Source organism: Xenopus laevis, chromosome 3L (assembly GCF_017654675.1).
Source record: "Xenopus laevis strain J_2021 chromosome 3L, Xenopus_laevis_v10.1, whole genome shotgun sequence".
In the NCBI taxonomy this organism is placed as follows: domain Eukaryota; kingdom Metazoa; phylum Chordata; class Amphibia; order Anura; family Pipidae; genus Xenopus; species Xenopus laevis.
This window is the reverse complement of record NC_054375.1, coordinates 22,967,144-23,515,679: the sequence shown is the minus strand read 5'-3', so window position 1 is coordinate 23,515,679 and position 548,536 is coordinate 22,967,144. Positions and strand designations below refer to the sequence as shown.

The following is a 548,536-nucleotide window of genomic DNA, read 5'->3' as shown; positions in this document are numbered from 1 at the left end:
CTAGAGATTTAGTACGAGTGGCACTTAAGGCTGTGTGCTCAGACCAGGATCCCTTCTAAAGGACTCGGACTCCATCCAAGTGAATTCCCTTGAAAGGCTAATTGAAACTGTTAAATGATGTGCTCTTGACATCTAAATGTGCTTCTCAGCAAACCCATGAATATAAAATGCATGAACTGCCTTTTTTTTGGGAATAGTTTTGACAACTGTGTTTTGAGAACGGTTTGTGAGGGGGGAACAGAGCAGCTCACATTTTGCCTGATATATTGTGAATAGTATGGAATGCATTGTCCCCTCTAAGCACAAGTGTCAGGCCAAAACAATAACAGTGATGCACAAGAACACTTTTGTGCACGGGGCCTACAGAAATTAAGGAAAATTGATGGTAGGAAGTGTATTAAAGGGGTTGTACTCAGAATTAGCTGTTTCATAACATACTAAAAGAACTTAAAGGTGAACCAACCCTTTAAAACAAATGTGACTTGATCATAAAGGCTGGTCAGTTGAAACCACTAAGTAATACTCCAGGTTCAGGCTGCCAGAAATTACAGGGTTCTTTTGTGTCCATCTGTTTGTCAGTGCATCCATTACAGCTCTTTGCATTTGCACTTGGGTTCTTAAATAAGCCTTAAGATCATAGCCCAGCTTTTCTATCAATACTGGACAAAAACTTTATAAGCCTTTCTCCTCCAATAGTCGCATGTCTTTAATGGTTTAACCCTTCCCTTGCGCGAGTAACGATAATCATAAGAGATGTAAGGGGGGGGGTCATGTAAATATGCCTCCAAGGACCCGCATCCTTATGGTGAAGAAAAAAAACATGATAGATTGCACCTGGTTTTTGCACTTTGCACCCTTCTACAACATTAGAGAATATCTTGTCTTCCCCCTTATTCTGAAAAATTACACGCAGAGGCATATTTACCAAAGGGCCTAGGCCTAGGGCAGCAGCTTTAAAAGGGCAGTCATCAGATGCCTACATGGTAAATAAAAGTTTCACAAAAAATAAAGCCACTTCCCCTGCTGTTGGATACTTCTCCATAAAATCCGCCAGCAGAGGTGAGGGCTATGGGGTCTCTCCTGCAGCAAGATGACGGAAGTGACATCATGTACAGCAATGACGTCACATCCAATTACATCATCACACATTCATAGATGGGCAAACACAGATCCAGTGCCTAGGGCAGCACCCAACCAAAATATGCTACTGATTACACAGCCCTTAAGGCAGCAGTAACTGTAAGGACAGCAGCGAAACAAGACCCCACCGGGCCCCCCACTGAAAAACAATTGGAGGGGCCCCCAGCGCATTACCTCCCCGCTCTGCTGGTCGTTCCCTAGGGGAGATTTTAGTACTATAGAGGAAGCCGACCCCCCCTGTTCCCCGTGCCCTCCAGCGACCATGGGGTCTGCTTCCTCTATAGTTACGCCATTGTGTAACGATATAAAAAACACAACTTTTGGTTACAAGAACTTGTACTGTGCCACCCAAATAAGGTTACTCTGGAGATAGGCATTGCTGAATGGGAAATCATAATCAGGATGGTGACATAGTAGGTTGATGGGTATAGCAGCATTATTTAATGCTAGTTTCCAATATGTTATTGCTAATTTATTGAATATAATAATATACATGTATTGAAAACTCTTGACATCCAGGCACCTAGTATCCTCATGCAGGCTCACTCAGAGATTGGCATGGGTATGTAAAGGATCATGGGTGCAGTACATCATGGAATGAGCAGTCATTTAATAGGCTGAAAGCAAAACATCATGTATTTACCTTTTTTCTCTGCAGCTTCATTTCTTTCATGTCTCCTATTCTTGCATAGGAATGGTGGCACTTATTCAAAAAAAATGTCAGTGTTTTGTTACCCATGATATATATACCTCGCATCTGGATTAATACTGATTTCTAACTGAGATTGTAAATTTGTAGGAAAACAGAATTGTCCACTGATTTGTTTCTAAAATGTAATGCTTCTATTTTTATACAAATGTGCTGTGCACAACAAATTCACCTAAATGGGAAAATAAATCTTTGTTTTTGGTTTTTTTAATAAAATTCAAATTGTGTTTCTGCTTGTTTTTCTTGGTGTCATCTGTACATTTAGCATATTATGAATTCTAACATTTATGCACCTGCCTCCTGGAGATTTTAGATTTACCCGCTGCATACAAGTATGGGACCTGCTATCCAGAATGCTCTGGACCCAGGGTTTTCCAGATAAAGTGTCTTCTGTAATTTGGATCTTCAAACAGACTACTAGAAAATCATGTAAACATTAAATAAACCCAATAGACCGGTTCTGCTTCCAATAAGGATTAATTATATCTTAGTTTGGATCAAGTACAAGCTACTGTTTTATTATTGAGAAAAATCATTTTTAAAAATTTGGATTATTTGGATAATATGGAGTCTATGGGAGAAGGCTTTACCGTAATTCTGAGCATTCTGGATGACGGGTTTCCAGTTCACGGATCCTATACCTGTATTTATAAGGACAGCGACCAGATAGGATCTATACGAAACTGGCTGGCATTTATACTGCCATGTCTTCTGGGGTATTGCACATGGAACCAGCTCTAGTTAACTTCCCCCGTACACAAAATCACACCCGTCCATACATTTAGGGGGACAGTTTTCTACTCTTGCAGATTTATAAGGGCCTTAAGCAGCATTTGAGTAAAAGCATCAGTGAGCCCTATGTGACCCTGATTGTATGTAGATGTGACTTGCAGATCATCAGCACTTTTGTGCCTGCAGATCATGTCTTCTGTTAAATGAGTTTAGATATAACACTGACTCCGTGACTTGTCTTATCTAAAGGGCAAGTACGAGATCATTCAATGTTAAATGGATGTAGCAGCTAAGAGCATTTTATTGCTGGGTCAGGCTGAACAGATAAAAAGATAGAAAAGTGTCCAGTGCAGATAAATTAAATTATGCAAAGTATAGAGGATACTTTTTTTTTTACATGTAGAGCAATAGGGCTCATTTGCAGCAGTCCCAAATTAAGGAATAGCCAATGGTCATACAGAGGGAAGAAAAATATAAGAGAAAGAGTAAAAAGAATGGGAAAAGAGAATATTGAAAGTGGAGACTGAGACTCCAAGAGAGTGGGAGAGGAATGGGTTAAATCAGGAGTGGGGAAGAATGCAAATGATGACTGAATATAATGATTTGCTGTGTTTGAATTCTAACACTTCTTTAAGGGTAGGACTACATGGACGTTTTCGGAGCGATCCGATGCCTGCGACAAGACACGCTGCATCTGCATCCGACAGTCGCGTCGGATCAACAATGCAACTTCAGCCGACATTTCTCTCTTACCTTATTTCTGTCGCATGCGACTTGTCGGATTGCGCCGAAAACATCCATGTAGTCCTACCCTTAGGGGTTGCGGGTTGGGCCACAGGTTGATTCTCACCAATTTATCCATATGTAAACCCAAATCAAAGATCTACTGAACCCTAGTGCAATAAGCTGATGGGGAGTGAGAGGGGGTACTGTTGTGCCGGGCCAGGTGAAATCGTCTTCTGAATGGGACCCAGTCTTGCCAAGACAGTTATGCAGATGAAGTAAAGTTTGTACAGTGTTACATAAATTCTGCAAAAATTTCTGTGACTTTCCTAGGAAGCTTACTTAGAAGCTTCCATAACTTACATATCAAGCTAAGACAGTGTAGTGAAGCATGACAGAGGAAGGCAGAAAGAAACTCCACTGACCCCCACATTAATTATGCATCTTAAAGGAAAACTAACCCCACTCAAATAATGTAGGTCTCTATAAAAAGATATTGCATAAACAGCTCATATGTAATACCCTGTTTCGTGTAAATAACACTTTTTCATAATAATATACTTTTCTAGTAGTATGTGCCATTGGGTAATCATAAATAGAAAAGAGCCATTTTGAAAAATAAGGGCTGCCTCCTGGGATCGTATGATTCACGGTGCACACAAACAAACCAAACAAACCATACTTGTTAGGTCACATGAGGCAATTTGACAGCGTTTGGTCTTTTGCTTCCGCACTTCTTCCTGTTACAGTTAGAGCTGTAGTATTTCTGGTCAGGTGATCTCTGAGGCAGCACACAGACCCGCACAAAATGGTGGTTCAAGGCAAGAGATGTAAAAGAGCAATATTTACTTAGATGTTTATTCCAGTTTGGTAAGATTCTTTAATATGCCACTTAATTTGATATAAACTTTGATACAATCTGTTGCTCAAGTATTCATTTTGGGGGTATAGTTTTCCTTTAACTATTTATATGAACTGATTATATGAATTATAGAGTACTTCAACTGTTTACATTGAGATCTACTTACTGAATTATATGAGCTTCTCATACATGAACAGCAGTGGAAGGACTCGTTATTGGGCACCAAAGCAAGATCATAGGGCCCCTACATTTACACAATTTCAGCAGGCTATATATCCGGGCCCCCCGGATGCATTTTTTTCTAGCGGCTTGGGGGTGCGGGCCCTGGTGCAATGGCACCCCTGGTAGTTCCGCCCCTTCTTAGACGAACAGGGGCAGAACAGGGGCAGGAAGGCATGCCGGGTTAAACAGCGCAAATTCCACTGACCCCCAATGAACTGACTGACTAATTAGCATGTGAATGAATGAAACTATTTAAGTAAGAGAATCAATTGTTTATATTGGGATCTGTATACTACATGAGCTTTTCAGCAATGAAATGACTGGTCCTTGGGAAAAATAGAAAAAACGAATAATTTAATACAATGTTCCTCTGCATATAGTCAGATTTAACAGACTAATTATTCAGGGATGACTTCTCTATTTCTGAACCACATAGGCCTAAAATTACCCTTTTGGAAGTCCAATGTTTTATTAGGGCCCCCATTCAGTCTTAAGATCAAATTTCACACTAAAGGAGGCCACAGACATTACAATTACAATCTTTTCAGGAAAGATTGTTAGTTTCAATAAACACGCGTAGAGCTGAATCGTCAGACATACAGGTAGAAACAATAGAATTCCACCTGTATCTGACAATTCAGCACTAACAATGTTCGGTTGCCTTCAAAGCGGCCCAATCAACGAGTCAACCACTATCCAAGTCTACTGTCGATATAGGTTGGCTCGTCGCCCACATGCACTAAATATCTACGAAAATTAGTTTTGTACGCTATTATCAGTGCGTCTTTGGCCACCTTTACTGAATCTCACTGTGAGATTACATGTGTTATCTAGGAGATTAAATAGGTATAAGGGCTCATTTACCAACATAGGTAGAAAAATGCAAAAGTGCAGTTGCCAATATCAACCAATTAGGGGGGGCATCACTACAATGTAAGAACCACCGATTTACATTCAACCCCCCCCCCCCAAAGAAATAGTAAACAGGACCTGTGTCCACAGCAAATGGCATTGATCGTTGGAAACAAGAAGGGCAAAATATAGTTGGGCTCATTATCAACACCTGTGCACTAACCCATATTAACCAATCAGTGATAAGGAATGTGACATGGACAGCAAGTGCCTAAGGGGCAACTAGGCCACAGGGCTGCATTACAGGGTAACTGAACTGTAAGGAGTAGCAATTGAACATTGTTTTATTCAATACTGCTCCTTCCATGTACCCTATTGCCCCCCCCCCCCGCCCACAGCCAGCATAGGGATTCCCCTTTATCAAGCACTTTCATAGGTATTGGAAACGTTATTCGGAAACCCGTAATCCAGAAGTCTCCAAATTACAGGAAGTCCATCTCCAATAGACTCCATTTAATCCAAATAATACAAAAAAATGTAAAAATGATTTTTCTCTGTAATAATAAAACAGTACAGGTATCGAATATGTTATCCAGAATGCTTGGGGTATTGTGTTTTCCAGGTAAATAGATCTTTCTGTAATTTGGTTCTTCATACCTTAAGTCTTCTAGAAAATCATATAAATGTTAAATAAACCCAAAATACTGGTTTTACTTCCAATAAGGATTAATTATATCTTAGTTGGGATCAAGTACAAGGTACTGCTTTATTATTACAGAAAAAAGGGAAATTATTTTTTAAAATTTGGATTATTTGGACAAAATGGAGTTTATTGGAGCAGCCATTCTGTAATTTGGAGCTTTCTGGATAATGGGTTTCCGGATAACAGATCCCATACCTGTACCTTGAACATGATCCAAACTAAGATATAATTAATCCTAACTGGAAGCAAAACCAGCCTATTAGGTTCATTTAATGTTTTTTTGAAAGATTATCTTTATTGATTTTGCAAACATAACATAAAGTAAGAGAGCAGAAAAGTGAGGAAAGAAAGAGGTATATAAAGAAAGAGGGCATTCTCCTGGTTAGGAGCTTTCATAACTTCTAGGTTGGAAGGGTTAGTGTCAGACTTGACCAGTGTTACAATTTAATTTTCAAAGAACGTAATATAGATACAATTAGAATACAACTCTGAATATTGCCTGGGATCCCTATGGATCTCAATACCTAAGTAGGTAAAAGAGGACACCCACTGCAGTTGGGGTCCATGTAGTGGGTCCCTAGCATTCCAGGGGTCAATGGGAAAAACTCCAGATTTTGCCCAATTGACCCGGGGGTTCGTTTAATGTTTAATTGGTTTCAAAAAATTAAGAAAGACCCCAGGTCCCGAGCATTCTAGATAATAGGTTCCATACCTGCACTTATATATTTATATATCTATATTATTCTCCTTCTGGGATCAGACTTGCATAGTTGATGTGTATTATACTCCCCCAAATAATCTCCTTTGAAATTATGAAATGAGTCGGCTCAGGTTCACTTTACAATACACATAAACGCCCCTAGGAAACAGCTGTATCCTGTATTAACACATCTATCTTCAAATTAGCCTTTCCTTAAATAGCCTCCTATTACCTTGGGTAAATACACTCTTAAAAACGAAGTTTATATTCACTCTCAAAGCATCATTAGGAAATTCAACATCTTCAGGGGAAAAAAGCAACTTGACCCAATTGGACAGTGTGAAGAGATAATAAAACTATTCCCAGTCAGCTGAGAATCTGCCGCTAGAGAATCTGACCCGAGTGTGGGCGATTTGACTAACTTCACGTAGATCATTCATGTCAGGATGTTTCTGTTAACAGTGGATAGTTAAGCAAATATTGGTTAACCGGGTCAACAAAGGATAGACCTGATGAGAGCAGGCGCAGACCACTAACAAACACATTAAACATTAGGAACAATAATCTTGGGGGCCTGGGTACATGAACGTGCGGCCACCAAACCCAAACACTAACTAGTTTGGGACGACTACTCAGAACCACCTTGTTTTGGCTTACTTCCAACACATGTTCTCAAAGGAAGCTTTCTCCTTCCTTTATTGTCCCATGTTCTGCACGTCTACAGACCATTTTAGCTGCTAAAGGTCAATTCTTGGTTAACTCCTCCAAGGGTGTCTATCAGCTTTAGCCAGGGTAATAATTGCGTTTTCTAAAATAGCCACGGTTGCTTTTTTTTAAGGCAGCCATCTGATCTCATGGCGACTAGAGGACAACAGAATAGTTAGAAATACAATATTCTCTGTTTTATAATTAACCTTAAATCTTTGCAAATTTGGTAATGCATCTAAATGCACACGACTCAACCAGCTGTGAATGTCCTATAACGAAGTGCCTGTAAGGGGCATGAAACACGTAAGGCTATTAGATATGATTGTTTGAGACATGTAACAATAAACTATATTTATTTTATATAATCTGTACAAGAAATGCTATTGGTTTCTCTACAATTATTGGGATCCAGATTAGTGCCAATCTGAATTTCCTGTGTTAGCTGTTTTCTCCCCTTAGCCGCAGATCTGGGGCATGTTCCCCGACCCATTGCTTTTAGCTGTAAACTTAAGCTGGCCATAGACCGGCGGAGATCGGTTGTTTGGTCGATCGGACAGTTTAGAAAATTTCTGTCGGCTGCGGGTAATATCTCTACATGTATTGCCGATCGTATGATTTTCAGAGGGAGACTGTCACTAGCTTTGTCGGACATAACTATTGTACGATTGCTGTCAGGGGCAGAACATCGGCTGATCTGTTCTTACTACTTCTGAATGGTAAGATCTTTATGGTTAGTGGCAGGTCGGGAGATGGGAAAGTCTGATAATACGCTGATTTGTACGATCGGATCTTTGCGTCTGTGGCCAGCTTTATATAGGTATGGGACCTGTTATTCAGAATGCTTGGGACCTGGGGTTTTCTGGATAAAGAATCTTTCTGTAATTTAGATCTTCATGCCTAAAGTCTACTAGAGAATCATGTAAACATTAAATAAACCAATAGGCTGGTTTTGTTTCCAATAAGGATTAATTATTTCTTAGTTGGGATCAAGTACAAGGTCCTGCTTTATTATTACAGAGAAAAGGGGAATGATTTTTAAAAATTTGGAGTATTTGGATAAAATCGAGTCTATGTGAGACGGCTATTCCATGATTTGGAGCTTTCTGGATAATGGGTTTCCGGATAACAGATCCCATACCATAAAAAAGTGATTTCCACAGCGATCTCTTCTAGTGAAAGGTCTTTTCAATCTGTTTTCTCTAAATAAGATGCTGCAGAAAGTGTTTTTCTATCTCAAACAGCAGGTTGGATAACATTTATGTATCTATGTATCATGTAAACATTAAACCCAATAGGATTATTTAATTATATCTTAGTACGGATCAAGTACAAGGTCCTGTTTTATTATCACAGAGAAAAAGGAAATCGGAAATTTGGAAAAATTTAATAAAATGGACTCTATGGGAGATGGCCTTTCCTTAGTTGGAACTGTCTGGATAACGGGTTTTTGGTTAACCGATCTAATACCTGTGCCTTGCTCCTGCATTTTACTGGCAGTGATCCATATTTGTTTTATTGTTTCAGTTGTGAATGGAGGCATTAAACACATTTTATCTAGTTCTAATCACCACCCTTCAGATGTTTGATTACAGTGTAATAGCAGCATACATACTAACAATATAAGTATTTCATATAAGGAGATTATTGACATATGTTAGTTAGGGATACATTTTCATATATCTCTAAATAAGTCTTTTTTTTTTAATTTCATTCTCACTGCTGATAAGAATACAGGTATGGGAACCTTTATGCACGTTTAAAAGTAAAATAAACCGAAAAGGCTGGTTTTGCTTCCAATAAGGATTATAATCAAGTACAAGGTACTGTTTTTATTACCGAGAAAAAGGGAATGATTTTTTAAAATTTAAAGTATCTGGATAATGGGTTTCCGGAATAACAGATCCCATACCATAAAAAAGTGATTTCCATGACGAACTCTTCTAGTGAAAGGTCTTATCAATTTGTTTTCTCTAAATAAGATGCTGCAGAAATAGTTTTTCTACCTCAATCAGCAGGTTGGATAACATTTATGTATCTGTGTTGGGCCAAGTGACAGAGAAGTTGGCACACTGGAGAGAAAAGTACGAGGCATGCATAAAAAAAGGGAATAGGGGTGTCGGAGAGATGAAATAAAACAGTGGATGGCATGGGATAGAAAAGGTAAAACAAAACATGGATCCAGTGCAGATGGGGGGAAGATACGGTTCTTATGATCCATCATTTTCAGTGAACCGTCGGGGTCCCTAGGCTGAGTTAGCAAACAGGACTAACATGGGGACTTCTGGCTATTTACTGCTGACTGAGGAGGCACAGAGAATTCTGGCATGATGCCTATGGGTCTGTGTGAGCTCTACTGGAACAGTCTATCTTGGAGCAAATCAAAAACCTTTGCAAATTTCATAAACCACGAAGGGAAGAGGTGACATAGACGCGATCTAAATGATTCCCTAATGTGTTCCTTGACCTTGATCTCATTGATAATTCAGTAGGTAGCTAACAAGCCGATTCCATTTACTGTAATATTTAGCAGCTGTAACACTTTTTATTATGGCAAACAGCAAACCCATAATTTCCCACAAGTCCTTATACATAGCATTCATAAGCTTCCAGGTTAAGTAACCCACACTTCTTTTGGTAGCATTTATTAGGCACCTGTGTGAAAGCAAACATTTGATTGGTTGCCCATATCACCCCAAATTAAAATTTCAGAATCTGAAGAGTGGTCAAGAACAGGCTAGGGCCAGTACAGGTAATATTCAAAACCAGACACATACAGGATTGATATATACAGTAATTTGTTATGACATTGCTAGGTTATATGACATTGCTATATAAGTGCCAATCTTTGAGTTTAGCTCTGATGAGACTGAGGGAGGAATCTCTCCAGAGGAATTCAGGGATGGCATTCCATATGTAAGGAAAATCAAGGCACAAAGGTTTTAGATGGGAAACTCTTCCTCATTAACAGACTTATATTGGGCAATGATTCAGTGCAAAGCAGGGGTCTTTCTAGGAAGCCTAATGGCTTATACTGATCAACTGGGGCCAGATTGATGACAGGTGAACCAAGCCATGCCTACTTGCATTTACAAGTATAGCAAAGGGAGTGAACCAGGGCCTTAGCTGTCAGCTCACACAGAACAGTAGTAACTTAGACAGTCCAAAATACCAGGTCCCTGGTTCAACTTGTAATATGAGCTATCTTTCATAAGCCTCTATCCCATCACTTTCTAAAAAGTCATCCAATCCCCTTCTTAAAGCTATCTAATGTATCAGCCTGTACGACTGATTCAGGGAGAGACTTTCATTGTAAAAACCCCTTCCATACATTTAGCCGGAACCTCATTTCTTCTTATCGGAATGGGTGACCTTGCGTCAGCTGGAAGGACCTACTGGCAAATAAAGCATTAGAGAGATTATTATATGTATATATTTATACATAGTTGTATCATTTCTTAAGTGCCTCTTCTATGGTGAAAACAACCCCAACTTGGCCAGTCTTTCCTCATAGCTAAGATTTTCCATACCTTTTACCAGCTTAGTTGCCCTTCTCTGTACCCTCTCTAGTTCAATAATGTCCTGTTTGAGCACTGGAGACCAAAACTGAACGGCATATTCTAGATGGGGCCTTACTAGTGCTTTGTACAGTGGAAGAATAACGCCCTCTTCCCACAAATCTATGCCCCTTTTAATACAGCCTTGTTTACCCTTGATGCTGCTGACAGGGCCGAATTTCACTGGATGGCACCCCTAGGCCATGCGGTCCTAGCTCCCAGCCGTGTGGTCCTAGCACCTAGCCACACTACCTCCCCACGAAGGAGAAGCACGGAGGAGGAGCTGGAGCACTGGGGAGCTGCGTGTTCCCAGTGCCCAGGAAGGCTGCCGGAGCGACATGCTGTCCCTAATACTTTGCTGCCCTAGGCCTGGGCCTTTGTGGCCTCGCCACAAATCCGGGCCTGGCTGCTGACTGGTATTGCTTGCTACAACCAAGTTTATTATCTACAAGGATTTCAAGGTCCTTTTCCATTATGGATTTGCCTAGTACAGTCCCATTAAGGGTATAAGTGGCTTGGATATTCTTACATCCCAGGTGCATGACTTTACATATGTTTCCCCGGTGATTAAGTAATGGCAGCTCTGTTTTCATGAGCGGTGGGAGGAGGTGGGCACATAGGCGTCCCTTGACTTGGTCAGCATTCAGACCCACAAACTACACATTACATGTTACAAGGCTCCTCACATTATTTATCTAAGAAACTAATTATAAAAGGTTAGTAGAAAGACAAGACATGACCAGTAACCTCAAATAAGTTGAATGAAGCACAAGCTAGGGGTTTTCTAGGAAGTGCCCTCCTTATACCCACAGCCCACTCCGGAGGCAGCGCAGCATTCATATTATCTAATTGCACTCTATTCTAAGAATACACAGAGCTGCACTGTAGGATGCAACCTGTAAATAAGGAAGATCAGCTAGCTATCCCCTACAAAACCTGTGTGTATTTTAAAACTGAGAAGGGTTTAGAATTCAAAGCAACTCTGAAATTAGCAACAATCATTTTAATTCTATTGATGCCAAAAGAATAATGTGCCTTCTTCTACGGAAGTAGTTGGATTTAATTCATTGACCGCCAAACCAAAAAGTTTCCTTTTGTAGTCATTTCTAAACTCATTGTCAAAAGTAAGGTTGTTTCCATTGCTGCGTTTCCCAGAGTATCCATGTGAGTTTTCTTGTCTGGGGTATTTTATTTCTCAGGGTTCTATTAAATTTCTGCTGTATCAACAGAAAGAATGTCCACTACCAGTGCTCCTGTGTGATGTCACTGTGCTCTCAGCCCCTATATAAACTGCGGAAAGGTTTAGAAAGCCTCTGAGTTTCATATCAATGAGACTGAAGATAAAGTATTGCATTTCATTGCTTTACCAGAGCCTCTACCAGCACAAAGAGATGATCAAGAACAAGCAGCAGACTAGGCTAGGACTGGCACTAGCTTTTCTTGCCAGTTTAAATGTTATCTATGCCTTCCCCAACTCTTCTCCAGTAATCAATGCAGGCTGGGGGGTCTCTGACAGATTGATGCACCTATATACGGCCAGTGACTGGAACAGCTTCCACCTACAGATCAACCACGATGGAAGTGTTGATGGAACCCCTACTCAAACCATTTACAGTAAGTGAAATAACCACTTAATGGAGTTTAATGATAATTAATGATAATATGAAGGCACAAGGTCTTAGCTCAAGTGCTTTTAAACAGGTCAGATATTATGGGGGCTTTAATATAATGGATGAATTATTAAAGGGCTATTATTCAGGTCTCAGGTCACATTGTCCTAGCTTTCTGTGGTCATTTCTATGGTCACCTAATGCAACTAGATCACCATTGAGAACCTTGCCTGCTCAAAATACACCCAACATAGTGTTCTTCTGTTCGTGTGATTGTCATTGGAGGCTTGTTTTCTAAAACTGAACAGCTAAACAGCACCATGTATGCTGTAGTTATGTTCCAGTATAATACCAGCAATAATGTTCTCCTTATAATAGCAAGCTGTGTCGTGCTGGCAGGAAGAATTCACATTCTCGCATATGTAAATAAGTTTGGGTGAGCTGGCAGGTGTTTATATAGGATTTACCTCCCCTTTAGAGAAAGAGAAATTTAGTATTTGTTTATTAAACCTTCTAAAATGTAAAAAAAATAGATAGAAAATACTGAATGCATTTTACACACACAGTTTAAAAACAGTTTAAATGACCAGAAATGGTCAACAACTTAGTTAACAATTTCTGCAAAACTGACTATTAATATTTGTTTTCATGTAACAGGTGCAATAATGATCAAATCCGAGTCCGCTGGGCACGTGATTATAACGGGCGTTAAAACAAATCAGTACTTGTGCATGGACAGAAGTGGGAACGTTTTCGGATATGTGAGTATTTCCAAGGAAAAAATACCAATTAAATAGGGTTGATTTTTCATGAACTTGGTCAGTCGTGGGGCAATGCCTCACTGGATGATCTAATAAAACTGCCTTTTGATGGCCATTATACAGTCATATGAAAAAGTTTGGGAGCCCCTCTTAATTCTTTGATGTTTTGTTTATAATTGGCTGAGTTTTCAAAGTAGCAACTTCCTTTTAATACATAACATGTAGAATTTCAGCAGTGACATAAAGTTTATTGGATAAACAGAAAATATGCAATATGCATCTTAACAAAATTGGACAGGTGCATATATTTGGCCACCCCAACAGAGATATTACATCAATAATTAGTTGAGCCTCCTTTTGCAAATGTAACAGCCTCTAGACACCTCCTGTAGACTTTGATAAGTGTCTGGATTCTGGATGGCGGTATTTTTGAACATTCATCCATATAAAATCTCTCCAGTTCAGTTAAATTTGATGACTGCTGAGCATGGACAGCCTGCTTCAAATCATCCCATAGATTTTCTATGATATTCAAGTCAGGGGACTGTGAAGGCCATTCCAAAAAATTGCTGATGCTTGAACATTATCCTGAAGAATTTGTTTATATTGGGTTGAATTCATCCGACCCTTGACTTTAACAATGGCCCCAGTCCCAGAACTAGCCACACAGCCCCACAGCATGATGGAACCTCCACCAAATATGACGGTAGGTAGCAGGTGTTTTTCTTGGAATGCGGTGTTCTTCTTCTGCCATGCAAAGCCCTTTTTGTTATGACCAATTAACTAAATTTTTGTCTCATCAGTTCAAAGCACTTTGTTCCAAAATGAATGTTTGGCTTGTCTAAATGAGCTTTTGCATACAACAAGCGACTCTGTATGTGGCTTGAGTGCAGAAAGGGCTTCTTTCTCATCACCCTGCCATACAGATGTTCTTTGTGCAAATTGTGATGCATTGTAGAATGATGTACAGATACACCATCTGCAGAAAGATGTTCTTGCAGGTCTTTGGAGGTGACCTTTGGGTTGTCTATAACCATTTTCACAATCCTCCACATATGCCGCTCCTGTATTTTTCTTGGCCTGCCAGACCTGGGTTTTACAGCAACTGTATCAGTAAAGAAGGTTAGCCAAACAACACAGGTCAGTGTAGCGGGGATCTCCCCTGCACGTTTATTTCGTCAAATGATGTAACGTTTCGGGGGCGTGCCCCTTCATCAGACACATGTCTGATGAAGGGGCACGCCCCCGAAACGTTACATCATTTGACAAAATAAACGTGCTGGGGAGATCCCCGCTACACTGACCTGTGTTGTTTGGCTAACCTTCTTTACTGATATCGTTGGGAGAGGCGCCGACCCCTCCAGCCAGCACCGGGCAACTATCCTCAGGAGAGACTCAGGGGAAATTAGGTATTTGTGTTGCTGCTTTTACAGCAACTGTGCCTGTGGCCTTCCATTTCCTGATTACATACTTACAGTTGAAACTGACAGTTTAAACCTCTGAGATAGCTTTTTGTAAACTTCCCCTAAACCATGAAACTGAACAATCTTTGTTTTTAGATCTTTTGAGATTTGCTTTGAGGATCCCATGCTGTCACTCTTCAGAGGAGAGTCAAACAGAAGCACAACTTGCAATTGGCCACCTTAAATACATTTTCTCATGATTGGACACACCTGCCTATGAAGTTTAAGGCTTAACGAGCTAATCCAACCAATTTGGTGTTGCCAGTAATCAGTATTAAGCAGTTACATGCATTCAAATTAGCAAAATTACAAGGGTACCCAAATTTTTGTACATTTGTTTTTCACATTTGATTTAATTTTATACAACTGAATACTGCTTCACTAAAAATCTTTGTTCAGAAAACACCCCAGTACTGTTCCTGGGAAATGAAAGACATACCACTGTTATCTTTTTTTGTTGAAAGTGGAGTAAATTATTAGGTAGGCTGAGAGGGGTTCCCAAACTTTTTCAGATGACTTTATATTATGATGTTAGAGCCATTCTAAATCATCCAAACTGCCCAATAGTAACAGTCTCTGTTGGGCCTGGGGAATTTGAGATTAATTTGTCATAGATGAAGTGTGTTATATTAGTACAAATGGCAAGTACCAGAAAATGACCATAACCATATTGGCTCTTTTATTCATTGACAACCCAGCATTCTGTAGCATTTCAGGATTTTAAGTTCCTCCATCTACAGTACAGAAAAACAGAAGTTCATTATGGAGGTGGACAAACAAATCAACAAACATCTGAAATATGAAATATGAATCCTAATTTGGATCAAAATCCAAAATATACCCAGAACATTCAGTTGTCATGTGATTTAAAGTCATGGGATTAGTAAGGTTCAGGTTCAATTCAGTCAGAACTACTTGTTACTGTGTTATTGCATATAACTGGGATGATTCAACCAAAAGAGGTATTTTTCTTGCTGAAATTCCGCTGTGTCTGCCTGCACCAGAGTGGAAACTTTACTTCAGAAGATTATTAAATAGCAGCAGAAGATTAGCGGGAGAGCAAATTCTTGGCCTGTGTTTCTCTGTCTTAGGCTACCGACACACAGATGTGGATCTTGGCCTAGGGAGCCCTCCCTTCTGCTGCTCTGCTGCATCCGGAAAAATAGTCTCCACAGGCAGACACATAAAAAAAATGTATGTAATGTAACAGTTTGTATTACACAGCATATTTCCGCCACGTCTGCCTGCACCCAAGAAAAGACTATGCTTTCGGGTGCAGGCACATCAACCAGAACAGCAGCAGCAGAGAAGCAGATTCTCGCCCTGCATTTCTCTACAGGCCAAGATCCACCTAGTGTGTTCCTAGCCTAAGTGAGGTTAGCCTATGATTAAGGGGTGTTCCCAAAATGCGATAGGCGTTCTATGCACTCCATCTACCTAATTTTTAAATGATTCAATAAATAGTATTTTTTACTTCAAAAGGCGGTATGCCATTTCATCCATTTTTTCAAGTTTCGTATTGCTGCAGTTGAGGAGCCCTGCATGATTTTTGACAAACCTCTACCTCCCTTCGGAGCACTTTGGGAGGGGAATGTGGGTGAGTCTGTGCCCTGCTACTGTAATTGAGGTTAGCACCTCAACCCTAATGGTGCCTTTGCTGATTTGGCAAACAGCTTTTCCACACAAGCATCTTGAAAACATGAGGTTCACCTTGTTCTAGTTTAAGATGTTGCCTGTAGGTGCAGGCCTCTAGGTGGTCATCCCTAGATCCAGGACTATCTGGTTTGGACCCTTCACAGAGGTAATAGAGAAAAGCAGGAGGCTGCAATTGTGTCAGGAATCAGGATGGGAAGGTAGAATTACTGAATGACCCCTGTGTAGCAGATTTTAGAAACCATATATATCCTCTAAGGTGTTAAACTAGTAGATAATGAATGTTTTATTCTGGGTTTCTAGCACGACTTCAACCATGATGACTGCGTTTTTAAGCACGAGACTCTGGAAAACAACTTTGACGTTTACCATTCTCCAAAACACAACTATGTGATCAGCCTCAAGGAGCCCAAGCATCGTTTCCACCCCGGTATGGACCTACCTCCTTACTCCCAATTCCTGTCCTTGAAGAATGAAATCCCCATAACCAGATTTAATGCGCCAGAGCCTGAAATGAGAATACCTGAAAGCAACTTTGCTGACCCCAATGACATCATAAAGAACCTAAGGAACTGGGACTTTTCACAGTCTATTCATAACCCTTTTCAGGATGTCTGGTTGCCATTCCCCAGTGGTTCTTTACCAGTCATTAGAGCTCCTTTGCCAATAATTCATAACAATGTCATTAATACAGATGACCCAGAAGAAATTGTGAAAATGAAAACATACAGATATTTTAAGAGGTAGTCATGTCAATGTAACAAACGGAGTCACAATGAATTAGAGTCTGGATTTAGCTTTTTATATGACTTCATCAGGACTCACAGTCCAAGGAAACAATGCATATAGAAATTTCATGTAGGCATGTATCATGTATCATGCATTTTTAGCACTTTATATGCAGAGAAAAACTTAATGCACTGGAAGGATAGAAAATCATAACAATCATATCTTGTAAGAGTGGACCAAGTATTTTTGATGCCCAAGGCAATGCTATTTGGCCCTGGCGCCCTAAATGCTTGCTCCTAAACCATTGTCTTATATCCCCCTGGTGGTTGGTCTACAAGACACCAACTCTTCACCTGCTACCCACTCCAACTTACTGCACTGGAGGCACATGCCTCTGCTGCCGACTCCTAGTTCCTGCCCTGGATTTTGTCTATATCTGCCATTTTTTTGGCCAAACCCAGTGCACCCAAACCATGCAACTACACTGATCTAATCACCCAATCCATTTTGCATTGCAGCAGGCCACTATTTTTGACCCCAGACATAAGCCAATTTGATGCAGGTCTATCTATACATTTTAAAAGTGGAGGTTCAGCAGCAGATAGCAAATGAAAATAAAGGGTAGTATATCAGAAGGATTGGTGACCAAGGGCAAGGGTCATAATATTACTTCACTCGAATCCTGGATATACCAGTGTTTATTATTCTTAGAAATGTCAGTACGTCATATTACTTGAAAGCTGGTTTCGATTGTAGTTGGTATTTGGGCTACTTGTCACAGTCACATTATTAAAGGGATTCTGTCATGATTTTTATGGTGCAGTTTTTATTTCTAAATTACACTGTTTACTTCACTACCATATAAAATTGTATTCCTGGACAAATACGTGTGTTTTTTAAGTTGTAATATTGGTGTGTATCTCAGGTCATTTTGCCTGTGCTTTCAGAAAGAGCCAGCAATTCATGATGGAACTGCTTTCAGATTAAGCTATTGTTTCTCCTACTCATTGTTACTGGATGAGTCACAGTGGGATTTTTACTATTGAGTGCTGTTCTCACATGTACCAGGAAGTTGTTATCTTGTTTCAGGGAGCTGTTATCTGGTTGCCTTCCCATTGTTCTGTTAATAGACTGCAGGGGGGAAAGGGAGGTTGTGACATCACTCCAACTTGTAGCACAGCAGTAAAAAGTGACTGAAGCTTGTTAGATGACCAAGGACACCTGGGAAACTAACAACATGTCTAGCCGGATGTCAGATTTCAAAATTTAAATATAAAAAAATCAGTTTGCTCTTTTGAAAAATGGATTTCAGTGCAGAAGTCCGCTGGAGCAGCACTATTAACTGAGGTGTTTTGAAAAAAAAACATGTTTTCAAGTGACAGTATCCCTTTAACATGCAATAATAAAATAATGAAGCCAGACATTTAGTTACACTAGAACATATGATATTTTCAGTTGTCCCCAACCTTTTTCACCAGTGAGCCACATTCAATTGTAAAAAGAGTTGGAGAGGAACACAAGCATGATAAAGGTTCATGTAGATGCCAAATAAGGGTTATGGTTGGCTATCGGGTAGTCCCTATGTACACTGGCTGTCTGAAGGAAGCTTTATTTGGCAGTATACCTGGTTTTTATGCAACCAAAACTTGCCTCCAAGCCTGGAATTCAAAAATAAGCACCTGCTTTGAGGCAACTGAAGGCTTTTTATGCCCTGTTTCTAACTTGGTTGAGCAAGGATAGACTTAATTTGCACTGACCAAATACAAAAAAGCTGAACCTTAATTTCTCCTAATAAGCAACAGATAAAGTTAAAGATTTTGCTGAACAAAATAACTTACCTTTATGTACTTTAGTTTCATTTTTTTTTAAAACAAGCTTTAATCATGTTGTTTTATTTTCTCTGTCACTAGAGGTTCAGATTCCCTATCTTCAGACCATTTTAAAGTTCAGGGGTTGTATGTGCTATGCCTCTTCTTTACACATATTTACAACCACAAGTGCAGTGGGCAAAGTTCAATCTTGAAGACAAATCTCCATATTTTTTACCCATAATGCAACGTTTGCTCTTAATTCCAGTGTAATTGTGGCAATGGCCTCCACCACAATTTGAATATTATTTTCCCCCTCGTCTGCTAGTCACTTCAGGAAGACATCACTCAGAATTGCCCCATGTGTCAATGCACTAAAGTTTTTCTTATGACTTTCCACAAGTTACATATAATATAAATGATATATTATCCCTCTAACATAAGTCAGTATTGGGTCCATTCATGAAATTCTACAGGCATAGTATTAGCAGAACTAACTCTAAGCATGGGCTAAGCATAGTCCTGTATTCTCTTGTACTAAGCACAATCCAGCAGGGTAGGAACAGTTTCAACAGTTAAAAATTGGAAATAGGGTGGCCAAAATTCTGTCCACACCTTCTTTGTAGCCATACCTCCAATTTAAAAAAAACACCCTTAAAGGGAAACTCCGGCTTCCAAACCAAAATTTGATAGAGAGGCCCACATAACACAGAAACCCCTAATATCACAGTTACCTGTTTCTTCAAAAAGTATGAATAAATGCCATTTTCTATGCTGAAATCCAGCTGTTTAAAAATTATTTTCTTTTTGCATCATTTGAAGTTCTGGCAGGGAAAGAGGGACTAAACACTGATTTTACAAATTGAGGGACTAAACACTGATTTTACAAATTGTAACAACTCCACAGCTTACAGACAGCATGCAGGAACTACATAACCCACAATGCATTGCATTGTGATGTTCTGTTCTTTATTGATCAGCAGGAGAGCAGGGGGCTAGACTTAGGGAATTGTTCCAAACCATTAAAAATCATGAAAAATCTGCATATTTTTTAACTGATGTAGTTTGCAAAGTTGCTTGAAATTATGTTTACTTTTCAAAAGGCTTAAGTAATTTTTTTGTGGAGTTCCCCTTTAACATGGTCTGAACGGCAGTATCAGAAGCTTTTTAGGTGCACCAGCATTTCATGACAGACACTGTATGCAAGGTATAAGGTGAGGACTGTGTCGGCAGTTTATCAAGGATGGCAAAAAGCCACTTCTGGCAACTTTAAGAGCCAGACTTTTTTTAATATTGGAAATTTCACTCTTCTCGTGCAGGAACCGCACTTTATACATACCTCCCAACTGTCCCTTTTTCGGAGGGACAGTCCCTCTTTTGACAGCTCAACCCGCAGTCCCTCATTTGTACTGGAAAGTCCCTCTTCTCTCTGCACTGAACAGCCAGAAAAAGAAATAAAGTTTCTCACTTAATTGGCTTTTAGCAGAGAGCCCAGAACAGCTAACAGGTGCAAATAAGATACTTTGTAACAATTTTGAGACGCAAAAACACAGTTTAGATAAGGAAAAATATTTTCAAACTTTCATAACCTGACAAATTTTGTAAAACAAACATGGTAATTAGGGGGTGTGTCCATAGAAAGGGGTGTGGTCAAAAATTGCTGCGCTACATGCCTCTTTTTACTTCCAAAATGTTGGGAGGTATGCTTTATAAAATGAGTGGGATGGAGGCTGAGGGCAGCAGAATCCCCTAGAAGGGCAAAAGCTGTGCAAGTGTGATGTCATTGTATCTGTGACAAGCTGGTTTGGAGAGCAGGACATGGAACCATGGGTTGCGTCCTGCAAATCAGGATAAGTGTCAGATTGGGGTGTCTGGGGACCAACGGGGAGCTGACACTTCGAGGGCCCATCACCCCGCCATAGAGGCCCCCATATTCCCAGGGTTGGACTGGGCTGACAGGTCAATGGGAGAAAAAAGCTCTTTTGGGCCCCGTTGGTCCAGACCCTCTCCTTACCTCTCTTTCTGACCAAGGTCGTGGGGTCCACCGGTTTTCTCCTGGTGCTCCACTGGCCCAGTCTGACAGTGATCAGGACTGTATATATGGTTGGGTCATACGTTTTAAAGGGGAAGAAATCCTACATCCTTTTACAACATCTTGCACAAAGAGATAGTCCATAATAGCCCAAGCCAATATATTTTAAACAGACTACAAGAAGATGTTTCTGTAGTGAATTACTGGAATGCGTCAAGAGAAGCCTTCTCCCAGTGGAAAAATAAGCAACACATTGTGTACACACACAGGGGGCTGTTAATATGACCATTATTAGTACAGATTAAGGAGTAAATTAAATCAATTTATTGTGCTAATACCAGTAGTACCGATACAAGACTGGAGCATGGGATTGATAGGGAGGTATGGGTGTAATCCTACTTAGGAAATTCAAAGCATATAAGGCCACATGGTTGATTGAGCAGCAGGGCCTACTTACAACTGGCCTCACCCAGTGCTGATTCTGGGGCTGCTGGGGCTAGTGTAGAGTGAGATATTGTGCCAAATTTCCACCTGTGCCTCCCCAGGTAACTGGCCACTGGTAATGTCCACGACATGAGCTACCTGCCATTTTAATGCCCCCCCCCATTTATTCCTGATTGAAGCTGTGAAGTGATCAGCCAGTGATGATTTCCCAGTAGTCTTAGAGCAGTTTATAGTAAATGGGAACATTTCTTTGTACAGAGAGTTTCCTGTGCACTATTACCATTCAGGCTTAGGTTTTCCTTTGAACACACAATCCTAAAATGAATCATCTATATATATTGAATAATTAGTACTGATCACCAGCAAAAGATAACTTCATGGAGTGTATGTCGTTGCTGCAACCCGGGGCATGTTTCCCCTGGTGGCCACATGGAGTTGTATCAATTGCAGACATGGCTGTACTTTTTACAAATATAATAAAATCATTTACAAAGCCAGTTTTTTAATACGTATCTTTATTTTTGGTAGTTGGGTGCTCAGGAGGGATGGGGCTTTCAGAATGATTTATCATGCACATTAAAAATGGCTACAAAATATTATCTGAATCATAAAATTCATCTGTATATTTTATTATATTCGACAAAGCCTTGGAGTCACCTATCAGTCTCTAAAACAGCTCTGCCCTCTAGTGGTTAAGCTGTTCGGTTGCTTTACTAAGCAGTGATTCTAAGTGCACGTGCACATTATCTATTTATATAATATACTCATATGTAGAAAAAAGCTTTAAGTTTGCCCAGGATCAGTGACCTATAAGATGGCTGCTTTTAAACAGGTGTCCAGTAAATGCTTTCTGCTGATTGGTTGCTGGCATTTTCCCCATGGTCTATACGATAGCGCCACATATATTCTGCATAATGTATATTGTATGTGTTAAAAGGACAGTGATGCTGTGCTAACACTGACAATGAATAAGGCAACTTGAGTTACTGTTTCAGATGTTTTAATGTAGGCTAATTACTATAGGGGTATTTATGGGTGCTAAGGTATTAACAGGCTAGAGATTCTCATATATTACATTTGTGACCATTTCTACCAGTTTTCCATTGCACTTACATGATGGATATTCTGGCAGTGCTTGGTCACTAAGGGCAGGGTGCAAAGTTAAAAATACAAAGTGGCATTTAAAAAATAAATGTCACCCTGTCCATTACTTTGAAGAATTCCAGCTGGTTCCAAAAGAGGCCACAGATATTTGTGTTTGCACCACTGCTTGTGGCATATTTAAGACAGGGGAGGCAGAACGGCAAGTGCTTAGGGTGCAATGGTTGTGGGGTGACACTTGCAACATATTTCGACTTTTGGCCCCAACAAGACATCCAGGTAAGGTTGGTGTCAAGTTGGTGGGTGGAGTGAGATGGGAAAAGTGGTGATTGGAAGATGACGAGCAGGTTGGAAGTGATGGTGACTGCCAACCTTGGGAGCCAGTGCAAGGGCTTTTTCAATGAACAAAAATGGGTACACTTTTGTGCCCCTCAGTTCTCTTTGCACTTGCTTTTTCTTCATTTAAAGCTTGCTCTACTAAGGAGAAGGAGGAGGAGGAGGTGCAATGGAAAAGTTACATGGAAAGTTTATATCCCATTTAAACTGAGAAAAGACAGAGTGGGTCCAGTTATTCCATCTGCCAGTTATGTACCTACTGTTTTTTTTATGATTGATCAAGATTCCCGTTACTAATCAGAGTTTCCTACTGACATAGTATATCCACCTACCTATCATCCCTCAATATAGAAGGAAAGAAAAAATAGCCAGAATGTTCAAATTGAAATCAAAACATTAAAAAAGGTTAATTCTAAAAAAAAAATAAAAAAAAAATGGTTGCCCACATTAGAGGCAATATGTTTTACAGAAGGATGTTATTCTGACCACTGGATTGCCCTTATGTAGGTTGGCTTATGTAATTTACTTAAGTGTAGGGGTTTTTTTCTGCTTAAGAAATTTCCTTAGGTCATTAGGACCTGAATTCCCTTAAATAACTGGGAATGACCGAAAAGGATATCCAGCACAAAGTTTTCCTGTGTGTGATGTCACCGGCTCAATGGCCTTTATATAAACTGCTAAAAAGTTAGGAAGCCACTGAGTTTCAGATCCCTGAGACAGAGCTGAGGGAATTGAAGGAGGGGGGCAGCATCCTTTTAAAGACAGAGACAGACTCAGGACCAGACGAAGGATGGAGCTAAGTTTGATGCTTTTTGCTCTCATTTGTTTAGAAGGTAGCAAATCTCTACCTGTATCTTCTCCTGTACTCTCTGCCAGCTGGGGCAAAACCGACAGACTGATACACCTGTACACAGCTACAGAATGGAACAGCTTCCACCTACAGATCAATTATGACGGACGAGTGGATGGGACCCCTCGCCAAACTGTTTATAGTAAGTGAACTTTTATTAAAAAGCAACTTTTTTTGTAATAAATACAGTTATAAGGCAAATGAGCGTTTATTCATTCAGACTAGGGCCTTATTGATTAACAATCCAGTAATTCCATCATCTGAAAAATATTTAATTTATGTTTATAGGTTATGTATTTGTATTTATGTATAGGTTATATGTTTTTGCCCAGATTTTGTATGTATTTTGGCAGATATGCTCCTGTTTTATATGATGACATTTTTTTGCTATAGGTGTTTAGAGAGCTATGAATGACATTGTATAGATTATAAAGCTTTTAACAATTTGTTGCAGTTAAACATTGGGCAGTCAGTCTGTTATCTGCCATAATACTGTGGGCTCTGTAATATGAGTGGCAGCCTCCATAAGAGCACCTTATTACATAGTAAGTGAGGTTGAAAAAAGACATGTCCATCAAGTTCAACCTTTTAAGTGCATTAAATAGAGGGGAAATCACATTCCACTTCAATTCTGCACTAAGCGTGGATTAGTGAAATTGCTGTGCCCCATTTAGACTTTATATATGTGACCAACAGAGAGGAGCACACCACATAACCCATTTGATGCCTGGGCACTAGTAAAAAAAAAAAACAGTACAAAAGTATAGCACTGCAAAAGTTGTTTCATAAAGACCTGTGAAATGCTGTTGTTTTGGACTTGTTTCTTGCATATGTGTGCAAATACATATATATATATATATATGTGCATAAATATATTTTATGTTTTCACCTTTATTCACTTAAGACCTGTGAGTGTGACCTACCTTTTATTTCATATATATATATTTATTTAGTAAAAGCCAGTGCTCACTTTAACATAAGGTCCTATTGTGGATCGAAAGGTTTGACACAAGTGGTATGTGAAATAAAGAAATTTTGTTGTTGTAAAGGGGTTGTTTGCCTTTAAATTAACTTTTACTATGATTTAGAGAGTGATATTCTGAGACAAATTATTATTTGTGTTTTTTGAGTTATTTAGCTTTCAATTCAGCAGCTCTCCAGTTTGCAATTTCAGCAGTCCATTTGTTAGGGTCCAAAGTACTGGACTCTAGCAACCAGAGACTGGAAAATGAATAGGAGAGAGAAAGTAATAAAAAGTAGCAGTAACATAAAGGGGCTGATTCACTATGGGTCGAATATCGAGGGTTAATTAACCCTCGATATTCGACTAGGAATTGAAATCCTTCGACTTCGAATATCGAAGTCGAAGGATTTAGCGCAAATGCTACGATCGTACGATTATTCCTTCGATCGAACGATTAAATCCTTCGAATCGAACGATTCGAAGGATTTAAATCCAACAATCGAAGGAATATCCTTCGATCAAAAAAAGTTAGGCAAGCCTATGGGGACCTTCCCCATAGGCTAACATTGACTTCGGTAGCTTTCAGCTGCCGAAGTAGGTGGTCAAAGTTTTTTTTAAAGAGACAGTACTTCGACTATCGAATGGTCGAATAGTCGAACGATTTTTAGTTCGAATCCTTCGATTCGTAGTCGTAGTCGTAGTCGAAGGTCGAAGTAGCCCATTCGATGGTCGAAGTAGCCCAAAAAATACTTCGAAATTCGAAAAATTTTTACTTCGAATCCTTCACTCGAATTTAGTGAATCGGCCCCTAAATGTGTAGCCTTACACAGCATTTGTTTTTATATATTGTCAGGACCCACATTTAAAATCTGGAAACAATAAGAAGAAGGATAATATTTCAAAAACTATAAAAAGAAAAAATTAACAGACTAAAAGTTAACGTAAAGGTGAACCACCCCAGAGTTCCGAACCTTCACCCTTGTGGAACTCCGTATATTTTACAATAGGGCTTAGTTCTTTCACAATAGATAGGTGAAAGATGATAGATAGATAGATAGATAGATAGATAATATTTGTATAATAGTGTCACAATTTCAATTTATTGTCATTTGAAAGAAAGGTGTCATGTCAGTGACATGACACCTTTATTTGGGCACTGGTAAAGAGGTGGTTGACCTTTAAGTTAACTTTTAGTGTGTCATAGAATGGACAATTCTAAACAGCTTTTCAATTGGTCTTTGTTTTTTAAAAAATTTTTTTCATTATTTGCCTTCTTCTTCTGACTTCCAGCTTCCAAAAGGGGGGGTCACTGACCCCATCTAAAAAACAAATGCTCTGTAAGGCTACACATGTATTGCTACTTTTTATTACTCATCTTTCTATTCAGGCCTCTCCTATTCATATTTCAGTCTCTTATTCAAATCAATGCATGGTTACTAGGGTAAAGTGGACCCTAGCAACCAGTTGCTGAAACTGGAGAGCTGCTGAATAAAAAGCTAAATAACCCCAAAACAACAAATAATAAAAATAAAAGCAAATTGCAAACTGTCTCAGAGCATCACTCTCTACATCATACTAAAAGTTAATTTAAAGATGAATTATCCATCTGGGCTGTACTAAATAACATCAATTTACTCATGCAGGCGCAGTGACAATTAAATCGGAAGAAGCCGGCTACGTGGTCATAGCGGGAGTTAAAACTGGACACTACCTGTGCATGGATAAATACGGAAATATATTTGGATCTGTAAGTATTGAGGAATCTCTGGTTTGAAGATAATCCACACAAATGTAATTAATACAATATAGAAAATTGGACAAATAGAAAATGCATACAGGAGACTTTAGTAATAAGGTCACAATATGGTAATGTAATAAAACCCATAGCAACCTCTAGGACGTAGCATTTACTGGTCCGCATAGAAAACTTCCTCACACACAGGTGCTGTTCAACCGTTTTCATATAATCAGCTATTGGGCCAGATTGAAATAAAATTATGTATCAAGGAGGTTAATGGAGTTCTAGAGAGCCGTAAAATTACATCTGGTGCAGTGCTGCTTTAAGAATCTAAATGCATTGTTTCGAGACTAAAGCTAAATCATACTTTAAGACTCTATGTTATGGTGGGAGAAGTAGCCCAGCAAAATGTGCATGGAAAAACTGCTATCGGATATATATGGGCATTTTAGAATTGGGAGGTGACTGCCTAGCAACTAACACATGATTCCTATCTTCTCCAGCACTACTTTAGTCAGGACAACTGCGTATTCAAGCACGAAACACTAGAAAATAAGCATGACGTCTACTACTCTCCAGAACACGGCTTCTTACTCAGCCTGAAGAAACCCAAGCTCCGCTTTCAGCCAGACATGGCCCTGCCACCATATTCTCAGTTCTTGTCCATGGAGAACAAAATCCCCATAATCCGTTTCAACACCCCAGAACCAGTCAGGCACACCAGGAGTGTGGATGACTTCTCTGACCCAAATCGGATCATCACCCCCAGGAAGACCGGTTGGGATTATGCAGCTCCAAATCATAACCCTTTCCAAGATGTCTGGTTACCACACCCTAAAGGCCCTGTAAGAATTAACCATAATGATATGGTAGACCCCGACGATCCAGATGGCATTGTTAAATTTAAAGGACAACGCCACTTTAAGAGGTAGCCATGAAAAGCTAGACTCGGATCACTAGACTTGATATCTGGTTACAAATCGCTTAAAGCTTAAATACGGTTCGTAGGCTGCAGTCAATGATATTACAATAATCCAAAGCCAGGAATTTATTCAAACAGCAAATTATTTTTGTCGGAAAGCGATATCTGTTTGAGGTCGATTTTTTACACCTTGTATATTGTTCGTTGAAATATACTTGCTATTAAGAGGACCAAAATGTGATTTAAAGGGTCATTTCACCTTTAAATTAACTTTTAGCATGACATAGACAGCGGTATCCTTAAAAAAAAAGTGCAACTGTTCTAAATTATTTAACATTTTGTTTTACACCTCTCCAGGAGCATGGCATTTAATCTGGTTGCTAGGAGCCCCCTTTCTTTAACAAACAGGCAGTGTTTTGAATGGCAAGCTGCAAGATAAATAGGAGAGGGTGTTAATAAACAGATAAATAATAAAAAGAAAATACAGCCTCATAATGAACGTACAATTTTAATTCTAGTAGACGCGGTAAAGAAAGGAAGTCGTTTAGAAACACAAAAGAAAAGCCCAAGGGCACACAGGGCTTATTTATCAACACTGGGCAAATTTGCCAGCCCATGGGCAGTAGCCCATAGCAACTAATCATAACTGGCTTTTTACAGGCAGCTGCAGGTAGAACAATTTGATCGGTTGCCATGGGTAACTGCCTACAGGCACTTTTGCCCAGTGTTGATAAATGACCCCCACTGTCTCTAAAGTACACTGTTGACATCAGTGGCATAATTAGATGTAACTGGGCCCCGCAGCAAATTCAATTTAGGGCCCCAGAATATTGATAAGTTAGCCTATTCTACCAAGATTTGTTACAATTACAATTAAATAGTGCCACACAGGGCCCTCTACACTCTTCGGCCCCCCTGCAATCGCAGGGTCTGCTTCCTCTGTAGTTACGCCCTGGTCTACATCATGCTACATCTACTAAATTGAATGACCACCCTTAATGTTGGAAAAAAAACATATATGGGGTATGTAATAAAAGGCACTTAGTTTGGCCGGGAGCAGTAACCTATATCAGCCAACCAGCAGGCTGCATTTAATGGTCACCTGTTTAAAATCAAACATCTTATTGGTTGCTATGGATTACTGCTCGAGGGCAAACTTATTGCCTTATATTACATATGGGGGATACTACTTATAAAAGGGTTGGTGGTTGCCATTGTCGATGATATCCTTTAATAAGCTATACAGCTGCCACCCTGCAGACCGTCTCCTCGTAGATCCCTGTGTCAGTCTCCAGAACAGCTTCTGCTCATGATGTCTTGTTGCTAAAGTTGCACTTGGGAGAGGACCAATGCAAATAATACCGATTTTAGCAAACCCCACGTTTGTCAATGACTGACACCTCTAGACATCTGCAGCTGAGAGCTGAACAGGATGGGGGGGGGCATATTTCAGAAGTAAGCACCCTTACATTTTCAAAGCTATATTCAAGAAACATAACATTTTTTTTAAGCTTAAACATTTCAAGTTCCCTGGTCTAAAGGGTGGACATTTGGCTAACTGGGTCTTGCAAACTGCAACATACCATTAGCTGTTGTATATCCCAAAGTAACCACAAGTTCCCCAAAAATTTCACTCTCCTCTTCGTCTTATGACCTGTGATGTCATAATTCAGTTCCTGCGCAATATAATGGCTTCCCGGTTCAACTGAGGATGCCTGCAGACAATTTGATGGGCAGCAATCCAGATCGTTGCTCCATTACAACTTCATTAAAAGGGTGGTTCACCTTTAAGTATAACTTTGTTATAGAATGGCCAATTCTAAAAAACTTTTCAATTGGTCTTCATAATATTCTTGTCATTGACTTATTTGCCTTCTTCTTCTGATTTTTTTCCAGCTTACAAATGGGGATTCCTGACCCCATCTAAAAAACAAATGCTCTAAGGCTACACATTTATTGTTACTGATACTTTTTATTACTCATCTTTCTATTCAGGCCTCTCCTATTCATATTCTAATCTCTTATTCAAATCAATGCATGGTTGCTAGAGTAATTTAGACCCTAGCAACCAGATTGCTGAAATTGCAAATTGGAGAGCTGCTGAATAAAAAGCAAAATAACTTAAAAACCAACTAGTTCCCCCGTGTAGCATCAAACTGTAGGCAGCAACACAAGTTGCTCAAGTAGTCTCACTATTTACTTTAATATATTCAATATTCCTTTTTTTGCACTTCATTGTTAAAAGCTATATTTATTTAATATTTAAGTAATATATTGGAGTTGCAATAATACGTCAGAGAGTGTGATATTATAATAAGGAAAAGGTATAAATTGTGTCTGAATACAGTAAGGAATATAATGCATTTAATGAGGTGTGTGGGGTACCAGTGTCTTTCAACTCAAGTAGTGGTACAATGTAAAAATATATATCTAGAGACACTCAAAGTCCCACTATCAAGCTAGTACAGGTAAGGGATCTGTTATCCAGAAAGCTCTGAATATGGGATGGCCGCCTCCCATAGAATCCATTTTCTCCAAATAATCCAGATTTTTGAAAATGATTTCCTTTTTCTCTGTAATAAAACAGTACCTTGCACTTGATCCCAACTAAGATATAATTAATCCTTATTGGAAATAAAACCAGCCTATTGGGTTTATTTTAGTTTAAATGATTTTCTAGTGTTCAAGACGATCCAAATTACAGAAAGATCCATTATCCGGAAAAACCCTGGATAGCAGGTCCCATGCCTGTACAAACATAGAGTGTTAATGAAATATTCTAAACATAGAGTGTTAATTAAATATCGCTCTTATAATTATAAGAATGATATTTAAAGGATAATATTTAATATATTTCTGGTAGATGTTCAATGTTACTATTTTATTTAAATGTTTGCACATTGTCAGTCATTTACTAACAAGACAAGGAAGTGATGTTTAAAATAAAAGTTCTCATAATACCCCATCTTTGTAGCCTGTCTACTGTCCAAGCAACCATGTTACTTTTTGAATGGTGTATATATTGGATTCTTATTGGTTGTGGCCTAAACAGTATACAGTATATGAAAACAGAAATGAAAAAAACACATACATTGAGTATTTTCAGGGTCAGTTCCAGTAGCAGCTATTGCCTATTACTTGGAGTCATGGCATCTTTCTGTTGGTCTTCATGCTTCTGGCAGTAAGTCAATAGCCATTCCCAAGGTATTACTATTGGGAGTGTCAGAAAACAATAGACCGTGGCACTTATTGAGGTTCTGATCTGTGGTGCATTACATTTGTCCAGATTTCGGAGATAAGTTGACCAAAAAGTCAACAGTTTGAGTTCTGAGTAGATTTAGAATGCTATCTGCCAATAGCTTCATGTTCAATCCACCCTGGCTTCTGGCAGTTAGCGAGTAGCCACTAGAAACATATTGCTAAAGAGAGTGGAAAAAAGCATAAAATTCTTCTTGTAATTACTGGTGGGCCTTAAAGGTAAAGTTGTCATCATCAAAAATATGAATGTGGTGGCTTTCTGCATCTTGTACCAGCAGTTCATAGCAAACCATCCAGTCAAACCATTATCACATTCTATGAAGTTCTGATATGTGGTAGATTTAGCATGCCCAGGTTTGGTCATGAGTTGAGGACAAAGCCTCTACAGTTTTGGTCTTGCAGACTTTACCCATTCCTGGAGTCATGGCTTTGTTGGTCTTGGTCTTTTTTTAAAACTCCCCTAAACTTCCATAAATTCGAAATTCGACCAATCAAAATTTATTATAAAAATTGAATCTTTAAAACTCGGACGAATTGAAAGGACCCAAAAATTTGAATCAAATTTGATCAAACTCAGTTCGAGTTTTTTCTTACGAAAAAACTCAAATGTCAGGAAGTCTGCAAACAGATGCCTGGACCTATGCCATTGACTTAAACAGCAATTCGGCAGCTTTATGTGGCAAATTCGAATTTTGATAAATCTTGAAAATCAAATTTTTTAAAAAACTGAAATAGAATTTGAATAACTCCCTAGTCAATTCTGACAGTTTTGACTATAAAAAAAATTCAAAAATTCCAATTTTCAATTGGTTAATCTACCCCGCCTCTAGTGTACACGGTAGCATGAATATGGGCAAAAATAAGACAAATTTGCCTTTCTTTGCCTTATATCAGCTGTTCCTTGCAGGCTGAATCTGGAAATCATTAACCTTTCATTGTGGACCTATGGTAAATTTAATTTGTCCAGCTTTGGTTGAAACACAAGGTGACCCAAATGTTATAGAGTAAAAAAAATTCTCTTGGATGCTTTTTCTAGTCACTGAGTGCTCTTTATTAAGCATACAAACAGCCTTAACCAATCATAAGCCTCTCTGCCTACTTCATGAGAAACTGCCACCTGCAAAGTGCCAATTTCTGTAACACGCATATGGTATATCACTGATGTTTTTACTGTAAATACAGTATTCTGATGGATTACAATCAATACCGCTGTATGAAAGAATCCGCTCTTCTGTGCTATTTTATATTTATAGCCATGGTCCTTGTCTGTTAAGTGTCACTTAATGTACAATACCTAGTAAAGGTGTTGTTATAGAGTCACAAATTTAAAGGGGACCTGTCACCCACACATGAAATTCTGTATAATAAAAGTCCCTTTAAAATTAATCATAAAACCCAATTTTTTTTTTTATTATTAAAACAACCATACCGGTTATAAACTTGTTTAAAACTTTCAGCTGTCAATCATATCTTGCCTGACCCTCCCCTATGCCTTAGGCCAGGGATCCCCAACCTTTGAACACGTGAGCAACATTCAGAAGTAAAAGGAGTTGGGGAGCAACACTAGCATAAAAAATGTTCTTGGGGTGCCGAATAAGTGCTGTGATTGGCCATTTAGTAGCCCCTATGTGGATTGTCAACCTACATTGAGGATCTGTTAGGCTGTGCTCCTGGTTTTTATGAAACCAAAACTTGCCTCCAAATCTGGAATTCAAAAATAATCATCTGCTTTGAGGCCAACATCCAAGGGGATGGAGAGCAACATGTTGATCACAAGCTACTGGTTGGGGACCACTGCCTAAGACATAGAGGTGGGCAGGCGATTATTTTCACTTTCCATTCTGCAATTCCTAGATGCACTTGTTTTATTCATTTTGTAGCCAGTTCACGGGCATGGGCATCAGGTGCCACATTTTGGTGCATAAACAAGATTATGGCATGATTTGTCAAGATTTTAGCTTGCATTAATAAGTGTCCACAAAATGGCTGCTGCCTGTTTGATATGATTATGATTTACAAGACTAAAAGAAAGAAGAATGAAATCATGTATATAGTGTAGGTGACATTTATTTAGCTTGACATCATAAACCAGGATTTGGAATAGTTTTTTTCGGGTGACAGGTCCCCTTTACATGCCCTTTATGGGGCTATCTTGTAAACTTTTACCCAAAATCTTCACCTATCCAGCCTGTTTCTGGTGTTCCTTTGGAGTTTGTACAGCATTATTTATATATTTGGTATGTTGAGCGTTGGCATTCTATTTCTAGATATTTGTTAATAAATATCAATATTTAAAAATTAAACAGTTGGAATATGTTTCCTTTATTTATTGTTTGGAATTCAATGTAAGTCCATAAAATCATTATATGGTACAGGATAATTTATTTTGTTTCTAGTCATTGGCCCCAAATGTACTCCAAGATACCAAACTTCCTGATGATCTGGGATAACCCTAGAAATAATGTGCTATAGCTAGCGCTCTATCTATCCATCAGGGGGTGCTTGTCAGGTGCCCATTAGTGCCAAGATGCTTAAAGAAACAATTTACATATAGTTCACATTATTGCAAATAAATAATGGAAAAGGAGCTTGGAGTCCTTGTAGATCAGAAGCATCAAGGGCAAATAAGGTCTCCTTATTTGCCGGAGGAGGGGGTCATTCTTCCACTTTATAGAGCACTGGTAAGGCCCCATCAAGAATATGCCGTACAGTTTTGGTCTCCATCACTCAAACAGGACATTATTGTATTTGAGAGGGTCCAGAGAAGGGCAACCAAGCTGGTAAAAGGTACAGAAAATCTCAGCTATGAGGAAAGACTGTTTTTTTACAGTGAGAGCTGTAAAGATGTGGAATTCTCTCCCTGAATCAGTTGTACAGGCCGATACATTACATTACATTACATACACCCTAACGTAAAGAAAGGGTTAGATGGCTTTTTAGCAAGGCAAGTTGATCCAGGGACTGGTCCAATTGCCATCTTGGAGTCAGGAAGGAATGCTTTCCCCCTCTGAGGCAAATTGGAGAGGCTTTCTTCTGGATCAGCTAGCAGTTAGGCAGGTTATATACAGGCTTATTCAACCTGTCTTTTTTCAACCTAACTTTCTATGCTACTATGTAAAAGGTTTGTTATAAAGATTTGTGTCAGGGAATTTTTTTTTCATGAGGACTATTGAAGCCAGTGTTTGGGGCATTAGTAGATAAAGAAGTGGATTGTGGCCAGAAAGAATGGAACAATAGAAAGGTGGCCATAGCATGTTTGGTATTAGCGTATGGAATCAGTCGGTTTGGCCCACTGACTATCCAAACAAACCGGGCCAGTGAATAGCCATCTTAAATGTCTTTTCAGGCTTCGAAAACCACATCTGATATTTCAAAAGTGCAAAGATTCTCCAATTGATGTCACGCTCTCCAAATGATATTCAGCTGTCAAGGGCAGAAATTTCTAAACTTTCCCCCACCTTAGTGGGGCTCAGAGCAGAGGTTGTGGGAGAGAGATGAGGTGCAATTATATCAGTGTGACTATTATGACAATGTTTTTTTGTGACTATAACCATATTATGAGCTAGAGTGGCCCACAAAAGGCATGCGTAAATCTCTAACACGATAAGGTGTGACAACCCTTGACCTACAGTTGTTTTGAGATACAGTGGCTAATGGGCCACCTGCGGGGGGGGGGGGGAGACAAACTCTGCAAGTCCTTATGGGAATTTTCAGTCACTGGTGCAATTTAGCATGTTTGTAGATCTTTAAACAAAGTCTGCCAGCTTGGGATGGTTAGTAATTAATGGGGCAAACCGAGTTTTGGAAGAAATGAAAAAATACCACAGCTATGGGTGGTGGGAGTAATAAGTCCACTTCATTGTGGGACATCAGCCTATGAAATGAGTTCAAATACATTTGGAGATTGCTGTGTATAGTCTGCTACCTAGTGGTGGCAGATGGATATAGCTGCACTAGCTCCATTCAACAAATAACGTGTGACATGCATCATATCCATATCCAAATACATCTTATCCTACCCTCATACATGGCACCTAGCCTAAACATTCTGTGCAGCTGCCACTGACTATATGAAGTGGTAGTTTTCCCCAACCATTGCCTGCTCCTCTGCCCTGCATTCTTACCTAAGGAGGTTCATCTTAAACTTACTGTTTTAAGAACACAACATAATACGATCTCATAATTTTGGCAGACCAAAAATTGGAATCTAGCACTGTTCTTAAAAAGGGGATAAACACTGAGCTCATTCTGAATATAATGGGACCTAGCACAGATAAGAAATATAGGTCTGATGTAAAGCAGGGTTTACATTTGAACAATAAAAAAAATGCCCTGTGTGTATTTATATTGTTGCCTTTGTTAACAACAATTATATGGCTGACAAATAGATCCTATTTCACTATTTGGAGCTCTATAAAACATGAGAGAACAAAGAGGAAAGTAGACATTGTATTTGTTCTTTCAATTGTACACATCTGCACATCACTTGGCTGCAGAGTGGCCTATGATGACCATATTCACGTATCCAAATGTTTTGTAATGGAGAGAGTGTTGCTGTTAGGTGAAAGTTGCTAATCATGCCAGCACTCCACTATCATGGCTGGCTGAAGCAGTGGTGGGAGAAGAGTTGTCATTGTCCAACATGGGCAAGTTACAGGGTGGGGTTTAGGGATTAGTCTTAAAAAGAAAACAGCCACCGTTTTTTAAGAATTATACATTTATGCAGAGTTTGATTGGGCTGATGGGACACAGGGACAAAAATCCGGTGGGCCCACCAACCCAGACTCGTTCCTGCTGTGCTGTCCTCTGACCTCCCTGCGGCCCCTGATCATGTGGCAAATAGTGAAAACCAGGTACATACTGGAGGAGAGGGGGGTTGCAGCGCCGGGTGGGATTGGGGGGATACTAAAGCAGCAGCTCTGGTAGACCCCAGATCCCCCAGTTCAACGCTGCATATGTGTTACTGTAAAAACCTGCTGAACACAGAACTTGGATAAAAATGCTACACTTTGCGGTTTGAGCTTCTGTATCACCCAAGGCCATCCGCCACTGAAGATGTTTTCAGTAGCTGCCCATCAAATATAGATTGTATGCTCTGGGCTGCTGTTAGCTACCTGAGCTCAGGGACCAATATAAATATCAGGTTACAAGACTGCATGTCTTGGGCCAACTGGATTCTAGAATTCAAGCAGCTTTGAGCCAACAGCAAACATTCAGGGCTTGAATTTGTGTCCCAAACCAATTCCGTGGGCACGGCACGCAATATCACTTCCCCCATATCACTTCCCCCCAGATTTGCAATCAGTAGACAGGCAACTCAGTGAGTAGTATATTCTATCTAACCACAGCAGAGTCCATCGGGTATTACCAAAACAGCCTGTATGCACCAACCTCTTAATAGGATTTGTTCTTAACACTTTATCGAAAGTAATGACTGAACCTTTGAGTGCATTTGCAATCCGTTCCTAAATAAATAAATAGAAAAATAAAACTGTAAGCACATAAAACAAATACCTGCAGTTAATAACCACACAATAAATACACACTACTGCAAAATTATTTGTGCCTGTTAAATACAATAACCTGAAACATTTTGGATGAAAACACCACCTTTGAAGAAAAGTACAGTATTTTCATTTCAGCATGTAGAAAGAACCACATCAATGCTGAAGACACCTCTTCAATACCATCATTGGTTGAAAAAGGCAAGAAGCTTGTATGGCAATCACGCATTGTTGTTCAGTGCCTCCATAAACACACATAAACCTTCCATTGAACTCTCCCAGTCCCCTGTTTCAAAGCGGGGAGCCATAATTTGAATTACATAACTTAAAATGATCTTACAAAACCATCAACAAAAAAACAAAAATAAAAAGGGTGTACAGGATTTTAATTGGATCCTTTTGCGTTAATTGGGCCACCAGCCCTTAAAAGTTGAGAGAAAAAAAAATGAGAGTATTGCTTTAGGAATCTGGCACTGGTGTTGCAGGACTACAGCTTCCAGCATGCTTTATCCCTTGAGATTATGCTGCACTATGCCTTAGCTGTAGAGCAGCAACATTTGAGCTTGTAAGCATTGAGTAGGTTGGAGGCTTGAAGTCCACATCATTGGAGAGAGTGATTGTACTAGGGATGCACCAAATTCACTATTTTGGGATTTGGCCAAATCCCAAACCAAATCCCCGCCAGACAAATTAGGACTGGGAAAGGATAAAGAGAACAGTCCCATGATTTTAGGGATTTAGATTCAGTTTGGCCAAGCACTTGAATTCAGTTGAATGTGAATCCTGCTAGAAAAAAGGCTAAATCCTAGCCGAATCCCTAACTGAATTTTGGATTCAGTACATCCCTAGATTGTACCGTTATAATTATGTATCCACACCTGCACAGAGCTTATAATGATTTTAAGCTCTGTGATTTTAGGTATTTGGATTCCGTTTGGCCAAGCACTTGGATTCAGTTGAATTTTATTTACACAAACACTATACCATATTTAACCTAATATAGGCAAAGGAAACAAAGAAAAATAGAACTTGCTAGTTTTGCACGGATCAAATCACTTGAGTGAATCTGACGTTGCTCAGAAACCTGCCCGCAGCGTCTGCCTGCTTGAATCCCATTTTTGAGAGTGGCTCATCTATACCTTGTCTTGGGGGGGAAAAAAAAATAAGAAACGGTTCTCAGCAACCCTGGACTTGTTGGCCAGCACGCTGCATGACCTCTTCGTCCTGTTCTGTTTCAGGATATATTGTTTCTATAGACTTGACTAAACACACTTTCTTATGAGCAAATGTTAATGATACACAAGATATGCGCCACCCCACTAGATGATTGTCCATCCTCTTGTGGGTAAAAGTCTTTCATTTCTAGCCAAAATTGCACCAAATTGCCATTTCAGGAACCATTGCATTGGCCAGGGTGCAGGCACAGGCAGTGGATTTTGACACCAAAATGCAAACTTCAATGCTGAAATCTACCGTGTTCCTGCACCCAGGACGATGCAATGGTTCTGGTGCAGGCAAGGAGAAAGGCATAAGTGTTGATCCTCTGCCTGCATTTTTCAGCAGGCCAAGATTCCGCCCCGTTTGGCACCAGTCTTAACTCTGTAAAGCACTCAGTGAAATGATGACACTATAAAAATAACAATAATAATAATGATACTCCAAGCTGAAGGCTTGCTGCACTGCTCCAAGATCAACGATAACAGTTATTAACACAAATGAATTCCTTTCTATATGGTGTTAGAATTGACCGGCAGTGCAACACTTTAACACCCTCTCATTCAACTGACCTTGCAGCAGTTTCTCCTTGTTGTATCGGGTTTCCCCACTAGAGAGAGAAAGAAAATAAACAGATCAGAATCACAAATTGCCATTTTTAGGGACCAACTCCAAAATAAATTAATCCATTTTATACATAGATTGGCTCCCGGAGGTGTTACATCACCCCCTTTAGTAAGTTGGCACACAGGATACAAAAGGGCAGAAAGGGGGCAAAAGGTAGCACTGCCTTGGGGACCAATACCACATGGACCATCGCTGCAGTCACTGCTGGTAGTGGCAATTCTCAGCCATCCCTTTTTACTACAAAATAAAACTTGTCTTGTGTTAAATGTCTTCAATTGTACTTTCTTTTCAATTGATTGTGTATGTATGTGTGTGTGTGTGCCCTCTGGTGCATCTTGAGGCTTACTGCAGCGCATCAACTTTATTTCACATTTCTGACTATTTGTAGGGAAGCGGATAAGAATAGCTGATGCTGCTGCTATCAGATTTAAAGCATACGATCGTCAGAAGATCCATGTTTGTCAGTGCTTGAAACCAATGTAACATATTGTTCAAAGTTTGTGTTGTTCTGGAAAATGTTTTTCCTGTATAAAGTCGGTTTTGTGTTTGCATGTGCGCTCTTTTGTCTAGTCCCTGTATGGCAGTGCTATTACTGAAGGTTTATATAGCACCAACATATTTTGTGGTGGTTTTCAGAGGTTGTTTATCATTCACATCGATCTGTGCCCCAGGGGAGCTAACAATCTAAGGTTCCAGATTCACATACACTAGGGTCTGTTTTATCTAAAGCCACTTAACCTGCCTGTATGTTTTTGGGGCACTGAAGTAAATCAGAATATGTGTCTTGATTCTAGATATAAGCTCAGCATCAATATAAGCCTCTTGTGTAACTAAGGCAGAATTAATTCCATATTTTCCCTCATACAAGGCTAATTTACATCACTGCTTACTGGAGATGCGTGCAGCTGAATTAGCACCAGCTCACCTTCGGGCTATTTTTTTGGTTCCTAGCTACCTCATTTTATGAAGAGGTCCATGGCAATCCTCGGGAGCACAGTGCACCCCCCTGGATTGCTGATGGGATATAGACAAGGAGATGAATGGCACCAGTTAGATTGCTGTTGGAATATAGACAAGGAGATGAATGGCACCAGTTAGATTGCTGTTGGGATTTAGACAAGGAGATGAATGGAACCAGTTAGATTGCTGTTGGGATATAGACAATGAGATGAATGGCACCGGATAGATTGCTATTGGAATAAAGACAAGGAAAGGAATGGCACTAGTTAGATTTCTGTTGTGATATAGACAAGGAAAGGCACCAGTTAGATTGCTGTTGGGATATAGACAAGGAAAGGAATGGCACCAGTTAGATTGCTGTTGGGATATAGACAAGGAAAGGCACCAGATAGATTGCTGTTGGAATAAAGACAAGGAAATGAATGGCACTAGTTAGATTGCTGTTGGGATATAGACAATGAGATGAATGGCACCAGATAGATTGCTGTTGGAATAAAGACAAGGAAAGGAATGGCACTAGTTAGATTGCTGTTGTGATATAGACAAGGAAAGGCACCAGATAGATTGCTGTTGGAATAAAGACAAGGAAAGGAATGGCACTAGTTAGATTGCTGTTGGGATATAGACAAGGAAAGGCACCAGTTAGATTGCTGTTGGGATATAGACAAGGAAAGGAATGACACCAGTTAGATTGCTGTTGGAATAAAGACAAGGAAAGGAATGGCACTAGTTAGATTGCTGTTGTGATATAGACAAGGAAAGGAATGGCACCAGTTAGATTGCTGTTGGGATATAGACAAGGAAAGGAATGGCACCAATTATATTGCTGTTGGGATATAGACAAGAAGATGAATGGCACCAGTTACATTGCTGTTGGGATATAGACAAGAGATGAATGGCACCAGTTACATTGCTGTTGGGATATAGACAAGAGATGAATGGCACCAGTTAGATTGCTGTTGGGATATAGACAATGAGATGAATGACACCAGTTAGATTGCTGTTGGGATCATGTCTGGACTGGGAGTCAAAATAGGCCCTGGCATTTCAACTATACAGAGGCCCAAATAGTCCCCACCAGCCTATTAAATACTGACTGTCTATGGAATCTTACAGCAGCCCATCTGGCATTTGCCAGAATCCACAGATTGCCAGTCCGGGCCTGGTTGGGATACAGACAAGGAGATGAATGGCACCAGTTAGATTGCTGTTGGGATATAGACAAGGAGAGGAATGGCCCAATATAGATTGCTGTTGGGATATAGACAAGGAGATGAATGGCACCAGTTAGATTGCTGTTGGGATATAGACAAGAGATGAATGGCACCAGTTAGACTGATGTTAAGAAATAGACAATGAGATGAATGGCACCAGTTAGATTGCTGTTGGGATATAGACAAGGAGAGGAATGGTACCAGTTAGATACTTTGGGGGGATTCCTTGCTGCAAGTACCTATTTGATAATTAGATGAATCAGTGAGTTATTTGGACCATAGCAACCAGATTGCTGATATTGCAAACTGGAGAGCTGCTGAATAAAAACCTAAATAACTCAAAAAACACAAATAATAATACAAAGAAACCCAATTGCAAATTGTCTCAGAATATCACTCTCTACATAATACTAAAAGGTAACTCAAAGGTGAACAGCCTGTATTTTCTTTTCCATGCTGAAGGACACCTTATTTATTAAAGGGCACAAGATCAAAGAGTAGCCTTTAAACCCTGTGCATGATTACCAGGAAGCCGGCAGTATTATCATGCCTGGTTTCAAGTCTGTCTGTTTTACAATGGCTTGGCATGAGTTGAGAAGGGAAACACGTCTTGTTTATTGATCGCATTATCTCCTCCCATGAAATTGTTGCACTCTGCAGTCTGAACAAAGGAAACAATGAACCCCAAGCAGGTTGCCAAGAAATGAAACCTATAGGGCTCCAAGCATTGCTGGGTATCAAAAGTCACTTTGTGGTTTATAAGCCGCACTCTCTAATAACCCCGTGTTAATGTTTATTGGCTCTTCTGCTAATGGAAATTTCCTTTAACCAGCCCCATTAAACATGCACCCAGAGGGCGGGAAAAGTTGATAGCATTCAAGCATGTAATAGGATTTAAATCGCAAGTGCGCCCAGCCAGAGGTGGGCAGAAACATCTCACCCTATTGAAATTGCTGTTTGTATATAGACAAAGAGAGGAATAGCAGTAAAGGCATGGGGGCCCATTTACTGTATTTGGTGCAACGCTAGCTACTAATATGTTTCAGGAAAACACCATAAATAAGGCAACTGCACTGTCATTATGGGGCAGGGGTGTAACTATAGAGGAAGCAGACCCTGTGGCTGCAGGGGGCACAGGAGGGGCCCCATGAAGCCCTAATTAATGAACAATTTTAACATTTATTGGTAAAATGGATAGCCTCTGGATATGCTGGAGGCCCTAAAATGAATTTACTGTGGGTCCAGTAACTTCTAGTTATGCCACTGCACTAAAGCACAGGGGAGCGCAGTAGCCCTAATGCCTGCCTTGCATAGACATGTAGGACTCTTGTGCCATTCAAGAAGCATTTATTGTAAGTGCACCCCATGTCCCCCCCCCATGAGTACCATTCACTAAGCAGTGCAAACGTTAGTATTTACATCGTAATATAGTAAGTTATGGTTGAAAAAAAGCCACATGTCCATCAAGTTAAACATTTTAAGTCTGCTTAACTACTAGTTGATCAAGAGGAAGCCAAAAACCTTTCTGAAGCCTCTCCAATTTGCATCAGAGGGGGGAAAAAGCCTTCCTGACAAGATGACAATAGGACCAGTCCCTGGTCATTTGCATAATCCAGTGCAATATTTTGCACCCGTTTGCTGCAGCTGCAATTGTGCTGGAATTCTGTGGTGGGTGGCATGTTGTATTGCACAAATAATTTACTTAGCATTTTGTTCACAGGGCTGGCAACAATTAATTTTTTGTGGGGCTACCTGTGTTTATGCCTCAGCAAGGGAGAAACAAGGGGTATGGTAGGGGTGTTACAGAGTTGGGATGTTTCATGAGTAAAGTATTGCATCAGGTCCGGTACCCATGGAATACTCCGTATATAGTATTCAATAGTCCCTCGATCTGCCCAATGTTTGTGTGCACTTTAGACCTTTGTTAGGCAAGAGGCACATACATTATTTATTTGCGGTGTGGCAGCTGTGTGCCACAAATTTCCAAATCCGCCACAGCCTGCCAAATCACTACAGATCACTAATTATTTGCAAAGAGCTGCTGTAAGTTCAGCAGTATATAGCCATTCTATGCAGGGGCTTTTGTCCACCTTTCAAACACAGTATTCCTCTATGCATCCTAACTGTCCTATGAATAGTATCCTGCTGTCACAATTCATATGTGCTGTGATGTGCCAAGCTCATGGCTGTCGCTGGCCTTTTGTCTATATGATTTCAACAAACACAATCTTACTTTCACAGCTTATTTATTTATTTTTGTTTTGCATTCCTATTGAGTGAGGCTGTTATCAGTCTTGCAAAACACATCAACACTTTCCTTGGGACAGTAGGCCAAGATATGCATTTCACATGACTTAATGTACTTCCTATGGCCTCTGTAAATATCCCTGGCAACCCTATTGTTTTCATGAGAATCTTCGGAGCGTTGACTTTTTTATCGTATTAAATCAATAATAGCTACCATATCAAACAAAGCAGCCGCTCACAGCTCCATAGACACTCCTGTGCTTCTGGAGTACAGGTGCACACTTTCTGGGTTTTTAAATCCTCCCCATCCACAAATATAGAAAAAAGTTAAAAACAGCAACACCATGCTCCGTATAAATATAAGTTTATTTAGTCCATTTAAAACAGACCACCACTACACCAAAGCCTTACGCTTTTCAGTCTGTACTGCCCTTAATCATAGGCATAAAACAACCAAGTTCCCTTAGCTGCTATATAACATGGTCGAGCTAAACACTACAACACCCTCTAGTGACACATTAAAAACATTAACAAATTTAAAGGGGAACAATGTTGTTATTTCCAAGTACAGGCATGGGATCTGTTATCCAGAATGCTCTGGACCTGGGGTTTTCCAGATAACGGATCTTTCTGTAATTTGGATCTTGATACCATAAGTCTACTAAAGATCATCTAAACATTAAATAATATAATAAATCATAATTATTTAATAATAATAATAATAATAATAAAATAAAAGTAATACATTTTTTATTAGATTTTAGGTGGACTAGCTTAGGAACAGGGGTGCTTTACCAATGAGGTGACTTGAGACTGTCGAATTTCCAGACCCCCTCAGGTGCAAAAAGGTAAGCGCACAGGGGAGGGGGGGGGCGGCAGCAACTGCTGCTGCTTCGGGCGACGGAGGGGCCAGGATCGCCCCTGCTTATGAGGAATGTCATCAGTGACATTGGAAGGTCAGGTTATTGTCAAAAACACAGACTGATATGCCTCTGAACGGCAAGTGCCTAACCAAAGGTTGTAGAAATTCATGTGTGATTGTAAGTATTTTGTTGCCCATGGAGCTATTAATCTCAAGGGCCTCAAAATGCCAAAATAACAACGTGTGACATTCCCTTTATAGAACCTAGGGAAGTGCTGCATAAATAATATAGTTACACGTTGATCTCTAAATACTTGGGCTAAACATTTGCAAAGGGAAAATAACAGAGAAGATTGGGTGGTCTATTAAAGGAGTACAAAACTCCATGTTCAAGAAGCCACACACAATCCAGCAGTCAATCTTTACAAAAGGCATTTGTGTATTCAAATGGGTCCTTTCAATACAGGTCACTGGGTGCAGCTAAAATGTTTTGTGTCCTGACTCTCTGTCCTTAAAGAACCTGATTTTATTTGAACTCAAGAATTTCATAGGAAAAAACTTAAAGCGTCTTAAAAGCGTTTCTCAAATATTTGGCAATCCTATGACAAGGTGCTAAGCAACTGGGAATGTCGGTATTTTAATCGGGCTCCTTTTTAACAGGTGGTAAAATGGCAATGAGACAGCCTGTAGGTGTTCATTATAAGTGATTGAACGGACTGATGCACCAGATTTGGCCTTTATATCAGAAGCCCCAAGCACTAGGCTTTGCACTATGTCCCACCAACGTTCTTCAGCTCTCATGCTTTTCCATTGACCCAGTGACGTCTGTTTGGCTCTGCAGAAGAATTCAAACGATTTTTATCTGATTAATTGTTGTTTCAGGTCATTCCCCAGCACCTACTGAATGTTTTAACGTTGCATTTTCCAGCCAGCAAGGGAGAAATCTGGTATAAATGTGTTTTTCAGACTCAAGAGGTCATCCTTCTGTTATAAATGCTTCTTGTTTTCAGTTCCTGAATTTTCATCTCTTGTCTGCCAGCTGAAATATTCCCAGATACTTGATTTTCCTCGACAGTTTGGATCATTTTCCTATTTTTGCTAAATTAAGGCTTGGCTCAGCCTCTTGATTCACAAAGCATATTTTTGCCTGGAAACCCAGCGGAGCATTGGAACAATGCAGCTAATGGTGATGAAATAGATTCTGTATCGCGGCTCTGAAAAAAAGCAACTGGCTGATAAGTAATCCCAAACCAGAAAAGGGCTCAGGCTTTCATTTGTTGACATATTTTTTTTTTATCAAAGGTCGAATTTCAAATTGATGTGAATTTTTTTTTAACTCTAATAAACTCAAATGTACTCACATCTTGAATGGTTGGTTATTTATGAAATCATTAGAACGTCTAAAATAGAAACGACATGAAAATATAATTCTTATTCGAATAGAATTTTCCTAAAAAAAAAACTCGAATTACAGGAAGGCTATTAACAAATGGGTCAACTTACCTTTGCCATAGACTTGTAAATGAATCAGGTTTTAGGTGGCGTATATTCGAATTAGAACTGTTTCCATGGTCAAGGTGCGATAAATCTACAAATTTACATTAGAGTTGGTGCTTTTTAAATTAGAATGTGTGAGTTTTGACTACAAAAAAAGTGTAAATTCTAATTACATTTGACATAGCAAGACAAAAGTGACACATTTATTTTATTTTAAAATGGGACTAAAACTAAAATTGACTAATTCGAAAAAAAGTTAATGGAAAACTATACCCCCAGAATGAAAACTTGAATATATGTATACCTTAAGCCCCCAGTTTGTGATGGTCTCTGTGCTGCTTTAGAGATCACCTGACCAGAAATGCTGCAGCTCTAACAGGAAGACATATGGGAGCAAAAGGCAGAACTCTGTCCTTTAATTGGAGTATAGTTTGTTTGGTTTGCATGTGTGTACCACGAATCGTATGAGCCCAGGGGCGGCCTTTAGTACTTAAATTGGCCGTTTTGTATTTAGGATTAACCAATGGCACATACTGCTGGAAAAGTATATTTTGATGAAAATGGTTTATTTAGATGAAGCATAGCTTTACATATGAGCTGCTTATGCAATATATTTTTAAAGAGACCTACATTGTTTGGGGATATAGTTTTCCTTTAATAGAGTTACAGTTAAGGGGTATAACCCTTCCATAAAAAATGTTGTTTGACAGTGGGTTGCCCAAATATTGCTTGAGCTTAACTAAAGCTCTCATTATCCAAGGTTAAAACATGGCGGGTGCTACAGTCAACAACCTCAGGGGATAGATTTTTAAAACCGCAACTTGTCAGGACTGGTGGCCCAATTAATGTAAGAGGATCCTCCAATGAGAATTGTACAGTGTACATCCAGTTCCAAAGCCAAAATTGCAAAATAATCTCTGGTTTCCACCCAAATTCCAAACCTATACAGGCAGGTTACCTGGCTCCAGATAAAATGGACCATTTATAAAAAATGGTCAAAATTGCACATGGGCAGTAACCCATGCTTTTTTTTTCCAGCCAGCTGCAGGTCAAATAATTAAAGCAATTTTATTGGTTTCCATGGGTGACTGCCCAGTATTTATAAATGATCCTCAGTGTGTGCATATAAATGTGTGAAGGATATATATATATGTAGAGAAGTGTTATTTGCCCTTTCCCTAACTGCAGTGAGACAGTTTTCAGCCACAGCCTGGCCAATCAGCAAGAAGGATTTGCTTCTGACCTTGTGACCTCTCTGAAGCAAGTTTGGAACCAAAATGAAAGTGAGGCAGATCTTTTCCAGGAAGAAGAGAAGAAGAAAGCATGGTCTGTGCACAGAACTACTGAGAGCCAGCCTGAGATTTCTCCTCTCTGCTGTGAGTGTTGCTGCTGATTTGTTTGAGTAGGAAGCTAAGGATTTCACCTATAGAATATTATATAGGGAATCCCATAGTCAGAGCACAGGGAGTTAGTTAACCCTTTCCAGTCAGCCATCATAGTGGGTGCAACTAGTGCAGCTGCCTGAGCTATTGCTAGGGAAGTAATCCCTGTAGGATAGATAAGACTTCAGCCCTTCAGTGAGTTGCCGTTGTGTACACCAGATCTGGACTGTGGATTTCCCATCAGCCTCCGTGACACGTGCAGTGGATCTCCTCAGGAATTCAGGAAGCCTTTCCCTACACCAGCATTCCAAGCTCCGTGTGGATTAAAGCTGCCAGACTGCTTCCCTGTATCTGCTCTGCCTCTCAGGATTTATTTCTCTCTCATTACCACTGGGAGTTGGTGAGATCTTCATTTTACACACCCCGGGGTGCATCAATCTGATGTTGCAACACATAACTGATTTTAATAATTTGTGATTACTAATATATCCCTGCAGACCATAGTGTGCACACTCACCATTCTTAAAGTGACAGTGGACATTTACATACAAGGGGTGATCATTATTATACTGTCTAACATTCATTGTGTTATCATTTAACTGTTCTTATTGCATTGCATATATTGCATTTCTAATATTACATATCACTGCATATCTGCCTATTGTGTGGTTTATTGTTTGCTACAATTGGTACCAAAATCACTCATATTGCAGTTCCCAGGGAGTTGTATGCCACCGATTTCTGGTTTTAGCCCTGGGTGGAGGCACTTAACTTTTCCAAACTGCGCAAATCTCCCACTTAGCGGAGGCTTGGGATCTATACTGTTAGCGCCACAGTGTGGCTCTGGATATATATATATATTTTTTTTTTTTTTTTGGACAATTATGATATGTTGGAAAGGCCCAAGATAGCTCTTAAGGGTTGCATTTACATGGACTACCCTCAAAAGGACAGTGAGGTTGTGGAATGCAGTGTGGGGTAATGTTGTGATGGCTGATTCAGTTAATGCCTTTTTTTTTGGACAGACATAATATCAAAGGCTATTGTGATACTAAACTCTATAGTTAGTATAGGTATGGGTATATATAAATTATGTGAAATTAGGGATGTTTGTATGGATGCTGGGTTTTCATTTGGAGGGGTTTAACTTGATGGACTTTGTCTTTTTTCAACCCGATTTAACTATGTAAGATGAAACTTGCCCACTGGGTTTGGCTTTTTTTTAAAGCCTCTTGAGTAACATAAATAGGTTTGATTGGTGAAGTGACTTTTTCCATTAATGTGTCCCCTGATAATCAAAACCTGGAGCTGCAGTATAATGTAAGGCATGCATCTACATGTAGATTCAACACTAGGTAACAGACCTGAGAGACCTGAAGACCACTGCAATAAATGGGCAGGGCTTGACTGATTAGCTCTTCCCATTATTTTCATTATATCTGTTGTGGCTCAGGGTTTGCAATTTCTATTGGCAAGTGAATGCAGAATTCAAAAAATATATCACAGTCATTTTATTTGTTTACTGTAAAGTAAACTCTTCAGCAGCTCTCCAGTTGTGGCAATCTGGTTGCTAGGGCCCAAATAAACCTAGCAACTATGCATTGCTTTGAATAAGCGACTGGAATATGAATAGAAGAGGGCCTGAATAGAAAAATGAGCAATAAAAAGTAGCACTAACAATAAATTTGTAGCTTTACAGAGAATTTGTTTTTTAGATGGGTTTGGTGGCATATAATTAAAAACTATACAAAATAAGTGATGATGAACAATTGAAAAGTTGGGCTATTCTATAACATACTAAAAGTTAACATAAAGGTGAACCACCCCTTTAAGTCAACTGAGGTTTCAGGTTATTGACAGTGTCCCCCCGATAGAATGAAAAAAAAATGTTTTGGATCACTAAGTTGGACACATTATGGCCCAGAGTTATGTTTTTGGTCATTCTATAACCTTAAAGCATTTATTTTTATACTAAATGTCTTTTGATGATGTTTTAATATTCTGCTTTAGTTTTCATTAGTCCTGAGAAATGGTACCGAACCCCGGGGCTGCTTTAGGAGATTCCAGCTGGGTACATCCTATCCGGATAAAGGTAAACTTTTCCTCTCCTATCTAAGGATAATCGGTTAAGAAAACAGCCACTTTGAAATCATACCACATCACAAAGACACTCTATATGGATTACGATTGCTTGTGCAAGAAGTTCTACATGGACTTTTTTTATCGACTCCTTATGGACTTTATAAATTGTGCACAAATTTTAATCTTAGTCTTCTACAAAAAATGACCTGTAATCTGTATGTGTGTTGATCTTTGGGGTGGGTCCTAGCATGATGCACGCCCTCTTGGGTGAGTTTAAATATTTATCTTGTGATTACCAGGCAGGCTGAGAAAGGCTGAGAGAAGGCCCAAAACATCTCCTGGTCTTTGACCAAATAAAACCCTTTTTTCACTTTTGCAAAAGGGAGTGCCACAGCCTGTTCTTTATTGTATGACTTAATAACTCTGGCAAGGGTTAAGCTGTTTGAGCCATCCAACAAGGATACTACAGGTATAGGATCCCTTATCTGGAAACCCGATATCCAGAAAGCTCCGAATTACGGTATGGCTGTCTCCCATAGACTCCATTTTACCCAAATTTTTAAAAATGATTTCCCTTTTCGCTGTAATAATAAAACAGTACCTTATACTTGATCCCAACTAAGATATAATTAATCCTTATTGGAAGCAAAACCAGCCTATTGGGTTTATTTAATGTTTAAATTAATTTCTAGTAGACTTAAAGCATGAAGACCCAAATTACGGAAAGATCCGTTATCCGGAAAACCCCAGGTCCCGAGCATTCTGGATAACAGGTCCCATACCTGTATAAGGTGGTTTTTGCTCTCTTAAGTTCCAAACAGTACCGTCTGAGCTGATAATGTCACACTATGAAAAATGGTTGAATAAACTGTATAACTGCAATTCCACGGTCAGATTCCCTGATATCCAATGAAATGATTGGACAAATTCAGTCATCCATCGATGGTCCGAGACCATTGAACCTTTGGGAAAAAAATGGATCAAACTGCAAAAAATAAATCTCTTCATAAGACCTAAGATGTACAGAATAAGTGATGTGTGATCATATAAAATGGTGTATTAGTCAGCTAATTTAGACATTCTTCAGAAATGATTCAGCCCCTACAGATCAGATCTTCCTACAATTTAATTTTCCAATACTGTAAAGCTGCTAAATCAGTCAGATCCACCCACTGGCCAACAATCCGATCACATGTCCTCATCTGGGGAGAAACTCTGCCTAACAGATATCTCTGCAATTTTGATTGGGCAGGCCGTCTGTGGTCTCCATACACAGACCAAAAAGCTACTGACTAGGTGTGGAAGGACTCAAGCGGTATATTCAAAAATTTAGCTCTCCAGACAGCAGTGGTGTAAATATGTGTCTTGTGTGATAGCTGTGATCATGAGAGCACAATTTCTGCCACAAAGCATGACCTACTCCACTATATAGGACATATTCACATGATGCAGTTTTTAGCATTGTGTTTCTCTGTTGCAAAAAAAAAATGCTGGTTGCAATAGAAGAAAGGAACAAAATTCCTGAAAATTAATCTCGAAGGCTTACCTAAACAGTGAGTAGAACGACTGAAACATTTTTTCACGCTTCTTAACCTTAAAGGGATACTGTCATGGGAAAGATTTTTTTTTTCAAAATGAATCAGTTAATAGTGCTGCTCCAGCATAATTCTGCACTGAAATCCATTTCTCAAAAGAGCAAACAGACTTTTTTATATTCAATTTTGAAATCTGACATGGGGCTAGACATATTGTCAATTTCCCAGCTGCCCCCAGTCATGTGACTTGTGCTCTGATAAACTTCAATCACTCTTTACTGCTGTACTGCAGCAGCCAAACAAAAGAACAATGGGAAGGTAACCAGATAACAGCTCCCTAACACAAGATGGCAGCTGCCTGGTAGATCTAAGAACCACACTCAATAGTACAAAACCCATGTCCCACTGAGACACATTGATTGAGATTACATTGAAAAGGAAAAACAGCAGTCTGCCAGAAAGCATTTCTCTCCTAAAGTGCAGGCACAAGTCACATGACCAGGGGCAGCTGGGAAATTTGACACAATGTCTAGCCCCATGTCAGATTTCAAAATTAAAAATATAAAAAAATCTGATTGCTCTTTTGAGAAATGGATTTCAGTGCAGAATTATGCTGGAGCAGCACTATTAACTGATTCATTTAGAATTTTTTTTTTTCCCATGACAGTATCCCTTTAAAGGGCACCAATCATGACCAAAATCATTTACTAAGTAAAAACACTATGTGAAAGTTCAAGAAATCTGATTTTTAAAACAGTTAGAATTGTTTGTATAATGTAAATGATCAGCTCACTATACCTTCTGCAAGATTTCCCCTATCTCCCCTGCAGTTCTAGCTGAGGCAGGCATCTTGGATTTCACTGGCTCCTCCTACCTATATCTTCCCAGCCAACTGTAGCTCTGAAATCTCGCACATGCTCAGTTGAAATTCCTTGCTTGCTTATCAACCCTTCTAAGCTATTTTCAAATCAGCCAAACCTCTGTGTTAGCTGCTGTTCAGTAGTGCTGCCACTAGGGATGTCGCGGACTGTTCACCCGCGAACTAATTTGTGCGAACATTGACTGTTCGCGTCCGCCGAATGTTTGCGAACGTCGCGCGACGTTCGCTAATTTGGGTTCGCCTTAGCTGGCGCTTATTTTTGACCTCTCACCCCAGACCAGCAGATACATGGCAGCCAATCAGGAAGCTCTCCCTCCTGAACCACCCCCACACCCCCTGGACCACTCCCCTTCCATATATAAACTGAAGCCCTGCAGCGTTTTTTCATTCTGCCTGTGTGTGCTTGGAAGAGCTAGTGTAGGGAGAGAGCTGTTGAGTGATTTGAGGGACAGTTGATAGTAACTTTGCTGGCTAGTAATCTACTTGATACTGCTCTGTATTGTAGGGACAGAACTCTGCAGGGATTTGAGGGACATTTTAGGTTAGGTAGCTTTGCTGGCTAGTAATCTACCTTCTACTACAGTGCTCTGTATGTAGCTGCTGTGGGCAGCTGTCCTGCTGCTGATCTCTCATCTGCTGACTGCTGCCTGTAACCCAATAGTCCTTGTAAGGACTGCTTTTATTTTCTTTTTTGTTTTTTTACTTTGCTACTGTAAGAGTCCAGTGCTATTAGTCTAGCTGTGTTGGGGAGTGGGACTGGTGTGCTGCTCCTAGTAGTTCAGCACCAACCAGAGTAATTCTTTTTTTTTAATATACATATATATTTTTTTATTTTACTTATCTTACTGTTCTTTAACGTGTCCAGTGCTGTTTGCTGTTCTTCATAGTAGTGCACCAATAGTAGTGCACTTGCAGGCATTGTTTGCCCAGTGTGTTCTTCAAACAACTGCCACCTAGCTGTGTGAGCTTGTTCACATTCTGTCTAAATATCAATAATAATACCGTCTCCAGAAACACCACCTGAGTGACGTTTTCCAAGCAGCAATAATATATTCCGTATCCACTGCTGTAGTGTATACGTTGACCTTGCAGGCATTGTTTGCCCAGTGTGTTCTTCAAACAACTGCCACCTAGCTGTGTGAGCTTGTTCACATTCTGTCTAAATATCAATAATAATACCCTCTCCAGAAACACCACCTGAGTGACGTTTTCCAAGCAGCAATAATATATTCCGTATCCACTGCTGTAGTGTATACGTTGACCTTGCAGGCATTGTTTGCCCAGTGTGTTCTTCAAACAACTGCCGCCTAGCTGTGTGAGCTTGTTCACATTCTGTCTAAATATCAATAATAATAGCGTCTCCAGAAACACCACCTGAGTGACGTTTTCCAAGCAGCAATAATATATTCCGTATCCACTGCTGTAGTGTATACGTTGACCTTGCAGGCATTGTTTGCCCAGTGTGTTCTTCAAACAACTGCCGCCTAGCTGTGTGAGCTTGTTCACATTCTGTCTAAATATCAATAATAATACCGTCTCCAGAAACACCACCTGAGTGACGTTTTCCAAGCAGCAATAATATATTCCGTATCCACTGCTGTAGTGTATACGTTGACCTTGCAGGCATTGTTTGCCCAGTGTGTTCTTCAAACAACTGCCGCCTAGCTGTGTGAGCTTGTTCACATTCTGTCTAAATATCAATAATAATACCGTCTCCAGAAACACCACCTGAGTGACGTTTTCCAAGCAGCAATAATATATTCCGTATCCACTGCTGTAGTGTATACGTTGACCTTGCAGACATTGTTTGCCCAGTGTGTTCTTCAAACAACTGCCACCTAGCTGTGTGAGCTTGTTCACATTCTGTCTAAATATCAATAATAATACCCTCTCCAGAAACACCACCTGAGTGACGTTTTCCAAGCAGCAATAATATATTCCGTATCCACTGCTGTAGTGTATACGTTGACCTTGCAGGCATTGTTTGCCCAGTGTGTTCTTCAAACAACTGCCGCCTAACTGTGTGAGCTTGTTCACATTCTGTCTAAATATCAATAATAATAGCGTCTCCAGAAACACCACCTGAGTGACGTTTTCCAAGCAGCAATAATATATTCCGTATCCACTGCTGTAGTGTATACGTTGACCTTGCAGGCATTGTTTGCCTAGTGTGTTCTTCAAACAACTGCCGCCTAGCTGTGTGAGCTTGTTCACATTCTGTCTAAATATCAATAATAATACCGTCTCCAGAAACACCACCTGAGTGACGTTTTCCAAGCAGCAATAATATATTCCGTATCCACTGCTGTAGTGTATACGTTGACCTTGCAGGCATTGTTTGCCCAGTGTGTTCTTCAAACAACTGCCGCCTAGCTGTGTGAGCTTGTTCACATTCTGTCTAAATATCAATAATAATACCGTCTCCAGAAACACCACCTGAGTGACGTTTTCCAAGCAGCAATAATATATTCCGTATCCACTGCTGTAGTGTATACGTTGACCTTGCAGACATTGTTTGCCCAGTGTGTTCTTCAAACAACTGCCACCTAGCTGTGTGAGCTTGTTCACATTCTGTCTAAATATCAATAATAATACCCTCTCCAGAAACACCACCTGAGTGACGTTTTCCAAGCAGCAATAATATATTCCGTATCCACTGCTGTAGTGTATACGTTGACCTTGCAGGCATTGTTTGCCCAGTGTGTTCTTCAAACAACTGCCACCTAGCTGTGTGAGCTTGTTCACATTCTGTCTAAATATCAATAATAATACCGTCTCCAGAAACACCACCTGAGTGACGTTTTCCAAGCAGCAATAATATATTCCGTATCCACTGCTGTAGTGTATACGTTGACCTTGCAGACATTGTTTGCCCAGTGTGTTCTTCAAACAACTGCCACCTAGCTGTGTGAGCTTGTTCACATTCTGTCTAAATATCAATAATAATACCGTCTCCAGAAACACCACCTGAGTGAAGTTTTCCAAGCAGCAATAATATATTCCGTATCCACTGCTGTAGTGTATACGTTGACCTTGCAGGCATTGTTTGCCCAGTGTGTTCTTCAAACAACTGCCGCCTAGCTGTGTGAGCTTGTTCACATTCTGTCTAAATATCAATAATAATACCGTCTCCAGAAACACCACCTGAGTGACATTTTCCAAGCAGCAATAATATATTCCGTATCCACTGCTGTAGTGTATACGTTGACCTTGCAGGCATTGTTTGCCCAGTGTGTTCTTCAAACAACTGCCGCCTAGCTGTGTGAGCTTGTTCACATTCTGTCTAAATATCAATAATAATACCGTCTCCAGAAACACCACCTGAGTGACGTTTTCCAAGCAGCAATAATATATTCCGTATCCACTGCTGTAGTGTATACGTTGACCTTGCAGGCATTGTTTGCCCAGTGTGTTCTTCAAACAACTGCCGCCTAGCTGTGTGAGCTTGTTCACATTCTGTCTAAATATCAATAATAATACCGTCTCCAGAAACACCACCTGAGTGACGTTTTCCAAGCAGCAATAATATATTCCGTATCCACTGCTGTAGTGTATACGTTGACCTTGCAGGCATTGTTTGCCCAGTGTGTTCTTCAAACAACTGCCGCCTAACTGTGTGAGCTTGTTCACATTCTGTCTAAATATCAATAATAATAGCGTCTCCAGAAACACCACCTGAGTGACGTTTTCCAAGCAGCAATAATATATTCCGTATCCACTGCTGTAGTGTATACGTTGACCTTGCAGGCATTGTTTGCCTAGTGTGTTCTTCAAACAACTGCCGCCTAGCTGTGTGAGCTTGTTCACATTCTGTCTAAATATCAATAATAATACCGTCTCCAGAAACACCACCTGAGTGACGTTTTCCAAGCAGCAATAATATATTCCGTATCCACTGCTGTAGTGTATACGTTGACCTTGCAGGCATTGTTTGCCCAGTGTGTTCTTCAAACAACTGCCGCCTAGCTGTGTGAGCTTGTTCACATTCTGTCTAAATATCAATAATAATACCGTCTCCAGAAACACCACCTGAGTGACGTTTTCCAAGCAGCAATAATATATTCCGTATCCACTGCTGTAGTGTATACGTTGACCTTGCAGACATTGTTTGCCCAGTGTGTTCTTCAAACAACTGCCACCTAGCTGTGTGAGCTTGTTCACATTCTGTCTAAATATCAATAATAATACCCTCTCCAGAAACACCACCTGAGTGACGTTTTCCAAGCAGCAATAATATATTCCGTATCCACTGCTGTAGTGTATACGTTGACCTTGCAGGCATTGTTTGCCCAGTGTGTTCTTCAAACAACTGCCACCTAGCTGTGTGAGCTTGTTCACATTCTGTCTAAATATCAATAATAATACCGTCTCCAGAAACACCACCTGAGTGACGTTTTCCAAGCAGCAATAATATATTCCGTATCCACTGCTGTAGTGTATACGTTGACCTTGCAGACATTGTTTGCCCAGTGTGTTCTTCAAACAACTGCCACCTAGCTGTGTGAGCTTGTTCACATTCTGTCTAAATATCAATAATAATACCGTCTCCAGAAACACCACCTGAGTGAAGTTTTCCAAGCAGCAATAATATATTCCGTATCCACTGCTGTAGTGTATACGTTGACCTTGCAGGCATTGTTTGCCCAGTGTGTTCTTCAAACAACTGCCGCCTAGCTGTGTGAGCTTGTTCACATTCTGTCTAAATATCAATAATAATACCGTCTCCAGAAACACCACCTGAGTGACATTTTCCAAGCAGCAATAATATATTCCGTATCCACTGCTGTAGTGTATACGTTGACCTTGCAGGCATTGTTTGCCCAGTGTGTTCTTCAAACAACTGCCGCCTAGCTGTGTGAGCTTGTTCACATTCTGTCTAAATATCAATAATAATACCGTCTCCAGAAACACCACCTGAGTGACGTTTTCCAAGCAGCAATAATATATTCCGTATCCACTGCTGTAGTGTATACGTTGACCTTGCAGGCATTGTTTGCCCAGTGTGTTCTTCAAACAACTGCCGCCTAGCTGTGTGAGCTTGTTCACATTCTGTCTAAATATCAATAATAATACCGTCTCCAGAAACACCACCTGAGTGACGTTTTCCAAGCAGCAATAATATATTCCGTATCCACTGCTGTAGTGTATACGTTGACCTTGCAGGCATTGTTTGCCCAGTGTGTTCTTCAAACAACTGCCGCCTAGCTGTGTGAGCTTGTTCACATTCTGTCTAAATATCAATAATAATACCGTCTCCAGAAACACCACCTGAGTTGTTGTTGTTGTTTTAAAAAAAATGCCAGGCAAAGGCAGGCCGCCACGCAGAGGCACTAGGGGCCGTGCTGCTATGGTATCCTGTGGCCCTAGGAAATTGCCCAGTTTTACAAAGGCAATTACCCTGAACTCCCAAAATGCTGAAGAGGTAGTTGACTGGCTTACACAGCACACCCCATCCTCTACCGTTTCTAACTTTGCCACAACATCCTCATCCTCCTCTGCTATGGGCACCCCACATAACACTTCCTCCACCACCGGCGCCCCTTCTTCACTGGAGTCAGAGGAGTTATTTACACATGAGTTTCTTGAACTGAGTGATGCGCAACCATTATTGGCAGAAGAAGATGAAGGAGATGTGTCAGAGACACCTTAGTAAAAGCAGATATTGGCCCAACTAAAAAAACAGGCCAGCAATACCTAGCTGATATTAAACCGGGAACTTTCCCTTGCTTAAATTGTGCACAGTGCAACAGTGTGACCAAAGGACAAAGCTTCACACATCCCCACACTGGGAAAAGATTCAGTATTAAGCTATTTTTTACATGTGAATCTACAAATGTGATCTATTTAATCAAATGCCCGTGTGGACTAGGATATGTGGGAGAAACAACCCAGAAAGTAAAAGACAGGATCTCAAAACATAAATCAACCATAAGATGCGAAGACCTGGAACTCCCTATACCTGCACACTTCCATACAGCAAAACATACACCAAGTCAGCTGAGATTTCAGATTATTGATGGTGTCCCCAAATTAAGAAGAGGGGGCGATCGGTTGAAAGTCCTCAAAAGAAAAGAAATGTACTGGATAAATAAATTGGGTACGCTTTGGCCCAAGGGCCTTAATAGGGAATATACACCTATGTGCTTTATTTAAGTTATAATACCCTTTCTATTCCACCTAGGTCAGACAACACCTTCTTTTGTTCTGATTGGTTTTAACCTTTTACTGTATTTTTACAATTTTCTGAACATGATTTTTGTCTTTTAAGGTTATCAACATTTATGAAGAATGGGTACATGATCCCGGACTGCATCGAGGAGATTCCATTTGATTCCATTTGGAACCATCCTCTCCGGGTAAAAGGTACTGCAGTGTCTATAACCTTAGTTATTGTTTTACTTTTATCACTAAGTGTCACTTTTAAATTTTTGTCTTATAAATACAACTAAATACCTAGTAAGGAATTGGACTGACAAGATACACGGAGAATGCATAACGCTTGGACTTTACTGGACTTTCATGAAGTCTTCACTTGATGGGTTAAACTTAATTGGGGGTGGGTCCTGATATTGTGCACTCCCCCAGTGTGGGGGATAAATGTTTGTATCACACACTATCAGGCAGGCTTGAGAAAGGGCAAGACAAGGCCCGAAACGTTGCCTGTTACTGACCAACTTTAATAAATTTTTCACATTTTTCAAACAAGAGGTGCTGCAGTTTTTCCTGTTTTGATGAAGGAGATGAGGACGTTACACCAGATATAATTCTGGCAGACAACACAACAGAGATGGACATAATGAGTGATGAGGAGGTCCCCGCTGCTGCTTCCTTCTGTGAGCTGTTAGAAGAAATTGATGCATCTGAGGAGAATGATGATGAGATTGATGTTTTGTGGGTGCCCAGTAGAAGAGAGCAAGAGGAGGATAGTTCAGAAGGAGAGACGGAGAGTCAGAGAGGCAGGAGGAGAATAAGACTTAGAAGAAGCAGGGAGGACAGCTCGCAGGGAACAGTAGGGCAACAACATGTATCGGCACCTGTGGTCAGCCGGCCAACGCACCCGCCATTGCCGCCAACTTCTACTGTTACAGCCAGATTGCCAGCTTCAAAAAGCTCAGCAGTGTGGGATTTTTTTAATGTGTGTGCCTCTGACAAAAGCGTTGTAATTTGCAATGAGTGCAGTCAGAAACTGAGTCTTGGGAAGCCCAACACCCACATAGGTACAACTTCTATGCGAAGGCACATGAACGGCAAGCACAAAGCACTATTGGAGCAACACCTCAAAGGCAGCAGACAAACTAAAAGCCACCCTCCTTCTGGTCCAGCATCTTACTGCTCTACCTCTGCTGTCCTTGACCCGTCTGAACCACCCTCCACTCCGCCTTCCACCTTGACCACCAGTTCCCAGTCATCTGCCCCCAGCCAAGTTTCTGTGAGGGCCATGTTTGAGCGTAAGAAGCTAATGTCTGCGAGTCACCCCCTTGCCCGGCGTCTGACAGCTGGCTTGTCTGCACTCTTAGCCCGCCAGCTTTTACCATACCAGCTGGTGGACTCTGAGGCCTTCCACAAATTTGTAGCAATTGGGACACCACAGTGGAAGGTACCCAGCCGCAATTTTTTCTCCAAGAAGGGAATACCACACCTGTACCACCATGTGCAGAGCCAAGTCACCGCATCTCTGTCACTTAGTGTTGGGGCAAAGGTCCATATGACTACTGACGCATGGTCCTCCAAGCATGGTCAGGGCAGGTATGTCACCTACACTGCCCACTGGGTGAACTTGCTTATGGCTGGGAAGCAGGGAATGCGTGGCTCAACAACAACAGTGGAGTTGGTGTCACCGCCACGGATTGCACGCGGTTCTGCCACCACCTCTACTCCTCCTTCGCTCTCTACCTCGTCTTCTTCCTCTGCTTCCTCCTCCTCTGCTGCTGGGTCCTCCTCCTCCACACCTGTGCACCCCCAGCTCCCCCTAGGCTATTCGACGTGCCAGGTACGCCGTTGTCATGCTGTCTTGGGGATGACGTGCCTGGAAAGCAGAAACCATACCGCATCTGTACTCCTGTCATCTCTGCAGTCACAGGCCGATCGGTGGCTGACCCCACACCAACTGAAGATCGGAAAAGTGGTGTGTGACAACGGAAGCAATCTGTTGGCAGCACTGAGACTGGGCAATTTAACACATGTGCCCTGCATGGCACATGTTCTGAATTTAATAGTCCAACGTTTTGTCTCGAAGTACCCAGGATTCCAGGACATTCTCAGGCAGTCCAGGAAGGTGTCGGCCCATTTCAGACGTTCCTTCACAGCCATGGCACGCCTTGCTGACATTCAGCAGCGGTACAACATGCCAGTCAGGCGTTTAATTTGCGACAGCCAGACTCGCTGGAATTCAACGCTCCTCATGTTTGAACGTCTGCTGCAACAACAAAGAGCCGTCAATGAATACCTGTTTGAACTGGGTGGTAGGACTGGATCTGCAGAGCTGAGGATTTTTTTCCCCCGTTACTGGGTGCTTATGCGCGATGCCTGCAGGCTCATGCGCCCTTTTGAAGAGGTTACAAACATGGTCAGTCGCACCGAAGGCACCATCAGCGACCTAATACCCTTTGCTTTCTTCCTGGAGCGTGCCGTGCGACAAGTGACAGATGAGGCTGTAGACCAGCGTGACGAGGAGCAGGAAGCGCACGATTTCTGGTCGGAATCACCAGAACGAGCCCAGGCACCTGCTGCAACGCAGGGAGAGGTGTCAGAAGTGGAGTCAGAGGAGGAAGGTGGCTTTGTGGAGGAGGAGGACCAACAGGAGCAGGCTTCCCAGGGGGCTTGTGGTGACCTTTTGGGGACCCCTGGTCTTGTACGTGGCTGGGGGGAGGAGACCGTGGATGATATAGTCCTTGATAACGAGGAAGCGGAGATGGATACCTCTGCATCCAACCTTGTGAGAATGGGGTCTTTCATGCTGTCATGCCTGTTGAAGGACCTCCGTATCAAGAGGCTTAAGGAGAAGGACCTGTACTGGGTCGCAACGCTACTAGACCCTCGGTACAAGCATAAAGTGGCAGAAATGTTACCAACGTACCACAAGTCCGAAAGGATGCTGCATTTACAAACCAGCCTGCAAAACATGTTGTACAATGCTTTTAAGGGTGATGTCACTTCAGGAACTCATCAACATTCCAGGGGCAGAGGTGCCAGTAATCCTGCCACGAGCGCACCTGCAAGGACAATGCACTTTGGCCACTCAGTAACGTCAGACATGCAAAGGTTTTTCAGTCCAAGGCAGCGTCAGAACCCTTCTGGATCTTCTGGATCCACCCTCAAAGAACGCCTCGACCGGCAGGTAGTGGACTACCTGGCATTAACTGCAGATATCGACACTCTGAGGAGCGATGAACCCCTGGACTACTGGGTGCACAGGCTGGATCTGTGGCCAGAGCTGTCACAATTTGCCATGAACCTCTTGTCTTGCCCCGCCTCAAGTGTCCTCTCAGAAAGGACCTTCAGTGCAGCAGGAGGGATTGTAACTGAGAAGAGAACTCGCCTAGGTCACAAAAGTGTGGATTACCTGACCTTTATTAAAATGAACGAGGCATGGATCTCGGAGGGTTACTGCACGCCGGAAGACTTGTTCTGACTCTCCATGCAGCTGTCCTTCTCTGCACGCCGCATGACTCCACACACAGCTGTCCTTTAGCGTCCTCCTCCCTCCGCCACCGTTACAAACTAGGGTGCAAACCCTACTGGTTTCATTTTAATCAAAACTTTTTGGACAGGTAAAAATTCATATTTTCAGCATTTATATGGCATATTTTTTCTGGCCTCTGTGCTTCAGTGGCTGCAACCAAAAAAATTCATATTTTCAGCATTTATATGGCATATTTTTTCTGGCCTCTGTGCTTCAGTGGCTGCGACAAAAAAAAATTCATATTTTCAGCATTTATATGGCATATTTTTTCTGGCCTCTGTGCTTCAGTGGCTGCGACAAATAAAAATTCATATTTTCAGCATTTATATGGCATATTTTTTCTGGCCTCTGTGCTTCAGTGGCTGCGACAAAAAAAAATTCATATTTTCAGCATTTATATAGCATATTTTTTCTGGCCTCTGTGCTTCAGTGGCTGCGACAAAAAAAAATTCATATTTTCAGCATTTATATGGCATATTTTTTCTGGCCTCTGTGCTTCAGTGGCTGCGACAAATTTTTTTTATATTTTTAGCATTCATATGGCATATTTTTTCTGGCCTCTGTGCTTCAGTAGCTGCGACAAAATTTTTTTATATTTTTAGCATTCATATGGCATATTTTTTCTGGCCTCTGTGCTTCAGTGGCTGCAACAAAAAAAACATAATTTTTCAGGAAAGTACACATGCCTAATTTTTCAGGGTTCTGCAACAGTGGCAAAATCGCATCTTTTATGGTCACCGCAGGTGATCAATAAAGTAGACCAAAACTGGGCCCACACTGCAGAATCAGTGTTTTTTGGTTCACTTCACTGTACATTGAATTACCTCTGCCTGACCGTGCACGTGCGCACAAGCATGGTGACTGCTAAACACACCACTACAGAAATATTGCCACCAACAGGACGAACATCCTGGAGGTAACAAGCAACTAGTAATTAAAAACTATTATTTGCTCACTTGACGATATCATTCATGAAAGCTCTTTGCGTTTTTTTGCGTTGCAGTAAGCACCGCGTTTTGTCTTTGCGTGTGAACAGGCTGTAACCTTTACACGACTTGATTGGCATGTAGACGCCGGACGTTTTAAAGCAGTTTATTACACAAGTTTAGAAATGTAGTGTGATTTCTGCCCTTTACAGCACAAAACGCAGCGCTGTGTCAACAATGTATTTTTCAGATACATTTTGATCCACCTCTGGCATGCCACTGTCCAGGTCGTTGCACCCTTTAAACAACTTTAAAATCATTTTTCTGGCCAGAAATGTCTTTTCTAGCTTTTAAAATTCGCCTTCCCATTGAAGTCTATGGGGTTCGCGACGTTCGTGAACCGTTCGCATTTTTGACGCAAGTTCGCGAATATGTTCGCGAACATTTTTTCCGCCGTTCGCTACATCCCTAGCTGCCACCTGCTGGAAGTTAGTGTGTGCCCTTCATTTACATAATTACATCACCAGCAGGGGACAAGATAGGGAAATCTCCTGATACTTCTAGTGGAGGAGTTTACTTAAACAAGGCATTCTGGGTAGAATACTCAAAGCAGTGTTACAATCTGAGCATGCTCCTGAAATTTGCATATTAGAGTCTCTGTTATAGTCTTAATATGGCCTCCCTCAGTGAAAGAAACCATTTGACAAAGTAAGGGATTTTTTTAAAACCTGCAGTTTTTTCAAAAAACTATATATGTGGTTTGATTAAACGTGTTTAGCTTGTACTGGTCAGATTGTTAAAATGTGTTTGATTTTGGCTGTGATAGGTGCCCTTTAACATAACCAAGAACTGCAGCCTTAAAAAAAAAAGAGTTAATGCAATATACTACCAGTATATGCTGGTAGTGGTAACCTGTTCAAAGATCTGATGGGTGTTAAGGGCTACTTGCCCAGGTATAGTGAATGCATGCTGCTCTTCAACGAAAATTTAAGTTACTCCATGTTTGGTTCATGCGAGGTAGATAGATTACCCCTTCCCTTCACCATTTGTTGTGAGTTTTTCGTTAGTCCATTCTGCAGGGGGATAAATCTAATTATATTGTTGCAAGGACCAAACATGGAGTAACAATAGATAATAAAGTAACATTTACTAATATAGTAGGGAGAGATGGTGCCTATAGTAACAGTGTGGATAATAGTCTTTGGGGACTGTGGGATAGCAGGTATAGTAGGGAGAGATGGTGCCTATAGTAACAGTGGGATAATAGTCTCTGGGAAGGAACTGTGACTGTGGGATAGCAGGTATAGTAGGGAGAGATGGTGCCCATAGTTGCAGTGGGGATAATAGTCTCTGGTAAGGGATGTAAGAGTTGTTTGGACCAGAATTTTTTTTTAAAACATACGCAGGGTGAAGGAATTTTTTTTACTGAATACTGTAGGTAACATTTGTGCAGAACATTGCCATTTAAGACCTCGCAGTCAAAACAAGACCTCCCTAAGTCACGCTCCATGTCTGTTGCTTAAACATTTGTTGTTTGTTTCAGTTTAGCCAAGCAAAAATCAAGACGGTTCAGCAAAGGAACTTGTAGCCTCGGATACCTCATAAATGCAGTTTGGCGATTGACATTTTAACAAATGCCAAAACCACAAAAGGGGCAATTGAAAATATTGGCAGCCCTCTATCACCCTATGTCATTAGTGTCAGGAACCCAAGTAAGTTGGTTGGTAAGGCACAATTAACCAGTTCTAGTACCTACTGGAACCGCACAGAGTAGCACACAATGTTGCTGGTACTTGGTATGGCAACTATTGCTATGTGTACATAGCAATAGCTGCTATACCAATTACCAGCAACATTGTGCCCCAATAAGGCAAGATTAAAAACTTTGGTTTTCTCTGTATTGGGGACTGAAAATCATAATTTATTTGCTAGAAACCCATAGCAACCATTTGTTTCACAAACAGCTGACCAGCAAGACCATTTTAATAAATGAGCAAAAGAGCATTTGCAATACATTTTTTTTTTTTTTAAAGCAGGCGGTAGCTCCAGGCAGGGTTGGACTGGACTGGTGGACTGGACTCTGTGGGCCCCGTGAGCCCAGACCCGCTATTGACACTGCCCAAACTCCCTCTCAGCCCCCAGTCAGGAGCAGGGTAAAAGGTAGGTGCTGGGGGTTGCGGCTGGGGTGGGGCCTGATGTGACTAATGTGTCTTGAGCGGGGGGTGTCTGGGGGCCCCAAAGCAGCATCTCTGGTGGGCCGTGGGCCCCCCAGTCTCACCATGGCTCAAGGCTTCCAACAGTGTAGTTGCAGCAAAAGGGCGTACACATCACTCATACGCCAAACACTGAAAAATAATGCCAGACAAACTTTGAAAATGTTTGATGAAGCTGTGCCCAATTTGGGACAACAGTGTTGCTTTAAAGGGGCCAGATACCTTCCATAAAGATGTTGCTGTACTACCAGCATATTATAAAATCATGATGAGAGGTGGAGCCCAGCCACCAGAGAGATGGAGTCCTCCAGGACCAGTGACCCAGCTGATGCAAGAAGATGCTCCATTTAGAATCCTGCCAGCTCAGCTTACACTTGACTCTGTATTCTCCGTTTCTTCTGATCGTTCAAAAGTATATTTATTTATTATAAATATTTTTTTCCTAGCTCTCCACCCCTGAACCACTATATTTATCCTTCTGGAGTTTGATTACAGGGCAATGTTAAAAAGCCCAGGTCCTGAGCATTCTGGAAAACATGTCCCATACCTGTATGGTTCAATAGCTGAGATTTCATTTCACTGCATTCTGATGACATTTGGCTTCAGGAACTACTAGAATTATTTGTTTTCTCATAGTATGTATACATGCAATAGATTTGGTTCCGTGGCATCAGTAAAAGTTGACTGCACATTTTATTATATGTATTTTTGTTATATATGCTGTTTTACACTATGGGAGCTCGCCCCTCTTTGCTTTATGTGAGCAGTGTTACTTTGAATGGAACATACACCCTCCATAAAAATGCTGCTGGACTACTGGCATATTATTAATGACAGGAGCTATGGGAGCTCGCCCCTCTTTGCTTTATAGAATCTTCAGGTCTGACCAACTATTGAGAGTACTGCACTGGTGGTCTGACCAACTATTGAGAGTACTGCACTGGTGAGTTCACTGTTTTATCACATTGGATGACATGAATATTCTTTATACATATACAGTATGTTTGTTTTGGGGACACTTACTATGCCTTTCCATTAAGATATATATTGCTTGAGGTTATATTGTTCCTCTGAAAATATATTTCCCTGGACATAGTCTATATCAGCACTCACAGGGATATCCCCGCCACCATTCCCCATCAGAAGGACCCTGCTTAAAGCTTCATAAGCCACCCCCACCCTCTCTATTGTGTCTTTTTATCCCTTCTGTTTGTCCTTGCTCCATTGGAAAGCATTACGTGACTGGAAATCACACCTGGGGTTTTTTGATCCATGATGTTTTTACCTCATATATTGGGATCATCAGTGCTGTTCAGCTGGAAAAGGAAGACTAAGCTGTTACGGTATTCTTGATCCCATGTGCCTTCCTGGCTGTCTTGATGACATTCATTGGCAAGGGCTTGTCCCCTCATCCGTGTACCCTCCTGTTGGCCTAAGCCTAAGCGTCCAGTGGCAATGGTTCCCCTGTGCGGGGAGATATTCTTTAAATGGAGTCAGAATTCTGAGCCAACTGCCTGACACACACAGTATTTTCTAAGGTTGTGTATTAAGTGGTATTAAAGGAGAAAAAAATGGGCCTGGCATACCACCCCATAGTCTTAAACTTTGTGCTGTGTGGTGCACTACAGCGAGATAAGTTGCCTGATCCGGGGTATAGTACCAGGGGCTTGGGGGTATGCTCTGTTGTTACTTGTTTCATTAAAGCTTTTGTGGTGCCCAACCCAAGGTGGGTTATATAGCTGTTGTTTTTGGAAGCCATCTGCAATATAGGTGTTTCAGAGGGCTGTATTCGGATTACTTAAAAGATGTGTAATGTAATAAACTTTGCACAATGCTATTCTTGTTGTTTGGCCATGCTCTGGGGGGTCCAGACCTGGGGTGTGCTACCAGCAAGCAACATAAATTATTGTGGCAGGCAGGGTTGTAGCTATAGAGAAAGCAGACCCTGCAGCTGCAGGGGGGCCCAGGAGGTATAGGGGGCCTATGAGGCACTAATTCATAAACAGTTTCAATAAATATTGGTAAAACAGGTCAACCTGCATTTTGGCGGCCTGCAAAATAATTTGCTGTGGGGCCCAGTGTATCTAGTTAAGTTGTACTCATCTGCCTATCTGAATATATTACATTGTGTTCCCATGTATTTATCATGCAGGCTATGTATATGTTACTGTCTTTAAATACTATGCTGTGTGTTCTCAGTTATGCATTGATTTTGGAATACTGTATATGCATGATTTGTTGTAAATATCTGGGGCCCAAATATTCTATTGATTTCTTCAGCAAACAAGAAGTCTGGGAACAATAGGGCTGTAAGCATTGCAAAAGCTTCAGGTGATTGTAGGTTTGCTGTACTGGGCAATGTGAATGTTAGTAAACTTACTACTATCTTCAGAAATTCTAAATTTGTGCTATTTGCAGCACAAATATTCGGTCACTGTGTCCTGTTGTTGGTACGCTCTATAAGCTACCAGTTCAGGGTTTTGTAGGCCATTGCAATATATCTAAGGTCAGGCAGTATGGATGTGTTGAGCTGTAGCCCATCTGCAGGTTTCTTGTGCCCTGGGGTATTCAAGCTGGATATATCAGGCCTTATAACTGCAGCTGAACCAAATGGGTTAGGGTGATATGCTGCAGTTGAACTCAGGTGTCACTGGGCCTGTAGTAAATATTGGCCACTGGTATAACCAGTGTTTATAATAGGCTGCCAAACAATTTTCCTCTGAGTTTTGCAGACATTCTAGAGTCTAGAAGTATGCTAGTATATATAGGTATACATGCTTGGTAAACTGCTTATGACTTGCATGTCCTACAGGGCTTTCTGAGTTTGATCTAAATGGTAGACCAGCCAGAATGGAAGTTATTTTGAGATGGTTCAGAGGTTGGCTCCATGACAGGATTGAAGCAGGCCCTTCAGAGTGTTCCACTAATCTCAGCATGGCTAGGGTCTGCCATAGTACAGTAATGCTTGTTGGTTTTGCGGATTCTGGTAGACCTAAAGGCTGGCAGGTGGCAGCCAGTCTCATGGGCATCTTCTGTATTACAAGCTGGCTTGTAAATCACATCTTAATTAGGTAGCATCTTCTTGTGCCTTGAGAAAAGCTGTTCAGCTGGCAGCTTGTTCTGGAAGCTATTCTGTACTGTGGTTGTTGGCAGGAATGAGGTTCTTGGTAGCAACAGGCAGATAAGATACATTTACATTTCCTTGTACTAACCTCGCTAAGCTATTGTCGCTTCTGCGCTATTCAGGGATGTTATCCCTTACCATTTGTATTAGATGTGGGGTTAAGATTGCTGTATTTAGTTTGGCATGTTTTATACATACTACAGGGCCTAAAGGTTATATTAAAGGAATGGTTTTACATGTGGTTTTCAATTACACATTTTGCAAGTTGCCATTCTATACATATTTCACTGGTGAAGGGAGGCGTCCACAATAGTGGACATGACATATAAGTTATGATCTGCTATCATAGTCCATGGAGGTAGGGTTAATACCTTCCTGCCTAGTTAACTGGTCCAGGTTATTGCTTGGGCAACAGCCAATTACCTGCCCTAAAGTATGTTCAGGTGTCTCTCGCTGGAAAGCTTGGAACAGGGAGTTTTTGTCTCAGACTAGTCAGGATAAGGGACTAACACATTGCTTGTTCCTAGTTGGGACAGATTCCTTTGTGCCTATGTTGGCTGGGCATGTGCCTTCCTGTTATCAGGTCATTAGTGTAGGGCACTTAATCTGGTTCTTGCCTAAAGAACAAGGTGGTAATGAGGCATTGGTTGCCCTGCTTGTCTCATTGTTATGGCAGTTGAAACATGGTTGCCTTAGTCATACAGCCCAAAATAGGGACTGTTAGTCTAGATATTGTGGTGCCTGCATAAGGGAGCTTCCTGGAAAAAGGTTTTCCACAGGCGTTTTAGCATTCTAGTAAGGTTACCTTTCGGCATGATAGAAGCCTTTTAGGGGCCCCTGGCAGGATAGTGTACTGGTCAAGAGGCTAGCATAAGCACACAGAGACCTCTTGAAAGTCTGACAGGTTCTGTGCCTACAGTATATTTATTGTGAGGCAATATTTACTGTTGCATCTTGGGGCCTTCTGTTGTACTGTATTGCTACCCACCTTATCAAATTTGGTTCTGTTCTCAAGAAACTTTAGTTTATATGGTATTCTTGGCACAGAACTGCTAGTTCTCTGGGTTGAATATGTATAGAGACTTAGATATCAGCTATGCACTAACAGGTATAATCCAATTGCAATGCATGTCACTCTTAGGGGAAGTGTTCATTTCAATCTGTTCTTGGGATGCCTCTTCATAAATAAGTTCTGGAAGTTGCTCAGATTGGTCAGGCTCTATACGCCTCTTACTATAGTGATGTGAGATGGTCAGGTTGTGGGTCACTCTCAGTGTGAGTTTCTTGTGTAGGACTGGGTCCTAGAAGGATTTTCTTCCCCTTAGTAACATTTTTCATTGCTTTCTTCCTCTAGGATTGGAGTTGAGATAAGATAATCCTATAAAATGTCTCCTGAACATTACTAGGTACTGCACCTGGAGCTGATAGTATGACAAGTTTTGCTGTACTTCACAACAGAAAGTTATTGCAATATTATCCAAAACTCTGTTAGAGAATAGTTCCTTCTTAGGGTTAGTTCACACGAGGAGATTCAGGGAGATTTTCTCGCCTGGCGACTAATTGCCTCTTCTTCTGGGTGACAATCTTCCTGAACAGCCTCTGTGTGTCTTCCCATCAGCTATAATGAGAAGTCGCTCGAAGTTTCACTTCGGGCGACTTCTGAAAACGCATCCCCGCGTGTGTTTTAGCTAAGGCAACTTTTCATTATAGCGGATGGGAAGACAAGCGGAGGCAGTTCGGGGAGATTGTTGTCCAAGAAGAGGCGATTAGTCGCCAGGCGACAAAATCTCCCCAAATCTCCTAGTGTGAACTAACCCTTAAGTGGGCATTAGGGCAGAGACACACTGGCAGATTCGGGGAGATTAGTCGTACTGTGACAAATCTCCTCTTCTTCGGGGAAACTAATCTCTCCGAACTGCCTTCCTGCCAGCTTGTATTTTTGGGTTTCACCCCCCCCTTGCAATCCACAGATTATGTGAGACAAGTTAGTAATAGAAATGTTGGACCTTGTCGCTGCGTGCATCCAACACAACTGTCGAATTCGAACGCTGCACGTCCAAGGTCCAACATTTCTATTACCTTGTTTTCGTTGCATGCATTTCCTCTCATCGCGTCGGATCTGATGAAGATGCATTATGTATTTACAGCCTTACTGTTTCAAGAGAATATTTACTCTAACCAATTGTCATTATCAATAAGAACTGCTGATCAATCCCTACTTCATTGAGCCTCGAAGGAAACAGAGGTGCATCCTTTAATGGATGAAGTACTTTTTAACTTTATTTTTAATTATTTTCTTTTGTGATGAAGAACTTTCCTAAAGGGGTTGTTCACCTTTAAGTTAACTATTAGTATGATGTAGAGTGATATTCTGAGACATTTTGCATTGGCATATGAGGGTCTGAATAGAAAAATTTGTCATAAAAAGTAGCACTAACAATAAATGTGTAGCTTTACAAACCATTTGTTTTTTAGGTGAGGTCAGTGACCCCCATTTGAAAGCTGGAAAAAGTCAGAAGGTGGTAAATAAAGAAAAAAAATAATAAAGAGCAATTAAAAAGTGGCATAGAATAGGCCATTCTATAAAATACTAGAAGTTAACTTAAAGGTGGACCACCCCTTTGAGATACTTTTTTTGTGCCGGTGAATAACTCCAATGAAGACGGCCATACTGATATTTTTTCTTCACTGTAAATATTTTCAGTGCATTCCTAAGAAGTTAGAATAGGAGAGGATTAGTATTTAACAATCTTGCCTTTTACTTTCACCATCAGAAGACCTGCCAAAAACCAAGTTATTCAGATAAGTCATTTGTATTTGCTGAAGGAAAAGCCTTTTATAGAATAAATACAAAGAAGGCTGTTTAGGTCAAGGTGAGTTTATTGCCCATAAAGCAGACTTCATCCCCTCAAAACACATTTCATGAATCCCTCTTTTTAAAAAAAAAAAAATAGTCAATTAACATGTTAATAGAATGAACAACGTAACACTGAACAGACAAGACCTTTTAATATGCAATGCCAACTACATTATATTGGTCTCATCCACCACAGAAATCTCACTTGCTAAAAGTTCACTTGTAATATTATTGTATGACAACACTTTCTATGTTCCCCTGACCTTATTCTCCTCCGCACCTTTTTAACTTAATTTTTTCTCTTTAAAGGACATTGTGAGAGAGTAACATTGGATTGGATATGGCATCAAACTTGATTAAAGCACAAAAAAATAAAAAAAAAATTAAAAAAAGATGAGGAAAAAAATGATTGAGGTATAAGGTGGGAAAAAACACTGGCCAATTGGTTTGGAGGGGACGCTCAAAGAATAAAAAAAATCTTTTTAAAAATGTGGCCAGCAAATGGTACAAACCATTTTTAAAAATAACATTTGGTTATGCCTTACTCAATTTATAACACTTTATTGGCAGGGTGCAGCCTTGATAGGCCGAGGAAAACCTGCTAAGGCTGTGACTACAGCACCCAGAATAGAGCAGAAGAATGAGCCAAATCTTTTTTTAGTTTCATACAAGCAACAACAAAACTTCAACCTACTGCAGAAAGCACATTTCAAAACAAGAATAAACTGTCCTTTGAATCTAAGTCTAGATTTCAAAATAAATTACACGCCCCCAATTTTACTTTGGAAAAGTAGAAGTGGGAAAATATTCAAAGGCCACGGTACAATTACAGTATCAGTCACAGAGAGTGGCTGAATTTAAGGGATGGACAAAAGGAACAATAAATGTAAAGTACATGTCTGGATGTCTCAAAAAAAAAAAAAAAAAAGCCTACCTACTTCAAGGTCTACTGCACGGGACTCTCCAGCAAACAACTGTAAATGGGGGTCTCAAAATGCAGTGTTCTGTCTCAGTTTTCAGGGGGTACCAGTTAAAGAGGCTTCAAAAGCCATCTATTAATTTTCACCGATTCAGAGAATCTAGGAAACCTCTCAATAAGGCCGAACTTGAATTTTCACGCTCTCTAAATTGGCTACATAGCAGCATGCACTGGTTATTGTTACATCTCTTGAAAGCAAAGCAGCTTGTCTGATTTAATCAAGGGATGCTACATTTCCTGAAATGTTGACGGTTTCAGTAGGATATCACCCAACAAAAAAAACAACAACATTCATGGAATAATGGAAAACATTTATGATTGTTAGGGGCCCTCTTTAGGCTTGTATGGTTGCAATCTTCAGCTTGATGTGTTACAAGAATCATTTTGATGGATTGCCTGACATCTACTGGACCACCCTCAACTGCCATTTGCTCTGCAACGCTTAAGGAAATGCTATAAAAAAATGGAGCCGTGATGTTGCGGTTGAGTTTTGTTAGGGTGGTGGCACACATGGCACAAGCAACTAATCTCCCCAAATGCCTTCCCGCCAGCAAGAATGTGAATCACCAGCGGGGTGGCATATGTATCGTTTTCCGAAGTCGCCCAATACTTTCCTCTTGAGGCAACCTCGGAAAACTTCTCCCCGAAATGCCTTCCTGCCAGCAAGAATGTGAATCACCTGCAGGAAGGCATATGGGGGAGATAAGCCGCCCACAGTAGCAAAGATTTCTTGCTTGGCAACTAATCTCCCCATGTGCCACCACCCCTTAGAGTAGCAGTCCAGCAACCTTAGCTGATCAGCAGTGTTTAAAACCGGCGAAATGTAATTAATGTGACAAAGCTGCCCCATTGCTTCCGAAGGCTGGGTTTCTCTAAACCAGAAAGTCAAAGAAAGCAAGGCTCTTGTAGCATACTGTAGATAAGAGTTCAATGAATTGTTTCTTCCTGGTTACCCAAGTCAACATGTACTTTAGCATTTATTGTCGCTTTTATCTGGCTTCCAAGTGTAATTACCCCCCTTTTTCTCCACTAATGGTACATTTCCTTCATATCCCTTACTTTGGATATTTTGGCACAATTATTAACATTAAATAAAGTGTTGGATACAAGGACCTGCTGGGTGCACTAACGATTGCCACCACATAAGGCATTGGCAAGGCCCAGTACAGCTGTGTACTGATGGCCTGGTTGGGCTACAACTCCCAGAAGGTTATATCCATTTATACAAAACAAAAAAAAATGAATTAAAGGAAAAAAAAAAACTTTGGAATTTGTGTTGTAACTCCAGTTACGAGTACATTTATTATAAGAAAAACCTAAACTTAAAATAACGCAGCCAATAATAAATAGTATGGTTGGTTTCTTTTCCACTCCAAATAATACATAGACTCATGTTTTTTTTTTGTTCATTTTTGATTTTTTTTTTTTCATTCGAAGCAGCAGTATACATTAGCAAACTTCTTTTTAAGCCCTCAAACAATTCTACAATTCAGAGTTTTCTGGCTTTGGCAACTTGAATGAAATACTTCTTAAAAACATCCAGGTTTTTTTTCCACTTATTTTTTTATTTTAAATTAAAACATTTTTTTTCCAAATTCTAAGCAATGACCACAAACAAGTAGCACTTTCTTAACCTACATGCGACTATCCGTTTCATACCAGGTAGCTGGGTACACAGACAAAAGAGACTGGGTAGAAACCCTTGTACCGCATGACACAATGCCAACTTACTCGGGTTTTCACCTCAATACTCCTCGGAGGAAAAACATACTTTCTAACTTTCCTGGTATAATCAGCAAGTTAATTAAAACTAGAATGTTCCTTTCATGTGGATTTAAAGAAATCCTTGACGGCTACACCTTTCCTGCACCTAATACATAACTTTCTTAAATTCCAGAACATTTTAGTATTATCGTTACAACAAACAACCTATATAAGCCACTACTTGGGTGAATGAAACGTCTAGAACCAGATCACCCTAGCAAATAATCTTATATTCATACCATAAGTGGGCAGACTAGTATACAAATAAGGATGCCCAAGACCACACAGATGCCAAGGAAGGTGTAGAACCCCGCTCCCTCCCAAATCCCTGTCCATTTTTGTGCATCAAATCCCCTGCTTATTTCTCTATAAGGAATCATGTTCACTTAGCAAGACTGGATTCTTTGCAGTCTAGCAGCTATCTCATAGCTACATACTGTCAATGAGTATAGAACTAGTGAATCCAAAAAAAATCCACTAGGATAAAAGATTAACATTTATTAAATCTGATTATTACTATAGAAAAATGTCAAACTGAGGCCAAGCTAACTGAAGCGGTTTGTGAAAATGCCTTACGCCCATCAGACTATTTTATTTTTTTTCTATGAAAAAAAGTTTTGTGAATATTTTTTGTTTTTTTTGTCTAAAAACATACACGGTTTATTAATCTTTTCCCTTAACTCCTAAACTATATTATTCTGAAATCCCCCCCCCCCCCAAGTAAAGATAATGACAATCTTTAGCAAATAAGTAGCAAACGGTAATAGAAAATAGTAATTCTGTGCTGCTACTGCCATACACACTGTTTTTGTTATGGTCAATTATGGAACAGACTAGGCGTCAAAGGGGGCATCAATCCTTTAGGCTAGTTTAAAAGGCAGCTTAAGTTACTGAAAGGTTACCAAAAGCACCTACCAGTCAACACACACAAGTGACACTTGGCTGAAACACTCACGGTTAGTTTTCCAGCTTGGAAGTCACTGGCTAAATGTAGACAGCGCTGCTCAGCTTATGTATAATAGATCATTAAGTCAGACTCGCATAAAGCTGGGGACACAATGGTAACTAGCGCAACTAGTATGGCGTTCTATAATGAAACTAACTGGGGTTGGGAGCTAGCAACATATCAGTGCTGGTTGCTTTCACTTGGGGCAGAAAGTGGAAGGGAAATCCTGGGAAACTGTTGTTGACTTTTGGGGTCACACCACCAAGGATTGCAGTCAAACTCTTGTGCTTAAGTGTTGAGTGTCTGGTTGCACAACAGCTGCCGTGCTCAGGAACAGGGGATTAGCATCTGCATTCTATTAAAGTAGAAGGAAAGGTCTTTAAACTTGGGGGTGCCAAAAGTTAGGCACCCCCAAGTGATCACATCTACTTACCTCACACCCCCAGCCAGTGCTCCTATAAGGAGAAAACTGCACCGGCTGGGGATTCCTCCAGCGAGTACCACGGGGCGATTCTCTTCTGGCAGTAGCGTGAAAAGCTGAATTTTAACGAAGAAGTTGGCCATTTCATTCTACTGCGAATGCGTCTACCCCGGTAAATTTGAAGAAAGAAGAAGAAGAAAGACAATTGCTCTGTGGTGCTCGCTGGAAGAATCCCCGAGCCGGTGCAGTTTACTTCTGATAAGAGCACCGGCCTGGGGTTTCAGGTAAGTAAATGCAATCACTTGGGGATGCCTAACTTTTGGCAGCCCTTTCCTTTAACAAGAAGCTGATCACAATGGCCATCTCCCAGGACAACAACAATTATTTCATTTATAAAAAGAAAAAAACACCTGCAGCTGGGCACTTGGTCAATCAACCACTCCTGAGACATTCACCCAAACATTGAACAAATGCGGTCTCAACACATGGGTCCTTTCCTGCTATATCATCCCCCTCCAATTGTGTAACTAGCAGCAGTTCTGTAATACTCTGGGTTATTGTTTCAACTAAAAGGGAGATAATTACACTACAGGCTTCATGTACTGGGGGACTTTCTGGTCATGAATCAATTCATGACTTAGAAAATGAAGTAGTGATGCACACCATATGCAAAATTGCAGAATGTTCTCTATCAAAAAGGGAAATCTACCCAATATAAAGAAAGTGTGTATCTTCCATTTAGACAGAGTAGAAATGACTGGTTCATAACAAGGAGCTGCCTTATTGCTGGGGCATAACCACTGCCCGTTTCAACTCCTCTTCCAATATTAATGCTCTCATTCATATATTTATTCTTAAAGGAGAAGGAAAGGTTAAAACTAAATAAGCTTAAATCAGAAAGGTCTATATAAATACACCAGTAAACCCTTAAAGTAATGCTGTTTTGAGTCTTCTGTCAAAAGAAACACTGTATTTCTGTCCTATTGTGTACACATGGACTTCTGTTTCAGACTTCCTCTTTTCATCTTAAACCTCCAGGGCTTGGGCATGCTCAGTTTGCTCCTATTCCCCTTCCTCCTCCCCTCCCTGCTGTAATCTTAGCCCAGAGCTATGAGTGAGCATGGAGAGACTCTATATGGCAGCTGCTAGCCTAAACAAACAGATCAAGCTTCTCCAGCAGTTTACTCAGGTATGGTAAAGCATTCTACAAAATAAATATAGCATTCTAGCTTGCACTATTGTTGTTAATCTATTGGCAATAAACTGCCTCGGTAGCCTTCCTTCTCCTTTAAGCCCAGTAAATGATGTGTTTGAAATAAATGGAAAATAGACCCTTGTTTATAAATTGGCCCTGTTTTACCCTTAAACGTTCCAAGCCCCCCAACTGAAATTGGGACGAATAGCAAAAAAAAAAAAAAAAAGTGCAAGCACAGGGCCCAGCTGCCTTTGCACTACTGCACACGGCCTCCCGGAGAGAAAACAAAAACTGTCATTGTGTGAGGTATTGTGAATTAGGGAACCATTCTGTATCCAGTAAACCTAAGGTAAGGTTACCAAACGTTACAGGTTGCAAAAAAAACAAAAACAAATGAAAAGAATAAAGTCATTAATCCGCTACTGGGGTCGGGGGGGCAAAAACAAACAAAAAAAACAAAACATGGGTGTTTCCAGTAAATAAAACTCAGATCTCCATGTAACCATGTACTTCAGGATTGGAAATTTAAGCAGTAAAATAATATATTATAAAAATGTTTATAAAATAGCAGCACACTCAGTGAAACAATACAGCTAAGTACTGTTAATGTGAATAAGAATGAAAAAAAAAAAATCATAGCTCCTTAGCAGCGCGAAAAACAAATATTAAAAAAAATATATATATACTCATTTCCTCTTTTTTTTTTTTTGCTAGCACTAATGGCCGAAAAACATGGTGAGACCACTTATCACACAATACAACGCTTAGCATTCTCATTTGTATCGAAAACAGCTTCATGAATTGTTTAACTGTTTCTTTCGATTGTGCAAAAAAAAAAAAAAAAAAAAGTCGCCCATTGGGGGAAAAAACAGAAACAATAACAAAAAAATAAAAAAAAAAGACTGATCACTGGGTCAACTTTAATATAAGAATAAATTTCAAGTACACTGGCACATCAACATTGTTGCCAGCTGTTTGCTATAGGACAATGGCAGAGACAGAGTCGGTTTGCCTGCCATGTTATTTTTACCTCTATAAAAAGGCAACATCAAAATGACACTTATTGAACCAATAATCCACCCACTGGTTCAATTGACACTAATGGGATAAATTTCACCCCATTGGTGCTTACAGGAATTATTGGAAAGACTCATAAGAAGTAAAAGGGTGTGAAATGATGTCGCGTTTTAGGGCATTGGGCCTTGCAATTCTAATAAATGGAATAAACCAATGCACGGCCAATGGAGATTCCCCTAATGCACCTAAATACGGGAAAGAAACCATCAGTATTATAAAACAAACAACTTCTTTCTGGATCTGGAATGTTGTAAAAGGAATGTCTTCCAGGACAGGTTATTGTCACGCCCAGCGACACCCTAAATCAGCTATATAAACCTTGGCAGTGGGGATTATACATTGATCAGCTAAAAAGTCATATGCTCAGCATTATTTTCATAAACCACTTCATTTATCCCTTAGGAAAAATTATCAAAGTGCTTTTTCGAATGAATTGGTTTACAAATTAATGGTTTAACAATACCAACTGTGTAGACCAGGGAAGCAACATAATCACTTTTACATATAGAACTGGGTCTACTGTTGACCTTGTAAGTAACAGCAAGAAGTGAATTTGGGGAAAAAAACAGCCCAAACTATAAAAAAAATGGCTCCAACTGGTCAATTCATTTCACTCAGGGTCTTGCAACCTTGTATACCCAATTCAAAAGTGGGAGGGTTATACATAAAGGGATACTATAACATGTTTTTTTTCAAAACGTTTATAAGTTAATAGTGCTGCTCCAGCAACAAATTCTGCACTGAAATCCATTTTTCAAAAGAGCAAACAGATTTTGTTATATTTAATTTTTAAATCTGACATGGGGCTAGACAAATTGTCAAATTTCCAGCTGCCTCCAGTCATGTGACTTATGCTCTGATAAACTTCAATCACCCCCCTCCCTTACCCCCCCCCCCCAGCAGCCTGACAACAGAACAATGGGAAGGTAACGAGATAGCAGCTCCTTAACACAAGATAACAGCTCCCTGGAAGATCTAAAAACAGCACTCAATAGTAAAAGCCGAGTCCCACTGAGACTGATTCAGTTACATTAAGTAGTAGGAATAACAGCCTGCCAGAAAGTAATTCCATCCTAAAATGCAGGCACAAGTCATGACTGGGGCAGCTGGGAAACTGACAAAATGTGTAGCCCCATGTCAGATTTCAAAATTGAATTGTTTGCTCTTTTGAGAAATGGATTTCAGTGCAGAATTCTGCAGGAGCAGCACTATTAACTGATGTGTTTTGGAAAAAACATGTTTTTCCATGATAGTATCCCTTTAAATCTTTTCTCTATAAACAGATGTGACCTCATGTTCATTCATGCTGTTTATATTTGAATTTCTACATATAAGTGGGGACATATACCCTATTAACAACGTATATTGTACGATGAGCACTTTTTTGCCCAAAGATTTTATACACGGCTAAGATCATGAAGATGTAACCATAGCACCCTTTGTATTTGAGCCAGAGCTTAATTTACTGAAGCATGGAGCCTTACCTCAAACTTCTGTAGGGAAGCATCAAAAGACACTTCCTGCTTCACCAGGTTCTCCCTGGGAAGAACATTAAAGAATAAGTAAGGTCCGTCACTTGGGGAGTGCCAATTTGTTGAGGCACACTCAGTGATTATTATCGCTAACCTTGGGACTGGTTCCATTGTAAAAGTGTGTTGTATCTTCTCTCTACCAGGGATCCCTCTCGGCTGATGTGTGCTGTAGAGTAAAAACCAAACTTAGGAGTTAAAAGTTTTGCTGTACTGCACATGCACACCAGGGCTGTAGAGAGGATCCACAATGAGAAAGGAAGATGTCAGGGTACTCCTACTTTAGTACCCAACATAGTGGTTATGAGGTTCTTCTTTAATTTAGATGTTCGGGTATATGTCCCCTTTAATACACCTGTAAAGAGAAGGACTGTTCTGGGAACAGCACGAGCTACAGCTACGCTGTCGTATGTAAAAGAAAATACAAGGATCAAGGATACCAATGCTTAAAACTGGGTATATTTTCACTTTAACCCCCCTATAAACACACACTCCTTATTTTGGTTTGGTCCACAGTTGATAAAGTAGAATCCCATCTATTTTTTTAAGTCCCTGGAAACCAAGCAATTTGGAAGAAAAGCAAGGAACTCAGAAAGCAAATAAAAACAATATTGTCAAAACGAATTAAAGACTAGAACCTGCCTTAGGCTTGCAAAAAGATTAAAAAAATAAAAAAAAAAAGCATCTTTTTCTTCGGTAGCAGCTACCAGACACAGCAAGAGAAAACAGAACTAATGAAAAGATCCAGAAAAGCACCTCTTAACATAACAAAAAAGTAGATCCCAAATCATCTTGAAAGAAGGGTGGAAATCTTGGAGATCGTTACTTTCTTGGCTAGAATCCATTAGTCTATTGCCTTTGTACTCTAATTCAAAATAATAATCATTGTGAAAATGCATATACATGCATTTTCTCTCCTAATTCTAAGGAGACTACACTGTACTGAGAAATAATAACATTAACGATAATAATAACAGACCTGCGTTTCTTTTCGTTAAAACCACAAGAGCAGGCTTTACAAATGTCCCCCTTATGCTTCCATAAGCACTTACAATTGGACAAAATATAATCATAGGACAACAATCAGATAAATGGTGGGTTTCCCTTCTACAGGACATTGCAGGCACCAAAATCATTTCTCTAATTGGGAACAGATAGAAACAGTTTTGTTCTAAAAAAAAAAAAAATAGAATAAAGAACGCTAAAGGCTCTTTCAACGCGGGGGGTAGGGGACTCCTCACAGGTTGATGTCCTGCACATCTGTAGGAGTGCTAGCCTGGTCCAGTTCATCCACAGACTTGGACGAGTTTCTTTGCTGTGTCTGCTGCCTGGTCTGTCTGAGGCTGCTCACCAGCACCGACTCAATCTGCTCTTGACAAGCTTTAAGGCAATCCTACCAACACAAAAGAAAGGGAGGAAATTCAGTCAGTGTTAAACAAGTATACTGCAATATTCTTTCCCTGCATAAAAGAACAAAGAAAGTGAACCATAACCCTGAGGATTTAACTGCTAAGGCTATTGGCACAAAGGCAAATAGGTATTTTTCTCCCCTAGTGAATAGAAAACCCAATCCAGTGCACACACATACAGGGTACGTAAAAGAGCTGATCAGGTTTTCTCTACACCAGCAGAGAAAAATCCTACATACTATTAGCCTAACCTTGGACCCTAGAGTCAACTCCTCTTGTCTGAATAACGCAGTGGCCTGGGGTGCCTCACTTTACCAGAAATGCAGATGAATGGGATCCCTGGAACATTTAACGTGGACCTGTCACCCAGACATAAAAAGCTGAATAATAAAAGTCCTTTTCAAATTAAACATGAAATTCAAATTCTTTTTTTATTATAGCTGTTGTAAGCTTATTTAAAAATCTCAGCTGTCAATCATATATCGCCTGCCCCTCCTCTATGCCTTAGGCATAGAGGCGGGGCAAGCAATTACTATCACTTTCCATTCAGCACTTACTAGATGTCACTGCTTTCCCCACAGTTCTTTTAACCATTTAATTGTGTAGCCAGGGCATGGGGATGGACATCAGGTCCCCCATTCTGGTGCACAAACAAGTTTCTGAGATGTTATAAGTGTCCACAAAATGGCTCCTGCCTGCTTGCTATAATTATGAATTCCCAGACCAAAGGAAACAACATTCAAATAATTTATATAGTGTAATTAAAGTTCATTCTGCTTGACTAACCTGCTAAAATAGGATTTGGAATAATTTTTTGGGTGACGGGTCCCCTTTAAGAGTATCCCGGGCTGGTGTGTAATAATTTGTTAGGCAGAGAATATAACTGCTACAGCCCAGGGTACTAGTGATGTGCGAGTCCAGATTTTTAGGACCCACATCCGACCCTAACCCACCCTCACCAAGCCTTACCAGACTCCTCCATTTAAAGACACGTGCCCGAGCCGATGTGATGTCACAAAAGGGCAGGGCAGACTCAATTCTATAAATGGAGGAGCAGGAAGTGTTATATTGTGAGCTGGGAGAGCGGAAGGAACCGCTCAACATGAACCCGCCAACAACCTGAAGATTTGATGTGGCAGCTGGCCCAAACCCTACCAACCCACACATCACTACAGGGTACTCTTCTCCTGAGCTGAACACCTCAACATCTCTGAGGATTTCCCAGGGTACCCTTGAAGCTCTCCTTGGGAAATCCATTGAAGGGGATGTTCTCCTTCAACTTTTAATATGATGTAGAATGTGACATTCTGACACAATTTAAAATTGGCTTTAATTTATTTATTATTTGTGGTTTTCGAGTCATTACACTTTTTATTCAGCAGCTCTCCAGTTTGCAGTTTCAGAAATCTGGTTGCTAGGCTGAATTACCCTAGCAACCTTGCATAAGAGACTAGAATATGAATAGAGGAGGGCCTAAATAAAAAGATGAGTAATAAAAAGTAGCAATAACAACACATTTGTAGCCTTAAAGAGCATTTTTTTTAGATGGGGTCAGTGACCCCTATTTGAAAGCTGGAAACAGTCAGAAGAAGGAGGCAACAATTAAAAAGCTATAAAAAAATAACAATTAAAAGGTTGCTTAAGAAACACGGTGCTTAAAATGTAAAGGAATTGTTCAGGAAATCTAACTGTGTATTTCTGTTTTTTAAACAACGAGCCAAAATGTGTGTTAAATGTCCTCTTGTTCTCAGGGAATGTGCAATCTGCCACCCAGTCTGAGGTTACCTGCCTGCTGAAACATATAATATGTGTGCATCGACTTTCATGGTGCAAGATAGATGGAATTCCAGAGATGCCTGGGCATTATTTACAGTCATAATGAAGCTTGAGACATAGCGTGGGAACAATTCTGTGTACAGTACTCCCCATTCTCCTGGGCACTTTCATACAGATTAGAAACCAGGGGAAGGAGGGAAATGCAGCCTCGGAATATTAACAAGCAGGGTTTTTCAGGCGAGTTTGTGTGTATGTAAGATATAGTGTACCCACAAACAGGAAAAAGCAGATTCTTGTGTATCATGGACCCAAGTAAACAGAGTTTAAAGGGGACCTGTCACCCAGACATTAAAATCTGTATAATAAAATTAATTTTTAAATTAAACATAAAATCCAAATTATTTTTTCTTTTAACGCATCCATACCGGTTATAAACTTGTATAAAAGACTCAGCTGTCAATCATATATTGCCTGTCCCATCTCCATGCCTCAGGAAATTACTTTCACTTTCCATTCTGCACTTCCTAGAGGTCATTGCACTCCCCACATTCTCCCTCTTCACCATCTAATTGTGTAGCAAGTGCATACACATGGGCATCAGGTGCCCCATTCTGGTACATATTTTGGGATGATGCAATGCTTGCCTTAACAGTGTCAACAAAATGGCTGCTGCCTGCTTGCTGTGATTGTGAATTCCAAGACAAAAAAAAACAAAACAGGATTTTAATAATTTTTTAAGTTCAAGTGAAGTTTATTTTGCTTGACTAACTTTAAAAAATAGGATTTGGAATTATTTCTTAAGGTGACAGGTCCCCTTTAAACTAATAAAAATTACCATACATTATTTCTGAACTCATGATGTATGAAATGAATACTATATAACTATGTAAATGCATGTGGCTACATGTGTCAATGTACAGAATACTCCAGATATTTAGCATATTTTCTAAAACTTTCGCACACAATTATTAGCTATTGAAAATCTGAATGTGGTACATGCAGTCCTTGCGCCTAGTCTTTAAAGGAAAGATATTAATATGTAAATGACTCTTATAGCCTTCGCATATACATAATGAACATTTCATGGGCTGCTGTGTAACATTCCTATCTTCTGGAATAATCAGCCCAACAGATTTTTGCCATTAGAAACGGTGCATGGTTTCAATAGAATTTCCTTATTCGCTATAGGAATAATTTTTTTGTGGTAAAAAGAAATGGTACTTTGAAGCCTGTTTTCCAAAAGACATTTCCTGTGGCAGGACAGGAGATCATGAGGATAACTTGTGTAAATTCTATGTTTTAAACAAAATTTCTACAAAGCGGTCTGATGATGTTTAATAGCCGTGCACATTCCCCCTGACCCTTAATGTAATATATTCTGAACAAGAATATGTAGGCAAGGCCAATTAAATTAGGAACAAGTACAGGTATGGAACCTATTACCATACCTGTATATACATTGTCTTTCTCTTTGTTCCTTTCTGACCACAATGGGAGTTTATAGCACTATACTTGGTTTAAAAGGAGAAACCAAAAAAAAAACACTACACGTTATCTTTAAGGCGTCTGCCCTTTATCAGTGAAGATCTGTGCTTCCGAAGATGCCTCCCCAAGGGTTCCCCTTAATACTTTTCTGACTTACAGCCCAAAAAAACCCCATATATATATATTTAGTTATCATAAGGGGTAAGTATTAGGGTTGCTCTGAATCCACTTTTTTGGATTCGGCCGAACCCCCGAATCCTTTGTGAAAGATTTGGGCAAATACAGAATCGAATCTGAACCCTAATTTGCATATGCAAATCAGTGAGGGGGAAAAGGCGTGCTTGATTTTTCTTTTTACTTCCTTGTTTTGTGACGAAAAGTCACATGATTTTAAAGATTCGGTTCGGCCAAGCACAAGGATTCGGCTGAATCCTGCTGAAAATGGTCAAATCCTGGATTCGGTGCATCCCTAATAAATATTGCGGTCCAAGTTGGGCAGCGGATCGGTGGGGGCAAATTGTGGGTTGTGGCGTCACGGTTATGGGTTCGGTGCGTTTCTGAGGAATCTCAGTTCTATCAAGAACGAAAGTGATGCCACAGACCCCACTAGTATAATGAAATACAGATACAGAAAATAGGTCCCAATACTGTCCAGTTGATTTAAATGAAAGTTAATGTAAGAAACACCCTACTTATAAAAAGGCTGAAGTTTTACATTTAACATGACACTTGGCATAACCTGAGGTTGGACCAATTAAAAGTGCAGCCCCTGGAATAGAACCAAGATCTTTTTTGGCAGCCTGCAGGGGTGTAACTACTGAGGAAGCAATTTCAACATATGGGACAACCTATGGATATGTTGGAGGCCCTAAAATTAATTTGCTGTGGGGCCCAGTAACATCTAGTTACGCCACTGGCAGCCTCGGAGTTAAATGGAACAGTAGATCATCAATTTGGAGGGAGTCATGTTCAGGAATTGTAAGAAAACAATGAGGTACAGTCGTGATACGTTGGATGAAATTTGTGCGCTCACACAGCCCGGACATTCTCATATTACACCAATGTGTTCAATGTAAGACATGAAATAGGATCTGGATCCCTTCCTAACAGTGCAAACTTCCTCCCTCCTTATTAAAACACACTTCCATTTCGTTTGCATTCCACAACGTCAATAACACCTTAGTGCCTCAGTAATTTCACTAATCCATTGGCGTCATTCAGAAGTAATAATTTCTCCCCCCCCTAATGAATGGATGTTTAATGCATTTATCTTTCCAGGTTTCCCTGAGATATTACAATGTTCACTTTATATCTGCTCTGGGTACAATGCCAGCACATCAATGATTTAATAATGGCTATAACAAATATGCATATATGGTTTAATAACACAAAAAAATAATTAACATTTTTTCAAAAACAGATTTGCAGTTGTGCTGCTCCATTGATAAATAATGGCACCTTTATTTGAATGTAGTGCTATAAAATGTTACGTTGCGCTCTGCACAGAATTCAAAATGAGCAAACATACACCTACATGATGATATACACCCATAAAGGCATTAAGCACAGTCTAACCTCAGAATGGGTCTATGCTCAACTGTGTTATATGTGGGGGAAGCTGAACTCTCAAAGGGGTGGTTCACCCTTACATTAAAGGAAAACTATACCACCCAAACAACGTAGGTCTCTATAAAAAGATATTGCATAAAACTGCTCATATGTAAAACCCTGCTTCATGTAAATAAACCATTTTCATAATAATATACTTTTTTTTAGTAGTATGTGCCATTGGGTAATCATAAATAGAAAATTGCCATTTTAAAAAATAAGGACCGCCACCTGGAATTGTACGATTCACTGTGCACACAAACATACCAAACAAACCATACTTGTTAGGTCACATGAGCCAATTAACAGGCAGAGTTCTGTCTTTTGCTTCAACACTTCTTCCTGTTACAGTTAGAGTTGTAGTATTTCTGGTCAGGTGATCTCTGAGGCAGCACACAGACCATCACAAAATGGTGGCTCAAGGCAAGAGATGTAAAAGGGCAATATTTACCAAACTGGTCTATATATTTAATATGCCACTTAAAGGGGACCCAAAAAAAATATTCAAAATCCTATTTTATCACATTAGTGAAGCAAAATGAACTTTAATTACACTATATAAATTATTTGAATCTTGCTTCCTTTGGTCTGGGATTTCTAAATTATAGCAAGCAGGCAGCAGCCATTTTGTGCACACTGTTATTAAGACAAGCCTTGCATCATCTCAGAATCTTATTTGTGCACCAGAATGTCCATGCCCTGGCTACACCATTAAATGGTAAAGAGAACTGGGGGAATGTGGGGAGAGCAGTGACATCTAGTAAGTGCTGAATGGAAAGTGAAAGTAATTGTCTGCCCCGCCTCTATGCCCAGGGCATAGAGGAGTGGCAGACAATATTTGATTGACAGCTGAGATTTTTAAATGAGATTACAACAGCTATGAATGATCTAATAAAAAAATAGAAAATAGATTTCATGTTTTATTTGAAAAGGATATGTAAACCGCTCAGACTCACCGCTTGAACGTGGATGAGAAGTCAGCAGCATTTGCCGGGTACAGGAAACTCTTGGCGTCCTAAGCCGCACGTATTAAGGGAAGGAAGAAAGAGTAAAGATGCGCACATCGGCCATCTGTTAAAAGCCAAAACTTTATTTGTCCATTTAAAACACACGCTGCATGGTTTCGCTTGATGCATTTTGGGCACAGCTGCCCTTAATCATAAGCACAAAACACAACAGTATTTAAATGGACAAATAAAGATTTGGCTTTTAACAGATGGCCCAGTGTGCGGATCTTCACTTTTTCTCCCTTCCCTTAATTTGAAAATGACTTTTATTATACAGATTTTTGTGTCTGGGTGACAGGTCCACTTTAATATGATGTAAACTATCTTTTGCTCAAGTGTTCATTTTGGGGGTATAGTTTTCCTTTAACCTTTATTAATGTTATAATTATAAGCAACTTTTCAATTAGTCTGCATTTTTTTTTTAATTATTTGCCTTCTTCTTCTGACCCTCTCCAGCTTTCAAATGGGGGTCAATGACCGCATCTAAAAAAACAAATGCTCTGTAAGGCTACAATTTATTATTATTACTTTTTATTACTCCTCTTTCTGTTCAGGCCCTCTCCTATTCATATTCCAGTCTCCTATTCAATGCATGGTTGCTTGGGCATAGATTGCTGAACCTGTAAACTGGAGAGGTGCTGAATAAAAAGCTAAATAACGCAAAAACCACATATAATAAAAAATTAAAACCTATCCCCCTCCGATGTTGTCTCCACACATGGTCCAATAAGCCGGCAACTTCTGTCAGCCCATAAATAGGTCTCGCTACCAGTTCCTTCTGTCTAGGCCATGTCCCCAATCTCAGTGGTCCACACACTAGAGTCCAGCGCGGGTCCATTTTTTGGAACCCGTACCTGACCTGTACCCTGCAATCCGCTTCCCGACCCGCAAGTACCTTATCGGCAACCCGGACCCACTGACCATCAAGAATCAGGAAGTTCTGTTATTGTAAACCAGAAGTGACACCATCGGAAGTAGATTTGATCAGAAAAAAGGAGTAGACATCGCTATTGAGAAAACCCGCGGCCCGCAGAACTGCCGACCCACGTCTATACCCTCACCCGGAACTTCTACCCGAAAACCGCAGGTTTTTGCGGGTAACCCGCGGGTACGGACACGCTGCATGACTCTACCACACACCACCTACTATCTCATGCCTCTGACTATGCTGTATAGTCTCTAATGATATGGGAACTTTGATAAGAAAACTCAACAATGGCCACCAGAAAGTAGGCAACAGAATTCTCTCCTGTAGGAAAGGAACACCCTGCAACACAATTATCATTGATCATACAACTCATTATACAGGTATGGGACCGGTTATCCAGAATGCTCGGGTTTTCCGTATAACTGATCTTTCCGTTTTTTTGGATCTCAATACCTTAAGCCAACTATAAAATCGTGTCAATATTAAATAAACCCAATAGGCTAGTTTTACTTCCAATAAGGATTATATCTTGGTTTGGATCAAGTACAAGGTTTTGTTTTATTATTACATAGAAAAAGTAATTTGTAGCTTTCTGCATATCTGGTTTCTGGATAACAGATCCTATACCTGTAGTTCCATTAGGCACTGGGCCTGTGCCGCCTAGCGGTTAGTAGGGGCAATATGAAAGGTGAATAGTCTGCCTGGCTGGCCACTTTTGGCCACCAATCAGCATATAGCCATGGTAAAGCAGTTATAGCCCAACATAGTAATGAATGGTTGAATTTGTCCTTTACATAACAAACATGGCAGCATCCTTAACCATGTCCCACAAATAATCACAAGCAATTAGGCAAGAGGAATGAAATCATGAGATCATTTTTTTTTTTTAACTAAAATAATTTTGTAATCCTTAAATTTGGACACTAAATTCTATATACGATGATCAAATGACTCCAGAGGATGACTCAGTTTATCAGATGACATCTCCCACATAGTTAAGAAGATTCTGAGGTCGGACAGCAATTCCATTTCCCTAAACACTAAGGAAAAAGGGGATTTTCTTCCACTGAAAATAATTTCCAGCTTTCTAGTTTTTTTTTTGGCAGCGTTCATTTTGGCCTTCAGTACTTTTTCTTCTTTCCAAAAATGGTCAAAGGGATCCAGATTAAATTTTGAGGAAATAAAAACTGATAAAAAAAAAACAAAACAATATATAGGCGAATATAGAGGTTATCCGTTTCCAGCTTGTTTTTTTTGGCAGTCTCTTATTTTGAATATAATTTCTTATCTTAAATAAAATGCTAAAAATGGCTCGGCTCAGTTTCCTTGAACTGGGCCATCTGGGGTTCTGTATTTAGACCCTGCCAAAAAGCTAATTATGCTACAAATATACAAAATGTATCTGCTGCAAAATCTCTTTTGCTTGTAATAAATGCCCTTTGTCAGTTCAGAGAGTGAGAGAGAAGGCATCTGCTGTTCTTTCCATAGGGAAAAGCATCAAACCAGATGAGGGTAGTGTGCGAGTCCATGAGACGGGAACAAAAGTATGTGAACTGGAGCTCATTATATAGGGGGGGCCTTACTTCCTCTGCTCGCTGGCTTGCTCTCTCACAGCGCTCAAGCCTTCTCTAGATTTATGAATGGGTTGAAGGAACTTCGCCATTAGACTTCAGCCTTACTGCCTCACCCCATTGTTACCACACATGCACAGCACTCACTGGGGAACAAAAAAAATGAATGGGTTTGAAGCAGCTGCCAAAATTGGCCAAAGACAACTGAGGAAACTCTCTCATTATTCATTTCTCTTTAGGCTTTTCTGTCTGCTCTTTCCTTGCATACCAAATGCGGCCTGTACCAAGCAGCATAAATGGCATGACAGACATTTCTGCAACACATACAGCACCTTTAGTTCTACAGAGAAAGTTTCAATATTTTATTACATCTATAATTAGATATATTAAATAAAATATAATGTGCTTTTGTGTTGCACTGGTAAAACTGGTGCGTTTGCTTTAGAAACATTATTATAGTTTATAAAAACAAGTTACTGTGTAGCCATGGAGGCAGCCATTCAAAGCTGAAAAGGGAGAAAAGGCACAGGATACACAGCAGATAACATATAAAGCTATGTAGTATGCAATGGGATTCTTCAGAACTTATCTGCAATCTACTACGTATCCTGTGCTTGAATGGCTGCCCCCATGGCTACACAACAGCTTGTTCATATAAAAACTTTAGTTGTATTTCTATAGCAAACAGACGGCAACAGTAAACTATATTGTCATTCCTTTAAAATGCTTTAATTTTTTACTATAGGGAAAATGAATTCCCCTATTTAAAAAAAAAAGTGTATATATATATATATATATACACACACACACACTTTTTTTTTTTTTTAAAGTCTCAGGCTAACATGAAAGGAATCCTTGGTTCTGTATGAAGAATCTGTGACTCTTATGGACCATTTTGCCAGTCCCATTTACTTTTCTGAGAATCTGTGCACTGCCCACCATGTCTCCTGCAGCATTCATTCCTCTGGGGACCATAGCTCCTGTGCACCATGACCATATCTCCACTGCCTCCATAGAGTGTGATGCAGGAATCTCTCCTCCCAAGGCCTGTCTCCACACACCTCATTTGCTGAACTGAATAGAACACTCCTTCTGCGGTTAGCTGCAATTGTCTAGAAATCAGATGGACTTTAAGTCCCAGTATCCCCTAGCCCAATGGGGTATGGAAGTGGTCTGTGGCAGTCCTTTAGGTTTATTTCTACAATATGAGTAATAGAATTCTGCAGAATGGTAGCAGCACCACCTCACCACACCCTTACTAGTGGACCTTTGCCGTTAACACAGGTTGATCGTGGAGATCTCTTTGCAATAAAAGTCCCAGATGAAGAGTATTAGTCTGTAGGACCATTGCAATGGGCAGAAAATGAAACAGACAGATAAGCACAAACCTATGATATATATTAGCCCAAAATCTGCAGCACCCATGGATTCATCTGCAGGTTGGGTTTTACTTCCTGGGCAGGCCCAAAATCCTCTCAGCATGTGACATCAGTACCTCAGCCTCAGCCCCCCATTTCCCAGACTATTTATATAATCATGAGTATATGTATATGCTTGGTGAAATCAGAGATGGGCCCTTCTCTCTCAACCTGCACTGTACCCATGTCTGATGTGAAGTGGTACCAAAACAATAAGCCTGGGTTTCATCGCATATACACACAATCTTTTGATTTTCATAAAGTAGTAGTTAGGCAGAGCCAAGAAATATGGCAGTCATATATGGAAACATAGATGTGCAGAAAAGGAATGCCATCTCTCAATTGCAGGAAAGCTGAGTGTTTATTTCTGCTGCACATGCCGATAAGTCTAGTATTTGCCATTCCTGCAAGAGCAAAACCAGGCAGCGAGAATAACGACAGAGTTAATATCTTGTTATCTGCCGGAGAGGGTTTTTTTTTCTCTAGCCTTATTGGATGCGACTCTGTAGAAAGGGCTGCAGCTGACTATTTAAAAACTCTTATGAGTCAATAATGCAGAATGCTGTTGTGTTCCAATAAAAAGCCTGCTGTGGAACATAAATACAGCATTGGGCAGCAGTCTCAATACATGAAAATGCTAATCTCAATGATAAAAGGCTACCCTTATTAGGTGGATGCTGGGAGTTGTAGTTGTCTGAGTTGTAGTAGCCTGTGTTACTATACACACCATCCACAGTTACACAGTTAGCTCATTCCTTTGCCATCAGCTTGCCTTACAATATGCCCCCCCCACCATGACCCATCTTTACTATACTCTCCCCCTACCACAACCCATCTTTACTATACTCTCCCCCTACCACAACCCATCTTTACTATACTCTCCCCCTACCACAACCCATCTTTACTATACTCTCCCCCTACAACGACCCATCTTTCCAATACACTCCAACTACCATGACCCATCTTTCCAATACACTCCAGCTACCATGACCAGGGCCGGACTGGGGGTAAAAAGCAGCCCGGGCAAAAAAAAAATCAAAGCAGCCCACATGTAAAGACGCAATGGTCTGACTTGTACACATCCACTCATATATTGGGGTAAAACTGAAAAAATGTATGCGCATAAAGAGCTGCCTTAGGGGTTGTTCACCTCAATTTAATTTTTAGTATGATTTAGAGAGGGACATTCTGAGACCATTTGCAATTGGTTTTCATTTTTTATTAATTGTGGTTTTTGACTTATTTCGTTTTTTATTCAGCAGCTCTCCAGTTTGTAATTAAAGCCGTCTGGTTCCTAGGGACAGAGTGACCGAGAGTGCAGAGAGAAACAGAAAGAGGGACAGAATGACAGAGAGAGGGGCAGAATGACAGAGAGTGCAGAGAGAGGGGAAGAGAGAGGGACAGAGTGACAGGGAGAGGGGAAGAGAGAGGGACAGAGTGACAGGGAGAGGGGAAGAGAGAGGGACAGAGTGACAGAGAGAGGGACAGAGTGACAGGGAGAGGGGAAGATAGAGGGACAGAGTGACAGAGAGAGGGACAGAGTGACAGGGAGAGGGGAAGATAGAGGGACAGAGAGAGGGTAAGATAGAGGGACAGATTGACAGAGAGAGGGTAAGATAGAGGTACAGAGTGACAGAGAGAGGGACAGAGTGACAGAGAGAGACAGAGTGACAGGGAGAGGGACAGAGTGACAGGGAGAGGGACAGAGTGACAGGGAGAGGGGAAGAGAGAGGGACAGAGTGACAGAGAGAGACAGAGTGACAGAGAGAGAGGAAGAGAGAGGGACAGAGTGACACACAGAGAGAGAGAGAGAGAGGGAAGAGAGAGGGACAGAGTGACAGAGAGAGGGTAAGATAGAGGTACAGAGTGACAGAGAGAGACAGAGTGACAGGGAGAGGGGAAGAGAGAGGGACAGAGTGACAGAGAGAGGGACAGAGTGACATAGAGAGGGGAAGAGAGAGGGACAGAGTGACAGGGAGAGGGGAAGAGAGAGGGACAGAGTGATAGGGAGAGAGAGGGACAGGGAGAGGGGAAGAGAGAGGGACAGAGTGACAGAGAGAGGGGAAGAGAGAGGGACAGAGTGACAGAGAGATACAGAGTGACAGTGAGAGGGGAAGAGAGAGAGGGACAGAGTGACAGAGAGAGCAGAAGGAGACAGAGAGAGAGTCAGAGTGCAGAGAGAGAGTGACAGACAGTGCAGAAGGAGACAGAGAGAGAGAGACAGAGAGAGACAGGGACAGAGAGTGACAAAGACTCAGAAACGCAGTGCAGAGAGAGATCCGGTCTTCAGCGATGTTCACGATTTTAAGGGGGGCCAGCTAATCCTGAAAGAGCAGCACAGCCGGCCCCCCTTTAAATCTAAATCTTGCTGGGCCTGGGACTGTAGCCTCCTGATAGCACGCGGGCCTGGATAGAGCACGGCAGCACCAGAACAGAGGAGTGGGAGGGGCAGAGCAACAGTGGGAGAGAGGATGCAGGAGCGGTCCTAGAGCCCGCCTGATGCATTGAAAGGCAGTGGCACTTTCTAATAAGGTGCAGAGATCAGTATCGGCCCACTTAAAGAAAAAATAGAGCAGCCTCTCGGGCAAATGCCCGAACAGACAGATTGTCCGTCCGGGCTTGACCATGACCCATCTTTAATACTCTCCCCCATCTTTACAATACTATATACTGTTACTCTAATATATATTGTGGTAGAGTGACTAGGAAAAGGTGGAAAAAGGTCTCTCTAGCCTTTAATTTCTCCCCAGGTACTGAGATAGGCTCCAGGAAGGGAGTTATTAAACAGAGAATCAGTGCTCTGTTTAAAGACTTTAGTAGCCGGGGACTCCATTCCGCAGATCCAGTGTGAGGACCCTTTTTTTAATTGGGGCCACATTCAACTTTGTAGGATCCTCCTCTCAGGGCCCAGGTACCGATGAGGTGATAACTGCACCCCCACAGGTAAGGAGGGCCCAGTTAACTAATTGGTATGGGACCCCACAATTAATGATGATAACCCTGACCTTAACTGCAGGTTTCAGGCAAACAAACTTTGGCAAGGCCTTCTCCATCTATACCCTCCCTTGTCCATCAGTGAATTTTAAAAAGGGAAGACGATGAAAAGGTGAGTTGGGAAGTTTCCAACCTGTGCCTCACTAGCCTCTTGACCTGACACCATATTGCCTTACTATATACACCAGGGATCCCCAACCTTTAGAACCTGTGAGCAACATTCAGAAGTAAAAGGAGTTGGGGAGCAACACTAGCATGAAAAATGTTCCTGGGTGCCAAATAAGGGCTGTGATTGACCATTTAGTAGCCCCTTTGTGTATTTTCAACCAACATTAAGGCTCTGTTTGGCAGCACACCTGGTTTTTATGCAACTAAAACTTGCCTCCAAGCCAGGAATTCAAAAATAAGCTCCTGCTTTGAGGCCACTGGGAGCAACATCCAAGGGGTTGGAGAGCAACATGTTGCTCGTGAGCTACTGGTTGGGGATCACTGATATACACCATCCCACACAAGGGTGCTCCACCAATAAGATGAGTTAAGAAACTTGCGTGAGACGGGAGCGCCAAACTGGTTACCTGGGGCGGTTAAAAAAAAACAAAAAAAAACTATATGGTTTTCTCGGATCACCCCTGATCCCACATTTGCACCACCTTACTGGGAAGAGAGTTGTCTCTTTCCTAGGAAGCTAATGTAGTGTGGGCACTGCCTACAGTAAGGAAACATGGCATATGGGACTGTAACTGTATATTGTAAGGCAAAAGGGTGTGCCTATCGATATCAACTGCATTAACAGTTTCAATGTATGAATCGTCATAAGTCAGAATAGCACACAACCTTTAGGATGCAGGTAAAAAACAAAAACAAATCTGAATTTCCCAAAACTTGGTTCTATTTATATCCACACCAGAGATTAATGGGGACTTGCCTGCATGTTCCAGTTCAATCACACTCATGAACATGAAACAGAATACGAATAACTGAACTTGCTGTAACCCACACACATCATTTGGAAACAGGTTTAACAGTACTCAAACCTCCACCAATTCTACAACTTTAAAGCCTGTGTTTTTTTTTTTTTTTAAAGCCTCAGAGCATGGCACTCCACATTAAACAATTCAGCAGGAGCAGTGCACTAAGTTTGCCCATAGCCTGTACAGAGAGATACCATAAAACTATGAAGCCATAGGTATCCCCTTGTACCCAGTGCAATTCAGGAACAATAGCAATACATAGTGGCCCTTTAAAAGAGAACTAAACTGTAAAAATGCCATATTTTATATACTGAACTTATTGCACCAGCCTAAAGTTTCAGCTTGTCAATAGCAGCAATGATCCAGAACTTCAAACCATCTTGGAAAGTGTCTGTGACACTCACATGCTCAGTGGGCTCTGAGCAGCTGTTGAGAAGCTAAGCGTAGAGGTCGTCGCAAACTATCAAGCAAAAAATTAGGTTAGACTGTAATAGAAGCTGATGCTACAGGGCCGATTATATAATTCTGATGCTAGTTGCACTGGTTTATGTGCTGCCATGTAGTAATTATCTGTATTAATTACTAATCAGCCTTATATTGTGACATTTCTATTCTATGTACTGTATATTGTGAGTTTGCCCCTAAGCCCAGTAAGTGACAGCAGCACAGAGCATGTGAAGTGAATCAGCAGAAAAGAAGATGGGGAGCTACTGGGACAGATCTTTACTGCTACAGGGCTGTGGTTGCCTTAGGCTGGTACAGAAGCCCAAAACATAATGTACATTATTCTAGCCTACTTCTTTAGTTAAGCTTTAGTTCTCCTTTAAAAACTACACTGCAGCAGTGCTTTTCAAGGACTTGTACAAAGTCAGTAACCACTTGATAATAATAAGAGCCAGGCCGTCTCATTATTAGATGGCAGCATGTGCAATAATAGCAGGGAAATTCACCTTGCCTGAACTGCACTTTACTAACAATCCTATGACAGCTACACTATCCAAAAAGGAATGTGAGCATTCTGCCAGTTAAAGACCCAAGCCGCTTCCACGTTTAGAAAAGAATATCGTGCAGCCTTTTGCTCTGATAAATATCATTCAAATCTTTCAATACAGATATTTTTTTATTTCTAGTACCGCTATATTGCCCTGTTGGTAAGAGCCAGCCATGACACCCTTAGTGCTTATTCCTCCAATATGAGCCATTTTGCACCACTTTCTAAAAGAATGTATCCTGAACTGATGAGATTTATATGGAAGCCAGACCAGGCCACTAGATTAGCAATTTGTTTCACTGGGGGTGCCAACATATTATTTTATCAATGGACCTCAATTATGTACAGAAAAACACCAAAAAATTAACAAAAGTTATCCCCCTTAGATTAACGGCAGACACCTTATCTCTTGCATGTAGTTGCACATGAAAGGGAGTAACAAAGTGTATCCAGAATTTGAAAACTGGGTTGTTATTATTATTATTATTATTATTATAACACATAACACAGGACACAGGACTGCTGTACATTAAAATCTGTCCAGTAGCCCTGAAAAATGCAAAATTTCTGATGCAAACACTATCAGAAAAAAAACAATAAAATACAGGCTATGCATTAATGACAGAAAGGGTGTTACTGCATGTAGGTGTTTGGCAAAATGGCTGACACCACCTCAAATTTTCCTGAAACTACATAAGAGCTCAGTGATTTCAGTAATTACAAAAAAAAAAATGAGGCCTGAAGAACCACAACAATTTTTTTCAGTCTTTTTTGACATTTATTGATATTGTGGTTTTGCTTGTTCTATTTCCTGTGACCTTTGTTACCCATACATCCCACTCTGCAACCAATTAATATTAGGTCCTTCTCGGTAGTAACAATGCCAACAACAGAATTAGTATGTCATTCAGATACAGGATCACTGCTCTTGCTATTGGTCTTTAAGGTCCGACAGGAAATTAACCTCTACTTCCTGTCACATGACAGGAAGAACCAGGGCTGTGCAATCGTTATATAAATCAGACTCCTCAATTTATAGTACCTCAGACCTCCTCTGTTTTTAAAGGAACAGTAACACCAAAAACTGAAAGTGTATCAAAGTAATTAAATTTAATGTTGTGTTGCTCTGCACCGTTAAATCTGGTGTGTTTGCTTCAGAAAGGCTACTATAGTTTATATAAATAATATGCTGTGTAGCCATGGGGGCAGCCATTGAAGCTGGAAAAAAGGAGAAAATGTATAGGTAACATAGGAGATAACCTAAAACATCATTGTATTGGGACAGGGCTTGTCTGTTATGTGCTATGTAACCTGTTCCTTTAATCACCTTTTTCAGCTTGAATAGCTGCCCCCCAAGGCTGAACAGCAGCTTGTCTATATAAACTATAGTAGTCTTTATGAAGCAAACAATCCAGTTTTACCAGTGCATGCTAACAGTATATTATATGTTAATTACTTTAAATGCTTTCATATTTTGGTGTTACTGTTCCTTTAGTATACTAATGTATTTCCCATGTTGATTGAAAGTAAGTGCACAACATGCAAGACATTTGATCACTGCCAAAGCTCAAAAATATAAACCACATCCGTTGGCAATTCTATACCAAAATCAAAGTTAAACTACATAAACCAAAAACAATTGGAAAAACATAAAACTTATATATTAATTGAACCTGGCATATAGCTGTAGAATAGCCGTTAAATACAATCCATAATTAAATAAAGTATTGTTCTTAGAAAGAGAATTGCTTCTGCCATATCCTCCTTCATAGAAGCTCTTAAATCCAATTTGATAATTTTCAGTGCTTGTATTTAAAGTTATTAGGCGTTGGAACATTTTTGGTGACTCCGACTCCAGATACCCAAAATTGCTTCCGACTCCACAGCTCTGGGAAGAACAATCACCTCGCACAAACTAGGTACAACAGAACGGGGCAAACATTTATTTCATAAACTGTCCTGACGTTAAAAGCCCTTTGAGAGGCATTTGTGAAGCATTTTTCAACTTTTACGATCCCTAACGAAGGATATGAGCAGCCATGTCTCTGTCACAGCTGCGAATATAATACACTGGGTTAGCCACAAGGGGAAATTCCAAGGTTTAACAGTGATACCAACAGTATGATTTACCTACTTTTTTTCCCATGGATGCTGTTAATACTCCCCAATATGCAAAGAAATAAAACAAATTACCCTGGGAACGGGATGGACAGGATACTTACCACATCTGTGCTAGTGATCTTGGCCAAATGCTCTGTGAGACTATCGCCAGAAAGAGAGGTTTCTCCAACATCCAACTGCAGCCCACATATCGCCGCTCCTACACTTCCAGTTGCTATCATAGATGGTGGGTACATTGCAAAGTTAAAGTCTGCAAAAAAACACAGGCAAAACCATTGAGGAGGGCAGGAAATGAGAGGCAGCCAAGCCAAGGCATGCATTACCACACAAACGTATAGCAGAAAGCCAGGTCGCTATAGAAGCCAAACAAAGGTTAATTGTTTTGCTTACTCCGTCTAGCCATCGCTATCTTCCCATTACACTATATGCATTGTGTGGTTTTCATAAACCACTGGACATGTGAAAATGCAAAGAACACTTTCACAGCCCTCCTAGCTATTCAATATTTTGGCCGGCCCAGCAGTGCACAAGACAGCTACGGCTAAATAAAAATATAAAAGACCATCATGGCTAAATAAAAACATAACCATCACTCTCCCTACAGTTTCATCAACCTTTCTCCTTCGTTATTACATTTCCCGGAGTGGCGTTCAAGAATGGGTTAAAAAAAAAAAGTGTTCTTTGCTTCCCACCATGGTTTTTGAGGGGTATTTTCTGACAGGTATTTTATAGAAATAACACACTTGATTGTGTGATAACATCAGTTCAATCTAGTCCAGACATCCCTGCTTATTTTCTATATGCACATAAACACTGGGCAGAAATCATCCTTGGATAGGGAATAAAGAGTCATAGTACCACTGCCAACTCGCACTGCTGTAGGTCTGACTCCACGTGTGGTCAACATAAGAGCGCTGCAATGCCCAATAACCTCGTTAGCTCTCTTAATGTCATTCAAAATGCAAATTAGGCAGCTAGCGAGTGGAGAGAGGCCCAGAGCGACTAAAGATCAGCAGCCAACATTACTCCTTGCTCTGCTCTGAGCTAACTTCTGTAAAGAGCGCCATAAGCCTGGCTATCAAAGCTGAGCACGTTTAAGGCTTTGTTGGGCAACAGACTGTGAATTGTATCGGTGGCTCCTAATTTTAGCATATTAATTAACTGCCGCCGCTGGTCAGGCGAGTGTCTGGGAGAGGAGAGTGTGGCTCCATTGTGCAGAGTCACCAACCTCGTCTCAAGCTATTGAAAATTATGTCAGTGACCTTGTCGCTGATAAAAATTCAACCTGACATGCCCACAAAAGGACCAAGGGGTGCACCGATTTCAGGCACACTGTTTTCTGAACCAGCCAAGACCCTTTTTATGTGGAACTTTAGGGAGGGGGTAGAGTGTTGGTCACATTGTGTAAGGCCACCTAAGAGTCTGAAAAGGCACAATAGATTAGTCTCAGGCACATAAAAGCTTGATTTCCATATACCCATATTTAATGGGTCAACAGATATTTAAAATTTTTCTTGAAGAATGTGTGTGTAACTCCCTGTGAAAATATAACATAAAAACAGCTTTAGAGTGCCGCAAGCAGATGTATTCACAGATTTTCTGGGAAGGGGCTGCAACTATGGCATATTGTGTATAGTAAAGCAAGCTGGTATCAGGGAATGGGTTTGTGCATGGTAAGGTACAATAGGGGCATAGAAAGGTAATTGTGGGATATAGTTTTGGGGCCAAAACTGAGATCACAGAGCGGGTCTAACAGACCTGTTGGATGAGGGCTACAGCAGTAGGTTAATGGTATTTTCAAACCTGCACAACATATATCTGGATGACTTTTTGCAGGCTTCCTGAAGGCTGCATAAGTTGACCAATAAGCTGCAATTCTGAAGGGGATGGGTCATACAATTTTAAAATTAGGGCACCTTTTATTCGTCATGTTTCTAGTAGTGGTGTGCGAGTCGAGAAATTCTCGATCCACACCCGACCCTAAGCTGCCCATTCGAATCCACAGCTGGCCCGCCGTTACCCCTCTATTTATAGACCCTTTTCCGCCCACCGTGATGTCACCAAAGGGGTGGGGCAGTCGAGAGTGCTAGGTCGTAGGCGGGGAGAGCATGAGAAGAAATCAATCTGGACCGGCAACCTGAAGATTTTGCGCAGGAGCCAGCCCCAAACCAACCGAGTCCCACGGGTTTTTGGGCCGGCCCGCAAATCACTAGTTTCTATCCATCTGGTACCTACTGCAATTGCTTGGGCAATTGGAACCTTTACCGGAACCTGTAGCAAATCAGAGAATTACTACCAGCCTTACTTCCAGACAACTTATAGACAGAACATCAAAGTACACTTCAAAGTACAATTCAATTCATGAACAGATCCAAAATGATCACCTTACTATAATTACAGATCAGTAAAACTGGGCAACAAACCAGATTACTCAAGGACTTCATGGACATGTTGTCCCAGTAGGGTTGCCACCTTTTGCCTGGGCCGATACTGGGCAGCATGAAAAAGGGAGTGAGAGCGGAGAGAGGATGGAACTGGGGTACAAATTTTTAAGTATATTGCTGGTATATTTGTAATCATGTCCCCAGCCTTGGTTGGTATTTTAGCAGCTACGCCAGTTGATAATTAGCATGGTGGCAACCCTTATCCTAGGCAACAAAATAACAAAGTTAATGGGGCCCACAGCAAATTATTTAGGGCCCCTAAAACTCAAATGTAAAATGAAACATTATTTACATTAAACTAGATACATTTTAGGGTGCATTGTCCTGGAAAGCTAATCATAACAATAGCACCCAGCATTTTTTTTAGTAGTTGCCAGTTTCTACAGGTTGCTGGCAGTTGCAGTCCAGAAGTAGTCACAGGCAAAAAAAAAAAAAAGATGGAATCTGAACTTCCAGGTCTGTGAAGAATTTATGGAAAATGTCTCACTTGTTCCTGTCTAAACAGAAACCTTCTTCAGAGCATGACTGGCACAGATTCAAAACAGATTCCATAATTTTCCCAAATCCCTAAGCAAAGCATCTATCAAAGATGAACAATCTTTGGCATCACTGCTGCAGGACTACAAATCCCAATACCCCTCCAGTGTTAGCAGAGAAACTGATGCTCCACTTCAGTATTTCTGGCTTGCTTAGGTGTTATATCTGCATTATGTGTATGCATTACGGTCACATGGGGCTGAAATAGCGTCTGTCTGAAATTGCGTCTGTCTGGCACTGCAAGGAGTGGTTTAACCAGTGCTATGACTTCAGAAGGGAAAGAGTAAGCAGCTGAAAGCTTGCCATTCTGTAAAAAGTACCATGCATCCATATGAGAAACAAATTAATGTACCATTGTACAGAAAGCTCTTCTGAGGGCACCCTGCTGTTCCCTTATGCAGTCTGTCCAACCATCAAAAAAAGTAATTAGTGAACAGGAAAGCATCTAATATAATGGATTTGTGTTTCTGTTCTATGTGTGGGGCTGTCCATATCTCAAAAAATGTTACTGTGCAGGGAAGCATCTCCTGATGCTTCTCTCCTCTGTTAACAATGAGCTGACATTGACTGATAGAACTGAGCAGACAATATCAGTAGAGGGCACTGCTGTTTCAAACAATTCACACTGCACTTCTGTTTCAGACAATTGATTTAAATAGCCGCCTACATATTTCCCACAGGCAGGTATTAGTACAGATATTTTAAAAAGATATTTATAACGAAATTTCTTTCTAGAGCAATGCTAAAAATCTTGTTTGGCCACATGTAATCTTTTGTTCAGGGGCCTAAAGCCGTCATTAATAGTTTTTGGGAGGTCTCAAGGCATTCTATTCAACCTGTACAAAAATCACACACCCCGGTTCTGCCCCATCAGGTAAGCCAACAGTTATGAATCATTTTAGTTTCCGAGCAGCATCATGAAAAGGAGCCATAAGAAAATTACTTGGCTTTATATATCGGATATAATCTAGTGGGTCCAGCAATGTCTATTAATCTCTGCCATTAGGGTGATAATGATCCACTCTGGGTCCTTTTGAGATCTTATTTTATGTACGACTACAGAGGAACTGGCATTTAAAGGAGAACTAAAGCTTAAAGGGGAACTATCGCGAAAATGAAAATTTAATATAAGCTTTCTGAAATAATCAAGCGTATCTTCACTATTCCTCTATCAGCATCAGTTTCTCTTTATTCTGTCTTTTTGCAGCAGTTATAGGGGGAGCTTCCTTTCCTAGCAGATGAATTAGAGCTCACTCAAATAACTGATTCCAGTACAACATGGTGTTCTGCTGGTAGGACTGTATACTAGTGCCCTAGACTGCAACCTCAACAAAAGAGGTGTAAGATTATGCTGATAAAATGCCTTAACAAGTGTAAGAGGGTGGGGCACAATAAATGCCACTATAAAATCCAATTGTCCCTTTTTTAGTTGGAAGGAGTTTACATGTGCCCATGCCAAAGAATCAAGTCTTTTGTCACCAGTCAGTTAAAAAAATAAAAATAAATACAAAAAAAAGCTTTGCCCTTATGAAACTGGGTACATGAGAGTACAAAGACCCAGCAAAGATGTTGAACACAATAAAAGGTATAATATTAACCACACACAGGCGACATGTAAGGCATTCCAGAATGCTCCTATTCAGCAGGCATTCTTCCCAGTAGAGATTAGGATATGCCCGGTATGCAGTGCAAGAAATCAAAGCCACCAGTCCTGTATAATTTCCTTCACCATGATTGTAAGCGACCCCTTTAACTTGCCCCTGCAGAATTCATAGGAATTTATTTTACCTAATTAAAGGAACAGTGCACCTTAATATACAAGTGGATCTAATGCAATGCAATAAAACAGATTTGCAATGAGCGTCCATAAGAAACCATAAATATTGGTTGTTGCCCCTGCTACTTGATCGCTCTGCCTGTGCGACCTCCCCCTTACCTTCCTTTGGTGCTGCCTACTATGGCACCAACCAGAGTAAGGGCAGTACATGCTTCAACTGTGCATGTACTGCCTCTTTTAAATTTGGGGGGCCAATAAGATGATTATTTAATGATTTATAGAATCCCTTGGCCTCCACTCCCTAAGTGTGCTTGTACCAATGTGGATGTTCGGGACTTTATTTAATAGAAAAGAGTATGAACAAAGTTGGCAGATTGTGACTGGATCCTTTCTAGATCATAACCAATGGGACAGACTCCATGTTGCCCAATGGTTATGTTTATGCACCTGGATAATGGTTGGGAGACCAAGTGGTGATCCAGGCATTTACCAGCAGTTGGATGACATAAGATCCTGGTGCAGACCCATTGAGAGAAGACCCATGACCTGATGCTGTCCTCATCTGATGGGACTGTGGAAATTCCTGATCAATAATTGACTTAAGATCAATTTGAAAGAGGAGGCTATCATTTTAGCCACTATACAAGGGCTTATGAGCAGAAAGCAAAGGTCCACCCAGCTAAGATACAACTTTCCGACCTGGCTTGGATATCCATTTCTTTCTATGGACTGTAGAATTGCTCCATGTATTGAACAATTCATTATTTATTTACACGTCAGCTGCCTGTGTTTTATGCTTTTCAATGACCTCTCTAGGAGAACCTGTTCAAGCCCCAAGTCCATTTACCGTCCCTGACATGCTAAAAACACTGTTTATAGCAAAAACTTGTGCTACTGGCCGACTACTCCTTGGGAATGTGGAGTTCTGCGTTCCTAAACGATAAATACGTGCCAGAACAAGCGTCTTCCATAAGAACTGTGCTTCCCTGAATGGGAAGTGGTTGTCAGTTGAGGAGACGACTGCAGTTTTTCCCCTGTGATAATCAAAATACCTGCATGTTCTGGGCACCAGCACTTTGATTTAGAAGGGTCACCATAACCACTTGATGCTGATTAATCATGACCCACTCGAGTTGTCCGTACAGCTGTGACAGTCGGTCCTAAGACACTTTAAATTACCTCACGCGAGTACATTTGGCTTACCTCATGTGTAATTAGAGAAATAGTTTTGCTCATGACAGACTTTCATCGTTGTTTAATTGTCAGAAATAGCAGTAAAGCTAATTTAATATTATTATAAAGTGCATCATTCTGAACCCTTCCAAACTTCTGCAAGCCAGACGCTTCCTCACTTCTTAAGAGTCCTCAGTTCATCTAGGAAAATATTCACCGATCAACTGTGAGTCGCTCAGACAGCTAGGCATCCTATATATATGCTTGCGTGTAAAGAAAACTACTGCCAATATGTATTCAATTAAGATTCAATTAACAATTTTAGCATGCAACCAAGTCTGCAAACTTGAGGGGGAACGTAGGGGATGTAAATGTGTGACAATGAAACCAAAACTCACTGAAGGATCAGTGCTGGCCTAAATCAAGAATGTGCTCCTCACCATGGCTGAATTAGGTGGAAGAAGAGTTATTGTGAGTCTTCAACCTACATGGAGTTCTGGTCCTGCTAATGGTTCTAATCGCCAGGAACCCAGGTACTCCACTACCCTGGCCTGGAGTAGGTTCTGCAGCACCAATTGTCATTGTTCTTCCCAACAATTTCTGGGCTGTAACCTTAACACTGTCCTTAAATGGTTATGGCCCTCCACACTGCCGATACAGTGCTGAATATGTGCTAGGTCTCCCCCTCTCCAGTGATGTAACTGCCATTAACAAATATATAAAAGATCCAGGCCCAGATGGGCAGGGGTTTGTATATGGCAAGTTGGGGATGGATGTTGGCGAGTACAATTAGTGACCAGCACATCACTACATCTATCTATGATTATCACGGCAGCTGAAATGCAAGATATGAACTAGGCAGGCAGCCCCCCCCCCGACAACTAATTCAATCCCAAGACCAAATTCAAGACCAAATCTGGACCAAAATTAATATTTCAAGGGCAATAATATTTCAGGATTGAGCAACTTCTCACACCATCTTAATGATCATAGTTTATTTTCATTTGTTAAGACTCATATATGCTAATGATTTTTGGAAAAAACATTTTGGGTTTCTCCAAGACCTTCAAAATGATGACCTGTTTTGCAAATTTAATTCAGTTATGACCCACCTGGGTCCTCTATTTCCCTACCCCCCCATGTAGTTGAGGGGACACTTTTCTTTTAGCCATAGTTTACTTTTTACATCCCACTGGAATGTTCACTTGCAAAACAAGTAAAAGAGTGATCATTTTTACCAATCTCCTCTTGGGTCCCAGCTGCAGTGACGTGGCTGAACGTCACAGGGGCACTCAAGTGGTTAATCCCATTAGGACTCATAATGCTCCATTAATAGAAGACCTTGTCAGCAGATATTCATCTGGAAGGTACTACTCCTTTCCAGTGGGCATATTTCCCAGCAGAAGACAAATCGCCCAGTCCATATTTGTTTTATGAAACCACCAAAACCATAACTGGAAAAAAAAACCTCAACGTGTTGACAGTAAATCGTCTCATGTGAAAGGGGCCGATGCAGGGCCTTGCGCTGGGATATCAGAGAAAATCAAGGAGACATATTCATGGGCTTTATCAAAGGGCAGAATGCAAGACAGAAGTTGGCATGCGGACCATCAGCCTCTCTGCTACTATGCACTGTCGCTTCACTGGCCTCAGATCCAATATAGTGGCTATGATTACACCCACCCACACATACTCGGCTTGCTTTGAGCCACAGCCAAGAATGTGCCGAAAGGCAAAGTTCAGTCTGAATTTTTCATGCAAGTAAATTACAAAGCAAGGGCTATATTTCCAAAGCAGCGACATGTATACATGTATAATGTACCATACAAAGATCATTGACCAATAGACTGACAAGAAGAAAGGAGTCACTCTTCCCCTTGTCCCTGCTGAGAAGGGGCATTGACAACAAAACAACAACGTCCCAGATGCTTGGGCAGAATGGTGATAATTAGCCAAGGTGCCCAACCAAATCTGGACACCTTACTTGCCAAATAAAAAAATGAATAATATGCATATTGAAACCTCTGGTGCCAAGAATATCTCCAGGGCTCATAGTCCTGCATGGATAGACCCTTTAGTTAAAGCCATCCTTAGTACTCAAGGAGTTTTATGTCCAGAGCAGAGGTAAACATCCTGTAAATTTTATCCTTACAGATGGTGTTTGGTGATGGCATCAGTGCTCAGTGATGTCATTTCTGTGGCTCATTAGATCTTTGGCCTCATGCTTTGATATGGTCATGCAATTGCTCAGTGGCTTATAATATCCTTATATTTTACTATAGGGGTACATTATACACTACTGTACTATGTTATAACAATCATGTTATAATCAACATCATTAACAACACCTATAACTAATCACATCACTAAACACCATTTATAAGAATATAATACACAAAAGCCATGAATATCCTGTAAATTATATCCTTATAAACGGTGAGTAGTGATGTCATCAGTTATAAACGGTGAGTAGTGATGTCATTTCTGTCACATGACTTACTAAAATTTGTGTATTATAATAAATAAAGTACCCCCAGTTGTAAAATATGAGGATATTAGAAGTTACCTCGGAGTTCCATGACCTGTATACTCGGCCTTGAGTTTTTATATGATCATGAAACTCCTCGGTAACTTATAATATCCTTATATTTTACAAGAGGGGGTACTTTATTCACTATATATTGTACCAGATATTTATTGCTCATCACGTGATGGTTCATGGTTTTGAGGGCACTTAGCATTCACCTGTGTGGTTACCTGACCAGAGCAATCATGGCCACTCCTGCTCTTATGAAAAGACACATATATGCAAACAAATCAGGCTCTCAGTGCAGAATAACCTGTGTCTACAAGCTTTACCGAATACTTACAGGAAAACAAACAGTAGAAAAAAATAGCAAGCCCATAGTTTATCACACAGGTGCAGTGCAGGAAAATGGATGGGCTCATGTCACCTTGGCTGGAGGAGTATATTAGGTAATGTGGGGGGGGGGGGGGAGATCCAGCATACAACCGTGTATTTATGAAAGCAGAAAACAAGTATTTCTTAGAACAGTTTGCTTTTTTCTTAAAAAAGGAAAACTCGCCACAGAAAGCAATCGGTCACTATCCCGCCTGAATTTTCCAAACATACAGATAACTGCAGGACTAGATAATTACCCATATGCCATTAGGACCACTAGGGGTGCAGTGACTACTAGGGTATATGGAGAACACCTAACCTGATGTATGAAATATGCCGTCTCCACTCCCCAATATCATGTATACATGCAAATACTCAAAAAATATAAAGAACAGGTTTTCTTAAGCTGATCAAAAGGAGTAGTGTGCGGAAGGTGAATGGAAAAGCGTTAGATGCACATGGCTGCTGTACACTAAACATCTAACCGCAACCCTGTGCAATAAACCTTAAAACACAGCTAAAAGATGCTTTGGGTAGTAGTTTCTGGCTATCACCATCAGGTTTTTCTGTGAGAATAAATCCACAGTGCTCATTAAGTATTCTATGTGGCTGGCAAAGTCCTCTAAGAAGGATCCCCTTAAAGGAAAACTATAACCCCCAAACTGTAGGTCTCTATAAAAATATATTGAATATTCAATATATTGAATAAAACCCTGCTTCATGTAAGTAAACCATTTTCATAATAATATACTTTTTTAGTAGTATGTGCTATTGGGTAATCCTGAATAGAAAATTGCCATTTTAAAAAATAACAAATAAATCAAACAAACCATACATGTTAGGTCACATGAGCCAATTAACAGACAGAGTTATGTCTTTTGCTTCCACACTTTTTCCTGTTACAGTTAGAGTTGTAGTATTTCTGGTAGGGATACACCGAATCCAGGATTCTGCCTTTTTCAGAAGGATTCGGCCAAATCCATGTGCCCGGCCGAACCTAATCAGAATTTGCATATGCAAATTAGGGGCGGAAGGAAATCGCGTGACTTTTTGTCACAAAACAAGGAAGTAAAAAATGTTTTCACTTTCCCACCCCTAATTTGCATATGCAAATTAGGGTTCGGATTCGGTTTGGTATTCGGCCGAATCCAAAACTAGTGGATTTGGTGCATCCCTAATTTCTGGTCAGGTGATCTGAGGAAGCACACAGACCATCACATAATGGTGGTTGAAGGCAAGAGATTTTAAGCGAAATATTTACTTAAATATATACCGTATACCAGTTTGGTAAGACTCTTTAATATGCCACTGAATTTGATATAACTATCTGTTGCTTAAGTATTAATTTTGGGGGTATAGTTTTCCTTTAAAGGGGTTGTTAACCTTTACATTAACTTTTGGTATGCTGTAAAGAGTGATATTCTGAGACAATTTGCAATTGGGTTTCATTTTTTACTGTTTGTGGTTTTTGAGTTATTTAGCTTTTCATTCAGCAGCTCTCTACTTTGCAGTTTCAGATTACCCAAATTACCCTAGCAACCATGCATTGATTTGAATAAGAGACTGGAATATGAATAGGAGGGGTCTGAATAGACAATTGAGTTATAAAAAGTAACAATTACAATACATTTGTAGCCTACAGAGCATTTGTTTTTTAGATGGGGTCAGTGACGCCCATTTGAAAGCTGGAAAGAGTCAGAAAAAGACGGCAAATTATTAAAAAACTATAACAAATATATAATGAAGACCTTAGAATGAGCCATTCTATGACATACTAAAAGTTAACTTAAAGATGAACCACCCCCTTAAGGAAAATTATTCTTAATATGGATGTACACAATCATATTTGTAGATGGCGGTCCTATGTGTTTAAATTATAAACCTTCCCCCAACAATGTCCATTTTCTGACAAATTTCATCTAGTAAACAGGAAAACTTGAGGAGGCACACAATTGGGTACAATACAGCAATAACAGAAGGTATTTGCCCCCTGTAACAGCCAAGGGTACCTCCAAAGATAGAAAAAACACTGATACACGAATCTATTGCCCATATTCAAATGACTGAGTTGCCAACATATCAGAGTTCTGGTCCCATTGGGTGACCCAGGCAGTCAACTATCCAGATTAAGAACATCTTAAAAAGGGTGGGGGGGGGGGGTTTGTTGGCAGTGATTGGAGTGGAGCAGAGCAGTTTCTAGTTGGCAGGGCCCACCTAACTGCCACCTTGAAACAGACAGCTATATTGCTGAACATATCTGCACCATAAGCTTATCACACTGTATCTTGTGTGACACCTATAGTGTAAATATCAAAGCCCAATATATCACTGTTACCAGTGATAAATACCACAAACTAAACTCATCATTAAAAATTTTTTCTGTGATAACCAGAGCACTAGTTTTATAAACAGGGTCTCATCTGCCCCAGGGTTCCTCTCCATCACACAATGGTGGCAATGACAGAACTCAGTGTCTACTGTACTTAACACAATAGCACAGTTGTGGAACCAATGGGCCAGACCAATCTGTGCCAGAATTCAAAAGATGTCCTTGGGTCAGACTATTACACTCACTAATGAATATCCACCACCTTAAAGGAATTGTTCTGTATAAAAATTAAAACTTGGTAAATAGATAGGATGTGCAAAATAAAAAATGTTTTCAATATAGTTACCGGTAGTCAAAAATGTAATCTATAAAGGCTGGAGTGACTGGATGTGTAACATAATAGCCAGAACACTACTTCTTGCTTTGCAGCTCTCTTGGTTAACAATGATTGTTTACCAGGCAGTAAGGACTTGAGGGGGGGGGCACATGGGTCATAACTGTTTGCTTCTGAATCGGGGCTGCATGCTAAGGATCAATTGCAAACTCACTGAACAGTTATGTCCTACGTGGCCCCACTTAAAGCCGCTGAAAAGCAGGAAGTTGGGTTCTGTCCTGCCATGTTAGATATTCACTCACTCCAGCCTTTTATACATTACATTTTTAACTAATTGACAATATTAGAAACATTTTTTATTTTGCACAGATAATTTACACAGTTTTCTTTTACACTAAACTGTTCCTTTAAATGTCTATGCAGGGTCGCACCACCCCAGGCCTGCTATTAGGGGGATCAGTTTGTGGTGGCCATGATGGGGTGGTGTAGGGATCCGTAAGTTGTATGCCATAACCCTTACCATGTGGCACTGTAGTTGCGGCATGCAGAAACTCTGATGAAACAGTGCACATGAGAACACATGCAATTTAAAAAAAAAAGTGGGTGTAAATCTCTGGCTGCCCCTGCAAGCAGCCTATTCTAATTTCCTATATGAGCAGACAGACCAATTATTTTGAATATATGACAACTTCAATCACTGATGACATGTATTTGCCCCTCAAATAAAAAGGCCTCCATACGCTCTGTCATCCAGAGGCCAAAGGGGTTAACCTGAAGGAATGACACAGCTGAGTGCTCTACAAGGATTAGAAGAATAGGTGTGGCGGGCAAAGAAAATGCACCTTTTTTTCCAGACGCACCTACTCCTCTCCCACAATCTTCTTTGCCCCAGCTCACTTATCAGGTACACTCAGCTGTAATAGGTTTTTATGCCTCGCCAATTACATAACTCCGGGAAATGAAAGAAAAAAAATGTTATATATATATATATATATATATATATATATATATATATATATATATATATATATATATATATATAAAAAGCAGCGGCAGAGATAAAAGTGTGGCCCTTACCTGTAGCACAAAGAGCAATGAATGTTTGTGCATGTTTCCGGATCAAGAGTAATTTGTCTTTAGGCAAGGGCAACTTTCTTAGTATGTGTTCTATGAAATCGTGTGGCGTCACAGCGGCCAGGTTCCACTTCAACTTCCCCAGAACCACCAGCTCCCACTCCTGGGAAAGAAACGACAATCGTGTCTGAGTGGTGATTTACGTTAGGGGGGCCTTACAGCTATTCACGACGTTAACGTGGTTTATGTTGCTTAAACATTTGTTTTAAAGCAGTGGATTTGTGTTGGCATTCTATTTACCCTGGTACAGGTATGGGACCGGTTATCCAGAATGCTTGGGACCTGGGGTTTCTGGATAATGGATCTTTCTGTAATTTAGATCGTCGTTCCTTAAAACGACAAGAAAATCATGTAAACATTAAACCCAATAGGCTGCTTTTGCTTCCAATAAGGATTCATTATAGCTTAGTTGGGATAAAGTACAAGGTACTGTTTTTATTATTACAGAGAAAAAAAGGAACCCTTTTAAAAAAAATTGGATTATTTGGATAAAATGGGAGACAGCCTTTCAGGATAACGGGTTTCCGGATAATGAATCCCACACCTGTAACGTCAGTCTCCTGTAATAATAAAGGAATAGGACAACCACTGCTAGGTTCTCTTTCTTCACGCTCTATATCCTGGTTTATCTCCCACCCAGAAGAGAGCACATATGATCAAAGATAATCAGGGGAGGTTTCATTCTCATAAACTGAAAATAACTGGTAGTATGTAGCCTAGTTTATAATTAGGACAGCTTGAATGGTGCGCTTAGTGTTGGACTGGCACACTGGGGTTCCATAGACACTCCTGGTGTACACAGGCATACTGATAAACCAACTATTCAACCTTGTAAGCCTAGATCCTGGCCATTCCCCTTCTCTGTATGAGAACAAAGAGAAGGACAGATGAGTGCATGTAAACAGAAGAGAGTAGGAGAATAAAGGTGGTGTGTGAAAAGAGGAAGAAACAACACTGTATTCACTCAGTTACAAGTGAAAATAACCACTAAATAACTTCAGGACTACTGTGCACCAATGTACTGCAGTCCAAGGAACCTAATTATAGGGTAGGGGATGGAAATATCAAAATATTTTCTCAAAAGTATGTGTTTTATTGATAGCTTTGTTAACGGATTAGGTTACTGATTTGATAATTATAAAACACAACTAAATAGATTTCATGTAATATTAAAAGGCATTAGGAAAAATCTACTGTATTTAATTTTAAAAATTAAAGTACGATGCCCTGTGCATGGTGCCCTCTATCTGAATGGGGTAACCATGGAACTGTCCCATATCAATTGAGAAATATTTCTAAGCAACTTGCCAATTTACATCAGTTAAATTGTATTATTGTTATTTGTAAATGGAATACTGAAAGCAACATCTCTTTGGCTGTAGGTACATTTTTTGCACTGCTATGACAGATGCTGATTTTAAAGGAGAACTAAACCCTAAAAATTAATATGGCTAAAAATGTAATTTCATATACTGAGCTTATTGCACCAGTCTAAAGTTTCAGCGAGTCAATAGCAGCAATGATCCAGGACTTCAAACTTGTCACAGGGGGTCACTGTCTTGGAAAGTGTCTGTGACAGTGGTCTCTGAGCAGCTGTTGAGAAGCTAAGCTTAAAGATAGTTGTAAATTATCAAGCAAAAAATGAGGTTGGTCTGTAATATAAGCTGATGCTACAGGGCTAATTGCACTGGTTTCTGTGCTGTCATGTAGTAAATATCTGTATTAATTACTAATCAGCCTTATATTGTGACATTTCTATTCTATGTATTCTATGTGTAAATATATAGCAGAAAAGAAGATGAGGAGCTACTCTGGCATCTTTGGAGACAGGTCTTTACTGCTAAAGGGCTGTGGTTGCCTTGGGCTGGTACAGAAGCCCATAACGTAATGTACAACATTTCTAGCTACTTCTTTAGTTAGGCTTTATATCTCCTTTAATGGCTGTACAATTTTCAAAGAACTTTTTTGTGAAGTTGTTTACAATGACTTTTTCAATCAGCAGAAAAAAAGGGTTTTGGCTGGAGTTTCAAATATTTGTAGAAGTTTGTTAATATCCAGTTGCAGATACAGAATTGAGTGCAGAAAGAAATCAATTTACAGGTATAGCATTATCAGGAGACCCATTATCCAGAAAACTCTGAATTACGGAAAGGCTGTCTCCCATAGACTCCAAATAATCCAGATGTTTAAAAATTGTTTCCTTTGTCTCTGTAATAATAAACAGTACCCTGTACTTGATCCAAACTAAGATATAATTAATCCTTATTGGAAGCAAAACCAGCCTATTGTGTATATTTACATGATTTTTCACACTAGCAGACTAGTGTGAAGATCCAAATAATGGAAAGATCCGTTATCCAGAAAATCCCAGGTCCCAAGCATTCGGGAGAACTGTCCCATACCTGTACTGGCCCAGATATCAATGTTGGGTCCCATTATTATGTCACAATCATAAAAATTGGTGAAACAACGAATACTGGATGATTGCAAACACTGCAATTGGTTGAATGGATTTGATCCTCATAAAATCAACTATTGAATTTGATATTAAAGTTAGCATCTTTAATTGCCTATATATACCTCAACAGTGAAATAACAGCATAACATAATCTAGGAAAAAATACCACAATTGAAATACACCAATGACAATTGCTCTTATCTTAAATACAGGGACTATTGTGCCGTTTTGGGGTCATTATATTACATGGGAATCAAACATGGAGTGGAAGGACAGACTTGTTCAGAGCTAATAAACTGTGCTTACTGCTTCCAACTCCAAATGCAGGAACAAACAACATGGAGTCAAATTTAGAGAGATAAACTGGGATTCTCATTGGAGGATTATTTCAGATTTTAATGCAGCCTCAGGCCATGGAGAGCTGAGGAAATGTTTTATTGAGCAACATTGCTTTTAGAATAAAACCCTGATGTTTCTGGGATACAGCACTCAGTATGTCCTAACCTTGAAAATCTTCTAAATTATGCTGGGATTTGTAATTCACCAACATTTAAATAAATTATGTTTTTTAGATTCCCCTTTAATTATGCTCTTGAAGGAATTTAAAATACATTTACCAGTAGGTGGCAGCAGATACACAAAAAAGTCACTAATTAAGTATGTCACCAACATGAAATGCTTTTTATGGAGTAAATAAATAAATTATTATTAAAATATAAGTGCTCTCCAGTCTGCTTTAAAAACACAAATTAGAGTATTTTGCATCCTCTGCTAATTGCTGGTTATCGGATTCAAGACATTATTGGTTAATTGAAAAAGAGGATAAATTTGCCTTTTATATGAAATTAATATAAATATTAGTGCAATTTTGTTTTGTTTTTTGTACAAACTCTTTAGGATAAGGATAAACATAAAATAAAAATCAATTTCCAGCAAAAACAGAAAGTAAAATGATTTTCGCAGGGATGAGAAGGGGGTCACGGACAGAAAAATAAATTAAGTTTCCCGTGCTAGAAAAGGGGCATACATAGTGATTAGGCTGCTTACCAGCAGCTCTTGTGGTTTGATAGAATTGTCAGTATAAATGCAAAGTTTCTCTGCAGTTAAAGGGATAGTCTCTTTCAGCTTGGAAGCTAAGAACATGCAGACAGCTCCAAGGAGTTGTAAATGGCACTTTCTGGTGGGGATCACTGCTAAAAATCTATCCAAATAATTCATGGCCATGGGGAACACTTCTTCCTCGCACCTCTGTTCTTCGCAAACCTGAAAGGCATCAAGAGAGAGAGAGAGAGAGAGAGAGAGAGAGAGAGAGAGAGAGAGAGAGGGGAAGAGGGAGGGAGAAAGAAAAGTTGATAGTTATTTCTCTGCTCGTTTTAAAATCAAATTTATCATCCTAAATTTTTTTGGCCAGATTTTAAGCAAAATGTACATTTGCCCAGCAGTCGGTCTGCCACACACAACCCTGCCGATTCCCTAAGGAATGAATTCAGGTCACACTATAGGAGCTAGCAGAACATCCACCCCAGCCAGTCATGGCGAAAGAGTTTTTTTTTTACTTCGTCATATTTTCAAAAAATATTTAAAAATACTTAAAAATTACCCAGCTCTTCGGTTTTTGAAGGAACCTCCCCAGCAGACCCCCGTGCATCATTCCCGACAATTGAGGGAAGGGTTGGGGGTGGTATTGGGGGTCAAATCCATCGATGAAAGGCAAGGGGGGGGGGTCCCTGAGGGTTTTTCTTTTTAAGAGAGCATGGCTGCGGATGGGGGCTGGGCTAAAAAGCTGCTAATTACACAGCATGGAAGGGTTAGAAATCTAAAGGTGAGCACTGGGTGAGGGAAGGGGTGCCAGGTAGATAAAGGGGTACACAAATAGTGGGGCTCAAGGCAAAAATTTCACCAATTTCTAAACAGAAGTGCAGACATACTCCATTTTTTTTTTTTTTTTTTTTTAACAATGAACAGATCCAAGACCTCCCAAAGAGGACATCCCAGTGAGCTCCCATTATCTCTAAATGTCACCCCAAAAGGCAATTTAACCCTATAAATCCTGACAAGCAACTTTCCATGCAAGCAGACCCACATGCAACGAAATCCGCAGCCCATCGCCCCCCTTCCCTAAACATTTAAAGTTTCCAGTGAGGGTTAAAGGCGATGACAGTTTTAACCCTTTATACGCCAGTTGCGGCACATGAGGGTAAGCCCCACAAAGTCCAAAACTGGAGGAGTTAAATGTTCCACTGCTGTTGAAACATATCCCTACCCTTTTTTCCCCCCAGTACCCACCCATGGGGTGACCACCAAGGAGCATAGCTTGAAAAATTCATTCTTTCAAAATTTAAAAAAAAAAAAAAAGGAAGATCAGAGATTGGGGAAAATGCCAGACCCCTGTTCCCCCCCCATATGTATCGGTGTAGGAGGGGGGGTTCAGGGAAAGCAAGGCAGACATGGAGCCTGTGTGTGTATACGTGGGCACAGCCTGGGTCGCAGGGAGAGAAAGCAAAAGCAGCAGGGCATTGGTAGGGTGGGGAGGGGGGGTGAGACCACCCCATTACTTATAAAACGGTGCCACCATGATTCAACACCCCCCCCCCAGCTATAAACAGGGGATTTCCATTCTCTTTCCCCAAAGCCTCAGCCAGAAGGGGAAAAAAAAAAAAACTTTCTGCATAATCCCCAGACTGCAACACGTGTCCATGTAATATGTGTGTGCCCCAAACTCGAATATCTCCCCCAAATCCACTCTGTGCAAGTGCTCAATCCACACACAAACATATGGAGATCATAGAAGCACAATACGGACACCCCTCACAGAACCCCAAGTTGGTTCCTGCTCTTTCTGGAACGCAGAAGGCTTATCCAGAAAATTAGTAGAAAATCTCCAGCACACACACAGTATAAACACATAGAATTTAATAGCGGATAATATATGCGGTGTACGTCCATAGACATGTAGAGCATGTACTCGCTGCTACATTACGTACTTCTTTACATATAATGCGTGTACAGCCTTGTTGCACATATATCTAGTTGTACAGAGCTGCCATGCAGCAAGTTGTGGGCAATTCCAAGTGGAGGTGTTGAAAAGGGGGGGGGGACCCCCGATATTTTGTGTGCACCCACCTCCAGCATCCATGTGGCCACCATCCTCCTCATGAAGGGCTGGATGTCCTTCTGGACACATTTGAAGTAGGAGCACTGGGGCAGGTACCTCTCCTCCACGGTGAGCAGATTGTGCAGGACCCTGTCATCCAGCAGCAGCGCCGGGTCAGGCTGAGCCCTGCGGACAGTGTCCCCCTCGCAGCACAGCAGTTCCATGGCACCCTTGGACGCTACCACTGGATGATTTCCCGCACTCACTTCTTTCCCTCCCCCGTTCCCGGGTTAGTAGTTGAGCCCCACTTCGCTGCTGAGCCTTATTGCTGCTCCCCGGCTCCCCCAGCGCTGCTGCTTGTGTTAATGCTTGTGTTAATGCTTGTGGTGGTGGTGGTGGTGGTGGTGCTGCTGCTGCTGGTGGTGACGCAGCGTGGGACTGGGCCGGCCCCAGATCTCTGGGTTATTATGTAGAACAGCAGCTGCCGCTTTTTTTTTTTTCTCTCTCTGAACGCAGGAGGCCCTAGTACAGGGCGAACACACTCGCACGTGACTCTAGCCCCGCCCATCTTCTGCTGCTGTTGCACTTTCTTTCACTCACTCACACAAGTAGGTACTCAAATTAACCCAAAAACATTCACAAATACACAGGCATTCAATAACACACACTCAAGGACACAGCCACTCAGAAATACACAAATACAAACTCAGACACAATTGTGCACAAGACACATATCCAGAGATAAACACACACAACTACAAACACAAATATGCACAAGACACATTTAGAGATACACAATTAGAGATCGCCATAAACACTGACACATAGATATACTCGGATACACACACACACTAAAGTGAGCTGCAGCTTGTGTCTTCCAGTTTTCAGATGTATTTCCAATAGCCTATGACTTTGCAGCAAGTAAAAAGTAAAAAAGCCCTACAATAAGAGGCCAGGAACAGCACAGAAAGAGGCCTAGGGAATCAAACATGGTGGGACTATGGGAGTTGTGTAACAAAAAAAAAAAAGGAGCATCTTTATTTTGCACAACATATTATGTATTATGTACTTTTTTGCACACCAGCCAAGCCTGGGGCCCAGTAGCGTAACTACTTATAATACACAAAAGCCATAAATACCCTGTAAATTATATCCTTATAAACGGTGAGTTCTGATGTCATAAGTTAAAAACGGTGAGTTCTAATGTCATTTCTGTCACATGACTCACTGAAACTTGTGTATTATAATAAATAAAGTACCCCCAGTTGAAAAATATGAGGATATTAGAAGTTACCTCGGAGTTCCATGACCTATATAAAAACACTCGGCCTTCGGCCTCGTGTTTTTATATGGTCATGAAACTCCTCGGTAACTTCTAATATCCTTATATTTTACAATACAATATTTTACAATATTTACTTTATTCACTATATTACTGGGCCCCACCGCACAGCAAATTATTTTTCAGGCATCTCACCCCAAAATGTCTAGAGGTTGACCTATATTACAAATATTTATTAAAATGGTATATGAATTAGGGCCTCATGGGCCCCCTGCAGACACAGGGTCTGCTTCCTCTGTAGTTATGCCCCTGCTGGGGCCCATGGTGAGCGCTAAACACACACATTATGAAGGCATATCAAAGTCACATTCCTCCAGCTGATGCTGAACTTCAACTCCTTGCATCCCACCAACAACCAAAGGCATACGTTAGGTCGTAAGCAATGGGCTACAAGTAGCTTATACGTTTTCCATATTTTACTGTGATAAAACCTGGGTCATAGATGAGGTCATTTTCTCTGTGCACCTCACACTTCCTGTGACTTAAGCCAGCCACCCATGGAGCAAGCTTGAGGGCCAATATGGTTGTTTTTAACCAGTGCTCTGTTTGAGAGACCTTTTGGAATGTGATGTCATTGGATAATAGCTAATGCCAGGAAGATTTTCTACAGAAATGAAGTTGCCAATTCATTCCTAGGTGATCCCCAACCAATCCTATGAATGCAATTTGTCCATCCACATATGCAATAAGATCTGACACAAAACCTTTGTTGCCCAATAATAAAATTAAACAGCAATCAGCACTGTGTCCTCATTTTTAAGGTTAATGGAGGACAATGGCGCCTAAAACAAGCTTGTACCCAAGTAGAAAGCAAGGTGAGTCAGAACTATTAAAGCTGCCAATGGACACAGGGACCCTGTTAAACCTAAAGGTGCAGCCTGTGTGCGTGAGGTAAATAAATAAATACAAATATGAAAAAAAAAGAAACTGTGTAAATGCCTAGTGAAACGCTAATCACTACGAACCCTGAGAGAACAGCTTAATATGATGAACACACACATGTATACATCAGCTCAATGCAGTGACCAAACCTGATAAGGAGCACTCACAAAGAAAACCTCATATTAAGTGCTTGCTATGTGTGATATCACAACCATGTGATAATGCTGTGTTCTACAGTAGCCCTGCAAAGTAGGGTATTAATCATAGGGTATACAATTCCAGTTACACTAACAAGGATAATTTTAAACAGAATAATGCATGGTTACCAACCCAGTTATTTTTTCCAGAACTGCCCAAATGTCCCTAGTTTCCTTCTAGCTATTGTTGAAATACAACCGCCAGACTAAATATACCATAGAATAGACATTCCGTCGTTAAACAATTAAACCTCCATCAATGTTTAGAGAAGAGTACCTTTTAAGTTAAAAATAGGAAAAATAGCCGGTTCTGTAGAACAGGAAGTGATGTGTGCAGCTGAGATCTGCTTCCCTATGAACAATGCTTCCTCTTTAGAACTGGCAAAATGTTTATCCCTCTTTAAAGAACTTTGCTGTAGACCCATCACTTGGTCATTACACAGTAATGGAGAGAGGGACTTGTATATATGTATGTGTAGCATATAAATATATAGTGAATAAAGTACCCCCTCTTGTAAAATATAAGGATATTATAAGTTACCGAGGAGTTTCATGACCATATAAAAACACGAGGCCGAAGGCCGAGTGTTTTTATACAGGTCATGGAACTCCGAGGTAACTTATAATATCCTCATATTTTACAACTGGGGGTACTTTATTAATTATAATACACAAATTTTAGTGAGTCATGTGACAGAAATTACATCACTACTCACCGTTTATAACTGATGACATCACTACTCACCGTTTATAAGGATATAATTTACAGTATATTCATGGCTTTTGTGTATTATATGCACATACGTGCACTACTTATGTACACAATGCTGTACAGCAGAACAGTAGATCAATAGAACAAACAGGGTTCAGTACAATAGTAAATACAAATTAATACCAAGTACATCTACATTAATAAGAGCTAAGTTTCAAAGAGACAAGGGGAAGGAGATGACTGTTCTGTAAAGCTTACAATCTAAGTGTGCCCCAAACCTTCACAGTAAGAATGTATAAAGCCCCTATGCAACAATTACTTTTTCCGTGTATCTTTGTCCTAACCTAATGCAGGATAATACTCCAATATCAAGCAATAGACAGACCATGTTGTTATACAGGCATGGGATCAGTTATTTGGACACCCGTTATCCTAGCTCAGAATTACAGAAAGGCCTTCTCCTATAGACTCCAAATAATGCAAATTTTTAAAAATGAATTCTTTTTCTCCATAGAAATAAAACAGTACAGGTATGGGACCTGTTAATCAAAATGCTCGGGACCTGGGGTTTTCCGGATAACGGATCTTTCTGTAATTTGGGTCTTCTTGCCTTAAGTCTACTAGAAATTAATTTAAACATTAAGTAAACCCAATAGGCTGGTTTTGCTTCCAGTAAGGATTAATTATATCTTAGTTGGGATAAAGTACAAGCTACTGTTTTATTACAGAGAAAATGGAAATCATTTTTCAAAAATTTGATTATTTGGATAAATTGGAGTCTATGGGAGATAGCAATTCTGTAATTCGGAGCTTTCTGGATATCGGGTTTCCGGATAAGGGATCCTGTACCTTGTACTTGATCCAAACTAAGATATAATCAATTCATATTGTAAGCAAAACCAGCCTAATAGGTTTATTTACTGATCTTTAGTAGACTTAAAGTAGGAAGATCCAAATTACAGAAAGATGCGTTATCCAAAAAACCCCAGGTCTCAAGCATTCTGGATAACAGGTCCCGACACAGCAAAGCCACACCCTCTCTGGACAGTTCTCAGGGACAGTGTACAAATCTTCTCAAATTTTAGGAATATCAGCATTTATTTAATAGGGATACAGATAACGTGAAGTGCTGATGTGAGTGGGTAGCTGTGGGCAGTGGGTTAGAGCTCTACAAAATTTTGCAGTCCAAATAAAGAAATAAATATGCTGTTTCTTACAAGTTAAAATGAGCTTTTTTTTTGCTTTCTTGTGGTGTCAAAGCTGCAATTTAAAAAAAGGTCTAGTGGCTGAAAATGGTAGACACTTCCTGTTCCATTTGTCTGTGACACTCAGCAGCAGCTATCTTTTTATTGCACAGAACGGACTCGCCGATAGTTCTTTCTAGGAAATATAGGCCAATTCGCACAACACAGCTGCCGTGAGAATAAACCCACCCTCCAAAATCCACGCCCCATTCACAAATGAAGTACGAACGTCAAATAATCCATCTATCAAAAAAAAAAAAAATCACCTCAGACGCAGTTACCGAGCAGAGCCCGGCTTTTATAAGCAGAAGCATTTCAAGAAAAACACACTGACTTTTTGTGTGCGTGTGTGTGTGTGCAATCTGGATGATTGTTATAATGTTAAACTCTATTATACTTCCTGTCTGTCCAACCAATGAAAAGTTCACACACAAAAAAATGACACATAAAGCGTCTGATCATGAAATGAGAGATCTCCCTGAAAATCCAACTCTTTGTGGGAATTCGACATACAGAAAAAAAAGCAAGAGGAATAAATGAGCAAATATCACTTTAACAGTGCATGTGTAACAGTTTAGGCAGCAGCACCCCCCCCCCCCTCTGTATTTGCATAGCCAATAGTCCTAGTGTGCTTGCTGCTGCGTGTTTGATTGTTACCGGGCAGATTTTACTTGAGGAAGCTTGTGTATATTTTAGAAGTAACTTAGAAAAAAAAAAACTTGCTGACTTTATCAATTGGGTAAAGAATTATCTCCAAAAAAAAAAGCTGAAAATAGAATCCTGTGTATGAAGCTTGCGTTTTTGCAAATGGAATCCGTCATCAGGGTTTAATGACTGACCAGTGTGACATCATCAGAACAACCTCATAAAGCAACAGCATTGTGGAGGGGTTTCTCTTCTTTTTTTATTCCAGCATCAGCATCTACATGGCACTGCTATCGCCCACCTATATTTACTACTTTATTGTCAGCAGGTGATTGCTCACAGTATCAAAAATAACATATAAAGTTAAAAATAACAGTACTCTAAGGGGCAGCTTTATCAAAATGTGAGATTAGAGGTTACCACAAAAAAAACGCCCACTTTCTATTCATTCCTATGGACTTTTTTTGAAGGGGCAGATTTAATAAGGTTCGAGTGAATTTTCGAAGTTAAAAAATTTCGAATTTCAAAGTAATTTTTTGAATACTTCAACCATGAAATAAGATACTACGACTTCGAATTTACTTAGACTTCGATTCAAAGTTAAATTCGACCATTCGATAATCGAAGTACTGTCTCTGTAAAAAAAACTTCTACTTCAATACTTCGCCAAATTAAACCTGCCGAAGTGCTATGTTAGCCTATGGGGACCTTCTAATGAATTTTTCTATGTTTTTTTTTAGTCAAAAAAGTAAAATCGTTTGATCGATCGCTGAAATCGTTCTAATCGTTTGTTTCTAACGGTTTAATCGTTCGATCAAAAGATTTTACTTTGACTGCAAAACGGTCAAATTCAGTAAAAAAACCTTTGACTTCGATATTCAAAGTATAGCCATTCGATGGTCGAATTTTGATAAATCTGCCCCTAATTGTCAGCAGGTGATTGCTCACAGTATCAAAAATAAAATATAAAGCGAAAAATAACCATACTCTAAGGGGCAGCTTTATCAAAATGTGAGATTAGAGGTTACCAAAAAAAAAAAACGCCCACTTTCTATGCATTCCTATGGACTTTGTTGAAGTGTTATTTATTAATGGGCAAAAGTTAGAATTCACCATTTGATAAATACGCTTCTAAAAAATCCCATATGAATCAATCGAGAGTGGGTGAATTTTTCTGTGGTAAACTTTACTCTCACATTTTGATAAATCTGCCCCTAAGTGTTCTGGTGACTTTCCTTGTCACACATGTGACATGTGGGCACATGTTGAAAAATGGCTTCCTCACTTGGAACAACAAAACATTTAGAGGACACTATTTAATCTGGGCTATTTGTTAACATTTCAATGATAAATGGGTCTCAATGTTAACAAAAATTATTTTACCATTTTCCCTTCGCCAGAGCCTGCATTTATACACAGCAATGTAATTAACCTAAACTCATTTAGGCTGCATGCTACCTCTCTCTTAAATTCCCTATGCACTTGCCTTTTATATATATATGCCTGTTTTTTCTTTAACAATGTGGAGTTAACAAACATTTAATCCGTCGTATTGTATCTCACAGGGGGGCATTTAACTTTTAATTCGGATTAAAATGCATTTGGTTCCAAGGCATAGAAAAAAAATATAATATTTCACATCCTGCCTGATAATTAGAGTCAGTTATAGAAAGTAGTGCTATTAAAAATGTATATTATGGGGAATACATAAAAATATGAATGCATAGCCCTAAATTAACACTGTGATGTATTGCTTTTTTGGCTCATAAACTACTTTTAACAAAAAATGAGACACTGTCCCATCATATTTAATGTGGTTGCTTGAAAGCCTCTAAATGCCTCTATTATTGGTTTAAAGCCTTAACAAAGTTTATCTTTTTTAAAGCATTCTTCTATTCTTGTATTTTTACTTACAGACTGCTATTTAATTACATTTCCCAGCAGTTCGCACAATTTATCTCCCATCTTGGGTGTCTGTAGGAAGCTTCCTGGGTGGCAGAAAGCCTGATATCTTTACAGCCAGAGCCAACAAGATCACTTGCCCCAGAAGGGTGTCCAGTGACCCTCAAAATTAACCAGTCGCCGAATGTTTAAAAGCACCAGTTAGGTAAATGCACTTAACCCCTTTTCACAAGTTTCTAAGGCCTTAATTACCCTTTAAACCATTTGTTATGGACGGAAATATAATATAGAAACGTGTTAACGACGTCTGGCAACTAAAATAAATTACAGTGACCAAGAAGCACTTCTTCCAGTTTCTTTTAATCACGTTATTAGGCTAATCGAATCTATATCTAACACATTCACACCAGTGACAACATGTATTTTTCCATTATCTTAGATTTCCATTGTCTGGAAAGATTTATATATATTTAAACTTTTCAACAAAAATCTCATCATCTGCCTGACCATAATCAGACATTTTTTTACCCAGTTAAATAAAAAAAATAGCCTGGCTCTTAAGTCTCATGTTATAGGTAGATGATATGGTGTCTATTTCAAGCAAATTGAATTCAGTGAAAAACACAGTGCTGCAAGTACTCTGTTTCCTTCCTTTAATTTCAGACCAACAACTTTCACTTTGTGCAACTTCCCCCCACCACATTTAACTATTACAGATGGAATAAAAGTTGATCAGGCTGGTGCCACAGATACACAGTCTCCATGCCTCCCATTGACTTTCTGTGCTAGCACTTCCATGCAATGCTTCACACCCTCATGATCAATGGAAAAAGCACATAAGTTCATCTAAGCAGACTTGCCATGGAAAGCCCCTTCAGTAAAACATAAAGTGATTCACTAACATATGACTCAAAATGGCGACTTACACATTTGATGAAAAAATCCACAGAAGTTTCTCGAAATTTACATAGGGTTTTTCTTTTTTTATCAGTAATCATTTACTGAAGTGTGCCGCTTCCTCCAGATTACAGTTATTTGTGATTGTAGTATTTAATTACTGGAGGCACATTTTCCCCTTGTTTCTAATGCAAAAGCATTATAGTTCTTCAAAGATAAAATTTATCTTTAAATATTATTTCTTTTCATTTGTTTTCCGAGTTATGTTGAATATTACAGAATGTGTGTAACCTGTTATGTACACCTTAAATACACACTAAAAATTGCTTACACTGCATGTCATCCTAATTATATTTCCTGAATATTAACTTAAAACTGGGGACACACACAAAAGCAAATGTTATTATATGTGTTCCTAACATGGGGTGTATTTAAATAGATATTTTGTTTACATTTTTATTCGTTTAATTATACATTTTGCTAATTCAAGACATGTTGGAAATTATGTTAATTAATTGTAATTGATTTTTTTTTTTGACTGATGTGTGCACATTATATTGCGATTTCTATACCCAAAATGAATTTGAAAAATCTACAATGCATGTTAATGTCTTTCCTTACAGTCCTGTTTTTGTTCAAGAAGCATCATAAATATTTACAGAATATACATAAATTCTAAAAATGTATTTGTTTTTGTAAGAGACTGTACAACACATTAGATTTCATATGATTGTGTCACACACACACACACTGCAGCAGTGATTAAGTTGAATAAAACATTTAAATCTTTACTACTTTACACCAAAAAGTTAACATTGAAAAGAATTGGCAACATCAAGGAGTATATAAACAAAAAGGTCCTTTGAGGAAATAAAAATCATGCTCTCTGCAGCAGTGCTTTGTACTCTTCAAAAACTAACCCCAAACAATGTTTTTTATTAAGACTTTTAAAGGTTTGATTGGCTATTCCTTAAGGCCCCAATATAAACAAGGGTCAAAAGACCACCATTCTTAGTTTCCTGGGAAGGAACTTGTAAAATGAACTTTTAACCTTACAACCCCCCCCCCCCACCTGTACCTTCGTTTCCCTGTCTAGGAAATGCTTTCAAAAGAAAGTTGTAAAATATATCACTTTTTTAGTTTACTAATATATAAAATGTAAGCTGCAAATACTGTTTGTATTAGTGCAAAATTTTCTGGAATCATACAATAAACATTTGTATTCTTCAGAAAACAAAATAAATTTGTTTAAATGTTAAATTCCTTATTTACAAAAATGAAAAGGAGTAAGAAAAAACCCCACAGATCTTACATTTTCTATGTAAATTAGGGACTTGAGAGTTTAATCGAGTTTTACATTCTTAACACTAATTCTGTAAAGCAACCAAAATAAATATTCACAGCAATGCCATTCTGCTTTTCTACACAATTCAAAACATGGTTCCAAAGGACAAAAATATTTATGATTCAAATAAAGTGTCTTGAATTTAAAAAGCTCTCTTAAAAATAAACTTTTTTTTGATTTTTCGTTTGCAAGTGAATGAATAAATGTAATTATTCAATTTAATTTTAAATTGTATTTTGCTAGGAATATTTCAGTCCAAACTTCTACACACAACTTGTGATTTCTATCTGTTTCCACAAAATCAAAAACCTAAATGCTTCAGTTCTTAGAAACAAGAATATTTCCTTTTTATATGTATATATATATATACATATATATATGCCTCTTTCTCTCTCTGTCTATATATAGACAGCTGTGTGCATGCACAAAAACACACACCCTCATAAATATGCATGTTATTTGTAACCAATTTCTCTAAAATAATATATTTTGAATAAATATCTATTTAAGAAAAACATCTTAATTTTTTCTCCTCTCTTCTATAAAATCACTGAAGAAAGGGCTAACCTATTTTTATCAAAAACATATCTTTAAATAAATTTAAATGATTTTTCTTTGGTTGAATCTTTATCATTTCTCCATTAAGGATGTATAGGTAATGTTTTATAATAGTTTATCAGATTTTTGAGTTACACAATAATAACCCTCCTTGTTAAATATAAGATTTTCAAAAGATTTCTGTTTCTAAAGGCTTTGATAATTCTAAATAAAAATGACATTCAGTTCGATACATATAAGAATTTTCTTCATATAAATCATTTTTAAGAAGACAAGCTGGCATTACAGCTAAGGGAATCAATACCATGTATTGCAGCTATATAAAAACAAAATATTAAAATAAAGCATATTTACATGTTTCATGTAAATGATTATTTAATGTACATCAAAATAAAGCTTAAGAGCTTTTTGTAGGTTATGTCATATGTAATAACTAGATTAATCTTACCCAGTGTCTACATAATAAATCAAATTGTATGTCTGTGTATATCTTTTAACTCCTTTTTAGGCACAGTTATTTCAAAGAAAAAAAATAGTGTTTTTCCCTACAATTCTAATTAACTCCTGAAACATGAGACTGTTGCACCCCTTTTTGTCTTCTTTGATGGTGAGCTGACATCTGCTGAATGTCAGATAAACAGATAAAATACCTTAAATAATTTGTAAATAATGTCATTTTGTTTACCAAAGTGGCTGGGTAGCAACAGTAAGCTGACTTTACCCAGGCATAATGTTTAGCCATGAATAACAAGAATGTCAAAAAGTAATGAAATATCCTGTTTTATGTGAAATTCTGTCACTAGACCATCAACATAAAATATATGCCTAAAGACATATATAAAGAGAGATAATAAAAATAATGTAAATATTTGTGTATCTGCATTGGGAGAACAACAATCACATACACAGGAATTAACAATAGAATCAACACTGCAACCTGTAAACATGTTAAATATAACACTCCAGCAGCCTGGTCAAATACTCTATGTTAAATTTAATTTCTTACATGCGTATAAAGTGTGTTAGTAAGGATACAACGTTATTCTACAGAGAAGAAATATTGAAATATTAAGGTGTCAAATTAACTCTTTATTGAATGTTATTTTAACATAAACCATTTCCTCAACATTCCAGGGAGAGAGAAATACTCCCTAAATCTTCCTACTAGGGTGTTATCTTGCTAAAGCAATAAAACATTGTGTGAACTGAATAATTGTCAACCAAGAAATAACTTTCATTGTAGCCCACTTACATAAGCCTAGATGGTAACACCAAATTTACTAGCTAGGAACTTAAACCACTTTTACATCAAAATGTCACTGATGTTACTGATATTGTATATATATTATATACGTTGTTATATCAGAGTAAGTAGTAAAACATGTCATAGTCTAGAAACCAAAGATTAGATTCATTAAGTTCCATAAAGCAAAAGGTATGCATTGTGTAATATTTTAAAAATATTTCATAAATCGTAATACCATGGGCAATATCCTTTTTAACATCATTTAACTGATTAATTTAACCTGTCCCGTTTCAACACCTTCCAATTACACTTTTTTATTCTATTTACATTTAAATGATTGCAGTTTATTATAATCCTTTTAAATTCACAATCAACATATAACTTGCCAAACTTGGCAAATTCACTTTTCCACTGTGTTAAATCATCACATTAAACGACGATTGCCTCAATTGTTTAATAGGTCTCTTTGGACTCTCAACCCCAAGGAGCCCTCCACTGCTTTTATATAGAAGATACACTTTATTCCCCCTCCCAAAACATAAAAAAGACAAACAAATCAACAGCTTCTTATTCCAAAGCTATCTTGTTGAATTTCACATTCAACATATTATTTCCCAAACTTGGTAGATAAACTTTTCCAGACAACATGTCACATTGTTACATTAAACCGAACATTGCCTCAAGTTCTTGGTGGGTCTCTTTGGACTCTCAGTCCCAATGAAGCCCTATACTGCTTTTGTATAAAAAGGAAATTATGTACTCCACATTTCCATGAAATACAAAAATGTTTAATGAACCAATGTCATCTTATTCCTAAGTGATACATGTATGCTAATCAAAAGTTACAGGAAAAAAAAAACCCCTGCAATAATTTGTGTGATATAAATTTCTGTTTTTATCTTAACATTTCACAAAACTTTGTAATATTGTTTAGCATGATCAATCATAGTACAGCTTGTACTGTGTTGAAATTATAACAGCGCAAATAAGTGACACATTTCTAACTGAAAAAAATCTGTATTTGCCACTATGACTATAAACTTAATTGCAAGAAATAAAATAAAACATTTGTTTTCTTCACCAAAGACTACAAATGTAAAAGATCAGCTTTTTCTTGTATAATATACGTGAAATTATAGAAAACCTGCAATAATGAGAATACATTAGTTTTGATTTAATAATCTCAAATAGAGATTCCAAAACTGCAAAATTCTCAAACTGTCATAGAAATTAATCAGAATACAGCTTGTATACTTCCATCATCAGCGATAATGGGATGACAAAGACACAGTTTATTGATACAGACACAAACGTGAACACTTTAAAAACAACAAGGATCCTTTTTATACCCAATAACGAAACAATAAAGAAACAGAATCCAATTAATTATAATAATTAGCACCAGAGATTCGGTTCTTACTAAAGTGTGCTCAAATGTTTACTGCTCATTTAAATTATCCCACTTTTTGGAATCTAATATTCATATATTGTATAGCATATATTATTTATGGTCCCTGTTTTAAACCTGTCTACGATAATGATCTTACTCTCTAATCTCCTTGAAACTGGCAAGACAACATCCTTTTTCATTTTTATATCTTTATATTCTATAACGTTTAAAATTGATATGGATCCTGCAGAAATCCTATAAATTTGATTCTATAGAATTAGTCTAGATCATTTTATAACGATTGTTATTTGGGTGAGTTAATTTGTTTTTTTGTCTGGTTTTTGGTCTCATATTTTTATAGTATGTGTAATATGAGATAGTGGGGACTGCCACATCAGTGTTAATAAAATCTAGATAATCTAGATAATTATTAGATAATAAGAACTAACAATATCTAGATAAAGTAGTAGATGGACATTATATATACCATTTCTTCAAGCAAGCAACACAGGAAGCTACCTGTCTAAATAAAACCACCATCATAGCCAGCCACATTAAAATACAAAAATGCTAATAATATAGAAAATATAAAAAATTACGTTGCTAACTGTAGAATAAATGGTCTTAGCGCTAACACACATGCATGCTATCACAACATTTCGTTGTACCTCTATATAACGGTAAGCAGTAGTGCATTGAGGGTAAAATATAAAAGGCAATACCTTTCACTTGATTACACAGAGCCAAATGAGAGGACAGAGCTGTACAGCACAGCAGCGCTCATAACAGAAAGCTTATTATATTATACAAAGCTCACTATATTCCTTAGAGCAGGACATTGTTAACTGGTCCATGTAGTGCTCAGGTTGCTGGATTGTACAGCACATGTGGGAAATAAATGGTTAAAGCAATATTGGAGCACTGGTCTTTGTAAAAATGCAGGCTCAATTCTTAACAAAGGGTTTCCTCTTAGGATGTGTTGCATAGACCCTTTGTTGAAATCATCATATCTAACAAGGTATTTCTTTGTCCCAGTCCTACATTGATCATGACTACACTGGTTATTATAATCCTTTGACTCTATCATACATTTCCATCTTTGGAATCCCACTGTCCTGATGCTGATCCTTAGGACAAGGGCACACAATGCAGATCCTCCATTTTCCTCCGCCTGAGTTTTGTACACAGCCAGAGGAAAGCAGATCCACTGCAGTGCACTCCTTCCTGTAGTTCCATTGACAGACAAAATACCAGCCTGTGTGGAATTACATTAAGAGGAAATCCATGTTTATGTGCTAGTATCTGCTATGCCATGCCTGTCAATGGAGCAACAGGGAGCACAGTTAAGCAGATCACATTTCCTCTGCTTGCTTACAAAACACAGGTGGAGGAAAGTGAAGTATCTGTTGTGTGTGCTCTAACTCTTAGCTTGTGTACCTGGGAACATTACAAGGTTCTATAACCTAATGATTCAAATTTGAGGAGGCTACCAATAGAAGGCTCTTTTTACAGGATAATATATATAACTGTAAAGTCATGCACCTGGGATGTAAGAATATCCAAGCCACTTATACCCTTAATGGGACTGCACTAGGCAAATCCATTATGGTCTTTCTAGCTGACACAAGGTCACCCATTCCGATTATGAGAAAAGACGTTCCGCCTAAATATTCGGAAGGGGTTTTACAGTGAGAGCTGTAAAGATGTGGAATTCTCTCCCTGAATCAGTCGTACAGGCTGATACATTAGATAGCTGTAAGAAGGGGTTGGATTGCTTTTAGCAAGTGATGGAATACAGGGTTATGGGAGATAGGTCATAGTACAAGTTGATCCAGGGACTAGTCCAATTGTCATTTTGGAGTCAGGAAGGAATTTTTCCCCATCTGAGGCAAATTGAAGAGGCTTCAGATGGGTTTTTTGCCTTCCTCTGGATCAACTAGCATTTAGGCATATAAAAAAAAAAGCAAAAAAAAACTAAAAGGTTGAACTTGATGGACGTGTGTCTTTTTTCAACCTTACTATGTTACTATGTATATATTAGTGTTATATAATTATATATATAGTGTATTGAAGTTTTGTCTCCCTTTGGGAAATCTAAGCCTTCCTATTTGGCGAGCCTGACAAGCCTAATTTTCAAACAGATAGGCAGGCAGATTGAGGGCCCAATACACAGGCAAACAAGCTTGCGTCTTGGTCTGAAAGAGTCAAATAGCCCACCTTAAGAACCAGCATCAGGATACAGTGTGACTCCTAAGATGAAATCAGTTGATCAGATTTACAATATCTAGTGAAGCTATTTCTAAAGCAACTGGACTTTAAATAATCCAGTTGCGTTAGAGTTATCCCCTAGATACTGTATATCATGACCTGGATGAATGAAAACCTGTATAGACATATGATCAGATTGCGTTTCTTTAAAAACTCAACAGCTTTCTCCTCCCTGGAGGTACATACGATGGGTTCAGGTAAATACTTGTATACAACTATATATGCCTGCTGTCCAACATACCAATTTTCTTCTCTAACATTCTTCTGAGAGAGAGAGATTTACCAAATTTGTTTCTTGTAGCTTTTTGTGTGTGTGTGTGTAAATGTGTGCACTTATTTTTTCATGTCAATTTTCCTAAGTGTGAAAATTCCACAAATAAACTTCAGAACCCATGAGCATGGTACACTAAAGGTACATACCGGAAATAACCAAATTACCTATCTATCTATTAGAATTACATTGTTAGAGAAAACTGCTCCAAAGTCTAGCAACCAAAATTAGAACAAGGAAAGCTAATGCCACGGAAGTGACGCTTTGTTAGGCACCTCCTCCCAGTTGTCTATAGCTTTCCTTGTCCTTTGAGATGACAAGGGGAAATAAAAGGCTAAATTAACTATAAAGTTTACAAAGTTGAATTAATTTATATTTGTGTGTATATATAGTGGATAATGTACCCCCTACTGTAATTTATAAAGATATTATGTCACTGAGGAGTTATGTGACCATATAAATGCACAAGGCCGAAGGTGCTTTTATACAGGTCACATAACTCTGAGGTGACTTCTAATATCTTTATAAATTTCAGTAGGGGGTACATTATTCATTATAATCAACATTTTGTGTGAAATGTCGGGAGGGGAGTGGGGGGGGTCGGTGTCCAATTCTGGTTGTCGGCGTCCAATTTGAATGTGTCGGCGTCAAATTAGTCGGCCGGGGACCCCTGTTATAAATGGCGCGTTCTGACGTCAGTACGAGCCGTTTATAAGGATATAATTTACAGTCTGGTCCCATAGGGAAATGACCAGACTGTAGATTATATATATATATATATATATATATATATATATATATTTATATATTTATATATATTTATATATATATACATACACACACACACACAGTGTCGAACTGGCCAACCAGGATACTAGGAAAACTCCCGGTGGGCCCAGGGGTCAGTGGGCCTCTTGCTTCTAACCATTTGGCCTACTTCATGGTCATTCCATATTTCTTTATAGGACCAAAGAGGCTTAATAAAGGAAGAATAGAGTATAGTATGCAGAGAAAAGAGACTATGAGAATAAAGAGGTTGAGTGTGGAGAGGAGGTATAAAAGTTTGGAAAGCGGGCCCTCAGCCTAAGGTTTTTAGTGTTTAGTGTATAGAATCATATATATCTCTCTTGCGATGCTCTAATAAGTGCTCCTTTTAGAAGTATTTCATAGCAGAAAGAGAAGTGGAGCAAGAAACAAGTGAAACACAACTATGTTACAGTGTAAAGGAAAAGTAAATGAGGGATCTAAAATACAATGAAAACAAATGCTACCACACAGGTTGAGCTCTGGGTCTGTTAAGTGAGAGGCATCCAATCGGGGAATATGGAATCATATAAAAAGGTATGGTGCAAGCTCAGCTATAGATTTCCTACTATGTTGTGGCAGCAGTGGTGGGGTAGTTGTTGGGACTAGTGATGGGTAAATCTGATCCGTTTCGTCAAAAATTTGACAAACTGCAAAAAAGTTGCCAAACACATTGAAGACAATGGACGTTTTTTGCATGAGACTACAGCGTTTTTCCTTGGCAAAACATTTTGCTCATCCCTAGTTGGGACACAGTTCACAAGCAATAAAGATGCTGAACTTGAATATCACCATTGAGCTAAGGGAATAATTATACTGAATTAACTAGCAGCAAGTGTGGTTAGAAATGCTGTCACTTGTCTCAAGCAGAAGAGTTGATAACTATGAGAAGGTTATAAACAATTTTTCTAGGTCTGTAAATCACAAGCACAAAGGACTATAAAGGAGTAATTTTTATATGATTCTGGAAACAGACATGCTCATTTAAATATGTCCAGGCTATGGGTGCTCTCTGCACCTAATGCTGGGTACAGAATGAGGGAGCCTACATGTCAGCCTGCCCCTGCCCACCCTTCATGAATACAACAGTGCCAAAGCAGATCAGTGGCAATTCAAAAAAGTATAGGACAGTTCACAAAGTGCATAAATGGTGATTTGCACCGTTTTAGCACTTCTCACCCTGCCTGTAGCTTTATAACTTGCCTGTAGCTCAGTGTTTCCTTTCTAATCTGTATTCAGGTTAATGATTGTGTGTTAAACAGGGTAACATTTCATTGGCCAATATTCTGGGGTGTCCAGAGAAGCAATAACCAGTACAGTTTAGCAATATGAAGGGGTTCCATATCAAGTCACTTCTACAACCCCAAGTTTGTGTGCATTTAAGTCCAGGCCAAGTAACCTATGATAGGCAACAGCAAACCTTTAAATGCTGATTGGTTGGTATGGGGCAGACTATGCACCTGTTATTATATAACCCCCCCCAGCTGCAAAGGTTTTTTTGTGTGTGTGATTAAACAACCCAAAAGCCCCTTCCACCTTTAGATATAGTTTCTTTTCTTTGTTCACAATTAACTGGAAAACGGCAGCCTGTCAGCTCTCAACTGCTGAATGTTTGGTGAAAATTACTAAAGTCATTTTTTGAACATGCAAATGCTGATTGTGATTCATGTAATTAGTCACCCAATGTCCCCCACCTGTTTCATATGTGTTCACACCAGCCCTTTGCTTCGAGTGCAAACCATTGGAAATAACGCACTTTTTTTTAGGCTGACTTTGTGTCTGGAGGGCAGAGGTAACCGCTCTCTCTGCTTTTCTCACATTCGCAGCACATTCTTGTCAAGCAGCTGTCTCTGTGTCTTCATTCTGTCTCTGCTGGATTCTCTCATTTTCGCATTGATAGGGTCTGAGTTCTTCTATCACAGAACAGCTGCGGGCTGATACCACGGCTGGATCTTTCTGTCCTCACCCAACACAATGCTTGAGGATAAAGAATTTAAGAAAGAAAATGAAGAAATCCTTTCAAGCTTTTGTTTTGTTTTTTCGTTGGAGGAGAAAATTTTAAATGCATTTATTTTAATAAATATGATTTTTTAAAAATGATGGCTGTATTCAGGGGTGATCCTGGTCCCTCCGCCGCCCAGGCAGCAGCAGTTGCTGTCGTCCCCCCCCCGTGCGCTTACCTTTTTGTGCCTGAGGGGGTCCAGGGGGGTCCACCAGGGCAGCAGAGAGGGCCAGTGCACTAGCGCAGAGAGCCTAACTGCGTTCTCTGCGCTAGAAGAGCCGAATTTCCGGTTTGAAAACCGGAAATTCGGCTCTTAAAGTACCAGGAGCTGAATTTTTGCCACCCTTGGTACCTAGTGGGGCGCTGCCGTCTGAGGCAACAGTCTCAAGTCGCCTCATTGGCGAAGCGCCCCTGGCTGTATTGGATTGACAGAGAATAGAATATGCCGTACAGTTTTGGTCTCCAACACTCAAACAGGACATTATTGAATTAGAGAGAGTACAGAGAAAGGCAACTAAGCTGGTAAAAGGTATGGAAAATCTTAGCTATGAAGAAAGACTGGCCAAGTTGGGGTTCTTCAAGCTGGAGAAGAGGCGCTTAAGGCGTGATATGATGATAACTATGTATAAATATATAAGGGGATCATATAATAATCTCTCTAATGCTTTATTTACCAGTAGGACGCAAGGTCACCCATTCCGATTAGAAGAAAAGAGGTTCCGTCTAAATATCCTTAAGTGTTTTTTTACAGTGAGAGCTGTGAAGATGTGGAATTCTCACCCTGAATCAGTTGTAATGGCTGATACATTAGATAGATTTAAGACGGGGTTGGATGGCTTTTTAGCAAGTGACGGAATACAGGGTTATGGAAGACAGCTCATAGTACAAGTTGATCCAGGGACTGGTCCGATTGCCAGGGTCTCACCAGGGGACAGGGGCCCTTCCAGGGCTGCTGTCACAGGGGCCCCCCTCCCAGCAGTCCCGGGGCCCCCTCCTGACCTCCCGCTTGCCGCCTCCACGATCGAGCAAAAGACGCGTGTGCATGCACCCTCAAAAGACGCCACACGCTCAAAAGACGCCACACGCTCAAAAGACGACACACGCTCAAAAGACGACACACGCATTACATTTCTTTTCTGGGGAGCAGGTCTAGGCTGGTGTACTGCCGGCCCAGTCCGACCCTGCCGATTGCCATTTCGGAGTCAGGAAGGTATTTTTTTCTCCCTCTGAGGCTTCAAATTTGCCTTCCTCTGAATCAACTATCATTTAGGCACGTCGGAATGGGTGACCTTGCGTCCTACTGGTAAATAAACTTGATGGTAATGGTGATGATAAACTGACTCACTATGTCATGGTCACTAATTTCATGGTTATCTTGCGTGTCTTGCATTGTAAAGGCATGGTAATGGGATAAAGTCACCATAAAAGTTACCCTATTTGTATCCCAATATTGTAGTTTTACAAACCTACAACAGTGGCGTTTAAAGTCCCTTTAAAACACCCTGTACTCCAAAGGCCCACATTTTGTTATTTCAAAACCCCAATCTATCGATCTAAGCAGGCTTAATATCTGTCAACCCATAGCATCATTATTTAAGAATTTACATCAAGGTCACATTAACACAACATGCTTGCACTAGGGTCAAATTCATCAGAAGCTACTGAACCTGCCTGCATGCTTTTGGAGTGTACAACGAGAGAAAATAAGGCAGGCATGAGACCATACAAACTCCTTGAAGACTCCAATGCCTCAAGTCTATTAGATTGCTAGAAGTTCAGGTTAAACAACTCACTCGCTCAGGTAAGACTTTAGATGCTGTTCAGTGGTGTTACTAGTGGGGAGCAGACCCCATGACTGCAGTGGGCAGGCAGCAGGCAGAGGGTACCCAGTAATTTTGTTTTTTTTAATGCATAGAAATGTATTCGAGAGTGAAAACTCCCATCTCATTTGCAAAATGCTAAGCAAACTTTTGGTCACACCCTGACAACTCACACCCAGATACACCCAACTGCCCATAACCTAGTCTAACACACCCATTTCCAATCAAACCCTACTCTTTTGCCACACTTAAATCTCCCACAGAGCTGTGAGATACAAATGTTTCTGTGTCAGTATCCAAAAAAACAAACAGTGCCCATCCCTTCCTTCAGTTTTAGTTACACTCAGATATTTGCAGCCAAGCAAACACAATGTATATAATATATACAGGAAGAGAGCAGAGGTAAATGCCCACATAATTTTCACGAGTACAGGTATGGGACCTGTCATCCAGAATGCTCAGAACCAGGATCTTTTCATTATTTGGATCTTCATACTTAAGTCTACTAGAAGATAATCTGAACATTAAATAAACCCAATGGGCTGGTTTTGCTTCCAATAAAGATTAATTATATCTTAGTTGGATCAATGTACTGTTTTATTATTACAGAGAGAACAAATCCTTTTTAAAAATGTGGATTATTTGTATTAAATGGAGCCTATGGGAGATGGCCATACCGAAATTCTGAGTTTTCTGGATAATGGGTTTCTGGATAATGGATCCCATATCTGTACTCAGAATTTAGAAAGAATCATGGGGGCTGGTCCAGAAATGTTAACTCCAGAAATTTTGTAATCTCTGATAAAGCAAGTTGGCCATTTCTATTTCTGGTTCCCTTTATATGTATAAATATTCTGTTTAAGGATTCTGTATATCAGCCCTATAGGCAGGACAACAAAAGGACAATTCACTTATGGGGTGCCAATTTGTTAAAGGAGAAGGAAATGTTAAAACTAAGTAGGCCTTATCAGAAAGGTCCATCTATATATACCAGTAAACCCCCAAAGTAATGTTGCTCTGAGTCCCCTGTCAAAAGAAACACTGCATGTCTTTCCTTCTATTGTATACACATGGGCTTCTGTATCAGACTTCCTGCCTTCAGCTTAAACATCATTGCCCTGGGCAAGAGCATGCTCAGTTTGCTCCTCTACTCCCACCCCTCCCTCTCTCTCTACTGTAATCTGAGCCCAGAGCAGGGAGAGACTCAGGCAGGAAGTGATGTCACACCACATTCATACTGCAGCTCCTATTCTAAACAAACAGAGTTTTTAGAGCTTTTTACTCAGGTATGGTAAAACATTCTACAGAATAAATATAGCATTCTAGCTTGCACTATTGCAGCTAATCTATTGGCAATAAAATGCCTCCGTAGCTTTCCTTCTCCTTTAACCTCCTAAGTAAATCTGATTTCAAACCTCATTTTTACTATAGTGCACATGGGCTGCAGGTCCAAAGTTAGTGATTAGATTTACTGGGGAAACTCTAGCAAAGCTTAAATTTCACAGGCTCATATAGTTTATATAGCCCAGTGGAACACCTGAGCTCATGACAAGGTAACGGATTTAAGAAAAAATTGGTGTATTGGTAATCCCACGGGTGAAAAAGGTTGGGGATCTCCGGTAGAGTGGGAGCTGTATTAAAGAAAAGTATGACTGCATTTTTGAGGCAATACTGCTTGCCAATCATTTCTCAAGATCCCCAGTGCCAGCAGACCAGTGTCGGACTGAGACACCAGGGGCCCACCCAAAAACCTTAGACCAGGGGCCCACTCTCAATACTATTATTCTTCTTCTCCTCACTCAACCTCTATTCTCCTAGTTCTATTCTTTACATATTATAATCTATTATTTCATCTATTTAGCCTCTTTGTTCTCAAAGAAATAGGAAATGGCCATGAAACATGCCACATCTTTAGCAGCACAAGGGCCCCCTAACACCTGGGCCCACTGGGAGTTTTCCTGGTATCCCTGTGGGCCAGTCTGACACTGCAGCAGACTAACTGATACAAGAAGATCCTCCAAAAAGTATGTAAAGTATGTAAAGGATTGTATCACTGGTAGAAAGGATTATATCCTGGTAGAAATGATTTTCACTTTTGCATCTCTTACTAACTTGTATGCCTACTTTTGAAATCTAGGGGGATCTTTATAAGCCCTTAAAGCCTACATAGCAATAGATGCAAATAGTTAAATGACTGCTAAGACTTTCTGTTCTAAATATTAGGTGGCAAAATGTTGGTGCAAAGAAAGATATTTCTTGGCACTGCATCCTCATCATCAATATTTTTTGTTATTCTACATGGGCACCGATGGGCTGAGAGTTGCGGCCACCAGAACTAAAGTTAAGGGTCACTGAGCAGGTTTGCAGAGTTTCTGCCACACTCAATGCCCTGAAATTCCTTCTGATTACAGATATTATAAATATATATACAGTATAGATAACGCCCACACATTTGAACATCACAGCATGGCACAGCCGGGAGGAACTTGAAACTGAAAGCGACATGCTTGCATACATGTTGCCACAAACAATCCCCTGAATATTTCAGGACTGTGTGGAACCAGGTGGGCTTATTTCTGTAATTTTTTTTAATGTGTGGTAAACATCACAGGTTTGGGAACTTCCAAAGGAGCCATTTTAACATGAGAACTAATTGATATCTCGTGTATCTAGTATCTAGTGGTGAATCTAAAGCAACTGGAGTTCCTACAGATACATGGGTGCAGCTAAGATCATCCAATTGACTATTTGTAAAGTATACAAGAATGAGTAAAACCAAAATAGTCAGAGAAGGAATGTTCTGTGCACAAAACATATTATGACCACATACATTTACTGACGCATCTGGGCTACACAGTGAAGCCATTTCTGTGATCACACCCATGAACAGAGTAAGAAGAACGTGTGTAGGTCACTATATAGTGATCATTGTAATTAATTGATTTACATGGTAGTTCAAAAAGCAATGAACCCTGAATCAGAATTTTTAATTAGCCCTGTTCTACAACAGATGAATCTTGTTTTCTGCTTGATGATTTCCAATGAGCCCCATGCTTATCTTCCCAACATGTGCAGTGTTAATGGCATTCAAAAGAATGTCAGGCACTTTGCATTGTTCTGAGCAATAATCTTGCACCATGCATGCAAGAGACCACAAACATTATATTGAATATCCCCACTGTTTTAAACAGTGCCAATAGGTAGCACATAGCTATGTTCTATTCATTAGGAAAAAATATATAATACATAAATATCTCTTCTCTTGGTAGGACTGTCTAAAATTATGGGCCATAAATGAGGTGGGACTAAAAATTGGACATGGTACATGGTAAACAGTTTACATGGTAAACTGTAATGTGACCAGTGGCGTAACTAATTGGCACTGCCCCCCCCAAAAAAAAACTTAGGGGAGGGTTGGCACACAGCAACTCCTAGCTGGGCTCCCACCCTCCAACTCAATGCCCCCACCATCAACTTAATGCCCCACCTGTGCCCCCTGGGTATGTGGGATTCTTTTCAACTATAGAGGAAGCAAACCTATATAAGAAAATGGGTCTCCCATGACCATGGGTTCTCCTTTCTCTATAGTTAAACCATTGAATTTGACTGTTTGTAATATAAATAGGCATGAATGAACAGGTTGGGCATAAAAAATTCAAATTTTTCAATTTGAAATAGCCTGGTTCTGCAGGACAGTCCAGCATTCAAAATGATATGTCTACTAGTTATGGTAGAAGGGATAAATGACCAGGACCATAAGAAGAAGAATTGCAGATGGATAGGGTAAAGATTCCCTGTTTGAGAAATAACAAAGGTATAAAAAGCAGAGGGTACTTGAAATAAAGACAGAAAAGAGAAGCAAATTTAGTATGATCTGTGATTGGTTGATCATGTAAGCATAGGTGGATAGTAATGAAGGCTCCCGGAGGCTAAGACTTCTCCAACCAACGGTGATACATTTCCTACAGATGGGTCCAATGTTTTTCACATAATTGTTTGCTATTTCATCAGATGGTGTGAACTTTTCCCACTGAAAACAATAAATCAAGTGCTTTAGTACCATAATAGTCTACCAATGGAAATGGATTTGTATTTACCCTACCATGTGTTCTGGGGTATTATAAAATTATACATGAAACTGTGTTCTGGGGTATTATATATGGAAATGGAACTGTATTTATTCTGTCATGTGTTCTGAGGGTATTATCCATAGAACTAGCACTGTATTTATCCTGCCATTTGTTCTGGTGTATTATACGTGGAACTGGCACACTATTTATCCTGCCATGTACTCTGGGGTATTATACATGGAACTGGCACTATATTTATCCTGCCATGTCTTCTGGGGTATTATACATGGAACTGGCACTGTATTTATTCTGCCCTGTGTTCTGGGGTATTATACAAGGAAATGGCACCGTGTTTATCCTGCCATGTGTTCTGGGGTATTATACATGGAACTGGCACAGTATTTATTCTGCCATGTGTTCTGGGGTATTATACATGGAAATGGCACTGTATTTATCCTATAACAAACAAGGGAAAGTTGTGCTCACCACTAGTTTTTAAAAATCATTAGGCGGGGGTGCAATGAGGGTGTGACCACAAAATACATATAGACAAATACAAGATTCCTCTGCACTCAACCCATTATCAATATATTTAAGACAGAGACATTTTGTGCATACTGCTACTGAAAAATGCCTTACCCTTTAAACAAAACAGGGATTGTTTGTCCATATATTGCAATATATTTAAGCTGGCCAACTACGTCAAAGTCATCCCATATCTGGCCAGTCCTACGCTTAATTTTCATCTGATTCATTAAGAATTCTATTGCTTCATTATACATTTTACAAAGGGACTAGGTTTTACCTGCAACTTACTAGCTGCTTTCAAAGTAAACCTCCATACTTGGCTGCCCTTTTATTAGACACCAGTGGGATCACCTGACTATAGTTGGAGAGGGTGGGAGCTACAACATGGAGCTGGTCACTGCTCTTGTAGAACTATAACAAACAAGGGAAAGTTGTGCTCACCACTAGTGTGGTGAGCACAACTTTTCATTCTTAATGAATCAGATGAAAATTAAGCGTAGGACTGGCCAGATATGGGATGACTTTGACGTAGTTGGCCAGCTTAAATATATTGCAATATATGGACAAACAATCCCTGTTTTGTTTAAAGGGTAAGGCATTTTTCAGTAGCAGTATGCACAAAATGTCTCTGTCTTAAATATATTGATAATGGGTTGAGTGCAGAGGAATCTTGTATTTGTCTATATGTATTTTGTGGTCACACCCTCATTGCACCCCTGCCTAATGATTTTTAAAACTAGTGGTGAGCACAACTTTCCCTTGTTTGTTATAGTTCTACAAGAGCAGTGACCAGCTCCATGTTGTAGCTCCCACCCTCTCCAACTATAGTCAGGTGATCCCACTGGTGTCTAATAAAAGGGCAGCCAAGTATGGAGGTTTACTTTGAAAGCAGCTAGTAAGTTGCAGGTAAAACCTAGTCCCTTTGTAAAATGTATAATGAAGCAATAGAATTCTTAATGAATCAGATGAAAATTAAGCGTAGGACTGGCCAGATATGGGATGACTTTGACGTAGTTGGCCAGCTTAAATATATTGCAATATATGGACAAACAATCCCCTGTTTTGTTTAAAGGGTAAGGCATTTTTCAGTAGCAGTATGCACAAAATGTCTCTGTCTTAAATATATTGATAATGGGTTGAGTGCAGAGGAATCTTGTATTTGTCTATATGTATTTTGTGGTCACACCCTCATTGCACCCCCGCCTAATGATTTTTTAAAAACTAGTGGTGAGCACAACTTTCCCTTGTTTGTTATAGTTCTACAAGAGCAGTGACCAGCTCCATGTTGTAGCTCCCACCCTCTCCAACTATAGTCAGGTGATCCCACTGGTGTCTAATAAAAGGGCAGCCAAGTATGGAGGTTTACTTTGAAAGCAGCTAGTAAGTTGCAGGTAAAGCCTAGTCCCTTTGTAAAATGTATAATGAAGCAATAGAATTCTTAATGAATCAGATGAAAATTAAGCGTAGGACTGGCCAGATATGGGATGACTTTGACGTAGTTGGCCAGCTTAAATATATTACAATATATGGACAAACAATCCCTGTTTTGTTTAAAGGGTAAGGCATTTTTCAGTAGCAGTATGCACAAAATGTCTCTGTCTTAAATATATTGATAATGGGTTGAGTGCAGAGGAATCTTGTATTTGTCTATATGTATTTTGTGGTCACACCCTCATTGCACCCCCGCCTAATGATTTTTAAAAACTAGTGGTGAGCACAACTTTCCCTTGTTTGTTATAGTTCTACAAGAGCAGTGACCAGCTCCATGTTGTAGCTCCCACCCTCTCCAACTATAGTCAGGTGATCCCACTGGTGTCTAATAAAAGGGCAGCCAAGTATGGAGGTTTACTTTGAAAGCAGCTAGTAAGTTGCAGGTAAAGCCTAGTCCCTTTGTAAAATGTATAATGAAGCAATAGAATTCTTAATGAATCAGATGAAAATTAAGCGTAGGACTGGCCAGATATGGGATGACTTTGACGTAGTTGGCCAGCTTAAATATATTGCAATATATGGACAAACAATCCCTGTTTTGTTTAAAGGGTAAGGCATTTTTCAGTAGCAGTATGCACAAAATGTCTCTGTCTTAAATATATTGATAATGGGTTGAGTGCAGAGGAATCTTGTATTTGTCTAACTGTATTTATCCTGCCATGTGTAGTGATGGGCGAATTTATTCGCCAGGCGCGAATTTGCGGCGAAAACGGGCCGTTTCGCGAAAAAACGGCGCAAATTCTGGCACAGTATTTATCCTGCCATTTGTTCTGGGGTATTATACATGGAACAGGAGCTGTAGTTATCCTGTCATGTGTTTTGGGGGGTATTATACACAAGATTAGCACATTATTTATCCAGCCATTTGTTATTGCACAATAAACATTATGTTACTGGTATTGTATTTATCATATCATATATATCAAGACACTGTATTTATCATGCCTAGGGTTTTGGGACTATGGTACATTAAATTGGCACTGTAATTATGTATGCATGGAATGATTTACTTAGCCCCCCAAACACAAAAATCACCCTTCCGCTAAGCAACATAACAAAGAGGAAAGAGCAAATATCTGTAAAGAATCAAAATGAGAAAATATAAGGTACAGGTTTTGGACCTGTTTTGTCGAATGCTCAGGACCTGGGGTTTTCTGCATAACGGATCTTTCCATAATTTTCGTACCTTAAGTCTACTAGAAAATCACATAAACATTAAATAATCCCAATTGGCTTTCAATAAGGATTAATTATATCTTAGTTGGTATCAAGTACAAGATATTGTTTTATTATTACAGAGAAAAGTTAAATAATTTAAAAAAAATTTAGCTTTATATGAAAAGCTTGGAAACCAAATCAATAATCTGCGGCATTTGTAATTTACTGTATTTTTTGGAGGAAAAACATCAGGGGATACCCCAACCATATATTTTCCTTTAAATGGCAAGTTGTTGTTCTTGTGCCTTCTAGGAGTTCTGTGGATTCATCCTTGAAATTGTTGAGGCAGGAAGCAGAGTTAGAAGGTGATTGCAATTTAGAGACTAATGATCTAGATAAGAGTGTGTTTGGGGCAGCAGAGACATTTTTCTGTGGGTTGTTGAAATGTGTTAAGGTGGCCATACACGGGCCGATAAAAGCTGCCGACAGACCAAGTCGTCAGCTTATTGGGCCGTGTATGGGGGCCCCCGACGGGCTTCCCCGATCGAGAACTGGCCGAAAGTCGGCCAGATCTCGATCGGATGGGATTAAAAATCCCGTCGGATCGCGGGCGCATCTGTTCGTTGATGCAGTCCCGCGATCCGACCACCCGTTTGCGAATGCTAGGATCCAATCGTTGGGCCCTAGGGCCCACGATCGTATCTGCCCGATATTGCCCACCTCAAGGTGGGCATATCGGAGGGAGATCCGCTCGTTTGGCGACATCGCCAAACGAGCGGATCTATCCATGTATGGCCACCTTAAGGTACACAGTCTATGCACAGGTACTTGTGCTCATGGATTAAGAAAGGATGCTTCGAACCACTGATGGCAATGAATAACTGCTGTACATTAAAGGCATTCCGATGTGACAGAGGCTTTGTTTTGAGACTTATAGAACTATATGTAAGACCTCTCAGCAACATGGAGAAGCTGCTACCTTCCAGCAGGTGCTGAATAGCCAAACCCCCATCCCCAGGCGTCACTGACAGGTTGCAAGTTGTAGCTGATCAGCAGCTGGAAGGTAGCAGGCTCCCCTCTTTCAGATAAACTGTATTCTTATTAATGTCCTGATTTTCATCTTAAATTTAGTGGTGACATTAAAGGGGTTGTTCAAACTCACTTCTGCAGAGCGCTCAACTCTCCAAGCATCACTTCTGCTGTGTCAGGTGCTGTACTGGGGGACCCACTCCTGTCACCGAGTCACATCAATATCCAAAAAATACCAGCAGCACACTGAATTGGGTTGCAATAGTTTTGAGTGCTACTTCAGTCATTTCATTGTTATTTAACATAGGGAGCTTTTGTGCAGGATTTAAAGGGACTCTATCTAATACACTTTGAATACAATACACTTGATACTGATTGGCCGTATATGTCTACATGAACACCAGCTTAAACGAGAAGGAAAGGCTTCATGCACTTGGGGTGCCAAATGTTAGGCACCCCCAAGTGATTGTATTGTCTTACCTGAAACCCTGGGCCGGTGCTCCTATCAGCTCCTATCATGGAGCAATCTTCTTCCATATTCCTCTTTCGTCATGCATCTACAAATGCACAGTAGAACGAAAAGCCGAACTTTAACTGAAAAGTCGGCTATTTCGTTCAACTGTGCAGGTGTTTGCCCAGGGAAATTTGAAGAAAGAAGAAACCGGAAGAGGATTGCTCCGTGGTGCTTACCGGTGGCCATACATGTAGAGATCCATTCGCCAAACATCTGGCCCAATGATCAAATCACAATGTTGTGCATACGGAAGGTTGGATCGAGGACCGCATCAGCAAACTGATGCGGCCCTTGATCCAACAGGATTTTGAACTCTGCATGTTCAGCATCTGACTTTTGGTCAGATAACGATCGGGAAAGCCCGTCAGAGGGTCCCATTAATTACCCAATAAGCTGTCAGCAGCTTATATCTGCCATGTATGCGGGTCCAAAAATTTTACTTGGGGTTGAAAAGGTTCCCCTTTTAGGAGAGAGCAGGAGGATCTTAGTAGCAGAGTTTAAGATTATTAGAGGTGAGAGTCAGGGAGACTGGTCAGTAAGAGATGGGATACGATAAGGGCATGGATTCGTGTTTTGGCTGTTATTTAAGAAAAAAAGGAAAAAGTGGCAGATTTTAGCATTAGTATTAATATATATCTAAACTTACTGACTATTCACAGTATGTTCTGCTCATTGAATGTCTTGTTTCAAACATCACTATTATAAATAATATAAACTAAACAACTGGTAACAGAATAAAAGTCTGTATCATTGACTAGAAGAGGGACAGTTTTATTTTGTTTCTAAAAGAGAGTTTACAACCTTCGTTGTTCTTCAGATGTCAGATGGGAAATACTGTATAAAACCTTGAACTCATTGTTTTTAATTTCTGTTTGGTCTTATGTCAAGCCAACATTTCTTATATATCTTGTAACAAACTCAGAATTGCAGATATATGTTTGCTTAGACATTCTCTTATTCAAGGACTGTGAAATTTTAAAAAAAAATCCGACAGTGGCTAAAGAAATTCTTTTTTACCATAAAAGGGAAACAACTATTTTGCAAAGATAGCCAAAAAACATTAAATGCGTCAATCAGACTTTCCAAATGGCGATCTGTAACAATGGGTATCGCTCTGGCCATTTTGGTCCATGGTTGCTCTGATGAGTGGAAGCTATGGGGCAGATTCACTAAAGGGCGAAGTGGCTGTCGCTAGCGAAAATTCACTAGGAATCCAATCCACAGGGACATCGCCAATTCACTAACAGTCGCAGACGACAATTCGCTAGCAAACGGGACCATCGCTAGCGTTCATTCACACTCTATCACCAGGCGACTTTTCGCTCAGGCGAATGGTCGCTGATCCGCAAATTCAGTAAAATATGGATTTTACTGAGCGTTACCTCTTTCGCCAGAGTTGACTTTGCCACCTCAGGTGAACTGCTAAAATGAAGCTAGATCTTCCTCAATCTTGTGTCAGTTACATAATATCTTCTCTGCTGAAAATGCATTAAAGCTTAAAAAACGCTGGCGACTTTTCCTTTTTTTAAGTGGGATTGCCTTCAAAGTCCTAACAAACTTTTTTTGGCTTAACATTTTTCGACAGACAGTTGAGAACATATGGAACATTCATTTTACAGTGGGCTCGTGTGTAGGGCATAATATTAACTCTTTTGTCTTTATTAAAGGAGAAGGAAAGCTACCAAGGCAGTTTACTGCCAATAGATTAGCCACAATAGTGCAAGCTATAACATTATATTTATTCTGCAAAATGCTTTACCATCCCTGAGTAAACAGCTCTAGAAGTTCTCTGTTTGCTTAGGATAGCAGCCGCCATATTAGCTTGGTGTGAAATAACCTGCCAGAGTCTCTCCCTGCTGGCTCATAGCTCTGGGCTCAGATCACTGCTGTGAGGGGATGAGGGAGGGGGAGATGAGCTAACTGAGCATGCTCAAGCCCTAGCCCTGGAGGTTTATGCTGAAAACAGGAAGTCTGATACAGAAGCCCATGTGTACGCAATAGAAGGAAAGAAATGCTGTGTTTCTTTTGACAGAGGACTCAGAACAGCATTACTTTGAGGGTTTATTGGTGTATTTATATAGACCTTTCTGATAAAGCTTACTTAGTTTTAACCTTTCCTTCTCCTTTAAGGTTCCTTGGACATTTGTAATAAAAAATTTGCACCAACATCTCTAATAAAGACGTCCAAGCAACTTTAATGTACCCGTCCTATTCAAATTGACCTAATCGTAAGATCACTAGCGAATTTTCGCTATGCACAAACGATTGATAGCGCATCTTCGCTATGAAATGCTCGCACTGCCGAAGTAACGCTAGCAAGAAGTTGCCAGTGTTCGGCACCCAGGACGCAACTTAGTATATTAGTAATTTAGAGTAGTGGTAGCAAATTTACGCCTGGCGAAGTGGTGCGAGGTGTGCAAATCGATCGCTGGTGACAATTTGCCCTTTAGTGAATCAACCCCTATAAATCATTAAATAGGGGTGTAAGCATCGCTCAGTCATAGTGTGCCAAGATATTATTGATCTACAAATCCCAGAGTATTCCAACACATAAGCAAGCAGATTCTCACATGAGAACTATACCCACTAGTGTTTAATCAACCCATTATTGGGTTGTTATTTCAACACACTACATAGACCTGTGTAGGTGTTAATTGCCAAAATTTTTTTCCATGATCTATAGCACCAAGAGTCAAGTGTAAACAGAGCCTACATGATTTTCACTGCCTGCATAATTTCTGTAGATGGCTTGGAGGACTTCAAAGTGCACTGTTGCTTTATGAATCCATCTCTATGGCTGCTGGGCTACAGTTCTCATAATGCAGATCATATGCTGGATAAAATGGAAGTTGTAGTCCACCAAAATATGGATGAATAGATTTTTTTCTAGTATTGAACACCATAGCAGCACTATGACCCTGACCAAGGGGCAAATTTTACAAAGGGCGAGTTTTCGATCTGGAAGGCTCTGCCACACTTTGCGCTACCTTGTCAGATGTTAATTCACATCGAATACGCTTACTTATCAAAATTTGAAGTTTCGTATTGGCAGATGAATGCTGGTGAATTTTCGCCAGCGTTAACATTTCTAAGCGAATTTTCACTACCATTACTTTTTCCTATGCTTACGTCAATTTAAATATGGCAGGTACATACAGGTCATATACATGTATTTTTAGTGATTGTTGGTGAAATTGCTGGAAGAGCCCACCCTAAAATAAATGTGGCATGAGCTTCAAATAGTTAAAAATATTTTTATAAATATATATACTGTAAATATAATGTGCAACTTGTAAACATAAGCTGACATTTAAATATGAAAAAAACACCAGCATTTTGCCCTTTTTTTGACTTTTTGCCATACAGTATATGTCACTGACATAAGATTGTTGTGGCTGTAGCTTCATCTTATCAGTTCAACAGACTGTGGCGAAATGGGTAACGTACTGGAAAGTTTGCATAAATTTGCGAAGTAATGATTGTTTACCTGGCGAAACAGAGCAAAACTTCTCTAGCGCTGAGAAGAGAATTGTCCTCTTCGCCTTTTAGTAAATTGGCTATGTTGCTGCGAATTGTCATTTTGGCGAATTTTAGCTAGAAAAGCCCACTTTGTAAATATGCCCCTAGAGTATGATTACAGTGCAACATCAGCTAACTAAAACTACACAGAAATCTCCCTATGTTATTTAACAGCAAGATGGCTGCAAAAATGCCAGACTCTCATTTGAAAATACTCTTAATTTCATCTTCAATTTGGAGAATCAAAGGTAGAGTTTTAGGCATGGTATAGTCTGCACAATAGCACATGGAGAGACCGCTATCAATTTGACACCCATACAATTGGCAGCTTAGCACCTAGGCCGCAAAATGCTTGCAAATGCCACTTCATTGGATCAAATAGTGATTGCTGGACCCTGTCAGTGCATTCATGGGTCAGCCAAGCCCCTTTGGACCGTTTTCCTAATATGTTTCTTTTTCTTTTCCTTAATATTCAGAGAATTTTTTGCTGTGACAATGAAAGCCTATTTGTGTTTGAAGTAGACTGAGGAGGGGAGTGCCAGGAATTTATGGGTAATTGTCTTATCTCTCCTAACTACAACTCTGATAACCTTCTATCTCTTCCCTGACTCTCCCTATCCCTGCCCTTCTGTACTCTGGAATGTTCATAAACTATAGTTCATCTGGCTTTTGGACCTCAGATTTTATGTCATCTACAAATATTGACCTCTACTAAGAAACAAATTCCTTCCCTTCGGTTCCCTTACTATAATATTTAGATGTTCAGTAGAACATCTAACTATGAAAGTAATGGAATCAAAGGGAAGGAATTGTGGTTTCTTCCTCAGTGCAGAAGGGGTATTTGGATTGGGCAGAGACAAGGTTTGACATACCTAGCCTAGCTATAAGTTGGAGGAGTTGTATTTAAAAATATGGAACAGCTGGATATTATTTATTTATAATTAGGGTATAGCCTAGATGTTACCATTGGGAAGTTCTTCTTTCTTTTGTTACATGACAGTTGGGGTAAAAGGTAAGTCATCTGCTCTTCCCATTTGAAGTAATCTCCAACACACTCATTCATCAGCTGGAACTGCCTATTCTCTTCAAAAGAATCTTAATGACCCATCGCATTGCTTATTAGAGTCTGTCATCTTGACCTCATTTCTGTTTTCTTTCCTATAATCTTCATCTCCCTATTATTCCTGACAACCTCTCCCTTTCTCTTGGGACACCCTGTTTTCCTATTTTATTGTCCTTAGCTCTGAAACTATATTTCTATAATCCACAAGAGTGATGAATATCCTGTAAAATATCCTTATACATGGTGCTTAGTGATGTCACCAATGATAATCAATGCTCAGTGATGTAATTCATGTCACCTTTGTGTAAAGTTGTGTATTATAAAAAAAAATCATGTTGTACCCCATGCTGTAAAATAGAAGGAGATTTAAAGTAACATTGGAGTTCCATGACCTGTATAATATGGTCATGGGACTCCTCAGTGACTTCTAATATCCTTATATTAGTGAGGATCTATGTCCCCTGTAACCTGCTTAAGGATTTTGTTCTATGATCTGCATCAGACACAAAGCAGTGTTAATGCCAGAATAGAAGGCACATGGGAGACATTCTCAACAAAGAGATAATTGAAGCCGAAAAATTACACTAAAAATCATTCCATCCAACAATCAGAGATAATTTCACCCTGTGTGGCATTCCGCTTACTTTGTATAGATGTACAGGTATGGGATCCGTTATCTGAAAACCCATTATTCAGAAAGCTCTGAATTACGGAATGGCTGTTTCCCACAGACTTCATTTTATCCAAATAATTAAAATTTTTAAAAACAATTTCCCTTTTCTGTGTAATAATACAACAGTACCTTGTACTTGATCCAGACTAAGATCTAATTAATCCTTTTTGGAAGCAAAAACAGCCAATTGAGTTTACAGTATTAAGGGGCAAATTTATCAAGGGTCGAAGTGAATTTGAGGGAAGTTAAATTTTTTGGATACCTTGACCATCGAATAGGATACTACGACTTCGAATTTACTTCAAATTCGATTGAAAGTAAAATAGTTTGAATATTCGATAATCGAAGTACTGTCTCTTTAAAAAACTTTGACTTCAATAGTTCACCAAATTAAACCTGCCAAAGTACTATGTTAGCCTATGGGGACCTTCTAATGCATTTTTCTACGTTTTTTGTAGTCGAAGTAAAATCGTTCGATTAATCACTGAAATCCTTCGAACCGTTCGATTCGAATGATTTAATCGTTTGTTCGATCGATTTTACTTTGACCACAAAACGGTCAAATTCGGTAAAAAAAACTTCGAATTCGATATTCGAAGTCGAAGTATAGACATTCGATGGTCGAATTTCGAAGTATATTTCACTTCGAAATTCGACCTTTGATAAATCTGCCCCTTAATGTTTAAAAGATGTTCTAGTAACATTTAGGTATGAAGATCCAGATTACAAAAATATCCAATTTTCGAAAAAACCCAGGTCCCGAGCATTTCGGATAACAGGTCCTATATCTGACATTGCTCACAGGTAGGGTTGCCAACCGGCCGGTATTTTACCGGCCTAGCCGGTAAAACACCTGCCAGGGCCTGGGCCGGTTTTACAAATTTACCGGCAATGTAGCTGCCGGTTATTTGTAATACCCTTAACAAAAGCCCTTGCACTCCGGTGGAAATTTACCTTTTCTTTGTCATCTTGCCCCGCACCCAATTGCAGCACAATCCCTGTGGCCCCTCCACTTTTTGCATCACGGCCTGCCCCTTTAGTTCCCACCCCCACCACTGCCCGGTATTTTTTTTTTAAAAAGGTGGCAACCTTAGTCACAGGCTACCATAAGCAATATGGTTGCTCATTATGTGGGACATTCACTAAGAATCATAGTTGGGTCCACTTCGCCCCACTTTGCCGCACTTTCGTCAGCGCTCGGCACATTCACTAAAATCCGAAGTTGCGCTCAGGGGTAGCGTAAAGGTTGCGAAGTTGCGCTAGCATTGATTCGCCAAGCAAACCGAAGTTACGCTAGCGATGGTTAATTTGCATATGGCGCCAAATTCAAATTTCAATGGAAGTATTCGAAGCAGCACTACACAAGCCTGGGAAACCTTTAAAACATCAAATAAAATTTTTATTTTGCCCTACACATGTGCCCACTGTATAGTTAAGTTGCCATGAGTTAGGAAATGTAGGGGGGAAGGAGGGGTCTGAGGTGGCGAAGGAAGTCTGGCGTAAAAGGTAGGGTTCAGAACAATGTGCGCGTTACGTCCATTGCGCAAATTCGCCAGGCGTAAGGGTGCGAAGTAACACTAGCGAAGTTATGCCAGCGTCCGTTAGTGAATTTGCTAAGTAACGAAAATGCCCAACGCGTTAGGCGCTTCGGCGCTTAGTGAATTTGCCCCTATGAGTCTGATACTGTAGTCCAACATCTTTTCTTTACTCTCTCTTTAGGAATGCTTCATAAAGAATATGTTTCTTTCCGTTCTGGCACTAAAGAGTTAAGGCCGGGCCTAGCGAGCAGTTTGCTGTATTCTCTTTGAAGTGGCATTTAGTAGTGTAAAGTTCATGGCCACTGCAGAGATTAAAGATTTGCCTATCAGACATATTTTTCAATTTACCATATAAAAAAGGTGCATGAAAGGAAGAAAGTCGGAACTGTGAAATTACCGTGCACATTTTTACAGAATTTTTCATATATTATCCCTTCAGAGGTTTATCCCTGGGTCTAGCCTTGTATAAATATCCCTTTGGAGTTTTATCCCCAGGGTTTAGCCTCGTATAATGCTAATTTGCATGGTAATTAATTTAATTAACTGTCATTTCAATTTAGCATATTACAGATATGGGACCATGTTATCTAGAATGCTTGGGACCTGGGGTTTTCTAGGTAATGGATCTTTCATTAAAAATAATTCAAACATTTAATACACCCAATAGGATTGTTTTCCTCCAATACTGACTAATTATATCTTATTTAGGATCAAGTACAAGGTACTTTTTTATTACTACAGAGAAAAAGGAAGTGATTTTGAAAAATATGGATTGAGGCGGCGTTTCCATAATCCGGAGCTTTCTGGATAACGGGTTTCTGGATAACGAGTCCCATACCTGTACTCATTTTTCTATTCAGGCCCTCTCCTATTCATATTCCAGTCTCTTATTCAAATCAATGCACGTTTGCGAGGATAATTTGGACCCTAGCAATCAAATTGCTGAAATTACAACAATAAAAAATTATAACCAATTGCAAAGTGTCTCAGAATACCACTCTCTATATCATACTAAAAGTTACTTTAAAGGTGACCAAAAGGAAATAGTTTTTGAAAAATTCCATTGATTAATTAAAATGGATTGTATGGGAGATGTCCTTCCCATACAGGGCCGGAACTATAGTTAGCAGAGTAGTCACGTGCCTAGGGCGCAAAGCTGGGGGGGGGGGTGCCAGGCACGCACCTTCTCTGCCTCTCCTACACCCGAGTCCGGTCCCTGATTGCCGATCTGCGGAGCGTGTGTGGGGGGTTTTGCGCATGCGCACGTGGATTCACGTGATTGTTGGGAGCTTGAGTTTTCCGGATGACTGTATTCTGGATAAAAGATACCATACCTGTACTATGTTACCTATAAATGTCCCTTTTTATCCATAGGCTAACTGTACTGCATCAAAAGTTGAAAATGTTTCTATATATATATATATATATATATATATATATATATATATATATATATATATATATATATATACAGTGGTGTGAAAAACTATTTGCCCCCTTCCTGATTTCTTATTCTTTTGCATGTTTGTCACACAAAATGTTTCTGATCATCAAACACATTTAACTATTAGTCAAAGATAACACAAGTAAACACAAAATGCAGTTTTTAAATGAGTGTTTTAAATGGGTTTTTATTGTTTAGGGAAAAAAGAAATCCAAACCTGTGTGAAAAAGTGATTGCCCCCTGAACCTAATAACTGGTTGGGCCACCCTTAGCAGCAATAACTGCAATCAAGCATTTGCGATAACTTGCAACGAGTCTTTTACAGCGCTCTGGAGGAATTTTGACCCACTCATCTTTGCAGAATTGTTGTAATTCAGCTTTATTTGAGGGTTTTCTAGCATGAACCGCCTTTTTAAGGTCATGCCACAACATCTCAGTAGGATTCAGGTCAGGACTTGACTAGGCCACTCCAAAGTCTTCATTTTGTTTTTCTTCAGCCATTCAGAGGTGGATTTGCTGGTGTGTTTTGGGTCATTGTCCTGCTGCAGCACCCAAGATCGCTTCAGCTTGAGTTGACGAACAGATGGCCGGACATTCTCCTTCAGGATTTTTTGGTAGACCGTAGAATTCATGGTTCCATCTATCACAGCAAGTCTTCCAGGTCCTGAAGCAGCAAAACAACCCCAGACCATCACACTACCACCACCATATTTTACTGTTGGTATGATGTTCTTTTTCTGAAATGCTGTGTTACTTTTACGCCAGATGTAACGGGACGCACACCTTCCAAAAAGTTCAACTTTTGTCTCGTCGGTCCACAAGGTATTTTCCCAAAAGTCTTGGCAATCATTGAGATGTTTTTTAGCAAAATTGAGACAAGCCTTAATGTTCTTTTTGCTTAAAAGTGGTTTGCGCCTTGGTTTGCAGGCCGTTTTTGCCCAGTCTCTTTCTTATGGTGGAGTCGTGAACACTGACCTTAATTGAGGCAAGTGAGGCCTGCAGTTCTTTAGATGTTGTCCTGGGGTCTTTTGTGGCCTCTCGGATGAGTTGTCTCTGCGCTCTTGGGGTAATTTTGGTCGGCCGGCCACTCCTGGGAAGGTTCACCACTGTTCCATGTTTTTGCCATTTGTGGATAATGGTTTGCTGGAGTCCCAAAGCTTTAGAAATGGCTTTATAACCTTTGAAATTGAACTCAGGTGTGATAAACCACAGTTGAGGTTTTTTTCTCCCTTAATAACGTAAACCTTCATTTAAAAACTGCATTTTGTGTTCAATTATGTTATCTTTGACTAATAGTTAACGGTTTTTGATGAGCAGAAACATTTAAGTGTGACAAACATGCAAAAGAATAAGAAATCAGGAAGGGGGCAAATAGTTTTTCACACCACTGTATATATAATTGTACACACAAACAAGCTTTTGTCTTGATTTCAGTATTTCAGATATTAGCCCCTGTGCTATTTGTGTGGGATACAACGAATCCAGGATATTGTTAAATGTTTAATGTTTTACATCTGCAGCTGAATTGCTATTCATTTTGTTACAGGCAAGGCAATTTCTTTTTAGGGATGAAAGATAAAAATGCAGCTGTGGAGCTATTTACATTAAGGAGTTACAGCTTTAATCCTAATAAATGCCTTTTCTCCATGATTATGTGTCATTAACCTTTTTAAGGCTAAATATGTAAAATGCAGGCTTTTATTTCTCTCTCTCGTTCTGCTTCTCTTCTATTGCCATAAATCTACCTGTACCATTTCAATTTAAACAGAAACAGTCAAGTTAGCTGGCTCCTGATAAACTGACCATATGTGTTTGATTGTAAGCTCCTGGGACAGGGACTGATCCAAATGATGTATAATTCCTGTGGAATATGTCATTTAATTGTATTTTTTTTCAAATAACTTTAATCATAAAGAGACCTTAGGATTCAACTGTAAATCATAAGGTGCAAAATAAGCACACACAGTACAAAGTACAATTTTTGGCCATGTATTTTATTTTATATTTTTAAATTTTTCCAGAATGCAGCCTTGTGGTGAATTGCGCTTGATGCATCAAAACAAATGCAACTGATACATGGTTGCAAGTTGAGGCAAATATGTTTGGATTTGGGTTGCATCACGTGTGCAAGTCTACTGTGCCTATTGATGCAACTGGCTGTGGGAACCCTGGAATTACAACCATTTTCAGTGTGATAGTAGCTCCAGGCCTCCCCACCATCAATAGGCACACTTACATCGGATTCAATAGAGAAGGTGGGACGGATTTGATTACAACTAGAGCAACTATATGGAAGAGCAAGGAGCATGTTTGGGCACAAGTAGCTTAAAAGGGGTGGTTCATCTTTAAATTAACTTTTTATTGAATGTCCTATTCCTAGTATCTTTGCAATTGGTCTTCATTATTTATTTTCTATAGATTTTGAATTATTAGTCTTCTTCTTCTGACTATTTCCAGCTTTCACATGGGGGTCACTGACCCAGTGGCAGAACTACTGGGGGAGCAGGGGGTGTGATTGGGCCAGGGCCTGTACCCCCTCAGGGCCCCCTGACATCGTGCAAACCACTGTTTCCGGGCTGCTTACAGAGGAGGGGCTGGCTGCACGTCCTGCACCAGGGGCCTGCCCCCTCTAGTTATGTTACTATACTGACTGCACTGACCACTGAAAAACTGTTGCTTTTTGAGGCTACAATTTTATTATTCTTATTTTTTAGTCCCCTTACTTCATTCATATTCCAGTCTCTAATTTAAACCACTGCCTGGTTGCTAGGGCAAATAAGACCCTAGCAACTATATAGCTGCTGAAATATCAAAATGCAGTGTGCTGAACTTAAACGCTAAATAACTGAAAAAACCACAACAAATACAAAATGAAGACCATTCAGAATATCAGCATCTCCTAATAGTTGAACAACCCCTGTAATACGTGGTAAAAGTTGAAGAACCCCTTTAATAAATGGTGTCAAGCTGCACCATTTATCCACTTTTCTGCAACTGCACTAAATGTGTAATTCTGGCTAGGCCGGTGAAATACTGGCCACGGGTCAAGTGCTTGCTCTTGCGCCCCTTAGTACTCTCACTATGTATTTTACCCACAAAATCCAGCATAATACAAAAAGTACGCATTGTAACTTTCCCGAATTCATCAAAGTAGGCTGGACATTTTAACAAGTATATTTCTCTCATAAAAGCTCAACCAAAACCAGTTAAAAGGAACCATCTTGATTGTAAAAAAAACTGTAGTAGATACTGTATGTAAATAAATCTGTGACTGAAACGTATATTTCTCACAGTTACTCCTATATTTAAAGATTTCAATTGTAAGTAACTCAATCTAAAAAAATTGGGGTGGCTGTTTAAATCATCAATAACAATGTATAAATCATGAAACTGTGCTGCACAAAAATAGGTAAAAATGGATTTCAAAAACATTTGACCAGAAGTCAACAGTTACCTCTGGATATCCAACTAATAAAGGCCAAAACGTCTTCCCCTTTAAATTAAGCATGCAGCTCCTAGAGCATGCAACCACACAAGGCAAGCTCTCACGATGGCATATATTTCAGTATTTAAGGTTTTATAGGCTGGCTCAGCATGGGAACGTATTGGAAGAATCTGCTTCCTCAATAAACTGCTGTGAGTGTAAACATGTAAACTGGAGAGTAAAAAACCCACTCAAAGGTTTTTTTAATTAGAAATTTGTGGTTTCATGGAACGATAATGTAGAACAATGTTTAATTTCGGGAACTAGCAGGACTTTGGTTCTCCAAACACATCTCAATGATAAGACTTTAAAAGCAAAATATGCAAAATATTCACTGTCAATCAGGGACGCCATCGGAGGGCACTGGGTGACAGTTGTCCCTGGGATTTCTGGTCTTAATGAGGGCCTGGATATGCTGCACTTCATGAATTAAATGGGCCCCCTTTACCAGGAGCAGGACACACACCACCGCTAAAGCTGCTGATGGAGGAGCCACTGGAGAAGAACACAGCAAGCATAACTGGAGGAAAATGAAACATCCATTGCTGAAGAAGAACAAAGCAGATGTGCCAGAAAAAAACAAAGAAGCCATCGCCGGAGTAGAACAAAGAAGCTGTGCCAAGGAGACGGAAGAAGCTGTCGCTGCAGAAGAATGAAGAGGCTGTCGCTAGAGAAAATTAAAAAGATGTGCTGAGGAGAAGGACGAAGCCATTGCTGGAGAAGAATGAAGAAGCTGTCGCTGGAGAAAAATGAAGAAGCTGTGCGGAGGAGAAGGAAGAAGCCATCACTGGAGAAGAATGAAGACACTGTCGCTGGAAAAGAATGAAGTATTGAATGTTTATTGATACAGTATTTGTATAGACAGTGACTTTGACCAGTGACCATGTGCCAGGGGGGTTCAGACAAAGACATTTCATATTGACAAATTTCTGAGTTTTGGCAACAATCTGGCAACACCTTCTGCCGTGGAACTGGCTGTATAGTTTTATTGAGCGTGAAAGTTGTTTATATAAATATGCCATAAAATTAATTGATTGGAGTGGCTTTTTGCTCCAAAGCATTGTGAGGCTTGTACGTCATTAGTATGTAACCAACTGCTAAATCACACCTAGGAATGAATGCAGGGTCTTACATAAAGTCTTTGACCCCCATATCGGGTTGCCACCTTTTCCGGAAAAAAATACCGTCCTTCCTATATATTAATCTTTTTTCCCTATTAATAACATTGGTATCAACCATCATTTTTACCGGCCAGGCCAGTAAAATATCGGCCAGGTGGCAACTCTACCCCTATATGTAATAAAAGGCAAATGTTTGCCCAAGAGCAGTAACCCATAGCAACCAATAAGATGTTTGCTTTTGAACAGGTGACCAGTAAATGCTACCTGCTGATTGGTTGCTATGGGTTAATGCTCCTGAGCTTAGTGACTTTTATTATATAACCCTTTTTAGTATAAAGCCAAGGCATTACCAGAGTGTGTAAGGCAATGGCACAACCCAGAAGCTACCCACTGCCATCATTTTAGGGCCCCCTAAACTAAGTGGGAATAAGACTTTTTTTTATGAAACTGCTTATCAGTTTTATTCACTGGGCCGTCTGTAACTTCTGGACCCCCAAAAATTCACAGGATCTACTTCCTTTTTTTTTTTATAATCTCTTTTATTTTTCTGATATCATATGTGATAAGTAATAAAGCATTCATTATTTTCAACATAATCATCATTATGGGAAAAAAAATGTTAGTATGGTATAACAACGACTTACAATATTGAATTGTTCTTGCCAGTACAGTTACTAATATCTATTATATTCGATGTTGTAATTATTACTACTATTGGTCTCACAACTTTATAAAGGTGCTCCATGGAGCCCAAATTTGCATATGTTTCTCTTCTGTGTCCTCCAATAAAGCTGTTAAATATGTTAAATACTGTGTCTGATTGATTCTTTCTACTATACCTTGAGTGTCCATGGTCTTTTGTAGCCAATGCTTTGCTAAGTTAATTCTTGCTACAGCTAAAATTTGTCCCATTAAAGTATTCTGAGTTTTAGTAAATTCTTTGTTTGGCCGATAATACATACACGGACGAAATACATTCTCAATTATCTGAAAGATCTCTTTCCAATACATAACATAATCGGACATGTCCACCTAATGTGTTTATAATCTCCAGTCTCTGTGCACCCCCTGAAAACAGGAATTAGGAGTAGTAGGATCATATTAATGTTCCCTAGCTGGAGTAATATACCAACGCATCATCACCTTATATGCTGACTACTTATTGCAGTATTAGGAGAGATTTTTGAGACCGTGTTCCAAACTAAATTCCACTCTTGCTGAGAAATTAAATGTCCCAAACCTGTCTCCCAATCTGCCATATATTTTAGGGGATCCTTAGTGTTCACAGATACCAGGTGACTGTATGCTAGGGAAATGGTTCCTTTTATTTGTCCTGCTTGTCGAGAACATGTTTCTAATAATGTAGGTGGTCGATTTTTAAAGGAGGCATCTATTGACTTGCTAAAGTGAGTTAATTGAGAATATCTATATGTTTCCTTCTCAGGCAAATTTTTAGCAAATTGCAAATACTGCAATCCCTGTAGATTTTAATCCTGTACTCTGTTAATGCCATTTTCTTTCCACCATTGAAATGCAGGGGTTGCATAGCTAGGGAGAAATGGATTATTGTGTATTGGTATGAGAACGCTGCTGGTCACTGCTGATTGGAATTTCTGCAGGCTATCATGCCATGTTTTGATAGTTTGCTTTAGTACTGACTACTTCCTTTATATTTTTGGTATAAGGGGTAACAATTAAATTGTTTAGAATTAATTAAGTAACAAGAAAAGCCTTATATAGCATAACAAGAATGCACAACCACTGATATGTCCATAAGACAATGTTGTTTGGCCATTTAGGCAGGTATGGGATACATTATCTGGAAACCTGTTATCCAGGAAAGCTCTGAACTACATTGTACTTGATCCAAACTGAGCTATAATTAATCCTTATTGGAGCAAACCCAGCCTATTGGGCTCATTTAATGATTACGTAATATTCTAGTAGATTTAGGGTGTGAAGATCCAAATTATGGAAATATCCATTATCCGGAAAACCCCAGGCCCTGAGCATTCTGGATAACAGCAATCAGCACACTATTACAGGTCTCTGTACTCAGACATGCAGCTACCCTGACTGCTGTATTGCCATGGGGTAGGAGAGGGGAGGCACATAGTTATACCCCATTCTGCCTGCAGCCTGGCACCTAACGCGCATTGCACGTCATTTAGATCCGCAAGTTCAGAAGTGGCAGGGGACGCAGACAGTGAGGACAGGGCACCTTGGCAGGCAGTAAGGATAAAGCCCTATGACATACCTCCCAACATTTTGGAAGTAAAAAAGAGGAATATAATTTTTTTTCCCGCACGTAGCGCAGCAATTTTTTTGACCACACCCCTTTCTGTGGCCACACCCCCTAATTACCATGTTTGTTTTACAAAATTTGGCAGGTTATGAAAGTTTGAAAATATTTCTCCTCATCTAAACTGTGTTTTTGTGTCTCATAATTGTTACAAAGTCTCTTATTTGCACCTGTTAGCTGTTCTGCGCTCTCTGCTAAAAGCCAATTAAGTGAGAAACTTTGTTCCTTTTTCTGGCTGTTCAGTGCATAGAAAAGAGGGACTTTCCAGTACAAATGAGGGACTGCGGGTTCAGCTGTCAAAAGAGGGACTGTCCCTCCGAAAAAGGGACAGTTGGGAGGTATGCTATGACAGGCTGTAAGAACTATGACAGGCTGTAAGGACAGGGCCCTATGTCAGGAAGTAAGGATAAGGCCCTATGGCAGGAAGTAAGGACACGCCCCTATGGCAGGAAGTAACGACAGGGCACTATGGCAGGTAGTAAGGACAGGGTCCTATGACAGGCTGTAAGGACAGAGCCCTATGACAGGCTGTAAGGACAGGGCCCTATGGCAGGAAGTAAGGACAGGGCCCTATGGCAGGAAGTAACGACAGGGCCCTATGGCATGAAGTAACGACAGGGCACTATGGCAGGTAGTAAGGACCGGGTCCTATGACTGGCTGTAAGGACAGGGCCCTATGGCAGGAATAAGGACAGGGCTCTATGGCAGGAAGTTAGGACAGGGCCCTATGGCAGGAAGTAAGGACAGGGCCCTATGGCAGGAAGTAAGGACAGGGCTCTATGGCAGTAAGTAAGGACAGGGCCCTATGGCATGAAGTAAGAACAGGGTCCTATGGCAGGCAGTAAGGACAGGGCCCTATGGCAGGCAGAAAGGACAGGGCTGGCCAGTACTCTGTAGTCAGGTGTAATGATGACAACACACATATAAATAAATAGAAAGGTATACTTTCCTTTACACAAGGAGCATTTAAGCCTCCCTGCTACTGGTTACCCTCAAGTCTAATCATATCACTCCAGTGAGAAGAACATTTGGCTAAACAGCTAAAGGGGGCTTGCTGGTTCCTCCGACAAGTTGTTTGCTCAGAAAGCCCAGCCCCTGTCATTCATGAACTTTCACCCCCTGTGCCTGTCTCCTACAGATTGTTGGGTCCTGTCATGGCCTGATAATGTACTCTGTTAGTGGAAATGATAAGTTCAGAGGTGCAATTCTCTTTAAGGGAGTTTCCTCATATGAAGATGGGTGGCTACAAACCAACCAAGAAACAGGACATTCTTTAAACTTTTCCCATACGGTGGATTTTTAGATACTTTTTTCCAGAAAGGAAGGATTGTCTTCTAAAGGATGGGAAAGCACGAGACCCATTTGTTTTAAATACTTTAAAGGGACATTTTACTGATCAATGACAGATTCAGACAACAGAAAAGGGTTTGTTTGACTCTAGTGCTGAATAAACCAGGTACTTCCTCAGGGATAGAAGCTGGGTTCAAAGGTTACGGCTTGGTATGCATTCTGACATTTATTCGTGATAATCTGTCCTAGTTTTCACTTGAGGACACACTATTACATTTAGGGCCAGCCTTTGGTCGCTAAAACAAATCGGGCTACACACAGTGGGATAACTCCGCTCCCCATATATAAACTGAATCTGCATACAGAAGGCCTGGGGGAATCATTGATGATAATGTCTTGGGGCGGAGTGTGTCACCATAGCTGAAATGCTGAGGTCCAATGGAACAAGAAAGAGAGAGAGAGAGAGAGGCAAACAGACTGAGTGACAGTCAACAGAATTGAGGGACAGGCAGGCACCATTTACCTACCCAGCTCCAGAGCACCAGCGGCAGTGGGGTAACTATAGAGGAAGCAGACCCCGCAGTAGCAGGGGGCCCAGGATCAGCTTCCTCTATAACCAACAGGAACCCCCTTTCCCCATCCGCTCTCGTACCTTCGGTGGGGAAGCAGATTGCGCTGGCACTGGGCAGATAGTGGGCAGAGTCTGGGTGGGGAGTGGGTGGGGTCTGGGTAGGCAGTGAGTGGGGTCTTGGCAGGGAGTTGCCAGAAGGTGGGCAGGAGGATGGGGGTCGGAGTGCGCTGGGCCCCTCTGAAGATTTTTTTGAAAGGGGGCCCGGCACACTAGTTACACCACTGACCAGCAGTCTGCCATCCAACAACATCCAATCTGGGGGCCCACTAAAAATGGTCCAAATTGGGCCTAAAGTTTGATAAGGCTGACCCTGGTTTTATTTAATGGTATAGCAGTTTCCATATGAAGATAAAAGCTATTAATGCACAATAATCACCACAAATGGTAGTGAAGTGAACCAAAAGTTACTTTACAAATTCAGGACCGGACTGGGGGCCCAGGGCTGCTGTTTCAGGACCCCACTCCAGTCCCACCCCCTGCTGCACCCGCAAGTGTGCACACTGTGTTTTTGGAAGGCAGGAAGAAGAAGAAGAGCAGGGTGTGGATCTGGGCGGGCTAGCAGGGCCCATAAGAGCCGGGGATTCACCGGGTTTTTTCCCAGTGTCCCTCTGGCCCAGTCCAACCCTGTACACAACAACTATGACATTAAGTTATTACATAACAAATTAAATAACATAAAAGAATATAACTAGCTTTCTAAGGTAGATTCTTTTCTAGATTAATTGACTGTAGGATTATTGCACATTCATGTGTATTTTACAAAGTTGATATGTGTTTTGAATATGTCTTTTACTGACAAAACCTATTGGTGTTGCTTACAAGGGTAAGGCCAGCTGAAAGGTAGTGCAACAACAGCAACAGACCCATAGAAAGATACCCCTTAAATCCATATCAATATAGTATTCCATCACTGAACCAAGCCCAGTTCTGCAGAGACATTTTAGACTGTGGTGGCCCTTTGGTTCACACAAAAAAACACTAATGCTTATAGTGGGAGTATTATAATAACTCTTTAAAGAACTATTAGGAGTTGTCATATAAACCACAGAGCATTGGGTGTTATGGGGCCCAAAACAAGTCTCGACTTTACTGTGTGGAAAAATCCACTCCTGGCAGTTTCCTTTTTGGCACTCAGTTCTTCAGTTGGTTACATTTTCCAAGGAAGCATATCTGCCAGCTGTCCCTTTTCCTGGAACTGTCCTAAATCCCGTACAAAAGAGAGGTGAGACATATCAAATGTTTTTAGTGGTGGGATTTGGGGGGAATTTTTAAGTGCAGTCTTTTTGGCTGATGAGAGGAGCCAAAATTTTCCCAATTTCCAGACTGAAATTTTAGCAAGGTATGGAGAAAATCCTCACACTGTAAACTCTAATATTAAAGGCCAATAGAATTCTAATATAAATGTATAAGAAAATATAAGCTGGGTTTGTGGTGTGATTCCCAGCAGGGCACTATCTGCATGCCAATTGTATGTTACCTTGGGTACTACAATTCAACCTACTGTCCAAAAACCGTCTGATGTGAATCCGTACATTGGGGCAGGAACTAATTTGAATGATTAATGATTTACTGCAACTATTTCTTTTACATTGGGGATCTTATTTCACACAGACACTGACAAAGAATAAGAGGCCACCCCTTTAGAATTGAGGAAAGGCATTTTCACCTGAAGCAACACAAGATTCTTCACAGCAAGGACGCAAGGCTGTGGAATGCTATGCCTGGTGATGTTGTTATGGCAGATTCCCTTATAATGCAGGCTTGTGTGGCTACTTGGACAGGCCAGGGCTAGAGTAATATCCAAGTAATATAATTTATGTATGTGTATGAATACTGTGGGGGTTATTTATCAAAAACCGAATTTATCTCATTATTTTCTGAAATAAACTCCGACCAATCCGCACAGGTTATTTCACCTTATTTATCAATACATTTTCCCAAAAAAATTCCAGTTCGGGAAAAAAACTTGAAAACTTGTGAAAATCCGAAGCGCACTAATTTTTCTGATTTTCCGAAAGATTCGAGTTTTTTTTTCACAAAAAATTTGGATCTTATAGTAAAAATAATAATACGTCTTATAATAATAATACGTTTTGAGTTTTGGCATTCGGACTTCAATAAATAACTCCCTTTGTGTATGTGTATATTTAAAGAAGATAATTGTGAATTCTCTGAGTTGACCAGTGGACCACCAGATGGTTCTTATCTGCTGTCAAACTCAATGTTTTCATTCTTATTTACCCATTAAATGGATGCTCTCCGATGTGATTATCTCTGTATTTAGTATTTCCCTTTAATCAGCTGATTACAATTATCCATAATTGCAATGATTTAAAGGCACGGAATCAGTCTGCTTCACACAAGCAGGAGACATTTGTACATGGATGCCTTCATCTCCTTGGGTAAGTATTTGCCGTGCAGTAAACCCACGGCCAGATGTGACACTGCAAGAGGTTGCTGAAACGTTACACATCAGAGGTCTTGATCTGGAATCCATTTGTCACAGGACCGCATCAGACTACATGAGGCCAAAAAACAGTAGCGTCAATGAAATAAGCTGAGACCACAGAGGGTAGAGAAATTCCCTTAGCAAAAAGTGCTTCCCGAATTTCCTTTCTTTTTCTTAGTAGGCTCCATTCTGAGCCAAGTAACAAACTACTGTGCTGTTTTATAGCCATGTGGAAATCCAGGGGGGTCACTGACCTCGGCAACCAAACTACAGCTCTATGCTGTGGTGTCAGTTTCATTAATATTCTTATTGTTTATCTTTCTATTCATTTCTATTCTATTCATCTTCCATCTAAACTGCCGATTGCATGATTTGACTACCCATGAGGGGACCAAATTGGGCACATCCATTCGTTGCCTTGGGTCAACAATAGGATCGCTCTCCAGGCTTTTGGGACCTGTCTGGCAAGAATTCTATTTTCAAACACACCCAAAAGGTATCTGGCCAATTTTCTGCAATATATATATATATATATATATTTCGTTTCCCACTAGTATGTGTACTTAAGGCACATTTGCTACTTGTTTAATCACTTTGAGAAAGTATTGTGAGCAGGCTGAAATGTCAGTCCCCATATTTTGAAATAAAAGTTTTTGTTTTTTTCTTTAAGATCTGTGTGTGGATCCTTTATGTTTGAGGTGGATAATAGTATGCTGATTTTGCACCCAGGCCCTTGAAGTGAGTGCCGGCAACTCTGGGGACTATATATATATATTTAAGCTTGTTGCCAATTGGTTGGATATGTTGGCACCTTTTGTATTTCCAGACTATAGTTCAATAAAAATGAGTGGAATGGTTATAAAGACCATAAAATTGCTTTACACATATCACTTGCATCTACTTTACTAACAGAAAGAATGTTGCACTGTGTGATAAGAAACACCGTAATATAATGTTGTGCTTCTTTAGCAAAGTTCTCCTTTATGCTGCGTATCATACATCAAGCTCTATGTTGAAAAATTGCTCATCCTCATCTGTGTTCACCTTGATCTGACCTTGTTGCACCCCATGGCTAAAATGAAAACTGCTGCTAGATTCTTTCCCATCATATTTTCCCCTGAGCTCATACCACACAGTGTATGCATAGCTTACATAGATTTACTATGCAAATACATAACTTTGCATTTATCTGGAAAAGCATCCACCATTTACTTGCCCAGTTCTCCGGCTAAATCTCTCTATAATGAAGAGTAATCTGATCTTGCTTTCATTACCCTGTATTGGGACTGCCCAAATCCAAGGTCTTTAAGGACCGGTAATAGCAAAATATTATTATGAACATATTGCCTTAGCTTTAGACACCCTCTTTATTATAAAGCACCTTAACTTCCCTTTTCTTGTCATTATTGTGTATTTTCTATTGGTACTGATGTTTTAATAGTCCAGGATTACCTGCTTAATTGCAGGTAACGACACTTCTTCGTCAGTCTTGATATACTGACTAGTGTTAAAATAAAGCTAATTTCTGCAGACCATAGCCATAACATAGTAACATAATGAGTTAGGTTGAAAAAAGACACACATCCATCAAGTTCAACCTGCCTAACTGCTACTTGATCCAGAGGAAGCCAAAAAACCCATTTGAAGCCTCTCCAATTTGCCTCAGAGGGGGAAAAAATTCCATCCTGACTCAAAGATGGCAATTGGACCAGTCCCTGGATCAACTTGTACTATGAGCTACTTCCATAACTCTGTATTCCCTCACTTGCTAAACACCAGCCAACCCCTATTTAGCGCTATCTAATGTATCAGCCTGTACCACTGATTCAGGGAGAGAATTCCACATTTTCACAGCTCTCACTGTAAAAAACCCCTTCCAAATATTTAGGCGGAACCTCTTTTTTCGGAATGGGTGACCTTTCGTCAGCTGGGAAGACCTACTGGTAAATAAAGCATTAGAGAGATTATTATATTATTCCCCTTATATATTTATACTTAGTTATCATATCCCCCCTTAAGCGCCTCTTCTCCAGCGTGAAGAACACAAACTTAGCCAGTCTTTCCTCATAGCTAAGATTTTCCATACCTTTTATCAGTTTAGTTGCCTTTCTCTGTACCCTCTCTAATTCAATAATGTCCTGTTTGAGCACTGGAGACCAAAACTGTACAGCATATTCTAGATGAGAAGTGGAAGAATGAACCCCTCCTCCCATTAATCTATGCCACTTTTAATACAGCTCAAGACCTTATTTGCCCTTGATGCTGCTGATTGGCATTGCTTGTTACAGCCAAGTTTATCTACAAGGACTCTAAGGACCTTTTCCATAATGATTTACCTAGTGCAGTCCCATTAAGGGTATAAGTGCCTTGGATATTTTTACATACCAGGTGCATGGGATGTATCAATATTGAATCTCATTTGCCACTTAGCTGCCCAGATTGCCAGTTTGTCAAGATCATGTTGCAAGGATGCCACATCCTGGATGGAATTAATTGGGCTGGATAGTTTTGTGTCATCTGCAAACACTGATATATTACTTTCAATACCCTCCCTTTGAGTCATTAATGAAAAGGTTAAATAAAAGTGGACCTAAAACTGAGCCCTGAGGGACCCCACTAAGAAACTTACTCCAAGTAGAGAATGTACGATTAACAACCACCGTCTGTACCCGATCCTGTAGCCAGTTTCCTATCCATGTGTAAACAACTTTGTTTAGCCTAACAGACCTTAGCTTAGAAACCACAGTCGTTTGTAGGGTACGGTATCAAATGCCCCCCCACTGTCCAGCATGTTACTTATCTCATCAAAACAAGCATTCAAATATGTCTGACATGACCTATCCTTCATAAAGCCATGATTGCTGCTCATAATGCCATTCACTAGGACAACATTTTGAATATTAATCCTTAACAAGCCTTCAAATAATTTGCCCACCACACTGCCCGACTATTTTGTATCAAAGGAATAATGAAAAATGTTTTTTTGAGCCACCCATGAACCAATCTCAAGGCACAATCTATGACTCAGAGTCTGTGCTGGGCAAATACTGTACTTGCAAATTTGCAGGTTGGGCAGGTTTTTGGAAGAGTATTGGTGAGCAATGTTCGGCTTGTCTCTCTCTGACTGCCTTCAAATATCTCTGATAATGTGATGTTATTGGTGGTGTTATTTTCACCAGGCATGGATTTGCACATGGCCAGCTGCAAATTAAATATACTGCTGCAAAAAAAAAGTCACCAAGACAAAATTGTTGCAGAGAAAAAATAGTCGCCATAATAGTTGCATTTGGACAAAAAAGTCAGCAAGACTAAAAAGTTGCCACAAGAAAAAACACCTAATGACTTTAATGCATTTGATGCCTAAATGCGTTTTGCTAATTTTTCGCTGTTTCCTCAAAATTTCGGGATAGATTCGTCCATCACTACTGGACAGTGCATTTCCCTTTTACATCTATGCCCTCGTCTTGAAAGTCCATGGTGGATGTCACTCCCCAGGTTCGAGACATGGGTTCTGCAGCTATTTCAGTGGATATTTTTAATTATGGATTGGTAACTGACAGTGCTTGCAAGCAGATGAGAAACATCTATAGATTAATGCTTGTATGGTACTGAAATCTACAACATACTTGGCTACTTCCCTATACTAGATGCCCATCCTAGATTACAAATGTGACAGTTTAACATACAAAGAAACATGTATTTCAAGATCCACCACATTTTGAACTACCCATGCCAGATGCAAGATTCATTATAATGCAAATTAAACATTGTCGCAGAAGCTTCTGTAAAGGATCCTATGCAAAACATGGAATGAACACAAGAGTATATATAGTTGTCAAGTCCCTCTATATAACGTCTAATAAAACCTGTTTAATGTCTGTTATTGGTGGCAAACCCAGCTCAGTCATTATGTAGTTACGTTACTGCACCCTGTATAGGAACTTGCATTGTATAAGCTTATCTCTGTCTAACACCAGATGGGTATATGGATCATCAATAGTTTCTTCCCAGTCCTCAGCAATTAAGCTGGGTATGTTTGTATGCCATTTTAAGTATAATGTCGGATATTTGGAGTCTTGGTAGTGCATGAGTGACCCTGGATATTTTTGAGGGACAGGGATTCCATACATGATCCTCTATTGGCTTTGGGGTAAGCATAAGGTATCAAATTGCTCCCTAATGATGTGCCTAAGTTGCAAATATCGGTATTGCATTAGATGAGGTGGGGTCATATTTTCTTGTATTTGATTTAACGTTGGGAAGGTTCCCTCTATTTGGAATAGCTCCAGGAACATTATATTTCTTTGTGGTCAGTATATAAAATCTGGGAGCCTCTAGAAGTGAGGTAGGAAAGGGTTACCCCGTAGGGGTTGCTAGTAGCTCAGGAGGGGTGTTTTTTTTACCTAGACGTCGTAATACTGTCTGCTAGACTTTGATTGGTGTGGTTATTGTTTTATTGTATTGATTGGCTCCGTGATGACATTCCCTGGTCTATACCATCTATATTTCTTAAAGATTCCCAGGACCCGGCAATGAGAACTTATATGATCAGCAGCCTGCACTCCAAATTCTGGCCAGAACCAGCCTTGTAATTAAGATATCTGTGCGACTAGTTAATGTTGATTAACTACATTGGGTAATGCCTGACCACCCATATCTTTAGGTAAAGCGAGAGTGCTTATGGATATCCTAGGAGTCTTTTGTGACCAAAGGAAGGGCCTAATTAAAATGTGTTGCCTGGTGTTGTCAGCAATTGGGTCTATTGGCAATATGGCTGAATTAGCTTTATTTATTGGTAGCCCAGCATAGTTGCCATATTCAGTTATTACCTGTAGTGCATGGGTCAAGGTGAGACCTGGGTTTTCTAAGTGCAGGAGAACATCATCTGCCTATTATAAGACTTTTTCCTCCACCGTTTTATATTTTAGTCCCATTATATGGGGAGTCTGTCGGATTAGGAGTGCAAGCGGCTCAATACTGAAATAATAGGGGGGACAGAGGGCACCCCTGCCTCGTACCTCTACCCAGCGTTACCTGTGGTGACTTAACCCCGTTCACATATATGTGGGGTGTAGGTTGTTTATACAATTACTGAATCCATTTTATGAAGCTAGTTAAAAAGCCAAATCTTTGCAAAACCGAAAATTTCCACCCTACAGTATCAAATGCTTTGTAAGCATTGAGATAATAGTACCCTGGAGCCTGCATTCTCATGTCTGGTTTGTATGTTTGTGAATAAGCACCTGATGTTACCTGTTGTGGTTTTCCCTAGCATAAAGCCTGCCTGTCAGGGTGTATATTGTCAGTGGCCACTTTGAATAGTCTTGTGGCTAAAAATTTTGATAGTATTTTAACGTCTGCATTCAGCAGATATATGGGCCTATATGAACTGTAGAATTATGGATCCCTACCTGGTTTAGGTGTGACTACTATCTGTGTGTCATAAAAGGAAGAGCGAAATTCACCTAAAATATAAACCGTCTTGTATGTTTGTTCTAATCTGGGAACCACATCTTTTATAGCAGGAGTGTCCAAACTTTTTGCAACGAGGGCCAGATCTGGTGAGGTGAAAATATGTGGGGGCCGACCATTCAGCCTGACATTCTTTGATCCATTAACATCATTTAATAAAACTATATTTTGCCTCCTTAAACAGCTTGCCAGGAATCCTTAAACCTTGGCAGTCCGATACGGTAAAACTACAACTCTCAAAACGTCTTTCGTGCAATAGAGCAAGTTCTCTCTATTGAGCTAGGCTAAGATAGAACCGATATCTCCCCATTCTCACAATCTAGAATAGCTTCCTGAGAAAATACCCCAATCACCAGCGATCCCGGCTCCCCGGTGTATTTCCCCGTCCCTATGTGCCGCCGGTCTATTCCTTACCGCAAGATACTAGTGCAAAACACCGACATGGCAACAGCTGTGCGAAGATCTGAAAGCGCTTTACGGAGTGCGACAAGAACCATAATACCTAAAGTTCCGTAGTGATCGGAGGGGAACGTCACCACTGAGGCGGGAGTAATAGCCAGGGGCTGGGCTATGGAGACCTAAATTAACTAATTAGCTGAGGAATGCCGGCCCTTGTTTGATTGGATAATGGGGCCAAGGGACACGCATTAAGGAGTGTCCTACCCACCTCCCCTTCATCCAATACAGGGCCGACCATTATCTTCCGTGTTAATCTGCCTCTTCTAATCTACAGCCAGGTTTCATGTGCGGGCCATATTCTGTATATTTTTGCAATTTGCGCCGGGCCAATTAAAAATGGGCCAAATGCGGCCCGCGGGCCGTAGTTTGGACACCCCTGTTTTATAGTATGCTTATACCAGTTAATGGGGCAGCCCATCTGGGCCAGAGCTTTTGTGTAGGATTAAAGAGATACTTACACCAGGAATTAAACCTTTTTTTACATCTACCATAAAATTGACTTTGCATGCTTCTTATAATTTTGCCATAAAGTATTTGCCCAATGGTTTTACATTACCTATCTGACTCCCAGGAGACTGTTAGCATTAGAAACTCTGAGTGGCTGCGATGGGACAGTCAGGTTGGCAAAATAGTCAGGTTTAGGAACTTCAACTAACAATTACTTACAAAGATAAACCTCTCAGCATGACCTTTAGGTAATAACTTAGCAAGTTAGTAACTCTTAAAAAGAAGTTTTTAGTATCAGCATCACTTCAACTGTGTGACTGCTTCTGAAATTTCCAGTTGCGTTAGAGGGCTGTCTAGTAGTGATGGGCAAATTTATTCGGCAGGCGCTAATTGGCTACTATTTTCCGCGTTTTGCAGTTGGCAAATAAATTTGCAAGTTCACTGCGAAAATTTGCCGGCGTCAGTTCCGACGCAGGCTACAATTCCGGGGACACGTAAGCGGACGCCTCATTGACTTTAATGTGTGTCAATTGTCGACGGCATCAATTTTGACGGCCGCAAATTGACGCTTTGTCAAAATTCGTGTTTCGCTAACTTTTCAGGACAAATTCGCACATCACTACTGTCTAGGTACTGCCTTTGTTGATGGGTTATCATAGGAAACTGAATTGTGTCCAGGAAACTTTTTATTTGCTTGATAGAGGCTTCCATGGCTGATTTATAGAGGTCGTGATAGTATTTGAAAAAGACTCTGGCGATGTCCTGTGAATCTGTGACCATTGCCCCAGAGGGTAGTTTCAGATGGGCTATTACCATGTGGGGTTGGTCATTTTTTACTAGGAATGCCAAGATTTTGCTACTTTTTCTCCATTTTAAAATATGGATTTTTGTGAACGATGGAGTAGTTGTTTACTAATAAGTTTAGTTAGCATTAGTTCTAGTTTTTGTTGAGCCATCTTTAATGTTTGTTTGTATTCCCCCGTTCGCTTGCTTATATTTGTGCCACTAAATGGGATCTAGTGTTAAGGTCGCTACGCTTTTTGGAAGTTATGGATTGGATAAAAGATCACCTGAGCACTGCTTTGGCGGCATCCCCTGTATCCCTATTTATAGGGATGGACAGGGCTGGATTTACATAGTTCACGCCCCTAGGCCCGCTGCCGTTTGTCACCCGTCCCCTCATTTGTGCACATGCTTAAATTTTCATCATCAGTCGGGAGCACTGGGGACTGGCAAATGGAAAATTGAAAAAAACTGTTGTATCTCATGATCAGCCCCAGACTTTCTGAACCAATGTGGATGTGGTTGGGCTTCATGTGGCCCCCATAAAATTCTGCCACCCTAGGCCTGGGCCTTGGTGGCCTTTCCACAAATCCGGGCCCGGGGATGGGCACCCACAGAGCCAATCTCCTAATATTGCTTGAAGTCAGCTGCTACTTTTTAACTAATATCTTCCTTCCTAAGTGAAATCGGGTTTAATTTCCAGGTTGGTATATATTGTTCTGTCCCTATATTAAGCTTTAGTTGCACTAGGGAGTGATCTGAGGGGGCCCTAAAGCAGAGAAAATCTGCTTTATGTACATAAGTTAGGATGTTTGGTGTTGCTATTATGTGGTCTATCCTTGAAGGTGTGTGGTGTGTTGCTGATTGACACGAGAAGACCTGGCAGACTCACCTGGGTGCCTCCATTTCCACACATCTACTGTTCCCAGTTACATCATCCATTCATTGAGAGGAGTTAATTTTGCCGTCCCCAGAGTGAGGGCTCATCATGCAGTTGAAATCTCCCATTATGCACAATGGACCTGCTGTAAGTTCTAGTACCTTAGACATAATTTCATCTAGGATTGTGGGAACCCCCCCCCCCTTTTTTTTTGAATGGTAGTAACTGTGTTCCTTCTTTGGTGCATAATGCTTTTCAAAAAGGAGTGACAGGTAAGTGGATTTAGGTTTAGGAGATAGTATAGGTTTTGGCCTTACTGGATCTGAGAGTGTAAAGATGTCTTAAATATAGAAATTGTGGCTGGTGGTAAAGATCTATTACCTGTTACACAGTTTTCCCTTGTGTTAAAGGCGATACCTAGTCACTGATGTCCCAAACTATGTCATCATAAAAAGTCTGGGGGGAAAGAGGAATTATTTATTTAGCTCTTTTCTCCCAGGGATCTGATATCTCTAGTATGATTCTCCAACAAAGTCTGATCACTCATCCTCTATTCCAACTCTCTGAAAATACGTTTTAAGTAATCATTAGGCATTCAGCAAAACCAAAATTCTAGTTGGAATTTGGCCAAATCTTTTTTGCAACATTCCCAACTGGACACATACAGGAATAGGCACCAGAAACAAACCCAATATCTTGCTGTCATGTAACTACATTACACTGCCATAAGCAGAAAGGCTTTGGAGTCTGCAAATTGGGGCTGTCCAACTGATAAACTGATACTTAATTAGACAATAAACAGGAGAGTTAAAGACAAAAAAAGTTTGAATAAAAATTAATTTACAGACTGGATTAAAGGGGTGGTCCACTTTTAAGTTATGTTATAGAATGACCAATTCTAAGAAAAATTGGTCTTCATTATTTATTTCTTCAAATATTTATTTCTTTCTTTAATTATTTGCCTTCTTCTTCTGACTCTTTCCAGCTTTCAAATGGGGGGTCACTGACCCCTTCTAAATAAATTCTCTGTAACACTACACATTTATTGTTATTACTACTTTTTATTACTTATCTTTCTGTTCAGCCCTCTCCTATAAATATTCCAGTCTCTTATTCAAATCAATGCATTGTTGCCAGGGTAATTTGGACCCTAGCAATCAGATTGCTGAATCTACAAACTGGAGAGCTGCTGAATAAAAAGCTAAATAACTCAAAAAACACAAATAATAAAAAATTCAAACCAAGTGCAAATTGTCTCAGAATATCACTCTCTACATCATAGTAAAAGTTATCTTAAAGGTGAACCACCCCTTTACGTTCAATATCCAGCTAATGCTGGTAAAATATTTATATGTGCCCAAATCTCTAGCATTAGATTTAGCCAGGCTGGAAGGATGCATAATAAAACAACAACTAATTGAAAAATGTAAATGCAAATATATTTTCAGTAATATATTCTATTTTATTTCTTCTTTAAGGTATGGTAGAGATGTAAGCATGTGTAGACCAGAATTGTTACAGTAGAAAGGCACTCACCTGCTTCTTTTTGCAGAGACAGGTGAGCGGCTAAAGTGCAAAGTTAGGTCAAGAATATTTATAAGGCTATGATTTAGAATTTAGGTGCATTCCAGTCTAGAAACATTCCTTTTTCACTTAATTGTAGCTTTGGTTCCAAAGGCAGCTCATCATTGCAGAACATGTATATTCAATGTACTGTAAATGTAATTGCTATGACACCTTTGGCTTAAAATACCAACTCCTGATATAACAGCTGCATAACCAGCTGTATGTGATCACTTTTATCTCTAAAAAAGGGTTCAGACATCGTTAAAACCCCAATGGCATGAAAAGCTGCTTGTTTCTTTATACAGCATCTATGTCCTCAAAAAAGATTAGCTATAATAGGTCTAACTAGGAGACGATCAAAGTGTTTTGAAGGCACCCCAAGCTTTAAGGAAACCAGTGTATAAACCTCAAGTAAAAACAAACAATTGATCTGTAAATAATATGCAGGTGGATATTGAAATATGGTTTTACTTTGTTATTGTCTCCTACAAACAAAAACTGCCTAAAACAATACAAAACCAGAGTTCTTTAAACTTTTGTACACCCAAACAAAATTCAGGTGTTTTGAAGTGTAAAAAAGTTCCCATGGGTTTCAATGTAGGCACTAGGCTTGGGTATAGGTGAGTGGACTGCATGGACAACGAGAACTATGAGCCAGCAGAGGCTCTTTGCTGTATGTTTAAACTTTGAGTGCCTAACACCTGTGTATGCCACTAGGACAGTGATCCCCAACCAGTAGCTTGTGAGCAACATGTTGCTCCCCAATCCCTTGGATGTTGCTCCCAGTGGCCTCAAAGCAGGTGCTTATTTTTAAATTCCTGTCTTGGAGGCAAGTTTAGGTTGTATAAAAACCCAGATGTACTGCCAAACAGAGCCTCATGTAGGCTGCCAGTCCACACAGGGGCCATCAATAGCCAATCACAGTCCTTATTTTTCACCCCAGGAATTTGTTTCATGCTTGTGTTGCTCCCCAACTCTTTTTATATCTAAATGTTGCTCACAGATGAGAAAGGTTGGGGACCCCTGCACTAGGATGACAACCAGGTACTTCACAAATGACAACCTGTTAGAAGGCTTTTTAAAGCAACATCAAGGGGGTTATTTAATAAAGAATTTATCTGCTCAGAATTTATCTGGTCTGGCTTTTTTTTTCATTTTTTTTAAAGGGATACTGTCATGGGAAAATAATTTTTTTTCAAAATGAATCAGTTAATAGTGCTGCTCCAGCAGAATTCTGCACTGAAATCCATTTCTCAAAAGAGCAAACAGATTTTTTTATATTCAATTTTGAAATCTGACATGGGGCTAGACATATTGTCAATTTCCCAGCTGCCCCAAGTCATGTGACTTGTGCTCTGATAAACTTCAATCACTCTTAACTGCTGTACTGCAAGTTGGAGTGATATCATCCCCCTCCCTTTCCCCCCCAGCAGCCAAACAAAAGAACAATGGGAAGGTAACCAGATAGCAGCTCCCTAACACAAGATAACAGCTGCCTGGTAGATCTAAGAACAACACTCAATAGTAAAAACCCATGTCTCACTGAGACACATTCAGTTATATTGAGAAGGAAAAACAGCAGCCTGCCAGAAAGCATTATTCTCCTGAACTGCAGGCACAATTCACATGACCAGGGACAGCTGGGAAATTGACAAAATGTCTAGCCCCATGTCAGATTTCAAAATTGAATATAATAAAATCTGTTTGCTCTTTTGAGAAATGGATTTCAGCGCAGAAGTCTGCAGGAGTAGCACTATTAACTGGTGCGTTTTGAAAAAAACATGTTTTCTGATGACAGGATCCCTTTAAACTAGAATTTCAAGATTTATTAAAGCCTGATGCTGCAAAAAGCCCAAATCCGAAAATCTGCTATCTCAGACCTGCCGAGGTTGAGTATAAGTCAATCGCAAATGGTCTGTGCTGGAATTAGCCAGCAAAATGCGAAAAATGTGGCTTAGTCCATGTCTATCTGTGTATCAAAGTCTTCCACGTGCATAGAATGGGTTGACTTGATACATACAGGCCCTTGTTGAGAGCATGGGGTATAACTAGAGATGAACCATTGATTAGCAACAAGTGTTTTTAGTTTGGAGTTACTCATTTACAATATTAGCAGGATCACCTCTGATACTGTGCACCATATACAACTGTGTTTTAAACAGAAATTGCATTATGTAGTAGCATTTAGCTAATATACCCTGGCTCAAGGCAACAAATCAGCTATAGGCTTTGACTGATCAATTGCTGGCCGAATAAGAAAGCAAATTCCTATTTGGTTTCTGTACAAATTCTTTACCATGCTACCACACCAGTCTGTAAGTGTTGTATTTATTCTTTTATGCCCAAAATAGGCGTTGTTTAAAAGGTAATGACTGGGGTGTCCAAGCAAGGCATTTTCTGTGATGATCATGTCACAGGTAACCTACATGGGAGAATACCATCTTGCCAAAGTATAAAGAAACTACTCCTACACATACTAAATACAAATATTCTAACAATGTACGGCTTGTATTTTCTACTAAATGCCAATAGAAATGTAATTGTAAAGGCAAAGGTAACCTTTACCTGGCTATAAGTGAGAACTTCTATGTTGCCTGTCAAAGATATCAAGACAAAGGCTGCATTGGCGTCTACGGGGAAGGTCAAGCCAAAGAACTTGATCATTAGCCAGGTATGCAAAATGTATGATTTTAAATAGCAAAGAAGGAATGTTCTGTGTTTACAATGAATTATGCCATCATACTTTACTGTCAGGAAAAATAAATGGCAGTTAAACAGCACTAACAAGTTGTATTTTCTCAGGGTTGTGCCATAGGCAGAATACCTAACATTTTCCTAGTCACCTGTGCTTAGTGTAGGGGGATACAAATTCTCTCATAGTGGTACAGCATGCATATGAGAAATATTAGGGAGGTGACATGCTCATAGGTCATATTATCCTCATCTAAATGTCAAGTCTTGAATGCCATCAGACCACACCATGGGATTGCTCAACCACACAGTCCTACTAGCCTCCTACAAGGTTTTGTTGCAAAGAAATAGTAGAACAATACAGGTCAATAGTACAAGGTCACACTCTCCTCATTGAGAACCTTGAGGGTCAAGCTTCCCTTTCTTACTGTGTGCTCACCACAGGTCTGTGGGGGAACTGTTACATGTCTGTGGGGGACTCTTGCAGAAGGTGTTTGCATGCAAAGAGAAGTTTTTATTCCCCTTGACGTGGCAAGGACAGCCATATGATGTCATCACTCTGTTGCTTTCACAGTGGCCAAATGTAAATGCTATTCAGAAGTACTCACATTTGAAAAGTGGCCATTCTGCCCGGGAAATGTATAGAGATTAGCAGAACATGTGCAATATTCATTAGTCAAGAAGATGGATTGTATGTGTGCCTGTTGGAGGGGGTTGTGGTGATTTTCAGGATTTCATATCAATCTGGCATTCTACCTCAACCTAATGAGGTGTCATTTGCAGACCTTCTTAAGCAATCTTTGACTATCCTCTAAATCAGTGATCCCTAACCTTTAGAACCCATGAGCAGCATTCAGAAGTAAAAGGAGTTGGGGAGCAACACTAGCTGGGGTGCCAAATAAGGGCTGTGTTTGGCCATTAAGTAGCTCATATGTGTATTGTTAACCTACATTGAGGCTCTGTTTGGCAGTGCACCTGGTTCTTATGCAGCCAAATCTTGCCTCCAAGCCTGAAATTAAAAAATAAGCACTGGGAGCAACATCCAAGGGGTTGGAGAGCAACATGTTGCTCACGAGCTACTGGTTGGGGATCCCTGTTTATAAATCATCCAAGGAAACTGGTGGTCATTCTTTTGGAACATTATACTCGCTGGCAGGATAAACTAGAGTCCTGCATCGGCGATTGTTTTTGGGGAGCGGGTCGGACGAAAATCACTGGGCATCAGAAGGCAGGTATGTGGGACCGGGTAAGACAGGCTACGCAGGTCCAGGTTGGGGTTTTAGTTTTAAATAAGAGCGGGTTGTTTATTAGTCTGAAGTCCGGACTAATAAACAAAGTCCGACTAATAAACGAATTCCGAATGCCCACAACTCAAAAAACCTTGAATTCTTCGGATTTATTAACATTAGCATTTCAGACATGTCGAGGTTATATATAAATCAATGGGAGAGGTCCTTATCTTATTTGGAAGTTTGTGTGGTCTGCGCTGGAATTAGCCTGAAAATCTGACTATTTTGGACTTTTCGGGTAAAAATCAGAAAAATTCAGGCTATTTGGGAAAAAGCCTGAAAAAAATCAAGCCATTCTGTAAAAAAAACTTGCTTGATTTTACCAAACTTGTCCCCGATCTGATTAAATCGTGCCTTTTAAATAATAAATAAGGACCAATTGTGGATTCTAGTTTGCCCAGACTTTTTATTTAAATACTAACAAACAATTTGGATTTTGATAAATAAGGCTTGAGAGAGGAAACCATTGCAGTGGTCCATTGAAGTTGACACTGTACTGTCAAAATCAATAAAATAACAAGCATATTTTTGAGATAAAAACTTGGACAGCTTTTTCCAATTGCAAATTGATGACAAATGACCAAAACAAATCTGTGATTATTAAGCACAGAATTTTATTTAGAATTCAAGTAAATTTATGTTATAACAATGTTTTTAAATTTGGTTCACTTAATCAGAAATTTGTAAAAGAAAAAATCACAGGCCTTCATCTGATATTTTAGCCAAATTTTACTTGATGTGTCCATAATAAAAAAATGAAGTGGGAAACTTATATCTGAAAAGGGCATTTGTTCTCTGAAGTTCAGCTACAATCATGGATCATAGTAATCAGCTGGCATGATCTGTACATTTAATAGATACTGAAACCTGTAACATGATGGTTTTCTTTTGTCCAACTTACATAGTTACATAGTTAAATTGGGTTGAAAAATGTAAGTTTTTGCCCCAAAAAGCCCAACCAGATAAATTCGAGGTTTAGTAAATGTTTTAGAAAAAAAGGTAAAAAATTCTAAAATCTGTATTGGAAATTTGCTTAGTTAGGCAAAATGTTTTACATACCCTAGCAAATAAAAGAAATAAAATAGAAATAAAGTATAAACATACTAACAAAATAAAAAATAATGCAAATAATAATTTGGCACACTAATATTATAAATTTCGAATTGCCTCCTTTGACAGCTTCTTGGAGCTAGATTTAAATTTTTGTTTAATTAATATTACTATAAGCTACCCAGAAAATGTTGAGTACTGTTTATTAGATCATAGAACAATTTTTTCTTCAAGCACTACAATATTAATGTGACAACCGGAATCAGAAAAGCTCAATTTCATTAATTTCTAAATAAAAAAAACAACAACATTCTCTCATTCATTTCTACAAATTCTACAAACCCTGGTTAAAAAAAAAACTTTATAAAATGTTGAATATACATCTCAAATTGGCTCACACAGAGGCTCAGGTTGTAGCTGCCAAATTTTATTGTTTGAATTTTCTAGATTAATTTAAAAAAAAAAATGAGATTGTGTTTATTTGCTGCGAAGAGCAGAAAGACGTGATCTTATACTTTAATAAATAGGCCTATTGGTAGGTAAAATGCCAGGAGATATTCTGTATGAATGATTAATACAGAACATTTTATATATCTGTGACCCTATTTGGAAGTCAGGTCACGGAGAGGGGAATGGCCGATTCAAAGGCATTCAAATCAATGGGCATAGTGAGGGCACAGAATGGGCAGCTCAGTGAGCTGTATGTGGGAGGGAAGGCTATGAGGAATCACAGATTTACAAGCAAGTACACTTCTGTAAATTTGTAATACTGTCCTAGCCCATCCCATCCCATCAGGTCATTTTCTTTCTAGGCTAGAGAATTAACAGCCAGATGGCAACCAAAATTTAGTGGCATATTTATCAAAGGTCAGTGAGTTTTTTTTTACCACAAATGAACTTGAAACTTGGCAGGTTTTAGGGGCGTACTATTTAATTCGAGTTGTTACCAGGGCCGAGGTACAATAAATATTGCATTTGAGTTTGGATTATCCCAACTCGAATTTGTAAGTTTTGACCAAAAAAATCAACTCGAAAATTCGAATTTACCATTCGAACCTTAATATATCTGCCACTTAAAGTTCAGTTAGGGTGAGATCTAGGCCAGAAACATTTGCTGTCCTAGATATTCTTGTAGATATGACTGATACTGCATTATGCATTTCTGTAGCCTTTTTATAAACTAAAGCAGGGCTGTGTCTAAAGCTGGCCAAGGTGGGACTTGAAGTTAAAATGTCCAAAAACCACTGATAACACTATAGTAGGACCTGCTAGTTCACTCCTGGCAGAATATCTTGAATCTTGAAGCCTTCAAACTCTAGCCTTATAACTCAACTAAATTATTGTTGCTTTTTCTTATATTTTTGGAAGTGTGTCCATGTTAGTGCTAAATCATTGTGGTGCAAATGGTTCTTTACCAACTTAACAAGTATTTTTTTTACAGGCACACAGGCAGATCCAGATCCTACAGTAAGTTCATGTTATCATACTGTACCATACAGTTACACTACTGTTCTTTGTTGTTCAGTCTGGGAATATGTCAGATAACATATATATATATATATACATATTGAAGAAAATGCCTCTAGTGCTAGAACTTTTCTTAACATGTCCTGGTAAATCAAACACATGTATTATCTGATACCGGTATTGCCTAAAGTTAGGAAAAAACTGATACAAAAAGTATTCAGTGCAGAATAGGGAAGTTGTGTAACAGGATAATTTGGATGTTCCTAAAGCCACAAAGTCATTTTGGTGGCTCCATGCCATGCATTCAGTAGTTATGACCAGTCAAAAAGTATAGAACAGACATTTATGTACAACAAGAACCCCTAACCTTGGAAATCTCCTGGCAGACAACTTGAGCCCAAAGGGATTCATTTTACTTGTTTTTGTACTCAAGTCATTTGTAAAAAGGCCAAATTAAATAACTTGTAAGTTCTCCCACAGAAAACAGAACAGAAGAGCAATACCAATACGTTTTCAACTGCTAATATTCTTAAGCACAACTTTAGTCAGCCAATGAGACATTAAACTGAGCAGTGTCATCATATGACTCCAGTGTCGGACTGGGATGTTAGGGCCCACCAGAAAACCTTATATCGCAGGCCCACTTTCCAAACTATTATTCCTACTCTCCTCACTCAAGCTCTTTATTTTTCTAGTCTTTTATCTCTACATACTATACTCTATTCTTCCATTAAGCTTCTCAAAGAAATTTGGAATGACCATGAAATAGGCCAAATGGTTAGAATAAAGAGGGCCCACTGACACCTGGGCCAACCGGGAGTTTTCCTGGTATCCCGGTTTGCCAGTCCGACACTGTATGGCTCTCTGGGTAAAGTAAAAGTTTTGGGGCATTTTCAGGAAAAAACTAGACATACAAACATGTAGTGGCAGTTCTGATTGTAACCCCAAATCTCTGTCCAAGATTTAATGCTATAGATCCCACTTTCAACTAAGGAATACTCTGAATCTAGAATATACTGTAGTTCAGGTCTTGGTGAAATCCCGGCACTTTTTGTATGGTTCAGATTCATATGAATCCCTGATACTCAGATGAGTCAAATTCTAACCCTTAAAGTCACATGGCTTTTATGCCTATGTAACAGTAGGCTACAATGTTTTTCAGTCTATGCAGATTTATGGGGATTTTTCTCAGTTTGAATATACAAATTAGGCTTGTATTTGGCTTGGCGAGGTTGCCAGACTGGTAGACCTCTGCCTGATTTGGCCATACATTAGGCCAAATTAGGATGTTCTGATGATTGGCCCAGGGACCAGAACATACTGGCAGTTTGTGGAGACCATTTGGGAGAGGACCAGATCAACAAAGATTTTTTTGGGAAAACCCAAAGGGATTTTCAAACCTGCCCGATAAATATCTGACAATATGATGTTTGGTCATATCATAGGCTGGTCACCAGGAGGCTCACATACCTACTTTAACCAGTAGATGGATGCTGAAGAGTTATTTACATTGCTTTAATTCAAAGGCCTGCCCCTTACTGCCCCAGACTGTGAGGTGAGGTGTCAAGATGTATAGATGTGTTCAGATGTGTATATCAGTGATGGACCTAGATGTTACAGAACCTCAACAGCAAACTAGTTTTAGGGTCAAAAGAAACATATATGTCACACATATATTGAAAATGTAAATCACTGAGTAATCCTACATGACCTTCTAATATCCTGCCCCCCCCCTTCCTTATACTCCACAGCTAAAAAGAAAGCCCTGGAGCTATAAACGCAGGGGCTATATGACAAGGGATCCGAATAACTAGCAGGCAGATTACACTGGTTTATAAGATTGGCAGAATCAAATGGAGCTGTGATTGGGTGGAAATGAATGAGTTAAAGGAATTGCACAGTATAAAAATAAAAACTGGGTAAATAGATAGGCTGTGCAAAATAAAAAAAGTTTCTAATATATTTAGTTAGCCAAAAATGAAATGGAGTGACTGGATGTCTAACATAATAGCCAGAACACTACTTCCTGCTTTGCAGCTCTCTTAGTTTCCACTGACTGGTTACCCGGATGACCAAGCAGTAACCAATCAGTGACTTGGGGGGGGGGAAGAGCATGGACCATAACTGTTGCTTTTGAATCTGAGCTGCATGCTAAGAATCAATTGCAAACTCAGTTAACAGTTATGTCCCATGTGGTCCCCCCTTCATGTCGCTGACTAACTCAGAGTAAGAGAGCTGAAAAGCAGGAAGTTGGATTTTGGCTGTTATATTAGACATCCAGTCACTCCAGTCTTTATACATTACATTTTTGTCTAACTAACTATATTAGAAACAATTTTTATTTTGTACAGCCTATCTATTTACACAGTTTTTATTTTTACACTGAACTGTTCCTTTAAGGCAGGGAAAAACCAGACTGGGGGCAGAGAAAGACAGAGATGGGATGTGATGTCAGGGGTAAAAGCAGTTCACTTCCCTATCTTCTGAGCAGGTAGAAACATCCCACTCTCCCCTTTTTTACATATTTTGTGTTATCTTGGTAATTTCTCTTTATGTTCTCATATAGTCTATTAATAAGCAAATGTGGGTGTATTCCTGCATGTACTGTTATATTGTGGTTGTTTTACTTTTATACAGTAGGTAGAGGCAGCCTAATACTCACTGGTGGATATAATGACATAGTGCTGATCTCAAGTGAGGAGCGGCAGAGCAAGTAGCAATCCCTTATGGAATTCTGGCTTCGAATATTGACCTGGGGTGAGGCTGGCAAGGTCCTATTACTTGAAAATGTTGTGGCCATTTTCACCATTTATGGCTCCTGGTGATTCATTACGGTATGTAACAATGGGGTTTAATGGGATGGCTAAAGGCGAAGGGTCAATTGAGGAGTCCCCTTGTCATGTAGTCTTATCAGGAAACAATGAGGGAACTTCTAATGAGCCCTTGGATACAAGGGACATCATCTTGCACCCATTATAATGAACTACATCATTAAGAACCCTTTAAATACTGGATAATGTACCCCCGGCTGTAAATTATAAGGATATTAGAAATCAGTGAGGGGTTCTGTGACCAAATAAAGGTACAAGGCTGCAGGTTGAGTTAAAAAGGAGTAACAGTCATATATAATAAGGAATAATGTATCCCTTACTTTAAATGATAAGGATATTAGAAGTCACTGAGGGGTTCTACAACCATATAAAGGCACAAGGCTGCAGGTTGAGTTACATAAGGAGTAACAGTCATATATAATAAGGGATAATGTATCCCTTACTGTAAATTATAAGGATATTAGAAGTCACTGAGGGGTTCTACAACCATATAAAGGCACAGGGCTGCAGGTTGAGTTACATAAGGAGTATTGGACATATATAATAAGGGATAATGTATCCCTTACTGTAAATTATAAGGATATTAGAAGTCACTGAGGGGTTCTACAACCAAATAAAGGCACAAGGCTGCAGGTTGAGTTACATAAGCAGTATCACTCAAGTATTATAAGGGATAATGTATCCGTACTGTAAATTATAAGGATGTTAGAATTCGCCAAGGAGTTTTATGGACATGTAAAGGCACAAGGCCAAGGAGAGTAAGCACTGTTTAACAAGTTGTTCATAGCTCTTATGCAATATATACATTTTTTGAATTAGTTATGTGTATTTATGATATAGAGCTAGCATTTTGGTCGAGTAAGCAAATAAATGATCCACTATTATGGAACTCTGCTTTTGCCCTTGTAGACAGACAATATATATTTTATTATACTATTATAATTATGTAATAATAAATAACTCATCAACTGGGCTCTGCTATCATTGCCTTTCATTTACACTGTGCACTTATAGAGAGCCCAGTTATCTCATTCAGATGCTGCACTGTGAAAAAAAAAGCAGAATAATGCCCCTAAAGTATTTCCTGCTGCTCACACAAAACATGCATTTGTTCAGCAAAACTGAAGCAGCAATACCAAAACGGAAATATGTTTATGTCTTTCCGATAGGATTTCCTCATCAACTGCATGTCAAAATTCTTATCTAAAGCAATGTGCAAATTTATGTCTCTCTGAACATTGTGTGAGATGTGAGTCTCCTTTGCACAGACACAGAACAAATGGATTTTATTTTGCACAGTTATGTCCTGTGGCTACATATGCTAAATCCAGAGCAGCTTGCCAGAAAGTTCTTACATTCTCTTCTATATAAGTCATATACGGGCAGTGTCGGAAACCCTTAAGTGCCTGACAAACTCTTAACAGACAACTCATTCATGTCCCCACTGATAAAGAATGAAAGGGCCTACAAAGAATTTGTTCACAAATGTAGTTATCCTTTCACACAAAAGTGCATAGAAGTCATGATCTGTACTAGACGACTGAGCTTACATTTTTTTTAATCTATTGGAACTAGCTAGAGAAGGGATTGATTTATCCCAAAAATTTTACTTTTTTTTTAAATGTTTTTCAACAGTCTCATTTCAACTTTGACAAACGATCAGTAACACTTTATTTTTTCTTATACATTTTAAAAGGATTGCCTGGTTTATTACATTGTTTCAATAATTGTGCAGGTCAGCTTATTCTTAGGTTGTTAGCAGGAGTCTGTCCCTTTTTAAAAAGTCGACAAATTCAAATTTTTTTACTATAATATCTGAATTCTTTGTGAAAAAAACTCAAAATTTTCGGGATTTATTATACCCGTAGGATGAAAAAAGTCTGAATACGAAAATCTGGCATCTCAGACCTGCCGAGGTTGTATATAAATCAATGGGAGAAGTCCCGAAGATCTGTGCTGGATTCAGAAGATTCCGAAGATTTCTTGTTTTTGGGCAAAAATCTGAAAAAAATCTGAGTTTTTGGCGGAAAATCAAAAAAATCTGTACGATCCAAAATTTTTGGGAAAATATACTGTATTTATAAATAAGGGAAAATAACCCGTGCGGATTTGGTCGAAGTAAATTACAGAAATTAATTAATAAATTCAGATTTGGATAAATAACCCCTTAAGGGTCTGGCCACCTGGGCAGATTCGGGGAGATTAGTTGCCAGGCAACAAATTTCCTCTCCTTCGCGGCAAATAATCTCCCCGATCTGCCTTCCCCTGCCTTCCGCCGGCTAAAATGTAAATCGCCTGGGGGCAGGCACACGGAGCGATTCATTTTCTGAAGTCGCCCGTAATTGCCTCACGAGGAGACTTCAGGCAACTTCGAAAAGTGAAGAGCTCCGTGTGCCTGCCCCCAGGCAATTTAAATTTTAGCCTGCGGAAGGCAGATCGGGAAGATTAGTTGTTGCGAAGAAGAGGAGATTTGTCACCTGGCGACTAATCTTCCTGAACATACACGTGTGGCCAGACCCTGAGTCTTTAACTATATTTATGAAGAAGACTCATCTTTCCTTACAATAAAAGAAAAATCACCTTCCCTATGACACCTAAGGGGGCTAAAAGCTATAGGATATACAGTATACATGTATGTATATATATATATATATATATATATATATATATATATATATATGTATATATATATATATATATATATATATATATATATATATATATTTTTTTTTTATATATTTATAAAACACTAGTGGAATGTGCAGAACTGTGGATTAAAAGAATGCATTAACTGTGATGGTAGGGAACAATACAATAACACATCTTATTATGACATAGATAGATGTGCACTAAAGATTAAAAACCCTAAAAATTTGTATTTGTAGAAATTTGTAGGAATTTTATATATTGAATGTACTTCACCAGCCTAGTTGACAGGGGTCACCATCTTGAATTTTGTTAGGAATGTCAGTGGCACTGCACATGCTCAGTGTGCCCTGGGCAGCTGTTGAGAAGGTTGGTCTGGTATGGAATTCCAATACATATGCAGCATTTCTAGCTTGCTTCTTTGTTAAACTTTAGTTGTCTTTAAAAGGGCAAGTTTACCTTACTCTATCTATTAGTATCTTGGATAGACACATTATTAACAACTTTTAAAATTATCTTTAATATTTATTTGCTTCCTACTCTTACTGTCTAACTTGTAGCTGAAAATGCGATGCAGTGGATGATGTGTGGGTTGACAAAAAATTTTTTTTTTTCAAGCAGTTGGGGTTTGCAGTGAGCTGGGCCCCTTTTCGAAGATTTTTTTTGCAGGCCTGGCACAGTCTGATTATGCCACTGAATAGAGATAAGTCCTACAATATCCAGTAGTTGAGACACCGCTCCAGTAGTGAGATATTACGGCAGTGATCCAAGAGGCAGCCTTAGAGTTAAGTTTGAAGAGACTAATGGAGGATTCTGTATGGACGAATCCAGGGGAGTAATTCCACAACAGTGAAAGGTTTAATGAGAGTAGTTGGTGTGACCAGGCGGTGGCTCTGAGAGAAGTCGACCAGGAATGTACTGTATGAAGGAACAAGTGAAGAAATATAATGAATGGCTTTGAAAGTCATAAATGACTTGAAAAACCTTGATGTGCTCATAATGTCCTGTGATTAAGTGTCCTGTGGGGACACGAAGCGCGTCAGGCTATTATTTTTTATACAAGATGTAAATAAAGATTTTTGTATTACTTTATAAAAACGTTTGGACTCCTTGGTTCTACTAACTAATCAACTTATTTTAGTGTTCCGAAATAGTGCCTGCTCGTTATTTTAGGTGTTTGTATCTAGCTCCCCTTTGCTGAGGGTTTGGAGCATGAGCACCTGGACTCTTTATGGAAAGCGGTAATCTTGTCCTTATATCTAAAATGTCCATGCTTTTTATGGTTTTCAATTGTATAGGATGCAGATTGTTATGGAAATCAAGGAAGGACTTTCCATTAGAAGAGAGTGATCAACAGTTTCAAATGCAGATGATGGGTCTAGAATAGAGATATGATCTAGAGCAACTGGAGTTCATAGTAGTTTAACACAAGGCTGTCTTAGTAGAGAGCACAGATTGCCAAATTGCATAGGGTCCAACAGATTATGGCTGTGGAGAAAGAAACTGAGAAAGCAACTGAATCTAAACTGCAAATATACAAAGAAGAAATATATGGTGTGTAAATATTTGCACTTGTCCTTGCCCCCTATTCACAGAGTAGTGGGGGAATTGCTGGACCTCTCTCCTAGGCTACAGAGTCTGCTTCCTCTATAATTGCACCGCTGATGACACTTCTTTAGCTTAGCTCACAAGACTGAGGTGACATCATTCTGTGAAGAATAGGAAAACTGGACTGGGGTACAGGGATTTTTTTAATGTCCCCCCCCATTTATGTGTCAGGGCATTTTTACATACCATCATTAAAATGAAAACATAGTCCTGTTACACTGTTATATTTAGTATATTTTTTCTGCCATCTCAGGTCATTTTGCCTGATCCTGTGCTTTCAGAAAGAGCCAGCACTTCACAATAAAACTACTTTCAGACAGGCTATTTTTTCTCCTACTCAATGTAACTGCAAGAGTCACAGTAGGACTTGGATTTTTACAATTGAGTGCTATTTTCATATTGACCAGGGAGCTGTTATCTGGTTACCTACTGTACTTCTGCTGCGGGGAAAGGAAGGGGGTGACATCATTCTAACTTGCAAAGCCTCAGTAAACTTCAGCTCTGACTGAAGTTTATCAAAGCACAAGTCACGTGCATGGGGTCACCAGGAAAACTAGCAACATGTCTAGCCCCATGTCAGATTTCAAAATTAAATTAAAAAAAATCTGTTTGCACTTTTCAATGCAGAATGCTGTGAAACAGCACTATTAACGGATACTTCTGTCCTGTGACAGAACCCCTTTAACTTATTCTATAAGGTTAAGGCATGCTGGGAGCTGTAGACCTGTATTCTTAAAGTAATAGTATTTCCCCAGCTCACCAGGGCCCATGGCTGCATTTAAATTCATAATAATCCTCCAATGGGAATCCAAGCTTATCTGTGTAAATTCGGCTGCATGTTCTTAGAAGACAATGAAAGTAAAAACAATTAACATAGTTTTATAATATTGGACGTGTTTTGTAGCAGTGCTTACCAACAGTATGCATCTCATTGGTATTTCAAGTGCCTGTAATCAATAGATCCACTCCTACAGAATTGAAACCCAGATGTCAACATTTATTTTTGTTCTAAGGGCAAACACATGCACATATCTAACTTCCCTAAATCCTGTGCATGTGCATTACTGTTCCAAATTTTTCTTGTTTAGCGATGATGTTCGGGTCACATAACCATCCTCAACATCATCATTGACCTAGCGGCCCTGCTTATCCAATCAGAATCAGTTCTCAGTTGGTAAACACAGTGATGCACTGTAATTGCACACTCCTTGCCCGCTTAGTTATGAACTGCTTTTTGTAAGATCGAGCAAAGGACAGTAGTAATCACAATACTTTTTTTCTAATAACGCAAAAACAAAGTGGCAAAGTGCAAATGGCAGCTGCTCATATGCGAGTGAACAAGTATGACACAGTAATGGAGGTGAACAGTGTAGAAGACAGCAATTTTATTTGGGCATTTCAGAAGAGGGGATAAATACAATAATTTAGGCAGAGGATTGTTATCCTGCTTTTTGTTCTCCTTTAATGCATCCAATTCCAAATGCCGGAACAAAGGTTTCCCAGCACTAAACAAGTCAATCCTTCCATCCCATGTCTGATTCCAGTGTCATTTTAATGACATTATAATGGCATAATAATCTCTGAATGTAAGGTGGCTGAAAATAAGCATTCTCATTGGTCCATTATCTTGCATATTTAATTAAGTATTTGGTCAGTAGAATACTCCATGACCTGTTTTCCATGTCTAATTAAGTTGTTTTTTTTTGGTGGGCACAGTGAGAAACAGAGCTTTATGGTTGTGTTTAGTGTCCCTTTAAATAAATCTTATAACTGAACCAGAACAGGATTGACCTACCGACCTTAATGAACTAAGATGATTCTTGGGAAAATTAATATTTAATGGCCTTTAATGCACATACATTAAATTGAATTAAAACTGTAATGTTATTTAATCTCATGAAATATTTGAATTGTGGCACTATATTAATCAAAACACACAAAAAAAGGAAATTCCAAGTAATTTGACTAGTAATTGACAAGAAGCCCAATTGTGAAAGGGATACAAATTCCTCATCATGGTAAACGCCACATAGTTTGCAGGTGCAACTACCAGTAAAGCTTTGTATCATTGACTATTCAGTTAAATGGACTGTGAAATGTTATGGCTGAATGAGTCATGGGAACATATATGTTATTATAGTCAAATTCATAAGGGCTCAAGAACAAAGTCATAATTGTAGAACTCTAACAAAAATTCCTACCCTTTAAGTGTTCTTTAGAACATTGGCACCTTTGTGTGTAGGTGGTCAGACCACTAGCTAGCTCAATGGTGATCCCTGTCATACTTGCCTTGACTTAAACCAACTCCCAGCACCATGAAATTGATAGCCATTAGAGCCAAGGCGGAAATATTCTTTAGTCTCCAAGAGATATTTTCATTTGGTTTTTACAGATGCCATGTTATGTTACACAGCACTGGGGTTGCAGAGGTTTCTATGTATTTATAAGACTACTTTACTGCAGCCACGGCAGTAATGATGCATCACTTCTGCTCCCTTTAATCCTGGTGCTGATCTGCAAAATGGAGCATGCACACTAGAAGCCAATCATCGGGTCCTCTATTCTTGGCCTGGCTCTGGCTGGTGGAGATTAAACCTCACGTGCCACAGGCCTAAAGCTACATTTGAATGAGCACTGAAGTGTACTGCACCTAACACCGGCCATAAATGCAGGGCTCCTTAGCACCTTGTATCCCATGGTGCACCTCACTAGTATGTTCTGAATGATAAACAAACTAGAAGCATGCCAGGGGACACTAGTCCTGCCCCTCCTGAATGCAGCACTATAAGGCTCAGGCAAGTTGCACCAACTGCAACTAGGATTAAAGTGCAAAATAAACATAATTATTCTGGAACCTGGCATCAACCAAATGTTTGATCCAAAAGGACTTTGAACCCAATAACTAATATATAATTATATACTACATATATGGGACCTGTTATCTAGGATCCTTGGGACCTGGGGTTTTCTGGATAAAAGATATTTTTGTATTTTGGATCTTTTAAAATCATGTAAACATTAAATAAACCCAATAGGCTGGTTTTGCTTCCAATAAGCATTAATTATATCTTAGTTAGGATTAAGTACAAGCTACTGTTTTATTATTACAGATAAAAAATGATATAATTTTTTTTAAAATTTGGATTATTTGGATAAAAGGGAGTCTATGGCCTTTCCGTAATTCAGAGCTTTCTTGATAATGGATTTCTGGATAACTTATCCCATACCTGTATATTATATACTAATAAATAATATGTAAATTATACTGTTCTTTGGAGAACCAAAACACATTCCAGCCAGCATATCATAATCATCAAACTCTGAGATGTCCAAGTATATATGGCACATTCAAAAATATACTGATCTTCTTGGCACATAGAGGCACATCATGCGCAATGCTACCATGTGAAATGCAGAGTTCATATCATTACATGCACAGTGAACAGACCAACCAGAGAAACCAACATATCGCTTTTAAAGATCAAGCACAAACTAATATTCTCAATAACACAAACAAGCATAAACAAAACTATATATAATAATAATAAGCCATAGCTGGGATCTGAGATCAGTTCTGTCCTGGCTTCCACCACACCACAAGTCTCCACACAGGATTTTAGGAGCAGTAGTTCAGTAGAAGCTGGAAAAACCACTGATCCCTGCTTTACGTATACTCAACTGCAACAAATCAAGGATGAAATGCAAAAAGGAGTCCAAAGTGGTGATGTCATCTACAGCATTTTATCAAATTCAACGAGCACTGGGGGCCGAACTTGGCACCACTTAATAGTCCCCTCTCCTTTATCAAAGGCATAAACTCTCGTAATTTATAGAGGAGACTTAACATATTCCAAATGATAATGTGAGCCTGGAAAGATTGCATGAATGGAATTCCTCAATGAACTTGAACTCACCCAAGGCGAACATCAGTTTCAGGCAGGTTGGAGACAATGCACAGCAGGCAGATTAAACTGTGGCCCACTGTGCACCAAAGTTTCTCTTGGTAGCCGGCCCTGGAATGTATTGGAGATTCACGTTGTTTAATTTTCAAATCTGAAACACAAAGATAAGAGAAGTGTCTTCAGTAAAGCAATAATGGGTTGAAGATATACCCCACCAGGCAAATTAACAGTAAGCTCTGGTTTAATCAATCAGACATTACGGGGCAGATTTATCAAAGGTCAAGGTGAATTATCGAATTGAAAAAATGAGAATTTCAAGCTATTTTTGTGTATAGTCCAATTTTGATTCGAATTTGCGAACAATTCGAAAATTCGAATATTGAAATTTATCATGTACTGTCTCTTTAAAAATTCGACTTCGACCATTCGTCATCTAAAACCTGTTGAATTGTTGTTTTAGCCTATGGGGGACCTTCTAGAACCCATCTGGAGTCCTATTTGACCCAAAAAAACCTGCAACTTAATTTTGGTTGGTCTTTTTGAATTCAAATTTCGAAGTTTTTCAATTTGAAATTCGACCCTTGATAAATATGCCCCTAAGTGGTGTATTTACTAAAACTTTAATTTATCTCATGTTTAATTAAAACAAAGTTGACCTAACCTAACTTGACCCATCCACGAATTTAACTCATTTATCAAATAATCTGCGTCTTGAAAAAGTTGGTGCGGAAACAGTCACTATCAATTGAGCTAAAATTCAAATTGTACGACTTTTCCGGATTTGATGCTGGATTGCTCGATTTTTTTCGAGTTGTTGCCCAAAAACCCTGTATTTTTCAGATTAATGTACGAAACCCAGTGCAGACCACAACATCAAGAAACATCTTCAGGGACATCTGACATTGACTTCTACATGACCTCGACAGGTTTGAGATGGAGTATTTTCTGATTCAGATTTTTAGCAGCGCGCAAGTCCATTTTTTGGAACCCGTAACCGCAACCTGCAATCCGCAACCCAGACCTGCAACCCGCATTCTTAACCGGTTGGACCCACTACCCGACCCGCAAGTAACTTATCCACAACCCGGACCCGCGACCCGCTGACCATCAAGAATCAGGAAGTGCTGTAGTAAACTGGAAGTGACATCATCGAAGTACGCCACGTCTACACCCGCACCCGGAACTTCTACCCACAACCAGCAGGGTACCACAGGTTTTTGTGGGTAACCTGCAGGTATCCGACCTGCTGCAGGACTACTTTGGGGTATAATAAATCTGTAAAAATGTGTGTTTTCCCCTTTAAAAACTCAACCAGGAAAATATATAGGCCCCTAAAGGATAAACACTGAACTAATTTCTTGCATATATATATATATATATATATATATATATATATATATATATATATATATATATATATATATATATATATATATATATATTAAGTCAGTATTCTGTCTGATTTGCAATGTATCTTTCTTTTGGTGGCCATTTAGTGGAAAACCTTTAGTGGTATGATGGGCATGGCATCCCTTTGTACAAGATATAAGCAACTCTAGGGGCAGTCCTGTTGCAGCTGTGCGAATGTGAAAACCATTTTCAATAATTTTTTCTTGTAATGACGACACCATTACATCATTATGACATCATAAAATGCCACTCGCCTCTTCTAAGCCAAAGAACAATGAAGGTTTAAGCAAGTCTGAAAATACAAGTTGTGTTAAGAACACATTGATAGAAGCCACGGATAACAAAATAAATGAAAATGGATTTATACTGTACCTTTCCATTAGACAAGTTAAAAATGAATCAGTGTGCATTTGCAGACTAGGGGGCAGATGTATCAAGGGTCGAATAGTAAATTAGAATTAAAATTTTCAAAATTCACACATTTTCGAATGTAAATTGGAATGCGAGATTTATCACATTTCGACAATGGAAACAGTCCTAATTCAAATATTCACCAACTAAAACCTTCCGGAGTTTATGAACAAGTCAATGGCAGAGGTCCATTGAGCCATTTGAAGATGTTAATAGCCTTTCTGACATTCGAGGGTTATTTTTCGGGAGAAAAACTTGATTTGAATACGACTTGAATTTTCGGGTCGGAACCATTCTATCAAATATTAGACATTCTAATTTTTTCTTAAAGGGGTTGTTCACCTTTGAGTTAACTTTTTAGTATGATGTAGAGCAGTGATCCCCAACCAGTAGCTTGCGAGCAACATGTTGCTCTCCAACCCCTTGGATGTTGCTCTCAGTGGCCTCAAAGCAGGTGCTAATTTTTGAATTCCAAGCTCCAAGCAACTTTTGGTTGCATAAAAACCAGGTGTTCTGTCAAATAGAGTCTCCTGTAGGCTGCCAGTCTGCATAGGGGCTACCAAATGGCCAATCATAGCCCGTATGTGGCACCCAGGGAACTTTTTGGATGTTTGTGTTGCTCCCCAACTCTTTTTATTTTTGAATGTGGCTCACGGGTACAAAAGGTTGGGGACCCCTGATGTAGAGAGTGATATTCTGGAACAATTTGCAATTGGTTTTCATTTTTTATTATTTAAGGGTTTTGAGTTATTTAGCTTTTTATTCAGCAGCTCTTCAATTTGCTTTATAAACAATCTGGTAGCTAGGGTCCAAATTACCCTAGCAACCATGCATTAATTTGAATAAGAGACAGGAATATGAATAGGAGAGGACCTTACTAGAAAGATGAGACGGGAAAATTAGCAAAATTAATCCATTTGTAGCCTTACAAAGCATTTTCATTTTAGATGGGGGTCAGTGACGCCCATTTGAAAGCTGGAAAGTGTCAGAAGAAAAAGGCAAATAATTATAAAACTATAAAAAATAAATGATGAAAACCAATGGAAAAGTTGTTTAGAATTGGTCTATTACATACTAAGGGGCAAATTTACTAAAGGGCGAAGTGAAAATTCGGCAGCGTGACGTCATTTTGCCACTTCGCCAATTTACTAACGGTCCCTGGTGTAAATTCGCTAGCGAAGTAGACAGACTCTAGAGGTAGCTTGCACCCTTACGCCAGGCGAAGTTGTGCTCTGGCGAAGGGACGTAACTACGCTAATTCACTAAGTTGCGGATTTTACTGACTGTTACCTCTTGCGCCAGACTTTACTTCGCCAGCTTAGACCAGGCGAAGTGCAATAGAGTAGATAAGAGTTTCTCTAATAATAGTTGGATGTTTTTGCCATTTTTTACTTTTTACTGGGTTATAGGCTGAAAAAGATCGAAAATGTTTTTTTGGGGTACCCTCCTTTCCACTTACATTTGGCATCTAAACTATACAGTGGGCACATGTGTAGGGCAATATAAGACCTCTATTTAATTCTAAGTTTCCCTGGCCTTGTTTAGTGTAATGTAGTTGCTGCAGCATACATGACCATTGTACTTTAACTGCACGCATATGCTAATTAGGCATCGCTAGCGTAACTTCGGACTGCTTATCGCATCATCGAAAGCGCAACTTCGCAAGTGTTCGGTAACCTGTGCGCAACTTCGGATCTTCGTGAATTTGAGCAGCCCTGGCGAAACAACACCTGGTAAAGTGCGGCGAAGCCATCGGTAGCGCATTTTCGTTGCTTAGTGAATTTGCCCCTAAAAGTTTACTTAAAGGTGAACCACCCCTTTCAATAACTCCCAGTTGAATTATGAGAATATTCAAATTCAAAAAATTCACATGAATTTGAAATGCGACATTTGATAAATGGGCCTCTAAAAGTCAGCCCATGAGCCACCCAACTCAGACCTGAGCCAGCAAGCCATCATTACTTACATACCCACGTCTAAACTGCCCATCTCTGAGACCACTAAAGGGGCAGGCATGAGTATATAAATGAGCAACGGCAGGAATAGAAAAGCTCTGGCAACTTGGGCAGGAAGGCCTGTACATCTCTACAATGAATGTGTATTGATCCTTTAAAGGGGTTGTTAACATTTAAATTAACTGTTAGTATGATATAGAGAGTGGTATTCTGAGACAATTTGCAATTGGTTTTCATTTTTTATTATTTGTGGTTTTTGAGTTATTTTGCATTTTATTCAGCAGCTCTCCAGTTTGCAATTTCAGCCATCTGGTTGCTAGAGTCCCAATTACCTTGGCAACCATTCATTGATTTGAATAAGAGACTGGAAAAGGATATGGACTGAATAGAAATATGAGTAATATAAAATAGCATTTGTAGTCTTACGGAGCATTGGTTTTTTAGATGGGGTCAGTGACCCCCATTTGAAAGCTGGAAAGAGTCACAAGAAGAAGGCAAATAATTAAACAACTATAAAAAATAAATAAAATGACCAACTGAAAAGTTGCTAAGAATGAATTATTCTGTAACATTTAGAAGGTGAACTACCCCTTTTAAAGCACACGAGAGAAGCACATTTATGTGACTTGTGCTATTAGAGGACAAAGTCATAAATATGAAAATATAGGGGCTCAATCTTTGCTAGGGTCCTAGGTTTAATTCCAGCAGGGGTTTTAGAGCAGAGGGTAATTAATAGATTAAGATTAAAAATACGAATGCAGACAGCATTGTACTCATCGGGGGTAGCTGCAAGTCTCTGACCTCAGAAATGGTGCAATAAGATCTGCTGCAATTCATGCAACAAAAAAGGCAGTGTGTGTTTTTTGCACTTTGCACACTTATGCCTTATAAAAAAAATTATAACAAGCACTATACACCTCAAGGATTAATTTCATTGCTAATTGGAAGAGAAATAAACCTGTGCATTTCATTGGGTACAGTCAGCAGACTATATTATATATAAACCCCAACTCAGTGTCAGACTGGGGATCCAGGGCCCAATGGGACTACTGCTCCTGCATGCTCCCTCCCTGAATTCCTGATTTTTTTCTCATTTCAGTGTGATGGGGGGGGGGCAATGGGGTCAGTGAGTAGCATCTAGGGTCACCAGTGGGGGAGTTCTGAGTTGGGGCCTACCGCATTTGTTCCGAGTGTCCCACTGGCCCTGTCTGACCCTGCCTATGTTAGATAAAAAGTGACAAATCCTGCACAATTAGAGGGTTATTTGTCAAAGTCCGATTTTATCTTAACATTTTCTGCTGCAAACTCCGATCAAATCCGCTCGGTTTTTTACACTTATTTATTATTACATTTTCCAAAAAATTTGGTTTGCAAAAAAATATTTTCGCGTTTTTTTCAGATTTTTCACCCGAAAACTCAGATTTCTTATCTTTTTTGCCTGAAAACTCCGAAAACTTTGGGGTATTGCACGGAACCCAGCGCACATCAAAAAATCATTGGGACTTCTCCCATTGACTTATATGCAACCTCTCTGATCCAGACTTTTCCATCCATCGGGTTACATTCTGAAAAATTCTTGAATTTTTAAAAGTCTGATGTTTTAAAAAAAATCACTAATTTTTCATGATTTTTGCATTCAGAGTTTAGTAAATAACCCTCCTTAGTGTCCAGGATCCAAATACTAAATCCAGCAATTGCCAGTTTTATTTTTTTCACAGACATTTTAAACTCTGTTTTACAGCTGACATGTTCCTCGCACCCAACTCAATAAAAACAGAACTTTATTCACTATACTCCAACCTGACTTCTCCTATTCCCAGAACTTCATAACCCTGACCAATAAAAAATAAACTTATAAGCAATAAGATATTTTCTTTTGTTTGGTAACTACCAAACCACAACCATTTTTTCCCGTTCTTGGCTTTCCTGTTCCAAAACACTGTTTATTTTATTTAACAGAGCGAGTAAAATCGGAGAGATTCTTTATTGGCTGGTATATGTTAAAAGAAGTTGTTCTCTGCCCCTGTCTCTGTGAGTTGAGGAAACAACTCAGTGACTGAGAAACTGGACCACAATGGCTTCGAATATATTTGGTGGCTTGGCCTGCTCTTGTATCACATATATTGAAAATGAGCATAGGAAGGAGTCATACATAGATGTTTTGTAATAATGTTCATATGATAATCATTATTTTGGCAGCCAAGGCTCTTTGCTGCTTATTTGAATAACATGCAAGAACAAAGATTTACAGAATTCATAATCTAATGCAGCGTCTAACAGGGTCTCCATGGGCCCCACAGAAAACCTGCCAACCAAGGCCAACCAGTGGGATTACTGGGGCTGCAGTAGTTAGTGCCAAATGGTATTGTTTTTATATATGGGCCCTCTGTGAAAATAAAGGTGGCCCAGTACAGTTTGGCCTACTGGGAAATCCTTTAATATTCTGGTGGGCCAGTCCAACATTGACATAATCCAGATTACTAACATTCTGAGATTACAGCAACCTGACAGTACTCCTCTCCATATGACATGTAGATAATGGGAAGCATTCATATTAATAACCTTAAATTATATAGAGCTAATTTTGCTGACATATTCTGCAATACCTTACAGAGATTATACATCAAGCCCTTCCCAATGGAGCTTGTGATCTAAGGCCTCTATCCAGGGAAATATTTACCATATAGGCCCCCGAGGGCCCAATTCTAGGATGGCAGCTTTGGGGGGTTCTAAAGATTACCTGGTTTTTCTGTGATCAGCACATGCACAAGAAAAATTGCACACATTCATTCTGATGGAATCCGAGTCCCATTCTCACCACTAACTGGACTAGCAGTATCCTTTTTCTTTTCTCTGATACAAACTTTAATTTAATAATAAGGTTTTTCTGTTTTTTCAGCTGTAATATGGCACCTGGGAACGACTGAGCACCCTTTCTTCTTCTTTCTCTTTTTCTCCATTGATTTATTAGTCTATTTTTCTTTTGTATTGAGTTTCTCCTGTTTTTTCTTATGCTTTTATTCTTTTTCTCTTTCTTACTTTATTAATCGCTACTTATAAAAGCAAAAGGTATTAATCCTTTACATCACTCAAACGCTCAAACTTTATAATGGTTACCATAATGTGTAAGGATTGTGCAAGTAATTAATCATATTCAATGAAATGATTGTATATATATATATACATATATCATCATCATCATTTACTACGCAGTGCTTTACTGCAGTTATAGCAAACAGGGAATAAATGGTGGATAACAGACAAGGATTACAGAGTACAATAGGGTTTACAAACTAAAAGGTTAGGGTACAATTGAGACATTAGGATTGTATAAACACTTTGTCATTTTTGATACAGCAATGATTAGTTAAGGTACATCGAATAGGCCTCTTTAAACAGATGGGTCTTTAAGGAGCGCTTGAAAGTTTGGAAAGAAGGAGAAAGTCTGACAGCTTGTGGCAGAGAGTTCCAGAGAAAAGCAGAAGCCCGAGAGAAGTCTTGTAGACGAGAATGGGCGGAAGTGACCAGAGGAAAAGTGAGGCGAAGATCAGAAGCAGAGCGTAGGTTTCGTGAAGGAGTGTATTTGGAGATTAGAGATGAAATATAGGGAGGGGTTTCATTATTAAGGGCCTTGAATGTGAGTGTAAGTAATTTGAATTTGATTCTAGAAGAGATTGGGAGCCAGTGAAGGGACATACATATGGGAGCAGCTGATGTTGAGCGGCGAGCTAGATGAATGAGTCTAGCGGCCGCGTTTAGAATAGATTGGAGTTGTGAAAGGTGACTTGTTGGAATACCTGTGAGGAGTAAGTTGCAGTAATCAAGGCGGGAGATGATGAGAGACTGAATTAGTGTTTTAGTTGATTCTGAACTGAGATATGGTCGTATTCGAGCAATGTTGCGCAGTTGAATACGGCAAGATTTTGCAAGTGTTTGAATGTGTGGTGAAAAAGACAGATGAGAGTCTAAGATGACTCCTAGGCAGCGTGCCTGTGTGGTGGAATGAAAGGTGGTGTTGTTTACGGTGAGTGATATCTGAGGGACAGGGGAAGATCTTGGAGGAAATATGATGAGTTCTGTTTTAGAAAGGTTCAGTTTCAGGTGGCGCTGTGACATCCAGGAGGAGACAGCAGAGAGACAGTCTGTGACTTGGGAAAGGACAGAATTAGAAAGATCAGGAGTAGACAAGTAGAGTTGGGTGTCATCAGCATAAAGGTGATACTGAAGTCCAAATGACTGAATGAGTTTTCCTAGTGAAGTTGTATAGAGCGAGAACAGCAGAGGGCCAAGAACAGAGCCTTGAGGAACTCCAACAGAGAGTGGGAAAGTAGTAGAAGTAGAGTTAGAGAAGGAAACTTTAAAGGAACGGTCAGTAAGATAAGATGTAAACCATGAAAGAGCAGTGTCCCGAATGCCAGCTGAGTGTAGAATGTCAAGGAGGAGTGTGTGGTCAACTGTGTCAAAGGCTGCAGAGAGATCTAGAAGGATTAGAATGGAATAATGACCTTTAGACTTTGCCAATAGAAGATCATTGGTTACTTTGGTGAGTGCAGTTTCAGACGAGTGTGATGGGCGGAAGCCAGATTGCAATGGGTCGAGAAGGGAGTTGTGAGTGAGATGCTGGATCAGGCGTTTGTAAACAAGCCTTTCTAGTAATTTGGATGCGAATGGAAGAAGGGAGACCGGTCGATAGTTAGTGGGAGAGCTGGGATCAAGGGAAGGTTTTTTGAGGAAAGGAGTGATTAGTGCTTGTTTGTATAATGATGGAAAGGTACCAGTAGAGAGTGAAAGATTGAATAGGTGGGTAAGTGCAGGAGAGAGTGTATCAGAATTGGGTGGAGAAGGCGAGAGGGTATGGGGTCAAGGGAGCAGGTGGTGGGTTTTGAGCTGGCTAGAAGTTTGCTAACTTCATCTAGAGTTGCAGGGGTGAAGGAGTGCAAAGTAGATGTGAGTGGACTGCAAGTTGGTCTGAGATTGTTGTCGGACGGTATGCTCAGCCTAATGAGATCGATTTTTTCATTAAAGAAATGAGCAAGGTCTTGGGCGGTAACATTAATAGGTGGAGGAGGTGGAGGGGGGCATAGGAGTGAGTTAAATGTGGCAAACAGCTGCTGTGGTTTGTAGGACATAGTAGATATTAGATAAGAGAAGTATTGTTCTTTGGCTAATGATAGAGCTCGGTTATAGCAGGAGAGCATGAATTTGAAGTGGATGAAGTCAGGATCAGTTCGTGACTTTCTCCACCGTCGCTCAGCTGATCTACTACATCTTCTGAGGTACCGTGTTACATTAGTGTGCCAGGGTTGGGGTTTAGATGGCCGGCTGTGACGGGTGGTAGAAGGTGCAAGGGAGTCAAGTGCTGTTGAAAGGGCATCGTTGTAGAGAGAAGCTACCATATTGGGACAGGAGAGAGTATTAATATGAGATATGGATTGTGCTGATACTGTTGATAATTGTTGTGGTTCAAAGGCATTAAGGTTTCTATACGTGTGGGTAGAGAGAGATGGTTGTGAAGGTGCAGGTGAAAGCAGAATCTGAAAGGAGAGTAGATGATGGTCAGACAGAGGGTAGGGAGAGTTAATTAAGTTGGATAGGCAGCATGAGTGCCAGAATATAAGGTCAAGAGCATAACCCTCGGTGTGGGTAGGTGAGTCGGTCCACTGAGAGAGACCAAAAGAAGCTGTTAGAGAGAGAAGTTTAGAGGTGGCAGCAGAAGCAGAGTTGTCAATGGGGATGTTGAAGTCCCCTAAAATGAGAGCAGGTGTCTCACTGGAGAGAAAGTATGGAAGCCAGGCAGCAAAGTGATCCAAGAAGGTGGAGTAGGGTCCTGGGGGGCGATATATGACAGCAACACGCAGAGAGATTGGAGAAAACAAACGTATGCTGTGGACTTCAAAAGAAGTGAAGGAGAGAGAAGTCGGTGTAGTTAGATTTTGAAACCTACATTTGGGGGAGAGAAGAAATCCCACCCCACCGCCATGACGGCCATCCGGTCTAGGAGTGTGAGTAAGTGAGAAGCCTCCATAGCAGAGGGCAGCAGGTGAAGCAGTGTCTGAGGGGGAGAGCCATGTTTCAGTGATTGCAAGAAGGTGAAGGGATTTAGCTATAAAGAGGTCATGGACTGCTGTGAGTTTATTGCAGATTGACCGTGCGTTCCAGAGGGCACATGAGAAAGGCAGGGAGGGTGCTGGTTTTATGTGAATTAGGTTTGCAAGATTAGAAGTGCGTAAAGACTGAGAGACCGGAAAAGACCTTGTTGAATGCCTGAGAGTAGGAATAAGTGAGGGTACAAATGAGTGAGTTGGACCAGGGTTTGGGGAGATATCCCCAGCTGCAAGTAACAGTAATAATGAGAGTGAGACAAGGTGTGACCTAGATTTGACAGTGCGAGCAGTGTATTGTTTGATGGGATGAGAGGGGATAATAGATTTAACAATACAAGATAGTGTGCTTAGATTGAGAGAGGGTGATGGGAGCATATATATATGTAACTTGGCAATAGATGGAACCGAAAAAAGTTAATGTCGTTATTGTGAACAATAATTTGTACATTGTTGTGTGACATGATACCACCGTCTCACTGTTATTACCTTGGATTCCATTTCCTTGCGTTTTGATGGTCAAATGTAAAAGTAATGCCTTTTTGTTGGTTAAATAAAGAATATACAAAAAAAAAAATAACTGCACATTAACAGACTGTCAAGGGAATGGGTCAGGCTAAGGTCCACTGACTATGGCAGCACCAGACATAAATACAGCCATACTCTTCTCACATCTACACAAACTAAGGTCAACCTCATCAGGGGCCAGTAACTGTCTTGTATGGTTTTGGAGTGTGGGAGGAAACAGGAGTACCCAGAAGAAACCATAGGCAGAACATACAAACTTCTTGAAGATGGTGCTCTGGTCTGAACCAATTCCTTGACCCCAGCACTGCAAGTTATATGTCCCCACTAATCACAACTATCAGTTATCTCTGAATATTACTGAAGTTTAGTGGTACAGTGGGGTGAAAATCTTGGCCTGACTCATTAAAGAATGCTTAAAGGGATCTAAACCCAAAAAACTAAATTTTGCACAGTGAAAGAAAATGTAGTTGTAAGCAAATTTCCGATAAACATTCATACAAAGCATTCAATAGTTTTCAGTTTATTTGTAGATATATCAGATTAGTTTGTCCTTTTCCATAGTCCATGGGTGGGTCAGACCAGGGGCGTAACTATAGAGGAAGCAGACCCTGCGCCTGCAGGGGGGCCCAGGAGGTATAGGGCCCCACGAGGCCCTAATTCATATACAGTTTCAATAAATATTGGTAAAACAAGTCAACTGCTAAAAATTTTGGGGGCCTGAAAAATAATTTGCTGTGGGGCCCAGTAATATCTAGTTACGCCACTGGGTCAGACTTTTAAAACCATGTTGCAGAAGCCGTGAGCAGGCATGTAAGGCTGACTTCTGTTACAAACTTCAATATGAACCATGCAGAAGACAGGGACAGACAAAAAGCGATTGATTTATAAATTAGGGATGCACCGAATCCACTATTTTGGATTCGGCCGAACCCCCGAATCTTTTGCGAAAATTAGGGATGGGAAGGGGAAAATTTTTTTACTTCCTTGTTTTGTGACAAAAAGACACACAATTTCCCTCCCCGCCCCTAATTGTGCAAATTAGGATTCGGATTCAGTTCGGCTGGGCAGAAGGATTCGGCCGAATCCGAATCCTGCTAAAAAAGGCAGAATCCTGGCCGAATACCGAACAGAATCCTGGATTCGGTGCATCCCTATTATAAATAACTCGAAAACCACTGGACAGTTTTAATGAATATTGGAAAGTTGCTAAGAATGATGTTTTTTTCATAAGGCAACATTGTATTTATCAGTTCACTTACCCTTTAAAGGAGAACTAAACCCTAAAAATGAATATGGCTAAAAATGCAATGTTTTATATACTGAACTTATTGCACCAGCCTAAAGTTTCAGCTTCTCAATAGCAGCAATGATCCAGGACTTTAAACTTGTCACAGGGGGTCACCATCTTGGAAAGTGTCTGCGACACTCACATGCTCAGTGGGCTCTGAGCAGCTGTTGATAAACTAAGCTTAGGGGTTGTTGCAAATTATCAAGCAGAAAATGAGGTTGGCCTGTCATATACGCTGATGCTACAGGGCTGATTATTATATTCTGATGCTAGTTGCACTGGTTTCTGTATCAGCCTTATACTGTGACATTTATATTCTATGTGTACAGTATATTCTGAGTCTGTCCCGAAGCTCAGAAACTGACAGCAGTGCATGGAGCATGTGCAGTGAATCAGCAGCAAAAAGATGGGGAGCTACTGGGGCATCTTTGGAGACACAGATCTTCCCTGGTAAAGGGCTTTAGTCGCCTGCGGCTGGCACAGAAGCCCAAAACATAATGTACAACATTTCTACTTCTTTAGTTTAACTTTCCTTGTTTCCTTGAAGGTGGGTTTGCTGTCTCCTTCCATAGAAAAGAGCAGGCAGAAACCCAACTTCTAAAACTCCTTTGTGACTGGGGCCTAACAGTTCCAGCAACTGTAATGCCGCAATGTAGACATTTTGCAGAGGTCCAGAGAATCAAGGCTTGGGAAATTCAGTATAATTGTAAAGAACACTACTTGTAAAAAATACTACCCCCCCCTTTAGGGACAGTGGCCCTCCAATAGGAATCCTGCCTGTTCCGTGTAGACAAAGATCACTGTTCTGTGATTGGAGGTGCAGAGACATTAAACACAGAAAGTGCTGGATAATTATAGGAGTACCCTGCGTTTGGACCAATGGGGATCTAGGAAATGCAGTGGGAATTTTAGGAAAGCTGCACGTCCCCTTTTATGTTTAAAAGATAGACTTTTAAAAATATGAAAAAAAACAAATGTATCTGTGCCTTTAGAGCTGGTCCAATTGTCCCGAAATCTTGTGGATACTTTGTATTCCTTGTTGAAAACAGGAAGGGGCAATACAGATACATAAAGAGCTTCTATTCCGTTTTATATGATTATGATTAAGAATCTCAAATTTGTTTGGAGGCCATTTTATTGGCATCAGCTGAGGCTGTTAAAGAACTCATGATCATTGAAGGATGAGATAATAGGAAACTGAGACTGCGACTAAATACTGAGCTTTGTATGTTCCTCGTTGGATGCATTCCTAGAGCTTCATCAACATTGAGGATTCACTCCCACAACAATTACATGGAGGCAGTGCTAAACGTTATAGACTTGCTTTGGCTGAGGCCCACTGGGAGATTCTATTGCAAACCAGTCCAATCTGCAGCAAGTACCTGAGTTTTCAGTAGAGTTTTCAGAAAACTCTTGAAAGTATCAGTAATGATTCAGGCCTTTAAAGTTATCACTGGAGCTCCCCATTTTGGATTTTGTCATGGGTGTTAGTGAAATTCTTGTACAGAGTATGCTCTGGGCAGCTGTGGAGAAGCTAAGCTTAGGTGCTGTCACAAAATTATCAAGCAGAAAATGAGGTGCACGTGTCATGGAAGCATCCCTACGCTCAAGTAAGTGACAGCAGTCCAGAGCATGTGCTGTGAATCCGCAGAATAGAAGATGGGGAGCTACTGGGGCATCTTTGTAGGCACAAAGGGCTGTGGTTGCCTTGGGCTGGTACAGAACCCCCGTAGCATAATATACAGCATTTGTAGTTGAATTCTTTGTTAAGTTATAGTTATGCTTTAAAGCACACTAGTCTGGTTTATTTGGGGGTTCAGTCATATACATACACAGAGAGAATGAGAGAGAGAGAACTACATTTACTCTTTATTACCGATAGTACATTTTTGAAATTCTTGGAGAAATACTTAATGGGCACAGTCCCCTTTCCAGGCACCAATGATAACATAGTCACCTACTGTGTCACGAGAACTTTCCCTCTGATTAATGAAGGCCAAGTACGGTTTGGTTAATGTTTTATGTCCTTATGCCCATTCCAAAAAAAGAACGGCGAGCTATTTAAGTAGCACTTACTCATCCAAAGGTGAGACTGGTATAAACAACCTGCATTGCAGCGTGACACTGGGTGATAGATAACTGTACATTAGCTTTCTGGAGGAATCTTTCCCACGGAGAGCAGTTTAAGTAGGACTTTACAGTAAATGATTGCGAGCTATTGTCATAGGCGGGCAGGCAGCTTAGAATGTATGTGATCCCTTTATAAATCCTGCCAGTCTAACTCACAAACAACTTATCAATGTGAAGGTCTCCCACTGAGCTGAACCTTTTCTGAAATGCAAACAGAGCTTCGCTTACAGAGAGCCTGGCTCGCCTTTTATCTCCCCCTGTGGCTTTGGAATATTTTTGGCTATTAAAGTAACAGAGCTAATATAATTCAAATTGCTTTTATCAAGGGTGTTACAAAAGGAGAGACCAGCAGATGTCTGTGTTCCCTCCCCAACGGCTTCGCTGTAGCCAGCTGGGGTGGTGGGACAAAGCGTGGTGATGTAATGGGTGAGGGCAGCGAACATTATTCTTTGCATATTAGCTTATGAGTGGGAGATGCCATATTGCTTCAACATAGACTTTTTTGGAAGCACATCCATGTGGGTGATAGAAGAAAATTATATGCAAGGATTTGACCAGCTCTATAAATGAGCAATAATGAGTTCTGAACACTAATACATTTAAAGGAGAAGTAAAGCTTAACTAAGTAGAAGTAGGCTAGAAATGCTGTTCATTATGTTTTGGGCTTCTGTATCAGCCCAAGGCCATCACATCCCTTTAGCCTTAAAAATGTGTGCCCCCCAAAGATGCCCCAGTAGCTCCCCATCTTCTTTTCTACTGATTCACTGCTGTTACTTACTGAGCTTAGGGACTCACTCACAATATCCAATACACATAGAATAGAAATGTCACAAAATAAGGCTGATTAGTAATTAATAAAGATAATTACTAAATGGCAGCACAGAAACTAGAATCAGAATCAATAATCAGCTTTGTAACATCCCCTTACTTTACAGACAAACCTAATTTTCTGCTTGACAATTTGCAACCACCCCTAAGCTTAGCTTCTCAACAGCTGCTCAGAGCCCACTGAGCATGTGAGTGTCACAGACACTTTCCAAGATGGATCCAAGTCCTGGATCATTGCTGCTATTGAGAAGCTGAAACTTTAGGCTGGTGCATTAAGTGCAGTATATAAAAGATGGCATTTTTAACTATATTCATTATTAAGGTTTAGTTCTCCTTTAAATGGCAACAAAAAAAAAAAATTTTTTGCCATTCTTTTTATCTATATAAATCTAGATGTGCACTGCTCCTAGGAGACCACTGATCGCAAATTGGCTGAACCATAGCGTGTTTTGCAGGAAGGAAGCATTCAAATGAACACAGTCCTTAGAGTGATGGCAAACAGATATAGTCCTAGTGGGAAAAGGATGGAACTAGGGGTAGGCAGAAGAGGCATATGGCTAGTGGGGCAATGGTGGCACACAAGTACCTCTTCTGTCTGTCTTCCCCTAGTTTAATGCCGTCTGAAACTGCGAGTTCTGGTGCACGAGTCAAGCACGTCTTGTGCTTCCTAAAGCTTAGGCCCAACATTATCCCCTGCAGGCAACATAGCACCCACAATTACCTTACCATCTGCATAAAATAAACTAATTGATTGTAACACAACCAAAACCAGCTGAATGAAAATGACATGGCATATCCATGCAATTATGCACATTATCAGTCTGCCATTAAGTTTTGTGACTGTAAAGGTCTGGATTTGCCCAACTCTTTTGCGGATGATTCACTATTCATGCACCCGTATGTGAATTTGACTTCTTAACAATTTTATATAAACAGCAACTTTATATATAGAAACCAGGACCATCAGATCTTTCTTCTTACCTTCTATTTTGCAATAGTCCCTCACCATGTCTTGCTGACTCTAGGTAACCAGATTGGCACCTGAGAAATCAGCTCCAATTGTACAAAATTAACTAAGTTCAAAATTTTGGAATCCAATCCTGAATTAATTGGCTTATTCTGCAAGTATTGTGGTGGCAGAGGTTTAAGGATACAGTGTCAGATTAAGATATCTAATAACACCTTCAAAATAATTTGTCCTGTGCTCTACATTCTTAACGTATATCTCATTATTACCTCCTTTGTCCTCTTTCTTTGTCTTCCCATCAGGTTCTACTTGTCACCCTTGCTTTCTCTTCTTCATGCTCATCTCTCATATTTCCACTCCCTTTCCTCCTTTTCATCACTGCCATGGTATAATCACAGATGACCAAATGGCTGCATCACAAGGTCCTAATAACAGCTAGACCCATCTTATTTCCTGGTGGGACCACTTTGAGTCTAGTTAAAGCTACCAACCTTTCTTCCAATGAACATGCACAGCTTTTTCTATAACTACAGTATCCAAGGCCAGTTGGGTGGTAATAAGACTTCACATCAGTCACATCAATGACTTGATGGGCTCAGACTGGAAGTTTTTAAACTCTCCTACACAGACTTCTGAAAAAGCCCTTTAGTGCTATAGTCTCAAATTCAGAAATGGATATGAGGTGGACTGAGGTTAAGCCAAGTTGTTTTTCTAGACTTGGTACATTAATTTTATGTTCTTTAGTTCAGATTGCATTCATCAAGCTTTTTCATTTCTAAGAGTCCATATGGGCCACCAGTATATAGACATATTTCAGCAATGCCAAATGGGATTCTATGTTATTTTATATGACATTTTTTCATACCATCCTTTGTTTTCCCTTATTCATGACATTGAAGTGAGGAGCACTAGGGAAAACAAGGTGCTCCAGAACCTTGTACTTAATGATTGCTCAAGACAGGCCCTGAATACCAAAGTAGTTTTCAAATTTGCCCAGTGTTGATAAATTAACCCTAGTGCTCTCAGATGAAAACTACTTTGGTATGCAGGGCCTGTCCTGAGCCATCATTAGTAACTGGGCAGTAACCCATGGCAACCAATCAAATCATTGCATTCATTATTCTTCCTGCAGCCTTAAAAAAGGCAATCACTGATTGGTTTCTAGGGGTTACTGCCCATGGGCAAATTTGCCCGGTGTTGATAAATGAGCTCTACTGTGTCTTGCGCCTAGTACCCAATCTTCAGCCAAGGAGCAGAGTGTAGTTTGCGACTGTTATGGGTAGGGGTGCAATTGATTTGTGGATGGGCTCTAAAACTGCCTATACAAGTTCTTTTCAGTAAGTATATGCTGGGCAGATACCTTTGTTGCATACCTTTGTACCATGGATATTGGATATTACTGGACAATGCACCACGCCAGCAAGTAAGGAAGTGAAGATAAGCCAACTGCACCTCTTGACTTGGTGTTCTGATATTTTGGACTCTTGGCCTGAACACATTAAACAATAGAAAGTTGGTAATATCAAGTATGGTCACTCATATCCATCCACTTCGCTGTGGGCTAAATATAAGTCGAATATAAAAAGGAATATGCTAGTGTATGTCCACCTTTATGGTACCAATTTCGTACTATTGGCATGCCTCCATGTGTGTCCGATTCCATTTTAAATGATCCGTAGTCCCTAGTAATTCTGCTAGGGATCGGCATTAGAGAAATAGCTAAATCACCTAAAAAAAGACTGTCTTCTTTTGAAGAACCAAAGAACCTAAAGATAATTTCTATCTGACCCAGGTAAGCCATCTTTCATCAACAAGCTTAAGAGACAATTACTGAATGAAGTTGGAGATTTGGTAGAATATATCTTTAAGGGAAAAAAAGGTTTGAACTGAAACCTTTGGTACCATTACATTATGTAGCTGCTTCTCTTTGCGGCCATTCATGTCATTTGGTGTAGGAAACTTCTTCTGTAAATGGTAGGACTGCTGTCAAAGCTGCAATCTGTAGCACTTACTGAAGAACAATGTTTTTCCCATTGCCACTTCTTAAATTACACATCCTCCTTGTCTAGTATTTTTGTAGAAGTGAAAATAAATGCTATATTTGCATATGCATATATGTTTCATAAAAGGGTCAAGGGGACTGAACAAGAAATTTTAGCTCAATCCACAAGTGGAAAAATTGGTATTATTTGCATACTTCCTCCTTCAAACCCTAATAGCCCTATGCGCTAGAACCTTTTCTGCAATGGGTAACATTTTTTACATTTTACTTACCATTTTATAAACTCCACTGTATTCATTCTGATCATTACTTGTAACCATAATAAAACACCTCTCACATATAAAGGAATGAAAATATTATCTTGCCTCATTATATATCCCTAAGTAAAGCATCACCTTGAGTTTGCAGTGCCGTTTTGGGCTCCAGGCCTTAAGAAGGATATAGTGGCTACAGTGATCTCAGGATCTACAGTTAGTTCAGTATAGGAGATGGTTTATATATACAGTATGTAGCTTAGACACTGGCCTGCTCAGGCCTGGATTTCCTGCACAGGCACCCCAAGGCCGCTTAGTCCTAGCACCAACCTGCCTACCTTCGCACGTGCATGCCCCTCCGCATGCGTGTACACACATGTGCCAGAGCACTGGGGAGCTGTAGATCCCCAGGGCTCCTTAGACTGCAGCTGGGTGGTATTCCGTCATAGGCCTACCCGGGACTTTGTGGCCTCAACACAAATCCAGGCCTGGGCCCACTAGTTCCTATATGTGAGATACAGCCATTGTCCTTAAATTGATTCCAACCAGGGCACTATCTGCAAGGAGTTTGTATGCTCTCCCTGCATAAAAATATGCAAGCTACTGTATACCCTTAATGGGACTGCACTAGGCAAACCCATAATGGAAAAGGCCAGCAGCATCAAGGGCAAATAAGGTCTTGAGCTTTATTAAAAGGGGCATTGATTCACATGAGTAGGGGGTAATTCTTCCACTGTATAGAACACTGGTAAGGCCCCATCTAGAATATGCTGTACAGTTTTGGTCTCCAGTGCTCAAATGTATGGAAAATCTCAGCTATGAGGAAAGACTGGCCAAATTGGGGATGTTCACACTGGAGAAGAGTCGCTTAAGGGGTGATATAATAACTATGTAAAAATATATAAGGGGATCATATAATAATCTCTCTAATGCTTTATTTACTTAATTATTTATCTACCGGTACAGCTGACACAAGGCACTAATTCCAATTAGAAGAAGGTTCTGTCTAAATATTCGGAAGGGGTTTTTTACAGTGAGAGCTGTGAAGATGTGGAATTCTCTGCCTGAATCAGTGGTACAGGCTGATACATTTGATAGCTTTAAGAAGGGGTTGGATGGCTTTTTAGCAAGTGAGGGAATACAGGGTTATAGAAGATAGCTCATAGTACAAGTTGATCCAGGGACTGGTCCGATTACCATTTTGGAGTCAGGAAGAATTTTTTCCCCCTCTGAGGCAAATTGGAGAAGCTTTCAGTGGGGTTTTTTGCCTTCCTCTGGATCAAATAGCAGTCAGGCAGGTTAAACAGTATATAGACTTAAAAGATAGAACTTGATGGACGGGTGTCTTTTTTCAACCAAACGTACTATGAAACAAAAATGTGCTTGAAAAGACTTACAATGTCCAAGTTGAAAAGCTTACAATATATTTATGAATGTACTTTGCAAAGTGATGTGTGGAACCTTGCTACAAGTTCATGTCTAATATTCACCTCCCATATCGCTGGCCATGAAAGCAGCCACAGCACCACATTCTGAAAATACAGCTGTCCCATCTAATCGCACAAATAGCACTGTATTGTAGCAGAGTAGGTACATTTGATGGCATTCAATGTTTCACTGCTTGAAGCTGTCAAAAGCCCAACATTCCCTGAAAGTAAAACAAACTATTTAATGTGCCCTGGAAATAGTCATAATATTAACAGTGATAGGGTGCAAACGCGCAAGGTAACAAAGCTGGGGAGGGGGGGGGGAACCATTTAAGGAATGCTATGAATCTGTGATTGAGACAAGCTAAAGGCTCTTTGAATTAGTGGAATGTACCATTGTTCAAAGAAAATATGTCATTGCAGTCTAAAAAAATGCGTTTCATTGTATAAAAAATGCATTGTGCATGGTGTTTCCTACAATCAACCTACCTCTAAATTAGCACAGGTACAGGAGCTTTTATTCATAAACCCAGTATTCAGAAAGCTCAGGAAGAACTCCCCAACCACTAGCAACCTGAGATCTGATGCCCCTGCCTCTGTGTGGGAGGCAATCATGAATGGGAATAGCAGGAGCGGGTTTATACCAAGCCCCTTCTTTTTGGGGGGGCATGCGCATGCGTCGGGCCCCTCTAAAGATTTTTTTTGCATGGGATCCTGGCACACTCTAGATACAACACTGAATGAGACCCTTCACCCAGCTCTGAGGGCTATTGGTGGCACCCGACCTGCAGGTCCCATGGGACAACTGACACATCACTAGTTTGCACTGCTCCTTAGCTAGACTTTACAGGACTGAAATGATTATGATTAAACATTCAAATATGTTATTCAAAGTCTTATTTTAACCCTTTCCCTGCCTGCAAAGTTGAATCCCTGCCATGACAGTGACAGCATATCCGCACATAGGTTCCAGCTTTTTGCATTCCATTCAAATGAACACACAGTTCCACAGACCATTGGCACTAAAGGAGTTAAAGAAATTTCTATTGTAAAAAAAAAATAATAATAATTCATTACTCATGGTAACTATAGAAAAGAGTTAAATCTGCACATTCCCATGGGTATTGTTTTCATTTCTGTATGGCCGGTTTCTCGTGGACTGTTCCTCAAATAATGGTGAATGGCTGCAAGGTCATTTCCTCAATGGAGTAGGCGAATGAGATGCACAAGCAGTGCTCATGAGTCGTGAGTGTGGGATAGGAGTGACTTCTCTCCAGTGCAAGCACAATGCATCAGAAAGAGGATATGGTATCAATCATAGAGCAAGTTCCCAGCAGAAGTAGAACATTTGCAGAATACAAACCAGCTAGTTGATTTATTAAAGGGAAACTAATCTGCTAATATAGGAAGGCAACCACAGAAAATAAAACAGAACTCAGGATACTTCAAATTGAATTTGGTTAGAAAAAAGGGAAGATCTTAGTAAAGCCATTGGAATCCAACTGAGGTCTCTTATCAGCAACATCCCCCTGTTTTACATTAGCCAGACTGTAGGAGCCCTGGGGCAACCTCTGCCTTAGTACAGACACTGACAGGAGAAAAATTATTTATATTTGTCATTCTCTGAATATACCGGTAATTGTTACACATTTTTGACAGTTCTGGAACACTGTTCATATTTGAATATAATACAAACGAGCCATGAATATCCTGTAGAATATATTATTATAATACACAAAAGCCATGAATATTTTGTAAATGATATCCTTATAAATGGTGAGCTCTGATGTCATTTCTGTCACATGACTCACTAAAACGTGTGTATTATAATACATAAAAGTACCCCCTGTTGCTAAATATGAGGATATTAGAAGTAACTTGGAGTTTCATGGCCTGTATAAAAACACTCGGCCTTGTGTTTTTATATGGTCGTGAAACTCCTCTGTGACTTATAATATCCTTATAATTTACAAGAGAGGGGTACTTTATTTCCCTATATAAATGGTGCTTAGTGATGTCACTTGACTCATAACTCAGACTTGTGAGCTGCCAGTTACCAGGGGCAGCAAAAAGCCACCTCTGGAAACTTTAACTGCTGAATTTCCGGTTTTTAAAATGGAAATTCTACTCTTCTAGTGCAGAAAGTGTAATAGCACTATTTGCGATAGCAATGCACCCCCCCTTGACCCGCTCTGATGGAGCGTGGGGGGAGGGTGGAATCAAAGCTGCACCGGCCCCTGAATCACCCTCATCCTGTGGGATCCCACAGTGGATTGTGTCAATACACCCACCAGACTTGCTCTCCAACTGAATAGGATGCAAATAGAGGGTATATAAGTGGATGTTCATAACATGCCTGCATAATGCCCGTATGCAGTTTGAGTTAATTTTGCACCAGTGGCGTAACTATAAAGGAATCAGGGGGGCACTGGGAACAGGGGTCCTGGACTGTGGGTTCTTAGCTAATAAGAGGACCCCCCTCCTTCCCAGTTACTCTCTTACCGGTGAGGAAGGGGACCCAAGTTGGGGTGGGATGCGGGCAGAGTTAGGGCGGGACATGGGGTCGGGAAGTAGGCGGGACGATGGGGATTGGATTGAGCCGAGATACTCTGAAAGTTTTTTTGAAGGGAGGCCCGGCGCACTCTAGTTATGCCACTGCTTTGCAGCCTACTGTTAATCTCATCCAATGTTGGTGTATCACTTGTAACTAGAGGTGGATGCAAATGATAATTTATTTTTTTGGGGGGGGAAACCAGATGATTCGAATACAGGTTTCCTGACCGTAGGTTTCCAGGTGATCACACACATAAAACTTATAAAGTGAATAAACTCTGACATTTTTCAAAGAAAGCTGTAGTTATGGCTCTATATATTCCTAGCATGCTCAGTGCTTATGAGAGTGTAGACGCACAAAGCTGCACCCAGTCCTTTCCCAGAAACCTGCAGAACGCACAGTAGTTAGAGGACCTTGTCCATGATCTGCTCCAAGAACAATACATTCATCTGGGGTCACTTATCCTTTGCTGGCGACCCAAAGTGACATGTTTGTTACTCTATTCTATACTCTCATTCACAAACATACACTTTTATTTTCACATTATTTGACAGAGCCATAGATAATGGAAACCATGTGTGCCGCTTTCTGTAGCAGACTGCTGTATCTATCCCTTTCCAAAATATGTTTGCCTCAGGATGTGCTCAGAGGGAAGAAGGGCAAAGGGCAATTGATTAGCTCCATATGCTGAAGGACAGGACAAGCATAGTCACTTATATTTAGGGGTAGTGCATGGACGTCTCATATCTTCACAACTGGCTTGTTGCACCAAAGTACATGCAGCTGAGCTATCAGCATGGTGGCTGTGCCTACCAGACAGATTCGGCATGAATGAGAAGGAAACGCGAGTTATACAGGTATGGGAACAGTTATACGGAAACCTGTTATCCACAAAGCTCCGAATTACGGAAAGGCAGTCTCCAATAGACTCCATTGTAATCAAATATTCAAATTTTTTAAAAATGATTTCCTATTTCTCTGTAATAATAAAACAGTACTTTGTATTTGATCCCAACTAAGATATAATTACTCATTATTGGAAGAAAAACCAGCCTATCGGGTTAATTTAGTGTTTACATGATTTTCTAACAGACGTAAGGTATGAAGATCCAAATTGAATGGCCCTCAATAAGAGTATCTAAATGCACTCGCACACCCTGGCCTTCCTAGGAAACGACTCCCTGGTGCACAACGATGGAGGAATCGGCCACCTCACTTCCCAATAGTGAACCCTTCCAAAATTACCTTGTGTGCCAGCGATTTTCTTTGCCTCAATAAGAGTGGACTTAAGGTAAACTGGATGAGACGTGTAAATGGGAATGGCTAGAGAGGTTAGGGTGCAACCTAACATGCGCCACAAATGTTCACTTGTTGGGAAGTATGTGATATGCGTTAGAAGACAAACTAGACCTTGTATAAAACCATGAAAAGACCTAGTATAAAGGTATGCTGTCAAGTATAGTGCTGCTTTAGGCAATTATAGGCTCCTTTATAGTAGTTAGTGATGTGTTGGCTAGTCCAATACCAGCAGAACCTGAAGCCTACACATCCAGCTAGGGTTCAGGTCAGGTGCAGGTTGCTGTTGCCCATCTTAAGCTGTAGCTGCACTCACTAACCCTCTGCTCAGTGGCGTAACTACAGAGAAAGCAGACCCTGTGGCTGCAGGGGGGCCCAGGAGGTATAGGGGGCCCCATGAGGCCCTAATTGATGATCAATTTCAACATTATATTGGTAAAAAAGACAACCTCTGGATATATTGTGGGCCCTAAAATGAATTTGCTGTGGGGCCCAGTGCTGCTATCGGTGATGTGCCAGCTGCCCCCCTGATGTCACTATAGGGAGCTGGGTCGGCACCGGTATCTCAGAAGCAGTTGGGCCTAGGGTGTTGGTTAGAGCAGGCATAGATCAGTGAAATAGTGATGTGTGGGTTTCAAAAATTTTAACTGTCTGTAACCCAACTGCTCCCAACCTGAACCAGCGAGTCATCAGTAAACCTATGCCCACCCATCCCTGACATCACAAAGGGGGCTGGACATAGCAGGTTCATGCCTATAAACACAGAGTTCAGTCCTACACCTGCTGTGGTTATATCCACAGATCCTGCAGGTTTGGGGGGGGGGACATGTATCACTACTAGAAGTTACAATCTGGCAAGAGCTGGAGGATGCCTATAGTATGACTAAAGTACAAAAATCACATACCTTGCACAGTATATTCTTCTTCCTATGGCCTACCGTACATTCTAGGGGACCCAGGGCAAGTGTCCTTTCTGCCTAACCTAAAATCAGAGAGACCAATATAAATATATTTATATATATACATATATATATTATTTTTATATTTTATATTGCCAGACTGGTGCACTCTAAACAATTCTCAGCTGCCTGGGTGCTGGTCCCTGGCCTTCCTAGGAAACGACTCCCTGGTGCACAACAATGGAGGAATCGGCCACCTCACTTCCCAATGGTGAACCCTTCCAGCATTACCTTGTGTGCCAGCAATTTTCTTTGCCTCAATAAGAGTGGACTCATAGGAAAACAAACCGCACTCCAAGGACTTTATATAACAAGTTAAAGGTAAAATTCTGTTCTCAAGGTTTCGGTGCCCTTCGGCTGTCTTCAGGAGAGTTGAGAATAAAATTTCACCTTTAACTTGTTATATGAAGTCCTTGGAGTGTGGTTTGTTTTCCTATGATATATATATATATATATATATATATATATATATATTTTTTTTTTTTTTAAATTATATATATTTATATTTATTTATTTAACTGGTTCTTGGGTGGCATTATAATTATATTTTAGATGCCTACTTAGGACGCTGGGGGGGGTTGCAATGGGAAAGTATTTTGGAAGACCTATGACACCTTTAATTCTGTCTTTATGTAACCAAGTAATAAAAGATGTCTCTTATAACACTAGCAAACTTTCCGGTTTGAAAAGGACCCTCTAACACGACTTTGAGAAAGTGATCAAACCCGGAGTCTCAGCGTCACACCCTGATAGTTCCCAGGTATGTCTCTGATAGAAATAAATCCTACCCTCCTTATTCACAGGAACAAATCTGTGTAACACCCAGGACTGTAGATGGCTGCTATTGTGCCTTCAGTCATTGCATGTAAAAATAAAACTAGCCCAGGGCATGCAAGATAGAATTCTGAAAGGTATCCATCGTGGGAAACTATGCCTGTGCATAGAAACAGATGCTGTATTTAATGCGGCAATGCTTTACAGCAGCTGCTGCTGCTGCTGCATATTTTCGCTCCACTGTTCCTTCCCTCCTGTTATGCCAGTAAAATCGAAATAAAGGGGCACTGTCAACTCCCTTCCTTTCCTTAAAGAAATAATTCCTATTTAGCTTTCAACAACATTCTGAAGGGCTTACTGGTTTGAAGCTGTCAGATCAAATTTTATATATCTGGGTTTCTGTGGTCTGGCTTAACGTGTAAGGCCCCAGGTTGGTTTTAGAATGGGGAGAGCCTTGTTATTGGTTCAAGACAGCAGGCAGGAGGAGAATCCTTTGGCATTTGTATTCAAATGCCCCCTCTCCAGTGAATTCAATTGCTTCTATAAGGAAATAACTAACAAATCACCATGCCACCATCTTACCTTATTCCCAAGCAGGCTTGCACGCACGTAGTAGAGGTAAATTTCCCAATTTTATTAGTATGTTATAGAATGGCTAATCCTAAGCAACTTTTCAATTGGCCTTCATTTTTAGAGTTTTTGAATTATTTGCCTTCATCTTCTTACTCTTTCCAGCTTTCAAATGGTGGTCTCTGACCCCATCTAATAAACAAAGGCTTTGTAATGCCACACATTTATTGTTATTGCTACTTTTTATTACTCATCTTTCTATTTGGGCCTATCCTATTCATATTCCTGTCTCTTATTCTAATCAATGCATGGTTGCTAGGGTAATTTGGACCCTAGCCACCAGATTACTGAAATTGTGAAATGGAGAGCTGCTGAATAAAAAGCTAAATAACTGAAAAACCACAAATAATAAACAATGAAAGCAAAATATCACTCTCTACATCTTATTAAAAAGTTAATTTCAAGGTGAACAAACCAAATACCCTGTGTGGGCTTAGACCATCCATGGCTCAGTTCATTCAATACAAGTAAACAGCAACTGGGCACTTTATCAAAAATTGAGAAACAGACTTGATATTTTTGGAACTTTATTACCATCAATTTACAGGTAAAGATGCTTGAAAAAAGTAGTTTTGAGGTTCCTCCAGAATTCTAAGGTATAGTAACTTGTGAATTTTCAAAAGCCCTTGAAAACTCTCAAATAAAACAAGAGATTTCAATTTCAATTCAAACCCAGGCTGGTCTAAATGGATCTCAGGACCCGTTAGCTCCTGAAATGTTTTGGTGAGGATACACTACCGAAAAGACAAAAATTTGATCTGAGGGAGACATGAGTTTTTGTGCCAATACTAGTTTGAAGAATAATCTTCTTTACTGATTTATGGGACTTGTTATGTTTTGGGTAGCCGAGGATGAGTAGAGTATAACAGTGCTTTATTAGCAGGCTCTCCTGCAGGCATTACACAACAGTAACTTTCACTTTTAAGCTGACAGGAAGTATGCACAGTAACTCATGTAGACAGCGAGACCTGCAGGCCATTTGTATAAACACCACATATTCCTCCTATAGTAGGAAAGCATTTGGGCAACTATAATAAACAGCAACAATTAAACAGTATGCATTTTAAAACAATATTATACATTCTTCACATCACAAAGTCCTTGGTCCATGCAGGTAGTTTTCTGATTCTCTCAGTACGCCCTATTGCAGCTGACATCAGGAGTAGGAAAATGTCCATCAAATGGAGCTTCTCCAAAGTCATATCTAACAGGAGCAAGACGGCTTGCATTCCATATGTGTCCATCAGAGTGGTGTAGTAAATTTAGATTGTCCTTGTTTCAGTATTCCTGGTTTCTTAATTCTGACTAAAGATCCAGGCTGAAAGTGTACTTCTCTTGCACCACGTTTTCTGTCAGTATAATCCTTGCATTTGGCTTGTTGATGTTTCACAATGTCAGCAGTAGACGATTTTGCAGGCACAGTATTTTGTGGAAGTTTGATGTCTGCAACATGTCACTTAGTGCGCATCTGTCTGCCATGTAATAATTCAGCTGGATTGTTGCATACACTTTGCTCTGTAGTTATGTAGGAACTCTGTTGTAAATACTTTCCAAGATTTCCCAGTAAGATTTGCTGTCTGTAGTGCTTCTTTCAGACTTCTGTTGAATAGCTCGATTTCTCCATTTGCTTGTGGGTAATACACTGAAGATTTCCTATTCACAATATTCCTCTCTCTCAGAAAGGATTCAAACTCAGATGAGACAAACTGTGGTCTGTTCTCTTATATTAACTCCTTTGGATTACCTTCTCTGCTGAAGACTGTAGACAGAAAAGTTATTACTGTATCTGATGTTATATGAGAAACAAATGCAATTTCAGGCCATTTACTCTAATAGTCCATCAAGGTTATAGCAAATCTACAGTCCATAGGAGCATTTGTAAAAGGGCCAACAAAATCAATAGCAAGTTTTTCCCATGCTGAATCAGGAAATGGTATTGGTTTTACATCTGGTCTCAACTTAATTTTGTGTACAAAGTTCTTTGTACAACCCAGTGAAGCATTGCTTTGTGGTGAAATTTTAGACACTGGCTGCGTGGCAGGCACTGATGTTGTAGTAATGAGACCATCAACTAATTGTAGGTTTAATGCAGCAAAGAGATCCCTTCCAAGTATAGCAGTACCCTTATTCACAATGTAAAAGTCACATTTTGCAGTATTTGATTCAAATTGTACAGTCACTGGCAAGCAACCAAGCACAGGGATTGGATCCTTTAAGTAACTGACCAGTTTCAGGGCAGGTGCAACAAGCGGATCTTTTGCAAAGTATTTCAAGAAAATATCCTTTGGTAGTATAGAAACAGCTAAACCTGTATCAAGCATCAGGTTAATGGAGTGTCCCTTGTCAGCAGAAGCAGTACTGACACTGACAGTGCATATAAACTTGTCTGGAATAAATGTGTCAGCTTCACCCACACTTAACACTGTAACATTTGTAGTAGTGACTTCATGAACATCTTTAGCAGAACTACGGCAGATCTTAGCAAAATGTCCAACCTTTGTGCATTTGCGGCACTGCTTTTGCAGGACATGTAACATGATTTGCAGTGTGTTGTGTTGAACCACAGCGAAAGCAGTATTTTCGATTTGTATTTGCTGTATGGTTTTGCAGTGTAGGTGAATCCCTTTCCTTAACATTGTATTTTGCCTGTGACTGCATTATTAGGCCACAGTGTTGAATTCACAATCTGTACATTCCCAGCAGTTCCCTGACTGAGAGTTTTAGACTCTGCCACTGCTGTTTGAATTTGGCTAGCAACTGTAATAGCCTTTGCAAGGGTTAAAACCTGCTCTAGGAGCAGTCTCTCTCTAATGCGAGGTGAGTTTGTTTTTTCCACTATTTGGTCTCTTAGCATTTTATCTGTTATATTCCCAAACTCACAGGTAACAACCAGCTCTCTCAAAGCTGCTACAAATTGTTCTTTGGATTCGCCATTACGTTGTCCACGTTGGCGGAATTTATATCTTTCAGCAACCACATTTACTCTTGGCACGAAAAAGTTCTTAGTAGCAGTAAGAGCAGTTTCAGAAGTATCATCAGGTAATGGTAATGTATAGAATATACTCTGTCCCTCAGCAGCAATAATGTAATTTTCAAACATACGGATCCAAGCAGTAGAAGGTATGGTAGGCTCACCAGGGTTTTCGAAGAAAAGGTGCAGGCTGCTGCAGAGGTAGAAGAGCCATCCTTGTTGCCATTTGTTATGTTTTGGGTAGCCGAGGATGAGTAGAGTATAACAGTGCTTTATTAGCAGGCTCATGCAGGCATTACACAACAGTAACTTTCACTTTCACTTTCAAGCTGACAGGAAGTATACACAGTAACTCTTGTAGACAGTGACACCTGCAGGCCATTTGTATAAACACCACATGACTGGACTGTGATCTTCTGCTCTTCAAACCCTACTGCTTGAAGACTTTCTTGCTTCACCAAAGATACAGTCTCCACCTTTATAACCGGAAACCTTGTGGCCATAAACATCTCAAGCTATTACAAGCAGTAGAGTAGCCCCAGCTCCTATATACAAATATGCAGAAACTGAATGGAATTGAATGTTTGCTGAGCACAAGCAGCTATGATCTCATATTTTAAAGTATGCATAACAGCTAAATTGAACATAATCCCTTTACATACAAGGTATGTATTTGCCCTTTAATCTCTACTCTTCAGCATCATATAAATGGATATAAAGCATTTCAGACATCAGTTAACAAAGCAATAATTAAACATGAGCGATAAAAAGCAACTACAAAGCGGCACAGATTATCCAGTGATGTTATTTGAAAGGCAATGCGTGTTTGCCTGAAACAAACAGTTTTAGAATTCCATTAATGTTTTGTAAGTCAACAGAAATAAGCCCTTTACACAATTGCTGGGGGCAAGTCTGAAACTGTGTTTCAATTTGGGAAACAAACACTAAGATCTCCTCAAGCCAATAGTGATTGTGACCCAAGAGTCATTTTGGTTTTTCATTAATGGCATTCCACTTCAATAATTCCCTGCCCCTTTTATCTGAAAGAAAGTTGCCCTTGATGCTGCTGACTGGCATTGCTTGTGAGAGCCAAGTTTATCATGTACAAGGACTCCAAGGTCCTTTTCCATAATGGATTTGCCTAGTGCAGTCACATTTAGGGTATAAGTGGCTTCAATATTTTAACATCCCAGGTGCATGACTTTACATTTATCAACATTGAATCTTATTTGCCACTTAGCTGCCCAGATTGCCAGTTTGTCAACCAAGGATGCCACATCCTGGATGGAATTAATTGGGCTGGATAGTTTTGTGGCAGCTGCAAACACTGATACATTACTTACAATACCCTCCCCTAAGTCATTAAGCCCTGAGGGACCCCACTAAGAACCTTACTCCAAGTAGAGAATATTCCTATTCCTATCCATGTGCAAAAACCTTTATATATCGCCAACATATTTCGTAGTGCTGTAAAGTAAATGTGTTTATACAACTAAGTCACATGAATTACCAGCGCCGATTCAGACCTAAGCGCCGCCTGAGGCGGCTCCTGCAATGCCGCCCCCCCTCGCTGACTTACTTGTCGGGAGGGGAGGCAGGAACACTAATGCGGAGAGCGCAATTGCGCTCTCTCGCATTAGTAAAGCCGAATTTCCGGTTTAAAAACCGGAAATTCGGCTCTTAAAGGTGCAGGAGCGGCTTTTTGCCGCCCCTGGAAACCGCTTCGGCGTTGCCGCCTGAGGCGAGCGTCTCAGCTCGCCTCATTGGCGGCGCGCCCCTGTGAATTACATACATAGAACATATGGATTTAAAGGGAAGGGAATTAGACACAAGGTGTGGAGTGGGCAAGATCAGAATTAAGTGGGTGAGAGTTGTGGTACTGTATGAGGTATTGCATTTGGTAGTTAAGCAGAGTGAGCAATAAGTTCGTTTTAAGAGATTTTTTGAAGGCAGAAAGGTTGGGAGAAAGTCTGACAGACTGTGGGAGAGAATTCCAGAGGAGGGGTGCAGCCCTTGCAAAGTCTTGAATGCGAGCATGTGAGGAGGTAATGAGAAAAGAGTTCAGGAGCAGGTCAGTAGAGGAGCGTAGTAAACGGTTGGGTGAGTATATAGAGATGAGTTCAGATATGTAGGGTGTGGCAGAGTTATGAAGTGCTTTGAATGTCAGGGTCATTCATTTGAATTTCAGTTTGAAAGGTAGCCGAAGCCAATGTATGGATTGGCAGAGTGGCATGGCAGAGGAGGAGCGGTTGCTGAAGTTTACGAGCCTAGCAACACTGTTCATTATGGACTGGAGAGATGACAGTCTCCGGACAGGAACGCAGATTAAAAGAGAGTTACAGTAGTCTATATGTGATATGACGAGAGAGCGAATAAGAGTTTTGCCAGCATCTTGGGTGATAAATGATCGTTTTTTGGATATGTTACTTAGGTGGAAGTGACATGATTTAATAAGTGACTGGATATGAGTAGTGAAGTACAGGGCAGAGTCTAGGATAACCCCAAGGCACCGGGCCTGGGGAGATGGCATAATAGTGGAATTGTTAGCTATGATGGATACTTCTGGAATGTTATAGGTGTTAGTTGGAGGAAAGAGAACCATTTCTGTTTTAGAGAGGTTTAATTTAGGTAGAGATAGCGGATAGGCAGGAGGAGACCTGAGTTAGGAGTTCTGGGTTGAGATCAGGAGAGAGAGAACTGAGTATAGTCAGCATAGAGGTGGTATTGGAAACCATACGAGTTCATTAGTTTGCAGAGGGAGGACGTATAGAGGGAGAATAATAAGGGGCCCAGGACAGAGCCTTGAGGAACCCCAACAGAAACAGGTAGGGGAGAAGATGCTACTCCATTGTAGGAGACACTGAAGGAACGATAAGTGAAGTAAGAAGTGAACCAGGACCGGGCCATGTCACGAAGACCGAGTGAATGGAGGAGGAGAGGGTGATCTACAGTGTCGTATGCAGATGATAGATAAAGCAGTATTAGTAGTGAGAAATTATTGCTGGCTTTAGCTGTTAAAAGGTCATTAGTTAGTCGGGTTAGGGCAGTTTCAGTGAAGTGTTGTTGCTTAAAACCAGATTGTATGTGGTCCAGCAGGAGCAAGCTCATTACGGGCAGCTGGTGAGAGTGCTATGGTAGACAGAGGTAGCCACATTAGGAGAAGAGATGGCTGAGATATTAGAGTAAAGAGAGTCAAAGGAAGAAGAGAGATGCGACACGTCTACAGCTTGCAAGTCACGGTAGGTATGTGCTTGAGGGATGGCAGGGGGTGATGAGGGGGTTTGTGAGAGTTGAAATTTGAGCATATTGTGATCAGAGAGGGGAAATGGTGAGTTAGTAAAATTGGTGGTCTAGTAAATATAAGATCCAGAGCGTTACGATTGGAGTGAAAGGGGGAGTCTGAGCACAAAAATAAGCCTAGGGATGATGAAAACGAAAGCAGTTTAGAGACAGAAGGGTTGTTAATGTTGTTAACGAGTATATTAAAGTCACCTAATATGATGGATTGATGTTAGATGAAAGAAAGTAAGGAAGCCAGTTTAGTTTAGAAAGTAGTCGTTTGTGGGGCACGGTATCAAAAGCTTTGGCAAAATCTAAGGAGATCACATCTACTGCCCCCCACTGTCCAGCATCTTATATACCTCATCAGAAAAAGAAATCAAACTTGTCTCACATGACCTATCCTTCATAAAGCCATGCTGATTGCTGCTCATTATGCCATTCACTAGGACAAAATTTTTATGTGATCCCTTAACAAGCCTTCAAATACTTTGCCCACCACAGATGTCAAACTTACTGGCCTATGATTGCCAGGCTGAGACCGTAATCCCTTTTTAAATGTTGGAATGACATCACCTTTTCACCAATCCATAGGTACCATAACAGAATCTGAGAAAATCAGAAATAGGGACCAGTCTAAAACTGAACTAAGTTCTCTCTTAGAACCCAGGGGTGTATGCCACCTGGCCCTGGAGTCTTGTTTACATTAATATTTTATATAGACCTTTCTGATGAAGCTTACTTAATTTTAGCCTTCCATTGCCTTTAAGACCTCTGCCTTGGCCTTGCACATGCTTCTTATAACTTTTGCTCTTAGCCTTAATCATTTGACTCACTAGGGTGCATTTATGATGTGCAAGGCAGGGTGCAAAGTGAAAAAACTGGGTGTTATCGTCCCATGTTTGTGCAATGACTGCCTACCCTAGGACACTGGTGCTGAGTGGAACATTGTCTCTGCCACAAGTTAGAAATTATTGAGGTGTGCACTGTATACAAAAAATCTGCATTGTACCTTTATTTGGTCATTGAAACTCGTTGATGACGTCTAACATGCTTATATTTTATAACACATAAATTGCTTAAAGGGATACTGTCATGGGAAAACATGTTTTTTTCAAAATGCATCAGTTAATAGTGCTGCTTTTTTATATTGAATTTTGAAATCTGACATGGGGCTAGACATATTGTCAGTTTTCCAGCTTCCCCAGTCATGTGACTTATGCCTGCACTTTAGGATGGAACTACTTTCTGGCAGGCTGTTATTTCTCCTACTTAAAATTGAATCAGTCTCGGTGGGACTTGGCTTTTACTATTAAGTGCTGTTCTTAGATCTTCCAGGAAGCGGTTATCTTGTATTAGGGAGCTGCTATCTTGTTACCTTTCCATTGTTCTGTTGTAAGACTGCTGAGGAGGAAAGGGAGGGGGTGATTTCACTCCAACTTGCAGTACAGCAGTAAAGAGTGATTAAAGTTTATCAGAGCACAAGTCACATGACTGGGGGCAGCTGGGAAACTGACAATATGTCTAGCCCCATGTCAGATTTCAAAATTCAATATAAAAAAATCTGTTTGCTTTTTTGAAAAATGGATTTCAGTGCAGAATTCTTCTGGAGCAGCACTATTAACTGATTCGTTTTGGAAAAAAAACACGTTTTCCCAAGACAGTATCCCTTTAAAGAGGGTTCTGAAATAAATTGAATAAAAGACACAATATTTATATCACCACAATTACTCTCAGGAGACTAAGTACCCTCGGTAGCCGTGCTTCAGGTCTTTACTATTACATACCTTCTGAGGATACATCTGTCATGCTTAGCAAGACAAAAGCCCACAGAATGCACGTAACAGAAATATGTCAAGCATTGTGAGAAATGATATAATGTTTAAATTTGAATCTGGAAGCCATTAGCCCATGTCTGACATGGAGGCATCCGCCATACATATTCCCTATATTATAAATAGAACATCTAGCCAAGTTAATTTCCTATACCGTCTGTGCCCAGCTTGTGAAAACCTCTCATTCTTGGGGCTTAAAGAACAATTGTGCATTTTTTTCATGCTCTGAGAACAAGGGGCACACGAGTAGAAGCCTCGCTCAAGTCATGAACAGGGCACCCCTGAGGTCAGATTGTTTTTCGATGAGATCACATCCTTCTGCTGTGATAAGAGGAACTCCTTTTCACTTAGCCTTGAACAACATAAATATATAGATGTGCATATTTAATTCCAGAGTTATTTCTGACCACACGTTGTAATTACAAAAGGAGCTGATGACAGGGCATCATTTGCAGCTTACAAGGGATGCACAGTCTCCCCTTCCCAAATGCTGTTGGCCCTTTCCTTCCAGATGAAAGCCATCTCCACAGAGAGGAAAAGCAGCCTTTCTCTCCTCCTTTACATTTTTCATGGAGAACAGCTGGGGAACTAGCCACAGTATCAATGTGAAATTATGACAAGGAGACGCAGACAACAACAATAACCCACAGAGAGTGAGAAGAAGACGGAATGCTGGCTGCATTGTCCTCCGCTCAAGGGGAATCTTCAGAGACCCCCGAAGATGGAATGTGGCAAGCTTAAGGCTTAAGCAAAGCATTACTAACAAGGGATGTCTCCCAGCACTCTGGTAAATACAGCGAGGGATGGAATCTATACAAGGAATCAGATGGCATTCAGCAGAGGGCTGCAAGTTAATGCCCTATTTGTCATGCCACGGCTGGACCGAGTGGAAATGAAAAGAACGCAGTGTCGGACTGGCCCACCGGGATACCAGGAAAACTCCCGGTGGGCCCAGGTGTCAGGGGGCCCTTGTGCTGCTAAATAGTTGGCCTATTTCATGCCCATTACCTATTTCTTTGAGAACAAAGAGGCTAAATAGATGGAATAATAGATTATAGTATGTAAAGAATAGAGACTAGGAGAATAGAGGTTGAGTGAGGAGAGAAATAATAATAGTACTGAGAGTGGGCCCCTGGTCTATGGTTCTTAGGTGGGCCCCTGGTCTAAGGTTTTTTGGTGGGCCCCTGGTGTCCCAGTCCGACACTGAAAGAACGCCTGTCAGAAAATAAATTAGCATGTACTACCGAGAAGAAATTCAAAAGGGGGCAGAAAATCTACCTTGAGATTGTAATATACCAATACATGGTAATGCCATTTTGATTTAGGCATTAAAGGATTTCACTTATCTGTATCCTATATTCACCACCGTTAAAGACACAGCGATTGGTCAGCAATGGAATTTCATATTGGTTATGATTTCATTGATTCACTAATCTTCATGATTTTTGAAACAGGGCTATAAACCCTGTCTAAAATGTTCCTATTGCATCCCCCAGCTAACCGGAGGGGAAACTAATTACAGCCTAATGGGTCTGTAATATATGATAGAGGGAGATTACTGGGTAATCTTGCCTTGCTGATATTCCACTGTAATTAAACATCAGAAAAGCAGGCTGATTGCATTGACTTTAATCGGATCAGTTGTTCAAGTGTCCCTGATTGTTCACATATTTTGTTGAGCTTATCTTACGGAGCATCCTCTTGACTTAAGTAGGAAGCTGGGAATTCAGCTGGGATGAGTGTTGGATAAAGAATCCATGCCTAGTATTGCTTGACTATAGCTCCCAACATGCTTTGTGTTGGAAGTATTCTGGGAATTGTAGTCATGCAAGGCAGCCAGTTATTAGCCAGCCTACTTACTCCTTTAGGTAGCAACAGGTGCATCCTGCAAATGATTGTATTAACAAAATCATGTGTGATAACAGTATGTCCAGGGTCGGATTGGGCCGGTGGGACCCTGGGAAAAAAACAGGTTGGCCCGCTGGCCCCGATCCGTTCCTACCTGCCTGCCACTCTTTGCTCCATGATCTCTCCCTGCCCTGATCCATACAATAAAAGCAGATATGTGCTGGTCAAGGGGGGGGGGTGGCTACAGGAGGGTTGTGGGCAGCTGACAAGGGGGCCCAGAAGTTGGTGGAGGGGGTGTCAGGGACCCTTAATATGGCAGCCCCGGTGGGCATGGACCCAACCAGTCTGACACTGAGTACGTATTCACCAAGCCAAGATCATTAATGTGATGTCCCTATGTTAGATAATAGAAAGATGGCTGACACATCACTGAGTTTGGGATAGATTAGACATGGTCTGATTTGTCCCAGTTTTGTACTTTCATATGTTGGAAGGCATGCAGTTTACTCCAGCCAATAGAAGGACTGAAGTTTAATATAACACTGTCCCCCAATGAGAATCCTGCCTGCTCTTTGCACATCCAGCTTCCTGATTTCTGTAAACGGGAAAGTTGCTTGATGCATTTAACACAATTTATTTTGGCATCAAACACCTGAGCAGAGGCATTTGCTCCTCTCGCATGTGCAAGGAGAACTTTGGAGAGCTGAGAGATTTATAGAGGGTTTCTATCCTCTTTATATTACATTAGATAACACCTAGGGGCATATTTATCAAAGGTCGAAGTGAATTAGAGGGAATTTCTAAGTAAAAAATTCGAAATTTGTAATTTTTTGGATACTTCGACCATGGAATAGGATACTACGACTTCAACTTCGAATTCGATTCGAAGTAAAATAGTTCGAATATTCGACCATTCGATAATCGAAGTACTGTCTCTTTAAAAAAACTTTGACTTCAATACTTCGCCAAATTAAACCTGCCGAAGTGCTATGTTAGCCTATGGGGACCTTCCTTTGAACGATTTTACTTTGACCGCAAAACAGTCAAATTCGGGGAAAAAAACTTTGGCTTCGATATTCGAAGTCGAATTATTCCAATTCGATGGTCAAATTTCGAATTATTTTTACCTTCGAAATTCGACCCTTGATAAATCTGCCCCCTAACGTCTATTTTTTTATTGTGATAACTCTGTGCAGAATAAACTATGGGAATTGGGTCCATTCCTCCTTTGAAAATGTATTTGAATCAAATAGGCAAATCCAAACAGAACATATTTCAAATTTGTTTTGAAATCGAATATTTATTATTGATTTCAAATTTGTGGGAGAAGCAACATGCACCATATGCAATATATATATATATATATATCTCCTGGAAAAAGGCGAGCACTCACAGGTCTCAAGATGCAAATAATCGGTGAAATTTGCTTCGGCTAATCCTATAGCCTTTCATTTTGATAAATTATATTGCATATGGTGAAATGTTTCCTGTTCAATAAAACTGAGTTGACAAAATTACACGAGATACAAAGCACGTCCTGCAGCATTTGTAATAATCAGTTGCTGGGGGTAAAAGTCATTTCATAAAACAACTTGCGTGTGAACATAGAAAATGAGGTGAATTTAGTCAATTGGATAGCAGTTCAAATTCTGTGTGCGAAAATATATGAATTATTTTTAAACCACAAAAATGTTTTACATTTTTGACTAATTGCAAATTTTCTTGTACTGCTACTGTCTACATCAATTTTAAGCATTTGTTTTTAGATGGGGTTGGTGACCCCTATTTGAAAGCTGGAGAAAAAATGAAGACCAATTGAAAAGTTGCTTAGAATTAGCCACTCTATAATTTACTAAACGTTACCTTTAAGGTGAACCACCCTTTTAAACATACAGGAAAAAAGAAAACATCAATAACCAATCGAGAGGTAAGGGACACGGGGAGATTTGTCACCTATGGTTAAATCTTCACTACTATAGGTGACAAATCTCTAGAAAAAGACTTTTCATTGAAAAATATTAAGATTGTTATTGGGATTACAGTGGGAAAAAGCAAAAAGGAGGAGAATATCAAGTTTTACTTGCAGCAATCTTAATTATTATTCAGCACTATTAAAAATGGAACTACAGGCAGGGTCGGATTAGAGCCTTCGGGGGCCCACTGGGGCTGCACAACAAAGGGCCCTCCTGGCAGTCTCCAGGGGCCCCCTCCGACCAATAAATTCCCGGCATGCGCAAAATACCTTGCTGGCGCGACGCACATGTGAAAAAAAATGTTGAAACGCGCCCATGCACACAAAAGCAGGCCAGCAACGGGGGGCCAGGTCTGGGCCGGCGGGGGCCCATTAGGGCCGGGGCCCACCGGGTTTTTTACCCGCTGGCCCAGCTCGACCCTGACCACAGATGACAAGTCTCCCCTAATCCGGTGAAAGTTGCTGAACTGCCCCTAAAATAAATGGATATGGGATCCATTATGCGGAAACCTGTTATCCAGAAAGCTACAAATTACAGAAAGTCCATCTCCCACAGACTCAATTTTATCCAAATAATTTAAAATGATTTCCTTTTTCTCTGTAATAATAAAATAGTACCTTGTATTTGATCCAAACTAAGATACAGGCATGGTATCAGTTATCCAGAATGCTTGGGGCTTGTAATTTGGATCTCCATACCTTAAGTCTACCAGAAAATCATGTAAAAATGAAACAGGGCCGGGCCAGGGCCTAGGCAACCCGGTTGGCTAACCCCACCCTGTGTGCACGCACCATAATGTAGGTGCAAGAAGGAAAAGTAGAGGGGTAGTCTGGGGCAGGGGAAGGACGGACAGGGGAGGAAGGAAGGGGCAGACAGGGGATGGAGGAAGGGACGGACAGGGGAGGGAGGGCCAGACAGAGGAGGGACGGACGGACATGGGAGGAAGGGAAGGACATGGGAGAGAAGAGACAGACAGGGGAGGCGAGACCTGCAGAGGGGAGCAAATCCGGGCTAGGAGTAGGTAGAAGAATCTTGAATAGGCACCTGCCCACACCCCCACAACGTTGCACCCTTGGCAGGTGCTTCTTCAGCCTACCCCTAGATCCAGCCTGATATGAAATAAACCCAACAGGCTGGTTTTGCTTGCAATAAGGTTTAATTATATCTTAGTTGGGATCAAGTTCAAGCTACTGTTTTATTATTACAGAAAAAAAGGATAATAGATCCCACAACTGTATAATTAGTCCATTTTGGAAGCAAAACCAGCCTATTAGGTTTAATTTATGTTTAACTGATTTCCTAGTAGACTAGGTATGAAGATCTAAATTACGGAAAGATTTTTCCAGATAAAACCCCAGGTCCTGAGCATTCTGGATAACAGGTTGCATACCTGTAGTACCTTAAAAACGAAACATTCCTCTGACTGCATGCATTTTGAATCTTAATAAACAGTAGAGATGCACCAAATCTACAAACTTTTGGTCACACATTATACACATTTTGCAGTAAAATCTGAGGATAAATTGACCCTTTAAGGGGCAGCTATAGGGACACAACAGATGGTATGTGGGAAAGAGGAAACATTTTTGGACAGAGAGCAGAGATGAAGATGGACTTGTAGAGTAGGGGGTAGAAAGGGGGAACTGACTCCCACAAATAATAAGAGTTTCTTGAATTGAGCACTGAGACTCTCACTTATTGTGACTGGCGTTTCCAGACAACAACACTAATTGTCCTCTCCGAAATAAGCCGAGATCCTGTGTAAGTTTAATGTAGGAAAGTCTAAATACCACATGTTCTTTAAAACGGAACCCGCCTCAGTTTTTCTTTTCTGCCCTCAAAATGTAAGCAATAAAGTGAAACAAAGCGAGGGCTAAAAGGCTGCCCATTATATCCACCTGCTAAAGCCTAACACCTCCACGTGCACTCGCAACAGGCAATTTGCAGCCAACTATTTTAATTTATGAAAACCAAACGGAAGAATACTTAAACCTACATCTTGAGGGGACATATTTACATTATATTCTACAATTACCCAGTTGGCATTAAAAATACATCACTTTTATGGAACAGAAAATTTTATTTTTTTTCTCAGACCTTATGTCTTGTCAAGGTGCATTCTGTGTCATTTAAGCTACCATAAATCTATCCAGCCTAATACCTCCTGTATTTTACCTAAGGTTGCCAATGCTAAGGATTTCTGCAAATATTTGGACATTGTTAAAGGGACAGATGGGAAAATTCTAGGTAGAAACAAACACATTTTAAATTACATTTAGAAGTACATTTCAGAGCTTCCAAATTATATTGTCAATGTACAGTCAGCAAGCATTCACAATCAAAATATGGAACCCACATGGGACAGACCTAGAAATTATATCATATCAACTGTAAGGTACATTTGTTTAGCTCTTAAAGGGTTGTTCACCTTTAAATATACTTTTACCACTATGTAGAGATGATATTCTGAGACAATTTGCAATTGGTTTTAATTTTTTTATTATTTGTGGGTTTTTTTTAATCTCTTTATAATTTTTTAAAGCGTAAAAACAAAAAACAAGCATTAAAGATATAAAAATAAAATAAAAATAAAATAGGCTTGAATAGCATTCCTAGGATATAATGATTATACATTTCCCCATAGTTATTTATCTTTTTATTCAGCAGCTCTCTAGTTTGTATTTGCAGCAATCTGGTTGTTAGGGTCCAAATTACCAATGCATTCATTTGAATAAGAGACTGGAATATGAATTGGAGAGGGCTAAATAGAAAGATGAGAAATAAAAAGTAGCAATAACAATAAATTTGTAGCCCTAAAGAGCATTTTTAGATGGGGGTCAGTGACCCCCATTTGAAGGCTGGAAAGATTTAAAAGAAGAAGAAGGGAAATAAAATAAACACTATAAAAAACAAAAAATGAAGGCCAATTGAAAAGTTACTTAGAATTAGCTATTCTATAACATACTAAATGTTTACTTAGATGACCCTTTTAAACAAGAAACTAACATCTCACCAGCAAGACCCCTTCCTAAACAATGGATATAATCAGGAGACCCTGAGACCCTACATAAAACCTAGGAGAAGGAATAACGATGAAGTGAATTTTTTTGCTACACATGGATTGCGGCAAAATTCCAAAAAAAATCAGCTGATTTTGTTCTCGAAATTGTGACAAAAATTCACTGCCAAAAATGTTTGCAGTGAAAAACACCTATTGACTTGTGAGGCACTCCCCAGTAATTATAAACTCATACCCATGAACCGGGGTTGGTACTTCTCTTTGCTGTAAACTGCAGCAGCCCAGGGTACTATTCTAGGAGCACCACTTTGCCACCTTCTTCTGTCTCCCAGGGATCCCTCATGGCCTCTGTGCAATAGAGTGAAAAGCTCAACTTTGAAAGATAATGCTGGATTTTCACTCTTTCACATGCACACCCAGCACCATAGGCAGTGGCACAACTAGAGTATGCCAGGCCCCCCTGCAAAAAAATCTTCAGAAGGGCCCAGCACACTCCGATCCCCATCCTCCCACGCACTTCCTGCATCCACCCACAAGATTTCACGCGAAATTCGCAAATTTTTCGGCGAAGCGAAACGGCGCAAATTCGCCCATCACTACAGACGAGCTCTGCTTCCACACAGTAGGTAAGAGAGCTGCTGGAGTAGGTGAAGGAGGGGGGTTCAGTAGAGTAACTATAGATGAAGTAGACCCCCCTGTAACTGCGGCAGTCCCAAACTGTGGGTTCTGGTAAATGCCAGAGGGGCTTCTGTAAGATGACAATGAAATTGTATTTTCAACCACTTATAATCCAATAGCGAAAGAAATAGGGGGGATCATTAAAAAACATTGGGATATACTAAGAGGAGATGAAAAACTCAATCAATCCCTTCCCCCTCAGCCAAGGATAGTTTTTAAAAGACCAAAGAATTTTAGACAAGTTTTAACGCACAACCATATGTTAACCGATAGTATAAAATGCAAAGAGATAGATAAATTCTGGCTAGGTTTCTTCCCGTGTGCAACATGCAAAGCATGTAAATATGGGATTAAGAAAAAAGAATTTATGTCAAATATTACAAAAGAAGTTTACAAAATCAGACAATGTATAAAATGTACTACAAAAAATGTTATCTATTGTCTAGAGTGCCCATGTGGGCTCCAATACATTGGAAAAACAAATAGGCCATTACGAGACAGAATGAGGGAACATATAAGGAACATAGAGAAAGGTTTGGACACTCATAGTGTATCCAAACATTTTAAAACAACACACGGGAAGAATCCAAAAGGTTTAAAATTCTGGGGTATAGAACAGATAAAGAGAGGATGGAGAGGGGGTGACTTAGTGAGAAAGACGTTACAGATAGAAAGCAAATGGATATATCAAATGGAAACATCAGTACCAAGTGGTCTGAATATAGATATAAATCTGAGAGCATTTTTGTAGGTACTGAAATGTCAAAATTACGGGGTTAAATCAAAACCAGATACCCAGATTTGAGAGGTGAATACAGAAGTATAAAGGGTTAATGAAAAGTCGTTTCAATAACCATTGTCTAATACCTTCTTTCTCTCTTTTTTTCCCCTTTTTCATTTATATAAAAATATATATATTTTTTACCTGTGATTTTGAGTTTGCATGTATTTGGAAATATATATATATATATTTCTTTGTGGTTTTTGGCTATTTAGTCCTTTTTGATAGGAGTGGTTTTTGTTAGTATAGCAAACAAACTGTGTATTTGTGGATTTCTTGTAAATGCACTCCAAAAAAAGCTGTATATCGATATTCTTAATCCGTCCCAAAAGAAAGTTTAATTGTGAAGTCTTAACGTTCCAAAAGTAGGTTCAACAGTGAAGTCTAAATGTTTCTAATTACGCGTCCCTATGGCAACAATAGGCCTAAGTTTTTGGGAGACGCGTCTCCATAGTAACGAATGACGAAAGAGGAGGAAACGCCAAGTGACGCAAGGAGAGATGGGATAAAAGTTCAACGCATGCGCAGCCGGGAGTAAGCCTCTGAAGAAGTCGCAAGACGAAACGCGTAAGGCAGGTGACGTCACTGGTAGGCGCCCAACGTTGCACACGAGGAACGAACGCAAACAACCATCGTACACGAGGAACGAACGGAAACAATTCTCTATTCGCTCTCCCAAGCCTGATCATCTTGGGACTATCCGTGTGAACTGGTGCATACAGGGAGCCTCCAGGTGGACGGTGCATAGATATGCTCTTTTTAAATCGTTGCCATGTGAGTGCATTTTAAGCTTTGTTTTTGTAAACATTAAAAAGTTATTTTACACTATTTGCTGCTGCATGTTGATTTACAGTCTATACGAGGAGAGGAGCTCCAGGATTTTACGTGCTTACTGATATTGGCTGTTTGTGAGTACCCATCCAAACAAACTCCTAAGGAGAGTCTTTTTTAACCCTTTGGTGAAGGTTGATAATAAAGGAGGGTCACACTTATATGGTGAAACAAACGGCGTGTTCCCTACACAAGAGGTGGCAACATTGCAAAACTATACTACACTATTTGCCTGTTTGTCTGTCTCCCGTGCCTTTTGGCGCTGGCTCTTTTATTTCAGTAACCGGCTTCTGTAAGATGCCATAGACAGTCACTCTTTGGTGGGCTGGTGGGGGCTGCTTGGGCCTCTCTGTACTTAGAATACCAGAGCCTATTTTGATTCCCAGTCTAGCTCTGAACTAGTTACTCCACTGCTTACAAGGATCCAAAAGGAGGAAGAAGAAGTGGCGCTCCTACAGTAGTCCCTTGGGCCAGTGTAGTTTTCAGCGAACTGGAGCATCAACCAGTGGGGGTGCCTAACAAATCATAGTTACATAGTTAAATTGACGATCACCGTGCCATAGCCCTGCCCCCTGACATCACAACCAAACCACCTACATTGTGGCCCCACCTACTGATGTCACGGCCTGCCCCCTGCCGGTCTTAGCCGGATGGAAAGGTGGGAACCCTACGCACTCCAGTTTCCTCCCACACCCCAAAAACTTGCAGGAAGGTGAATGGCTCCTGATAAAACTGACCCTGGTGTGTGTGTGTGTGAATGTGATAGGGACCTTAGATTGTAAGCTCCACTGGGGCAGGGACTGATGTTTATGTGAAAACTATATAAACAAAGGATAGTAATTAAAAAAAAAAGGGTTAAGGAACACTCCAGATCTGTTATACAACAGAAAACGGCATAGCATAATTATATCCTATAAAGGGAATGAGACAAAGTTATAACGAACTGGGATATTATGTAATGAGCAAGCCTAAACAGATAAGGCCTTTTTTTACGCTATTTTCTAAAAATAAAAATTCTGCTGCTTCTTCTCCCCTCTTCGACTTGACATTCACTTTTCATATTTTGAGAAAGAAACTCATTTCCCCCCCCCAAATTTGACATCTTTTTTTTTTTTTTTTAAGAAGTTATAATTTCACCAGAATGCCAATTTCCTTTTCAGGAATAACCTTTTATGATACAATATCTTCCACTCGGCAAAACAAAACTGCAAATGAAGGTGCAGGAAATTGTTTTGTATCACATTGTTAGAAATATCCTTCTCCACTTCCCTTATAGGAACATGTATCCTATTTATAAGCAAGGATTATCTTCCACGTGTTCTCTCTTAAAGGACCAGTAACATCAAAAAAAAATGTTCAAAAATTCGTTAGAGCACAACAAAAAATGAACACAGAGACAAATGAAACTTTTAAATAGCAAAGACTTTATTAAGAAATAACTTACAGAAAATCCACTTCCTGTCCTCTTCAGAAACGGCGAAAAGGCGACCATCCACACTGCAGCAATCGATTTCTTCTCCCTGGATATTCACTGACATCCTCCTCTCGTTGTGTCCAACAGCAGCTGGTTTGTTCCTGTGCTGGCGGCGATGAACTGACAGCAGCGAGTCCTCTCGCTTCCCTTCCACTGGCCTGGCCGTCTACAGTCTCCCAACGGCACACTTGTTCCTGCACTTTCACTGTGCATCGGCTTCCCTGCTCCGCTCTCCTCCCTCTCCGTCTCCCCTCCTCCCCAAGCTGCTGCCTTATCAATGGGCTGCTATAGACATCACGCGTTACTGTGAATATAAAATGTCTGGACTAGCCGGCAGTGCAGCATGCATGTGTATATTTTCAGCAGCAGTAGAGCCGATCCTGCCCAGACCCTAGGGAAGCAACTTCATGTACAATCAGCGCGCCAAGCCGCGTACTTCCATTCCGACCTGGATCGAGTCTGGTTACTAGCTGCCCTTCTCTTCCTCCTCCCTCACTCACACCAGCGAGCGCCACGATCGGCTTTTGGGAAGGAAAGCTCAGGAGGCAGTGGCCGCGCTGTGGGAAATGCTGCCCCGGATTCCAATTCCAGCGCCGGGGAAGTGAAGGCAGAGCACGAGCAGAGATCCCAGACGCACAATCTGTCCCCTTCCCAGAGAGGAAGGGAAGCCGATGCACAGTGAACGTGCAGGAACAAGTGTGCCGTTGGGAGACTGTAGACGGCCAGGCCAGTGGAAGGGAAGCGAGAGGACTCGCTGCTGTCAGTTCATCGCCGCCAGCACAGGAACAAACCAGCTGCTGTTGGACACAACGAGAGGAGGATGAATATCCAGGGAGAAGAAATCGATTGCTGCAGTGTGGATGGTCGCCTTTTCGCCGTTTCTGAAGAGGACAGGAAGTGGATTTTCTGTAAGTTATTTCTTAATAAAGTCTTTGCTATTTAAAAGTTTCATTTGTCTCTGTGTTCATTTTTTGTTGTGCTCTAACGAATTTTTGAACATTTTTTTTTGATGTTACTGGTCAGTATGTTGGAGGGCGGGGCTTATAGTGGACAAAAGGCACCCTTGTTACAGCATAACTGCAGCCACACAGACTGAAAGTGGCCATAATTCTTGGCTATAAAGCCTAATCAGGAAGAAGCAGCAGAAATGACCACTGTGGGTGCTGTGACATGGTTGTCTTACCCAACTCTCTTGCTGCTACAGCGTACTTATTTCTAAGAACAGGTATAGGATCTGTTATCCGGAAACCCGTCATCCAGAAAGCTCCGAATTTTGGAAAGGCTTTCTCCCATAGACTCCATTTTATCTAAATAACTCAAATTTTAAAATATTATTTCCTTTTTCTCTGTAATAATAAAACAGTAGATTGTACTTGATCCCAATTAAGATATAATTAATCCTTATTGGAAGCAAAACCAGCCTATTGGGTTTATTTAATGTTTACATGATTTTCTAGTAGACTTAAGGTATGAAGATCCAAATTACGGAAATATCCCTTATCTGGAAAGCCCCAGGTCCCGAGCATTCTGGATAACAGGTCCCATACCTGTATATATAATCCAATATGCTATACCCACATACCTTGCATTCCTTTCTTATTCATTCGATGTATTTATTGTACACAATATCTTTATGGAATAATTCTACAGAACGGCGGATCAATGCAATATACAGTATCAATATAAAAAGACCGAACAATGAACACTGGTTTTGTACTGAGTACATAGGACATGACTCAGGGAAAACATACCTTTTACTGGCAGCTGTGTCTCTTTGCAGTTTATGGTGCCCTATTGAAGGGGTTGTTCACCTTTAAATTAACTTTTAGTATGATGTAGAGAGTGATATGCAGAGACAACTTGCAATTGGTTTTCATTTTTTATTATTTGTAGTTTTTGAGTTATTTAGGTTTTTTTTCAGCAGCGCTTCAGCCTGCAATTATGACAATCTTGTTGTTAGGGTCTGAATTACCATAGCAACCATGCACTGATTTGAATAATACACTGGAATATGAATATGTGCTGGCCTGAATAGAAGGTAATAAAAAGTAGCAATAACAATGATTTTGTATCAGTTCATCACTCTGATAAAGTGCCGGGTTTGCGGGCACGAAACGCGTTAGAATGATACACCTGATGTTACCTGTATGTGCGTATGAATAAAGCCAAGATGTTATTAAAGAAGCCAGTCTCCTAGACATACTTCGACCATCGATCCGCAGTGATCCATTGAACCGATGTTGTAGCCGGTAAGAAGTGAGAGCTGCGGTCAGGTAAGGAGACGGAATAGACAGGGTGTGCTCTACCATTGCCGCATGGCTGTAGTCTGTTAACAATAATTTTGTAGCCTGACAGAGCGTTTGTTTTTTTTAGACGGGGGTCAGTGACCCCCATTTGAAACCTCAGAAGCAAATAATTAAAAAAAGAAACATAAAAAAGAAAAAACAAAGACCAATTGAAAAGTTGCTTAGAATCAACTAAATGTTAACTTAATGGTGAACCGCCCATTTAAGAATCAAATGGACAGCATTCCTGACAATAGAGGCAAGTCTCCCCTTTCTTCTCTGACCGTAAGAAAAGCCTCAGGTTCTAAGGGCCCCTTAAAGCTTCTGGGCCCAAATGATACTGCACTGCTGGGAGCTCAGGCATGTAAAGGGTTGACAATTATTATTCTATTCCCAAGTCTCTCAGTGCTTTACAAAGAAACAAATAGCACAAAAGAAGTAGAAATATAGTTCTGCTATGCAAAGTTAACAGTAGCATAAACAGATAAATCCTTCCAATATGTCCCCACGTCTATATGTAGATATACAGAAAATATCGTAGGTGTTAACCCTTCCAATTGGTTCCTCTCATCTCTGCCCATAAACATCCCCATTTCTGCGGGGCAAATAAAAGTAAAGCAGGCAGTAACCCTTCCAATACTTTATAGGTGTATTCCTACCTTCATATTGTGTTTCACCCTATCCCCATAGTCCATTATGCCCCAGTTAAGACCTCTTCTTGATGCTCACTGGGGTATAACGGCAAATTATTACTTATTACAGACAACTGACATGGTACTTACCTCCCAAAATTTTGAAGATAGAAAGAAGGACTTTTGACCCCACCCATTTTATGGCCACACCCTCTAATTACCATGTCCATTCAAAAAAAAAAAATTGGCAGGTTATGGAAAGTTTGAACACATTTCTGGGGGTTTTAGGGTCAGGTTTTATATGTTATTACAGTTTTGCTAATAAAGGTGAATTGCCCTTTATGCTGCAAGTCACAGTTTCCCCAAGAGACCTGCTTATCTTAAATTGTTACAATTGCTTCTTTGCTTATCTTAAAATTGTTTAAAAAGTATCTAAGCGCACCTGCCACGTAGGCTCTCTGCAAAAAGTCAATTAAGTTATAGAAACTTTGTATCTTTTTCTGGCTGTTCAGTGCAGGAGATTGGGACATTTCAGTAACTATCCGGGACTGTGGGTTGAGCTTTCAAAATTGGGACTGTCCCATGAAAAAAACGGGACAGTTGGGAGGTATGATGGTAGGTAGGGGTGTCAGAAATCTGAAACCTGATAAATTCCTACATTTGCGGCACATATCTCTCATGCATAATATCTATAGTAATAAGTCAAAATCAACTGGACTTGCTGTATTTTTTTTCCCCTTGAAGACGTTTCGCTAATCCTCCGACTGACTGGCTTTCTCAATTCTGAATACGGAAAAAAATTATAGCAAGTCCAGTTGATTTTGACTTATTACTGTAATGTAATTACCTGGATGAATGAGAACCTTCACAGGCTCATGCATAATGTGTTGCTGGGGTTATAACGGCAGGTGCTAGACCTGAGAGTTTCAAACCCTGCCACATCGTTTCACTCATCAACTGTAACACTGTTATGAGCAATGGGGACTTTACTAAATTCAAGATATTAATGGGGCAGATTGAAGCCAAGAAGTCTAAAAACCATTGGTGCAATGACACATTCTTATTAATGGTGTACCCCCTTTTCCAATTGAGCTTTTTGCCTATTGTTTTAATTAAGAAATATCTCTGGCTTCTTGTTATTTCTTGCACTAAACAGGGCAAAAATAAACAATGTAAAATCACATCCTACTTCCTGACCAGTAGGAAACAAATCAGAGGTTCAATGAGAAGCCCTCTGCATAAACAACCCACTCCCTTACCCTAGATATATCCTTTTAGGCTTTGTGATAATGAGCATTTGGTCATAACCAAAAGCGATTTGCATGGCGGAAGAATAACACCACATTCCAAGAAAAACACCTGTTACCTGCTGTCAAATTTGGTGGAGGGGGCTGTGGGGCTAGTTCAGGGAATGGGGCCCTTGTTAAAGTTGAGGGTCGGATGAATTCAACCCAATATCAACAAATTCTTCAGGATAATGTTCAAGCATCAGTCACAAAGTTGAAGTTACTCAGGGGTTGGATATTCCAACAAGACAATGACCCTAAACACACTTGGAAATCTACAAAGGCATTTATGCAGAGGGAGAAGTACAATATACTGGAATGGCCGTCACAATCCCCTGACTTGAATATCATCTAAAATCTATGGGATGATTTGAAGCAGGCTGTCTAGGTTCTGCAAATTTAACTGAACTGGAGAGATTTTGTATGGACAAATGATCAAAAATACCGCCATCCAGAATCCAGGCACTCATCAAAGGCTATAGGAGGTGTCTAGAGGCTGTTACATTTGCAAAAGGAGACAAGTATTGATGTAATATCTCTGTTAGGGTGCCCAATTTTATGCACCTGTCTAATTTTATTATGATGCATATTTTCTGTTAACCCAATAAACTTTATTTCACTGCTGAAAAACTACTGTTTCCATAAGGCATGTTATGTTTTTGCTGGGTTGAACTTGATGGACTTTGTCTTTTTTCAACCCAATTTAACTAACTAACTAACTAACTAACTAACTAACTAACTATGTATTAAAAGGAAGTTGCTCAGCCAATGATAAATAAAAACTCCAAAAAGAGGGGTTCCCAAACCTTTTCATATGACTGAATATTATAAACCAGTGTTGGATATTAATGCTTTATAGCAGTGATCCCCAGCCAGTGGCTCATGAGCAACATGTTGCTCACCAACCCCTTGGATGTTGCTTCCAGGGCCTCAAATCAGGTGCTTATTTTTTAATTCTGGGCTTGGAGGCAAGTTTTGGTTGCATAAAAAACAGGTTTATGGCCAAACAGACCTTCCTGTGGTTTGTCAGTCCACATAGGGACTACCAAATAGCCAAAGTTTTTTTTTGGCATTCCAGTGACCTTTTTTCATGCTTGTGTTGCTCCCCAACTCTTTTTACATTTGACTGTAGCTCGGTTAAAAAAAGGTTGGGGAGCTCTGCTTTATGGGGATCAGTTTGCAGTGCAAGTCTTCACTCGAGAAGGTACAATGTAGGGAGGGGCACTTGAGGTGGCCCCAGTCCAACATTGTGCCAGATCCACAATATTTTCCTTATTAAATTCAAGCAAACATTGGGCCAGATTCTCATGGTTTATCACGTGAAAACTCATGGACAAGCATCAATTCGAGGAGACTTCAATAGAGTTTTCACATGATAAACCATGAGTTTTTCTGAATTGAATTGCATCTCAAATTGAATCTCGTCCATGAATTTTCACTTGATAAACCTTTTTCTCACGGAATGGAATCTGGTCCAATGTGAGATATTAGTGGCAAAAATCTGGTTACTTGGGACATTGTCCATTACAGTAAGGGTCAGACAGGGCAAACGGGACACCGGGAGCAAACCTGGTGGACCCCAGCTCTTGTGGGCCCCACCAGACCAGGACTAGCTCCCTGCCAGACCTCCCTCTCCTGTCCTAGCCTCATGAAGAGTGGGCTCGCACACACACAAGTGAGGGAGGGAGTGGGCAGGCGGGCTGGAGGCAGGTTGTGGCAGGTGGCACAGAGGGGACTTTGCACAAGGGGTGGGGGGCCCCTGAGACAGCAGCCCAGTGGGCCCCGGGCCCCTCAGTCCAAAGCTGACTACAGTCTATATATATATCAGTATAAAGCACTGCCTCAAAGGAAACCATATGACAGCTCTCACATATATTATTAATCATAAACAAAAAGGGCTATTTGCACATGAAAATCTGTACCATATCTAAATGCAAATACTACCTAAAAATACTTTACATTTTCTGAATAAAGTCCAATTTCAGGATATTTTTCATATTGGTGCACATTAATTCATGAAAAGTGCCCTGCACAAGGGCAGATCAACAAGGCATCATTAGAACCTTGCTTGCAGGATGTAATGAATATATATGGGTGGTCCCTCACATCACTGGTGCTGCACCATATTTGTCATAGACTAATAAATAGCCCCCCCCCGTACTTGACCTTTAATCATCCAGCACAAAATAAATTGCAACCAAGATTTATTGGCAAGTCAGCATTTTAGGATGGAGGACTGAGATTTGCTGCACAAATGCAGGTAAAGAGAAACAGAAAATGTCCCACTGAAAATAAGCTGTGGTCCTGTATCCCTGCATCTGTTTCCTGAATGCGATCATCTGTTTCAACGTTTTGGGCCCAGATGCACAACGAATGAGCTTTACCTCTCTGAAAAGAAAGAGAGTGTCCCAGATCTATATTTAAACTTTCATTACCGCTCACAAATTTGGTAACTACAGAGAGGTGGGTCCCTTACAAATGCTAGAATAGAAAGAAGGGCATTCCCCCTTTGGTTGATTTCCGTCCTGTGCTGTGCATCTTATTAACCAGCAAACCAGTGCTCTTGCCGTGAGTCAGTTTGCTTTATCTTCCCAAACTGCAAAGGCACACAAAGTCAAATTGGGGCCCACACATCCTTCTTTTTTACCGTAAAATGAAGGAAGTACATCAAGATCTAAGCTGAAAAGCAGAGCTAAAAATAAATGTGGCGAGGCTTAGTCAACTTAAACCTACACTTATTTTTGCCTATTCCACTCAGTATATGTGTTTTCAACAAAAAGACAATAAAACATGGTAGCCAGATCTTATAGGCTTCATTGTTCATGAAAGGTGCACAAAGCCTAAAACTAATTTAATGTTAAAGTGGATTACAGCATGAACTGCCAGGTTTAATCCCACAGCAATGATTTTTCAGAGCAATGACCCAAGAAGGAGCGGTATTATGGACTATAAATTCTTTAATGCATCTTCTGTATGATCTGGAAACCATGGTGCTCTTTGGAGGGGGCTTGCAGCGCATTTACTGGACTACCATGCATTTTTAAGTGGACTGTAAACTTTTAGGGCTGTGATCATTTACTGCAACTTGTTTTAGTTGATTTTCAATTATGTTTATGTACATCACATACTGGGCTACTTTACTTTATGAAGCACTATTCGAATACAGTGAGTCAAGGAAATAACATTGTGGCATGATGCATATTTTCAAAGAATTTCTGTAATTAATTATTTTTAGGTGTTAGAGTTGAGAATGTGAAACAGTTTCAGTGGAAAGGGAGTATTTTGATCCATTTTGGGGAGCACAGTGAGCTCTGTGATGCAGGCATTGTAGGCAATGATACAATTTTTTGAGTTTTGGTGAGCTGTGTGAAGCACTTTTACTTTGCAGCGACTTCTTTAAAGAACAATGAAGCCCTTTTGAAGGGTATGGTTTGCTATGGGAGCACTGTGAACTATTATAATAATGTGGAATAGGTAGTAAATAAAACCTAGCCAAAATTACTTTTACTGGCTATGACAGGCAGGCCCAGATTAGTGGAAAGGCCACAAAGGCCCAGACGTAGGGCAGCAGAATTTTAGGGGGCGGCATGCTACCCAACCAAGCCCGCATTGGTTTGGAACCACTGGGGATTTGCAGGAGATACAATATTCTTTAAAATTTACTGCGCACCAATCCTCAGTACACCGGACCCAATGCTGAAAATTTGCACTTGCGCACAAAGGAAGTGGAAAGGGCCGAGGCGATGAACAGCAGTGGGCCTAGGGGAGCGCTGATGACAGTTTCCCACAAGTGTCACGACAGCAAAAGTCTATTTAAAAAAATGGCTTTTATTTCAGATGGCAGCAAACAGGTACAAAATAAAGGCAGTTTTTCTTTCCAAACAACAAAAATAGCTTTCAGCAGCAGTATAAGGTCAATAACAACAAAAGAAGTGTCAAATTACAGATCTTCCCATGAATGTCCGTGTGTGTACAGGCACATAGAAACCTTAAGGTCAGAATCCTTCTCTGTGTGTCTCTCTCCCAGTCAGAGAACTCCAGAGACTGACCAGCCTGGGGTTTAAGGGATCCTGATTAGCCACCTGAATCTAATCAGACCCAGCTGGTCAGCCTGTGGCACATCACTCTGCTACACTGGCCAATAGACATATATGGCGGGATCACTGTTAAATACCCTTGTTAGAATCTAGGCCAGAGCCATCCAGACACTGGTTAAAGTTACCCTACCTTAGCTTATCAGAAATAAATTAGTTTCATAAAGAGCATGCAACATCTCTAAACCAACAGAGGGCTCATATCACAGACAAATCACAAATGGATGGCATTGAAGGCCTAAGAAGGTTTAGACCTGATTGGCAGCTTGATATATTGCATGACCAAAATGGCACATGGCAGAGAAGCCAAACTGACCTTTGAACACATTACCCCCCACCCTCCACACTGTGATTAACATATTGAGTGAATAGAGAGGAAAACTGAAGAGAAGAAGAAGAGGATGGGGACGGGGAGGACCTCTACCGGGTTTTCTACTTTCCAATGATTTAAGAAATAATAAATGGTCTTCATGATATGTGACTCATGTGATTATATGGAAAACAAGAACTAATGGTGAATCACATTTTGGTACAGATAGACAATATTCCCGTACAATGATATAAATGAATATAGTCAGCATCACTGTGTGGCGGCTTGAACAGTTTTGCAACATTTCTAAGACATTTCTTATGAAATCTCATGTAATCAAAAGTTGTGGTTTATTAGAAAAAGTGTTACAGTATAATAGCATTAGATTTCTGGTAATTTTTGCTTAAGTAATATTGGGGTCATTATCATGATGGGATTCATTATGATGTGCTGCTATTCACTGAATATTTGACATTGATATCTTCAGGGCCACCCCAACTTACCCCCCAAGGCCCATTAAAGGAACACCAAAAAATGAAAGCGTTTTAAAGTAATGAAAATATCATATACTGTAGCCCTGCACTGGTAAAACTGATGTGTTTGCTTCAGAAACACTACTATAGTTCTTATAAACAAGCTGCAATGGCGTAAATTGACAAAAGGGCTATATGGCACAGTTTAAATAGTGGGTAACAGATAACACCATTATATTCTACAGAGCTTATCTTCTATCTGATGTGTAACCTTCTTTGAATGGCTGTCCCCATTGCTACACAGCAGCTTATTTATATAAACAATAGAAGTGTTTCTGAAGCAAACACAGCAGTTTTACCAGCGCAGGGAAACACTGTATTATATATTTATTACTTTAAAACACTTTCATTTTTTGATGTTATTGTTCCTTTAAATAAGCTAGTCCAAGCCTCAGTCAAGACCAGTGATCCCCAACCAGTAGCTCGTGAGCAACATGTTGCTCTCCAACCCCTTGGATGTTGCTCCCAGTGGCCTCAAAGCAGGTGCTTATTTTTGAATTCCAGGCTTGGAGACAAGTTTTGGTTGCATAAAAACCAGGTGCACTGCCAAACAGAGCCTCAATGTAGGTTGACAATCCACATAGGGGCTACCAAATGGCCAATCACAGCACTTATTTGGCACCTGAGAACATTTTTTTATGCTTGTGTTGCTCCCAATCTCCTTTTACTTCTGAATGTTGCTCACGGGTTCAAAAGGTTGGGGACCCCTGGTCAAGACTATGATTGAAGGGGGAAAGTCAACTAGGTTCTAAAACATCCACTGTCTGGGGGGTTGGGCTTTATAAATTATGGCAGAGATCAAAAGGACAACTATTCCATACACTGGGTTGCCTTATTTCTCTATTCCCCAATGGCACAATGGATTTTGGAGGGGTTCTTAACAAGCTCTACATTATCCCAGATTTATATTAAAAGACTGATGAAATACCTTCAACTAACCTCAGTTCTGTTAATTCAACCAATTAAAGATTTTACACTACATCCCACCTAAGGGCAAGGTCTCATGAGGCAACTTCGAAGCGAAGCGCCGTAAGTGCCATGCCGCTGGCGATTTTTCATTCTAGCAGGCGGAAGGCAGGGGAAAGCAGTCACCCCCAAAGAAGAGCGAATCTCCCCGAATCTCCTAGTGTGACCTTACCCTAAGGATTTATGATATCTTCTTCCTTCTCCCCTCCTGATTTTCATACATACATGTTTTAGATAAGTGTTCACTGATCAATGGTTTAATGATTAAGGGACTAAGAGGGGTGAGGTGTGGGTGGATTTTAATGAAGGCTTGGGAAGGCTAAGCCTCCCCAAACAGTATGGGGATATTATACTGATGTGGAGGTAACATACATGAAACTGACACTTTATTTATACTATGTGTTCTGGGGTATTAAACATGGAATTGCCTCCAGGACTGAGCAATTGGCAAGAGAAAATTCCTAAACTTACTTTGGTTTTTCTATTCTCGATTGCCGGAAGCCGGAGCGCCAGCAATAATAAATATGACTCACTATTTGTTCTGCACTTCCTCCTGTATTAAGGACATTTTTTTTCTCAGGTTAATGTCCAGTAACAGCCATGTACATTATGCAACATACACAGGGAATAATGTAACCCTACTGTAAAATATATTGGATATCCACGAGGCAGCATATCAGTTATTTTTATACAGGTAATGAAGCTCTGAGGTGATGTTTGTCTTGACACCAGTGACATAACACCCATTATAACCATGACATCACTGAGTATTTATTAGCATAAACTTCATAGTCTATGCTCAATGATATAAGGTGTTGGAGTGGGGTATCAACATTTCTGTCACTGGGGCAACCACCTCAAGGGCCCCTGCATGCTCCATCATGCAGCCACCCCTCAGATTCAGTCTGAGCCTAGGTCTGCAGGGTTCCTGAGGTCCCACCGTATTTTCTTCCGGTGTCCCGTCTGCCCAGTCAGACCCTTACAGTATTATTCATGTGTATTATATCCTTACAAGTCTGACAGGGGTGTATAATCAGTTCTGATCTGTGTTTGGTTATATTTTACAGTTTTACAAGGAGTAACTTTCCCCCTACTTAAAATGATAAGGATATCAGAATTCACCTTGGGGTTTTATGAAGTGTATAAAAGCCTTTATATGGTCATGTAACTCCTCAATGCCTTTAATAAATATTTTACAAGCAGGGGTAGGTTATTGCCTATATAACTAATGGTCACTTCCATTTAAACATGACTTTCTAATGTGCAGTAGATAGAAAGTATAACTAGATGCAGCCAGAAACAGAAAACTCTTGTGAAATGGTCCAAAGGTCTAAAAGTAGAGTCAGATTTAGTTTCCCTTTCCTGAAAGCGCCATCTTACTTTTTATTGGGTTGAAAAAATCTGTAGCAGCAGGCAACAAGACATAGGCTGCAAAAAAAAGAATGGTAAAAATCACAAAAGCTGTTAAAATAATGAGTCATTTTTCCACAAGGCACCTGTTACTTCGGTACGAATGTGACATAATTTGTAACATACTTCAGAGCGAGCGTTAAACGCAAGTACAGCAAAGCATCATATCAGAAGGGAATTTTGTGCATAGCTTTGCAGACATTTAAAAATGTTTGGCAAGGGGACTATATGGGCCCCGTGTGGCCTATTTTACTGTGAAAATTTGGAAAAAGCTAGGAGGAAAAAAAGTTAGTTTTAAAGGGGAACAAACTCCACTCATCCATTTTTAAACTGCACCCCCTGTGCAGGTCCCCCTGGGCCCCCTGAAAGGTATAAAAAGGGCTTTTTAATTCCCTGCCTCATTACATCCAAGTCCATCTGCTTGAAGGTAGTGCTATTATAGATTTTTGGGGGTGTCTGCAGAAATCCACCAATTTTTGGACCCACTGGCATCTTACAGATGCTCCAGGACCAGAACATACAGTGTTTTGCATCCCTAAGTGCCTTAGGCTGGCACTGCTTAGTGGGCACCTAGAATTCAGAGTGAAAAACTGAGTTTTGCATGTGAATGTAGCACTTTGCTTGATATGGGTAACTCACTGCATTGGTACAATTTAGTACTTACATATGTAAATCAGCTATAGTATAGTATTACTTTGTGTGTATTGAAACAGCATTTGTATTCATGTGAAACAAATGCTAAGGACTTAGTTTATACAGTATCAGAAGGTAAAGAAGCGGGAAATGCAAAATGTTCTGAATCATTTGGGGAAAAAACACGTTAACAGTAAGAGCTCTGTAAATATGTGGGTGGCTTTTGTACATTGCCACCAAAGGCTCATTAAGTGTACCATTTAATATTTACTCCCAGGCATGATATTAATCACCAGAGCTTAGCCTGTAACACAATCCTATGATCCATCATCTAATGTCCCTTTAATTAAGCACTAATGCCTTAAAATAAACTTTTAGCCTGATGAAGATAATAGTATAGCAATTTAATCTGAAATTGCTCGTTTTATTAAAATTTATTTCAGGAGATTTTCAGAGTAATCTGGTTGCTAGGATCCCATCCAAAAAACAAGGAAGTCCCTGATCCCAATAATCAGATTGCACAGGGGCAAAATAAAATGGCAAATAATCATCTTACTAAGGGGCTAATTGTGATCATGAAAATGCAACTCATTCTGCCTAAAACCTCTCAACATTATCAAGATCATGATTTGGTGCGATGAGGTGAAAAAAATGCGAATGGGTTTTGCTGAGAGAAAACAAGGGGATTGCGGAAAAAGTCGTGATCAGATTTTGCCATGATTATGCGTGTTTTTATTTTCAAAATTTCAAACTGTAATAAATTCAAGGGTGAATTTCCCTTTTAAATAATGTAGATTGCTATTGTATTCATTAAATTATGATTGAATCCTCTTAAAAGTTGACATAATGTGAAAGGGCACATTTCTTTATGGAAGAGGAACACAGGGAACTCTTGTTCAAAATTAAATCAAGATATAACCACAAAACTTAAGAAAATTGGGACCTAAGAAAGGGTGGCAGCTCTCAATTCTAAGTTCCTTTGTTTAAAAAAATGTGATGAATTTTGATACTTGATTTTGTGAAATAGATTGGAAAAGGCAACACAATGATCAATAACAGAAAATAAATTGTGTATTTTTTTTTCACAATTTAAAAAAAAAATTATTTACTGTATTTTTTTGAGGAGTTTGGAAATTTGAAATCGGTTTTAGTTTTGGGTGAAACGGGCCCTTTCTACTTTGCCAAAACTATGGCAAATAACATTTTTTGTTTCCTCATTTTTTTCAAACATAAAATTTTTGCTGCTTCTGAAAGCACAAATTTCACTTTGAAAAGGTTTGCTCATTCCTTTCCTGTTTTGCGAAAGAGCGAATTTTCGCCGCATTTTGCCAGGTGCAAATTCGCTACCACTAAGCTAATTCACTAAAATGCGAGGGTGCCTCTCTGCAGCCGAAAGCTGGCAAAGTTTAACTAGTGTTAATTCTTCAATGCAAGCATTTCATAGTGAGCTAACGTTTGTTTTTGCCCACCGAAACTTCATTAGTACTCTTACGCTTAGGTCAATTTGAATAGGGTGGATACATACTGTATAGGTCATATATTTGTCTTTATTAGTGATGTTGGTGCAAATGCTTGAAGTGGTCACTTATTATTACACATGTCCAAGAAAGCAAAATAAACACAAAAGAGATCTAATGCCCCAGACATGAGCCCACCCTAAAACAAATGTGGCATGTCCCTCAAATGGTTGAAAAAAATGTTAACACAAACATTTTTAAAAGTTAGAATTTATGAAGACAATCCCACTTTAAAATATGAAAAAATGCCAGCATTTTTTAGAACTTTTATGACTTTTTGGCACACAGGATATGATGTCACTGACATAAGATTGAGGAGGATGTAGCTTCATCTTATCAGTTTGCCTGGTGAAAGGTAACGTGTTGTAAAATTCGCACTTTTAGTGAATTTGCGGAGCAATAATCCTTCACCTGAGCAAAAATTCACCTGTGATAGGACGCAAAACTGCGCTAGCGATGGTCTCTTTCTCTATGCCTGTTAGTAAATTGGCGATGCACCTGCGGATTGGATTTCTGGTGAATTTTCACTAGTGACGGCCACTTCACCCTTTAGTAAATCTGCCCCTCAGGGTTTGTTGGGACTATAGGATTGTTTTGCCTCCAGTAAGGTTTAGTCATATAGTAGGAGTATGCCTGTATTATTACTATTATTATTAGGAAATCATTTTTTAAAAATGTGAAACATTTGATTACAATGAGGTCTGTGGGAGATGGCCTACCTCTACTTTGGAACATTCTGGATAATGGGTTTCTGAAAAACAGGTTATTAGACCTGGGCACATTTTGCCCATTTTAACTATTTATCAAGGGTCGAATTTCGAAGTAAAACGTTTCGAATGATTTTAGAGTACGATCGAACGATTTTACTTTGATGTGTGAAGACTTAGAAAATGGTTGTAGAAGGTCCCCATAGGCTAACATAGCAATTCGGCAGGTTTAATTTGGCAAAGTATTGAAGTCGAAGTTTTTTTAAAGAGACAGTACTTCGATTATCGAATGGTCGAATATTCTAACGATTTTTACTTCAAATCGAAGTAAATTCGAAGTCGCAGTATCCTATTCGATGTTCAAAGTATCCAAAAAATATCTAATTTTTTTACTTCCAAAATTCCCTCTAATTCACTTCGACCCTTGATAAATCTGCCCCTAACTCTACTTACAACATGGCCAGTACAATGGACCTGGTGAGGATATTCTACCTGGTGTTTAAGTTCAGCAAAGAACTAGGCTGGGAATGTTGAATGTTTTTGGGCTGTGTCTTTATAGATGCCACAGTAGCTCCCAAACTCACTGACTCACAATATACAGAATATATAAAATATAAAGTCACACTACAATGCTTTTGAGCTATTATTTAAGATTCACACTATATTGCAACTCAAAAACCAGTGCATACTGCATCAGAATACATTCATAATTAGGCCTGTAGCATCAGCTTCTATAATAGATGATTATTTTCTGCTTGATGTTGTCTGATGACCCCAAAGCTTGGCTTCTCAACAGCAGCTTAGAGCACATTGAGCATGTGCAGTGCCACAGACACAAAAAAGATGGCCTAATAGGATCAGAAGACAGGGAGCTGCTGAGGACAAATTTGAAGTCCTGAACCATTAATGTTTCAGGGCTGCCAAACCTCTGAGTTGGTACAGAGAGTTCAGCATATTAAAATGCAGAATTTCTAGCCATACCCTTTTTTTTAATTTTTAGTTCTCCTTTTAGCCCTTCTGGCAGAACTCTGGTCCTGTTATACTATAAGGGGCACTACACTACTGGTGGACATTCTCTGTAGGGATTCCCCTTGCACTTTCCAACACAATTCACCCAGTTCTATCCAGTTCCTATTTTTCTTAAAGGAGAAGGAAAGCTACCAAACAGTTTATTGCCAAATGATTAGCCACTATAGTGAAAGCTAGAACACCATTTTTATTCTTCATAGAATTCTTTTACATACCTGAGTAAACAGCTCTAGACACTGACTCTTTCTGTTTTTGATAGCGGCTGCCATATTAGCTTGGTGTGACCACTTCCTGCCTGAGTCTCTCCCTGCTCACTCATTGCTCTGGGCTCATATTACAGCAGGGAGGGGGAGAGGAGCAAACTGAGCATGCTCAAGCCCTAGACCTTGAGGTTAAAGCTGAAAACAGGAAGTTGGATACAGAAGCCCATGTGTACACAATAGAAGGAAAGAAATGCAGTGTTTCTTTTGACAGAGGATTAAGAGCAGCATTACTTTGAGGGTTCACTAGTGTATTCATATAGACCTTTCTGATAAAGCTTACTAAGTTTTAACATTTCCTTCTCCTTTAATGTATTTTTGACCAGGTTCCAAATCCCATTCATACAATAGGCTGTATTCATCAGCAAGAGCAACTTCACAGTTCAGTTAACTGTCCCATCTACCCAGCACAGGCCTCGGAATTCTGAAAAGCACAGTGCATTTCACTTTCGTTTCTTATGTCCACAATTAAAAGAAGACCAAAAAAAAACTTGGCTTCCATCCACTGCAATGCAAATGTTATCAACTGCTTTTTCCAAAATGCTTTCACTTTTACTTCCCGATAAATTGCCATCTTGTGACCTTCAATTTGTGCATCATAAAGCCCTTTCATCCGCAGCTCATAATCCGCTCTTGTGTTTGCTCAGAGTGTTGGACTGAACAAAGAACTGTACAATGGGACATAGAATGTAAAGGAATATTGACAAGGTTAAAAGGATGGCTTACAAGAAAGTAAATAACTATGCTGCCCGTATGACCTAAGGAAAGATTGATTTTGTGTTAATCATTAAGCTAATTAGTAAAGGGACACCAAAAATGGGTTTTGCCAGCAAACAGCAGACAGGATTTCTTGAACTGGAGACCATGAAACTGGAGCAACCTGTAGCCAGTCAAATAATCAGAAGACTAACTTGACTATTGCAGCCCATAGACAAATCGTTGGAATATTCACCAAATTAAGGATACCAAGGCAACAGGAACATAATATATGTAGTGATGGGTGAATTAATTCGGCAGGCACAAATTTGCCAAACTGTGGTGAGAACTCGCCGGTGGAAAAACCGCATGCATAAAATAGCCCATCGTCAAAATTATTCGGACGCCCATTGACTTTAATGCTTTTGGACAAAATAGTCGCAAATATAAAAATTGATGCGCGGCAAAATAATTTTGACGCTGACTGACTTCAATTTGTTTCAATACTGAAAAATATGCGTATTTTTCTGTGAATCGCAACGGGCACAGATTCGCCCATCACTAAATATATGCTTAAATGCTCCTCTACACAAGACTGCTCCATGCCTTTGTGTTGGTCTGCCTTGCTTTGAATGGTAGTTGTACCCCAAATATACTATGTTCATTAATTGGCACACAATCTTAAAGGAGAACTAAACCCCCTAGGAACACCAGTCCCGCATAGCTGCCTTCCATGACCCCCCACCTCTCCCTCCCTTCACAGTGTATTAGGCAGAAAGTTGCCCCTATTTAAAAACCTGAGCCTAAAATGCAGAGCAGCGCAGCGGAGTTCCTCTGCACCATGTTCTTCCCATATCTCTCTCTTTACCAACACAAAGTCTGCATGAACGTGCGCAGTTGGGGCTAGTCAGGAATCTACTTCAACTGCATGTGCTCCTGAGGCTTTGCGTCAGTGAATAGACCCGAAGAAGATGCAAATGTGAAGAAGATGGCCCAGGGGAACTCCGCTGCACTGATCTGCATTTCAGGCTCAGGTTTTTAAATAGGGGCAACTTTCTGCCTAATACACTGTTTAGTTTAGTTTAGTTCTCCTTTACAAAGTAGCATGGGGACCAAAAGGGGGAGTTTACTACATGCAGGGTGCGAAAACCAGCACAATCTGCCATGTTATTTGCACGTTTGCATATAGTATTGCTGCAGAGACCTACGTTCACCCTGTGGGCAGTACTGTATTCTTGAGGGGCAGGCATCCCTCTCCTGCCTACGTTACCCATTCCCTAATCATCAGACATGTGCCCCAATTTTGCTGGGTGTTACCCATTTTGGACCCCGCCACTCCGGTTTCTCCTGTGATTTCCATGCACACATGCACAGCAAGCAATCAATGGTGTCAGCGGGAACTTGTGCCCATGTGCATTGGGCACTGACCATTCAGCGACTGCCAGTGGCAGACTTGCACAGTGATGTCACTTGTAGTGATGTCACAGAGACAGGCAGACAAAAAAAATTGTTGCCGCTGCTTTGTATACAAGTGATGCATGCATCCAAAAATATTTGAATCTAGGGGACAGCAAGGTCCAAGGCATTATTACTGGGCACAGAGCCTCCTGCCTATCCACACCCCACCCCCTACTCACCCCCTGTTCACAAGCCACATCCCGGTATGTGAGATTGAAGCACTACTGCTATCTACAGTTTCACCTGTTCAAATCCAATGGGCACCTATTGTGACATGAACCTTCCTGACCCATAGATCTCTAGGGTGCACGACATTATTGTACAACTGTCAGTTTGTCTTCGTCTTTACTGTACGATTTTACAATAAATTATCGTTATCATCTTTGATTTATACAATACAGACATGGGACCTGTTATCCAGAATGCTGGGGACCTGGGGTTTTTCAGATAATGGATCTTTCTGTAATTTGGATTTTCATACCTTAAGTCTACTAGAAAATCATGTAAATATTAAATAAAACCAATAGGCTGGTTTTTCTTCCACTAATGATTAATTACAGTATATCTTAGTTTGAATCAATTACAGTGTCGGACTGGCCCTCGTGGGCTCCTGCCCGATATCTAAATTTTGGTGAAAAAAAAAAGTTTTCGGTGCCATGCATGCGCACTGAGCGGCGCAGCTCGGGCATGCATGCTGACCGATGCAGCTTGCACATGCGCGCTGACCGACGCAGCTCGCGCATGGCGCATCACAGTAGGGGGCCAGGGGGGCCCTGGACCAGAAGTCCCGGTGGGCCCGGGCCCCCCAGTCCGACCCTGATCAAGTACAAGCTACTGTTTTATTATTAGAGAAAAAGGAAATAATTTTTAAAAATTTTGATTATTTGGATAAAATGGAGTCTATGAGAGATGGTCTTTCCGTAATTCAGAGCTTTCTGGATAATGGGATTCCAGATAACGGATGCCATACCTGACACTCCTTATTACAGAGAATGCTTCACCACAGTCCCTAATACAGAAATATATGCACATTAGGGTCCATTTAATCAGAAGTCAGTATGTCAAAGGCAACTGGAGCAGCCAGATATAAGTCATGCACATACAGAAAGAGCAAACTGTTCACACTACACGCACAACTCATGCCCTGGTTGAAACTGAACCCACAACCCTAGGGATGAAAGGCAGCAATGATCATTTCATGTCAGTAACTCATGCAGCCATTATCCATAGTTAAGGTTCTACCTGTATAGCCGATAAATTAACCCAAAAAAAGTCCCTTTGGAAGAGCCTAAACCAAAGTACAGGAAGGAGGAATGTCTCCTCTCTGTTGCTACATATTTCAGCATGCAGCAGCCTACAGAGCAATAGTTGCCACTATTTTGTGGGTCATTACCTCTTTCAATATTCACTTGTTTCCTTTTCATTAAAATGCAGGCTCCCAGACCTTCCTGCAAGATTTTTTACTTGGGAGGCCCAGTACCCCCTTATATTGCAAATCCTAAAAGGAACCTTGATAGATGCTAATGCCTCAGCCTTGTATATCATTTTACCAGCGAAACCTTTGATCTGTCAGCAGTCTTTATATCAATGCCTTAAATAAAGTATAAATAGCAAAAAAAAAAAACAAAGGGGAAAAAAAAAATTTACTTTAAAATGCCCTGCCGTGAATGAAACTTTTTTGTATGTTCTTTCTGGTATGATATGCCGTAATCTTGAAAAGAAAAAAAAGAAGAACAAGCCTGAAAAAGTCTGAAAAGCCTGAACTTTGAGTGCAAGATATTACATTATGATTTAGAGGAGTGAAAGGACAGCTGGAGAAAGCTGATTGGCCGGTGACCAACGAAACTTACGCTTCCTGTCACCAGCTGCTGTGCTAAAAAATGAATGGCAAGGGTAATAATTGATTAGCGACTGGCATCTCCGTATGAAGAAGGAATTAGCAGGGGGGGTAGAGGAGAAGAACAGAAAATACAATAAACTCAAAAGCATTTCGGCAAATTCTGCTTTTTCTGTAAGAGTGACTAATAATAGACATTATAATATTTAACTAAATGCGAGGAAATTAGTCTCATCCTTCGGTATCTCATAAATAATTCCTTGTGTACAAGAGCCCGTCCATACCAATAATCTAAGGCCATGCTTTCCTTTTCAACGGACCCTGCAAAATCATTTAGCATTATGTCACCATGGCGAGCAATTTGTGTTGCACTTTCATTCGTTCAAAATGAATATTTATATTGAAAGTTGCTTAGTGCTCCGTGGAAATGCGAAGCGAATTGCTTGGCTGGTTGAAGCAATGCTTTCATTGTCTAGTGTGGAGTTAAGCAGCCTTTTGTGTTTCAGATGTTGCGGGACTACAGCTCCCGGAATGCAACTTGCAGGGAGCAAGGGTTGCGTGTCCTGAAAACTGTGCTCTTCAAGGAACATTGCAATGGGTTTGGTTCTGCCCCTATGTTACATGGACATCATGCAATTATGAATGGAGGTACATACTGACGACAGTGCTGATTTTTTGTTGAATCATGCAGAATTTATCTATATTCTAGAGCGGAAGTTTGGAATTACTAGCATGTGGTGGTACCTCCAGGGATCTCCTGCACCAATAAGTAGGATATGAGTATGAGAGGGCCTGCATAGAAAGAAAAATAATAAAAAGTAACATTAACTGTATATGTGTAGCCTTACAGAAAATTTGTTTTTAGGTGGGATCTATTTGACCTCCATTTGAAAGCTGGAGAAGAAGGCAAATCATTTAAAACCTATATAAATTAATTAAAAAGTTGCTTAGAATTGACCATTCAATAACATATTAAAAAATAACTTAAAGGTGTACCTTCCGTTTACTGAATGGTCTCAATACAGGCAACATCTGCATCTATTTTAACTTGCCCACACTTGGGGGGTTATTTACTAAAATCTGAATTTATCTAATAATATTAATTTAAAAAAAAACACCCAAAAACCCTGAAAAGGTTGCATACCACAATAACTTCAAACTGAGATAGGTGCCTCTCCCACTGACTTATGAAGTGTGAAGTGGTGATACTTTTATACAGCAAAACCCACGGTTGTGGGGGGCCTGGACCAAGGGGTCTGTTGAAGTGAAATCCCACTGCACACTGTTCGGCGGCGTTAAGATAGCCAGCTGCTGCAAGTTATCAAGCGGCGGGGGTGGAGTTGAGGCTTTTCGATGGGGCTGGAGGGGAGGTGGCGGGCATGAATATTTGTTTATGTAATTTATTTGTAAAACGCTGTTAAGGAGCCGCAGCGCTGTACAGCACATAAATGTACAATACAGTCAAACTTCGATTTTTATAACCAATTTATAATGTATTTCAATGGGTGCATTTCTCTGATTTTAAGAAATGTTTTCCCAGATTTTACATCAAAATTTTGTCCTGATGTTCCCAATAATTGCTTTTTGTCCTCTGTGAATGTCATTATTTGTGAAATAAATAAGATAACATACTAACCAGATGAATATTTTGCCATGGTTCTTCCTGTAAATGGTCAATTCCAATTTGTCTGCCCCTCATATAGTCCTGCACCAATCACTTATTGCATACCTCCCAACTGTCCCTCTTTTGACAGCTCAACCTGCAGTCCCTCATTTGTACTGGAAAGTCCCGATTTTCTCTGCACTGAACAGCCAGAAAAAGAAACAGAGTTTCTCACTTAATTGGCTTTTAGCAGAGAGCCCAGAACAGCTAACAGGTGCAAATAAGATACTTTGTAACAATTCTGAGACACAAAAAAAACAGTTTAGACATGGAGAATTATATTCAAACTTTCATAACCTGCCATATTTTGTAAAATGAACGTTGTAATTAGGGGGTGTGGCCACAGAAAGGGGCATGGCCCAAAATTTTTGCTGCGCTACATGTGAAAAATTTTTTTGTCCCTCTTATTACTTCCAAAATGTTGGGAGGTATGCTTATTGCTTTAGGTTGTGTATGTGGAGCCTTGCACATGCCCCCCATAGTGTAACATTAAGGCTGCAATGCTTAACCCTTGTTATTAACACAGTAAATATTGTATCTCAAAGTAAGACAGACTCTTGTGCTTATATACTTTCAGTACTTTGAGAAAAAGTTGCTGTAGTTAGTTAGGTTCGGTGTCTCTGTCATTAGGCCTGGCTCTGCCCATAGGTTTATTTGCCACCACATGGATTTGTGGATTTTTAGCTTATCACCAAGTACAAGGTACTGTCTTCTTATTAGATAAAAAAATAGATCAGTCAAAAAAGAACTACTTAAATAAAATGTCGTTCTTGTATTTTGAAGCCTTCTGGCTAATGGCTTTCCAGAAAATAGATCCCATCCCTGTAGTACCTGGAGCAGCCTGCATGCTTCTCCAAATTGGACTACCATTCGAGTTGTTCCCATCATGTCTTTGAGTTATGAAAAGCAACATCATTTTCAGCAGCATGCCAATAAAATAAATAAAAAATAAATAAATCAACTTTGGAGCGAGGATTATTTTTGTAGGTTTTGAATCCCACGATTTATGTTGTCAGTGCATAATGCTTAATCTAGGGTTACAAGGATGAACTAACTGACGATAACATGAAAACCATAAAATCATATATTATTTCTGAAAGATGGCCATCTAGAGAATTCAGAAGCAGCTATCATGTCTGTATCAACATCAGCAAGCAAGCAAATTGTTTTGCTGTGAATAGAGTTTCTCAAATATTTCGCAGCACAAAATCTCAAGCTCTTCTTCCTGCTCTCCCTGTCTGCCACCTTACACTACCGGCTTCCGACTTCCTTTTTTTTATAGATGTGCGCGGCGCGCCTGATCGCCCCATCCGTTTTGTGACATCATCGGCGGGGGCCTATAAATGGAAGCTTGGAAGTCGGGCGTGGATGATCAATCTATTTTTTGAGTTTAAAAAAAAAAAAATTCTAGACTGATTATACCCCGAAGCTGGAAATATACCATCTAAAACCTTTAGAGGTCAATGGCAGAGGCCCCTTGCTCCATTTGAAGATGTTAATAGCCTGCATGGTGTTCGAGTTTTTTTCAGTGGGTTTCGATCGAAAGCTCGATCAATTCGAATGATTAGAGGGTTTTTTTTGCCGAAAACTCAATCAATTCAAGTATTCGTGTTTTTCACCCTGACTACACTGATTCAGTTATTTGCATTCTATTTATTTATTAAATTAGAAACCTTTCGAGTTGTGAGTTCATTTTTAAAAAAGCTCACAAAGGTCTAAAATTCGACCTTTGATAAATAACTTCCTAAATGTCCCCTTTAAAACATGCATAATGCACACTCCGCTTGCACCAACATCAGGAGCTGCATATAAGGGCAACGTTTCTATTCTCTGGCATTTCAACAGTTTGCTTTTGTTTTTATTATCCCAGTTAGAGAAGATGCTTCATCACAGGAAGGATTTTACTTCTGGTTGGCAAAGGCGAAGAATCATTTGTGGAACATTCAACCATTCCACCTGCAGCCTTTGCACCGCTTAACTAAACACGGTAGAGTCAGAGTGCAGGTTGCAGATGTCTGGATGATTAAGATCAGATCAGCTTAGGCGCACTGGCTAATTAACCCAGACTGACAGAACTATGGGCATTGGAGTGTTTTTACTGCTGCTTAAATGATTCCACATGGATTTCATTCCCGTGGCAGGCTCTGAACAATTACACTGTGTGGGGGCGTAAGCCATGGGAAGCATTATGGCACCACTATACTGGAGGGGGGAAAATATACTGAAAATATCCATACCTTTTAACAGTTCCACCACGCAGGTATTAATTTATCTATTCTGCCCTGTGGGTCTGGAACCACCGAAGTGTACACCAATGCTAAATGCAGCCCTATTTTTTTAATGCAGTCTGTGTTTGTTGTTCTGTCCTTCAGGTACAGACCTACATCGCACAATTAGATCAATTAACATTTGTCAGTGACCCCAGCAACCAGAAACCAGACTTACTGTGAGGCTATGGTCTTATTGTTATTTTTATCTTATTACTTACACTATGGGGCCGATTCACAAAAGGCTGTTATTCCTTAAGAAGCGTTATTTAGGGAACGATAAAATAGTGCAATAGTTACTGTGAAATGTAACACCTCCAAGGAGTAGGCCTTACTAAACAACATCAGATGGATTAATCGAGGAAGATGTAGTGAGGAGCTGTAGGGCAACATTTAAAGACTTTTATGAGGAACTGGAGACTTACATACAGACACTAACACATTTTCATGATAACTTGGGCAGCTCCAGAATGCACTACGTTCTGTGTCATGGAATTATATTGTTTCCCAGGGAAAAGAATGGCTAGAATACTGTAAAAAGAGACTTCTACTATGCCAGTGGCATCCCGAATGTCTTAGGTGCTATAGATTGCACTAATAACGTGACAATATCAAATGCCTTAAAATATTGTAAGAAATAACGAACAAAATAATGCATGCTATAAAAGACTGCACACAATTCAGCTAAAATGAACGTAAAAATATCGCTTCCTAAGTTAGACAAGTGAACATTTAGTGAATCGATCATTAATTTTAAAAATATAAGAAGTGATATAATTTTTCAAGCATGCTATAAATAACACTCACATTTTCAACCTTTAGTGAATAGGCCCCTATGATTCCATTCAGACTATCAATCTTCCAGGCTTCCATTCAAACCAGTGCCTGGTTGCTAAACCTAGTGGAACCCATTTAAATTCTAAACAAAAGAGCTGAAAAAAACTAAAACAAAAACTGAGAATGAATTCAATGTGTCTGGATTCCATAGTCTGTATAATACCTCATTTTGAGTTGAGCACCCCTTTAAATATTTTGACTGTTGGGTGAGGGACAGTGCACCCTTATCCGTTTCTTTTAAGTATCCCACTAACATAATAATAGATAATTCATTGACCAGACTAACTAGACTAACTAACCCCATTAGATTACAAACTGGGCATATTCACATAAAGATCATTACACAGCTTTATAAAATGCATTATTTTGCATGTGAGCTATTCGATTCAATGGCTAATTCTAAGCAACTTTTCAAATGGCCTTCATTTTTTTTCTTTCTTATAGTTTTTGAATTATTTACCTTCTTCTTCTGACCCTTTCCAGTGGGTATCACTGACCTTATCTATAAACAAATGCCCTATACAGCTACAGCTATTATTATTGCTGCTTTTTATAACTCCTCTTTCTTTCAGGCCCTCTCCTATTAATATTCCAGTCTCTTATTCAAATTAATACATGGTTACTATAATAATTTGGACCCTAGCAAACAGATTGCTAAAATTGCAAACTGGAGAGATGCTGAATAAAAAGCTCAATAACTCAAAAAAGACAAATAATAAAACATGAAAACCAATTGCAAATTGTCTCAAAATATCACTCTCTACATCATACTAAAAGTTAAATTAAAGGTGGACAACCACTTTAAGTTCTAAGCTTAGCGTCGCCATTGGTTGTAGAGTTTACAATAGGTGTTGGATAAAATGGATTCAGCCCCTAAGGAGGCCATTTTTTTGTCTTCATATGACAAATGGATACTGTAAATAATATTTCCAATCAAACGATTCCAAAATTCAAAATGGGGGATGCTTCATGCAATACTTATAGTAGATGAAATGCCTTATGGTGGGGTCCCTTAACTTGTTGGTCTCTGGACAAATGCCCCGTTTGCACTTATTAAAGCCCTACCATGGGGAAGTTTCAATGCTAACTTGGACAGCTCTGCCTGGTAAAAGCAAAGTTCCCTTTTTTACACTGCCTTGATCCTGGTCATTCTGAGGTACCAAGGCTTGGTTCAGGTCTTCATGTTACCTGTGATTTAGAACCAAGTAGATGAAATATCTTATAGTGTGGGCCCGGGTCTGACTGGAGCATTGGAGACCCACCGGGACTGCAAAACAAAGGGCCCTCCTGGCAGTCCATGGGGGGCCCCCTTCTGAACTCCAAACCCCTGCCCATGCCACACATGTGCAAAAGTTGCAGCGAGTAGTGGCGTAACAGCTTTCCTTTATGGGGCAGCTGGGGGAACAGGTCTGGACCGACAGGGGCCCACTGGGTTTTTTCACTGTGTCCCGCCAGTCGAGTCTGACCCTGGTGGGGGCCCTTAACTTTTCAGACCCTGTGCAAATGCCCCTTTTGCATTTATTAAAGCATCACCATGGGGCAATTTCAATGCTAACTTGGACAGCTCTTGCCTGGTAAAACTCTGCTTTGATCCTGGACATTCTGAGGCAGCAAGGCCTGGTCTTCACGTTACCTGTGATATAGAATCAAGGGCTGTGTAGACGGCCACACATTTCATTGCTAAAAGTCCTAGCTGAACTCTCCTGTTACATGGGCTCTGTGAGAGTATATAACACTTCAACCTCCTTTACAGGAGTGCCCCCTCAGGCAACAAACCCCTGTATTTGTGTAGCTGTGGATCATTGGTAGATTAGGGTAGTGATCATTTGCCATACAGTACTGGAGAACTTGGCTGACTTTTCTATAGCGTTAAGCAGACATCAGTTTTGATAGGTAGGGAAACAAGTTCCTCTCAATCTCCACACAAGTCACAGTATTCCTTTTCATCCAATTCCAAATCCTTTTCTCCTGGGTAAATTCAAATACAGATTTCCAAAGCTGTGATTTCTCTTTAAATAGTCAGCCTAGTCTGAATATGTATAATAAAAATAAACATATGGTTAGATTCAATCACAGTACTGAAGTCGCGCTGTTCTGTTTTCCATCTCCAAAATGACTCAGCCCAGATGACTGCATCCTGACCCACGTTACAATTTTATCATGTTCGTTATAATTATAATTTCAGGTACAGAGCCTGTAAGTCCTCAGCAGCATTACATATTTTGTGAGTGATCTGGGAATATTTCTGTAGCTGATAATGAATAGTCAGGAATATGGAATGGTTCTCTTGATATTTGTCTTGGAACAGGAAGAATAAATAGTGGCATTTGGTGAACTGTGAAGGCGGCCATATGTCAACTACTTACAGACATAATAGCTAAATCAAACCTACTTTTTCTTCACCAAGTTCCCTTTCAGGCCACATTTCTGTCTTACAACCTCTTGTTAACCCCTTGACAAACATGAAGGTCTCAATTTTGGTAGCAACATGAGCATAGGTTGTATTTGATCAATACCAGTGACCGGTTGAGTCCGTTAGTGAAGGAAGGACATTAAGTGAAAAAGTGAGCAATGGTTTAGTGTGAGTAATGAGAAGTAGGAGTTTGACTGTTGCAAGAAAAGCTAAGGTGGTGGGTGGCCATGGAAAGATGGAACTCTCAACCCTAGGAAAGTAACATGGAGAAGGCATTGATTTGAGCAGTGCTCGATTTATTTTTAAAGTTTGGCTTTGGGCGGGGTCACTACATGATCCCTAAATGTGGGGTACATGATCGGTACTAGCTGTCATCAGTATTTGCGACAATATTTTCTGCCCTTCCTACAAGTAAAAATAACATTGTTGGCCAGCCCCCTACAAGAAAAGCATTGCTTACAAATCTTTGAGGGAGTTTAGGAGAGCCCTGCACCAGGACAAAACCTAACATCCAACTGAATGCCAAAAGGTTCTATTTCTGATAAAGTAGTGTGCTGGGTTGCCAAGTTGGCATGTTTTCCACCACATGGACCTACTAGTTTTGGTGATCAGTGGGTTTTCTAAGTAGCAGCCTACTGGTCTAGTTTTACTCCCTTCTGTGGGTTGGTATAAAAACCCACCAAACTTTTACTTGCATTTTTTATTGAGCTTCTTTTTCCTAGACCAGTAATCCGTAATAAGCACCAAATGCATGCTGAATAATACCATTGTATTGTATATAGGGGCACTTCAGATATAAGGCAAAGTGAGAACCTTGCTTTAGGTGACACTTTACCAGGGACAACAAAAAGTCACCTCTGCTTAGTACATTATTTACTCCAGCGGCAGCAACCCCTAGAGTGTCCCCATTATCGTGTAGTAAATTTCAATCTAATTTTTTTCTTAAAGAAAGAAGGGTGCAATCCCCTAGTGTTATCCCTTTAAAATATTTCTTTATTCAACAAAAATTGCACTTACAAGATCACAGGCTTCAACAGGCTCATCAATTAATAGTGGGAGTATTAGGGTTGCCACCTTTTTCTTGGTAAAAATGGGCAGGGGGGCGGGATGAGACGTAGGGAGGGCGAGTGATGTCGGGGACGGGACTGATGACGTGGCGATCAGCGATCGGGCAGGGGTTTGTGCTGGTGACGTAGGGGGGCAGGCCAGTGATGTAGGGGGGCAGGACAGATGACATCACGGGTGCGAATGATAATGTGGCGATCAGCGATTGGCTTATAGCCATGTCATTCACGCATTTCATCATATCATCGTGGTTTCCTCAGGGAAACATGATCGATATGAGCCCGTTGTGAGCAGAACCCGATTTGTTATTCAAAAGCTGAGCAGCTTTGCAACTTGTGTGCAACTCATGAAGGCAGGCTGAACCAACTACTGGTCTAAGGAGAAACATACTAGGAGCATGTATTCACCTTTGTGAATAGTGGTTAAATATATGCAAATTTGCACACATTTTTTCACGTTCTAGGTACCCTTTTCCCAAGTGTGCCCACGAATCTAGCTTTCATCGTTAGGTAAACGTTAACCCTTCCCTGGTTCTCAGATGCGTCCCATAAAATCTGCAGCATAAACAAAATATGATTATTTTGGCATTCACAGGACGTCTTTTGCAGCACATTTAATCGAGCACGTTTCCCTGGTATGTTAAATATTTCCTAAGGATTTAATGGGTGAAAAATCTCCATTTCAGTCTTTAGAAAAGCCTTTTAGTAAAGTCTCATGACTCCCGTGGCTAAGGGACATTTAAGAACAAGTTATTTCTGAAGTGTAATTCGGTTCAAGGTAGCAATGCCACACACTGGCCCTGTGTTTACGGGACGTGTAGAAAAAGCCGCCTGCTATGAACAAGACTAATCCTCACAGAACCGCTGCAGGAATAAAACTGAGGTTCTTCTCTATAACCCGACTGGAATTAAAGGGACGGAGCATGCACCGTACAGTCAGAATATAGATGGTTTATATTCATAGAAAAAAGAGAGCATACACCTAGTCACGGTTGGTTGAAATGAAAGTCAAATATGGATAATCATGGGTCTTTAACGTTATTTATGCTGTTCCAAATGTATGAATAATGTACACAAAACCAAAATATAAATTCTTATATTTTAAGTATGTTTTTCCCACCGCATAAACCTCCTGTCGAAAGTACTCAATAAACTGCATCTACCTCCATCTGTATTATATATATATCTCAAATGAAGGAACATTTTGCAGTGCCTTTATCTAATGAGATTCAGTGGATACACTTTGGGGGTACAACTAGCAAATGCAATGCATATAATATAAAACAGAATGATAGGTGTACTCAGAGTACCTGTAAAAGCCTAGGTGCTGGAACATAGATTGTTACAATAAACAAAAAAGTCTGCAATCATAGGTCTTGTGAAACAAACAATTGTGGATTTAATCAAAGTTTTGGCTCCTAAACGCAAGCCGTCATCAGGAATATATATATATATATATATATATATATATATATATATATATATATATATATATATTATACAGGGAAATATGGTAGTGTATCATGAACTGTCTAGCTAATATAGTTCATTGAACCTAACAGTTTCTATATTAGAATACACAATGGAAAGAAAGATTGCCTTCCCCTAAATAGTATTCCACAACTGCTGCCAATACTATTCCACAACTGCCCCCAGTATTAAGCAAGACCTGTCTCTTTTATAATCCTCACAGTATGGCAATGAGCCAGTATCCTATCATTGGTGGCTTCCTATCTGGGAGGGTTCCCTCAGGACCTGCACACTCACTAGAAATGTCAGTCACATCCCTGGCTTCAGACCACTTCATGTTTGCAGTCCCTTGGATGGAGCTCAGAGTCTCACCACTGGGCCAAATTCTTTTTTTAATTTTACCTGGGCAGTCCCAGCAGCTGTTGAGAGCCTGTTCCTTCTTCCTGCTGCCCCTCCCAAAATCTGCATCCCCTGGGTTGCAAGCAGTTCCCCTAGGCCAGTGGTCCCCAACCAGTAGCTCGTGAGCAACATGTTGCTCTCCAACCTCTTGGATGTTGCTCCCAGTGGCCTCAAAGCAGATGCTTATTTTTGAATTCCAGGCTTGAAGACAAGTTTTGGTTGTATAAAAATCAGATGTACTGCCAAACAGAGCCTCAGTGTACATTGATAACCCACATAGGGGCTACCAAATGGGCAATCACAGCACTTATTTGTCACCCCAAGAACATTTTTCATGGTAGTGTTGCTCCCCAACTCCTTTTACTTCTGAATGTTGCTCACGGGTTCAAAAGGTTGGGGATCCCTGCCCTAGGCAATCAGTTTCAGGAACTTATGGTGCCTACTGTTGACATTACCATCAGCAAGGAGCACTATGGGTCCCAGGCACACTATTTGGGGTCACAAATGGGGTAAGTACCTGTTGCCTTCCTACAAATACCATTTGTATTTAAGGTTTTTGCTCTTAAAATCTATTCTCCCTGTTTCCCTTTATTTTTTTCTTATTAAGCATGCATATAAGCTTAGTCAGTCACAGTGCCTCCTCAGCTAGTGGGTTATTATTTTAATAGGAAAATATCTGAACTGAATCAGTGAAGTGGGATTTATCTCCTTCCATTAAGTACAGAGGAAAAACTAGTAACTGTCTGGATGTAAAAAAAATACTGTATTCCTATATTTAGGAGGTTATTTATTACGGTAATGGTCGAGTTGATTTTACACCAAAAAATACGTGTTTTTGAGGGTATCTTTCAGTCAAAACTCGAATTTTCCGGTTAAAAAAACAACTCACATTTTTCAAGATTTATTATACCCCGAAACTAGAAATAGCTTTAAAAACCGAAAATACTCCAGGTATAACCTCTCGAGGTCATATAAAAAGTCAATAGCAGAGGTCCCTTGAACCATTTGAAGATGTTTGTGGCCTTCATGATGTCCGAGTTTTTTTCAGTGGGTTTCGTTCGAAAAACTTGATCAGTTTGAGTGATTCTAGGTTTTTTTTTTTTTTTTGCTGAAAACTCGATCAATTCATGTATATGAGTTTTTCACCCTGAATTCACTGATTCAAGTTTTTCCCATTCAAGTTTTTTCCATAAATCAGAAAACATTCAAGTTGTGAGTTTATCCGAGATATAATACACCTCACAAACCTCTAAAACTTGAACCTTTGATAAATAACCACCTAAATAATGTATGAAACCAATTACTTACTACTCTCTTACAGCAAATAATCTCCACTTTGATCACAAGAGAATGGCAATGCTCCTGTGACTCTCACTCCTGTGGTAGTAAATGGAGTTAAAATGTTTAGTAAATGACTGAAGATGGGTTATACAGAATATTAGATCATCATATGATCAGAGCTTTTTTTTTTCTTTAGTCATGATGAATAACGGGGCAATTGAGACTTTTGCAGTGAGAGATGCACTGAATCTGGTTATGGATAAATCTTTTCCCAGGATCTCCACGGATAGAGGGCCCTCGTAAATGTGCAAGTGGAGGTCTACTGAGGATTGTCCTCTTCTGGGTACCTTGCTTTGTTTCTACGATCTAGAGGCATTAAATGTGCCTAAAAAGAACTATGGTCGCCCTTCTGATGTTTGATTACAGCATAATATTGGCAAGCTAAAATTAAAGTGGACCTGTCACCCAGACACAAAAATCTGTATAATAAAAGTCCTTTTCAAATTAAACATGAAACCCAATTTCTATTCTTATTAAAGCATTCATAGCTGTTAAAAAAACTCATTTAAAAATCTCAGCTGTCAATCATATATTGTCTGCCCCTCCTCTATGCAGTGGCCAGTTACTTTCACTTTCCATTCAGCACTTCCTAGATGTCACTGCTTTCCACACATTCCCCCATTCTCTTTACCATTTAATTGTGTAGCCAGGGCATGGGGATGGACATCAGGTCCCCCATTCTGGTGCACAAAAAGATTCTGAGATGATGCAAGGCTTGTCTTAATAACAGTGTGCACAAAATTGCTGCTGCCTGCTTGCTATAATTTTGAAATCCCAGACTCAAGGAAGCAAGATCAAATCATTTATACAATGTAATTTAAGTTCATTTTGCGTGACTAATGTTATAAAATAGGATTTTGAATAATTTTTTTGGGTGACGGGTCCCCTTTAACACAGTACCCCTGTTATATAACAGTAAGATGGCCAACATCGTATTGGTGCACCTGATTACACCTATCGCATCCTTGGATCCTTAGTTACTAGCGAGGATGCATAGAAAGGAAAAATTTGGTATATCAACCATTGTTTCAAGAATATCTAGGATTTAAATAGGTATTTACCCCAACTCTCCCCCCAATTTACCATTAGGCTGGGCTTTCAATTGTATTTAGAGAAGGTAATAGCATTCTACCCAAATCTTGCTTTAAATGACCTTCAGGTTGAGCCCCCTTTCCACAACTCCTCCAGGGGGCAGGCTTTACTGTTTGTGAACCACTGAATAGAGGTCAGAACAATGGAGGCTGACCAACAGATCTAATATTATTATAATTTCTATCTATCTATATATATATATATATATATATATATATATATATATATATATATATATATATATATATATATATATATATAGTGGAACATGTTATACAGCTACAGAGATGAGATCACACACACTATGATCAATTACATCAAATCCCACTAAACCTGCCAGAATGTTTTTGGAGTGTGGGTAGATACCAGAGTACATGGAGGAACATTTGCAGATACAGGGAGAACATACAAAAACACTGCCTGGAACTGAATATATTAAGATATTAAAGACACTTTTAGGCAGATTCACTAAAGGACGAAGCGCCTAACGCTAGCGTTAATTCGCTAGCGTTAATTCGCTAGCGTAGCGCATTTTCGTTAATTCGCAGATTCACTAACGGACGCTGGCGTAAATTCGCTAGTGTTACTTCGCACCCTTACGCCTGGCGAATTTGCGCAACGGACGTAACTACGCAAATTCACTAAAGGGCGCATTTTTCTGAACGCTACCTTTGACGCCAGACTTCCTTCGCCACCTCAGACCAATCGAAGTGCAATAGAGTAGATAGGGATTGCTTCCAAAAAAGTAAAAAATTTTAAAAAACGCTGGCGTTTTTTCTTTTTTTATGGGTGATAGGCTGAAAAAGATTGAAAAATTTTTTGTGGCTACCCTCCTACCCCCCTACATTTGACTCATGGCACCATAACTATACAGTGGGCACATGTGCAGGGCAAAATAAAAATTTTATTTGCGGTTTTGAAGGTTTCCCAGGCTTATGTAGTAATGCTACATATACCTCCATTGTAACTTCAATTTGGCGCTGTATGCAAATGAAGCATCGCTAGAGTAACTTCGCGTTGCTTGGCGAATTAACACCAGTGCATACTGACAACCTTACGCTTTCCCTGAGCGCAACTTCGGATTTTAGTGAATTTGTGTAGGGCTGGCGAAAATACGCCTAGCGAAGTGCGGCGAAGCGGACGCTGGCGCAACTATGCATCTAAGTGAATGTCCCACTTTGACTTGAATATTATTGTGGTTCAGATCCCAGTGGGTGGGAAGATTTGGGAGGTAATAAATTAAAATATTAATAAATTAATAAATAAATTAAAATATGCCCTGGTCACTAGTCTTGTATAACTTAGTGCATTATAACTCATACTGATACATTTCATGGTTTTAGTCCAGCGGGTCATTTCGGTCCATGCAAGGGAGAATGCACTATTCTTAGCCAGTCCCTGGGAAAAGAAGAAATGACTGTTCTTTTCTGTTTAAACATGAAATAATTAACATTCTTCCAAATTGCAACAATCACAGTCACATATTTTGCCTTTTTAGTGGTTATATTCAACGTGTGAAAAAGTGGAACTGCTACTTAATATCGTATTAAGATTATGACTGTGAGTCCTATTTGTAACGAAGTATTGACATATTTAGGCACAGTGCAATAATGTTAAGACCCCTCTGCTTAGTAACATTATTTTTACAACTTAATTATATAAAATCATGCAAATGCACATATACTGATGGTAACATAGTAGCTACAATAGTCCTGTAATCCATAGCAACCAACCAACATTTACTGTTCTAGTGCAGTAAAGGTGGCCATAGACGTAGAGATCAGCTCGTTTGGCGATGACATTGAAGTGGGTGATATCAGTCTGATCTGATCGTGGGCCCTAGGGCCCAACAATTGGATCATAATTGATCCGATACAGGTGGTCAGATCGCGGGACCACATAGACGCACAGATGCGGCCAATATCATACCTCCCAACATTTTGGAAGTAAAAAGAGGGACAAAACATTTTTTTGTATGTAGAGCAGCAATTTTTTTGACCACGCACCTTTCTGTGGTGCCATGTTCATTTTACAAAATTTGGCAGGTTACGAAAGTCTGAAAATATTTCTCCTTATCTAAACAGTTTTTTTGTGTCTGAAAATTGTTACAAAGTATCTTATTTGCACCTGTTAGGTGTCCTGTGCTCTTTGCTAAAAGCCAATTAAGTTAGAAACTTTGTTTCTTTTTCTGGCTGTTTAGTGCAGAGAAAATAGGGACTTTCCAGTACAAATGAGGGACTGCAGGTTGAGCTGTCAAAAGAGGGACTGTCCCTCTGAAAAAGGGACAGTTGGGAGGTATGCAATATCCGACAGGATTTTTTAACCTGCACGATTGAGATCTGGCCGACTTTCGCCTGTCGGACGGGCCTATATACGGGCCAATAAACTGCAGACGCGGTCTGTCAGCAGCTTTTGTCGGCCTGTGTATGGGGGGCCTTTAGACTACTGAAAGCAAACATTTTGTTGTTATATGGACTGTGGGTGGCTACCAAACAACAAGCTTATGGTAATTTTGGACTATTTTGTTTCTATTTTGAAGATTTTCTAAGCAGTACTGTAACTAGAGGGGGGCGGGCCTTGGTGCGTGACGTGCAGCTGTGCCCCCGCCCCCACCGTACGGCCCGCATTTCAATGGCGTGTGGGCTGCCGGGGGGCCCTGAGGGGGTGCGGGCCCTGGTCCCCCGGTAGTTCCGCCACTGTTTCTAAGCAATGATAAAAAACAACAAAATACAGAGGAAGCTAAATCGAGACCCCTAAAGCGCTTACATTGCAAAATGGTGGGGGTGGGGGAGGTTTGTTATAACCTAATCACCTGCAAAGCTTGAACTGTTTAGCTTACCTCACAAAACAGTTAATGGCATCACTAAACCTCTTCTTAACTTCGTATATTGGTAGAGTTTTTGCAAAGTTTTTCATCTATGCCCTTCTAATAAGCTAAAAATTGGCAGTTATTAAACTGTTTGTCTTTCCAAAGAGTGGTTACTGGAATAGCTGAACTGCTATGAACTGTTTTGCTCTTTTTTAACAGAACAAAACAAGTTCATTCATACAAAAGACAAAGATAAATATAAAGAAGTCATAGCAGTTCAACTATTCAACAGTTATGTCCTATTCTCTCATAATATTAACCCAATAGTCACTGCTTCTGTTTATTTTGTGTTTATCTTAAAATATTTGTTTATTTATTTAACTTTCTCATGTATTTTAATGAGAACTATATCCAGGTATGGGATCTGTTATCTGTAAAGCTGTTTTCCAGAAAGCTCTGAATTATGGAAAACCTGTCTCCCATAGCCTCCATTTTATCCAAATAATAAGTTTTTAAAGGGATACTGTCATGGGATAAATTTTTTCAAAATGAATTAGTTAATAGTGCTGCTCCAGCAGAATTCTGCACTGAAATCATTTCTCAAAAGAGCAAACTGATTTTTTTATATTCAATTTTGAAATCTGACATGGGGCTAGACATTTTGTCAATTTCCCAGCTGCCCCTGGTCATGTGACTTGTGCCTGTACTTTAGGAGAGAAATGCTTTCTGGCAGGCTGCTGTTTTTCATTCTCAATGTAAAGCTGGCTATAGACGCAAAGATCCGATCGTACGAATGGTGGATTCGTACGATTTTCGGACCATGTGTGGAGAGTCCCGACATTTTTCGTCCGTCGGAGATCGGTCGTTTGGTCGATCGGACAGGTTAGAAAATTTCTGTCGCCTCGTCCGATCGTACAATTTTCAGAGGGAGACTGTCACTAGTGTTGTCAGACATAGGTATCGTATGATTGCTGTCAGGGGCAGAACATTGGGTGATCTGTTCTTATTTGATCGGAATGGTAAAGACTTTGATCTGAATGGTTAGTGGAGGGTCAGGAGATGGGAAAGTCCGATCGTACGTTGATGCGTACGATCGGATCTTTGCGTCTATGGCCAGCTTAACTGAATGTGTCTCAGTGAGACATGGGTTTTTACTATTGAGTGTTGTTCTTAGATCTACCAGGCAGCTGTTATCTTGTGTCAGGGAGCTGCTATCTGGTTACCTTCCCATTGTTCTTTTGTTTGGCTGCTGGGTGGAAAAGGTAGGGGGATGATATCAATCCAACTTGCAGTACAACAGTAAAGAGTGATTGAAGTTTATCAGAGCACAAGTCACATGACTTGGGGCAGCAGGAAATGGACAAAATGTCTAGCCCCATGTCAGATTTCACAATTGAATATAAAAATATCTGTTTGCTCTTTTGAGAAATGGATTTCAGTGCAGAATTCTGCTGGAGCAGCACTATTAACTGATTCATTTTGAAAAAAATGTTTTTTCCCATGACAGTATCCCTTTAAAGATGATTTCCTTTTTCTCTGTAATAATTAAACAGTACCTTGTACTTGCTCCAAACTAAGATATAATTAATTCTTATTAGAGGCAAAACAATCCTATTGGGTTTATTTAATGTTTACATGACTTTCTAGTAGACTTTAGGTATGAAGATCCAAACATGGAAAATACATCATCCAGAAAACCCCAGGTATCGAGCATTCTGAATAACAGGTCCCATACCTGTATAATGTTAACTCATTTCTGATAGTCTATTACTGATTATGGGATAATGACCAGGTGCAAATGACCAGTGTTAATAAATGAGCTGGATTTTAAGCAAACAATTGAACTTTGTGTCTGGCCTTCCAGCTGGATCTTAATGAGCCCTGACTACCCACCATTCATTGCTTAGATTTTACATGCAAAGAAACCATTTTTCTGCGGCAACATACCAAGTCACTTTTCTGAACATAATATGTTTTGCCCCACTACTTTGCCAGAAGCCTCCTAGTGTGACATGAATGTCAAGGAATGGACATTGCTTTGTTATAAACAAGCCACACACTCACTCTTTGAATGGCTTACCAAGAGGATATGACCAATGTTTAGTCACACAGATTAATGACAAAGTCAAAGCAATCGTTGTGTTGGTAATGTTTCATCTGAAAGCCACAAAAAAGAAGGGAAATTCTTACTCCATTACATGTATAAAAAGGATGTAAGGGTGCTTATGCACAGGCCAATAAAAGCTACCAACAGCTAGTTAGCCACTGTATGGGGCCTTCCCCAAAGCCTGCCAGAGAAATATCCAGCCACAAATCATCTACTCTTCTAAATGGTCACCCAGGCCCCTAAAATGATGTGATTTGTTGGCCTGAGCTCAAACATTCAGATCACTCTTTTTTGGCCAAGTGTGCTGGTGGCCAATTTGGGATCTTACAGTTTATGTCCCTCTTAAAAGGTATCTAAACACTGCTGCATTGGACTGCTAAACCAGTTGTTGTAGATAGTACAGGTATGGGATCCTTTATCTGGAAACCCATTAAAGTATGAAAAGGCCATCTCTCAGACTCCATGTTATCCAAATAATCCAAATGTTTATGCGTTTTTACTGTAATAATAAAACAGCTTGAACTTAATCCAACTGGATGCAAAACCGGCCTGTTGGGTTTACTTAATGTTTACATGATTTTCAAGTACACTTAAGGTCTGAAGATCCAAATTACGGAAAGATCCCTTTTCCGAGAAAACCCCAGGTCCCAAGCATTCTGGATAACAGGTCCCATACCTGTATAACATGTTATCAAGGCTTAAGGCATACTGGGATCTGTAGTCCAGCATCATCAGGTTGGTATCCTTAAAGCAATATTGCTCAATAAATCTTTTCTCCAGTGAGAATCCCAACTGATCTGTGTAAATCTGGTGCCATGTTCTTTGTTCCTGCATTCAGATTTGGAAGCATTAAGCAGTTTCCTTAAAAGGCTCAGTCCTATTAGGAAACAATGTTCTATATGTACCAAGATTCTTTTCTACAATGTATTTAAAACAGAAAAAATGGTACTTGATAAAGGGAAAGTTACATTAAATTATTTTTTATTATTTTTTTTAATTATCTATATTATGTTATCATTTGTATATCTTAAAAGGGTTGTTCACCTTTAAATGAACGTTTAGTATGATATAGAGAGTACAATTCTGAGACAATTTGCATTTGGTTTTCATTTTTTATTATTTGTGGTTTTTGAGTTATTTAGCTTTATATTCAGCAGCTCTCCAGTTTGCAATTTCAGCAATCTGGTTGCTAAGGTCCAAATGACACTAGCAACCACACACTGATTTGAATAAGAGACTGGAATATAAATAGGAGAGGCCTGAATATAAATATGAGCAATAAAGTATCACTAGCGGGGGCGTGTCCAAGATGGCGCTGTGACTGGACACATGTGAAAGAGCTCTGTGTGCCCAACGAAGATTTCTGGCAGTTACCAGCACATACGGCTGAATTAACAACAAGCTGCAAACCTGGACAGCCGCAACAATACCCCAGCAACGCGCAGAATGGTGAAACACACTAAAAAAAAGTGTGATCCGAAACTGCAGACTGCCTGGAAGGGTACACGCAAGGCCTATGGGTATGCTAGTGCAGATATGGGGAATCGCTGTGGAGTGAGATTGGGATTTGGCTAGGAAATCTAGGAGTCTATTGTTTTTGTCACCTTGGTCAAATATCCACTATTTCTGATACAGGAGGGCCCTGCGTGTGAGTGATATTGAGGTTCTATTGACATTGTCTCTGGCGCTCATGAGTATGGCATAGGAGTTAATTATGTGGGTGACTTCTGCCTCTTGGAATTTTTTCTCTGTCGTATCAAGCTTTTCTTTGGCCTCGTTTCTGGCTTGGGAGATCGCTGCTGTTAGGGCCCCTCACATGACTGCTTTGGAGGCATCCCAGCATATGGTTTGGGCTGCAGAGCCTTTGTTTTGGCACCAATAGTCTTGGTACGCTTGTAGGTTATGGGGGGGCACTATTTTGTCACAATGGGCTCAAACACCATAACTTATCTGTAGGGCTTTGGCTCCATCTCAATGTGAGTTATAGTGGGGAGTGGTCAGATAGGACTTGAGGCAGATATTGAATTTTCTGGACATGTGGCAAGAGGTCTGGGGTGGCTAAGGTCATATCTATTCTGGACATGGATTTGTGCGTTAGGGAAAGCTATGAGCAGGCTTTTTCCTGGGTATTTCCATCTCCAAAGTTCAGTGATCTGAACACCTTTTGATTCTTATTGCTGGGTGCGTCCATATCCCAGGGGTCCCTAAAATGTTAAATCATGGGTAAGCAATTGTTAGTTGAAGTTTCTAAACCTCATTGTTTTGCCATGACTGTCCCATCTAAGCCTGTCAGTTAGAGTTTCTAGTTTATACAAATGGCCTGTAGATGTCACTGTGTGCATACTTCCTGACAGCTTAAAAGTGAAAGTTACTGTTGTGTAATGGCTGCATGAGTCTCTGCTAATAAAGCACTGTTATACTCGACTCATCTTCGGCTACCCAAAACATAACAAATGGCGACAAGGATGGCTCTTCTACCTCTGCAGCAGCCTGCACCTTTTCTTCCACACCCTGGTGAGCCTACCATACCTTTTACTGCTTGGATCCGTATGTTTGAAAATTACATTGTTGCTGCTGACCAAGGGGAGATTTCTGCTGCTAGAAAGCGTGCTTTACTTATTCACTGCCTGGGAGCAGAGGGACAGCGTATATTCTATACATTACCATTACCTGATGATATTTATGAAACTGCTCTTACTGCTATAAAGAACTTTTTCGTACCAAGAGTAAATGTGGTTGCTGAAAGATATAAATTCCGCGGACAACGTAATGGCGAATCCACAGAACAATTTGTAGCAGCTTTGAGAGAGCTGGTTGTTACCTGTGAGTTTGGGAATCTAACAGATGAAATGCTAAGAGACCAAATAGTGGAAAAAACAAACTCACTTCGCATTAGAGAGAGACTGCTCCTAGAGCAGGATTTTACCCTTGCAAATGCTATTACAGTTGCTAGCCAAATTGAAACAGCAGTGGCAGAGGCTAAAACTCTCAGTCAGGGAACTGCTGGGAATGTACAGATTGTGAATTCAACACTGTGGCCTAATAATACACAGTCACAGGTAAAATACAATGCTAAGGAAAGGGATTCACCTACACTGCAAAACCGTGCAGCAAATACAAATAGAAAATACTGCTTTCGCTGTGGTTCAACACAACACACTGCAAATCATGTTACATGTCCTGCAAAAGCTGTACGGTGCCGCAAAGGTAGGACATTTTGTCTAAGATCTGCCATAGTTCTGCTAAAGATGTTCATGAAGTCACTACTACAAATGTTACAGTATTAAGGGGCCGATTCACTAACTTAGAGTGAAGGATTCTAAGGTAAAAAACTTCGACCATCGAATGGGCTACTTCGACCTTCGACTACGTCTTTGAATCGAAGGATTCGAAGTAAAAATCGTTCGACTGTTCGACCATTCGATAGTCGAAGTACTGTCTCTTTAAAAAAAACTTCGACCCCCTAGTTCACCATCTAAAAGCTACCGAAGTCAATGTTAGCCTATGGGGAAGGTCCCCATAGGCTTGGCTAACTTTTTTTGATCAAAGGATATTCCTTCGATCGTTGGATTAAAATCCTTCGAATCGTTCGTTTCGAAGGATTTTATCGTTCGATCAAAGGAATTATCGAACTATCTGCGCTAAATCCTTCGACTTTGATATCGAAGGATTTTAATTCAGTGTCGAATATCGAGGGTTAATTAACCCTCGATATTCGACCCTTAGTGAATCGGCCCCTAAGTGTAGATAAAGCTGGTACATTTAAATCCAGACAAGTTTATATGCACTGTCAGTGTCAGTACTGCTTCTGCTGACAAGGGACACTCCATTAGGGTAGGGACACACTGGGCGATTTGGGGAGTTTTAGTCGCCTGGCGACTAATCGCCGTGACTTTTCTCCCCGAATGCCTCCCCTCGCTCTGCGCCTGGCTAAAATGAAAAATCGCCTGCGCTAATCACACGCGGCGATTCGTTTTCCGAAATCGCCCGAAGTTGCCTCACGAGGAAACTTCGGGCGACTTCGGAAAACGAATCGCCGCGTGTGATTAGCGCAGGCGATTTTTCATTTTAGCCAGGCGCAGAGCGAGGGGAGGCATTCGGGGAGAAAAGTCGCGGCGATTAGTCGCCAGGCGACTAAAACTCCCCAAATCGCCCAGTGTGTCCCTACCCTTAACCTTATGCTTGATACAGGTTCAGCTGTTTCTATACTACCAAAGGATATTTTCTTGAAATACTTTGCAAAAGATCCGCTTGTTGCACCTGCCCTGAAACTGGTCAGTTACTTAAAGGATCCAATCCCTGTGCTTGGTTGCTTGCCAGTGACTGTACAATTTGAATCAAATACAGCAAAATCTGACTTTTACATTGTAAATAAGGTTACTGCTATACTTGGAAGGGATCTCTTTGCTGCATTAAACCTACAATTAGTTGATGGTCTCATTACTACAGCACCAGTGCCTGCCACACAGCCAGTGTCTAAAATTTCACCACAAAGCAACACTTCATTGGGCTGTGCAAAGAACTTTGTACACAAAGTTAAGTTGAGACCAGATGTAAAACCAATACGCCAGAAATTAAGGAGATTGCCCTACTCTATAAGGGAGACTGTCTCACAGGAACTAAAGAAACTGGTGGAGCAAGATGTGATTGAAAAATCAGAATCCTCTGAATGGGTTTCACCAATTGTTGTAACAATGAAGAAAACTGGAGTTATTTGATTGTATGTTGATCTCCGTTAAACTAATATGCAGTTATTATGGATAATCATCTCTTGCCACATATAGAGGAAATATTTTCAGAACTCTGAGGAGCAAAATTCTTTTCCACTCTGGATCTTAAGAGTGCTTATCATCAAGTATTACTGCATGAGGAAAGCAGAGACCTCACTGCATTTATCACCCATGATGGTTTGTTTCGGTTCAAGCGCGTACCTTATGGACTGGCTTCAGCACCGAGTTGTTTTCAAAGACTAATGTCTTCTATACTCCATGGCATACCTGGTGTAGAATGCTACTTGGATAATATAATTGTCTACGCTCCAACTATCTTCATGACAAGTACCTAGAAAAGGTTCTGAAATGCATTGATTCTGCAGGACTGAAACTGAACCTTTCCAAATGCCACTTCAGACAAACTCAGCTGTCATTTTTGGGTCATATAATCTCACAAAATGGATTACTGCCTGACCCTGACCATGTCAACGCTGTTACACAAGCACCTCCTCCATTTGACTTCCAGACCTTACGAGCTTTCTTAGGTCTTACTTCATGGTATTCTAAGTTTATTCCCAACTATGCTTCAGTTGTGGAGCCACTTAGAGCACTACTTCGTGGAACTTTAAGTCTGGTGTGGTTAGAGTCTGCTCAACATAGCTTTGAAATAGTGAAACAGCTAATTGTGAACAGTCCAGCGCTAGCTTTAGTTGATCCTGCAGTGTTGCACTACCCACTATGGTTACTACAGATGCTTCAGACTATGGCGTTGGTGCAGTTCTGACACAGATCCATGCTGATCATACAGAGAAAATTGTTGCATTTGCATCCAGAACACTTACAGAGACAGAGCATAAGTATTCCACTGTTGAAAAAGAAGCTCTAGTATGTGTTTGGGCAGAGAGAATTTACCTTGGGCAGGTAGAGAATTTACCTTATGAACTGATCATAGCCCTTTAACTACACTGCTTACAACAAAGGGACTAAGAAGAGCTGTAATGCGTATAGCTAGATGGTCAGCAAGGCTACTGAATTTCAACTACAAAATGCAATACAAACAAGGTTTGAACATTTTTACTGCTGATTTTTTGTCACGTTTACCTTTACATGCAGCTTCTGATACACTGGATGAGGACATAGAAGTTGTAGCATTGACTGATTTACTATCATCTACAGTTACAGCTGCTGATTTTAAGCAAGCTTGCCTCACATCCAATGTCAAGTAAAATTACAGGACATCTTAGAAATCAAATGGGCAAATGCTGAGAAGAAACTCAGTCCTGATCTTCAACCTTACTACAGGATTAGACAGGGGCGTAACTATAGAGGAAGCAGACCCTGCAGCTGCAGGGGGGCCCAGGAGGTATAGGGGCATGAGGCCCTAATTCATATACAATTTCAATAAATATTGGAGAAACAAGTCAACCTCTAAACATTTTGGGGGCCTGAAAAATAATTTGCTGTGGGGCCCAGTAATATCTAGTAACGCCACTGGGATTAGACACAAACTGTCCTTAGTAGATGGCTATGTTGTCCATGGAGCTCATCGTTTACTGGTACCAGAGACCTTGCGAGAAAAGCTCATACAACTTGCACATGAGAGTCATCAAGGAATTGTACGTACAAAACAAAGACTATGAGAACTATACTGGTGGCCAGCAATGGATGCTGATGTGGTAACTGCCATTCATTCTTGTGTTACTTGTCAGAATCATGACAAAACAGCTATCCCACATACACCACCACTTCAGCCAGTACCATTCCCTGATTCAGCATGGGAAAAACTTGCTTTTGATATTGTTGGTCCTTTTACAGATGCTCCTATAGACTGCAGATTTGCTATAACCTTGATAGCCTGAAACTGCATTTGTTTCTCATATAACATCGGCTACAGTAATAACATTTCTGTCCACAGTCTTCAGCAGAGAAGGTAATCCAAGTTAATATCAGACAACGGACCACAGTTTGTCTCATCTGAGTTTGAATCCTTTCTGAGAGAGAGGAATATTGTGCATAGGAAATCCTCAGTGTATTACCCACAAGCAAATGGAGAAATCGAGTGATACAACAGAAGTCTGAAAGAAGCACTACAGACAGCAAATCTTACTGGGAATTCTTGGAAAGTATTTACAACAGAGTTCCTACATACCTACAGAGCAACGTGCCATGCAACAACCCAATCATCTCCAGCTGAATTATTACATGGCAGATATTTGCGCACTAAGTTACATGTTGCAGACATCAAACTTCCACAAAATACTGTGCCTACAAAATCATCTACTGCTGACATTGTGAAACGTCAACAAGCCAAATGCAAGGCTTATACTGACAGAAAACGTGGTGCAAGAGAAGTACACTTTCAACCTGGATCTTTAGTCAGAATTAAGAAACCAGGAATACTGAAACAAGCACAATCTAAATTTACTACACCACTTGTGAGAGTGAGACGCCAGAGAGGACCATACACATATGAACTGTCTGATGGACGCATATGGAATGCAAGTCGTCTTGCTCCTGTTAGATATGACTTTGGAGAAGCTCCATTTGATGAAGGACATTTTCCTACTCCTGATGTCAACTACAATAGGCCTGAAGAAACTGAACCTATAAGGCGTACTGAGAGAATCAGAAAACTACCTTTATGGACCCAGGACTATGAGATGTGAATAATGTATATTATTGCTTTAAGATGCATTATTGTTGTTTATTACATTTGCCCAAATGCTTTCCTACTATAGTGGGAATATGTGGTGTTTATACAAATGGCCTGTAGATGTCACTGTGCCTAGACTATACTGTGGATACTTCCTGACAGCTTAAAAGTGAAAGATACTGTTGTGTAATGCCTGCATGAGTCTGCTAATAAAGCACTGTTATACTATACTCATCCTCAGCTACCCAAAACATAACAATTATTATAAAAGATGTAAAAAAAAGAGTTTAATTTCTGATGTCAGTATCTCTTTAATGTGGACATGGTCTTGTAGCAACATGGGTGTGGTTTTAAGTGGGTGTGTTTTAAAAACAGGGAGTGGCTAATGCTGGCTTCCATTATTGGCATTCCACCTTGTAGGCCAGAAGTTGGGCAGCACTGCTCTATGTAAATGCATTTGACAATATGACTGTCCTGATAAGTGTTTATTGTTCTCATACTTGGTTTATGAAAATCAAAATTGACCTTTAAAAAAAAAATACATTTGTAGCCTTAAAGACCATTTCTTTTTAGATGGGGTCAGTGACCCCCATTTGAAAGCTGAAAAGAGTCAAAAGAAGGCAGAAAATAATTAAAAAAACTATACAAAAATAAATAATGAAGACCAAAGGAAAAGTTGCTAAGAATTGGCCATTCTATAACATACTAAAAGTTAATGAAAAGGTGAACCACCCCTTTAATATATTAGTGATTACTTGCCCTTTTAGGACATCAGCTAATAGCATTAATGGAAAGCAGCTTGGGTTAAAGTGATTTAAGTTTGCACTTTTTTTTCTAACAAGAGAGTTCTATTTATGACTTGGCAGGAACAGAGGGATGGCTTTAGATTCGGAGCAGAAACGACCTCTGGCAATGAGGAAATGAGGCTCGCAGTCTTGTTTTTCATGAATGGAGAAAGCTGCTTAACTGACTTTCTTGTTTTCCTTTTCTCTTATCCATTAACTCAAGTCCCACCTTAATGCCTTAAAAGGAAGTTGGTTTCCTGGCAGCCAGTCAAGTATCTGTTTGATGTTGGAACCCTTTTATTTGCTAAAAAGCATCTCTTTTCAGCCCTGTCCTGCAAATTGGGAACAATCCTTTCTGTGTCTATCTAGGTAATAATTAGTCCAGCTGTTGTTGGACTACAACTCCCGACATGCTTTATTTGTTAGCAGCCTGGAGATTCCTACTCATTGTAAAATATAAAGATATCAGAAGTCACTAAACAGTTATATAGCTATTGTCATGAAATTCTGGGATGACTTACGATAGCCTTACAGTTTAATGTGGGGGGGGGGGGTAGATTATTTCTTATTATGCAGAAATTTCAGTCAATCATGAAAAAAATAGTTAATACTAATTATATACAGGCAATTTATGAAAACTTTGTGGGGGGAGTAAACCACTGCTGCCAGATATTTTATTATTCAAATCCGGCATAACAGGTAAGGGGTAGGGGATTCCTAGGGAGAAGTGACATCACATGCATGTGCATTATGCTGCCATAACACATCTACTGACATAATTGCGCATGGGCCAATGGGTGCTCACAATTCTGATGCCTAGTGCATCACCGGACCAAAATACGCTACTGTTTGGCTGCTAAGCATGTAGACGGCACTGAAGAAATCATATGGGTGTACTGTGATATCTGCAAGGCATACCTGTACTGCTTATGATTATGGGATCCACTCCTGAAACGCGTTAGGCATTTTTCAGCAGCCTGCCAATAAACTTTTGTCCAGAAGTGCCGTCCATTTGTTGAGTTTGCTATACCTGTACTGCATACCTGCATCTATTGTACTTACTGTACTTAAAATGATATCTGGTCAAAGGTGGTTGTAAAATACAACGGCCAAGGCATTTCATACATGTATCTGACCTCCAAATAAGGTGCCAGTTTCAAAGTACCAAAGCAGGTAGAACTGAAACAATAAGCACCCCCCCCAATACAATAGATACGCATATGTGTATTTTCAGTAGAAAATAGCAAATCTCAGGTGGTGGAAAGAACTGAAGGTGTGTCCTCTGAGATGTTGGATTAAAGGGGTGGTTCATCTTTTAGTTAATGTTTAGTATGTTATTGAAAGGCTAATTATATGCAACTTTTTTAATTGGTCTTCATTCTTTTTTCTATAGTTTTTTCAATTATTTGCCTTCTTATTCTGACTCTTTTTTAATGGGAATCACTGACCAGCCTATAACTAAGGAAATGCTTGTTTGTTTCAGTCAGAGAAGTATCTGAATAGACAGTCACTCACAGAACATAAAAATACTTGGGTGCCAAGGTAGCTCATTAACCACAATGGGAAAAAGGCAGAGCCAGCATTATTGGGTGGAACAGGTGCATTGCCAAGCTATAGCAAATTATTAAAAGCTCCGTTCCTACATAGCTGTGCATATTTCTTGTTAGGAGTCATGGGTCACAGTTTATTCAGATTTTGTTCATGCCATAACTATTGCATTCCTCAGAAAAGCAGCTGATGTTCACATGAAGACCAGCTTACACTGTAGAATGACAAAGAAATATTTCAGTGTGTTCCATTACACAAGGACATCAGCCTCAACTGATACTTTGTTCTTAAGCAGGCCACCCATCGGTGAAACTAGGCAGCGAAAACTGCATATGTGAACGGAGTTTATGTAAGGTAGTTTCCACTTTTACCTACCGTCACTAGGGTAACCAGGAGGGGTGCAGAGATTGTGACAACTAGAGGGTGCTGGATACTAATAGGAACCTCAAGGACTCTTAAAAGATATGGGAGAATAAAAGGAGTGGGTTAAGATACTATGAATACGGTGGCATGGTGTTGGGTAGAAAACAGTCATGATACCAGGTAGATACATCACAACTGAATGTCCAATATTATACATGAATGTACTCTGAAGCTGCTCTGAAAATGTGTGAAAGGACTGTCCTATTGGATGATACAGCTAGAACAGCCAGTAGTTGTTGTTGCTACTGATGTGCACTCTGGTCATACGCCTATGGGTTGTCCTTGTCCTGGGTGGGATTCTAGGCAGCAGTAATGTATATATGTATATTTGTATTCTGCCAAAGCATTACTGCATGGTCATTGTACTGTTACAACACTGCACTACAGTGACATCTGCTGGAGAGGCAGTGAACAATGTCTCCACAAGGAGGTACAGTATGTCCAGTCTGCTATTTCCTAGCACAGGGCTTATGGTAAATGCTGTCTGATTTTTTCAGAACTATGTTCTACCCAACAGGCATTCTGAACTAATGAGCCCCAGCTCATTAGACGGCATCATATTTTTCCTATTCTTCTTGATGCCAGCTTTACAGTGTAGCAAAATGCTTCAGGGGGTTGTGGGTAATGGGTAATGCTCTAAGGCAGCATTTAACTTCAATGTGCAGTAGGTCTTCCAGTAGGTGACCTGAACTTCTTTTGATAATAACAAAGCTACTTTTCCCCCAGTGGCACATCCTGATTATATTTTCTTTGTCTAGCATCTAAGCAAGTCCCCTTCTTAAGAGATCCAGAGGGGAAGCAAGTATTATGAGCTTCAGATGAGAAACAGAGAATAAAATGCTTTAAGACATCATTCTTAGTCCAAGAGAATAACCTCAGATTGTGTTATTTTCTTGTAACAGCTAAGAAAAATCCAGTCTAGGCATAGGGGACTCTGAGAAAGGCATGGAAGCAAGAAGAAGTTATTGGGTGAACAATACAATGCCAGAAGTATATGGTTTGCTGAATAATACAGGATTGTGAATAAACCAGAGGGACAATTAAAAAGTGAAAGGGTCAATGAAGTTCATATCATCTCAAAACGTTCATCCAAATCATGCTACGCAAGTTTTTGGAATAAAAAGACAAAGAACAGCTATAAAGTAGGGGGACCAATTTATCTTCCCCTCCCAAGGCTGTCCCCAGATCTACTACATTTTGGATTGCTCTGCTGCACATTGGACTGCAAAAGGATGCAATGATTTTCATTTTGATTTCTTTCTCCCTAGCTCCATCTTGCAGTTTCATCAATACATAACACTCCTTTAATTGGTTGATGCCTCGCTGAAGCTTTATATATGTATGTTGTGAGTTATTTAATAAATCAGCCCTATAATAGGCAAGGAAGGAGAATGACCAAAGGAGTGGAACAGTGCAGAGAGGTGCTGTAATTTTATATGTATATTGTATACCCCATGCAAAGGAACACCTATCCTATGGGTGGAGCAACTGAAGTCTACTGTGGTTCAGGGAGAGGGTGAATATTTTATTAAACGTCCCAAGTTACTGTCTTGCACTGGAGACCCCTCTTTGCACAAGTACATAGAAAAAAGGATAATTTGAGAGAGTATAGTGGCCTATTAATATTTTTCACCCAATTGGCAAACTTCTCTGTTAGACTTATGTTAGCCTAATAAATATTTACAAGGAAAAATCGATTTTATAAATGTGCAGAAATGCAAATGACACCCACCAGCTTTGATAAATACAACTCCTAATATGCCTGGAAGTGAGATGAAGTGGTTTCATTTACTTAGTTTCCATCACCTTTTCCTGTCCCATAGATTTAAAACCACTATTGTGCTGTCTGTGTGAACGGAGGATTCCTTCTCTGTGTACTTGTGTTTACACATATGGGTGGGAGCATGTTGTTATCCACAGACTGTACACCATGAGGGTATAGCATACTGTGTATACAGAATATCATTTCTAAGCATATTTTAAATTCTGTGTAGTAACTGTTGTATCCTCTGTTGCATCCTCCCCACCAACTGAACATGATCCATACTGCCTGGGCAAGGCTATATAGAAGCTCACACACACTCAGATGATTAAATAAGTATATGATGACTGTTTATGATGCAAGAGTGAATGCTAAAATGGACACAAAATTGGGTGCACAAATTCACATGCACCTAGTGAGCTGTATGCCAGAGTCAATACTTTGCACCAATGCCTGCATTTATAAATGATCCCTGGCATATAAAGGGTCGGACTCCTGATTTTCTTCTTTGGAAGAGATCTCACCTCATTCTTCTTACCCCATGCACCCAGGGCTAATTTCTTTTTGTGCAAAGTTTAAATTCTTAAAATTATTTCAAAAGCAAAAAATGTTGATTCCCTTGTGAGCATAGAGTGACGGTGATTTACACGTCTATTATAGGGACCAGGAGCCAATACCTGCAACATGTACATAAAGTGCCAAGTTCATTTTGACTACCATCTTCATAATATTTTTGGTATGTGCTTACTTGCTATCATCGTCATTTATTTATATACAGTGCCAGCAAGTCATCCTGCACTTTACAATTATTTATATCAAACAGGGGTCCTACTATAATTTAACAAGCAAGGTTAACTACAGAATAAAAATAGGATAAATATATATTTATAAATTCTCCAATGGAAAGCCTTCTGCTGGCAGCCTCTCCAAACTGTAAAACACGTCAAGCACATTCTCCTGACTACACTAGGGGCCACATAAACATGAGTTTTACCTGTCCCCTTATTGTCACCCAATCAGTTTCCCAGGTTCGCTTTTTGCTCCTAATAATTTATCTTGCCTGCTTGGTGGTAAAAGGGTTAAATGTTTACTTAAAGCCAAAGGGCAGACAAGCAACATATTACCTAGGCTCTGCTGCCTTTATAAGTACTTGTTTTTATTGATATTTTGCCTTTATGTCTAACTCCAAGAAAAATGAGGACCACCTATGGCAGCAGAACACGGGAATGCCTTCCCTTTATGCCTTGATCCTGCACAGAGTTGTTAACCCCCAGTGTTGCAGTGTAGGCGAGTTCACTCTGAGCTTTAACTGGTCAGCTTAGTACAGAATGTACATGGATTATAGATAGCCTGCAGCCAAGAGACAACAGACAATTGAAAATGAAATACTCCATATTACAAAAAAGCTCCTTTATCCCGAAACCCTAGGGTCCCAAGCATTCAGGTTAATATATATTAGTTGCCACCACCTATGGAGACTCAAGGGGCCATTTAAGTTGATTCTGGAAGTTCAAGCGCAGTAAGGGGCACAAGCTCTAGAGTTCTACTGCGTCGATAGGTGCACTTGTGCTTGATCCATCAGACATGGTGCAAATAAGTGCAGGATAGTATAGAATGTGTTTGGGTGCAAGTTCTTTTTATGAATGAATGTCTGTTATTGCAGGGTTCTTGCTCCGTTGCTTGCAAATATGAGTTTCTCTGGGCAGCAGTGATTCAATGAAGTGTGCAATTCACTACAGAGTTTAACAAATGAATGTCAGGAATATGTTAGCTAGGTTCTATTTGGCCAGCCACAAATTATCTTTTTTAGGTTTAACTTTTGTTAAGGCTTTTTTTGTTTGCAAGAATATGCATGCAGCAATGGAAATGACCTAAAGTTCCCTTAAATTGAATTGTTTATGCTAAAAACGCCATGTGTGAGTAATAAGCCAATTGCATGTAATGGCTAATCAGTCTGCAATAATCTGCAACATAAATAACTTCAATCTTGGGCAGGAATCCTTAGAACATACACCACCCCCTAAGCACCCTGAGGGGGAAAATATTTTGTATTTTGTTATTTTTTTTTTCCCTTTCAAATCTCAGTTTTTTTTCTTTTTAGAAAGAACAATTGCTCCCTGTGCTGGAGGGATTATAATTATATACCAGCCACGGCAGAAGGCCCCTTCTATAGCTGAAAGGCTGGGAGTGGTCATGAAATATTTATGCTAATATATAAAATTAGTTTCCAGAAGTATTTTTTCTAGTGACAGAATAAAAGCTGAGATGAGGGTGAGACCTACCAAATAGAAGCATGGTTTATCATGCAAATGGTATTTTTAAAAAAAGAATGGCTGTAAAACCCCCCAAAAAAACCATTCCCTTTGTAATCCTTAACTTTTAGGGGGCCAATAGCGGTAGTGTCCAAGGTCACAATCACTAGATAAACCTGGATAGGGCCTGCTAAACAATTATCCTCCTTGTTCCAAAGCAGCCAGCCCTATAACACAGGGACCTACACATTTACAGCAAAGGTTCTCCATGCTATGTTAATTTTTTATTAATTTCTCCATGACTGCAATGGGCCACTCTGTCTTCCTCTCCAATTGTAGTACTGTTACATGATTGGTCAATCACTTAGAACATCCTGGCACTGTTATCTAATCACTGTGCTACACTAGATGAAAGATTGTGGTGGAGCAAAGTCTTTGGCAGGAGGAGTTGCAGACATGGAGAAGTAAAATAAAGTAACTAGAGCCAAGGGGCTTTACAGGGGTTTGGATAGTGAAAGAAGGCAAGTGGGCCCTTGGTGTTGAGGGGTTTTGTGGTGGTTATGTTATGTATGTTCAGAAAAAGGGATAAGGAAGAGAAAGTATATCTAATTGGAGCGGCCCCTTACTGGAGTGGCCCTCCTGTAAATCAGCACAGATAGCATCGAACTGGGGTGTCTGGGTCTGCTACGTTGTGACCTTAATGGTTCACTCTCAACGCCTGTGCAAATCAACTCCCCCCCAGCGTGAGCGTCCACTGGCAACTCCCCTCCCCCATGACGCATCTGTTTTACCTTCTTCCTCTGTCGTCGTGATCATGAGATAGGAGGCGGCAAATGGTTACAAGAGTCCAGGGGGAGCTTGGGTTGGCGGGGCCAATTGGATTTTTTCCCAGTGTTCTGCCAGCCCAGTCTGACCAGGGGCGCTCCACCAATGTGGCAAGTTGAGCTACTCGACTCAGACGGCATTGCTCCCCTGGTTGCCAGGGAAGGCAAAAATGCCGCTCCTGGTAACTAAGAGCCGAATTTCCGGTTTTCAAGAGCGCAATTGCACTCTCTGCACTAAGCAACATGGACCGCCCCTGCCCTCTCTGGCGCTCTAAAGGTGAGTGCTGTGGGGAGGGGCGGGGGTGGCAAAAGAAGGCCGCCTCAGGCGGCATAATGGCTAGAATCGCTCCTGAGTCTGACCCTGCAAGAGGACTCCTGTCTACCACAACTACATACAGTGTTGGACTGTGGTACCTCGAACCCCCATAGGCCACCAGCCTGCCTACCCTGTACCTCCTTGGTGGGCAGCAGGCCAGGACTTGAGGGGTTCAGGGCATACTAGGATTTTTCTCAGTTGGCTACATACAGTAAACCATCACATTTATCTCCTTCAATTCTAATTTAAAAATCAAAACAAATTAGGCCACAATTTAATCTACCCTAGTCACATCCCTGATCTGCCTGAAACCACACACCCTTTTGCACACGTTCCGCTTTTTTTCAGGTACACAAATCTTGCTGTTATCTATCATAGAGAGGCTACAATGTACAGGTATAGGATCTCTTATCCGGAAACCTGATATCCAGAAAGCTCTGAATTACGGAATGGCTGTCTCCCATAGACTCCATTTTATCCAAATAATCCACATTTTTAGAAATGATTTCCTTTTTCTCCGTAATAATAATAAAACAGTAGCTTGTACTTGATCCCAAATAAATAATCCTTATTGGAAGAAAAAACAGCCTATTGGGTTTATTAAATGTTTAAATGAATTTCTTGTAGACTTACGGCATGAAGACCCAAATTACGGAAAGATCGGTAGGTCCCGAGCATTTTGGATAACAGGTCCTATACCTGTAGTTTTATATTATACTGCACAAGACACTCATGTGAGTATATGTATTCAGAATACCAAAACAGGCAATGTTATCACGTGAGATGATGGGCGCTAAAGGTGGCCATACACGGGCAGATTAAAGCTGCCGATATCAGACCTTTAGACTGATTCGGCAGCTTATCTGCCAGTATATGGAGGCTTTCAATGGGTCTTCCCGATCGATAGCAGGCCAGAAATTGTCCAGATATAGATCTGGTATGTTTGATTTTTCCTGCGATCGAGGACCGCATTGGATAGTTGATGCAGTCCTATGACCCGTCGGCGCCCATTCCCTTCATTGTGATCCGATCATTCGGCCCTGCAGTTGGTGGGCATATTGGGGAAAGATGCGTTCAGTTGGTGACCTCGCGAAACAAGCAGATTTTATTGTATATGGCCACTTTAAGGCAGTGTGGGACAAGAAGGGGAGCAATGTGGCATCTGAAAGCTCTTTTTTCTGTCACTGCATTTAACATTATGACTATTATACATTTCATTCACACTGACATAGCCATTCCAGAGCAGTTGATAAAAGGGAAATACTAAATTCATTTAACAGCTGATCCAGAAAGCATGGAATAAGAGAGAAATCAGGCGAGGGACATGGAGCATGAACATCATTTTGGGAAAGCCAGAGGCTCAGCTCAATTTGGGAAAGCCAGAGGCTCAGGTTTCTCGGCAGAAAGGAAACTCTCCCATAGAACATCAAACAGAAAAGGCATTTGATACTTGTCAACAAAAGGTATACATTGAAAACACTCTATTTTTGCCCAGTTTGGTTGCACAAAGATAAAGAGGTGGTTTTTAAAAACAGCAGAAGAATTTTAGGTTAGACATCCCTACTACAGAGCTTGTATGCTTCATTCTTGTTTAGTATGCACAACTTTATCGTCTCAAGAATAACTACCTCCTTACATCATCCACAATCTATACATTTAAAGGGGACAGCTGGGAAAGCCATGAAGGCAAGAACAATGAAGTAAGAACTACTGAAACCAGAATAAGGAAGGTAGAAAGAGAAGCTATAGCTCGTGAAACATTGCATCACGCTGCTTATGCCATAACCGTTAGACTGGGAGGGAAATTCTAGTGAAACTGGAAGCTGCTCCTACTTGGTTGGGTGTTTATTAGCAATCACAGAAATATTTGATGTTGTTTCATATATTGACTGAATGTAACATATTTAAATTGCATTAGATGTTTCTTAGGAGGAGCCAAATTACTTAAGGTAAGAAGCTTCTTTGTAGTCTCCCATTTCTTGTTTTCATGCTCTTATATCCTCCATCTCAAACTGTAATTTGATTTTTATTGAATAAGATGTTAATGTATATTTATATTATGCATATTTATTATTTAATTTTAGATCCACTTTGTATTTGCTTCAGCTTGCAGCTTTAATCCTTTTCAATCTGTTTCATGCTGCTGCCCATAGCCTACTTGTAGTATTATAAGGGGTAATTAGAGTGTGGGTGCTCTAAACTGGGCACAATCAAGAGTGCATATTGACACAATTTATTAAGGCACTTGCAGCCATAGATGTTCCTGCACTTACACATGGAGGGCAGTGCAGCCTCCGATTGCACAACTACACCTATTGATGGTGGGGATGGCTGTCAGAAGCAGGAGGAAGTTGAGAACATTCACTTCCTGAGCAGGATGGGGTCAAGCTTGACCTGCCACCTGTTGGAATAGTTTTACACAAGCTTAATCCTGTCTGGTCCCACCAGGTCCGGACTGAGAATTAAAATAGGCTCTGCCACTTCAGGTACACAGAGGCCCAATCAGCCCTCACAGAGGCCCAAACAGCCCCCACCAGCCCACTAAATACTGATTTTCTATGGCAGCTTATAGCAGCCCCTCTGGCATTTGCCAGAACCCACATGTTGCCAATCCGGGCCTGGGTCCCACTGGGTTAGGACTGGCCTACACTCTAGAGTATCCACTACAAGTTACGTCACTAGGCACACCAAAGTTGTACGTAGTGATCTGGATGCAAATGGTATTTTGAACATGTTCTCTAGAAGTGATGGAACCATCTCTCTTAAAATGCTAGATATGACTTGCCCTCAAGTTTCAAGCACAATTGCACCCATTTTAATTTGGGGGAGCGTTATTTATCAAAGGTCGAAATTTAGAGTAATGTGAATTTTTCACAATTCGAATGGTGTGTTATTTATGAAAAAATGCGAACGTCAAAAATTCAATTGAATAGTCCTGCCCTGAAAACTCGAATGAAATTCGAATTGAGTTTTCCTCGAAATACAAAAAAAATATTGATGTTTGCGCGTCAAATTTTTTTGACACTCTACATTTTTTTCTCCCATTGTAGTCTACGGACTACATTTTAAAAATTATGGTAAGATGGCAGTTTGCATTCAAAATAGCACTTTGTACATTGCACTTGTAAATGTTTGTAAATGACTAGAAGCCAGTGATGTAACGTTAGAGGAAGCTTCCTCGGCAGCCATTCTACTGCCTGAGGGCCACATACATTACTGTGAGTGCCAGGCCAAAAGGTTTTCTGAGCTAGGGCTAAGGGCCCAGTGTCATTATGCTGCCAGAAGCCAACAGGCAGATTTAACATACATTACCGGCAGAGCACCCAGAAGAATGGAGCCAGGAATGTAATTATACAAGTATAGCTGCAGCATGGGATTCTCCTTTAAGGGGCAACAGACAAAAAAAAATCTCCAAAAAAAGCCAAGAACTGATGGCTAATAAATATGCTTCCATTTTCTCATTCCTGTAACGTAATCTCATTCATTATTATTATATTTTTTTTTTTAAAAAAAGCCTAGTCAGGAATATATTTTCAAAGACAAAAACATACTTTATTCTGAATTCATGCGAGAACTTAGAGATCAAATTTGTTTCTAAAGAGGATTTCCCGAAGGCATCATTCATTGCTAGGTTTGGAGGAAAAAAAAAAGAAAAAGAAAAATCCTTCACAAAGTGCCCTTTCCCTAACCCTCGCATTCCAAACTAATTCAAGCCAAGTCTTCATGTGTATTCTACAGACCACACTCGGCTTGGGGAGAAAGAACGCTGCACTACAGGCTCGACATTTTGATCAAAGGCTTGTTGGAAATTGCTTAAGAATGCCATGTAGGTAGATCAGATTATCCTTTATGGAAGCCAGGACTGGCATGAAACGCTCAATCAGTAATGTTTGCATTGTCTGTGTTTGAAAGGAAATTTTCTGATGATATTGTTTATAGAATGGATGTTGGAAAATAATTTCACGTTAAAAGTGCATTATCCATATGCACACAGACATAGGGCTTCATAGAGGGATAGAAGGCAAGGAAGTTTTGTTCTACGCATCTGTAGGATTTTATAAATTATCAGAAGATATAGATTCTGCTAGCATGGAATAATGTTCACCCAAACGACTTTATATTTGCAGTATGAAAGAAACTATAATTTTAAGCATCTTTCCAATATAGATAGATTAGAATTTTAAGTTATTTAAGCTCTTTAAATGACACAGAGCGAAGAATCTGTGTATAAAAGGACTTAAATGGATTAGAGATTCTGCAGTTTATATTATATTAGTCTGGTGCACTGAACCCAAGTCTCCCCCTCCACCCCACTATGGTGCCAAACAGTGTGACAGGAATGCTCCAATCCGGAGTGATTCGCTTCTTTGCAGTGCCTATGACCACATTGCGACGTCAGTGCACCATATGCTGACGTCCTCACATCACGGTCCTCAAAGTAAATTCAAAATAAAAGCATTAAAAATTGAAGTTAGTAAGTTCCTGGGTGCGCTATAATTATTCTACTGGCTGGTTCCTGACCATTCTGCTTGATTCTAACTATGCTGATTCACTGCCTGCCTTGACCTTTATGCCTGGATTTTGACCCTGAGCATCTTAACCCTGATGTACCCCCGCTGTACCATATATTGGATTTTTGTGCCAGTCTGCACACCAGCTTTCTCCTTGGTCGTGACTCCAAACTTATTAGAGCTGTCACAGTGATGGTGGCTACCAATGTTCCCTCTAAGAAGTGCACTTAAAAAATTGAGGCCAATGCACACGTGTGTAAATATTTTTCTATTATTATTAACACAACCTACTGTAGAAACCTTGGTACTGCCACCAAGTTCTGGGTGGTGGTAGCTCTAGGGTTCCCGACCATCAATAAGCAACTTTGCACAAGAGTCAGCTGAAAAAGGACAGGCGCAATGCTATTTAGCCCAACTATTTGGAAGTGCATGAGAGGTTTTTCAACTCAAGTACCTTAATTTGACACGTGCATCCATTGGGCACCACTGCACTTGACCTCCTTCTTCTTCTTCTTTTTTCATTATTTAAGAAACCCCTTGCAACACATCTAGTTTTGGCACCCCCAAACACCCAACACTCCATCACCAAGAGTTTATTCATGCCACCCTAATGCACCCACAATCCCCATTCTCTGAATATGGGAACTGGCACAGACTCTTCCATTCTTCTGTTCTTTTGTCAGGTCCTGGTGCTTGGGTGCATTTGCTGTTGCTCTACCCTTTGTAGATATAAATGTCTGATTGAAAAATAATTATACTGTGGAAGTTCACCAAAGAATTGGTTCCATCACAGAAGAAGAAGAAAGCCAAGTGTAGTGAACAAAGAATGTGAACTCTGGCCAAATGATAAGAATTAGATCTTATCTAAGAAAAAGAAGAGTACATATTAAGAATTCAATTTAAAAAAATTGCAAATGGAGATCAAGGGGCAGATTTATCAACATGTGAGATTAGATTCATTCCTATGGAATTTTTAGAAGTGTATTTGTCTTCACTGAATAGCATGAATATAAAGTAGGACAATGGGTTTTTTTCAGTGAACTCTAAACTCACATTTTGATACAGGTGCCCCCTAGAGTCTTTGTGGATACAGGAATCACTGGAGGAATGTGCTTCTTATCCAACACTTGGAAGACCCTGAAATTAGAATTTTGGAACTAAAGCTTATGCAGACATGCCATTAGTAATGCACATTTGTTATATAGACAATTACTTTTGAATTTTCTGAAATTGATTTGAGAGGGCTGAGTCATGGCATGGTGAGATCGGGTGAATATCCACATGTAGATACAATTATAAATCTTTATTGTGCTTAGGAAAATAATTCATGAAGTATTTCTTCCTCTAGTAGAAGGCAATATATAAGCAACTGATACACCCAATGAGATAGCAAGTCCGGAGTCAACTTTAAAGGGGTGGTTCACCTTTATGTTATCTTTTAGTATGTTATAGAATAGCCAAGTGTAAGTAACTTCCAATTGGTCCTCGTTATTTATTTTTTTTAAATTATTTTCCGCCTTCTTCTGAATCTTTTCAAGTTTCAAATGGGGTTCATGGACTCCATCAAACAAAAGGCTCTCTAAGACAAAAAATGTATTGTTATTGCTGCTTTTTATTACTCATTTTTCTATCAATACTGCCTGGTAACCAATCAGTGGAAACCAAGAGACATACAAAGCAGGAAGTTGTGTTCTGGCTATTATGTTAGTCATCCAGTCACTCCAGTCTTTCTACATTACATTTTCGGCTATTTAACTATATTAGAAACATTTTTCATTTTGTATGGCCTTTCTATTTATCCAGCTTTTATTTTTACACTGAGCAATTCCTTTAAAGGTGAACAACCCCTTTACGTTCATTCCATATGCATAAGTGACCAAGAGCTCGCAATTCTGATTCTGGTTTAGGCATTTATCTCACTAAAAAATTTAATGATGTTGAGCTTATATTTAAGTATCTCAATAGGTACACCCACATGTGTATTGTATTGCCCATTGGTACCACATATTTAGGCATATTGATACAGTTAGAAAAACAGTCTACTCCACAATATCTTAAGGGGATGTATCATAGTAAGTAATATAGTAAGTTAGGTTGAAAAAAAACACACACCAATCAAGTTCAAACTTAAGTATATACATATCCGTCCTAACTGCTAGTTGATCCAGAGGAAGACAAGAAAACCCATTTGAAGCCTCTCCAATTTGCCTCAGAAGGGGAAACATTCCTTCCTGGCAATGGGACCAGTCCCTGGATGAACTTGTTCTATGAGCTATCTTTCATAACCCAGTCTATAAGATGTAATTCTTATTAAGCAGAGTTGCTTCACTACCAAACGCAGCATACGCTATCATATTATCATTGGTTAAAGCATGCCAGGATTTGCAGTCCAGCAAAATTAGGGATGGAATATGAAATCAGCTTCTCAGTTAAAACTCCACAGCTCTTTAGGGCAGGATAGTCCTCCAATGACAACTATTTGGAGAGATGGGTAATTAAGTACATGAGTTTTATGGACATTCCAATTATTGATGTGCAGGTGACATGACTCACATCCGCCTCCTCCCCTCCATATATAGACCCATGCTCACCTACCCCACTGATGATGTCACAAATGGGGCAGGCTCAGCGTGAGAGTAACAAAAAAAGTGCCGGAAGCAGGAAGCCAGCAGTGTAATGTTGCGGGCAGATTACCCACAAAGGGTATGCTGAGGTCAGCCCGAATCCAGCCGACCTGCGGGTATCGGGCCAGCCCACACGTCACTAATTCACATCAACTTTTGACTCTAGAGATGAGGTTGAACTTTATGGAATACAATGGAAGGAGTCTTTGACAGGGATAACAATTATTGAAGGCTAGTAGGCTAAGTGGGGAGAATTCTCATTTGTTCTTCTAGATGCAGCTCAAGGCCAATTGTGACTTTTTTTGTTTGTTTGGGGAGGCTAATTAAAGATATGAACTACGCAAATCAGATTCTTTCATACCATACAAGGACCAGTTCCATGTACAGGGTCGAATTTCACGGACGGGCGCCCCCAGGCCTCTCCACAAATCCAGGCCTGCCCAATTATAATACCCAGAGTATATGGCAGTATAAATAGATGAAAAGTTTCACGTATAACAACTTCCAGAACACCTTGCAGGATAAATAATGTGCTAATTCCATATACAATTCCTCCAGAACACATGGCAGGATAAATACAGTACCAATTCCACATAAAATTTCTCCAAACACATGGTATGATAAATACAGTGCCAATTTTATATAAAATTCTCCATAAAAGATGACAGGATAAATACAGTACCAATTCCATATAAAATTCCTTCAAACACACGGCAGGATAAATACGGTGCCAATTTTATATAAAATTCTCCCAGAACAGATGGCAGGATAAATAGAATACCAATTCCATATAAAATTCCTCCAAACACATGGCAGGATAAATACAGCGCCAATTTTATATAAAATTCTCCATAATAGATGGCAGGATAAATACAGTACCAATTCCATATAAAATTCCTTCAGACACATGGCTATTAAATACAGTGCCAATTTTATATAAAATGCACCCAGAACACATAACAAGTCAAATACTGTACTAACTACATATTAAATCCTTCAGAATAGATAACAGGATAAATACTAAACCAAAGCCTTTATTAAAATCCACCCCTGCCTGCAAGCCTAGTTGGAAGGTCAGTTAGGGTGAGATTTTTGGTGAATATGTGTTGTTCCACATATTCTTGGAGCTGTGAAGTGTGAGAGGCTGATACACTAATATTCTCCTATATATGCACTAATTTCATAAGCTATGGGGGGTCATGACTAAAGGCTGGACCTTCAAATGGAGTCTGAACAGAAAAAAAGTTTGATAACCACTACTCTAAGTTGTGTAGTTTTATGCAAGCACAAATGCTGAGGCCAACATCTCAACAAATTGTGTAAATTTCCTTTAAAAACATACATTTCCCACATATTTGGAGCCACCTAACTCTTTGGGGCATTTTTATCAAAGGTCGAATTTTGAAGTGAAATATACTTCGAAATTCGACCATCGAATGGCTATGCTTCGAATATCGAAGTCTGAGTTTCGATCATTCGATCGATCGCTGAAATTGGTCGAATCGGTCGAACTATTGAAGTCGAAGTTTTTTTAAAGAGACAGTACTTAGATTATCGATTATTCCAATATTCAAATTATTTTACTTCCAATCGAATTCGAAGTAAATTCGAAGTCGTAGTATCCTATGCGATGGTCGAAATATCCAAAAAATTGCTTTGAATTTCGAATTTTTTTACTTCGAAAATTCCCTCGAATTCACTTCGACCCTTGATAAATCTGCCCCTTTGTGTGTACAGGTCAATAGAAGTGTATTAATGTTTGCATATCACATAATTGATATACCCAAATGCACCTTTTCTAGGAGACTTTCTCAGGAAAATTTAAGATTTCTTTTTTTGTATCCTTCCCACTAGCCTTTTGCCACAAAGGGATCAATGTAACACAGATGCCAATCTCTTATGAATAGGGATGACAAAGCTTTTGTACGGATGTAATGACTAACTAGGGAGTGATAGCTTCTTGGGGGAAAAAAAAAGCATTGGAACAACATGATTGTCAGATCTTTGATCCTAATCTATTCAGCTCATGCCTCTGAGCATCTTAACATGAACAAAGTCAAACTGCTGCATGCATAAACAAAAAATGGAAACAGAACTATGATATTACTTTAAAGGCTTCTGCTCCCATTTAAATCACAATACAAACAGGTGGACAGGCTGGTAAAATAGAAAAGTTCCTTTGATGTTGGATATGGTAGAAGTGAGGTGACATGCTATTCATTTCATTAAAGCACTTTATTTCAAAAGGCAAGTGCAAAATGTGATACCAGTTATACACATTTTCACTCACTTGTACCAACTACCCCATCTGACCTGCAACTTTCCTCAATTGGACCCACTACCCACTGGCTACCATGAAACCAGAACTGTCATTTTCACAAACTGTGAGGAGGTCATTGCAAGCCAGAAGTGCCATCAACACCAAAAGATTAAAAAAAAAAAAAAAAAGTAGTACAATTAGCTTATATTAAAACCATGACCTGACCAGCACACCCACTGATCCATACCCACACTCCTACCAGCAACCCATAAAATCCACACTTTTTTGTGGGTTTTCTGTGGGTAAGGGTCAGACTGGGTGTCCTAGTGACCACAAGAGACCCCAACACAATGGCATATATATATAGATATATGAAAAGTTTATGGTTGCTCAACCAGATGATGACTAACTACAATGCAAACCAACATACAGCAAGGACTATGCATGTTTCCTCCTGTCTGAAAGGATTTTCTCTGGTTCCATCCCACATTCCAAAAACATACAGGTTAAGTGGCTCCTGATATAACTGACTAACATGTCGGTGTGAATGTGATAGGACCTTAGATTGTAAGCTCCACTTGGGCAGGGACTTATGATAATGATGTACTATCTCTATAAAGCACTGCAGAATATGTTGGCACTATATAAGAAAAAAGTATCATAATAACTGTTAAACAAAAACATAAACCTTTCTTAAAACTGGCCAGTGTGAAGCCCATGTATCAAGGTGCTCACACTGAATTACTGATGCACAGGAAATTGTATGTTTGCTGCTCAATCTGTTGTCTGAGCTAGGACACACAACTTATTGTTGCTGGTGAGCTCAAAGCTACAGTATGCACCAAATATGACCAGGCTGTAACTTCTATTGACTGTTTTGTTGAGAGCATGCTATTTTGGGTATATATATATATATATATATATATATATATATATATGTATAACCCTCCCCCCAAAGATATACTGTACTACTTGAATCATTGTGGCAACACAAACATGTCTTTCTACTTTCCAATTCCACTGGGAGGGGGTAGGTTGTGCCCTGTTACACCCAGATCATGCCCTGTTATGACCTGACCATGCTCAGGGTTGAATTAAAAGCAAAGGAAACTATGTTAATCTCAATCTTTTGGTTTTAAATGCACCTTTACAAACCTTTTATTGGTTTCTCAACTCCTCAACAGTCTAAATAGATGAACAAAAGGTAAAATTTAGGTCTACTTTAAACTGAGGACAGAGGAGTATAACAGCAGTTCAGTAATTGTGAGTGTAGTGGGATTTCTGCATTAATAGAAAGTTGCTGATTATTTTGTAATGGACTATGAAATGCAGTTTGCTAACAATGAGTTGTATTTTGTACTGATAAAATTCATTTTGTGCTCAACAAATATGATTCATAACCATAAAATAGTTTGATCTGGAAAAAAATAGTTTTCTACAAACAACTTATGTTTGTCTGCAGATAAGAAATTATTTTGCATTTAGAAAATGTGTTTTCTATGCAGAAAATATATCCCGTCACATAATGGAAAGATTAAATTCAGTGAGAAAAAGTTATCTCATGGTTTATTAAGTGAAAACTCATGGACGAGATTCAAATTGAGGTGAAAACATTTTCCCTAGACGTACTCCATGTCAGTACGTTACGGGATAGCCCCTCCTCCCTGCTCCAATTAGAAGGAACCTCCCAAGCCTTTAAAAGGCCAACCACACCCACCTACCGGCGTCTTTTTTTTTCCTTCTCTTATGCTCTTGGCTTTGTTCTCTGAACAAATGCCGCAATCATTAGAAGCAAATTTTTGTTTTTCTCTTTTTATGCCTTGGAAAGCATTAGGCCTGCCCAGAAGGCGTCCTAGGGACAGGGGTTTTGGTCCATGGGACCTTTTTTCCCCCCAGCACACTACCTCAGACCTGGAGTCTTCTGAACTTCAGCTCCTGAATCAGGTAAGGCACTGAGGTGCAATGTTTGCTACTCCTTGTCTGCCTGCATTTCAGTTGCCTTCCTGTATTGCTATCAAGAGCATTGGGTGGCAGGTGCTTGTCCCCCCATTCGTGTGCCCTCCCGACCTGCCCAGAGGGCGTCCGGCGGCAGTGGTGTATGTGGCCCCTACACCCCATTTTTACGGATGGGCGAGGGAGGTGGCAGTTAGTTTAGGCTAATTAGTTAGGGGCCTGAACCTTACTGCCCCCTGTTACCTTTGTTTTATTTTTGTTTTAATGGGGGCAGGTCATGGCCAACTGCCTTCCTCAACAGACTTTCCTAAGGTGGAGGTAGTTAAAATAATAAAAAATAAAAAATATATAAAAAAGTTTCGCTATAGGCTTCATATTATAGCAAACTTGGGCCTGTGCAGGAGGCACCAACACTAATTATCCAATTTGCCTCAGTATAACCTACGCAGTTGCTTTGGGTTCCCTGCCTATGCAGACACCAGCTGAGTATAATCAACCCCCCACTGAGTGCAGACACCAGCTGAGGATAATCAGGTCCAGCTAAAGCAAGTGGAGATGGCTCCGCCCACTCTCTAACTCAGCAAGCGAGGAAGCTGCAGCCTCAGGTAAGTCCTGCTGTTGTCAGTAAACCTGTGAGGCCTGTTTTCCTGTTAACAATAGAGTGTCCTGGAATTTATGGCATTAAGGGGTCTGCTTCCAGCCTTGCATAATGAGTAGCAGGTAAGGAGTGTGTCCATATGCTGTTCTGCAGTGTACTAAAGTCTAACTGCTTGCATGCTATATATTCATATGCTTATCTGCACTGTGCCTGGTTATGCTTGTTCCTGCCTAAAAGCAGTAGCCCGTCTGAAACCAGTAGCCCTTATACAAATAGATAATTGGGCTAACATTCTCTTATGCTGACAAGTAGTGTATACTGTCAGGCTGGGTGCTGAATTCAGGCCATTTACAAATAGGACACAAGTAGCCCTATTGAATATGGATCACTGGGCTGGGGGGGGGCTTCTAGGCTCTGATATATACTTGCTATAAACAGCAGATAATCCATAATATGTATTGCGCTATTTTTGTTCTGCATTCTATGTTTTGGCTATTGCTCACATAGAACAGGTAACCATAATGGAGGTTGAGCAAAGGTCTGGCTGAATGCTAGGGCCCGATATAAGCTTGCTCTATGCAGCAGCTAATCTAAACTATGGACCTCATGTTTCCGTGCTTGTACCTCTATTGCTCACATGTAAAACGTGGCCCTACAGGATGTAGAGCACAGGTCTGGCTGGCTGCTAGGCCCTGAGACATGCTTGCTCGAAGCAGCAGCTAACCTAACTATGTATTTCATGTTGCTGTGATTGTACCTGTGCTCCTATTTTGTTATACAGCTTATGCTCTGGCTATTGCTCACAAAGAACACGTAGCCCTGCGAGATGTAGAGCACAGATCTGTCTTGCTGCTAGGCCCTGATACATGCTTGCTATAAGCAGCAGCTAACCTAACTATGTATTGCATGTTTTCTGCAGTTTACGATTTGGCTATTTCTCTCATGGAACAAGTAGCCCTAATGGATGTAGAGCACAGGCCTTTTGAGTTGCTAGGCCCTGAGATATGCTTGCCCTAAGCAGCAGCTAATATAAACTATGTATTTCATGTTACTGTGATTGAATCTGTGCTTATATTTTCTTCTGCAGTATATACCCTGGCTATGGCTCACCTGGAATAGGTAGCCCTAAGGTATGTAAAGCACAGGCCTGGGAACGGCTAGGACCAGATTTACGCTTGCCCTAAGCAGTAGCTAATATTTTATGTATTACATGTTGCTGTGATCATATCTGTATGCTCCTATTCTCTGCAGGATGATATGCTCTAATTATTGCTCACCTTGAACCAGTAGCTCTAATAGATGTAGATCATTGGACTGGGTGGCTATGAAGGTCTGATATAGGTTTGCTCTGACTGCAGCTAACCTAAACTATGCATTACATGGGGTTGTAATTGTTTCTGGGGTACATTCAGGTTTAATCCAGATGAGTACTGATAGGAATACCTACATATGAATGTCTTTTCATCCCATGGCATTGCTCCTGGGATAAGATATGGCTTAATAAATTAAGCACTAGGCAATATTTTTCCCGATGGCAGGTAAGCTTAACTTTGTCTTGATAAACACTACAGGAGTTCTGAAGCCTGTCTGTCATAAGGATTGCTGGGTTAACAATAACCACAGGTATGTACTACTTTTGGGACCATTGAATGTAAATTTTTCCAGATTCAGCAGCCTTGTATCACCGATCACTGCCTGAACGAATGGAGGATCAGATAATTGCCTTGCCCAGTCAATTGTGCGGTTTATTACTACCCACACAGCTCGAGCTCTGGGGTCGGGTACTGTGCTCTACCAGGAGCTTAGGACTCTGACCGAGGTACATATTATTATCACATATTTTAATATATGCTTGCACCATGGCCCACATCCTGCATGGGGATTCTACTGCCTTCAGAACAAATGCTCAATTAATGGATAAACTCCATAATACAACTGGTCTACCAAGCAACATATATGTTTGCATCTATAAGAGGGCCATAGGCAGGTGCATATATTTTAATACTAAGGCATGTATATGAATGTGTATATATGTTTGCACAGATATCTATATATGATTTGTGTCCTTGGGATGGGTTCCTTTTTTTTTGGAACCAGAAACGTGGCTCAATAAACCTATATTTTTATGCAACATATAGTATTTATGAAGATTCCTGGAACAATCAATACTTGAACTCTTCATCCATAAATTTCACTATAGCAGCCAGGACATCTGGCTAGTTTCTAGGGGTGCAACCTGTGGAAATTCCATATTCATAGGTTTAAGGAAGAACAAGGTATACAGTTCTCTATGCTTGGCTGAAGGATCCCAGATGTATCTCTACCGTTTTCTAGGGTGACTCCTTGGTGCCTCCTACAAATTAGAGAGGGGAGCCACTACCCAGTGTTATTCCTATACTATTTCTACTGATATTCTTAATGTCAGGATAGATGGGACATTTTATCTGCCAATACAGGGTGTCTATAGAGACAGGGTACACATACATATCAGGCCACTGGGAATTTGCATAAGGTATATATTTCAAACCAAGGGTTTTCAGGCTATAGGAGTCCTCAAAGTGTCTTGTTAGTCCATAGAGATGACCTCTGTTCAAGTCTGGCCCAGGATAGGGATATTCTGCTTATACTACCTTATACTATCAACAAAACAAAACGGATTTGTGACTTAAGGCTCTGTGTCCAGAAGGCACTTATTTTGGGCCCATTTATTTTATTTTTTTTTTTTTCTTCAATTTCTCAATCCCCTAGTTAGTGGTTTTTTAGAATACAGGGCCGGCTGTTCTTCCACACCAGATAGGTAACTGATTGGACAGCAGATGGAGGCATCCTAGGAGCGTTAATTTATTTTCCCTCTCTATGTCTGTGCCCTCTTGGAACACCAGCAGTTTTGGATCTTTCCTCCTCACAGTTACATACTGCAGTTGCTACCTGTCCTATTGCTTCGGGCGAGAATGTACTTGGCTCTTCTGAGCAGGATCATAGTCTTCCCTTAAGTGGGACGTTTGCAGTCATCACAGTAGAGTGTAATCTCTTACCACTTCCAGTCATTAAATTCATTGAGAATAAATTAAGGATATTTTATGTATCTGTCCTACAAGTTTGTCTAGCTTCAAATGGGAGGTTTGGAAGTATTTTTTGCCTGTTTTGACCATGTCTGTCACATTGTTCCCTATACTAGGGGTATTACATTTACACCTGCTGAAAATTGTGTCTGAAACATTCGCACAGAGCTCAATGTCCAGGTAACTTCCAGATACAACACTCCTATTATCCCGGTTTGTTCTCGGATTCACATTCCTGTGCCACTCCTGATACATAGGACCCAGCATGACTCTAGTGGATCAGAGGCCCTTCTGACACTTACTGGAACATCCATAGGGTCCCTCCAGTTCTAAGGTCAGCCTCAATGATTAAATATGTAGTATAGTTGATTCCACATATAAATGGGTCCCTTATGGTTAGAAAGAACACAGGTTTGTGGTTGACTATAAACATTTATCCATATTTAAGTAAGGAGTTTGCATGATGGTGGACTATCTAGTCAGAGATACTCCTTTCCTTATTACAGTTTCTTCTTAAAGCATATTCCCTCCCATGGGATAACGTTAACTTGCTATGTCCCGTAACGTACTGACATGGAGTACGTCTAGGGAAAAAGGAAGATTATTTCATACTTACCGAGATCTTCTTTTCCTAGATGTTACAAAGACGCCGGTAGGTGGGTGTGATTGGCCTTTTAAAGGCTTGGGGAGGTTCCTTCTAATTGGAGCAGGGAGGAGGGGCTATCCCGTAACGTACTGACATAGGGAAAAAGGAAGATTATTTCATACTTACCGAGATCTTCTTTTCCTAGATGTTACAAAGACGCCGGTAGGTGGGTGTGATTGGCCTTTTAAAGGCTTGGGGAGGTTCCTTCTAATTGGAGCAGGGAGGAGGGGCTATCCCGTAACGTACTGACATGGAGTACATCTAGGAAAGGAAGATCTCGGTAAGTATGAAATAATCTTCCTTTTTCTCCAAATTCAGTTCCAGTTTTTTCCAATGGACATCAATCGAGTTATCACGTGATAAACAGTGAGATACATTTTTCTGAATTGCATCTCAAATTGAATCTTGTCCTTGAGTTTTCACTTGATAATTCTCACGGAATTGAATCAAATGTGTCTTATGCAAACAAAATTCGTTAACATAAAATCATCCACTAAATTAATTTGTGATAAAAAAAATGATTGTGCAATAATATTCACTAAATATTTTGTGAATACAAAATATTAGATTTCATAGAATACAATTTTTTTTATAAACAAAAATACATTTTGTATCTACGTAATGATTTGTTTTGTTAACAGAATTACATTTTCTATTACAATTTTTTCAATGTTTCTAATAAAAATATTTCATAATCCCACAATTGATTTTTGCCATGACAAGTTAATTCTGTGAATCACAAAATAAACTCTGATTCTACTGGGTTTTTTTATAACTCGAATTTCATTTTTCTGCTTAAAAGATTAATTTGGTTCTGATTTTTCATACATTTTTTAATTTGTTTTGTGATCACAAAATATTTTTCAGCACATATATTTTGTATATATTTTGACTTTTCAAAGAAATGGTCTAATACAAGCAAAATAAGCTTGAAATAAGACTAGATTTCATTACAAATCACAGACAATCAAATTACATTTTGATTTGTTTAGAGGTATCTACTTTAATAACATTTATAAAGGAATTTGTTCTCATAAATATGCTCTATATTTTGGTGAATGAGTATTATCAGTATAATCCTTTGTGACGATTACCTAATCATATTAAAGTCAGGACAAGCTTCATCTTGTAGCAAGGAGTTGGTATGTTAAGACTTTAAATGCGCACCAGACTTTTATATTGAATGAAATGTTTCCAAAGTTTACACAATAATACCTATTAACAGTAATAGGGTAACTTCCTCTATACTTATTTATGTAAATACCTTGAGCTTTTTGTATAGCAAACAAAACAATTTTGTAAGGGAACTTTTTTCAAAATCTCATGCACAAATAGTTCACAAAAAAATCTTAGCATTCTCTACGGAAAAGAGCTTGTGAAATACAAACTTGTGCTTTAAGGACAGTCTCCTCAAATTAATATGTCTATGCATGAAAGTGTAGGGGAAGGAAACTGCAACATACTTGGAGACCTAGGGAATGTTAGGAGGTCCCTTACTTAGGACACAATAGGGATAATGGGTCATACAGGAAAGAGTCATGTGGAAGAGAAGGAAGGTCAGGAAGAAGTTGCCTCTGCTGCTTGATTTGTCTTCTAGGTCATTCAGTGTATCTGCTACTACCCATAGTCACACTGCAATATAAGTGCAAACATATAGTAGTTATGGGGCTTTAGTTAATATAGCACTGATTATTATCTTATTATCTTACTGAGACTACAGCACTACAGAATTTGTTGTTCCATTCATAAATGTGCCTTAATTGTGATGACAGATTTTACTTGTGCAGTTGCCCTTTTAGTTGGTCATAGGACTCCCCTGTAATATATACTGTCCCTATATTTTACACCAAGGGGTGTACTATCTGGGGTGGTGCTCAAATTAAAGAAATATACTTTCTGTATAAAAATACTGTTTTGTATAAAAAAAAAAAATTAACCAAAATAAGATTATAATCATGTTTTTTAAAAATATTTTTGTAACATTAGTTTGAGCTTATTTATGGCCCTTCTTCAACCTATAGTCTAAAACGTATTCATGGTAAGACAGGGCCCTCCTATTTTTTATACCTAATGCAGCTTCCAGTCGCGAAACTACCGGGGGAGCAGGGGGTTTCGATCCCCAGGGGATCGAAACGTCGATCAATAAAATAAGTATTGTTGAAGAAAAATCCTGGTGTGCGTCAGCATTTTCTAATGTATATATATATATATATATATATATATAGTACCGCACTCAAGGGGAATACTTGTGAAAAAATCAAGATTTATTGAAAAAAATCAGACGTTCCGAACACCAAATGTGCTCCTTCTCAAGGATAAATTATATATAATATGAGGATATTAGAAGTCACCTCTGTGTTCCATGACCTGTATATGGTCATGGAACTCAATAACTTATAATATCCTTATATTTTACATTAGGGGTACTTTATCTTTATCAAAGTCTTAGATGGAGTCCAAAATGTTGGCCTTTTTTTAAAAAAAAATACCTTTTTGAAGGCTCCCGTTGTGCACTCACTCTACATGGATCTGCATTTAATACATTTTTATGAGTAGCACCTGGGTCATTTTTTAAGTAGAATGGTGTGCAGTTAAACAATGACTTATATATATATATATATATATATTTATATATATATATATTTGTGTATGTATGTGTATATGTATGTGTGTGTGTATATGTATATATATATATATATACATACATACATACATACAGTACATACACACACACAAAGGCTGATATTTACAGTATTAATACCGGATTGAATAAACCAGTCTCAACCAACAGTCAATCACAATCTCTGTTATTGACGTTTTACCCATATCAGTCTTATGGTAATGAAAATAACCTTGAAACTCCCTACCTTGTACTGTTCATGATGCAGAAAGAAAGTCATCATGGAACAAGATGTGTACTTAATATTGTATACTGGTAACACATGAAACACCTGTTCTACGTCATTTCCTCAATAATGAATGAATGAATGCTTGTTGTGAATTTCCCATGGATACAAGCAGTTAGATTGCCCGAGCACCTGAGCAAATAACACAACACCCTAAAGCAAGCAGAGACAGATATGCAGAACATCTTTCAAAATAACTCTCAAATGAACAAAGAGCACCTCCGCCAAGTAAATCCTGTTCAGTATGGTTTGATGAGACAGAAACCTTAAGTTTAAAGGCACATAAATAATTAACAAGTGTAGAAAATACACAGGAGAGGTTTAAGATTCTGATTCAGGTTTGTGAATGACAGACTAGATATGTGTCCTTGCATTCAGCACAATCTTTTCTTTATCACACTGGGTGAAGCCATTTCCTTCTTGGATCCTCACTTCCTGTGCCAGAGGATGTACTTCACTATATAAACTCTGAGCAGGAAGTTGGGTGCTGGAGTACAACAGCTTTCCGCATTCTACATAAGATATAAGTAGGGGGTCTTCAGGGCTTAGTCTTCTTAATGAGGATCCTGGCTGTTATTAATATAAAACTGGTCTGCACCCACTGATGGTAGATATGAGCAGACATGGGTATATAAACCAGTGCACCACAGTGGGCTGAACCATTTTTGGATTAGGATAGGGTCAGCACAGTCAACTTAATGTAATTGAATCACCAATTAGCATCCTGTTTGCCCTGAGTACACCCAGCTTCATGTTTTTATACCTGTGATCACTGCTGGATGCATTACATATATTTTCTAAAAAAAAAACAAAAAACCTATGTACCTCTATATCCACCATTCCAAATAAAGAGTAATAGTATCACCAAGCCAAACTGGCAATAATCTCCCTTTGTTAGATAGTACAGGTATTGGACCAGATAAAGGACCTTTCTGTAATTTGGATCTTCATACCTTAAGTCTAAAGGAAAGTCATGTAGACATTAAATAAACCCAATAGGCTGGGTTTGCTTCCAAAAAGGATTAATTATATCTTAGTTGGGATCAAGTTCAAGGTATAAACAGAAAAAGGAAAGCATTTTTAAAAATTTGGATTATTTGGGTAAAATAGAGTTTATGGAAGACTGTAATTCGGAACTTTCTGGACAACGGGTTGCCAGATAACCGACCTATACCTGTAGCAGGATAGTTGTCTTAGAGCTTATAAGCAAAGAATCTTTTTGTCTCTGTACATTTGCGGTGCCAATTCGGAAAAGTGGGGTGCAATGGGAGAGGTTTATGGAGCATTCACGTCCTGTTTGCTGCTTATTGTTAGTAGGGACTGTAGGCCAAGGCATCTGTTCTTTACCAATGATTTATCTGAACTACAACTTTTAGCATCCTCCAAAAAGCTGCAGCCTGTCAGGGGGTCATGGGATCTGCAGTTCTGGACAGAAAGCCAGCAGGTCGGTGCCACTGAATTTATAGTAGTTACAGGAGACACCAGAATTACATAATGTACATGTCACCAGGTATAGAACTTTCTTTCTGTATATTTGCTACAACAACGTCCTCCTTGTAACAGCGAATGCCATTCGTTTTTTTCTTCTTCTTTCAAACCCAGAATTCTGTGCACTTTTCAATACTGTTTACATTCGGTGCACTTCAAATGCGAAAAGCCTGAAGTGAATATTCATACTGAATATCACCGCTGGCTCCAAAAACATTTAGCTTGGATTAAATGTGATTTTAAAGTAATTAGACAATTAGATCTAGTGCCAGAACTAGTTTGCTAAATATAATAAAGTGTGCTTCTTGGCTATGTGGAAGCTAGTCTGTCTGTGTTTATATTTATACGAAAGGTAAATATGTATTTAAATGTAAATATGTTGATAGAAATGCGGATTGAAATAGTTCCGAGTTGAGCGGAATCCTGGGGGTTGGTCCCCAAATGACCTGGAAAATGACTTCTTTTGTGAGCTCCTTCTGGTCCTAGAGCTATGATGTTACCCAGGACCAAGACCAGGAAGCGCATTACTTCTCACTGCTATTTTAGATCAGAGGGGAAGGAACTATACTTCCTATTAGGGATGTAAACCTTCCCATAACTGACTCTAGTTCTCTAACTGACCTCTAGTTCTCTAAAGTAGACATCTCAACTGAATTAGGGGTGCAAAAGGATTTTGCACTAAGAATTCTCCCTACTAGCAAGGCTGTATCTATATATAGGCACCCAAGGGCCTGTGCCTAGGGCAGCCGTTTTAAATGGTGGCCCTTGGGTGTCTATATAACAAATTACATTTTTTTAAAAAAATAAAAAATCTCACAGGGGCTGCCAGATCTGCCCACAAATCTAAACTGGTGGGGGGTAAGTGGGTAGAAGTGCACTTCTTGCGCTTGTCAGCGGAAGTGATGTCAGATGTTGTGGGGGAAAAACAATGGGGCAAATGAGGTCCAGTGTCGCCTTAGGCATCAGACCTCATTTTCCCCCGTTTCCCTCCCACAACATCTGATGTCACTTCCGCCAACATACCTCCCAGCATTTTGGAAATAGAAAGAGGGAGAAAAAGACTTTGACCATGCCTATTTTTGTGGCCACACCCCATAATTACTATGTTCATTTTACAAAATTTGGCAGGTTTCGTTTTCTGAAGTTGCCTCACAAGGAAACTTCAGGCGACTTGGAGATTGGTCAAATTCCACTAGGAAGTTATTCAAATTCAATTAGAGGTTTTAAAAAAAAAAAAAAAATCAAATTCGATTGTGGAGATTTATCATACTCTGGCCCTTAAAGGACTCAAATTTGACTATTTGCTGCCGAATTGCTGTTTAAGTTTTTTAAATTTGAATCAAATTCGATTCAAGTTTTCGGGTCGATACTATTCATCAGGTTGAATTTCGAGTTTATGGGAGTTTTAAAAAAACTCACATGAATTCGAAATTCAACCCTTAATAAATGTGCCTCTAAACTTATGCTTGCCAACAGTGGCATAACTACTCCTCCCCCCCCCCCCCCAAAAAAACAAAAAAACTTTGTAGGGGCTCCGACAATACAAGGAATATCTTCCCAGTCACCACCAGAGCTCCCCATTCTCTACCCGCTAATGCTGCTGGCAGGCAGGAGGGTGACTGGGAAAGTGAGATTTCTTTACAACTATAGGAAGCAGGCTCAGTGGTCCGAGCCCTCCTGTCCCCCCCACAGCTACAGGGGCTGCGTCCTCCAGTAGTTCTATAATCTTCTACAGCAGGGGTCCCCGACCTTTTTCCACCCGTGAGCAACATTCAGATGTAAAAAGAGTTGGGGAGCAACACAAACATGAAAAATGTTCCTGGTTAGTGCCAAGTAAGGGTTGTGATTGACTATTGGTAGCGCCAATGTGGACTGTCAGCCTACAGGAGCCTCTGTTTGGTAGGACCCCTGGTTTTTATACAACCAAAACTTGCCTCAAAGCCTGGAATTCAAAAATAAGCTCCTGCTTTGAGGCCAGTGGGAGGAACATCCAAGGGGTTGGGGAGCAACATGTTGCTCACGAGCTACTGGTTGGGGATCACTGTTCTACAGTATAGTTACACCAGTGCTTGCCAATATTAAACTTTAGTCAAACTTTCAAATGTAGCTGTCTGCCCTGGAGAGCTGTGGAAACGTTTTGCTAAGCAGTATTGCTTTAAGAATACAAGCCTGATATTGCTGGACTACAGCTCCCAAGCATGCTTTAACCTTCTTAATATAATAAGTATGCTGGGATTTGTATTTCAGTTGCAACTGAGTGAGTAAACAGAAAATAGACAGATAAACAGGGTGCATGTGATTCTGCCTTTGCCTTATATGTAAATTTGTAGGTAATGATAACTCCAGATTGGAAATATGTTATGTTTGTTATGAAATTATCCCATCTTGACCGTTTGTTTACCTTTTCAGTGTTTACCTATGTTCTTAAAATGATTCATAAATGTGCCTTTTTCTATTTATTTTACCTGTGTGCATTACTGATACAAGAGCCCTTATCCTGAATTATTTCTGAAATACAAATTTAAATTAACAGCTGCAGTTCTGTTTTATTTGCGCATATTATAAATGACTAATGTCTCATTGTAGCTGAAAAGCTTCCTCATCTTTACCTCTTAAAATAAACCTATGTAGGAGTGATGCTACTGCATTTAGAAGAGACGGAACATCAGAAGCCAATGAACCCTATGAAATAAAGGAGATCTTCCAATGTGGATCCTGCCTGCACTTTTTTTTTTAAAGGTAAACTTTATTTCTTTTAATTATTTTTGTAACAATACAAGCAATAAACCGTTGTACTTAAAAATTCCATTTTCATTTGTCTCTGTTTTATTCATTCATTAATAACAACAGGGTACATAACTCTAGCTTTAGTAGGTGATATAGATTTATATATACAGCTCATCATACCCTATCCTCGGCATCCAATGGTGCCGTGCCAGGCCCTGACTCCCACCAGGGACTCCATATTTTTTCAAATTTAGTTGCATTGCCTCTGGCTTCATAGGTACGTTTAATTTTGGATATTGTTTGGTTAAATAGGTTGATCCAGGAGTCCCCCCGTGGGTGTGTTGGGCCCCATCCAATGCATTATTACACATTTTTTAGCATAAACGAGCACGGCCTGGAATCGCAGTCTTGCATGTACCATAGGTACCAGGTGGTCCACTACTCCCAATAGACACACTATGGGGGAGAGTACTTGTTGGTAGTCTAGTGTGTTAGCTTGTGTGGCCTGTATCAGACTTGCTTCTTTCAGCTTAAACCTCCAGGGCTAGGGCTTGAGCATGCTCAGTTTGCTCCTCTCCCTTCTCCTTCCACTATTCTCCCTACTCCCCTCCCTGCTGTAATCTGAGCCCAGAGTTATGAGTGAGCAGGGAGAGACGCAGGCAGGATGTGATGTCACAACAAGCTAATATGGTAGCTGCTATCCTAAACATACAGAAAGAACTTCTAGATCAGTTTACTCAGGTATGGTGCAGCATTCTGCAGAATAAATATTGTGTTATAGCTTGCACTATTGCGGCTCATCTATTGGCAATAAACTGCTTCGGTAGCTTTCCTTCTCCTTTAAAACATATTTTGTTCATTACAAATCTGTTCTTAAAAGCAATACAAACACTCCTGCTTCTTTTGTTATACAAATACTGGAGATCAACCCTCAGCATAATCAAATATATTTGCAAAAATTTGCATATATATTTGCATCTGCACAGAATTTCCACACTGATGAGAGGATGACAATTTTGGACATTGATTTTGTCATTCAAAGAAAAGTTTTTTGTTTTTTTTTATATTTCTTAAAAAATGTGATATTGGGAGCTGTAATCCAACATCAGGGTTGTATTCTTAAAGACATATTGCACAGTCAATCGTTTCACAAGAGAGTGGTAGAGAATGGTAATGTACAGTACATAGTTTTCAATGTTTTCTACTGCACTTCTTCAAAAAGATACAAAGGTGCGGCTCTTATAAGAATGGGGTGTTCCGCTTCTTAGGAATATCCATCATGTATATTGATTATTGATTGCTTAAAATGTCCCGTGTAGCTGAATTATAATGTAAAGACCAAGTTGACAACAGAAGGGCTCATAAGAAAATGTGAATTCAAAGAATTTCTTAGAGGATAGAAGCTAAGTGATAGCAGATATGCATTCCATGCCAGGGAATGAATCACTTTATTACTTTGCAGAGGAAAGGTAATATATTGAATGTATATATATTGTGGTATGGTGACAAAAAGGTCCCCAGTTTCCTGGGGAAAAGTGATTGATGGAATGTATGTTGGGCCACGGATTCTCAGATATTGTTACTGAGGTGAGACCAGTAGTGCTGTTAGCAGAGAAACACTATGTGGCAAATTCACTAAGGCGCGAAGCGCCGAACGCTAGCGTTAATTCGCTAGCGTTTGGCATTTTCGCTACTGCGCAAATTCACTAACGAACGCTGGCGTAGTTTCGCTAGTGTTACTTCGCAACCTTACGCCAGGCGAATCTTCGCTAGCGACGAAACTACGCAAATTCACTAACTTGCGCAGTGAAATGAACGCTACCTTTTACGCTAGACTTCCTTCGCCACCTCAGACCTGGCGAAGCGCAATAGAGTAAAAAATTTTTCTAAGTCCCAAAAAACGCTGGCGTGTTTTCTACATGATGGCTGATAGGCTGAAAAAGATCGAAAAATTTTTGGGGCTCCCCTTCCTCCCCCCTACATTTCCTGACTCATGGCAACTTACCAAGACAGTGGGCACATGTGTAGGGCAAAATTAAATTTTTATTTGCAGATTTGAAGGTTTTCTAGGCATTTGTAGTGCAGATACGTGTTCCTCCATTGAAATTTGCAACTTCATATCTTAGTGAATTTGCCCCTATGTCTCTCTGCAATGTTTTTGTAATTGATGATCCGGGACTGGTCTTACTGGGAATCCGCAAGAGTAGGGTGGGACGGATTCCCAAATCCGGCCAGGTTTTCAAGTGGCCCTAGGCCTATTTAGTACACCTGATGCTGAGCAGCAGTGCTGAATGTGTGTGAGACAAACTGCTGGTGTTCTCAGCTTCAGGAGAGAAAGCAAAGCATTTATTTTGTGAACCAGAAGGTTGGATCTTTTTCTGTTGAACTGCTGTGTTTCGGTTACCTTCCCCCTGCGAGGGGAAATTTCTGCAGCCGCTGGAAAATAAACGCGTGCAGGAAGCCCTTAACCTTTTAAATGCCACAGATCGTAGAATCTACGTTCTGTGGCAAAGGTACTTGAAATGCCACAGAACGTAGATTCTACGTTCTGCAGCATTTCCTGGTTCAGGAGCGGAGGAGCGGCTGTTAGAGCCGTTCGCTCCGTTCCTGCTCGATCCCCTGCCCCTAGGCAACGAGCAGAGCAGGGGATCGAGTGGCCCCTGGGGCGCGATCGCCCAGGGGCCCAAAAACAGCAGCAGGCACGTGTTACTTACGTGTCCTGCTGCTGCAGCCTGCACCGGATCGACGATCTCCGCCCCCACAGCACACAGACAGGAACCACGAGGCAGATGTCTTCCAGAGGCTCTTCCTGATCGCCTGCAACAGTCTCCAGCGACTTTTTCAGGTTAGTGCAACAATTACACACACAAACACACCAACACACACTTATTACAGTAATACACACTTAGATTCACACTTACACACACTTACACATACATTTTTGGGGATTGGGGGGGTCACTTACACTCACTGCACTTACACACATGTGCACACGCGCGCACATAACATGTAATTTACCATTTGTACACACGCACATACATGGCATTGTGGCTTTTTTTTTTTTTTTCTTATCGCATCGTTTCTTTTTTTGGCTGAAAAAAATGTTTTATTGCCATTACGCATAGCGTATTCGCTAACCGTACTGTGCAATACCTTTTGTATGTTATTTCGGTGATTATATTGCAATTTTGGGTATTTTGGTGCATTTTTAGCCATTTTATTGAATTTTTAGCCATTTTATTGCATTTTCAGCTCTGCATATGTTGTGTTCACTTGTTTCTAGCCGTAGAACCTGTTTGGCCCATCTAAAATATTCAAACTGTGATTCTGACGGCCGATAACACTAGTCTGGAAAAAAAACATTGATTTTTGTGGTTTTATTGGATTTTTTTGCATTTCACCCTTTACTGCCTTATTTTGTTTTGCCTTGTAAATTTTATCTACTATATATCCATTTGGGGGTCTCTGTGCGCCACATAGTTTGGTATATCTATGCATATTGGGCATCAAAGTGTTCAGTAGACCTCTGGCGTTCATATTTAGGATGTTTTATGCTGATACGTTACGAAATGTGGGGCATATAATGGGGTAAAATTCAAGCTTTCTGACAATTTTCAGAAATTTGATAAAAACCGTTATGTTCAGCATTGCTTTGCAGTTTGGCAGTTTGCAGTAGAAACACTTATTTACCCATATTGGATTCGTCAGAATGTGTACTTTCTGAAAATATATGGTTTTCTGGGGTCTCTGTACTGTTAGGGGGGTCTAATGTCGCATAATACACACACCAGGTGCTTATATTGCAGCAGCCAGCGCGTCAGCTGTGAAAATGTATATACACTATTGTCATTTGGGGGTCTCTGTGCGCCACATAGTTTGGTATATCTATGCATATTGGGCATCAAAGTGTTCAGTAGACCTCTGGCGTTCATATTTAGGATGTTTTATGCTGATACGTTACGAAATGTGGGGCATATTATGGGGTAAAATTCAATCTTTCTGACAATTTTCAGAAATTTGATAAAAACCGTTATGTTCAGCATTGCTTTGCAGTTTGGCAGTTTGCAGTAGAAACACTTATTTACCCATATTGGATTCGTCAGAATGTGTACTTTCTGAAAATATATGGTTTTCTGGGGTCTCTGTACTGTTAGGTGGTCTAATGTCGCATATTACACACACCAGGTGCTTATATTGCAGCAGCCAGCGCGTCAGCCGTGAAAATGTATATACACTATTGTCATTTGGGGGTCTCTGTGCGCCACATAGTTTGGTATATCTATGCATACTGGGCATCAAAGTGTTCAGTAGACCCCTGGCGTTCATATTTAGGATGTTTTATGCTGATAAGTTACGAAATGTGGGGCATATAATGGGGTAAAATTCAAGCTTTGTGACGATTTTCAGAAATTTGATAAAAACCGTTACGTTCAGCATTGCTTTGCAGTTTGGCAGTTTGCAGTAGGAACACATATTTACCCATATTGGATTCGTCAGAATGTGTACTTTCTGAAAATATATGGTTTTCTGGGGTCTCTGTACTGTTAGGGGGGTCTAATGTCGCATATTACACACACCAGGTGCTCATATTGCAGCAGCCAGCGCGCGTCAGCCGTGAAAATGTATATACACTATTGTCATTTGGGGGTCTCTGTGCGCCACATAGTTTGGTATATCTATGCATATTGGGCATCAAAGTGTTTAGTAGACCCCTGGCGTTCATATTTAGGATGTTTTATGCTGATAAGTTACGAAATGTGGGGCATATAATGGGGTAAAATTCAAGCTTTGTGACGATTTTCAGAAATTTGATAAAAACCGTTACGTTCAGCATTGCTTTGCAGTTTGGCAGTTTGCAGTAGGAACACATATTTACCCATATTGGATTCGTCAGAATGTGTACTTTCTGAAAATATATGGTTTTCTGGGGTCTCTGTACTGTTAGGGGGTCTAATGTCGCATATTACACACACCAGGTGCTCATATTGCAGCAGCCAGCGCGCGTCAGCCGTGAAAATGTATATACACTATTGTCATTTGGGGGTCTCTGTGCGCCACATAGTTTGGTTTATCTATGCATATTGGGCATCAAAGTGTTTAGTAGACCCCTGGCGTTCATATTTAGGATGTTTTATGCTGATAAGTTACGAAATGTGGGGCATATAATGGGGTAAAATTCAAGCTTTGTGACAATTTTCAGAAATTTGATAAAAACCGTTATGTTCAGCATTGCTTTGCAGTTTGGCAGTTTGCAGTAGAAACACTTATTTACCCATATTGGATTCGTCAGAATGTGTACTTTCTGAAAATATATGGTTTTCTGGGGTCTCTGTACTGTTAGGTGGTCTAATGTCGCATAATACACACACCGAGTGGTTATATTGCAGCAGCCAGCGCGTCAGCCGTGAAAATGTCTATACATATTGTCATTTGGGGGTCTCTGTGCGCCACATAGTTTGGTATATCTATGCATATTGGGCATCAAACTGTTTAGTAGACCCCTATGTTTATATTTAGGATGCTTTATGCTGGTAATGATACATGGACAATACGATGCTGGAAAGTTGAAGCTTTGAGGCAATTTCCAGATATTTCACCAAAACCGCCAAATTTGGCAAAGCCTTGCGACTCAGTAGTTTGGAGCAGAAAGGCATGGGTACCCATTTTAGATTCCGTAGAATGTGTACTTTCCAAAAATATATGGGTTTGGGGGGTAAACATATATTTCTGTGTTTTTACCCCGCAAAAATGCAGTCAATGTGTTGATTTTTCATTAGCTGAAGTTACCCACGGGACTGTTTGTATGCGCTAACTTCATTTTGGGGCCTCTAAATGCCAGATACTTTGGTAAACTTATGAACAATGGCCACCAAAATGTTCAGAGGAACCCTGGCAATCATATTTAGGGTGCTTTTTCTTAGTACGTAATGACACATGGGTGATATGGTGCTGGGAAGTTGAAGCTTTGAGGCAATTTTCAGATATTTCACCAAAACCGGCAACTTTGGGAAAGCCTTGCGACTCGGTAGTTTGGAGCAATAAGGCATGGGTACCCATTTTAGATTCTGTAGAATGTGTTCTTTCCAAAAATGTATGGGTTTGGGGGGTAAACATATATTTCTGTGTTTTTACCCCACAAAAATGCAGTCAATGTGTTGATCTTTCATTAGCTGAAGTTACCCACAGGACTATTTGTATGCGCTAACTTCATTTTGGGGCCTCTAAATGCCAGATACTTTGGTAAACCTATGAACAATGGCCACCAAACTGTTCGGAGGAACCCTGGCAATCATATTTAGGGTGCTTTTTCTTGGTGCATAACGATACATGGGTGATATGGTGCTGAGAAGTTGAAGCTTTGAGGCAATTTTCAGATATTTCACCAAAACCGACAATTGTGGCAAAGCCTTGCGACTCAGTAGTTTGGAGCAGAAAGGCATGGGTACCCATTTTAGATTCAGTAGAATGTGTACTTTCCAAAAATATATGGGTTTGGGGGGTAAACATATATTTCTGTGTTTTTACCCCACAAAAATGCAGTCAATGTGTTGATTTTTCATTAGATGAAGTTACCCACGGGACTGTTTGTATGCGCTAACTTCATTTTGGGGCCTCTAAATGCCAGACACTTTGGTAAACTTATGAACAATGGCCACCAAAATGTTCAGAGGAACCCTGGCAATCATATTTAGGGTGCTTTTTCTTAGTATGTAATGACACATGGGTGATATGGTGCTGGGAAGTTGAAGCTTTGAGGCAATTTTCAGATATTTCACCAAAACCGACAACTTTGGGAAAGCCTTGCGACTCAGTAGTTTGGAGCAGAAAGGCATGGGTACCCATTTTAGATTCAGTAGAATGTGTACTTTCCAAAAATATATGGGTTTGGGGGGTAAACATATATTTCTGTGTTTTTACCCCACAAAAATGCAGTCAATGTGTTGATTTTTCATTAGATGAAGTTACCCACAGGACTATTTGTATGCGCTAACTTCATTTTGAGGCCTCTAAATGCCAGATACTTTGGTAAACCTATGAACAATGGCCACCAAATTGTTTGGAGGAACCCTGGCAATCATATTTAGGGTGCTTTTTTTTGGTGCGTAACGATACATGGGTGATATGGTGCTGGGAAGTTGAAGCTTTGAGGCAATTTTCAGATATTTCACCAAAACCGACAATTTTGGGAAAGCCTTGCGACTCAGTAGTTTGGAGCAGAAAGGCATGGGTACCCATTTTAGATTCGGTAGAATGTGTACTTTCCAAAAATATATGGGTTTTGGGGGGTAAACATATATTTCTGTGTTTTTACCCCACAAAAATGCAGTCAATGTGTTGATCTTTCATTAGCTGAAGTTACCCACGGGACTGTTTGTATGCGCTAACTTCATTTTGGGGCCTCTAAATGCCAGATACTTTGGTAAACTTATGAACAATGACCACCAAAATGTTCAGAGGAACCCTGGCAATCATATTTAGGGTGCTTTTTCTTAGTACGTAATGATACATGGGCGATATGGTGCTGGGAAGTTGAAGGTTTGAGGCAATTTTCAGATATTTCACCAAAACCGACAATTTTGGGAAAGCCTTGCGACTCAGTAGTTTGGAGCAGAAAGGCATGGGTACCCATTTTAGATTCAGTAGAATGTGTACTTTCCAAAAATATATGGGTTTGGGGGGTAAACATATATTTCTGTGTTTTTACCCCACAAAAAATGCAGTCAATGTGTTGATTTCTCAGTAGCTGAAGTAAAGTCCTGATCAATTTGGATGTGCTAACTTCATATTGGTGTCTCTAAATGCCAGATACTTTGGTAAACCTATGCATAATGGGTATCAAACTGTTCAGTGGACCCCTGGCAATCATATTTCAGGTGCTTTTTCTTGGTACCTAATATAGTTTGGGATATGCGGAGCAGCAAAATAAAACCTTTGAAATGATTTTTCAGAATTTTCAATTTTTTTTTGAAAAACCGCTATTTTCAGACAAGCTTTTATGTTTGGTAGTTGGGAGTAGAGAGACATAGTTACCCATTTTGTAATCGGCAGAATGTGTACTTTTCAAAAATGTATGGTTTTCTGGGGTAAACCTACGGTTTCAGGATTTTTTGCCTTGGAATCTAAAGCATGGTGTTTTCTGCCTTAGTGCTTTCAAAATTCGGTAATATACTGCCGGGAGTTTTTGCTGTACAGAAATCCTAAATCTCCCTAAAACTATACATATCTGGTATTGGCACGTTCGAGAGACATAAGGCTTTCCAAATCAGTTGGATTTTCATCCCTAAAATGAAATATTTTTCTGGTATAAATTGATATACGATGAAAAATGGTAATTTTTCATTTTTTTTTGGTATTTAGCACTATAAATTTTTTTGCACAGGTGGAAATACATGAAAACTCAGGCAGATTTAGAAAGCTCAGTTTCTACTGAAAAAAACAATGTATAGTTTTCCTAGGTAAACTATAGGTTTCCCCTCAGAAAATGCCCCTAAAGTGAGAGAGCACAAAATGTTTCAAAAACGGCTGGCATTTCGCGTAACCAAAATGTGAAATTCTGCTGGCACTTAAAGGGTTAAACTGATCCTGGTGTGTGAAGTCGACTCTTTTGCAGCCTACCAGTGAGTGAACCCCCACTATATATATATATATATATGAGTTGGTTTGAGGAGGGACATGTCTATACTGATGTGCTGTTTGCCAGACATTGTCTGGCGTGGTGGCGGTACATCGATGATGTGTTCCTCATATGGCGGGGTGACCTGGATTCCCTGTCCGCCTTCCGTGAAGCAATCAACAATGCGAATAATGACATTAAATTTACCATGACAGCGGATCTCCATTCTGTAAATTTTCTTGATGTCCAGATAATTCGTTCCCAGGATAGATTTATGACCAGAATGTTCTCTAAACCCACTGACAGGAATCAATTGTTGACTTTTGACAGCTTTCACCCCCCAGCAGTCAAAAAATCTATTCCTATCAGTCAATTTACAAGGGTCTGTAGGATCACCAATGACCCGACCTGGGTCGATCATGACCTTATAACTATGAGAAACAAATTGGCTCACAGGGGCTACCCACCAGACAGACTAGATTCCACAATGGACAAGGTAAAAATTGATTCAGGACGGGTCAGACAAAAAGTGGACAATAGAGAGAAACGGTTAACTTTTGTGGGGCAATATCACTCTCGGAGTGAAAAGTTTAGACAAATTTTATGCAAACACTGGCATTTGTTGAAAGATGCGTATCCAACAGTGACAGAGTTCAAACAACCACCTATGATGTCCTTTAAAAAAGGTTCCACTGTAGGGAAGAGGTTAGTACGTACAGATATGCGACCACCACAACGGCAATATACATTTTTGGGTCCCCCTAGGGAGGGCATGTTCCGTTGTAAGGGCTGTGCACAATGTCGCTTTGTACTTACAGGTGACTCATTTTTTAGTATGGTAACAAACAGAACCTATAAGATCAGAGGGCATCATTCTTGTGAGACAAGCTACGTAGTGTATATGTTGGTATGTCCATGCAATTTGGTTTACATAGGGGAAACGACCCAGAGAATTAGGGATAGATTTTCCCAACATAGATCTACCGTGAATACAAAAAATTCTGTCCTACCAGTTTCAAAACATTGCTTAGATAAGGGCCATAGTGCAGAAGACTTGAGGTTTAGAGTGATACAGCATGTACCACAACCAAGGAGGGGAGGTGACAGAGTAACGTTGTTAAAGAGAACCGAGGTACAATGGATCCATCGTTTGAAATCATTGAGTCCGAATGGGTTGAATAGGGACTTTGACCTACATTTATTCATTTGATATGAAGGTTTATATACCCGCTTAGCGATCATAAAAGGGTGACTAACTAGTTATGTGGCAGCCAAACTGCAATGTCGATAATACCAAGACTATAAGAGATATATATTTTGTATTGACTGTAATATCTTGTATTGTATCACACCAATCGATATCTACCATATATGTAAATGCTGTGGTGACATAGAGTGAATATAGCCAATAACCAAAATGGCGTGAATGACTTCATTGGGCGGATGTCTCCGTGCTCGCTTCTGTGACGCACTGACGCCGTAGCGTCCTTGCGTCGGAGTGACCGTGCACGCAGCTTGCGCTATTTCAATAGCGATGACCGACTTCCGGGTCCTCTCTTCATTCCGTGTGAGATACTACGGGGACACGCTTGAGAAAGGGGGCAGGGGACCCCCGAAACGTCGCGTGATGTCTCCCATGATATGATGTCTCCCATGTAGATGAGTATACTTGACTGAATATACTTTTATGATGGAAAAATAAATGTTACGTTTTACAATTTTGGAGTGCGACTCTGCTGGAACATATACATATATATACACACTCCATTTGCTCGCTTTTATTGTTGAATTACTGAAGCAGCGGATTCCTGGTTACACTGGAGCAGTTTACATTACCCTAATTTCTAGCTTTGCTTTCTTTTTTTGTCTCCTTTTTTATACACCCAGAAATTCCCTTAATTTGACCTTTTCCATTTCCTCTGGTCCTTGGTTTCCTTGAAGCTTTGTAGCTGTCTCCTTTTCGCTTTTCTTCTTCTTTTTTTTTTTAATTGGTGCCCTTTCTTCTACTTCTGATAAAAAGCCTCACTTTTTTTCTCCATCTTTTTAATTCTTTTCAACTTCTTTCTTCAATTGCGTCTGCACCAATTCTGCTTTCCTTCAATTTGGTTAAATCCTGACTGCAGAGTCATAGCAGCTGGGATTCAGAAATGCAGATGAATAGAAAATGCTAATAAGGAGCTTTATTTTTGTAGAAACTGGTAAAAAAAAAAAGCTCTGATTAAAAAAAAATGTCCCTATTACTCAATTCCCAACAATGGCCCGAGAATCCGTGTGTCCTTGAGAATTTTCTATTGAAGTGTACAGTGCTTGAAGCGGAATCTTAAATCTCACATATAGATGGACTGTTCATGAAAATCGCCTGATGCAAAATGTACAGCTGGCAAACTGAAATAATGAGTCTGCCCACCCAACGGCTGGAGATTGGTGGGAGAAAAGCAATTTTAAAACAGATGAAAGCACACTGTTAACTGAGCTGCTTTGCATTCCCCTAAAATGAGAAATGTTGAGCTAAAAATGTAATGGATCTTAATTTTACAGGGAATATAAGAATGGTATCCATTATCCTGAAACCCCTTATCCAGAAAGTTCTGAATTACAGGATGGCTGTCTCCCATAGACTCCATTATAATCGAATGATTCAAATTTGTAAAAAATATTTCCTTTTTCTCTGTAATAATAAAACAGTACCTTGCACCCAACTAAGATATAATTCGTCCTTATTGGAAGCGAAGCCAGTCTATTGGGTTTATTTAATATTTACATGATTTTCTAGTATGAAAATCCAAATTACAGAAAGATCCCTTATCTGGAAAAGCCCAGGTCCCGAGAATTTTGGATAACGGGTCCCATACCTGTATACTTCTTCTGCAACCCCTTAGTCTCCAAGGTAGGAAGCCTGTTTTAATTATGCAAAAGTTCATTCCAGTGACTCCTATGCTATTTCAACTCACTGTTATTGAACATAGGGAGATTACAGTTTGGGTTTGAGGGAACGGATAGCAGGGTTACATAAACCAAGATGGCAGCGGATGTGATCATGACGCCCCTTGACAGCACAATGACACCCCTGTGTGTGTGTGACATCATTAAACTGCAATGGCTCAAATTTGGAATATAAAACACCAGAGACCTAGGTTCAATGCTGAATACAGGTGTTGGATCCGGAATCTGGAAACCCATTATCCAGAAAGCTTTAAATTACACAAAGGTTGTCTCCCATAGACTCCATTTTATATAAATAATCCAAATTTTTTTTAAAATGATTTCTTTTTCTCTGTAATAATAAAACAGTAGCTTGTACTTGATCCAAACTAGGATATAATGAATCCTTATTGGAAGCCAAATCAGCCTATTGGGTTTATTTAATGATTTTATAGTAGAATTAACATATGAAGACAACAAGGGGTGTGGGGAGGTGAAATCAAACAGCAGATTACACAACTGAGCCCCTCAATACCCCTAACAGGGTCTGCTGTATGATATTTATACCCTGACAACCAGGCCCAGACTGGCAATCTGTGGGTTCTGGCAAATGCCAGAGGGGCTGCTATAAGGTGCCATAGAAAGTCAGTGTTTAGTGGGCTGGTGGGGGCTGTTTGGGCCTCTGTGTGGGCTGATTGGGCCTCTGTGTACCTGAAATGACAGGGCCTATTTTCATTCTCAGTCCGGACCTGCTGACAACAATTGGATAACTTCTTTCAGCTTTCCAGGTCTAAAAAGCCACATGTCCCAAATTTCCCAGATTAAAAGGGTTGTTCACCTTTCAGTGCCTCCCTTCCCATTTGAAAACTGAAATATGGCAAATAATGCAAAAACTATAACAAAAAATAAATACAGTAGAACCCCCATTTTACATTTTTCAGGGGACCAGAAAAAAATGGTGTAAAATCCAGGAAAATGTAAAATGAGGGAAACGTATTCTGCATAAAATATAGGTGGGACCACAAAACAACGTAAAATGTAAAATGAGGGGAAAAAAATCAGGATATGTAAAATTGAGGTTCTACTGTAAGACAAAATGAAAAAATGCTTAGAATTGGCCACTCTATAACATACTAAAAGTTAACTTAAAGGTGAACCAGTCCTTTAAACAAGATATATACTAGGGGATACGTGGATTACAATACTACAGATCTGTGCAGCATTATGTCCTCTGATGTTTGATGATGGCATTATGGTTGATTGCAGCATAATATCAGTGAACCACAACTGCACAGGACTCTCCCTATGTTAGGTAACAGTACAGTGAATTGCTGGTAATAAAGACTTGATTTGGCAAATCTAATTGCATCTTTACAGTAATTAATATTGAGACACTTTCCTTGTAATAATGGTGTGTGCAATAGAAAGGGGTTAGAACTTCTTTAAAGGAGAACTAAACCCTAAAAATGAATACAGCTAAAAATTGCATATTTTATATACTGAATTTATTTTCACCAGGGCAAAGCTTCTCAATAGCAGCAATGATCCAGGACTTCAAACTTGTCACAGGGGGTCACCATCTTGGAAAGTGTCTGTGACACTCACATGCTCAGTGGGCTCTGAGCAGCTGTTGAGAAGATAAGCTTAGGGGTCGTCGCAAATTATCAAGCAGAAAATGAGGTTGGCCTGTAATATAAGCTGATGCTACAGGGCTGATTTTTAAATTCTGATGCTAGTTGCACTGGTTTCTGTGCTGCCATGTAGTAATTATCTGTAGTGAGTGGGTCCTAAGCTCTTTAAGTGACAGCAGCACAGAGCATATGCAGTGAAACAGCAGAAAGGAAGATGGGGAGCTACTGGGGCATCTTTGGAGACGCAGATCTTTACTGCTAAAGGGCTGTGGGTGCCTTGGGCTGGTACAGAAGCCCAAAACATACTGTAATGTACATCATTACGAGCTACTTCTTCAGTTAAGCTTTAGTTCCCCTTTAACTCAAGAAGCCCACCACTGAGGGTGACTGAATGGGGAAAGGGCGCCAAAGAACCTTGTGTCTCCGAGGATAAAACTCTTGGGGATAGAAATAGACTATTAGTGTTTAACCTCAGAGGAAAACTTATTTCCTGCTGTAAAGGAAGAAGAAGTGGCTCTCCAGTCCTGCTTGATGAAGCACAAAGTCTGTAACGTATAACCGAAAATGAGCTGTGTATCCCTATTGTAACAAAGCAGGGAAGGCAGATAAGAAAAAGATAAACATCACCAGCACAGATGTCATGGTAGATAATAACCCAATGGTTCATCTTTACTGCTGAATCCCCTATGTATCTATTTATGGAAAACTAAAAATGAAATACAGTTTGGGTACTATAGATAGAGATGTGAGACATGTGCATGGGTCTGGTTGGACAAACCCACACCCACATTGGACTTGCTACTTGCCATGCCAGCCATGTATAAGAGACTGGAATATGAATAGGAGAGGCCTGAATAGAAAGATGATTAATAAAAAGTAGCAATAACAATTTTTGAAAGCTGGAGGCAATTAACTATAAAAAGAAAAATGAAAGCAAATTAAAAAGTTGCTAAGAATTGCGCATTCTATAATTTACTAACAGAATTAAATTATTGAAGATTATCTTGTTTTTGGATTCTCTGATAGAACAGGGTACTACTGGAATCATTTTGCTATAGCCTATACATAACACACGTGCACATACTGTAGAAATATTTTGTCACCTGTCATCTGTTCTATTTTGGATGGTTTATTCCGTTGACACATGGCTACAAAAAATAGCGGCGACTAACTGTAAATGGTAGTCATGTTTTAAGGTTGTGGTTTAAATCTGTTTACAAGCACCTGGGTGATGCTGCAGTCTGTGCCCAGAGGAAGAGAATCGTTTGCCTATTGTGAGAGTCAAAACAAGCAGAAATGCTATTTAAGGGCAGGAATGGCCCCCTGACACACTAAAGCAGCGTGACTGAGGGGAACAGCAAAATGTGTATGAGCCCCTGATTCACATGAGTAACACGCAGCTGTCCATATAGTGGATGCACACGTTTCCTTATGTCATAAAAATAACGGCATTTAATTTTATTCATATCAGCTAAGTAATAGAAAATAAATTCGGCAACTTATAGGGGACCTGTTGGGAAAAAATATTTTACCCAACTAAAGGTGCGGGCTAATAGAGCCCTCACTCTGGTTGGGGGTAACAGTCGTTTTTGTTTTTTTTAATTGCTACCTCCAGCACTAGACCACTCGCACCAGAGGGAACTCCGTGTGCAAACAGCCATGTCGTATATAGTGCATGTGCATTATGGGCTTCTGATGTCACGCGCATGCGCATAATGAGCAAGTTTTCATTATGTGTATGCGTGTGCTCCAACATGGCTGCTCCCAGGGTGGGTGGCCTAGTGCTGGCAGGGGGCAATTTCTTAAAAAAGAACTACTGTTACCCCCAACCACAGTGTGTGCTCTATTAGCCCGCACCTTTGGTTGTCGTTAATATTTTTGCCCAACAGGTGCCCTTTAATGAAAAGTGTATAAATCTTTCATAATAGAGCTGATTGAACCTGTTGTGCCCCACGCCCATTGAGGTTCAGTACACTGGCATACCTGCCCCCCTCCAGAGAGCTTTTCATATTCTAGTGAGTTGAGACTCTCCACATTATATAAATCACACCTGCAGAGTCTATGCAGGCAGGCACGGGTGAATAAACATCATTACAGGTACCATTTGGTCCCTCTCCTTCCCCCCGAGTCTGCCAGCCAGCAAGATCCAATCTAGGGGAGCCCCACAGTTAATAAGACAGACCCTGCTCCACAGGTGACCCAAGCTTAATTACCAAAAGCAATAATCAATAACAATCCTGCCTACCTGTGCTACATCAGCCATCTCACTACTATCTGTAGAGACCCCATGGTTTGGGTGGAGCAGTTAAAGTAAGCCACCACTAGAGGGCAATGGGGGAGTTTATAAATAGTAAAGAGAATAGGGGTTCTGGGCCTTTTCTCCCCTGGGCGCCTCCCAGGGAGGTACTATAGGACCAGAGATCTGGTTCTGCATAAGATTAGGTACAGCTAGTGTGAGGATTTAACTGTGTTATAGTCGCTCTAGGAGTGAAAGGTGAGTTAGGTTGTGTAGTGAGCAGCCATCGCTCCAACGAGGAGGAATAGTGGAGTTAGAACCCCGTGGCATTTGGGCCACTAGCATAGGGACTTGTTCTAAGGGTGAGTTGAGGACTAGATAGGGTGCCAAGATCCAAGACCCCAGAAAGAGTGAGGTGAGGACCAGATCGAAGCCAAGACACAAGACCCCAAGGGAAATTCCTGACCGTTAGGACTGCCCTGCCCACTAAGAGGGATTTATCACCCAGTGAGAGAGGGTGAGATCCAAAGGAAGATCCTCCGAGAGTGGTGTGTTACCTTTCAATATTGTTCGTGTAGTAACACTTGCATCAAAACTTGTCCGTTTAAGTCTGGAGAGTCTATGGCACGATTGATCCCTCTGCTATTTTCCTTTGCCAATAAATAAGTTACGTTTGATTGCACAGTAACCGTGTTGGATTGATTTTCTGCTGCATCGGCCTACACCAGGTACCGGGAGTTTTGCAGGGAGTTGCATGGGTACACTGGGGGTCTGGGCACACTACGAGCAGTTTTAGCCTGGTCACACATCGACCTTAATACACAGTCAAAGTACACTCAAGGGTGTGCTACATATCTAACAGGGAGATAACTGGGTTACTTTGGCCAGCTGATATTAGACAGTAATCAAACTCAAAAGGGCAACTAGCAAAACATGTATTTGGTGCCCACTGATGATCCCAGGAACAAACAACAGGGAGTTGGATGAATACAAGGCAGTCAGGATTCTCATTGGAGGTCCTGGGCAGCGCTAAAGCGAGTAGCGAAAGCGCTACTAACTGGGAAGGGGAGTTCCCCTTTAATCACACGCAGCTCCTTTGCCCACAGTGGACGCGCAGGGCATTTTTGCGCAGACGAACACATGTGACGTCATGGCGCAGTGCGCATGCACACACGGACTGCCTTATATAACAGCGCCTCCCCCTCCAGTCTTCCTCTTGGCGCCCATGGCAGCTACAGGCGCAACCTCAGAGATGGAGGACGTGCTCCTACAGCAGATTCAAGCTAGTGTAACACATATTTGGGCTGCATAGCACACAAATAGTTAAACTGTCCAGCTAGCAGTAGAAGCATGGGTTACACTGCGACTCACACAACAGGGTCAGGGCCTTCGCCATGTGGAAGTGTTCCCTCTATGGTGTAGTGCAACTACATCGCCCAGGCTACTGTGCATACAGCAAAAGATGGGCGCCAGGAGGTTCTTGCAGTAAAACAGAAAACGGTTTATTTAACTATACACAAGGCAAGTGACCACAGGTTTAGTAGTCACACAGGAGCTGAGGCAATAGCACATTTCTCACACAGAGCTGCAGGCATTAGGCATTTCTCACAGAGGAAAGATCTCCATTAGGCATTTGCAGAATTCACACACATTCCCTCCTGGAAGTTGTCAGGAAAGCAGCTTCTACCCTACAGTCCCTCTTCACTGAGGTCCCTGACTGGAGGCAACACACAGAGCCTCTGGGAAGCTACTCCCTTACTGCAAATCCTCGTTGGAGCTTCAGCTGCTCTTTCTCTCTCACCTCTCTGCCTTTCTCTCCTAGAGAGACTATGACAAGTCTGCCCTAGTGTATCTGTTCCTCATTCACGGGGTTACCTGGTCCCCGACTTCTTCTCCAAAGCACATGGGCCTTTCTGGGCCTAGCTATACCCAGGCTCCCCTGAGCACACCCATCTGGATCACCATCCACAGACCAAAGAGGAAGTGGCCACTCCCTACAATCACTATAATATAGCAGTGTAGCAGGGGAGTGTCATTCTCTCCTGGCAGATCACTCTAAGAAAAAGGTGGGGGCCTTAAAGCTGCAGGGCAGATTACTCAGTAGGGGTCCCTACACTAGGATGGCACAAGAGGGCACAGATTGGTTGCAAAACCTTATATGCAAGGAACAAGACAAGGGAAGAACAGGGAGAGAAGTGGTAAGAGGCACCAGGGCTCGCCCTGTTCGCCGTTCCCGCCCACCCACTAGATTAAGCCCCAGTCCCCCTGCAGCTCATAAGAAAGCTCAGTCAGCCTTAATATCGGTTGTAACAACCACACCGGCAGTAACAGCCCCACAGTTACAGGTGACCGCACAGGTTCATGCAGCTTCAGAGCCAACCTCAGCAGTGGTGCAGACACAGTTACACTCCCCAAGTCATTTTAGTTGTGGGCAAGGGCATTTGGAAAGTTGTTCCCAATCACCTTCCAGAATTCCCCCCTCCCCATGGCCACGTGGCAGCACACCAACTGGGGTTCGCATGGTGGGTTCAGGAGTGAATTTAGTTGAACAGCTTCATGATTCTATGGCATACAGCTCTGAAAAAAGGGAGTTGCCCAATTTTGATCCAGAACCCCCACAGGCTATTAGGCCACAGCCTGTGAGCACACCTGTGATTCATCAATATCCTCAACCCTTATTCAACCCTCCTCCTCTATACCATCACAACTCCCGGCTTCCGGCCACGTTCCCTGCACGTAGTGCCACAAGCCAGTACAGGCTAGAGCTCACATGAGAGGGGAGGGATCTTAGTGGGTATGGGATTTGCATCACAAGGTTCTGCTAAATGCCACTGGGCCACTGATAAGTCCCCAGCTAGGTCTGTAGAAAATGAGGGAACCTCCAGGCTGAACAGTGAACAACAGGATGCAGGTGAGAATGCTTGTTTAGGTGCTTGGGATCAACTGAAATCTAATTCAGAAGTAATTAATCCATTGCGGTCTATTATGGGTAAGTTACTGGGGCCTGCTCCATCAGCGTCCCAACCTTACTTTTGTGGTGTTACTCCGTTAGGTTGCCATATCTCCAACAACACCAGGGAAAAAATTTGGCACAACTAATTTATTGACATATGGTCATTAATATCACCGGATCAGCCTACTGACCGGGAGAGGCATTTTGAAAAGCCAGAAGACAAAAAAGTAAAAGTAGCAAAAACTTTTGGGAATTGGTTACAAGCCTGTGTAGTGGGCCTGAAATTCCCCAATAAATGTTCTGAGCTTTTTGTATATTCAGATTTAATCTATGGGGCTTACAAAACACACGGGGGCGACGTATGGTGGATATATGATGAGGAGTTTAGGAGGCGATTAGCGCTCAAACCGGATCTGGGCTGGGATAGCAAAGCGACAGATGTTTGGCTTCGCTTAATGACTACTCAGAGGTCCCAACCCTTTCCATATTCCGCTGCACAACATACACCTGGGGCACCCAGTGCAGCGGCTACTAGACGCCCCGGCTCCTGCTGGATGTTTAATGAAGGACACTGCAGGTTCTACAGCATGTGTAGGTTTAAACATGAGTGTTCCGTTTGTGGAGGTGCGCATTCGGCGCTCCGATGCTTTATGAAATTCAAGCCACCTACCTGTGCAAACACCAGTAAGCCTGATGACCCCGGTGAGCATACAAAAGATGTCTTTGTGGCTAGACCAATACCCCAAGAAGCAGGAAGCCGTGCTACTTAGAGTCGGCTTTACCTAGGGGTTTTTCATCCCATTTCAATACTCGCCCTTTCCTACATTTGCTGATAATTTAAAAAGCGCCTTTGATAACCCGGGGGTAGTCGCACAAAGGCCCCTTTGACACTATGCCTTTTCCCAATCTGCAGAAGATGTCTCCTTTGGGCTAGGTACCCAAGAAGGAACCCGGAAAATTCCAGTTGATACACCACCTTTCTTACCCGAAGGGTACATCGGTGAATGATGGGATTAGCAAAGCAGCGGCAGCTGTGTCTTATATTTTATTTGATAGGGCTGTCTCGTTAGTCAGGCAAGCTGGCACAGGGGCGCTCCTTGCAAAGTCTGATATAGAATCAGCTTTCCGACTCCTCCCAGTTCACAAAGATTGTTTTCATTTGCTGGGGTGTCATGTAAACAATGACATTTATTATGTGCCTACCTATGGGCTGCGCAATCTCTTGTAGGTACTTCGAAGTTTTCAGCTCATTTTTGGAATGGGAAGTACGTGCTGAAACAGGGTTCAATTCGGCACTGCATTACCTTGACGATTTCCTTTTTGTAGGACCCCAGTCCTCCAAGGTGTGTCGTTATTGTGCTCTTTCCAATTCTTCATGCACAGGATAAAACAGAGGGCCCCACGACAGTTCTTTCTTTTTTAGGGATAGAAATAGACTCAAACTTAATGGTCTTTAGGTTGCCACAAGATACATTGAAGAAATTGAAGGACACCATCACTGTAGTGCAACACTGCAAAAAGGTAACACTTCAACAAATGCAGTCCCTATTAGGTTAAATTGGTGTTTGCCTGCCGCATTATGCCAATGGGCAGGGTGTTTTGCCGAAGGCTGTCTCTGGCCACTAGAGGCGTGGATAAACCCTATCACCATTCGCATAACAAAACAGTTGTGAGAGGATTTAAGCATATGGCATTCATTCCTTGGCATCTACAACGGCCATACTTGCTTATTGGGAAACGAGGTCCAAAACAGCGAGGTGTCATTCTATACAGATGCAGCTGGGTCAACGGGTTTCGGAGCCATACTGGGATAATCCTGGTGTGCGGGTCCGGGGCCAGCGAGCTGGCACCAGCTGGGTCTTTGCAGGAACCTCACTTTATTGGAACTATTCCCCATTGTGGTTGCTCTTGAACTCTGGGCTCCAGGCCTGGCCAATAAACAGATTTGTTTCTGGACAGACAATATGAGTGTGGAACATTGCATTAACATCTTCTTCTGCTCCATTTTTAACATTGCGCAGACATTTGGTGTACTTGTGCTTAGCCCATAACATTTGGTTTTGTGCTCGGCACGTGCCGGGGAAGGTCAATACAATTGCGGACGATATTTCTCGCTTTCAGTGGTCAACGTTTTGGCAGCTGGCTCCCGAGGCGGAAGAGGAGGGAACAGAATGCCCATCTTCCCTGTGGCCCCTGGTGGAGATGAATTTATGAGTATAATACAGGCATCAGTCACACCAGCCACTTGGAAAGGTTATGGTAAAGCATGGTTAGAGTGGGAAGTTGATTTTAGGCCTACAGTGGGTAGTTAGTTCACATTATGAGGTTCGCATCAGCAAATTAGTTCCCACGAGTAGAGTTAAAACAGGTGGCATCTGGGCGGAAGACGTTATTCTGGGGAACTCCTTTATACGATTCCAGATCAGGAAATCTAAAACGGATGTATACGGTCAGGGCACATGGGTAACTCTTTCTGCAATTGATGATGTAGCTTGCCCAGCAAAACTTGCATGTGCATTTGCGGCAATTAGGAAAAATGGAGAGTGTTTTTTGATGGTTCCCCGCTGACTAGATACCAATCTGACACCAATTTTAAAAAATGTTTGTCTGCCTTGGGCCTCAACTCCAAGGAATTTGGGACTCATTCCTTTAGGATAGGGGCGGCCACGGAGGCAAGTACCCAAGGCATGAGTGAGGATCAGTTGAAGAGCATAGGCAGATGGAAATCAAAATGTTTTGCCAGATACATTCGGCCGCAACTTCTTACTAATTGATTTTTTTTAACAGACGGTTCATCTCCTGTTGTACTTCTGGTGGGACACTTGTATATCTGTCGGGCGGCACTGCGTGCAGAGAATCGTCCAGGTGGAAAAAACCTTGGTTTTTCCAGCACACGTGTGATTTGGGGGGACATCAGTGAAATGCGGTGGCTGCAAGTACTCCTTGAGGTGGTTCACTTTAGCCGAGTTGGTAATACATGCTGTGGGTAATGATTTATGCCAAGTTAGGGTAGCTGAACTCATTTCCCTCATAAAATCGGATATCGCTCGTTTCCCCCCCTTTTTATGGACAATAATAGTTTGGTCAGAATTGGTGCCCAGGTTGGCATGGAGGGGAGCCCGTAATATCGCTGTGGTTGATAGATCTCGCAGCCTGCTTAATCAAAGAATCTCGCGCTTTGTGCGTAGCCAAGGTTTGGTGGTGGTTAGGCACCGGCAACTGGAAATTGACACCACTTTGTTAGATATATTTTTGTCAGGTTTGCAAGATGGCATTGGGAGGGCCATTTCTCTTATGATGGAGGTCGGAGTTCTGTGTAGGTTTACACAAACACATAGTGGCGGTTATTGATCCTTTGCCTGTATTTGGCTTTGTTATAAAAGGGGACACCACATGCCCACTGCACGCAGTGGCCGGCATTTGGGGTAAGATAAACAAGGTGTCATATACTTGACATTTATACTTGACATTTAACTAGATGTGTTTTGAAATGGCAAGGATCTGGTGATATAAATAAAGCTGTGGCCGACCTTCACCCACAATTTTGTTTCTGTGTGTTTATTATAATCATGGAGTTAAAGGGTATCCCCATCTGGGCAAATGTTTAGGTTCCCTAGTTGATAAACATCCTCACAGTCTGGGCAGCGCTAAAGCGAGTAGCGAAAGCGCTACTGACTGGGAAGGGGAGTTACCCTTTTATCACACGCAGCTCCTTTGCCCAGCGTGGACACGCAGAGCGTTTTTGCGCAGGCGAATACGTGTGACATCATGGCGCAGTGCGCATGCGCACACAGACTGCCTTATATAACAGCGCCTCCCCCTCCAGTCTTCCTCTTGGCGCCCATGGCAGCTACAGGCACAACCTCCCTCCCGCCCACCCAGTTATAAAAGAATTTTGTGTTTATTGTGTATTTTATGTTTTACAATTAAAAAAAAAAAAGAAAAAAAAAAGTCTGCACTTGTGTGCATTTAACTGAATGTAAGTTTATCGATAAGTGTAATTGATCCTTTGCCTGTATTCGGCTTTGTTATAAAAGGGGACACCACATGCCCACTGCATGCAGTGGCCGGCATTCGGGGTAAGATAAACAAGGTGTCATATACTTGACATTTATACTTGACATTTAACTAGATGTGTTTTGAAATGGCAAGCATCTGGTGATATAAATAAAGCTGTGGCCTTCACCCACAATTCTGTTTCTGTGTGTTTATTATAATCATGGAGTTAAAGGGTATCCCCATCTGGGCAAATGTTTAGGTTCCCTAGTTGATAAACATCTTCACAGTCCTATGACCCTGGAGATCAATAAAAAAAATACACCTGATATTTTTTTTTAATATAGCTCCCAGCATGCTTTAATCAGGGGCAGATTAACTTCTGTGAAGGTTCTGGCCAATACTGATCCCTCCCTCAATCTTCCCCAGCCCCTGTCTCACCCTCACTCCATGCCACTGGGCCTTTTGGAATCATGGGCCCTGGGCTAGGAATTGTTGTGCAGGATCATTTGGGTGGAGCAATGTTTTTAAAGGTCTATATACCCATTAATTATCCATCCCTAATATTGCTGGACTGTCACTTCCATGTCTTTGGGGCACAAAAAACCTTGTTCCTAATCAATTTAAAAGCCTAGGTCATTTTGCAATAACATACAGCACCACTACATAGAAACTAACCTAGCATTAAAGGAGATCTAAACACTCCATAAAACTGTCCCACTTCTAGAGTTGACAACTGGCCAATATGTTACTAGTTTAGTCAGTAAATCACCAGCTAGAGCCAGTATTAGAAATTTACCGGCATATTTGTAATTTCCCAATTTTCCTCCCCTCCCTAAAGTGTTTTGCTGCTAAGTCCTACCTTTGAAACCATCCCAACCCTCTCCGTACATTCTCCCCAATCTGCCTATTACCCTAATATCAGAGCCCCACCCACTCCACACCCATGCCATCATTGGCCCATTCCCAGCTTTCATGACATCACCTATTAGCACCTCCCCCTCCAGGCTGGTAAAAGTCTATTGGAAAAGTAACAACTCATACCCGTTGCACCCCTTATTTCTCTATAGAATTTGACAGAAGCAAACCAACATTCTACCAACACTAACTGAATAAAATAAATAAACAATAAGAAAAAGACCACATGAGAAATAGATTTTTGAAACATTTACTATATTTTGTCACTTTTCCTTTTTATGGTCACTGTTCCCTTTTAATAGGTTGGTGCTGTATTCTTTATAAATCTCTATATTAGATTCTAGGAAACATTTGGGAATCTCACAACATATTTTTATATTCTGCATTTCTATACAGAAAAGCCGACGGAGCGTGTACAATAAACGCAGATGTTATTTCTGTTCACATACTTGCCTGGAAAGCGGTCATCTTATTGGCATCGGCCATGAATGCCCCCTGCACTATATTAGACTTTATCACTGCTTAAATATTTTACATCTAGAATTCTGCCTGATAGCAGATAGAGAAGCAAAATAACAGTGAAAAAAATGAATAAAGATGTTAGATTTAAGTTCTTAAAAAACAAGTGTAAAGCATCCAGCATGCTGTACTTCATTGGATAACCCCTCTTCCAACCTATTTATTCTGGATAAAGTCACGGGAAGGGAACGGATGGTGGGAATGACCCAAATCTCTATCTAGTTCTAAAATTAAGCCTCGTGCCTTTGTTATTTTCCCATGGCAAAGTGATGCTTAATTTTTGTGCAAAACCTAATATTAGCATTTCCTCCCCTGTCACTCAGACTGAAGTTGGAAGACAGCGGCTATTAGATCAACATATGGATTAGTGATGTGCAGGTCGGTTTTCCCGACCCGCACCTGCCCGCCCGAGCCGGACTTCCGGGTTCCTTTTATAGACCCGCGCGGCCCCGCCGATAAAGTCACAACAGGGGCGGGCCAAGCAGACATGCTTCTATAAAAGTCCAACCCGGAAATTGGAAGCCAGTATTTGTAAGGTCTCAGGCAGGGAGAGCAGTCAGAGAGCCAAGAGCTCAACCCACACCCGTCTGCGACCCGGAAAGGGGGGTGCGAGCGAGGTCTGGATGAATTGGATGAATTGCACCAGAAGAAGGATCCATGTTATCCGAAACATGTAGTGCTTTCTACGTCTACTAATAAGTGTAAAACTTAATTGCATTGACTTAACTCTCCAGTGGATTTCATTTGATATATGCAACATATGGATGTGTCCAAATACTATATATCACTTATTTAAACCCCTGGAATATCTGGCGGAGACAGAGGTGTGTGACACTAAAAATCATTACGTGCCTGTGATTTACATAAAATACAGAGATCAGCGGCGCCACTATCATGGCCGCGCCACTTCCAGAAATGATGCAGCCAATAAAGAGCTCTGTATTCTGTGGCGGTGATTCACAGGCAGGTTAGCAATACTCAAATCAAAAACCATACGGTTTGGAAGGACACCAGGGAGCCAAGGTATTGGGCCACACGTGTGTAACATACTGTATATTAATGCTGCACCCCAGATCTGAGCGCTATAGTTATTAGCCTGTGTAAAATGACCCACAGAACCTCTCTATACTTTCGCCTAGTAAATCTTTTTCCTCTAAGAGAAAGCAGATAACATGTGGGCCAAAACTCACTGATCTTTCTTAAACTTTGGCACTCCCTATTCATATTTCTATTCAGGCCCTCTCCTCTCTGCAACGATGCAGTATTTCTTTGCCACAATTCCAGTATAATTGCAGCTGTGTTCCAAGGTGTAGCTACCATGACTGCACCTGATGCATTAAAACAGGTGCAAATCTGGTGGAAGTTGCATCCAGCATTTTCAGAATGGGGGTTGCGTCACTTATGAAGTGACAGTTCAAAGTGGTGTTTGCATCACTGGACATGCGTTAATTGTTGCAACCCACTGTGGGAGCCCTGGAGCTAATATCATGTGCAGGGTAGCAGTAGCTCCAGGGATTCCCATTTACAAGAGGGGGAAGGATGGACCCATTAGAAACCATGTGGAAGTGCAGGAACGGGTTTGGATGCAAGTATCTTAATACATTGCATCAATATGAGGCTTCCATTATGTCCAATATAGAGCACCCGCACTTGCAAGTGCACTGGTAAAATATGCTTGGTAATTTTCAAAACACAGCTTAAAACGATCACAAAACATCCTGGTATAGGCTATCAATGCCTAAAGGTGGCCAAACACGGGCAGGGAAAGGCTTATTGGCCAATATATGGGGCTTCCAATCAATATCGGTCAGGCTTCAAATTCTCATTGGATCAAGGACCGCATCAGTCCATTGATGGTCCTCAATCCCACCACCTGCATTCCTGGCCTTGTGATGCGATCGTTGGGCTCAAGAACCATGATCGGATCAAGTCGATATCGTCCACTCAAGGTGGGTCTGCCCATGTATGGCCACCTTAACATGGATTGTCAGAAGCTCTTAAGAATTGAGAGTCAAGTGTACATTTACATTAGAGGATCCTATTGTACAAGTTGACCGTGGCCCAAGAGGAGTTTTATTGAGCAGTGTTGCATTCAAGGGGATCTAACGCCAATGTGGACTTTTCTCTCTCTAGTTCTCTACAGAGTTTGACCAGAAATGTAACAATAGATGTAAGAATTCACCAATGAGAATGCTGACTCTCCTCATTATGTCAGCCATCTTGCTCTTATCTTACATATAGAGATTATTGTGCCATTTTGGCATCATTATATTATACTGAAATGAAACATGGGGAGGAAGGAGAGACTGGGATGCAATGCTACACCCTTGCTTGCATTTTATTCACACCAACATTATGCCTCATTGGAGTGTTATTGACTTTATGAGCCACTGTATAAATAACACTGAACATACATGTGACTAAAGAGCATCATCTAAATGTTTGAACAAAATGTCAATTCCAGTCCAGCATTGTTTAAAGAGATAATGAATGGTACAAGGGAACTGGTGTATTTCCATTGAGAGTCGCAAACACACCATATCATCTCATTTTATTGACGATTAAAGCATTTGGCAAATACAATAAAAAAATAAAGGAGGTTCATGCATGGTTAGAGTAATGCAACACAGAATGTTCAGTGGAATGGAATCTCTACACCGCCGCTACAGGAACAAAGACTAAAAATGTCAAATCTTTCAGACTTCCAAAGAAAAGGGAATTACTGAATGTTAACTGGCACCGACCCAACTGCAATGCAGAATCATATTAGTTCTGGGATCTGGACTTCAGAAGTTATGGATTTTCATTTAGGTTATGATAAATCATTAAAGCTATGACTATAACAGAAATATGCCTGTTTCTTGGACCCCATCCCAAACTCATGTCCTGTTTTACAGTTAAAGGGACATATAACTTCCTAACACTGACTCATTTGCACCCCCTAGCTCTCCAAAATAGGTGTTTCAAAAGAATTCTCCAATATGAATCATTCCTAATAGCAGGATGTCTGCCATCTTGCTTTTTCTTGCCAGAATTCCATTATAATACACGCGAGCCATGAATATCCTGTATACAATATCCTTGTAATCAGAGCTTAGTGGTGTCAGTTCTGTCACATGACTCACTGAAATGTGTGTATTATAATAAATAAAGTACCCCCTGTTGCAAAATATGAGGATATTAGAAGTAACCTTGGAGTTCCATGGCCTTCAGCCTCGTGCTTTTATATGGTCTTGGAACTACTCTGTAACTTATAATTTCCTTGTATTTTACAAGAGGGTGTACTTTATTCACTACATAATCAGGCTTCAGAAGGCAGATGAAACACCATCTAGGGATTCGGTAACTGTTTTTGGTAAAAGTTTAATGAAATATAAATGTACCCCCTTTAAACAAAAAGGCAGAAATGCCAACCAAGATCCAAAGTGATCATGGTACATCTTGGCCAGACCTGTTTTGCCCCAGCTCCACTGCTTTGCACGGATATTGGAGACGTTTGGATGATGATTCTAAAGCATTTCATTGAAGCTGGTAACTGAACTGTTATTGTGGGTGAGGGGGGCTTAAAGAATTGGTTCACCTTTGAGTTAACTTTAAGTATGCTATAGAATGGCTAATTCTAAGCAACTTTTCAATTGGCCTTCATGTTTTCCTTTTTTGCACTTTTGAATTATTTGCCTTCTTCTTCTTCTGATTTTTTACAGCTATCAAATGTGGGTCACTGGCCCCATCTAAACAACAACTGATCTGTAAGGCTACAATCAGGTATTGTTATTGCTACTTTTTATTAGACATATTTCTGTTCAGACCCTCTGCTATTTGTATTCCATGCAAATGGAAATTGCAAACTGGAGAGCTGCTGAATAACTAAAAAAAACACAAATAATAAAAAAATTAAATTTGCCGTTGCTTCAGAATATCACTCTCTACTAAAAGATAATACCACCTTTAAGTCAGAATACAGGTAAGTTGATTTTGAAGAGCATGAAAGCATAGTTGATCCCTCTGAGAACTACTTTTTGAAGGCACCTGCAACAGATATATGTTGGGTTGACAATATTCTGGTGCAATCTTACTGGTCTGCAGGGAAAGAAGCAGTGACACCACAGGGGGCAGATCAGTGACATCACTGTAGTGGTAAATGGGCGGACTGGGGAGCAGAATTGGCAGACTGGGTAAAGTAGAGCAATTAATGTATGTGGTGGGACTTTGGATGAAGTTCTTAATAAACAGGGTGATGATTTACCAGCTAAACCAGTGAAATATCAGTTGGGTGGAAACCCTAGTTATTATACACAGCAAGAAAAAAAATATTGTAGTCACCTTTTCTCAAATTTCTTAGCAAAAATCCAGATTTTTCTCAAACAACATAAGCTATGAAAAATATGTTGTCTAGAATCAAAAATGCCTGGGGATCCATGAGGGCCAGGGCCCACCATGCTTTTTCCTGCTTCCCCCAGTGTCCCAGTATGTCCCAGTATGACCCAGTACCCCAACTATTAGGAGAATACATAAATGCCATCTATAGAGATAATAATAATGATAATGCCTTGGTCATTATCAATGGCAAGACTATAGGGTTGCAAGGCAACAATGCTACCTATTGTGCCATCACAGCACTTACAATGCCATGGACTGGCTGATCCCCTACAAGCAGCCTGTGGAGTGAATGTACAGACAGACACTGTACTGGTCTTACACACCTACTCACACATTACACATCAGAATCTAGTAAAGTTAAGTCTAAAGCAACTAGACTTTCGGAGTCTTTTTTAATTCAAGTTAACTATTTATTTTAGTACGTTATAAAATGGCTAATTCTAAGCACATTTTTATGCATATTTTTTTTTTTAAACTCTTCTTCTGACTCTTCCAAGCTTTCAAATGGGGACACTGACCCCATTTAAAAAAAACAAATGCCCTATAAGGGCTATGCATTTATTGTTATTGCTACTTTCATTACTCAACTCTCTATCCAGCCCCTCTCCTGTTCATATTCCAGTTTATTTTTCAAATCAGTACATGGTTGTTAGAGTCATTTGGACCCTAGAAACCAGATTGCTGAAACTGCAAACTGGAGAGCTGCTGAGTAAAAAGCTAATTAAAAACCACAAAAAAATTAAAAAATTGCAAATTGCCTCAAAATATCATTCTCTACATCATGTGAAAAGTTAACTTAAAGGTGAAAACCCCTTTAAAAATGTCACCACTCATCAGAATGGCTTGGATGAGTATACATATTATATACATTGCATATACATAGCATTTGGCCATATCTTTCAATGGAATGCATGATCAGCCTGTAGCATGTCTCTCTTCATGTTGCATGCACCTGCCTATCATTCTTCTGCTTATGAACTCCAGTGTAACAGAGTAATTGTCAGGATGGTTTTATAATATATAAGAAATCCTACTCTCTTATTCCTGGAAGATAGTGGAATGTGTTTGAACCTGCTTTGTGTACTTGTTATCACGGAAAAAATAATTAGGCCTGTTTCCGGCACCACTCCCCTTGCACACAGAGATTGCGGCCGTGGGCTGGGCTCCGCAATGTATCTAATCCTAGGAAGTTATTGGAGCCGTAAAACAAATAAAACACTGAATTTACTTTTCCTTCAGTGCCTTATCTGCTTCGCCTTTGCACACATATTTATTTTCTGCCTCGCCTTTCCTTTTTCGCTATGCAATTAGAGTAATCGGCGCTAATTCAGTGGCCGATAGTGGCCTGCAGAAAAACAGCTGAATAATATATTGTTAAATATTTGCACTATACAATTGCACTGGCTATTAAACAGCAGGGGTTCACTTTAATTTGAGATTTACCATTTATGGGGATTTGGTTAAGCATTACTTTCTCTTTTGATTTCGAGTAATATGACCAGATGTCCCTGAAAGGAACGGTAACAGTCACCCAACTGGTTAAATGAGATCCAGATTTCCCTCCCTTCCATTCTGTGTTTACAGGCAGTGGCACTGATCCATATCAGATAAGTGTTCCATGTGGTCATATTTATAAAGATTTACCTTGAATAACATTTGAATATGGCATTATTCTTGTTTAATCAAGTTGTATTAACGATTGTTTACCCATGTATAATTCATTTTTATTCTTCCCCACAGAAACATTTCCTGGTTGATTCATTGGATTTGTTGCTGTTTATGTTCTTGACTGGCCTGAAATACATAGGGAAGCCAAGGTTTGTTTTTAAAGGTTATGTAAACATCCACAAACCTCTCTTTATTGCACTACATTGAGGATGCTCTAGTGAGGAGCCTGCCTACCAGCATTATATGTAACAACTTGCTGGTATTTGACATAGGGAGATCAAGGTGGTACAATGGAAATATGGCTATTTAGATGTTCTTTCCTAGAGAAAAAAATGTTGTTACTGGAGAATCCATGCATACTTGGTATTAATTCTAGGCTGCTTTATGCCAGGGCCCTTTAATTAGGGATGCACCGAATCCAGGAAACGAGTGAAGCTTCATCCAATTTGGCTACCAAAAGGCTGGGCCAAATTCAGATGATCAAATTGGTTTGGCCCCTGGGTCAGATCATATTGGATGCCTTGAAAGACCCATGGTGAGATGGCCGCATTAACATGCTATTATTTTTAAACCTACTCAATTGAAATTCCCAATTTTCAGCAAGGGATCTTGTAGACCGTCAGGATGGCCCCATACATGAGCCAATAAGCTGTTAACTCATTCTGATGAAGGTTGTCAAAAACAAAACAGTTCACTGTGAAGCCCTCTGTATAATGAACTGTTCTTTATCTAAAAACCTGACAGGTTGCAGCTGGGGAAAGGGAGGGGTCTGTTTATACAGAGGGCATACATTTCCCTACATTTCTCTCGTCCTTTATTACCTATTGGAAAATAACAGGGTATATCCCCAAATTTTAACCAGATGAACACAGCAAATGAAATGTAATTATGCAAAATATACAGTCAGGGCAGATGAGGCGAGCTGCAAATAACAGCATGCTACATGGGTTCAGTAAATGCATAGACAGTGCCGGGAAGCCTATGGAAATACTGGCCACACAAGGAAAGCTATGTGCTGTGTGACTCTGACCTAAGTGTGCTCTGCTTGGAATAAGTGATGTAATTTAGACCATGAAACCTGAGGCTTGAACAAGGTGTGCGTATTTCTGCTAAAAACCAGACATTATTGCCATTGCGTAAATAAATACGGTTCTAAACATCCCTTTAAAGGGAGAGTATCATTTGCCTGCAAGAGGCTTTACAATCACTTAATTTTTATATAAATGTTTTTAAAAGGGTCTGTAAACCCCCTTAAAACTGTTCTATAAAACTTTGCAGCTCTCCAATGGAGGCGGGAGAAACTTAATTACATATACAAGAAGATTCTCCAATGGGAATCCTCACTAAAAATACAGCATGTTCTATGGAATAACTTGTTGCCATCAGCTTTTCAGAGTTAAAGGTCACATGGCATTAATGGTTCTAAATATCAAATTAATTCCATCCAGAATGTGACATCTTTGCAGCAGGATCTTGGCAAACTGGGCAGCTAAGTGGCAAATGAGATTCAGTATTAATAAATGTAAAGTTATGCACCTGGGATGAAAAATATCCTCGTATACCCTTAATGGGACTGCACTAGGCAAATCCATAATGGAAAAGGACCTTGGAGTCCTTGTAGATGATAAACTTGGCTGTAGCAAGCAAAGACCCCATCTAGAATATTCTGTACATTTTTGGTCTCCAGTGCTCAAACGGGACATTATTGAATTAGAGAGGGCAACTAAGCTGGTAAAAGGTATGGAAAATCTTAGCTATGAGGAAAGACTGGCCAAATTGGGGTTATTTAACGCTGGAGAAGAGGTGCTTAAGGGGTGATATGATAACTATGTATAAATATATAAGGGGATCATATAATAATCTCTCTAATGATTTATTTGCCAGTAGGTCCTTCCAGCTGACACAAGGTCACCCATTCTGTTTAGAAGTGAGGTTCCGCCTAAATATTCGGAAGGGTTTTTTTTACAGTGAGAGCTGTGAAGATGTGGAATTCTCTCCCTGAATCAGTGGTACAGGCTGATACATTAGATAGCTTTAAGAAGGGGTTGGATGGCTTTTTAGCAAGTGAGGGAACACAGGGTTATGGAAGATAGCTCATAGTACAAGTTGATCCAGGGACTGGTCTGATTTTGTAGTCTGGATGGAATTTTTCTCCCTCTGAGGCAAATTGGAGAGGCTTCAAATAGGTTTTTTTTTGCCTTCCTCTGGATGAACAGCAGTTAAGCAGGTTTTATACAGACTTAAAGTTGAACTTGATGGACATCTGTCTTTTTTCAACCTAACTAACTTACTATGTAAAGGGACACTAAGCCCACTGTAAAACCCCCTAGTAAGCACCCCCTAGTTCTCTCACACATTGAAACTGGCCAAAAACCATATATATACGTGTGTATTTATTATAGTTGCAAGAGACAAATTGACCAATGAAATACCCTGCTGCACTTCCCAAACATACCTTACCCAGTTGTTGCTGGACTAGAAATCCCAAGCATACTTTAAAGGGGTGGTTTATCTTTAAGGTAACTTTTAGTATGTTATAGAATGGTCAATTCTAAGCAACTTTTCAATTGGTTTTCATTATTTATTGTTTATAGTTGTATAAGTATTTGCCTTTTTCTTCTGACTCTTTGCAGCTTTCAAATGGGCGCCGCTGACTCCCTTCTAAAAAAACAAATGCTCTGTAAGGCAACACATGTATTGTTATGGTTACTTTTTATTATTGACCCTTCTATCCCTCTCTTATTCATAGTCCAGTCTCTTATTCAAATCAATGCATGGTTGCTAGGATAATTTGGACCCTATTTACCAGATTGCTTAAGATGTAAATTGAAGAGCTGCTGAATAAAGAGCTAAATAACTCAAAAACCTTCAATAATAAAAAATGAAAATCAATTGCAAATTGTCTCAGAATATCACTCTCTACATCATACTAAAAGTAATCTCAAAGGTGAACAACCGCTTTAAAATATCTCAATTGTAGCTGTAGTTCAGCATCACCTGGTTGCATACTTAAAGCAATATTGCTCAATAAAATTTGCATTTGGAGTTGAAAGCATTAAAGGGACAGTAAACTGACCTTTAAAGCCATCTCTTTAGAAGCCCCACCTTTCAGGGGATCATGTGGGGCAATTGGGACTCTTTTTGGGGGACATTGTGGTGTTGTTTGTGAATGTGTCCAAACCAGAAGATGTAAAACTAGAACTGGAATACATTCAATCACACACTTTTTGCAGCTTTATATGTCTTCCACAATTCAATAGATAAGTCCTCTATATCTATAAAGGAGTTTGTTTATACAGAGGTCAACTAGTACCAAAAATAGCACCAAACTAGTACCATCTTGTCCAGAATTGCTGACATTCTTTACCTGCAGACATTTTGTGGGTTCACCAAGAAATAACTATGAGCAAGAACACAAAAAGGCGAGACATTAATAAAATGTTGACATGTTTTTCACGGGTTCAGCTTATTGTCAAAACAGTAAGAATGTGATAGGTTAGCCGAGCACATACTGAATTATGCACTGCAGTATCTGTAAGGGTACTTTATATCTTCATAACACTATGTCAGAGTCTTTAGCTATGTTTGGATTGTCCTGTTCGCTGCTCTCTTTACAAATGAATCTAAAGACTAAAGATACTGTGAAGTTGCTCAGATTAGAAGCTGAACGAGATGTGGTTACACACCTGCTTTGAATCCCAAACATGCTCGTGGTCAAGTCTGGTTAACTGAAATGTTGCAGAGTACAGAACAGACCTTCTTAACTACTCTGATCATATGTCTTCTGTCTGGGACCTAAATCTGGCACACATCAAAAGGCAGGTTTCCCCTTACTCCTGAAAAACTATAGCTTGAGACAAGCATTAACTCTTCAAAACATTACCTATTGGGCTCTTAAAATTTCCACACAACATTACCTCTTTTTTTTTTTTTTGCTTTCGGAACAAATTAGGTTTTGTTTGAGGCCCTCGACATAATTACCACCTTGTGCCCTTAAGCCGTGGAAATATGAACCTTTTTTAATACGATAATAAAATGGCATTCCTATGACATAGTCTTTTATCAAAAAGCTAAATCATTTCCAGTTCATTTTAGGAATTTCGGTTGCCAATAAAATTTTATTCAGGCAAATTCAAACAAGCTGTTCAAAGCCATTCACGTCTAGCAAAGTGTAGGCTCCCACGTCCCCCCCCCCCACCCCACACACACTGTCTAACAGGTAACATCTGTATTGTAGCTCAATATACCACACAACATCTTAGATTTCTTTTTGTGGAACTCTGCAATTTACTTCAGGAATACCTATGGAAATCACAGGTTAGTCACAGAATGTTTACCATATGTTATAGTTAGCCCAGTAGGATATGACACAGTACATAAAACTTTTTTTTCCTCTTTCGGTCTATGCCATAAAACTTGACTAGGTTATACACACAATGTTGGTACTGGAATATGTTCTTTATATGATGAATGTAATTCAATGACAGATTGCATAATAAAAATAACACAAAAACTAAAATGATTGACAAAAAAAAAGTTGGTCTACAGAACGCCCTTGCAAAAAATTTAAGAAAACATCTGTTACGTAAGGAAATTGCACAAATAATGTGTTAGATTTAGTCGAAAAAACCTCCCCAAAAATTTCATTTTTCTAAACACAAAGAGGAAACTTTATCAAAAATCGAATTTTCAAGGCAGGGAAAATACTTTCTACCCATCAGTGGCTTAACTAGAGCGGCTGGGAAGGAGGGTTTTGTTTTTATTACCTATAGAAGAAGCAGACCACACAGTCTGGGCCCCCATGCGACTGCAGGGTCTGCTTCCTCTAAAGTTACGCCTCTGCTACAATCTGCCCAATTTCTAATTAATCTCAAAAATTTGAATTAAAAATATCTTGAATTTTGCTAATCCAACTCCCACTGACTTCTATATAAACTCGTTGTTGGTGCCATTTTTTTTATACCTAAGATTTCAAGTTGTTTGCCCATAATAAATCTAGAAAAAATGTGAGTTTAAAACTCAAATCCAAAATGTTTGCAAATTTGGGCTCATATGTCAAGTGTCACTATACTTCAAATTCAACAGCAGAATTTTATTATCCTGAAAGCTAAATTATGGGAAGGCCATGTATCTCCCATTTAAGCTAAAAGATTTAATTTTTTTACAAAATTTCTTTGTAATAATAAAACAGTATCTGCTTGTACTTGATTTACAACCTATACGAAAAAATAAAAAAAATTACCTTAAAGATGCCTTTAAATGACAAACAATGTCTATGACATTAAGGGGCAGATTTATCAAAGGTCGAAGTGAATTTTTGAATTAAAATACTTTCGAATTTCAAAGTAATTTTTGAGTACTTCAACCATCAAATAGGCCAAATTCGACTTCGATTCGAATTGAAAATACTTAGAATATTCGACCATTTCAAAATCGAAGTACTGTCTCTTTAAAAAACTTGACCTAGACACTTCGCCACCTTAAACCTGCCGAATTGCTATGTTAACCTATGGGAACCTCCTACAACCTATAGCCAATATTTGGCTAAGTTTTTAGAAGTTGAAGTTTTTTTTTTGAAAATTGTTCAAACGATCAACGAAATAGTTAGAATCGTTAGATTCGAACGATTTCTATGATCGATCGAACATTTTTAATTTAATCGGAAACAACTAAATTTAAACAAAAGAAAAACTATTAGAGGTTAAAAAGTATAAGCACTTCGAAATTCGACCCTTGATAAATCTGCCCCTTACAATTTCAACATCACTGGATGTAGAGAACAGTAGAGAAATATGGGCAAAAAAGGTTGAGATTCAGTTGAATCCTAAAGTTGGTCAACAGGGGTAGATACTGTTGCCGTTAGGTTTCATTGAACATACTGGTAAATCCATTTGGCCTATGGTCTACTTAGCATATATTTATATACCATTTTTAAACACATGCATTAATGGACTACCCACCACTGGTCGCCTGTTCAATAACATACTTGTTTATCCTTGAGTTAAATGGGCAGATCTGCTCACTTGTACCCAGATAAAAAAGTGGTTCCTATTAGGTTCAAACCCCACCCCTAAAAAATCTTTAAAACTCTATAGTTGCAACTATAGTTAGTACAAGTCCATTATGAGTACAAAGAAATATGCCAGTGCCATTTGAGAATGCCTTACATTGAACTTTACAAAGGGAGGCAAATAGGCAACCTGTAGCTAATCAGAATATTAGAACATCCACAGTCAAATAAATAACATAGTTAAATGCAATAGATAAAGCATAAAAGATGTCTAACTGCCAACGTGCCATAAAATACATAGAATTTCCTGTGCTGTCTGTCAAGGACCCAACTGCCACATGCCCTCGATTATGCATTCAATTGTTGCCACTTAGCAAAACAAATTAATTGATTCAGCCTGGGGTCATAGATTTTGAGCCCTTCACAACCAGTTATTCCCTGACCTTATCTCATATATCTCTTATGGTCATTGTAGAAAAATTTCACCTATGATAAACAGTAAATCCATGCCTGGCAAAAAAAATCTGCTCATCACTACTAATTATTAGCGATGGGCATCAAAATTATTTTGAAGCATGTCAATTTTAACTTGAGCGACAATTTTTATATGCACGACTTTAATATGCATTATAGTCAATGGGTGTCTGAATAATTTTGACACGCAACAATTTTTATTAACGCAACAATTTTGACACGCAACTTTTCGCCGGTGAATTGTCGCCACAGTTTCACAAATTAATTAGCTTGAGACGAAACGCAGAAATTCACTGCAAATTGCTGTCTGCCGAATTTATTAGACCACTGTGCCAGCATGGGGTTAATTTAAAAAGGAGAACAATGAATCATTTCTGCTGTTGCACATGTCCTGATTACTACATGTATCTAATATATCACATCAACAATTAATTATCTAATCCTTTGCCTCCTCTTTTGTCTATGCTTACAGCTTGGATAAAAAAAAAAAACACAGCTAAAATTTTGGGAACTAGTTGAGATAAATTAAACAGAGAGCCAGCAGGATGAAATGATACCAGCATAGGGCTGTGTGTTTGTTCTTCGTTGTAGTAACAATAAATGATCACCTGACAGCAAATATTATTATTAATTAATAATAATAATAATAATAATAATAAAGAACACCTTGCGTGCACAGGAGGATGACACCCATTCCCAATGCAGATTTAGCCTAAACAGAGAATGTATATGCAACATATGCTTATTGTTTCTCTAATAACATTGGCATAAAGTGCTACAGTATTTACTCCAGCTAGGCCAGTAGAATACTGACAAGGTGGCACACATACTGGCAAACCACTACATTAAAATATTCCAGTTTCTCTGGAATTCCATGACCTGTATATATACATACTCTATGGATTTAAACAGTCACAGTAACTTCTAATATCCTTAAAATGTACAGTTTATGATACATTATCCCTTATATTACATTAGTGATACGACCCTGACCTGTATATTGCTTTTATTGGGTTATTAATTGATAATACCCCTCGGTAACAACTTATATTCTTGAACTGACCTGTATAACCCATTCTAAAGCGGTGTGCCTTTATATGGTCACAGAACACCTCAGTGACTTTGAATATCCTTCTAATTTACAGTATGGGTACATTATCCTTTTATAACATGAGTGATACTCAGAGTTCCCTGTATAACTCAGCCTGCCTTTATATAGCCACAGAATTACTCAGTGACTAATATCCTTATAATTTACAGTAGGGGGTACATTAGCCCTTATATTAAGTAGGGCTCTATAGGAGATCTTTACCAGCAGGATCTTTTAGTAAAGTGAGTTACATGATGAAATACACAGTTAATATTATCCTGTCCTACAGATCCTGATGTAATATTATATACAATTAATATTAATCATGCTGTGAAGCGAATCATCTTTCCAACTATGTCAAAAAGTTGCTGGGATGAAAACCACAGTAGTTTTTTAGAGCCACAGTATGCTTCTTTTTATGTGCTGCTATAGCTCATTTTTTTTACTTTGAATTTTTACAAATAAATAACTATTTGCTACAGGTTCTATGAAGAAGTTAGTGACTCCTTAATTGTAACAGGACCTACAAACTGGACATGGATATTCAACATCAAAATCAGTACTGATCTTTGTTAAAGTAACCCTTTAACACAACCCTTTCAGCATTCTCCATTATAAAATGAGAACATCTGACCAAGTTTTAGCCTATCACACCCCCGATTTGCTACAAACATTGCCCACTTACTAGTAAGCCCCATCCGTTTAGAATCAGGAATGTTCCACATAAAAAGGAGGTATGACACGTGTGTTCAACATAAACAAAATAAGTAACATTTCTATTGAATTTTTACAAAAAAAAATACCCCACAATCTTGTATCCAATCACATTCATCCATTTTTTATTGCATTACTCCCATACAGAGCTCTGTATATAAATATAAATACCAGGCTTTTAGATAAGGAGTTTATTATCCAGGGGTTTCACTGGGAAGGGGCATCTCCTGAAATAATGTCTCCTCCTTCCATAGACACTCTGAAGATCCTAGAAAAAGTATCCAGTGCAAAATCATACTTGTATACTCTCCCGTATTTGTCAGGGTTTACAAGTATTTATACCCCGGCTGGGGCAATAGGGTTGTGGTGGTTTTGACAGGATGGGGTAGAACAGGGGAGTGGTTGAGGTCACTGCAGAATATAAGTGCTATACATATGTAATAATGAAAGGCCCTATTTATTATTTATATTTAGTGATGGGCGAATTTATATTTAGTGATGGGTGAAGTTGATGCCCAGAGCCCATTAAAGTCAATAGGTGTCCGTTAATCATTCGCCCATCACTATTTATATTTTATATGTTGGACAACGGTGTATATTGTCCCTTTCTGTACCATTTTCCAAATAAATATTATATATGAACAATAAAATGTGTTCAATTTAATGTAAAACATGCATGAGATCATAATGTGTACACCCCTCTTGCTATACATATTCCTGCACAGAAATGTATGGCTTGCCAATTTAAATTTACTCCATATGTCTTGAATGTATGCAGGTATTATTAATGACAGATCCTTAGTTTGGGTCATTCCCGTTTTTTCCAGGTTATTTCAGTTGGCGGAATGTCAGCTCTCACAACAGACAAGGGAGGAAGAGGAAGGGTTGCACAAGCCCCTGAAAGCCTAATTGATCTCTTACAAAACATCAGGACCTCACCCTTTCACATCATGTTCATCCAAGAAAACAGGATTAACAAGAAGTTACTAGGCCCCAACACAAATGTGGGTAAATGTTCCATATTACACAGAAATTCTTTTTTGTTGTCCTTACACCAGAATTCAATTCAGACAAACAACCAAGGGTACTACCAGTGCCCATAAATACTCTTATGCCAATTTATTGCACACTAGAATTACATCAACATTTTGCACCATTCTATATCAGGTGTAACTCCCCGAAATCAATGGGACAGTCTAGTGGCAAAGAATTTCTATCAGGAAAAGCAGCATTCTACCAATTCTCCTAGCCCTATAATCAGCGGCTTTTGCGGGGCTGCTGCCGCCCCCACGCCTGGTCTTCTCTCCTAATTACTAGTGTCTGAGCGGGTCCTGGAGGGGCCGCATCGCTAGTGTAGTGAGCGTTATTGCGCTTGCTGCACTAGCAGAGCCGAATTAAAGTTACAAGAAGCAGCATTTTGCCGCCCCGGGTAACTGATCGCTCCATGCCATCTGAGGCAAGGTTCTCACCTTACCTCGTGGCAGGAGCCACCCTGCCTATAGTTTCCTAAACAAACTCAGGGTCAACGGGGTCTGCTAGGACCCACCAGAGAATCTGGCACCCATGTCCCACTCTCACAGCAATTAGTTAAGGAAAGGTATGTGGTATAGGTTTTTATATAGGCCTATGGTGAAAATAAGGATCACAATAGTCCTAGGCTAACGCTGACTAGGCACAATGGGAGAACCACTGTTGCTTTATTCATCAAGTTCTCATGGTAGAAGTACACACCTGCAGCATTCTGATTGGTCAGTTCATTAATTAACAATGCACTAGGCCAATCACAATGCTCATCCATGTGGAACATCATAAAACAGCAGGTAACACAACTGAGCTGCTCAGCCAGTGATACATGGTCTAGTGCCTTGGAAGGTCCTTTTACTTATATTGATCACAAGACTCAAATGTGCCTCTCATAGGGCCCATTCTTGCAATTATAAGAATAGTGCACTAAATATTAAAGGTATTTATAGGTAGGAATATAAAAGGCCAGATGGCATTTATTCTAGGCTGGGGAGTGTTGAGCACTGGGCAGTTTTCTTGTACAGAGTCTATAGTGCTTCAGCTCTTTGTAAATGGAAGCTCAGGTCTCAATGGTAAGGCATCTAGCAAATAAATAAATTCTTAAATGGTTATTATATTTATTGAAATTAAAAACATATAACCATTGATAATATTTATCAGCATTGAGGGAAACACTCACTGATACTGCAGCAATTTAACCTCTATCAGTTCTGATTCATTCTCCAACTATTTACCTGGTGTAATAATCTCAGACTCAGGTGCTAATCTACACCTCAGCCTTATAATTCATTGGTACCAGGACAAACCTCAAAAATAAACAGTCATATAGAAAATTCCTTCGGAAATTTGGAAATCATTAAATGAGATACAACCAGAGCCACCGTTGGAAATCAAGGGGCTCTATACTACTTAGCAGGGTCCTTTCCCCCAGGGTTATTATAAGGGTGTTGTTTGGCCATTTTAAACTGAGCCCTGCCCCCCCATCACAGCTCCCATTTTGTTCCTTGTTTATTGTTCCCAAATGTTGCTTCCGTGGTGGTAACGATAGATGTACCTTCTCGTACCAATAGTCTTGCGCATGCTGGGAAATATTTTGCATTAGCAATAAGCAGCCTGCCTGTGTCACTTACTGTATGTTTGTTTTCTTTAATTAAAGAAGATTTTTTTCCTTTTACATTTCTATAGACTGTATGCATAAAAATCCCCCAAACATTTAAAGGAGGTATATCCATTCTAGCTGGAAGCAAACACTTAAGTGAAAGTGCATTTTTCTCACATGACTTGTTATTAAGGTATTTTGGCTGTGGCTTCTCTGGAAAGTTATCATGAATGAACTCATCCCAAACTTGCCTTCATATTTCTCCTTGAAGAGACAGATTTGCTTCCAATGGAATGCAAACATAGAATGAAATATAGAATGATATATATTCAGCAGACACGACAACTGCCCTGGTGGGCTTCCAGAATTTCAGAAAAAAAATGGGAACTTAAGGGCAAATTCACTAACCTCTGGAAATTCGCCAACTCACATCGCCACACTTCGCCAGGCGAAAATTCGCCAGGACAACGCTAATTCACTAAAATGAGAAGTTGTGTCCAGGGCGTCGAACAATGGTGAAGTTTAGCTAGCGTTAATTCGGCAAGCAAATCGAAGTTGCGCTAGCATTGGCTAATTTGCATATAGCCAATGGACATATATGTTGCAGCCAATACATTACACTACACAATCCCAGGGAACCTTAATAAAAGAAAATAGAGTTGTTATATTGCCCTACACATGAGCCCAGTGTATAGTTTATGTGCCATATGTAAGGAAATGTAGGGGGGAAGCCGGGTACCCTAAAAAAAAATTACGATCTTTTGTAGACTATCACCCTGAAAAACTGAAAAGTCACCCAGGGTTTTTTGAGACTTAGAAAAATTTTCACATTTTTTTTTGAGGAACTCCTATCTACGCTATTGCACTTCGCCTGGTCTGAGGTGGCGAAGGCAAGTCTGGGGCAAGAGCTAACGTTCATTAAAATCCGCATCTTATCAAATTTCGTTGTTACGTCCAGTGAGTAGTGATACAGTCTATCTCCTTCTTTAGCGAATTTACGCCAGCGCCCATTAGTAAATTGTCGCCAGCATTAGTCAATTTGCCCTTTAGTAAATTTGCCCCTTAAGGAGAAGTCTGGGAGTATTAATAATCATGGCCATTTTGGTTTGCAGGTGTGTATTCTCTTATTATAGCTTAAGAATTTAGCCCTGTACCATATTTGGTCTTTAACGAAAATTGTTTTTTGAGTGAAAAAACCTGACTGGAAATGTTTTTGAGGGTTGGCCATTAGACCAATTATTTTGTGTACAAAAAAAAAAAAAAAAAAAAAATCACCATATTTTGTACCCATAATGCAATTTCCCCCCATAATGTCACTATAACTGCAACTGCACTCTGAGTTTTGTTTGCAGATTTGTGTCAAAACACAAGTACAATTGCCCTTGTATTTTGCTGCACAAACTTGGTGTAAGTTAGCAGTTGCATGGTGCAAGTTGCTTCTAATATTATCAGAGTGGGAGTTGCATGACAAAATGGTATTTGCATTCGATTAGATGGGAGCAACTGTGGTGTGTCTGTTGATCAAACCGCTGTTGGAAACTGGAGCTACTACCAGGTGCAGGGTGAAGGTAGCTTCAGGGTTTCTCTGCATCAGTAGTCATAGTTGCACTGGAGTTACCATCAGGTTCATCATGGAATTGTAAGGTGACCCCTGAAAACCTAGTATTTTTGAGCAGGGATTATATTTTGTCTTAAAACACATTATGGCCAACACAGAGTTGCAGGGTCTCCTTCCCCTGGTGTGTGCCCTGGTTGTGGGCATAATAGCCAATGTTTCCCCATCCCAGAAATACATATATCTGTGCCAAACCTGCTAACTGTCCCATTTCAAGAAGGGAACTTTTAATATCTATACCCCAATGGCGTCAGGATTACACAAAACAAAGCAGGGTTTTGGGGGTATGTCTGGGTGTAACTAGGTGTGGTCAACTAAATCTGGGTTTGGATTAAACAATTCAGATTTTTCATAGACATGTAGTATGGGGCATTCACGTGACTTCCCTACAACTGCTTATATGAGTCCCTGATGATCTTCTCGGTTCATAACCCCCCCCCCCAACTGTCTTTTACAACGTGAATAAGAAGGAACAGACAGACCATCATTCTAAGTACAAAGAAAACACCTATGAGCGAGTGCATAGCGAGGAGCTGGCATTTGCACAAGGCTGTGGTTATGTTTGTGTTGCTAAAATTTGCCTGTTTATCAAAGGCACATCAATTCACACAAATGCAAAAAAAAACCTCTAGCCTTGTAGCCAGTAGATCTGCAAACGCCCCAGGTCACATGACCCAACTTGTGCAAAGGTCATAGGTGAGGTTACAATCTGCAGAAACAACACATACAGCTTGTGTTGTACAACAGCCCAGCACAGGCAGATTTATAGTTTGCTAAATGTGTTTTGTCATTCATGGGCATTAGCCATGGGATCTTCAGCTGTCCACAATATATTATTGCCTACATAATGCTTTATGTTCCCCTTTACATTGTGACCCCTATCCTCCAATTTGACCTTGAGTTGCCAGGCATTTTCCCATAAACTCACCTGTAACCCCCAAAATGAAAAGTCTACAGTGTTGGTAGGGTTGCCACCTTTTCTTGAAAAAATTACCAGCCTTCCTATATTTTGTGGGTTTTCCCTATAAATAACATTGGCATCAAGCAACATTTTTACTGGCCAAGTGGCAAACCTTGGTGCTGGCACACTGGTACTTACAATCGTATACCTCCCAACTGTCCCATTTTCAGTGGGACAGTCCTGCCTTTGACAGCTCAACCTGCAGTCCCGTGTTTGTGCTGAAAAGTCCCGAATTTCTCTGCACTGAACAGCCAGAAAAAGAAACAACATTTCTAACTTAATTGGCTTTTGGCCAAAACAGAACAGAGTCCAGAACAGCTAGCAGGTGCAACTAAAATACTTTGTAACAATTTTGAGATAAGCAAAAAAAAAAACTGTAATAACTGGAAAAAAAACACAGAAATATGTTCAAACTCTCATAACCTGCCAAATTTTCTAAAATGAACATGGTAATTAGAGGGTGTGGCAACAAAATGGCCGTGTTCAAAAATGTTCGTTGCACTATGCACGGCAAATGTTTTCATCCCTCTTTTTATCTGCATACATTTTTATATGCAATCGGTGGCATGGAACATGTACAAGTAAAAAATGCGTTTGTTCTTTTAATTTTAAGGTCAATTTTTCCCTTTTAAGGGAATATAAACCAAAAATAAAAATTTTGCCTAATGCAGGAAAATGTAATTCTAAGCAACCTACATTCATTAAACACTTTCACTGGTTTTAAAGTTATTTGAAAATGCTGTTCCTTTCAGCACTGCTGATTCTCACTTGAAACATTGTAGCAGAAGACTGCTTCTTTGTGGGTCTGCTAATCTGCCAGCTACACTGTTTCAGTAGTCAGAACCGCCAGGGACAGGTAGTGCTTCCAATATTTACATATAACCAGGGTCGGACTGGACATGGGGGGGCCCATCGGGTTACTATATTCCGTGACCCCCCGCACGCATGCTTGGCACACACGAGCTGCGCATGCGCAAACATCTGAGCGCACGCTGGAGTGTATGCGTGCAAACGCCGGTGTGCATGCATGACCGCCGACGTGCATGTGCTACTGGTGCAACACTTAATTTTTAATTGGGGGCCCGGAGATCCAGGGAGGGGGGCTGGACCGACCGGGGCCCGACGAGTTTTTTCGCGGCGTCCCACGAAAAAACTTGTTGGGCCCCGGCCGGCCCAGTCTGATGCTGCATATAACTTTAAAACCACAGATCATTCCTAATTGTAATGCACCAAAATCAGGATTTGGTTTGGGATTCTGCCTTTTTCAGCAGGATTTGGATTCAGCCGAATCAAATCCTAATTTGCATATGTAAATTAAGGGAGGGAAGGGAAATCATGTGACTTTTCGTCACAAAACAAGAAAGTAAAAATAAATTCCCCCACTTTTTCTTTTTTCACCAAATCCTAATTTACATATGCAAATGAATTAAGTGCATCCCTAATTCCTAATGGAGGTACATTGGAAAGTTGCTTTTACAATTAGTTTCATTAGGAAAAAATTATACTGTTGGGTTTACATGTCCTTTAACTATTTCATAACCTTTCCAGCAGCCATGGGGGTTAATAAACAGAAACCGCAACATACATAAATCATGTACAAATATTCTTCCCTAGAGATAAAGTGTAGCACTAGCTACAAGCAGTGACGTCACAATAAAGTGTATTGTTTGGAGGTTTTGGTGGTACCTAGGATGCCATTCCGCTTTTTAGCAGCATTATCCTTCTGGAAATATGAGCAAACTCTGCTTGACAACACAAAGGAATTTTCCCATGGATAGACTAAAAGCTGACTCACATGAAAGGCTTGCCTGAAGTGGTCATGCCCTCTAAGTAAACAATGCAGGCATGAGGAACTCTGAGTCGAACAGCAGTCTTAGCATTCCACAGACCAAGCCTAAAAAGCGAAACCTTATTGGTCAGGGATAGGGTCAGCCACCTAGGGCCTGGCCAATCTATTTGTCTATTGACTCAAGCTGCAGAGCGAAGAATCCGTGAACTCTGTGCTGTCAGTGCATGTTGGAAAGATATTTCCTGTTCAGTGGCAGAGCCTGAATGCAGCACACACAGCCCCGGCTGTTTACATTGGCAGGTATGAGCTTTACTGTGCCTTCTAAACCCCCACTAGCACCCTACAATTAAAGCTCTGCCTCTGAAAGTGCAACAAAGGAAAGCTATGGAAACAGGATATACGCACTGCATAAGTCCATGCTCAGCTACAGCTTTAAAATTCCATTCAAAATAAAATTCCATTCAAATATTTCATATATTGTATATATTCTCTTTTGCAATTCAGAACATACAACATACAGGGTGTAACTATAGAGGAAGCAGACCCTGTGGCTGCAGGGGAGCCCAGGAGGTATAGGGGCCTACGAGGTCCTAATTCATATATAGTTTCAATAAATATTGGTAAAACATTTTGGGGGCCTGTAAAATGATTTGCTGTCGGCCCAGTAATATCTAGTTACACCACTGACTTCATACATAATATATAATGAGAATTATTTTAAATGTTTAAAATAAATATTCATCTGAAGTTATAAATATGCAAAATGCTAAATACAGTAAAAATATTTTATATATAAAATAAAAGTAATATATCATACCAAATATTATTCTAAATAAAAAAAAAAATACAGGTATGGGACCTGTTATCCAGAATGCTCGGGACCTGGGGTTTGTAGATAATGGATATTCTCGTAATATAGATCTTCATATTTTGCATCTTCATATTCACAAATTTACTAGAAAGTCATGTAAACATTAAATAAACCCAAATAGGCTGATTTTGCTTCTAATAAGGATTAATTATCTATTAGTTTGGATCAAGTACAAGCTACTGTTTTATTATAATTACAAAGAAAAAGGAAATGATTTTTAAAAATGTTTATTATTTGGATAAAATGGAGTCTATGGGATACAGCCTTTCTGTAATTCGGAGCTTTTTGGATAACAGGTTTCCAGATAATATATACATATATACTGTGTGTGTGTGTGTGTATATATATATATATATATATATATATATATATATATATATATATATATATATATATATATATATATATATATATATATATATATATATATACACACACACACACACACACATATATACACATATACATATATATATTTATATACATATATATTTATATACATATATTTATATATATATATATATACATATACATATACATATATATATATATATATATATATATATATATATATATATATATATATAGTAGATATGGAGATATAAATACAGAAAACATATGCTAAATGTGATGCTAAAATCTTTTATATATTATGCTACTCACCAAATTGGTCAAGCATTTTCATTCATCAGTTGCTGCCAATATTTATCTACACGCGTGCTGAAATATAAAGGGGTAAAAATTTAAGATAAGACAATAACACAGCTGAGGTTTAATTGGTGTTTTTTTTAACTAAATTCTGAAAGTTCTATCCATTTAAAGCTTCATTCACAAAAGCAGCATGTAGTGCATACCTCCCAACTGTCCTGTTTTTAGAGGGACAGTCCCTCTTTTGACAGCTCGACCCGCAGTCCCTAGTTTGTACTGGAAAGTCACGATTTTCTCTGCACTGAACAGGCAGAAAAAGAAACAATGTTTCTAACTTAATTTGTTTTTGGCAGAGAGCCCAGAACATCCACAGCTGCAGATAACATACTTTTGTAACAATTTTGAGATAAGCAAATAAGTAATTGTAACAATATAAGATAACAGGTCTCTTGGGAGAAGTTAGACTCACAGCTTAAAGGGCAATTCACCTTCATTAGCAAAACTTTAATAACTGAAAAAAATCACAGAAATATGTTCAAACTTTCATAACCTGCCAAATTTTGTAATGTTAACATGGTAATTAGGGGGTGTGGCCACAAAAGTGGGCATGGTCAAAAACATTAGCAACTTTTCTGTCCCTCTTTTTATTTCCAAAATGTTGGGAGATATGATGTAGTGCCTGGCTGGGCGGGTGCAGTACCTTTGTAAATGGCATGAACTTCATTTTGCCCACATTTTAGCATTTCACACTTTCACCTTCAAACGTAAACAAGGCATTTTCTTTATGAAGCCTGCATCTAAAAAGAACAGACATTTATCTTATTCTGTCCATATTAAAAGAAGAATTATATATGTATCTTGCAGAGCATGGAATCCCAGGTATGAAATGTATATATTCCTTCTCCAATAGTGCCAACCGCAAATAAAACGAGAGGTCCATTGCGAATCAGAATGGCAAACAAAAAGCAAACAAACAAAAATAGGAAACATGCTCGGCTTGCTGAACTGCTATATAAAATTTACAATTTCCAACCCAAACAGATCTTTAAAAAATAAATGGAGGCGTGCAGCAGCTTTCAGAGCAGCAATCTCATGATTTTCAGATTCCAGAAGGACACCTACTGGTCGAGGACATGGAAACAAACAAGGATTTTTCAGTGTAGCCTTAATGCATAGAATAGAATGCACAACAGAAAATGCCTTCTTTGGAATCAATCAGTCTTAGGGCTGTACAAGTGGAGAAGCTGGGGCCAGGTGTGGTCCTCTAGGGGATGCTATGTAGCCCATTATCTAAATAACGTGGGGCTATCTAAAGGTGGCAAGGTTGCCAAACGAGCGGATCTTAACCCGATATGCCACCAAAGGCAAGGCGATATCGGGTTAAGCCGATTGTTCGGCCCTAGGGCCAAACAGTCGGTTTACAACGAAGGAAAAGTACGCAGATGGGACAAGGACTGCATCAACTAGCTGATGCAGGTTAATGTAAAAAAAATCAAACCTACCAGATCGATATCTGGCACATTTTTTGGCCTGATATTGATCGGGGAGACCTGTCAGAATGCCCCCTTCACCGGAAGATAGGCTGCCGAATTGGTCTAAAGGACTTATATCAGCAGCTTTAATCTGCCCGTGTATGGCCATCCTAACCTATAACCCGGGAGCCGTCGTCCCAGCACACCCAGACAACATTTCGTTGTTGGTGGGTGTACAGCAGCAACTTAAGGACTGCAAATTGAACAACACTGATATAAAGTTCATAAATATTTTAACATAAAATAGATCCATAAGAATGGCTGCTTTCAAAGATATACAAATTGCAATATGATGTCATTTTTTTAAAGCTGAAAACACAAAAAGATCAACTAGTTTGGCAAAGGCTCTATCCAAGCCAATCTTTGCCTTATTTGGCAAAGTCATACTCCTGGCCTGCCCCTGATCTGCTCCTATTCCCTCTCCTTGAATTGGCCCCAAATCCCAATTGCTTTTACCCCCAGTCCACCCAATCTCTACTCTGATATGCCATTGCCCCACCTTTTACATCATCACCCCTTCCCTCCTTGGTAATTATTTTGGACAACCCTATCTCTGCTAAACAGAAAGGCTACAACAGGGGACCGGTCACCTTAAGAAATAATTCCAAATCCTATTTTATTAAGTTAGTCGAGGAAAATAAATTTCACTTACAATATATAAATTATTTAAATCCTGTTTTTTAGCATTAGAATTCACAATAACAGCAAGCAGGCAGGCACCATTTTGTGGACACTGTTATTAAGGCTAGCTTTGTTTCATGCCAAAATCTTGTTTATGCACCATAATGGGGCAGCTGATACCCACGCCCATGCATTGGCTACACAGGTAGATGTTGAGAAAGGAGGGGGAATGTGGGGAGTGCAGTAACATCAACGAAGTGCAGAATGGAAAGTGAAGTGAAAGGCATAGAGGAGGGGTAGGCAACATATGATATCACAGTTAAAGACTTTTAAACAAGTTTATAACAGGTATGGATGTTTTAATTAAAAAGGACTTTTCTTATACGGCTTTTTATGTCTGGGTGACAGGTCCCCTTTAAGCATGAACATGAATACAAATGCCGCATTCCAGTTGCATTTTGTGTAATTTCTACCAACGATTATTGGCAAGTGGCGGGGGGTCACTTCTGGTGTTTTGCCCACGGTGGCAGAACTAAACACCTGCGGTCCAGGGGGCAAAATATGCAACTGCGCTCACTTCTAACCCCTCTCACGCATCTCCCACCATCCCCTTACTTATATCCATGCTGCCTGTGCATGCACCACTGTTTGTCAGCCCTTTTAGCCCGATTGGTCTATGTGCAACATGGCAAAAAATTTCACGTATGCTGGAGAACTAATATCCCTGTTCCGAAACCAACCCCGCATGGCGCATATTTCCTGAATCCCATGGATTATTATTGGTATAGCCCCCATCCCTCTACAAGGGCCACTACAGAGCCATTGAACATACTGTACTGTAGATTTAACATGAGCGCTCCTGGGGAGCTACAAGCTGCATATGAATATCTAATGCTTTGCAGATCCTGAGCTTTTTATCCCCTTCGTCGTTTCATTTGTTTTGCAGCGTTGCCGGGGTAACTGGCTGTGTAGGCAGATTATGATGTAACAAACATGCTTAGGGGAAGTTATTTGGCTCAACAACTTGGAATGGTAAAAAGAATTTACAGTGAAGAATTATGACTCATGGTTCTCCCACATTAAAAAAAGCCCTCGTTCCCCCACTTTGGCCCCTAAAACAAGTCTTGTACAAAGTGCGGCAAGAACACTGGAAACAGAGGAGTACTGTACTTTATATTCTATCATGCATTCACAGAGAATGAAAATACATAACTATATTAGAAATACATACTGTACTCTCATATTTTCCAGCAGAATTGTGCTCAGAACACTGTACAGGGGAATACCCATGCCTGCATAGTTTTATGGTATCTCTGTACAGGCTATGAACAAATTTAAACGGCTGTTCCTGCTAAATTGTGCTTATTACAGGGGAATACAGTACCTATGCTGGGATAGTGTTATGGTATCTTTCTCTATAAGATATGAGAAAACTAGGGGGTGTTCCTGCTCAATTGTGCTTAGTATACGGGGATACGTATTAGTTTTGATATATCTCTGTACAGGATATGGACAAACTTAGGGGGCTGTTTCCGCACTATGGTGCTTAGCATAGTTCTACAGTGGTTCTGTAAAGACCCAGTGGGCCCCGTTGAATCAGAACCATACCTGTCTGCTAATACACAGGCCAGTGCTGCCCCCTGATCTCCTCCCACCGGCCCTGATCGAGAGAACAGGCACACACGGGGGGCCCGGAGGGGGGTTGCAGTTGCGCGGGGGGGGGGGGGGCTTGTGCCGGAAACCCGTTTGCTTTGGACCCTCCAGTCCGACGCTGCATAAGGGACTGTTCCTGCAGAATTTTTCTTAGTTCAGCTTAATCCGTATGCCGCCCTAGTTTTGTGTTGTTTTTTCTCCATATAAGATACAAACAGCCTTTGGGGGCTTACCTTTCAGCCCTCTCAGATTTTTTGTCACCCATATTTTCACAGCCAGCAGGAAATGATAGAATAGGGTGTCTGGGTAGAATGAGGATTGGTATGAGCAGAAGAGGGGCAAAATTAACTCAGCTCACATCCTGGTAATATGAAAAAATTCCCTGCTTTGGAGAGTGCCATTTACAGGCTAGCCCACTATTTCTGCACTCCAACTAACTTTGTGCCCCAATTAAACCTCTGGCCATCTGACTTCACTCACTTACTTTATACTTATGCATAACCAGAACCAGCTCAACGGTTTGGTAGAGAGCAAGTAGGGCACAGGGCAACTTTTTGTCAACCCACACATCACTACTCACAAAGTACTGTAGTGTGAATACAAACAGAACTGCACATCAGTAATACATTTCCTATCCTGTAAAAAAAACTGCTTCCCCTTCCCCTTTAAATCTGTCCAACACCCAGAAACGGCAGTAAAGATGTACTTTGTTTACCAACCTCAGGTAACAAAAACTGAATACGTTTTCTGTAGATCTTATTCATTCATTGTTAAGGTTAAGTTTGGGAAACAATGTGCCAGTGCAGCACTTAATAACAGCAGCCAGTTTGAGCAGAACATTTTTGGGCACAGTTGAAACAGAGAAAAGGGAAAGTTCAGCTGTGTGCTCTCAATGATCAGTGCGGTCCGATTACCTGAGCTAAGAGTGTTTGAATGGATCCAATAAAAATGGGCTCACTTGCCGTCAGTCAGCTCGGAACAATTGCATTTTTTGGGTTTTGGGTTTGTTAAATTAATATAAATAAAGCATTCAATGGTCCTAGATGAACCCTGGGGATAGAAATACACAGGCATTAGGCAGGGGCGTACCTTGGAATTTCTTCACCACCCAAACCTGTGAAATCTGCACTCTTGCCTCCACCCCGGAACAACAGTTGAGTAAATGCAAGGGGCAGAAACAGGGGATCATGGGACATGTACAGGGTGGGGGTGGGCTGTGGGTTTTTACTGGGCTCCCTTTTTATATGGCCTCCCTGCTCCCCCATATATTTACATACCTCCCAACATTTTGGAAATAGAAAGAGGGATAAGATTTGTCAACCCACACATCACTACTCACAAAAATGTTTTGACCATGCCCATTTTTTTGTGGACACATACCATAATTACCATATTCATTTTACAAAATTTGGCAGGATATGAAAGTTTGAACACATTTCTTTGGTTTTTATGTGTTATAACAGTTTTGCTAATGAAGGGGAGTTGTCCCTTAAGCTACAAACCACAGTTTCCCTAAGAAACCTCTTTATCTTAAATAGTTACAATTGCTTATTTGCTTATTAGTGATGTGCGGGCTGACCCGGGACCCACCTTCAAATGCCGGCATCCGACTTCCGGGTTCCAATTTTATAGTGTCGCGTCTGCTCACCCCCCCTTTTGTGACGTCATTGAGACGTCATCAGTGGGACGGGTCGGCGCAGGTCTATAAAAGGACCCCCGGAAGCGGACGGGCGCGGATATTAGCAGGGTGGGTTATGGTCTGGTGCGGGTCAGGGAAACCCTGACCCACACATCATTATTGCTTATCTTAAAATTGTTACAAAAGTATCTAAGTGCACCTTTGGGCTCTCTGCCAAAAGTCAATTAAGTTTGAGAAATGTATCTTTTTCTGGAAGTTCAGTGCAGGAGATCAAAGAGAAAGTCGGGACAATCTGGGACTGTGGGTTGAGCTGTCAAAATCGGTACTGTCCGTGAAAAACAGGACAGCTGGGAGGTATGTATTTACGCTCCTAGCATTAGGGTGTGGGCTGTGGAAGAAAATTATATAAGCCAATCATAGCAATCTGGTACAGCACTTTCCGGCATCAGTTATAAGACAAGAAACTATCCCCCCTGCCCCTTTCCCCCACTGCAGGTACTCCTCAGTGGAAGCCCCCTTGACTTGTACCTGGCCTGAAAAAGCACCACATCTGGTGTCCTGGCTCTGATCGCTGACTAGGAGCTTGTGTACTGGAAAGCAGGACCAAATCCAGTGGGCATGCTCCTCCTTGGCAACTGGGGATCTTGAACATCGACACAGCCAGACCTGGGGGCCACCACTAGTGATGGGCAAATTTATTCACCAGGTGCGAATTTCCACATTTCGCTGTCGGCCAATAAATTTGGCAATTTGCTGAAAAAATTAGCTGGCTTCGAAAAACCGTTGACGCCAGCGACGGTTCTGATGCCTGCGACAATTTAGATGTCGCTGACAATTAATGGACGCCCATTGATTTTAATGGGTGTCCAATGTTGCTGGCATCGAAGTTGTTGCCAGCATCAAAAGTCGCGTTTCACAAATTTTTTGCCCAATTCGTTAATTTTGCAGAAATTTCGTGGCAAAGTGAAATAGGAGAAATTCGCCCATCACTATCCACCACCTCTGATGCGCTACTCTGATTTTTCAGGTGAGGGGCAGTTGATGGGGGAGCACTTGATGTGGTCATGAAGGGGGATGGACGATCTTTGTAGGGCTTATGTGGGTGGGTATCCTTGTACTTTAACAGCCCCACCCTTAGGGGAACTGCACCATGCATTGAATAGCAATGTGTTTTTCCCAAGGAGAACCATGAAAATGTAAAAGCTACAACACAGTTACATCTATGGAGGTAATGTAATATCGGTCGCTAACGCAAAAATTGTTCACATTTCGTTCACAATGCAAATAAATGTTTGCAAAGTGAACAATTTTGCCCCTCAGGCGATGGTAGGATAGCTATTTTATAGTTTGCGATAATGTGCAGTATATGTTATAAAACTTCTTAATGAAAAAGTTGTTATGTTTGCTCCAAACAGTGTCGGACTGGGACACCAGGGGCCCACCCAAAAACCTTTCACCAGGGGCTCGCTCTTAGTACTATTAGTCTTCCTTTCCTCACTCATCTATTCTCTTTTTCTTTACATACTATAATCTATTATTCCATCTATTTAGCCACTTTGTTCTCATAGAAATAGGGAATGGCCATGAAATTCAAAAAAAAATTCAAAGACGCTTTACCATTACATTATTTACACACTTTTCAATTACTTAAAAGAGTACCAGGGGAGCAGGAGGTGGTCAGAAGGGTCCGGGGCCACCATTAAGAGTCACAGGGGCTCTATACACTAATTTATCAGGGCCCTCCCCACAGGTAGCCAAATTAATAGCGCATTGGTCACCTGGAACTCCTGGGTGAAATGCCCTGCCTACAAGTAAGATTGGGCCCTGCGCATGCAAGGCCACATTCCCAATCCCAATATGTCATGCCCCATTATGCCAAAATCCTACTGTGATCAACCCAAGCACTGCTCTGTGCCCCCTGCCCCCTTGGCGCCCTGCATATTACACTTTTGCATCACTTAGGTCTCCTCTGCCACAGGACCCACGACTGTAGTAAAATAAATGATGATAACTATTCTGAACCACCCTAAAAGGGTTTCATGGTGCTGTGTTACAAAGCTGCGGGAGCCCTGAAAATCCACATTGCTGCACCAGTAAGTTTCTGGCATGGGTGGGAGGATGCCAGGAGCATATAGATCAGGGGTGTCCAAACTTTTGGCTTGCCGGGCCACATTGGAAAAAGAAAAATTGTCTGAGGCCACACATTAAATACACTTTTAATTGTAAAAGTAAAGGAAATACACAGAAAAGAACTACAATGCCAGTTGGATAACCAGATAGAGCTATACACTGGAATATGGGACACCTGGATAATAAATAGACGTATTATTATATTATTATTACTAACTGGGCAATGGGCAGAGACCCCCCTCCTCCTATTTCCTTGGGAACCATGAGTTTCAAGCTGGGCCGCATTCATGTGCATCCTGGGCCGCATGTGGCCCTCGGGCCACAGTTTGGACACCCCTGATATAGATAATGGGGCCTGCAACCTATAATTTTTTTTTAACTCTGGAGCCTGTGGTGAAGGTCTGGGGTGGAGCCTGTGGTGGGGGGCCCAGAAACATTTGTTGTATGGGGCCCTTTATGTAAATATCCAGATCTGGTGGAACCTTCCTATCTTGGCTGGGAGGAAGTAAAGGTTACTTTGTTCTTGTTTCCACCCGTCCGAACACGAGCAGGTGTCAGCAGCACACACAGCATCTGATCATCTGATCGCCAAGACAGTGAGAATCAGCAAAGTTCCCTATTACTCATTAGCCAGTCAGCTGTTGTGTCCAAGCACTGACCTTGCCCTAAATATCGGTATCAAAAGAAGCCGCTTTCCTTCGAACTTTAAAAAATAGAGCAACAGCTATCTTTACTGCCAGGCTTATCTGCGGCGCGGCCATACTGCATGCTATGTACAGCAGCAAGGACAGAATAGAAGTAGGACATAGATAAATATGACTCGCGGACATGTCTCTGACTTGTGACACACCGGTGAGGACATTTGGAGGAGACGGGAATATAATATTAACAGGTTGGTGTAGAGGCAACATTTGTCATCCCATTATTGCATGCAGGCACCAACAAAGCATTCCTTCTTGCAATTAGGGTTGTCTATTAACCGGTAATGGGCTCACAGCCAGTGAGTCACACTTCAAATGAAATTTATTATATGATAGAAACATGTCTCTGCTGCCAATAAAGCATCATTTAACCACATGGGTTCCACTAGTTGGACTACAACTCCCAGAATGCTTAATCAAAATGGCATGATCTGTAGGCTAGTTATGACTGACATGGTGCAGGAAAGCAGAATTCTTATTTGAGAAATATCTTTTATACATTATTAAGTTTGTTTAACAGGGACCTAAGATTGTAAGCTCCACTAGGGCCAGGACTCATATGAATGACAAATGCTCTCTAACTATGTAATATATAAATAAATTATCATTCTTTTTGTTTGTGTCTTCTTTCTATCCTAGTAAGGCTGTTGCATGAAAGCTACCAATGCAGTTTATTGCCAATAGATTAGCCACAATAGTGCAAGCTATAACACTATATTTATTCTGCAGAATGCTTTACCATACCTGAATAAACAGCTCTAGAAGCTGCTCTAGAAGCTCTCTCTCTCTGTTTGTTTAGGATAGCAGCTGCCATATTGGCTTGTTGTGACATCACTTCCTGTCTGAGTCTCTCCCTGCTCACTCATAGCTCTGGTCTCAGATTACAGCAGGGAGGGGAGGAAGGAGAATAGAGGAAGGAGAAGGGAGAGGAGCAAACTGAGCATGCTCAAGCCCTAGCCCTGGAGGTTTAAGATGAAAACAGGAAGTCTGATACAGAAGCTCATGTGTACACAATAGAAGGAAAGAAATTCTGTTTCTTTTGACAGAGGAATCAGAGCTGCTTTACTTTGAGGGTTTACTGGTGTATTTATATAGACCTTTCTGATAAAGCTTACTTAATTTTAGCCTTTCCGTCTCCTTTAAGGATCTTCAAAAGGCTGAGCGATTCAGATAAGAAATAGTTAAATCATTTTGGATAACCTTAAACACTCCGCAGAGCTGCACTGCTGGCTGCTAACCTTATACTGCCGATTCTTTTGTGTTGCAACAAATCACTTAATAGAAATTGGCGAACCTTAAAGGGGATCTCCAACCAAAAACTGTGTAACTCTTAACCAATACACATTCTTTGCAAACATTCAATGTTTGCAAATTTAGTTGCAATTACAAACATTATTTGTATATCTCTTTCGGTGCTCTGGTTGGTTCTGACTTTCAAGGACAATGTAGCAAATACATCACGACTATGAAATATCCGGCTTCTGCTACATTGTTTCAGTAGTGAGCGCCAAGAGTGCAAAGAATGTGAACATCAGTAGTGATTTGCGACCTCAATGCACCATTTGCAGGTCGCAGGCAGGTTCAAGTTGAGCTCCTGTGGCTGCTCTCCCCGCCGGCGATCTTGTTGGAAAACAACAGACAGAGATTGTTCCAGTGCATGTTACTTAATTAATTATTAATTAGGGTTTGTATTTATTTCTTGCAGGAACCAAGGAACACTTCTGCTTGTAAATACTGCTTATTCCACCTTCTGTATGCATTTTATTGGTAATTGCTGAATCTTGCGCCTTGTAACAAAGGTTACAAAATGGAATTAAATGTGAATACCTCATAGATATACTGCAGAGCCGAAAAAGTCCAAAGCATGTTTAACTTTACATTGCGGTGCTTATTAGTCAATTTATAGTGATTTCCATCTGCTTTATATTACACTGAGCCCCACTCTGCACCCTTTAAATGAAAGAGCCTTTCCTCTCATTTGCAAATCACAAAGTCAGAATACACCAATGTTATCTACATATATATATATTGTTTTAATTAGGTGAGAGGATGTTATTTATTACCTTCAGATTCTCATCGAGAGTGAGAAGCGCACAGTGCAAACAGATATAAAGACTTTAAAGCACAGAAATGTTGGCCACCCACGTAATGATGTCGCGGTTGACAACAATCAGGCAGTGTAAAAGGAAATTGACACCTTTATAATTACCATCGCTAGTACTTTTTAATAGATATCAGTGATGGACAAAGTAAAACCATGTGAAATACAAAGCTTTTAAAATACAATATTTATTTGATGCTGCTTTTTACATTAGAATGTCTGTGCAGAATGTTTCTGGCAGATAGTAATCGTGCACCTTATCTGTAGGAGTGCAAAAGAGGAGGGGGGCTATTTTGCCTTTGATGGAATGTGCCTCAGAGAGGCTCGACAAAGGGCCATAGTAGCCCGAAACGTTGCCTAAGGCACTTTAAGTAAAGTTATTCACTTTTTTCAATAATACTGGAGTGCTGCTGCATTTATTGATCTGCATTTATTGAGGGTACAGCTTGCACCAGGGGCTGCAAAGAGCCGTATTTCCACTTTTGAAGCACACATGAACTGAATTCAGAGATACCATTGTAGGTATCTATGAGCCATAATGCCTGGAACCTTGGGTTTGCAGATATTTGATGCCGCTTTGTGGAACTGGGTGGCTCTTGGTTTGGATCAGGGAGATGCCAGAGGAGGAAAGAAAGGAATAACCTCAAATGCTGCTGTTTCCCAGTGGGGAATATTGGTAATTATAGATCAAATGGCTGAGGGTATTGGGAATGTCTTGGCCACACCTGCTAAACCTTGATATGCCCTATTCACGACCTTGCTCTCAGCCCCAGCTCTGCAGGGGTTAAAATAAATTCATGTGCAGTTTAGGGGTGACTGAGTTGTTACTGTGGTTGCCTAGGAGAGGGAGGGTGGACAAAACCCAAAGATTTTGGTAGACTCTGGGTTAAAGCGGGGTCAACATTTTCTGTGCTTTTTTTCTGCTTCTAGGAGGCATATGTGCAGATCAAGGACTGAGCCAATAGGTGGCTTGCAAGTGATTTTTGGGAACACAAATGAGGTGATTCAAGTTGGTGGGTTGGAGGCAATGTGTAGGCAAAGAGTTGCTTAAATGGGTTTCCTTGTCCTTTAATATATTCCTCTTCTCCACCCTTTTTTGCTTTGGTCCATGCAAATAATTATAGGGTAAAATGCTTAGCTATATTTATTAAAGGGGACACAACCCTCCCCAAAACTAACCTCTTGTGCCCCTAGCTCTCTAAACTAAGCATTGCTGCAAATACTAATTAAAAAATTATTTTTCAACCCTAGGTTCTGTGGCACAACTATATCAGGAGAATACCTCTTAGAGATAGGCCAAGGAAAGGTGCCACCATTCTGCTCCCCCCCCAAACTACACCGCTGGCTCCCACAAACCCACACGCAGTTAGTATGATCCCAGCACATGTATAGGGTAATGCCGTGGCTCATAAATATACTTTTCTGGGGGTGGGGGCACTCCTGCTTAGGTCTTCATATTTTGGAGATTTACAAACATCCACAGAGGAGTTTAAATATTCATCACTGATGTTGTGGATTCTGAGTATTTAACCTTTAATGTAATCTAGAAACATTTGGGCGACCCGCATTCAAGCAACAGCACTAAAGGAAGTTTGTATATACTTTAAAGGGGATCTAAACACTTGTTACTTACTAGTTGCAGACTACAAATCTCAGCATATTGGTAAAGGTTAAAGGATTCTGTCATGGGAAAACATTTGTTTTTCAAAAACGCATTGCTTAATGGTGCTGCTCCAGCAGATTTCTGTACTGAAATCCAAATTTCAAAAGAGCAAACAGATATTTTATATATTATTTTGAAATCTGACATAGTGCTAGACATGCTGTTTTTTCCTAGTGCCCTCGGTCATGTGACTTGTGCTCTCATAAACTTTAGTCACTCTTTACTGTTTGCACAGCAGGTTGAATTGATATTACCTCCCTCCCCCCCAACCCGAGTTAGCAGCCTTTCATCAGAACAATGGGAAGGTATCCAGATAACAGCTCCCTGACACATGATAACAGCTCACTGGTACATGAGAATATCACTACGGGTCGGGGCACACAGGCAGATTCGGGGAGATTAGTCGGGAGGTGACAAATCTCCTCTTCTTCGGGGCAACTAATTTTCCCAATCTGCCTTCCGCTGGCTAAAATGAAAATCACCTGGGGGCAGGCACACGGAGGAAACTTTAACTGGCGGAAGGCAGGGGAAGGCAGATCGGGAGATTAGTCGCCCCAAAGAAGAGGAGATTTGTCGCCTGGCGACTAATCTCCCTGAATCTGCCCATGTGCCCTGACCCTCAATAGTAAAAATCCAAGTCCCACTGCTACTTCTTCAGTTAGCTGCAGTTAAGCAACATCCAGGTTGTAGTATTAAAGCAATAATACAAAATAAACGTGACAGATTCAAAAACCACGTCATTTCTAAAAAGTTCAATTGCAATGTTTTTAGATAAACTTCCTGCTTCAAATATTACAGTATGTTCCCACAAGGCTATGTGCAATAAATCCCATTAACTATGCTTCTATAGATAATTTTTTCCCCCAATTATGAATAGCGTCTTAAGGTTACACCCTGGCACAACTAAAATCACCCCTTTCACTCTGACGCCTACGCATATTATTTCAATGATAAGAGACAGTTAGACTTACAAGAAAGAGCTGGATATAATTGCCACACCTTTCACCTCTTTAAGTGCTGCACAGTTAGGCAGTTTATACGAGTGGAATGTTCTGCCAAGTGTTAAAGAGTGTATAAACCTCCCTTGTGGTTTAATCAAGGGGTACCCAAAATGTTGTTGGAATTTTCAACATATCAACGATTAAAACATGCTGAGAATAGTCCAGAAACATCAGTATTGTATTTTTAAAGCTAATTACAATTAGGGTTGCCACCTTTTCTGGAAAAGAATACAGGCCTTCCTATATATTTATCTTTTTTCCCTATTAATAACATTGGGCTCAACCATCATTTTTACCAGCCAGGCCGGTAACTTACCAGCCAGGTGGCAACCCTAATTACAATGCAAAATAATCCTCCAATGTGAATCCCAGCTGATCTGTGTAAATGTGGCTCCACGTTCTTCCTTCCTGCATTTGGAGTTGGAAGCACTAGCACTGAACAAGTCTTACATTCCTCCCCATCTTTGATTCCAGTGTAATATAATAAAATATCAGCAGGCCAAAACAGCACTGTAGTCTCCCTATGTTAGATAAGAGCAAGATGGCTGACAGTGTTATTAGAACTTTAACTATGTGATACCGATTTTTGAGAGGTGGGGGCGCAATATGAAAGCTTTATAAAAGGTTTATGGCCCCTTTAAGTTTATAAAACATAATAAAATGATTATCTCACGCCAAAGATTCACCGCAGATAGAGAGAGATGCTGTTTTTTTGGCGTCCTATACATTATATATGGACCTAATATTAGAAAAGAAATTCTGCAAATAGCCGGCTCCCAGGATACTCATTTCTATTTCTGTTACAAAGTGGAAACCGTTTGGCAAAACTCTTCAAATGATTCATGCAGGAAGTCATAAAAAATGAACATGCTTCATTTTCAAGTCATTTCCCTAGTAAGACAATGGAGGTTTAAAGATTGATGCAGTTATAGCAGTTAAACCAAAACAAACGGGGTGGGGTGCCCAAATGAGCCTGCAATCTTGAGTCAATTAAAGGGAAAAGGTACTCTGTAGAGGTTTAGCTTGAATGCATTTCCCTTAAAGTGCCACTACACCCTCAAATATCTTTCTGAATTGTGCCATTTATAAGGGGATGGATACATACTTTGTGCCATTTATAAGGGGATAGATACATACTTTGTATCCATATACTGTACAATATCTCTATACCAATGAAATCCCCCAGTATGAAAAGCAGAGACACCCCAATTGCCAGAATCCCTCACATCTAACTGGAACAAGGAGTTGCATTTAGTGAGCCTAAGGGGGGTGGGGAACTGGTCCCAATGAGGCCAATGCATGGGTCCATTTTTTGGAACCCGCAACCCGGACCCGCAACTGGCATTCTTACCAGCTTGGACCCGCTACCCGACCCAACCCAACCCACAAGTACTTTATCCTCAACCCAGACCAGCGACCTACTGACCATCAAGTATCAGGAAGTGCTGTATTGTAAACCGGGAGTGACATTATCGGAAGTAGGCATCATCAGAAAAAAGGAGTAAAAATCGCGATTGAAAAGACCCGCGGCCCAACCCATGACCTGCAGAACCGCTGACCCGCGTCTATACCCGCACACAGAACTTCTACCCGCGGGTACTGGACCCGCTGCAGGACTCTAACACAGACAGACTATCAGACAGACTATCATGGCCTCCTTTCAGTTAGCAAAGAAACAAGATTATGGGAATTTGACTTTACCCTAAATGACTTACTCATCATCCTATAATTACTATGGGCATGACACAAAGACAAGGACCTTTGGATTGGATTTATTTTTTTACGTGAAATGTCATTATAATGAGGGCAAATTAATTACCAGTTTAACAACAATGTAATTGTGTGTGAATGCCTCGGTCTGCAGGTTTATACATAATTGTTTATTGATGAGCAAGACTTTCTCTTTTGCTCTATACAGGGGCTGACTCCATGTTGCAGCTTCCATCATCCACAGCTTCTGTCAGGTGATCCCAGTGGTGACCAATTAAAAGGGTGACCATTTGGAAGACAGCAAGCAAGTGTGCCCAGACAATCACATCTGCTGTATGGTTCAGTCACCTCCAGCCACGTGTTGCATGTGTGGGCCCCCCAAAAATATTTGATTCTACCAACTACTCTCTGGAGCACCAACGCAATGTTAAGTCATGGGCACATGGAGCATAGGATCAGCTGTTTTCAGCCTGTGTATTTTTTGCAGGCTGAGAGAAGTTGATCTGCTCCATGCCCCATCTCAAATTATTAGAATTAGATCCGCCTGGATGGTCTCACACACAGGGGAGATCAGCCCAAATATGTCAAAGGAGGCATCTTCGGGCCGACTTCCGTTCTGCTGCGTGTAACTACATGGATGAATGGAGCAGGGGCATGGAGCCTACACTCTGTGTGTCCTTCCCTTAGATGTAAGTGTACGGCCAATCAGCACCAATATCTGACCGACCATTATGCAGGGTGATATCCAGTAACTTGGCCCATGCAGACATGTCAAGTCACCTATATTTTTCAGGAGTCACCCTGATCTAACTCACTCTTACCTAGACACCTGCACTAAGAAGTCTATTACCTGAATCCTAATTGATCTGTGCTATTGAAAAGCATATACTCCTCAAAATCCTCAGAAGCAGCGCAGCAAGGTGCACAATCTGGGGGCATGGCCTGAGGGGAGGCCTGATGTGGAATGGAGGTAATGGGGCAGAGCAATTTATTTAAAAGCTACCAATGACGTCGATTTCCAGAATACACTAAGAGATGCCAATCCAGATCCAAAGTGATCCAGGGTCAGGTCAGAATTTATGGGGAGGACACAAAGGCCCAGGCCTAGGGCTGCAGCATTCTGCGCAGCTGCATTCTAAGGAGCACTAATCCCCAGTGCTCACATAGTTTGTGTGTGTGTGGGAGGGACGGGTTGCACACAAAGGTGGCGGGCACTAGTTGCACCCAAGATGGAAATCTGGGCCTGTCCTAGCACACCTCCACACTTTTTCTACCTTAGCCCTGTCCCCACTACTGTGCTCCCTACTACCCTGTTTTGGGTAATATTGGTGGACTTCAGGCAATGATTCTATGCATTTAAACAAAGCAGGTCAGTTGAGTTTAGGGTGCATTAGACGGACCTGTTACCACAGGTGACCAAGGGCTTAATCAGGGTTTCCTCTCAGAAAATATACATGAGTTGACATTTCGGCATCAGTCCAACAGCATTTACATCTGTTGGTCAGGACCTTTTAGAGTGCCAATAACAGTCTCTGGCCAATAAAATCTTTCAATCTTAGCTTGTAATTGTGCTCCAATCAGAAAGAGCTTGGGCTCCAGACACACAGCTTTGCAGTTTAAAACTACAACCCATACCATTCATGGTCGAATTATAGCAGATATTAAGACTGTTCTGCTACTGCACTACTCATAGGTATCAATGTTAAAGGAGAACTAAAGCTTAAGTAAAGAAGTAGGCTAGAAATGTTGTACATTATGTTTTGGGCTAATGTACCAGCAGAAATTCTGTGTCTCCAAAGATGCCCCAGTAGCTCCCGTCTTCTTTTCTGCTGCATCACTGCACATGCTCCGTGCTGCTGTCACTTACTGATCTTGGGGACTCACTAACAATATACAGTAAACATATAATATAAATGTCACAATATAAGGCTGATTAGTAATTAATACAGGTTATTGGTAAATGGCAGCACAGAAACCAGTGCAATTAGCATCAGAATGTAATAATTAGCCCTGCAGCATCAGCTTATATTACAGTCTAACCTAATTTTCTGCTTGAAAACTCCTAAGCTTAGCTTCTCAACAGCTGCTCAGAGCCCACTGAGCATGTGAGTGTCGCAGACACTTTCCAAGATGGTGACCCCCTGTGACAAGTTTGAAGTCCTGGATCATTGCTGCTTTTAAGAAGCTGAAACTTTAGGCTGGTGCAATAAGTTCAAAATATAAAATATGGCATTTCTAGCTATATTCATTTTTAGGGTTTAGTTCTCCTTTAATGAGAATTCTGTGAGCTGCAGCAACACCATGTATGGAAAGAGAAGACTAGAGGTACATTGCATTATCATTATAATAATACTAGAATAATGTTAATATGTGGCTGGTATGGATGGAAAGGGGTACAACACACATGCTAGGCACAGTGCAATGCAGAGTACAAAAACACAGAGCATTGCTAAGGAGACCTTGCCATTATCACATTATGAGCACATTATTGGCATTGTGGCGAGGATTCTGAGAAAGCCTTTCACAGCACCCATTTTGGTAGCATGGAGAGGAAGCGACTGCAGCTGTATTTGACCTTATGAGTTACAGCCCTAAGTACAATACAACACAGCACTTTTCCTATTAAGGGAGCAACCAACTCTAATGCTGTGCTGCATATTTGCAGGACTTTTAGGAAAATCCTGTTAAAGAGAGCCATGGGTTTGGTAGTACTTACAAACAGCCCTTCAGCAAGGGACACATGGGGTCATATACACTGATGTATATATTTCGCTCTTCTCATACTTTAGCAACCAATGTTCTCAATTCAGTAGTGCTTATATCACTTGACCCTACTGTAGCACTTCTATACCTAAACCTACACCAACATTATTTTTAAGGTGAAAGCATGCTGGGAGCTTTAGTCCTGAAACATTAGCTATGAATTCTTAAAGGGGAACCATCGCGAAAATGAAAAATTTTGTATAGGTTTCAGCATATTGAAATAAGAAACTTTGTAAGTACAATCAATTAAAAATTCTGTACCATTTATGAAATAATCGGATTCATCTTCACTATTCCTCTGTCAGCATCTGCTTCTCTTGATTCAGGAGTTGGGTGTCAGATAATCATTGACAGTTAGATCCAATATATCTTATAGGGGGCTTCTTTTGCCTAGAAGATGTATTAAAAGATTATATTAAAATCACCAGACATCCTGTCTCTCTACATGCAGGATGTGTGCAAAAGTCAGGTATTTTGTTAGATTTTGTTTGTACAGGTATGGAACCTGTTATCCAGAATACTCACAACCTGGGGTTTTCCAGATAATGGATGTTGATACCTTAAGTCAACTAGAAAATCATGTAAACATTAAATAAACCCAACAGGCTGGTTTTGCTTACAATAAGGATTAATTATATCGTAGTTTGGATCAAGTACAAGGTACTGTTTTATTATTTAAGAGAAAAAGGAAATCATTTTTAAAATTTGGATTATTTGGATAAAATTGAGTCTATGGGAGATGGGCATTCCTTAATTCTAAGTTTTCTGGATAATGGGTTTCTGGGTAACGGATCCCATACCTGTACTGGAATAAGTTATTTTAATGAGCTCTAATACATTTGCTAGGAAAGGAAGCCCTTCCTATAGGATATATTAGATCTAATGGTCAATGACTATCTGATTCCCTACTGCTGCATGAAGACAGACTGAAGAGAAACAGATGCTGAGAGAGGGATAGTAAACATAAACTTAAAAAAATAGTGTTCAGTATTTAGCATTTGCAATGATGAGGGGGGTGCAGGACTCTAGCTTAGAATAGGCCCATCTTTAACATACTAAAAGTTAATTGCAAGTGGGTTGGATACCCACCAGTCACCCACATAACTTGTAGGGTTGCCAACTAGTCAGTATTTTACCGATGGTAAAAAAAAATGATGGTTGATCCCAATGTTATTAACAGGGAAAAAAGATAAATATATAGGAAGGCCGGTATTTTTTTCAGAAAAGGTGGCAACCTACCCCAACGTGAGGGTTGTGGGTAGGATTTTCTATGCATAGATGCAAGTTGGCGAGTCTGCAGGTTTTGTGGGTTGGGTTGTGGGTCATATCTATAGCAAGTTTTACTCCTTCAGACTTTTTTTAAATGTTTTTTTTTTGCTGCCCTGATGAGGCCACTTCCGGTGTGCAGCAACAGAACTTCCTGTTTAATGGTGGTCAATGGGCTGTGGATCAGTTTGCACATAAGGCAGCTGCGGGTTGGGTAGCTGGTCCAAGCAGACCAAAAAGCAGGTTGCGGTACTGGGTTTTAAAAATTGGTTCCATGCAATAACTTATTTTAAGTTACTTTTATTACGTTGAATAGCTTCTCAATCACCAATGTTTTTATTCTGCCTCTAACTGGTCTGCAACCAAAAATGCAATCTGGCTGTCAGGGGTTGCTTACTCAAGTGTTTTTACCAATTTTTTTTTCTTAGCCTTATCTTTCTTAAAATTTACTCTTTTGCTCCCCCTAGCTCTCCAAAGTAGGCATGTCAAGATTAATTACGAATGCAAGAAAATTCTCCAATGACAATCGTCCTTGATAGATCTACAGCTGTTAACCAATAGGAAAGACTCAAGTGCAAAGAGTGCAGACAATTGAAGATTGTAGATTTTCTCTGTAATATATCCTTGCCACTGCTCCTGGAGAATTGAGCAATGTTGCTTTAAGGATCCATGTCTATGGTTGCTGGACTACTACATACTTTTACCCTATATAACATGGTGGAGAATGCTGCAAGTTGGAGTCCAGCAACATTTGGGTGAAGCAACACTTCTATGAAAGGCATATGTCCCTTTCAGCCCTTGATAATATTGTTTACACATAATTGGACAAAATTGTGAAGAATGGTTTGCATCCCCTCAGCTCTCTATTCATTGTTCATGAAATCATCATTCAAGGAATTCACGAAACAGATCTATGTCTGCCCTTCTATTGTTTAATGACAAAATAATATCAGCAATCCAAATTATTTGCTTTTTCTTTCCAATTGTTGAAATTGAATTGCTAATTGGCTGCTCTGGGCAACATAACTGGTAATGCTTCAAACCGCATTTTACACAGCATGATAAATTTCCACCTTAAGATGGCAATACACGGGCAGATTAAAGCTGCTGATATTGGTCCTCTGCAGCTTATCTGCTTGTATATGGGGTGTTCCGACAGGTCTACCAATCAATATAAGGGCAAGATATAGATTGGGCAGGTTTGAATTTTCTTGGCAATTGAGGACCGCATCAGCTAGTTGATGCAGGTCTGGGGCCGTCGGCGCCAATTTCCTATGTTGCAATCGTGGGTGACCTTGCCAAATGAGCAGATCTTATCATGTATGGCCACCTTTAGTTAGTGTCCTCTCTAGACTACAACAACCTAGAGTAGACTCAGCTCACTGTCACTTTGGCAGTGCTGTGATTGATGGGTGCCGATGTTGTGGGAAAGAATAGCCAAGCACGCCCGGGCAGCAATCATACACCAGACTGCGTGGGATGTAGCATCTTTATTTACCTCTCAGCTGAAACCTGTATTTTACAGAAGAGAACGAAGCACATTAAGCGTTTACCGACCTGTCACTAAAGGGATCAGGTTTGTCTGCATAGTCCAACTGCCAGTGGCTTGATTTCAAATGTGAGTTCACTCCATGTAATGTGAATTAATAAGGTTTAGAGACGTGTTGCAACATCACTTTTTTCTCAGACAACTTTCGCTGCAAGTATCTGGCTACACCCTGGGGAGGCGGCATATGGCCGAGATCGTTTTTGCCAATTACGTGTACTCATCCAAGGGAGCCAACATGAAACCTGCTAGCTGGGCTGGTTTTAGGAAAAAAAGGCAAAAATGTGAAGGGGGTTGTGGTTTGTTCACATGTATCTTATCCTTTACGAATGGAGACTTAAAGGGGTGGTTCACCTTTAAGTTAGCTTTAAGTAAGTTATAGAATTGCTAATTCTAAGCAACTTTTCAACTGGCCTTCAATTTTTTCAGTTTTTTAATTATTTGCTTTCTCCTTCTGACTCTTTACAGCTTTCAAATAGGAGTCACTGACCCCATCTACAAATGCTCTGTAAGGCTACAAATGTATTGTTATTGATGCTTTTTAATACTCATCTTTCTATGCAGGTCTCTCCTATTCATATTCCAGTATTATATTTAAATCAATGAATGGTTGCTGGGGTAATTTGTATCCTAGCACCCAGATTGCTGAAATTGCAAACTGGAGAACTGCTAAATAACTCAAACACCACAATTATTAAAATATGAAACCTAATTGCCACAGAATATTTACATAGTAAATTAGGTTGAAAAAAGACACACGTCAAGTTCAACCTTAAGTCTGTATATAACCTGCCTAACTGCTAGCTGATCCAGAGGAAGGCAAAAAAACCCATTTTTAGGCTCTCCAATTTGTCCAATTCCTTCCCTACTCCAAGATGGCAATCGGACCAGTCCCTGGATCAACTTGTACTATGAGTTATCTTCCATAACACTGTATTCCCTCATTTGCTAAAAAGTCCCCAACTCCTTCTTAAAGCTATCAAACATGCCAGCATATCACACTCTTCATCATACTAAAAGTCAATTTAAAGGTGAACAACTACTTTAATCCACCCAGATGATACATCACACAGGAATAGCATCAAAACGGATTACATTACAAAATTTTAACCCCAAAGCCCACTACTAACCCACTACCCCCAACAAGCACTCAACCTAGGCCAAAGTTAGTCCTCTTATACTTTATGATCCACACCTGACCCCACTCCCCATTGATGACTCATATTTGGGTGGGATTAGCTGCCACATGGGAGAGATCAGCAAAGGAGTTGGGCCCTGCTTGAAGATTGACCCGTCACTCACTCAAATCTACATCTGGAGCTTACCTTTGTCGCTCAAACCTATATGTCCTGAAGGTGTTCAGATAGTGATGAGCAAAAGTGGCCCACTTTGCTCCACGAAACAGCAAAAGAATTTGCAAAATTGCACTGAAAGCTTGCCAAATGCTTTGAAGTCAATGAACATTTGTTCTGCTTTATTTCTGACTAAAAAAAAAGCAAAAAATCAAAAATGTTATCAACGCCATTGGTGTTTTCTCTGTATTTATCCCTCATTGAGTTCAGCGAAAACAAAATGCATGGAGAAATTTTAATGATGGCATTGGCATTTTTTCACACATAACAGCACATTTTTTTCTGCAGTGAAACAAAATGCATGGTGAAACTCTAGCATGAATAGTCACTGCTGGTGAAGCCACAAATTTCACTGCAAAACTGTTCCAGTTGAAAAATTTAGCTTATCTCTAGTTTTGGGTAAAGCCACTCATCAATGGGAATTGTGGGTAGACACACTGTGGTAGACACAATGTCATCCTGGATATGTGGTTCCCAAACTACAATGCTGGTCCTTCCCCCATCGAGGCTTGTAGAAGTGGGGTGGTGGAGGGCAGCTTAAAAGTTAGATAGAGGGAGAATGCCTATTAACTCTCCTTGGTACACCTAAAATCACAGCTTGTAGGTCCAACAATTATTTGTTAGATATTATTGGAATATTTTCCTTTATATTTAACCTTCTAATGGGCAAAAGGGTAGACCTGACCAAACACTGGACCTTCAGTGAGGACATGAGCTGAAAAACTCCCACAGTCAAAGTCTAAACCAGGGGAAATAAAATGCTAGCAAGTAGCACTAGCATGTAACAGGACCAATATCCTAAAAGGTACAACAGCTATTGCTTACAGCTATTGCTTACAGATTGTTTCCAATGAGAAATGTTTTGTGGGAACTCTCAGGATTCAACCTATAAATAAAAAAAAATTAGGCAGGGACCATGGATGGAAAACCATTTTTGTTTCCCTCCAAGGCTCTAAAAAGGTCATAGACATTTTGCAGTTCTAGTGTTAACAGAGATGCCATTGTTTAACACACAAGGATAGTCCAATTTGCTGGGGGAGGTGCCAATCAGGGTTGGACTGGGCCAGCGGGACACTTGGAAAAAACCTGTTGGGCACCCAGACCTGTTCAAGAATAAAGACCAAGTGCCTGTTGAGGGGGTGTTGGCCCTGAGGTTGCAACCCTTAGCTGGTGCTCATTTTAGGGGAAAAAAATCAATGTCCCATGCCTTCTGAAAAGTTACACTGCTCTGAACAGCCAGAAAAAGATACCATGTTTCTGAAATGTAATTAAATAAGAGGCTTTTGGCAGAGAGCCCAGAATACTCGGCAGCTGCTCTTAGATACTATTGGAAATATTTAAGATAAGTCTCTTGGGGAAACTGTGACATGCAGCAATTCACATTCATTAGCAAAGCTGTAAAAAAACAAAACAATTGAGTTTAGCAGTCAGTTTAGGTGCTTTAGTAAATGAGTCTTTGGGAGTTATATTTCATCTGGAGGGCCACAGGACACCCCGCCTTTGGGAGTTATAATTCATCTGGAGGGCCACAGAACACCCAAGCTTGACACTGGCAGATACAATTATGGTATGCGGATGAAATAAAGGGATAATAGCTCATAAACTGGAACAGAATTTGTCCACACCTTTAGAGCACTCTAAACTTCCTAAACAATGTGAAACAGAACAGGATTATGGGCTATCAACAGCCACATGCTTGGGAATTCTATCACCTACTCGAATGTGCTCTCCTGCCGTTTTGCCCTCTGCGTGTGAATCTATTGAGCCTCATAAATTCATAGTACGTGCATCCTTGCCCTTTCATCGGAATGCTGGGAAATTTGCACTTCTGATAACTTTGAGATATGATTGACAGAGGCTTAAACTTCTCCATGACTTCAAACAGTTCCCATCTGGATCGGCTTTTTGCAGCTGTTCTTCTGGCTTGAATTGTGGGGGGAATTAGACAATACAGTGAATGTCGCTTCCTCCTGTCCTAATCTAACCTTCCTCGCATCTCCCAACCGCTGGTTTTAATTTAATTAAACAGAAATGTCAAATAAGGTGATAGACCTGCAACAGCCAGACATGAGCCAAAGTGTGGGGTTATTAATGAGATGTTTCTTACATCCCACACTAATCTAGAGAGACACGTCTAGTTTATGCCCCACTGAATAACAAGGCCTCTCACAGCACAGTCTTCTAAAATGCTATAGTGGCACATTTTAAGAATTGTGGGCAAGATGTAAAAAGCAAGAAATGGGCAAAGAGCACCCTGATTTTGCACTTTGCCACATGGGATGTGGCTATTTACCTCTAGAATGTAGTGCTCTGAAAAAGTGCTGCTTGTGATCATTAGGGCTGTGTCCATCCTTCATGAAAGATTCAGTCGAATATCGAACCAAATCCAAATTTGCATATGGCAATTAGGGGTTGGGAAATAAAAAAGTGAAAAAAAATGTTTTCAGTTGTTTTGTGACAAAAAGTCGTGATTTCCCTTCTCTGCCACTAATTTGTATATTCAAATTAGGATTTGGTTCGGCCTTGCACAAGCATCCGGACAAATCCAAATCCTGCAGAAAAAGGACGAATACCGAACCAAATCCTAGCTTTGGTGCATCACTAAAGATAAGCCTCATACAGTATGCGCACCTCACTACACTCCTACATGGCAGCAGGACAGAATACTGGGACTTCATGACTGCATAAACATGGCTGGCATCACTGGGATATTTTACATTGCTAATATCTTAAATTTGTAATGGGAGCATCCCCTGCTGTCTATCTGGTTGATCGAACAGGCAGAAGGAGGAGGGAGAGGAGCAAACTGAGCATGCTCAGACATGAAGTCTGTTGCAGAAGCCCATGTGTACACAATAGAAGGAAAGAAATGTGGTGTTTCTTTTGACAGAGTACTCAAAACAGCATTACTCTGAGGGTTTACTGGTGTGTTTATATAGACCTTTCTGATAAAGCTTACTTAATTTTAGCCTTTCCTTCTCCTTTAAAACTTAATTGGCTTTTGGCAGAGAGCCCAGAATAAGTGTCAGGTCCACTTAGATACTTTTGTAACAATTTAAGATAAGAAAAGAAATAATTATAAGAATTTAAGACAAGCAGGTCTCTTGGGGAAGCTGTGATTGCAGCTTAAAGGACATGGAAAGCCTACATTTTGCTACCATGTATATAAGTTGAGCACATTTCCCACACCCAAATGGCATTATTTGTACTGCATACTTCCGTTTGCCTAAAACAAATAGCAGCTTTCACCTGGATGCCATTTTCCCTCTGACACATCATCAGTGCATTTATATCTGCAAACAGCACATATGTGATGTAAATTTCATGCAATTAAAGAATGCAGGCATAAACAGTTAGTGTTTACTATGATGACAAGTTCTGCTTGGATTGAGCACTGTAATGGTTACTCTGAGCTCAGGAGAGGGAGTTAGGATTTAAAAATAGGAGCAGACAGCTAGAGCAGAGTTTCTATGGTAACCAGCAATGCCATCTCTTCATTGGCTGCTAGAATGGAGGGTGTGTTAATTAATCTGAGTGGAGAAGAATTGAGCATGCTCATGAGCCAACATGAAATTCTGAGGGAGGGGGGCAGAGTGGATTAGAGGAGGACAAGGAATCCTACATGATTAAGGGGATGCTGCAACCTTACTATAACCTTAGAACAACCAGAGTGGCAAGTAATTACTAGGGATGCACCGAATCCGGGATTCGGCCTTTATCAGCATGATTCGGATTGGCCAAATCCTTTTGCCTGGCCGAACCGAACCTAAATCCTAATTTGCATATGCAAATTAGGGACGGGGAGGGGAAAAGCTTGCCTTTTTGTCACAAAACAAGGAAGTAAAAAATGTTTTCCCCTTCCCATCCCTAATTTGCATATGTAAATTAGGATTCTAATTTGGTTCGGTATTCGGCTGAATCTTTTGCGAAGGATTTGGGGATTCGGCCGAATCCAAAATAGTGGATTCAATGCATCCCTAGTAATTACAAATTTCAAAGAGGCTCTTCAGTCATTACATTTTTGCGCGGGGGGTTTACGTGTCAAGGGCAAGTCGCTTTCATTAGCAAAACTGTAATAAAAAAATAAAAAAACATAGAAATGTATTAAAATTTTCATAACCTGCCAAATTTTGTAAAATGAACATGGTAATTACGAAGTGTGGCCACAAAAATATGCATGGTCAAAAAAATTGCAAATCTTTTTGTCACTCTATTTCCAAAAATATTGGGAGGTACATGTACTTTCCCTTTAAATTCTTCACATTATCTGTATATGTGTAATAACCATGCCGCTTCACTTTACGCATTTTTCATTCAATTTTAAGCAATCAAACAGATAGCAGATTTGATGAAGAAAACCCCGATAAAGAGGCCCTAAAAATCCCTTTCTTGCAGACAAAATATGAAAGGCTTGGCAATTTATGATTGCCGACAGCCTGGATGGAAACCTAAACAACAATAAAGTTCTTCTTTAGGCAGCTCCTTTAAAAAAAAATAAAAAATCATAATAACGAATAATTCGCGTCAACACGGGAATGGTCTGTGTGGGTGTTTGGTGGGTGTGGCGCCACTCAATCTGATGGAAAATGTACAGTTGCTGAAGGGCAGAACAGTGAGACACATTTGGCTTTATTGTTCACATGGCGACAGAACCGAATGCTGGAGCTTCCTGACTGCACAAATATGTCTGTTATGATAAATACGTGCAGCAAGAACCTTACGTTGCACTTCTGTCCAATACAGCCCGGGGGCGCTGACATCATTTCCTGCTACCCCCAAAACAGCAGAGACTATGCACAGATTTGTTCTTTAGATAAATATATAGATCTTTGTAAAAGGAATCAGTGCAAAGATTGTTTTAAGGAAAGCTGATTATTTCTCTGAAATTACTTTCTCGCACTGAGTCAAATTTCTTTAACTGATTCAGTGATGTCATACACTCCCTCCAGTGGTAAATAAAGAATAATGCAGGTTCTATAGAAACGCATTTTACCCTCAACTCTTTGTTTAATGATTTCTGCTTTTGTTTCGAATCTCACATGTATTATAAGCATCAGAAATCACTAAGGGGTTCTATGACCATATAAAGGCACAAGGCTGCAGGTGGAGTTATACATGGGGATTCTGAATATCACTCATGTATCAAGGGATCATGCGCAAACGATGTCGGAAGAGGGGCTCTGGCCAGGCGGGGGCCCAACGGGTTTTTTCCCGGTCTCACACCGGGCCAGTCAAACAATGCCCCCTACTGTAAATTATCAGGATATTAGAAGACACTGAGGAGTTCTGTAACCAGTTATACAGGGAATTTGAGTATCACTTGTGTATTTTAGGGGATAATGTACCCCTACTGTAAATTAGTTCTGTGGCCATATTAAGACACAGGGTTACAGGTTGAGTTATACAGGGAACTCTGAGTATCACTCCTGTATTATAAAGGATAATGTACCCCCACCCCCACTATATTTAAAGGCACATGGCTGAATGCTGAGTAATACAGGCAACGCTTGAGGATCATCATTCATTCATTATGAGGGATAATGTACCCCCCTACTATAAATGATAATATTAGAAGACACTGAAGAGTTTTGTCACCATATATAGGCACGAGGCTGCAGTAAAATCTGGGTATCACTCATGTACTACAAGGGATAATGTGCCCCCTACAATAAATGATAAGGATATTAGAAGTCACTTGGGGGTTATGTGACCATATAAAAGCACAAGGCTGAGTTATACAGATAACTCTATCACTCAATCAGTTGGTTGAACTACTGAAAAAAATGCCACAAATCAGCCTATCACGTGCATTTATCCTGCGATTTGGAGAGAACTGGATGCACAAAAATGTCATAATCTCAGACATTAGTCAGAATCTTGATTTGCACAGTTGTATTGCTCGTTTATAATAACAAAGGATCACTCCATGTCTTCTTCTTATTTTGGATTTCAGCTGATCATTGTCAGCAAAGAAATCAGATGATATTTAATATCTTTGCTAGAGCATCAATAAAACTGCAAGCACTTAACGGAGAAATGGAGTCCAACATTATTTCTGCACATTGGGTCATTCTCTTTACCCAAGTATTAGTGTAAGAAAAATAAAACATATAGTTAGGTCCATACATATTTGGACAGACAACTTTTTTTTCTAATTTTGGTTCTGTACATTACCACAATGAATTACAACTCAGATGCAGTTGAACTGCAGACTCAGCTTTAATTCAGTGGGTTGAACAAAAAGATTTCATAAAAATGTGAGGAACTGAAGCATTTCAGTGGCTCAAAAGTAATTGGACAAATTAAAAAACTGAACATAATATATTAATTTCTAATACTTGGTTGAAAACCCTTTGCTGGCAATGACAGCCTGAAGTCTCGAACTCATTGACATCACCAGATTCTGGGTTTCCTCCTTTTTAATGCTCTGCTAGGCCTTTACTGCTGCGGCTTTCAGTTGCTGTTTGTTTGTGGGCCTTTCGTTCTGACGTTTAGTCTTCAACGATTAAAATGCAGCTCAATTGGGTTCAGATCAGGTGACTGAATTGGCCATTCAAGAATATTCGATTTCTCTGCTTTAATAAATTGCTGGGTTGCTTTGGCTGTATGTTTTGGGTCATTGTTCATCTGTATTATGAAACACCTCCCAATCAATTTGACTGAATTTAGCTGGATTTGAGCAGACAGTATGTCTCTGAACATCTCAGAATTCATTCGGCTGCTTCTGTCCTGTGTCACATCATGGATAAACACTAGTGTCCCAGTGCCACTGGCAGCCATGCACGCCCAAGCCATCATACAGCCTCCGCCGTTTTACAGATGTTGTGGTATGCTTTAGATCATGAGCTGTTCCACGCCTTCTCTGTCCAAATAATGTTTTTCCAGAACTTTGCTGGCATTTTTAGATTTTTTTTTTAGCAAAGTTCAATCTAGCCTTTCTATTCTTGATGCTTATGAGTGGCTTGCACCTTGCAGTGCACCCTCTGTATTTACTTTCATGCAGTCTTCTCTTTATGGTAAACTTGGATATCGATACGCCTACCTCCTGGAGAGTGTTGTTCACTTGTTTGGCTGTTGTGAAGGGGTTTCTCTTCACCATGGAAATGATTATGTGATCATCCACCACTGTTGTCTTTCGTGGACGTCCCGGTCTTTTTGCTTTGTTGAGTTCACCAGTGCTTTCTTTCTTCGGATGTACCAAACTGTATATTTTGCCACTCCTAATATTGTAGCAATTTCTCTGATGGTTTTTTTTCTGTTTTTGCAGCTTAATGGTTTGTTTCACCTGCATGGAGAGCTCCTTTGACTGCATGTTGTCTTCCACAAACAAGCACCCCCCTCAAATAACTCCGGGGCTTTTATCTGCTTAATTGATAATGACATAACAAAGGAATTGCCCACACCTGCCCATGAAATAGCCTTTGAGTCAATTGTCCAATTACTTTTGAGCACCTGAAATGAAGCTATTGTTTTTAAGGGCTCTTACAGACGAGCGTTTTTACCTGCGCTCCTCTGCGTTCCATTTTTCTGCGTTCAGCCGCAGGGGAGCGCAGGAATAGATGCATTAAATTTTTTCCAATGGGGCTGTACTCACACAGGCGCGTGTAGGCGCCGAACGCAGGTTCAGACGCAACATGCTGCATTTTTCCTGCGTTCGGCGCCTACACGGGCCTGTGTGAGTACAGCCCCATTGGAAAAAATGTAATGCGTCTATTCCTGCGCTCCCCTGCGGCTGAACGCAGAAAAACGGAACGCAGGGGAGCGCAGGTAAAAACGATCGTCTGTAAGAGCCCTAAAAAAAAAGCTTTTTTATGCAATCTTTTTGTTTAACCCACTGAATTAAGGCTGAAAGTCTGCAGTTCAACTGCATACGAGTTGTTTCATTTAAAATTCTTTGTGGTAATGTACAGAACCAAAATTAGAAAAAAAGTTGTCTGTCCAAATATTTATGAACCTAACTGTACAATACTGTGTGTGGAGGCTACAGGTTTATTTGGCAGCTTTGGTTTCTCACAATGATTGTTCCTCCCACAATTTGTTTCCAGTAAAAATGCCTTTAGCAAAATCCGTACTTACAGTACTCCTGCTCCTCTGTGTCTGGACAGCAAGAAGCAACCCCAGGTTTACAATATGGTGTCGCAAAAGACAGATGGCTCCAAGTGAAATTATCATGTATCGTTTCAACATCAGATATGAACACAGAGATAAACCTGTCAGTAAGAACTTTAAACATGATTCTGTTATGCTCAGGGATAAGATTAATCATTTATGTAGTGATCAGCTGCATAAAACACTCCTGTTTTCCATACAGTTGGCTATGCTTTATTTAGTATAAAGTACAACAAACGTATTCTCTCGTATGTTCTCTTGGCAGGTATCACATATAAAGCATAACAAAAGTTTAATTCACAGGGGGTGGCAATTTTTTAGGGTCCAAGGTTAGCGACAAGATTCACTGGGGACTCTCATTGTCCTTTTAAAAGAAGTTGGATGTATTGATTGCGTTTCCTACAGAAGGTTGACATAGATTCAGCTTTCTGCTCTGCCATCCAGGAAGTGAAACCAACTACCAACCGGGTGTCTAGAAAAATATTATGTGTGGACTTTAAAGGGGACCCGTCACCAAAAAATAAATATTCAGAATCCTATTTTATCACATTGGTCAAGCAAACTAAACTTTAATTACATTGTATAAATTATTTGAATCCTGTATCCTTCAGTCTGGAAATTGTTATTAAGGCAAGTCTTGCGTCATCTCAGAATCTCGTTTGTGCACCAGAATGGGGGACCTGATGTCTATCCCCATGCACTGGTTACACAATTAAATGGTGAAGAGAACAGGGGAATGTGGGGAGAGCAGTGACATCTAGTGCTGAATGGAAAGTTAAAGTGATTGTCTGCCCCGCCTTTATGCCTAAGGCATAGAGGAGGGGTAGACAATATTTGATTGACATCTGAGATTTTTAAATGAGCTTAAAACAGCTATGAATGCTTTAATAAAAAGTAGAAACGGAATTTCATGTTTAATTTGAAAAGGACTTTTATTATACAGCTCTTTGTGTCTGGGTGACAGGTCCACTTCTCATGTACTGCCTGCTGGTCTATATGGGCATTAAGCAATCCCAATATGGAAGCCTATACTCACAATTTAAAGTACTTTAGACAGATACAGCAAGACTAACATCAAACAGGGGACTTCCCAATAGAACCTGTAGCAAGACATGTAGGTGACTGCAAGCAATATGAAAAAAGAAAGGGCCTAAATAGAAAAATTAATAATAAAAAGTAGTCTCAGAAGCTTAGGTCATTAGCCATCTACCATGCGCTTATCTACGAATCCACCTTATAGAAAAAGTAATGCCAAAATTATAATCACTCAGGGGTGCCTATCATTGACTACTTGATAACCCAGGCCTGTGCTAAAAACTGCACCATCCCGGAGTACTCCTGTAGGAGTTGATCTCCTCCTTCTTCTTTGGCTTCTTCCATCTTTGTTCCAGTTGCTCATGTGCAGCAGAGTGAAGTGCTTATCTTATTAGCAAAGAGCAGGCATTTTTTAGCAAAGCACCAGCCCAGGGTAGAAAGGGATTATAATAACGGGGGTGCTTAACATTTGCCGGCCCCAAGTGTTTAGCTTTCTGTCTTGGAAGATGCACAGACACCAACCCTCAACCCTTTAATCTAATTTAATCAACCCTTTAATTTAATCTTTAATTTGCATCTTGGGCACACCTAGACCAACCCCGACTGTTGGTAGGGTTGCCACCTGGCTGGTATTTTACTGGCCTGGCCGGTAAAAATGTTATTAATAGGGAAAAAAGATACATATATAGGAAGGCCTGTATTTTTTTCCAGAAAAGGTGGCAACACTAAGACCGGTTATTTATCAAAGTCTGAATTTATCTAAATTTTCTGAAAAAAACTCGGACCAAATCCGCATGGGTTTTTTAAGCTTATTTATTAATAGACTTTCCCGAAAATTTTGTTTGCGGGAAAAAAATGATTGTCACGATTTTTTTCGGATTTTTCACCCGAAAACTCCAAGTTTTGCCAGAAAAATCTGAAAACTTCGGGGTATTGCCAAAAACCCAGCGCACATCAAAAAATCACTGGGACTTCTCCCATTGACTTATATGCAACCTCGACAGGTCTGAGATGCCGGATTTTCAGATTCTGACTTTTCCCATTCTCGGGGTTTAATATATTCCAAAAAAATTTTGATTTTTTTAAAATTCCGATTTTAGAAAAAAAAAATCATGAATGTTTCGTGATTTTTGCATTCGGAGTTTAGGAAATAACCCCCTGTCGGTGGCCAGGGGTTTTAATCAGGGTGACTCCCAAAAAATGTAGGTGACATGTTTGTAGACACATAATCAAGTATATGGTTTCCTCTTCCCGAAGGCAGAACTTTATTACCCCTTGCTGAAAAACTTCACTGCTTCATTTAGCAACAATGCCAGTTATAAGCTGGGGGGGTGTACTTACAGCCTGGTGTTGAGCTTTGCCTGCTATCAGGAACACACTTTTATTGCTTTGCTTCTCAACAACCCTTTATGTTAACTGTTAAGTTCCCTGGCTTTGTGTGCAAAGAATTTTATGCAGAAAAAAACCATTATTTACTCATAATTTGAAGCAGGTTTTATGCGAGATCAACCACCCTCTATTACGGGAACAGTCAATTGTATTGTTGTACAACTTGAAAGAAATCTGCGTGGGTATGGAACAGTTTTATTGTTTTCCTGTTGTATGTGTGTATATATATAAATATATATATATATATATATATATATATATATATATATATATATATATATATATATATATATATATATATATATATATATATATATAGATAGATAGATAGATCCCAATGTCACTCGCTGCCAACTTTTTCAGGAACTTTTCAATTGACATACCACATGGCAACATGACACTTATTTAAAGTCATTTAGATATACCCAGTTGAGGAGGTTTCAACAAAACAGGAGACAGGATGGGATATGAGGTGTTAATTGCTGCTCTGGATACTGCTGGAGCTATATAAGCAGGACACTATTAGCATTTATAAAGCACTAACATGTTGACCAGTGTGGTATAATAGTTGGGTGCATATATGATACATACAGTTTGAATGTAAAAACTTACTGACATAAGAGGTAAAGAGGGCCCTGTTTATTAGAGATCTAATCAAATTAGAGATCTAACTCCTACTGCACCCACAGTAGGAGTTAAGAGGAGCTAGGAAACTGTATACAGTATGTCTTCAGTGCCTCATGTTGCATTTTATCTCCATAATTGATCTGGGGACAGTTGTAGCGATAACACACCAGGAATGAACACAAATCTCCTTCTATGAAGCAAGAGTAAGATGCACGTCAAACCTTTGCTAAAACTAGTATTTTGTGGGCAGTAATTCTATAGGAGTGCTCAAATCCTATAATTAGAGAAGACCAAAACATTTTTACAAATTCTGAAATACTACGAATTTCGATGGTTCCCATTTCATGAGAAAACACATTAGGCATTTTGTGAAACATACCACTAAAAAGAAACAGAAACCCAATGAGAATGCATTTATCACATAGTCTGAGATTTCAGTAACCACTCTGTGCCCTTAATCATAATATACAGGTGAGAATGACGTCATTTTTTTGGACGCACAACGCCATACAAGTCTATGGGCGTCATTTCTGCGGCAAAACTAGACAAAAAAATTTGCCCATTCCTAATTATAAACAGATTTTTCCCATAAAGAGAATCACCGCACCCTAGGCCACCATTTAGACTAGAGGAAAAGAACTTTCATGTGAAGCAGTGTAGGGGGTTCTTCACAGTGAGGACAGTGAGGTTGTGGAATGCACTGCCAGATGATATTTGTGATGGCTGGTTCTGTTAATGCCTTTAAGAATGACTTGGATGATTTCTTGGACAGACATAATATCAAAGGCTATTGTGATACTAAAATCTACAATTAGCATAGATATTGCTTTATAAATAGTTTATGTGCGGATATGGAGGGGTTAATGTGAGTGTATGTATGAATGCTGGTTTTCACTTAGAGGGGTTACATTTTTTCAACCCAACTTAACTATATATGTAACTATATAAAATATAGACTGTCTGTATAAGTATTTGTATATATATATATATAAAGTCATATGAAAAAGTTTGGGAACCCTCTTAATTCTTTGGAGTTTTGTTTATCATTGGCTGAGCTTTCAGTAGCAACTTCCTTTTCATACATAACATGCCTAATGGAAACAGTAGTATTTCAGCAGTGACAAAGTTTATTGGTTTAACAGGAAATATGCAATATGCATCATACCAGAATTAGACAGGTGCATATGTTTGGGCACCCTTACAGAGATATTACATCAATACTTAGTTGAGCCTCCTTTTGCAAATGTAACAGCCTCTAGAAACCTCCTATAGCCTTTGATGAGTGTCTGGATTCTGGATGGCGGTATTTTTGACCATTCGTCCATACAAAATCTCTCCAGTTCAGTTAAATTTGATGGCTGCAGAGCATGGACAGCCTGCTTCAAATCATCCCATAGATTTTCCATGATGTTCAAGTCGGGGGACTGTGACGGCCGTTCCAGAATATTGACTTCTCCCTCTGCATAAATGCCTTTGTAGATTTCCAAGTGTTTAGGGTCATTGCATTGTTGGAATATCCAACCCCTGCGTAACTTCAACTTTGTGATTGATGCTTGAAAATTATCCAGAAGAATTTGTTGATACTGGGTTGAATTCATCCGACCCTCGACTTTAACAAGGGCCCCAGTCCCTGAACTAGCCACACATCCCCACAGTATGATGGAACCTCCACCAACAATTTGACAGTAGGTAGCAGGTTTTTTTTTTTTATTTATTTTTTTTTTTTTGAAATGCGGTGTTCTTCTTCTGCCATGCAAAGGTCTTTTTTTTATGACCAAATAACTTAGTTTTGTCTCATCAGTCCAAATCACCTTGTTCCAAAGTGACTGTGGCTTGTCTAAATGAGCTTTTACATACAACAAGCAACTTCTTCTTTATAATCACCCTGCCATACAGATGTTCTTTGTGCAAATTGCGCTGAATTGTAGAATGATGTACAGATACAACCAGCAAGATGTTCTTGCAGGTCTTTGGAGGTGATCTTTGGGTTGTCTGTAACACTCTCACAATCCTCCGAATATGCCGCTCCTGTATTTTTCTTGGCCAGCCAGACATGGGTTTACAGCAACTGTGCCTGTGCCCTTCCATTTCCTGATTACATTCCTTACAGTTGAACAGTTTAAACCTCTGAAATAGCTTTTTGTAGCCTTTCCCTAAACCATGGTACTGAACAATCTTTGTTTTCAGATCTTTTGAGAGTTATTATTATTATTATTATGCAGGCTGAGAGGGGTTCCAAAACTTTTTCATATAACTGTATATGAACTAGAAATTCTTTTGAACGGTTGAACATGAGGGGTTTTTGTCTTTTCTTTTTTTTTCAACCTAAATTGGGTAACCAATCATACATGTGTTTTCAATATTCAGACCAGTAAAACCCACTTTTACTGGTATGAGAGGGGTTCCAAAACTTTTTGATATGACTGTATATGAACTAGAAATTTTTTTGAACGGCTGAACATGAGGGGTTTTTGTCTTTTCTTTTTTTTTCAACCCAAATAAGGTAACCAATCATACATGTGTTTTCAATATTCAGACCAGTAAAACCCCCTTTGCGATTGGTTGCTATGGATTTTTAGAACTAGGACCAATGTCACACCTACTATATTATTGCCTTATTAATGATTTCCAAATGTTTGTGTGTTTTTCAGTCCAGCCCACAGCTTGAGATTACAACACTGTCTGGACAACATTCACTAACATGTTATCATTCTAATGACTCTTCAATATAATGTAATAATCTGAGAAGTTGTTGCAACAAGTTGAATTGGGAACGGGTGGATGCCTTAAAAGTAATAAGTCTTTATCAGAGAAAACAAGTAATGTCAGCTTGTCACTGTAGATGAATGTGTATTACTATGAAACACACATGATTTTATTTAACCCAAATCACAATTTACAAGAATATTAATAAAAACAAAAAGTTGGGTAATCAGCTGCAACCCACCTTCAGCTTTGTCTCCCCCTCACCGCCGTGTGTGTGTACCTGTATTTTATTTCCCACGACTGGGCCAAAGAAGGAGATCAGGGGCAAGAACAACAGACTCCGGCAGGGTCAGTCGACCCTGGAAAGGTGAAAATAACAATGGTCCAACTCCCTTCCATGGGGCAAATTCACTAACCAGCGGAGTTGCGCTAGCGCAGGCTTCGACACACTTCGCCAGACGAAGTTTCGTCAGGGCACCGCTAATTCACTAAAATCCGAAGTTGCGCTCAGGGAGGAGAACGGTAGCAAAGTTGCGCTAGCGATGCCTAGGGGTACCCCCAAAAAAATGATCTTTTTCAGCCTATCACCCTTAAAAATCCTTATCTACTCTATTGCACTTCGCCTGGTCTGAGGTGGCGAAGGCAAGTCTGATGCAAGAGGTAACGTTCAGTAAAATGTGAAGTCCCTTCGCCATATCGTAAGGGTGCGAAATAGCACTAGAGTAGGTCCACTTCGCTAGCGAATTTACGCCAGCACCCGTTAGTAAATCGGCGAAGTAATGAAATGACGTCACGCTGGCGAATTTGCGCTAGCGTTAGGCACTTCGCACTAGTGAATTTGCCCCCATGTCTCCTTAGATCTTTAAAATCCAGATCTGTAAAATGGGGTTAATTCTCCCCTCTCTGTTGCCTGTGCTATAAGGAGTAATTCATTAAAAAAAATAATAGTATAATAAGAAGAGACATATATAGAAATAAGTCAAATCAACTGCACTTGCTGTGTTTGTTCCTTAAAGACGTTTCACCAGTCATCCAACTGGCTTTCTTAATTTTGAATCGAGAAAGCCAGTTGGATGACTGGATAATCTTTATGTTCTCGATGTAAATATAACTTATTCTAATAACAATAATATAGTTAAATTATTTTTGTAGTAATTTGAAAAGGTGGGCTGTATATATATCTATATATATCTATCTATCTATATATATATATATATATATATATATATATATATATATATATATCTATATCTATATCTATATCTATATCTATATCTATATCTATATCTATATCTATATCTATATCTATATCTATATATATATATATATATATATATATATATATATATATGCGTGTTTTCCCTGACAAAGGTTCCTGTGCGGAAACCAACGGTGAACACAATAAACCTCGAATTTTGCTTGAATCATACTTTGTTCTAAATTCCTTGGAGTGCTGCCAATTGGATTTGGTATTTAGATTGAGGCAGACTGGCACACAGGTTTCCCAGTAGGACTTGCTGTATTATATATATATATATATATATATATATATATATATATATATATATATATATATATATATATATATATATATATACACATATACATAAAATCATTAAAAAATATATGTAATATTTATGTTATAGCCTATTTGAACAAATTCCTTAAAATATTATACAGTTGTGTTTGAATTACTCTAAATTAAACATTTTTGTACTCATTATATTTTTAATACTGTAAACCTGTTGGGTTCTGTTACAGCTAAATTTCTTAACTTTCCAGGTTTCTTTGATAAGATGGAAACTGTGTGGAATTTTCTGTCAAGTTAACATGTGGTGCCACTGAAAGCAAGGAAATACATTAGTTTGGCCCTAATTATTCCATTAGGACGTTTAGATAAAAGGTGACATTAATTTGGATCATATTTCACTTTGTGGCAATAATGGGTTAACTGACAAGAAAATAAGAAAAATGGAGCCGGGGAACTAATTTATATTCTGAACATGCCATGAAAGATATTCAAATGCTTCATTGGGGCACAGACAAAAATCAAACTATCACCCAGTGAGGAAGAGCTCCACGCTTGCATCTTGGATGTTTGTGTTCAATTGTATGGCCTTGTCATGTGAACAGATGGAAGTGAGCAATCTCAGCTTTCAGTGAGGATGGGTTAAAGGTCTAATGCCTAAAAAGGTGGGCCAGACAGGGCATGTCAGCGGGAGACTTCTGTACTTTAACAGTGACAAGTCTAGGGACCTGCTGGGGAGACAAGAATGCACATAAGACTACCTCTCTAGGTTCACAGCAGATCGGCACCAGCAACACCCCAGACTTAGATAGATGCTGAAAAACTAAAGGCATGTCTAATCCCATCACAAACAGATTGCAGACCGTCCACCTCCCAAACGGCATATTCTTGGAGGTTTTGAACATGCTTCTTTTATTAGTCAGTCTTTACTGCTGTTTTTCTGTCAATCCCTCTGCCCAATGAGACCCCTCCAGTACTCACAGTTAATCCTATTTACCCTGCCCATCAATTTAGCATCTTTAAATATTCACATCTTCAGATGGCACAAAGGAGAACATTATTTACACCATATAAGAGGGAAAAGAAACTGGAGACAAATGAAATTGGCCTTAGCATGGTGGCAGTGTTTGGTGCTAAGCTTGTGAGAAGGGAAATGTCATAACTGCGGGGAAAAAAAAAGAATCCAAATAGATATGGATGGGTCTGGAATCAAAGCTAAATATATTAAATAACTTAAATGCTAAAAGTTAAAATGTTTAAAATGGATGCCCTAGTATATTTTGAAATGAACTATAAAATGAAATGTTAAATTCAGTTTGTGATGTATTAATACATTGAATATTAGTTTTTCATCAACAAAATAATATTACGTACAACATATTAATTACATTTTAATATTGATTCAAATATAGTTTAATAATGAAATATTCTTGCAATTGTTATTTTTGTTAAATGTATAATAGGTTTGCATTGCTGCTTAATAATACCAGAAAAGCAGGAGCCCCATGCCGGTTCTATCAGCACACCTCTATTGTACTTGTCTCCACTACTGTGCTGTGACTAATTCTTCGAATATAAAATCTTAATATAGTGAATAAAATCTACTATAGAACATTTTGAAAAAAAAGAATTTTTTTTACGGTTGATTTAAAAAAAAAACCAAAAAAAAAAACCACACACACAAATTAGAATAGATGCACCAAATCCACAATCATTGGATTTGGTCAAATACCAAATTTACCACAACATTTTTTAATTTTTTTTTTATCTCAAAGCAACTTGAATTTGAAGACACTAATAACCAACCTGTCCTCTATGGCATTAACAGCTTCTACTAGTGATTGGCCAATAAGACATCATTATAGTGGACCTACTAGATAGCTCAACAGGTTGAAGTCCTTTTCAAATCAGCATTCAGCTATATCTAACTGGTTTATCTTTCTTTTGTCATGGATAAGAACCCTTTAATGTTAGTTGAATAAAAGTTTGTGATTTTTATTTTTCAAAAGTATCCGGTGTGTGCCTAGCCTTTTTGGGATACTTTAAGGGGGGTTATTTACTAAACCTTGATTTTAAAAGGGGAAAAAAATAATTTTTTTCGAGATTTAACATAACCTGAAGCTGCTAGTATGAATCCAAAAATCTGCCATCTCAAACCCGCTGAGGTCATGTAGAATTAAATGGCAGATGTCCCTTTTACAATTTAAAGATATCGTTATCTGCGCTGGGTTTAGTTCGATAATCCAAATAATTGTGGGTTTTTTAACCTAAAAAAATCGACCATTTCTGGCTTCAAATCCAAAAAATTTGTACGACGCGGGTTCACTCGATTTTGTTTAGTCTTTTACCGACCTGACTAAAAAGATGAGATAAATTCGAGCTTCAGTAAATAACCCCCTAAATCTTGGAGGATTGAAATAAAACTTGGAGGATTGTTTTGCCTCCAATAAGTATATCTTAATTTGGGTCAAGTATAAGGTACTGTTTTATTATTACAGAGAAAAAAGAAATCATTTTTAAAAATGTTAATTATTTGATTAAAATGGAGTCTATGAGTGGCGGTCTTCCAATAATTTAGAGCTAATGGGTTTCAGGATAACGGATTCTATATATATATATATTATATATATATATATATATATATATATATATATATATATATATATATATATATATATATATATATATATATATATATATATATATATTATATGAATTATGAAATATCATCCAGACTCAGAATGGATCAAAATACATATTTGGTCAGCCACAGAAAAACAGAGTTGCTAGTAAACCTTGACTGTGGTAGAGCTGTGTCTTTTACACAAAGCAGGCAGATTGCAGGCAGATTCCAAGAAGATGTAGTCATCAATAATTATGAGAAAACAGGGAAGTGGTTTTAACTGCTTGCTGAGAAAAGGGAAAACACAGAAACAAACAGAGAAAGAGTGAAAGTCAAGCGTCTTTTATACTCTAGATAGGCAGCAGCTGGGCTATATGGGGGAAACATGATCTGGAAGCAGGAGCATGGGCAGGAGGCCAAATCCCAATGGCCCCTTAACCTTGCCACTTTGAAAGCAAAATTAGGGATCCCTTTGAGGTTGAAAATGTTAAAACCATGTAGCTAAAATATAATGCACCTATACACAAAAGGACAAATACAATGCATTTACTAATAATGTAACCCTACAAGTTTGGTTCCTCAAATGACTATCAATTTGGTAATTAATTACCTGGAACCTTTGGATCTGATAAATCCAATTACAAAATCAAAACACTATGATATTATTTCTTTCATTTCTGCCCCAGATCAAGTAGTTTATGTTACTGTAATATCTAGGATGGTCACATGTACACCTAGCTACGTGTATATATCCTTGCCAAGGATAATTTACCTGTTGACTAATCCTTTAACTGATAAGATAGCATTTTTCTTAAAATAAGAATTTATAAGGGATTTTTACTTTTTAAAGGAGATATTCACCTTTTGCAAAGTTCAAGCAGAGTGGTAAGACTTTGCTATGGATGAACTTTACCTGAATTGAAAAAAAGCTTCTTTATTACATATAAACATCTGTTAAATATCCACTTACTGGATACTTAGGGACAAATTTATCAAAATGTTAGATTAGAATTCACCACAGAAAAACTCACTCAATTTTTTCTTCATTCCTATGGGATTTTTATAAGTATTTTTATTGAATGGTGAGCTCCATTGCTAAATATGATTCTAAAAATCCCATAGGAATGAAGAGAAAGTCAGTGAGTTTTTGTGTGGTGAGTTCTAATCTCACATTTTGATAAATCTGCCCCTTAAAGATGTGGCCTCCCTCGGAAGGAGGGGGTTACCGACACCCTAATAAAGTAGCAAAAGCAGAGATGAGCAGCAGCAGGGAATAAGGAGAGTGCAAGCTTTAGCAAATTCTGCACATGCATGGTGTCAGCAAACGGCGTCAGGAAACCTATTTATATTTGAAAGGAAAGTGCGTTTATTCATTCTCACTGAAGTGCTGAACCAGGAGTGGGTAAGTGATTCATTTTAATTCATAAGACACTTTTTTTAACCTGAATGTAATGGTTGAAGTTTTTTTTGTACCAATTTATAAGAAAGAATCCAAAGCGAATACCTTTTTTTTTTTTGCCTAAATGCTTCAAAGGTTTTTCAAGCATGATGATGATGTAAAAACGACACCATAAAAATTATGACAGAATCCATTAAATATATATATGCCTTTTGCTATTTCAACCGATACAGGCATATTTTTTTTTTAACATTGCCAAAATTTTAAACCATCGAGACCAGAAATGCTGATTGGTGTAACTGCTAGCAATTAATCATTTTGGAATTTCCAGAAACCTAAACCTGCAACAGCTGCCAACAGCTGCTAGAATTAAAAACTAATTAAAACACCCTGAGCCTGGAGGGAGAATAATCTCTAAAGGAAAGTTGATTACCTGGCCCTAGTTGCCCCCACTGTGTTGTGTTTAACAGTGATGTGATTAGTAACTGGGTCTTACCGTCTTTATTATTATTAACGTGTATTTTTAGAGCACCAACATATTGCGCAGCGTTGTTAAATAAATGTTTCATACAAAGGAATCAAATGAATTACATACATAGAAAATACAGAGTTGCATCCATAATGATCAGTACGGTACAAAAGGTGAGAAAGGCCCTGTGCAAAAGAGCTTACAATCTAAAGGGGAAGGGAATGAGACACAAGGTGTGGGAGTCTACAAGATCAGAAATAAGCAGGGAAATAAGCAGAGAGATGTAGCATATGGCATTGCATTTAGTAACTAAAGAGAAGGAGGGTAGGTTTTAGTGTGTTAAGTGTGCTTTAAGAGATCTTTTAAAATCAGAAGGTTGGGAGAAAGTTGTACAGCCTGTGGGAGAGAATTCCAGAGGAGGGGTGCAGCCCTTGCAAAGTCTTGAATGTGAGCATGTGAGCAGGTAATGAGTGAAGAGTTGAGGAGCAAGTCAGTAGAAGAGAGTAATAATAGGTTGGTAATAGCATACCTCCCAACTGTCCCTTTTTCGGAGGGACAGTCCCTCTTTTGACAGCTCAACCCGCAGTCCCTCATTTGTACTGGAAAGTCCCTCTTTTCTATGCACTGAACAGCCAGAAAAAGAAACAAAGTTTCTCACTTAATTGGCTTTTAGCAGAGAGCCCAGAACACCTAACAGGTGCAAATAAGATACTTTGTAACAATTTTGAGACACAAAAACACAGTTTAGATAAGGAGAAATATTTTCAAACTTTCATAACCTGCCAAATTTTGTAAAACAAACATGGTAATTAGGGGGTGTGGCCACAGAAAGGGGTGTGGTCAAAAAATTGCTGCACTACGTGCGGGAAAAAATTTTTTGTCCCTCTTTTTACTTCCAAAATGTTGGGAGGTATGTAATAGGAGTATCTAGAGATGAGTTCAGAGATGTAGGGTGGGGCAGAGTTATGAAGTGCTTTGAATGTCAGCATCATTAGTTTGAATTTTATTATGAAATGTAGCGGAAGCCAATGCAGGGATTGGCAGAGCAGCATTGCAGAGGAGGAGCAGTTGCTGAGGTGTGTAAGCCTGGTGGCAGTGTTCATTATGGACTGGAGAGGTGACAGTCCCTGGTAGGGAAGGCCAATTAATAGAGAGTTAGTTTTCTAGACATGATATGATGAGAGGGTGATTAAGAATTCTGGTTGATAAATGATAAATGATTGTATTTTGGATATGTTCCTTAGGTAAAAATTACATGATTTAATTTGATAAGTGACTTGATATGTGGAGCGAAGAACAGGGTCAAATCTAGGATAACCCAATGGCACCTTCAAAAACTGATACAGGTACCGACACGCCCGGATTTCTAAAATGTCATCCCCCAACCCCGATCGGCTCGTCCCCCCACCGCAGGTCAGCTCACCTCCTTCTCAATTCTCCCTATTGCCGACACTGGGAGGGCAGGTTGAGATGCGGTGGCGGGTGGGTTCAGAGTACCAGTGGGGACAGATACAGTTGCGACCAGCGAGCGGCATGCCGCCCCCAGCATTTTGCTGCCCTAGGCCCGGGTCTATGTGGCCTACCCACAAATCCGGGCCTGAGTAAATTTTATTGTTACTCTTTTATTATACTTTATTCCATGGCACTTTATCAGTTTACCAAAAACTTATAATTACAGATGCAAGAAAAGTGACTAATAAGAATGCTGATTCCCAGCACTATGTCAGCCATGTTGCTCATATGTTACATACAGAGATTATTATTCCATTTTGGCTTCATTATGTTACACTGGAATCAAATATGAGGAGAAAGGACAGACTCCATGTTGAGAAACTGTGCTTAATCCTTCCAACTACAAATACAGAAACAAAGAACATGGAGCCAGATTTACACCGATCAACTGGGATTCTCATTGGAGGATAATTTTGCATTTGAATGCAGCCACTGGCACTGGAGAGCTTGAGAAACATCTTACTGAGCAATATTGCTTTAAGCATACAACCCTGATTTTGCTGGACTCAACATCTCCCAGCATGCTTTAACCTTAATAATACGCTGGGATTTGCAGTCCAATAAAGTGTAGTTGAGCAGTGCAGTACAGCAGGGTTTCGTGCTCCTTTAATATAATGTAAAAGAACCATTATTATTGATTTAAAAACAAATAATTAAAAACACTGTATATTGGCATTTGTGAATTTGTAATGCAAAAAGAACAATGGACTTGATTTAATTAAACTTGATATTTGAATGTTTAGCCTAAACTTGGCAGATAATCAAGTATGCTTTTAATAAATGCAAGAAGGCTGCACTGATTGGGACTGGTTTTATTTAAATTAAGGACTATAAACAATAAACAAGTTTTCTACAGAACACCTAAACAGCACTATATCCGCCCTTCTGATGTTTGATTACAGTCTAATACCAACAAGCCCAAAATTGCCCATAATCTCCCTATGTTTCATAATAAAATCAACCTAGTGTGTTGTGTAAACGGGATGAGGAATGTTAGATTGTAAATGCCGCTGGGGCAGGGAAGGATTCTTGTAGAATTAAAAAATAATAAATGAAGGATAGGAGACAGGATTCTTATTATAAAATACCATCAGGTCAATTCTTGTTTTTTTTGTTTTTGTTTACAGATTAGGGAGCAAGGGGTCAATACGATAATAAATACAGGTATAACAGATCTTTCCATAATTTGGATCTTCATACCTTAAATCTACTAGAAAATCACTTGAACATTAAGGGGCCCATTTTCTAAGGGTTAAAGTGAATTTTCGAATTCAAAAACTTAGAATTTCGAAGTAATTTTTGGGTACTTCGACCATCGAATAGGCCAACATTCGATTCGAATTGAAAATACTTCACAAATTCGACCATTCGAAAATCGAAGTACTGTCTCTTTAAAAAACGTCGACACTTTGCCATCTTAAACCTGCCGAATTGCTCCTATAACCTATATGAGCCGCTGGCTAAGTTTTGAGAAGTTGAAGGTTTTTTTTGTAAAATCGTACAATCGTACGATTAAATTGTACGAATCGAACGATACGAAGGATTTCAGAGAACGATCGTACGATTTAAATTTAGCGGAAAAAAACCTTCGACCTCGACTATCGTACTACACCTATTCGATGGTCGAATTTCGAAGTTTTTTCACTTCGACCCTTGATAAATCTGCCCCTAAATGAACCCAGTAGGCTGTTTTTAGCTTCCAATACAGATTAATTATATCCTCATTTGTTATTAGTTTTATTATTACAGAGAAAAAGGAAATGATTTTAAAATATTTCGCTTATTTGGATAATATAGAGTCGATGGGAAACAGTTTTCGAATAATGGATCCCATACCTGTCAAAAGTGCTGTTTCATTATGCATCACCTATAACTGTAATATTGTTACTCCTATTAGTGATTAACGTTCATATTCCACACAAGGAGTTAATGCAGTTTCCATTTTTTGGCCAACTGCGGCTTCCTCTTTCTAGGGACACAATGATGCAACTGCACCGGATGTTTTCATTTAAAAGCTTATGCTGCATATAATCAGTTCAACATTTATCCCTGGCTAATGCCATGGCTGTTTACTAGGAAAATAAAAGAAACCCAAATATCTACAAACTTCTGGTTAGTGAGGTGCATTCTTTTGATTAATGAATGTCACTAAATTATGGTTAAATGCCCCATCCGCGGAAACCACCAAATGCAATCTGACAGGATATAAGAAATGTTCCACGCACTCAACACATGCTTTGATCACGGAACACAGCCTACATTCATAGCAGCAAAGCCCCAGCGTAAAAGGCACAGGTTGCACGCATGCTACAGAGTGTACTGTAATCTGAATTTAGAATATGTACCAATGGAAAGATCCCATCCCATCATGCATTTACACTTTGGAGGAGAATGCTGGAAGTTGTAGTCCAGCAACATTTGGGTGGAGTAACGCTGTTATGGAAGGTATATGCCCACTGTCAAGGGACATGTAAACCTATTTGATTATTTGATATCTCCCGTGCTGTGACATTGTGCCTGTTTCTTCAAGGTTTGCACATTCTGGGCACAGATCACTTGAAGAAGGGATATATGTACTTAAGACCTCCCTCCAGTTCGTATGTTCAGCAAAGGTCTCCCACAAGCAGTCACTTACTTTTTTCTGTTCAAGCCTTCCTTGTAGGTCCAACTTTTAGTATTGGTCCTATTAACAAGGCTATAGATTTACCATAAAGAAACACTGGGATAACAGTCACCCTGCTATAGGTCCAGGTGTTCCCAGGGCAGCAAATAAGCACTCACCCTAAATCTCCCCTAACTGGCCTTTAGGGTGAAACCCTTAGCTCATAACAAGGTTACAGATATATAGAAACATTGAGGTAACTCTGCTATAATTCCAGGGATACCCAAGGCTGGATTTGAATTTTATATCCCTTGCTTGCACCCTTCTTGCTTGTACTTTCCTTAACTTGGCCATGGTGCTGCTACTGCTGCCACCATTTGTTTTGGCTACACTGGGGACTGGTTGGGTTGGAGATTCAAAAACTATCAAGATCTCCAGTCCAGTGCCCAGTTAAGATGCGGTCGCAGGTCTAGGCCTGTGTGGCCTGCCCACAAATCCGGGCCTGTACCCAGGGCATAAATAATCTCTCATCCCAAATCTCACCCTAACTGATCTTCAGGCTGGGCCCCCTTAAGAGCATTATAACATTACAGATATATGAAAAAATGTGTGAAACAGTCACCCTGCTATAATTCCAGGGGTACCCAGGATACAAATAAGCACTTACCACAAACCTCCCCTAACTGGCCTTCAGGCTGGGCCCCCTTAGCTCATAACAGGATTACAGATACTGGTATGGGATCCATTAACTGGAAACCCGTTATCCAGAAAGCTTCCAATTTTGGGAAGCCATCTCCCATAGACTGCATTATAATTAAATAACGCAAATTGAAAAAAAAAATTATTCCTCTTTTCTCTGTAATAAAAGAACAGTTTCTTGTACTTGAGCCCAACTAAGGTATAATGAATCCTTTATTGGAGACAACACATTCCTATTGGGGTTAATTACTGTTTAAATTACATTTTAGTTGAATTAAGGTATGGGGATGCAAATTATGGAAAAGGTCCCTTATCCGGAATTCCCCAGGTCCCGGGTCCCATTCTGGAAAGGGACGCCAAGGGACTCCAGCACCCGATACTACATCCATGGGCAGCCTGTAATGCAAAGAAGCCCTGCGGTTAGTCTGAGCGTTATTCTTTACCAAAAGGCTGAGTTAGAGCTGAAACTTTAGAGCTGACTCTACAAGAAGCTTTGAATTTTCTTAAGACCTGTGAGTGCGGCTTCTCCATTGGAACATGATTTGAAAGATTTGCAGCATGCGCCCAGGCAGTGTGGAACACTTAATTATGAGTGCTAATCTTAATCGCTAATACTAATCTTTGGATTGATATATATATATATATACACACACACACACACAGAAACATTGGGGTAACAATCACCCTATAGTTCCAGGGTTACCCAGAGCACAAATAAGCCCTCACCCCAAATCTCACCCTAACTGCCCTTTATAATCAGACAATAATCTGCATTAAAAGAAAATAGTTAAATGTGGCTATATAATGTGGGAAATAGGGTTAAGTTGGTCCAATCACTAAGACAAATGGTTTCCCTGTGAAAGTTTTATTTACACAACCTGATATCCATGACAAACCAGACTGCAAATCTCCCCTCTTCTTACCACTCATAAAACCGTGGATCTATAATATCATGCTGTATTATTTGGGAAAAAAGATTGTAAAGACATCTACACGCTCTCCTATATAGATAATTTGATCTATCATTGCAAATTTCCCTAATCCCATTAAATGACAGGATTACAGTGGAATGTATGAAAATGTAAGATTTAGGCCAAATCAAGGCACTAGTAAGGAATATGCCACTTCTGTCTCCTCGGGGCGGTTGTTCAAGAAAGGCTGTGTATATTCTGGAATGGATTTTCCAAACTCTTTGTCCCAGGATATCATTGTAGGGATATCATTTTAACGAATTACGCTTCATGTAATTTAGTTAAAAAAAATGTGGTCTGTCCTATCTTGTTATGCTGCAGTTGCATTTCAATGATCCTAGATTTGTCATATAATTGAAGATAAAATTCTTTAAAAGTCTTAAATGTCAAGTACAAATGCATATCGAGACGACAACCAAATATGCAGCTTGCAGTTTGTCTCTAAGAGCAAATAAACCATATATATATATATATATATATATATATTTATATATATATATATATATATGTATATAATGGCATAAGAGTCATAAACAATGGAAGAGAACATTTAGACAGGGTCCTTCCTACATCCAAGCTTGAAAACATTTTTGGAAGAGCAGGGGCGATCCTACCCAATTTGCCGCCCGAGGCAGCTTGTTTTTGCCAGCGGGGGGGGTCCATGTTGCTAGTGCAGAGAGCGCGCTTTCAACCCGGAAATTCGGCTCTTAGTTACCAGGAGTGACATTTTTACCACCCCTGGCAGAGCGCCCCTGTGGAAGAGTAATACTGGTATAGACCCCAGTACAGGTATGGGGTCTGTTATCCAGAATGCTTGGGACCTGGGGTTTTCTGGATAACTGGTCTTTTTGTAATTTGGATCTTCATACCTTAAGTCTACTAGAAAATCATTTAAATATTAAATAAACCCAATAGGCTGGTTGTTCTTCCAATAAGGATTAATTATATCTAAGTTTGGGTCAAGTACAAGGCACTGTTTTATTATTACAGAGACAGAGGAAATAATTTAAAAAAAATTGGATTATTTGGATAAAATGGAGTGTATGGGAGATGGTCTTTCTGTAACTCAGAGCTTTCTGAATACGGGTTTCTGGATAATGGATCCTATACCTGTATCACCTAAAAAAAAGGCTAACCCTAATTGACCTTTAGGCTTAGAATATTTAAAGGGGTTATAGCACTAAAATTAAATTTGAATTTAAGATTTATCTTGTGGAAATAAGTAACTTTCTAAATACATGTATGGGATTTGTTATCCTGAACCCCATTATCCAGACAGCTCAGAATTCCTGAAAGGCCGTCTCCAATAGACTCCATTTTATCCAAATTTTTTAAAATTATTATTTTTTTCCCTGTAATAATAAAACAGAACCTTGTACTTGATCCAAACTAAGATATAATTAATCCTAATCGGAGGCAAAACCAACCTATTGGGGTTATTTAATGTTCACATGATTTTCTAGTAGACAAAGCGGTTGCTCATCTTTGAGATAACCTTTAGCATGATGTAGAGAGGGACATTTTCAACAATTTGTAACTGGTCTTAATTTTTTTTCATTTTTTATTTTTTAGTTATTTTGCCTTTTATTCAGCAACTCTCCACTTTGCAATTTCAGTGTCTGGTTTTTAGGGTTCAAATTACCCTAGCAACCATGCATTGATTTGAATAAGAGACTGGATTATGAATAAGCGAGGCCTGCATAGTAAGATGAGTAAAAAAAAAAAAAAAAAAAACAATAAATTTGTAGCCTGACAGATCATTTGCTTTTTAGATGGGGCCAGTGACCTCCATTCAGGATCGGACTGGGGGGCCAGGAGCCCACCGGGACTGCTGTCCAGTGCCCCCCTCCGGCCCCCCCTACTGTGACGCATGCATGACCCATGGCGCGCATGCATGTTTTGAATAGCTGAAACATCGGGAGTGGGAGTCTGGCCCGGCGGGCCCACTGGGTTTTTTCCCGGTGTCCCGCCGGGCAAGTCCGACCCTGCCTCCATTTGAAAGCTGGAAAAAGTCAGAAGAAGGGAAATAATTAAAAAAAACTATACAAAAATAAATAATGAAGACTAATTGATCATTCTGGATAGCAGGTCCCATACCTGTATAAACTTTTTAAAAAAATATGTCCTATTGATGAAATAATCAAAATATTCTACACTATGCCATCTGTTTTCTTTCCTGGAAGGGGCTGAAACTGTGGTGGTGGGGATTTTAGGTTAATACTTATTTGCTCTGCTAGATACCCCTAAAAGCCCTCGTAGTAGGTCTGGATGGACTGGGGTTGAACACTTCAACTCTCTGAACTACGGCTGAATAGTTAATATTTGAAATTATACGTCAATGTTTTCTGAGCTAAGCTTATGAGCTAAGCTGTTCCTGGGGGCTTCACTGTATAACAGGCTAGTAATTCTGCAGAAGTATTAGGACTCATCATTTGTCAGAATATCTGTGTGACTTTAATATAGAGACTAAACAAAGACTTATTAGACACGACTATATTGATAATATGAGCAATGGGAATAATGAGTTTATCGATGTGTTTGTCTGGTATCGTCACAAGAGCTAAGGGTGTTTGTACAAAGGTCTTAGCTTTGAGATGGGGACGAAATTCCACTGCATGGAACACTACGTTTCTAGCCTTGGAGCCAATCAGATATGGTATAGAGTGCAAGATATTTGTATTTAAATGTGGGAATTAAGTGTACCCGTCCATTAGATGCAAGTGCAATATTATGAGGGAGTGTTTTCTCATCAGAAGGACACTTTATTACAGTTCCGTAGAGAAGATAAAGATTTACTTGCAGTGGTTGTTTGTTACAATGGTACCCAACCCTTGGACCCTTGATGTTGTCTACCAATAGGCCAGCTTATTTATAGTGATCACGCTGATTCTCCTCTTTCAGGAAACCAAAAGATGCCACATGCAAAAAATGTGGTGTCAGAAATCATTTTAGCCAACTACATCATCATTATTAAAGTATTATTTTCTTTCTTCTTTTGGATCACAGCAAGCAGGCAACAACCATCAACAAGTAAAGCTTTGAATCCTGGGGTTATCCGCTTCAACTAGCGTTGAATCGGGTCAAAGGGGGTTGCATCACTGCACCGCCGTTGTAAAAAAAACTAAATTTGGCTTTAAAAGTTACCAGAGGTGACTTTTTGCCACCCCTGGTAGCTGGCCACTCACTACCACCTGAGACAAGGTTCTCACCTAGCCTCGTGGCAGGAACAACCATGTTTAAATCATCCCAAAATCATGTTTTATGCTAGAACAGAGGACCTGATGCCCATGCCTATGCACAAGATGCACCGTTATAGACTGTGAGGAGAGAGGGGGCATTTGAGGATGGCTGTGATATCTAGGAAGTGAAAAAATAAAAGTGAAAGTAATTGCTGTGCCTGAGGCATATAGGCAGGAAAAGCAATATCTACGATTTTTAAATGCATTTATAACGGGTATGGACATGTTAATAATAAAAATAAAAATTAAAAAAAAAGAATTTGGGTTTCATGTTTAATTTGAAATGGCCTTATCATGCAGATTTTTTATGTCTGGGGCTTGGAGTATCTCTTGGAAAGCAATAACTATTGTTGATAACCAACAATGTGGAGAATTCTAAGAATCAAAAACATTTTCCATAAAGCTCAGCCCAGTCTGACACTTTATTAAGGAGCTTAATTTGAAATGATGAAGCATTAACAGTGAAAAGTTCCCAACACGCCCAAGAAACTGCCATTAAAAATTAATTACTGCCAATTCTATGGTATTCAATCAAACTGCCAACTATATTCACATGACAAATTCCTTACAAGTGTTCTTCTGTGCAAATAATGCTGCTTTTCAGATTAAAAAAAATAATAAATAGGTATCTGCTTATCAACTGAAAAGAGCACTTAACAGCTCCAGATTGCAGCAGCCCCAGACTCTCCTGTTGTGTTGCATCTTATAATAGCAATGACATCAAAAATCCTTTTTTTTTCACTGCATTTTTGCTTAATACAATAAAAAGATAAAAATGCAGTGGGTAAGTAAGGGCAAGATAAATATACATCGTGATAATGATACATATTTCTTGAGCACAGGAATCACCAATACAGCAAGTCTGGTGAGATGCCATAACATTAACTGCTTCAAGGAGTAATATCATCATACTGCATATTTATTACAAGCAAATAAAATGATATTGAATTTGTTTTATCAACATTAAACATGGAGCATAATAAACTCTTAACAATACATTTCTCCTGTTGTTATTCCACAGCACTTTACAGAGGCAACATTGAGATTATGCCCTGTCCCAATGGAGTTTACAGTCAAAGGTACAAAAAGCAATACAATTCTCACAACACGCTAGGGTCAGTGTCATTAGAAGTGAATAATGATCGTGAAAGCCACACAAACTTGAGAAGAACATACAAACTCCATGTAAACAGATCCCCGGGCTGGAATCAAACTCTGGAACTTGCTGCTGCAATGCAGCAATTATAACACAGAGATGAAGGGGAATTACAGCCTCCTTCTCAGTTTATTTAGATTATTATGGATTGTTTTCTCTACTTACAGTTGGAGGGAGCACAGACTCACATTCTGGGAGAAAGAGCAGTCTAGGGTCTCAAAAGAAACCCTGAAGCATATTATAACCCATGGAATATTTCAATGCCATATAAATAAAGGATAACAAATTAAGAAAAATGTGGCAGAGAATTGCAGAGAAGCCAGGAAAACAATGGCAGTTTAGGTTTCTAATTGCCATGGCCATTTTAATAAATTGTCAAAATGGGCATGCCAGGACAACTGGTCAAAAGCTACAACAAATGGCAAGATTCAGGTCTGAGCTCACTCTTCCGCCTATAACAGCCGCCTTTCACTTCAGGAGGAGCCCTCCGCTACTCGGATGCCGCCTGGTCTTATTGAGAGAGAATCAAGCAGTGGTGTAACCAGGGGCGATCCTGGCCCTTCCCCCACCTGAGGCAGCTTGCTGTTGGTACCACCCCTCCCCCGTGCGCTCAACGGTTTCAAACCGGGGGGGGCACGAGGGCGGCGGAGAGGGCCAGAACGTTAGCGCAGAGAGCATAATTGCGCTCTCTGTGATAGAAGAGTCGAATTTCTGAATTTCAGTAATTCGGCTCTTTAAAGTACCAGGAGCAGCATTTTTGCCACCCCTGGTACCTAGTGAGGCGCTGCCGCCTAAAGCGAGTTTCTCAACAAGTAACTGAAGTAAGAGCAGAGAGTAGTCAAGAAACAAGCCGAGGTCAAAACCTTACAGACAGTGAGGTAAAAAAATCCGGATCCTGAATTTTAGTCAATAAAATGGCCAAGGGTCAGTTCAAGCAACAAGGCAGCAAAACAGCAAAGGCCAAGGGACAAGCAAAGTCAGGAACACAGGAACATCTAAACAACACACCTAAGGACTTTGGACAACATTGGGCAATGAAATAGGTAATGGCCCCTTTAAATATCTGAATTTCTTTATACGATGAGGTCATTGTGCTGTGTCAGACCGGAGAAAAAACCGCACACGTTGGGCACGTGCTGGACCTCCGCTGGTGTCCCCTCTGCCCCACTAGACCACCAGGTATTGTAACAGGCAGATGACTCATATCAATCAATTGGAGAAGCTCTACAACAAAGCTATTTTCATTCTTGTGAAGTGCTCATTTTGTTCCTATGGTCTACCTACTCCACTGGTTTATCTATTTCCATGGTTTATCTACTACAATGGTTCAAGAAGAATCGAAAAGCGTTGATGTGGGGGACCAGGTGAAGCTTCAATAAATGTTCTTTTTCTATATTTGTGAGGGCTTCCAGCATGTGCATCTGTTAGAACTGATCGGAGAAAGCACCCGGAATTTGATTGAAACATGGCGAGTGCCTGCATAGAGGGTCAAAGTTTCGTCCTTTCCTAAGACCTCGTGGTCTTGATAAAGGTCTTAGGAAAGGACCGAAAAACATCGACCCTTTTGTAATGTGATAAATTAAATTTGCTATTTATTTTTTTAAAAAGGTACCCAGTGTGCACTTACCCCCATATGTAATAAAAGGCACTAAGTTTGCCCAGGAGCAGTTACCCAAAGCAACCAATAAGATGTTTCCATTTAAACAGGTGGCCAGTAAATGCTACCTGCTGATTGGTTGCTATGGGTTACTGCTCTTGGGCAAACTTAGTGCCTTTTATTACATAACACCCTTAGTCTTTACTATGCATATTCTAGTTTTCTGTTTGTCCTGTTACTTTTTAATGACACTAATACAAATGAGAGAACTTTGGCTGGATATAAACAGATTCCATGCGCGCTCGGCGCCTCATATAGGGGCGAGGGGTCGGCGGGGGGTCGGAGGGGGCCCTGGACATTAGTCCCGGTGGGCCCTGGGCCCCCAGTCCTACCCTGAAGCTATGCTCATTCTCAATATGTTCATTTACATAATCAGGAATACTTTAGGCAAATTACCATCAGTTCTAAGCATTTGCCTGTCTGGCTGTGGATTCAGCCATTATTTGTGTGTTCTTTATTGGTGATGTCTCTGAAGAGATTGTTGGAGGCAACCAATTAACTATCTTACACGTATATGTATACAGTAAATGGTAATATTTAGAAAATAAATGTTCTGCAGACATTATGAAGTATGCACCGTTACTTTAAAGTACTTTAAAGGGTGGTTCACCTTCAGGTTAACTTAGATAAGATAAGATAGATAAGATTCTTTATTTGTCACATGCATAGTTATACAGGTACAACATGCAGTGAATGGTAACTTTTAGTATGTTATAGAATAGCAACATTTCAATTAGTCTTCAAAATTAATTTTTTAAAGTTTATGAATTATTTGCCTTCTTCTGACCTTTTCTAGCTTTCAAAAGGGGGTCACTGACCCCCCCTAAAAAGAAATCCTCTCAAAAGCTACACATTTGTTGTTAGTTACTTTTTATTACTCGTCTTCCTGTTCTGAGCCTTCCCTATTAATATTCCATATTCTCATTCAAATCAATGCATGGTTGCTAGGATAATTTGGACCCAAGCAACCAGATTGCTGACACTGCAAACTGGATAGCTGCTGAATAAAACACTAAATAACTCAAAAATCACAACTATGAAAACCAAATGCAAATTGTCTCTGAATATTGCTCCCTACATCATACTAAACTTTAACTCAAAGATGAACAACCCCTTAAATGAGGAACTATTAAAAAATATTTCTAAATCGATCTACTATTTTCTGATCATATAAGTATAGTTCATCTAACACAAAAGTGTAAAGCTAATCTTTCTTGAAGTTCCTAACTTACAGCTCATATAAATGGAGCAAAACAATGACCTCTGTGACCAATATCTGATCTGGATCCTTGGATAAGGTCCTCCCCCAACCGGTCAACACAGGTAGCCTTATGTGATCCAATATTGGCCTGGGGTGCAAAAAACTGAAAGCACCATTATATATGCATAGGGTGTATGGATGAATGTATAACTTTATTTATAAAGCACGGCAAGGATATGCACTGCAAGAAAAAACCTGAGCTTTTTCTTGAAGATATTGAGAGAGCGGTCCTTACAGATGAATTCAGGAATGGAATTGAAGGTAAGGAGCAGCAAGATAGAAAGGTTTAAGACGAGAGGTGGCCGTGGATGGTGTGAAAGGACGATGGCTCTGAGAGGAGAGGAGGAGATGGTCAGAAACTTACAATGAGACGAGTGAAGAAATGTATTTCGGAGCAGAGGAGTGAAGGGCTTTGAAGATAAGGACTCCTAATTGTAATGCCCTAAGATGATTGCAGGGGAGAGAGGTGGGAGTCAGGGAGACCGGATAATAGTAGATTGCAATAGTCTAATTGGGATAGAATAAGGGCATGGATTAGTGTTTTGTCTATTATTTGTGAAAGAAAGGGCAGGTTTTGGCAGTAGAATTAGTGATTAGAGAAGGAGAGTAACTGGTCATAGATGACCCCCAGGTAATGTGCCAAATTGTGAAAGGAAGAGAAGGGCTAGGTCTGGGTTGGAAGACAAGCTCAATTTTATAGCTAGGTTGAGTTTGAGGTGGTGTTGGTTTTGCCAGGAAGAGATAACTAGTAGAGAATTTGCCATCTGTGTCTGAATGTCAGTGGTTAATGAGGGGCAGGGTCGGACTGGGCCGACGGGACACCAGGAAAAAACCGAGATCCGCACCCTGAGCTTCCTTTTCCTGCAGCTGGCGAATGGGCCAACACAGTGCGCTTACACGCTCTGGCCGGTGGCGGAGGGGAGTCTGGAGCCGGTGGAGGGGGGCCCTGCAACAGCAGACCCGGTGGGCCCTGGCCTCCCCAGTCCGACCCTGCGAAGGGGTGTCAAAATATATCTGGAGGTCATTGGCATATACAATAGGTGATATTTAAGGCCAAATGAAAATATAATAGAGATAACAGAGAGTGTACAAGGAGAACAGCCACACACACACACACACTAATCTGAATTGGGGAATATGATTTGTTAGCAAAAGTAACAGAGAAAGAGTGATCGGAAAGTTAGGAAGAGAACCATGATGCAGCTCGATCCTGGATAGCAAGTGAATAGAGAATTTGCATTACAACAGAATGGTCAACAGTATTAAAACAGAAGATAAGTCCAGGAGAATGAGAATAATGTCCTTTGATCTTGGCAGTCTGGAGGTTTGCAACTCAACATAAAACAGTCTCATTGGAGTGTGTGGGTTGAAAACCAGACTGCATAGGGTTGAGCAGATTATGGATGCAGAGAAAGTTAATAATATGAGCCAAGATGAGTTTGGAGGCTAGCAACAAGAGAGATACATGATGGGTCCAGTGTAGCATTTTTAAGAGTGAGCTTGACACAGGCCTGTTTCAATAACAAGGGGGGAGTACCAGAAGTTGATATATGAACAAGTGCTGGAGTAAGGACAGGACAACAATTTTTAGCAATGGTGATGGCATAGGATCAAGTGAGCAAGTTGTAGGCAACAAGATCAAAAGAACAGAATAAGGAAAGAGGAGATTTACGAAGGTTTAGAAGATTGGTAGTGCGGGAAAATTGTTAATGGCTAGAAACTGCTTTTAAAGAAGTCAACAAAGTCCTGCTGATGGTGGGTTCAGATGTCAGTGATTCATTTGTAGAGGAATAAAGATGTGAATATAATACTCTTGCTTAGCCATGAAGAATTGTCCATCAAGATTATTACCATGAATACTGTCTGAAAATACATTAAGATCACCTCTTGTGCTGCCCACACGTAGTGCTTCATTTGTAACTCAACCTTTAATGTTTCCTATATTTTGGCAGTTCTGTTTATACCATACATGGCTTCTTTAATAGGAAAACCTGTACAACGCTCATCAGTTTCAGCACCCAGCTGAAGAAGCCAATATTTGCACATATTTTCTGCACATTTAATGACCAGCCATAACTTACTACCCACTTAAAAATCAAGGAAAGCACAGTCAGGGGCACGTGGCAAGTCCTTCACAAGGACATGCTGCAATTTGGAAACTTAAATAAGCAAACCATTTGCTTTAAACACATTTTTTACATGGAAACTGTATAAAAATGACAAACATCAGTAAATGTCTGCAGTTCAATATGTGGTAAGGAAAATAAAACAGTAACTCAAACAAGTGTGAGAAACTTAGGAGGTTATTTATTAAAGTCCAAATGCAAAAAATATAACAAATTCGATTTTTTTTTTTTTTTTTTTTTTTACTATAAAACCCTAATTTTTAGTGGAAAAAAAACCCTCATATTTTTCGAGATTTATTACAGCCTGAGGATGGAAAAAGTCTGACTCCATCTCAGACCTATCCAAGGTTGTATATAAGTCAATGGGAGAGGTCCCTATCCTATTTGGAAGTTTCTGTGGTCTGTGCTGGAATTAACCGGAAAATCTGGCTATTTCAGGCAAAAATCATAAAAAAAATCAAAGGATTCAAAAGAATCTGAAAAAAAAACGTACATATTGAAATAAGTAAGAGACTCTTGTGTTACGTATGAGGCCCTGTATGAGGGCAAAATGGAATGGCAATAAGCAAATGACAATCAGCTAGATATAACGGATTATAATCAGATCAGCCTGATTTGGCCCAAATTAATAAAATATCATCTGGCTTGATGACCACTTTTAAGGCATGTGAATACCTTCAGTTTTACAAGTACTAAGTCCCTACTAATAAGTTGGGCTTAGCCACCACCTTCTCATTGCTCACTACAGTTTCAAGGACCAGTAACACCAAAAAAATTAAAGGCTTTTGTAGTTTACATTTTCACTTTATCGCAGTTCTGTCATATATATGTATATATACATACTGACTGCCCATAGTGCCCTTTATAAAGATGTCCAACATAAGGCAATAAAAATTTTTGCTGCTGCCTCAAGAGGGTTAAGCATGTATAGCCCTTTTTATTTTACACATTAATGGTATTTCAGGTTTTGATATTTGGCAAAAGAATACAATTCCTCAATCATTTAAAGTTGTCTTGGAATGATTAAATAATGCTTAGCTTTATGCCTTGTATATTCTTAGATGAATGGAAACATACAGTATTATGATCCTTTTCCAAGAAGCAGCAGACATGAGGTAACCCACCAGCAAGTAATTGGGCGAGTTATAGAAGTCATACAATAGCAGACTTATATAAACATGAAGCTGAGATTGTATTTGCACCTAATTTCTATAAAATGGGTGTGAGAAGAATGCACAGACGAATGCTGCATTGAGACCAGGTCTGGGAATTACCCCTCCAGGGAGACAAAGCAGTTTTTCTATGGGTAACGGCAATACAAGGGAGACACTCTGCAAGGAGTTAATCTTAAATTGTCTGGCTGTTAAATGACTGGATTTTGAGTGAAGGCTGGGGGCACAAATGACCAATTGGTTTGAGACTTAACTAAGTAGACAAAATTTCAAAGATGAGCGGATTGCTCTACATGCTGAAAAACAGGAAGGGAGGAGGGAAAATGGCTTATAAACAGGGTTTTAATACTTGGTACTCAAAGGTCTAAAGTAGCACTGTATAATCCCACCCAAAAAGAAAACTAGTTATCTTACTGTCAAGGCATAGCAGCTCTAGTGTTTTGGAGCGAGGACCAAGGAGGAAGTTAGTGTGCAGACTGACAGCAAATTGTCCAATTAACAGTACACAAAGGGGTTAAGCAGGACAAGGTGAATAACCAGGCAAAAGTCAGGGGCAGGCAGCAATCAGCGTAGTCAGAAGCAGGATCAGGAACCAGAAATCAGTCAAATAGCAATTATAGAGCACCCAGAGAACTCAAGAGACGAAGGCATTAAACCCAGGTCTCTGACATCTTTTGATTTTAAATTTTCACTCCAAACCACCACCCAATGATATTATGTATTGGCCGATCACTACTTGACACGCCATGCGTATGGGCGCTGCCATCTTGGATTTGCTGCCATGACACGGACAGACAATACTTTTGTGGGTCCGATAATAGTAAAATGACGTCATACAAAGAAGCCAGTGGAGTCTACAAGGTGGCTCAATTTGGAAAGCTCAGTTAGAGGGGTTGTTCACCTTCCAACACTTTTTACAGTTGTTTTTGGATAGTTCACCAGAAATAAAAACTTTCTTCAATTACTTTAATTTACTATTTTCTATATGTGACTGTTTTGAAGGTTAAAGTTGAATTTTTCATCTTGTTATGTCTTTCTAAAGCAGCTTTTAGGAGGGGAGTGGGGTCACCGACTCTGTAACTGTAAAGTGTTCTAAATTGATCCATTTCTTATCTTTGGCTCTGCTTAGCCAAACCCTGCATTTTATTAAAAGCAGCTGTTATAATTGATACAATAGTATCAATTATAACAGCAAATTGTAACAGTTCAGAATTTGCAACCTGGATTAGTGAGGTGCCAGACAGAGACACCACAAACAGGAATTCTAACTTCAATTTTGGAAAAACAGTAAAAATAAATAAATAAATAAATAAAGCATGGAAAGCGATTGAAAAAAAAGTATTTTTTTTTGGTGAACAATCTAAAAACAACTAGACTGAAAAAAATGGTTTAAAAGGTGAACAACAACAATCAAGCCAGCCATATTTTTCTGGGCCTGTGCTAGGAACTCTGCTTATGCTCTAACCCTCCACTCATTCATATACTTACAGAGAAGAATCCTAACAATTGGTGACAAAGATCGCTCATATCATGGGGATACTCAGACCAGTATCCATGATGATCTTGGACTCAGCTAAGTGTAATCCAGGATACCAGTTCCTACAGCTCATCTTTGGAAAGTGCTACAATTGCCAGATGAGGAGGTCAAGGCAATTGTAGACCTTTGCAAAGATTAATGGATTGGAGAAAGAATATTTACAAGCATTGCTCCATCTATCTATGGGCATGAAGATATTAAGAGAGGGCTGGCACTTGCTTTATTTGGTGGAGAGGCAAAAAACTCTGGAGGGAAACACAAAGTCCGTGGTAATATTAATGTCCTTTTGTGCGGTGATCCAGGAACTGCGAAATCTCAGTTCCTGAAAATATGTGGTAGCTCCACTAACTCTGCCCAGGATGAACATAGAAATATGGTACCTTCCGGGAGATGGAAAGTTAGGAGGCTTGAAAAGGTAGCATATGATCCAAATGAACCAACATAACTTGACCAAGGAATCAATTATACGGGTAGTAGCAAGATGCAATAGTGCCGAAATTACAGGTAGTTCTCTTAGTCTCTCGATCTTAATCCAACAATAGGAAGTTTCTTCCTCAACGCCTGGGCTAGGTCTGCCTTCAGGGCACAGCAGAGGAAATAGTAGCAAAATGCTATGGGCCAACCCCTTTTTGTCCATATACACATAAACAGAATGGGTAAGGTCACTGCTCTTATGCATTTTGTGTTTGCATTCATAAACGCCCTAATTTTTCACCATGTCCACCAAGAAGCTGCTCCTATATTAAATCAGCATTTAAACCACCACTATTCCATGGAAGAAGGCTTATAAATACTGAAAATATCCCTTTAATTAACTGTTTTCTCTTAGTATACATCAAAGAGCCTTATTCAAAGAAATGTCCTTGTTCCACGTCCCTGAGCTCATGGTCATGGTTGTTTATGATTCTGCCGAACACTTCCGAGATTTGCCTTCACATGACCTGTTTACTTTCATAATCTGTCTTTGGTCAGTTATTGTACGTCTATGGTTATGAACACAGTGTATCTGTGAATGTTATTTGTGCCTGTGCAGCCCTGTAATATTCTTAAAACATTACGTTTTGTCGTCTTTAACAACATTAAAAATCTAGTAGCTGCCACTCGTCAGTATACTGATAAGTTATGACATAATTTCATCTAAAGAAGAGGATTTCAGTGAAATAAGATTTTCAGGCTTTCATGTGGGCGTTTTCTCACGATGATTAAAGGCACTGTGGAGCAAGGTACATCAGATTCAGAACACTTGTCTGTGAATGTACAGTACAACTCTGGATCTTTTAACGGCAGACTATAGAATTGGATAAGATAAAGTTATTTGCAAAACTTTGGGAGAAATTGATCCAAATGATTAAGTCTCTCTCAACAAGTGTATGGTGCCTCTAAACATCCAATTTCTTAAGTTTTTAACTGTGCCCCAAATTACTTATTAGCAAAAGGTACAGCCACCTCCCAACCCCTAATTGTCAATGAATGTAATGGAACCCATTTACACTATTGCCAGTTTAATTTTTTCAAAGTAAAAGCAGCCTAGATTTTCCTTTGCACAATCCAAATCTGACCTCCATTCCTGTAATATGATGTGGACCCTAAACAGCTCTGAATGCATAGAAGGGATCATATTTCCTTGTTGTGGAAGGTAATAAAATGTGCAGTCATACATGTGAAAAAAAGCAATTACCCCCCCCAAATACCTAACCAACCTTATAAATGCAGGCTAAGATCAATCGTCATTAATATCTCTCTTTCTTTGGCACAACCACCCTTGAAGAGCCCTCACCTCTTTATATTTTCAGTCCATTCCACTTTATCTATTGCTTTTAATCCATCCATATTATGACTCCAAGGTGTGTGTTCATCCCACTATTCCCTCTTCTTTCCATGAGGCTCCTAGCTGTCCCTCAGAAATAATCTTTGGGATTCTCTTTCCCATGATTATCACGTGGTCAAATCATCTAAGATGCTGAAATCTTGAATCTGCTGTCGTTTAATGCAGGTGGCTCATTACCCAGCTCCCCTTCAAAGAGCCACAAAAAGTTCAACATTACCCAATACATGTTGTTATTGCTATACTGTACTAAATGGGGTCAAAAGACACAATTAAATTGAGCTTACAATAAAAAAAAACAAGTATATCAGGTGTTATCCCAAAACTCCATATGATGATCCAGAAATTATCTGTGCCCTTTAACATGTTTTGTGGATTTTCTTGAAAATGGGTATTTGAGCTCTTCCCACATGTCAGTGAACAGATGGCCAGCCTATTTACACTTACTTTCATAAAACATCCATGAAACATACACACTTTCATACAAACTCACACACATGCTAATATATATTAGGGCAGATTTACTATGGTTAAGGTGCAAGTGTTGTCCCCTTGGAGAACAATACCACCTGTGCTCTGTACCTTGCAGAGTTCATCTCTCACCCAAAATAACATCCTGGCCACCCACCTTCTTCCTCTCACAAAGGAGGATGTGTGAACAAGCATGCACGTGAAGACTAGCACTCTAGTCACATGCCTCTTCTGGGCCCTGAACCCAAAGACTGTTGGCATGTTCCATAAAGTATGCAGGATTGTGCAGACCAGATCTGTTTTACTCAACAGAAAAATTGATGCATAATCTGTATAATAATTCCCAGAATCCCACTGAGTTTCAAGTCCAACAACAGTTGGAGAGCTGCAGTTTGAGAATTCCCAATGGATATACTAACAATATCTGACAATCTTTACACTATACAGTCTGCCCATTGTGCCCTTTCCATTCATCTTTGGTCAACTGTTTTTTTCTTTTCTTCCATCAATTTTCGAAAAGTGGAAGAGAGTCCACAGCTCATCTGACCAAGAAGCAATGAGTAAAAGAGACCAGGAACGGGGAGTTTTGTTACAGCAGAGAAGTAACTTTATCTTTAAAGTGCTGGGAAACTCAGCTCCGACAAGTAGCACTTATTGAGAGGATCAGATGAACTTAACCCTGCTGTCAGTGTATCTCCTGGGTAGAGAATTAGGTGAAGGTCATGACCTGGAAGCCTTAGGTCACAAGTTGCAGCTCACTAGTCAAAGAAAAGTAACAATGGGCCAGAGCCTTGCCCAGATGGCTTTTTATCAGACGCATAATAATGTTGTCATATTTCAAAAGACTCTCAATGCCAACATATAAATGACTAAGGTTACATTACTCTGAGACCACCCAGGACCACTTAGTGAAACATCCATGCTCATAACTAAATGGATATAAATAACATGTACTGCTCGAAGTGTTATTTGTAAAGTAGGAATTTGCTATGGTTTCTTAGACATAAACCTATTAATGGGAAAATAAACCAATTTATGAGTAGGTCTTACATCCACTTTCTATTTATATAATAGCTCAGTAAAACACCCAGGTATACAGTGTTTGAATACTTTAATTGATAGTAAGCTCTGGAGAGCTTTCCCAGGGCATTCTTTAGATGTGGTGTGGCACATGGGGATGTTTATTTATATAATATCTTACCCTGGTGTTACCATCTTTCCTTCCTGCTTATATTTGGTGTTAATACACCACTAGGTATGGGGCTTTAGACAGTCACCACTATTTGCACCAACAAGTCAGCCCTTCTTTCTGTTACTGTGGGATGCAAACTGGGCACCAACAGTCATTAATAGTGGAAGGAAAAAGAGGCATCTGACTCTTTTTCTGCCTGGTTCAGGTGGTCCAGCTTCAACCCCTCAGCCAAGGGAACAAAAAAATTTAAAATGTAAAAAAACATGGTGGGCACTCGATAAATTCACACAGGTCACCAACATTATAGTTAAAAGAAGATTCTTTATTCAAGACAATATCTCTATAGCCTTTACGTGTTTCGTGCTCCATCATATCATCACATATCACAAGATTAGTGTCATGAAGAGGTTGGGTTTCCAGCTGACGACATTTTATGTTGCTAGCACACATTTTACATCGTACTTTCCTATTATAGTTGAATGTTTGATTCAGCTTCATTTGGATTGCTTGGCCTTTTCTGTTACTAGAAACTACCTGTGTCCCCATTGTAGCATTAAGTCACAGCTTATCTCTTTAGTTCCCTCAAAACCCCATTGAACTAAAACAACCCATGCTGCAGTCCTAGATCCCTCCAATGTCCTTGTCACGGTTCAAGCTGTGTAACTTGTTCATGTAGAGCTGCTATCAGAATCCCACTTTGCCTTAGGGCCCAGTACGAGGCCTGTGCTCACATATCAAACCGCAGATTTTCAACAATGATGGGGACATGAGTAAAGATGGCAGCTACACAGTTCTGGAGGCATAAGTGAGTGCTCTTCCTAACTAAGCTTCTTGACCTGTACCTTATAGCTTCAAAATTATTTTCATGAATTGAGGATTGAGAGCCAACTGGCCATAATTGTTTTTTTTCAAGGTTAATGGCCATAAACACGGAGTACTGTATATATTTCCTTGGGTGTGGAAGCACAATCACCCCTCCTCTCTTTGCTTACAGCATAATCATGGCATAGTTGTGGGGTGTTCCTTAAGTCTACTCTCATTTTGCAATGCCAAAGAGACAATGGGGCAAACCTCAGTAAATTCCCCAGCGACGGCTTCGCTCACATCACAACACTTTGCCAGGCTTGAGTCGCCAGGTCAACGCTAAGTCACTAAAATCCGAAGTTGCGTCCAGGGCGCCGAACTCTGGCAAAGTTCGCTAGTGTTACTGCACCAAGCAAAGCAAAGTTGCGCTAGCGTTGGCTAATTTGCATACGGCGGGAAGTTAAAGTTCAATGGACGTATATGTTGCAGCAAATACATTACACTACACAAGCCCAGGGAAACCTTAATAAAATGAAATAGAGTTGTTATATTGCCCTACACATGTGCCCAGTTCATAGTTTATGTGCCATATGGTATGAAATGCATGGATGAGCCCGGGTACCCAAAAAAATTTAAGGACTTTTGTAGCCTATCACTCTGAAACTTTGAACATTTTTCAACTAAAAATTGAAGAAGCCCTATACCAGGGATCCCCAACCTTTTGAAGCCGTGAGCAACATTCAGAAGAAAAAGGAGTTGGGGAGCAACACAAGCATAATAAATGTTCCTGGGGTCCAAAATAAGTGCTGTGATTGGCCATTTGGTACCCCCCTATGTGGATAGTCAACCTACATTAAGGCTCTGTTTGGCAGTACACCTGGTTTTTATACAACCAAAACTTGCCTCCAAGCCTGGAATTCAAAAATTAGCACCTGCTTTGAGGCCACTGGGAGCAACATCCGAGGGGTTGGAGAGCAACGTGTTGCTCAAGAGCTACTGGTTGGGGATCACTGCCCTATACATTCCATTGCACTTCGCCTGGTCTGAGCTGGCAAAAGCAAGTCAAATGCGCATCTTAGTAAATTTGCGAAGTAACGCTCTTTCACCAGAGCGAAACTTAGCCTGGCGTAAGAGTGCGAAGTAGCGCTAGAGTCTATCGCCTTCGCTAGTGAAGTTACACCACATTCGCTAACATTAGTCACTTCAGTAAATTTGCCCCAATGATTTTCCAAATCACGCCCATTTAAAGAAATGTATTAACCATGACCATGAATGAGTGTGTTCAAGAAGGAACTGTCAACATTATACTTGTTTGGAAATACAAACTGCATATTGTATTAACTTTAATTTCACGAGGCAACGTGAATCATTTATCCTGTGTATGTGTGTAATCAGCAGACCTAACCAGAGTGCTTCATACAACAGCCGCTTTGTAATGCCTTTAATTATGCAAGGCAAATGCACTGGTCCAGTAACTCACAGCAACCCATAAACAGACTTTTTAACTGGCATTTTAAAATAATTTTAAAAAGATACAGATAAAGTTCTCAAGCCTCCCTGCTTATTTAAGCAGTCTGATTCCATCTGTCCTAAGATCTGACATGACAAAAAATGGGTGTGATGCAACCTAACTGTCATGGTCGGCACCCAGCACCAGAACAAATGCCAAGCACCCTGGTCTCGGCTCGTGCTTCACCTGTAGTGTCACAGCCTTTGGCCTCGGGAGGAGCCCTCAGCTACTTGGATGCCACCAGGACTTAAACGAGAGGTGCAAGGCTAGAGGTTCTGGATAGACAGAGGGGCATGACTGATAGCAAAAAGTCTTTGAGTAGAAGGTCAAGGTACAAGGCGTTAGGCAATAGAGTAGTCAGAACAGGCTGGGTCGGGCAGGCAGAGAATAATCGTAGTCAGGCAGGCAAGGGTCAAACCAGGTAGTCAATCAGAGGGTTAAGCAGAATCAAAGTCGGTAATCAGGCAAGGGTCAAGATCCAGAGGTCAGAATAGTCAGAAGCCAGGCAGGGGGTCACAACAGGAATCAATACAGAATAATCAGAAGCTCAAACGCATAGAAGCACCAGGAACAAGATCCTATAACGGGCAATGATAGAATAGCTGAGCTCCCTTAAATACCCATTTGAATTTCGCGCCAATATGCGTGTTTGCGCTCTGGCGTCATCACGCCAGCGTGCCCGTGTCAATAAAGCAAACGAGACGCGGGCGCGCGCCCTAAGTGGCCGCAATGGCGGCTGAAGAGGAGCGGCGTGGCGGCCGTCCCCACCGCACCACTGGACCACCAGGTATGTTTTTTATTACACTAAATACTAGAACTGAGACTAATACATCACAGACCACAAAAATTATTATTATTCCTCAATAATAATTGACAGAAGGTCAATAAGGACCTATGTTACAACTCAACCTATCCCTGCTACTTCTCTCCTGGTCAATGATTCTGTCTCACCCATTTTCTAATTATACAAGTTTACATGGAGATTAAAGCCTTCAAGAATTTTTAAAGGAGAACAGAGAAGCTCAACAGAGAAATTGGCTAAAATAGGTATCAATATTATTTTGTGCTTCTGTACCAGCCCAAGGTGGCTACAGCCCTTAAGAAGTGAAGGTCTGAAGATCCAAAGCTGGCCAAACAAGATTCAAGATAGGGAGCAGCTGGGGACAAATTTGAAGGCCAGGATCATTACTGTTACAGTGCTGCTGAATTTCTGGGCTAGTACTGTAAGCTCAGTAAGTACAATACTTACTGATTTTGGCCCAATTTAATTTTTAAACTAAATCAGGCCAACAAATCGCTAGTATAAACCAGGTCCTGACAAAGAAAATATATACAGTACTGCTTGATTTAACTAAACACAGTCATCCCACATACTTGATGCCCCACTTACATAAATGAATGCACCAAAGCACAAGTAAACACACTTTTATTCTTTAACCCCAAACTACAGATTTTTGGTTGATAGGTTGCCATTGCCAGGTGATCTGAAATGAGAACATATATGTATGCATATGTATGCATATAGAATCAATTTCTTAAACCCAGATTAAAGGTGGCCATACTTGGGCAGATTTTCGCCAGTTCTCTGTGAACAAGCTTATCTTCTTAATGTGATACTGACACTAAAAAACTACTTTATAAAATATGAATGTACCTTAAAGTTACCTATAGATCATGTTGATCGTTTTTTGCTGAGAGGTTTGTTTTTGTTAGTTGAAGTTTCTAAACCTGACTGTTTTATCACAGCTTGTCAGTTAAAGTTTCTAATGCTAATGGACTCCTGCTGCACAAATATGACAGCCCCCTCATAGAGGAATATGGAGTCATCAGACAGATAATCCTGCATCCAGCAATTACTTTATAGCAAAGTTATAAATAGCTTTCAAAAGCAATATTATGAGAGATGTAAAAAAAGAGTTTAATTTCTGGTGTCAGTATCTCTTTAGGGTAGGGGCACACTGGGCGGGGAACATGTAGTCGCCTGGTGCGTAATCACCTCATCTTTGTGGCGACCAATCTCCCCGAACACTTTCCCTCTGTCTTGCGCCAGCTATAATGTAAAGTCACCTGCGGCATGGCACACGCGGCACTTCGTATTCCGAAGTCCCCTGAAGTTGCCTCACGAGCAAAACATTACTGGTGATGTAGCTCATAGCAACCAATCAGATCTTTGCTTTTCTAACTGTTGAAATCTAATTGCTGATTGGTAACTCTAGGCAACATCACCGGTAATGCTTTTATAAATATACCACTTATTGTTCCTAGTTTGCAAAATCCTTCCAAAATCCTATTAGTACGGTTGCCAGCTGCAAATATGATATTGCAAATATGATATTGCATGATGTGTGATGTCATAGCCCTCGACATCACACACAGGCCTGGATTTAAATCTGGTGCACCCCTAGATCAGAAAGCATGCTCTTTTACCCCACCTTCCCACTCTCTTGCGCATCTTCCTGCCTTCTGATCTGAAGACTGCCAAGGCATTTGGCTCCACTGGGGATTGGACGGGCTGGAGATTCAAGCAGCTGTCAAATTTCCTGCCCAGTTCCCAGTGCAGAAGGGGTCAGCAGGTGCATGCTACCCTAGGTTTTTGCCACACTAGGCCTGGGCATTTGTGTCCTGCCAACAAATCCACATCTGGTGACTATTATGTCCCAAACAAAGGTGGCAACCCTACCTCTTAACCTAAATATAACAATGCAGTCCCCAAGGAGGAGGATGCAGTTCCACCAATTCCTAATAATGTAATCAGATTTTTTACAGGACACATACCTTGTCTGTTTAATCAGGTTAAAAAAACAGTTAAACTACCCCTAAAAGTCTTAAATGTATCAGCTGAATCAGCCTACACAACATTCCTTGGCCAGGAATTCCACATCCTTTCCTGGAGTTGAAAAGGATTTTCGTGTGTCACTTTTATGATCCTAGAAGTCAGGTGTTCCATTGAGAATCCCCAGCAATGACCTGAATTTATACAAATAAGCCATTATATCCCATGAAACTGTCACAGGCATGCAAGGCCTCTTTTACCAATTCTTTCAAATAACAAGGCATTTTTGTGAGCTGAGTCAGTGCAGCCCTGTTGGGCAGGATTCTTGCTGAACCCCTTCTATCTGTAATTATTTTTGATCTATTTGGGAGAGCTGGGGAGTACAATGACAGAGATTTATGGAAGGTTTATGCCCCTTTTAAAGGGAACATAAAATTTAACAGCGGTGTTGCTCCACCCAAATGTTTCTCCAATACTGAGCTCCAAGCATATTCAAACACATTACTAAAATAAATTACCACCCCCACCTGCAAAATGTATACTAATTAAGTGGCCAGGCCCCTTAACTCTCCCCAAACACATCATCACCACCACTACGCAATATTAAACGGTCTACCATACTGCCTCCTGAACTGTGCAGTGATGTTGGTAGCCTCCATTAGTTTAAATATTATCAGTGACCAGAATTTTGTGCACAATCTCAAGACCATGGCTTAGAGTCCTGCAGCGGGTCGGGTACCCGCAGGTTACCGCTAAAAAAACTGTGGTACCCTGCGAGTTGCGGGTAGAAGTTCCGGGTGCGGGTATAGACGCGGGTCGGCAGTTATGCGGGTTTGCAGGCAGTGGGTTGGGCTGCGGGTCTTCTCAATAGCAATTTTTACTCCTTTTTTCTGACCTACTTCCGATGATGCCACTTCCGGTTTACGACAGCATTTCCTGATTCTTGAAGGTCGCGGGTCCGGTAGCGGGTCCAAGCGGGTTGCAGGTCCGGGTTGCGGATTGCAGGTTGCTGGTTCCAAAAAATGGACCAGCGCAGGACTCTACCATGGGTCTACTTAAGGGTTGCCACCTGTTAAGTCTTATTAAACCTGCACAAAACTGGACCAATCACCACCCACTAATGTCATAGCCCCACCCCTCATGTCACCACACCCCACAGGTAACAGATGAAGTTTATACAAGGTGGGTAGGTAACAATTAGAATGTTGAGTACAGTATAAAAAATTAAATCAAAAGGTGGAAAGCCCTCAAGGAGGTTGCATGAGCAAGTATAGAAGAGAACCATTATAGGTTGCGGATAGCTGCGCCATGTAGATGTCTATTGGTAAAGCTTCAAAAAGCAGTTTTTGTTGATTCTAGGTTCTATAGTTGCAGTGCCTATGTTTTATTGTACCTAGGTGTCGGCTAAATGCTACAGTGTGGAAGTAAATGGGTGGTATAGTTTAAAGACCACGGCTAGGCTTGGCAATGCATATAATATAGTCACATAGATAAATGGGGTTGAAAAAAGACCAAAGAACATCAAGTTCAACCCTTCCAAATAAAAAACCCAGCAAACATACATATTGACAATCATAATGGCACATCCAAACATTCACATTAACTATATATATCAATATATATATTAATTGTAGATTTTAGTTTCACAATAGTCTTGGATATTCTGCTTGTCCAAGAAATCATCTAAGCCTCTCTTAAAGGCATTAACAGAATCAGCCATCACAACATCATCCAGTAATGTATTCCACAACCTCACTGTCCTCACTGTGAAGAACCACCTACTCTGCTTCAAATGAAAGTTCTTTTCTTCTAGTCTGAAGGGGTGGCCTCTGGTACGGTGATCCTCTTTATGGGTATAAAGGTCCCCTGCTATTAGTCTATATAATCTACTGGTAAAGTGTAATCATGTCCCCTCATGTCTTTTTTCCAGAGAAAACATCCCCAAACCCAATATATTTGCATAAATGATTATATATATTAACCACTCCTCGAACATGACATTTAAAATAAACCCAGTAATATAATGAAACTTTGAGTTTAATACAGTATTGGGATTTAACACTTAATTAATATTGTAAAGAAACAGTACTTATCATACTTATCATACAGCCAATTTCAACATCATTCTACAAAATTGCTCCATCATCCAACCATGCAGAGCTGAATTTCACAACAATTAACTTATTTAATATAATTTAAAAAAGAAAAATAAAGAGATCTGGTGGCATTCTAGCAACGATGTAGGGAAATGTAATGGATTCCGTCAGCATTCCAAAAGGATCACAGTATGAGAGAACACAGAATGGAAGCCCATTGTTCAAATGATCAGACTGAACAACCATGTGTCTCGTTTAGTCTTTGCTTTCCATACAGCTCACAGTATACGTATGCAAAGCTTAGCAGGGAGCCTGAGAGTTTGGCAGGTACGTCTTGGGAAAGAAAAATTAAATGAAATTAAAAAAGGGTTTGGTATGGAAACCATTTGATGCAAACGGCAGAACAGTATTTCTGCATTTCAACACTTGATGTTTTTAAGTAATGTTCTCGATTTCCACTTTATGGAGGAATCGTATGAGAAATAGGTTACGTTTTTGCATTTTCCTGGCAAACATTCCTTTGCTTCAGTCAGCCCACAGACAAGGAGCAAGAGAGGCTTGTGTGGGCTGCATTGTGAAGGTAGATGTCAGGACTGCTGTCGCACAATGACAAGCTTGGCTTACAGAAGCACTGGGGCATGTAAATGGGGAATTCGGCTGAATATCAATGCAGCAGTGCCATCTACCCTACGGCTTCAAGATTAGATGTTAAAAGAAAAGCAGAGCCAAGAAAAGTTGGCTAATGTAAAAAGAAGGGGAAAAAATAAAGTGGAAAGTCTTAGGCTCACCATGATAAAATAAAAATAATGATGTACCTAAATCCACTGAATAATGTACAGTAGAGTTATTCTGGGAACAAAAACAGAACTTACATTTTGACATGTATGGCAATTTTTGTGCTTGTATAGGGAAGTGTAATCGGTTGGTTAGATCTCTATTCCTCGTCTGTCAATGCAGCAGTGCCCTCCTGCTCTATGGTTTGGAGTATTCCGTCACAGTGGCTCAGATCCGCTGGGCTCCAACGGGTCTCGTAATCCACTCCTAGCAGGGGTGGATTACAAAATCCGTTGGCCCTGGGCTCTGCTGTGGTCTGGACGTTAAAATAGACCCTGGCATTCCAAGTACACAGTGGCCCAAATAGTCCTCCACCAGCACACTAAATATTGACTGTCTATGGGACATTAAAGCAGCCCCTCTAGCATTTGCCAGAACCCACAGATTGCCAGTCCGGGCCTGGCTGTCAACATGGGCACCCTGCCCTGCCGCTTTCCCCTCTCCATCCCTGCTTTTCCTCACCTTGCTGCCCCATCTGTGCCCTGCAGTTCCATGTCAAATACCCCAGAACCTATGGCAGGATAAATATAGTACCATTTCCATATATACAGGCTAACACAGAACTACATTGACTCTATTCACATTGCTTCTATTCCAACCCTAACTATCTTGCATACCTATCTAGCCATAAGTCACTGTAATATGCGGTGCATCGTGTCTTTTGCTTCCTAGGTAGTCATCACCCTTCTCAAATGCCCTGATGTATGAACCTAAAGGAACACGACTCTGCAACTGCCTGGGATGCTCAGGATATGTCTAATGCCCCTTGGTAAAGCTTCAAATATTGCATGAAGAGCTTCCTGGCACCCTGCAACAAGTATCTTTAGGAGAGAAGAAATTGCCAGCTGCAGGGAAAATTCCACTGTTACAGTCCTAGAGGCCAGTTACAAAAGGTTTATAATGGGGATAGGTGCTTCAGGAAGTCCATATCTGCAGAATCCTGTATACTAACATATGTATGAAATAAGAGACGATTGGGATTTATTTCTAGATTTCCTTTAACGTCAAACCTTCTTGCACACTTCACATAATGCCGGATAACATCTGTAAGAATGATCTGAGGCAGGATCTGATATATGGCCTTAAATTTCCTGCACAACTGAATGGCTGTTTGATAACATCTGTTTACTAGAGATAGCAGGGAGAGATGAAACAGTCAGATTTTACTGAAATTTGAATCCTCGGTTTCCCTATTTAGAAGAATGTTCTGTGATGCAATTATTTAGACTTATATCATACCGAGTGCTTTAGAATTAGGCCTGCTTATAAGAGCCCATTAGTGGGTGCATTCAGCTGATACACATGATAGTGCTCATTCTTCCAATTGTGTGTGTGTGTGTAAGTGAGTGTGACTCAACACATCCTTTTCAACCGTCTGTTTCTGTGCATTCTCCAATATTTACTGACACACCCAGTATAACTTGTATTATTGGCTGGGTGGCATTGTACAATAAAATGTCTCCCCCTTGTGGATATTCTGAGTCTTGCCAAAGCGGAATCACAATTCAAAGGAAAGTATAGCTCGCATTATTACATTGTATTATTTTTACTGGGTATTTATAGGGCACCAACATATTGCACTGTGCTGGGTGATTCATAAGAGCATACACTGAATATACAGAAACCACAAATATTCAAGAATTAGAACCAATTGCTGTCTCAAAATAGCACTCTCTACATCAAAGTAAAAGTTAATTTAAAGGCGAACAACCACTCTAATGCAGGTACAAAGAGAGGAATTGGCCACAATTAATTATGCCCATTCTTCTACAGACTAACAACAGAGATGCTTCTTAGCTATGCCTGGCCCTCCTGCTGGTCTGCCCTAGATCTGTTCCATTCTGCCTAGGCCCCACCACATTGTGCTCCACTGGCTTGGGTAGTGGAGAATAAGGTCCTGCAGAATACCAGCAGGGCTTTCAGGTCAGATTCTACTTGATGTCCAGACCTTTAGCTGCAGTTGGGTAGGTTATAGGAGGCCAATTATGGTTGCCACCTTTCCTACATTCGGAATCTGGGCAGGGAGCGGTACACATGACATCAGAGGTGGAGCCAGTGACATGCAGGGACGTGCCTGTAACGTGAAGGGTGGGCCTGTGATGTGGCAGTCCTTGATTGGCCACAACCCCCGAGAAGCAGGTAACAGGCTTCTGAAAACCGGGCAAGTATTTTGAAACCGGACAGCCAGGGGCGCTCCACCAATGAGGTGAGTTGAGCAACTCGCCTCAGGCGGTAGCACCCCACTAGCTACCTGAGGCAGAAAAAAGCCGCTCCTGGTACTTTAAAGAGCCGAATTTCCGGAAATTCAGCTCTTCTAGCACAGAGAGCGCAATTATGCTCTCTGTGCTAGCGTTCTGGCCCCCTTCCCCTCCGGAGGGGCGACAGCAACACTAAGCTGCCTCAGGTGGCGGAGGGGCCAGGATCACCCCTGCAGACCGCAGGTGTAATAACCTGACTGTCTGATTCAAAATGGCCAATTAAGGTGGAAAAAATAAAAATATACTTTTCCCTGTGTACAACGATTTGTGAGAGATGTTGTTAGTGGTTCTTTGCAATAATATCCCCAACCAAATCTGGGGCATAATATTAGCATTGTCCCTGGAATAAACAGCAAAGGACTAGAGAAATCGTACTAATCAGAAATCTTATGTTTGATGCAGATCTGAAAACCCAAATCAAGATGAAGTGTTGAAGAAACAAGAGCTGATTCTTGAGCAGTGAGTGGTCAGAAACTCTTTCCTTTTTCACATGGGGCTTATGGAAACATGGCAATGCTGTGAAGGAAAAATAAAGTATAGCATGTACGCTTACATGGATGAATTGAAAAAGTCTCACTTAGCAACAACATAATAGCAAACAGCTTGGATAAAAAAGTCACATGCTTTCTTGCTTCTCTCCTGCAATGCTCTGCTCAACAATTGCCCATTGTGTTAGAAATACAATAAACACTCCATTGTGCCAACCTTCAGAGTTAAGATGACCAGACTTTAAAGCAGGGCATATGATCTACCCACATGGTGAGCTAAATTGGCCTGACCCAACTACTTGGCCCCCTGATAGGGTTGCCACCCATCTGCTTTGGAGATGCCTGTATTTGAAGGAGCTGTCTAGTTTAAAACTTTTTTAAAAAAATGATTTTTAACAATGGGAATCTAGATTTGAGTGGTGTCAAGGGTGAGGAGTTAGTCGATCAATCAGTGAATCAGGACAAAGATTTGGTGAGTGTGGAATGGGGAAGAAAGGTTATGCTAAACTTTAGGTCCTTTGGTCACCAGGGCATAACTTACTCAGATAGATTGGGTCCTCGTTTACAGAAGGGAAGCGGTTTCCTTTTTCCTATGTGAAAGGATTTTGCTGGTAGTTCAGTGACTGGCCAGTAGATGTCACTATTCTATATTATAAAAGGGGTAAGGTTTTTCTGTACCCCAGGGATTTAGTTGGCCAGCTAGGCTGGGTCCTTTTTTCCAGAGGAGAGGGGGAGTAGCCCCCTGACGTTATAAAAAAGTTGTGCCCATGTGTGCTCAGTCTCTTTGGACTGCACACTTGCTAAAGAAAGTTGCGTGGTGCTGCATAGAGCCTGGAACAAAGGAAGGTTCCAGAACAGGTAAAGCAAGTGTTTGGTTGGAAACTGTAATAGGTCACTATAGGAGTGACAGATAGTTCAGGAAAGTTTGTGAGCAGCTAATGCTTCAACAAAGAGTTTAATGAAGGGTTAGCACCCTGCAGTGACAAGTCCGCCAAGTTAGGGACTCAAGTGGTTAGGCTCAGGTATAGAGAGATCCTTGGAGCATGAGACCAGCTGTGAGATCACCTTCACTGGGGAATGTGAACCAAAGGCAGGCAAGGCAACTCAATTCAGAAAGCTGAATAACAAAGGATCAGACAGTATCTGTGAGTAATACATTTGTGTAAATGACCTGCTGCAACTACTTGTTCATGGAGTGTACCATCTGAGCATGCACCTTGAATGTGTGATTGACCATTCCGAAGTTTACCATCAGTTCGATAAATTGTTCTGTTGTTTTAAAGAACCACCTGCGCCCAAAGTTCTTTGATAAAGAGTGAATACTATGTGCTTATACCAGAATGGTAATTCACCTCCATACCATAAGCGGGGGCCCCACCTGAAGATAAAAAAAATTGTTCCCCTTGTCTTGGTTCTAGAACCGGTATATAGTAACCAAAGGAAGGTTAAGGCAGACCCTGACCCATCCACTTGTTACACTCCCATTTTATTCTACTGTTTTCTTTCTAATGCCTCAAATTCTTCCCAGTTGTGTTCCCCCAGATATCTATTCTTTCATGTTATATTTATAACTGATTACTTTTAATATTTATGTCCAAGTGGGTACTCTTGTCACCCAAGTTCCAATATAATCGCCACACACAGATTTTTGCTTTCCTCATTCCCCCCCCACTTACCATCACATATTAAATTCTCTCCCTAATATTTTCTGTTCCTCTTCCCATCTTCTCTTTATCCTCCCTCCAATTGCCTTTTGCTATTTCTATTCTTCTCTTTATCTATGTCTCTCCACGTTCTGCTCCCCTTTATGTTATATAAACACCACACCAACCCTTGCACAAAGTGATCATTACATTAAAAGCATGTGCTGCTCTCTCTGCAAAAAGTTGCCTAGCCTGATGTATCTTGTTTCTCTGAATGGACAATCACACTTCAACCTATTTGTATTAAAGACCATTAAAACAATAGGCACATTCATCGGCCTTGTGTATTATTGGCAGAATTTTGTTGGAATACAGCATCTACCCTTTATTACCACCTTACTGTGCATCAGTGCAGCTGGGCTAATGACAAATTTATAGACACAGCTATAGGTTTCATTCACACTCCAATATTAACGTCTATTTGTTGCCGGGTAACAAATATATAAATAAATCAAGCTTTCTTGTCATGACAAACATAATTCTTGGAACAATGTCATATCAGTTTCAAACTTCCTGTTAAAACACAAAAGTGAGATGATTTTTAAGCCACTCATTTCCTCTGAAGATCACAGTTTTTATGCTTTTTTTTTACTGAGGATTCACTGCTGCAAAAAACAAGCACAAAAAAACCAATTTCATAGAAATCTATTTGCATAACAGAAATACAAGGCTGAACTAGAGATATGGGGGTAAATATACAAATAAATTGTATACAACGGGTATATGTAACACACTTGGATTCATTTTAGGCTAATAACAGAGAAAACCTGGCTTTAGCTGTCGTCAACCATCCAATTATCATAATACACAATGGATGCAAAAACTATTATATAATCCTGTAATAAAACAGGGAATAATGTATTCCCTATTGGTAAATACAGTAGAACCCCCATTTTACATTTTTCAGGGAAACAGGAAATAATTAGGTAAAATCAGGGAAAATGTAAAACCAGGGAAATGTGTTAAAGTAACTTTTTCTTCAAGTACTGAAAGGATATAAGCACAGGAGTCAGTTTTACTTTAAGACACAATATGTACTGTGTTAATAACAAGGGTTAAGCGTTGCAGCATTAATATTACACTATGGGGCGCATGTGCAAGGCCTCTCTGTCAGTCACATACACAACCTAAAGGAATAAGTGATTGGTGCAGGACTGTACAAGGGGCAGACTAATTGGAATTGACCATTTACAGGCAGAACCATGGCAAAATATACATCTGATTCGTATTTTATGCATTATAAATTAGTGGGACCACAAATAAAAAATGTAAAATGCGGGATAACTTAAAATCAGGGTACTTAAAATAGAGGTTATATATAAGGATATTAGAAGTCACAGAACCATTCCATATATGCTCATATTTTTCAACCAGTGATACATTATCCCATATATTCCACAGTAATATTAAATATAACTATTTTTCTAGTTTTCAAGATAGTGGCAGTTTTTAAAATAACCAATATAATAAATTTGAAACAACTGTGCCACCTGCTGTTCATTTAAACATGCTGGCTACAGCCTGCTGAAAATTAAACTTGTGAGAAAAGGAAAGCCAAGTGATGTTGCTCGGCTTCGAACTGGCCACGGGTGTTAACAAGTGGCCCTTCTTTTCTAAATTCATTTTCTAAGCAGAGTGGCATCACAAGACATTCTTTTTCTCACTCTGTTAATTGTTGGTCGATTGTAGCCTGTTGGCCGAAATGAACAGTATATGGCACTATTGTTTAAAATTCATTATATTAGTCATTTAAAAACTGCCACTATCTTGAAAACTAGAAAAATAGGGAACCGAAATTTCATGTTTTAGCACTTTATTTTTATTTGATGGTTATAGTTGATTTAGTAAGCAAAACACACAGGGAAATGAGCATTAACTCATATATTGTACATTATAAGCCCTACAAACATAGGTGTGACCTATGTTACACTGCCAACTCTGTACTTGCCACCAGCACCAAGCCCTCCCATGCACCACAGCCACCAACTTCCAGACTCAACGTGATGTTGATTTGGAAATGATGTCACAACGAAGTCCAGAAGTGTGTTAGGTGATATAGTAAATGGGAATGGGAAGGGTAGGGATTGGAGCCAAGCCCCTGCTTGATAGGAAGTTTCTCTGCTGGGGGCACTAAAAACTCTGAATCACTAAAGGCAAAACACACGTTGATAAGAGAAGCTCAGAACAGCATTCAAAGGCCTGTATTATTTATTCTTTAACAATAAAGGGGTTGAGTACCCAATCACAATAGTACAATATTTCATAAACGAGTCCTTTTTACCGTAATGACTATGAAAAAGTCATGAATACTTTCATTTTTCTGGCAGGATACGTGAGAATATGGTAACTCAATCTTTGTAAGGATGCTGATTACGCCGATTTGCTTTAGGAACACTGGTTTTCCGCCTCATTACCCTCTATATGACATGTAACAACCAGATGAATTAGGCAGGTTGCGGGCTCTGTGGGATGTATTCATCCTAATTTATGGGCTCCCTATTTATAATTTGATAATTCGGGGTCCGGGTTACCAATCTACCCAATAAAACCTTTGAAATTCTACTCTTCCTAAAGAATATTCCGTAGAAAACCAATATCTGCAGATCTTCCTCCTGTAACCTGATATATGGGATTTTATGCTTTTCTTTTTTTTTCTTTTTTTGTGGGCTCCGTCTCACCTCACTAAACCTGGTTTTATGTCAAATGAGGTGATTGAGAACTCAAACACAGAACAAACCAGCTTTCATTCACAAAACAAACTGGTACAAGATTTTAGAAAATGATTACTTGGCAGTGTCTTGGGCTACGAATGAAAATAAAACTTTCGGTGTCGTGTACAAACTTGAATTGAATGCAGGCAAAAAAAAAACCCCTACAGATGAAATGAAACACATTTGTCGTGCTATGATTAATGCTTTTAGTGAAACAAAAATGTATTAAACGTTAACTGTTAAAAAGGGTAATAGATACTATTTATGGACCCAAACTGGTAAATAATTTTAGGACCACTATAATTATTTTTTTTAAGAATTTCATTCGTGGCAAATGTGTTTTGCAATTTCTTTTGCAGCAAATCAAGCCAAAAATCAGTCAACAATCAGAACAGGTATGTGGCCTGTTATACAAATGATCAGGACCTGGGGGTTTTCAGATAAGGGATCTTTCTGTAATTTGGATCTTCACAACAATACGTCTACTAGAAAATCATGTACAATTAAATGAACTCAATAGGCTGTTTTTACTTCCAATAAGGATCTATATCTTAGTTTGGATCAAGTACAAGCTACTGTTTTATTCCTACAGAGAAAAAGGAAGTAATTTTTAAAAATGTGGATTATTTTGATAAAATGGAGTCTATGGGAGGCAGCCTTTCTGTAATTCAGAGCTTTCTGGATAATGATCCCATACCCAGAGCTGTCAACCTTTTAGGTACGATGATCTGGGATTTCCAGTATACTACAGCCCGTCGCCAAAATTTTTCAGGGGTTTGTAACGTCACAGGAAGTGACATCATGCTCAGAATCTCTCCTGAAGCCACAGAAACCTCTCCGCTGACGTCACTGACGTCTGCTCCTCAAATTTTTTTGTTTTTTTGCAGTTGTGCAAAATAGTCCGAAATTAGGGGAATGCATGTAAGTGACAGGAGACCGGGGGACACAATTTAAAATCTAGTAACTCCTGATAAAATAGGGGGGAGTTGACAGCTCTGCCTACCTAAATTGCATCCTAATTGGCCTTCCAGCTGGGTGTTCAAAAGTAATGCAGAAAAGCAAGTAGGTGTTATACCCGAATCTTACCATTCTCCATTAAAGTCCTTTGCTGATCCCCCCCAACCCGATCAAATCCCTCCATGTAGGTCAGCCTCACTGTTTGGGAAACAGTGCTATATAGACTTTAAATTCGTCTTACCTGAAATTTAGCTTTCGTCCATATATATTCAGCCTGTGAGGAAGCATATTTTCTTGAAACATTGTACATTGAAGGTATGATTCTGGCAATATATTTTGATTTAAGTCTTTGCCTTGGTATCAAAGCCTTATGGTCAAAGATGGATTTTGCCTATTATACCACTGTCCTTGGCAGAAGATCTTGATTCAGGTATTTTCCTTGGTTAAACATCTTGTAGCCAAAGGTGAATTTTACCCATTACACCATTGTCCTCAGCGGATGCTCTAGGCCTTGATAACAACGCAACTTAGCAGAGACTCTTGATTTAGGTCTTATCTGTGGTATGAACCTTTTTTTTAGCCAAGATGGGCTTTGTCTGTTCCTGGCTGAGGCTCTGGGCCTTGATAATAATGTAGCCTGTCCCATGTTATCTAAATTCATAAAATGATTAAATGAAATGGATAGTGTTCTTTTCAACAAAGCTGTTTTTGCTCTTCTTTGCTTGCTGCCATTTATAATGGCTCCTTACATTTCTTAAGCATCTTAGACTTCAGTTTTCTTTCAAATTGCCACATTATTCACATGACCTGTGCATGAAAGAAATAAGCACACTTAATATATTTTATAGTATATGTATTTCTAGTAAATGAACAAATATGTATTATTAGAAAGAGGGGTTTTCAGCTGGAAAATACCCTACGAGGTCACTTGTATACTATAATAGAAAATACTTCTGTGGGCTTAGAGTTGTAGGACTTACCTGAGATACAACCTGTTAATATTTGCTATTCTTGAACTATAAAAAATTGAGGGTATAGCAAAACACTCTATAAACAATTACTGGAATGGTGAAGGGGTTCCTGTATTTGTAAAAGAATATCGATACCATAGTTTCTATATTTCTTTGAATTTCTCATATTTAGGGGCGCTCCACCAATGAGGCGAGTTGAGACACTCGCCTCAGGCGGCAGCGCCCCCCTGGTTACCAGGGGCGGCAAAAATGCTGCTCCTGGTAACTAAGAGCCGAATTTCCGGTTTTCAACCCGGAAATTCGGCTCTTCTAGTGCAGAGAGCATCGTGCAGCGCCCCGACCCCCTCCTGCGCAGAAAATGTGAGCGCCATGAGGAGGGGTCGGGCGGCAACGGAAGGCCGCCTCAGGCAGCATAAAGGCGCGGATTGGCGCTGCTCATATTTATCTGTAAGTATACTGGTTAACCTTTCATTAACCATTATCCAGTTCAGTTGTCTTTAAAATGTGAAACAGGAACAAAGGGTGATTTCCAGTGTTTGGCTATTTTGATTTTCGCTGCCATAAACAAAATTTATCAGAATTCTTGTATAGGTTTTAGTGTTAGTTATACTTTTATTCAGTAGAGCGTTTAAAGGATCTTTCCTATGGTTGACTTGTGTTAACAAATATATAATAGTGCCCATTTGACCACATCATCTAAAACAGTCTTGACTAAATTGGGGTTTATCTTGTGCAAATGAGAAAGGACCATATACCAGCCTGTGAGTTTCCAGTAGTGAAACATTTCTAGAACAGTGGGCTGTAGTTTCCCATATCTTGTCCAAGGTTTCTTTATCTATAGTAGTGTTACGATCCTTGTCCCATGCTGTGACGTATGACAGAGGGGTTTGGGATTGTGTATCAAGGAGTAATCGATACAAGTGTGAGAGTAGACCCTTTGCGTATGGATATTTAATGCAACCATTTTCAAAGTAGCTGGGGGTTATAAGCATTTTTTCTTATTGTAGGTATGTATAAATATATATATATATATATATATATATATATATATATATATATATTATATATATATAAATATAATAAAAATTGTATATAGACTTGAAACCATTAGATGTCCACCTTTGGAAAAGTGTGGGGGATAAACCAGGGGGAAACAAAGGATTGCCAAGAATCGGTGCTGCAGGATAGGAAGATGAGATATGTTTGACTGGGTATTTGTATTTGTATTTATCTCAGATGTTCAGGGAATGATTTAGGAAGGGATATACAATTTCTGGACATTTTACTGCAGGGAACCATAGTAATGCTTGTGGGGTAACTGGATGTAGTTGGTATTTCAGCATTGTTACCCATTTAGGTGGTGTGGATGCATGCATGTGTATGAGGGGTACCAGTTGTATTGCTATATAATAGTAAAATAAATTAGGGATGCCTAGACCTCCTTGGAATTTAGTCCTGTACATGATTTGTCTAGTGATTCTGGAATGTTTATCTGCCCAAATGAAGTGAAATACCTTTCTCTGCATGGCTTGAAGATCATGATCAGGGTTTGGGATTGGTAGTGCCCTAAAGTAGTATAGCAATTTAGGAAAGAGAGACATCTTAAAGGCATGTATTCTCCGGAACCAAGAGAGATCCACCTTTGACAATTGTCGCAGGCTCATCTGTTTTTTTCCAGAGCTAGTCAGTGGCGGAACTACCGGGCGAGCAGGGGGTGCGAGCGGGCCAAGGCCCGCACCCCCTCAGGGCCCCCCGGCAGTCCGTTTGCCATTGAAAACTCGGCCAAATGCGGCCGTACGGAGGGGGCGGGGCCCGGCTGCGCGTCACGCACCAGGGCCCGCCCCCCTCAACGAACGCTACTGGAGCTAGTTATGTTGATACAATGTGTTCATATCTTGGGGAATATCAATACCCAAGTAGTGTATAGTAGTTTCCTGCCATAGTAGGTTGTGATGATGTAATGATATAGTTATACTTCTGATTTTGTGTGGTTAATTGATAGTCCTGATATTTTTCCAAAAGTATACAAGAGATGGATAAGGTTGGGCAGTGAGGTAAGAGGTTCAGTTATAGTCATAAAAATGTCATCGGCATATAGGCCCTGTTTATGAGTATGTTGATCCAATTGGGAATTGGGATGTTACTATCTTGTCTGATAAGTTCAGCTAGGGGCCTATAGCTAAGATAAACAATATGGGAAATAAGGGGCATTCTTGTCTTGTACCTCTTTCGATGTTAATGGGATCTGCTGTGTATGATCCCCATTTAGGTGTCGCCTTAGGGAATTGATATAGTGTTTTCAGAATAGTGGTTAAGTAGTGCCATGATATGGAGTCAAAAGCTTTGTGAATTTCTATTGACAGCAGCATCCCTTGTTGTTTTGTTTTATGTAGTGTATCTATTAGCTGTAGGGTTCTTCTAATGTTATCTGTAGCCTGTCATCTAGGAGTAAAGCCTGTTTGGTCTAGCTCTATCAGATCAGGGAGGAATCTACTTAGGCGGTCTGCTAACATTTTTGTAAGTAATTAGATGTCTATATTCATGACAGATATTGGGCTATAGTTTGTACATTGAAAGTGGTCTTTACATGGTTTTGGTATGAATGTCAATTGGGCTTTCAATGATTCCTCATTACATGACTCCTCATTACATGACTCTCCTGATCTGATGGAGTTGAACATTTTAGTTAAGTGTGGGTTTAATGTTCGCCAACTTTTTGTAGTATAGGCCTGTGAAGCCGCCTGGACCAGGGGATTTAGCAGTGTTTAAATGCTTGATTGCCTTAGAGACTTCCTCATTTATGATGGGTGCATCTATGTTTTCTGTTTGTGGCTTTGTTAGTTTAGGGAGTTGTAGAGAAGATATTATTTTGTTAGCTAAGGTAGATGCAAAGGTGTCTGGTTTTGTGTAAAGGTTTGAATAATACATAGAAAATGTCTGATTTTTTGGGGATTGCTAGTTAAAACTCCAGATTTAGTACGTATAGTTGTAGGTGGGGATTTGTGATTTGGGTTGGTTGGTTCAATTTCCTGGCTAGCATTGTCCCGATTTTATTGCTATGAGCATAAAATTCTTGCCTAGTCCACTTTAGTTGTTTTTCTGTAGTATGCGTTAGAAGAATATCTAAGTCTATTCATGTTTGGTGTATAGATGTTTTGAGGGTTGGGGATGGGGAGGATTGGTCTTGCTGGATGGAGGTTCTTTAAAACATGCAGAACATGGGAAACCTGGAAAGAGGCAGAAGATCATCAGAGAACAAGGTCAAGAGATATGTTTACAAATGTAATTATAATATGTCAGATGATGGATTGTCATTTCCTTAAATCCATCAATATTGCCATTAGCTGTCACCACTTGGGAAATTATATAAATAATATATACAGTGGCCAATTGGCAGTAGAGTGTGATGCAGGTAATATAATTAATTAAAAAATATTCTTGTAAAGAATAGAAGTCCCATCATAAAAGGCTGCCCAAACCTCTAATAAGCAAGGATATTCTAATTCCTATTATGGCATAAAGCTTCTTTGCTGCTATGACCAGCTTTTGTAAGCAACTAAAGACAGCTACTGTACTTCACTCTAGCTGGGTTGTCCCACTCTTTCTCTTGTTTTGTCATATGTTCTGTGCTCTCCTGGCCAAATAAAGATTAGTAGGTGAAAGGAAAACACCACATACGCACATCAATATCCTCAGTGTGTAACAAAAGCTCCTCCTTCTGGCTAAATAACAGATTGGCCAAAGGAAATGAAGCATTAGATTTCTAAAAGCTGTTTTCAGTGAAATGATTAAAAAAGAGGATCAACTATTTTCACAGTCATTTCATATCAGTTAGGGGGCCTTTTACATTCTCATTTCACTATAAAAATTCAGGTTCTACTGTCCCACTTGTCTTGTCATTTTCAGACAAATGCAGTACATGACAGATATACTTTATTGTCCTAAAAACAAATCTGAACCTCGTTCAGCAGGACAATGTTCACAAAACATGGCAAAGTAATTGATTTGTCTAAAACCAAAAAGGTGGATGTCCTATAAATCAATTCAGAGTATAACAACTAGTGCTATAAACTGAAGGAGTATGTAAATAATGGTGGATATTTTGGAATAGGACAAAAGCACAATCTACTATTACTACTTTCAAATGCTTTGTGTGGAAGGCAAGACACTCCACAGAATCTTAAAATAAAACTCTTATGATCCAATTGTTTATAACCTTTTTACATCCAACAAACATTTCAACTAATAACTTAAGTCAGCTCTAAAGGATGTGTAACAATAATTGCTATATTACAGATACCTTCAGAGTGTTGACAACAGCTACTTTCTGGCAACCAGTCAGCATACGTATTTAAATTGTTGAAAAAATAGCTCAGGCTGAATTTTGAAATTAAAAACCGGTTCAATTTCTACCACACAACAATTTAAGCAAAATTATTTTATTTTTTAATTTGAGTATATTAAATTTTATATGTTTGCTGTTTTTACCAATTCTCTCAACAAGCTACCAAAATTATTTGGAGAAAGCACAATTGTGAAATGAAAAATGTTTATATCCATATAATACACAAGAGTCATGAATATCCTGTAAATGATTTCCTTATGAACGGTGCTTAGTGATGTCATTAGTTATAATCAGAGCTTAGTGATGTCATTTCTGTCACATGACTCACTGAAACTTGTGTATTATAATAAATATAGTACTCCCTGTTGCAAAATATGAGGATATTAGAAGTCACCTTGGAGTTCCATGACCTGTAGAAAAATGTTCAGCCTTGTGCTTTTATATGATCATGGCACTCCTCTGTAACTTATAATAACCTTATATTTTACAAGAGGGGTACTTTATTCACTATGTTTTATCCAATATGTGAACAATATATTGAACTTAATATTTAACAATTGTAAAATGTTTTTTTAATTACAGTGATTTTACACTGTACAATTTTGCACTGAACCCGTTAATATTTAACAAAGAAGGGTTTATTCGGACTGCAGCTAAGCAAAATTACACCCACAAATGTGCTTGTTACCTCAATACACTCATATGCACCATTTTGATGGTTGTGCCTGCTTTGGGTCATATGGTGCAAGATAAAAGATAAACTATGATCTGAATTACAGGAGCCTTTCTAATTTACACTTTAAAAGGCAGTAAGTACAGCTCTCCCTTTTTGCTTTGTTCCTATAGGTGCTCTAGTTGCAGCAGATCAGTCTCACATGCTTGCAACATAATGCCTTTTGAACACAAAGATAAATAAAAGTTTTTAAAAAATAGACATAAATGCAACTTCATGCTAATTAATTAAACAGGTGCAACTCATGCCTTTTGAATGACACATCAAGCAGCAGAGCTCACAATAATGCTCAAATACTGTGAAATAATGTGACATTGTGGGTAAATTTGTGGAAAATGTACAGGTATGGGACCTGTTATTGAGAATGCTCGGGACCTGGGGGGTTTTCGGGATCTGAAAAAATGAAATGATGTTTAAAAATTTGGATTATTTATGGGAGACGCCTTTTCCGTAATTCAGAGCTTTCTGGATAATGGGTTTCCAGATAACAGATCCCATACATGTATTAAGTTGCCCTCTGACCATAAATAACACTTTCAATTACAAGTCTATTCTGGGTCAAGTCAGAGATCAAAGATTCATTATTGCCTGTCTGTTTATCTCTTGTTAATTTCTTTTTTTCTTTTAACAGCCATTTTAGTACAGTAGGTGCTGACATACTGTCTAAATATTTGGGTGCCCTGCATACCTCTTTTACTTTTAGATGGGATTAGAAACAGTGACCGCGTTGGAAGCATGAAGCCCTGGAGTATCATCAGTGGCTAAGGAAAACATGTCAAAGAAAGAAAAGTGTTGACTTTAAAAAGGCTTTAGATGACAAATGGGTTTGTTTTAAACAACTATCTGGAGGGTAACTATTGTTTTATGTATATGGAATCAGCTCTCCATAATGGGAAACTGCAGTCTAACATTTCTTTTAATATCCAGCAGTATTTCATTTACACGGCACACCTAGAAGTTCACTTATTGCTAGCTACAGGGATTTATTTCAGGAGCTTACAAGTCTCATTTATTTAAACCTATTACATGTACTCAGTAACACGTTAGGAAAATTATTAGCCCATGTGACAGGGATACATTCAAAATGTAGAAAACTCCACTGGCAAGTTGAATCTGGAAAAGATTCACAATTCAATATTTTCTTTCTGAGATGTTGTTTGCATATGGGCATGGTTCCATTACCCTTCAGTGTTGGACTGGGATGCCAGGGGCCCACCAAAAAACCTTAGACCATAGTCCAGGGCCGGAACCTACCTAATGTACAATGATAGGGGAGCGCTGGGCAGTGTCAGACTGACCCACCGGGATACCAGGGTATACTCCCTGTGGGCCCAGGTGTCAGCGGGCCCTCTTGCTTCTAAACATTTGGCCTATTTCATGGTCATTTCATATTTCTTTATGGGGAAAAATGTGTAATAATGGGAGTATATAGTAAGTAGATATAAAAGACTAGGAGAATAACGATGTTGAGTGAGGAGAGGAGGAATAATAGTTTGGAAAGTGGGCCCATGGTCTAAGGTTTTCTGGTGGGACCCTGGCATCCTAGTCCGACACTGGCGCTGGGTAGGTACCTGTTAAAGGGTCTTCTGGCTACCACTAGTTTGTGTTCTCTCCTCTCTGCTGCTCTCCCCTCATTTCCCTTCCCCGTCTGCCACTCTCCACACCACTACCCTGTCCTCTGTCATCTCGTCCCCCCCCCAAGCAATGTCACGGCGTGTGCGAGCACACACGTTGTGGGGGGAGGAGGTGGCTGGTCGGGTTGCCTAGGGCGCCTGGTTGGCCAGGCCCTGTCATAGTCCCACTTTACACTCTACTCTTGCTCCTCACACAACCTCTTTAAACTCCTAGTTTCTTTTCTTTACATACTCTGTCCTTCAATCTATTCCTCCTCCTTCTTCCCATACAGAAATATGGAAAGAACATGAAACAGACCATGAAGAAGGACCAACTGGGCCCATTGGGAGTTTTCCTGGTATCCCAGTGGGTCCAATACAGTTACCTGATCATTTAGAAGTGTATTAAAAGGATACATCTATTACTTATGGCCCTATTTTTTAAATCCCCACTGTATAGTTACCATGATATACTGTATAAAAACAAGGTTGTACTTTTCATATCTTTTTTGGAAGCCATTTCTTGGAAAATAGTTCTAATTTCAGCACTTGGCTTTAAGCATGATAGTTTACACTGCCATGTTATGATAGTGGCTAATTTAAAGGAAAACTATACTCCCCCCCCCGAACAATGCAAGTCTCTATAAAAATATATTGCATAAAACAGCTCATATGTAAAATCCTCGTGTAAATAAACCATTTTCATAATATTATACTTTTTTAGTATCATAAATAGAAAATTGCCATTTTAAAAAATAAGGCCCGTCCCCCCTGGGATCTTACGATTCACGGTGCACACAAACAAACCATACATGTTAGGTCACATGAGCCAATTAACAGACAGAGTTCTGTCTTTTTCTTCCACACTTCCTCCTGTTACAGTTACAGTTGCAGTATTTCTGGTCAGGTGATCTCTGAGGCAGCACACAGACCATCAAATAATGATGGTTCAAGGCAAGAGATGTAAAAGAGCAATATTTACTTAACTATATATTCCAGGTTGGTAAGATTCTTTAATATACCGCTTAATATAATATAAGCTATCTGTTGCTTAGGTATTCATTTTTGGGGTATAGTTTTCAATTAAGGAATATTGCCATAGAAGCACTGTCCAAAAAACAGAATCAATAGAATAACAATAAGAGAAGCAGGGCCCAACTCCTCAGCTGTGTGGGGAACTTTCTTCTAGTCACACATGCAAGTTGGTGAATGGATTTGACCCACATTATATAAAGCAGCTGCAGAGTCATCCCAGGGCCAAAGAGATTCCGGGGGAATCTTGGTCAACCCTGTCTTACCTTCACTCCGGCTTTCTACCCCACACCCCTGCTGTACTCCTTGCTCTGAATGGACATTGGAGGCCATCAGATGATTATTCTATGCATTTGAACGGATCGAGTAAGTTAGATTTTAGGTGCAAATTACTGACTGTGAGTGACAGACCTGTTACTGTGACGGATCGAGTGAATGGAGTTTAAATATGGGTGAGTTGACATGCATGTAACTGCCAAACATCTACTATTAACATAAAATAAGACAAATAAATTTAGCAAGTGTTAACTAAAACAAAATACCCAGCACAGGAAAGAGTCCAAGTCATTCTCTGCCTTTCATTGTGAGGATAGAGGAGACAGGGGGCTGAAAAATTATTTTTTATTCATGCACCGTTTCATGATTCAAAAATTGACCACAAACACATTACATTAAAAAAATAGGCACAACCACCACCCTGCATTAAATTCAGCCCTCCCCACGTACATAATTACATTCATCCTATGTATTAATAGGGCTTTAAAGAGCACAATTTGCATAAGCTGTATATTAGATTATTACAGCTGGAACTGCTGCTGCCTATGACAAATTCTTGTTTCTGGGCTGCCTTCCAAAATACTTTTCATCTAAACTGGCAGCAGTACAGAAGTCTGTATTCTGTACTAATTAGAACTTTTACATGAAGACCACCAACTGAAGCACTGAATTGCCCTGCTAACCATTTTTAAAAAGGAGCACATAATCTATTCCTGCTCAATGGTGATCTTCTTCAGTCATTGAGAGATAAAACTCTTTACCTTCCCCCATCTATATCACTTGAATAAATAGATTTAGCAAAATCCCTTTTTGTATAGCAGCCCTAGAAAGTCTGAACATACTTTAAATACAAAATGATTTTTGGTATAGAGGTGACAGGACAGAAGTTAAATAAACCCTCTATGGAACAGTACGTTTTCATTTGAACATGGGGGTCAGATTTATACATTTTTTATGAAATTCAATTGTGGAGGGAAAAATAAATCAGTTTTTAAACTATTTCAAAACTATTTTAGGAACAACCTTGAATCAGAAAAACGTGACTGCCAATTTGCAGACAAAACCTTACCTAAAAATCACATTCATTTTTACAAATGATGAGTTTTCTCACATAAAATACCTTTTATGTTGAAAATACACTTTTCATTGACTTATATAGAAGCTTTAACTGACAATTATTTTCATTCAAATGTTTGAGATTTATTTTAAATTTTTAAATCTTGGAAATCTGACCTCAGAAAAAAACAATCCAGAAATGTCATATATAGGGCCCCTAGCGTGCCAAGACTAGTAGAATACATCTTGTATCAGATCTTCAACAATTTAATTATGATACCAGTAACTACCAATAACTGGGCAAATAACACAAAAATATAAATCAATAGATTACAAGAAACTGCTAATAAAAGATTTAGACTTTCATTTTATAGATTATCTACCTACCATTTGAACTCTGCTTATAACCACGTAGAAACTAAAACCCATTGTTTCTAAACAGCTCATTTGATATCTGCTTTATATAGTATATGAGAGTACATTTTAACCAAATATTAATAGTCATCGATAATGGTACATACCTGACAAATTATTATTTGTTTTTTCCCTCACATGAAAAAGAGAAAAGGGTCTGTACCTTTTTCCCATAGTTTTGATTAATCTCCCTGTTCCTGCCTAAATAACCTAATTACTATTTAAATATAATCCAACAAATCTTTAAAAGCCTCGATTACTCTAAACTTTCCTTTTAAGCATATACAAGTTGAACCCTCATTGGAGATATATACTTTAAATATTTAACATTCTTTTTCTTGGAAAAAACAAACCAGTGATTAACATTCTTGCCACGCTGCACTCTTTTCTCCCCAGTTAAATGTTATAAATTAACAAGCAAGTTGTCTGCAGCACCCTTCGCAGTCAAGCAAATAATGTCCGATAAATAGTGTCTTTTGTTCATTAATTATATTTTTTAGGTATACGCAATTGCAGGCACATGCTGTTTCAATAACAGTACATGAAGGACACATATTAATCATCTGCTGTCTTAATTAGAGAGAACAATCCCTTCAGTTGTCCAACATGAATTCAGTGAACAAGACTTGTGCGGAACACATTTTTTGTCTACTTTAATCACATTTAATTACTTGAGCTAACCAGAGCAAGCAGGGAAAAGCAGCTACTCCATGTTTGGTCCTTGCGAAGTATCAGTGCTCAGATAATCCCTCTTCTTAATGGACTACTGCTAACAAAATAAGTGTCAATGGAGGTAGTGTACTGGTAATCTAATTATCTACCTCAGAAGGACCAAATATGGAGTAGCTTCAATTTCCCTCTTTAGCTCAAGAAGGAACATGGATTTCTTATGATTAAAACAATACTCAAAATGAATGTGCAGCACAAGCCCTATTCATTGAACAAGGGGATATGCTGCCCCTTTAAGTGTCACATGCCTAGAAGTACTTGTAATCAATCAATGAAACATTATTGGATAATTCAATGAAGTGTAATGTAAGTGTAATGTTTTGCAGTGTTCTTTTAAAGGGATTCTGTCACAGGAAAACATGTTTTTTAAAAGTGCATCAGTTAATAGTACTGCTTCAGCACAATCCTGAAACCTGACATGGGGCTATACATGTTATTAGTTTCCCAGGTGCCCTCAGCTATGTGACTTGTGCTCTGATAAACTTCAATCACTTTCTACTGCTGCACTGCAAGTTGCAGTGATATCACCAACGTCCTTTCCCCCCAGCAGGCCATCAACACAGCAATGGGAAGGTAACAGGATAACAGCTACCTGACACCTACATCGCTAGAAATGCTACCATGCCCCACGTAGTGGTACATATGAGAATAGCACTCATTAGTAAAACACCCATGCCCAACTGCAACTCTTTCAGTTATACTGAGTAGCAGTAACGTAACTGCCCCGAAATCGGCCGATGCGGCCGGAAATCGGCAGTGCGCGAGCTGCCGGGTGCCCTGAGGGGGTGCTGGCCCTTGCCCAATTGCAGGAAGTAGGAACAATTTGCAGAACATGAAACCTTCCCAGCACATATATACGTACCCACTAAACTAATAAGTACTTTAAAAGTGGCAAAACATGCTTCTGTTTGGTAGACCACCTTATGTCCCTGCTGATGAGATTAATGATCTAGTGGGGTGGAAGGTTTGAAATTTTAACGGAGAACGCCAGGCCCACCTATAACAGCTGGTAATTTGGATTTATTTACACCAAGGGGCCGATTCATGAAGCTCGAGTGAAGGATTCGAATGAAAAAAACTTCGAATTTCGAAGTATTTTTTGGGTACTTCGACCATCGAATTGGTTAAATTCGATCGAATTCGATCGAATTCGAACGATTCGAACGATTCGAAGTAAAAATCGTTTGACTATTCGACCATTCGATAATCGAAGTACTGTCTCTTTAAAAAATACTTCGACCACCTACTTCGGTAGATAAAACCTACCGAAGTCAATGTTAGCCTATGGGGAAGGTCCCCATAGGCTTGCCTGTGATTTTTTGATCGAAGGATTTTCCTTCGATCGTTGGATTAAAATCCTTCGAATCATTCGATTCGAAGGATTTAATCGTTCGATCGAACGAAAAATCCTTCGATCGATCGATCGCAGGATTTGCGCAAAATCGTTCGACTTCGATATTCGAAGTCGAACGATTTTAGTTCCCAGTCGAATATCGAGGGTTAATTAACCCTCGATATTCGACTCTTGATGAATCGGCCCCCAAGTGTAAATATAGGCCTTTTGGTTCAGTTAAAAAGCCAATATCTGGAGTACGCAGAGCCAAATATTTTAGCAAACATCCAGGTCCTGATTGGCTGCTACACTCCCTTTGGATTATAAAATTGTTTGGAAGAAGGAATGAACAAAAAACTGCTACTCCAAAAGAGGAATTATTAGAAATTATTTTTCTGAAGGTTCTTGAGACAGCTTGCAACCCAAACCTTTACCGCAAACTTCTGTAAGTAGTTATACATGGCCCACTATTTTAAGAACCTCATCCAAATGAAACCTAAATAGGACTGAGTGGTGGTACCAAGTACCTAAAAGGTCAGGTAGTCAAGTGGTAGAAAACAGCAAACTGATTTTGTACACTGAGCTTAATCTAGTCATAACAAGCCTTTGGGTTTTTTGTTAAAATTATGTGTAGGCATGGGATGCGTTATCCGGAAATCCATTATCCAGAAAACTCTATGTTATAAAAAAAAAAGTACCTTGTACTTGATCCAAACTAAGATAGAATTAATCCTTATTGGAAGCAAGACTAGCCTCTTGGGTTTATTTAATGGTCACATGATTATATAGTAGACGTATGAAGTATGATGGAAATATCCATTATACGAAAAACCCCAGGTGCCGAGCATTCTGGATAATAGGTTGCATACTATACTCCAGCAGGCTAGTCCAACCCTGGGTTGAAAAGACATTTGATCAATATTGGTAGACCACTGTGATAATTATTCATATTGATTGGGTGCATAATTACTAATTAAGGTATGAAGGTATAAGGAGATCGAAATGATGGAAAGATCCGTTATCTGGAAATCCCTAGGTCCGCAGCAATCTGCATAACAGGTTCTACAAACATACAATACACTTGGCTGATTTGGTTTACTGCATAAGAGAAGATTTTCATTACATACACTAAGGGGCAGATTTACTAAGGGACGAATTTCGAAGTTAAAAAAACGTCGAAAAAAACGTTTTGCAATTAGTTTTCATTCTTTATTTGTGTTTTTTGAGTTATTTAGCTTTTTATTCAATTGCTCTCCAGTTTGAAAGTTTGGTAATAAGGTTGATAGGGTCCAAATTACCCTAGCAACCCTGCATTGTTTTGAATAAGAGACTGGAATATGAATAGGACAGGGTTTGAATAGAAAGATGAGTTATAATAAGTAGCAATATCAATAAATATATATCTTTACACTGCATTTGTTTTTAGATGGGGTCAGTGACCCCCCCTTTGAAAGCTGGAAAGAGTCAGAAGAAAAAGGCAAATCATTTAAAAATGATTAAAAATCAATAATGAAGACCAATTGAAACGTTGCTTAGAATTGGCCATTCTATAACATACTAAAAGTTAACCTAAAGGTGAACCACACCTTTAAGAGGAGGAAAATACCTATTTTGAATGTTAGTAAATAAGTACACTTACGTCCAGTCAATATTACTAAAATAGTTTTATGGAAATGAAGTCAACTTTATATGATAAGGCTTGCTATTGAGAGCATTTAAAGAGAATTTTGTTTTGGAAGATTTCTCAGCACAGGAGGCAACCTTAGGAAAACACACATTCCTTCTACATAACTATCATTCCTTCTGCATTGCTGGTCATTGCCATATCCTTGCTGGATGTGCTCTAAACATATACAGAGATCAGATTCAAAAGCTGTATGCACCAAAGTAAAAAACAATCCCAACTGTGCAAGACAAACACCAACATACCCCACTCTGGAACACTTGCAGTCTATGCATGGTATAACTTCTATTTAGTATTTGTACACACTGGGAATGTTGGGAGGTTTTTAAGGGGACTGTTTTCATGGTATGCTGCCCCAAGATTTTTACCCAGCCCTCTTTGGGGAGCACAGTAGAAATACACAAATAAATAAATCACTTTGTACTACTGCCTATTACCCATGGTTTTACTGAATATTTATAGAAAAATAATCTATGTAGGCCCTACTAAAAAATATTAAGTTATAAAGGACATGTCACTAGCTTATAGAGTTGCAGTAAAGTATAACAGTGTATCAATGCACCGCAAGTTAAATAAACGATATATGTTGCCGATACACTTGAGGCAATTATCATAACATTAAATGAGCGCTGAAGCACTTGTAAAATGATTAAGGGGTGCAGTTAACTCACACCCGACTGTGATCACTTTAGTGGACAGTGGCTGAAAGGTTATCAGTTCACTGTTTCCCCACTGTTCCATCCTATGTGTTTTTAATTTTTTTGTATTTTTATGGGCATGGTCCGGCATCATTGGGGCGAATCCTCAGTGGTGAGTCTTGTATATATGTTGGCGTGTTTTTTTAACGCAATATAAATAAAAGTTGAGTTGTAAGGATATAATTACTGTAGCACCTGAACTAGTTAACTGGAGGACTGCAGGGTGGAAACAAAAGCTATAATGTATTCCATTTTGCAACTCCTCAATTGTTACATATGTTTGATAAAAGACATTTCATTTTCACAAAAACTTTCATTAAGCGATAAGTATCTCTTAACTCTCTCTCAAAGAGGTTGAATGACATTCAGCAACCAAAAAAAAGCACAGAATGCTATCACACCATATGGAACTGCTAAATGTTGAATATTGGGGATAACCCCCCCCCATACATGTATACTCAGTTGCGTTCAGTCAAGATTGTAACAATTATATGTTGACTATATATGGCATTAGCTTATGTCAATCAACTCTACCAAATGTCAAAGGCTATGATTGTGAAAAACGTTTACAAATTAAAATATTTTTTTAAATAAAAAGATATGGCATACTTTCTAACGTTCATGTTATTTGCCATCATAGGAAAATCCTTAACCAGGACCCAGAGAGGTAAAAGGGGATCTAACCAGGCTCCTGTCAGTTCATTAGCTTAGCCCTTTCGAGACATTCGTTTTTCCAATCTGCTGGAATATTTATCGATTCCAGCCAAAAATATTTGTTCAGAATGTTCTAATGCTTGCATTGGATTACAACTTTTCATAATAGCTTATTCAATCCTCTCTACTACACCATTCTTAGTATTATACACTGGAGTGAAATCAACACAATGCTTGACTTGTATGATGTGTAATATAAAGACAAAAAATTATTTTAAGGAAAGAAATAAAAGCTTTCCCAAGTATAATTATGGCTCGGTATTATATTAATTATAAAAGAAAAAACATTTTATATTTTCCCTTAACTAGACATTAAAGTCTACTTACATTTGTCCTGTTGGTACATACCCATAGGGCACATGTAGATCAATTAACACTTGTGTTGGATCACATAAAAATTCCCCATATGCCAAACACATTAAAAATACTGGTGCTGGAAATTAAGAGGTTCTTAGCAGAGGTTATTAGTAGAACAGCACCATCTAAATGAAAATACATTCATAAGCTATTCAAACAAAAGAATCTCATGACTTGTTCAAGTAGACCAGAGAACTTACAGTACAATCAAAACATGTTATCAAGGGATAAACTCTGCTGTAGTTGAGCTGTAGTCAAGCAACAGTAAGGGCCAACTCTTAAATCAACATTATTTGCTGAACGTTCCCAGAGGTTCTCCTGGCCTAGAAGCCCTACTGTTTCCAAGAGGTTCTCCTGGACTAGAGGTTCAACTGATTCAACAAATTAGGAAGTACTACACAAAAGCTGCTCCTGGTAACTTTAAGAGCCAAATTTCTGGTTTTAAAACCAGTCAAATTGCGCTCTCTGTACTAGCGTTGTGGGCCCCCTCCAATGCCCAAAAGGTGAGCACGGGAGTGGGGGTGGGGTGGGTGAGAGGGGGCAGCAGCAGAGGGTTCAGAATCGCCCCTGAATGGGACAAACTTGGGCTGCTTCCTACTGAATGCTATTGACTTTAATGTGAAGTGGAGAATGATGTTCTGAGGCAATTTGCAATAGGTCTTAATATTTGTGTTTTTTTAAATTATTCAGCTTGTTGTTCATCTACTTTCCAGCGTGGTATTCCAGCAGCTAGCTGCTTGCTAGGGTCCAAATAACCCTAGGAACCAGGTAGTGTTCTGAATGCGAGACTGGAATAATATTCCGCACATATTTTGCCGCCTTCAGCCTAATTCTTTTTGTTCCTTGTGTAAATTTGTCCCAGCTTCAGCCTCTGCCCACATTTGGGATTTCCCTGGCAGGGGCCAACAATGTGAAACTGAGTGGATTAAACTGAAACAAGGAACATCATTTCCCAGGCAGGGTCGTATCAGTCATAACAAAGACAAAACAGTGACAAAGGGACTACAAGAAGGGCACAATGGCACCAGTGAGTCAGCCATATGTTAATGTACCAATACGCCACAGAAATTTCTACATGTAACTCAAGGGGAAAATGTAAACTATCTGAAATTAATTTTTTCAACATCAAAAAAAAGCTAAAAGGTATTGACAAAAGGTATGTTTTACTCTATTATATGCAGCCCTTACAAATTAGTGAGTTTTCACTGCTGTTACATTTTCCATTCTGTTAGCAAAACATTCACAAGTTCATTCCATAATCCAAGTCCAAATGCAGTACCACTTCATAAAATGACTTAAAACTCCTGGCAAGGCGAATGGGAATGTCTGTATTAAATGTGTGTGAGATCTGCCCAATATGACAATGGGACCGTTTGTTCAGTTTAGAATCCAAACATAATGTACCTTGGCCAAGGTGGGACGGTAACTAGGCTACCCAACATTATTTGACTGTAGATCAGACTAATAACACTGTGGTGCTGCTATACTTTTTTTTCTTGGTGTTAGACATTTGATTTCCAGACCCACAACTTGTTGAACTCTTGCACATAGAGTTTTAAATTATCCTTTTGAAATGGACAGTTTTTGTTTTTGAGCTGCTGATGGACTACTGTGGAGGGGGGTGATACCATTCCAACTTGCAGTGTAGTAGTAAAGAGGGACTGAAGTTTATCAGAGCACAAGTCACATGACCTGAGGGCTCCTGGGAAATTGGCAATATGTCTAGCCCCATGACAAAGTTCAAAATTAAATATTAAAAAAATTGGTTTGCTCCTTTAAAAACGGATTTCAGTGCAGAATTCTGCCCAAGTAGCACTATTAACAGGTGCGTTTTGAAAATAACATTTTCCTGAGACAGTATCCCTTTCATTATTTTATTTGGGGATGATTTACCATTGTTAAGAGAAATTCTACCAAAGTGTCCACGTAGAAGCATAGTTTTAGTTAGGCTTAGAACCAACTTTTAGGGGCAGATCTACCAAGATGTAAGATTAGAGCAAAACTCACCCATTTCCTATTTATTCCTATGGGATTTTTAGATATGTATTTATCAAATGGTAATTTTTTTGATAAACACGCTTCTAAAAATCCCATAAGAATGAATAAGTATTCAAATTTTTTTTTTTGCCCCTTAATGAACTATTTAATCAGAATTAAACAAACACAATTCTTTGGATTAAAAACCTTTCTAAGTAGATGATAAGAAAAATAAATAAATAATTGTTATGGATCTGCTAAAATTCTTTCCTTGTTATGTAGCTTAAAGGGGTTGTTCACCTTTCAGTTAGCTTTTAGTATGCTGTAGAAATTTTTTGTGTTTTTTGAGTAATTTAGCTTTTTATTCAGCAGCTCTCCTGTTTGCAATTTCAGCAATCTGGTTGCAGCCATTCACAGGGGCGATCCTGGTCCCTCCGCCGCCTAAGGCAGCTTGGTGATGCTGTCGCCCTTCCGGAGGGGGAGGGGCCAGGACGCTAGCACAGAGAGCATAATTGCACTCTCTGTGCTAGAAGAGCCGAATTTCTGGCTCTCAAAGTATCAGGAGTGGCATTTTTGCTGCCTCTGGTAGCTAGTGGGGCGCTGCTGCCTGAGGCCTGAGTTGCTCAACTCGCCTCAAAGGTGGAGCCTCTCCTGAATAGGAGAGGCAGGGGCGATTCTAGCCATTATGCCGCCTGAGGCACCCCGCCCCTCCCCACGGCACTCACCTTTATTCCTAGCAACCTGATGATACTTTCATTTTCAATAGGTGATAGGGTGGGGCCTGGAGCAATTTCTGCCCATGAATCCACAACACTTGTTAGTTATTCCACCTGAATAATAAAAGTACCAGTGGAAGCATATACCTTTAACAGTGACGGACTGGGACACTAGGGGGGTATCAAAAACCTTAGACCAGCGGCCCACTTTCAGTACTATTTTTCTTCCTCTCCTCATTCAACCTCTATTCTCCTAGTCTCTTTTCTTTACATACTATTATTCCATCTATTTAGTCTCTTTGTTCTCATAGAAATAGGGAATGACCATGAAATAGGCCAAATGTTTAACAGCATGAGGGCTACTGACACCTCTGCCCACAAGGAGTTTTCCTGCTATCCAACACTGGCCTTTAATAGTTGGATTCTTTAATTGCTTGCACATACAAAAAGCTACCTCAGACAAGTCAGTCTCCTCCGGAGATTTCTGGTCATGCTCTGACCACACCCTGCTGCACCCAAGCCTGGTATAAAAATTTAGGATGACTATATAAATTTGAATTCAGATGCACTGATGAAAACATGTGGGGCTCATTTATTAACAATGGGCAAATTTGCAGTTACCTGTAGCAACCTATCAGTGATTAGCTTTTTAAAGCCAGCTGCAAGCAAAACAATGAATGCAGCAATTTGATTGGTTGCCACTGGTTATTGCCCATGGGAAAATTTGCCCAGTGTTGAAAATGCCCCCCTGTATTCTAAAACTGTACCTAGGACAGTCCTGAAGTAAAAGGGTATACCATGTGGTGTTCTACATATATATATATATATATATATATATATATATATATATATATATATATATATATATATATATATATATATATATATATATATATATATATATATATGATTAAAATAGATTTGGGTGTGTCCCAGGCAACATGGGGAGTGGCTAAATGTCCTAAATAAGCATGCCTCCCAACTGTCCTGTTTTTCCTGGGACAGTCCCAATTTTGACAGCTCAACCCGCAGTCCCGGATTCGTATTTTAGGGTAGGGCTACATGGATGTTTTTGGTGGGATCCGACGTGCTGTGACAAAATGCCGGTGACAAGTCACAAGCGACAGAAAGAAGGTGAGTGAATGCATTGTCGGTTGAAGTCGCATTGCTGATCCGACGCAACACGACTGTCGGATGTAGACGTTGCAAGATGCGTCTGCATCCGACAGTTGTGTCGCGTCGGATCAACGCTGCGACGTCATCCGACATTTCCATTTCTTAACTAATTTCCGTCTAATGCGATTTGTCGCTGGCGTTTTGTCGCAGTGCCACGGATCGCACCAAAAACGCCCGTGTAGTCCTACTCTAAATGTCCCTCGTTAATCTTTGATCTCCTGCACTGAACAGCCAGAAAAAGATACAAAATTTCTCCAAAAGATTACTGGCAGAGAGCCCAGAATACACAGCACCTGAACTTAGATACAATGAACAAATAAGATAAGCAGGTCACTTGGGAGAACTGAGACTTGTAGCTTGGGCAATTTCAACTTCACTAGCAAAATTGTAATAACGCATAAAATAGGACCTTAAAATCCCCAGAAATATGTTCAAACTTTCCATAACCTGCCAAATGTTGTAATATGGACATGTTATTTAAGGGATGTGGCCATAAAATGGGTGTGATCTTTTTATCCCTCCTTCCATTTTTTCAGATGTTGGGAGGAATGTGAATGAGCAGTGGTCAGGTATGTTGCACAGTCATTGTAAACGTCCAAACCTGTGCAGACTATTTGAGTGCCATATGAATATACTGAAACCTTGATGGCTAAATCTAAATATGTTTCATATATTGGGTTTGCACACTCAACATGATACAGACACAAGGTGGTATCACAAGAAAGGGGTTTCTTTATATATAGAATGACAGTCGATCAAAACGGTATCTTGCCAAAGCAATATGTACACAACAGTATTGTCAGATATAAATACATACCCCCCAGTTATTTGTTTGAGGCAAAAAAAGAGGAACAAGGAGTGGATACACTTGCCAAACCTTGATGGTTAAATATTATGTAACATGACGCCAACAAAAATTGTGACTCTCACTTCAACTTCTTCTCTCATCAATCCAATTGTGCTTACTGCTTACTAAGCACCGGACTCAGATTAGATCACAGGCTTTGCCTGTTAGGTAGTTTTTAAAAACTATTTTTTTAAACGATTTTCAATAAAGCTTTATATTTATAGCATAGCAATGGATAAATATGTGCCATTTGCAGCAAAAAGTGAATCAGTCATGCAAATAAGCATTTCACAATTCCCATTATGCCTAGAAGTTCGTCAGATTGGCCAACATGTCCACGGAATTACCCATAAGTGCTCATACCAATGCACTCCACACCCAATTGTGCTTATCATGTAAACAGTTGCCTTGAATGACAATAATTTTGTCCAAAGTATCCAAAAAAGTACAGTGGGTAGTCCACTGGGTCATTCAAAGTGTACCCCATTGACACAATTCCACCCAATGTGCATAACATACCTCCCAACATGTTCAAAATAGAAAGAGGGACAAAAAGATTTGCCATGAGTAGCACAAACATTTTTTGACCATGCCCGTTTGTGGACACACCTCCTAATTACCATATTCATTTTACAATAATTTGGCAGGTTATGAAAGTTTGAACACATTTCTGTGGTTTTTATGCGTTATTACAGTTTTGCTAATGAAGGTGAATTGTCCTTTAAGCTGCAAGTCACAGTTTCCCCAAGAGATCTGCTTATCTTAATTTGTTACAATTGTTTCTTTGCTTATCTTAAATTGTTACAAAAGTATCTAAGTGCACCTACATCATATTCTGGGCTCTGTGCCAAAAGCCAATTAAGTTAGAAACCTTGTATCTTTTTCTGGCTGTTCGGTGCAGGAGATCAAAGAGAAAGTCTGAACATTTCAGTAAAAAAACCCGGAACTGCGGGTTGAGCTGTCAAAATCGGGACTGTCCTGCTCAAGATAGCATTGCCTAGCATAGAGATTACTAAACAGGGGTGCTGGCACCAATTGCAGCTGACCCCCCTGTGTACACCCAACCTCCTCCCACTCACAATCCTCGAACCAGCTTGCTTCTTTTTGCCTATTGGGATCTCTTCCACTGGGTACTGGGTGGACGGGAGATTCAAAGCACTGTCAAAATCTCCCGACCAGACCCAGTAGTGATATGGCCAGTGGGCACCATGCCGCCCTAGGTCTGGTCCTTTGTGGCCTTCCCACAAATCTGGGCCTGGATAAAGCAGCACAGTGTGAATGCCAATCTGGATACAGTGTGCTAATTCGCTGTTCTGAATACTCCTGAAATACAATACCAGGGGAAGGATTATTGTATAATATTCATGTATTTTTAAACTAGTTATGAGTTAAGAAATGCCTGCACTGATGTTTAACTGAAAAGGGAAGTGTAAACACAAAAAGTTAGAAAATGCCTCTAGCACGGAGCTATCAAAAAGTGCACTCTGTGAATACTGTGTCCAAAAAAATTATTGCATTTCCTACAATACCCCCAAAAGTTTATACATTCCCTTATAACTATCCATTACCCATTAGTAGATGTACTGCAAAGCAGAAAATGAATAGATACAAAGAAGAAAAAAAGTCTTGAGCAAGCAAGGAGTAGTGGGCATGGAAGGAGAGCAGGGTAAATAAGCAATTGGCAAGGCCAGTAGACAGTTTAAGGGGTGGTTCCATTTTTAATTTATAGAGCAGCCAAGTCTAAGCACTTTTCAATTCGTCTTCATTTTTTATTTTTGTAATTTATTAATTATTTGCCTTCTTCTTCTGACTCTTTCCAGCTTTCAAATAGGGGTCACTGACCCCACCTAACCTAAACGAATGCTCTGTTATTGCTACTCTTTATTACAGCTCTTTCTATTCTGGCCTCTCCAGAATTATATTCCAGTCTTTTATTCAAACCAATGCATGGTTGCTAGTGCAATTTGGTCCCTCGCAACAAGATTGCTGAAATTGCAAACTGGAGAGCTGCTGAATAAAAAGCTAAATAACTCAAAAACACAAATAAGAAAAAAAAGAAAACTGATTTCGAATTGTATCAGACTATCACTCTCTATGTCATACTAAAAGTTAATTTAAAGGGGTGGTTCACCTTCAAGTTAACTTTTAGTATGTTATCGAATGGCTAATTTTAAGCAACTTTTAATTGATCTTCATTATTTATTTTTATTTGCCTTCTTCTGCTGACTCTTTCCAGCTTTCAAATGGGAGTCATCCTTTTATTCAGAGCCTCTCATATTCACATTCCAGTCTCTTATTCAAATCAATACAAGCTTGCTAGGGCAATGCCCCAAGCAACCAGCTTGCTGAAATTGCAAACTGGACAGCTGCTAAATAAAAAGCTAACTAACTCAAAAAGCACAAATAACAAAAACATGAAAACCAACTGCAAATTGTTTCGGAATATCACTCTGTACATCATACGAAAATGTAATTTAAAGGTGAACAACCCCTTTACAGATGAACAACCCCCATAAAATGATGGAGATGGGTAATATGGATGACACAAACATAATACACTCTTTTATATTTTTTGTTATAAATGTAACACATTATTGAGGTATCCTACATGTTGTACACAGTACTAATTTTGGAAACATGTTATATAGAGTCATATGAAAAAGTTTGGGAACCCCCTTAATTCTTTGGAGTTTTGTTTATCATTGGCTCAGCTTTCAATGTAGCAACTTCCTTTTAATATATAACATGCCTTATGGAAACAGTAGTATTTCACCAGTGACAAAGTTTATTGGATTAACAGAAAATATGCAATATGCGTCATAACAAAATTAGACAGGTGCATAAATGTGGGCACCCCAACAGAGATATTACATCAATACTTAGTTGAGCCTCCTTTTGCAAATGTAACAGCCTTAAGACACTTCCTATAGACTTTGATGAGTGTATAGACTTTGGATGGTGGTATTTTTGACCATTCGTCCTTACAAAACCTCTCCAGTTTAGTTAAATTTGATGGCTGTCAAGCATGGACAGCCTGCTTCAAATCATCCCATAGATTTTCCATGATATTCAAGTCAGGGGACTGACGACCATTCCAGAATATTGTACTTCTCCCTCTGCGTAAATGCCTTTGTAGATTTCGAAGTGTGTCTAGGGTCATTGTCTTGTTGAAGTATCCAACCCCTGCGTAACTTCAACTTTGTGACCAATACTTGAACATTATCTTGAAGAATCTGTTGATATTGGGTTAAATTCATCCGACCCTCTGCTTTAACAAGGGCCCCAGTCACTGAACTAGCCCCACTGCACGATGGCAACTCCACAAAATTTGACAGCAGTTAGCAGGTGTTTTTCTTGGAATGCGGTGTTCTTCTTCCACCATGCAAAGCGTTTTTTGTTATGACCAAATAACTAAATTTGTGTCTCATCCGTCCAAACCACTTTGTTCCAAAATTACTGTGGCTAGTCTAAATGAGCTTTTGCATACAAGAGAATCGGTCTTCTTTCTCATCACCCTGCCATACAGATGTTCTTTATGCAAATTGCGCTGAATTGTAGAACGATGTACAGATACACCATCTGCAGCAAGATGTTCTTGCAGGTCTTTGGAGGTGATCTTTGGGTTGTCTGTAACCATTCTCACAATCCTCCACATATGCCGCTTCTGTATTTTTCTTGGCCTGCCATACCTGGGTTTTACAGCAACTGCGTCTGTGGCCTTCCATTTCCTAATTACATTACTTACAGTTGAAACGGACAGTTTAAACCTCTGAAAAAGCTTTTTGCAGCCTTCCCTTAAACCATGATACTGAACAAGCTTTGTTTTTAGATCTTTTGAGAGTTGCTTTGAGGATCCCATGCTGTCACTCCAGAGAAGAGTCAAACAGAAGCACAATTTGCAACTGGCAACCTTAAATACCATTTCTCATGATTGCCTATGAAGTTAAAGGCTTAACGAGCTAATCCAAACAATTTGGTGTTGCCAGTAATCAGTATTGAGCACTTACATACATTCAAATTAGCAAAATTACAAGGATACCCACATTTTGCACAGCAAGTTTTTCACATTTCATACAACTGAATCCTTCACTAAAAATCTTTGTTCAAAAAAACACCCCAGTACTAGATGTTCATGGGAAATGAAAGTCATATTGGCATTAATTATCATCTGCATGCTGATGATACCCAAATATATTTATCCAACCCTTCATTAACAGCTGAAACAGAGGCTCAAATCTCTAACTCCCTCCAAGCTATCTCAAATTGGATGAACCAGCTCCATCTCAAACTCAACCTAACAAAAACTGAACTAATCATCTTTCCACCTAAGCCTGGTCCTACTCCCCTTTTTACTATCTCTATTGGTGGCATGCTCATTAACCCTGTCAACTCAGCTCGCTGTCTGGGGCTAATCTTTGACTCCTCTCTCTCCTTCTCTGATCATATTAACACCGTCAAAACCTGTAACTTTTTCTTACGCAATATTGCCAAAATCCGTCCCTTCCTTTCACCTGCAACAGCTAAAACGCTCATGCATGCTCTCATCCTATCCCGACTAGATTACTGTAACCTTCTACTTACTGGCCTCTCAACTCCCATCTCTCCCCTCTACAGTCTGTATTAAACACTAATGCCAGAATTATCCTCCTCCAAAAGAGTACAGGCCCCTCCCTGTTGAAGGCATTATCATGGCTTTCTATAAAGCAAAGAATAACTTATAAACTCATCCTCATAACCTTCAAAGGCCTTAATTCCTCTGTACCTAACTACATCTCATCTCTTTTCTCTATATGTTAGTGGCCGAAACCTCTGCTCCTCTCAGAGCAACCTACTGGTCGAACCCCCCCCCCCCCACTACTACTGCTTTTTCCCTTGTCAAACCCTTCTCTCTTGCGGCTCTTTATATTTGGAATGCCATTATTGAATCTCTCCGGAAAGAATCCTCCTTCAATGTTTTTAAAACTAAACTCAAAGACTACCTCTGGGAGCACCTGGATAATGCCTGAACTGGCACCTATATGACAGTCACCCACTGTAACCTACAGCGCTTTAATACCCATCCGAAGTTTCCATCCCATGTAGACTGTAAGCCCCACGGGGTAGGGTCCTCCATCCTTTTGTCTCCTCGACACTGAGCACTTAATTTGTATTATAATTATATTTTATATTTATGTGAATTGTATTTCTAATAATTCACTTATTATTACTTATTAATGCAGTGAACCCTTGTTTGTTACCACTAATTTATTGTTTTGCTGTACAGTGCTTTGCCCTCAAGGAGCACTATACAAATAAAAATATACATACATACATCCTAAACCAAACCATAACGCTGTCCCACGGCACCCCCTAGAAGTTGTTGAAAAATTTAATTACATATGGAAAAGGATGCAGGAACAAACAACATGGAGCCAGATTTACACAGATCAGCTAGGATTCTCATTGGAGGATTAATTTTAATTTTAATGTAGCCACTGGCACTGGAGAGCTGGAGGAAAGCCTTATTGAGCAATATTGCTTTAAGAATATAATATTTTTTAGGACTACAGTTTCCAGCATGCCTTAAATGAGTTGTTCACCTTCAAATTATTTTTTAGTGAGCAGTAGACACATTCTAGAGGATAGTCTAATACAATATTCAATTGATCTTCATTTTTATACTTTTTGTGTGGCAGCTGTCCAGTTTGGTATTTTAGCAGTGATCTGGTTTCTAGAGTCTTATTTAACTTAGCACCCAGGCAGTGGTTTGAACGAGAGATGTGAATAAGAAGGCTTGCATAGAAAGCTAAGTAATAAAATTCATCAACAAAAACAGTCAAATTGTAGCCTCAAAGAGCAGTCGTTTTTGACAATTGGGGACAGTGACCAGTGGCGTAACTACCGGGGGAGCAGGGGGTGCGATTGGGCCAGGGCCCGCACCCCCTCAGGGCCCCCCGCAGCTCGCACGCCACTTATTCCGGCCAGTTCCGGGCGTACAGAGGGGGGCCCGCTGCGCGTCCTGCGCCAGGGCCTGCCCCCCTCTAGTTACGTTGCTGACAGTGATTCTGCACTTGAGAGCTGGAAAGAGCCAGAAGAGGAAATAATTCAAAAACTATAAAAAATAAATAATGAAAACCAGTTGCAAAGATGTATTAAAAATTAACTTAAAGGGCAAGTAAACCCCAAATTAAAAATCTGCCTAATAAAATATAATTTTAACCAATTTTCCATTCAAATGTAAAAACAGTTACTTTTTGTACAATGTTGCAAATGTCTTAGTTCCCCAGCAAAGACAGGTCTTTTAAAGGACTACTATACCCCCCAGTGGAATGTAGATCTCTATGAAAATATATTGCATAAAACAGCTCATATGTAAAACACTGCTTTATGTAAATAAACCATTTTCAGAATGATATACTTTTTTAGTAGTATGTGTCATTGGTTAATCATAAATAGAAAATTGCCATTTTAAAAAATAAGGGCCACCTCCTGGGATCATAGGATTCACTGTGCACACAAACAAACCAAACAAAAAACTATACTTGTTAGGTCACATGAGCCAATAAACAGACAGAGTTCTGTCTTTTGCTTCCACACTTCTTCCTGTTACAGTTAGAGCTGCAGTATTTCTGGTCAGGTGATCTCTGAGGCACCACACAGACCATCACCACAAAATGGAGGTTCAAGGCAAGAGATGTAAAAGGGCAATATTTACTTATATATATATATTCCAGTTTGGTAAGATTCACTTTGTTGCTCAAGTATTCGTTTGGGGGTATAGGTTTCCTTTAATTATCTGTCTTGTCTTACATTGTATCAAAAGTCTGTGCCAAGGGGACAAACACTGCATTCAATAGCAATACATATACAACCAAAGACAATTTGCAATGAATGAATATTGCAGCGTTACTTAGAATTATGTTTTCTTTTATTAGGCAAAAAAAATAAATAATGTTTTGGGTTGTCAAAGTATGCTGGCATTTGTACTCAAGCAACAACTGAGTAAAAGTTTACCAGTGCAATGCAGACGTGTTTGGCATCCCTTACATCGGCCTTACAGTGCATAATGAATAGAGTGGTGGAAGAAGGGCTTCTTTACTGGACAGTTCTCATGCATTGCAATCGGACACTTTTATGAGTTCTACATCCCTTGATCCATCACACAATATTACAATGTGGAACATTACCAAGGGCTCCCCTTGAGTTTCTCTGCTTGACTTTCAATCTAGGCGAATATGGATCTTTTCCAATGCTCAACATATAGAGAGGCAGTTTTAGAAATAACTGGCTATTTTCAAAGCTTCGTGTGCATGATTAAACCCCAACAGACAAAGTATATCAGCTTTGCAGACACCTAACACAGTACTTTAGTGTATTTACAGATACCCAACAATTTTAAGTTCACAGACCTGTTTACATCAGCTGGTTAAGGTACTCTTTGATAGGGATGTAGCGAACCGCCGAGTATGTGTTCGCGAACGCCGTTCGCGAACACCGGCAAAAAATGCAAACAGTTCGCGAACTGTTCGCGAACTTCGAACATCCGAAAATCGTTCGATTCGAACGATCGAAGGATTTTAATCGCCTATTGGCGAACGTCATCGTGGACTAATTTCAAGTCCTATGCAGGCAATGTCTTGCCCACGAAAACACATGCACACTACATACTCCTGTATATAAATATATAGTACACTAGCTAGGGCCCAACATTTTATCTTCAAAATATACTAGTAATCTTAATTTGTTTAGTTTTCCTTTTTACATGTATCAACCAGTGAATGTATTGAGTAACACTTGAATAGAAAACACAACTCTGGTCCTCAAAATATGTAGAGCTGCTCATATAGAGGGTTAGAAATAATATACTATACAATATATAAGGGATACAATATATAAGGGATAAAGTACCCCCTGATGTAAAATATAAGGATATTAGAAGCCACCCTGGAGCTCTGTGACCACATATGGGCACAAGAAAGTCCAGCAGTATCACTCATGTATTATAAGGGATAATGTACCCCTACTATAAATTATAAGGATATTAATAGTCACTGAGGAGTTCTGTAGCCATCTAAAGGTGCAAGGCTGCAGGCTGAGTTATACAGGAGTTTTGAGTATCACTTGTGTATTATAAGGGATAATGTACCCCCTTCTGTAAATTATAAGGATATTAGGAGTTCCTGAGGGGTTCTGTGGCCATAATAAGGCACAAGCCTGCAGGGTGAGATAAACAGAGAAATTATAAGGATATTAGATATTAATATAGACAGGAACTTTGAGCATCTCTCATGTATTATAAGAGCTAATGTACTCCCTACTATAAATTATAAGGACCTGTTCTGTTCATTGACCATGAGCAGGTTTTATTTAGCCAAATATGGACATGTACTTTCAACCTAAATTATTGTCACTAAATTAGATGTATTAATGATATTTAAGTATTATAAACAGGTAAAAAAAGAAAAAAAGTTTGCCTAATAGACATAATTCTAAGCAACTTTGCAAAATACATTCATTACAAGTGTTTTATCGGTTTTAAGCTATTTGTATATGTCTGTGATCCCCAAGTTGCTTGGCAATCATTCCTGGCTTGGAGGCATATTTTGGTTGCAAAAAAATCGAGGTGTACTGCTAAACAGAGCCTCGTGTAGGCTGCCAGACATCATAGAGGCTACCATATAGCCTTCTTACATCTGAAAGCAGAATTTGTGTGTCCTTTTCTATTCTCTGCCCTGGTGGCTCAGACTGCTTATACAATGTAAGACAAGGCAGTGAATTAACAGACCTGTCTTTGATGGGGAATGAAGACTTTTGCAACATTGTTTAAAAAGTAACAACCAGGAGTAAAGCAAATGCTGCTTTCAATAGCAATTGTTTTTACAAACAACTTTAAAAGCACTGAATATTTTTAATAAATGTATATATTGGAAAGTTGCTTATTAGGCACATTTTTATATTGGGGTTGACCTTTAGAGGGGACCTAAACATTCCTATACATGGCTGACAAGAGAAACTTAATAATAGAGAATTATCCCTACAGGTATTATATGCAGACAGGGAGCTTTGTTCACAGAAGGTGAAATAGCAGCCATGAAAATGATTATGCACTATTTTCATTACATGCTGTCTGCATCATTTTGACTCGTTTTTCTGCTAAAAATGGTTTATTTCACAGCGTGACTATTGGATCAGGTATTCTGACCACTAACCATGCTGTTTTATCAGTTATTTTGTTACTTTATTTATTTGCCTAATTGTATTTGATTTTTGTTATTTTATTGCAGTTTTATACTTGCATTGTTGTGCATTACATTTTTTAGCGTAGCGTTGCAGCTTATTGGTTTGGAGTAGAAAGACATAATTATTCATTTTTGAGTTGTTTTAAGACACATAATAAGCAGTCCGGTGGCTTTGTTCACATAAGGTAAGAGCCATATCCACTATTTTCATTTGGATTTTGTACATGCCATATGCCTTTGTATATATCTGATTATTGGGCATCAAACTTTTCAGTAGACCCTTGGTGTTCATATTTAGGGTGATTTACCTTTGTATGTAAGAAATTGGGTAAGATATGTAAATGTGACAAATGGTAATATTTTCAGAATGTCATGAAAACCACTTCCTTTAGCAAAGCTTTGCAGTTGGGAGTAGAAAGACAATTACCCATTTTGGATTTGCCGGAATTTGTTCTTTACAAAAAAATATGGTCTTCAGGGGTTGGCACTCTGGGGCACTTATGGAACATAAAATGTATGTAGGGTGCTTATGTTGCAGCAACTAAATTGTGAAACATGAAATTGGATAAAACTTCCATTTTATGGTCCCTCTGTGACATGTACTTTGGTAAATCTATGCATATTGGGCATCAAACTGTTCAGTAGACCTCTGGAGTTCTTATTTAGAGTGGTTTGTCTTTGTATGTAAGGAATTGTGCAAGATAAATGCGATACAATTTGCTGAATCTTTAGGTAATTTTCAGAAATATCATCTAAATCACTAACTTTAAGAAAGATTTGCAGCAAAGTAGTTTAGCGTAGAAAGACATAATTACGCATTTTGGATTTGTCAGAATGTGTCATTTCCAAAAATATATGGTTTTCAGGGATCACCATACTTTTTTGCAGCTTTTACCACACATAAATCTGGCGATGTGTTTATAAAATGGTCCCTATGTGACATGTACTTTGGTAAATCTATGCATTTTGGGCATCAAACTGTTCAGTAGACCTCTGGAGTTCTTATTTAGAGTGATTTGTCTTTGTATGTAAGGAATTGTGCAAGATAAATGCGATACAATTTGCTGAATCTTTAGGTAATTTTCAGAAATGTCATCTAAACCACTAACTTTAAGAAAGATTTGCAGTAAAGTAGTTTAGCGTAGAAAGACATAATTACGCATTTTGGATTTGTCAGAATGTGTCATTTCCAAAAAGATATGGTTTTCAGGGATCACCATACTTTTTTGCAGCTTTTACCACACATAAATCTGGCGATGTGTTTATAAAATAGTGTTAATGTAACCATGAAATACATGCACAAGGTATATTTTGGGGTCTTTACATGCCATGTATTTTGATAAACCTATGTACATTGGTTATCAAACTGTTCAGAGGACCCCTGCTATTCATATTTAGGATGTTTTATCTGGTTACCTAATAACCTATTGGAGATAAGATGCTGCAATGTGGAAACCTTAAGGTGATTTTTGGAAATGTCATCAATTTCGCCAAATTTAAGAAAGCCTTGCGGCTTGGTATTTTGGAGTAGAAAGACATATGTAAACATTTTGGATTTAGGGGAATGTGTACTGGTGCGAGTTGCTTTACCCCTCATAAAATGCTGTAAATGTGTCGATTTTGCCGTAGCTCAGATGGCAGAAATGATAGATCATATGAGGGGATCTATATTTTGGGGGCCCTACATGCCACAAACTTAGGTAAACCTATACATTGGGCATCAAACTATTCAGTAGACCCCTGTCGTGCATATTTAGAATGTTTTATCTGGTTACCTAATGACCTGTAGGAGATAAGACATGAAGCTAGGATGTAATTTTTCAGAAAAATTTATTATAAAGGATAACTTTAGGAGAGAATTGCAACTTGGTAGTTCGGAATAGAAAAATACATTTATCAAGTATCAATTCGACAGAATCTGTTCCAAAAATGTGTAGTTTTCTATGGTAAACCTACCGATTTTGTGGAATGTTTTCCCTTGAAATCAGAAGGATGCAGTTTTGTGGAGCGGTGCATTAAAAATGTGGTAGTGTATTTTTAGTAGTGTTCAACCTATACAAGTGAGAAATCTCCATAAAACTATACATATTTGGTACTGGTGCATTCAGGAGACACGGAACCTTCCAAAGATGTTTTTGTGTTCTCGTGCATAGAAAAAAATATGTTTCTGATATATGGGTTTATACTATGGGAAATGTTTTCTTTTTCCTTTTTAGACAGACATATCTTGTTATAGAAGTGGAATTGCACCAAATTTCTAGTTTATTTTTAAAGCTTAGGCTGTCCTGAAAAAAAGTCTGTATCTTTTTTCCTGGGTAAACTAAAAGACCTACACCCCAGTGAAAGAGCGCAAATGGTCTAGCAATAAAAATTACCAAATGAGCCAAACTGACTAGAAGTGAAAGGGTTAAAACTACAGATCATTTGAAATTGTAGCTGGGATTTTCCAAAGCAGAAGGGTCTGAGCAAGAAGTGATTTCTTATGTTTAGAGCCAAAAATAATGTAATCAACAGTCGGGAAAATATTTTATTTGATAAATGGACAAAGTTGCTTGCCTCCAGTCTATGTGCCTTGGCTGTTCGGTAAAAATATAACTCTCTATTATAGTCGGCCCTGCCAAGAATGAATACAGGAAAAAAACTGAATTTCTATGAAATCATATACATTTAACACAGCTAAGGTTCTTATATCAGTTATAGTCGTGCTTGGCTACGGAGAATATGGGTTTAAAAAATAAATAATATATTACACTTTATGATCAATGTTCATAAACACAGCAAAAAGATGGATTTGCTCAGAGAATCATGTTCATCTGCATTTTTATATTTACTACAATAATTGAGAGTAGGGATCCACCGAATCCAGGATTCAGTTCGGGATTTGGCCTTTTTTAGCCGGATTCCGCCCAATACTTCTGCCCGGCCGAACCGAATCCGAATCCTAATTTGCATATGCAAATTAGGGGCAGGGAGGGAAATTGTGTGACTTTTTGTCACAAAACAAGGAAGTAAAAAATGTTTTCCCCCTTCCCATCCCTAATTTGCAAATTAGGGTTCGGATTCGGTTCAGTATGCGGGCGAATCTTTCGCAAAGGATTAGGGGGTTTGGTTAGTGGATTCGGTGCATCCCTAATTGAGAGCTATCATAGGATTCATAGTAAGTAAGGTTGAAAAAAGACACATGTCCATCGAGTTCAACCTTTTTTTTTTTTTTTTTTAAACTACCTATCTGCCAGTTGATCCAGAGGAAGGCAAAAAAACCCATCTGAAACCTCTCCAATTTGCCTTAGAGGGGGAAATTCCACTGTCCAAGGCCCATCATTTCTAATTTAACCCATTGCCTGCTGGGGCTCTCTGATCCTGCAGCACGTTAGGCAACAGCCGTACAGGATAACATACATATTAAAAGCCAGGGGTGAAAGGGGAGTGAAAATAATATTTTGGGAATGTTATAGTAGGAAAAATGATCTTTCGTCTTAATGGACAATCGATCCGGAAACCTTGATGTATCGTGTGGTGATGTTGCGCAATCCCCTGGAAATAACGTCTCAGCAGTCGTCAGGCCTGGACTGGCAATCTGCGGGTTCTGGCAAATGCCAGAGGGGCTGCTATAAGGTCCCATAGAAAATCAGTATTTAGTGGGCTGGTGGGGGGCTGTTTGGGCCTCTATGTGGGCTGATTAGGCCTCTGTGTACCTGAAGAGCCAGGGCCTATTTTAATTCTCAGTCCGGACCTGGCAGTCGTTCTCAGCTGGGGTCCAGTATTCTGCCTCTCTCTACAATGGCCAGTGGTTTATTATACACCAAGACAAAAGGTGGTCTTACAATATATCCAATCAATGAGCATGTTATGCTATGAACCCATTGGTGGAACCAGCACACAGACACATGGTCCGTATTCCTCAATCCCAACCGGCGACACACCCGGCATGCTGCAGTCATGCCAGATGAACACAAATCGGATGGGAATCTGAATGATCGGGCGATTGTGCAAAGGTCGGTCGTAAAGACGCTTATCCGGCATCGGTGGCGGCCATATGGCGAAATATGAAAAATTTCCACGTCAGGAAGGGCGGTGACAGGGCAGATCTGGGATGAGGTCTAATGGGTTGAGGGGGGCCTTGTAGCTGGGGTCAAACTCGAAGTCCCTAGTAAGTTGTGCACAGATTCTCTGGAAACCAGAGGACTTTAAGTTCTAGATTCCATAATTTTACAGAAGAACAAAGTGATGGGGGGTTGCATTATTGGTTTTTGAAAGGGCTGTCCAGGTCAAAGCTGCCTGCCACTGCAACTGGAAGCAGTATCTGTCTCTTTCTGCACTCCTGGTTCTGACTCTTGATACGAGTCAGCTCTTTGCTGGCCAAGTTAGGTCTAGTAATCAGCTAGCATCTGCTACTTGTTTCAAAGTCAGATCCACCATAAGGGCTCTTACTCACGAGCGGTTGTAGCTGTGCTCCCCTGCGTTCCGTTTTTCTGCGTTCAGCCGCAGTGGAGCGCAGGAATAAACGCATTACATTTTTTCCAATGGGGCTGTACTCACACAGGCGCGTGTAGGCGCCGAACGCAGGAAAAATGCAGCATGTTGCGTCTCAACCTGCATTCGGCGCCTACACGCGCCTTTGTGAGTACAGCCCCATTGAAAAAAATGTAATGCGTCTATTCCTGAACTCCCCTGCGGCTGAACGCAGAAAAACGGAACGCAGGGGAGCGCAGCTACAACAGCTCGTGAGTAAGAGCCCTAAGAGAAAATAGCAAGAAGCAGGCAGATGCTGCTTTCAGGTACAAAGTATCACAACTTTCTTCTGCTAGAACTTTTATACTTCTTATATGTGGGTAAATCGATAAGAGGTGCTCAAATGTTAGCTCTGCTGCCAAAAAAGAGCTTTCATCAAATGGTACAAAAATAGAAACAAATGGCACACTCACTTCAATGCTCCTGCATCAATTCAAACTGTTGACATTTTTATTTCGGTGAAATCTCAGCAAACGTTTCGGGGTCAAGGCCCTTCATCAAGTGCTACTTACAACAATGTGAGTAAAAACATTTAAAGGGTAGGGCACTATGACCACACCCCTTCGTGATTAAGTGAAATCAATTAGTCATTGATCATTAACATTATATTATCGTTATATTATTCATCATATTGTCCTTAAACAAAAGGATACAAAGTGCCTCCGTGATACATTAATCCATAAAATGTGTAAAATCTCCATACTGTGATCCTTTTGTAATATTCCATGTGTCAATATATATAAAAACTGTGGAATAAAATTTGTAAAATAAGATATTACTATTATAAAAACAAATAATCACGTGTCCTTAGTTACAATATAAGGCTAGACATATATCAATAAAAGCAAGAGTAGCTCAGTTCCTCATTCAATCCCATGGGTGTTAAGGTATTCAATCTTTCAATCCACAGAACCTCCTGTTGTAAAAGTAATCTATCCTTATCACCACCCCGTCTAGGGAATTTCACGACCTGCAACACCTGCCATCTTAGTCGTTTGCTATTGTGGCCAAACATTTTAAAGTGTCTACTGACCGGAGTGACGTATTTCATTCTGTCTAAATCACAATTATCAATTGCCCTCCTATGTTCACCAATCCGTAGTTTTACTTGTCTCTTTGTTTTTCCCACATATGCCTTCCCACAGGGGCATTTGAGCATATAAATCACCCCTGTGGTATTGCATGTAGCAAAATCTTTTAATTTAATTTCGAACCCTTTTGAAGGATGATTCATTTTATTGCCCTTTATAATGCTACTGCAACATTGGCACGATAAACATGGGTATGTGCCCTTCTGTGGTAAGCCAAAGAATACTGGTTGACGGTTATCATTTTCCATTAAATCAGTCTTAATCAATTGGTCCCCTAAATTTTTAGCCCGTTTATATGAGAATAATGGTTTTTCTTTGAACAGATTCCCATATTGTCTATCTTTCCTCAAGATCTCCCAATGTCTATAGACAATGGTTTTAATTTTTTGGGAATGTAAATTATAATTGGAGACCAATGGTATTTTTTGAAATTTACGTGTCCTATTTTCTTTAGGGGAATCCGAAAGAAGGCTAGATCTATTAATACTCATAGCCTTCTTGATATTTTGATTCAAACCTTCTTGCGGATAACCCCTTTCAATAAACCTTTGTTTCATTTCCACCATTCTTTCCTGGCACATCTGATCATCCGAGACAATCCGTCTTATTCTTAAAAATTGACTATACGGAAGTCCTTTACTGACACTCCTAGGATGAAAACTGGAACACATCAGCAGATTATTCCTATCAGTTTCTTTACGAAACAGGTCAGTGCTTAGCCCATTAGACTGTTTAGTAACCAATACATCCACAAAAAACTTATACAATCTTCATGAAAGGTTAATGTAAATTTGAGTGTAGGATGTAGTGTGTTAATTTTCTGACTCATATCCATCAATGCTTCTTTACTTCCATGCCATGTGAAGAATATGTCATCCACATATCTATAATAATTCTTTATGTTCACACTATGGGCTTGTTCAAAAAAGACCATCACCTCAATGAATGAAACAAATATACTGGCATAACTCGGGGCTACATTACTGCCCATACTTGTGCCTTGCTTCTGTAAAAAATAGGTCTTATCAAAACGGAAATAATTTTTGGTTAATACAAACCGCAATAGTTCTATCAAAAAAATTACCAGTTGTGTCTCGTATCCATACTGGTATAACGCTTCTTCGATATACATGATTCCTTCAGTATGTGGAATACTGGTGTAAAGGGACTGAATATCTGCTGTGCAAAGGTAAGTACATGTATCTAAATCGGCAATAGCCGAGATTTTATTCAAAAAGTCGGTTGTATCTCTTAAGCAGGATTTTATCTCTTGTACCAAAGGTTGCAATTGTTTATCCAAATAAATACTTAATGGTTGCAATACTGAATTAATGCTGGAAACAATTGGCCGCCCAGGTGGTTTATGTAAATTCTTATGTATCTTTGGCAAGAGATAAAACACTGGTACCATTGGATGATCAGTTGTTAAGAAATCTTTTATGTTTTTATCAATTATCCCGTTATCATAGGCTTCCTTAATATAGATATCTATTTCTTTTTTCAATGAGAGGGTTGGATCATTATCTAGCTCTATATAATGCACCCTGTCATTCAACTGTTTGAACGCTTCCTCCATATAATCCGTTTTATTCATTACAACTGTGGCCCCTCCCTTATCTGCCTTTTTGACAATTATCTCTTTATTTTCTTTCAACTCACATAATGCCTTATGTTCTTCCCGTGTTAAATTATGTTTTTGCTTAGGTAAATGTTTCCAATCTAAACTTTCTACATCATGTAACACCATTTGCATGAACACATTCAAATTCTCACTGGTGATGTCAGGATCAAATGTAACATTTCTTTTTTTGACAATGGGCAAAGCGATGGCTATATCCTTAGAATCTTTAAAATGCATTTTCAGTCTCAAAGTCCTAATGAACCGCATAAAGTCCACCTTGAAACGGAAAAAATCACCCTTAACTGCTGGTACATAACCAAGTCCCTTATTAATCAGGTCAATCTGTACATTTGTAAGAGAGTAGTCGGAGATATTTACCACAAGATGTTCTGGTGTAGCCGGCTCCCCTTGCAATATTAGTTCTTTTTCTTGGTCGCGTGGTTCTTTTCGTGAATGGCGCTGCGAGTGCGTCTCTTGCCTCTCCTGACTCTTTTCCGCGTTCTGGAGCCGAACCTGCAGGGATGTTCCCCGGGCCTCCGCCTAAAAAACGATCCCCGCGCTGTCCTTGCGCCTGGTTCCACTGGTCGTGGTTCCTTCTCCCTTGGCGCTGCTCCTCCGCCGAGTCCATGCTGCTCTCTCCTGTGTCAGAGGTGACGTCACTCACCGGATTCTCGCGCTGTCTCCTCTCCCGTCTTGGCCAATAGCGCATCTGTCTCCTTTCCAGGTGCCAGCTATACACTCGTTTCGTGGAATAATCTTCCGTATCTCTCTTGAATTTCCTCAGTTTCGAGCGCAACAGTTCTCCCTGTAAAGACTCGATACTGGCATTTATTCTTGCATTAAGGGTGATATATTCATTTTCAGCCAAACATGTCTTTAACTCCTCGTGAATTTTAGTTATATCATGTGTCACTTTCCTAATTTCTGGTTGTAGGTATTGTATTGTCAGAAAAATCAGGTCCAAACTTGCTTTATTAAGAATCTGCTGCCATTTTTCCAAATATTCAGTATTATCTTTTAATAATGCCGGTTGGTTTTTTATCCTCAGACCTCTAGGTATACGCTGTACTCTTGCATACTCGGTTAAAGCTGTACTATGCAACGTTAATGTTAACTGTTTTTTATTCAAATCTTCTAAACGTTGTTTCTTATCTGCAGAACTTTGTATACCTTGAAAATCCGATGTATGCAAAATGTCCGATTGCAAGATCCTGTCTCTTTCTTCATTCGTGAAGGAATACGTGTCAGCCTTTTCTTTTGTAAGTGAAGAGATCTCTTGGAATGACATCTTCAAAAGCAGAAAAAAGAATTTGCAGCAAAAACCGTAGGTACAAAGTATCACAACTTTCTTCTGCTAGAACTTTTATACTTCTTATATGTGGGTAAATCGATAAGAGGTGCTCAAATGTTAGCTCTGCTGCCAAAAAAGAGCTTTCATCAAATGGTACAAAAATAGAAACAAATGGCACACTCACTTCAATGCTCCTGCATCAATTCAAACTGTTGACATTTTTATTTCGGTGAAATCTCAGCAAACGTTGCTTTCAACAGCAATTACATTGTATATTGGAAAGATGCTTCAGTAGCAATAATACTGTTTATATAAAGAAGCTGCTGTTTAGCTGGGGGAATAGCCGTTCATATATATATATTGCACATGTTTATACAGCAATTAACAGGTAAGTAGTGTAGAATATAATACAAATGCAGTTTTGGGTGCAATTAGCTATGTGTTTACCCACAATGCAGCATCGCAGACCCCATAATCCCAGTAGAATTTGTTTTAAAAAAAAAAAAAAAAGATGAGATATTTCTAATAACAGGTAAATAAATAGTTAGGAAAATATCTTGTAGTACCATTTCCTGTCACTTTTGAGTATTTTATACTTTCAATCCTCTGGTGCCATCTTGTGGTCAATGGGTGATAGTGCTTAGAATTTAAAAGGGCATGTAAACACAACATAAAATGAAAATCTGAGCAACTTTGCATTACACATCACACACTTGCATTCAGTTACTACTGAAAGCAACATGTATCTGTCCCGCTTGCTCTCTGCCCTGGTGGGTCTGACTTTTGAAACAATGCAGAAGAAGCCAACTGATTAACAGTCCGGCCTTGACTGGAGGAGAGTTGACGTACTAAATTGATTCAAGAGACAGAACCACCAGGGTAGAAAATGGATAGAGCATACCTCCCAACTGTCCCTTTTTCGGAGGGACAGTCCCTCTTTTGACAGCTCAACCCGCAGTCCCTCATTTGTACTGGAAAGTCCCTCTTTTCTCTGCACTGAACAGCTAGAAAAAGAAACAAAGTTTCTCACTTAATTGGCTTTTAGCAGAGAGCCCAGAACAGCTAACAGGTGCAAATAAGATACTTTGTAACAATTTTGAGACACAAAAACACAGTTTAGATAAGGAGGAATATTTTCAAACTTTCATAACCTGCCAAAACTTGTAAAACAAACAGGGTAATTAGGGGGTGTGGCCACAGAAAGGGGTGTGGTCAAAAAAATTGCTGCGCTACGTGCGGAAATTTTTGTCCCTCTTTTTACTTCCAAAATGTTGGGAGGTATGGATAGAGAAAGGCGGATGCTGCTTTCAATAGCAATTATGTTTACAACTTTAAACCATTTAAATTTTACTTTTGGGTTTATAACCCCTTTACTGTCATATACTTGCACAGAGACATTTTGTTCAAACAAAGCAGAACTGAAGGATCTTTTCTGTATTATTCCCCTTTAAGTTAACTTTTAGTATGTTAGAGAATGCCTAATTCTAAGCAACTTTTCAGTCGGCCTTCATTTTTTCTTTTTTTTTTTTATAGTTTTTCAATTATTTGCCTTCTTCTGACTTTTTCCAGCTTTCAAATGGGGGTCGCTGACCCAATCTAAAAAAAAGCACATGCTCCGTATCACTATAGATGTATTGTAATTACTACTTTTTATTACTCATCTTTTTATTCAGGCCTCTTCTATTCATATTCCAGTCTCTTATTCAAATGAATGCATGGATGCTAGGGTAATTTTGACCCTAGCAACCAGATTGCAAAAATTGCAAACGGTAGAGCTGGTAATAAAAAGCTAAATAGTCACAAAAAACCCCACAAATAATAAAAAATTAAAATAAATTTCAAATTGTTTCAGAATATCACTCTGCATAAATGGCTGGAAATTGCCATGGGCCTGATAAAATAGGCAGGAGGTTGGCAAAGGGCCAGCTCTAGACTTTTTTGGAATTTTGGACACAATTGCCATGTTTATTACCCACAAAGCAGTTCTAGGATACCACTGTAGCAGTAGACACAATTGCATTTAAAAGAGAATTCAACCCTTCAGCAAAAAACAACCCTACCACCCACCCCACGTAGACCCCTCCCTCCCTCCTTCCTAACTGCCCCCCCGGGGAAAATGCCCCTAACTTTTTACATACCCCTCAGGCATCGGAGTTCCAAGCAGCCATCTTCCGGGTCTTCGGAAGGGTTTTTTTTGCTAAAGGGTTGAATTCTCCTTTAATTCAGGACAGGAAGCAGTTAGCGACACCAAGCACAACTTGGACACAACCGACTACTACATCCCTGCAACTGCACTTGCCGTCATAAGTGACCTCTAACATATTGCACCTACAATAAAGCCTGAATTAAAATGGGATCCAAAACCCATAAATGATCTAATACAGATTGAAACCTTTTATGTCAGTGCTGTCCAACATATTACATGTAGTTGGCCAATTATATGTCATACAGCATGTTGGAGGGCCGGATTGAATTAAATTAATGATGTCATACTGTGAAGTCTATGTAGCCTCTGAGCAGGCTGGGCACCATAAAAATCCTTTGGACGGTCATATCAGGCCCACTGGCCTCCAGTTCAACAGCCCTGTTTTAAGTCATTAGTTCTGGATTCTGATTGGCTATAGTTATTCGGGTGATACAAAATGATGTTATGTGTGAATTACAAGAATGTAGAGGACAAGGTCAATGGGGGGTTCTGCTATAGATGTAAAACCAGGGTCAGAACTAGGGGTAGACGAAGCACGTGCCTAGGGTGCAAAGGTATGCCTTCCGCTAATTCAGACCCTTGTGCTACTCCAACTGCAGAGGCAATTCGGCATGTGTGCTCTTCTGCCCATGAGCACAAAAAGGGGCAGCGTGGTTGACCAGGTTGCCTAAGGCGCCCGGCCGACTTGGCCTGGCACTAAAGCAGGCTCCATGATATGATAAGTAGTTTATGATAAGTAGAGAAGTGTCATCCTCTTCCTAGACTAAGACAAATCAACTTTCAATATAGACATGGTGCATCGGGGCTAATTTATAAACACTGGGCATTACCCATATCAACAAATCTATACTTGGCTTTCTTGGTTGCCATGGTGCATGGTGCCAGGTCCAAACTTACCCAATGTATATAAATGAGCCTCATTAGGTCTAGAACAGGATGCAGCTATTTCCAAACAGCATAACATGTTTAAATTTATTTCTTAGAAAAGCTACTTATATTTCTGGTCCATAAAGTCATCAAGGACACCATTGATTGAATTCACTAAAAAGCTTAAGTGCTAGGTAAGCATGAAACGCATTAGGCGCTATAAGGAGATTTTCTAATCTTTTAATATTTTAATGTAATAAACTCAATTTTTTCACTTATTAGCATGCTTTGGAGAATTATTTAAGTATATATGGTTGTACCTCTGTTTGGTCACTAGAGGACTCCGGCATGCTCAAGATTAATGTTTATTGGTCTCTACTTCCAAGTTAATTAATATAGTGTGGGAGTGCCGTTGCCAACTTCAAAACAGTGTGGGTTTAGGAGATTTCAGACACTTGGGTTTTGGATACTGTATTAAATGGATAAAGTCAAGATCTACTAAAGAACTCCAAGACAACATTTTACTTCCTCTGTTGAGAACAGCAGAAGCCTTGAATGCATTGTCAGTAATCATACAATATCTTGTACAAAAACATCATTTTATTGGTTCCCTTTAAGCAACAACATTCAGGTATTTATTCCCACCTTTTCCTAAAACAAACCAGATCAGAGAGTTCAGAGTAATTCTCCACTTTAACTCACTCAACAAAGACTTGTATGTTCCCTCCTTCAAAACAGAGGCTCTGCGATCTATTGCCCAGCTGGTGAATCAAGGGGACTGGATGACTAATTTGGACCCGAAGGATGCTTATTTACATATTCCTATTTGGAAGAAACACCAAAAGTTCCTCAGGTTCAAGATTCTTCATTAACATTTCCAGTATAAAGTCTTGGCATTTGGCCACGCTACAGCTCCCAGAGTCTTTGGCAAGATATTAGGAGCAATCATTGCAAATCTCAGATTAGAAGGCATTCATATATTTGCATACCTGGAAGCCATTTTTCTAAAAGCTCCATCGAGAGAATGTAAAGATTCTCTAACCTACAGAAATTTGCCTGGTTAATCAATTGGGAATTCCATGCCAGGTGTTGGGAGTATCTGGGGGTGTCATTCACAGGGGTGGGTTTTCCCTGAGAGCACCAGGAGGCCAGTGTCCTCCAGAGCCCCCCTCCCTCCCACAGGATCACACGTATGTGCATTCTTTTTGTACAGGAGCACTAAGCGATTAGTGCTGCAGAACCGAGCAAACTACCCCTGCGGCTAGGTGGCATGCCACACCTTAACTTATGCTGCCATAGGCCGGGTCTTTGTGGCTTGCTGCGAATTCGGGTCTGGTCCTTCAACACCATAGTAAAATATTCAATCCAATGTGTCCTAGATGGCTAGATTTCCCCTTTCAAAAGCAAGGGTTTGGCAACATGTGGTAGGGAACATGACTTTTATGGGCAAGAATCCATGCCAGGGTCCTTTTGGGACTATTTTCCAAATATACAAAGTGAGCAAAGCTGTTAAAGAGGCTGCGTACTTCAGTAACCACATCACATACTGTGCATCATTTTGTTTGTTTTGTACACAGAAAAACCACCTTTTTGCAGTCAATGTGATTTTGCATTTCTCCAGCAGAGTGTGCAGTCTCCCGTCCCAGCTGTTTTATATTGGTACGTGCGTATTTTAAGTGAGGTGATTGCAGCACTCGATGATGTAGGCTTATGACAGTCACAGCTTCTCGCTGTACTTTTGCACCTCTTTTCATTGATGTGGTTTGGTTATGAAGTTTTAAAGCAACAGGGGTTTTAAATATGCTTAAAATATGACAGCTGACAGGGCATGGATACGGATCACTGACTTAAAGGGTAGTACTAATAGCTCAATGGGAGCGCAGCTCCGCAATTAATATATACCTCTAAATCTACTTAACAAAGTGACCATTATCACTCAATAAATGTGTTGCTCGGGGCCTCAAATTAACTTTTTTCACGCCTCTTGCCTCTCCCTATAAGTTTTAGGTTCCCCTTAGTTCACTTTTGCTTTTTCTCAGAATAATGCAAAACCTGGAGAGAGACTAATGTGAAACAGCAAAAAGGGAAGGTGCAGCATGGGGCCATTATTTACCTGTATACATCCCAATAGTTCCGCACCATAGTCCCAAATGCCAAACCACAAAGGGTCCACCAGGAAATGGGTGTGGTTACAGATTTAGGGGATGTCTGACCACGCTTGGTTGAATTATTGGGTTATGGCCAAAAATTGGACCAGAATGGAAAGCTTGGCCATACTGCACCTAAAAAGTTCATTCTACAGCCATTAAAGGAAAACTACCAAAAAACCCCAAAATTAATACTTAAACCTCAACTACTTTATGGTCTGAAACAGACCAACAGGTGGTGCTTTTGTAACAAAAAATAATACACGTAAATAGCAAAATCATTTTTCTGTGGGACGTTCCCGATTTTGACAGCTCGACTCACAGTCCAGGGTTTCTTACTGAAATGTCCCGACTTTCTCTTTGATCTCTTGTACCGAGACGTAATTAAAATAAGAGGGGTTTTGGCAGAGAGCTCAGAACAGTCAGCAGCTGCACTTGAATACTTTTGTAACAATTTAAGATAAGCAAAAATACAATTGAAACTATTTCAGATAAGCAAGTCTCTTGGGAGCACTGAGACTAGCATCTTAAAGGGCAATTCAACTTCATTAGCAAAACTGTTATAACACATCAAACATTGGACGAAAAATCCCAGAAATGGACATAACCTGCCAAATTTTGTAAAATGGACATGGTAATTAGGTCCATTAGGGGCATGGTCAAAAAAAGTTCACAACGCTGCACATCGGCACAATGCCCATCATCCCCCCTGCTGGCCTCATGACCATAGGGTCAAAACACCAATCTCAGGGTGTGTCTGGGTTGGGGCTCAGTCTACACCTTTGAAGAAGAATATTTACTAGGTTCCACAGACTAGCGTTTTTCTCCATAGGCTACAATGAAAAGTCGCCTGCGCTAATGCACACACGGCGATGCGTTTTCAATAGTTGCCCAAAGTTGCCTCAGTGAGGCAATTTCAGGCAACTATTGAAAACGCATCACCGTGTGTGCATTATCGCAGGCGACTTTTCATTGTAGGCTATGGGGAAAAACGCTGAGGCAGTTCAGGGAGATAGTTGCTCAAAAGACAAGGCGATTAGTAGCCAGGCGACAAAATCTCCCTGAATCTGCTCGTGTGTCCTTACCCTTAAGTTGTAACACAGAAACTGCACAATATCCTATAAAAAGGTCCCCAAGTGGGGCCGAAACATGAGATGCTATCTCAATAAAAGAGCAAACATTCACCTTTTGGGTCAGAGCATTTGCTCAGATAAGGGGAGATTAGTTGCCCAGTGACAAATCTCCTCTTCTTCGGGGCGACTAATCCCCCCGAACTGCCTCCCGTCGGCACTCGGAGAGCTTTGTTTTCCGAAGTCACCCAAGTTGTCTCATGAGGAAACTGCAGTCAACTTCGGAAAACAAATCGATCCGATTGCCATCCCGCCAGCGATTTACATTCTAGACAGCGGAAGGCAGTTCAGTAAGATTAATCGTAAACTGGAATAGGCAGCCATCTTAGTTGCTGGAAAGTCTTTAAATTGAAATTCAATTACTAAAGAGACCTTCAAACAATACAGAAGGGAAAGGGCACATCAAGGAAGGTTAATTAAGATGTTTGACTCAAGATTGCCTATTGAATTGAGTAGTTTCAGAAATACCAGCATAAAAGCTCAATGTGACTTTCCCAAAACCTAAATGGGAATGGAGCTGGTTATTAGCTCCTATATCCCCAAAGTCTAGAAACATACAGGCCTGTTAACTGGCACCTGATACCATAGATGACCATAGTGTTTGCGAGATTGTTATAGATTGTAGATTTGGGGCAAGGACTGTTGTGTAAAATCTAAGTGAAATCCTGCATAATATGTTGGCATTATAAACATATAAATAATAACCATAATAGTCAAACCACTGACATTTCTACCATAAAAAAAACAATGAACAGATTAGCCTTGCTAGTTTAAAAAAGCCTGGCAAACATTCACTGCCAGTCTAGTAACCCACTTCAACTAAACTTTAATAGCTTAGCATCCGATTGTTTGCTATAGGTCACCAGGTTGAGGAAAAATGTCCAATATTCTAACTAACCCATTAAAGGAGGAGCAAACCCTTTTAAATACATAGGGTTCCCTGCACATGACCCCATACCTATTCCAACAAGGTGATGGATTTGGGGGGCTGTGCAGAGGCCGCAGTATGTTAAAAGGGTTTCGTTCTGCTTTAAAGAAACAATAACACCAAAAACTGATCTGTTTGCTTCAGAAATACTACAATAGTTCATATAAACAAGCTGCTATGTAGCAATGGCGGAAATTGAAGAATGGCTATATGGCACAAGTGAAATAGTGGATAATACCATTATGTTCTACAGAGCTTACCTGCTATCTGCTTTGTAACCTGAGCCTTTCCTTCTTTAAATGGCTGCCCCCATTGCTACACAGCAGCTTATTTATATAAACAATAGTAATGTTCCTGAAGCAAATACAGCAGTTTTACCAGTGCAGGGCAACATTAAAAAATGTTTTAATGTTACTGTTCCATTAAGTTTTTTTGCATGTCTCTGTACCTCTACATGTCTGTTTATTTTTCTCACATACAATAATGTAAGTTACTCTCAGCTCACACAGGAATAACGTTTATCTTTCTGCCTTGGGCGACTGTTTTACAATTTACAAAAAAAAAAACCTAAAAACCCATTAACCACATCCTGATACAGAGAGTGTCTGTTTATTTGTACTATGTTTCTGCTGTTCAAAACAACAAATATCTTAATCTATCCAGCAGTTTATGACATCTGGTAATAAAAAAACCATGTAGCAGACACCTGTGGCAGCAAATTTTACAGCAACTCATGGTTCTTGCTAGGAAGTATATAGAAACTGGGCTGATCACGTATGCTATCTTAGCGGATGGGCAGAAGGGTATGGCAGCAATTAAACTATATTAGAGGCTTGTATTTCCATATTCAATTATATTTCTAGATTTTTGTGGGGGGGGGTGGGTTTAAAACCCATTTCTAAATTCAACCTGGGTCCTAGCTTTAAAGTTGTGGAGGTTGGTAAAGTGGGCAAATATGTTGAGTTCCCACTACACTGCACAGCACTACATTTGGATCCCAAAGTATCCGCGACCTTCCTTTGTGTTGACCCCCACATGAAAGTATCCCTGTGGGGGTCCATACAAAATGTATCAGAACTGAAATTAACTGGCTCTGCATTGATTATACCTCAAATTCAGACAGTAAGGTTCACACCTGTAATCCTCCAGCATTGTGCAACACCTGTGATACTATTGTTCACACCAATAAAGCCCTGTGTACTGTTCACACCTCAGACCCAGACTGAAAGTGACCACATTGTTCAGATGTTCACATTTCATACAAACTGCTGGAGGGGCACTAGCATTGTGTCACTGTATGTAGTGCAGTATGAACTGTTCATGTTAGCAGGGGCTCATCCTGGTCATTTTGCTGCCTGAGGCGACCTTCCTTTTGCCGCACTCACCTCTTCCGCCGGAGGGGGTTGGTCCACATCAGCTGGAGGGGTCGGGGGCGGTCCACGTTGCTAGTGCAGAGAGCGCATTTACACTCTCTGCACTAGAAGAGCCAAATTTCTGGGTTGAAAAGCGGAAATTCGGCTCTTATTTAACAGGAACGACATTTTTGCTGCCCCTGGCAAAGAGGGGGGGCGCTGCCGCCAGACGTGAATGCCCCAACTCACCTCATTGGTGGAGTGCCCCTGCATGTTAGAGTGGTCCTGTCTCCTGCTGTTTTCTGGCTGCCCTATGCTCCCTGTTTGTGCCATACTCTGCTTCCGTATGTTATCTGTGTGTGCCATACTCTGCCTGCCCTATGCTACTTGTGTGTGTCATACTCTGCCTGCACTATGCTCCATGTGTGTGCCATAGTCTGCCTTCCCTAAGCTCCCTGTGTGTGCCATACTCTGTCTGTCTTATGCTGCATTTGTGTGCTATACTCTGCCTGCTTTTGCCAACTCTGCCTGCCCTAAGCTCCCTGTGTTTGCCATACTCTGCCTGCCCTAAGCTCCCTGTGTGTGCCATACTCTACCTGCCCTAAATTCCCTGTGTGTGCCATACTGTGCCTGCCCTAAGCTCCCTGTGTGTGCCATACTCTGCCTGCCCTAAGCCCTCTGTGTGTGCTATACGCTGCCTGTGCGACGTATGCCTGGTAGGGTTTGTTCTGGGGGTTTGTTAGCACTTGGAAATTGTTGTTAGGGGCCCCTAAGGTGTTCAATTATGTGCTGGGGTGGGGGGTGTGCTGTGTTATCCACAGGGGAGGAGGAAGCGGCATATCTTACATGTGACCACTGTCTCAACATTTATAGTATGGTGTTCAGAATTATGGAAATACTCCAAGGATGTCATACTGAATAGTGGAGCACAATATGCCCACCCTGCCCAAAAACACCAACAAGGACCCACCCAAACTGTCCGAGACCCCCTTTCCTCCAAGCCCCTGACAGATGTCTTGCCTGATCCCCCCCACACACACCCACCCCGCTTGCCAACAATGGAGAATCTTCATGACTGACAGGGAAAGGTTTAAAAAAAAAAATCACATCTGACTATTCCTAACAAAAACTTTTCAGCACATTTTCAGTCACAACCTTGATTTGTACCACTTTAGAACCATCTCATTAGACACGTTGACATAAATGCATGTTTTGAGTTTCCCATTACAAAACCAGCTGCTAAAGTGTGTCACCAACCACAAAGTGTGTCTGTGGCTGCAGCAAGCAGCTACACTCAGATACATCCAGAGACACCATAATAATATGGCAGACATAATTAGCAAAAACATCCTAAAAGGCTCATTTCCTAAACTGGTGCAAACATTTGGATTCTAATTGCCAGGTTTTTACTCACAAGGAATCATTTCCCCACAAAATTCTAGCCTAATATTGGGTTGGGTTTCAGCCCGTTCAGTTTTTCATGGGGTTCCGCACTATTGCCTTTCCAAAATACTGCCCATATGTCACAGTCCCATCCCCCTTAACAGCACCTTCCTGCCCTCTCACTTGACCATGCCGTCCCCTGATGTCAACATCATGACCCTTTTGTCTGTTTTTTTTGCCGGCAGCAAAGGTGGCAACCCTTAAGCTGGCCATAGACGCAAAGATCTGATCGTACGAATCGAGGATTCGTACGATTTTCGAACCGTGTGTGGAGAGTAATTTTTCGTCCGGCGGAGATCGGTCGTTTGGTCGATCGGACAGGTTAGAAAATTTCTGTCGGCTGCCGATAATATCTCTGCGTGTATTGCCGATCGTACGTTTTTCAGTGGGAGACTGTCACTAGCTTTGGTTGGACATAGATATCGTACGATTGCTGTCAGGGGCAGAACATTGCTGATCTGTTCTTTAACTAATCTGACTAGTAAGACTTTGATCTGAATGGTTAGTGGCGGGTCAGGAGATGGGAAAGTCCGATCGTACCATGATTCGTACGATCGGATCTTTGCATCTATGGCCAGCTTTATACAGGGTGGCAGCAATATGAAATCCCAGATGCAAAAATCCATCCAATTCCCAAGCACCGCTCCCTCAACATCACAATCCTGCCCCTGACATCACCATTCCCTCCCCTGATGTTACTGCCCTGGACTCTTGTCTGTTTTTCAGGCTCTGACAAAACACATAAATAGTAAGGCATGAATTTACTGAACTGTACTGAAGACAGGGAGTGTGCTGGATCAGAGGCGAATCAGAAACGTAACTGGATGGATCAGAGGCATAACTGGGTGGATCAGAAGCGTAACTAGGTAGATCAGAGGCATAACTGGGCGGATCAGAAGCATAACTGGGCGGATCAGAGGCATAACTGGGCAAGATGGGGGCACTTAAAATTAAACTGTTGATTACATTTAATACTGGCAACCCTAGGCAAAGATAATTTTATGGCTAGAAGGAATCAATTCCATTATACTCTAATTATCTGTAGTACTATCACAGCCCTGCTGTCATTTTTCACAAAGAGAGGAACTAAAGAGGCTGCTCATATATGGCATCAGCCTGGGGGAAGCAATTCTCTTTGGACTTCCTGACTCCTTGTATCTGAGATTTCAGTTGTGTTCACAAAGGGCAGGAAGTGGAAAGAGAACCTTGGAAATGGCTTCCGCCACTACAATATAATACAGAAAAAAGCGAAATAATTCTGTTTTACAGTTACACAAAGGTTATGCTGAACGTATTTAAATGTTCTCTATATATACAGAAAGGCAAACAGTTTATTACATTTCCCCTTTATTTTTGTTGCCACTTCACACAGAAAACTGACACCTCATGAGTAAGCCAGTACAGAAAATGACATGCAGAAAAGAACACAATGTTGACGGATGCACAAGATAAGGCATTTGCGGGCAGAAAAGGAAGTGTTACTCTAACTGTAGAACATAACTCACTCGAGGCTGACACTGGCATTTAAATCAAACTGAAAAATATACAATTAAACGTGGAACTTGAAGGGAAGAGTGGTCACATTTATAAGCTGGACTTTTCTTCCATTTTTTCACGCTTAAGTAGAAATTAAAGCATAAAAGCATGTATTGGCTTCTTTGCATACATGCATCTCGGCTACACACGGGAGCAGCCATATTGTAGTTGTTTGCCTCAGCTAAGGAAGGTTTAAAAATCTGTTTCAGAAATAAAATAAAGAAACACTAGTGGTACTGCTGCTATTGTGATCTATGGCAGAATTATCTTGGCTGAGGCAAAAACTATGGCAGCTACCAAACATACTAATGTCAGTGTTAGTTATATCTGTATTAGATTAGTGACATAATGGGTGCTCACTTCCCCTGACTACATACTAGTCATCCCCTAACTGGGAGCATAGATCCCTCAGTACTCTCAGTCACTTATTTCCTCCCAAACAACTGGGAATCTATTAACTGTTATCATTCACTTTTCTATAAAAGCAAAATGCTAAAGTATAAGCCTCAGAACGATCTGCTATTGCTGCGTTCCACATTCTTCTCAGTCAAAGCCCCCGCCCCCCCGACAGCTCTTTATCTGGGAAGATCTGTGCCCCTGAAGAGGCCCCCAGTTGTTTTCTATCTGCTTTTCTGCAGATTCCCAGCACATATTCTAGGCTGCTGTCACTTACCTGAGCTTTGGGACCCACTCTAGCCCCACCCCTAACCATATACAGTATGTATGCAATATAGAATTTATCATACAAGTAATTCATTAAGATTCTCATTACATCGCAGCTCAGAAACCAGTGTGTTAAGCATCCCCCCTGTAGCATTGGCTTTTATCACTGACAAACCTCATTTTCTGCTTGATGATTTTGGATGACCCCTAAGCTTAGCTTCTTAACAGCAGCCCAGAGCACACTGAGCATGTGCAGTGCCACTGACACTTAATTCATGGCTTCACAAGATCCAAGATGGTGAGCTGCTGGGGACAAGGTTAAAGGCCTAGATCAATGGTCCCTAACCAGTGGCTCACGAGCAACATGTTGCTCACCAGCCCCTTGGATGTTGCTCTCAGTGGCCTCCAAGCAGGTGCTTATTTTTTAATTCCTTGCTTTGAGACAAGTTTTGGTTGCATAAAAACCAGACTTACTTCCAAAAAGAGCCTCCTGTAGGTTGCCAATTGACTGTGAGTCAGCATAACATGAAATTCCAGAAAGAACTAAGGGATAAATTTGCTAGTAGTGATCTCTCCCTGCTGCTGCAGTTGTGATACATGAAAATAAAAATTGTTCTGAGAGGCTTATGTGAGTATACATGTTAATCATTGCTATTATATGCTGAATTGAATATGAAGTTGCTTTAATAACCTATTTTAAGAATTGTTTATATAAATCCTTTACAAATGAGTATCATATGTTTTATACTTATAGTATTACTGATTGAAAGCTTTTTATATTTCTTCTTTCTGTATAATATATACCTTTTTTAATAGAATACTATTCTAAATAATAAAATCCTTTCTTTCACTCATACCTACCGTCAGTCCCCCATTATTTTATTTACTGGGGGTAAATACCCATACCCTGCTTGGGATAACTAGATACAGATATCTCTAGCCAGGTCTGTAGTTAGGGATCCTAAAGTAACAAGGGATATCCTGGTCTCCTTAGACCCGATAAACTCACACTAATGTGTAGGTACCACTATATTTCCATTTAGTCAGAGATTCTTAGAAATGTAATTTTAAGCAACATATTGGCGAGAAAGCCTGAATGAAACCACCACAAATTTGGCAGTGGCTCACTGCTTACCACCATTAAACAACCTTTTTATAAAAGGAATCCTGCCAACACATAACTAAACCCTTTAACCCTTTGCCTGCCAAACATGTACACCGTACGTTCTGGCAGGCAAGGGCTTTAACTGCCAAGCTGTTTAACATGCTGTACTCTGCATCAGCGGCTTTTGCAGTACCTAAAATGACAGACCATATGGTGGTCTTCTTTTTCGGTGCCTCTTTATGCCACGTGCTTGGGTACACCTATACATATTGGGCATCAAACTGTTCAGAGGACCCTAACCTTTCATATTTGGGGTGATTTCTCTTGATACCTAAAAGAATGTGGGTAATATGATGCTGCAGGGTAGAAATTTTGAAGTGATTTTTGGAAATGTCACCAAAATCACCAAATTTAGCAAATGGTTTGTGGCTTGGTACTTTGGAGTACAAAGACATGCATACCCAAATTAGATTCGTGGGAATGTGTACTTTCTGAAAATATATGGTTTTCTGGGGTGAACTTTTTTCTACCTTTGCCCCCCCCCAAAACAATGTAAATGTGTTGATTTTGCAGTACCTGAAATGACAGACCATATGGGGGTCTTCCTTTTGGGGCCTCTATATGCCACGTGCTTGGGTACACCTATACATATTGGGCATCAAACTTTTCATAGGACACCAGGCTTTCATATTTGGGATGATTTATCTTGATACTCAATAGTATGTGGGACATACGATGCTGCAAGCCGGAAGTTTTGAGGTGATTTTTGGAAATGTCACCAAAATTGCCAAATTTAGGAAAGGTTTGCGGCTTGGTGCTTTGGAGTAGAAAGACATGCATACCTAATTTGGATTCAGGGGAATGTGTACTGTCCGAATATATATGGTTTTTTGGGTTGAACGTACTTTTTCTATCTTTGCCCCCCCCCCCCCCAACGATGTAAATGTGTTGATTTTGCAGTACCTGAAATTACAGACCATATGGGATGTCTTCATTTTGGGGCCCCTATATGCAACGTGCTTGGGTACACCTATACATATTGGGCATCAAACTGTTCAGGGGACCCCAGGCTTTCATATTTGGGGTGATTTATATTGATACATAATAGTTTGTTGGAAATACAATGTTGCAGGTTGGAAGTTTTGAGGTGATTTTAGAAAATGGCACCAAAATCACCAAATTTAGGAAGGGTTTGCGGCTTGGTGCTTTGGAGTAGAAAGATATGCATACCCAATTTGGAATCGGGGGAAGGTGTACTTTCTGAAAATATATGGTTTTCTGGGGTGAATGTACTTTTTTCTAACTTTGCCCCCCCCCCCAAACTATGTAAATGTGTTGATTTTGCAGTATTTGGAATTACAGAACAGATAGCTCAAATGAGGTGTCTACATTTTAGGGCCCCTATATACCACATGCCTAGGTAAACCTATACATATTGCGCATCAAATTGTTCAGTGGACCCCAGGCTTTCATATTTGAGTATTTGAGGTGTTTTACATTGATACCTAATGATGTGTGGGAGATATGATGCTGTAGAGTGGAAGCTTTGAGGTCATTTTTCAAAAAAATCACCAATTTCTGTAAAACATTATAACTTTAGGAAACAATTGCAACTTGGTAGTTTGGAGTACAAACCTACTGTTAGTCGAATGTTTGTTTTTGAAATCAGAAGTATGCCGTTTGGGGAGCGGTGCTTTGGAAATTTTTATAGTGTACTGTTTGTAGATTTCGATCTATACAAGTGAGAAATCTCCATAAAACTATATATATATTTGGTATTGTGATTGTTCTTTGTGAAACATGATTTTTTTCATTTTATTAGACACTTGGAAGCCTATATTTTTTTACAGAAGTAGAATAACAACAAAATTTTGCATATTTTGAAAGTTCAGGTTGTCCTGAAAAAAACCCCCAATATATTGTTTTCCTGGGTAAACTAAAAGACCATCCCAGGAAAGGCCCTTAAAGTGAAATTGTGCAAAATATCTGCAAAACGCCTGGCAGGGAAAGGGTTAATAATGTGATCTATATGGATACAGTGTAAAAGTTGCATTTCTGCTTGCTTATTTCTTGTTACACCTGGGTCTTTTGACCACACCTCCTGTCAAGGCCAACTAGGGTTGCCACCTCTGTAACCCTACCTATTCACAAATTTTCCACCCATTCTTCCCCATATACATCATAAATAGTGATGAGTGAAATTTTTTGCCATGCTCTGATCCACCCAGACTATACCCTGTTCTTCTAAACCCCACCCTCTGCTCTGCATCCTTTCTGGTGTTTTAATATAGGCAACTCTTGGTGTTGATAGTTCTGTATTCTAACACTGCAAGGAAAGAAAAGCTTATCTTCACTATTCCTCTCTCAGCATCTGTTTCTCTTCATTCTGTCTTCTTGCAGCACTTGGGTGTCAGATCCCATCATTTTCAGAGGGGGTTATTTGTTTGTTTTACAAAAGCTTTCATAGTTCTGATCCATCTTCTGTTTAATTAGATACATACTTCAAAAGTTCATTGTTTCATTTACTATTGTTATGAGGGTCCACCCATCTCTATAAACTACTTTGTTCAAACATTATCATTCAGTAAAGCCAAAAAGCATTGAAACTGTCTAGCCACCAGTGGGCACTCCTTCCCAAGATTTCATTACATCAATATGGCAGCTTCCAATCAAATGAATAAACACAAATATGTACATAGATCATCTTGGGCAAAATTAATTATTCTCCTGTTTTACAGAACCAGTGAATGAAACCTCAACAGGGCACAGTCTCCGCAATGGACGACTGCAGAAATTTTTCTAGTGATTTTTCCTAGACTAACCCTGTATACAGGTGGTAATGAGAGTGGAAGGTCAGGGGGCTAGGTAGTATCCCTCTGCGCTAGGAGATTTCCTTTGAGGGGGAGGGCAGCACAGACTAGTTACGCCACTGACCAGTGAATAGCTCCATGCATGTTTACCCATATATGATACTTATATATCGAGACAGCAAACAAAAGGAGGTCAGCTGCAAAATAACTCCTCCCATGCATTGCATTGCAAAATTAATAGTACTTAAATATAATATTAGTTTTAATTTAGCAGGTTATGGAAAGTTTGAATACAAGTCAGGGGGTCCTAGTGCTATGCTTTCATGTGTTATAGTTTTGCTAATGAAGTCAAGAAGTCAGTTCTTCAAGAGACTTGCTTATACTATTAGTTACAATTGTGTCTATGTACAGGTGCTGTGAATTCTGGCCTATGCCAAAAGCCTCCTTATCTCATTAAAGGGCACTATTCACCCATAATTTTTTATCCCACGTCTATGGTGAGGCACACACATGCGTATAGTCAGCAAGTGCTACAACTCGCTGATTATGCGCATGCGTATGATGTCAGCTTGTGAGACTTGTTGATTATGCACATGCATGCTATGCAACATGGCAACCTGCATAGGGAGCTCCCTCCCACTGGACCTACAGCTGGTGGATGCTAGTTTTTTTCAGGGTGACCAGTGCCCTTTGTGTTCCTGAAACGTATTTTTTTCTGGCCACTATCAGTTCAATGCAGTGATCTATTTAAAAGATTGAAAGAGCAATACAGGACATTTGAATAAGGATCCAGGACAGAGGGATGTGCTATCAATATTGGGAACATCCTGTAAAAAGGTGGCCAGTTGGGAGGTATGCATAATTGTATAACTAGGAGGCACTGCTTAAGTAGAAAGTTTAAATCATGAGAATGTGTTGCACTAAACACAACACAGTGATCGGCGATGTTATTTGGGAAGAAAGGTTCCATTCTTAAGACCTAGGACTTTTATTCATGAGCACCCAGGTTCAATACCCATATCAGGTGCTTGGGAACGTCTAATTGGTTTTATTTAATGTTTAAATTATTTTTAGCAGACTTAAAGTATTAAGTTCCAAAGTATGGAAATATTTGGAAGACCCCAAGTCTAGAGCATTCTGGCAAACAGGTCCTATACTGGTGCATTATCTAATACTGTGGCCGCAACCAACTTTGGTGGCTGCAAAATTAATATCCAGGGGTTGCTGTGGCACTGACAATGTCTCCACCAAATAACATAAGATTTTCACACAAATGCAGACATGAGTTCCTTTCAGGCTGGCTGTTTCTCTGCCTCCATCCACTAGCTTACATCTTTGCACTGATGGGCACTGTGTCAGCCTGGGTACAGAAATACGGAGTAAATTGGTATGCACTCATGCCAACATTGTGCCTGCCAGTGCAGAAATATAATGAAGCTGATTGGCTTTAAAGCATAAATCCAAGTGTGTACGTCTGTTAGTGTTAAAGACCTTTTTGTAGAAGTATTACATGTGATACTTTTACCGACTTGCCCCTTCCCCTGAAAAAATTTCTGCGGATGTCCATGGTAGCCATTACAGGGTTAGCCAGTAAAACACCTGCCAAGGCCCAGGGCAGGTAATACCATTTTTTTTTTAAAGGTTTTATTTATTAAGTTTGATTCAACATTAACAGACAGTGTCATATCTGATAAACAATGGTTGTTTGTGTATAAGCAAAAACTACTACACAGGGTTGTCAAACAACCAACCAGATAATTCAACTTTTACTGTATATGATAGAATAGAAATTAAAAAAGTGAGAGGAAGAGGGATTGGGCAGGCTGTGGGGCAAGGATCAGTAAATATCAGAGCATATGTATACTTATTCATATTAGGCACTCTCCTGGGCTGTGGCAAATTCCCCAGATTACTGTAACTGGGCAGCCCCTACTCATGTAGGTTAACGTATAATGGGTTATGATGGCTTCATTAAGAATAGATTTGCAGCATTTTAAAGTAGGGACTGTAGGTAGTTTCCAGAATAAGATCATTGTTTTCCTGGCATAAGCTGGCAAGTATAAAACCCACAGGAAGATACACTGGTGCCCATCAGTAGTTACATTTTGAACTAGTCACAAGAGGCAAACCTCTGGGGACTCTATATTAAAGAGATCATACTAGAAAGTTTGCCGTTTTACCCCAGAACTTATCTATCTGCAAGCAGGTCCAAAAGGAGTGTAGAAATGTGCCTGGGTTCATCCCACATTTGATGCATAGATTTGAGTGTAATCTTGTTGGTGTAAGGCATGTTCTATGTATCGTAAAAAAAAAATCAAAATATAATTTCTACCTATTACAAAAGGTAAGTAAAAGTGAGTGGTATTATTCCAATCTTCGGAGATAATACAAATTTACCAGCAATGTACTTGCCCATTATAGGGACCTGGAGCACTTGTTAATGCTTGAGGGGAGAACTCCAGGTATCACATGCACTTGTACCCTGTGGAAGTCCATAGTCCCAGCCTATTATGATATGATAATTATCTTTACAAAATTGGGGTATTATAAGCAGGTATGTTTCATATAGTTCTTTATGTAGGATGCTCACTGGAAGCATGCTAGAGCCACGTCTCCTCCTCATGCAAGCAAACGTTCAAGAGCAGGTGTTGATCATCTGGGTATATCAAAAGTGTCTTATGACCAGGGGAAATGCTGTGTGAAAAATTTTGTTCTAGTAAACAATAATAGCGCCAAATGAAACCAAAACTAACCCTGTTGTGAAAGTGCAGCTATCGGCCAACAAAGGAAGCAGGTGGTATAAGATCTTTTTATCAGTTTGCGGTTTTCCAGGCAGTTGTGAATACTAGTAGAATGTTCACCACTAAACATCAGCTTCCAAAGAACACATGCTGTAAGGGACATGACACACCAGGGGGCAAATTCACTAAGATTCGTAGTTGCGCCAGGCGTAACTTTGCCGCACTTCGCCGCACTTCGCCAGGCGTAGTTTCACAAGCGCTTCGCAAATTCACTAAAATCCGAAGTTGCGCTCAGGGGTAGCGTAAGGTTGCGAAGTTGCGCTAGCGTTGATTCGCTAAGCGAAGCGAAGTTACGCTAGCGATGGTTAATTTGCATACGGCGCCAAATTCAAATTTCAATGGAGGAATACGTAGAATCACTACAAATGCCTGGGAAACCTTCAAAACATCAAATAAAAATTTTATTTTGCCCTACACATATGCCCACTGTATAGGTAAGTTGCCATGAGTCAGGAAATGTAGGGGGGAAGGAGGGGAGCCCCAAAAATTTTTTCGATTTTTCTATCACCCATAATGTAGAAAACACGCCAGCGTTTTTTGGGACTTAGAAAAAATTTTGACTTTTTTTGAAGCAATCCCTATCTACTCTATTGTGCTTCGCCTGGTCTGAGGTGGCGAAGGAAGTCTAGCGTAAAAGGTAGTGTTCAGTACACTGTGCGCCTTAGTGAATTTGCGTAGTTACGTCCGTAGCGAAAATTCGCCAGGCGTAAGGGTGCGAAGTAACACTAGCGAATCTACGCCAGCGTTCGTTAGTGAATTTGCGCAGTAACGAAAATGCCAAACGCTAGCGAAGTAACGCGCTTCGGCGCTCAGTGAATTTGCCCCCAGGAGTATTGTCACTATGCTATTCCACTGAAAAGACCAAGGTAAAATATTAATCTCTTCCCATAAAAAGTCAGTGGGAATCACCCTGCTTATGGCACATTTTTCAGTTCCAATTCCACTATTACTCCCAAGGACTATGCACATTTAGCAATTTGATAACACTACCATAACCTGCAAATGTGAAAACCCAACCCCCAACCTCTGACCTAAAAATGCTTAGCAGGTATACTGACCTCGCTGCAACCATACAGATATATTTAGCAGAGGATCTAAACTGTTAGCTATAGTCTATATAGTATAACATGTGATATTGGTAACACCATTTTGGCTGTAGGTTGGGTCTGTAAAAAGTATGGGTGGAAGGAGGTGTACTCCATCCAGGTGTAAGCATTCCCTATTAACCCAGGGATGGCAGATGTATTTCTGTTGGTATTCTTTGTCATGGAAAGGGAGGGCATCAATAAGAAGAAAGAAAAGACCTTGAGTTATAGGTTATAAAGTAAGGGGAGCAAGCCTTTTAGGGTTCTTTGGACTCCATGCATGGAAGGAAAGGGTAGTGTACAAGTAAAGAAGAGAGGACCCTCAGTTCACAGTAGGTAAAGAAGGGTCCCATGAAGGTTCACTAGTAAAATATGGACTAGATCATATGTGTAGCGTATTATAGGAATAAAAACAAGCTTCTGCCTGTTAATAGAGACAGCCAAAGGCTCACTGAGGATAGCAGAATGGCCAATGCCCTAAAAATGAACTCATACGTCCCAACTGTCCCGTTTTTCACAGGACAGTCCCGATTTTGTCAGCTCAGCCTGCAGTCCTGGCTTGTTACTGGAATGCCCTGACTTTCTCTTTTATCTCCTGCACTGCACTGAACAGCCAAAAAAATATTCAAAGTTTCTAAAACCTCATTGGCTTTTGGCAGAGAGCCCAGAAGACGTGGCAGATGCTGTTACTTTTGTAACAAATTAAGATAAGTAAAGAAGCAAAGATAAGCAGGTCTCTTGGGGAAACTGTGACTTGCAGCTTAAAGGGAAATTCGCCTTCATTAGCAAAACTTAAATAACACATAAAAACCACAGAAATGTGTTCAAACTTTCATAACCTGCCAAATTTTGTAAAATGAACATGTAATTAGGAGGTGTGGCTATCAAGTGGGCATGGTCATTGCACTGCCCAGCAAATCTTTTTTTCCCTCTATTTCCAAAATGTTGGGAGGTATGCAAACTGTGTAGGATCTCAAGTGGGAAGGCCCATGGTAGAGAGAAGTCCCTTGGAGCAATATTACAAAAACCTTGTGTGCTGGGATGAGACAACTATGTGAGTACTACTGCTGGGTAGTACTCAAATATCATGTCTGTACTACCTGAGAAACATTTTATGTGTACTGCCTGAAAACAAGAGCAATTTAGCTAACAGGAAGTGAGAGTGCACATCAATTGAACTTTTAAATGGGGTGGTTCACCTTCAAGGCAACTTTTAGTATGTTACAGAATGGCAAATGCTAAGCAACTTTTCAATAGGTTTTCATTATTTATTTTTTATAGTTATTTGCCTTTTTCTTTGACTCTTTGCAGCTTTAAAATGGGCGTCGCAGACTCCCTTCTAAAAAGAAAATGCTCTGTAAGGCTACAAATGTATTGCAACTTGATATTCCTGATCTTTCTATTCAGCTCCTCCAGTTTCTTATTAAAATCAGTTGCTAGGAGAATTTGCACCCAAGCAACCAGATTGCTTAAAATGCAAATTGAAGAGCTGCTGAATAAAAAGCTAAATAACTCAAAAAACACAAATACTAAAAAATGAAAACCAATTGCATATTGTCTCAGAATATCACTCTCTACATCATACTAAAAGTTATCTCAAAGGTGAACCACCCCTTTAAGGGTTCACGGTTTCACTGAAATGCCCTGTAGGGTAGGTACTGTAACAAGTGCAAAAATGGGGAAAAACAAAAAGTTTATTCAGGTAAAGGGAAAGTTCTAAAATCAGCTTTATCACTTCCTTCATTATGTTTTGTGATTGTAGTTTATAATCTCCTAACAAGGAATTGCAGAGTAGAATGGCAATGGCTCCTACACCATGTAAGTTGAGTAACCAAGACAGAAACTAAACCCTGACCCTGCAGTAATAAAAAGTGCTTCTCTTATACAGCATGAGATACTTGTTGTGACGTCACCATTTCCTAGAGGTTACCACCTGTCTGTTCTTGAACCCTTTTCAGTTTTAGCAGGTGCTATCAGGTTCTGTAAGGGCTGCCTTCATTTCAATGATTTGAAAACAATACCAAACTTAAATAATACTTAAAGTGACTAGTTTAGTACAGTGGCAAAACTTGGTAGCCTAGGGGCGGCTAGGGGTTCCCCGCCTAGGCCGACAAAGCATCCTCCTTCACCACTACTCCGATAGCAACCACCAGGTCCTGCAGACCGCTAAATGGTTAGTGGCAGGTCGGGAGATGATGGCACTGAACGATCGTTCTTCCGATATGAAGGTAAATCTACACGTCTATGGCCAGCTTTAATCTCGCCCAGGCCCTAGTACAGTTCCATTCTTTCTATAAATGCAGTTCACAGGCTGCTTTGTGGCCTGTTCACAAATTTGGGGTTGACTATACCACAGTTACAGTTATCTTAATACTAAAGACTATAGTGGTGAAAGTAGAAGTTACTGGGCCCCACTGAAAAATCTAAATAGAGCCCCCTAAACTTTGGGAATAAACATTTCATAAACCTATACTGAAAATGCTTATTAGTTGGGCCCCTTGCAGTCATAGGTTCTCCTTCCTTTACAGTTAAGCCTTGATACTCTTTACTCCCCAGCTGCAGCCCCTTCCCAAAAAAGAGATAAATCTGCAAGGAGCAGAGTGGTTTCCTTAATTTCCCACTGCTCGTCCCTCATGAGACAGCTGTGACTAAGGGAAAGTTGGCTGAGCAGGCTGCATGGATCACCAACAGCGGGTGGGATGCTGGGAGTTGCAGTATAACAACAGCTGAGGGCTAAAGCTTTTTCCGAGGGAAGGGGACAAAGGGGCTAAGATCACCCCTGATGCTATAAAAGGGCCATGGACATCTTCATGATGCAAAGTGGTTGAGTTTCTCTTTCCAAATGGAATTATGTTATCTATAACAGTGCTGTCCAACTTCTGTGGTACCGAGGGCCAAAATGTTACTGGCCTATGTGGTGGAGGGCCTATAATAGAAGTCAGTGGCCACTCCCCCTTTTAAACCACACCCATGTTACCACAAGAAGATCATATTCACATTAACGGTGGTAGCACACCAAAAAACCAAATGGTTGGTGCTCACTGCAGGGAAATACCTCTTCACTCATATGTGAAAAATTAAAATCATGTAAAAACCCTTAAATCCATATACCTCATCCTCCCCTGTGGATAATACAACAACCCCCCAACGCATGATTCAACACCTTAGGGGCCCTTAAGAACAATTTCCAAATGCTAAAAAATCCCAAGAACAAAGTGATTTAATACATAGCCTTACGCGTTTCTTGCCTTTAGGCTATCAAAGACCCATGTAGAAAATCGGGATCATTTACAATGCCCCAAGCAGCATGCATAGTGCAAAAAGACACAGGCCTCTGCATTCTGTTAAGGATGCAAATAAGCATCCCCCATCCCATTCCTTGTGCGTCATTAAATTGAATAGCTGTCGGTATCACATATGCATTACTTCGCTGTTCTGAAATGGTCCAAAGTTTCCTGTTCCTCATATGTTTCCTCTTCGCCACATATGTTTTTCTTTTGGAGGAGATTAGTCTCCTAAATTTGGTTTTGTGCAGGTGAATAATCTTCTCCAAATGGTTTCCCACTGGCGATAAAAAGAATTGCCTGTGGTAAAACATATGTAGCATTGCCCTTAAGTTGGCCATTGATAGTCTTACGAAATGAATCGTCCCGACATTTTTCATACCATGATGATTGGTTGGTTTTATCGGCTAACAACAATATCTTTGCATGTACTGCCTATCTGAAAATATCAATGGATGACTGTCACTAATATTTCCTGGACATAACTATTGTATGATTGCTGTCTGTTAATTAATAGCCAGAATATCATCTGATTTATTTTTCCTACTTCTTCATACTGTCACGATCGCCGCCCGGAGCAGTTCCAGGAGCTCCGGGCAGCGTGTCCTCCCCTGCCGGCGTCGCTCCCAAAATGGCGGCGCCCATGGCCGCCACGTGGGTAGCGACGCTGGCGCGATGACGTCAGCACGCCGACATCGGCACAAGGACGCCAATGACGTCACTATGGCGCCAAATTCAAATATAAAAACGCTACCAAGACGCCAGAATGGCGCCCAAGTATAGGAAACATTTCCTGAGTGTAATCCTGGGTTCCCTGTGAGCTGCTATTGCTGAAATCTTGTTCCTGATTGTTATCCTGACCCTTTGCCTGGACTTTGGACTTTGCTGTTATCTGCCTGCCCGTGAACTCTTGCCTGGATTCTGACTACTCCTTCGATTAACCCTTTGGACACCGCGACCTTGCTCCCTCAAGAAGGCTTCCTCCTCGATCCTGACTACCTCCCTGGAGGGAGCTCCCGGCTCCCTGACACATACCGGTACCTCTCAAAAATGGAAAGAGGGACAAAAAGATCTGCTGGTTTTGTGCAGGTGAATAATCTTCTCCAAATGGTTTCCCACTGGCGATAAAAAGAATTGCCTGTGGTAAAACATATGTAGCATTGCCCTTAATTTGGCCATTGATAGTCTTACGAAATGAATCGTCCCGACATTTTTCATACCATGATGATTGGTTGGTTTTATCGGCTAACAACAATATCTTTGCATGTACTGCCTATCTGAAAATATCAATGGATGACTGTCACTAATATTTCCTGGACATAACTATTGTATGATTGCTGTCTGTTAATTAATAGCCAGAATATCATCTGATTTATTTTTCCTACTTCTTCATACTGTCACGATCGCCGCCCGGAGCAGTTCCAGGAGCTCCGGGCAGCGTGTCCTCCCCTGCCGGCGTCGCTCCCAAAATGGCGGCGCCCATGGCCGCCACGTGGGTAGCGACGCTGGCGCGATGACGTCAGCGCGCCGACGTCGGCGCAAGGACGCCAATGACGTCACTATGGCGCCAAATTCAAATATAAAAACGCTACCAAGACGCCAGAATGGCGCCCAAGAATAGGAAACATTTCCTGAGTGTAATCCTGGGCTCCCTGTGAGCTGCTATTGCTGAAATCTTGTTCCTGATTGTTATCCTGACCCTTTGCCTGGACTTTGGACTTTGCTGTTATCTGCCTGCCCGTGAACTCTTGCCTGGATTCTGACTACTCCTTCGATTAACCCTTTGGACACCGCGACCTTGCTCCCTCAAGAAGGCTTCCTCCTCGATCCTGACTACCTCCCTGGAGGGAGCTCCCGGCTCCCTGACACATACCGGTACCTCTCAAAAATGGAAAGAGGGACAAAAAGATCTGCTGAGCTGTAGCAAAAAAATTCTATGTTGACCATGCCCATTGTAATGCCACACCCCTAAATACCATTTAACATAATTTAACAGGTTAAGGAAAGTTTGAACACATTTCTGGGAGTATTAGGGCAATGGTTTATGTGTTATATCAGTTTTGCTAATGAAGGTGAATTGCCCTTTAAGATGTGAATCTCAGTTCTCCCAAGAGACTTACTAAGATCTTAAATAGTTATAAATGTATCAAAGTGCAGGTGCTTAGTGTTCGGGGCTCTCTGCCAAAAACTTCTTATTTAAAGGGGTTGTTCACCTGCCAAACACTTTTTTCAGTTGAATTGTTTTACATTGTTCTTCAGAAATAAAGACTTCTGTCCATTTAATTTATTTTTCACTGTTTTTGCAAGATCTAAGTTTAAAGTTTAATGTTTCTGTCTCCAGTGTTGGACTGGCCTGGCGGGACCCAGGGAAAAAACCCGGTGGGCCCCGACCCCCTCTCCCGACACTGGGGTTGCCTGAAAAAAAAAAGTTTATTCTGTTTGCAGCGCCACCTCTGCATGCGTGGCGAGTGGCACAGTTTGCGCTTGAGAGTGGCGCCGGTTGCGCAAGTGTCTCGGCATGTCACAGTAGGGGAGCATGGGGGCCCTGGGACTGCAGTCCCGGTGGGCCCCCGGCTCCCCAATCCAACCCTGCCTGCCATACGTGTTTGAGTATGGCAGTTCAGTATTTCAGGCGCAGACTAGAGAGTCTGCAACCCCCCTCCCATAGCTGCTTTAGAGGTCAAAAATTAGGCCATTTCACCGGGACTGTAGGCTGATCTAGAGTCCTGCAGCGGGTCGGGTTACCCACAAAAACCTGTGGTACCCTGCAGGGTCGCTTACTCCTTTTTTCTGACAACGCCTACTTCCGATGATGTCACTTCCAGTTTACAATGACAGCAAGTCCTGTTTTACGCCTTTTTTTCTGATCACTCCTACTTCCGACGATGTCACTTCCGGTTTACAACAACAGCACTTTCTGATTCTTGATGGTCAGCGGGTCGTGGGTCCGGGTTGCGGATAAGGTACATGTGGGTTGGGTAGCGGGTAAGAATGCAGGTTTCGGGTCCAGGTTGCGGATTCCAAAAAATTAACCCGCGCAGGACTCTAGGCTGAGCTGTCAAAATCTGGATTGTTGGGTGGTATGCAATTTAAATCTGATTTATTAGGTTTAGATGTTGCATTGAAACAAATGATCGATATCCAAACATTCGTTGTTCTAGGGATAAAATCTGAATGTCTATGACCAGCTTTAGTGCTGTTGCACCCCATTGGGGTCATAATTAACCCCTAATGCTTTTAATTATTTCCCCCAAACTCAATAATTACCCTCTGTATATGATCTTGCCAAAAAACATGTTGGTCAGAAAGCCAATGTAAAATACTTTAGTAAATAGGGCAAACATACTTGACTTGAAAAGAATTTTAACTTCAGTGAAAAAAAAAAATTGGCCTGTGGGGAAAAACACCATCTGTAGTTGAAAACGATCAAGGAAAAAAATTCACAGATTTAGCAAATCTGCTCCAAGATGTTTCAAAGTTTGGAGCTGCTCATACTATAAGAAGTGGAAGAGTTAAACCGCACTGAAATGCACTGCAATTAAACTACTTTAGCTCAGTGAGGGTTACAAAGGAAGTCTGAGGTCACAGAGGACAAGGAAGCTGGTACTGAACAAAACTTGTGAAGACAAAGCAAAACATAGAAACGATTACTATACTACAGCTGTACGGTGTCAGGGAGGAGCAACTGCACAGGATCTTAGGCTGCTCTGTGTTTCTGGCACACACAGCAATGAAAGGGTTACAGAGAGTTCATGATGTCACACTAGGTTAGGTAAGGAGACATTTAGGGGCAGATTTATAAAAGGTCGAGGTGAATTTTCTAAATGAAAAAAATTCGAATTTCGAACTACTTCGACTAGGGAATAGTCCAAAATCGATTAGAATTTGCAAAAAATTGAAAATTCAAATATCGAAATTTATCATGTACTGTCTCTTTAAAAATTCGACTTTGACCATTCGCCATCTAAAAGCTGCGAATTGCTTATTTAGCCTATGGAGGACCTCCTAGAACCCATTTGGAGTCAATTGGTGGACTTTGAATAAGCAAAGTTTTTTTTTTTTTTCTGGAAAAATCGAATGAATCTAATTCGATCGAATGCAATATTAATTTTATTCGAACGATTCAAAATCGGCTGAATACGGACCTATTAGACCCAAAAAAAACAACTAAATTTCGGTCGGTCTTTTTCAATTGAAATTTCGACGTTTTTTCAATTCGGAATTCGACTCTTGATAAATATGCCCCGAAGTGGTGGAGTCATACTTTTTTCTGCTTTTGTGAATATAAAGTCTGGTCAATAGGGGAAGGTTGAATCCCACCCTCTTGTATCTCAGCATGCATCACCTTGTGTGCAATGGGTGTATTGATGCTAGCAGGGCCCCCATCAGGGGAGCACAGGGGGTACAAGTGTACCCGGCCTGAAGGCGCCAATGTTTTTTTTAAAAAAAATTCTTTGGGGCCCCAATTTCTAATGGCGGCCCTGGATGCCAGGCACAAGAAAACACAGGCAGAGTGCATAGTACGGCATGCCAAATATTCTACCATGTCCCTTTACATATAACTTCCTGCACCAAACTATACACATAGGGGCAGATTTATCAATGGTCGAGCTGAATTTTCGAAATGAAAAAAATTCGAATTTCGAGTTATTTTTGTGTACCTCGACTAGGGGAATAGTCTGAATTCGATTAGAATTTGCAAAAGATGCAAAAATTCGAATTTCAAAAAGTATCATGTACTGTCTCTTTAAAAATTTGCATTTGACCATTCACCATCTAAAACCTGCCAAATTGATGTTTTAGCCTATGGGGGACCTCCTAGAACCCATTTGGAGTCAATTGTTAGACTCTGAAAAATCTATTTTTTGGGGGGAAAAAAACTTTAAATCGAATTCGATCAAATGTGCTATTAATTCGATTTGTACGATTTGAATACAGACCTATTCATAAAAAACGGACCTATGCGACCAAAAAAAACTTCAACTTCATTTCGGTTGGTCTTTTTGAATTTTGACGTTTTTTCAACTCGAAATTCGACCCTTGATAAATATGCCCCATAATGCTTAGTCTTTTAACAAAGACAATTCTGTTGAAAAATTGCCTCTATGCAAAGGTTACGTGATCTCTGCAGGTCCAAGACTCTGGTCACCACTGAGCTGATTCCCAAACAGCACTGCAAGGGTTAAAATGAATACCCATGTAGGAGCTGCTGTTTGCACATGTACAACATAGCCATGCAAATGATCATTTCGCTTTCTATTTTTTTGTTTCATTGTGTATAGCAATAAAACAGCAATGCAAAGGATAAAAAAAGCTGCTGGTACACAGTCCTATAATAGGACCATAATTAAAGCCATTGCTCACAACACAGATACACTCCAATACCTGTTTTTAGCCAGTCTGGGATTTTTAATGAGAGGGTTATTGTCCCTGAATAAGAGGAATTGTGCAGTTGGGGGATATAACCATGTGCTACTCACATTATAACTTCCCACTATCCCTCCATACAAACATACCCACGGCGCTCTCTGAGTTTGTATGTTCTCCCTCCTTGATATGGGTTTCCTCTGGGTAGCACAGTTTCTACCCACTCTCCCAAATATACAGGCAGATTAACGGACCCCTGATAAAACTGACCCTAGAGTGTGTGAATCTCATAAGGATAGATTGTAAGCTCCACTGGGGCAGGGGCTGGTATGAATGATGTATGAATCATGAATGATGTACAATATCTGTAAGGCACTGGGTAACATATTGGCTATAAAGGATAATACCCTGAGTTGCCATAAATGTTTACAATGCCACAGCCTTGGATTGCAACTGCACAACATGGAAAGGGTTAAAGTTAGTGTTTAGAACAAAGACTATTTAAATTTATAAACACAAGATTTGTTTAAGTGCTATCCCACAACTCAAACCTTAACTTCGCTGTTTTTGGTTGAATAGGTCCGTATTCGGCCTAATTCGTACGAATCGGAGGAATATCACATTCGATCGAATTTGATTCTATGTTTTTTCCGCCCCAAAATAACCATTGATTTTTCAAAGTCCATCAATTGACTCCAGATGGGTTCTAGGAGGTTCCCCATAGGCTAAAACAGCAATTCGTCAGGTTTTAGATGGCGAATGGTCAAAGTCGAATTTTTGAAGAGGGAATAGTCCAAATTCGATCCAAATTTGCAAAAAACTAGAAAATTAGAAAATTCTAATATATCTAAATTTATCACGTACTGTCTCTTTAAAAATTCGACTTCGACCAATCGCCATCTAAAACCTGCCCAATGGCTGTTTTAGCCTATGGCGGACCTCCTAGAACCCATTTGGAGTCAATTGGTGGACTTTGAAAAAGCAAAGTTTTTTGGGGGAAATACGGACCTATTCAATCCAAAAAAAACCCTTGAAATTAATTTTGGTTGGTCTTTTTGAATTCGAATTGCGAAGTTTTTTCAATTCGAAATTCGACCCTTGATAAATCTGCCCCTTAATGTCATTTCCCCGGGAATGAGATGCCCAGACACTCACATTTGCCTGATGTAATTAAGCAATTCTTGACTCTTGCAACAATGTAGCAAAGGTCTAGAAGCAGCGGGCGTCTGCTACAGTGTTTCAGGAGTCGCAACCTGCAGTGCAGAGGATATACACAGTCAGGCAGATAGTGCCCTCAATAGTAATGGTCTTTACACGTCACTTTACAAGCAGGGTATAGCGTAAAGCTGCATTCTATTTTATTATGCACAACAATCAAATTAAATCTTGAGTGGAGTTCCCCTTTAAAGCCCCTACCCCAGCGTAAGACTGAATAGGGGGAGCTGTGCTGCTAATAGACAGAAACTTCCCCACCCCCAAACATTCTAAAGATGAAGAACACTTACCTTGCCCAATGATGCCCCTTGCAGCTGCAGGTACAAAGCAGTGAGTGAGGAGCCCGGAGCAGACAGGCAGCAGCGCTCAAACCATTCACACAACTTGTTTACAAACTACTCCACTATGTTCAGATTGGCAGAGCAAAGAACTTGGGGACCCGCCCACTGACGCGTCTACTCACCCTTAAGCTCCGCCTCTGCTGTGACGTTACAACCACCAGACTCGCACTGTTTTGATCCGACAGCTGATTTTGAAACCGGAAGTGCCGAAGAGCTGAGCCGGAAGTCAGAGATAAAGGCTTAGATACGCGAAGGGAGGAAAAGGGTCGAGGGTTGCCAAGGTAACCGATACGCTGTGACCGTAAGAATGGGGCAGTAGGACAGCTGAGTGAATTTGGGGAGGGCATGATCTGAAGTGGTGACAGGGAGTCATGTAAAGATGCACAACCATCCTTAATGTTATCACCTGCAGAAAGCTGAGCCCGTTAGTACTTTAATGGACTCAGATACTCTATCTCAGGGCTACTTATAGTGTAGAGCATAAAGTATATATATATAGTCCCTGGGCCCCTGGCTCAGAAGGGTGACAATATGTATATTCCTCAGTGCAACAGCTACATCACCATGAAACTGCAGCTTTCTAGTTGTTGCTGCTTCCCTCTCATCATTTGGGTTTCTTATTGTAGTTTAACAGCAGTTCCAACAACAGCTGGAGGTATAGGAAATCCCTTATTTCTTTAATACCCCATCCTAGATGGACCCCAACCGTAAACGGAAGAGGAGAGAATGTTAATATGTATATTCCTCAGTGCAACAGCCACACCACCATGAAACTGCAGCTTTCTAGTTGTTGCTGTTCCTTCTCGTCATTTGGGGTGCTTGTTGTAGTTTCACAGCAGTTCCAACAACAGCTAGAGGAATAGGAAATCCCTAATTTGTGTTGACTTTCTTGCAATGCCACGGGCCTCCTTGTCTATAACCCCAGACATAAACTTTGTTCTAATTTTTGCAATAACGTATGCCAGTTTGATATTGTTGTAATTCAGCTAGATATCATAACATACCCAATTTAAATTGGGGTTGTCAACCTTCCGGGAGGTTGTTGGCCAATCCCAGTTACAGTACACTACAACCACACCCCATTGCGACCCTGATCACGTCTATAACAACTCCACAAATGCAGCATTAATATCCGAAGTGCTCCAATAAAACGTTTGAGAGTTTCTAGTGGGGTTTATTTGAGTGTGGGTAGAGGCTTGGACATGCCTGTGTGGGTTACCAGGAGATGGTTATACTGGGAGACAGAATTGGGAAGGTGCTGTATGGAATCCTGGAAATTGAGTGGAGTTGACATGGCTGATAATGTCTTAGTATTTAGATTGTACCTAGTGGGGGGGGGATGTGGTGGTATCATTATTGAATTCACAGGGGAGTGGTATTCTCTTACACACCCTCCATTTCTGTGTGATACATTTGGTGCTAAAAATGTGTGCAGGAGCGGGGCACAAAGTAAATCCTGTACGTAAAGGGGTGTTCACCTTTAAATTACCTTTTGATGTGTTGTAGACAATTTGCAATTGGTCTTTCTTTTTATTTTATATTATTTTGCTTTTTATTCAGCAGCTCTCTAGTTTGGAATTTTAGCAGATGTCTGGTTGCTAAGTTCGAGTTCACCCTAGCAACCGAGTAGTGTGGATGAAATTCTTGAAGATGAATAGTGGGAGGGTATAAATCAAAAGCTAAGTAATAAAAAGTAACAAATAAAACTGCAACGTCACAGAGCAATAGCTTTTTGTTGGCCAGGGCCGACCCCTACTGAAAGCTGGAATGAGTCAAAACAGGAAAGCATATCATTCAAAAACTATAAAAACTGAAGATCAATTGAAAAGCTGCTAAGAAAAAGGCCATTCTATAGCATGCTAAAGGTTAACTTAAGGGAGAAAAAGAAATGTATAACTGAGGGGGTGCCGACAGTAATTATAATAGCTTACCTGAGACCCAGGCAGGTACTCCTGCTCCCTGAAAACTGCGCCAGCCTGGGGTACTACTCAAGGAATGTTGAAAATGTGTTCCGTCTATTTTTAATTTAAAAGAAATACTTTTTTCCTCATTATAAATAACTGCTTACTTCTTATGGCTCAGGCTTACATAAAAGGATTTCCTTACAGAAGGGATTTAAAGGGATACTGTAGTCAGAACAAAAAAAATTTTTTTTGGTGGAAAGAAATGCAGTAAGTTTGGGGGGAAATATTTTACTGGTGAAAAGGTGGAAATTGGCATTCCATATGCTTGCAAGAAGTATTTCACTTTCTGAAATACGACCATTTTTCAGTATCAAGACCAAACAGAACCACTTATACTTTAGCTGATTGTACACAAAAACACGCAACTTATAAACCATGTAAATATAGGTATGGGATCCATTATCCGGAAACCCGTTATCCAGAAAACTCTGAATTACATAAAGGCCGTCTCCCATAGACTCCATTTTAATAAGATAATTCAGATTTTTAAAAATGATTTCCTTTTTCTTTGTAATAATAAAACACTAGCTTGTACTTGATCCCAACTAACATAATTATTCCATATTGGAGCCAAAACCAGCCTATTGGGTTTATTTAATGATTACATGATTTTCTAGTAGACTTAAGGTATGAAGATCCAAATTATGGAAAGATCCTTTGTCCTGAAAGCCCCAGGTCCTAAGCATTCTGGATAACAGGTTCCATACTTGTATATGCACTACCAATCACCCTTTCAGCAGTGGCATAACTACCGGGGGAGCAGGGGGTGCGATTGGGCCAGGGCCCGCACCCCCTCAGGGCCCCCCGGCAGCTCACGCGTCACGATTCCCGGTCGGTTCCGGGTGTACGGAGGGGGGCGGGGGGCCCGGCTGCGCGTCTCGTGCCAGGGCCCGCCCCCCTCTAGTTACGTCACTCCCTTTCAGTAACTTCGAGAAAGCCAGAGCGGATTCAGGGCAGCAGAAATGGAAACTATCGGTGCTCGGCTAGTGCATTAGGAACATGCTTATTCTGACTACTTCTGGCCCTGCTATGGTGGTCAAAGAATTGTGATTAGATGGGAATGGCAGCCATAATGGGGTGTATAGATGGTATTTGTCAAAGAATGAAAATACAGTTCTGAGTTCCCCAGAGGGATATTGTATTGAATTTGCAGGGTCATACTTTTTCAAAAGGTGAAAACAGAGCGGTCTCTATCTCCGTCTTTGAAAAACATGTCCCTTAAAACTCGATATAAGTGAATATAGGGCTGGGAAGTTCCCAACTGGTAAACTGTGATGAACTATATTTGCACTTTGTAATAAATGTGCCACTATAACTGAGCTGCTTTCTCTTTATAAATGAAATATATAAAATGTTTGTTAGCAGCATATTTTACAGCATTGTCCTTTGTGCATTAATATCCTTTGACAATTCCTAAATTGTAGGACAACGTATAGAGTCCTATAAATCTCACTGACACTAGGGAGGGCTAATTATCTTCACTGTAAGCAGACAAGCCCGGGTCTTATATTTTGTGAAACAATAAGGGCCAGGAGTCGCTCTGGGGAGGGAAAATTTGGAAATACTCTTTTCTTCTGGTGTTCCTGAACATTTAGTCATAGGCTTGTAACAACAAGTGAGCTGTTTGCAAAGCCCTACAGAGATTTGTGTGATACAACACAAAGCAGCCTGTATGGTGTTACAGGGCAGCACCCTTCTGTAAGGCAAGTTAGAGTAATAGATTTCAGAGGTGATGATTAGTGCTCTTGCCTTCCAAAAATATACAGGCCCAGGGTACATGCAGTAGAATACAGTTGCAACTTAAAAGCTAAATTTCTGATTTTTACTCTACAGCATATCTGAGATTTCCAGGACACCCAAAGAGGATCACTGGGGGCATAGACAGTGCTGTGTGGCAAGAACAGTGCTCCAGTCAATCTAAGGTTAGCGATTATATTAATTGTGGTAATGCTTAACCCATTGGCACCCTCTCAGTGAATTTCACTTTACCTGTCCTTTTAATAGGGTTGTTCACCTTTAGGTTAACTTTTAGTATGATGTAGAGAGTAATATTCTGAGCCAATTTGCAATTGTTTTTCATTTTATTAGGGTTTTTTTAGTTTTTCAGTAGCTCTGGTTGATAGTCTGAATTACCCTAGCAACCATGCATTGATTTGAATAAGAGACTGGAATATGAATAGTGGTGGGCCTGAATAGAAAGATGAGTAATAAAAAGTAGCAATAACAATACATTTTGAGCCCTATAGAGATTCAAAAACGATATAAAAAAGAAAAAATGATGGTCAATTGAAAAGTTGCTTAGAATTAACCATTCTATAACATACTAAAAGTTAACTTGAATGTTAAACACTCCTTTAAGTCAAATGCTGCCTTTGAAACTGCAGTCTCAAAGAAACAAGCTAGAAATTCACTTTTTTTATAAGACTATATCCTTATACAAGGATCAAAACCAAGTGATCAATATCCAGTTGTTTGTTTCTTGTACTTTTGACATATTCAGGTCACATTTGGACTCCCTTCTTTCTTCCCACGAGACCTGTATCAATAAAGCTGTTCATCTGGGATCAGAGGCCAAACATTCAGTGGCAGAGAAGATTCTGCTTATCCCATACATAAGAAATGTAGTGTGGATGGGAATGAAACATTTCCACTGGGCATGAAGATAGTATGTATGTTTAATTTGTTTTGCAATTCATGTATGTTGAAAATCGTAGTAATTATGGACAGGCTTCTATATCATATAAGCCGTGTTTTTTAAAAATGAAGGAGAGGGTCCAAGACTCCCAGTGTATTCTTTCCCGTGGAACATTGTTATGTAATCAAAGTTTGTTACAATATTTATAATTTAACCATAGAAGATACATTCCATAATATGTTAATTACTCATTTTATTTATTAATAAATAAAGGGCTAGACTAGCGAAGAAGCAAAAAACAAATATGGTGTAGTATTTTAAGTTCTTTCTGGAGCACCCTGTGCAAGAAGTATAGAAATCACTATTGTGAGTTCCCCTTTAAAAGAGACTTTCCTTTTTGTTCTGGTTATGTATATAGTTAAATCAGTTTTTTCAAAGACCTTCACCAAGCGGTGAAATGCCTACTTACAAGATTGTAGTAAGATTAACACGTAGTAATAATCACCAATGTTCTCCCCTTCTCCATGGACCATTGTTAGGCTCCAAAATAAGGTTACAGAAATCTCTTTTATTTCTAAACGGTTAAAAAACTTTAAAATATTCCACTCACATTTATTTCCATAAAACTTAAATACACTTAAAATACTACACCATATTTTTGTTTCTGTTTTTTGCTTTTTCCGTTTGCTTTAGGCGCTGATCCAACATTTTTCATGTGACATTTGCATGCAGCTGAGAGACTGAAAAGGAACGGCAGAAGAAAGCCAATCTATTGGCTTCTAATTTTATGCTATGTATTTTTGACATATGGATCAGTGTCGGATATTTGCTGTACAGTAGTTTGCTTCAGTGTATGGAGCCAGGTACATTAAGGAGGTTTTGGGACTCTTGTGCTTTTCTATGGGACCCAGGGGATGTGCCCCAATTAGTGGTGTAACGACCATACAGTGGACCCTTCGGCAGCCACCAGAGGGCCTAGACCACATCGTTTGCTGTATGGTAGTTCCTATTGCCAGCCCCTTCTAGTAAGGATGCTCTGAATCCACTATTTGGGATTCTGCTGAATCCTTTGTGAAAGGGTCGGGGATGGAAAAAGTGAAAAATATTTTACTTCCTTGCTTTGTTTCCCTTTCAGACCCTAATTTACATATGTAAATTAGGATTCAGTTCGGCCAGGCACAAGAATTCACCAAATTTGAATCTTGCTGATAAAAGCCGAATCCTGGATTCGGTACATCCCTACCTTCTAGTCATCTGCCACGAGTGATCACTTGGTTCCCCCCTAATGATTTATGCACTGCCACTTTTAGTTACCCAACTGACCCTAAGACAAGTTTTTGGGGTATATTTATCAAAGAATGAAGTTAGAGATCGCCAGTCATCTAGAGTGAAATTCCACCACTCTCCATTTATTTCTATGGTATTTTGAAAGTTGTATTTATCAAAGGATGATCTTTTACTTTCATCTATTAATAAATGCTCTTTTAGAAATTCCATAGAAATATATGGAGAGTGGCCGAATTTCACTCTAGAGGACTGTGGCGACCTCTTAACTTCACTCTTTGATAAATATACCCTTTTGTCTGCTTGAATATCAGTTTGCAAGTCAAAAAGTCATCAGTAAAAGCCCAGTTCATTGCCTACAACTCAATGGCCATAATAATAACAAATAACCAGTAAATCTTGATTGGTGCCATAGTGAAAACTGCTGTTCTTGCACAGAGTACGTTTTCTGGTAGCTTTATAATTTAATAGCTGGGCATAATGAAGAGGGTGTTTTAAAAAAAAACAATAAATCTGGTAGTGGATGAGATGAGATTTAATGTCATCTCATTAAAATTACTGTATGTCCAGTACCCAAGTAAAGAAATGGGGCTTACACAGACATGGGGATTTGTACGTACAGGAATACATACGTGTTAAATGTTCACAGACAATATCTAATAAAAATCTCAATAAATCTTTTCTCTTTTAAACAGAATAGCTATGTTTCAGGAGCAAGTATTGACCAGGGTTCTGGCTGCACGAAATGAAATCTGAAACAATGGAGGACATGGACATATCTGAAACACAGTGGGGCTGGTTTTATTTAGCAGAGTGTGGCAAGTGGCATATGTTTGAGGTAATTCAAGTACTATTGAATTTAGCTGGGCCCCTTGATATGCTTAATAACCAGATTACATATAAAATGTTATTCATCTAAGGAGGGGCCTGGCCAAATTATTTTGTACATAAATTGCTATATTAACAGTCATTATTTTATTCTCTCTGTGTATTACTTAATATTTTTAGACCAGCACTAGCACACAATGCTCAGTCAGCAGTGATCAAATTGAGCAGCTGTATAAAATGAATCCCCTTGGAACGCTTAATTTTACTACTGCAAAGTTTAACTATGTTCTCAGTTTTACAGGTAAGTCTTTACTATGTAACAGTGTTTATTATTCCCACTGATTTTATTTTGTGCCTTAATACAAAATAATATTTTTGTTTTAATGACATAATATGGAGAACTTATGTATACCCATATTATTCAGACTTCACAGATATGTTGCATAGGTAAACCATCATTGTTACCAGCAACCATCAGTAATTAGCCTGATTTTAGGTCTTGCACAGTTAAGTTGGCCATAGACATAACAATTACGATCTTTCCTGAAAAGATCTTTCCAATCTCCGAGACAGCACTTTGCTAAACCAGAATAACCCTTCAAAAGCTGAATCATCAGATATACAGGTAGAAACAATAGAATTCTACCTGTGTCTGACAATTTAGCACTAACAATGGCTGATGTGCGGGTGCCTTCAAAGGCGCCCAATCAAAATCTTCCGGCCAGCCTGATTGATGAGCCAGCCACTTGTCTCCCACCACTTGTTTCGTATGATATTATCAGTGCGTCTATGGCTACCTTTAGTGTTGCAAAGGAAAAATCTGACTGGTTGCCTTTACTGCACCCACTCAATACATAAATGTATAATTTACTTTTTAGAAACCGCTTACATTTCTTATTTGTCCAAAAAGTAGCACATGTGTCCTAACAGGATTAAAATGGCGTTCTGTTTGCAAAGTAGGAGAACATAATGGACAAGAAACGTAAAAAAAAATACTGCATGCACAATAATTTTTGGAAGCCATACTATACATGCACCCACCCTAAGATGCAGGAAAGAGCACTGGAAAAATTGCATTATTGCAAATCCCCCCAGGGAAAGTTATATTTATTTATTTATTTTAAGTAAGATGTGCATTTGTTGTATAACACATTGATACTTTCACAATTTTTTCCTTGTCTGTCCTCCAAACATAGAGAAACTTCAATGTGGTCATGGACCCTGGAAGCACAAACTACCATTATTTTTTCAGTGCAGTGCCTGGTTGTTATGATAAATTCAACCCTTACAATCAGTTGAAATTCCTAGCCGTATAACTGGTGAACAATTGTTAAAAAAAAACCATAAAAAATTAAAGCCAATTGTCTATTGTCTTAGAATATCACTGTATATTACATTTTCGTTAATCTATACCAAGACATTGAAATAGGCATCTGTGTATCATAACTACATTCCACTGCCTGGTTGGGGGAACCTCGTATGTGTATGTGCAGAGTAAGGGGTCATTTTCATGTGGCAACCATGGGAGCCAGAATTTTTTTTGTATGCCTCCATATTGCTCTGTACCAAAAGTTTCTCATTGGTTGTGATGTTTATTATTTTGTTGTCAAGTGGGAGACTAGTGTTTTTCCAGTTGATTGCAACTGTTAATCTTTCACCCTTTAAAATATGTTGGCACAGTCTGTACGATGAGTTGGAAGTTTTTATTCCCCCCCTAATAGCATAACAGATGGATAGTTTAAAATTGAATATGATACACTCTGGAGAGAAAGTGCATCACTGAGTACCAGTATTGAAATGCAATATTGCATGCCTGCCATATGTAGAGTATAGATTTACTTTCTTTGCAACACCTCAAATTGTGGGTCACAAAAGGGATTTATTTTGTGCAGTCATGCTGGAACCAGATAGGTTCTCTGGAGTAGTTTTGTTGATGTTTCTGTGTTTGATACACAGGAGCTCTCCTGGTTGGCCATAAGGTTGCATTGTGACAATTGTTGAGTTGAGTGTAGTGTGTAAACTCTTTTCCCTTGGAAGCATATAGTTGTATTCAGAATTTTTATAAAGTAGTTGGTTGAGTTTTTTGTAGGTTAGGTTTAGAGTTATGGACCAGCGGGCTTGTTGGCATATTGTTTCAAAAATGATGATGTTGCCTGTGTAGTGCAAATGTTGTGTAACTCTGAATAATTCTTGGGAAGGGTTGGTATTTTTCCATCATTTGTGGCAAAGTCAATGGTTTGCCATATCGTTATCGTCTAATGCTTTCAAAGTGGGGACTCCTTTGCAAGTGAAAAATCTTAATCAATTATTAGAGGGCTCAGGAGGGATGGAAAAGCTGATAGGTGATATTTTTTCCGAAGCACACGCCACAGATACAGCTTATCAACTGTAGTAGAGGGTTCCTTGAAGTACTGGAATGGTATCTTTGATAGCCATAGCACCTGGTGGCTTAGATATGGGTAAACAAGATTGGTCTTAATTTGAACCTAAAGTGTGGTTTGTTGCCTTACATGTGCAGGAGCCCATTGGGCTATCCAAGCTATTTTACTTTACACTTACATTCTGTACTGAGATACCTTTATTGTGCTTGTCTGCCATATAAAGTTGTTAATGGCAGTAAGTGGGCATGGGGCACATTTTTATAGGTAGTAATCTATTACATAGTAAGTTAGGTTGAAAAAAGACACATTTCCATCAAGCTCAACCTTTTAACTCTATTTTAACCTGCCTAACTTCTAGTTTAACCAGACCAAGGCAAAAAAAAATTTGATAAAACTATTTGAATCCTCTCTAATGTGCATCAGAGGGGGAAAAATGCCTTCTTGACTCCAAAATGGAGTCGGACTAGTCCCTAGATCAACTTGTACTATGAGCTATCTTCCATAACCCTCTATTCCCTCTCTTGCTAAAAAGCCATCCAAATACTTCTTAAACCTAAAATCTAATGTACAATGGTGGAACCTCCTATTATTTTGGGTTTCCTGTTCCAGTTGAGGAGTAAAGTTGCTGATAATAGTTAACAACTGTTTTAGCAGGGTTGGAGGAAATGTGCTCATCTGCTAATCTAATCTTATGAACCTGGGCTTGGTTTTTGATTGATTTTAGTAAGTTAGCTGGCATTTTGAATTCCTGATTTGGAGACATGTTTTGGAAACATGAAGACCATTTGTATTACCAAACAGCCTTCTGCAGGTTGCCAGTCCACTACCTAATAGCCAATCATCGACCTTATTTGGCAACCCTCAGGAATTGTTTTCATGCTTGTGTTGCTCCCTAACTCTTTTTACATTTGAATATGCCTCATGGATGAAAAAAAGGGTTGGTCACCCCCTTTACTAAAAGTGAAAGGTGAACTCCCTTCACTTTAATAAAACTATTTAACAATTCATTTTGGTCCCTGCCTGAGTAGAGATTACAGTCTGATTTCCCTAGCACAAGCATGCACACAAAGGTTATTTTTTTTCAGAAGCCAGGTTCAATGCTAGCAGGTTTTTTAATGTGGGAGGAAATTGGAGGACTCCAGCCTTCCACTCAGCAAAGATATAAAAAATTCCTTGTATGCCCTGCCCTGGTTGGATTTCTTTTTTTTTTGTAAAGTCTTGGTACAAATGAGAGGCACTAACAAATTTATATTAATATAACCACACTTTTCTTTTCAAAGAATGCTTAAAGTGTTTTCCTTATAAAATCAATACTGACTTCTAGTCTGGGCATGCTTTCGGCTTGATTTCAGAGCTAAATTCTTCACCAGGTGAAGGGAACATTTTGTTTAGCAATTCTTTTTTGTTAAACTTAGTTTTATAGGTATGATTCTTAGACCAAAATGATTTATGGAGTGAGGTGTCCTTTCATAGTAGAATAGGCTTGTTTATTAGGCAGTGGTCAAGTAAACATGGACACAACCCTCAAAAACCCTTTTTATGTCTTTATTTCATGCAGAGGGTTTCATGCAGATGGGGAAGGAATATACTTAATGGGGAACTAAATCCTCAAAAAGAAAATGCCCAGAAATTCTGTATTTTATATCTTGAACTCTTGAACTAGTAGTAGTAGTAGCCATCGACACTCCACATGCCCAGAGAGTTCTGGGCTGCTGTTGACAAGCTAAGCATAGAGGCGTAGTTCTCCTTTAAAGTATTTTTCTCTCTTTTTTTCTGGAGCTTACTTTAATAGACTCCTGGTTTATTAAGTCTTTGCAACATGGCTGCCTTCCAGGTGAACTTAAGGACTGCAAGAGAAATCTAGGATTACATGAGCATGTGCTATCTTGCAGACAGTCGCAAGGTTCCACTAGGAGCTTGAGGCAACAGGACAACATTCCCAAATACAGTCCATCCAACCTTATGTACAATAGTGTTGACACTTCACTGAACATTGTGCCCATTTCACCCTGAGATAAGATGCATCCGAAGCCAAGTAATTGTTGTTTAATCATGTGATCTACATGCAGAATTTGTTGGATGCTTATGGGTCACTTTTTTTTTCTTCCTTTTATTTATAACACTGTTGAAAAAAAGTGCTTGTGTTCATTAGTTATTCTTCGTCCTGTACAGAGATGACCCAGACCAACCTGTGTACCTGGAAAAAAAGGCCAGTCAAAAGAGCTCCATTTTCTCTCACAGCATTCAGGTAAAAAAAAAGAAAAAAAACTGCCATCCCCCAAAGAAATCATAATGAATTTGAACCCTTTTTCTCTAAAGTCAGCTAATAGACTATTAGGGGGCTATTTATCAAAGGTCGAGTGTTAAAGAGTTTTTTTTCATGAAAATCGTCATTTTGTAAGCTGACTGGGAGATCGGTATTTCTGCGCATGCACAGTTAGAGCAGTTTGCTGGTTTGCGACAACTACACTGGATGTATCTGCGACGAGGGTTAAGTATGGAGTATGGGGCATTTCCCCGGGGGTGTAGTTAGCTTGGGGGGAGGAGGGAGGGGGGTCTACCTGGGGTGGTGGGTACACTTTTTTTTGCAAAAGGATTTCCTTCTCCTTTAAGAAAGAACTTGAGTGGAAAAAATCTGATTCTGCGAGTCCCGCAACCCGAAAACAAGTTCAGGCAAAACTCTCCAAAATAAAGATCCCAACATCAAGTAGGCTGTTAAACTCTTCAAATGGTTCCAGGGACCTCTGCCATTGACTACTTATGAACCTCGGCAGGCTTCAGGTGGTGTATTGTTGGGTCCAAGCTACAGTTGGACCCCCATTTTATGTTTTTCAGGGGACCATAAAAAAATGGTGTAAAAGCCACGAAAATGTAAATCAGGGAAATGTATTATGCATAATATATAGGTGGGACCACAAAACAAGTAAAATGAGGGAAAACTTAAAATCAGGGGATGTAAAATAGGGGATCTACTGTATTTCCATGGTCGAGGTATATTAAATCTCAAATATTCACGTTCTTTTTTAAAACGCGATCGATTCAAGGTTTTTTTAACCCGAAAATGTGAGTTTTGACCAAAAATACAACTCGAATATTCACATTTTTGTGGAGAAAAACTCGAACCTTATAATAAATCTGCCCCTTAAAATACATAAATTCATGAAATCTGTACCTGTAATAGGGTGGAAAACTGCACCTTGTATAAAGGGTGGAAAACCGAACCTTGTGTAAATAGTTGAACTGGATTGATCACTGTTTAATTTAGGTAAACTCCTCCTTTTACAGATCACTTTTGCAAGTGGAGCTAAGTAGGCATTAGCATGAATCCTGATATCATGTAGCATTTGTGATCTATAAACTGATGGCTTGCCTATACTTGTTCTCAACTATAGGGACCTAAGTAGCAGATTACTATAAACATACCATTCATATAAAAGTAGACCTACAATAGCTCTACATTATCTAACGGAGTCTAACGTGTATGGCCCCTCGTGCAGTATCTGTCCATTTGGCAAATCCTTATATTTTCTATTAGGCTTGAAATTATCCATTATATATTTTACATTATGATTTTGCTGCACTGATAGTTCAGAAGTCAGAACTGGTAAATAGTATATAATGGTTGTGAATGAAAATAACCTGTTGTATCCCTTTTGTGGCAGTTATATATGTGACAATGGTTCTATTCCGCTGCCATCACACTGGGAGCATGTAAACGACTCTGAACCCTATCAGGTAATTGAGAGCCTCTAGAATAAACTCTTCACTGATTTAAACGCATTCTTGTACCAGATGATTTGTGTATTTTTTATTTTCAGCTTGTTCCATTACTAAGTATTTCTAACGAATACAGTGAAGTTGCTAGCCGCTTCGGTAAAACCATGGATAGGAGCTGCATTAAAAGCGTTCATAGGGTTCAGAACCTTGATTTGTGGGAGTTTTACTGCAGGTGAGATCCTTTTTCTCAAACCAGTTAAAAGTGAATTAAATCTCCATAGAGAACTGAATCGGTTGCTGTTGCTGTACCATTTTTGTCTCACAATAGCCATATTAAAATCCTGTTTGCCTCTTTCAGCATCTATTTCTAATTGTTAGTTTGGCTTGCTTCATCCCATGTGTCCCAAAGTGCCTGGGAAACATGGCTAAATCTAAAGTAGCTATTGAAGTGGATAATCTGTATGTAGGTCAATTCCTTAAACACCAATTGGGTCCTACTGGTCCTTTTCAAGACCAAGTATGTGGATTCTAAAGTATCTGTCATAATTCTACATATTGTTTTGTGCTCTGCAGGAAAAAAGCTCAGCTGAAAAAGAAAAAAAGAGTTTCGGAAATAAATGAAGAAATGCTATTTCATGGCACTGACACTGCATTTGTAGATGCAATATGCATTCATAATTTTGACTGGAGGATAAATGGCATGCACGCTGCTGCCTATGGAAAAGGTAGACCATATTATTATACAAGTTTCATGTCCATGCTGAATAAAATATACTGTTTATTCCTTGGTTCCTCCATTGCGTGCCACTCTTGACAACTTTTTGAAAATTGGGCCAAAACAGGACAGCCAGCACGAATGGCAGCAGAGGACAGGAGTCATGTGGACATAATTTTTGGATTTTTGGAATAAGTATCTATGCCATTGTCATAGCGGTGTATTTTGCAAACGAAAGGTGAAGGATAAATATATCCTTACAAGTTATTTGGCCTAGGGGTTTTTCTTTCACATTTTTTAAATGCCCAAAAAAAATATTCCAAATACTTTTTTTAAAGTCAAGCAAAATAAACTTTAATTACACTATATAAATTATTTGAATCTTGTTCCGTTCGATCTGGGAACTCATAATTATAGCAAGCAGGCATGTGCCATTTTGTGGACACTGTTATAAATTCAAGCCTTGCATCATCTCAAAATCTTGTTTATGCACCAGAATGCAGGACCTGATGTCCATCCCCATGCACTGGTTACACAATTAAATGGTAAAGAGAGAGGGGGAATGTCGGGAGTGCAGAGACCTCTAGTAAGTGTACAGTTAAAGTAATTGCCTGTTTGATTGACAGCTGAGATTTTTAAATGTGTTTACAATAGCTATGAATGCTTTAATAAAAAAAATAATTTGGATTTCATTTTATTATATAGCTTTTTATGTCGGGGTGACAGGTCCACTTTAAGTGATGATGATGTCACATTTAAACTTTTTACTTATCCTCTAGAATTTCGCTGTAAAGAATTCTCCCTTAATCTTTGACAATAAATTTAAAGGCTACCCTTGGAGAAATGGCATAACTTATGATTCGGTCTCAGAACTGTAAATTGCAACACGGGCCCAGTACCCGGACCCTGCCTGTTTGTGTCTATAAATTACTAACCCACTCATTAGATTGCAAACTGTTCAGATCAGTGTCCTTAACCCTTGTTACATGTTATTTCAGGGACATATTTTGCAAGGGATGCATCGTTATCAAGCCAGTTTTGCAAAAACAATGGAAAACACGGAGATACACTGCAAAGCCATGGTATTGACTTGAATAGGTGTTCTTCGTGGTCGAAAAAATGTATGTTTCTTGCCAGAGTACTTGTCGGGGACTATGCTGTTGGGAACTCAAAGTACATTCGACCTCCTTCAAAAGACGGCACTTTGGTAAACTTATATGACAGCTGTGTCGACGACCCATTCTGTCCCCGCATTTACGTCATATTTGACTCCACCCAGATTTACCCAGAGTACATCATACAATTCGCTTAGTTGATATCTGCAGCCACCTTCTTACCAGTCGATTGCACTCATTACAAGTTGTGAAAAGTACAGTGACTAAACCCCTTCATTTCATGGAGAAAAAAAGACTTTCATTGTCGTTTATATTTTGGTTCACTGGTCATAATGTGTTTTGTAGCTTATTTGATCAGAATGCTGCTATGGTGAATATCTGTAACAAATTATTTTCTCTTAAAGCATCGTTGCAAACTGGCAACAACAAGGGCACCTACTGTGGTCCATATAAGATATTGAATCTCTGCTGACAAACAAGTGATCTGGGAGTGGACTGGCCAAGCAGGAGGATAATCGAATGCCTGGCAAAGATAACCCACCGTGCATCACTCACTTGTTTGCTGGAGAGATTGGAATATTGTAGTAAAGGAACCATAGATTGGAGAAAATGCTTAAGACATACAGTTAGGCCCATAAATCTTTGGACAGAGACAACTTTTTTCTAATTTTGGTTCTGTACAGTACCACAATGAATTTTAAATGAAACTTTCACCTTTAATTTGGTCGTTTGTACAAAAAGATTGCATAAAAATGTGAGGAACTAAAGCCTTCTTTTAACACAATCACTTCAGGCTCAAATGTAAAAAAACTGAAAATAAAATGTTAATTTCTAATACTTGGTTGAAAACCCTTTGCTGGCAATGACAGCCTGAAGTCTTCAACTCATGGACATCAACAGATTCTGGGCTTCCTCCTTTTTAATGCTATGCCAGACCTTTACTGCAGCGGCTTTCAGTTGCTGTTTGTTTGTGGGCCTTTCTGTCCAAAGTTTAGTCTTCAACAAGTGAAATGCATGCTCAATGGGGTTCAGATCAGGTGACTGACTTGGCCATTCAAGAATATTCCACTTATTTGCTTTAATAAACTGCTGGGTTGCTTTGGCTGTATGTTTTGGGTCATTGTCCATCTGTATTATGAAACACCTCCCAATCAATTTGACTGCATTTAGCTGGATTTGAGCGGACAGTGGGGCTCATTTGTCAACACTGGGCACATTTGCCCATGGGCAGTTACCTATAGCAACCAATCAGTGATTAGCTTTTTGAAGCCAGCTGTAAGTAGAACAAGATTGGTTGCCATGGTTTACTTCCCAAATTTGCCCAGTGTTGATAAATGACCCCACTATGTCTCTTAACACCTCAGAATGCATTCGGCTGCTTCTGTCCTGTGTCACATCATTGATAAACACTAGTGTCCCAGTGCCACTGGCAGCCATACACAGCCAAGCCATCACACTGCCTCCGCCATGTTTTATAGAGATGTGGTATGCTTTAGATCATGAGCTGTTCCACGCCTTCTTCATACTTTTTTCTTTCCATCATTCTGGTAGAGGTTGGTCTTGGTCTCATCTGTTCAAAGAATGTTTTTTCCAGAACCGGAGAGTGTAATTCACTTGTTTGGCTGTTGTGAAGGGGTTTCTCTTCACCATGGAAATGATTCTGTGATCATCCACCACTGTTGTCTTCCTTGGACGTCCAGGTCTTTTTGCGTTGCTGAGTTCACCAGTGCTTTCTTTCTTTCTCAGGATGTACCAAACTGTAGATTTTGCCACTACTTATATTGCAGCTATTTCTCGGATGATTTTTTTCTGTTTTTCAGCTTAAGGATGGCTTGTTTCACCTGCATGGAGAGCTCCTTTGACCGCATGTTGTTTGTTCACAGCAAAATCTTCCACATACAAGCACCCCCCTCAAATCAACTCCAGAGCTTTTATCTGCTTCATTGATAATGACAGAACGAAGGAATTGCCCACACCCAATGAAATTGTCTTTGAGTCAGTGTCCAATTAGTTTTGAGCCCCTGGAATGAAGTGATTGTGTTAAAAAAAAAGGCTTTAGTTCCTCATATTTTTATGCAATCTTTTTGTTCAACCCACTGAATTAAAGCTGAAAGTCTGCAGTTCAACTGCATCCGAGTTGTTTCAATTAAAATTTATTGTGGTAATGTACAGAACCAAAATTAGAAAAAAGTTGTCTCTGTCCAAAGATTTATGACTAACTGTAATGATAGATGGGATAAAGAAGGGAAAACAGAAGAGAAAGAAAAATTGGAGAGTGTTGGAAAAGGAAAGGGAGATAGCAAAATGAACCTTGTGCAGAGAATGCAGGGTAATGTAACAAGGTCTAACAGAATCTGAAAGGGGCAGAGAGAACTGGTGTGGTAAATTATGGGGTCGAGGGGAAGAGGGAGAGTGGAAAGGGGAAAGATGAAAAGAAAGTAAAAGATGAAAGTGAAATAGAAAAAAAAAAAACAGAAGCCTAAGAGGCAACAGAAATGAAAAAAAAACATGAAAGAACACCAGCACTCCATACTTTTACTGTTCTGTATTAAAGGGGCCTTCCATTGGGTGTGGTTACCCTGAAAGTGTCACTAAAAACGTACCTTCTCTGCTTGGCCTTCCATCTTCTAATAACAAATATTTCTCCAAGAAGTTGGATAGCACAAGTCTAGAGGAAAGTGTAAATGGTGCCTAAATGGACAAAAACTGCCTTCTGGAGCCCAGCCCACCATCTATTTCTTTTTGAAAAAGTTTATGGTTGTATATTCCAGAAGGCTCATTGGCAAAACCTGATGCCAAAACCCCCTGACGCTTACCTCCTCTGTAAGGATATAAAGGTTAAAGGGAATGTGAAGTCTAAAATAAAGGTATATCAGAAGAGGGGCCAACCTCTCTAAACAGGCACACACAGCTTTCTTCGAGAAGCTGGGAGATGAATAAACCATCATCTGTATGAACCCTAAAATAAAATCCTTGTTTGATGAAAATGTAATTCTAAGCAATAATTGTAAAGTGATTTGGAAATATAGCTTCTGTTAAAAGCATTATTTGTCTGTCCCATTCTATTCTTTGTGGTTGTGACTTTTAAAGCAATGTAGCAAAAGCCAGTTAATACACCTGTGAAGAAGCCTTCAAGGCTGACCTTTGCTACACTGTTTCATGAGACAGATACAGACATGCAGAAGAGACAGGCAGGTACTGCTTTCAATAGCAATTACCTTTGTAAATAAAGTAATCCTTTAAAATAAGTGAATGTATGTAAATGGCAAAAGTGCCTAGAATAGCACACTCATCAATTTTCACTTATTTCAAATGTTTAATTATGTTTTAAAGGGTTGGTTCAACTTTAAGTTAACTTTTAGTATGTTATAGAATTTCCAATTCTTTATTGTTTATTTTTTTGTTAGTTTTTTAATTATTTGCAGCCTTCTGACTTTCCAGCTTTCAAATGGGGGTCACTGCCCCTATCTAAAAAACAAATGCTCTCTAAGGCTACACATGTATTGTTACTTTTTATGACTCTTTTCTGTCCAGGCCCTCTTCCATTTATACTCCAATCTCTTATTCAAATCAGTGCATGGTTGCTAGGGTAATTTGGATCCTAGCAAACACGTTGCTGAAACTGCAAACTGGAGAGCTGCTGAATAAAAAGCCAAATAACTCAAAAAACACAAATGATAAAAAATTAAAACTAATTGCGTAGTGTTTCAGAAAACCACTCTCTAGTGAACAACCCCTTTCAGCTCCCAGCATGCTTTAATATCGATAGGGAGGATGCTGGGAATTGTAGTGTGACTACATTTCGCAAAGCCATAACATATTTCTGTGATGTTGTGTCATCTCTGCTATGCCAATGCTTGCAGGACCAGAGACAGGTGCAACTCAGTCGTGTGTGAAGATGCCACAGGCAAAGAGAACCCTGAAGGGAGATGGTAATTTCATGGATTCCTTAATTCCCCATGCCGTAGTATAGTGGAGAATGTATAGATGCAAATAACTTCACTAATAGCATTTCCATATGTTTGTAATTGAACCACATTGTTTTCAGACAGTAGAACCCCCATTTTACGTTTTTCAGGGGACCAGAAAAAAATGGTGTAAAATCCAGGAAAATGGAAAATCAGGAAAATGTATTCTGCATAATATATAGGTGGGACCACAAAACAAAACAACAATGTAAAACGAGGGAAAACTTAAAATCAGGGGATGTAAAATAGGGGTTCTACTATATACTTTTCATGCTTGTAGATTAGGGGTGGTTCACCTTAAAGTCAACTTTTAGTATGTTATAGAATCTAAGTAACTTTTCAATTGGTCTTCATTTTTTTTAGATTTTCAATTATTTGCCTTCTTCTTCTGCCTCTTTCCATCTTAGTTAGTTGCTAGGGTAATTTGGACACTCGTAAGTACATTGCTGAAGTTGCAAATTGGAGAACTGCTGAACCAAATGCTAAATAATGAAAAAACCAAAAGTAATAAAAAAATGAAAACCAATTGCAAATTGTCTTGGAATATCACTCTCTACATCTACATCATACTAAAAGCTAATTTAAAGGTGAACAACCCCTTTAATAGACCACCAGGGGGCGACATCTCACTAGGAATTTTATTTGCTGGTAATTTTTGTAGAAGAGCTAATGGCACAAAGTACACATTTATTTACTGTGCTACAACTGACATTAGAGTGTCCAGATAGGGAACACTGCTCTCTACAGAGGACAAAAAAGTGTCAGTTACAGGACAGTAGTCTGTGCTTGTGTTGTGCCCCCTGTAGATCATTGACAACTGCTGAAGGGCCAAGTTGAAAAAAGACACAAGTCCATCAAGTTCAACCTTTTAACTTTTTTTAAACTGCTAGTTGATACAGAGGAAGGCAAAAAAACCCCATCTGAAGCCTCTCCAATTTGCCTCAGAGGGGGAAGAAATTTCTTCCTGACTCCAAAATGGCAATGGGACCAGTCCCTGGATCAACTTGTACTATGAGCTATCTTCTGTAATCCTGTATTCCCTCACTTGCTAAAAAGCCATCTAAATATATCAGACTGTACCACTGATTCAGGGAGAGAGTTCCACATCTTCACAGCTCTCACTGTAAAAAATCCCTTCCGAATATTTAGGCAGAATCTCCTTTCTTCTAATTGGAATGGGTGCCCTCTTGTCAGCTGGAAGGACCTACTGGTAAATAAAGCATTACAGAGATTATTATATGATCCCCTTATATATTTATACAGTAATCATATCCCCCTTAAGCACCTCTTCTCCAGCGTGAACAACCCCAATTTGGCGTCCTCATAACCAAAATTTTCCATACCTTTTACCAGCTTAGTTGCCCTTCTCTGTACCCTCTCTAATACAATAGAGAGGGTACATGTCCTGTTTAAGCACTGGAAACTAAAACTGTACAGCATATTCTAAATGGGGCCTTACCAGTGCTCCTTATGCAGTGGAAGCATGACCCCTTTTTGCCCTTGATGCTGCTGACTGGCATTGCTTGCTTCAGCCAAGTTTATCTTGTCTGAAGCAAGCAATGCATCAGTGCAGTCCCATTAAGGGTAAAAGTGGCTTGGATATTTTTACATGACTTTTTTTTATGCATGACTTTACATTTATCAACATTGAATCTCGTGTGCCACTTAGCTGCCCAGATTGCCAGTTTGTTAAGATCCTGTTGCAAGGATGCCACATCCTGGATGGAATTAATTAGGCTGGATAGTTTTGTGTCATCTGCAAACACTGATACATTACTTACATTACCCTCCCCTAAGTCATTAATGAACAAGTAAAATAAAAGTGGACCCAATACCGAGCCCTGAGGGGCCCCACTAAGAACCTTACTCCAAGTAGAGAATGTACTATTAACAACCACCCTCTGTATCCGATCCTGTAGCCAGTTTCCTATCCATGTGCAAACGACTTTATTAAGCTCAACAGAGCTTAGTTTAGAAAGCAGTTGTTTGTGGGGCACAGTATCAAACGCTTTGGCAAAATCCAAATAGATCACATCTACTGCCCCCCCCCTCACTGTCCAGCATTTTACTTACCTCATCATAAAAAGCAATCAAATTTGTCTGACATTACCTATCCTTCATAAAGCCATGCTGATTGCTGCTTATTTTGAATGTGATCTCTTAACAAGCCTTTAAATAATTTGCCCACCACAGATTTCAAACGAACTGGTGTTTATTTGCCCGGCTGAGATTGTAATCCCTTTTTAAATATTGGAATGACATCATCTTTTCTCCAATCCATAGGTACCATACCAGATGAAAGTGAATCTGAGAAAATCAGAAATAGGGGCTGGTCTAAAACTGAACTATATTTCCATATTCAATATGTTTCTCCCTGGAGATGTTTTTGATCGACATCTCCTGATTTAGTCGCCACCTCCTCGAATACCATCCACCGTAGTTGTGAAATTGAATGGTTGCATTCGGCCCAATGATGACTTATAGATGTAAGTTTCGTTTTAAACTAAAAAGTGTTAAAACTAAACCCACGTCTATAAGTCGCCATTGGGCTGAATGCATCCATTCAATTTAATTGAAAATGAAACATTTGAAAACGTTAATAGCCTTCGGAGGGTTTTGCCCAAAAACTGGTATGAATAGAGTGATTCAATTTGCCAAATACTCGATTAATTCGAGTTTTTGGGCTGTGGGTCTCGAACTTGCAGATTCGGGTTTTTACCATTAGAGGTTTTTCTTAAGTAAGATACCACTCGAGTTTAGAGTCCATTTGAGTTCATTGAAGGTAAAAAAAAACACTCAACCTTTAAAAATCCCCTTAATGTACTCCAGCCATCCTAAAGCTTTAGCCTGCTACATAGGAAATTTAAAATAACTGGAAATTTAGTCAATCCCAGGCCAGGAAACACCTCTCAATAGTGATGGGCAAATACTCTCAATAGTGATGGGCAAATAAATTCACCTGGCACGAATTTGCAGCGAATTTCCGTGTTCCACCGCCAGTGAATAAATTTGCAAATCTCGCTGGCGTAAATTTTCCGATTTTCAAGATTTCTTTGTGAAAATGTCACGATTTTTTAGTGAAAACCTTCAGATTTCAAGATTTTTGAGTGAAATCATTCAAATTTCAAGATTTTTGAGTGAAATCCTTCAAATCTCACAATTTTTTAGTGAGATCCTTCAAATTTCACAATTTTTAAGTGGAATCCTAATTTCACGATTTTTGCGTGAAAACGTCTGATTTGCATGTTTTTTTCGTGAAAACGTCTGATTTGCAAGCTTTTTTCGTGAAAACGTTTGAATTTCAAGTTTTTTTCGGGAACTTTCTGATTTAATGATTTTTCGAGAATTTTTCGCCGTTTTGTGAATTTTGCGGGAAATTCGCAAATTTTTCGGCGAAGCGAAATGGGAGAAATTCGCCCATCACTGCCTCTCAATTCTGCAGCCAAACACCTTGCCACATAAAGTTAAATTACTCAGCCCAAGGCACTATTACCTAAGTCTCAGTTTATGTAAATCCTTACCATATTAGTGAAGTTAAAAAAGGGCTCCATTTCAGACTCACAATGCAACAGTTTTCCCCATAATTCCACAGTAATTGCAGCCACTTGGGGAGTTATACCTTCATGCCCCAAAATAGCAAATCGTCTCTGTAACTTCTGCTTTATACAGGTGGTTCACCTTTCTTTATAGGGGGAATGTAAATTAAAAGTCGCAGGTGTTATTTACAATGGCGTCTTTACGAATTAGCCCTGCTCGCGATGTAAAATCAGTCACTGGCAAATATTACATTACTCGCTAAGCAAAGGTTTTACACCTGCTCTGGAGTTTTGATAAATATTCTGTCGCTCAATGGAACGGTAATTTAATAATTTAATTACATACGCTGCGAATGTTTGCAAAAGCCATTTGTTCGCAAACTTTGCAATGAAGTCGTTGAGGTCTTCAATCAGTCAAAAAGGACCCAAACATGGTCGCTAACGTTCGCAAGCACAGAGTTTTTGTGCCTCCCATTAGTATGTTATAGAATGGCCAATGCAAAGCAAATTTTTAATTAGTCTTCATTTTTGTTTATAGTTTTTTTAATTATTTGCCTTTTTCTTTTGACATTTTCCAGCTTTCAAATGAGGGTCATTGATCGGATCTAAAAAAGCAAATGCTCTGTAAGGCTGCACAAAGTTATTGCTACTTTTTATTACTCCTCTTTCTATTTACTCCCTCTTCTATTCATATTCCAGTCTCCCATTCAAAGCAATGCATAGTTGCTAGGGTAATTTGGACCCCAGCAACCAGATTGCTGAAACTGCAAAATGGAGAGCTGCTGAATAAAAAGCTAAATATCTCAAATAATAAAAAAATGAAAACCAATTGTAAAGTGTCTCAGAATATCATTCTCTACATCATACTAAAAGTTACGGGATCTGTGCATGATTCTTTGGGTGCAAGTCTATTGATACAAGGAGCTGAGGAGACCCTGGAATTACACTGTGTGCAATCCAATAGATGCAATGGCTTAACAGATGTAACCATTCTTGGTGCAATCATAGAGTAACTAATGAAAAGCATCAATACAATCAACTGTGAGTATGACTGTACTTGTGACCACATTCCTAAATGACCACTTAAGTGTGTAGAAACATATTAATGTATAGGAATGAGGAATGCACTGTATACAGCACTTTTGGATTAAGTCAAGTACATTTTTGTTTAGAAATGTTTTAAAATGTGAATATATTCTTAGAACCTAGTGGAAGGATGTCTGTCTGTCATGCTCTAACCTCACAACTCACAGGAAGGGCTCCTGTCTGGCTGCTCCCTCTCCCACTGTCCCCCCCAATATCTAAATGTACCCCCTGTGAGTGCAAACAACTGTCCCTACAATCTAACCACCACTGCATTCTCACCTTCTATTCTACCCTTTCCTACTCACTCCAGTCAACTGCTCACCTGCGCTTCTGATACCCTGCATTCACCTTCCTATTAGTACAGGTGTGGGATCTGTTATCCGAAAACGGCTGTCTCCATTTTATACATATAATCCCAAATAATCCCACATTTTTTAAAAAATATTTCCTTTTTCTCTGTAATAATTAAACAGTAGCTTGTACTTGATCCAAACTAAGATATAATTAACCCTTATTGGAAGCAAAACCAGCCTATTGGGTTTATTTAATGTTTACATGGATGAATATCCAAATTACAGAAAGATCTGTTATCCGGAAAACCCCAGGTCCCGAGCATTCTGGGTAAAGGCCCCATACCTGTATATGGAATACAATACAAGCCCCATGACTAAACAGCATTACTTACATGATTCTTAGTGTGTCTAAGGCAAACTAGATTATGTCCAGATACATTCTTAGTTTCCTCCTCAGTAGTAGTAAATGTGCTGCTAGAAAATTATATGCAATCGGACTGGCTCAACCTGTTTTTCAAGTCAGTGTAGGTAACCATAAGATAAGTGACTGAGCTGAATATTAACTGGCAAAATATTGGCATCATGCTTCTTAGTCCTCATATATTCAGTCCAACATTATTAAGGTAAGAAACAGCCAGAGAGACTGAAAGATAAGCCTAAATAAAAAGATAAGTAATAGAAAAGAACAATAAATTTGTAGCATTTTAGTTGCCATGGTCAGTAACCCCCACTTGAAAGCTGGAAAGAGGCAGAAGAGAAAGCCAAATATTTCAAGATTAAAAAAAGTGACAGCATTGGAGAGACAAATTTCCTTTCCATTACTGATAGACGTATTAGGCAGTTTCTGTTAATACATTAAAGATAAAGATAAAGTTGATACATTAAAGAGGTCAGTGCAGCTGTTTTGGGGGAGAAGATGTCTAGAAGGTTGGAGGATATTTTAAACAAGGTGTGGGGGGGGAGGGTTCAGTAAAAGATTCAGTGGAAGACAGGTTAGATGAGATAGTGGGCAAAGGAAGGGAAAATGGGGGAGGAGATTTGGTTGGGGTTACTGTTAAGGATAGGGAGGACCAAATGTAATTTGTTTAATATGGTACCACTAAAAAATGTATGTTTGCAAATGCAAGGAGTCTGACTGGTAAAATGGGAGAGCTGGAGGTGCTGGCGCTAGAGGGAAAATATGATGCGATTGGTGTGGCCGAAACATGGCTGAATGAGTTACATGACTGGGCAGTTAATATCAGCGGCTATACTTTGTTTCGGATGGACAGAGGCAATAGAAAAGGAGGAGGGGTATGTTGGTTTGTTAGACAGGATTTAAAAGCTTATATAAAGGAGGAGGTTATGTTAGAAAATGAGGGGGGCAGAAGTCTTATGGGTGGAGTTCATTACCAATTGTAAAGAGTCCAGCAAATGAATTGAGGGGTATGCTATAGACCCCCTAATGTAAGTGAGGAGGAGGAGGCTAAGATCCTGATGCAAACAGAAAAGGCTGCTAGTTTGGGTTAAGTAATGATTATGGGGGATTTTAATTACCCAGATATTGAATGGAGCAACAGTATTGCCAAATCAGTTAATGGGAACATAATTTATAAACTTGTTGAATGACAATTTTATGGCACAGGTTGTTGAGGAACTAACCAGAAAAAATGCTATTCTGGATCTTGTGATCTCAAATGACCCAGAACAATTGAGCAAGTCATTGAACCTCTGGGTAATAGTGACCATAATGTAATATCATTTAATGTCTGGTGCAAAAAACAAATATACATTGGGGCAACAAAAAACATGAATTTCAGAAAAGCTAATTTTAGTGCCTTAAGGGCTGCCCTTCAGAGCATTGATTGGGGCATTAGGTTTTCAGCTAAAATACAGAGCAGAAATTGTTGTCATTTAAAATAATATTAAATTGTTACTGTTCTCAATTTATTCCCTTAAGGAGAAGCACTAAGAATCACCCCATGTGGCTTAATATAGAAGTAAAGAAGTTAATAGGAAAGAAGAAAAAGGCATTTAAAAAATCCAGAAGGCAAAGAAAAGAAATGAAGAGTGCATTGCGGCTGAGACTAAGACTAAACCCAAAAGTTTTTAAGTATATTAATAGTAAAAAGATGTGGGTTGAGAGTGTTGCTCCTGTAAATAATGGTACCAGTATGGTTGTAACAGATACAGAAAAGGCAAATGTGCTAAATCAGTTCTTTTCTTCAGTGTATACAATAGAGGAGTCTGAGTTCCTAGGCTCACTTCATAGCTGCACTGATGGCTTTAAAAAAGGGCCTGATGGCATACACGCCCGTGTTCTAAGTGAGCTGAGTTAAATTTAAGACCAAGCCCTATTTCTGATTTGCTTTTATCTGGTATGGTGCCTATGGATTGGAGAAAAGATGATGTCATTCCAATATTTAAAAAGGGATTACGATCTCAGCCTGGCAATTATAGGCCAGTAAATTTGACACGAGTGGGGGGCAAATTATTTGAAGGCTTGCTAAGGGATGACATTCAAATTTTTGTCCTAGTGAATGGCATTATGAGCAGCAAGCGGCATGGCTTTATGAAGGATAGGTCATGTCAGACAAATTTGATTGCTTTTTATGAAGAGGTAAGATGCTGGACATTGGGGGGGCAGTAGATGTGATGTTCACGCTAGGGAAGAGGCGCTTAAGGGGTGATATGATAACTATGTATAAATATATAAGGGGCTCATATAATAATCTCTCTAATTCTTTATTTACCAGTAGGTCTTTCCAGCTGACACGAGGTCACCCATTCCGATTAAAGAAAAGAGGTTCCGCCTAAATATTTGGAAGGAGTTTTTTACAGTGAAAGCTGTGAAATTCTCTCCCTGAATCAGTTGTGCAAGGGGAAGGAACCTAGTTGGCGCAAAAACCCTCCCCCCCTCCCGTGTGTTGCCCACCCTCCTTCCTCCCCCCTGGCCTACCCGTCCCGCTGGGCAAATGTCCCTAACTTGTTACTTTCCCTTCTACGCAGGTCCAGTCCAGGGAGTTCACAGACGACATCTTCTTCACGCGATCTTCTTCCTGCTTTGAACGGCGTTTTGGCGCATGCGCAGTAGGAGCATTTCGCTGGTACGGATCTACTGTGCATGCGCCAAAAGTCACAATGTACTTTTGGCGCATGCACAGTAGATCGTACTGGCGAAATGCTCCTACTGCGCATGCGCCGGTCAAAGCAGGAAGAAGATCGCGTGGAAGAAGATGTCGTCTGTGAACTCCCTGGACTGGACCTGCACAGAAGGGTAAGTAACAAGTTAGGGGCATTTGCCCAGCGGGACGGGTAGGCCAGGGGGGGGAGGAGGGAGGGTGGGCAACACACGGGAGGGGGGGAAGGTTTTTGCGCCAACTAGGTTTCCTTCCCCTTTAAAAAGGGGTTGTATGGCTTTTTAGCAAGTAAGGGAATACAGGGTTATGGAAGATAGTTCATAGTTACAAATTAATCCAGAGACTAGTCCGGTTGCCATCTTTGAGTCAGGAAGATTTTTTCACCCTCTGAGGCAAATTGGAGAGGCTTCAGATGGTTTTTTTTGCCTTCCTCTGGATCAACTTGCAGTTATGCAGGTTAAAAAAAAGTAAAAAGGTTGAACTTGATGGACGTGTGTCTTTTTTCAACCTAACTTACTATGTTACCTTTAAATTAACTTTTAGTGTGATGTAGAAAGGGATATTCTGAGACATTTGCAGTTGATTTTCATATTTTATGATCTGTGGTTTTTGAGTTATTTAGCTTTTTATTCAGCAGCTCTCCCGTTTGCAATTTCAGCAATCTGGCTTCTAGGGGCCAAATTACCCTAGCAACCATGCATTGATTTGAATAAGAGACTGGAATATGAATAGGAGAGGCCTGAATAGAAAGATGAGCAATAAAAAGAAATAACAGTGAATGACTTACACAGCATATGTTTTTTAGATGGAGTTAGTGACCTCATTTAAAAGCTGGAAAGGGGCAGAAGAAAAAGGCAACTAATTCCAAAACTATGAATAAGAAAAAATTACGGCCAATTGCAAAGTTGCTTAGAATTAGCCATTCTTTAACATATGAAAAGTTAGCTTAAAGGTGAACCACCCGTTTAAGCCTGTGAGAGCAAAGTCGTATAAGAAGTTGGGATTAGAGGAATGTCTAATTATGATCATGAATAGTAGCTAAACTAGGTGGAAATAGTACATGGACTTGCCATTATAACAATGGCTGTAAATAAGAGCTGATATGAAAATCTCTGAAAAGTTGGTGAAAGTCCCCTCATTCGGCCCAGTAAAGTCGGCATTGTCTAAACCTGATAAAGGCAACTGGGAAAATGAACTATGTGCCTGTTCCAAAGTTCATCCAGATTTAATTCAGGAACAAGGAAATCTTTGCCTTATGGGAGGAGTGCTGTTGTTATAAGCTCAAAAGTTACATTAAATAAACAAATAAAGAAAAAATTAACTCCTTGCTCCTTGTGACATAACTTTGTTTCCATTTCTGCATAAGTGCAAGATTGCTGTTTAATGCCCAGGGCTGTGCATATGTTATGGGTGGAACACAATCTGTTTGAGTTTATCTACAATTATAAATGGGAGTGGAAGGTGCTAATAAAACACTGATTTATGAACATAGGTGTTAAATTGTTAATATTAACCAATCCGCATTTAGCTTTAAATAGGCTACAATTGAGAAAACAAAAACAAAAATCAGTTGCATGTAAGCAGGTGGCTGTCACTAAAAATCACACTTCAACTGGCACCTGTGGGCACAAGGAACATGGGGTGTCCTGACTCTAACATTTGACTATGGTTCAGCACCAAAGGCATAACTAGATATTACTGGGCCCCACAGCAAATAATTTTTCATGCCCTCGATATATCTAGAGGTTGACCTGTATATCTGCTTGAAACACAACAAAGCTGCCATTATAAAGAAAGTAAAATGAACAGGGAGAAGTGCAGAACGCACTGAGCATGTGTTAAAAAAGGTTTGTACTTCCCCTTTAAGGTCTGGCAAAACACGAATGGCACTGGGACAAAAGGCACTGGGATTTAGAGGAATCCTGAACCAGATCCCACTACAAAAGGAAATGCAGCACTTGGTGAGAGTTTAAATGAGAACTAAAGCCTAACTAAAGAAGTAGCTAGAAATGTTGTACATTATGTTTTGGGCTTCTGTACCAGCCCAAGGTAACCACAGCCCTTTAGCAGTAAAGATCTGTGTCCCCAAAGATGCCCCAGTAGCTCCCCATCTTCTTTTCTGCTGATTCACTACACATGCTCTGTGCTGCCATCACTTACTGAGCTTAGGGACCCACTCACAATATACATTACACATAGAATAGAAATGTCACAATATAAGGCTGATTAGTAATTAATACAGATAGGGATGGGCGAATAAATTCGCCATGGTTAAATTCGCGGCGAATTTCTGCGTTTCGCCGCGGGCGAATTTTTCGCGAAATTGCGGCAAAAATTCGCCTCGCGACTCGTTTCGCCGCGCGTCGAAATTTTCGTCGCGCGACGAGCCGCGACGCCGCTAATGCGCGTCAAAACAAAAAGACGCGCGACAAACTAAACATCACCCACAGCAGCCAATAAGATGTGAGCCATCCCTGAGCCAACCCACTGGCTATATAAGGAGCTGCAGAGGCGGCCATTACTCGTGGCGTTTCTGGTAGAGGTAGAGAGAGCAGGATAGTGAGAGATTTGTGTGTGATTTAGCTAGTGGAGATTGTGTAGAGAGCTTTTTTTTTTCTGAGTCAGTGCAAGTGGAGGTTGTGGATTTCAGTTTACTGTTTTCCCTCTTCTGCTTGCCTGCTCACCACCCAATAGCCCTTTTTAGGGCTAACTGTCTTTGTCTTTGTCTGTGCTGGTGTGTGTACTCCTTGTGGGTGCACACTTCTGCTGAGGGGATTTAGTTGAGGGTTTTATTTTTTTCTCCTTTCCTTCCCCGAAATATCCAAACCCCCCCCTTATATATATATTTTTTTTTTTTAAGTTTAGTTGCCCAATATGACGGGCCGTGGGAGAGGGGGGATGGGTGGTGGTGGTGGTGGTGGGAAGAAGGGTGGGTTAGGGATGGGTGGTGGTGGTGGTGGTGGGAAGAAGGGTGGCCGAGGAAGAGGCCGTGGTGCTGGCCGTGGGCATCCAACCCCACAACAGCCATGTGCCATGCCCAGTCTGGGCACTGTAAATCAGTCGCAGCACAAGCTGCCATCAAAGCAGCTGCCATCACAGCAGCAGCTGCAACAACAACAGCAGCAGCTGCAACAACAACAGCAGCAGCTGCAACAACAACAGCAGCAGCAGCTGCAACAACAGCAGCAGCAGCTGCAACAACAGCAGCAGCAAATGCCACAGCAGCAGGTGGCTGTGGGTCGCAGCAGCGGGGCAACTGGTCCACGTAGGACTGTGCCCGATTTTTTTGCCACTGCTTCGCGACCCATACGGTCGCAGCAGGCAGAGGCAGTGGTAGACTGGCTGACCCAGGCTACCTCATCTGCAGCAGGCACCAGTGAGCGGCAGGAGGTGGCATCACCTGCTAGCTCAGTGTGGGATGACACCCCATCCCTCTTATTTGATCCTGAGGTGGACTTGGGCCCAGACACCCTGGATCTTTTTGATGATCAGGCAGGAATGGGGGGGGCATTCATGTCTGATGAAGAGGAGGAGGTGGTCATGTCACAGCCCACATCAATAGGGGATATTGGGCAGGGTCCCCTTATGGCAGGGCAGCAAGTTGCTGGTGTGGGGTCAGACACCAGCATGCTGGATGTGGGTATTGATGCCATGTATGATGCAGGGTCTGGTCTGGGGGAGGACGATGACAGGGACAGACCCTGGGAGCCGGCTCCAGAGGATAACAGCAGCAGTTCAGGGGGGGAACTGTTTGTTGTTGATGAGGATGAAGAGCCGGCTCCACCGACCACTGCTAGTGGGGGCAGGCAACAGGGCAGCACTGCGCCTAGGTCCAAAGCCTATGTGCGTACGGGTGGGGACCATCCTCAACCCTCCACAGCAGGCAAGGCAGTGGCCCGCACTTCAGCAGTGTGGGCTTTTTTCACGTGCCAGGCAGAGGACCAGGCAATAGCAGTGTGCCAGCTCTGCCGGCAGAAGGTTCGAAGGGGGCAGGCAGGGTCACATATGGGAACATCAGCTTTAAGTTCCCATATGAAACGTCATCACAGGATGACGTGGGAGCAGCACCAAAGTGGCAGGGCACCGGGTGGCAGTGGTGCTTCCTGTCCACCTCCTCCCATTCCTCAGGGAAGAGGTGCTAGCTCCCCAGACCCTGCAGCAGGTGAAGAGGATTCTGGGGCTCACAGTCGGAGGCAGCCACTGTGTAGCTCAGCCTCTTCTGCAGCCTCCTCCTCCTCAATGCGGCCCCTGTCCCGCCAGGTTTCCCTCCCCCAGTTCCTCAGCCGCAAGACGCCTCTCTCCCCCAGCCACCCCCAAGTGCAGAGGCTTAATGGCTGCCTGGCAAAGCTTCTGGCAGTGCAGCTGCTGCCCTATCAGCTAGTCGAAGCAGCCCCCTTCCGACAGCTGATGGCTTGCGCTGCCCCTAACTGGCGGATCCCCAGCCGCCATTATTTTGCCAGGAAGGCCGTCCCTGCCATCCACCAGCATGTGGTTGAGAATGTGTCCCTGTCGCTGGATCATGCTGTTGGCGGCAGGGTGCACTGCACCACTGACACGTGGACCAGCAGGCATGGGCAGGGGAGGTACATAACCTACACTGCGCACTGGGTCACCCTCATGAGTGCTGGGGAGGGTGCAAGCCGGGGCGCTCCCCTCAGGCTACAGGTGCCTCCCCGTGGGGTACAGGGCAAACCCCACATGTCCACCTCCTCCTCCTCCACTATGGATGAGCCACCCCTGAAGCGTCCCCGCAGCTACGCTTCAGTGCAGCACAGGCGATGTCAGGCTGTGCTGCAACTCCTCTCCCTGGGCGAGAGGAGTCATACTGCACCTGAGCTCATGGCTGCCTTCCAGACTCAGGTGCAGCGGTGGTTCACTCCCCGCCAGCTCCAAGCAGGTAATATTGTTTGCGACAACGGTCGCAACCTGCTGGCCGCCATCCGCCTAGGGCACCTGACCCACATGCCTTGCTTTGCACATGTCCTCAACCTTGTGGTGCAGCGCTTCCTCAAGAGCTACCAAGGGTTGGGTGACATGCTGGAGAAGGTACGTAGGGTATGTGCCCATTTTCGCAGGTCCCCCACCGCTAGCGCGTCTTTGGCACGGATGCAGCGGCAGCATAGTCTGCCACCCCACCGGCTCATCTGTGACCTGCCGACGCGCTGGAATTCCACCCTGCACATGGTGGAGCGCCTCGTAGAGCAGCGCTGGGCGGTCAGCAATTACCTGCTGGAGCACAGTGCCAGGGGTACTCAGGGGGCAGATTTGGGGTACTTTAGTGCAGAGCAGTGGCAGCAAATGAGGCAGCTCTGCCAAGTACTTGCCCCCTTTGAGCAGGCGACACGCTTTGTTAGCAGGGACAATGCGTGTCTTAGCGATGTCATACCCCTGGTGTTCCTCCTCAAGCGCACGTTGGATGGGCTGCTAGAGGAGGGTGACGTGCCTGAGGAGGAAGAGGAGGAGAGTAGGCCCCGTAGGCAGGCAGAGGGGGCTGAGGAGGAGATGGTGCCCGATGAGGAGGATGAGGGAGAGGAGGACTGGGTGCCTGCGCAGCATGGGGAGCAGGGCACATGCCACCCAACCACCCCAGCTATTGTCCGCGGCTGGGAGGGTACAGAGCAGGGGCAGGTCGAGCCAGATGACCTGCTGCATCTGGAGGGCAGTCAAGAAGAGGTTGGTCGGGGGCACCTCTTTTACATGGCTGCCCATATGCAGACTTGCCTCCGAAGCGATCCCCGGGTCTGTTCTATCAAAGACCGGGAGGATTATTGGGTGGCTACTTTGCTTGACCCACGGTACAAGGGAAAGGTGGGGGAGTTCCTTGTACCCAGCCAGAGAGAGAGGAGGATGGGTCAATTGAGGAAGGCTCTGTGCTCAAAATTAGTGGAGGCCTTCCCCCAGTCTGACACTTCTCAGGCCTCCACTACTCCACACACCCAGCAGAGACGGGGGCCTAGCAGCAGCAGCAGCAGCAAGGGCGGAGATCTCATGGGTGTGTGGAAGAGCTTTTTCGAGCCTCAACGGCCAGCAGCAGGCCCAGTCAGCACCCAAAGCCACCACCAGCAGCGGGTGGAGCATATGGTGGCTGACTACATGGGGTCAGTCAGCGTGCAGGATGCCATTCGCCCTGACGATGACCCCATGCATTATTGGGTCTCGAGGCTCGACCAGTGGCCAGAACTGGCACAGTACGCTCTGGAGGTGCTGGCTTGCCCCCCTGCCAGTGTCCTGTCAGAGCGTGTCTTCAGTGCCGCAGGTGGGGTGGTCACTGAGAAGCGGACACGGCTATCCACTGGCAGCGTGGATAAGCTGACATTCATTAAAATGAATGAGGCATGGATAAGCGGGGATATCCAAGTGCCCATTGCAGACAGCAGAGACTAGCCTCCTCTCCTCCTTCTCCTCCATAGATTTATCCTCCTCTCTCCATTGCTGCCCATACTCTCCTCCTCAGTGGTATTGCCCATTCCCCATCTGTCTGCACCTGCTGCCCTTGCTGCTGCTGCTGCTGCTGTAGCCTGCTACTAGCCCTAGTAGTACTGCTGCTGTGCTGCATTGTCTGCAATTTTTTTATGGTGGGGGCCTATCAAAGCTCCTACTGCTATCGTAGATACTACTGCTGCATTGTCGGCAAATTTTTTTAGTAGTTGAGGCCTAACATGGCCTCTAAATATGTTTCTTCGAATACTGCCACATTGTTGGCTAATTTCTTCTGGTTGAGGCCTAACATGGCTTCTAAAAATGTTTCTACGAATACTGCCACATTGTTGGCTAATTTCTTCTGGTTGAGGCCTAACATGGCTTCTAAATATGTTGCTTATAATTTTGCCGCTAAGTTGGCTAATTTCTTCTGGTTGAGGCCTAACATGGCTTCTAAAAATGTTTCTTCGAATACTGCCACATTGTTGGCTAATTTCTTCTGGTTGAGGCCTAACATGGCTTCTAAATATGTTGCTTACAATTTTGCCGCTAAGTTGGCTAATTTCTTCTGGTTGAGGCCTAACATGGCTTCTAAAAATGTTTCTTCGAATACTGCCACATTGTTGGCTAATTTCTTCTGGTTGAGGCCTAACATGGCTTCTAAATATTTTTCTTACAATTTTGCGGCTAATGTCTTCTGTTTGGGGCCTGCCTCATTTAATTCTTCTGGCTCTAATATTGAGTTGATTAAAAGTTACAAGTTACAAAATGACTGTTGCTGTCACTGCTGTTGCTATTAATGCCTCGTTATTTGGCAAAAGTCTTCTCTGTTTGGGGCCTGCCTCATTTAATTCTTCTGGCTCTACTATAGAGTTGATTGAAATTTACAACATGACTGTTGTTGCCGCTGCTGTTGCTACTAATGCCTCATTATTTGGCAAACGTCTTCTGTTTGGGGCCTGCCTCATTTAATTCTTCTGGCTCTAATATAGAGTTGATTGAAATTTACAACATGACTGTTGTTGCCGCTGCTGTTGCTACTAATGCCTCATTATTTGGCAAACGTCTTCTGTTTGGGGCCTGCCTCATTTAATTCTTCTGGCTCTAATATAGAGTTGATTAAAAGTTACAAGTTACAAAATGACTGTTGCTGCCACTGCTGTTGCTATTAATGCCTCGTTATTTGGCAAAAGTCTTCTCTGTTTGGGGCCTGCCTCATTTAATTCTTCTGGCTCTAATATAGAGTTGATTGAAATTTACAACATGACTGTTGTTGCCGCTGCTGTTGCTACTAATGCCTCATTATTTGGCAAACGTCTTCTGTTTGGGGCCTGCCTCATTTAATTCTTCTGGCTCTAATATAGAGTTGATTAAAAGTTACAAGTTACAAAATGACTGTTGCTGCCACTGCTGTTGCTATTAATGCCTCGTTATTTGGCAAAAGTCTTCTCTGTTTGGGGCCTGCCTCATTTAATTCTTCTGGCTCTACTATAGAGTTGATTGAAATTTACAACATGACTGTTGTTGCCGCTGCTGTTGCTACTAATGCCTCATTATTTGGCAAACGTCTTCTGTTTGGGGCCTGCCTCATTTAATTCTTCTGGCTCTAATATAGAGTTGATTGAAATTTACAACATGACTGTTGTTGCCGCTGCTGTTGCTACTAATGCCTCATTATTTGGCAAACGTCTTCTGTTTGGTGCCTGCCTCATTTAATTCTTCTGGCTCTAATATAGAGTTGATTAAAAGTTACAAGTTACAAAATGACTGTTGCTGCCACTGCTGTTGCTATTAATGCCTCGTTATTTGGCAAAAGTCTTCTCTGTTTGGGGCCTGCCTCATTTAATTCTTCTGGCTCTAATATAGAGTTGATTGAAATTTACAACATGACTGTTGTTGCCGCTGCTGTTGCTATTAATGCCTCGTTATTTGGCAAAAGTCTTCTGTTTGGGGCCTGCCTCATTTAATTCTTCTGGCTCTAATATAGAGTTGATTAAAAGTTACAAGTTACAAAATGACTGTTGCTGCCACTGCTGTTGCTATTAATGCCTCGTTATTTGGCAAAAGTCTTCTCTGTTTGGGGCCTGCCTCATTTAATTCTTCTGGCTCTAATATAGAGTTGATTGAAATTTACAACATGACTGTTGTTGCCGCTGCTGTTGCTATTAATGCCTCGTTATTTGGCAAAAGTCTTCTCTGTTTGGGGCCTGCCTCATTTAATTCTTCTGGCTCTAATATAGAGTTGATTGAAATTTACAACATGACTGTTGTTGCCGCTGCTGTTGCTACTAATGCCTCATTATTTGGCAAAACTCTGGTGGGTGTCTATCAAGGCTCCTACTGCTGTTGCTGACACTACTGCTGCATTGTCGGCAATTTTTTTTTGTAGTTGAGGCCTATCATGGCTTCTAAAAATGTTTCTTCGAATACTGCCATATTGTTGGCTAAATTTTTTCTGAGGGTTGAGGCCTATCATGGCTTCTAAAAATGTTTCTTCGAATACTGCCACATTGTTGGCTAATTTCTTCTGGGGGTTGAGGCCTATCATGGCTTCTAAAAATGTTTCTTCGAATACTGCCATATTGTTGGCTAATTTCTTCTGGGGGTTGAGGCCTATCATGGCTTCTAAAAATGTTTCTTCGAATACTGCCATATTGTTGGCTAAATTTTTTCTGAGGGTTGAGGCCTATCATGGCTTCTAAAAATGTTTTTTCGAATACTGCCATATTGTTGGCTAATTTCTTCTGGGGGTTGAGGCCTATCATGGCTTCTAAAAATGTTTTTTCGAATACTGCCATATTGTTGGCTAATTTCTTCTGGGGGTTGAGGCCTATCATGGCTTCTAAAAATGTTTCTTCGAATACTGCCACATTGTTGGCTAATTTCTTCTGGTGGTTGAGGCCTATCATGGCTTCTAAAAAAGGTTTCTTCGAATACTGCCACATTGTTGGCTAATTTCTTCTGGGGGTTGAGGCCTATCATGGCTTCTAAAAATGTTTCTTCGAATACTGCCACATTGTTGGCTAATTTCTTCTGGGGGTTGAGGCCTATCATGGCTTCTAAAAAAGGTTTCTTCGAATACTGCCACATTGTTGGCTAATTTCTTCTGGGGGTTGAGGCCTAACATGGCTTCTAAAACTGTTTCTTCGAATACTGCCATATTGTTGGCTAATTTTTTCTGGGGGTTGAGGCCTATCATGGCTTCTAAATAGGTTGCTTGTAATTTTGCCGCTAAGTTGGCTAATGTCTTCTGGTGGTTGAGGCCTATCATGGCTTCTAAAAATGTTTCTTCGAATACAGCCCCATTGTTTGGCTAATTTCTTCTGGGGGTTGAGGCCTGCCTCATTTAATTCTTCTGGCTCTAATAAAATTCATTACAACAATGCTTGCTGCTTGGTTGTCAAATGTATTCACACTATTATTACCCCTGAAACGACTGCGGCCAAAAGTCCTTTGCCTCTGTCATTATTCTTTCTTTTGAAATGATAGGAGTGCTCTAAAAAATGTATACAGGGAGGGCATGTGTGTATAGCAGTAACTGAGTGGAACATAGGTGCGAATTGCTCTTCCCATTGATTCCAAAGCAAAACATGGCATATATACATTCATCACTGTGTACAAAAGTAAGGGAAATGTTTTAATGGTAGTCCCAAAGCCATGTCTGGTCTGGGAGTCAAAATAGGCCCTTGCATTCAAATTACACAGAGGCCCAAACAGGCCCCAAACATCAGCCTAGTAAATTTGACTGGAAACCAACCAACCTGGCAACCCTGGCTGACACAAACATAGCCATAAACTCTGCTTAAATTCATGCTGTAAGTAATAATTTAGATTGAATTTGTCCTCTATGAATGCTTTTGTCCTTGAGTTAAATAAACGAGACAACACAGTTTGCTTAATGGAAAGAGGAATTTCATTCCTAGATGATGTCCATCTTACATCCCACTTTCAGCTGCATCTGCTATTTTGCGACTTTCAACTTCACAAGCAGTCTTGTCCCAGTTTGCTGTCCATAACCTTCAAAGAGAACAAACGCCATCCTTTGTTTCCAAACACTTTACACAACGTATTCATAGATCCAGTGCAAAGCCCTTAAAGGGGTGGTTCACCTTTAAGGAAACTTTTAGTATGCAATAGTATGGCAAATTCTAAGCAACTTTTAATTTGGTTTTATTGTTTGCCTTTTTCTTCTAAGTTCTGACTCTTTGCAGCTTTTAAATGTGGGTCAATGAGTTGACCCCAACTAAAAAGCAAATACTATGTCAGGCTACAAACGTATTGTTAGTCATTGCTACTTTTTTACATTTAGGCCTCTCCTATTCATATTCCAGTCTCTTATTTAAATCAATGTATGATTGCTAGGGGAATAATGTTACTTCTAATAGTGCCTAATTGCCAAATATAGTGTGACTTAATATCATAATTTATTTTAAAAAATCAATGTATTTGAGTGTTACAGTAGTCAATTTATCAATTTCGTCGCCGTCGCGACGAGGTTCGTCGCCGTCGCGACGAGGTTCGTCGCCGCCGCGACGAGGTTCGTCGCCGCGCGACGACATTCGGCGCGCGCCATATCAAAACTGTGTTTGCGCATGCGCGCGCGCGTCATGTGACGCGCGTCGTGTGCGCGCACGCGTCATGTGACGCGCGTCATGCGCGCGTCAAAAATGGGCGTCGCCACTATAAATAGCCCCGCCCGTGCTTACATTTTTAGGAGTGCAGTTTGAAAATGGCAGGACCTGGCATGATGAACCGGGACCAGCTGCGGTACTTCGTCAGGTACCTGCACCAGGAGGGATACGACAATATCCCTCCTGGAGTGAGAGGAATCCAGGCGCTCCGAAGGAGCATAATGGATCGGCTGAGGCGCAGGCTGCGGAGGGAGTACCACCTGCGCTTAAGTTTGCGGGAGCTCCAGAGGATCTGGAGCGACTTGAAAAGGCGCCACAGCGCATTTGTAGATGAGCTGCGCGTGGAGGTGGAAGGTAGAGTTATTTAAAAAGAAAACATCTTATAATGATTTGCTATTTTACAGCAAAAATGTATTTAAGTGAATGCTGTAATTAGGATTGGAACAGTTGACTTTGACTGACTGACATAATTGCAGACAAGTTAGATAACAAGTAAATGAGCTGTCAAATGGAGATTATTTAAAAAGATTATAATATTTATTTAAATGCAATACATGAGTTTCCCTTCTTAACTACAATAAAGCCACTTGATTCCTATTTATTTTGGTATTTTGGAGCAAATGTGTATTTGTTTAGGCCTGTGACAAGGCTAATAAGAATTTTACTTCACTTAAAGGTAGATTTATTTAAACATAATAAATAGGTTTCCCTTCTTAACTACAATAAAGCCACTTGATCAGGCTCGGATCTGTGGAAAGGTCACCAAGGCCCGGGCCTAGGGCTGGAAGATTTTAGGGTGGCGGCATGCTGCCCAACCACACCCATATTGGTTCAGAAACACTGGGGATGCACAGGAGATACAATAGTTTCCCATGCAGCAATCCCCATTGCTCCTGTCCAGATGATAAAAATTTGCCCGAATAAAGGGGAGGGGACAGGGGCGACGAATGGCAGTGGGCCTAGGGGTGCCTACTATGTAAATCTTGCCCTGCACTTGATTCCTATTTATTTTGGTATTTTGGAGCAAATGTGTATTTGTTTAGGCCTGTGACAAGGCTAATAAGAATTTTACTTCACATAAAGGTAGATTTATTTAAACGGAAAAAATAGGTTTCCCTTCTTAACTACAATAAAGTTAATTTTCCTGTAGTTACAACATGACACCTTATCCTGTATAATTTATACTGTACAAATGCAATTGCTGTGTTACTCAAACTGAAATTTATTCATTGCCAGCTGAATGGATCCAAGATGATCCTGATGATGGGGAAGTACCACCACCACCACCACCACCACCTGACCAGGCAGCACCGCCTGCACCTGATGAGGCAGCACCGCCTCCACCTGATGAGGCAGCACCGCCTCCACCACCTGTCCAGGCGGCACCACCACCTCACCAGGCGGCACCACCAGCGGACGACCAGGGGCTCAGTGTAGGCACTCAGACAGAGCATGCCTACTATGACCAGACTGAGCTCCTGGTCACAATAGCTCATCAAGTTAATGCCATGCGGCAGGAGCTGGGAGAGCTCAGGGACATGGTTGAGTCCGGGCAGAGGGTAGTTCCTCCTCCTCCTCCTCCTCCACTTTAATTTATTTATTTAATCTTGCAGCACCCGTTGTGCTATGTTGTAAATTAAAATTTTTTTTTATATCTCTATATTTTGAGTTCATTTTTCATTTGACTAAACTAATACTCACATGGTACTTGGAATTGTTTGGATTCTAATAACACAACGATGACTATTCTTAATCGTAGTCATTAAAATTACATTACATAGTATTTCAGAATCATTACAATAACATGATGTAAATATAAGGTTCATTCACATAAACATATGGTTTATTCATTTTTATCTGAGATACAAAGCATCCAGATACTATCTGCTCAGATTTATTAGTTGTACTTGTGTTAGTAATCTACTATTAGATATATGAAGTACAGATGGTACTTTTTGGTTAAACAGTGATATAGAGTAGTAGTAGATACCATTACCAGTTGACCAGAGGTAATGTGAAAAAATCCACAAACGTTAAAAGTTTAAGAAACTTGCAAAATGGGAGCCATTTTTTCAAGATAGGAGTCCTCTAACAATGCAGGGCATGTGTGTAGCAGTATACTAAGTGAAACACGCATGTGTATTGGTCTTCCCATGGAGTCCAATCCAATTCAGCACATTCAGACACAAAGCAAAAGATACCATGTTCATTTATCATCACAGACTACAAAGCTTGAAACTAAGGGGAAAATTTTTATTTGTAGGCCCAAAGATGAAAAAAGGTTATACAAACAAAACACCCATAGAAGATGGGCTTCATCAAATTGCACTGCGCGTCAAAAATAACGTCGCGCGTTAAAACACATACTTGCGTCCGCGACAAAATATTTCGACGCGCGACAAAATCGGGCCGCGCGACTCGTTTCGCGAATTTTTCGCCATTTCGCGAATTTCGCTGGAAATTCGCGAATTATTCGGCGAAGCGAAACGCGACAGATTCGCCCATCACTACAGATAATTACTACATGGCAGAACAGTAACCAGTGCAACTTGCATCAGAATTTAATAATCAGCCATGTAGCATCAGCTTATATTACAGACCAACCTCATTTTGTGCTTGATAATTTGTGGCGACTGAACCCATTGAGCATGTGAGTGTCGCAGACAATTTCCAAGATTGTGACCCTCTGTGACAATTTTGAAGTCCTGGATCATTGCTGCTATTGAGAAAGTGAAACTTTAAGCTGGCACAATAAGTGCATTATATAAAATATGGCATTTTTAGCCATATTAATTTTTGCTTTTAGTTCTCCTTTAACTTAACTTTTAGTAAGTTATAGAATGGCCAATTCGAAGCAACTTTTCAATTGGAAAAAGGAAACTTTTTATTTGTATTTAAAATTATACAGGGAATCAGAAAGAAAATAAAGCATCATATATAGAGTTCAAGTATGCAGTAGATACAGTGTGTTATATAGTACATACGGTCTTGGTCATTGAAATGAATCGAGGAGGCAAATTGTTAGATTAGGTATGGAGGTCTAATAATTCCCATGTAGGTCTCAAAGGGCATTGGCAGTCCTGACTTCAAAGTAAAGGTTATTGAGGCTCCCAAGCGGACGGCGAGTCCTCGGACGGCGGGCTCTAGGACCGTGAGGTCAACCCCCCCTTGCGCGAGTGCAGGAATGCTGAGTTCCTAATGCGGCTGGACGGTATGTCGCCCCTAAAACTTTGCCGCCCTAGGTCCAGGCCTTTGTGGCCTCTCCACAAATCCGGTGCCTGGGGATAGTGGAGTTAACTAGGTGGATCCAGGAGTCTCTGGTAGGTGGATTAGGGCTCATCCAGTGTAGTATCACATTTTTTTTGGTGTAGTATAATAGCACTCTGGTCCTCAAGCGGGCCTGGTTGCCGATGAGGACATTGTCCAGGATTCCTTGTAAGCAGAACGAGGGAAACACAATTTGTGGGAATCCCAGCTCCGTGACCAGAGTTTGGACTATTTGTGTCCAGTAGCAGGCTGTGGTCGGGCATTCCCAGAGCATGTGGTAGAAGTTGGCTTGTAATTGTTCTTTTTTTAATAGTTTTTTAATTTATTTGCCTTCAAAATGGGGGTCACTGACCCCATCTAAGAAACAAATTGGGGTCACTGATCTCATCTAAAAAATAAAATCTGTGTGAGGCTACAAATGTATTGTTATATTCATGTTCCAGTCTGGGCAGACGGTTCACCGGGAAAAAACCCGGTGGGCCCCGGCTCTTTTTGGGCCCTGCCGGTCCAGACCCACTCCCCGATTCCATATGTTCAAAATATGTGAAAATCTGATTTGAATTTAACACAAGCTGCAGAATGTCAGGCTGAAGATCCTCAATAAAGACTGCTCCTGCCCTAGACCACTTTCTGATGCCCATTAACATTTATTTCTGTTCACATAATTGCCTTGTGATATTTTTATGATACAATATTCCTGTTCCAAATACACCACATCTTCCTAGACTTCATTTAAATATTAACAAATAATATTGGTTTATAATAAAAATGATTCCCTACTGTTTTGCCTCCCTTATACTATTTTTATTGTGTTTCAAAATGATATTAAAGCATACTTTAGTGATGGTTAAGTGTTGATAAGAACTTGTGATCATTATATGGAAGCACCCCCTTGGTTGAGGCATGAGAGATTTAGGCGATAGGAAACTCAACAATAATTGAGGCAGCCATGTCTTACTAAAGCTGGTCAAACCCAAGCTGATTGGGGTAATCCAAACATTGTGCACTCGACAGTGTCGTACTGGCCCACCACAATACCATGAAAACTTCCGGTGGGCACAGGTATCAAAAGAGGCTAAATAGATTAAATAATCGATTATAGTATGTAAAGAAAAGAGACTAGGAGAATAGAGGTTGAATGAGAAGAGGAAGAATAATAGTACTGAGAGTGGGCCGCTGGTCTAAGGTTTTTGGGTGGGCCCCTGGTCTAAGGTTTTTGGTTGGGCCCCTGGTCTAAGGTTTTTGGGTGGGCCCCTGGTCTAAGGTTTTTGTTTGGGCCCCTGGTCTAAGGTTTTTGGGTGGGTCCCTAGTCTAAGGTTTGTGGGTGGGCCCCTGGTGTCCCATTCCGACATTGGCCCTCAATCCATATTATCAATATCTGGAAGGTCTATATTTCCTATAAGAAGATGGCGGCAGGGTGCAGGAACACTTGCGATGATTATCTGAGCAGTATTCAAAACTGTCTCCCAGGTGGTGGAGACAGCAGCCGTAGGGGCTGTTGTGGGGCCTGGAGTACAGAGGGCAATTATAAATTGCAGTGAGGAGCAGTCAGTACATTGTTAGTCATTGTGACGTCTCTTCAGTCACTCCTACACAGATGAATACAGTTTGTGCCTTGTACTAGTGGGCATATGGTAACCATTAGTGAGAGATCTGATGCTGCTACAACTACTACCCATGGAAAACCATTAGTGATCAGTTTTGTTGGTCAAGTCCCCAATGACCTCATACCATATTCCTAGGACCACTAGGCCATGCCTACTATCACCTCCTGTGGGATAAGATGAAAATAAGACAGCTTGTGTCCACAATCAGCTATTTATTATTTCACTTATTCATTATTCCACTTAACTACTATTTCTCTCTTTCAAATGGAAATTTGAATGCCATTGTGTATCAAGAGCTCACAAATGTGGCAGGACTACAAGTCCCAATCCTCCAACCTATTAACAAGCATTCTGGAAACTGGCAGAGTCTAAAAGTCATTAAGCTCCCAAGTAGTGATCTGAAGCAGAGACACAACTGTGTAGGCCTTTTTTTAAAAATTTTTTAGCTCACACAAGTCTAGCTGTGTGGTTTACCTTTTCCTGGTAAGGTAAGTAAAGGAGACAGGTCGTAAGACTTGCACTACGGTCACAAACAAAAAAGATCCAATATCATCCAATCTTGAGAAAAACGCATTTTGAAACGTATGCCGAATGGCATGATAAGACCACCCGAATGTGTTAGAGGATTGTTTAGTATCACACTTTGTGTGTGTTAATAATTGGGGCATTGAATTCATGAAAATGTAAATAAATCTTAGGACCCCATAGATAGCTTTAAATGTTGGCTGTTGCCCCTGAGGAGGTGCAGCTTGTTGGCTCCCGGGGGCCCAAGAAGACTGGAAGGTGTCAGGAAACAACCATTGCCTTCTTTGAACTTTAGTGCTATATGATGCTTCTGCATTAGAAGGAAGTTGATGTTTGTTTTTAAACGTCCTTTGTGTACATATTATTAGTTTATATGGTTTTAATAGAATAAATAAAAATGTAAGTTTTAATGTGTGGACTAAAATTCGTATTAGCTTAGAGTGGACCGCATTAACAGCCTGATACTCACCTGGGATTTATAAATCTGCCCAACTGATATCTGGCCAGTCCACAGGCTGATATCAGTCAAGACAGCCATCATGGTCTGAAGTGGCTAAATCAGTAGCCAATGTGTGTGAATAGCTTATCTTTGTGTTTCATTTTTGTATGGTATGGTTAACATTGCATACCTCCTAGCATTTGTGACCCCAAAAATGGGACAATTGAATAGACCCACTACCAATCTGCTTAGTCTCATCCAGTTATTTTTATTAAGCCCCCATCTTGCCCAATTCCTGGTAAACCCCATCCATTTTTTGGTTGGCAGTTGGGAAGTACGGTATGTTATAATAGATGTTACAGGGACAGACAAAAAAGGCCAATAAAAAGCCTCCCTTTGGTTTGTTGTCAAGGGTTACTAGACCAGAAGCATTATTGTACCTTATGTTTTATAGAACTAAAATAAACAAAGTTATAAGTGCATTTTTCACCTGGGCAATTTCCACTCATCAGTACTATGAAGACCAGTGCCTCCACTGGAGAAGACTTTTGCTAATTTAATGGAAAACCTTTTAACCTACCAGGAAATCTCCTAGTGGGCCTAGGTACCATTTGTCCTTCCTGCTCACAGAACCATTTGGCCTTGTATACCTATTGCATGCCAAATGCACAAATACCTGGCACTCAAGTTGCAAGTGACAACTTGGGTCAGAATGGTGTTGCTTCTGGCGTGCAGCATCAAGAATAGTATTAGCGTCCAATTTGTATGACACAAGTCAGTAGCACCCTCAATTTATTTTCAAGCAATCACATGTCACTAATCAGAACAGGCTGGGCAGGCGCATTATTAGAAGCTTGAATGGGCACCTTTGTACTTTCAATGTGTGTACCTTCAATGTGTGGTCATCTTTGTGTCCATTTTAGCGATTTGCACTTACTCACATGCTTGTGATAGTACATGAAGCTTTGGATGCTAATTTGTGTCTGAAATGGCAAATGGTGATGTATTCCACAGGTGGAACAGAAGACACAGCAATTCCAGTGACTATTACGGACCCCAGGAGTATAGATATATAGGATATTAAACACCATAAACAACATCAGGTGGTGGAAGGTCCCTAAAAAAGATTGACTGGCATAGGTGGACTTTAATGAAGGCTCATAGTGGCTAAACCTTCACAAGCCAACAGTGAGACATTTGCTACAGGTGGGCTTAATGTTCTTCACATAATTGTTTGTAATTTCTTCATCCTATTGTATTATTTAAGACAATTATTTAAGAGCTTCAGTACCAGAAAAAGTTAGTTACATTTATATTACCACGTCTTCTGTGGGTATTATACATGGAACTGGCACTGTATTTATCCTGTCATGTGTTCTGGGGTATTATACATGGAACTAGCACTTTATTTATCCTGCCATGTGTTCAGGGGTATTATACATGGAACCGGCACTGTATTTATCCTGCCATGTGTTCTGGGGTATTATACATGGAACTGGCACTGTACTTATCCTTCAATTGGAGTAGACACTCACACACCCGTTGTGCAGGTATATAGCTTTGCTCGGTGCACAGTGAATGGAGGATAAGATGACCTCCTAGTAACTGAATCGAAAAACCACACTAGCACACGAGACTTGTTTCAACCAGTCTCGTGTGCTAATGTGGTTTTTCGATTCACTGTACTTATCCTGTCATGTGTTCAGGGGTATTATACATGGAACCGGCACTGTATTTATCCTGTCATGTGTTCTGGGGTATTATACATGGAACCGGCACTGTATTTATCCTGTCATGTGTTCTGGGGTATTCAGTGTCGGACTGGCCCGGCGGGACACCAGGAAAAAAACCCGGTGGGCCCCGACGGGCCAGACCCCCTCTACATATAAAAATTTTGGAAAAAAAAAGTTTTCGCCGATGCGCATCGCCACTCGCGCATGCGCATGAGAAGCGCCGCCCGCGCATGCACATGAGAAGCGCCGCCCGCGCATGCGCATGGCGGCGGTTGAGCAGCCGAACTCGGTGCGGCGCAGTAGGGGGGCGGGGGGCGGGGGGCCCTGGACCAGCAGTCCCGGTGGGCCCCGGGCCCCCCAGTCCGACCCTGGGGGTATTATACATGGAACTGGCACTGTACTTATCCTGTCGTGTTCTGGGGTATTATTTGTGTAACTGGCACTGCATTTATCCTGCCATGTGTTCTGGGGTATTATACATGGAACCGGCACTGTATTTATCCTGCCTTGTGTTCTGGGGTATTATACATGGAACTGGCACTGCATTTATCCTGCCATGTGTGCTGGGTCTATTATACATGGAACTGGCACTGCACTTATCCTGTCATGTGTTCTGGGGTATTATACCTGGAACCGGCACTGTATTTATCCTGCCATGTATTCTGGGGTATTATACATGGAACCACCAGCACTGTTTTTATCCTGTCATGTGTTCTGGGATATTATACATAAAACTAGCACTGTAATTATTCTGCTGTGTGTTTTGGGGGTATTATAATTAAAACTGGCATTGTATTTA

General features: G+C 40.1%; 5 protein-coding genes across 10 annotated transcripts; 3 read left to right on the top strand and 2 right to left on the bottom strand.

Annotated features, from left to right (window-relative positions):
- Window positions 1-12,109: 12,109 nt before the first annotated feature.
- Window positions 12,110-17,513, top strand: fgf23.2.L (fibroblast growth factor 23, gene 2 L homeolog). Its single transcript, XM_018251338.2, has 3 exons — window positions 12,110-12,519; window positions 13,173-13,276; window positions 16,696-17,513. The coding sequence occupies exons 1-3, from the start codon at window positions 12,234-12,236 to the stop codon at window positions 17,137-17,139; spliced, it is 834 nt and encodes a 277-aa protein (XP_018106827.1). The 5' UTR covers window positions 12,110-12,233; the 3' UTR covers window positions 17,140-17,513.
- Window positions 17,514-23,558: 6,045 nt separating this feature from the next.
- On the top strand, window positions 23,559-27,424 carry fgf23.1.L (fibroblast growth factor 23, gene 1 L homeolog). Its single transcript, XM_018251687.2, has 3 exons — window positions 23,559-23,834; window positions 26,300-26,403; window positions 26,898-27,424. The coding sequence occupies exons 1-3, from the start codon at window positions 23,633-23,635 to the stop codon at window positions 27,324-27,326; spliced, it is 735 nt and encodes a 244-aa protein (XP_018107176.1). The 5' UTR covers window positions 23,559-23,632; the 3' UTR covers window positions 27,327-27,424.
- A 50,114-nt stretch (window positions 27,425-77,538) lies between these two features.
- On the bottom strand, window positions 77,539-114,121 carry ccnd2.L (cyclin D2 L homeolog; the record flags this gene model as incomplete). The annotated part of the gene is given in 5 exon segments (NM_001085661.1): window positions 77,539-78,685; window positions 95,673-95,821; window positions 108,145-108,304; window positions 111,707-111,922; window positions 113,783-114,121. Coding segments are annotated over 5 exon segments (876 nt in total). The 5' UTR covers window positions 113,978-114,121.
- A 73,865-nt stretch (window positions 114,122-187,986) lies between these two features.
- Window positions 187,987-502,562, bottom strand: LOC108710783. 2 transcript variants are annotated; one of them, XR_001934794.2, is made up of 4 exons: window positions 502,424-502,562; window positions 434,032-434,597; window positions 354,689-354,745; window positions 187,987-188,824 (listed from the first exon to the last, which is right to left on the bottom strand). XR_001934794.2 is itself a non-coding variant. In XM_041586045.1 (4 exons), exons 1-2 carry the CDS (start codon window positions 472,189-472,191, stop codon window positions 434,572-434,574), a joined length of 936 nt encoding a protein of 311 aa, XP_041441979.1. In that variant the 5' UTR covers window positions 472,192-472,499; the 3' UTR covers window positions 187,987-188,824; window positions 354,689-354,745; window positions 434,032-434,571. The 2 variants fall into 2 exon arrangements, 1 of the variants encoding a protein (XP_041441979.1); XM_041586045.1 differs by lacking the exon at window positions 502,424-502,562 and adding an exon at window positions 471,282-472,499.
- Window positions 502,563-502,610: 48 nt separating this feature from the next.
- parp11.L (poly(ADP-ribose) polymerase family member 11 L homeolog) lies at window positions 502,611-517,406 on the top strand. Of its 5 annotated transcripts, none has more exons than XM_018251152.2 (10): window positions 502,611-502,755; window positions 506,272-506,360; window positions 506,939-507,107; window positions 509,053-509,195; window positions 509,366-509,486; window positions 513,739-513,814; window positions 515,229-515,301; window positions 515,385-515,515; window positions 515,857-516,008; window positions 516,997-517,370. In XM_018251152.2, the coding sequence occupies exons 4-10, from the start codon at window positions 509,103-509,105 to the stop codon at window positions 517,308-517,310; spliced, it is 960 nt and encodes a 319-aa protein (XP_018106641.1). In that variant the 5' UTR covers window positions 502,611-502,755; window positions 506,272-506,360; window positions 506,939-507,107; window positions 509,053-509,102; the 3' UTR covers window positions 517,311-517,370.
- Window positions 517,407-548,536: the final 31,130 nt, after the last annotated feature.

Bases quoted from the DNA above. Each gene is read 5' to 3' on its own strand.
- fgf23.2.L (XM_018251338.2), top strand. From the start codon at position 12,234: ATGAGACTGAAGATAAAGTATTGCATTTCATTGCTTTACCAGAGCCTC. The intron at 12,520-13,172 runs GTAAGTGAAATA...TTCATGTAACAG, and splicing joins CCCTACTCAAACCATTTACA to GTGCAATAATGATCAAATCC. The intron at 13,277-16,695 runs GTGAGTATTTCC...CTGGGTTTCTAG, and splicing joins GTGGGAACGTTTTCGGATAT to CACGACTTCAACCATGATGA.
- fgf23.1.L (XM_018251687.2), top strand. From the start codon at position 23,633: ATGGAGCTAAGTTTGATGCTTTTTGCTCTCATTTGTTTAGAAGGTAGC. The intron at 23,835-26,299 runs GTAAGTGAACTT...TTACTCATGCAG, and splicing joins CCCTCGCCAAACTGTTTATA to GCGCAGTGACAATTAAATCG. The intron at 26,404-26,897 runs GTAAGTATTGAG...TATCTTCTCCAG, and splicing joins ACGGAAATATATTTGGATCT to CACTACTTTAGTCAGGACAA.
- LOC108710783 (XM_041586045.1), bottom strand. From the start codon at position 472,191: ATGTCATTCCAAGAGATCTCTTCACTTACAAAAGAAAAGGCTGACACG. The intron at 434,598-471,281 runs GTAAATATCTCC...TTTCATGCACAG, and splicing joins CTACACCAGAACATCTTGTG to GTCATGTGAATAATGTGGCA.
- parp11.L (XM_041585205.1), top strand. From the start codon at position 509,103: ATGAAATCTGAAACAATGGAGGACATGGACATATCTGAAACACAGTGG. The intron at 513,815-515,228 runs GTAAAAAAAAAG...CTTTTGTGGCAG, and splicing joins TTTTCTCTCACAGCATTCAG to TTATATATGTGACAATGGTT. The intron at 515,302-515,384 runs GTAATTGAGAGC...TTTTATTTTCAG, and splicing joins ACGACTCTGAACCCTATCAG to CTTGTTCCATTACTAAGTAT.